The 569,824-nt window shown below is 45.6% G+C and overlaps 10 protein-coding genes, 5 long non-coding RNA genes and 5 other non-coding genes across 50 annotated transcripts; 9 read left to right on the top strand and 11 right to left on the bottom strand.

Moving 5' to 3' along the window:
* Positions 1 to 13,259: 13,259 nt before the first annotated feature.
* LOC111775716 (uncharacterized) lies at positions 13,260 to 55,235 on the bottom strand. The gene is made up of 5 exons (XR_011423416.1): positions 55,100 to 55,235; positions 25,942 to 26,035; positions 23,428 to 23,602; positions 14,274 to 14,399; positions 13,260 to 14,177 (listed from the first exon to the last, which is right to left on the bottom strand). It is a non-coding gene; the product is annotated as an uncharacterized lncRNA (long non-coding RNA).
* Positions 55,236 to 66,355: 11,120 nt separating this feature from the next.
* Positions 66,356 to 148,604, top strand: METTL16 (methyltransferase 16, RNA N6-adenosine). Of its 4 annotated transcripts, XM_014727919.3 has the most exons (11): positions 66,411 to 66,738; positions 71,742 to 71,801; positions 72,739 to 72,867; positions 93,635 to 93,834; positions 97,616 to 97,756; positions 99,929 to 100,044; positions 102,745 to 102,887; positions 127,170 to 127,239; positions 128,267 to 128,356; positions 140,134 to 140,307; positions 140,431 to 148,604. In XM_014727919.3, exons 3-11 carry the CDS (start codon positions 72,740 to 72,742, stop codon positions 141,052 to 141,054), a joined length of 1,686 nt encoding a protein of 561 aa, XP_014583405.1. In that variant the 5' UTR covers positions 66,411 to 66,738; positions 71,742 to 71,801; position 72,739; the 3' UTR covers positions 141,055 to 148,604. The 4 variants fall into 4 exon arrangements, with proteins under 4 accessions (XP_005597714.1, XP_014583405.1, XP_070083978.1 ...); XM_005597657.4 differs by lacking the exon at positions 71,742 to 71,801 and having other exon boundaries at positions 66,356 to 66,738; XM_070227877.1 differs by lacking the exons at positions 66,411 to 66,738; positions 71,742 to 71,801 and adding an exon at positions 66,886 to 67,039.
* Positions 148,605 to 155,448: 6,844 nt separating this feature from the next.
* On the top strand, positions 155,449 to 172,104 carry MNT (MAX network transcriptional repressor). The gene is made up of 6 exons (XM_023653232.2): positions 155,449 to 156,028; positions 161,627 to 162,206; positions 162,806 to 162,847; positions 163,007 to 163,118; positions 168,089 to 168,281; positions 168,467 to 172,104. The coding sequence occupies exons 1-6, from the start codon at positions 155,956 to 155,958 to the stop codon at positions 169,222 to 169,224; spliced, it is 1,758 nt and encodes a 585-aa protein (XP_023509000.1). The 5' UTR covers positions 155,449 to 155,955; the 3' UTR covers positions 169,225 to 172,104.
* Positions 172,105 to 174,592: 2,488 nt separating this feature from the next.
* On the bottom strand, positions 174,593 to 209,260 carry SGSM2 (small G protein signaling modulator 2). 6 transcript variants are annotated; one of them, XM_023653223.2, is made up of 25 exons: positions 209,018 to 209,256; positions 205,491 to 205,566; positions 192,375 to 192,537; positions 191,911 to 192,072; positions 191,576 to 191,643; positions 191,340 to 191,485; positions 190,863 to 190,997; positions 190,222 to 190,346; positions 189,749 to 189,816; positions 189,369 to 189,529; positions 189,080 to 189,206; positions 187,332 to 187,466; positions 183,467 to 183,620; positions 182,596 to 182,660; positions 182,358 to 182,503; positions 181,737 to 181,865; positions 181,465 to 181,570; positions 181,305 to 181,366; positions 178,911 to 179,294; positions 178,533 to 178,657; positions 178,008 to 178,090; positions 177,685 to 177,794; positions 177,155 to 177,251; positions 176,455 to 176,622; positions 174,593 to 176,229 (listed from the first exon to the last, which is right to left on the bottom strand). In XM_023653223.2, the coding sequence occupies exons 1-25, from the start codon at positions 209,072 to 209,074 to the stop codon at positions 176,141 to 176,143; spliced, it is 3,141 nt and encodes a 1,046-aa protein (XP_023508991.1). In that variant the 5' UTR covers positions 209,075 to 209,256; the 3' UTR covers positions 174,593 to 176,140. The 6 variants fall into 6 exon arrangements, 4 of the variants coding, with proteins under 4 accessions (XP_023508991.1, XP_023508990.1, XP_070083969.1 ...); XM_023653222.2 differs by having other exon boundaries at positions 181,305 to 181,487; XM_070227868.1 differs by lacking the exon at positions 187,332 to 187,466.
* A 59-nt stretch (positions 209,261 to 209,319) lies between these two features.
* Positions 209,320 to 220,449, top strand: TSR1 (TSR1 ribosome maturation factor). Of its 7 annotated transcripts, none has more exons than XM_070227871.1 (15): positions 209,320 to 210,026; positions 210,689 to 210,792; positions 211,091 to 211,310; positions 211,424 to 211,558; positions 211,954 to 212,378; positions 213,767 to 213,926; positions 214,358 to 214,515; positions 214,861 to 215,057; positions 215,798 to 215,960; positions 216,308 to 216,418; positions 217,378 to 217,510; positions 219,058 to 219,174; positions 219,594 to 219,734; positions 219,839 to 219,913; positions 220,041 to 220,449. In XM_070227871.1, exons 4-15 carry the CDS (start codon positions 211,447 to 211,449, stop codon positions 220,217 to 220,219), a joined length of 1,971 nt encoding a protein of 656 aa, XP_070083972.1. In that variant the 5' UTR covers positions 209,320 to 210,026; positions 210,689 to 210,792; positions 211,091 to 211,310; positions 211,424 to 211,446; the 3' UTR covers positions 220,220 to 220,449. The 7 variants fall into 7 exon arrangements, with proteins under 7 accessions (XP_070083972.1, XP_070083974.1, XP_070083970.1 ...); XM_070227873.1 differs by having other exon boundaries at positions 209,438 to 210,026; positions 211,091 to 211,141; XM_070227869.1 differs by having other exon boundaries at positions 209,438 to 210,266.
* LOC111775793 (small nucleolar RNA SNORD91 family) lies at positions 216,562 to 216,657 on the top strand. Its single transcript, XR_002811772.1, has one exon. It is a non-coding gene; the product is annotated as a small nucleolar RNA SNORD91 family (small nucleolar RNA).
* Positions 217,645 to 217,738, top strand: LOC111775794 (small nucleolar RNA SNORD91 family). Its single transcript, XR_002811773.1, has one exon. It is a non-coding gene; the product is annotated as a small nucleolar RNA SNORD91 family (small nucleolar RNA).
* A 65-nt stretch (positions 220,450 to 220,514) lies between the features above and the next one.
* SRR (serine racemase) lies at positions 220,515 to 237,869 on the bottom strand. Of its 5 annotated transcripts, none has more exons than XM_023653236.2 (8): positions 237,732 to 237,869; positions 226,186 to 226,357; positions 224,313 to 224,439; positions 224,024 to 224,127; positions 222,002 to 222,121; positions 221,826 to 221,900; positions 221,126 to 221,335; positions 220,515 to 220,779 (listed from the first exon to the last, which is right to left on the bottom strand). In XM_023653236.2, the coding sequence occupies exons 2-8, from the start codon at positions 226,351 to 226,353 to the stop codon at positions 220,564 to 220,566; spliced, it is 1,020 nt and encodes a 339-aa protein (XP_023509004.1). In that variant the 5' UTR covers positions 226,354 to 226,357; positions 237,732 to 237,869; the 3' UTR covers positions 220,515 to 220,563. The 5 variants fall into 5 exon arrangements, with proteins under 5 accessions (XP_023509004.1, XP_023509005.1, XP_023509007.1 ...); XM_023653237.2 differs by lacking the exon at positions 237,732 to 237,869 and adding an exon at positions 236,174 to 236,337; XM_023653239.2 differs by lacking the exon at positions 237,732 to 237,869 and adding an exon at positions 236,174 to 236,289 and having other exon boundaries at positions 226,186 to 226,238.
* On the top strand, positions 236,220 to 449,242 carry SMG6 (SMG6 nonsense mediated mRNA decay factor). 7 transcript variants are annotated; one of them, XM_001504355.6, is made up of 19 exons: positions 236,220 to 236,562; positions 238,656 to 240,387; positions 240,941 to 241,133; positions 241,624 to 241,734; positions 244,731 to 244,837; positions 245,102 to 245,180; positions 252,230 to 252,340; positions 252,718 to 252,930; positions 284,188 to 284,249; positions 291,083 to 291,228; positions 331,121 to 331,237; positions 333,028 to 333,196; positions 345,128 to 345,329; positions 425,898 to 426,074; positions 429,803 to 429,949; positions 440,579 to 440,732; positions 443,647 to 443,858; positions 444,150 to 444,231; positions 447,481 to 449,242. In XM_001504355.6, exons 1-19 carry the CDS (start codon positions 236,475 to 236,477, stop codon positions 447,609 to 447,611), a joined length of 4,233 nt encoding a protein of 1,410 aa, XP_001504405.2. In that variant the 5' UTR covers positions 236,220 to 236,474; the 3' UTR covers positions 447,612 to 449,242. The 7 variants fall into 7 exon arrangements, with proteins under 7 accessions (XP_001504405.2, XP_070083964.1, XP_005597713.2 ...); XM_070227863.1 differs by lacking the exon at positions 236,220 to 236,562 and adding an exon at positions 236,645 to 236,815; XM_005597656.4 differs by lacking the exon at positions 236,220 to 236,562 and adding an exon at positions 237,890 to 238,050.
* LOC111775823 (U6 spliceosomal RNA) lies at positions 393,874 to 393,980 on the bottom strand. The gene has a single exon (XR_002811802.1). It is a non-coding gene; the product is annotated as a U6 spliceosomal RNA (small nuclear RNA).
* LOC111775715 (uncharacterized) lies at positions 418,993 to 422,058 on the bottom strand. The gene is made up of 5 exons (XR_002811653.2): positions 421,982 to 422,058; positions 420,212 to 420,270; positions 419,938 to 420,041; positions 419,311 to 419,636; positions 418,993 to 419,210 (listed from the first exon to the last, which is right to left on the bottom strand). It is a non-coding gene; the product is annotated as an uncharacterized lncRNA (long non-coding RNA).
* LOC138916302 (uncharacterized) lies at positions 427,270 to 440,698 on the bottom strand. The gene is made up of 3 exons (XR_011423413.1): positions 440,562 to 440,698; positions 430,062 to 430,215; positions 427,270 to 427,401 (listed from the first exon to the last, which is right to left on the bottom strand). It is a non-coding gene; the product is annotated as an uncharacterized lncRNA (long non-coding RNA).
* A 153-nt stretch (positions 449,243 to 449,395) lies between the features above and the next one.
* HIC1 (HIC ZBTB transcriptional repressor 1) lies at positions 449,396 to 453,991 on the bottom strand. 2 transcript variants are annotated; one of them, XM_023653227.2, is made up of 2 exons: positions 453,857 to 453,991; positions 449,396 to 452,404 (listed from the first exon to the last, which is right to left on the bottom strand). In XM_023653227.2, exon 2 carries the CDS (start codon positions 452,382 to 452,384, stop codon positions 450,255 to 450,257), a length of 2,130 nt encoding a protein of 709 aa, XP_023508995.1. In that variant the 5' UTR covers positions 452,385 to 452,404; positions 453,857 to 453,991; the 3' UTR covers positions 449,396 to 450,254. The 2 variants fall into 2 exon arrangements, with proteins under 2 accessions (XP_023508995.1, XP_023508993.1); XM_023653225.2 differs by lacking the exon at positions 453,857 to 453,991 and adding an exon at positions 452,737 to 452,997.
* Positions 453,992 to 454,242: 251 nt separating this feature from the next.
* LOC138916303 (uncharacterized) lies at positions 454,243 to 455,326 on the bottom strand. The gene is made up of 3 exons (XR_011423414.1): positions 455,188 to 455,326; positions 454,678 to 454,750; positions 454,243 to 454,375 (listed from the first exon to the last, which is right to left on the bottom strand). It is a non-coding gene; the product is annotated as an uncharacterized lncRNA (long non-coding RNA).
* A 2,915-nt stretch (positions 455,327 to 458,241) lies between these two features.
* MIR212 (microRNA mir-212) lies at positions 458,242 to 458,301 on the top strand. Its single transcript, NR_032905.1, has one exon. It is a non-coding gene; the product is annotated as a microRNA mir-212 (primary transcript).
* A 347-nt stretch (positions 458,302 to 458,648) lies between these two features.
* On the top strand, positions 458,649 to 458,714 carry MIR132 (microRNA mir-132). Its single transcript, NR_032898.1, has one exon. It is a non-coding gene; the product is annotated as a microRNA mir-132 (primary transcript).
* A 2,100-nt stretch (positions 458,715 to 460,814) lies between these two features.
* OVCA2 (OVCA2 serine hydrolase domain containing) lies at positions 460,815 to 464,621 on the bottom strand. Its single transcript, XM_005597655.4, has 2 exons — positions 464,263 to 464,621; positions 460,815 to 463,939 (listed from the first exon to the last, which is right to left on the bottom strand). The coding sequence occupies exons 1-2, from the start codon at positions 464,447 to 464,449 to the stop codon at positions 463,440 to 463,442; spliced, it is 687 nt and encodes a 228-aa protein (XP_005597712.2). The 5' UTR covers positions 464,450 to 464,621; the 3' UTR covers positions 460,815 to 463,439.
* DPH1 (diphthamide biosynthesis 1) lies at positions 463,802 to 473,197 on the bottom strand. 5 transcript variants are annotated; one of them, XM_070227862.1, is made up of 14 exons: positions 473,040 to 473,132; positions 471,076 to 471,228; positions 470,890 to 470,953; positions 469,165 to 469,286; positions 469,016 to 469,089; positions 468,592 to 468,749; positions 468,341 to 468,462; positions 466,724 to 466,792; positions 466,158 to 466,314; positions 465,925 to 466,025; positions 465,328 to 465,406; positions 464,900 to 465,043; positions 464,602 to 464,709; positions 463,802 to 463,939 (listed from the first exon to the last, which is right to left on the bottom strand). In XM_070227862.1, the coding sequence occupies exons 6-13, from the start codon at positions 468,742 to 468,744 to the stop codon at positions 464,620 to 464,622; spliced, it is 915 nt and encodes a 304-aa protein (XP_070083963.1). In that variant the 5' UTR covers positions 468,745 to 468,749; positions 469,016 to 469,089; positions 469,165 to 469,286; positions 470,890 to 470,953; positions 471,076 to 471,228; positions 473,040 to 473,132; the 3' UTR covers positions 463,802 to 463,939; positions 464,602 to 464,619. The 5 variants fall into 5 exon arrangements, with proteins under 5 accessions (XP_070083963.1, XP_070083962.1, XP_070083961.1 ...); XM_070227861.1 differs by having other exon boundaries at positions 472,997 to 473,121; XM_070227860.1 differs by having other exon boundaries at positions 469,016 to 469,067; positions 473,040 to 473,115.
* A 4,169-nt stretch (positions 473,198 to 477,366) lies between these two features.
* Positions 477,367 to 544,755, top strand: RTN4RL1 (reticulon 4 receptor like 1). Of its 2 annotated transcripts, none has more exons than XM_023653220.2 (2): positions 477,367 to 477,847; positions 541,634 to 544,755. In XM_023653220.2, the coding sequence occupies exons 1-2, from the start codon at positions 477,835 to 477,837 to the stop codon at positions 542,956 to 542,958; spliced, it is 1,338 nt and encodes a 445-aa protein (XP_023508988.1). In that variant the 5' UTR covers positions 477,367 to 477,834; the 3' UTR covers positions 542,959 to 544,755. The 2 variants fall into 2 exon arrangements, with proteins under 2 accessions (XP_023508988.1, XP_014592696.1); XM_014737210.3 differs by lacking the exon at positions 477,367 to 477,847 and adding an exon at positions 540,063 to 540,626.
* Positions 528,700 to 529,975, bottom strand: LOC138916301 (uncharacterized). The gene is made up of 2 exons (XR_011423410.1): positions 529,798 to 529,975; positions 528,700 to 528,909 (listed from the first exon to the last, which is right to left on the bottom strand). It is a non-coding gene; the product is annotated as an uncharacterized lncRNA (long non-coding RNA).
* Positions 544,756 to 569,824: the final 25,069 nt, after the last annotated feature.

Below are 569,824 nucleotides of genomic sequence, written 5' to 3'. Positions count from 1 at the left end.
GTGTCTTTGTCTGGCTTTGTTATCAGCGTAATGCTGGCCACATACAATGAGTTTGGAAGTGTTTCTTATGTTTGTTTGTAATGTTCAGGGTTTTTAATTGTACTTAGAAGGAACAATAGGAAAGGTACATCTGCTTCATTTCTTCAGATATGGAAGTTGGGACAGTTCTTTTTTAGGAAGGGTGTGGCACACCCCTGGTCCCTGGGCATTAATGTCAGCAGTACTCCTCAGTTATTGTAGCCAAACTTGCTCTGGGTTGGAATTATAATTATTCTTTTATTGTTCATTAAGGTTATTTCTAATATTTCATTATTATATAGAATGTGATGGAAATTCTTAAACATAAATCTTTGCTGCATTGCACTAGCTATTTCCTTAAGGTAGAAAATATCCTTTTATAATCCAAAAGTTAAGATTACTAGGCCAAAAGGGGTAAGTAAGTTTTGTCAGGCTCTCAACACATATGTAAAGTCCCTTCTTAGAAAGGTAATGTCAGTGGCTTCACTCACCCTTACAACACTGAGCATTATCACTCTTTTCTAAATAAAAGATTTTCTTTTATTCATTGCAGAATAATCAGGAAACAAACAAATAAACAAAAAAAGACAATCAACATGAAAATAAATCTTCCCACATAAGGATAACTACTTTTTCCATCTTAGTATCTATTTTCCCATAAACATTTTATTGTAGTTATAGTTACATTTGCATATATATTTTACTTTTACAAAAATTCTATTATATCACATATACTGTTTTGTAACCTGCTCTTTCAATTCAAGGATATATCATAACTATTTGTCTGTGGCAATAGACAAATTTCTACATCATTTTTTAAAACAATAGGGACCGGCCCAGTGGCGCAGCAGTTAAGTTCGCACGTTCTGCTTCTCAGCGGCCCAGGGTTCACTGGTTCGGATCCCGAGTGCGCACATGGCACCACCTGGCAAAAGCTACGCTGTGGTAGGCGTCCCATGTATAAAGTAGAGGAAGATGGGCATGGATGTTAGCTCAGGGCCAGTCTTCCTCATTAAAAAGAGGAGGATTGGCAGTTGTTCGCTCAGGGCTAGTCTTCCTCAAAAGAAAATAAGTAAATAAACACATATTATCTTATAGTTTCTGTGAATCAGGAATTTGAAAGCAGGTTGGCTGGGCAGTTTTGCCTTGGAGTCTCTCAGAAGGCTGCAGTCAAGATGTCAGCTGGGCTGTACAGCATCATTTTTAATAACTGTTGTACTGGTACTCTTCTGATTACAAGGGAAAAATACCAATTGAAATAGTAGAGGCAAAAGGAGAAGTTTATTGACTCACATAACCAACCACAGAAAGGGCAAGGGTGAAGGACTGCAACCAGAGACACGAAATTTTCCAGGATTCACTCCTTTAGCCTCTTGTCAGTGCTTCTTTCTGTGTGTCCAATCCATTCTCTCAGATTGGTGTCTTCCAAACATTTGGAGAAATGGTAACACGTAGTGCTTAAGCTCACACCCATTGCAGTCGAAAAACATTCTACTACATAGTTGTAGCTGAATATGTGGATATCCAAATCTGAAGAACTTCTACAAATCAATAATAAAGAGACAAGGGGATCATACATTTTTATACTTAAGAATTTTTAAATATAGCACAGGAACGATCAATTCCTTGATGGTTAGAAAGAATTTTTTCATGAAGCCGTCTGTACCTAAAACTTTTTAAAATAGTTCTTTGAAATGTTTTTAATTTCTGCTGTGATCATAGGTGCTTCAGGTTTTCATCTTTTCCTTGAGTCTTTTTTCTTTTTATAAATAATACTTTTCTTGCTTCATAAACATTTTCAAACTTTTTGGCTTAGAATTATATAGAATTGACTTATATTTAAGATAAATCTGGGGCCAGCCTAGTGGCTCAGTGGTTAAGTTCGCACGTTCTGCTTCAGCAGCCCGGGGTTCGCCGGTTTGGATCCCGGGTGCAGACATGGCACTGCTTGGTAAGCCATGCTGTGGTAGGCGTCCCACATATAAAGTAGAGGAAGATGGGCACGTTTGCTAGCTCAGGGCCAGTCTTCCTCAGCAAAAAGAGGAGGATTAGCAGCAGATATTAGCTTAGGGCTAATCTTCCAAAAAAAAAAAAAACCCACCATGAGATATCATCTGACACCTATTAGGATGGCTGCTATCAAAAAACTAGGAAATAATAAGTGGTAGCAAGGATGTAGAGAAATTGGAAGCTTTGTGCACTGTTGGTGGGATTGTAAAATGATGCAACCACTATGGAAAACAGTACGGTAGTGCTTCAGAAATGTAAAACATAGTACTTCCATATGATCCAGCAATCCCACTTCTGGGCATCCAAAAGAATTGAAAGCAGGGTCTTGAACAGATATTTGCACACCCATGTTCATAGCAGCACTAGTCAAAACAGCCAAGAAGTGGAAGCAACCCAGATGTCCACGGATGGATGAATGAATAAAGAAAATGTGATATATACATACAGTGGCATATTAGTCAGGCTTAGAAAAGAAGGAAATCCTGTCACATGCCACAACATGGATGAACCTTGAGGACATTGTGCTAAGTGAAATAAGCCAATCACAAGAATACAAATACTGTACAATTCCACCTATATGAGCTATCTAAGTATAGTCATGACCCACATAACGATGTTTCAGTCAATGATGGGCCTCATATACAGTGGTGGTCCCATTAGATTATAATGGAGCTGAAAAATTCCTATCACCTAGTGATGTCATAGCCATCCTAACATCATAATGCAACACATTACTCATGTGTTTGTGGTGATGCTGGTGTAAACAAACCTATGGCACTGCTAGTCGTATAAAAGTATGGTACATAGAATTATGTACAGTACATAATATTTGATAATGATAATAAATGACTATTTTACTGGTTTATGTATTTACTAATATTTTTTATCATTATGTTAGGGTATACTCTTTCTACTTATCAAAAAAAGTTTACAGTAAAACGGTATGCCATGTTACACAGCACAGCCTCCTCATACATCTCATGTTTACTGCCTCTCTTGATTGCATCACTTTCTCCTGTGCTTGATTTAATCTCATGTTGTTTTGTTCATCATGGCCCCTCAGCATGCAAATCCACTGCTAATGTTGCTAGTAAGAGGCTACATCAAGTGATTGATCTAGAAATGAAATTCAAAGTGATTAAGGACTATGAAGGTGGAAAACCAGTGATGATTATTGCTCGCCAGTTAGGCATGTCTCATTCCACCATAGCTACAATCTTTTTTTTTTTTTTTTTTTTGAGGAAGATTAGCCCTGACTAACAACTGCCAATCCTCCTCTTTTTGCTGAGGAAGACTGGCCCTGAGCTAACATCCATGCCCATCTTCCTCTACTTTATACGTGGGACGCCTACCACATGGCTTTTTGCTTTTTGCCAAGCGGTGCCACGTCCGCACCCGGGATCCGAACCAGAGAACCCCAGGCTGCTGAAGCGGATCATGCGAACTTAACCGCTGTACCACCAGGCCAGCCCCCATAGCTACAATCTTGAAGAACAAGAAGAAAATGATGGAAGCTGTTGAAGGATCTGCTTCTTTGAAGGCAATAAGACTTAAAAAAATTGAAAAGGGCCTTTATCAGACGTGGAGAAACTTCTAATGACCTGGATTGAAGACCAGACACAGAATCATATCCCTCTCAGCATCAGGATGATCATGGCCAAAGCAAAAAATTTATTTGTGATGTCAAAAGAAAAGACTGGACCTGACTATGATGTTGAATTTTCTAGCTTTGGGTGGGGTAAATGATTCAAGAATTGCTATTCATTACATAACATGAAAGTGAGTGGTGAGTCTGCAAGTGCTGATGTGAAGGCAGTAGAAGAATTTCTGGAAATTCTAGATATGCTGATTGTGGAGGAAAATTACTTGCTAGAGCAAATGTTCAATATGGATGAAACCTCCCTATTTTGTTAATGGATGCCTGAAAGTTCTTTCATCCATAAGGAGACCAAGTCAATGCCAGGTTTTAAGGGTTTTTAGGACAGGATAACAGTCTTGCTTGGGGGCAATGTTTCAGGCTACGAATTGAAACCTTTTGTGATCTGGCACAGTGAGAATTCCAAGGCCTTTAAGCATATCAATCAGAACACACTGCCGGGGTACTACAGGAGCAATAAGAAGTAATGGATGACCCAGCTCCTCTTCCAAGATGCTCTCCTGAATTGCTATGCCAGTGAAATGGAGATGTACTGTTTGGAGAATAATGTACCTTTCAAGATTTTGCTTATTGTTGATAATGCTCCTGGATGTCCTCCTTTTATTGGTGATCTTCATCCCAACATCAAAGCAGTGTTTCTTCCTCCAAGCACCACCTCTTTAATCCAACCAATGAATCAAGGAGTTATAGTACCTTTTAAGGCCCTACTACCTGAGGAGAACCTTTGCCCAGGTTATTGCTACAACTGAGGAAGACACTGATGCAATTCTGGAAGGATTAAATCATCTATGACTGCATCAAGAACCTTGCATGGGCGTGGGCTGATGTCACCAAGGAGTATATGAATGGCATCTGGAAGAAGACACTCAAGAGGTTCGTTTATGACTTCAAAAGATTTGCCAAGGATGAGAAGGTTGCAAAAATCAACAAGGCGGTGGTTGAGATGGTAAACATCTTTACTGGGTGTGGATGAGGATGACATTGAGGAGCTCTAGGTGGTTCCCGAGGAACTGACTAATGAGGAATTATTGGAACTGGAACAGAAATGCATAGCTGAAGAAGAGGCCAGAGAAAAGGAAACTGCGGGAGAAGAAAAAGAAGAACCTCTAAGAAAATTCACAGTGAAGAGTTTAGCAGAAGCTTTTGCAGACCTCGACAAGCTCCTTAAAAAGTCTGAAAACATGGGGGCCGGCCCTGTGGCCTAGTGGTTAAGTTTGGTGCGCTCTGCTTCAGCGGCCGGTTTGGTTCCCTGGCCTGGACCTACACCACTCATCAGTGGCCATGCTGAGGTGGCAACCCACATACAAAATAGAGGAAGATTGGCACAGATCTTAGCTCAGGGTGAATTTTCCTCAAACAAAAAGGGGAAGATTGGCAAAGTTTTGAAAATGCGGATGCCCCAAACCAAAAGGTTTCCATTAATAGAGAGGAATGTTACCTGCTTACAAGCAAATCCATGATGAAAAAAAGACAAACCCACCATGGACGTATTTCTGAAAAGAGTGACACTTCCTCAAGAAGAGCCTCAGGCAGGTCCCTCATGAGGTATTCCAAAAGAAGACACTGTAATCATAGGAGATGACAGCTCCACGTGTGTTATTGCCCCAAAGACCTTCCAGTGGGACAAGATGTGGAGGTGGAAACAGTGATATTGATGATCCTGACCCTGTGTAGGCCTGGGCTAATGTGTGATCGCATCTTAGGTTTCAACAAAAAATTTAAAAAAGTAAAAAATAGATAAATAAATTTTAAAAATAGAAAAAAGCTAACAAAATAGAAAAGCACTTACAGAATATGGATGTAAAGAAAAAATATTTTTGTACAGCTATATAGTGTTTGTGATTAAGCTAAGTGTTATCACAAGAGCCAAAAGGTAAAAAAAAATTAAAAAGTTTATTAAGTAAAAAATTTACAGTAAGCTAAGGTTAATTTATTATTGAAGAAAGAAAAAAACATTTTGAATAAATTTAGTGTAACCTAAGTGAACGGTGTTTATAAAGCCTGGAGTAGCGTACAGTGTGCTGGGCCTTCACGTTCACTCACCACTCACGGACCGACTCACCCAGAGCAACTTCCAGTCCTGCAAGCTCCATTCACGGTAAGTGCCCTGCACAAGTGTACCATTTTTTATCTTTGATTCTGTATTTTTACTGTACATTTTCTATGTTCAGGTACACAAATACTTAACTACTGTGTTACAATTGCCTACGGTATTCAGTACAGTAACCTGCTGTGCAGGTTTGTAGCCCAGGAGCAATAGGCTACACCACATAGCTTAGACGTGTAGTAGGCTATACTATGCAGGTTTGTGTAAGTACACTCTATGATGTTCACACAATGACAAAATTGCCTAATGATGCGTTTCTTAGAATATGTCCCTGTCATCTAGTGATGCATGACTGTACTTAAAAATGGTTAAGATTGGGGCTGGCCCGGTGGCACAGTGGTTAAGTGCGCATGTTCTGCTTCAGCAGCCCCGGGTTCACCGGTTCAGATCCCAGGTGAAGACATGGCACCACTTGGCAAGCCATGCTGTGGTAGGTGTCCCACATATAAAGTGGAGGAAGATGGGCACAAAAAGAGGAGGATTGGCAGCAGGTAGCTCAGGGCTAATCTTCCTCAAAAAAAAAAAAAAAAGGTTAAGATGTAAATTTTGTTATTTTTTACCACAATAAAAAAGGTCAAATAAAATATTAGCATATCAAATCTAGCAAGTACATTAAAATAACACTATCACCAAGAATGATTTCTTGGACTTTGGGATTGTTTGACGTTTGAAAATGTATTAACATAATTCATCACACTAATTGAACTAAGGAGAAAAACTGTATGATCATTCTGATGGATGACAAAAAAAGCCTTTAATAAAATTCAACAAACTTACCTGATAAAAATCTCCTAACTGAATAAGAACAGCATGTTACTTCCTTACCATCATAAAGGATGTCAGAAACCAACAGCCAATATTAATTGCAAAATATTAAAGACATTACTATTAGAGTCAGGAACAAGACAAGGATATCATCTATTACTTCTCAGTTACAATTGTTCTTAAAATTCTAAGCTAATGCAATAAGATAAGAAAAATACATAAAAGATATAAAAATTGGGCAATAGGAGACTAATTAATTTTCCCTTTTTTAGAAGAATAAATACTCATTGAAATAGTAAAACAATGAAACAATACATCAAGTACAAAGCAAACATTTTCCATATTCTATCAATTCCTTTGCTCGGGGTAATCACCTTCAACAGATACTTTTCTATGTATATTCAGTCAAATATATTTCTGAGTGTATATACTTGGATTTTGAAAAATAAAATTGGGATCATAATATATTATTATGCTGCAATATATTTTCTAAACTTAACAAAATAGCATCGACTGATTTCCAGGTTGGTACTGGAGATCTATCTTATTCTCTTTAATGGCTGCACACTATTTCATAGCATAAATGTACCATAATTTATTTAACTATACCCTACTGGTGAATTTTAAGTTGTTTTAAGGTTTTTTGCTATTAAAAAAATGTGCTTTGGGGCCAGCTCAGTGGCACAGCGGTTAAGTGCAAGAGTTCCGCTTTGGTGGCCCGGGGTTCACCGGTTCGGATCCCGGGTGCGGACATGGCACCGCTTGGCACGCCATGCTGTGGCAGGCGTCCTACACATAAAGTAGAGGAATATGGGCACGGATGTCAGATCAGGGCCAGTCTTCCTCAGCAAAAAGAGGAGGATTGGCAGCAGATGTTAGCTCAGGGCCGACCTTCCTCAAAAAAAAAAGAAAGAAAGATAGAAAGAAATGTGCTTCAATGAATACCTTTATACATTTATATTTGTTCACTTGTGAAGGACAGTCTTTTAGAATTGAAATTGCTAGGTCAAAGGATATGCAATTTAATTTTTTTCACAAATTTATTCAAATTAATCAATTTATTATTTATTAAATTTACTCTCAAATTATTCTTCAAAAATACTTACTATCTTACACTCATAGGGTTTGAGAACATCTATTTATCAACATTCTCACCAACGATAAAATAGTATTAATTCTACAACTTTTGCACATCTGTAAGTTAAACAAAAAACAAAAGTCATTATTTGCAGGTTATATGATCACTTACCTGAAAGAAACCAAGAAAACTAACTAAATAAAGTTTAGACTGGAGCACTGAGTGTGTGTGAAAGAAAGCACTTTCATGCCTGGAGGAAGTATAAATTGTAGTCTGGAGGGCAATTGCTCAATATGAGTAAAAAACATTAAAAATATGCATCCCTTCTGACCCAGCAATCAAAATCCAAGATTTTTTTCCTAAGGAAATAAGGAAATGTGCAAAGATTTAGCTACAATAATTTTTACTGAAGGATGATTCAAAGCTATGAAAAATTGAAACAACCTAAATGTCCAACGACAAGGGACTAGTTAAATAAACAATGTTTCATTTATACAGTCACACAAACACGTTCATTAACAGTGATATTGTAGATTAAAATTTGACAAATTAATATCTTCATATTACAGTGCTCAGTGAAAAAGATCACAAAACAGTATGTACAATATGATACCAATAAAAATATATAAAAATAGTTCTAAATACTCATCAAATTTATTTTTGGTCAAATTTAGTCTGCCTAAAGGTAAATTCTTTCTGAAGCCCAGCAAAAACACCAATCCAAATGTAAGCTTAGCGCTTGACATCCCAGCTAAGCTACCAGGAGTGGATGCAAATATAAAACTCAGAGATAATCCTGCCATAAAAAGAAATGCCTGTCCTGGGACCTTAAAATGAGGCTTCTTAATGAAATTAACAGCTGCTTGAATAACCTCTCTCTGTTTGTTTACAAAGAGCACAGCTCTGCCAGCAGTATCTCAGTATTGTCTTAAGCGCCCCTAGGGACCCTAGGAACCCCATATTGTGCCTGTCATTTAGAAGCTTATCCACTGGTTGGAAGAGTCCAAACAAGATGTTTTCAGCTAAACATTGCAGTGTCCCCAGCAAAAAGGAGGGCCAGTGTTTGCTCTATGACAATTCCCTGTTTTCTCAAACCATGAATCAGCCCCATTGTCCTGCCTGCCTCTGGGCATCGTTCATTCTGTTCATCACAGCTAATGACAAAGGCAGGAACATGGCAAAGAAACTGAGACTCTGGACAAGGAGGAGAACAGGAGGCCACAGCGTTTAATTCCTCTTGTAAAGAGCGAGTCAGAGTTTCACAGGGGCTGCTTCAGAAAAATGGCTGGAAATGTGTCAGAAGGCCAATTTCACAGAGAGCATCTAATTTACAAAATAATACCTGGCAGTTGATCAGCATTCTTCCTCCAAAGGTTAGGGAGTTTCTAAATGTAGAGACATAAAAATTTTCCAGGTACCACACCATGTCGGACTTTTCCTTTCTTCCTCCACTGACTTCCCTTCCACTCCAGTTTCCCTTCTCACTTCTCCTCCTTGCTCTGTCCCAGTGGGAAACAAATGATACTGTAACCTAAATAGTACTCTCCCTTGTTCTCATTGTACAAGCTGATATTCACTCGGCTGCTCTTAACTTTTCATGCAATTTATTTTATAAAGAATAAAAGGGGGGAAAATTCTGTCTCCTGCTCATAGCACTCATCGTCTAAAAAATTGGCTCTCTTTTTATATCCCCATAAGCCAGTTCAAGGCCATGTCTCTCTACTCCATGGTAACTCAATTTACCTCTATTGTATTAGTTAGGACTCTTTGGTTGTAAGTAACAGAAGCCCATTTGAGTTAGCTTAAGAAATAAGGGGCAATTTGTAAAGGACAGAGAGGTGCTTTCACAGCACCAAAGGACAGACAGGCAGTGAGGCCTCTGAAAAGGTCTGGAACCAGGAGCAGTAAAGCAATCTTGAGTCCCTACTTCTCCCTCTCTGCTTCATCCCTTTTCTCTCTGCATATCTGCTTTTAGTTCCCCTCTGATCTACCTGACAGGCAGAATATGGCTGCTGTTCATATGTCAATATTCCAGCCAACCACAGACTGCTGATCTGTTTCTCAGTCCAATCCTAAATTCCCCAAAGGTACAATCTAATCATTAACCCAGCTGACCTGTCCACCTCTGGTCCAAATAGCCATGGCGAGGGAGGCAGAGCTAGGTGACAGCAAAATGGCTCCCAAGAGCTCCCTCCAATGAAGTGGATCTTAGCTCAAGTCAAATCTTCCTCAGTAGAAAAAAAAAAGATTTTTTTTTTGAGGAAGATTAGCCCTGAGCTAACTGCTGCCAATCCTCCTCTTTTTGCTGAGGAAGACTGACCCTGAGCTAACATCCGTGCCCATCCTCCTCCACTTTATATGTGGGACACCTACCGCAGCATGGCTTTTTGCCAAGCGGTGCCATGTCCACACCTGGGATCCAAACCGGTGAACCCCGGGCTGCCAAAGCGAAACATGCGCACTTAACCTCTGTGCCACTGGTCCGCCCCCCGCCAAAAAAGATTTTTGATTATGTTTTATACAATGAAGATTGCGTGACTTTGGCCAGTTCACATAGCTGGGTTGAGACATGTGCCCTTCTCATGGGTAGTCCAAATGACCCTTTTCTCAGATCTCAGTTGCACCAAATCTCTTAGCCTTTCCAGTTTTCAAGGACTGGTAAGCTCAAAATTAAGTAGTGAGTATTGACTTTTGCTTCCAGTGCTCCTGAGTACTGGGCAGATTGATGGGAATAACCTGGATCTTGGAAAAGGCAGCTCTGTGTTTACTGAAGGTCACTAATGTATTGAAAACAGCACCGACTGGGAGAAGACCTGGTTGGAATCCAGAGGCTCTCACCAAACGCTTTGTTATCTTACCAAGCACTTAGCTTCTCTGGGTCTCTCCATCTGTAAAACAAGAGTAATAATATTTTTCTTCCTACCTCACAGGGTTGATTGTGGGTCGAGTGAGATTATATAATCAAAAGTACTTTGTAAACTATAAAGAATAGTACAAGGGTGTCACCTGTATATCCCCAAGCCTCACTAGACTTTGGAACAAATGAGGGAAAGAGCTATTATTTACAATACAATGTAGCAGTTAAGTTAAAAACAGATTGGTTCCAACAAATGGTGCTGGGCCAATTGGACATCAATATGAAAAAAAAAAAAGAACCTTGAGCCATACCTTGTACCATATACAAAAATGAGGTAAAGGGGCCAGCCCGGCACATAGTGGTTAAGTTCACTTGCTCGCTTTGCTTTGCAGCCCAGGGTTCTCAGGTTCAGATCCCAGGCATGGACCCACATACTGCTCATCAAACTATGCTGTGGTGGCATCCCACATGCAAAATAGAGGAAGATGGGCATGGATGTTAGCTCAGGGCTAATCTTCCTCACTGAAAAAGAGAAAAGTAAAGCAAAGAAATGAATTGTAGGACACGCATTTCTTTTTATGTCAGGATTATCTCTGAGTTTTATATCTCTGAGTTTATATTTATATATCCACTCCTGGTAGCTTAGCTGGGATGTCAGGTGCTAAATTTAAACCTAAAACTATAAACCTTCTAGAATAAAGTATGGGAGAAAATATTTGTGACTGAAGGTTAGGCAAAATTTTCATAGATAAGACCCAAAAAAACATGAACTATAAAATAAAAAATTGATAAATTAGACTCATTAAAATGAAAACCTCTGCTCTTCAAGAGACATTGTTAAGAAAATGAAGAGGCAAGACACAGATTGGGAGAAAATGTTTGCAAAACACACATCTGATAAAAGATTTGTATCCAGAATATACAAAGAACACTCACGCTCAACAAAATGAAAACAACCCAATTCAAAAATGGGTATAATATTTGAACAGACACTTCATCGGGTAAGAGAAAAAGATGGCAAGTAAGCACGTGAAAAAAGTTCAATATCATTAGCCATTAGAGATATAAAAATTTAAAACCATATTAAGATACCACACCACACACCTATTAGAATGGCTAAAATAAAAATAAACAAATTGGCAAACCAAGTGTTATAGAGGATACAGAACTAGAACTCTCATGCATGCTGGTGGAAAAACAAACATGGTATAGCTTCAGGACTTGTCTGGTGGGTAGTGGTTAAGTTTGTGCAGTCCACTTCAGTGGCCCAGGGTCCGCAGGTTCGGATCCTGGGTGCAGACGTACACACCACTCATCAAGCCATGCTGTGGCGGCATCCTACATACAAAATAGAGGAGTACTGGCACAGATGTTAGCTCAGGGGCAATCTTCCTCACCAAAACAACAACAACAACAAAAGTTACAGCTTCTTTGGAAAACAGGTAGGCAGTTTAAAGTAGTTGAACATGCATTTACCATATCACTCAGAAATCCCACTCCTAGGTATTGACTCAGAGAAATAAAAACATGTCTGCAAAAGGACCTGTACGCAAATGCCTGTGGCAGCATTATTCACAATTGCCAAAAACTGAAAACAAACCAAATGTCCCTCAACTGGGGAAGTGATAAATACATGTGGCACAGCCATACAATGAAATACTATTCAGCAATAAAAAGGAACAAGTTATTGATACACTGACATGGGTGAATCTCGAATAGATAGTGCTGAGTAAAAGAAGCCAGGCTCCAATGATTCCATTTGTATGACATTCTGGAAAAAACTGTAGGGACAAATCAGATCAATGGCTGCCAGGGGCTGGGGTAATGGTTTGGGAGGGACCACAAAGGAGCACAAGGGGACTTTTTGGGGTGATGGAACTGTTGTATATCTTGATTGTGGTGGTAGTTATGTGACCACATGTGTTGGACAAAACTCACAGAACTGTACACTGAAAAGTGAATTTTACTGTGTGTAAATTATTCCTTAATAAACTTGACTTTATTAGAAAAGGAAAGGAGAAAAAAAAGCAGAGGTTGGCAGTTCCCTAGAAAATTAATCATAGAATTAGTATATGATCCAGAAATTCCACCCCTAGGTGTATACCCCAAAGAAGTGAACTCAGGGACCCAAACAGACATAGCAGCATTATTCACAATAGCCAAAAGGTGGAAACAACCCAAATATCCATCAAAAGATGAATGGATAAACAAAATGTGGTGTGTATATATATATATACAATGCAAGATCATTCAACCATAAAATGGAATGAAATTCTGACACATGCTACAAAATATCTGAGTCTTGAAAATATTATGCTAAGTGAAATAAGCCACACACAAAAGGACAAATATTGTATGATTTCAGTTATATGAGGTACCTAGATTAGGCAAATTTACAGAGACAGAAAGTAGAATGGTGATCACCAGGGGTCGAAGGAGAGAGGAATGGGGAGTTATTGTTTAATGGATACAGAGTTTCTGTTCGGAATAATGAAAAAGTTTTGGAAATAGAAAGTGGGGATGGTTACACAACACTGTGGAGGTTCTTAACGCCACTAAATTATACACTTATAAATGGTAAATTTTATGTTAAGTATATTTTACCACAATTTTTTAAAAAGAACACAGGTGGACCTGGGTTCGAATCCTGGCTCTGCCATGTACTAGCTGTGTCCCCTTGGGTAAGTTACCCAGACCCTCTTGGATATGTTAGAGTAGCCAGGTTGTGCTACAGTTAAAACAAAACAACAAAACAAACACTGAAATCTTGGTAGCACAACAAACAAAGATTTATTTCTTATTTACAGTGCATATCCAATATGCAAAGTGGGCTGGTGGAGGAAGCGGAGGCTCTGCTCTGGGAGACACTCGAGGTACCAGGTTGATAGAGGCTGTGCTACCCTGTCCACCGCCCTGTGTGGGCACTGCCTTTCTGGGCACCATGCAGGGGAAGAGAAGAGCTGGAGAATCACACACAGGCTTTACTCTGCCAGCGCCTCTGGCCTTGCCCAAGGGTAAGGGGCTGGGAAGTGTGGGGGAGCAGGTAGAATGTTGGATGAGCAACCCTGTCTCTGCCATGCTTCTTGGTGCGTCAATTTCTTCATCTATAGAACAAGCATAGGAATTTTCTAATCTCCGTTTGTTGTGAGGATAAAATGATTTGATGTGTAAAGCATCAGTACACGTGGTGAACACTCAATGAAGTGATATGTCCCATCCAGTTCTGCGATTTTATCCTGAGCATCAAGAACAAGATGTAGAATTGCTGAATCTGCTTTTTTAAGGTGTCTGACACTGGCCTCCACACGTATGAAAGCAACCATTTTGCCTCTGTGTCACCAACGCTGTGTTCTAGTCAGAGTTCTTTTGATTGCAGGAAAAAGAAACATGCTGGAAATAGCACAAGTAAAACGAAGGTTTAACATAAAGATCAAAAAATCTGAGGAAAGCAAAAACGAACCAGGAGCCTCAGAGAGGACAGGAGCCGGTCATCTTGGGACCAGCGACCCTCTCTGTCTCTCTGATGGTTTTTCTGCTGCTGAAGGTGCAACTGCTCAGCTTTCTTCTAGCTCCCTTGCAACTGTCTTCCTCCGGGTCTTATTTCTTCTTGACTCAGTCTTGCACATGCCGGCAAACATCCTGCCCCAGCCGTGATACTTCACAGCGTTTCCATTCAATTGGCTACCTTGGATTGGACAAGGTGTGTTATTTCTTGAGAGGAGAATATGTTAGGTCAAGCTCATCTTTCCCAACTTGGCCACAAAACCCACAAATAGCGGACCTGTTGGTGGATTGACTCCCTTCGAATAAGGCGTCCATCTCTTGACCAATCGGCTTCAGTCCTTCACGTTTTACTGGTTCCACCTGGTGGCTTGCTCATCAAGGGCTGCCAATGGAAGTAGATTATCTGAAAATAGGAGGTAAATGAGACAAGCATTCAAAAATGTGCTTAGTAAAAGTGAATATTATCATAAAAATCTATTGTGCTAATTTGATATGTGAAAAATGGGATTCCATTTTAACTCGCATTCTTTATTAGGGAGGTTGAACATTTTCCTGTTTATGTATTTGTAATCTCTTTTTTGCTTGTTTGTTTATTTGTTAATGTTCTCGGTGCATTTTTTATTGCTGTATCCATCTTTTCCTTGTTGATTAGTAAGAGACTATTAACTGTTTGTCTATTACATATATTGTAAATATTTTCCCCAGTTTGCTATTTGTAGTTTAGCTTTGTATGTGGTGGGATTTGGCATAAGGAAGTTTTTTGTTTTTTCCTTTTTGTAGTCAGAACTTTTATGTTTTCCTTCATGTTTTCTACCCTTAGGATCATATTTAGAAAGTCCTTCTGCTCCCCAAGATTATAATAATATGCATTTATTTTCTTTCTGGAACGTTTATGGTTTCATTTTGTACATTACTTTGCATGTGGTATAGGGTAGAAATAATACCAGCCAACATTTATGAGGCATATTTTGTGTAATAGGCACCATGTTTTTACTTTTTAACACCCATTATCTCTTTTAATCCTCACAATCATATGAAGTAGTCTCTTTTATTACCTTCTTTTTAAATAGGGGAGAAATGAGGCTTAGGGAGGTTAAGTATCTTGCTTGCAATTACACAGCTAATCAGGAGCAAAACTGACATTCGAACTCCGAGTTCGTCTACTTCCAGAGGTCTTAATTATTGCTGTATATATTTTCAAACTTCTCCCAAAACCATTTGTCAATTTTCCCCAATATCATTTGTTGTAAAATCCAGCATTTCCCTCACTGATTGAAATGCCACTCCTACCATCTAATAGCTCTTGCTACGTTCTCGGGTCTATTTCTGCCCTGTCTTTTTTGTTCTATTGATTCCTCTGTCTATTCCTGTGCCAGTAACATACAGTTCCAGTGACTGCGGCCTCACTTATGCATTCTATTATCTGGTAGGCCAAGTCATCCCTAGACGCTCTTCTTTTTTGAAGTTTTCTGATCTTTTCTTCATTTTTTATTCTTCCAGAAAAACTTTAGAATTATGTCACAAAATCCTTAAGAATTCCATTGAGATTTTTGCTGAAAAAAAAATTAGGGGCTGGGAGTGACTTGCATGCTCAGAGTTGAGTCCATCAGATTCCTCAGTTCATAGTGCACGTGGTCTGTGTAAGGCCCTTCACTTATTTTAACCCCTCTCTTATTCTTTTCTTCTTCTTCTTCTCTTCAAAGCCCCCCAGTACATAGTTGTATATTCTAGCTGTGAGTGCCTCTGGTTGTGCTATGTGGGACGCCATCTCAGCATGGCTTGATGAGCGGTACTAAGTCCATGCCCAGGATCCAAACTGGCAAAATCGTGGGCTGCCGAAGCGGAACACACAAACTTAACCACTCAGCCACAGGCCGGCCCCCTGCCTCCCTTGTTCTAGGTCTCCGTTCTCTTTCCTCTCCCACATAAACACACACTGTTATACTTTTGAAATGTACCCTTGGATATGTATGTATTCTTGTAAAATACATACTTCTGTTTTGTGCGTATGTTTTAAATTTACATAAATAGTATTGATCTAAGGATCCTTTTCTGTTTCTTTCATTTCTTTATTCAACCTTCTGTTTTTATAACCTACTCATGCTGCTGCGTATACAGCTGGCTCACAGGTCCTACTGCTGAGAAGAATTACACAGGATGCACCCAAATATTTCACTAGTGATGGACACCTCGGATGCTCCCAACTCCTCATGTCCACAGCAAAGCTGCAGTGTAATCCTTGTACATGACCCCTTATGGATCTGAGAATTCTCTGGAGTACATACTCCAATCTGAGATTGCTGGTTGTTGGGTGTTTACATCCTTGATGTCCTCAGTTCTGCCAGATTTCTTTCCAGAACATCTGTACCAGTTTGCACGACACAAAAGGATTTTTATTTCTCTAATTCTCACCATCAATTGCTATTTTCTAACTCTCTAATTTTTGCCCCTTGTAGGTATAAAATGGCATTTCATTGTTTTAATTTGAATTTCATTGAGTATCAGTGAGTTTGAACATCTCCTCATTCTTAAGAGTCATTTGTGTTTCTCCTTCTGTGAATTACCTATTGATAGCTTTTGCCCATTTTTGTAGTGGGTTTCTGTCTTTTTTGCATTCTCTTAGCTTTCGCATACAGATATTTAATTCCTCTGGAGTGCACATTAGTGTCCAGTAGGTAACAGGAATCATTCTTTATTTTTCTCCAAATAGTGAGACAGTTCTTCTGACGTCATCTACTGAATAATTCATCCTTCCCATATTAACTGTGGTGTCATCATCATCTTTTATCAAATTCCCATAGATGTGTGGGTCTGTTTCTGAGCTCTCTTTTCTGTTCCTGTGGTTTATGTATCTATTCCTATAGCATCATCGTTCTGTTTTTATGACTATGGCTTCATATTATATCATAAAATCTGATTGAGCTAGTCCCCTCTTTCTCCTTGTTTCCAAAATTAATTTAGTTATTCTACTAAGAATAAGTTTGTCCAATTTCTCAAAATATACTGATGGCGTTTTTGTTGGAATTGCCTTTGATTCATAGATAAATTTTGAGAGATCTGATTTTTAAAGTAATATAAGTACATAAATTTTAAAATAAAATAGACCTATAAGGTTTATAATAAAGTTCAATACTCTCTTGTTCTATCCCTCCCCGACCTCAGGCCCTACTCCTCAGAAGCCACCACCTGCCCCCTCTTAGCTCTTTTTTCTGGTATTTGCCTCCATATCTCTAAACAAGACATCACCATTTCTCTTTTTTTTTTTTTTTCCTTTTTCTCCCCTAAGCCCCCTGTACATAGTTGTATATTCTTCGCTGTGGGTCCTTCTAGTTGTGGCATGTGGGATGCCACCTCAGCATGGCTTGATGAGCGGTGCCATGTCCGCGCCCAGGATTCGAACTAATGAAACACTGGGCCGCCTGCAGCGGAGTGCGCAAACTTAACCACTGGGCCACAGGGCTGGCTCCAGACATCCCCATTTTTAAATGTTCCTATTTTAGATATTATCTATTGACTCCTTACTATAGAGATAGGATTTTGCTCCATTTTATAGCAGACACAGACATACAGATTCACACTCACATGCTCTTCCTTCTTCATTCTCCCAGTATAGTTTTACTACAATTTTAAAAAATTGATACTCAGTGCTTAACTTGTTGTAACCATGTGATATTCACAGCTAAGCCATATAGTATGCTATGATGGTATGTCCTTTTTTTCAAGTTTCTGTTTTCCCTGGCATTAAAAATGACCTTGCTTTGTTTGTTTCTTGGTTTTCTATGTACTATCACATGCTCAATGTCTACAGAATAACGCTAAAACTGCTCTCAATATAATAAAAAACAGCTATCTGAAAGCCTCTGAAGCTTTCCTTCCTCCTTTCCAACATAGATCAGGGACTCCAAAGACCTGCTGAAGAACTGTTATTCTGGACTTCCTCGCGTGGTCACCCTTGGTCTCTAATTTCTGTTGGAGCCCCTATTTCATGGACCCATGTTATCCTTATTGTGGTGAAAATAATCTCCTGGAGCTTACTGAGAAATTAACTTGCCCAGGAGATATATTTTTTGAGACCACATATGTTCAAATATGTGTTTATTATCTCTTCACAGTGGAATTATGGTTTGACTAGACTTTTAGGCTGAAAATCAATTTTTCCTCAGAATTTTGAAGGCATTTCCCCATTGTCTTCTAGCTACCAATATTCATGAGAAATCCAGTGTCATTGTGATTCCTGACTTTTTACGTGTGACCTGTCTTATTTCTCTTAAGATTTCTGTCTTCAGTGTTCTGAAATTTCATGAAGATTGGTTTGGTGTGGGTCTTTCCTCAATAATCATGCTGGGCAGTTGGTAGGTCCTTCCCATTTGAAAACTCGTCCTTTAATTCTGGGAAATTATCTTATGCTTTAATACTTTCCTCCTAACTATTTTTCTCTTATTTCCTGAAACTACTATTATTTAGTTGTTGGGTCCTCTAAACAAACAACCCTTTCTCTACTCTCCTCTCTCTTTCTCATTCTACGTCTTAGGAGATTTCCTTAGCTTTATCTTCCAACTTTTTCTGTTTACATATTTTTTATTTCAAAGAGGAACTTCCTGCTGAATGTTCCTTTTGAAAAATATCCTGTTCTTATTTCCTAAGTGTGATGCCTCTCTGAGCAATCTGGGAATATTGATCATAGTTGTTTTGTTTTGTTTTGTTTTGTTTTTAGTTCTCTTCTCTGCATTGTCTCTAGTTCACCTGAGCTCATCAAATGTGTGATCCTTTGCTATCCATTTATTTCTAAGAATGAGGTAGAGAAAAGGCAATTAGAACCTCTGCATGGGTAAGGCTTGTCATCCGGTAGCCTCACGTGGGTGAGGGACCCAGCCATTTGGTTGACTGACCCACACATATCAGTCGAACATCTGCTGACATGACCTGAGTTAACATCTGCTACCAATCCTCCTCTTTTTTCTGAGGAAGACTGGCCCTGAGCTAACATCCGTGCCCATCTTCCTCCACTTTATATGTGGGACGCCTAACACAGCATGGTGTGCCAAGCAGTGCCATGTCCACACCCGGGATCCCAACCGGCAAACCCCGGGCCGCGGAAGCGGAACGTGTCAACTTAACCGCTGCACCACCAGGCCAGCCCGGAGAGCTACTTCTTACACAAACTATCAGCTAATGTTCCTCTATTTAGCACTAACTTCCACTCCCACCTTGAGAGGTATTTAATGTTTCCCACTCCTGAGGCTTTCTACAACTATTCTTCAAAGTGAATATGCTGCTTCTTCCTTCTTATGGCCTTAGTAGGACAGGAGGACTTAGAAGAAAAGAGATAGCTGAAACCTAAATCAGTTCCCACTAATCCATCTTGTTTCCATCTGCCAAAATGGAGTTGACATCATTTATGTTTTCTCTGCTACTGTTCTTGGACCTGTGGGCATACCAGATATTTAGTCCTTTACTGTGATTTTTAATAGAGTAACAGGAGGGACCAAACAAACATTTAGATTCAATTGGCGTGATTAACCAGACATTGATTATTGAAGTTTTTTCCTATTTTTTAAATTGTGGTAAAACATACATAACATAAAATTTACCATTTTAACCATTTTAAGTGTACAGTTCAGTGGCATTAAATACATCCACAGTGCTGTACAATCATCACCACTATCCATTTCTAGAACTTTTTTCATCATCCCAAGCAACTCCCTATTCCTCTTTCTGCCCCCAGCCCCAGCTTCTGGTAGCCACCATTCTACTTTCTGTCTCCATGAATTTGCCTATTCTAGGTACTTTATATAAGTGAAATCATACAAAGTTTGTCTTTTTGTGTGTGGCTTATTTGACTTTGCATAATGTTTTCAAGTTTCATCCATGTTGTAGCATGTGTCAGAATTTTACTCCTTTTTAAGGCTAAATAATATTCCATTGTATGTATATACCACATTTTGCATATCTATTCATCTGTTTATTATTACTGAGTTTCATATGTTGATCTTCTCTCTGGCCTTATTGCTAAAGTCTATTTATCTCTAAGAATTTGTTGATTCTCTTGGGATTTATATAGAGATGACAATACCATCTATAAATAACGATAGTTTTGTTTCTTCTCTTCTGTATTAAATTCCTAGTGCTGCTGTAACAAATTGCCACAAATTTAGTGGCTTAAAGCAACGCAAATTTATTATCTTATTACAATTGGTCAGAAACCCAAAATGAATCTCACCAGGCTAAAATCGAAGTGCTGGCAGGCCTACGTTCTTTTCTGGAGGCCTTAGGGGAGAATCCATTTTCTCGCCTTTTCCCCCTTCTAGAGACTCTTCACGTTCCTTGGCTGGTGGCCCCCTTCCGTCTTCAAAATCAGCAATGGCGAGTCGAATGTTTCTCACATCGCATCTCTGACCCTCCTTTTTCCCTCTTTCACTTATAAGTATCCTTGTAATTACATTGACCCACCCACATAATCCAGGATAATTTCCTATCTTAAAATCCTCAATCACATCTGCAAAATCTCTTTTGCCAGGAGTGGTAATATATTCATAAATGCTGGGGATCAGGACATGGACATCTTTGGGGGCTATTCTGTCTACCACACCTTCTAATACTTATACTCCTTTTTCTTTTCTTTTTTAAGATTGTCCCTGAGATAACATCTCTTGCCAATCTTCTTTTTTTTTTCCTTCTTCCCCTCAAAGCCCCCCAGTACATAGTTGTATATTCTAGTTGTAGGTCCTTCTAGTTCCTCTGTGTGGGATGCCACCTCAGCATGGCTTGATGAGTGGTGCTAGGTCCATGCCCAGAATCTGAGCTGGTGAACCCTGGACCGCCCAAGCAGAGTGTGCAAACTTAACCACTCGTCCGCGGGGCTGGCCTCTTATATCTTACACTTCTAATTTTTAAGTTTGCCCTCTTTTGTTGCCCATGACATAAATGTTGAATGACAATGGCATTAGTAGCTTTCCTTGTCTTATTCCTGATCTTAAAGGGAATGTTATCTAAAGTTTCTCTGTTAAGTATTATGTTTGTACATAATGGATTCTGATGGATTATCAAAGTTATGTCTGTTCTGTTTTCTGAGAATTCTTGTGATAAATGGGTATTGAAGTTTATCAAATTATTTTCCACATTTATTTAGAAAATCCCATGTTTTACCTTCTTTAGTTCATTAATGAATTACCTTGCTAGGTTTTCTGATGTCAGATCATCTTTACATTCCTATTTGATCATGATGTATTATTAGTTTTATTTATACAGTCATCCCTCAGAATCTGAGAGGGATTGGTTCCAGGACCCCCTGCAAATACCAGAGTCTGTGGATGCTCAAATCCCTTAGTCAGCCCTCCATATACATGGGTTTCACATCCACAGATTCAACCAGACTGTGTATTATGCTTAATATTTTGCATGCTCACTACTTTTTAAATAATATAATTCATCAATAAAAATATAAATAATTTAATTGTGTGTATACATTACTTTTTAATGATAACTGCATTTAACAACTGGCTTGCTCAAAATTTAACCACCAGCTCTTGCAAGCTGGACAAACCAGCACACCACTGCCCCAAATTAGTAAAATCCATGCTTATAGTCAGTTTCTGTATCAAATTTTAAACAGTTTTACTGAGGTATAATTGATATATGATAAGATGTACATATTTCTTTTTTCTTTTTCTTTTTGAGGAAGATCAGCCCTGAGCTAACTACTGCCAATCCTCCTCTTTTTGCTGAGGAAGACTGGCCCTGAGCCAACATCTATGCCCATCTTCCTCTACTTTATATGTGGGACCCCTACCACAGCATCGCTTGCCAAGTGGAGCTGTGTCCGCACCTCGGATCCAAACTGGTGAACTCTAGGCTGTCAAGAAGCAAAACGTGCAAATTCAACCACTGTGCCACTGGGCTGGCCCCAGATGTATATATTTAAAGTATAAAATTTTATAAGTTTTGAGATATATATACATCTGTGAAAATATTACCACCAAGAAGACTATCAAAATTTTAGGCTAAAAAGAAAATCATAATGTCTATCACTCTTTGATTCAGAATTTTCATTTCTTTTTTTTTTTTATTTTATTTTTTCCCTTTTTCTCCCCAAAGCCCCCTGGTACATAGTTGTATATTCTTCGTTGTGGGTCCTTCTAGTTGTGGCATGTGGGACGCTGCCTCAGCGTGGTTTGTTGAGCAGTACCATGTCCACGCCCAGGATTCGAACCAACGAAACACTGGGCCGCTTGCAGCGGAGCGGGCAAACGTAACCACTCAGCCACGGGGCCAGCCCCTAGAATTTTCACTTCTAAGAATTTTTCCTATTGAAAATATCTATTTGCTCTACAAGAACATGGTGAATAAAGTCTAGACAGGAAAAAAACAAGAGATGACCACCAAAGGAAAGGAAGGAAGAGAAACTGCATGAAGGAATTGTCACTTATAAAGTAGCATCCGTGTCAGTTATCCATTGCTGCATTATAAACCACTCCTACACTTACTGGCTTGTTCCCTCTTGCCTGGAGTCATTCATCTGTCTGTAGTCATCTGGGGTCTTAATTGGGGCTGGATGGTCTAAGATGGCCTCACTCACATGTCTGGCAATTCCAGTTGGATATAGGCAGGCTGCTGGCTGGGCATCCTTAGTCCTCCTGCATATGGCCTCTTTATTGAGCTAGCTCAGGCTAGTTCTCATCTCAGTCTCAGGGTTACAGCCACAGCCAAAGGGGGGTCAGCTCTTTTGTGAAAGCTCCTTTCAAGCCTCTGCTTGAGTCGCATTTGCTAATGTCCCATTGGCCAAGCCCAGATTCAAGGAGTGAAGGAATAATCCCCACCCTTTGATGGGAGGTTCAAAGTCACATTGCAAAGTTACTTGCATATAGAGATGGGAAAAATTATTATAGCCATCTTTGTACACAAATGACAACTCCTACCATCCATTCAATATATTTTTATTTGGTAAGTGTCATGTGCTGTGTACTAGGTCCTAAGTATAATGAGGGAACCGGCACATTTTTTGTCCTCAAGGAGAGATGATTTAGCGAAGAATACACAGACAGCTACATTAACATCACAATCCAGTGCAATGGGAGCCACAACAAAGTTTAAAGGATACTATGCAAGTAGGTGGAAGGCCACATGATTCACACTGGGTGAGGGACATCGGAAGGCTGCCTGGAGGAAGTGATGCGGAAGAAAATCGTGAGGTCCTCTCCACCTTGCCTTCTCAATGGGTAGAAAGGGAGGGGGAGGAAGAGAGGAACACTGAGAAGTGAAGCTAAAGAACTAGCAATTTCAATCAGCTTTCAACCATCAACCATTCTCCTTTTACACATTAAGCACGGAATCACAAAATCAAGATGGAAGCCTGAAGTCAAGCAGAACAAAAGAAATATGTCAAGGCCATTTTTCCTGAGGCTCCCCAGTCTCTCGAAGTCTCATCAGATTACCTTCTCCATAAAAGATCCTTTGTCTAAGTGATTTTTCCCAGATGGAGGTTGTGGACAGAGTAGCTACTGCTTACAGCTTTGGTCTGGAGCACAGTCTTTTCCATTCATTCTCAGAGATGCCACCTGTCACAAATTTCTGGAAGAAGCCCATGATCAGCACCACAGCCAAAATGCCCTAAAGCACAAGAGAAGAATAGGGTTGAAAATGTAACAGTGGTACAAAGTGTATGGTCAGTGCTCAATAAGTGATTGCTGAATTTTTATAAAATGTCTGGAAGGAAGGATACGTACTTAATAGTTATCTGTGTTTACCTCTGGTCTAATCACCAGCATTTAGGGTGAGAGGGAACTTTCATGATTTCCTATATTTACTTCCATAATGTTTGAATATTTTACAATCAGCAGATAATACTGCTAGTACTACAAGTTTAAAACTTTTGAAAAAAGAGCCAAAGGTCTGAGACATTTCCATCTGATACTACTGCTACTACCAATATCAATAAGTCTTAGCAAATACCTGGTATGTGCTTAGCATTTTATTAGCATTTAACATATAACTGACTGTGAGTTAGGAACAATCATGTTTCTTGTTTTACAGATTAGGAAACTGAGACTCAGCTAGGTGACATGATTTGCCCAAGATGACACGCTAAGAAATGTCAGGGGCCGGCTCAGTGGCGCAGTGGTTAAGTGCGCACGTTCTGCTTTGGTGGCCTGGGGTTCGCGAGTTCAGATCCCGGGTACGGACATGGCACTGCTTGGCAAGCCATGCTGTGGCAGGTGTCCCACATATAAAGTAGAGGAAGATGGGCATGGATGTTAGCTCAGGGCCAGTCTTCCTCAGCAAAAAAAAGGAGGAGGATTGGCAGCAGATGTTACCTCAGGGCTAATCTTTCTCAAAAAAGAAAAGAAAAAGAAATGTCAGAGTAAGAGCCGACTCTGGGCTGTTTGGTTTGAGAGTCATAATTGCTACATTATATCAAAATGCCGCTATCAGCAGGGGAAATCTGAGAGTAAGGCCCAAGCAGCAAGTACAATTTCTTCAAAGCTTCATATTTTACCCTTAAACTTCATTGTAAGTTACTTTCTGTCTCATAATATATGTACATTTGTATAAAAATAAAAGCATGCAAATTGTTTCTCATCAAGTCAAATGAATGCTCCAGGAAGATGCCCTGTCTAGCCTGGGGCTTCATGTGTCCTGGGCACACCACTGTGTATGTCCAGAGGACTGTTTGCCCAGGTTGAGAAACACAGACAAAATCAGTTCTCCAAGTCTCCAGCGTTCTCTGGTAGATCAACTAGGTCAGAATGTTTTCCTAAGATCCTGGAAGAGAGGAAACATCAGTACTTCTGGTCTCTACCCAGGTTCCAGTTCAGGGGATAAATTCTTCCTCTTAAGTAAGACACACCAAATAACCTGTCTGGTGACAGCTGGCAGGTTGCCGGCCTGGGTGTGACATTCCTCAGGCGGGCCCCACCTGTCTCAGACTTGGTCAACTCCTCCTCACAGCCCACAGCCCACTTTCTAGGAATTCACACACAATGAGTGCTGCGATGATGCAGTTCAATCCTACACACAGTTGTTAAATGATTAGTAAGCACAAAAGTTCATCCACGCAAAAAATTGGAAATAGTGGCAACGGTTGCACAACATTGCGGGTGTAATTAAAGCCACTGAATTGCACACCTAGAAATAGTTAAAATGGCAAATTTTGTGCTATATATTTTACCACAACAACAACAACAACAAAAAACAAATTTATCCACAGGTAAACAATATGTGGTCCCAGCCTTAAGGATATTTTGGGGTTGGGGGATGGTAACTGTGTTCCAGGTGGATGAAAATAGCCTCAGGGATAGCAAGTCTAATCCCATAATCCCTCACTGAAACCCCTTCAATGGCTCCCCATTACCCTTGGGATAAAGACCAAAAGCCTTAACAGGCTTGTGATTCCCTATGTGGTCATCTTTCCAACCTCATTTTGTGCTACTTCCCTCCTTGCTTATTCTGTCCCAGCCACCCTGCCCTTCCTTCTTGTCCTTTCAATATGTCAAGCTCCTTTCTACTTCAGGGCCTTTGCATGGGATTTTCCCTTTGTTTGAAAACCTTTTCCATCCTACTCTATTCTTGGTTAACTCAATCCAAGCATCATTCCCTCAGAGAAGCTCTCCAGTATGGGTCAGATTTCATGTTGTATATGCTGATATAACCACATATATTCCTGTTATAGCTGAAAATCACAGAAAAATTCCGAATAACAGTGGCTTAAACAAAACCAAAGTTCATTCCTCTCTCACATTCAGAAGCCCTGGGCTCTGTGGTGTCTAGGACCCAGGCTTCTTCTATCTTGTTGCTCCAGTACACATGGCTTTCATTCCCAAGGTTACCGCCTGGTCCAAGACAACAGCTGGAGCTCCAGTCAACATGTCCACATTCCTACACACAAGAAGAAGAAAGAGGGGAAAAGGGCAAGCCTCCTCCCTTTAAAGATATTTTCTGGAAGTACATACCACTTCTGCTTACATCCCATTGGTCAGAGTTTACCATATGGCATGTCTAGTTGCAGGAAGGCTGGTAAATGTAGTCCTTATTCCAGGTAACCATCTGGAAATGGAAAGTTCTATTACTCATAAGGAAGGGGACAATGGACATTGAGGGACTACTAGAACCCCTGCCACAACAGCACTTATCTTATTTTGTAATCATCCATTCATTTAAGGTGATGATTCAACTCAAGTCTTTCTCCCTCACTGGAGTATAAGCTCCACGAGAGTTGGTCCTTGTCTGTTTTTGTTTATCACTGTATCCCCTGTGCCTAGCTTGGTGCGTGGTGCACAGTAGGCATTCCATAAATATTTGTGGACCAAATATGGAAAGGAGTCTTAGTCAGCTAGGGTTGCTATAACAAAATACCATAGACTGGGTGGCTTAAACAAAAGGAATTGATTTCTCACAGTTTTAGAGGCTGGGAAGTCCAAGATCCAGGCGCCAGCAGATTCGGCGTCTGGTCTCAGTCTGCCTCCTGGTTCATAGACGGCCATCTTCAAAATGTAATCTCACATTGTAGAAAGGGCAAGGATATCTCTGGAATCTCTTTTATAAGGGCGCTAATCTCCTTCATGAGAGCTTCACCCTCATGACCTAATCACCTCCCAAAGGTCTTACTTCCTAATGCCATCACCTTGGGGGTTAGGATTCAACATATGAATTTCAGGGAGACTCAAACATTCAGACCATAGCAGGGGACTTGGTGCCATTTGGGTGGGTCTAAAGCTATAACCTTTCCTGGCAAGAGTTAACAAAAATAGATAACATTTACTGAGTGCCTACTATGTGCTGGACATTGTCACTTAATCCTCAGAACTGCCCTAGAAGGGACATTTCAGTGTTATCCCGTTTGTTTAGAGGAGGAAGCTTCGTTTGAAAAGGTTAATGCCTTTCTCAAGGTCACATTGCTGGGAAGAGGCACAGTGAGGACTTGAACCAGGCTCTGGCTCTGAAGTTGGAGCCATTAACCATTACTCAAGTCTGTTTCAAGACTAGGCTGCAAGGTGATGAAATCCATCTCCCCTAGTCCTGCCTACCCAGTCCCAAGCTGGGTCAGTGTCCCCCAGTGCAGCCTTGACACCTCAAGCCAATCAGCCTAATTCAACCCACAGTCTTCCATTATAACTAAACCACTGCCATACTGGGAAAGACTAGGAGAGGAGAGGGAAAAAACATTGGTGCACACACCCATCAGGATGGTTACTGTTTTAAAAAACCCACAAAAACCAGAAGTAATAAGTATTGGCAAGGATGTGGAAAAATTGGGACCCTTGTGCATTGCTGGTGGGAATATAAAATGATGCACCCACTGTGGAAAACAATATGGCCATTCCTCAGAAAAAGAAACACAGAACTAAACATAAAAAATTAAACCATATGATTCAGCAATTCCACTTCTGGGTAAATACTCAAAAGAAGTGAAAGCAGGACTGGAAAAGATATTTGTATATGTGTTTTTAGCAGCATTATTCACAATAGCCAAAAGGTGGAAGTAACCCAAGTGTCCACCAAAAGATGAATGGGTAAACAAAATATGGTATATGTTTATAATGGGATATTCTTCAGTCTTAAAAAGGAAGGAAATTCTGACACATGCTACAACATGAATGTACCTTGAAAACATTATGCTAAGTGAAATGTGAGACACGAAAGGGCAGATATTGTGTGATTCCACTTACATGAGGTTCCTAGAGTAGTCAAATTCATAGAAACAGAAAGTAGAATGGTGATTTCCAGGAGCTGAGGGGGAGTGGAGAATGAGGAGTTATGTTAAATAGGCACAGAGCTTCCGTTTTGCAAGAGGAAAAAGTTCTGGAGATGGATGGTGGTGACGGTTGCACAAGAATGTGAATGTACTTAATGCCAGTGAACTGTACAATTACAAATGGTGAAAATGGGGCCCAGCCCAGTAGCATGGTGATTAAGTTTGGCACGTTCTGCTCTGGTGGCTCAGGGTTGTGGGTTCGTATCCTGGGTGCAGACCTACACCACTCGTCAGCCACACTGTGGCAGTGACCCACATGTAAAGTAAAGGAAGATTGGCAACAGATGTTAGCTCAGGGCTAAACTCCCTCTGCAAAAAAAACCCCCCAAAAAACCCCCACAACAGTTAAATGGTAAATCTGTTATTTTAATTTTACCACACACACATAGAAAAAAATCATGTTTCCCAGTGGGACTCCTGGGCTGGGCTTCTAGGGGGCAAGAAAGTGGAGAAGCAGGAAGAGGAGATTTGCTCATGCCCTTGTCCCGTCTTCCTTAGACAGTCTGTCTCCAGCGAGGTTGGGTGGGGAGGAGGGCCTGGACCATCTAGGGTGGACGTTGTGAATCTTCCTGGACCCTGAATTCTTTGGCAGGGAGACCAAGTGAACACCAGGTCCTGTGTGTCTCCTGTACCTCTCCCACCTCCAACTGCAGCTGGCACACCGCTGGGCCCCCTTGGCACATGCTGGGCCAAGGTAATTAATTGACAGAACCACACCCTGGGCTCTTTCCCTCTACACTCCTGGCACCATCCTCTGGCCTTAGGGTTCCTCCCAAGAGTGACTGTCCTGCCGCTTCATCAGCCCCACAACTCAATTTTCTTGTTGGAAAAGTTCTCTGCCATGTGGCTGCTCAAGGAAGATGAGACTGTCAGAGCCAAAGGGATGTGTGGGGGAGTCCTTTCCCGCCCTCTTAGTCATTCAGCCTGCATGGGCGAGGCGTCCCATCCTGGTCACCATGCCTGACAAAAATGTGGCCCAACCAGGATGAGACTGGGAAGCAGGGATCCACCTGACATCACCGGGAGAAGAGAAAACCAAAGTAGTGCCACACCTGTTTCCTGGTCATCGAAAGGAATTTTTTAAAAATTCCATTAAAAATTTTGTCTCTAATAAAATAATAGATACAGAGTTTTTTAAAAGCTAAAAAGTTAAACAGAAGAAAAAGGCTTAAAGGAAAAACAGGAACTCTCTGCTCCCCCACTCCCACCCCAAGTCCAGCTCCTCAGCTCCAACCACTTTTAACTCCTTTTTAGCTGTTTCTTCTGGTATTTACACCCATATCTCTAATAACAAGCTTACACTGGTAATTCTTAAAATTTCATTTGCTTGTATTACCCATGAGCTTCCTATTATAGACTTGGAGGATTTGACTCGTACTTTACTTTTTTTTTTTTTTAAAGATTTTATTTTTCCCCGAAAGTTCCCCAGTACATAGTTGTGTATTTTTAGTTGTGGGTCCTTCTAGTTGTGGCATATGGGACGCCACCCCAGCGTGGCTGGATGAGTGGTGCTACGTTCGCACACCCAGGATTGGAACTGGCGAAACCCTGGGCCTCTGAAGCGGAGCGCGCGAACTCAACCACTCGGCCACAGGGCTGGCCCCTCATACTTCACTTTTTACCCTCCCTTCTCAATGTGTTTTCACACAACTTTGGTTAACTAATACTTCGTGCCTTCGTTACTGTGACTATGTAAATATCAATGACGACAGAGTCAAAGACATTGCCCTTTTGTTTTCCCTGGGGTGAATTTCCTCCTTTTTCCAAGTGCTCAGCTTTGTTTGGCTCTCTTGAGGCTTCCTACACCCTCCGAGGACTCTGTAAATGCCTCTCAATCCAATTTCTTGTGCAAACTTGTCAGATAATCCCTCATTCCATTTTTCCCTTGTGCAGCCCCTCCCCCGACCTGGACAGGTTGCTCTCCAGCCTCTGCAAGGCTCCCTTCCCGAGGCTTTCCTTTACCGACCTCCTGGGAATTCTGAAGACAATTGTTTTATAACTATTTGTTTATGACTTTGAAAGGCCAACATGTTCATTGTAGAAAAATTAAAAAGGCACAAGAAAGAAAATAAAGGTGACACATAATTCTTATACCTAAACATAACCATTAACATTTTAGTATATATCTTTCTAATCTTTTTCCACTTATCAACATCCATCAAAGAGGGGGAAATGCTATCTAGGAAACAAAAGCCACAACAGTTATATTTCTGCCCCTGGGAGAATAGCATGATTCCTATCTGAACAGTGATTCTTCTGTGGAGGAAAATAGCTTGTTGGGCCCCATGAGTCCGTGAATATCAAAATATTAAACCCTGCAGAACGTGGTTTAAAAACACAAGGAGAGAAATGTTTTTGAAAAAAATAAAGAGAGCAATAAAATGCTCTGCTGGGAGGAAGTGGTAGGAATTAAGGCATTGAAAAAAAATTAAATTAAAAAACCTAAGAAATTGAAAAAACTGGTAGTTTGAGAGAGAAAAGTCTACAGCCACATTGTCTAATATAGTAGGCACTAGCCACATGACACTATTTAAATTTAATATGATTAAAAATTCAGGGGGCCGGCCTGGTGGTATAGTGGTTAAGTTTGTGCGCTCTGCTTCAGCGGCCCGGGCTTCGCCAGTTCACATCCCACATGTGGACCTAGCACCACTTATCAAGCCATGTTGTGCCAGGCATCTCATGTATAAAGTGGAGGAAGACGGGCACAGATATTAGCTCAGGGCCAATCTTCCTCAGCAAAAAAGAGGAGGATGGCAGCAGATGTTAGCTGACGGCTAATATTCCTCAAAAAAAAAAAAAAAAACCAGTTCCTCAATTGCACTAGCCACATTTCAAGTACTCTATAGACACCTGTGGCTAGCACCTAACATATTGGACAGCACAGAATAGAGCGTTTCTGTCATTGCAGAAAGCTCTATTGGATTGCACTGGTGGCTAACAAAGATCAAAAACTTGTGATGTATGGCCACATTAAGTTCATAGCAGTAAAGCATAATGAGTAAAATGGTAGTCTCTAGAACCAGATGCCTGAGTTCAAACCCTGCTCTGCCACTTGCTATCCATATGACTTTGGACAACTTATTGTTTGGGCCTCACTTTCCTCATCTGTAAAGTGGAGATAATGATAGTAACTACCTTATAGGTCATTATAAAGATCAAATAATTAACACCTATAAAGTGCTTAGGAAAGTACCTGACATATAGGAAGTACTTAATAAATACTACTCTGATTTGCCTGTTAGTTATTAACAAATGAAATTGAGGATTTTGAAATAAAAATCCAGGTTTCTGGCTTTTTTTTTCCTTCTGCAAGGCCTGGCCACCCTGGCTTGCATTCCTGCAACATTACAATTGGCCAGAATGGAGTAGCGTCTGCCCAGTTAAGATGGAACACAGACTCTCCAGTTGCCCACAAGTTCTTTTTGGGGGACTGGTGCATCAGCCCCACTTAAAAGAATCAGGCATCTTTCTCTAATTTGTGCAAAGGCACAGTGTAGACTAGTGGGCAGTCCTGGGGGAGGTGGCAACCACATGGACATCAAGAAAGGCCTTGAGGAGGGAGAGTGGCAGATGATTATCTAGGGCACTGATATCTAACGTTCAATTTTAAGCTGTAACCCATACTGTAGTGTTGTGATTCTGTACGTTAAATTTTCAGTAAAGTTTGCTGCACACAGAGTTTGAGGTTAAAGGTACAGTATTTTTGGTGAAATGAAGGAATGAGGTAGTCCAGCAGGGAACAAAAATGGTGGTGAGGGAGCAGCCCAGTGGCGTAGTGGTTAAGTTCGGCACACTCTGCTTTGGCAGTCTGGAGTTCGCTGGTTCAGGTCCCAGGCACAGACCTACACCACTCTTCAGAAGCCATGCTGTGGTGGCAACCCACATACAAAATAGAGGAAGAATTGGCACAGAGGTTGGCTCAGGGCCAATCTTCCTCACCCCACCCCCAAAAAAATGGTGATGAAAACAGAGTCAAGACTGAGAATTTTGCAGTGTCCAGAAGAACAATGAGCCCTTTGAAAAATCTTAGGAGCTTTTCTGAGGGTGGGCACCAGAGTATGTGGAACAGATGCTGGAGTCATTCTATTTGAATAATCAGGAAAGCATGACTCTCTAAGGCTGGAAATATTGGCAACCTCCCAAGGCAGACATCTGGGTTATAGACTCTTGCACATTGAGGAGGGGGAGCAGAGAATCAGACCATTTGCAACTTTGTAATTTCCTTTACTTCTTAATGTATCCTGAATGTCTTTCCATGTCATTATTCTTTTACATCAGTGATTCTCAAGGAGGGGAGAGGTCATATCAGAATCAAGCCACACGGGTGTATCAGTCAGGGATCAGGTGAGGAAATGAAATCACTTCCGGAGTTTAAAACCAAAATGGATTCAACACAAAGATCAAGCGACGACCGAACTCCTGGAAGGGCAGGAGGAGCAAGGTTTGCTTTCACGAATGACTCCCAGAACCCTCCCAGGTGAGCCATTCCCTCTGTCACCTCCAAGGAGGTTGAGTTTCAGGACATACTCTTCTAGCTCTGATCCAGGTACCAGAAATCTGGGACCAGGAGACTGCTGCCACCACCCCAACCTGGACACTGGAATGTGGAATTCTGCTACTTGATTCCTCCACAATTTCTTCTCAACATCCTTGAACCCGGAGACGGGACATTGGTATCTCGTAGCTTTGCTTGCCAGAAGCAAACAGCCAAAAGCAACAAGAATGGGGCCGGCCCTGTGGCCAAGTGATTAAGTTCTCACGCTCTGCTTTGGGGGCCCAGGGTTTCACCGGTTTGGATCCTGGGCGTAGACATGGCACCACTCATCAAGCCATGCTGAGGCGGCATCCCACATGCCACAACTGGAAGGACCCACAACTAAAAATATACAACTATGTACCAGGGGGCTTTGGGGAGAAAAAGGAAAAATAAAATCTTAAAAACAACAACAACAACAACAACAACAACAAGAATATGGCATGACCTTCGCCTCACTTCCACTTTTCAAATCTCACAGAAATGCATCTAAGTGGCAGGACCTAATTTGCACCTAGAATTCTAGCTGCATGCAGTCTGGAAAGTGTAGCTTTCCACGAGAAGGACCACTGGAGTAAATGCTGAGTGGCCATCAACCATATTCAGCACACAGATTCTAGTATGTCACCACTAGGAAATCATCATTGTCCCTGTTCTGGGCAGAGCTATTTTTGCCCTCCCTGCTAGCCATGTCCCCATCTTCTAATAATAGTCCCCTGGTTTTCCTTTGGAGAACCACCTCTCCCACCTACAATCCATATGGTTGGGTGAAGCTGACCCTAGACCCCAGTCCCAGGGGAGGGCACATGTCCTAGCCTTGGGCAACTAGTGTACTCCATCTCTGCTCTTATTGAGTGTGCAATCCCTCGGAGAATACGTGAAGGGATGTGATATCATATCCCTGGAGACATCAGGAAGAGAAGGGACAGCCATATATCTTGGACTGTTGAGACATTTACCAACCTAGAAGCCAGAGACAGAAGACTGATTTATTGTCACTTTCTGCTCTAAGATTTGACAACTGTCTGGCCTGGGAGATGCAAGTGAGCAACTCATGCACAGATATCTTTCAGAATTTCAAACTATCTACAAAGAAGACAATCCTGATTTCATATATTCCGCCTTTTAATTAAATGAAGCATTAGGCCAAAGGCTCAATATTTTGTTTGGAAAATAGAGTCCCCATAACACCTTTAGGTTCAGCCTAACCTTTCCCCCAACACACACACACACACACATTCTAGCTCTTCTTCTCACTTTCCCTTACTCTCTTCTTCCCAGGTTGGGATCTCTATTCTTCAGCATCAACATCCACAAAAGCTGGTTCACTCATCTTTCCAGGAATTGAAAACAAGAACACTCAGGTAAGAGAAAGAGGGAAGAGAGGCAGAGAATAGTAATCTGCTTAAGAAGTTCTAGGTGACTATGTGTACCTAGAGGCACAAACCTGCCTTCCATGCTGTTCAGCCCTGTTTGGCTGAGGACCTGCGTAGTTTGTAAGGGAAACATCCATAAATGAGACCAGAAGTCTGGCTCCAAACTTAGCTAAGTGACCCTGGGTAATCATTCTGGGCCTGCTTCTCATTTATAAAATAAATGGGTTGCAGTCATTTGTCTTTTAATTTTAATGGGTTATAGTCATATATTAAGTCAGTGTTGATTTGAGGGTAAGATGACGCAAGGCACAAGACACTTTGCTTTAGAAATACTCTGTTTGTGAAGAAGACAAACAGTATTATATTAACGCAAGAGCTCTGAGCTAGGAGTCAGAAAACCTGGGGTCTGGTACTTGCAGCCTAAACTGAGTATCACTGGGCAAGTCTCTTGGCTTCTCTGTGCTATAAAGGGAGAGGCTGGGAGCAGATGATGTCCCATGGCCTTTCCAGCTCTGGGGTCCTATAGCAGCCCATGATCCACAATCACCAAGAAGGTATCAGCCCTAATGTTTTCCTGAGAAAGTAAATAAGAAAGGAAAGTGAATGCCCTCAGTGGGTGTAGGGGCCGCGCCTGAGAGGTTTGATGGCCTCCTGCATTCATGTGAGCCTTCTCTGCCATTTGTCTCCCACCACAGTCCCAATGTCCAGGTTTAAGGGTGGAGCTGGCATGTCCGACGCCTGAAGCTGGCTGAATGAGCAGGACCTTGAGTTCTGCTGAGTCCTCCCATGGCTGGAGTCCAAAGATTGAAGACCAGACTTTCCCAGCAGCTTATCAGGGCCCATTAACAGCCCAGCCCAGGTGACTACTTGGCAGTGGACTTTGGTTGATCTATTAAGTGCCTCAGAAGTGTCACTTTGGCTGGCACCCTCGTCCCTGCCAGACCTGATGCAGCAGGGGACTTGTGACTTCCAACTCTGGCTGCAGTGAAGGTCAGTAAAGGGCAACCGTCCCTGGAAATTTTCCAGGCTGAGCCGCACTTCAGAGAGGTGTCACAAGGGGCAAGGCCCTCTTTTGAAAAGAACATGGACTAAGGAAGCCATTAAGGTAGGAATAGAATAGGGGCTGCAGGAGGAAGCAGAGGCAGTAAGGGGCGTGGGAATGAGAGTGGGGAGTTCTGGAGGTACCCACAAAGGAAGAGGAGGGCTCAAGCTGAGTGAAGTGAAAAGAGGCATGGAATCCAAGAAATCTATTTCAGTGCAGGTCGATTTTTATGTGAATAACAGATTACAACGTATAAAATAACATTCCAGGTAGTCTAATTACATATGCTACCTTTCAGTGTTTCTTTTCCTCTGATTTAAAAAGTAATGTAATATAAGATTTAAAAAGTATGGAAAAGAATAACTAAGAAAAGAGAAATCAGCCATAATCCCACCACCAAGTGATAACCACTATTAACATGTTGGTGTGTCTCCTTCTGGTCTTTTATGCATATGTACACAATATAATTTTTAAAGGGATAAAAACTGTATATGCTTTTTTCTAATCTGCTGTTTTCACTGACCACTATATCATGAATATTTTTTTCTTCTCAGTCAGTATTGATTCTCGTCATCATTTTTATTTTTTTATTTTCATTATTTTTTTTTTTTTTTTGAGGAAGACTAGCCCTGAGCTAACATCTGCCAATCCTCCTCTTTTTTCTAAGGAAGACCGGCCCTGAACTAACATCCGTGCCCATCTTCCTCTACTTTATATGTGGGATGCCTGCCACAGCATGGCTTGACAAGCAATGCCATGTCCCCACCCGGGATTCGAACTGGCGAACCCTGGGCCGCCGAAGCGGAATGTGCACATTTAATCGCTACGTCACTGGGCCGCCCCTTGTCATCATTTTTAATGACTGCATGATATTTGATCGTATGGATGTACTACTTTTTATTGAATAATCCTTTATCATTACATATTTAAATCATGCCTATTTTAACTATTATAAACATGCTTCTTTGAACCTTCTGGTACATACATCCTTGCACATCGTCCCAATTATTTCCTTCAGATAAATTCCAAAAAGTGAAAGTGCTGGGTCAAAGTGTGTTATACAAGTTGACATATTGACAAATATCCCTGCATTAAGATTGTACCAATTTATTTTCTACCACCAGTGTCTGACGCTTGATCACCCATGAGTTAACAGCTTTGGCACTCTTTGTATTAAGACCATGGCTGTCCATCTCTTCTTTAACATCAAAATTATACAAATTTTATCCTTTGACTCAGTAATTGCACTTCTGGGAAAATATTTAAAGAAAATAACTAAATTATACACTCATAAAGGGTTTATGACAATAGATAGGTAGATATATAGTTAGATGATAGATTTTGGGGTGGGGTGGGGGCTGTCTGGGTAAGCCAACTGCTTTGGACAATCATCATTGCTCCTGTGGATTGTCAAGGGCACTCTCTTAATTGTGTCAGGGCCTTCTCTTCATCTTTGCTCTCTGAGAGAGTGGGGGCAGGTGATTATTTCTAGCTCCTTGGATGGTGCCACTGTTGTTTGATGGGTGGACCACTGCTTATACCACTCTCTCCACCCTCAGCCTCCAGAACCTCCCCTTACATTCCTCAATGATGTCAGGCTTTGGCTCATACACAGTTGTCTGCCCCACCCTGTCTGTCAAAAGTCGCTGGTGACAATGTGCTCAAGTATTTTTGCAGCATTATTTATGAGGGAGGACAATAATTTGACATGATAACTGATGTATTCTTTCCCTTTCTCAAAATCCCTTTTAATCCAAGACCACCATCCCTCCTTTTGGGTTGTGAGACCTGAGACCACCTAGAGAAGTTGCTAGCACAGAACCAGAGAAGAAAGTCAACAAAATCTCAGCTTTTAAACTCACAGGATATGTGCTCAAGTGTAAGAATGAACAATGTAGGAAGAGACATGTCAAAAAGATAGTCAGAAACAATTTTCACCACCTCTACTCCAGAGAAGATAAGACTTATTAGAGACAGAAGATAGGTGGGGAGTTGAAGAGAAAGCAAAATGGCAGACCTGTGCACCTGGCCCCATCTGAAGTTCAATAAAACCCCTTTAACTAGGGGTTGAAAAGGCCTTGATTCCTGGGCAAGGCTAGGCAGGCAAAAAGCCTCAAAGGCAAATCTCCCACCACGATGGTGCAGATACTATGGAGTAGAAATGACAGCTTGGCATGTCTAGGCTTGACAGCAGAAACAGATTCTCCCAGCCTCTACACTCTACTCCTGTAGTGGGAGTGGGAAGGAATCTCCTGGCTGAGGTGGGAGGATGCCACACGGACAGACGAGGATGTGGCTACACATCAGAAGATTGTCAGCATAGACGAGGGACCCTTCTCAACTCCCACGTGCACACCACCACCACTGCCACCTTTCTACTCCCTCCTGTCCCAGTCTGAGCCAGACAGGGATGGCTCACTTGCTATAGTTGGAACAGGAGGCCACCAGGGGACAAAGCAGATGGAGATCAAGAAGAGGTTGTCCCCTTCCCATTTACTCCTTGGCGACATTTGCGTAACTCCCTCAGCATCAGAGAGGTGAAATGCTGGGGAGAGCAGAAAGAGTCTGATTATTACTGAGTTTACCTGGAAGTGACTTGGTTATGTTTTCTGCTTCTAGAGACCTGGGGCTTAAGAAATTCACTTCATTTATAGAAAAATAAAGGAAGTTATATTTTTCCACATCTGAATTCATACAACTGTGAAAGTCGAATCTCCTTTTAAAGTAGTGAAAAATTGGAAAAACCAGAGCATCCAACAAGAGGGAAACAGTTGCAGGGTTATGCAATCATTTGATGTTTACAAATACTATTCAATAATATAAAAATGTTTATGAGAGAGAGGGAGGGTGGGGAAAAAAATGTTTATGATATAATGTTAAGTGAAAAAGCAGGATATAAAAATATACAACCTTTTTGGTTACAACAATGTTTAAAAAAAAAAAGCCTAAAGGATATGGTTGAAATAAAATTTGGGAAGGAAATGTACAAAAATATTAAGTGGTTGTCTTTGGGTGGGAACGCCGTGGGTAATTTTGGGGTAATTTTTTTCTTCTTTCTACTTTTCCTTAATTCTCCTCCAGGAGCACATTTTTCTTTATAATGAAATTTATATGTTTAAATATGTATGTGTGTGTATTATTTTAAGCATGGCTTGATCTATGTCTTAGAGCTTTGAAGAGGTTGGAGAAAAGGAAGAAGATAAAAGGGATTTTCCAGGCCCTGTTTAACTCTGTCCTGCTGAGTGACTGAGTTGGTCAGCAGTTGTCTCCTTCTTGCCTGGTAAGTAAATGTTGGGTGATGTCATGGACGGAATGAGCCAAGAAATGATGGCTCAGAATGATGAATAGGAGCCTCTGTTCATGAGAAATACAGGAAAACTCATATAGTTTAAAATGTATGCCAGTGGTTCTCAAAGTAGCCAGTCCTGGCAGTCTAGTGGTTAAGATTCGGGGCTCTGGTGGCTGGCCTCGCAGCCTAGTTGGTTAAGTTCGGCACACTCCACTTCGACAGTCTGGGTTCAGCTCCCTGGCGGGGACCTATGCCACTCATCGGCAACTGTGCTGAGGCAGCAACCCACATACAAAATAGAGGAAGATTGGCACAGATGTTAGCTCAGGGCAAATCTTCCTCAGAAGAAAAAAAAAAAAGAAGAAGATTCAGGGCTCTCACCACTGTGCCCTTGGTTAGTTTCCTGGCCAGGGAGCCACACCACCTGTTGGTTGTCATATTGCTGTGATGCTAAAAGCTATGCCACTGGTGTTTCAAATACCAGTCACCCATGATGGACAGGTTTCAGTGGAGCTTCCAGACTAATACAGACTAGGAAGAAGGACCTAGCCACCCCCTTCCAAAAAATTGGCCATGAAAATCCTATGAATAGCAGGGGAGCATTGTCTGACATAGTGCTGAAAGATGATAGGATGGTGCAAAAAGACCAAGCAGGGTTCTGCTCTGCTGTACACAGGTCACTAGGAGTTGGAATCAACTCGATGGCTCTAACGAAAAAAGGTTCTCGAAGTGTGATCTTCAGATCAGCAGTCACAGGAGTGCTTATTAGAAACGCAACTGCTCTGGCCCCAACCAGACCTACTGAATCACAGCTCTGGGGATGGGGCTCAGGAACGTGTACTCTAACAAGCCCTCCAAGGAATTCTGATGCCTGCTAAAGTTTGAGAATTTTTTTTTTTAGTTTAATTTATTTTTTAAGGTTAAATTTTTAATATGGTACATTTGGAGAACCACTTTTTTAATGAATAATCACCGAAGAGCTCGCTGAGGGTTACTCAGTGCGGTAGATATAAGCCCTGAGGCTGAAAGGAGCTAAGAGAGTGCGTATCATCACCATTACCATCACCGTTACCTCTGTGCACATTGAATACGACTTTAAGATGGGTTATTTAACTTGATCCTCAATAGAAGCCTTTGAAATAGGTCAAGGAAGTTATTCACACTTTACAGATTAAAAAAACCTCAAGATCAGAAAGATCAAATGATTTGCCCAAGATCACACAACTAATAACAACTGATAAATTATATTGAACTTTTCCAATGGGCCACATCTTCTTGATAATAGATCAATAATATATCAACAGCTAATATATATGATCTCACTAAACCTTACACAGATCTTATAAGGTGAGTACTACTATCATATCTTCATTTTATACACAGAGAAACTGAGGCACAGAAAGACTAAGTAACTTACTCTTGGACACACAGCTTGAAAGAAAAGCTGCAGTTCAAAGCTGGGAAGTGTGACTCTGAAGCCTGTGTGCATAACCACTTGGCTATCGAGTGAAGCACGTAACTGCTTCACCTTCCATTGAATCTTCCTTCAGCGTCTCTGACTCCTGGGCCAGGTGTGTGCGTTTGGCTACGTGCAAAGGGCCCTGGCTTCTGCAGGACATCCACATCATCAATATTAGAGGTAACAAGAACTGACACCAGCTTCAGTTGGTCCTCATGGGCTCCAGCTCATGCTGATGAGTTCCTGCTGATTCTTGCTTTCCGTTATTTTATACCCACTTTTCCTTCCCAGCTGGCTACTCTGTGGACTTCAAGCTCTAGCTTCAGATGTGAAAACAACAGTCTTCCAGAAACTGCTTAACCAGCTTCCACAATTACGTAAGATAAAATCCCCGTAATAAATACATACAGCCAGTCTCTACTTTGCATGGTAATGCAAGACTCTACAAATGACTCCGCACGCTGAAACCACACAATGCAGTCTTAATCAACGAGGGAAAAAAATCAACGAGAAAAAGCATGATTGTTCTGTGACCTTTAAATATTTTGGTCAAAATATTAAAAACTCTCTACTGTCAGTTATAAGCATACAGGAAAATGAAAAAAGAAAAGGAAAATTCATATTTATTTAGTACACTGTTATTTAAAACATTAGAACCATTGACAATTAAAATGTTTTATTTCTTTGTAAAGAACTTACCAAAAGAGCTTGCCTTCTTCTCATCATATGACTGGTACAGAACAAGCATCTTTTCTATGGCTTGGTGAACTGTCATACCTCTTTCTAAGTCTGGATCAGCTTCCAACATTTTATCCTTTGAGCTTTCAGTGTCATGAAATATCTTCGAGAGTTCCCGTGCCATGAAGTTTTTTTACCAGCATCATTTCTTCTGGGACATCTTCATCCTCTTTGCCACAACTACCTGTCTTAACTAATTCTTGGAATCTGCATGCAAATTTCACCGCAGTGTCCTTATCTGCAGCAGCAGTCTCACCAGTTTAGCTTAACATTAATCAATTCATGCTAATTTCTCAAATGATGAAACCAGCAATTACTGGCAGTAAAAGGTTCTTCGTAAATGTACTTGTAATTATCATTTTCTTTCAATGTGGCTATCAGCTTCAATGCTTTGACATGAATGGTAGCCAAACTGATTTTTTAAAACAATTATTGAGCTGGCCCCATGGCCTACTGGTTAAATTCGATGTGCTCCACTTTGGCAGCCCAGGTTCAGTTCCTGGGCATGGACCTATGCCACTCATCAGTGGCCATGTTGTGGCAGCGACCCACATAAAAAATAGAGGCACAGATGTTAGCTCAGGGCCAATCTTCCTCAGCAAAATAATAATAATAATAATAAATAAAAAATTCTTCAATCCAAATTACAAGTAAATGCTTCATTTCAACTATAAGTGGCTTTTTGTTTCTAGTGCAATTTAAACTAAAAGATGTTAAAGTAACTTTACCTTGTTTTTTCATATTCATCAAATTTTTCAATATGATTCATACTATAGTTTCATACAGGTCTAAGTCTTTTCATATCTTTGCTTTGTTGTCACCATCTTCAAATCTTCTAATTACTCCAATTCCACTTCTAACATTTTTAGTTTTCATTTCTTTGCTTCAGTTTCATCTTTTTTGGCCAATTCTCTCTTTTGATTTTCTATTTTTGTAAAATATCACATGGGTTTATCACTGGAAGACAAAGAGGAAACACAACTATATACTTTGCTGTCTGTCAGTGAATTGAGTAACAGATACACAATGACCAATCACCAACAGACTTTGTAAGAGGTGACCTGATTAGTCACTTATCATGAATGTGCATCTGTTCTTCACATGGTCATTTGTGGACTAAATTGCTAGTAGTGAAATTTTTACTTTATGCAATTACTCACAGGTAATGTACTGTGGTAACTGAAATTAGAACTGTGTTGTTAGGGGACTGGTATTATTTAATTAAAGCATGGTAACTGAAATTCATGCATATTGGAACTGTGCAGAGTAAGGACTGGCTGTATGTTTGTGTGTGTGTGTGTGTGTTTGTGTGTGTGTGTGTGTGTAACCTTGGCTACAATCTCATAAGTGTATTGTTCCTCCTCAGCAGTCTCAGCAAAATCCCAAGGTAGAGTAGGGATTATCTAGAAGAGATTTGTGAACGTAGTTTTTGTCTAACAGAGTAAAACTCCAATAATAATAAGATTAATAGGAGACTCACAAAATTTTTAAATACTTATATTGACAGAACAGTGCCAGCTTGGATTGAAAGGGACTGAGACTGTACAAAATGAAAACAGGCCTGTGGCCCCCCAAACTTCTACTAGCAGTAAGAAAGCTGAGAAAACTATTCAGCTGAAAATACACTTAACTTTCATGGATGAAAGATTATTTAGTGGGCAGAACAAGAGCTCAGTGGGTGGAGCCAAGAGTCATGAAGAATTATTCCCTGGCCTTAAGTCCTAATGAAGGAACTACCAACATGTGCCCAACTGGACTTCAGAACTTCTATGGACCATTGACTCCAGAGTGCCTCCTATTTTCCCCCTTTTTGAATGGCAGGGTCTACGGCAGTTATCCTATGCCATTGTATGTTAAATGTGTGGAAGACGGATAACTTATCTCTTTACTTAACAGGTTCCCCAACCAAGAGGCACTGTACTTGAGAAACCAGATCCAGGGAGCTTTATCTACACTTGGATCTGATTTAGATGATGGCATTCTGGACTTTGATCTCATGCTGTAACAGGTCAAGACTTTTGGGGATCATGGGAAGGTGGATGTATTTTGCATGTGCAAGAAATGTAAATAATTTGTGACCGGACGGCAGATGGCAGTGGCTTTCTGATATATCCCAAAAATCTTTGATTACTCCTTTCGAAAGGTGGAGACTAATTTCCCTTGCCTTGAGGGAGTTAGTGACTTGCTTCTCATTAATACATATAGTGAAAGTGATGATATGTGACTTCTGAGAATAGATCATAAAAGACATTGAAGTTTCCTCTTTGCCTTCTCTTTTGGATTATTCACTCTGGGGGAAGCCCAGCTGCCATGTTATGCTGAGGACACTCAGCAGCCCTATGGAAAGATCTATATGGCAAGCAACTGAAGGCTTCTGCCAACAGCCATGTGAGTGAGATATCACCGAAGTAGATTCTTCAGACCCTGTCTAGCTTTAGATGACTGTAGCCTCCATTGATGTCTTGACTGCAACCTATGAAAAACCATGAGCCAGACCACCCAACTAAGTTCCTCCCAAATTCCCAACCCACAGAAACTGTGTAAGACAATAAATGTTTATTGTTGTTTAAGCCATTAAGTTTGGGGTAATTTGTTATGCAGCAATAGATAGCAATCAGTAATTACGATCAGACTAAATATTCCAATTAAAAATAAAAGATTCTCACTGGATAAAAAAAGAGAAGCATATGCTTCTTATAACAGGTACACATTAAATATAAGGAAGCAGAAAGGATGGAAGTAAAATAATGCAAAAAGGTACACCATGCACTCAACAACAACAAAAAACCAAACCACCCAATTAAAACATGGGCAAAGGACTTGAATAGACATTTTTTCCGAATAAAAGATACAAATGGCAAACAAGCACATGAAAATATGCTCAACATCATAATCATTATGGAAATGGAAATCAAACCCACAATGAGATTCCACCTTACACCCATCAGAATGACTACTATTAAAAAAACCCCCAGAAAATGACAAGTGCTGGCAAGGATGTGGAGAAATGGAAACTTTTGTGCATTTTTGGTGGGAATGTAAAATGCTAGAAAGCAGTATGGTGGTTCCTCAAAAACTTACATACAGAATTACTATACGAGCCAGCAATTCTATTTCTGGGCATATAACCCAAAGATTTGAAAGCAGGGTCTCAAAGAGATATTTGTACATCCATGTTCATAGCAGTGTTATCCACAGTAGCCAAAAGGTGGGAGCAACTAAAGTGTTTATCAGCAAAATGTGGTATACACATAGAATGGAATATTATTCAGCATTAAAAAGGATTCATCTTATGGATGAATCTGGAAGACATTATGCTAGGTGAGAGAAATCAGTCACAAAAGGACAAATACTGTATGATACCTCTTATATGAGGTACCTACAATAGTCAAGTTCATAGAAACAAAGTAGAATGGTGGTTGTCAGAGGCTGGAAGGAGGAATAATTGGGATTTAATGGGAATAGAGTTTCAGTTTACGAGATGAAAAGATTTCTGGAGATTGGTTGTACAACAATGTGAATGTACTTAATGCCGTCCAATTGTACCCTTAAAAGTGGTTAAGATGGTTAATTTTATGTTATGTGTGTTTTACCACAATAAAAAATAGAAAATTTGTAAAAGGAGAAAAGCAAATGAAAGTCATAAAAAGACCATTAAGGACAAAAAATGGAAAATGCCTTTAATTGTTATCTATTTAATTTGCTAATTTGATCACATACTTAATTTAAATATTTTTTAAAGAAACTGAACTTGTGCACTCATCTTGAAAACAAAAGAGGTGGGGGATACACCATGCAATTGCTAACAATAACAACAAAAAACCTGGAATGGCTATCTTAATATCAGACAAAGTAGACTTTAAGGCCAAAAGCATCACTAGAGGTAAATAAGGATATTTCATAATAATAAAATATTTAACTATCTGGACAATATAATAATTCTAAGTGTTAATGCTTTTAATAATATAGTCTCAAAATAGAGCAAGCAAAAATTAATACAACTAAAAGTGAAAATAGACAAATCTACACTCATAATGGGAGGCCTTAATACACCTCTCTTAGTAACTAAAGACCAAGCAAATGAAAAAATCAGTACGGGGGCCCGCCTGGTGGCGCAGTGGTTAAGTGCACACATTCCACTTAGGAAGCCCGGGGTTCACCGGTTCAGATCCCCGGTATGGACATGGCACCACTTGGCAAGCCATGCTGTGGTAGGCGTCCCACATATAAAGTAGAGGAAGATGGCCATGGATGTTAGCTCAGGGCCAGTCTTCCTCAGCAAAAGGAGGAGGATTGGCAGCAGTTAGCTCAGGGCTAATCTTCCTCAAAAAAAAAAAAAAAGAAAAGAAATCAGTACAGATATAAAAGATTTCAGCAACTAATTAACAAACTTGATTTATTTAACATATATAGAACACTCAACAATTGCAGAATACAAATTAGTATATATTAGGCAGGTTACCAAAACTGAATAAAGTGATGATATTTTAAACAAATTTTACATTAAACTAACTTTAAAGTATTTAAATCATATAGAGTATTTTCACTAACCATGATGGAATTAAACTCAAAATCAGTAACAGAAAAGTTAACTAGAAAATATCTGTATGCTTGGAAAATTTTAAATACACTTTGATATAATCTATAGGTCAAACAAGAACTCCCAATGGAAATGACAAAATATTTTGAATCAAATGATAATATCAATATGACATACCAAAGCTTGTGGGATGTAACTGTGCCAAGGAAAGTTTATAGTCTTAAATGCATGTAGTAGAAAGGAAGGAAGGCTAAGAATCAATGTTCGTAGCTGCCACGTCAAGAAATTTTTTTAAATGACAGATTAAACCAAAGAAAATGGAAGAAAAAACAATTAAGATAAACGCAGATCGTAATGAAGTAGAAAGCAAACATACAATAGAGAATATTAATAAAGATAAATGTTGGTATTTTGAGAGACTAATTGCTAACCCCTTGGCACAACTGATCAAGAAAAAGAACAGAAAAGATTTAAATAATCATAATCAGGAATTTTAAAAGGGATATCACTTTAGAATCTACAAATATTTTTAAATGATATTACAATCAACTTTATTCCAATAATTTCTACATTTTGTTGAAATGGGCAAATTATGAGAAAAATAAAACTTATCAAAATGGACACAAGAAGAAATGGAAAATCCGAATAGTTCTATACTGATGAATGAAATTAAATCAATACTTAAAAACAGTCCTACAAGGAGCTCCAGGCCAAGATGGCTTTATCAATGAATTCTACCAAAACATTTTTTCTTTTTAAGATTTTATTTTTTCTTTTTTCTCCCTAAAGCCCCCTGGTATATAGTTGTGTATTTCTTTTAGTTGTGGGTCCTTCTAGTTGTGGCATGTGGGACGTCACCTCAGCATGGCCAGGATCTGAACGGGTGAAACCCTGGGCCGCGGAAGGGGAGCGTGCGAACTTAACCACTTGGCCATGGGGCCAGCCCCTACCGAAACATTTAAGGAAGAAACAATGCTAATTTTACACTAACTTCATTTCTGGGCCTCAGTTTCCTCATCTGTAGAAGGCAGATGCTGGACTCAGCCAAGCTCAGAAGTCTCTTCCAGTGTCTGCCCTTGATATCTCTCTTGATGCCTCGTCTGGCAGGCGCTGTTCCTAGGGTGAAGGGGAGGACATTTGGCTTGGATGGGAAAAGATTTCAGAATTCTGAGTTTTAGTACGCACTGACCATCATTGGATGAATGGGAGTCACCTGGGCCCTGTTCTCCATCCTCTGTAATTTGCTATGGATGTTGTCATCTGAACTGAGATGGGTTCTCTTCTAGTGGTCCCACTGCCTTTTACTCCCAGGGGAGCACAGGAAGATTAAAAGTGTTCTGTAGGAAGAACTCCAGGATTAAAGGGACATAGGATTGTGGGTGTAACCCAATGAAGGTAAAATGGAAAATTTTTACAAAGATATTAACTTATGCATGCACTCTCTCTCCCTCTTCATTCAAACAGGTAATGGGTCTTGTGCTACTAGTCTCAGAGAAGGTTTGTGGTTCCTATTGAAGAAACACAGGTTGAGGGGCCAGCCTGGTGGTGTAGTGGTTAAGTTCACGTGCTCCTCTTTGGTGGCCCGATGTTCATGAGTTCAGATCCTGGGTGTGGACCTACACACCGCTCATCAAGCCATGCTGTGGCGATGTCCCACATACAAAATAGAAGAGGACTGGCACAGACGTTAGCTCAGCGACAATCTTCCTCAAGCACAGAGAGGAAAATTGGCAATAAATCTTAGTTCAGGGCCAATCTCCCTTACCAAAAAATAATTAATAATAATTTTAAAAAGATAAAAAATAAATAAAAATTTAAAAAAGAAGAAGAAATCCAGATTGAGAACAGAAGGCTTTCCTCTGACAATGGTTTCTTATGATTTGGAGCCCTTGAACTTGAATGGGAAAAAAATTACGTCGTTATTTTCATTAACCTGTATCTGAAATGTAGCATTTCCTTCAATTATGAGTGTAGGCAACAAACCACTGTTATATTAACAGTACCTGTGCCTTTGTCATCAGAAAAAATCAGCTATTTTCATATCCTATTATAGTTGTTGCAATATGTTGAAATATTGTTGACATTTATCACTACTCCAAAAGTATAATGTTATTAGATCTCTCACCAGATCTTGGTATTTAATGTGCTTTAAAAAAAATCCATATGTTACTATATCATAAGTCTGTTTAAAAAATATTTTGATAATCCTAAGTCAATACTTCCCCCCAGGCTGGTGGAAGGAAAGAAGGAAAAAGCAGAGAGGGATCTGTGAGACTGAGAGCGGGAGACTGGGTCCTCAGGGAGAGCGTGGCTGCTCACTGCATCCAGGGACAGAGTCCCACGACACCAAATAAATTGGGAATGGAAACAGTCGACATAGCCACTGTGACCTGCAGGGACCAATGCCTGAGCGCCTGATGGGCCCCCAACAAAAGCCTCCCCAAACTGTACATAACTCATGGGAATGTGGAAACCCCAAAAAACCAACCTCTGTTTCTTATACAACTGAGTTTGGGGGCTGAAGTTTGTGGCAGCTACAAAGGCTTCTCTAGCGACCGAAAGGCATGGCTTCAATTACCGGACTTGGTGCGCTATAAATATAAACAGGATAGAAAAGGCTAAATCCCTGTGTTCCAGTGTAAGATCTAGCCCGGACTTGCTGTGTGTATTGTAATGTTAAACGAAAAAAGAACTCCCCCTGGTATGATACTCATGCAGTTTCATATGACAGTTGAATAATTTTAAAAAACCAACAACCTTGGGGGCTGGCCCCGTGGCCGAGTGGTTAAGTTCGCGCGCTCCGCTGCAGGCGGCCCAGTGTTTCGTTAGTTCGAATCCTGGGCGCGGACATGGCACTGCTCATCAGACCACGCTGAGGCAGCGTCCCACATGCCACAACTAGAAGAACCCACAACGAAGAATACACAACTATGTACCGGGGGGCTTGGGGGAAAAAATAAAATCTTAAAAAAAAAAAACAAAAAACCAACAACCTCTAATTGGATGGCTCAGGGGCCTTTGACGGAATCCTCGATGAGTGGCTATGTTTCAGATGGGGGCTGAAATATGGCAGTCTGCACGCACGCCAGAGCCGGGAAAGGCCCTGTGTAGTCCTGCCTTCTCCATTTTCTGCCTCACAGCTCAGAGGACCAAACTGAGACCCCAGACATCTTTGCCCTGAGTCCAGTCTCTGCTACCTCCATTAGAGTCTACACTGGCAGTCTCACACACCAACTCAGCTCCCTGTTTTACCTTCTCCCATTTCTCCATTTCATAGGTAAACTCAACTCATGGGCTGAAAGAAAGACCAAGCCGAAAGCTTCTTTCTCCTCCTTTCTACCTTGTCCAAAAATCCCCTCCCCAAAATAGAAGACCACTTTGGGGATGAGGAGGAAGACTAGCCCTGCCCCACTTCAACTCTTGTGGAGAGCTTACTTTCCCACTCCTGCTACACTTCCTCGGGCCTCTCACCCTCAACTCATTGCAATCCCTGCAGGGAGAGGGGGTAGGGTCAGAGAGAGAGACAGTGGTAGTTTCTAACTTTTTTGTTGTTGCCTGCTCCCTGACCTTTCCCCTCCATAGCTGGGGCTAGCGTGGGAAGAAGAGTCTCAGGCCTCGGCTTGCCAGATTGTGCAATGGATCACTTGACAGGTGAGGCAGGCTTACCCACCCACAAAGAGTGTCAGCCTCATCAGTAGTTTCAAAAGCAACATCTTCTAAGAGATGTGTGTCTTAGCCTTGGATGGAGCTGGGGCAGGGCTAAGCAAGTGGCTGTAGGTCCTCCTCCCTCACCTCTACCCAACAGGGAGGCAAGGTGATGAAGAGGCAGGAGACCTGGGTTCTAACCCAATACCTACCAGTAAAGTACCCCTGGCCCATCCAGGTCTCCTCCCTACCCTAGTCTTAGTTTTTCCATCTTTAAGACAAGTGGGTGGAACTAGATGAATTTCTAGTTCCTTTCCACCTCTTAAGGGTCCTTGCGCATTATCAACATCCCAAAAGACAATACTTTCTATCTCACAGGCAATCCAATAAGTTTCATGGGGATGAGGGACATATCCAAAGCCATACATTCAGGCAGGAGGAAGACAGGGATTGGAACCCACCTATTTTGAACGTGAATCCATTCAACTGCGTTGGTCAAGGCAAAACCTCACCTCAGGAGCTCTGCGCCTCTTCCAAAGGTCGGGTCATCTTTGAATTAGGAAACATTGGCAGAGGGAGAATGTTCAAGGCCCAGGAGAGCTCTAAGCCTGCTGCTGAGCTCACAGGCAGTGAGGAAGGGAGCTGAAGAAGCTCATCACCAGGGACACAAAAGGAAGCCTGCAAGCCCAGCCAGATGCGTGCCTGGCAGATGGAAAAGAGTGGGTGTTAGGGATGCATTAGGATAAGAAAAAGAAAGGACAAGGATGGCTTGCTTGTTCAGAAAAGTTTTCAAGCATAGTCCCATTGTCATCAGGGAAAAATGCCATATTAGCTAGACGTGCAATCAGCTTGGCTGGGAAAAGAGGCCATTACTTAGTGACAAGGACTGTCTATGAGAAACAAGACTGGGAAGGGACAGAACAAGAGCTTGCCCCAATCTCTGAATTGTGAGAGAGAAGTGGATTTTTACAAGCTTCCACTGGCCTCTTCTGGCCTGACATCTTGCTTTGTGGTCCATCATGCCTGTTTGAGGAGAGATGGTGTATAGAGGATAAATGACCTTGAGAGACCCCAGTAGTGGCTAGAGGATTTCATCTTTCTCTCTCTTTATTTTTTTCCTACCCAAAGCCCCACTGCATAGTTGTATATCCTAGTTGTTAGTTTTCTATGTGAGTTGCTGCCACAGCATGGCAACTGACAGATGGGTGGTGTGGTCCTGCAAGTGGGAAACGAACCTGGGCCACCGAAGCCGTGAGAGCATGGAACTTCAACCACCAGGCTATCAGGGCTAGCTCTCTCTTTATTTTTTAAATTTTGAAACATTTGGTCTAGCCAAAAGGATATATGTTATTTATACATAGTTATATGCATAATAATAATAATAAAACACCTGTGAATGCACCACCCCACTTAAGAACTAGAATACTACCAGCGCTCAAAGCTCTCATTCCCTGCCTTACCCAGAGGTGACCACTATTCTAAATTTGTCCTACAATCTTCTGCTTTTCTTTATATTTTCCCACCTATAAATCCCCAAATAATAAACTGTTTAGTTTTGCTTATTGTCAAATTTAACAAGAATGTCTTTATTCTATGAATTACTTTCTTCACTCACTTTGTTTCTAAGGTTCATCCATGCTGACGTGTACACAGTTCATTCATTTATACTATGTGTGGTATTCCATTGTGTGAACATACCACAATTAATTTATCCATTCTTTTGTCCCAGGGCATTTGGATTCTTATAGTTTTTTGCTGTTTTGAACAATGCTGCTAAGAACATCCTGTTTATGATGTTTATGTTTCCTAGAACCCAAGTGGAAGAGTTTCTCTAGGGTATATACTCTGGAGTGGAATTAGTGGGCCAAACTGTTTTTCTGAGTGGTTGTACCAATTTATGTCCCACTCAGAGCTCATGTTGCACCACATCCTCATCCAGACTTGGTATTGTTCTCCCACTTTCTAGCAGTATCCCTAACCTCGGTTATCTTTGCTGGTGACCTTTCCCAGCCAGGGCCCATGGCCTTTTTAATGTACCAGTGAATATGCTGAGATGTTTCTATGCACCCTTGTATTCCTAACTGAATACTATTGAGACAAGGGAGGGAAGGAAATGCCAGGGTAGGGATAGACTAGGGGATTTGGGGTCTGTCTTTGTGACTATCAGAATCACTGGATCCTCAGAAAATGAAGGCCAGCTGGTAGACTTCTTAGTTCTGCCCTAGTCCAAAGCACTCTGGAGCCTGGTCCCTGGGGTGACTGAAGATACCTAACTAATTTTCTTCCCTATTACCCCCCCACAGCATCTCCTGTTTTTCAGGTGAACACTATTGACCTGTCTCCCCTCTCTCCTCCACTCTCTAAGACAGCATTTCTCCAAGTGTGGTCCACCAGCCACCTACATCAGCATCAGCTGGGGTGCTTGTTAAAAATGCAGATTTTCAGACCCCTCCTCACACTGAATCAGACTCTCTGGGGTGCAGCTCAGGAACCCACTGTTTAACAAGGTCCCCAGGTGATCCATGTGCACAGTGGGGCTTGAGAGCTGCTGCTCTGAGCACTGCCTGATAGGAGGTCAGGCCAAGGTCATCTCCAGGCAGGTTCAGAGACTCTCCCAACAGCTCCTCCATAAGGAACAAGTGGAATCCCATCTTCCCATGACTCTTCCCCTACTTCCACTGTCCCCCCCCCCCCCCGCCCCCAGGGCAGCAGGGATAAGGAGACCACTTAAACTGTAGCATCTGTGTATACGAGATGTGCATCCCAGCATTATTTACAGTCAAGAGAAAGTGAAAACAGCTGGCTGGTGGGAGAGGCCTGGTCAAATTCATGATGGCACACCTTTCCCATGGAATGCTATACAACTATTAAAAGTGACTTTTTGTCTTTATTACTGCATCTCCACTTTCATGGGATCTTTAAAAAACATGTTAGGGGCCGGCCCCGTGGCCAAGTGGTTAAGTTCGCGCACTCTGCTTTGACAGCCCGGGGTTTTGCCAGTTCAGATCCTGGGTGCAGATATGGCACCGCTCATCAGGCCATGCTGAGGTGGCATCCCACCTGCCACAAGTGGAAGGACCCACAACTAAAAATACACAACTATATACCGGGGGGCTTTGGGGAGAAAAAGGAAAAATAAAATCTTTAAAAAAATAAAAAAGTAAATATGTTAAATTTTACAATTTCCAGTATTGTTTGAGTTTTCTATATAAGTGGGCATTATCTTTATAATGAGAAAAACACAATAAAACACAAAACACAGGAGCCAGCCCCGTGGCCGAGTGGTTAAGTTTGCGCACTCCGCTTCAGTGGCCCAGGGTTTCGCCGGTTCGAATCCTGGGCGTGGACATGGCACCGCTCACCAAGCCATGCTGAGGCGGCATGCCACATGGCACAACGAGAAGGACCCACAACTAAAAATACACAACTACGTATCGGGGGGCTTTGGGGAGAAAAAGGAAAAATAAAATCTTAAAAAAAGAAAACCCACAAAACAAAGAAATATCCAGAAGCATTTCCTGGGTATTTATAAAGGGGCTGGTTTAGATTATTCTACAAGCCCTGATAACAAAAATCTCTTTAAATTATCAAAGGAAATACTACAGGAAATTTTCCCAGATCTGAAGGACCCGAGTTTCCAGATTGAAAAAACTCACCAAAAGGCTAGCACAACAAACAGGAAAACAATGCAGATATTGATCATCACACTTCAGAACACTGAGAATAAAGAGACGATCCTTACAGCTTCCCAAGAGAAAAAAAGAAAAACAGGTCAAAGACAAAGCATTAAGAATCAGAGTGGTATTTGGGTTCCTAACAGTAGCATTGGATACTATAAGACCATGAAGCTTTGCTTTCAAAATAATCTGGAGAAATGATTTCCATATCTAATCTAAACAGCCTAGCACATCAGATGGTAGAATAAAGACATCCTGAGGCATACAAGGGCACCAATATTTAATTTTCCAAGCATTCAATCTTAGCATACTCGTGGAGGATGTATTTTAGCAAAATGAGAATGTGCAACATGAAAAAGGAAGTCATGGACCCTACAAACTGGAGATCCAACCCAGGGCACTTGCGAGGCTAGGCCCAGCAGCACCCAGGTATGCACAGGCCCCAGGTGGGCTCAGCTAGTCCAAATTGGGGCAGGAGGAGGGGGCTGAGGGATGGATGCCTCCAGATAGAAAAATGCAAATAGAACCAACAAAGGGTTCAAACTGTGTTTGGGTGTGTGGAAAAACTATTGACTGTTATGAGACAGATCTTTTGGAGCATTTGGGAAAAAGTAGTGAAATAGAGGCACATAGAAAGCTAAGCAAATGAAAATATGACAACTGATCATTTCAGGAAAACCAAAAAGTCGTACAAGAAAGAAAACATAGAGTATTGGAAGTCAGCATAATGCCTAAAATTGATAAACTATGAAACTGTAGCATATGTGTATTATTTTGAAATACGGAGAAAAACAAGGGAAAAGAAACAATTAAAAGAGTCGAAAGTGATTGCCTCTGGGGAATGGGACAGGGGTATGAGTAAAGGACTGTTGTATTTTGCCATAAGCCTTGTAACACTATTTTTTTTTTAACTATGTAGACTCATTTTTTTTTTTTTCAGGAAGATTAGCCCTGAGCTAACTTCTGCTGCCAATCCTCCTCTTTTTGCTGAGGAAGATAGGCCCTGAGCTAACATCAATGCCCATCTTCCTCTATTTTATTTGTGGGACACCTGCCACAGCATGGCTTAATAAGCAGCGCATAGGTCTGCGCCCAGGATTCAAACCAGTGAACCCCAGGCCACTGAAGCAGAACACACGAACTTAACTACTGTGCCACTGGGCTGGCCCCTGTACACTCATTATTTTGATGATAAAAGTTGGAACACTCATACACTGCTCAGCAAAGTAAATGCTCAAACACAAAATGATGTAGCCATTAACTTCAACAAGTTAAACACAGAGTTACTGTATGACCCAGCAATTCCACTCCTGGGTGCATACTACTATAATACACAAGAGAATTGAAGACAAGCATTCAACAAAAACTTGCACAGGAATAGTTCAGCACCATTCACAATAGCCAAAAAATGGAAACAACCCAAACGTCCATCAACTGATGAATGGATAAGTAAAGTGTGGTATATCTATATAGTGGAATATTATTCACCCATAAAAAGGAATGAAGTATTGATACATGCTACAACATGAATGAAACTTGAAAACATTTCACTTAGGTGAAAGAAGCCAGACACAAAAGATCACACATTATATAATTTCGTTTATATGAAATGTCCAGAGTAGGCAAATCCATAGAGACAGAAAGTAGATTAGTGGTTGCCTGGGGCTAGGGGGAGGGGGAGATGAGAAATTATTACTTAATGGGTATGGGGTTTCTTTTTGGGGTGATGAAAAGGTTCTGGTGACTGTTGCACAGCATTGTGAACATATTTAAAAAGACTGAATTGCACACTTTAAAATGGTCAAATGGTGAATTTTATGTTATGTAAATTTTACTCAATAACGATACTTTCAGTTGTAACAGAACACCCAGTTCAAGCTGCCTTAAGCAATAAAAAAGACGTGTTTTGAGTTGAAAGTACTTTTTTTTAAGCCCAAAAAACACACAACCCAATATGCATGTTTTCCTTTGACTCTTCCAGGACGTGGGGCCCACGGCGCCCCAGGACCGGTGCACACAGGACCTGCAAAGGCGCTGGGGAGGACAGTACATTGTAGTGGTAAATAGGCACCTGAGAGCCAGACACTGGGGGTCAGAGTCCTGGTTGCTGCAACACCTTCTGCAGAATTCTTAATCTGATTCTTAGTTTCCTCATGACTAAAATGGGGCAATAATAGTCCCTGTGTTATCCTCAGGCTGTGAAGATTAGAAGAGAGAACGTTTTTAAAGCCCCAGGCACAGCGTCTGGCCCTTCGTAAACACTTCGATCCTAGTAAACACACAGTTTCACTTAGTAAACACTTAGCTATTTAATGTCAGTATTAGACAACCCCCTACACGCGGAAGTTTTGGGAACGTCCCTCATGCTCCCAGAATGAGCAATTTAAGTAAGCACAATGCAGCAGAGCAGGCAGGAGAGGATGTCAGGAAAAAGCAACACTAATACTTATTGAGCGCTTCCTCGGTGCCAGGCCCCGTTCTAAGGCCTTCTCGCGCGGGAGCTCTTCTCCCTCGCCCACCCGGCCCCTCCCAGGACCCGGTGCCTTTGGGGCCAGGGCTGCGGAGGCCGCGCTCCCGCCCCGGCGGGAAGGAGGCCGGCGCCGGGCCAAGAGTTCGGGGCGGTGGTCCGCGGACGGTGCCCGCCCCCGGGCGAGGAAAGGCGCGCCCGGCGTCTCCTGCGGCCTCAGCCCAGGCCCGGGGCTCGGCGGCTCGGGCGGGGAGCGGGGCGGGGGAGCGGGGCGGGGAGCGGGGCGGGGGAGAGGGAGAACGAGCCTCCGGCGCGGAAGGCCTGCGCGGGGACGCGGGCACCGAGGCGATCGGGGGCGGGAATCTGGGGATGCGAGCGCCGTGGGGTGCAGGGACTTGGGCTGCGGGGGCCAGAGGAAGCTGGGACCTTGAGGGGCCGGGTTGGGGGTCGCAGGAACCAAAGGGGCGTCGGCAACCGTGGGCCTCCCCCTGCCCCGCTCTGTTGACCTCGCTCTGCCGCCTTCCCTTAAGCGCACGCTCTGGGCTGCGCAGTCACCCTTCCTGTTCACAGGGCTCAGTTTACTCACTTGTCTCCTCCGCTAGTCTGAGCTTGTTTGCGCAGTTGCTTTTTCTTCGTTTCAAACCGTGGAGACAGGATCCAAAGTGTGTCCTTCTCATGGGCTGCAGTAGACCTCTGGAGTCCTTGCGGGCAGGCTGGTTTTTCATCTCGCTATGCTCAGTGCCCGGCACACAGTAGGCTCTCTGTAGATGGTGGTTGAATACAAAGTGAATGGTTGTGTGATTGACCTGCCTTTCCTGGGACACAGATCTCCCCCTGACACTCTAGAAGTAGAGGTGGAAGGCTGTGGTGGGAGCCCTGGTCAAGAAGTACTACAGTCGACTAGTATAATCCCTTACATGTATCTATTGGTGGACAATGTCAAAGCACACTCATTGCTCTTTTCTCTTCTGAGCCTCAAACTGTCCTTAGGAAATAGACGAGGCTAATGCTGTTATTCTCATTTTACAGATGAGGAAACTGAGGCTCAGAAGAGTAACCCAGCTAAATGTTATGTAGGACCCAGTCTGGCCTGCTTTCTGGGGCCAGGCTTCTTAGAGCTCCTGCACCAGGCTTGTAGCTATGGATATCTGTAGGGCTGGCATTTCTCCTGCTTTTCTCTCTGCCCACTGCAGTATTCAGGGCTTCAGGGTGCAAAGGGAGGGCCCTGGCTGGTGACTATGGCCAATAGCAGGTGGTATGGTGGCCAGGGTATTGAATTAGAGAGAACATTGCCCTTTAATGCCAGTATAGGTTTGATTCAGTGCAGGTGTACTTACCAAAACTTTACTGGGCTATGTACTTGGGGGGAGTGCAACAATGAATGAGACAAAGGCCTTGCACTCAGAGAGCCAAAACTTGGTAGGACATTATATATATAGTCAGGAGTTCATGAGGTTTATCTAAAAACAGTGGTTCCCAACCAGACGTTCACAGGATACCTATGGAGATTTTTAAGAATATACATGCAGAATACTGATGTCAGAGCCCTACCTCAGGCCTACTGAGTCAGTTTCCTGGAATGGGGTCAAAGCATGCGGATTTTTAAAAAAATTTCCCTGGATTCTGATGTACACTCCTAGTTGAGACCTGTTGCTCTAATGCAAAATTGTTGTTGATTGTGGACCAATAAGAGAAGCACACAAATAATAACAGAGCAAATTGAGGTGAACACTTAATAAAGTGACAAACCAAATGCTATTAGTTTCAAAGGAGGGAGAAGTCACATCTAGATGGAAGAATCAGAAAGTATTATGGAGGAAGTGGCAATTTGTGGTGGGACATAAAGTACGTGTAGAATATGGACCAGTAGAAATTGTGGGAATGGGGCCAGCCCTGTGGCACAGCAGTGAAGTGCGCACATTCTGCTTAGGCGGCCCGGAGTTCGCTGGGTTGGATCCCAGGTGCGGACATGGCACTGCTTGGCAAGCCATGCTGTGGCAGGCGTCCCAGACATAAAGTAGAGGAAGATGGGCATGGATGTTTGCTCACGGCCAGTCTCCCTCAGCAAAAAGAGGAGGATTAGCATTGGTTAGCTCAGGGCTAATCTTCCTCCAAAAAAAAAAAAAAAAAATGTGGGAAGGAGAAGAGGAGGACATTTCAGGAAGAGAGACAAGCTTGACCAAAGGGAGAGAGGCAGAAAAGACTGTGAAGTGTGTTCAGGGACCAGATCATAGTGAGTTTGGCTGGGGGTGGCTAAACCTGAGAGGAAAAGGAAGAGTGGGACTCTGTTGTGAATGGTGTTGTATGCTAGGGTGAAGTCTTATATGTAAATAGAAGAGTCAATATTATAGAGATGCTGATCCTTTCAAAATTGATCTGTATATTTAATGTAATAACAATAAAAAATCCAAAAAGGATTTTTGTAGAAAATTTAATAAAATGGTTCTAGAGTTTATTTGGAAGCATAAACATGTGAGAAGAGTTAAACAATAGAAAATTACAATAATTAAAACAAATGTGCACATGTGTAGAAAAGTAGGCAGATCAATGCAACAAGTCTAGAAATAAACCCAAGCATATGTGGGAATTTATAAATTACCAAGAGGACAATGAAAATTGATGGGTTAAAAATGGTATTCAATGGCAAAAATATCCAAAACCAAGAGTGACAAATGTTGGCGAGGCTGTGGAGAAAGAGGAACCCTCATGCACTGTTGGTGGGAATGCAAACTGGTGCTGCTACTATGGAAAACAGTATGGAGATTTCTCAAAAAGTTAAAAATAGAAATACCTTATGACCCAGCCATCCCACTATTGGGTATCTATCCTAATAACCTGAAATCAGCAATTCCAAAAGTCCCATGCACTCCTATGTTCATCGCAGCATTATTTACAATAGCCAAGATGTGGAACCAACCTAAGTGCCCAGCAACTGATGATTGGATAAAGAAGATATGGTATATATACACGATGGAATACTACTCAGCCATAAAAAAGGACAAAATCGTCCCATTCACAACAACATGGATGGACCTTGAGGGTATTATGTTAAGTGAAATAAGCCAGACAGAGAAAGATGAACTCTGTATGACTCCACTCATAGGTAGAAGTTAACATATAGACAAAGAGAACTGATCGGTGTTTACCAGGGGAAAGGGGTGGGGTGGGGGGAGGGCACAAAGGGTGAAGTGGTGTACCCACAACATGACTAACAATAACGTACAACTGAAATTTCACAAGGTTGTAAACTATCATAATCTTAATTAAAAAAAAATTTTAAAAATGGTATTCAAATGAAATAAGCCACTCACAAAAGATAAATACCATATAATTCCACTTATATAAGCTATCTAAAATAGTCAAATTCATAGAAAGAGAAAGTAGAATGGTGGTTGCCAGGGCCTGGGGAAGGGAGGAAAGAGGAGTTGCTTAATGGGTATAGGGTTTTAGTTTTGCAAGTTGAAAAAGTTCCAGAGATCTGTTTCACAACAATGTTCAATTAGCACTACTGAACTGTATACTTAAAAATGGTTAAGATGGTAAATTTTATGTTATGTGCATTTTATCACTGGTGGTCTAATGGTTAAGACTCGGTGCTCTCACCACCACAGCTTGGGTTTGTTTCCTGGTCAGGGAACCAAACCACCTGTCTGTCAGTTGTCATACTGTGGCATCTGCATGTTGCTGTGGTGCTGAAAACTATGCCACCAGTATTTCAAATGCCAGCAGGCTGGTAGGCAAGGTTCAATGGAGCTTCCAGACTACGACAGACTAGGAAGAGGACTGGCTACCCACTTCTGAAAAAATTGGCCATGAAAACCTTATGAATAGCAGCAGAGCATTGTCTGAGACAGCACCAGAAGGTGAGAGGATGGCACAAAGAAAAACACTGTGCAGGGTTCTGCTCTGTTATAGACAGGGTCACTAGGAGTTGGAATTAACTTGATGGCACTAACAAAAACAAAACTTTGCCACAATAATAAAAAAAATTATTTTAATTTTTTTTGAGGAAGATTAGCCCTGAGCTAACATCTGCTGCCAATACTCCTCTTTTTGCTGAGGAAGACTGGTCCTGAGCTAACAAACGTGCCCATCTTCCTCTACTTTATATGTGGGATGCCTACCACAGCATGGCTTGACAAGCGGTGCCATGTCTGTGCCTGGGATCCAAACAGGCAAACCCAGGGCCACCAAAGTGGAACGTGTGAACTTAACTGCTGTGCCACTGGGCTGGCCCCTAAAAAAAAATTTAATGGTATTCAAACATCCAGCTAGCTATTTGGAAAAGATCCGTACCTCACTAAATTCCAGGTAGATTAATAATAACAATGGTGAATATCTAAAGAAGAATTAACACCAATCCTCCTCAAACTCTTCCAAAATATTGAGGAGGAGGGAACACTTCCAAACTCATTCTATACGGCCAGCATTACCCTGAAACCAAAATCAGACAAAGATACTACAGATAAAGAATACTACAGATCAATATCCCTTATGGAAATTAATGCAAAAATCCTCAACAAAATACTAGCAAACCAAATTCAACAGCATGTTAAAAGGACTATACACTGTGACAAAGAGGGTCTATTCTTGGAAGGCAAGGATGGTTTAACATATGAAAATCAATCAATTAATACACCACATTAACAGAATGAAGGGAAAAAAACACATAATCATCTCAACTGATACAGACAAAGTATTTGACAAAGTTTGGCACCCTTTCTTGATAAAAACACTCAATAAATTAGGACTAGAAGGAAACCACCTCAACACAATAAATATTATATATGAAAAGCCTACAGCTAATGTCATACTCAATGGTGAAAGAGCAAAAGCTTTTCTTTTAAGATTAGCAACAAGACAAGGATGCCTACTTTTGCCACTTCTTTTCAACATAATACTGGAAGTCCTAGCCAGAACAATTGGGCAAGAAAAACATAAAAGGCATCCAAATTGGAAAGGAAGAAGTAAAATGATCTCTGTTCACAGGTGACATGATCTTATATGTAGAAAACCCTAAAGATTCTACCAAAAAACTGTTAGAACTAATAAATTTGGTAAAGTTGCAGGATGCAAAATCAACAAGCAAAAATTAGTTGCATTTCTATACACTAACAATGATCAATCTGAAAAGGAAATTAAGAAAACACTTCCATTTACAATAGCATCAAAAAGAATAAAACGTTTTATGAATGAACATAACCAAGGAAGCTGTATTAGTTTGCTAGGGCTGCCATAACAAAATACCACAGACTAGGTGGCTTAAACACAGATTTCTTTTCTCACAATTCTGGAGGCTAGAAGTCCAAGATAAGGGTGTCAGCTGGTTTGGTTCCTCCTGAGGCCTCTCTCCTTGGCTTGAAGGTGTTCCCCTTCTTGCCATGTCCTCTCGTGGTGGTCCCTCTGCATTGCCTGTGATATAATCTCCTCTCCTCACCAGTCATATTGGATTAGAATCCGCTATAACGACTTGACTTGGTGTGGACAAAGGTAAAATTCATTGTTTGGTACACAGTGAACTCTTTCAATCTGAAGACATATGCATTCTCAGCTTTAGGAAATTTTCTTCCACTATTCTTTTAGTCTCTGTGTTCTCACCTTCAGGAACTCCTACTAATTAGAGTTGGAACTTCTGGCTATTTCTTCTAAATCTCTTATCTCATAACATCCAACTTTGCCTCCCCTCCAAACTTTCTTTTCTTACATGAATTTTCAGGCTGTGGTTTTTTGACAAACCTGATTTTTCTCTCCTTTCCTTTTTATTTTTATTATTTTAAACCTACTTTTAGATTATACAGCTGTATATTAATTCATTATCATTATAAAACACTTAAATGATACCGAAAGAGTTTAACACTCTCATGTCCTGCCTCCAACATTCCAACTCTGTTTCCTCAAGGTAACCACTGCTATTGGTTTAGAGTTTTTCCTTTCAGATCTGTTCCTATGGCAAATTTTATATGTTTCTATTTGTATTTTCACGTTGAAATAGGTGTTTCACTTTTGCTTTATATAAATAGTATCAAGCTGAACATACTGTTCCACAATTTCCTTTTACCTTATTCTATATCTTGGAAATTTTCCATGTCAGTAGATATAGATTTATTTATTTATTTATTATTATTTTTTAAAGATTTTATTTTTCCTTTTTCTCTCCAAAGCCCCTCCAGTACATAGTTGTGTATTTCTAGTTATGGGTCCTTCTAGTTGTGGCATGTGGGACGCTGCTTCAGCATGGCTTGATGAGTGGTGTCACGTCTGCACCCAGGATCCGAACCGGCGAAACCCTGGGCCAAAACCCTGAGCCGTCCAAGCAGAGTGTGTGAACTTAACCACTGGGCCATGGGACTGGCCCCATGTTATTTATTTTTAACATTAGCATTCCATAATACAGATATACCATAATTTATTTGCTCATTGACCTATTGAGAGATATTTACATTGTTCCCATTTTTTTCTGTTATAAACAATGTAACAATGAACACTGGGCTAGCCTTGGTGGCCTACTGGTTAAGTTTTGTGCTCTCCCCTTTGGCAGCCTGGGTTTGGTTCCCAGGCACAGACCTACACCACTTGTCTGTCAGCAGCCATGCTGTGGCAGCAGCTCACATACAAAAAAAAAGGAAGATTGGCAGTAGATGTTAGCTCAGGGCAAATCCTCCTCAGCAAAAAACCCCCCAAAAAACAACAGCAACAAAAACAATGAATGCCTTTGTACCTACCTCAACCTCATTGTAAATTGCATTTCTGTGGGACATAATTTAAAAACAGAATTGCTGGTTAGAAGAATATATACATATTTATTTATTTTTCAATATATCCTTAGCACAAAATTCAAAGTACAAAATCAATAATATTGAAAAGCAGGTCTTCTTCCTACTCCTGTCTCCTAATCATCATCAGTTCTTTACTCCAGAGGTGATTACTGTCTTCAGTTTCTTCCTTTCACAAATATTCTAGGATTAGACATTTTGGATTTTGATATATATTGCCAAATGGCCCTTCCAAAAGGCAATTTATACTCATTATGGGAGATTGTAATTGGTGACAGATTCTCTGCTGTTCCTCCCACCCAGAAGTGAAGTCTATTTGTCTGCTCCTTCCATTTGGGTTGGTCTAGGCCTTAAAAGTTGTTGTAGCTTGCTTACTCACTCTCTTAGAATGTTGCTGCCATGTTAATAAACCCAGTCTATCCTACTGGAGGGTGAGAAACAACGTGAAGCAGAGACAAACACTCCCAGATTAGGTTCCCTAGACCAGGATTTGGCAAACTTTTTCTGTAGAGGGCCAGATAGTAAATATTTCCAGCTTTGAAGGCTGTATGATCTCTCTTGCCACTACTCAACTCTGCTGTTGTATTGTGATTTGGCCCACTTGCAGTAGTTTGCTGATCCTTACCTTAGACATCCTTACCAGCATGCCAACTGCCAGGCATGTGAGGAAGGGCATCCTCGACCATCAAGGCCCCAGCATAACCTCCAGCAAACTGCCAACATCAGCTGACCCAACCCAGACCAGAACAACTGCCCAGGGGATGCACAGATTTGTGAGGAATAATTAATGTCTGTTGTTTTAAGCCACTAATTTTTAGGGTGGTTTGTTACACAGCAAAAGCTAACCAACGCACTAACCTCTGCCACTATTGGATATTATCAATATTTTTTATTTTGCTTGATGTGTTAAAAATGGTATATTAGGGGCCAGGCCAGTGGCGTAGCAGCTGAGTTTGCGTGCTCTGCTTCAGTGGCCCCGGGTTTGCTGGTTCAGATCCTGAGTGCAGACCTATGCACCGCTTGGCAAGCCATGCTGTGGCAGGCATCCCACATATAAAGTAGAGGAAGCTGGGCATGGATGTTAGTTCAGGGCCAATCTTCCTCAGCAAAAAGAGGAGACTTGGTGGTGGATGTTAGCTCAGGGCTAATCTTCCTCAAAAAAAAGGTATATTATAGGCATTTTACTGTGCCTTTCTGTGATTACTAATGTGTTAGAGCATTTTTTCATAGATCTTCATTGGTCGACTCTGAATTTCCTGTTCATATCCATTGCTCATTTTAACATTGGATTATTTTCTTATTGATTTGTCATTGTTGGAAAATATATCTTGGATACTAACCCTTTCTCTGTTATATTTATTGCAAATATTTTCTCCCTGTTTGTTGTCTATTATTTGTAGTATCTTTTATTATACTGAAGTTTTAAATTTTTATATAATCAAATTTAGCAATCATTTACTTTATGTTCTTTGATTTTTGCGTCTCTAAAAGGCCCTCCCTATTCTAAACTTATAAAAAATTCTCCTACATTCTTCCAACACTTCTGTAGTTGATTTTACTTGTTTTGTAATTGTTTTGTTTATTATTCATATGGGATTTATTTTATATATGGTGTAATTTAAATTTTTTCCAAGTGGAAAACATTATTATTAGCTATTCTGGCACCTTTTGTTTTCCATATAAATTTCAAAATCATTTGCAGGTCCCTATAAAAACCTTTTTGCATTTTTTTTAAAGGTTTTAGTTTTCCTTTTTCTCCCCAAAGTCCCCTGGGGACTTTGTATATTTTTAGTTGTGGGTCCTTCTAGTTATGGCATGTGGGACACCACCTCAGCATGGCCTGATGAGTGGTGCCAGGTCCGCGTCCAGGATTCTAAGTGGCCAAACCCTGGGCCACTGAAGCGGAGCATGGTGAACTTAACCACTTGGCCACGGGGCCAGCCCCCTTTCGGCATTTTAGTTGTTATTTTTATTTGCTTTCTATTTTCTCAGAGTATCTTCAAATTGTCTGGCTTGTCAATGACACTATTTCTGTGTTTTTAGTCCTATTTGAAATTTATTATTTTATTTTTTAAATTAACATCTTCTGTCTCGTGGGACTTGGAACAGGAGGGAGGGTAGTCAGATATACATTTAGATCCAGTTCTTCCATCAGCTATTACATTTTGAAATTTGCTTTTCAAGATCTTGAAAGAATTCAGCATTATTTATAATAAAGAAAAATATAGTGTCCAACGTGTGAAGCATCACTTGAGTAGCTCTCTCAGTTACGTAAATGTAGGCTGAGAAATAGTCATTACTCTGGGATTAGGGTGTAGCTTTTATGACTTAATTTAGGTGGCAATTGGATCTCTAAAATATTGACTTGTGCCCTAAAAGGGAGCTGGATAAATTTATGTAAAGAGGCCAGAGTCTTCTGCGCTAGAAGGAACTAATATTCAATCATTGCTCCCTGAGACATGAAGTTAGAGAGACCTATGGATGTTGACTGGCTGGCCCTGACCGAAGGACAGTGGCAGGGTAGAGCAACAAGGTCTCTGAAATAATTAACTTCAGTAAAGTGGGAGCCCAGGGCCAACCCTGGTGGCCTAGTGGTTAAGTTTGGCACGCTCCACTTCGGTGGCCCAGGTTTGGTTCTGGGCATGGACCGACACCACTCTTCTGTCAGTGGTCATGCTGTGGCAGCGGCTCACATACAAAAAGAGGAAGATTGGCAGCTGATGTTAGCTCAGGGTGAATCTTCCTCAGAAAAAAAAATTGAGAGTCCAGGTTGATGCCCTCAAGGGTTGATTTCAGCCTAATAGGTGGCTGATGCTGAACGCAGCTCTGGTATTAGCTCCACAATATTTCAAAATGAGCAGCATTGCCTGTTGAATGTGCAGAATCAGTTTCCTATTACAAAGAGGCAGCAAAAAGCAAAGGCTGTAACTGACTAATTGGATACCTATGTTCTTGCTAACATGTGAAAGTTGGACAAACTTCTCCTAGAAGATTAAATCCATGGAGATTTGAGGATAAGTCAGAGAGATAAAGCCCTAAGAGGCAGATGTTGAATATCTTATTAATCTATTTTGTGCAGTCTCTAGACAATTTTCATTTTATGTGGAAAAAAAATTTTTAGGGGATGTATATATCATTGTACTACAATTTTGGGAGCAGGTCAACCTATGTCCACTCAGCGAGAAATTAGTTTTAAAAAATTGTGGCACATCCATACAAGGAATACTATGTACCCATCACAAAGGATGATATAGAACTATATTAATTGAAGTAGGAGAATCTCTAAGACTTATATTTGACATACCAATTATAGATATGTGATACTATTTGTATAAAAGTTATTTAGTTATATGTTCCTATGACTATATAGAGGTCTAGAAGTAAGGTTACCAAAATTTGATGGTGATTGGCTCCAGGTGGTGAGATTTTAGATAATTTTTGCTTTCTTTTTCATACTTTCCTGTATTACTTAAATTTTTTACAAATTCCCTATAATGAACATGTTTTATCTTGATGAAATAATTTTTTTAAAAAATGGAAACTGACCAGAGAAGCTATAAGGAATAAAAATCGTAATAATAATAATATCTTACTATGTGCCAGAAACTATGCTAAGTTTTTTATATACATTATCTGATTTAATTCTCACAATAACCCTACGGCATTACTATCCTGTTTTGCAATATTGAGCAAACTGAGACTTGAATAGTTTAAATAAATTGCCCATAATCATGGGATTAGTAAGCGGTGGGGGCAGGATTAAAGCCCAAATTCCCTGGCTGCAGAGCTAGGGTATCTCTGGTTCGACCCACAGGAGAGTTGGATGTCTGTTTGGAGCTAACAGAGAAATTCACCAGCATCTTAAATACAATCCAGCTTCAACTCTACCATTCATACCTCCAAGGCCATTTTCTCTTTTTCATTTCAAGAAGCAAGCACTAAATACTATAAAAACAACCAGTGCCAAAGTTACTACGAACTAAAGACAGAAAACTCTCAGCGGTATTCTGTTGCATTGGCGGGGCCAGTGAACCAGGCCTTCCGGTATTGAAGGGTACCCTGGAATAGTACCCACTCTTGAATGTGGGCTGGCCCTTTGACTTATGTTAACCAATAGAATATGATGAAAGCACCAGTTCTGGGCCTGAGCCTGATGAAACCCTAGTAGCTTCCACTTTTGCCCTTTGGGGAGCCCTGAGCCAACATATAAGAAGTCTGCCCCAGAGATGGGTGGAAAGGTCACACTGACAGGAAGAGAATTCGAGATACAGGGAGAGAGAGGCCCAGTCACTCCGGCTGAACCAGCCCCCAGCTGATGCTATGACCAACACTAAGGCCAGCAGAAGAATGGCGGGGCTAATCCCAGCCCAGACTGTAGAACAGTGAGCAAACAAAATGGTGGTTGTTTTAAGCTATACATTTTGGGGTGGTTTGTTACACAATAAATAATGAAAACACCTCCTCACCTTTCCTTGCGCAACTAACTACAGGTACACTCAGTTCTTCACAAAGCCGCAGTCTCTGTTCCTTACTCCCTCTCAATTTTGTGGTAATAGTTTGCCAGAAACTTTCGCTTTTATTACTAGAACTGAGGCAAACTTTAACGGAAAGAGGTACTAGGTGGGGGTCCAGAGGCTCACTTTAGCCCTAGTTTTGTTACTAGTTGTGTGCCTTTTGAAAGTCATTTACCTTTTTGTCAATTTTAAAATGGGGAGACTAATGCTCACTCTACTTACCAGAGGGGAAAAATTAGTATAACCGAGTTGAAAAGAAAAATGAAATGCATTTAAAAGAGCTTCAGCTCAAGAGGCAGGTGAAGAAATACAAGCAACGTGGACTAATGTCAACTGGGTTTAAGATCTTGAACATATGACTCAATATTCCTGACCCACAGTTCTTCCCCTGTAAATGAGACTACTCTTTCTCACCTCACAGGTTTATCTGTGATGATTAAATGAGACACCGCATGAGAGAGACTTGTTGCACAAAAAATGCTAATTGCCATCATCAAATCCAAACGTCTCCTCCAGCCCCGCCATCTTCATGTTCCCCAACCAACTCCACAGTGTGATTTAGTAAGTCTGGAGTGACGCCCAGAAAGCTACAGTTCTCTTGGTAATCTACGTTTTTGAAAAACAAGTTCCCCGGCACAGTCTACTGCAGGCGGCCTCACGCACACGCCTCCGCTTGCTCCCTCCGCGCGCCCTCGCTCTGTCACAAGGAGCCCGCAAACTCCAGGTATCGCGACAGTTTTTTCTATCTTCAGAATCTGCTACAGGTCGCGCGAGAGTGGTTTGTCCAATTACGAGGCTGGATGGCCGCCCAAGATGGCGGCGCGCTGGGAGCGTAACATCTGCGTTTCTAGGAGCTTCGCGCTGCGTGTGGCTTAAGATTCTGGGGTTGCAGAGGCCCATTCCAGACTGGTCGTCTGGCAGAAACTTTGACCTCACAGGTGAGTCACTTACTATCTCTCACGCGGGCTGCGAGTTCACTTAACCTATGTATCACCCACGTTCCTCATTCTCGGGTTCTGGGCCCGTGAGGGACTGACTTCGGGGTTTAGGGAAGAGAGACCTTTTGGGTGGGTGGGGGTTTGTGTGTGTGTGTGCGTGCGCGCGCGGGAGTGGTGGTGCAACAGGTGGGAGGAGTTGGCGAATAGAATGGAGAGTAGCCTTGAAGTAGGAAAGACCCTCCTCCCGGGCTGAGGAGGTTTAGAGACTTCCGAAACTCAGGCGGGAAGACAAACTGAGTCGGTAAGATGAGGGTGTGGAAGAAACTGGCAGTGGCGGGACTAGAGGAAAAAGTAGAATTTATGAGGGAAGGCGACGAGAGAAAACGGAGATTGGAGTTGAAGTGGGAGGGATCTATGCAGAAGGAATTCGAAGTTCTGAAAGTGGAATTTAGGCTGTTTTGTCTTAGGCTAAGTGGTAGTTGAAGAGGATTATTAAGGGTCAGGAGAAACCAAGGAAACAGCATGAAGATGGGAAAGATCAAAGAAAGTCGAAGCGTCAGCTTCGGGGGTCTACTACTTTGGTTTGCTGGATTGACTCAGGTAACCCGGAAGAAAAAGCTCCAGCCCTAGGGCTAAGTTTTTTTGAGGGTCAAGATGGGGACTGTTTACCAAGAATGAGGGTGCTGTGTTTCAGTAGCCTGGAGAGTGAAAGAGTTCCATCGTGTTTTCAATCAACAGATACTTATTGAGTGCCCCAGGTCCTGTTTTAGGCACTGGGATATTGCAGTGGACAAGGCAGACAAAATACTTTCCTTCATGAAGCTTTACTGGCAGGGCAGATTAAAAGTAATAAGTAAAACATATGGAATCTCAGATGGATATGCTCATCTTAGTAGTAGAACCTAGGAAAGGGGCAAGGAGTGTGTTCACTCACTGCACTTTTAAGTGGAGGTACTCAGGAAAGGCATCAATGAGAAGGTGATGTTTGATCAAAGACTTAAACAAAGCGAGCGGACTTTGTACGTATTTCTAGGGGAAGAGCAGTCCACGTAGAGCAAACAGCAAGTACAGAAGCCCTGAGACGGGAGTGTGTCCGACTTGATAGAGAAACAAGGTGGCTAATGTGGCTAGAGGAGAATGAACCAGGAAGAGAAAAGTAGATTAAGTTAGAGAGAAGTGGCGAGTAGCAATGCTGATGCCAGGCCAGAGTTGACACTCAGTTATATTTTGTAGAATGGGGTAGATTTAGCTAAAGTCATTGCTTGTATTAAGAGTTTGGTTATCAAAGAAGTGGTTTTATTGACTCATTCTGTGTCTATTTTGACCAGAAAGGGTGAGTAATGTAGGAAATCAATTGAATCTACCATATCTGTAATTTAATTTGTTCTGCATATGTTCAGAGTGTTATGTGTGTACATTGGTGTCAGCTATGTAGTCTTTAGAATCTTAATGTGTTGCAGAGCCCTAACATACCATGTCTTTCCTTTTTTTTTTTAAAGCTTGGCACCTGAGCTAACAACTGTTGCCAATCTTTTTTTCTTTTTCCTGTTTTTTTCTTCACAAATCCCCCCAGTACATAGTTGTATACTTTAATTGTGGGTCCTTCTAGTTGTGGCATCTGGGACACTGCCTCACCGTGGCCTGAGGATCAGTGCCGTGTCCGAGAACCAGCGAAACCCCGGGCCACCGAAGTGGAGCGTGCGAACTTAGCCACTCAGCGGTGGGGTCGGCCCCCTATTGTCTCTTGAAACTACTGATAGAGTAGCTTTCTTTTTTGATTCTTGCCACATCACAGGAAAGAAAAGCATTTTCCTTTTTCACCTTTTTCTTGAGGACTGACACCTATCCTAGTTTTATTCTGCCTTTCCAGATGGTCTATAAAGGGTATGTTAATGTTAGGGAATTAAAACTTGTGTATACTTAGTTTTTGTGATAATGTGAGGGGCAAAAGGTGGTAATTTAGTGTGCTGAAAAACTTCCAAGTGACTGTTAATTCCCCCAAATTCTGAATTCTTTGTTTACTCAACCAATATGTATTTTATGCCAGTTACTAGGGGGTACGATGAAGAATAAGGTGGACGTGGTTGCAGCTTGGTGTGTGTGTGTGACAAATGTAAAGATCTCTGAAGGAAAAGCACAAAGTGCTTGGAAAGCATATAGAGTGGGCGTCTGATTGGATGTGTGGTGTCAGAGAAAGCCTACCTGAGAAAATGATGCTTAAGGTGTGATTTGAAGGACTAGTGGGCCTTCACAAGTTGAAGGGATGGTGGGAGGGTGTAAGAATAGCAGATGGTGGGACAACCATGATGCAGCAGAGAAAATGAAAGAAGACCAGTATATTTGGACCAGTATGGAACATAGTTCAGGAAGGGGAAAAGTGGCAACCAATGAGGTTGGAGGGATAAGCAAGGCCTAGAATTACGTATGCCTTGTTAATGGTTTTGGACTTGATCAGCCTAATAGCTTTAGGAAGCCACTGAAGGGATTTAGCAAGGAATGTTCAGATTTGCATGGCAGAGGGGTAAGGAGACTTGTTTGCTGGTTGGAAGGTGGATTGCAAGGGCAAGAGTGGTTATAGAGAGATCAGTTAGACGCTGTTATAGTAATCCAAGAAAGAGATGGTAATGATCTGGGTTAGAGAGGTGCAGTTGTGAAGGGTGAAAAATGGATAGGTAATTAATAATAGTAATAGTAATAATATAATAATAATTAGGAGATAGAGGCTATTGAGGACATGTATGTTTGGAATGGAGGAGGCGAGGTGGAGCAGGTTTTAAAGCTTTCTGGATTGCGTGCCACAAGAAAGGTAGTGGTATCTTTCAGGGAAATAGGGAAGATTAGAAGAGGACCAGTTTGGGGTGGGTTGAAATGATTTAATTTTGGACATGTGCATAAAGTACTTTTGAACCATTCAGGTGAGAAGTCTGGTGGGCAGTAGCATATTGTGATTTGGAAAGGTCTGGGGTGAAGACAACAATTCTTTTTGAAAATGGTTGTTAAATTTCTCATGTAGAAAGCTGTCAGAACAAACCTTCTGAAATAGAGTGTTGACAAATTTGTTACTATGTAAAGCTACATCTCTAACAAAGCCCGCAAAGGAAAGGTGCTTGTTGCTAAGAGACTTTATAATAGGGGCTATGGCTTCACGGGGGAGATGAGGGAAGGAAAGACCTGCCTGAAGAAGAGATGCTTGAACTGTGATCCTCAGGATGAATAGGAATTCATCAGGTGAAGAGGGGGAGGAAAGAACATTGCAGACAAAAGGAGTAACCGGGGTAAAGAGCCTGTTGCCAGAGTGGAGGGGACAAGAAGAAGAGCAAGGGAGATGCCTTAAGCTGATGGTGAAAAAATAAATAAGGCCACACCATGCTGGGCCTTATATGTATGGTTTTTTAAAAAAATGTGTTTTATTTTATTTTATTTTAATTTTTTTTGCAGGAGAAGATTCTCCCTAAGCTAAGATCTGTTGCCAATCTTCCTTTTGCTCCCCCACCCCAAGCCCCAGTATGTAATTGTGTATAGTTGTAAGCTCTTCTGGTTCTCCTATGTGAGCTGCCACCACAGCATGGCTACTGACAGACGAGTGGTGTGGTTCCATGCCTGGGAACTGAACCTGGGCCACGGAAGCAGAGCATGCTGAACTTTAACCAGTAGGTCATCAGGGCTGGCTCGGATAGTTTTTGTTTTTATCCCAAGAGTAAGGTTTTGATCAAGTGGGCGTAGGAAGAGGACATAATGAGATTTGCGTTTAGAAATGAACACTGCAAGGTGGAACAAGGAATGGAGAGAATAAAAGTGAATTCAGGGAGACCAATTTAGAGGCTGTTGTAGCAGTCTAGGTAACTTGTGCTGGCTGATATTGGCAGAGATAGGGAAAAATAGATGGATTTGAGAAGTAATTATTAAGAAAAATCCACACGACTATTGATTTCTTGGGATATAAGAGGGATAGAGAACTATCAGGTGACTCCTAGGTTTCTGGTTTACATAATCATGTTTAGATGAATGCTCATGAGTAAAAAATAAAGTGGAAAATACAAAATGATACAAAGAAGAAAGTAAAAATCACCTACTACCCAGAGATATACACTAAAATATTTTTAAAATTACCAACAACTCAGAGTTTACTAAACCACTGCAATGGGGTTTCTTTCGCTTTTTATTTCTTGCTATATCTGTGTTAACTTTTTCCCTCTCTGTAATCTGGAAGAAGACAAAATTATGTTTGTTTTCATTTGGTTTTGGTTACCTAGGAATGACAAGACTGAAATTTATGTAAGAATTTGGAATAGAAGATATTTTTTGAAACTTTAATGATTTTATGGTGCACTACTGAATATTTAATCCATGCAAGCCCACTGTAAAAATTTAACCTCTGACTGTTATATTCTTTGCCCCAGATTATACTCCCTTCTGTCATTTTGATATTTTTTAAATTCTTTAGTTTTTTTAAAGATTGGCACCTGAGCTAACATCTGTTGCCAATCTTTTAAAAAAAATTTTTTTTCTTCTTCTCCCCAAAGGCACCCACCCCCCCGCCATGCCATACATAGTTGTATATTCTAGTTGCAGGTCCTTCTAGTTGTGCTTTGTGGGACGTAGCCTGAGCATGGCCTGATAAGCAGTGCCATGTCTGTGCCCAGGATCCGAACCAGTGAAACCCTAAGCTGCCAAAGCAGAGCACACGAACTTAACTACTTGGCCACAGGGCCAGCCCCCAGTTTAATTTTTTAAAGGAATAGTTTCTAATTTTCTTCCCTTGGTTTAAAAAAAAATTCGTCATATGTTGTGTACCTTTTTTTTAAATTGTAGTAAGATAATCCATAACATAAAAGTTACCATTTTAACCATTTTTAAGTTGTTAAATACCATTCAGTGGCATTAAGTATATTCACAATGTTATGCAATCATCACCATTATCCATTTCTGGAAGTTTTTCTTCATTCTAAGCAGAAACCGTGTACCCATTAAATAATAACTCATCATTCCTCCTTTTCCTCAAGCCCTGGCAACTTCTGTTCCACTCTCTGTCTGCATGAATTTGCCTATTTTTGGTACCTCACGTAAGTGAGAGAATACAATATTTGTCCTTTTGCATGTGGCTTATTTTCCTTAGCATAATGCTTTTTTTTTTTTAAAGATTTTATTTTTTTTCCTTTTTCTCCCCAAAGACCCCCGGTACATAGTTGTATATTCTTCGTTGTGGGTCCTTCTAGTTGTGGCATGTGGGACGCTGCCTCAGCGTGGTCTGATGAGCAGTGCCATGTCCGCGCCCAGGATTCGAACCAACGAAACACTGGGCTGCCTGCAGCAGAGCGCGTGAACTTAACCACTCGGCCACGGGGCCAGCCCCAGCATAATGCTTTTAAGGTTCATCCATGTTGTAACATACATCAGAGTTTCATTCTTTTTATGGCTAATATTCCATTGTATGTATATACCGTGTTCTATTTACCTATTCATCTGTTAATGGACCTCAGGTTGCTTCGACCTTTTGGCTCTTGTGAATAATGCTGCTGTGAACATTGGTGTGCAAGTATCTGTTTAAATCCCTGCTTTCACTTCTTTTGGGTATATACCTAGGAGTGGACTTGCTGGATCGTTTGGTAATTCTGTGTTTAACTTTTTAAAGAACTGCCAAACTCTTCTCCACTATAGTTGTACCATTTCACATTCTCACCTGTAGTGCATGAGGACTCCAGTTTCTTCACATCCTCTCCAATGCTTGTTTTCTTTTTTTAATTTTTTAATAGTAGCCATCCTAATGGGTATGAAAGTAATCTTGTGGTTTTGAATTTGCATTTCCGTAATGACTAATAATGTTGAGCATCTTTTCACATGCTTATTTGTTGTGTACATTTTAAAAATATAACTTCTACTTTCTCACTTGATTGGTAATGGTGTGTTCGCTGTAACTGTTGAGTTATCAACCACAGCTTTTCCCCGTTAGTATTTTTTAAACTAAATATGCTGACTTTTCCCTTTTTTTTTCTTTTTAAGGATGGCTCTGAGTAAATCAATGCATGTAAGAAATAGATACAAGGACAAACCTCCTGACTTTGCATATCTGGCATCTAAATATCCAGATTTTAAGCAGCATGTTCAGATAAATCTGAGTGGAAGAGTAAGGTAAGTAACAGATGAAGAATTCTTGATACTGTGTTATTCTGGTGTAATCTGAATGGACACGGTGTAGTGGAAAGTCTGTTGGGCTGATAGTAGACCTGCATACTAATCCTAGACATTTTCTTAAACTTCTCGTCTGACCTTGGACAAGGTCAATCACTTAACTTCTCTGGGTTTTAGCTTTTTAACCTATAAAATGAGAGGATTGGACCAAATGCTTCTGTTTCCTTCTGTCTTAAAAAAAACCCTCTTGATGTCCAAATTATTGCTTACCCAACAGAGATCCCAGAGTATCTGCGGGAACCTTCGGATTGTGCTCTTATTTTAAGTGTGTGTTTATTTTGATGTAAGGTAGCAAAATAATAATCAGGGCATCAAAACTGATTTCACAGATATTGTTACTTAGGATGTCACTAAATTTAAGTTAAAAAGTTAGTCACTAAAAATTAGGGGCCAACCTAGTGGCATAGTGGTTGGGTTTGTGCACTCTGCTCGGTGGCCTGGGGTTTGCAGGTTCCAGTCTTGGGCATAGACCTAGCACTGCTCGTCAAGCCATGCTGTGGTGGCATCCCACATAAAATAGAGGAAGATTGGCATCAGATGGTAGCTCAGGGCCAGTATTCCTCTCATATACATACACACAAAAAAGTTAATTACTAAAAATAAAGAAAATAATAGTATAAGTGCTTCAGGAAATGGCAAATGTTGTGATAATGGTATGGTAATATCTGATGTGTGTGTTGTACCCTTGAGAAGGAAATCTTTGACTGCATTCCTAAACTCTTGGGAGTTACAGAGGAGATTAGAAATTCCAAGCCTTCCTGGGGAAAGGTGTGGTAATTTAACTATGGGAGGAGGAGAAGCAGGATTTGTGGAGAAAAGGGAAGGTAAGGAATAATAAGATCATAGGGTTTGAGGTATTTTGCTGACCTCTTCCTTCCTCCAGCAGTCTCCTTATGGCTTTAGAAATGGAGGCTTTAGGGCAGTGCTTAACCTGGAGGCCAAGATACCCTAGAAATCATATAAATTTTTTTTTTTGAGGAAGATTAGCCCTGAACTAACATCTGCTGCCAATCCTCCTCTTTTTGCTGAGGAAGACTGGCCCTCAGCTAACATCTGTGCCCATCTTCCTCCACTCTATATGTGGAATGCCTACCACAGCATAGCTTGCCAAACAGTGCCATGTCCGTACCTGGGATCCGAACCGGCCGAACTGCTGCACCACTGGGTCGGCCCCAAGGTTTTTAAAAAATACATTTCCGTTCATTTTTCTGGGAGATAATCTTTAGTTTTCATCAGATTCTCAAAGGGATCTGTGACACACATGCACACACACACTGTGCCCCCACTGTACAAAGGTTAAGATCAAATGCCCTAGAACTGTGGTTTCCAAGCTTTTTTGTCTACTCCACTTAGTGAAAAGTTGAGCATGGCCCCAAACACGAATGCGTGTACTACTTACTGTGTTACTATGTTGAGCACATTAGAAAACATACTTCAAAATAGAAATTAAAAATATATTTAAATAAGAGTTCTAATATTTTCTTTGCATACTCTAAAGAATCATCTTTGGCACTTTATTTTAGAGATCACACCAAAGAAATTGAATTGGTATTCCTCTTTGTTTAGATCATCCCTACATTGTTCTTAAATCTTTATTTCATAGTTATGTATGTGGATGTGTTTCTTTATCCTAGTAGCTTTAGAGCAGATACAGCTTTGTTATTCTTTTTTTCCTCTCTATACCTACTATTGTACTTAATTGTTTAACAAATACCTGTTGATTAACTGTTTTGTGCTAAGTTCTAGGAAAGCCATAATAAACAAGAAAGGCATGTCACTCCCATATTTGGAATTTACACTCTAGTGGGGGAAGTGGACAGATAAACAAGCAGTTAACCTTTCAGAGTGGCAGAATCTGTGGGGTGTACAGTGGAATCACATAGAAGGGAGCCTTGAATCCCAACTTTGAGATTTAGGGAATCTTTTGAAACAGAAGTGGTGTCTTGTTTGTGTTCTGAAGAATGAGTAGGAGTTAGCCAGGTAGGAAGAAAAATGTTGTAGGAAGAGGGAGCAGCATGTGCAAAGAGCACTGAGTAGTAGAGGAACTGGAAAAGTTGAGGATGCCTAGGATGTGGTGTGGTGGGCAAAAGACAGGAGATGAGGGTGAGGATGATTATGCTCGAAGTACTCTATACTACCTAGTAAGGAGTTGGGAATTTATCTTAAGGACATTGTGCAGAGAGTTCCTGTATCTTCAAAGTTACCCATCCCCATTCTTATCCACTAAAGTTTTAAAGCAGAGGAATAACATGTTCAGCATTGCATTCAGACTGATGTATTCTAGGAGCATTGTGGAGGATGGATTGCAGGGGGAATTAAGACTAGATATGTAGAGAAGTAAGTGGGAAGTGGTTTCAGTAATCCAAATTAGACAAATTGATGGCCTAACTAGGTGGAGGCAAGAGAGATAGAGATAACTGGATGTATTTGAGAGAAATTCATGAATAGAATTAGCAGGACATGGTAGAAGTTAGGTACGAGCCAAATATGGTACTTGGGATTCCAACTTAGCAGGAGGATAGGTGGTAGTGCCATTTACTACAGTAGGGAACAAGGGAGAATGAGCTGGTTTGGGGGAGATGATAGTTTCAGTTTTGGGCATATTGAATCTGAGAAGTCTGGGGAATATTCAAGTTTGGTATTTTGTAGGTAATTGAAAATGGAAGTCTGAAGAGAGGGACGCAGTGGTGATGTAGGGATGGGGTTAGTGAAGGCCTCGGGTCTTTGAACTGAATACTGAAGCATGTATAGAAGGGGAGAAAGAACTCCAAGTATATAGAAGAGAATTTTGTGAAGGTATGGTAAGTTTGCAGAACAGCATGTAGACAGGACTGAAGTGGGTTCAGGATAACACTTTAGGGGATAACCAAAGATGAGACTGAAAGGAAAACAAAGAACAGGTTAGAAAGAGCCTTTCACAGCATGCAAATTAGAATGGACTTGATTGCTCAGACACTGAGGAACCAGAGGAGGATTTTCAAGATGGTTAGGAATTTTAAGATGGCTTAAGATTTATACTTTTAAAAAAAATCACTCAGCAGACCAGACAGATCTATTATCACAACATATCAGAATGGATTAAAGGTGTCTGGCAATTTAAGAGACATTCAGTAAATATTTGTTGCATGCATGAGAATAATTCCTCTATAAAATCTAACGGTACGCCACTTACAAATGGCATACCTAAAACAAAATTACAGATAAATGAAAAAGGAGGGGGCAAAAATATACTAGGCAAATGAGAGTTCCCTCAAAATAAAAAAATAAAATAAAAGGAAGGCAAAAAAGCATCAGATTGGAAAAAGAGCACTAGTTTATATTGATGAAGGAAGTAATTTTCAATGAATATTAAAAAAGATGACTTTTAGCATCTAATAGTTCTAAAATATAACAGAAATATCTTTTAAAAAGCATTTGACATAATTCGGAGACATTTTCTTTGTATTTCTAATCGAGTAGACAAAAATAAATAGCAGTTGTTACCCAGCCCTGAGGGACTGGTGACTCTCAAGTGGGTCCTTTTGCCTGGAGCCACTGGCGGCAATAGAATTAGACTGGATTAGGACAGCAGAGCAGAAATTTTACTCATTGACCAATGAATGGGGGAGCAGAGTTCGTCTTCTAAAACACCTCCCTGAAGGGAGGGTAAGCAAGGTTCTTATGGATGTGAAGGAGCAAAGGTCTCTGTTATCGCTTGGGGTGGGGGCATTTGGGGCATGCGCAGATCTTCCCTTCTTGCACATGGCACCTTCTGCGCATGGCAGCCCATCACCATCTTAGACTTTTCTGCTTTGGACTCTTCTGCCATTTGGCCATTTGCCATTGTTCTGCCTCGGTTCCTGTAAGCAATCACAACTTAAAGACAAAGCATTAAACGTGGAAAATGTTTTAGGGACTTCCCTGGGTGACACAGTGGCCTTGGGGACTTTCAGAGGATCCATGAATACTTCAAAGACAATTACATAAAAATACCTTTTGCGTGTGTTCTTTTTCTTGAGGAAATAGGGTTCAAAGCTTTAACCTATAATTTAGAACTTCACTTTTAAAAGGGTCATTATCCCAAAAAAAGGTAAGTACTACTGATAGTCTAAATAATCAATGAGTTTGATTTAATGATATATTTTGAACTTTTTAACCTATAAATATGAATGCACATTCTTTTTAAATAACTTGCATAGACTTATAACCCTAAGAAATGACAGCTGGAACTCCCTGGCTCAGGGTCTACTGTTTCTCTTATTTATTAAGAGTTATAAATATTAGAAAGAAAAAGAATGATAATCTTACAAATGGCTTGATTATGGTCTACCTGAAAAAACATTTCAGTCACCTAAAGAATATTCAAATAACAAGATTGCTAAATAAAGTGTACATATAAATATTTTAAGTATGTATAAATACATATAAGAAAATTGATAGGTTTTCAAATACTGATTGGAAAATATAGTTGCAATAAAAGATGCCATCCACAGTAACAAAGGGTAATAGGCAGAAACTTGGCAAAGAAACACGTAAAGATTTATATGGAAAACAACAGAATTACCCTTAGGGACCTAGGGGAAGGCAGTGAATCTAGGATATACTGTGTTTCTGAATGGAGAGACTTGATATGATAATGTCGATTCTTTCCCCAATCAAAATCCCTGTAAGTTTTTTGGAAGAGAAAGTGACATAATATTTCTTTAGTTCAAAGAAAAGATGCTCAAGGCAAATGTTATCACTGGGTGGTGGAAAGGTGTAAGGGTGTAAACTTTCCCAGATAGGCGTCTAAGTGTATTGTGAAGTTAGAGTAGAGTCGTGCACTGCACAGTGACGTTTCAGCCAACAATGGACCGCATACATGAACCGCATATACAGTAGTGCTCCCTATGATTAGTACCAGATAGCCTAGGTGTGTAGTAGGCTCGACTATCTGGGTTTGTGCAAGTACACTCGATGATGTTTGCACAAAGGTGAAATTGCCAGCGATGCATTTCTCAGAACATCTCCCCGTCATTAAGCGTCACATGGCTGTAATTAAAACATTAGTATTACAGTGTTGCGGTACTAGTATTGCCACAAGAAAGGGCCATCATTGTCCCGCACAATTTGAAACACACCTCAGTCTAAACAGCAGAACAAATGCATATACACGTTAAATAGTAGGATGATTCCTGCCTGTCATTCTACTCAGTAATGTACCTCCCAAAGAGAGAGTAAAGTGAGCAGGGTGAATCTTCCTTTCTTACTCAGTCTTGACTTCCGTGTGTTTCTCATAGTGTGAATATCTCACAGTGCTGTGAATGATTAAAGAGATTTTGCAGTGTAATTTTGATCATACTGGATTTTCACTTTACGTGCTTACTTTAGAACCTGATTCCCAAGTAAGATACCACCCCATCATGTAAAGACTATAGTGTAAAATAAGGTTAGCATTTCAGATTTTTAGGGGTGGGGGCAGACAATAAAGGATTTCTTTTTCAACAGTGGATTTTTTTTATTTAAAAAATTTTTTTATTACCTATATAATGTTATAATCCAGTGTTAAATAGTGGGTTTTTAATAGATGCAGTTGGGACAGCCATGGGGAAGGTGCAGTAGATTTCCTTTACTGTATGTTATGCAAAATAAATTCCTGATGGTTTAATGATTTCAATATATATAATTTTTAAGTACTAGAAAAAAATAGGTCAATGTCTGTAACTTTGGGTGTAGAAATGTTCTTTCTGAGCATACTCTAAGGGTAGAATTCATAAAAGATGGGCGGATTCAACTACATAAGAAGTAAAAACTTTCACGTATCAGGAAATGCTAAAAGTAAAAGGTGACAACATGGTATAAATATTCATGGCATATAGCAAAGAATTGCCTTCTTTAATGTAAAGAACTCTTAAAAGACTATAAGAAAAAAGGCAGAAACCTTAACAGATAAGGTTAAGGATTAAAACAGGCAATTCACAAAAGAAGAAAGACAAAAAGGACCAAATTAGCAAAGATAAAATATACAATAATCCATCAATGGCAAAAGTGTAGTCAAGTGCGCACAGTGATTAAATGCGGCCTTGAAACTTCTAAAAAGCGGGGCGGTGGCTGTATGGTTGAGTTCCCGTACTCTGCTTCTGGTGGCCCAGGGTTTCTCGGGTTGGGATCCTGGGTGCAGACATAGCACCCCTCATCAACCCACACTGAGGCAGCGTCCCACATGCCACAACTAGAAGGACCCACAACTAAAATATACAACTATGTACTGGGGGACTTTGGGGAAAAAGAAGGAAAAATAAAATCTTTATTAAAAAATAGAGAAGGTTAGGGGGCTGGCCCGTGGCCAATTGGTTAAGTTCGCGCTCTCTGCTTTGGCCTGCCCAGGGTTTTGCCGTTTCGGATCCTGGGCGTGGACGTGGAACCGTTCATCAAGCCATGCTGAAGCAGCGTCCCACATGCCACAACTGGAAGGACCTACAACTAAAAATACACAACTATGTACCAGGGGGCTTTGGGGAGAAAAAGGAAAAATAAAATCTTTAAAAAAAAAAAAGAAAGAAAGTTCTAAAAAGCATACTTAAGTGAAATAATGTGTGTTTGAGGATGTTTATCCCAAGGCTGTGTATAATGAGGAAAATTGGAAATGATTTAAATATCCAGTATGTAGGTTGTTGGAATGCAGTTCCATACAATGGAATACCATGAAGCCTATGGAATGAGTGTCGCAGATTATAACACACAATTTTGTATCAAACTGAAATCAAGATATCTGTGCTGATATGCTGTGCATGGAATGGGACTAAAAGTCAAGAGCTGTGATGTTCAAAGTGGTTGTTTTTGTAATAGGCAAAAGTAATTTAAAAATTTTCTGCAGGGAAAAACAACTTGTATGAAGAGATGAGAGGAGGGTGAGGCAAGCTTGAGGAGAGCCTCTTATTTCTTTAAAGATGGAAGCAGTGTGAGTCATTTTTAGTTGGCAAGACAGCATATTTAGAAGGGCTCTATGATAGATGTAGGGGAGAGGAGATGTAAATGACCTAGCTGCTGCTAGACATCATCCTCCTTCCTGCTTACTCAGGTAGGACTTGTTGATTGTCTGCATTGATAGAACGTTCTTTATTTTTATAATGGCTTTTTATTTAATTCCATGAGATTTATGAAAAAGAATGGCCAAAATATAAACTTAGCTAATGATGGAAAAGGAATATCAGACAAAACCTTAGACCTGAGATGGATTAAAGTGTTGTTTATTTGCTCAACTCTTAAATGTTCTCTTAAGGGAAGCAGGGTATGGTATGGAAAGAGGAGGGCATTTCTGTGTCAGTCATCCTAAGGACCAGTGTTGAGGGTTCCTCTTACCAGCTGTCAGGTTTTAGATAATTTTCTTAGCTTTACTGAGACTGAATTTCCTCTTCTAAAAAAGAGGGATAAAAGGACATACTTTGGATGGTTGTCATAAAAGTTAGCAATAATGCATGTAAAGTGACTGGTACACTGTAGACACTTTGTAAATGATAGGTAACTTATTGTTATTAAACCTGATATTATTAATAAGGTGGCAAGGATTGCCAGTGTGATCTGTTTTTCTTCCCTGCACCCGTCACTGCTTTGTTATAATCATATCTGACCATTGCAGTTAGCTTTTAGTTTGTGGTTTTTCACAGTAACCAGCCCCATAGCAACATCCCACAATTTACTTGAGCCCTGTCAGTTGAGTTTGAATAGAGTGTGACACTTAACTGATTTGTTTTTTTGAACCAAAAACTCGGCACTGAAGGATTGTGTCTTACTTTGTGACTACCATTTGTAGCACCTCAGTGAAGATTTAACGAATAGAAACCAGTGTTGGAGTATGAGCTTTATCCTTTGTTGTTACATGAGGTTTGGCCTCCACGATGTCAGAATGGTTATTTTAACCGTGGGTTACAGAATGTATCTTTCCAAACTCTGTCAATAATGGTAATACTGTATTCATCAGTAGCAGAGGAGTCATTCTGGGGAAATTGGACATGAGCTTGTTGACAATAGGCTATTTTGTGAAGCTGGATGTGTTAAACAAAAAACAAAGACTGATGGAATAAATTGCTGATTTCCACGTGAGCGCTAATTTTAGTTCCTGTGCCTCTCTGTGATCTCAGAAATGAGAATGAAAAAGATCTTGCCAGTGTTCAGGATTTCTGAATGTCCCAGGGTGCTAAAGTGACCTAGATATTTAACTAGTGAAGTCGGATTACTAGACTTTGCCCTACAAAAGGATTTCCAACCTTCAGATGAGTGTCTGTATTTTCTTAGAAGTAAGAAAACAAACGCTCATTTTGTTAACAAAGTTTAAAAATCAGCTCTTCACTGATTTTTCAGGTTATATCTTCAATTAGACTAGCCTCTGCTTGATGTCTTGTACTTTTTGGTGATTAGGATGTGGTTCCTTATTAATAAATTGTATGTTCTAGTCCATCAAAGTGAATACGTACATATATTTTTTTTGGATAATAAGAATTGTTTATATAAACAACAACTCTGTTTGAAGGCACTAAGAAAACATTAATTATATTGTTGTTTCTCTTGCTCCAAATGTTTCATGAAGCTATGTAATTAGTGCTTAAGCTGCAGTACTATCTTTTGGTGATTGCTGTGACCGTGGGAAATATCCTGGTTTAGTCTTCAGCAGAATTGGCCCCCTTTCATGGGAAACAAGCACTCTGGAAGACCTGTTTTCCTTTTTTGAAAAAGGAATTTTTTTTTTCGAAGATTTTTTTTTTCTTTTTTCTCCACAAAGCCCCCCGGTGCATAGTTGTATATTTTTAGTTGTGGGTCCTTCTAGTTGTGGCATGTGGGACGCCGCCTCAGCATGGCTTGATGAACGGTGCCATGTCCACACCCAGGATCCAAACTGGAGAATCCCTGGGCCACCGAAGCGGAGTGTGTAAACTTAACCACTTGGCCATGGGGCTGGTCCCAGGAATTGTTTTTTATTATTCAATGAGATATTAGTAAAAATTACATAACTTTGTCAAAGTTAAATTATAGGTTAAATTCCTGTAATAGACTAATTAACAACTGTTTAATCTCCCTTCAACGATGACTGATCCAAATCACATCAAAACAAACAATGTTTTATTATTTTAGAGCACATTATGGAGACCTTAATGAGAAAATTACAGAAACATAGCCTTCGTAACTACATTTATAGTAGTGATGTTGCATACATAAAAGAAAAAAAGTCACTGTTCTTCTACCCCAAAGATCAAATTACTTTGTATTCCTTTCTAAGCCCTTGTCCTTATGCTTATATAGCAATTTTTTTTTTACTATATAGGCATACTTTTTTTCTTACCCCCACCTGACATTATATTATAAGCATTTCCATAGAGTTGTAAAACACTTAGTTATGTAGGTGATATTATGTAAAATATATTCAAATAATACAAAAATATGAGAATGGAAGTTCCACCCCTACTCATCTACCCACCATTTCCACATCCAGAGGTGGTTCTTACCCTTCCAGACTGTTTTCTGTGGATATACATATACAGGAGTGTTTTTTGTTTTGTTTTTACAGGAATGTGATTATAATGTATGCATGTACTTTTACTCAAACTTGTTGTTTTTAAAGATTTTATTTTTCCTTCTTTTGCTCAAAGCCCCCCAGTACATAGTTGTATATTTTACTTGTGGGTCCTTCTAGTTGTGGCATGTGGGACGCTGCCTCGGCATGGCTTGATGAGCAGCAGTGCTCTGCCCACTCCCAGGATCTGAACCGGTGAATCCCTGGACTGCTGAAGCAGAGCGCGTGAACTTAGCCAGTCGGCCACGCGGCCAGCCCCAAACTTGTGGTGTTCTTTTTTTTGGTTTAATATGTCAAGGAGCCTCTTTCTACAAGACTGTGTGGATCAGCCCAGTCTTACTCCTTTTAATGACTGCAGAGTATTCTCTTATGTGGATGTATTACAGCTTATTCAGCCAACTTCCTGTTGATTACTTTTAGGTTGTTCCTAAATTTTCTGTAATGCAAAACTTTGACTGTTTCTCTTACTATTGGACTGAATTTAGGGTAAGTCACTCGGCTTTGCTAGAAAATTGCAGTACTCTTAACTGTACTTAGAAAGGGTAGAGAGGTATTTGGATGACTAAGTTTTTCTTTCCTGTCATTTGCTCTTTAGCTAGCATAGGGATCTGCATTTAAGAGATCACCTTGGGGCCAGCCCCATGGCTGAGTGGTTGGGTTTGTGTGCTCCACTTGGTGGCCCAGGGTTTCGCCGGTTCAGATCCTGGGCGCAGACATGGCACCGTTCATCAGGCCATGCTGAGGCAGCATCCCACATGTCACAACTAGAAGGACCCACAACTAAAAATACACAATTATGTACCGGGGGGCTTTGGGGAGAAAAAGGAAAAATAAAATCTTAAAAAAAGAAAAGATCAACTTGATTGATCAAGGTAGTTTCTTACTATGTTGCAAGTAGGATTTTAGGTTCTTTGGTTAATTTAGGGTTATCAATAATGGTCATTTCCACTGTTCCAGGATCTTTGTTTTATATGATATTACTACCTAATTGCTTATTAAAAATTCTTGAACTCTGTCATGGATAGGTATGAGTTAGCGGAAAACACAACAAAAGACCATGGGTTTGGTTTTTGATTCTGTTCAACAACCAATTATTATTATTGCTTTTACTATTATTATATTCTAATTCAATTAAGTATTCCATCTATAGTTTGGATCCCATACCCTCTCTCCATCTCAGGAACTTTACACAGTTCTGGTATTCATTTTCTTAAGTATTTAATCTTTCTCTTTGTCAACTAATTTCTTCTGTTCTTACTTTTTAAAAAATTGAGATATAATTTATATACTATAAAATCACCATTTTAAAGTGTACAATGTTCACAAGGTTGTGCAAGCATCACCACTATTTCCAGAACATTTTCGTTACCCCACAAGAAACCCTGTACCCGTTAGCAACCTCTCCCACTTCTTTGTCTCCTCAACCCCTGGCAACCACTAATCTGCTTTCTGACTCTACAGATTTGCATGTTTGGGACATTTCATATAAGTGGAATCATGATATGTGACCTTTGTGACTTTCCATTGACTTTTAAACATGTTTGTCTTCTATTAAAAAATTATTAAGAAAACCTCTGCATCAACCCTACCGCTTCTACTGCCCCATCTCTCTTCTCCCTTGCACAGCACAACTTCTTGAAGAATTGTCTAATTTTACTGTCTCCATTTTTTCACACCGTACTTAATCTTTAGCTCATTCCAGGTGGTTTCTAATTCTACCACTACCAGAGCAGCTCTTGAAGAGGTCTCCAGTGATCTCATGTCACTACATCCAATCTTGTTTCTCAGTTGACTTCTGAGAAGCAGCTTACTCTGCTGACACTGTTCTCCTTCGTGGACACCCTCTTCTCTTGGCTTCCTTGGCACCGCACCATGCTCTTCTGGTTTTCCTTCTTCCACCCTTCCTGTCTCCTTTGTAGCTTCCTCTGTAATGATTATATATACAACTATTAAAGGATTCTTCAAGGCTCTTTTCTTCTCACTTTGTATTTTTTCCTTAAGCACTCTCATCTATGCCAGGGCCTCATTTGTTTGCAAATCACTTACACATTTATGCATTTTTCTCCAGTTTTCTGCACTATATACCCAGAGATCACTGCTTACTCAGTATCTCCACTTGGATGTCTCAATACAGCTCAAATTTATGATATTTCTCCTCAAAAATGGTTCTCTGCCAGAGTTCCCAATTTCAGTAAATGGCACTGTCTATCCTCTTAAACAGGCCAGAATCTTAGGACACATCTGTGAACCCAGCCTCCCTCAGCTCGCGTCTCAGTCCATCACCAAATCTTGTAAATTCTCCCTCCTAAATATCTCTTAATTCCTTTTGCTTTCCCCTGCCTTTGCCACTGCCGCCTTTATCCAGGCTCTTAACTCAGATACAGCAGCAGCTTTCTGATTGGCATCTCTGCTTCCACTTTGTTCCATACCAGACCTAAATGCTTAACATAGATTATAATTATCCTGGTGTGATTTTTAATACCTTTTACTTTCATGTTCAAAAGAGTTCTGGATTAGATGATAAAATTAGATGGTTACCCTAATTGTAAGTCCCTACCTAATCTGGCCCCTGTCTTCCTCTCCAGCCTCATCTTGAACTATGCATACTTACCTTGCCCTCTGTGTTTTGGACACAGTGGCCATCTCTCAGTGCCTCGAATGCCCCATAAGTTCTATTCTGCCTCAAGGTCTTTGTACCTGGTGTTCTCTTTACCTAGGATCCTAGAATGCCATGTTTTCTTCCCCCAGTTCTTTCCTTGTTAATTTTCATTATACTCTCAGTTCCTAGCTCAGTTACCTCCTCAGGGAAGCCTTCTCTGACCCTCCTAAGGCAGTTCCACTTATTACATAGGTTTCATAGCACCTTGTACCTATCTTTTACAGTATTTATCACAGTGACAATTTTACATGTATTTGAGTGATTCTTGGATTAATACCTACCTTCTATCAGACTGTCAGCTTGATGAAGGGAGAGAATATGTCTGTATTTGCTTACTGCAGTATCTCCAGCTTTTTGCACAATGCCTGGCACATAGTTGATACATAATAAACATCTGTTGAATGAATAGAGAAATGAATGCCAGCTGTCATAACTTCTTAAAAATTCTAACCTATTCTCTATAACTCAGTTGAGCAAAGTAGTGCTCAAAGGCAGTGAAACATGTTTATACTTCTTTAAAAGTGTGGAGTAGCCAAGTACCCCAGCTTTCTCTATACTTCCATTAGTTTACAATAGAGAGTGCAGCCTGTTAGCGTGTGAGTTGTATAAGGCTTGCGGGTGTTTATTGCCAACATAGATTTTAAGAATTGGGGAAGTTTCATATAAAATTATGGGTTGCTGGTTTCATTTGAAAATTTTAGAGATCTGGCAAAACTGGACTGGCAGACCCACTTGACATGAATTACCTAGAACTAAATGGTGGCCATACCCTTTGAAATGGTCATTTATGTCATCTGGCATAGTGTTACTAAAAATGTGGTTATTGAACTGGCTGCTTGGCCACAAACTGTTTGTCACTGTCCACAGACCTTGCACCACACGTTTAGTTCAGCAGACATTTCCTTGGCTGCATGACTTTCTTCAGTGTATTGATTTACATTCTAGCACAAGCTCTATATCTTATTAGGGACTGCCATTTTGAGTAGCACCTTGTAAATATCTGAGTTTGTAATCCCTGATTTTCACAGTTTTCTTTAAAATGCCAGTGCAAAATAACATTCAGAAGTTGTAGGACAGTTTTATGTCAGTATGTACTGTTCTTAGGTAATACTGTTCATTGAGTTTATTTTATAAGGTATCTCGGTTATTAAGTTTCTTTGATAGAAAAATTCTGAAATTTTTCATTTCAGATTTTAAGACTGAGCATAGATATTGTATTGGGATGTTTTCCTTTTGCGTATTTAGCAATGAAGTTTAGAAATAGATTGGGCTACTTTTAGAGAATAAAGCATGTGAATTTATTTGAATGCCTTAGTGTGGTGCTCAGTGAGAGCTTCTTTCCATGTGTAAAATGGTCTCTCATTGCTCTGTCATTGAAGGAAATGGAGTTGGCCCGTCTTTTTCATACACTTGACTGATTTCACAGGAGTAAAATACAGTGTTCTTGTTAGAATTAAAAACAAAGTTTTTGTAGATTTAATACCTTTTTATTGCTACATCATTTAATCTTGTTAAAGCTGAGTTTGTACTGCTTTTAACTGAGGAAGAAATACAAGGGTAGTATGAGTCCTTTTTTTTTTTTAATGTGAAAATTGAGGCAATTGCTGTGCGATTGAGTGAAGCAGAAATGTGTTCATGGTTGCTTGCCCATGGATTAACTCTCTTTTATCATCTCCCACAAATGACAGAATTAATATATATCTACTTCTGATGTCTAGGAATAGACTTAATACCCTTTTAAAAAGGTTTAATATATTTTAATGAGACTTTTTATTGTTAGTGTATATTTATACAATAAACTTCCACTTCCACTGTTTTATAGAAACTGGTTTTAGCTTTAAAAGATCACCAATGTAAAGTCAGTCACTTTTGAAGTTCGTATCTTCTTGACTTCACTCCAGCGTTTTGCTTTTTCATCTTGTTAAATGCTTTTCCCCCTCAAAATTTAGGGTTATCTATTCTAAGATCACGACTGCTGTTTTGTTTTTTACTTGCAGTTGACTGGTATAGTTTTACTTAAGCTTTCATTGTCAATCTTTGGCTCACTTTGTTTTAGGCATAGTTTTTGTTTATAACATAGTTTTTGTAATTGGTTTTGGCTTTATGATGTAATCTGAGTCTTATAACATGAGTTTAGTATTTTTTTATTTTTATTTTTTATTGCAGTAACATTGGATTATAACATTATATAACTTCCAGGTGTACATCGTAATATATTTCAGATTCTGTGTAGATTACATCATGTTCGCCATGCAAAGACTAATTAGATTCCCATCATCACATACACGAGCCTATTCACCCCTTCTGCCCTCTTCCCTTCCCCCGAGTTTACTATTTTATTTTACTCTTTACATTTATTTATTTCACATTTGTTTTATGTTGTACTTTGTTTTGATTGCTTCTTTTTTTCTTCTTTACACTATGATCTGGTTTTCACCTCCCCTTCCTTTCCCAACTGATTTTATTTGATTATGTTATTTCTTTTAATTTTTCCAGTGTTTATATTCTTAAATGTATGCTTATGTCTCTGCTACTTAATTTATCAGCCTTGGATGAAATCTTTTTCTTTCTTTCTTTCTTTCTTGTTTTTTTTTTTTGGTGAGGAAGATTGGCCCTGAGCTAACATCTGTTGCCAATCCTCCTCTTTTTTGCTTTGAGGAAGATTGTCCCTGAGCTAACATCTCTGCCAATCTTACTCTATTTTGTATATGGGAGACCTGCCACAGCACAACTTCCTGAGTGGTGTATAGCTCCATGCCCAGGATCTGAACCTGTGGACCTGAGGCTGTTGAAGTGGGGCACGCAGACTTAACCACTATGCCACTGGGCTGGCCCCCTTAGGTGAAATCTTTTGATGCCATGTATAAAAGATGAGGAAATAATGTACTTACCTACTTCTTCCTTTCCTGTTCCCCCTACTGAATTTTAATTACGTGTAGATAATCATGGTTTACAGATACATTCTGTTATGTAGCCACAATTCACAGGTGTTTTAATCTCAGGTCTCTGGTTAAAATAACCTCAGTGCCCACTGCTAGTCCTTTTGCCATAGTTTCTTCATTTGTCTCTTGATTGGTTGAACTTCATCCATTAGGAATTTTTTCACAAAGAGATCATGGGAACTATGTTCTTTGAGTTCTTGTAAGCTCAGAAATGTTTATCTATTGTCATTATATTTGAAGTACAATTTGGCTGAGTATAAACTTGTTGAGTAGCGTTCTTTTTTCCCCTACGGCTTTGTAGGCCGTGTTTTTGTCTTCTGCTATTATATAGTGCTCTGTGGAAGTCTGAAGCCAGCCTCCTTTACCCTGCTGCCCCTCCGCCCCCAGTGAGTGATTTAACTTTTTTGCCTAGATGTGTAAAGGTTTTTCCTCTTAATTCTTAAAGTTTAGTAACTTTCTAGAATATGTCCTGGTGTTGCTTAGTCTGTATTGGTTTTTCTTTTTTTTTTTTTTTGTGAGGAAGACTCTCACTGAGCTAACATCTGTTGCCAATCTTCCTCATTTTGCTTGAGGAAGATTGTCGCTGAGCTAACATCTGTGCCAGTCCTCCTCCATTTTTTGTATGTGGGACATCGCCACGGCATGGCTTGATGAGCAGTGTGTATGTCCATGCCCAGGATCTGACCCTTCAGCCTGGGCCCCCGAAGTGGATCATGTGAACTTAACCATTATGATACCAGGCCAGCCCCTGTATTGGTTTTCCTAGGGACAAAGTGAATCTTCTGCTTTTGGAAAATGATCTTGAATCATTTCTTTTCTTTTTTCTTCATCTCCCCAAAGCCCCCCAGTACATAGTTGTATATTCTGGTTGTAGGTCCTTCTAGTTCTGCTGGGTGGGACGCCACCTCACCATGGCTTGATGAGCAGTGCTAGGTCCACGCCCAGGACCTGAACTGGCAAAACCCTGGGCCACCAAAGTGGAATGCGTGAACTTAACCACTCGGCTCGGGCCTGGCCCCTTGAATCATTTCTTTGAATATTTCTTTGTTCTACTCCTTTGGTTCTCTTACTCAGTAACACCAATTATGTGTGTGAAGGAGTCTCCATTATCTGCCTCTCTGGTGTTTCTTATTTTTTCTCACGTCTTGTTCATTTCCATTTCACTGGTTTATTTTTTATTTATTTATTTTGTTTGAGGAAGATCAGCCCTGAGCTAACATCTGTGCCCATCTTCCTCTACTTTATATGTGGGACATCTGCCACTGCATGGCTTGATGAGCGGTGCCATGTCCACACCCGGGATCTGAACCCGCGGACCCCAGGCCGCCACAGCGGAACGTGCACACTTAACTGCTGCGCCACCGGGCCAGCCCCTCACTGGTTTATTGAGATATAGTTAACATACTATAAAATTCACCCTTTTAAATTGTATAATTCAGTAGTTTTTAATATATTGACAAGATTATGCACTACCACTATCTCATTTCTGAATTCCTTTTCATTTTGCATGCTTTTTTAAGTCTTATTTTCTTTGCCCTCTTTTGTCCTTCTCAGTGTATCACTGAAGTATATAAAGTTTGTCCCGTGATTAGAGATGTTAACTTTAATCACTTAGTTAAGGTGATATCCATCAGATTTCGTTATTGTAGGGCCTGGCCCCGTGGCTGAGTGGTTAAGGTTGATGCGCTCCGCCTTCAGCGGCCCAGGGTTTCACCGGTTCAGATCCTGGGTGCGGACGTGGCGCTGCTCATCAGGCTACGTTGAGGAGGCGTCCCACATGCCACAGCTAGAAGAACCCACAACTGAAAATATACAACTACGTACTGGGGGTTTGGGGGAGAAAACGCAGGGGAAAAAAAAAAGGAAGAAGATGGCAACAGTTGTTACCTCAGGTGCCAAAAATAAAAAAAGATTTCTTCATTGCAGTGTTATTATTTTCTCCTTGGTAGTTGATAATTTGTGGGGAAATACTTAGAGACTATGAAAATATTGTTTTTCCTCAAACTTTTGCCTACTATTTTTAGCATCCATTAATGATTCTTAATTGAAACAGTGATTAGTATGGTGATTTCCAAGTGTAATTTGCTAACTTCTTTTTTTTTTTTCCTGAGGAAGATTAGCCCTGAGCTGACATCTGCCAATCTTCCTCTTTTTTCTGAGGGAGACTGGCCCTGAGCTGACATCCGTGCCCATCTTCCTCTACTTTATATGAGGGACGCCTACCACAGCATGACTTGCCATGTGGTGCCATGTCCCCACCTGGGATCTGAACCGGCAAACCCTGGGCCGCTGAAGCAGAACGTGCGCACTTAACCACTGTGCCACCAGGCCAGCCCCTGACTTCTTTATTCTACATTTAATTGTCATTCTTCTTTAAGAAAGAGCTGTCCCTTCTCCCTCATTTATTTATTTATATAAGTATGGACTCATGTATTTTTGTCTTGGGCTATAATTCCTTGCTGGCATTCTTCATTCAGGTTTCCCAGATTTGGTGAGTGGGAGCCCCTTCAAGCTGGCCCGTGTCCTTTTGATTTGTCATCATCTTTATTTGAGCATGACTTATTTTCTAAAATGTTCCAGACTCATCTTGTACTTCCCCTACTCCAGACCTGGAACCACCATTTATCCAAGGAACTCTGGTTCCTTTTAGTGGGGAGTGATAATTTGGAAACCAAGATCTGGAACATTAGGTATGCTCATTGCTTTGGGAGTGTCATAGTTTTTAGGCTCTTGTATCTCTTGAGATTACGCTATAGCCATCCTCTTTTTGTTTGCTGTAGATTATATTAAACATTCATTCTTAATCTCTTCCATTTTTTCCCTATAAATTGTACCCTGAAGCATTGTTTTTTTTTTTTTTAAGATTGGCACCTGCGCTAACAACTGTTGCCAATCTTCTTTTTTTCTTCTTCTTTTTTCTCTTCTTCTTCCCAAAGTCCCCCAGTACATAGTTGTAGATTCTAGTTGTGAGTGCCTCTGGTTGTGCTATGTGGGACGCCGCCTCAGCATGGCCTGATCAGTGGTGCCATGTCCGTGCCCAGGATCCAAACCAGCGAAACCCTGGGCCACCGAAGTGGAGTACGTGAACTTAACCACTTGGCCACGGGGCCGGCCCCTGAAGCATTCTTAAAGGTCATCAAAAAAAGGTTATATTCAAGTAGAGAGTGCAATTTCTGTATAGATAACAAACAAGTCTATATTCCTGAAATCTAATCCTGCCCATCATCACTCTTTTCACAAATTCTTTTACTTTGAAAGTTGTGTTTTTCTAAAGAATTTTTTGAAAGAGTAGGTCATGTCATCGAATAACCACTGGTTGTGTATTCCTTAATATGTGTTCAGTACTGTTACTGTATGCTTAATATCATGCAGCAGAAGAATAAAGAGTTTGTTGTGGGGTCAGGCTGGAGGATAATGGAAATGTTTACTGTTGTTTGGTTATTCTGTCTTCAGGAACTCTTTTGATCGTTCCATGTCTCCGTAATTTGCTCTACAAATATTTCAGTTTCTATCATTGTGCTGCTTTGTAGTATTCTTCATAGAGCCATGAAATTTTACTTGGAAGGACCCTTAGATCATTATGTCCAATCTCTTAATTTTACAGATGAAGAAACTGAGACCTAAGAACTGAAGTGACTTTAAGTTCATGGCTAGTTGATTGCAGAACCAAGGTTAGAGTCCAGGTTTCTGAACTCCCATGGTAGAACACTTTTGCTGTGGGTGATGGAGGAGCTTGGGTCCATGGTACCTTCCTAAAGTTTCCATGGTAGCCAGATAGAGCACTCTTCCTTCCATCCTGGCACTCAAGCATCTGGGCCTTGAGGTTTTCAGAATGATTGATCATTTGATTACCAAGAAAGAAACAGAAAAGAAGATGGGACAGATCAGGAGTTGTTTGAGGATGGCCAGCTGTCTGACCATACAGCTTCAGGCCAGAATTCTGAGCAGTTTTTTTGTTATTTGTGTTTTTTTTTTTTTTTTGAGGAAGATTAGCCCTGAGCTAACTACTGCCAGTCTTCCTCTTTTTGCTGAGGAAGCCTGGCCCTGAGCTAACGTCGTGCCCATCTTCCTCTACTTTATACATGGGATGCCTACCACAGCATGGCGTGCCAAGCACTGCCATGTCCACACCCGGGATCCGAACGGGCGAACCCCGGGCCGCCGAGAAGCGGAATGTGCAAACTTAACCGCTGCGCCACTGGGCTGGCCCCAGCAGACAGTTTCAAAGCTCTTCTTACCTTTCATAGTTCAGTCCCATCTACTGGCTTTCTGCTCTGTCTTTTCATTACCCTGTTATAAATAACATCCATTGGTTTTCTTTTTAAGATTTTCAGCTTAGCAGCATTTTAAGATTAGAATAGTTCTACTGGCACAAGTTTCTTAAAAAGTTAAACAGATATATCATAGGATCCATTCCTAAGTATCTACCCAAGAGAAATGAAAACATATCCTTACAAAGACTTGTATGTGGAATATTTATAGTAGCATTGTTTGTGATAGCCAAAAAGTAGAAACAGTTCAACTGTCCATCAAGTGGTGCATAGATAAACCACAGATGTGGTTATCGATATGACAAATAAACTACAATTTGATTATCTACCGAATAGAATATTATTTGGCCATAATAAGGAATGAAGTACTGATATGTGCTACTCAGTGGATGAACCTCACAAACATTGTGCTGAGTGAAAGAATCCAGATACAAAGAACACATATTATATGATTTCATTTATATGAAACATCTGTAAAAGTTAAATCTGTCGAGACAGAAAGTGCATTGGTTGTCTAGAGCTGAGGGTGGACGAGGAATGTCTTGCAAATGGACACGAGGTTTCTTTTTGGGGTGATGGAAGTGTTCTAAAATTGGATTGTCGTGATGATTGCACTGCTGCAAATGTACTAAAAATTATTGAATTGTTTACTTACAGTTGACTTTTATAGTATGTAAATTGTACCTCAGTAAAGCTGCTAAAAATAGTTACGTTTTAAATTTGGTATCTATAGTCTTTGTTATATTTAAGTATCTTATCATATTTTCATTATTAAACATTTTTTACTGCTTTCTTTCCACATTTAAGTATGATTTTCATAGAATGCTAATGTCGAATGATGTTAATGATAATAGAAGAATAGCCAGCATTTATAAAATAGTTACTTTGTACTAGACGTTATGCTAAGTACGCTTCACAGATCATCTCACAGCAGCACTATAACATAGGTACCATTATTCCCATTCTACAGCTGAGGAAACAGTCTTGTAGAGGTTAAATAACTTGTCTAACCTCACATAACGAAGTAAAGAGAGGATCAGGCAGGAATTGGAAGGGAGGCACGCTGCTCTTCTATACTCCATGTGTGAAAAATACAGTGTTCTCGGTGGAATTTATACTGCTTTTCATTTACTGTGACTGTGTTAAACACCCAGGTGTGTATGCCACTGTGCTGAATGCTCTATAGAGCTATTTATTGTGATCTCCTAGGAAATTCAAATGGGAGTTTGGTATTGCCTGGCTGCCATAGAGTTTTTACAGCTTAGTGAATCTTACTAATCAGTTTTACTTCTTTTTCTCCACCCCTCAGTCTTAATTTTAAAGATCCTGAAGCAGTCAGAGCTCTGACCTGTACTCTCCTAAGGGAAGATTTTGGACTGTCTATTGATATTCCATTGGAGCGACTAATTCCCACAGTTCCCTTGAGACTCAACTATATTCATTGGGTGGAAGATCTGATCGGTCATCAGGATTCTGACAAAAGTACTCTCCGAAGAGGAATTGACATAGGTATATGGTTTAAAATTCTTTTTTGGCTAAACATAAGTTTCATAAATTTTGCAAGGTCAAATTCTCTGTGAACTTCTCTTCTGGGTGTTTCTTGGGTGAAAGAAGCTGGCTGTGGATATTACTGTTCTTATTTGCTACACCTGGGCTTGTCTTTTTCTCGATTTCTCTTGTGAAGGGATTGTCAGCACCAAACAGGGTAAGAGAGGTGCAGAAGGGAAGTGAGGCTCTTGTTTTCTTAGCTTTCCAGATTACCACGTTGATGTCTTGTGTCTGTTGGGCATTACATTTACTCTGAATTGTTTGGTGTTAGTACAGTAGTCCCCATATTGGGATTTTGTGGTGATGGCTATTTAATAAAAGATCATGTGGGCCTGAATACTTTTGGGAATCTCTTGAGTGATTATTTGTAGAGGGTAGGGTAAGATTTTAATTGTAGACTTTTACAATGGAGAAAACTGTTCCAGTTTGGTTCCTTTGAAAGAGTAAGTGGAGATACAGAAGGAAATGAAGCCAGGCTATGTTTTGCAATTATAAATTTATGTTTATCATAGCCAGTGTTTTCATTTACTAGGATTAAAAATTTTTTAATCCTTTGGCCTTTACTAGTCCTTTATGGGAAAACTGGAATTCAAAACTCTATGACTTTACTTCTAAATATAGTATAGTTAATAGGAAACACAATTTCTAGGTAGTAGTAAATGTTTAACTTTGATGTTTGTGTGCATTTCAGTTCTGATCATACACTACCTTTTCTGCAGCATTTATTGACCCCTCCTTTATCCTCTATGCACTCTCCTCCATTGACTTGCATGACACCAGACTCCTCTGGTTTTCCTCTTTCATTTCTAATCACCCTTCTCCCCTTTTCGGGCTTACTTTCCTGTATCTGGCCATTAAATGTTGAGCTCAGTCTTTAGCCCTTTTCTTATGCAGCAGCCTACCTCTGGGCAATTTCATCCACATCTGTGACTTTATTTTCCACCTCCATGCAAATAACCTACAAATCTGTATATTCCTCCAACTTAGATTTGTTTTCTTGAACTCTAGTCCCATGTATTTCAGAAACTTAGATGTCTCAAAAACTCCTCAGACTTTCCTACGTCCCGGATCAGACTCATATTCTTTTTTCCTAATCTTGGTCCTCTTCCTTTGTTTCTTACTTCAGCGAATCCACCACAGTCCACCCTGTCATCCTTGATATTTACTTCTCCCCATTCTCATTGAGAATGTCTGTCACCATTTCCTGTTGGTTTTTCTCTCTCAAATATTTCTTAAATCTTCTGCTTCTCTCCACTGCCTCCACCCTGGACCAAGTCTCCATCATCTCTCCTGGTCTACAGAATACCTTCTCAACTGCGCTCTTCTCATCCACTCTGTTGCCTCTCTCTTCCATTCTACAGAAAGTGTGTGTAAATCTATTTCTGATCACATCTTGGCCACTGTAATGGGTTCCTTTTAAAAGCCTCTGTGGTAAACACCCACTAGATTGTAAAGTTCAGAGCCTGTTACTTTTTTGCTTACTATAATATCCCAAGGCCTAGCAAAATTTCTGGTACATAGTAGGTGTCCAATAAATAATTTATTGAATGTTGATGGATAAATACATCATTCTGTCAACATTCAAATTTCTGAACACCCCCTATGAGCTAAGCACTGTGTAAAAATAATGGGATTTAACAAAAGCTTCTGCCGTTTTATGTTCATGGCAGAAGATTGGCTGATTGGTTATAGAAAGCTTAGAAAGCTTGAGAGCTTGTTTGGTGCTAATTTATTTTAATTATGCCCCAAACCTTCTAAAATAACACTTGGGGATATAGGAGGTTAATGGATTTTAGCTCTTCACAAGGGGCACTCTTGCTGAAATCACATTGATTCTAATTAGGGTTCTCCCCCCAGACTCCATCAGTTTGCTCTAATTCTATGATTATACACTTTCCATTTTTGTTTATCATTACAAGATTATTACCCATTTAAAAATGTCATTCAGCTTTTTGAGGGGATTAGGATGTTAGAATACAAGACTTTGGGTTGTAAGAATTGAGAAACTAGATTTTTTTGGCTGAAGGCAGGTCTTTCTTTTTACCTGTTTATTACCCTGGAGGTACCTGATCATTGGGTAACTGAAAGAAAGTGTACTTTTTCTCTTTTTCCTTTTAAATGAAATTGAAGTATGAAGAGAGAGGCAGTTGTGTGAGAACCAAGGTCCTGGAATCTGGTCTGGATTTTTTTCCTACATTGCTGAAAGTGCTACTTAAGTATCCTTATTCTGAGTGACTCTGGCTTACAAGAATGGCTAGCAGGGTCTAAATAATTGTGGCCTCTGGGAGGAGCTTGAGTACCCTTTACCAACCCTTCCCTCACCACCTCACACATCCCCAAGGAGGTATTTGCCCAGTGGCATCAGGGCCAGGATGCTATTAGATAAACATGATAGGAAGTGTAGCAATCATTGTGACCGTCAAAGAGCTTAAATGTTCTGGCCATCAGTTGTTGTCGTGTATTTTACTATCTTGTTCAGAATACTTAATGAAGAAGCAATAAGATAAGCCTGGGTTTCCTCTGGGTTAGGAATATCTCTAGCCTCCACCTCTTCCTGCCAAATCCATAGAAGGCTGGATTGGCACCAAGATGTGGTCAGCAGGAAGCAGGCCTAGAGTGGCTGGTACGGGCTGACTGTACGTTCTCCCAAAGGTAGACCTTTGGGAGAAACATTGGCTTTTCTTCTCTTGAATATCCTCTTTAAAAGCTTATTGGCCAGGATTGGTCAGTAGATGTGAAAGCAATATTTGTGGTTAGTATGTTGTCCAGTCCATGGATCGAGATTATTCAAGGTACATGTTTAGGATCAAACCCTGGTTGTCAGAGTGATTTTTGCCTGAAACGTTTCCTTCTGGATGTCTTCCTTGAAACTATGGTAGGGTAAGCCAATGACTGATGTTTTGTATCTGGATTAAATGTCTTTCCATGTCTCCACGTCTAAGAAATGAATTTTCTCTTTAGTTTTTTTTCTTCTCGTTTCCTTCAAGTAACAGTTTACAGATATAGGAGGAGTTGGGCTGTTTAAGATCATAGAAATTTTATACCCTATGTATTTTTTTCTGCTTTTGGAGACTGGGATGTACGTTGATTTATTTTAAGATATTACTGTAGTGTTTTAACAGAGAGCATGGATTTATTTTAAGAAAATCAGGTTTTGTCTGAGATTTAAAATGAAGACTTTATAAAGTAGATTAAGTTGAGTTTTGATCATTTTCAGTTGATTAGTCATATATTCCTTGATCATCAGCTAATTGTACACACTTAATTTTGCATACAATATACAAAAGAAGAGGACAGCAAGGTTTCTGTCTTCTAGGAAATTTGAATCCCATTGTGAGGTAAGACTAACATACGTGAAATGATTAGAGAACCCAGTAGCCAAAGCGTGTATGTAATCAGGTACCCGCTTGTTGTTAAGGCTATAAGAATTCTAAGAAGAGGGGCTGGCCCTGTGGCTGAGTGGTTAAGTTCCTGCGCTCTGCTTCAGCGGCCCAGGGTTTCTCCAGTTTGGATCCTGGGCGCGGACATGGCGCTGCTCATCCAGCCATGCTGTGGTGGCATTCCACATGCCACAACTAGAAGGACCCACAACTAAAATATACAACTATGTACTGGGGGGATTTGGGGATGGAAAGCAGAAAAAAAAAAAAGAATTCTAAAAAGAGAAGCACGGTGTTTTTGCTTGTTAGTTTCATCTCTCCCTCAGGTGTGCTCAGTGTGTTTTGAATTTTCTTTTTGCTAGGTACCGGGGCATCCTGCATCTATCCTTTACTTGGAACAACCTTAAATGGCTGGTATTTCCTTGCAACAGAAGTAGATGATATGTGTTTCAACTATGCAAAGAAAAATGTGGAACAGAATAACTTATCTGATCTTATAAAAGGTTAGCTCTACAGAATACATATCCCTTTCAAGCTTTATTAACCTGCCTTTCTAATTTAACGTATCTCATTATTTTTTGCTTTAATAAACAAACTTTGGTAATTTTTAAAAATCTGTAATTGAGTTTGCTGTTTTGTTATCCGAATTAAGTCAGGAAGACATATAGTAAATACAGTTGATCCCCATAACTGCATGGCTTTAATATTTGTGAATTTGCCTACTCAGGGTTATTTTTGTTTTGTTTTGTTTTTTTTAAATCCTTTTTTTTATTATTATTTTTTATTGAGTTATTGATAGGTTACAATCTTGTGAAATTTCAATTGTACATTAATGTTTGTCAGTCATGTTATAGGTGCACCACTTCACCCTTTGTGCCCACCCCCCACCCCACCTTTCCCCTGGTATCCACTAAACTGTTCTTGGTCCATAGTTTTAAATTCCTCATATGAGTGGAGTCATACACAGATTATCTCTCTCTTGCTGGCTTATTTCACTTAACATAATTCTCTCAAGGTCCATCCACGTTATTGCAAATGGAATGATTTTGTTCTGTTTTGCAGCTGAGTAGTATTCCATCGTATATATGTACCACATCTTCTTTATCCATTCGTCTGTTGATGGGCACTTAGGTTGCTTCCACGTCTTGGCTATTGTAAACAGTGCTGCAATAAACATTGGGGTGCACAGGACTTTTGGGATTGCTGACTTCAGGCTCTTTGGATAAATACCCAGTAGTGGGATGGCTGGATCGTATGGTAGTTCTATTTTTAGTTTTTTGAGGAATACTCAGGGTTATTTTTAACCTCAAAATCAATACTTGTACCTTTGTGGTCATTCAAAGACATATGCAGAGCAGTAAAAAAAATCGTTACCCAACGTGCATGTTTCAAGCTGAAGTTGAAACAAGCGACACTCTGCTATTGTTTCAGCTCTCATATTGTAAATAAGTGTCTTTTCGTGATCTATTTAGTGCCACATTTTTTTGCAGTTTTGTGTTTTTTCTTGGTGATTTTGCTGTTTAAAATGGTCCCTAAACATAGTGCTTAAATGCTATCCAGTGTTACTGAGTACAAAAAGGTTGTGGTGTGCCTTATAGAGAAAATAGGTGTGTTAGATGAGCTTCGTTCACACATGAGTTAGAGTGCTGTTGGCTGTGAGTTCAATGTTAATGAATCGGCAATATATATTAAATAAGGTGTCTTTAAACAGAAACACACATAAAACAAGGTTATATATTGATTGGCTGATGAAAATGTTGTGACCAGAGGCTCACAGTTAACCTAAGCCTGTATTTCTAGGAGCTAAAGGTTCACTATTCACTAATTCAGTGTTTGTGGTGACTTTATAGAACATCACTACTATGAATAATGAGGATCTATTGTATATGAAGTAACCTAGTCACCAAGATGTTAAAAGGAAGAGAACCCTACTATTGATTAAAATATACCATCTTTTTAATTTCAGTATGTGGAACTGTGCTACAAATAGTCACATCCCCTTAGTAATCAGTTACTTTTTATTTTTGTGCTTATTGTATATATAAAAGGCTGTTCATTTTTTTTGTCATTAGACTATGTCTCTTTATGGAAGAAATAGGCTTTTATTGCTAGTGTTAAACATATCATTGTAAGGGGAAATACTAATATTGTTTATGTGTTTTTTATTTCTCCATTTCTATATTACAGATTACTCCAAAATCTAGCAGTTTTAAACAATAAACATTTATCATCTCCTAGTTTCTATGGGTCAGGCGTTTGGGCATGGCCTATCTGGCTGGTTCTGGTTAGAGTCTTTAATGAGGTTGCAGTCGTCTGAAGGACTGACTGGGGGTAGGCAGGAAGCATTGTTCATTGCCCTGTGGATCTCTCCTGAGGGCTGTTTGAGCATTCTTACAGCATGTCAGCTGGCTTCTCCTAGAGCAGGTAATTCAACAGAGAGAGCAAGGAGGAAGCCATATTGCTCTTTATGACCTAGCCTCAGAAGTGATGCCCTGTGTCACTTCTGTCATTTCTGTTCAGTAAAAGCGAGTCACTGAGCAGCCTACACTCAAGGAGAGGGATATTAAACTTCACCTCTCGAAGGGACTAGAGGTCACTTCTGTCAAAGAATTTGGACATATGTGAAAACTACCACAGCATTAATACTAGTTAACAGTTCCTATTTTTTCTCCTAGTGGTAAAAGTACCACAGAAGACACTCCTGATGGACGCTCTTAAAGAGGAATCTGAGATAATCTATGACTTTTGCATGTGCAACCCTCCCTTTTTTGCCAATCAGTTGGAAGCCAAGGTAAAATATCTTCTGCTTTAAAGCAATTAAATATTTGCCTAAGTTTTCCTTGTTTGTGAAGATAAGAGCAAAGAGCAACTTTTATTTTGGAAGCTGTATCAGAATGTTCTGGTGTCAAGCATCTGAAAACCCAATTCAGATGGCCTTAACAACAAAGAAAGTGTATTGACTTACATATCTAAGAAATCCAGCAGTAATTTGGACTTCAGGAACAACTTGATTAAGGAGTTCATGGTAGTGTCAGGGCTGAGGCTGTGTTTTTCCAGGTTTCTTTTGGCTCTGACCTGGCCTTTTTTTTTTGTTCTTAGGCTGATTTACTTTTGGCAGAGTAATATTTAGGGGGGGGAAAGAGTGAGGAGAAAACTCTTTTCTTCCCCAAACCGTTGAACCTTTGGGTTTCATCTGATTGGATCAACTTAGGTCACAGTCCACTCCTATATTGGGCTTATTGGCATAGGGGGGAGATCACTGTTTTTACTGCCACCTGTCATTTGATAGTAAAATGTCCAGTTTAGTCTTTCAACTTCAGGTGAAAAATGTATTTGTTCAGGAATATGGAAAGAGAAATGTTGGATGAAAACAACTAACCTATTAAGAAACTCAATGCTCTAAAATGTTATTGTCTTTACCTAAGTTTTCCTTCATCTATTTAATTCCCCATTAATAGAAACTGAAAAATATTAATCAGAAGGAAATGAGGAGGTGTGTATAAAACTTTGGGAGAATAAATTGTTTTAGAATCACTCAAATACCCTGAAAGTACAATTTACATACCTGAAAATAAAGTAAATTCCATATGGATTAGTTTTTTTTTGGTGTAGGGGAGGATGTTGGACTGAAATTTATTAGCAATACCAACATTCTAGATTGGAACATAAAGTGAAGCAGGATTTAAGAAATCTAAATTGTAGCTTTTGTTGAAGGTAAGTTATAAGATAGCTAGGTCCTGCAGTACGTTTTTTTTAACAATATTAAGGTATGACGTACATATGTAAAAGTACACATGCTGTAAGTATAATCTGGATTTTTCAAAGTGAACACTCCTGTGAAACCAGCATCCAGATAAGGAAATAGAGTATTACTAGCGCCAGAACTAAATATCTTTTTATAACAGCTTTATGGAGATTTAATTCACATACCAGACAATTCACCCACTTAAAGAGTAGAATTTAATTATTTTTGGTATATTTACAGAGTTGTATAGCCATCACCATGGTCAATTTTAGAACATTTTCATCACCCCCCCCCCCCCAAAAAGTCCTATACCGATTAGTAGTTACTCTCGGTTTCCCTGCAGCCCCCTTAGTCCTAGGCAACCACCCGTCTACTTTCTGTCTCTATGGATTTGCTGTTTTGGACGTTTCATATAAATGGGATCATACAATATATGGTCTTCTGTGACTGACTTTTTCACTAAGTATCCGTCCATATTGCAGCATGGATCAGTACTTCATTTCTTTTTATTGCTGAATAATATTCCACTGTATGAATATATCACATTTTACTTAATCAGTTGATGGACATTTGCGTTGTTTCCACGTCTTGGCTATTATAATGCTGCTGCTGTGAGCATTCTTATAAAAGTGTTTGGGTGGATATATGTTTTTATTTCTCTTGGGTATATACCTAGGAGTGGAATTACTGGATCATATGGTAATTGTATGTTTGTTTGTTTGAGAAACAGCCAGACTAAAGTGGCTGACCATTTTTCATTCCACCAGCAGTAGTGTATGAGGGTTCCAATTTCTCTATATCCTTGTCACTACTTGTTATCTACATCTGTCTTCTTGATTACAGCCATCCTAGTGGGTATGAAGTAGTATCTCACTGTGGCTTTGATGTGCGTTTCCCTGATGGCTAATGGTATTGAACATCTTTTCCTGTGCTTCTTGGCCATTTGTTTATCTTCTTTGGAGAAATACCTATTCAGATCCTTTGCCCATTTAAAAATTGTATTATTTTTCTTTTTTTTATTGTTGAAAGAAAATGTATTCTAGACATAGTCCCTTATTAGGTATGTTATTTGCAAACATTTTCTCCCATTCTGTCTTTTCACTTTCTGGATGGTGTCCTTTGCAACTCAAAAGTTTTAATTGTGAGGAAGTCCAGTTTATCTATTTTTTTCTTTTATTGCTTGTGCTTTTGATGTCATGTCTAAGAAACCATTGCCTAATCCAAGGTCATGAAAATTTACTCATATATCTTCTCCTAAGAGTTTTATGGTTTTAGCTTTTATATTTAGATCTTTGATCCATTTTTGAGTTAATTTTTTTAATATGGTATCAGGTAGGAGTGGATTAAATATTTAAATTTAAAAAGTGAAACCATGAAAGTACTAGAAGAAAACATTTGTAAACATTTATATAGTCTTTGGGTGGAATATTTTCTGTGCATGATGCCAAGACAGAAAGCATAAAGGAAAAGTGACGGATTAGACTACATAAAAAGGTAAAAACATTTTTTTTGTGTGTGCGTGTGTTTAATCACAAAGAGGGAAGATAAAAGACCCTGGAAAGGAATATTTGCATGAATGCAGTTTAAAATGTAAATTGCAATGGCTATATGATTTTTAAATCCTAAATCTAGCGTGATATTTGGAAACTAAAATTACATCTAAGCATCCTTACTTAGAACTGGATTACAGTCAAAGACTTGATCTTAAGGTGTAAAAATTTTTCACCAGAGTTTTTTGTTGTTCAGGGAGTAAACTCTCGAAATCCTCGAAGACCTCCACCTAGTTCTGTAAACACAGGCGGTATCACAGAGATCATGGCAGAAGGAGGTGAATTAGAGTTTGTTAAGAGGATCATCCATGACAGTTTACAACTTAAAAAAAGATTAAGGTAAGTTGGTTATTACAATGTGGAAATATTTCCTCCTGTGTAATTTCCAAAAGAAACCGTATCACTTAGAGGAAACATAATCATAATGGTCTGAAGAATAAACATAAAAATTGAAAAGGTATCAGATCCTACGGTCTGCAAAGACCCTGTTTCTGAGGATGCTCTCATGCTTTAATTGATTTGTGTTTCATGTAATCATCTATATTACGTGGATAGAAAGGAGGAAAATACTGTTTGATTGTATTGCTCCCATTAGTACGATACTGTGATGGAACAAAACTGATTCAAGTATGGCTTTTGATTTGGAAACAGATGGGTTCAGATCTGTCCCATGAACCAGAATAAATTTGTTGCCTAGTCCTTGAAGCAATTTATGTTCTTGGAATCAGTCTCCCAAACAGTGACAGATGTGAGGACATTGAGCTGTCAAGAACTTAATGAAGGGAAACTGAGATCACTAACCAGTTCCAGGGGAGAGTTAAGGCTATTCCTTTTTAACAGCTGATTATTTTGGACAACATACCTGTCATTAAGCAGCATAAGGTACTCAAAAAAAGCTATTTGTCTTGCTTGACTTCTCACCCTACCAAGTGTTGTTGCAATGATGGCTAATGCTGTAGTTTAAAACTAAAAGGGCTTTCAACCCTAGGATTTAGCTTTGGGACATAGAGATTTTTTTAAATTGTCATAAAGTACACATAACATAAAATTTATCATTTTAAACATTTTTAAAGTGTACAGTTCAGTCGTGTTAAGTACATTTACATTGTTGTACAACTAATCTCCAGAACTTTCTTGTAAAACTAAAACTCTATACCCATTAAACAACAACTTCCCGTTCCCCCATTTCCCCCAGTCCCTGACAACAACTACTCCTGCTTTCTGTCTATGAGTTTGACTATTCTAGGTTCCTTAAATAAGTAGAATCAAGCAGTATTTGTCCTTTTGTGACTGGCTTCTTTCACTTAGCATCATGTCCTCAATATTCATTCATGTTATAGCCTGTATCAGAATTTCCCTTTTTTTAAGACTGAATAATACTAATATTCCATTATATGTGTAGATCACATTTTGTTTATTCATTCATCTGTTGGTAGACACTTGGCTTGCTTCCACCTTTTGATGATTGTGAATAATGTTGCTGTGAGCATGGGTGTGCAAATGTCTCTTAAGACCCTGCTTTTGGGGCCAGCCCTGTGGCCAAGTGGTTAAGTTCACGCACTCTGCTTCAGCGGCCCAGGGTTTTGCCGGTTCAGATCCTGGGCGCGGACATGGCACCACTCATCAGGCCATGCTGAGGAGGCATCCCACATGCCACAACTAGCAGGACTCACAACTAAAAATACACAACAATGTACCAGGGGGCTTTGGGAGAAAAAGGAAAAATAAAATCTTTAAATAAAAAGGACCCTGCTTTCAATTCTTTTGGGTATATATCCAGAAGTGGAATTGCTAAATAGGGAAGTTTTTCTTTTTCTTTTTCTTTTTCTTTTGGATTTTTAGGTGTTTAAAGCTGCTTATTTTAATAAAAGGCCAATTCCAAAATCAACAAATATCCTGATTTGTTAAATGTGAGTTTGTTTAAATATTTGTGGAAAGGAACTGGATTATTGGATGGTCTACCTCTCACAAAATTTACACATTATTGCAACCAAAGGTTAGGCAACTTTTGCTTTAAATTGGTTTCTTCGAAGACACATTAGGATATGAAGAAGAAAGAGGCTTAAGTTATACTGAGCATTCAGAAGAGTCTGAGTAAGTAAAATAAACTTAAATAAAGTAACAGAATGTAGAAATTCATGAAAAGTGGTAACCAGGGCCTTGTGGCCATTTTAGTATCTGTTGGCTTTTGAGAGGACTGGAGCCAATCAGGGAAATGGAGAAGGTTGTTTTTAGGAGGCTTTTAATCAGTAAACTTCTATTTCCAAAGTTCCATTTGAACTACAAAAATATGTTTTAAAGGAATACCATTCTAAGGTAGAGAAATTGGTCAGTATTCCAAGTCTGCCTGTACAGACTATGGTAGTCCCAAATTGAATGAAAGGCATACATTTGCTGGGAAGGATAAATTGCTAGGGCCCATCATATATTTGGAGAATTGATCATTTCAAGCTTGGTATCATAGATGGGAGATGTTACCCAGTTATGATTTATTTAAAAACGGGGGACAGCTGTCTTGTCTGCTCTGTTAAGACTCAGGCAGGTTGAGAGGGACGATAAAAGAAAGAAGGGAAGAAATGAAGTGATTTTTATTGAAAAGAGAATAGAGCAATGTTTTTTGAAACAGTATTCAAAAATATTGTTTAGAATTTCACATTGTACCATGATGACTTTCATTTGTACATATTACCAGTTCATGTCCTCCTGCATGTTTTTATAGTTGACATAGTGTTTATACCACTGCGACTCTCAAATTTTAGAGTGCTGTGAAAACTGCATATTTTGAAGCTCAGAAAAATAAGGGATTAAAAACAAGTATTTTAACCCCACCATCTACTTTTTGTCCTTCTAGACTGTTTTTCATCTTGTTCCTGACAAAGTGCAGAAAATATGCAGAATTTTTAAAATTATGGGGCAAAATGAGTTGTTTGTTGGACTCATCTCAGTGATGGCACTCAAGATGCCTCACCTCCCTGTTGTGATTCGTGCCTCACCTAAGTCGCGCTCAGCAGCAACTGCAGTTTTGTTTTCCATCTTAAGGAATTTTGCAGCTGGGAGGTTCTTGGGAGGTAAATTTATCTAAACTCTTAGTTTTACAGATTAGGAACTTGGGACCCAGATCTCTTGATTCTGGTCCAGTAGTCTTTCCACCACCCCATGCAGCCTCTGCAGCCCAGCCTGCCCTGGACTTCTTAGTAGACACGGCCTTTCTACCATTGACAAAGATCTACAGGTGCTTGTTATCCTTACGTTTCACTTTTTGTGCCTGTGACTTGAGCTTACTTAGTAGCATTTTCTTTTTTAGAGATCCACTCACCTAATCTTCTAAATAAATTAGCAGACTTTATCAAACTCCTCATGGCCTGAATTCTACCTGGTTATTAGGTTTGTCATTGCCTGTTAGGTCTATAGCTGATAACCCAGTATGGCAGTAATTTTATGATTTTTCCAGGAACCAAAGATCTATAGCTTACAAAATTCCAACTTAATACTGGTTTCACCCGTTTTACCTCTTTTTGTGTTTTCCTTTCTATTCCCTACCCCCTGGCAGATGGTGGATACTTCTTTGATTTGGGTCCAATCCATGTTTGGTGATAGGTGATACATTTAATAATCTGGGCCTTTTCAATATGATTCTTTGACTTAATCTTTTAAATGTTGTTTTCTCATTGGTAAAATGGGATGATTATAGCTACCTCATACCCCATAGGGTCTAGAATTAAATGAATATATATTTGATAATAATGAATATTAAAAAGAATTATTTTAACTCTTGACTGTTCTAGGAATCCAGTAGATTTAAATTCTGTGGTCACTTTGCTGAAAGGAAGTGTTACAAGCACCTTGTTATTTTATTTTCACGTAGAGCTCCCTCTCCCTTTTGTTTTTTTTGAACTAGGACTACTATAGTTATGTGGTGCTATAAGTAATGGTTGCAGGGAACAATTGTAGATTTTGTAACTGAGCTTTAAGTTAATTCTCCAGCTAAAAGACTGACCAGTTCTATTACGAAGTTTGACTTGCCTTTATAAAAGGGTAAGCCACTTCTTTCTTATTGTCTATAACGTCGGAATAATATCTTTTAAGGTTCTGAGAATGACGTAAAATGACATGTTAATGTGCATGTAGACTGTGAAGTGCTATTTAATGTTAGATATTATTAAAATGTATAATTTTTTTATCTCTTAAGCAACATAACCACACTTACAGAAAATTAGAAAATGGAAAAAACATTGATCCTAGCACTCTGACACAACTATTAGCTTATTTTGGGTGCATTTCCATTCAGCTGCCCCTCTTTTATTCCCATGGTCGTAATTATGAATACAAAGAATTTTGTCTTCTGCTTTTATATTATTTATTTATTTTTTGATGAGGAAGATTGGCCCTGAGCTAACATCTGTTGCCAGTCTTCCTCTTTTTGCTTGAGGAAGATTGTTGCTGAGCTAAAGTCTGTGCCAGTCCTCCTCTAGTGTGTATGTGGGTTGCTGCCACAGCATGGCTTGATGAGCCGTGTCTAGGTCCAAGCCTGGGATCTGAACCTGTGAACCCCAGGCTGCCGAAGCAGAGCACATGAACTTAACCACTATACCACTGGGCTGGCCACTGATTTTATTTATTTATTTATTTTAAATACATTGAGGTTCTCAGCTTTTTATTTATTTATTTATTTTTTTAGTGAGGAAGATTGGCCTTGAGCTAACATCCGTTGTCAGTCTTCCTCTTTTTTTTTCCTCCCCAAAGCCCCAGTCCATAGTTGTTTATCCTATTGTTTATCCTAGTTGTAAGTCATTCTAGTTCTTCCATGTGGGACGCTGCCACAGCAAGGCTTGATGCACAGTGTGTAGGTCCATGCCCAGGATCTAAACTGATGAACCCTGGGCCACTGAAGTGGAGTGCATGAACTTAACTGCTACACCACTGAGCTGACCTTTGCTTTTTTTTTTTTTCTTTCTGCTTTTTCTCCCCAAATCCCCCCAGTGCATAGTTGTATATTTTTAGTTGTGGGTCCTTCTAGTTGTGGCACGTGGGATGCCACTTCAATGTGGCCTGACTAGTGGTACCATGTCTGTACCCAGGATCCAAACCAGCAAAACCCTGGGCCACTGCCACAGAGCACGTGAACTTAACCACGCAGCCACAGGGCCAGCCCCTGGCCCCTGCTCTTATTTTTAACTTTACTTTTTTTTCATTCTTATGTTTCTTTGTGGTTAGTGGTATGCATGACAGTAATTTTAAATAGCTTGACAACAGTCCATAATTAACTAATACCTTATTGATGTTTCTGTTTCTTTTTTTCACTATTAACAAAAAATGTACCATTTCTCTTGTTTGTTACTAAACGGCCATAGTTAGTCTTTGAGTAGACTATTATTATGGATAGCTATCTTTGACCTCTGGTTTCATCTTTGGCTGGGACCCAAAGTAGGGCTGCAAATCAATAAAAGTGTTTTTGGGGTATTGTTAGAAAGAAACGTACTCCTTGCTACAGTGTACCAACTCACCACAGATATAGAAGTTGGAGATTTATTGGGGACAGATAGTATACCAGCTTGTTCTGTAGATAGAATGGCATTTTTTCAATTAAAACCTGAAGGAGCATTTCTCAGTTGTGAGCTCCACTGGAGGCCAGTACTGGTATTTTGATTTTTCTTCCTGCTAAGGTAGGTAGACGGATAAGCAGCCTGAAAGGTAATGGGCTACTTTATTTATTTATTTAAATTATTTTATTGAGGTCATACTGGTTTATAACATTGTGTAATTTCAGGTGTACATTATTATGTATCAGTTTCTGCATAGACTGCATTGTGCTCACCATCAATAGTCTAGTTTTTATCCATAACCCTACATATCTGCCCTTTTACCCCTTTCACCCACCTCCTCAGCCCCTTCCCCTCTGGTACCGACTAATCTGTTCTCTTTATCCGTGTGTTTATCTTCCGCATATGAGTGAAATCATGTGGTGTTTGTCTTTGCCTGGCTTATTTTGCTTAACATAATACCCTCAAGGTCCATCCATATTATTGCAAATGGGATGATTTAGTCTTTTTTTATGGCTGAGTAGTATTCTGTGTATGTATGTATATATACCATATCTTCTTTATCCATTCATCTGTTGATGGGCACTTGGGTTGCTTCTACGTCTTGGCTGTTGTGACTAATGCTGTAGTGAACACAGGGGTGCGTATGTCACTTTGTATTGTTGATTTCAAGTTCTTTGGATAAATACCCAGTAGTGGAATAGCTGGGTCATATAGTATTTCTACTTTTAATTTTTTGAGAAATCTCCATATTGTTTTCCATAGTGGCTGCACCAGTTTGCATTTCTACCAGCAGTGTATGACTGTTCCATTTTCTCCACATCCTCTCCAATATTTATTCTTTTTTGTCTTGGGAATTGTAGCCACTCTACCAGGTGTAAGGTGATATCTCATAGTTTTGATTTGCATTTCCCTGATGATTAGTGATGTTGAGCATCTTTTCATGTGCCTGTTGTCCATTTATATATGTTCTTTGGAAAAATGTCTGTTCATATTCTCTGCCCTTTTTTTTTTTTTAGGAGGATTAGCTGAGCTAACATCTGCTGCCAATCCTCTTTTTGCTGAGGAAGACTAACCCTGAGCTAACATCTGTGCCCATCTTCCTCTACTTTATATGTGGGACGCCTGCCACAGCATGGCTTGCCAAGTCCGCACCCAGGATCTGAACTGGCAAACCCTGGGCCGCCAAAGCGGCACGTGCAAACTTAACCACTGTGCCACCAGGCCCGCCCTCTCTGCCCATTTTTTGATCGGGTTGTTTGTTTTTTGTTGTTGTTGAGTTGTATGAGTTCTTTATATATTTTGGAGATTAACCCGTTGTTGGATATATGATTCGCAAATATTTTCTCCCAGTTGGTTGGTCGTCTTTTTGTTTTGTTCCTGGTTTCCTTTGCCTTGCAGAAGCTCTTTAGTCTGATTAGTCCCATCTGTTTGTTTTTTCTTTTGTTTCCCTTGCACGAGTAGGCAAGGTATTCAAAAAGATCCTTCTAAGACCAATGTCAAAGTGTACTGCTTATATTTTCCTCTAGGAGTTTTATGGTTTCAGGTCTTACCTTCAAGTGTTTAATCCATTTTGAGTTGATTTGGGGGTATGGCAAAAGATAATGGTCTACTTTCATTCCTTTGCATGTGGCTGTCCAGTTTTCCCAGCGTCATTTATTGAAGAGACTTTCCTTTCTCCATTATATATTCTTAGCTCCTTTGTTGAAGATTAGCTGTCCATAGATGTGTGGTTTTATTTTTGGGCTTTCAGTTCTGTTCCATGGATCTGTGTGTCTGTTTTTGTACCAGTACCATGCTGTTTTGGTTACTGAAGCTTTGTAGTATATTTTGAAGTCAGGAATTGTGATACCTCCAGCTTCGTTCTTTTTCCTCAGGATTGCTTTGGCTATTTGGGGTCTTTTGTTGCCCCATATGAATTTTCAGATTCTTTGTTCTATTTCCATGAAGAATCTCATTGGCATTCTGATTGGAATTGCATTGAATCTGTAGATTGCTTTAGGTAGTATGGATGTTTTATCTATGTTTATTCTTCCAATCCACAAGCATGGAATATCTTAATGTATTTCTGTATTTGGTTTACTAATATTTTGAGAATTTTTGCATCTGTGTTCATAAGTGATATTAGTCTATAATTTTCCTTCTTTTTGTTGTCCTTGTCTGATTTTGGTGTCAGAGTAATGTTGGCCTTATAGAATGAGTTAGGAAGCATTCCATCGCCTTCAATTTTTTAGAATAGTTTGAGAAGGATAGGTATTAACTCTTCTTTGAATGTTTGGTAGAATTGTCCAGAAAAGCCATCTGGTCCTGGACTTTTGTTTTTTAGGAGGTTTTTGATTCCTGTTTCTATCTCTTTACTTCTGATTGGTCTATTCAGAGTCTCTGTTTCTTCTTGATACAGTTTTGGGAGGTTGTATGAGTCTAAGAACTTATTCATTTCTTCTAGGTTATCCAATTTGTTGGCATATAGTATACTTTTATATTCCTTTCTATTTCTGTGGTATCTGTTGTAATTTTTTTCTCTTTTGTGTTCAGTTTTATTTATTTGACCCTTCTCTCTTTTTTTCTTAGTGAGTCTGGCTAAGGGTTTGTCAGTTTTATTTATCTTCTCAAAGAACCAGCTCTTAGTTTCAATGATCCTTTCCATTGTTTTTTTAGTCTCTATTTTGTAATTTTTATTATTTTCCTCCTGCTGATTTTGGGCTTTGTTCTTTTTTTTTTTTTTCCTATTTCTGTTAGTTGTGGCTTGTTTATTTGAGGTTTTTCTTGTTTGTTGAGATAGGGCTGTATCGCTATAAGTTTCCCTCTTAGTACCACATAAGAGTTGGTATGTTGTGTTTTCATTTTCATTTGTCTCCAGGTATTTTTTGATTTCTCCTTTGATTTCCTCATTGATCCAAATGGTTGTTCAGTAGCATTTTGTTAAGTCTTCACATATTTTTGCCTTTCCCAGCCTTTTTCTTGTAGTTGATTCCTAGTTTCATAGCATTGTGGTCATAAAAGATGCTTGATGTGATTTCAGTCTTGAATTTATTGAGGCTTGCCTTGTTTCCCTGCATATGGTCTGTTTTTGAGAATGTTCCATGTGCACTTCAGAAGAATGTGTATTCTCCTGTTTTTGGATTGAATGTTCTATATCTATCTATTAAGTCCATCTAGTCTAGTATTTAATTTAAGGCTACTCTTGTTGACTTTGGCTTGTTGACTAGTATTTCATTTAAAGGCTACTCTTGTGACAGTGGACACATTGATGTAAGTGGAGTGCTGAGGTCCCCTACTATTATTGTGTTCCTGTGAATTTCTCCATTTGGGTCTGGTAATAGTTGCTTTATGTGCTTTGGTGCTTCTGTGTTAGGTGCCTAAATATTCATAAGTGTTATGTCCTCTTGGTGGACTGTCCCTTTTATCATTATATACTGCCCCTCTTTGTCTCTCATTGTCTTTTTTATCTCGAAGTCTACTTTGTCTTATTTAAGTATGACAACACCTGCTTTCTCTTGTTTGCCATTTGCATGGAGTATCGTCTTCCATCCCGTCACTCTGAGCCTATGTTTGTCTTTAGAGTTGAGATGTGTTTCCTGGAGGCAGTGTATTGTTGGGTCTTGTTTTTTTGATCCATCTAGCTACTCTATGTCTTTTGATTGGAGAATTCAATCCATTTACATTTAGAGTGATTATTGCTATGTGAGGGTTTAATACTGCCATTTTATCTCTTGTTTTCTAGTTCTATATTTCCATTGTTTCGTTTCCCTTGTATTGCTGACTGCCAGTTCAGTTTAGTGGTTTTCTTTGATGTTGTTCTCTTTATTAATGATTTGTGCCTCTGCTCTGATTTTTTAATTTAGTGGTTACCATGAGGTTTGTATAAAAGATCTCATAGATGAGATAGTCCATTTTCTGATAGCTTCTTATCTCCATTAGCCTAAGCAGGTTCTATGTCTTTCCTCTTCCCTTTCTGAGTTATTGTTGTCACAAATTATTCTGTTTTATGTTGTGAATTTGTGACTAAATTAAAGTGTTTATAGTTATTTTTGATGCTTTCTTTCCCTTTAGCTTTTATGGTACAATTGTTTACTAACCTATTCTGATATAGAGCTGCAATTTTCTGGTTCTATCTGTTTATTTATCTCCTTTCTCAAGGTTTTGTAAACCTTTGCTTTTAGTTTCAAATGGGTGGGCTCCTTTCACTGTTTTTTGTAAGGCAGGTCCAGTGGTGATGAACTCCCTCAGCTTTTATCTGGGGAAGCTTTTATTTCTCCGTCGTATCTGAAGGATAGTTTTGCTGGATAGAGTATTCTTTTTTTTTTCCCCTAAGATTGTCACCTGAGCTAACAGCTGTTGCCAATCTTCTTTTTTTTTTTCCCCTGCTTTTTCTCCCCAACTCCCCCCAGTACATAGTTGTCTATCTTAGTTGTGGGTCCTTCTAGTTGTGGCATGTGGGATGCGGCCTCAGCATGACGTGATGAGCAGTGCCATGTCTGCTCCCAGGATCCGAACCAGTGAAATCCTGGGCTACCACAGCGGAGTGCATGAACTTAACCACTGGGTCACAGGGCTGGCCCTTGGATAGAGTATTCTTGACTGAAAGTTTTGTCTTTCAATGTTTCAACTGTATCATTCCATTTTCTCCTAGCCTTTAAGGTTTCTGCTGAGAAATCCACTGAAAGCCTGATAGGGCTTCCTTTGTAGCTTATGTTTTTCTGCCTTGCTGCCCTTAATATTTTTTCTTTGTCATTAACTTTGACAGTTTTAGTATTATATGCCTTAGAGAAGGTCTTTTTGCATTAATGTAATTAGGAGTTCTATCAGCTTCTTGGACTTGTAAGTCTATTTTCTTCCTCATGTTTTGGAAGTTCTCAGCTATTATTTCTTTCAACAAACTCGTGTCTCCTTTCTCCCTCACTTCTCCCACTGTAATACCTATAATCTTTATGTTGCTTTTCCTAATTGAGTCAGATATTTCTTAAAGAATTTCTTCATTTTTAAAAAATCTTAGTTTTCGTCCACCACCTGAAGCATTTCTATCTTTCTATCCTCTAAATCATTAATTCTGTCCTCTATTAGAACAACTCTATTTTTGTGGTTTGTAGATTATTTTTTATCTCATTATTTGTGTTTTTCATATCCAGAATTTGTTCAGGTATTTTTTTTACAGCTTCAGTCTCTTTGGTGAAGTAGTGCTTCTGTTCATTAATTTTATTTGTGAGCTCATTGAACTGTCTTTCTGAATTTTCTTGTAACTTGTTAAGTTTCTTTATGATGACTATTTTGAATTCTCTGTCATTTAGATTGTAAATTTCTGTGACTTCAGAATTGGTTTCTGGAGACTTGTCATTTTCCTTCTGCTCTGAAGTGTTACTCTTGTTCTTCATGGTATTTGATGAATTGATCTTTTGCCAGTGCACTTGTGGTAGTGTCAGGTTTCAGATGCTGTCTGCCACTGCTTGAGTGGGGGACAGAAGCTGTGTTTTCTGATCCTGCCCCATCTGCTGGAAGTTGTGCTGGTAGGGGTGCTCTGCATTTGCACAGGCTGGCTGCAAGCCTCCTGGCAGGTCTCGCACACATGTGCAGGTGGGGCCTTTGTGCTGTGCTGGTGGGTTGCTGTCATGTAGGCAGGCGACCAGCTGTGCTGCTACACTTGGCAGGAGAGGGGAAAGCCCAGGCTGGCTCTGTGCTCATGGGCTGTTTGGCTGAGCTGCTGCACTTGGTGTGTGGGGCTTCTTCGAGGGGGCCAAGCCACCACCCCTCACTGGGGAGTTTTCCCACCGGAGGGGCTACTGTGGCATGGTGGGCACTCCCATGGGCTGGGCTACAGCTCTGAAAGCATTGGTATGGGGGCTGTGCTGCCCCTGCTGCCTCTTACAGTCTCGTGGGCCACCATGTGAGGACCCATGACCTGGATAGCTTCTGCCAAGGAGGGGGAGGGGGAAGCATCTGCTCACCTAGTTCCACTGCTTCCCATGGATCCAGTCCACCCACCTCAGATGTATGGCTGCGTGGATCTCTCAGGTGTCCTGTTGTGCTGTGTTGGGAATCCTCTGTTGGTTGACAAATGTCCATTTAGCTGTAATTAGAGGGGAGAGACAGAGAACAACTCACTCTGCCATGATGCTGAGATCACAGTCTTTCTTTTTTTTGTTTAAAGAATTAGGTTATGTGCTTTTCATCACCTTAACTTACATATCATGTGTAGTTTAATTCCCTTCAAGATTTGATATGGCAGAGCCTCTTTGATCAGTGACTGCTTTAAAGTCTTAGGGAGAAAAAGTTGAATCCATTGGCTCGTGCCTTGACTGGCTAGCTGCATCAACTTTTATGTCATTTCTATCTATAGTAAGTAGTCACCGATTGGTTCTGCTTTAGGTGGTCAAAGAGGAAAGTTGTTAAAATGAACAAGATGTGTATTTTTAGTACATCAGGCAGTATACAAAGGAATACCAAAGAATGAAAACCATTGGTTCTACTGCCTTGGAGAAACTTGTTACAGTGTTTCTTACACATGTAGAAGTGTGTGTGGATAATTAATATCACTTATTAATAAGAACACAGGATAGAAGTTCATTTTTAACCACATAGGTTTGGAATTTGTGATGGTTTAAATGGCACATTTTGAGATCAGGTGGACATTAGGGCTGCTTTGGTGCATATCTAGGAACATTTATTATGGTAATTTATTACAGGCAGCGAAGTGTTAGGTTTTACTACTTAGAGAAGTTTTTAGACTATGCTCATAGCTTACACCCCAAACCTGTGCTTTTATGTGTTTTTCCATATTACATTTCAGTTTAAGGTTTGAGATTTTTTTAATTTTCTTCTTTTTGAGGAAGATTAGCCCTGAGCTAACATCTGTGCCCTTCTTCATCTACTTTATATGTGGGATGCCTGCTGCTGTGTGGCTTGATAAGGAATGCGTAGGTCCGTGCCCAAGATCCAAACTGGCGAACACTGGGCCGCCGAAGTGGAGTGCACAAACTTAACCACTACGCCACCTGGCTAGCCCCGAGGTTTGGTTTTTTTAATAGTTTCTCACTAACCAGTCCCCACCAAAAAGAATCAGACCGCTTAGAGGAATGGGTCATTCCAGTGATGGGTAAGGATAAGTAAAAGATGAGCCTGGAATACCTTATAATACCAAAAAGTAAGGAAGTACTCAAAAAAATGATATGTCAAAAGGACATAGAACCCAGCTCAAGCGACATCTGGGACAATATGAATTTCAGAATGAGTGATGACAATAATGGAGTATAACCCATTGAATAAAAATAAGCAAATGAAATACATAAGGGTAGTAGAGGAAAAGTTCTTTCTTACAATAGAATCCAACTAATAAATTTAGAAGGAATAATAAAGTTAGAAAAGTTACCGTTTTGCAGTCATTATAGTAATAATTGATTCCTGGAAGAAGCAACAATGGAAAATTTGAAGAGTAACAGAATATTTACATAGTTTCAAAGTGTCTTCCCCACAGATTACCTTTAATTACAAAGAGAAACATGGTAACTTTATAGTAGAGAAACCTAGGGGATACCACCTTGACCACCTGACATGAGGAACCTAGAAGGACACAGTAGCACCTCTGTGCTCTTCATGCCCAAAAATACATAACCTGAATCTATGAGGAAGCTTCCAGACAAACCAACCGGAGGGATTTTGTAAAACAATTCTTCAAAAATATTAAGGTCAAGAAAGTAAAAAAAGAGTGAAGAACTGTTCGAGATTAAAAGAGACTAAAGAGACTTGACACGTAAATGAAATGCATGATCCTAGATTGGATCTTGCATCAGGGGAGAAAATTGCCGTGAAGGACGTTATTGGGATAATTGGTAAAATCTGAATATGGACTGTGTTCTAGAAAATAGTGTTGTATGAGTGTTAAATTTTCTGTTTGATAATTGTTGTGTGGTTAAGAAAGAAAATGTTCTTGTTTTTAAAATGTATGTGCCAAAATATTTAGAGTTAAATGGGCATGATAATGTTTGTAGCTAACTCTCAGATGGTTTAGGGCAAAAACCCGTCCAGAGCAAGCAAGCAAATGGGGGAAAATGTTAATTGGTGAATCTGGGTGAAGAGTAGACTGGAATCATTTGTATCATCTTGCAACTCTTCTGTACATTTGAAAGTATTTCAAAATAAATTTTGTTGAAATCTCCTGTCTCAGAGGAATTACTAAAATGCTGTAATGAGTAGAGTGCTACTTTCATCATTAAAATAGTGTAATAGGTTCAGAGTCTCTTGGGTAACTAGGTCTTCCTTTTGTTCATTTTTTTCTACTTGCATTTTGATTAGTTGTCACGAGATGACTGTTGAGAGTAGCTAGGATCTAATGGGTTGGCATTTTTTTTAAGTGCAGCTAAAATAGAATTTTGAATACACCCAGTTATTTTTGCTTTTTCTATAAGAAATATAACTGTGGGAAAAGACAGTAAGTATATTGATGAGATTAAATTTTAAAAGATTCACAGTATGGTATTCAGTTTATAGCAAGGATTAAAAGAAATATGAACTGTCCTCAGCCTATATTAAGTACTAATGACATATTTAACTCTTATAAGCCTTATTTATCTAAATATTTGCTTTCCTTTATCTTCTGAAGAAATTTGTAGTATCTTTCTTTTGTCTGTGTTCTGGGCCATTTCTTGGCTTCTGGTGACATCTAATCTGTTGAGGAATGCTAATTTTAAAGGAAAGGTGTTAATTAACCTATTTTATACTGTTACTATGTGAGCACTAATTGGTCTTAGTTTCTTTTCCAACGTGTGGTTCCTAAAATACCGAAGGCTTTTATTCTTGGTTAATGATTCATACTCTGTCTTCTTAAAGGGAGCGTATTGAGCATATTATTTTTCTTCCAAATATTTTGTAACCACCAAATGAAATTGGTTATGATTATGCTCTAAGTAAATTTACTGAGGTTTGTTAAAGTGGTTTAGGCAGGACAATTATTTCTTGGTATTTTCAAAGGGAAAAAGGATTGACTAAACAAAAATTGGAGCAGTTACCTGTTACTGAACTCACAGACAAGGAAAACAAATAAAATATTGGTTAATACACACTATTTCTAAAGCAATGTAATAGTATTTATTATACTTTTAACAATAAAGTTTTCATTTATATTATTTTATTAGGTTGAACCATATGAAATTGCTAGTCTTTAACAGTTTTCAGCCTATAAAAATGGCAATTTCATAAAGTTTGAATCTAATGTTTGATTTTAGAGGCTCTTAAATTCACTTAGAATTTTAGTCACTCTAAAATTCACCTTCATAGTAGCTATTTTGTATATAAATAAGTAAATATGGAATGCATATCCCCTTAATCTGAAATTTGTTTGAACATAATGTGCAATTAGGTGAATTTCAAGTGAAATAGGAGTAGTTATGATGCTTGGTGAAAAAAGCAAGATACAGACTATGTATTGCTAGTGTAACTAAGCTATTATAAAACACCAAGAAATATGTAAAAAAATTACTATATTGTTAACTATTCTTTACGTATATTTGAAGGTATAAGAAATCATATTTAGAAATTTATATTTAAATCAGGTTTTGTTTTTTTTTTTAAAGAGGAGACAATTTAGATTTTTATTTTTTTTCCTTTTTCTCCCCAAAGCACCCCAGTACATAGTTGTATATTCTTTGTTGTGGGTCCTTCTAGTTGTGGCATGTGGGACGCTGCCTCAGCATGGTTTGATGAGCAGTGCCATGTCCGTGCCCAGGACTCGAACCAACGAAACACTGGGCCGCCTGCAGCGGAGCGCGCGAACTTAACCACTCGGCCACAGGGCCAGCCCCTAAATCAGTTTTATTGAGGTGTAACTTACAGCAAAATTCTCCAATTTGTACTGTACAATTTGATGAGTTTTGACAAGTGTGTGCATTACTACCACCACAATCAAGGTATAGAACATTTCCATCACCCTAAAAAGTTCTGTAGTACCCCTTTGTGCTCTGTTCGCACCGTGTCCCAGCTGCTAGTGACCACTGATCATTCTGTCACAATAGTTTTGCCTATTCTGACTTTCATATAAATAGAATCATACAGAATGTTGTTGTGTTTGGCTTAGCATTGGAGATATTTTTACTTTCTGTATATTATGATGTTTTGACACCTTAAAAAACCTTTTTAGGTGGAGAGACTGTGCCTCCCTGGGCTAACCCAGCCTGAGCCTGCCTTTGATATGCAGACTAACGAGTCCAGAACCGGACCTGCTCTGTCTGGCCCTTACACCCCAGGGGGTGACATTCTTCCGCCTCCGTCATCTCAGGGCCAGGTGCCCGGCAACTAGGGACCGCTCTATAGCCCAAAGCCCACTGAAATGCTTCAGACTAGCAGGTCTTAAACTGTTCCCCCTGCCCTGCCTTGCCTGTCCTGAGGAAACCCCAGGAAAAGCCGTGGCCCAATCCTTCCCCTCACTCCTGTTATCCGCCTCCTGACCACCTTAGTGTCTTTCCCATGTGGCCCTGCACAGTGAGCCTTGCTTCCTGTCCTAGGATCTGTGAGTGTAAGAAACTTTGTTCTCTCCTGAGCCTCCTCTCTGTCTCCTCCTACAGCTGCACCTGACTATCTCATAGAATACAAAACAGGGGCCGGCCTGGTGGCGCAGCGGTTAAGTTCGCACGTTGCGCCTCTCGGCGGCCTGGGGTTCACTGGTTCAGATCCTGGGTGTGGACATGGCACTGCTTGGCAAAAAGCCATGCTGTGGTTGGCATCCCATATAAAGTAGAGGAAGATGGGCATGGATGTTAGCTCAAGGCCAGTCCTCCTCAGCAAAAAAAAAGAAAAAAAAAAAAGAGGCTTGGCAGCAGATGTTAGCTCAGGGCTGATCTTCCTCAAAAAAAAAATTACACAATAAATAAAATAATCCGTTATCTTTAAAAAATAAATAAATAAAATGGATTTATTGTAGATAACATGTAATTGGGTTTTGATTTTTGATCTACTCTGACAATCTCTGTCTTTTAATTTGTGTACTTAGACCACTGATATCAAAGTGATTATTGATATAGTTGGATGACTATCTACTGTAGTTATTGTTTTCTATTTGTTGCCCTGTTTTTTGTCTTCCACTCTTTTCTGCCTTATGTGTGTTTTTTTTTTAAGTTAATTTTTTTGGTGAGGAAGATTGGCCGTGAGCTAACATCTGTTGCCAGTCTTCCTCTTTTTTTTTCCCTGCCCAAAGCCCCAGTACATAGTTGTATATGCTAGTTGTAAGTCCTTCTAGTTCTTCTGTGTGGGATGCTGCCATAGCCTGACTCAGTGAGAGGTGTGTAGGCCTGCACCAGGATCTGAACTGGTGAACCCTGGGCTGCCGAAGTGGAGTATGTGAACTCAACCACTACACCACTGGGCCAGCACTGCCTTATATGGTGTTAATTGAGCATTTTATGTATTCCATTTTCTCTCCTGTATTAGCATATCTGTTATACTTTTTAAAACTTTTTCTAGTAGTTGCCCTAGAGTTTGCAACATACATTTACAACTAATCCAAATCCACTTTTATTTATTTATTTATTTATTTTTTAAAGATTTTATTTTTTACTTTTTTTCCCAAAGCCCACTGTACATAGTTGTGTATTTTTAGTTGGGGCCCCTTCTAGTTGTGGCATGTGGGATGCCGCCTCAGCATGGTGTGATGAGCAGTGCCATGTCCGCGCCCAGGATCCAAACTGGTGAAACCCTGGGCTGCCGAAGCAGAGAACGCGAACTTAACCACTTGGCCATGGGGCTGGCCCCCAAGTCCACTTTTAAATAACACTATACCACTTCAGCTAGCTAGTTTGACTACCTTAATAATAACAAAATAATCTATTTCCTCCCTGTGTCTTTTGTATCTTTGCTGTCATTCAGTGCACATATACATGTATCCGTAGGCATACGTAATTGAATACATTCTTGGTATTATTATTTTGAACAAACTGTTATCTGTTAGATCAATTAAGAATAAAATACAACAGCTTTTTTTTTTTACCTTCACTTATCTCTTTTTCTGTTTTTCCTTTTTTTCATATAGATTTGAGTTTCTGACCTGTATAATTTTCCTTCTCCCTGTAGAACGTCTCTTAGCATTCCTTGCAGGGCAGGTCTACTGGCAGTTTTTGTTAGTTTGAGGAAGTCTATTTCTCCTTCACTTTTGAAGGATAATTTTGCAGGGTACAGAATTCTAGGTTGGTGATCTTTTTCTCCTAATGCTTTAAATATTTTACTCTACTTTCTTCTTGCTTGAATGGTTTCTTAAGACAAGTTGGATATAATTCTTACCTCTGTTCCTCTATAGATAAGGTGTTTTTTGCTCTAGCTCCTTTCAGGACTTTTTCTTTATTTTGATTTTCTGTGTTTTGAAAATCATATGCTTGTGTATAGCTTTTTGGGCGTTTTTCCTGCTGTTGTTTTCTTAGCTTCCAGGATCTGTAATTTGGTGTCTGACATTAATTTGGGTTCCCCAAATAATTCTCAGTTGTTATTATTTCTTCTGTTCCTTTCTTTTTGCTGTTCTTTTCTTTCTTTTCCTTTTGGGATTCCCATTACACAATGTCCCGCAATTCCTGGACACTGTATTCTGGGGTTTTTTCCCCCAGTGTTTTTTCTCTTTGCTTTTCAGTTTTGGCAGTTTCTCTTGTGATGTCCTCAAGCTGAGAGAGTCTTTCCTCAGCTCTGTCCAGTCTACTAATGAGCACATCAGAGACATTCTTTCCCTTACAGTGTTTTTGATCTCCAGCATTTCTTTTTCGTTCTTAGAATTTCCATCTCTCTGCTTACATTACCCATCTGTTCTTCCATACTGTCTACTTTATCCGTTAGAGCCCTTAGCCTCTTAATCATAGTTGTTTTAAATTCCTGGTCTGATAACTCTAGTATCTTTGTCTGGTACTGATGCATGCTCTGTCTCTTCAAGCTGTTTTTTGCCTTTTAGTATGTCTTGTAATTTTTTTCTTGCTACAAAGACATTATGTACTGGGTAAAAGGAACTTGTGTAAATAAGCCTTTGGTAATGTGGTGTGGGGGAGGGGAAGCGTTCTGTAGTCCTATGAGTGGGGTCAGTCTTCTGGTGAGCCTGTACCTCTTGACTGTGAACTTCGCACATGCTTCTCAGTTTTTCTCCCCCTTTGGGGGGACAGGACGGCTAGGTGTAGGCTGGAGTTGGATGATGCCCTTCCTGTAGGTCAACTAGGTGCTGATAAAACCCCAGCAGGTTAGGCTCTGGTTAACTAGTTTCTCCTGAGGGCAGATCTTGTTAAGAAGAACAGGATGCTCTGGCATATTTCAAATGATTCCTTTTCCTTTTCCTTTCCGCTTGTTGAAAGCACAAGGGAGTTTTTCTCCCGTGTTCACTGTGGGAACCTGGTCAAGCTCCTGCAAGTGAGATTCACAAAAGTGTGGGGGGCCCAGATAACTGGGTCCCCTGGAGTTTTTATCTCTCGGGCTTGTCAACTCTGAGTCTCCAGCAATTTGCCAGTTATACTTCCAGTTTCCCTACCTCAGCACCGGTTCCCGTGAGGTTTTTGCTTGTGGGTTTCTGCTCTGGTAAGTTGTGATTCTTTGTATTCCCCTGTCGGTTTCTCCAATTTTAGAGGCACTGGTTTGCCCTGTGAGTTGCTTTGGTGATGGATCTAAGAAGAGCTGTTGATTTTTCAGTTTGTGCAGCTTTTTGCTTTTTGTTAAGACAGAGTGGTGACTTTCAGCTTCTTACATGTTGGACTAAAAACCTGAAGTCTTTCTGTGTCTCTTTTTATCTGTTTATTAATCTTATTCAGTTGTAGGACTTTCTTAGATATGCTGAATATAAATCTTTTTTGGCGTATTTAAATAAATAAAATTTATTTAATATAAATAAATAATATTTATATTAAATAAAAGGTGTATTTTGCAAATATTTTTTCCCAGTCTATGGTTTACCTTTTCATTTTTATGACCCTTTTTTTTTTTACTTTTTATTGAGATTTTGATAGTTTACAACCTTGTGAAATTTCAGTTGTACATTATTGTTTGTCAGTTGTGTTGTAGGTGCACCACTTCACCCTTTGTGCCCATCCCCCACTCCCCCTTTCCCCTAGTAACCACTAATCGGTTCTCTTTGTCCACGTGTTTAACTTCCACATATGAGTGGAGTCGTACAGAGATTGTCTTCCTCTATCTGGCTTATTTCACTTAACATAATTCCCTCAAGGTCCATCCATGTTGTTGTGAATGGGACGATTTTATCATTTTTTATGGCTGAGTAGTATTCCATTGTATGTATATACCATATCTTATTTATCCAGTCATCAGTCGATGGGCACTTAGGTTTCTTCCACGTCTTGGCTATTGTGAATAATGCTGCAATGAACATAGGGGTGCATGGGTCTTTTTGAATTGCTGATTTCAAGTTCTTTTCTTTTTAAGATTTTATTATTCCTTTTTCTCCCCAAAGCCTCCTGGTACATAGTTGTATATTTTAGTTGTGGGTCTTTCTACTTGTGGCATGTGGGATGCCGCCTCAGCATGGCGTGATGAGCAGTGCCGTGTCTGTGCCCAGGATCCAAACTGGCGAAAGCCTGGGCTGCTGAAGCAGAGCACGAGAACTTAACCACTCGGCCACGGGGCTGGCCCCTCAGGTTCTTTGGACAGATACCCAGTAGTGGGATGGCTGGGACATATGGTTATTTCTATTTTTAATTTTTTGAGAAATCTCCATACTGTTTTCCATAGTGACTGTACCAGTTTGCATTCCCACCAGCAGTGTATGAGGGTTCCTTTTTCTCCACAACTTCTCCAACATTTGTTATTTTTAGTTTTGGTTATTTTAGCCATTCTAAACAGGTGTAAGGTGGTATCTTAGTGTAGTTTTGATATGCATTTCTCTATGACAGTGTCTTTTGAAGAGCAAACTTTTGATGCCTTTATTTAAAATCAACAGTCTATTTATGGACTGTATTCCATTCTCTTGATCTGAATGTCTGTATTTGTGCCATTACCATACTGTTTTGGTTTTTTTGCGGGGGGGTGGGGGTTGGTGCTAGCATCTGTTGCCAGTCTTCCTCTTTTTGCTTGAGGAAGATTGTCCCTGAACTAACATCTGTGCCAGTCTTCCCCAATTTTGTATGTCAGACGCAACCACAGCATGGCTTGATGAGCAGTGTGTAGGTCTGTGTCCAGATCCAAACTTACAAACCCCAGGCTGATGAAGCGGAGCGTGTGAACATAACCACTATGCCACTGGGCCGGTCCTACCATACTGTTTTGATTATAGTAACTATATAATAAGTCTTGAATTCAGTTAATGTAAGTCCAATTTTGTTGTCCTTTTTCAATATTGTTTTGGCTGTTTGCGGTCTTCTGCATTTCCATATAAATTTTAGAATCATTTTATCAATTTCTATGAAAAAGTTTACTAGAGTTTTTGCTGCAATTGTGTTGAATTTATAGATCAATTTGCTAAGAATTGATACCTTAACAACGTTGAATCTTCCATTCCAACATGGTATATCTCTTCATTTATTTAGATTTAAAAGTTCTTTAGCAGTGTTTCATTGTTTTCTTACACACGTTAACTGTATTCCTAAGTATTTTGTGTATTTTGATGCTATTGTAGTATTTTTAAATTTTAATTTCTAATTGTGTATTGCTACTATAAGGAAATAGTTGATTTTATATTGAGCTTTTATCCTGTGAACTTGCTGAATTCATTTATTCCAATAGCTGTTTCCTAGATTTTTCCAGTGTTTTCTACATAGCTGATCATATCGTCTATGAATAAAGACAGTTTTCTTTCTTTCTTTCCAGTTTGTATGCTTTATTTTGTTTTTTTCTCATCTTTTTGTGCTGACTGGAATGTCCAGCAGTGCACTTTTGAACAGAGGTGGAGAGTGGACTTCCTTGCTTCATCCCCAATGTCAGGGGAATCTCATCATACTTTAAACATTTTAAATAAAATTTAAATGTTTATGAGAACTATGATTTTCTTACTGTTTTCTAGTCCAAATAATTATACTCTGAGAATATATTTGTATGATTTTAATCCTTTGAAATTTTTCAAGGCTTGTTTTATGGGCCCACAAGGAATATGATGTGTTTTGGTGAATGTGCCATTTGCACTTGAAAAGAAACGTGTCTTCTGCTTAGAGTTCAGCCTGAAGAACTTCCTTTAGCATTCCTTGTAATGCAGGTTGGCTGGTGATAAAATGTTTTAGTTTTTATTTTTTTGGAAATGTCTTTATTTTGCCTTCAGTTTTGGAAGAATTTCAGGGTGAGGGTTTTTTCTGTCTGTACTTTAAAGATGTTCTGCTGTCTTCTGGCTTGCATTCTTTCTGATAAGAAGTCTGATGTTATTTCTCTCTCCTCTTTTGAAGAAAAAGCGTCTCGACCCCCTCCCTGCTTTAAAGATTTTCTCTTTATCTCTGATTTTCAGTAATTTGATTGTGAAGTGTCTCCATATGGTTTTTCTTTATGTTTCTTCTGTGTGGGATTCACTGAACTTCCTGTGTATGTGTTTATAGTTTTCATCAATTTTGGAAAAATTTTGGCCTCTTTTCAAATGTTTTTTGTCTCCCCTTCTTCTTCTTTTTTTTTTTTTTAAGATTGGCACCTGAGCTAACAACTGTTGCCAATCTTTTTTTTTTTTTGCTTTTTCTCCCCAAATCCCCCCAGTACGCAGTTGTATATATTAAGTTGTATATTATCAGTTGTGGGTCCTTCTAGTTGTGGCATGTGTGATGCTGCCTCAGCATGGCCTGATGAATGGTGCCATGTCCACACCCAGGATCCGAACCGGTGAAACTCTGGGCCGCTGAAGTGGAGCACACGAACTTAACCACTCGGCCATGGGGCCGGCCCCTCTCCTCCTTTCTGAAACCCCAGTGGTATGTACTGTTTGGTAGTGTCCCACAGGTCGCTAGTGCTGTGTGTATTTTTCTCAGTCTTTTTTTCCTTCTCCCCTGTGTCTTTATTTTGGATGGTTTCTATTGCTGTGTCTTCAAGTTCACAGATCCATTTTTTTGCAGAGTCTAATGTGCTGTTAATACCATCTAGTGAATCTTTCATTGTAGATACTGTAATTTTCATGTCTAGAAGTTCCATTTGAGTAGTTTTTATATCTTCTCTCTTGTTCCTCCTCATCGTGTCCATCTTTTGTTAGGGAGCATGTTTCTAATAGCTGTTTGCATGTCTTCATCTGCTAATTACATCATCTCTCTTATTTCTTGTTCTGTTTCTAATGACTCTTTTTATCCTGGATGTGAGTCATTTTCTTACGTCTTTTAATGTCTGATAATTTTTTATTGGATGCCAGACATTGCAAATCTTATACTTTGGGGTGCTGTTTCATTGTATTCCTTTAAAGAGTGTTGGGCTTTGTTCTGATGCTTGCTTAAGTTACTTGTGATTAGTTTGGTCCTTTTGAGTCTTGCTTTTTAAGCTTTATTAGGGTAGAAATCAAACAGTCTCTAGCCCCATTACAAAGCAGTATCTTTTTCCAGGTCTCTACCAGATGCCCCTATTAACAATGGCTTTCTGCTTTGGCTAGTAGAACTGCAAACTAGTCCCAGCTCTGTCTGGACTTGAGGAATTGTTTAGCTTACTGCTTTCTCGGAGTTCCTTCCCTAGCCTCATAGAGTTCCACCCCCACACATGCAGATCATTATTCTGCAAAATATTCCAAGGAACTTCTCTGCAGATGCCCAGAATTCTCTCTCTACGCAGCTCCTTTCTCTTGTGTATTTTGCTCTTCAAATCCTTACTGCCTCGGCCTCTCTGAACTCCAGCCTCTAGCCCATCAGTTCAGCAAGGTTGTCAGGCTCTGTTTGAGTTTCTTTTCTCTGCATTGCAGCTTGGAAATTTCCTTCAGGCAGTAAGCTCTGGCAGTTGTAGGGTTCACCTTATTTGTTTCTCTCTCTGAGATCATAGGTCTTCACTGCAGTTATCCAATGTCTGAAAAACAATTGTTTCACATATTTTGTTCAGTTTCCTAGTTGTTTATGGTGGAAGGGCAATTCTCATAGTAGTTAATTCTTCATAGGCTGAAGCAGAAGTCCTATATAAATTTTATACTTTGCAAAACTTTTTGGAGTAATTGGAAGAAATAAATTCTGTCCTTTTATCTTTTAACCAGTTCACTTCTTCTTCTCCACACTTCTTCTGGATTTCTATTTACCATATAAGAAATTGATTTCATGTTCTGTTGAAACTCTAATGTAATATATATCATTAAATTATTTGAGGTGAGAGTATCTCAAAATACAGATTTGTGCTAGATTTAAAAATTTCTCTTAATATGGCATGGGGGGTGTTTATGAATTTTTTTAATTGAGGTATAATTGACATACATCATCCTATTAGTTTCAGGTATGCGTGTTTTTATTGTTATTTATTAACTAACTTCTGTCCTAGAGCTAAATGGCCTTCATTCTGAGCATCACAGGTGAGATTGCTCTTTCTTTCACTTTCTTTCCAAATATATAGTAGAGCCCTGAATCACTGGAGAGGGTAAGTGGATTTTTGTTTTAAGTTGCTCTGTGCTTGTTTTTCTTTGCTAGATTTGTTCTTTGTCTAAATACATTATATACAATTCTTGTTATCATTTGTAACTTGATTCGGTATTTGTTTTTGAGTAATGCTTATTTTAAAAATGTAATCACATGCGGCTGGCCCCATGGCATGGAGGCTAAGTCCAGGGCGCTGCACTTCAGTGGCCTTGGTTCACAGGTTCGGATCCTTGGTATGGACCTACACTACTCATCAAGCCATGCTGTGGCAGCGACCCATATACAAAATAGAGGAAGACTGGCACAGATGTTAGCTGAGGGCTAATCTTCCACAAGCAAAACAAGAGGAAGATTGGGAACAGATATTAGCTCAGGGTGAATCTTTCTCACACACACACACACACACACAGAAAGTGACCACATAAAGTTCAGTGTGCTCTGCTTTGGTGGCCTGGGTTCAGTACCCAGGTGTGGACCTATGCTGCTCGTCAGTGGCCGTGCTGTGGCAGTGACACATGTACACAACGGGAAGATTTGCAGCACATGTTAGCTCAGGGCTTCCTCAGCCAAAAAAAAAAGAGTAACCACACAAACAGTGTTTTACTTGTCTGAATTTTTTTTCCTAGGTGGTATAGCTGTATGCTGGGAAAGAAATGCAGCCTGGCTCCTCTGAAGGAAGAACTTCGCATCCAAGGAGTAAGGCTTTGTCATTTCTGTTTCTATCTACTTTTGATGGCAATTGGAGTAAAGAATTTTCCTTTATACCTTAAAACTCTAAGTGTGGTTGTTTTGTTCTATTTTTGCTTGTTTTTTTTTTTAATTTTGTAATTTTGGGGCTAAAAGGTACTTCTTATAAATTATTAAAATAAGGACTTCTTTGACATTTATAACAGAGAAAAGGTAGGGAAAAGAGAATGAGTAGAATATGAGAGAGAAACCAGAAATCAAAAAATCTGGTGTCTACACTGTTGCTGATGTCTCATCTGACTCCTTTATAGTTGGAGAAACTGAAGGCTACATGATAAGTTACTAGACCCAGAAAGATTCTTGGTCCAGTGTGCTTCCCACTAGAGTGCAGTCCATATGAGTTCAGCTCCTTCTGTTTGGAAAAGCAGGTGGCAAATAAATATTCCCAGTTTCTGGTATTTCAGCATGAGTAAGCATGAGCAAGATGACTTTTCAGAGAAAGGGGTTAGATGTGGGATCAGTGGTAGCAACCAAGTTTCTGATTTCTGGTTTCTCTCTGACGTTCCTCTTATCCTGTTTTCCCTACCACACCTCTTCTTTGTTAAAATTGTAACAGCTACAAAGTAGTTCCATTTTCTTTCCTAAAAGCCAATAGACAATAGGGAGACTACATAGCTGTGTCTTGCCAGGCCTTGGCAGTTCTCTTTCTTAAGAAAGAAAGCAGAAAACCCTTTGAATCATTTTACCAGTGATTCTCTGAAATCATGGTATTTCACATGTTTTGGGTGTTTCATATATTTGGACTTTCCAGCTGGAACTATAAATTCTAATGTTTTATAGGAGGAAAAGAAACACAACTTTGTTGAGAGATCATTTATTCATTGATTATTAGGCAGCTGTGCATAACTGTTTTTGGATAGTAATGTTTGTTAACTGATAAAAAGAAAAACTAACATATAATTTCACATGAGGCAGTAGCCAGAAACATATTGGTAGAATGACTTCAATTTGATGAGATGCTGTTTGTTGGTTTCAGGTTCCTAAAGTCACCTATACTGAATTCTGTCAAGGTCGAACAATGAGATGGGCTTTAGCTTGGAGTTTTTATGATGATGTAACAGTACCAGTAAGTAGAGACTTTGCTTCAGCTTCTCCTAATACAAGCACATGGTGGGTTTTAGTAGGTCCTAAATGAACTAAATCTTTACTGTCCTGTTTCCATGAAGTTTGCCTCAAATGTTTATGTCATAAGGGAGAGAGGGTTTTAAATAAGACACGGTCCTGAAAGGCTGACTGTGGTGACGGTGGGGCCATTCTCTCTGGGTTTGTGCAACACACTGATTCTTGTTCAGCAAACATAAATGAATTGGAAATATATCTTTTAGGAATTAAAAATTCAGGTAATGTAATCTGTTAGAAACACCTTGTGGGTGTAATTACTCCTTTGGACATTCCTCAAGAATTTAAATTGAAGTCTTTTAATTTTACTTTATCACTGCTGCTTTCCTAGCTGTCTCCTGGGTTTCCTGGGTGAATACAGAAATTGTGATTTTGGGTTGCGGGCTTTTGATGTGTAACACTTAGAACCTTTCACTAGAATGATCCCCATTTTGGCTTTAAGATGAGCACTAGAATATTGATCAGTTTTGAAGCTGGGTGATCCGTCATTATCCTATTCTCTCTGCTTTGTGTATACTTGACCTTGAACATTTTCTGTAGTAGAACGTTTAAAAAAATGATTTGTTCCACAAACTTCTCTTTGTCTTCTGTACTGCTGTATGTAGAGGAAAAATGCTTATGAACTGGCTGGACTGAATAATGTTTCTGGGCTGTACTGAGAGGTGGTAATAGAATAGCACCTGTTTGTTCTCACATTTCCCTCACAAGAGTGATTGACTTACTGTTCCCTGGAGCCTCCTGCCTTAAGTTTATGCACACGTTGCTCGGCACATGCTCCTTCTTCCCATAGTACTTATGAAAGCCTGGTACCCGGTCCTTGAGGTCTCTAAACCCCTGTCCATACAATAGGCTTGTTCTGGGTACTCCTCTCCCAACGTCTTGGCCGCTCTTGGTCTCTAAAGTCATCTTAAATGTTGTTGTGTCTGTGAGCCTCTTTCCTTTCTCTCATAGGGCAGAGGAGTTAGAGACATGTGCAGAAGTACAAGGGGACAATTTACAGATGCTCCTGAATACATGAGCTCAAAATTCAAAACTGAGCCCATCCTTCCTGTACTCTGCAACTAGATGTGCTGCTGGGTTGAAATAAGTTTCAAGTGCAGTCCTAGTGAAGTTTCCTAGTGAAGTTTGAATGGCCTGTTGCTTAGAAGCCTAGACTCGCTTCTGTACAATGCAGTAGGGTATCTAGAGGTTACTGTTTGAAATATTCACTAGTTAAAAAGATGTTTCTACTTTTTTTGACCTCCCTGACAGGTTCTCCTTTCTGTCATCTTTTAGAATACCAGGGCTTTCACACCAAATGGTTGAAATCATTAGTAATACCCTAGGCTATCCCTGTGCAGATGCTAACAGCTGCAGGAAAGTGGAACTGCGCCTGTTTGCAAATGCTTTCTGTTTAACCTGCTTCCCACATTTGTCGGCACTGCAGTTGGAAGAGCTGATAATGAGCTCTGGCGTTCTCCACGCCATCTCAGAGACCAGAGTCGACCTTGCCCTCTCAGATTAGTAGGTATTTCAGATCAAAGTATCAAAGGCCACTATGTTTCTGTGTTAGGAAAATCAGCTTATTTTGAAAAGGAATCTTCTAAGCCTTCCTCCCTCCCTCCCTGTCATTTAGGCTATCCTTGAGCCCTGTTCAGAGTTTCAACCATCAAAGAATGCCTCTTGCTAAGGGCCTCAGGTTTCTCCCATGCCAGAGTGCTTATCCCTCCCCACTGCTACCCCAGCCCAAAGCTGCTAATAATGCATTCCCAGATGTTCCATTAGGTGCACTTAAACTGCTACAGGGAAATGGCAATTTCTGATTTGTGGTAACCCAGCAACAGTTTCTTAGCACTGGTTCCCTTGATCAGCAACTGCTTTCCCAGGGGTAACACCAGTGCCTTGTGAGGTGTTCAGTGGACTATTGTCTTGGTTCTCCTTCCCTCTACCTGGATCTCTCCTTACCCCTCGCTTTTGAAATGTTCATCTGGCTTTCCCCCACCTTGTTCCTGTTGGAGGTGGAGAGGGAGGAGGATTCTTCCTTAGATAAGGAGAGGAAGCCAAGGACTAGAGCTAGTTAAGCAGAAGTATTGACCTACTTCCCCACCCCACCCCCATTCCCGCCTTTTTAGGGTAAATGTGCAAGTTACTATGGCAACTTCTGTTTTCACTTATCTCAGGCCTACTGACTCCTTTCTGTTGGTGCTGAATGCTGAAAAATTCCAATTTATTGCTGATTCAAGTGCCTATACTAAGCCCATTGCTCTTGTCTGGGAGGACAAGAGCATCATCTTGCTCTTGTCTAAGGACCCTCTTCTTAGTTACAGTCGTGTGCCAAATAACTTTATTTATCAACTTTAGACATTTTTTTTTTTCCTTTTTCTCCCCAAAGCCCCCTGGTACATAGTTGTATATTCTTCGTTGTGGGTCCTTCTAGTTGCGGCATGAGGGACGCTGCCTCAGCGTGGTTTGATGAGCAGTGCCATGTCTGCGCCCAGGATTTGAACCAACGAAACACTGGACCACCTGCAGTGGAGCGTGCAAACTTTATTTTAGCAACAAAAAGACAAGTTTTAGTGTTGATAGAATTTTTGTACTATCCTTTCTGACTTCTGATGAATATAAGGAAGCATCTTGTAAGGACTATTCTTGACAGAATTTTAACAAGCCACTTAGAATGCCTCTTTGTCCCAGCTTCTCCTCTAATTGTTCAAGGTGTCGTTTTAGCTTTGCTCTCGGAAGTTTGACACTTGTTAAAAGAAAAGGAAAAATAATGTGGCTCTAGTAAGTTGTGCACTGTTCGTATGAGCCTTGCCCAGGAACTCTGGTTTTAAAAAATTATTCCCCTGCATTTAAGACATTTCCTGAGACTTTCCTGTCTAGGGAGTAGTAACTAGAGGGCTTTTTGGAGAGCAGATGGGGTAAGGGGTCAAATTAGTTAGGTAGCCTTGTTAGTGTCAGAGCTGGAGTCTCCCAACAGTGCTCTACTTACTACTCCATAGGTTTTCAAACTAGTTCTTTTTTTTTTTTCTCTCCTGGGGAAGGTTAACCCTGCAGTGACATCTCTTGCCAGTCTTCCTCTTGTTTTGCTTGAGGAAGATTTGCCCTGAGCTAACATCTGTACCAGTCTTCCTCAACTTTTTATATATGTGTCGCTGCCTCAGTATGGCTAAGGAGTGGTATAGGTTTACACCCAGGATCTGAACCCATGAACCCTGGGCTGCCAAAGCGGAGTGTGCCGAACTTAGCCACCATGCTTTGGGGCTAGCCCCTCAGACTAGTTGTAGATAGATTCCGTGTAGGTGCCCCAGGGTATGATACCCCCAGTGGAGTTGCTGGGTTATGGGGTATGAGTAAGTTTAACACTAGTAAATCTTCCTAAAGGGGTTGTTTATACCCCAGGGTTCGATAGTATTAGTTGGGGGCAGGCATCAGGTTGGTACTTCAGGCCTCACTCTCATTTTCATCAGAGCTGATCTGTTTTTGTCAATATCTTGTGTTGATTTTACTTGTTGCATGGATTCTGTTGTTAAGAAGTTTGGAAACCAGTACTATACCAGGCTATACATTATGCTATAAAACAGATGTGACGATTAGGGAGCTGAACTCTTGAGCCAAACCAAAGCTAAGGACCCTCTTCTTAGTTACAGTCGTGTGCCAAATAACTTTATTTATCAACTTTAGACATTTTTTTTTTTTCCTTTTTCTCCCCAAAGCCCCCCTGGTACATAGTTGTATATTCTTCGTTGTGGGTCCTTCTAGTTGTGGCATGAGGGACGCTGCCTCAGCGTGGTTTGATGAGCATTGCCATGTCCACGCCCAGGATTCGAACCAAGGAAACACTGGGCCGCCTGCAGCGGAGCGTGCAAACTTAACCACTCGGCCACGGGGCCAGCCCCAACTTTAGACAGTTTTAATTGCCTTGATTCTGTTTCTATTCAGAATTTCTATTCATAATTTTGTAGTATGTATAGTATAGTAAAATATATTCTATTCATAATTCTGTAAACTTTTGAAAAATATTGAAAAATACATGCTTTTATAAAAGCATATCTGTTATAAATTTATGCGTTAATGACTTATTTACCAGTAACCCAAATTCCCTCTTGTGCTCACTCCCAATTACTAACCCTCCCTCTCTCAATATTCTGCTGTCACCATGGTTGGTTTTGCCTGTTTGCCATCCTTTGTATCTGGCTTCTTTTGTGCAAGTTGTGTATGTGGGATTCATCCGTATTGTTATGGGAAGGAGAGTTCATCCTTTGGAATAGTATTAGTCTATCGTATGAATATACTACAATTTATTTATCCATTCTACTATTTAGAGACGTTTGAATTGTTTCCAGTGTGCAGGTGTTATGAATAATGTTTCTGTGAACATTCTTGCACAGTGATTTTACGTTTCAGTTGAGCATAAACCTAGGAGTGGAGCTGCTGGGTCGTGGGGATGAGTGAGTGTAACCATAGTAGATCTTCCTTAAAGGGGCTGTTCAGACCCAGCGGTGTTCGATAGTATTAGGAGTTGCTCCACATCCTCACCAACACTTGATATTCTAACACTTGTATCATTGTGTTTTTAACGTGCATTTCCCTGATAATTAATGAAGTTTAACATCTGTTTAGGTAATTATTGACTATTTGGCTATTCTCTTTATGTCAAGAGTTCTTGACATATTTTCCTACTGAAGTTCTTGCCTATTTTCCTACTAGATTTTCTGTCTTTTTAAAAAATTGATTTGTAAGCATTTTCTAAATTTTCTGGACATAGGCCCATTTTAGTTGTGTGTATTACTCATATAGTCTCCTAGACTGTAGCCTGCGAACACCTGTTTTTTGGCCGGGTTTGGGGAGGAAGATTAGCCCTGACCTAACATCCGCCACCAATCCTCCTCTTTTTGCTGAGGAAGATTGGCCCTGAGCTAACATCTGCGCCCATTTTCCCCTATTTTGTGTGGGTCGCCTGCCACAGTCCCCGCCTAGGATCCAAACCGGCGAACCCAGGCTGCTGAAGCAGAGTGCCTGAACTTAACTGCCACACCACTGGCCCAGCCCCTGCGAAACCCTTTTGATGAACAAAATATTTGTGATTTTAATGCAGCCCAATGTACCAGTCTTTTCCTTTGTCGTTAGTGCTTTTTGTGTCTTATTTAAGAAATCTTTACATCAAGGTCATGAATATATTCTTCTATATTATTTTCAAGAAGCTTTATCATTTCATTTTTCACATTTAAAGAACTTTTTAAGAAAACTTTTATTATGGAAAATTTCAAATTTATAAAAAAAAGAACAGTTTAATAAACTCCCATTTACCTGTCACTCACTTCAACTATTGACAGTTTGTGGCCATTCTTGTTCCATCTGTACTCCCACGTACTCCTTTCCCCCTGCCCTGATTATTCTGAAGCACATCTCAGACAATGTTATTATTTCATCCATAGCTATTTTCATATTTATCTCTGAAAAGTAAAAGTTCTTGTTAAAAAACAGAATGACCATAATGTCATAGTCACACCTAAAAAATTTAACAGTAATTCCTTCATGTCAACTATATAGTTGATCAAATTTTTCTCATTGTCTCAAATGTTTTAAAGTTTGTCAAACTAGAATCTTAATGTTTTATACATTGCACTTGGGTGATATGTTCTTTAAATTGATTTTTCTCTGCAGTGTCCTCTTCCTTCTCTCTGTCTGTCTCTCACTCCTTCTCTCCTTCCCCTCTTCTTTCATTCCCTCCCTTTCAGTTTGTTGAAGAAACGGGCATATTTGTTCTGTTGAGTTTTTTACATCTGGATTTTTCTGAGTGAATCTGCATGATGTCAGCATGGCCCTCAGATCCTGTGTTTCCTGTAAATTGGTAGTTAGAGCTAGAGGCTTGTTCAGATACAGGCTTGATTTTGGGGAGCGGAGGGACAAGACTGCTTCCTAGGAGCTGTTTGGTGTACGTCCATGGGGAGGTACATAATGTCTGCTTGTGTCTTTGTGAAATGTGAGCAGTCGTGGATGATCATTGCCTAGATCCATTAGTTCATTTAGAGTTGCAAAATGTTGACAATTCTGTCGTACCTTGTTTATTAGCTAAGTACTTTTATAAAGAGAAACTTCCCCTTATCAATTATTTGGTTACCTTGAGGTACAGTTCCTCTGGTAAAGGTAGGATAAATAGTTGATTATTTTACTTTAGTTTTCGGTTTTAAAAATAGTGAGTTAGTGGTTCCTTAGCATCTCCCACAAGTGGCCAGAGAGGGTGCTTTGGTTTTTGTTTTTGGAGTGTTATGAACTCATGGATTTGCATTTTCAATATTTTTCAATCCATTACACTTGCCTTCTTTATTGATGCACAAGTTGTGTCCCTGCTTTGGCTGTGAGGAGTTTATTCAAAGTTGATTCCCGAGTGCTCTGATCATGACCATCATAGTCTTTGGTAGCTTCCTTGCTTTCTAGGGTGGTAAGTTGTTCATGGCTCATATTTTTTTCTGTCCCAGACCTGGCGTCAACCATTTCTCCAGGGACATCTGGTTAATTTCAGTGGGAAATGGTATTTAAAGGTATCTATGGGCACTAAGTTGCTCATTGTTTCTAGGATTTTTCAGTGGGTAGAGTTAGGAATTATTATTTTCTTTTTAAAGGTAAAATACATCCTAAGTTCACCCTGATACTTTCTTTTTCTTTTCTTTTTTTTTTTTTGAGGAAGATTAGCCCTGAGCTAACATCTACCACCAATCCTCTTCTTTTTGCTGAGGAAGACTGGCCCTGAGCTAACATCCATGCCCATCTTCCTCTACTTTGTATGTGGGACGCTTGCCACAGCATGGCTTGACAAGCAGTGCCGTGTCCACATCCAGGATCCAAACCAGTAAACCCTGGGCTGCCAAAGTGGAATGTGCAAATTTAACCTCTGCGCCACTGAGCCGGCCCCCACCGTGATACTTTCTATTCAGTTTCTACTTACCTTCGTCAATTGTCCATCAATATCTCCCGTTCAAAAATTGCATACCAAAAATCTTAGTCCTCAACCATACTTACGTAATTACTCCTTTGTTTTGGTCCACAGTATCCCACAACTATGTCAGAATTAACATTACCATCAAGAAAATGATTTGTGAAAATAGCTATTTTTTCCTTTTTCATTTCTTTTGTCCTTGGGGACTATCTCATGATGGATTTTAAAGTTATTTGGAATGTTTCCTCTTTGTGGGTCTATGCCACCTAGTCTATACACAGGTTCATTTGTTTCATTTTACATTATATTCTTAGGAATTGTCTTTTTTTGTGTTAAATTTTGTTTTATAATTGTAAAGGATATTTACATGGTTTCGAAAATCGAATCTGAAAAAAAAGATATAGTCAGAAAATCTAGCTTCTTTCTCTTGTCTTTTTCACCCTAATCCCTCACTTCTCCATGGGTTACTAATTAAATGATTTTATAATTTATCCTTCCGTTATTTTCTTAATATAAGGAAATACACATAAAGAGTTATAACCAACACCTTCTTAGATAGGTAGCATTCTACATAAACTTTTCTTCCCCTTGCTTTCTTACTTGTACAGTTTTTACATATATCCTGGGATTGATTTCAGTTTTAAGTAGTAACCTGTCAGATTAAGATAATAGGAACGCCCACTGCACTGTTAATAAGGAAGCTGCACCCTTCCTAAACAATAAAGTATTCAGTCTACTTCATGGCAGTGTTTGAATAAGACACAGTTGGTGAGATAATCTGGCTGTCCTTCCCAGCACACCTCCTGTAAGTATTCCAGCCAGGTGTCAGTGTTGGCTCCTTGGCTTTATTTCTGCAAATAATGACGGCCTGTGCCAAATAACAGCTCACAGGCATTCTGCTTGTTCCTGAAGGGCCTGGAGCAGTAGCCGTTCAGAGTGTGGCAGAGCAACGAAGACTCCAGTGCAGTGGCTGAGAGCACTCCTTTCCCCGAATCAGGACCATTCTAGAAGCTGCTTTGTCACAACAAGGAGGCCGTGGCTTCATGCTCAGCAGATCTCTAGTGAATGACTGTCTTCTTTTCCTGCAGATACCAGGGAGAACTTAATGATTTCATGCAGCTTGTGGCTTCATTGGAAGTTTTTGTCTTAGCTATAGTTAACAGCAGAACTTTGGCAGCATAGCAGATGCTACACGGATTTGTGTCAAGTTACACCTGATTTGAAGGTCTCTTGACTGCACCACTGAGATCTAGAAATTAAAGTAAGAGTGAGGATGTAGGGAAGTTATAGACAGCCCTGCTAGGTAAAGCATATTTCAAAATTTAAGAACTGCTTTTGTCCAATTTGTGGTTTCAGTCTAATGTGTTTTTAATGATGCAACAAAATAACACTTGAAGCTCCTCCTCCTATTGATTATTCTTCATTGAATCCTTGCAATACCAAAGATATAAGACCTGTATCCCCTATGAGATTTACAACTCCCCACCAAACTTCTTTCACATTATAATTTCATCTGGGTGATATACTAGTGCATTTTCTAATCTGAAATCAGTTGTAAATTCACCTTCTGGTTCTTCGCATTAAACTGAATTAGCCATTGTAAATGATTTATTTTTTTATTACACTTTAAAATGTTGAATTATTTATGTTATCTTGCCTGCTAAACTAGATTACGACAGTTTGAGTGAGTGTACCACTCTTTATTTAAAATATTTGTGGTTTGAGATTACAAGCATATTAGCAAAATAAGATCATTTCAATTGGGGAAAAACAGATAGCTTCCGTTTACTAGCATTGTAGCAGGGTATAAAATTACCAATACCAAGGACCTGTGGGGTTGAATTTAACTATTAATTTCTAAGACCTGCTCTTGTATTTTACTCTGGCCCTTGCCTATTAGGAATTTCCCATTAAAAAAAAAAATCTTTAAAAAAGAAAGAAAGGGGGCCGGCCCCGTGGCCAAGTGGTGAAGTTTGTGCGCTCTGCTTCAGCAGCCCAGTGTTTCGCTGGTTCAGATCCTGGGTGCGGGACGTGGCACCACTCATTAAGCCACACTGAGGCGGCATCCCACATGCCGCAACTAGAAGTACCCACAACTAAAAATACACAACTATGTACTGGGGGGCTTTGGGAGAAAAAGGAAAAATTTTTTAAAGTTCTTTAAAAAAAGAAAGAATTTCCCATACAAACAAGAGGAGAAAAGGAATGATTGCTATAAACCAGGCTTAAGTTAATCTTCAATCATTTAAAAACTTTGAGAATTTCTAGAGTGTAAATTATCTGTTTGTTGAATGCCTAGTTTCTGTAATAGAGTCAAACTAAAACAATCCTGAGCATATGTATGTGGATGTGTGTATTAAAACAATTCACTAAAAATCTTCAGAAATACCAGATTTGTTGATTGACCATTGTATATAGATAACTGGGGCCAGGATGCAAGGTAAAGGAGCCATATATGAGGTGGAGAAGCTTTCATTTTAGTCCTGGGATAAAGGGCAATAAATTGTCTATTTTGTTGTTTCTGACTCCCTCAGAACTTGGAAAGTGGATCCTTGGTAGAGCTCTTGTTAGGTTTGGTGAGGACGCATTTCTCTCCTTTAAAGTGACGATGAGTCCATTTTGGAGAAGGAGTATTGCAGGCCAGCTCTAGCATGGCGAATGAGAAACACAGCAATATCTTCACTTTGCTGGTTGGAATTTGTGAGCACAAATAATTACTGCCTCTGTCGGAAGAGATATGAGGTGCTATTCTTTTAGGCCTGTTCGTGGATGACCTTTGGTGTGCTGGGTGGGCTGTCATAGGTGGCCCTGTTACAGTGACTTCGCTGTAGTATCAGCCTTGGGTGTTGGGAAGTAGAAGCGGGAGTCTGATTCTTGTCTGCCTTCCTCCTCCTACACACTACCATCTCTATTCCTCCCCAGCCTAATAGTTGTATCTTAAGCTCTTGAGTGCAAAGTGTTAGGCTCTCAGGAGACTGTAGAAATTGTTGCTTATGCTGCATGATTGAGTAATAACAATGCTACTGTCTTACAGTCCCTGTTAATTCTTTTCATCTTGTCTGAAACATTAATTAAACAAGTTCAGACTCAGACAGGGCTAGGAGTCCACTAGCTATTTCTCAAGAGCAGGTTCTTACTTATACACACACCCTTTGGTTTTGGTCCTTTTCTTCTAAACTTGTCTTCCAGTGTTCTTTAATTTCCATTTTTTGTTAATTTATATTTGATATAAAGAGAAAATGTGGATTGTTTCTTAGAAATACCTTCTAAAAGTTTTCTAGCATAGAATAAACTAGCTGTTTTGTTGCATGGGGTATGGGGTTGCTGGTTAGTTCTTATAAGACCTCGCTCAGCCATTGGACCTTACTGTGTGTGTCTGTGTGTGCTCTGTCACTGTTTCCAGGCAGAATTGAAGTTAACAGGAGCACAATTATCAGGAACTCCTTTTTGTAGGCAAAGATTTTCAAAGCTGACTAGGGAGAAAGGCCTGGTGGTGTAGTGGTTTAGTTCACACACTCCACTTCGGGGGCCTGGGGTTCACTGGTTTGCATCCTGGGCACAGACCTACACACCGCTTATCGAGCCATGCTATGGCAGGCATCCCACACATAAAGTAGAGGAAGATGGGCACAGATGTTAGTTCAGGGCCACTCTTCCTCAGCAAAAAAGAGGAGGATTGGCAGTGGATGTTAGCTCAGGGCTAGTCTTCCTCAAAAAAAAAAAAAAAAAGAGCTGACTAGGTGTTTTCTCTTTTTCAGCCTTTCTCTATATAATCCTCACCTGTTTGTTTTGACCCTGATCTTAGAATTATTTTTCAAAGTTTTGATAAATTTAGTCAACAAGTACAAGTCTGTCACTTAAAATGAAGCATCCATAATATATCTGGTCTTAGCTAAGAGTCATTTAAAAGAAACAATTAGTAAGTTTTTACTTAAAAAAATAAATTTATTTTTTATTCAGTATAGATGACATATTAAAGAAATAAATTTTAAATACAGACGTGTCATTTGGTTTTTAAAATGGAACTTGAGTCCCTCTAGTGGGTAGAGTGTGATTCACTTTCCAAGCTTGAATAGAAAGATGACAGTCTTGAATTATGTGGAACCAGCTTTTCACATGTTCTTGTCAGTGCTGGTGTCCCCTCTCCCCAGCTGAGGGGCAGTGCTTAGCTAGCCACTGGCTTGGCCCTGACATTAGCCAAGCTTCAGCAGCCCTTCTCTTCTGCCCATGTGATTCTGCTGGCCCTGGTCATTCCTAGCATGTGATCTTACAAGCTGTGGTTCACCGGCTCCTTGCCTTCAAGCCTCAGCAAGTATAAACTCAGAATACAGACGAGTAGAAAGTGTAGAAAGAGTATAAAAAGAACACAGTATCTCCAGGGTCCTTGAGATGCCGTGAAAGAAATAATTGCATAGGCCTGTTTTGGGCACAACAGATAGATTAAGGACATTCAGTAATTAAGGTTACATACTGATAGCCAGAACACAGGCAGCACGGTATGGCAGAAGGAACCTGGGTTTCTGGTTCAGATCCTAACTTTGCAGTTACTAGCTGTGTGACCTTGAGCTGGTTACACAGCCTCTCTCTATCTCAGTTTTCCTTTCTGCAAAATGGGGAGTGATAAACCTATTTTATAAGGTTTTTTTAAGTAAGAAAAGTAAACATGAAAGGCCTTTGTGGTTTCAGTGCCCTGTGTTTGATAGCAGAAGTTATGGAAATTCGCGTAGCTGAGTTCATTGTAATACATGGGATTTAATTATTTGGATGACTTTCCCCTCTTCTCTCATGCCTTCTTTTCCTTTCAGTCACCACCAAGTAAGCGAAGAAAATTAGAGAAGCCGAGAAAACCCATTACATTTGTAGTGTTGGAGTCTGTGATGAAAGAATTATCCCTCAAAGCATCATCTTTGGGCTCTGAGACGGTGGAAGGCATAGTAGTTGTGACGACATGGATTGAAAAAATTCTCACTGATTTGAAGGTACCTGGTTAAGCACATTGAAGAAGTACTTAGAATAATCTCTCTCTCTTTTTTCTTTTTTAAAAAGGACTTTTGAGAAGAAAAAAGTGATTTCCTATAAAATTCTGTTTTTCCTCCAAATAGGTCCAGCATAAACGAGTTCCCTGTGGAAAGGAAGAAGTTAGCCTTTTCCTAACAGCCGTAGAAAACTCCTGGATTCATTTAAGGAGAAAGAAAAGAGAACGAGTGAGACAATTGAGAGAGGTTCCCCGAGCTCCTGAGGACGTCATCCAAGCCTTGGAAGAGAAAAAGTCCACCCCCAGAGAGTCTGGCAGCAGCCAAGATTTGGCTCAGGGCCCCTTGGAGAGCACCCTGTGTGGGTCCGCTCTGCAGGAAGGCGAGACTGTCAGTGCTGAGGGCCATGGCCCAAAGCAAGATTCACCTTCCCAGGAAGAAAACCCAGAACCCATGGAGGATGAAAGGAATGAGGAAAAGGGAGAGAGAGAGGTTTTGGAAAGTTGTAAAAGCTCTAGCAATGGAGCCCAAGACGAAGAGGCTTCTGAGCAGTCCAGCAACCCAGTGTCTGACAGAGGGAATCATCTCCAGGAAGTGGCTGGACATTACCTGTTCAAGTGTTTGATAAACGTGAAGAAGGAGGTAGACGATGCCCTGGTCGAAATGCATTGGGTTGAGGGCCAGAACAGGGATTTGATGAACCAGCTTTGTACCTATATACGTAACCAGATCTTCAGGCTTGTTGCTAGTTAACTCCAAACTTTTTGCATAGTTGGGAAAGTTGTGTAAAGCAGCTTGCTTTGGAGTGGCCTGTGGGATGGCAAGAGGAATTCCACCATTGGCCCATTATGTGGAGTTGTCCTAAAAAACAGAAATAAATTAATCCATTTTTAAACACACACACACACACTCCCCCCACCCCCCAATTCCCTGTTTTTTTTTTTTAAACAGGGCATTGTAGTATGGTAGTTCAGGAGGAAGAATTGTGGTTATCAGCATCAACAAAAAGCCATCAGTAAACTCATAAGGGATTTAAACCTGACTTGAGCTGATCACCTTACCTTTAGACTGGTTCCTGAGGCCAAAAGGATTATTTTTGAAGTCTGAGTCAGAACTGAACAGAGTGTCATGCTCTCTCTCACCCATAGTTGCTTCTTGAGCAGGGGTGACTTTCTCCTCTCCCATGTTGAGGCAGTACACCAGGGCAGATACACCCTCTGCTTTCTTCTAGAGTCAACTTCAAGACTGAAGACTTTGTCTGGGTACATATGACTGATTACCCTGTGTCAATCCTGAGAAAAGAACTGGCCTGATGCTAGGTGGTGGGGGAGTCAGGGAAGGAAAGCTTAGTAATGCTAGGAAGAAGGGCCAATCTGAGGACACCTGGGAACGTCACATTCCTAACTCATGCCTGTTTTGATGTTGCTCATTTCAGAAACAGAATTAGGTAAGCACAACTCCCAGATGAGGCACAGCAGAATGAAGCCATACCCCTACCTCTAACCTGTTAAAAGTACTGTTTTGTAACGGCTTCACCATTGTATCATTTTTGTTTGTTTTGACATTTAAAGTGGAGCTTTGTTTTGTGTTTAATATAAGAGTATTCAGAATTGAAAACTGTCAATCCTGTTTGAATCCTAGGGTTGTGGAAAGTATTTTCTTGGCTTCGAATGGGTAAATGATTGATGATAGAAATAAGAAATGGAGCAAGATAGTTAGGTGCAGTAGGTTGCTTAAGAAAGTCTGATCTATTGGTATACAAATTATAGCTGATCAAATACTGCTTTTTGTGGATTTTCTTCTCTTCCCCTCTGTGCTTACCTGATAGCATTGGAGAATTCTGAGGCCTTAAAACATGTTTCTAATTGGAATATCAGGGCTCAGCAGGAATGCCTCTGGAAAAGGAGTCCCTTTTTTTGTTCTCTTGGTGTCTCAGTTACCCTCTGCTGTGCTTGACTGTCACAGCTTGATTTTATACCAGTAGCCTAGGGTTCTATTTAGACTGAAAGTTTTGAATGTGATGCCAGAGCTCCCTACCCTCTGCAAGGAAGACTGGGGATGAGTGGTTAAGCCATGCTTTTGAAAGGTGGCTGTTGGTTAGGGCAGAAAACTGATGACCTTGGCATATTTTGGCAGCAGCTAGACCAGTCCCTCAGCGGAAAAACAGGAAATGAAAAAAGGACCATATTATACCTCCCTGTAGCATTGGAGACAGAGCTGCAGAAGAGAACCTGTTAACCAATCAGTGTTCTTAACCTGGTCCATGCATCTCTGGAGAATCCATAAACTTCCTGGATTATTTCCAAAAGCTCTGTGAACATGTGTGGGTTTTTTCCCTGGAGAGAAGGGTCCCTGACTTAGATGGATCAGTAACCCACTGAGGATTGGGAACCACGATTCTAGTCCAACCTCTCATTTGATAAGATGAGGAAACCAGTGCCCAGGGCCTCATAGAGCCAAGATTCAGTCCAGGGCCTTGGATTCTTCCCATCCAATAATCTGTGCCCCCCACACCACCCCCTGTGCTTAGTTCTGATGACACATTGGAATCATGTGCTGGACCCAAACCTAGTTTCCATCTTGATAGAATTTTAAGATAATTGAGTTAGGTGGCAACTATTTATTGGAAAAGTGATCAATAAGTATTTATTGTTTGCTTGTTTGTTTCATTATAAAAGAGTAGCACATGCTCATTATAGATTTGGGGAAATGAAAGTAGAAAACAGCAACAGAATCACTCCTAAGTCTCAGCCGTCTTAAACACAACCACTATTGGTATCTTAGTGTTTCCTTCTAGTCTCTTTCTGTAGATGGGGTATGTGAGTGTGTGGGTTTAACTTTGGTTGTACTCATGGTGTGTATTCAATTTTATATTATGCTTTTTTTCAGTTAACATCTTGTATTTTTCTATATTATTAACAGTAATGTATTTATTTATACTCCTTGTCTGTTCAAAATGTATTTCAGGCACAGTGTTAGCCTTTATTTAAGTCTAGTACTTAGAGATTCCCAGAGAATACTCTGTGTAACTGGAGACACAAAAGATGTATTTTGTGTCTGTATTGTTCCAGTGGCCCAGGTTTAAGGCTTGGTGTCATGGAGGAGGTTTTATAGGTGTTAACGCTCTTAGAATTTAAAAAGTATGTGATGAAGGAGCTTCCACTACTAGAGCTGTTGAGTGCCTTCTTTGCATTTGCATATCTTCATTTTCTTCTCTGATAAGAATAGTTTATTTCTATCTAATGAGAGAACATTGGAGACATTTTTAAAAGACATCTAAAAGTTCTTTTAGTTATGCATATACTTTATAATTGTGTGATGTGTGATAGCATAGACCTCTGATACAGGGGGGAAAAGGAATTTTTTTCTTTAAAGAAATAGGTTATTCACCCATGTATCATAATATTGAGTGATACTTGCCTTAAGTATGGGGAGGTCAAATTCATGTTGATAGACTGGTATGGAATTAAATCTTTGTGGTATTATCTTAAATTCTGTTTTGGTCCCTGGCATTGGCTTCTGACCTCTTGATAACTAGAGTGAGAACAGAGGCTGAACTTGTTTTCCAAGGGGACTAAGGCTGCTTTTGTTCTTTGGGATCTGCTTGGCTTCCACCAGTGTGGTTCCTTCACCCCACATCCTTGCCCAACTCGTCACGCACCGGAGCACTCCTGCGTGTCCTAGCAGGGTCAGTGTTTCCATGGTGGAGGTTCAGCTAATCTTAAGGGTTCATGTTGATTTCTTACAACTTTAGTATATGTCTTTTAAAACATGAAACCTCTCTTCTCTTGATGGGAGTCAAAGCTTACCATATGATCACACCAACTTCTAAGCTCTGACAAGTAATAAAACTACAAGGTGTGGAAAAGATGCCAAAGCCTGTGGAAAATCCACGTCCTCTTAAGAGACGGGAGTAGCCCCTCCATCTTACTTAAACCACAGCATTTTCCTCTTTAGCCACACGGGGGCATCTTTGGCCCTTTTATGAAGCGCCTTAACTTCACTGTGGAAACGGATAAAATTGTGTTCTTGGTATTTTCTTGGAATATCCAGTTGCTAACCAGTTAAATATTTTTATGTAAACAAGTACATTTTCACATAAATAAAATTTGAAAAATAACAGAAAGAAGAAAAAACCCACCACCCTGTGGTCTTTTTATCTGGGCATAATCTTTTAACCTTTTTATTTTTCTTGATGGTCCCAATTGACTATTTTTTCTTTTCTTTCCATCTATCCTGCTACTCTAGAATATATCCAGGTTGGGGTAGTCCTTTGGATCAACTTTTTATTGGTATCTAGTTAATGAGGGTACTGAAGGTGAATTTTTAGTGATCTTAAATAGTAACTTTTCAAAAGCTTTATGTTCCAGGAAGATTAATAGAGCTCTAAGAAAGAAACTGTTTCCGATGTTCTTTTGTCTTTTAATTCTTGTTTTGGTTTATCTGGCAGGGTGACTAGCATGCATATAATGTGTTGTTTACATCAAAAGTGGGCACAGTTGGTGTTGTGTGTATTACATAGGTTAGTGGGCCTTCTTTCCACAAGGGGTGTTTGTGTGTAGAACATGTAAATTACTCACCCTGGGGTCTGTGTGGCTTCAAGGAGAAGTTCCATCTACCCTTATGTTTATGGCACAGGATCAGATGTTATGAGCGGCCACTCAACAGATCTCCACGTTAGGAGGAAGAAGATCCAATTTGGAAAACTAAGGAGCCCTCTGGGAGCAGAAAAAGTCTCAGCGGTGCAGCACTTTTACAGCCATCCAGGAGGTTCCCCTAGGAAAGGGGGGCGTGACCACATCTTTTTTAGAGAAGTCAGTGCTCGTGAGATTTGGTTTGCCAAACGGCACTAACCCTGGTGAAACTGAGAAGAGGCTTACCTGTGAGAATGGACTGGCTTTTGCCTCCTGGAGCAGGGCATTGATCTTGAACCTTTCTAATGCTCCTAAGTACAAACCTCTTGGTGCTGGTGCCAGCATAGTATTAGAAAACCCTGCATGGGGCTCACCCCACTAGCACCAGGGCCTCACACACGTACCAGAGAGTTCCCGCTCTGCTCTGTAAAGACATTCAGATCCTCTGCTGTGACTCATCCAAATGACTAAAACAGCGGTTTATTTTTTTAATTGCTGGTTGGAACAGCTCATGCGCCCTTTTGGAGGCTGTGCTTTTACTCTGGGGAGCTGTGTTGTGACTGAGTGAAGGCTTTGCACCTCTGAATGCCTTTTGAGGTGTAGCCTATCTGCCTGTCTCAGTCCAAGCAGAAACGTCAGGGACACTAGGCTCTCTGTGGGGAAGTGGAGGATCATGGGTACTTATTATGAGCCAGGGAACTGAGACGAGGAGTGGACCAGAAAGTGCAGGTGTACTTGGCAGAATTGGCTTGTATATGATGGTTCTCAAGAGGGCAAAGGATGTGTAAATCCCAGATGCTTTTCAGGAGAAGGAAAAACAGAAGAGAGCCCAGACTTCATAGTTCATCAGGCCTGGGTTTTCGTTCCAGGGTCAGTCAGTTTCACTAGGCCTTGGCTTCCTCATACAAAAGATGAGGAATTCTTGCTTCACACAGTTATAGATAAGTAAGAGAAGGACTAAAACACCTAGAAGGGTGCATAAACAAAGAGGAGGCTTCTCAACTTGCTCATCTATTCTTATTTCAGTTTTCAATTTTTGGTCAGAAAATCTTCTACCAGTAGACTTGAGTGAAAAGGCCGAGACCTCTGTCACTTTTTTTGACCAAGAGCAAAACCCAGGCTTCCCTTTACTGGAGGGGGACAAACAGGGAGCCAATATTGATTGGCCATCTTCTACGTAAATTGTCTCATTTAGTAACCCTGCCAAGTAGTGTGGTGTCCCTGTGTGATAGCTTAAAGAAGTGGAAGCTCAGAGAGCTTAAGTGACTCTCCCTAAGGTTGTTCACAGAGCTAAGTCACAGAAGGGGCTTTGAAGTCAGGTCCAAGACTGGGATCTTGCGCCACATCTCAACATCTGAGCCGAGCGCTGCACTTAGGATGGCAGTGGACTTCCAGGATCATTCGACCTGCCTCTAGGGGAGGAGACTGCAATTACGGAACACAGGGAAGAGAGAACAAGCATCTGTCTCTTACCCAACTTCACGATTTAGTACGTTAAGGTAATATTATTTTCCAGCCTATGATCAATGAGCCTTAATAAGTGAAATTGCTTATGATTAGTTTTTAATTTATGCTACCAAATCTTCATAGAGTTTTGTATTTGGCAGTAGTGCAGATATTTTAGTCAGTGAAACCACAAAATAAAATGTCTAGCGCAAGCACATGTTGGATCAGAATCAATGTAAAATAACTGATAATTAGGTAATGACTCTTTGACAATGTGTAATTGTATAATAATAGAAGAAGGGTTTTATTTTTTAATATTTTAATAGGCAGCTCCAAATATTTCACTTACAGAACACAAAGCTGATGTGCTTTTTGATCCTGCTGGAGAAGGTAGCAATTGTCAGAAAAACAGCAAGTCGTCTTCCCTAGGTAGGGTGAATAAACTTGTGTCATTCCGGAGAAAAGAAAAGGCTGTGTGCCATCTGGTGGACCCATTCAGGAAGTGTGGCCTGAGAGTCTAGAAACTAGAGCCAGGAAATTCCCAGCTGGGGTACTTGGCCGGCTTCAGCAGCCAGTTAGCCCCCAGAGAAATGGCAGCTTGTGCTACTGTCCAAAAAGGGCTATCCAGGGAGCAGTGCTGAGCCGGACCTCCTCCTGGGGCAGTGGCTGAGGCAGGGCCTGCTCCCATAGATTTACGTTCCAGAGACTTGATGTCTCTTGCTGGGAAGGGGAGATTCCCAGTCTGGTCTGACATAGGGTATGTTTCAGATATCTTTTTCTCAGGATTCCTGCCTTCAAGGCCAAGCGTGGGGCTTTATGGATCCAGCTCTGGCCTGTATTTCAGTGAACTCTAGATGAGCACTAATAAGGACTTTTTCATTCACAAAGGAAAGTATTTCTTCATCTTCTACACCAGGGGCCAGGCAAAAAGGGCCAGAGCTCATGCTCTGACTAAAAGGAAGTAGCTTTTATTTAATTCCAGCTGGTTACTGCCATACAAACATAGGTGCCCAGTGTTGTTGGATCTTCTGATATTTTGAGGGAAGCCAGAACGCCACATTTATGAGAAACTGACAACTAATTCAGTATTTTATAAACCCTAATAGACCATCAGTTTGTGACCTCTTCTACCATTGGGCAGTAGAACTGTCTAAATATGTGCTGCCTCTACTTTCCTAACTCTCATTTACTTCAGCTACTTCAGTCTGGTTACTGCCCACCCTCCTTTTTTAGAGCTCTCTCCTCTTAAAGGGAGAATCCTAAAGATTCTGTCCATGGGCCTTGTTTGCTCTTTGCTCCCACTTCTAGCTGGCCTCATTCTCTCCCATGACTTTACTTACTGTTCACCCATACGTTCATCATGCCAAAATCTAGGCCTTTCCTCAACTTCCAACATCCACATACCTAGCCACCTATTGGACACCTCCCCCAGGACCGTGGCTGTGTCAAACTCAACTTATTGTCTCTGCCTGCTTCTCTCCTATATTCTTGATCACCATCCCTTCAGCTGTCCAGATGAGACGTCTCTTCTCTCCACTTCCCTTCACCACCAGGGACTAAAATCTTTCACCTTAGAAATCTCTCCTAAATGCAGCCCAGCCTCTCCATCCATGATACCCCTGCTTAGTGCTGTTCCTCGCCTCTCACCTGGGCTGTAAGGGTAGCCTGAACCATTTCTGAGGAACTTCAGAGCTAAGCCGCAGAAAGAGCAGTTTTAGATAGGGGGAAAGATGAAGGATGAAGAAAACCGCTTATGGGGGTGAAACGAGAGAGGTTTGAGAGGCAGACTAGGATGGAAAGGAGACCCATAGCCACAGGTCAAGTTAGTGGAGATCAAGAGATAGGAGGCTCTTCCTGATAAAGCACAGGAGGACTTGTTTCCCCTTTAATTATTTCATTTTACAAAAGTAATGCATTTTCATTATAAGAAATTTAGAAAATAATAAGAATTTATAATTCCACTAAAATGGAGTTATTTTACAATTTGTTATCTTAGTATTTTTATATGCATATATATTTTTAAACAGCAAATGTGGGGTCATACTGTGTATTACTGTTTTATAATCTTTTTCACTTAACAGTATGTTGTGATAACCTTTTTCTGATTATAAAAGTAGTCTCTGTGTCAGAAAACTTGTGAAAATAAAAATTACCAATAACCACACTGCCCATAGACAACCGCTGTTAATATTTTGGTTTATTAACAACCCTGCTTGCTTCACATGCCATATTGTACGTGTTACTTCACTAAACCAGTTAGTCTTTGTTGGAAATGTAGATTTTCTGGTTTTCACTATTGTAAATAATGCTTTAGTGAATATCTTTGTATAAAAATCTTTGTGTTATTGTTTTAGGTTAAATTTATATAAGAATTACTGAAGCAGGGGCCGGCCTGGTGGTGCAGCGGTTAAGTGCACACGTTCCGGTTTGGCGGCCCGGGGTTCACCAATTCGGATCCTGGGTGCAGACATGGTACCGCTTGGCACGCCATGCTGTGGGAGGCATCCCACATATAAAGCGGAGGAAGATGGGCACGGATGTTAGCTCAGGGCCAGTCTTCCTCAGCAAAAAGAGGAGGATTGGCAGCAGTTAGCTCAGGGCTAATCTTCCTCAAAAAAAAAAAATCGCTGAAGCAGAGGATCTGACTCTTTTAAAGGCTCTTCGTATATATTGCCAATTTGCTCACTAAACAGGTTGTGCCAGTTTACGTTTCCACAAGTGCCTGTTTTTACCGTACCTTCATTTGAAAGCACTAGAAGGCGAATTTTAAAAAATCCTTTATCAGTTGATAGGCAAGAATATTTTCATTTTTCTAATTTTATTATGGTATTGGCAAGGTCAAGGGTTTTCATATATTTATACATAATTGTGTTAAATATATTATTCATATGTTTATTGTTTTGTAAAATTTAAATTATGTTCTATGTTCATTTTTCTATCCAAGTATTCTTTTTGTTATTGAATTGCAAGGGCACATCTTGCCACTATTTCCCTCCATTTTGTCATTTACCTTTTTCTTTTATTTATGGGTGATTTTTTGTTTTTACAGTTAGGAGCTTTTAGAGGGTTTATGCAATCAAATGTGTCACACTCTTCTGTTATGTTTTCTTTCTTTGCCTTTATGGGTAGAAACCTCCTTCACCACCCTTGCAGCAGAAAAATGTTTGGCTCTTTTATTATGGTTCTTTTAGGGCATTATTGTTTACATTTAACACTTGAATTTATGTTGGTGTGTGGTGTGAGGTTTTAGGGACCTAACTGTGTGTAACCAATGGTTCAGAGTTGTCCCAGAGACACACTCTCTGAGAGATGACCAGTAAGCTTGAGCACCGCCCTCTGAGGTGCTGGTGATGGGCCGGGGGCTCAAGCAGGCTGGGGCAGGGGCACATACTGCTCCAGCCCCCAGTCTGGAAGTGGGAGGCAAGGCACAGGGTGGACCCACCTCTTGGAGTGTCCTAGAGTGTCCCTAGCACTGCCCAGTATAGACTCTCCCCATGGGCCCTGGGGCCTTGGTAAGAAATGTTTGTGGGCGTGGAGCTGAGCCCTGGATCTAGGTAGTCCAGCTAGTGACAAGCCACCGTTCTGGGCCTTACATACTCCCCTGAGGGCGTCAGTCACTAGCACAGGTAGCCGATCTCTTGCGTTTTAAAGACCTGACCCTGCAGCCTTCCTTAGGTGTAAGCTTGAATTGCTGTGACAGTAGACCTTAGTCCTTTCCCTGGGACACTGATTGTATTCCCCTCTGTCCTGGGAGGAGCCTTCTCTATTGTCAGCATACCCCCACCCCCATTTCATCCATCTGGTTCTTAACTCACATTCCAAGACTCTGCCTCTCCTCATAATTTTGCCCAGTCTCCCTCCCTTGACCTGAATTCATTTACTCTCATAAAGCCACCTCTTTTTTTTTTTTTTTAAGTAATCTTGCAGCATTGTTCTGCTCTGCAGAGAGGCACAAATAAATACAGATCCATTTTATGTCTTGTATTTATTTTGGCCTGGTTTTCATAGTATCATATCTTTGTTAACATTGATGCATTTAGTTGAGTTGCTTTCCTGACTTTTTCCAGTTTTCATTTAAGCATATGTAGTGAATACTTTTTTTTTAAAGATTTTTTTTCCCCTTTTTCTCTCCAAAGCCCCCCCGGTACATAGTTGTATATTTTAGTTGTGGGTCCTTCTAGTTGTGGCATGTGGGATGCCGCCTCAGCATCGCCTGATGAGCAGTGCCATGTCCGCGCCCAGGATCCAAACTGGCGAAACCCTGGGCCGCCGCAGCGGTGCACGCGAACTTAACCACTCAGCCATGGGGCCTGCCCCAAGCCACCTCTTTTTCTCTCCAAAGGGCTAACTGAAATCCTCATCCTTATCCCTTGTGCCTTTCCACTTGGATCAGCTTCCTCCTTCTGAAGTCATCCACAGCCCCCATCTCTAGCTGCATAGCTTGGCTAGCCTCTTTGGTTTCTGAGGAAAGCTCAGAGTGTGTAGCTCCTCCCTTTTTGCTTCTGAACTGCATTTCTTTCCTTATTACTCAGTGTCCACACCCAGGCCAGTTGCCCCTTCCCCCAGTTACCTTTTCAAGTTGGACATAAGCACCGTGAGAAATGGCTGTCTACCCAGGCCCAGTTAGAAGCATTTAATTCCTCAGAGTGACCTGAGGCAGTACAGTGTCCTCTGAGGTCATCTTGCCCCTGGATCCTAAGTCTGTTGCGCTCCTTGCCATCTCACTCATCTGCTAAGCTTGTTTATTGGGCACCACCAAGCAAAGTTAATGATTATTCCTGTCTTTAGCCAGGAGGGAAGAAGTTATCTCCCCATCATCAGCCATTTCAGTGAGTTTTTCAAGGACTCTGGACCCACTTCCTCAGGCCAGGCCATGCCACACAGTTGGGGGAGAACCAGGCTGCTTCTCATCCCAGCTGACACTAAGCAGCTCTGTGACCTTGGATAAGACATCTTCTCTTGGGCAGTTGAACTAAGTGATCTCAACTGTTCCACCTGTGACATTGCTTGATGCAGTGAAGAGAGAAAGTACATATTTGGGAAGGTGGAACTTGATTGTACCTGTTTTGTAGGCTCAGGAGAGGCCCTTTGACAGCTCACTGCGAGTGGAGGAAGGTGGGTGAAGACTGGGGTGGAAACGTCGGCTCTGGGGAGCCCACTTGCTAATGATCGAATGAGTATCCTGTAGGGTACACCTCTGTCGAAGCAATTCAGACTCCTGCTCATCATTCAGACTGGGCTTGTCAGGAATCTGGTTCAGCTGGCCAATCCAAGCTTAAATTCACTTAATTTCTTCTTATCCCTTCTTAGAAAAATGTGGTTATCTAGGAACCTAAGCTTCTAAAATGAGTATATCACTACCTTAATGGGTCTTTGTGTAGACATGTGATCTGTGCTACATGGTGGTAGAGAACAAAGCTACCCTTTTCTAGGTATTACTGTGGAACTGAGTTCTGCTCTGTGACCTTTCACCCCAGTCTGGTTTACCAAAGGTCACCTGATCTTGGCTACAAGGACACCTAGCCTAGTTCCTGGCACATGTTAGGCACACAATAAATATTTGTTAAATGAATGTCATCTAGTGTGTCCCTGAGTCTACTAGTTTTCTGTCCCTTCCTCTGCATCTCATAGCTGACTTTCTCCATTTGCTCTTGTTTTAACTATGATAGGTGAAAAACTGCAAACCACTTGCCAAACTTGAGAAGTCAGGCCTGAAGAGTTAGGACCTCTTGTGGGATCTAGTGTGAATACCTCCACTTCTGGCTTCATGCCCTTGTCCCATTCATTACTTATACTTCAAGGGGTCAGGGAACTGACTTGCATAGCTCTTGGAGTGGTGTGTATACGTAAAGCTTTGTGGAGAAGACAGTCTCGTTAGGGAGTCTCTGGTGCAGCATATTTAACAATTGAGGGGTTGGAACTGGGCGCTGAGGTGCACAAGACTTGAGAAGGACTGAAAATAGAAATTCTCTCATGAGAAAAACGCAGTGATGGATGGCCCAGGGTTTCTCTGCCCCAAAGGTCCTAAGTACATAGAAGCCGTAAAGAAACCTGAGGAACAAATTTTTAGAGATGGCTTGGGTTTGGATCTTTCGCCAAACATGCTAACTTTTCTGCTGAAACATCAAAGACTTCTTTTCCCTTTCTCTTGAATGAATACAACAATTGCCAGCTTCTACCCCAGTTCCACCCCCTTGGAAAAGGAAGCTGGGGCTAAAATGTTGAACAGCCCTCATATTCATTCTCCTCTTTCCTTTTATTCTCCCCACCCCGCCCCCCATCGGTGTCTCCCACCTGCACTGTCCATTCCCCACTCGGGGACACCTTGGTTGATGAGAAATTCTGTTTGGCCATTTTTAGGTTCCCGTAGGCAACAACAGGCCCAGAAAAAGCCTCTTTTCTAAACCCTTGCTTTTGCCTAACATCCCCTGGCTGCTGTCCCCACATGACCCAAATAAACAGATGATCATGTGAAGCCAGTAAGACTGTTTGTTTTAAATAGCAAGCGTCTCTGCTAATCTCTGGAGCAGATGGGGTATTGGGGGCAAGGGAGAGGCTGGCACTTGAATCTGTGTCCACTGCACTTTTATCTCCTGCTTCCCAACCCCTGAAGGAAAAAGTGTCTTCAGAATACTACTTTTTAGATGGTTGCCTTCTTAATGTGATAGAGCTGGCCTCCGACAAGAAGAGTCAGAAAAATTGGACTTCAGCCTCTAGAAGAGACCAGGGATGTACGAGTGCCATGACCACTTGAGGATAGCAGAAGGATATGGCTAGATGTAGCTTTCTGGGCATCCTGGGCCACTGGGCAGAATGGTACAGTACTGACCTCAAACAAAATGACAACTTGGTCAACAACATTATTTCAGGTCACTACTATATATATTATACATATTGTTTAACACTCCCTCCCCCCCACCTATATATTGCCTTTAAACTCCCCATTTTCAGGTGACAAACACCTTAAAGGAAGCAATGTCAGGAGCAGCACAGGAAAAGGGAGTTCATCCCGTGGAGAAGAACTGGGCTGTTGTGCTCTAATTCTCCATTGCTTTCCAGCTCCATCATAAGCAAAGCCAGTGGCACCCCTGCATTTGTGTGTGTAATGGCCTTTCCATGCTCAGCTACACCTGCTGGGGCATTAAATGTGCAAAGATCAGAGCCCCCTGTAGACTGATGCTGGCAAACAACCTTCTTCTTCACTGGGTTCTTGATTTCCAGGGTCTGTGCAGATTTTCTTTCCCTAGGATGCATTATGCCCTCAAAGGAAAAGAGCAAAGCCAGAAAGTATGCATTTGTACCAGCTTTCTATGCGTCTAGCTCTCCTGTACCTAGTCCCCAAAATAGGAACACACCCCCTCTGAGGCCGCAGTGGAGATGGGAAGGCATGGAATAGCGGGGTGGTCGGCCACTCAGCTGTTCTCATAAAGGTTTGCTTTCTGGCTTTTTATGATGGTGAAGCCCAGGCCGCAGGATCCTCAACCAAACTGGCATTGTCCCACTGTTTGAACTGGTTAGCAAAGAAAGGAAGGTGGGGCCAGGACCGAGGGGCCGTAGGCCTGCCGTCATTGGGACAGCAGAGCTGGACATGCTCCAAGGTGCCCCAAATATGTCTTCAACTGGTCTGTGCCTGTCACTACCAAGGGCACCACCAGGATTTATGCGGCCTCCACTAAAGCAGCAGAACAGCAGGGTTTCAGGTGAGAATTTTGTTGGCCCCCCAGTCATAATATGTTAAGTTGTCAGACTCCTTCCCGTTTGGGCAGTGTGATATTCCTCCATGCCTTTTTTCTAATTGTGGGCCCTGCCCCAGAGCTGCTTCAAAAGACTCGTCCGTGGGGTCAGGGGTAAATGTTCCTCCCTACCGGGCGAGGAGAAACTGGAACACGGAGTGACCTTAGATAAGTCCTTTCTCGTCTCTGGGCCTCTGTTTCCTTACGGGCAAAATGAGAGGATTTCGGCAAGCTGATCTCAAAGGTCTAACTTTCTGATTGTACTCCCTAGGCACGCCCAAAAATACCAGCACAAGAAGCGGCGGTAGGAAGCTCCAGCCGAGGGTCCCCGCCCTCCCAGCGAGCAAGGCGGAGGCCCGGCGGAGCGGCCCCGCCCGCGCGCCCGGCGCCCCGCGCCCCGCGCCCGCGCCCCGCCCGCGGCCTCAGTCGCTGAGCCGCAGGGAGGGCGGGGCTTCCGCTCTCCACGTTGTTGTTCCCGATTTGGGCCACGCCCCCTTGATCTGATCTGTGGGGGCCTCGCCTTAACCACCCCCGCCCCGGCACCAGAGCAAAGGGTGGCCTCTAAGGTGGCACAGTTGGCGCCTCCACCCACGTCAGACACGCGTGGACAAAGACAAGAGTTTAGGGGAAGGAAAGAGACAGACTTGGTTTTAAAGGGAGGGTGGTGAAAAGTAAAGGATAGGCCAGGGCACAGCTGCGGAATTTCCCTCTCTGCGTCGCACCCTCCGTTCACTCGGGCCCCATCCGCACCCGCGAATGTGACCCTGCTAGACACTGGCCCTTTAAACCGAAGGCTGGCGGCGCGGGGTGTCCATGTGGAGCTGCTCCATGCCGTGTTGTCCTGCCCGCCCATTGGCCCGCGGCCCGGTGACGTCGCCTAATAGGATGCGAACGCACTGCGGGGGGAGGAACGGAGACAAGATACGGAACCGGATTGACACTCCGGTCCTCCCGCCTGTTCTCTGGCAGCCTCCTGCCGACAGCTCCGCCCAGGGGCGGATCCCGGGGGAATTGCGACAGGCGGGTGGTTGCAGGAATTAGGTCACGTGTGGGTAGGGAGTGGAGACCCAGGGGTCAGGCCAGTCTCTACCTAAGGTTTCCCGGACCTGGAGTATTCTTATTTGAGCTAACTTAAGTCTTGAATTTTCCACCCTTCCTTCCCTCCTGTAGGACAAATTTCGTTGTGAATGTCCCAAACACGCAGCCCTTGCACAACTTGTGGCTTGCAACCGGGGCGGGGCGAGGCGGGAAAGCGGAAATGCAGGGCGCGAACCGGGCTCGAGCTTCTCCCACCCCCACCCAGGCCACGTGTGCGCGCGCGCTCTGTAGTGGGCGGGCCAGCCCGCTCCGGACCCCGCCCCTCCCTTCGTGAGACGCCGCGGCCCTGCGGGCGGGGGCTCCGGTCCGGGCTTTGGCTGCGGCCCCGGTGTAGTAGCGGGGGCGGCGGCCGGGGGCAGCGCGGCTCCTTCCCTTGTTGTGTGTGTCGGTGCCTCCTCGCCATCTTGTTGCAAAGCCTTTTCTTGTCGGCGGGACTCCCGGGGGCCGCGGGGCGGGAGGCATCAGACGGGAGGAAGGGGGGGGGAGGAGAGGGGCAGTGCCGCCTTTTTTTTTTTTTGCATCAAATTTTTTTACATTTGCAAATTCTATCTTGCAAATATTTTGGGAAACATTGATTTTTCTCCCCGTGCTCCCCCGTTCTTCCCTGCGGAGTGCGCTGCGCCGCCCAGCCCTGTCGCCCCCCGGAGGTGATCCCTCCCTCCTGCCTGCCCGCCAGCCTGACCTGTGCCCGGCTCGCGGGCCGCAGTCTCGGCTCCGGCGCGCCCCCGGCAGCTCTCGGCGCGATGAGCATAGAGACGCTACTGGAGGCGGCCCGCTTCCTGGAATGGCAAGCGCAGCAACAACAGAGAGCACGTGGTGAGCGGCCGGGCTGGGCCCCAGGGGCACCGGGGAAGGGGAGGCGAGCGACCCCGGTCCCCGAACAAACGTGGAACCACGGGCAGGACCCGCTCCTTAGCAGCCCGCGAAGCCGGGGAGCGCAAGGCTCCGCGCAAGAGCCTCTGCTCGGGGAGGAGTGTTGTGGGCAGTGAAATTAATTAATGAATTCATTAACATGCAGCGAGGAACCTGTCTCCTGTGGGCGCCACCCCAGCCGCCTGCCACCCCCTGTGCACCTTTCGCAGGGGGCTTCTTTCGCTTGGGCCAGCGGTGCCCTCGGTAGCGCTAAGGATGTGTGAGCCGGGGGGGTGGGGTGAGGAATGGTGTTGCGTGGAGGTGGCAGACCCGCGTGTGTGTGCGTGTGTGCACGGGGGATGTGTGATGCGAGCCTCGAGGAAAGCGGATGAACGGACGTGTACACGGGGCGAGTGTATAGTGCACACGAGTGGGCGTGTGTGTAACGGAGTTGGGGGTGGGAATTACTCTACGCCGAGCAGCTCCCCGGCTTCCCTGGCCTTGTGGGGAGGGTGCGGGGGGCGCTCCCGGCAGATCTACGCGCCGCTTGGGGCGGAGGCGGCCTTTGCAGAATGAAATGACATCGCGTGTCTTATGATCCTGGCCAGCCCCGCCTGACCCCGCCTCCCAGAGCTGGGCTGGGTCGCGCGTCAGGGGTTTGGGCGAGAGCCGGGCTGATTGGGTGTATGTGAAACGGTTCGCGGGTCGCTGGGGGCAGCCCCAGGGCCCCCCTTGCTGCGCCCCACTTTAGCCGGTGTGGAATGTGGCGTGTCTGCGCGTTCCAAACCCGCTCTCGGCTGGAATGTTGCGCGTGCCTGCGTTCCAAGCCCGTTGGTTACACCGGGTGGTGACGTGGATGGGCCCCGCCCCCGACCACGTGCACGGGGGACACTCCCGCTGGGGACGGCGCGGCTCGGCCCCTCCCCGCAGCCTCGCGTTTAGCCGGGGGCGGGGCCTGGGTGGGGCCGGCGAGGGGCCTTGCGCAGGGTTGGGCCCTAGCTTTGGCCTCTGGGCATCTCCCAGGGAGGGCCTGGGCCCTGCGAAGGTGGAGCCGAGCTCACCTGTCGGTTCTCACCCTAACCTTCTGTTTTTTATCGTGGGGCGAGGGAAACGCTCAGAATCGCAGAGCGACAAGACTTAGAGGTCGCATATTCCCGCTGACGCCCAAAACGTTCTCACCAGGACCTCCTGGCAACACCCCTGGCCACACTGTGGAATGAGCCAGGCTGAGAATGGGCAAATTTGGGGGCTTCCTGAACAGTGGGAGAGACGAAGATTTTAGATGCCCCCCCTACCCCCACGCGCCCCTCCGGGTGATGCAGAAATAGGGACTGGGGGGAAGACCTCCGTTTGCTGGACTGCGACGAGGGCCTCAGCCCTGGATCGTTTTGTGTCCACTATCCGGAGAGTCCTGTCCCCTCCAACCCAATCCCCCAACCCTGCGGCCGGGTTGGTTGTGGTGAAGAGAGTGCTTCGCCCTCCTTTCCTTTCTTTCTGCCTATTGTTGCTTCAATGATGAGTCATGCAGGAGGTAGTAGTGTGTTGTGTGTGTGTGTGTGTGTGTGCGCGCGCCTGTAGCGTGTGCCGCCGCCGCCGCGCTGGCTGAGCAGGCAGGGGGGGGAGCGGCAGCCGGCCAGGGGCGGGGAAGCTGCGGGTCCGTCGGCCTAGTCGGGTAGACCGGCCTCTCAAGGTCAAGAGTCACTCGAGCTATGTGAGACTGAGATGCTTGAGTTTTGCAGAACTGATGGGCTGGCACATCAGCCCACGCGCCCCTCCCCCTTGCCTTCGGGATCCAGAGCAGGGTCAGGAGGTGGACAGTGCTGTTGGTGACCGTGAATGTCCTGCGTGCGGGCCCAGCGACGGGCGGGGGAGGGGGAGAGCGTGCACAAGATTTGGAGAGACTGAGTCACCTGCTGCCACCATCAACACAATGCAGTTCAAGAATACCTATTGTGTCCCCACTGTGTAACAGGCACTGTGCTAGAGGTGAACAGGATTGACCCTGATGTTGCCCCAAGGGAACACTCACTTCACCCTCACTTTACCCCTAGGCTGGTTGGCTATATGGGGAATGGGACAAGACTCACACTGTCATCTCTCTCATCCTTTGCAAAATAAGTAAATCCGGAGCTGACCAGTAAGAATGTGTGTATGTGACACTGTGAAGGAACCGGGGAACATTCCCTCTTAAGTTGGAGAGCCCAGCCCCCTCCCTCAGGTGGTGAGAACCAGGGGCAAGGAGCTGAGCTGAGGTCTAGGTTAGCTGCCCAGTCACAGCTTCTTGTTGGGGGGGGTGGGTTTAGGGGATAGGTGGATGCTGGAAAACCACATCTACTCCAAAAACTGTTGTACAGATGGCTGCACCTGGCCACAGCAGTTTAATCTCCAGAATTCATTTTATCTCCTTCTTGAGGTTCTGTCCTTTGACTTGGGGTGGGAAGGATGGGAGAGAAAGAGGTGGTGTGTGACCCTGCTGACCAGAAGTGCTTTCCCGGGGTACATACCTGATGAGCAGCTCTGAACAGGGATCCTCTTATCTGTGCCCTCGTTCAACCTCAAGCGTCGGTTTCCCGACCTAGACCAGCTAGCTTATTTACATGATGAGCCTAGGGCATGTGTGCACTTGTGTGTGTGAGAGGAAGAGAGGAAAGGGCAAGGCATCGTGGTGGTCAGCAGGGGGGCCTGGTCATTTTCTAGCATTCATGGAGGTGGCTCGAATGGCACCCTCTTCTGCCGTGATTGGAGGGAGCTGGTGGGAGTGTCCACAGGCGCCTGACCCAGTCGTACCCTGGGCCTGCCTTATGTGCCAAGCTCCCTGTCAGCATGAAGGGGGAATCCCCCTGAACATTCGGGGGCACCAGGTGTGGGCTTCTCAGGCCCCAGCCCTGTGCCTGCTGAGCCCCTTTGGCCACAGTGACTTGGGATGGCTGAAGGGAGCACAATGCCCATACTCTCCACTGTGGCCCCTGGATCACCCCAGAGGAGTCGTGCTAAATTCTCTGAGTGTAGAGCCCAAGGAAAGTGCCTGAGTGTGTGTGCATGTATGGGAGTGAGGGAGGGTGTGCACCCATGGGGGCAGCAGAGCATTATTTTAAAGAGCCTAAACTCATCTTACTGCTGAGGGAGGCCCCTGAGTGACTGCCAGCTTGCTTCCCCCACTTTGTGCCCCCCACTCCAGGGCACAGGGAGAGGGTCATCACTGAGTAAGGAATGAGTCCAAGTGGCAGGGAGGAGGCAGGAAGCTTTGGTGGGCTGAATCTGGCCTGGGGCACGCGCTCTTCCTCCCCGCCAGTCAAGCTTTTTCATGCTGATCCAGGTGTGATAGAACTTGGCCATTCACCTGGGTCCCTCCTGGCACCTGTGAGGCGCACCTGCCTCGCTCTGGAAGAGAGTAGGTGAGGAGGAGGTTACCGTCTCCTGGGTGAGCTTTGGAGTTGCTTTAAAACATGGGGAATATGAGGTTTGCCATCAGTCTGGGTTCCCAGAGCACCTGTCCTTGGGGCTTGGGGCCTTGTCTGTCCCACTGCTTATGGGAGAGTGGAACACTTGTCCCAAGGCCAATGAAAGTTAGGGGCCTGGCTCAGTCAAAGGAATGGAGGTGGGGCTGTGTTGGGCCCTGAGCTACAGGGCCTTGTCTTGGGGATGAGATGGGGGCAGGTGGGGTTAGAGGGTGGCAAGTGGGGAGAGGACTGGGGATGTCCCAGGCGGGGCTCCGGAGCTGGAACTCAGCAGGCTTCTTTCCCAGTGTAATCTGGGAAGCTGGGGCAGAGAGAGCTGGTTTTCTCTGCGCCTGTAACATAAGCTAGTGCTGGCTGGAAAGGCTTAGGAGAGCAAGACCTCCCCTCATTGGAGCAGGCCTGCACCGGACTGGCAGCTCCCCTTCCTGAAGGGCAGGGGAGATAGGAAGAAGCCTGTGCTGCCCGGTCCAGCCCCTGAACTCTGGCTGCTGGGAAACCACTGAGTGCTTCCCCTCTCGGAACACTTCCCCCTCTACTTCCTCCTTGCTCTCCTCTGCAGGAGGGAGGGCTCGGCTCAGAGTAGGCCTGGCTCACACTCATTGTTGATTGGCCAAAGGGCCCTGAGGCCTCAGGTTTGCTGGGGGCCGCCCCCACCCCAGCCTGAAAAACATGTTGGAGGGTTGATGCCTTCCTCCCTAGGGGGCACTTAGCCAACCTCATACCCCAGCCCCACCCCTTGTGGGGTGGCATGTTTGGGGCGTGGCTACCTGCCAGTGCTGTCAGCTCTGTTAGTCAGCAGTGTGGCGAATCCGGGGCAGTGGGGAGGGCTGGGTGACCAGCCTGTTCCCTGGCCTGGGGGGCTGCAGCTGCTCCCCAGGGCCCTGGCCCAGCCCTGTAGCCCAGGGACTGGAATGATGGGCCTGGGAGAGGACGGGGCAGGGTGGAGATGGAGAGGGGCCCTCTCCCCTCCCCCTGTTCTCAGCCAGCTGCTAAGCAGGCCTCCCCTTCCTGCGGGGCTTTCAGCAGAGATGCTGAACTGATGGGTGCGTGCTTGCCTGAGCTCATGGCCCTGCTCACCCCTATTACAAAGCCCAGCTTTCCTTTCTGGCTGCCTTGTATCTTTCTAGTTTGTGCTGCTGGTGGTGGAGGGGATGGGAGGGAGGGAGGGGGATTTGGGGAAAATTAGTTCTAGCATAACAAAGGGCAGAGAAGGACCAAGTGTGTTTTGTGTGGTCCCCCTGAGGACAAACCAGAGGCATTGGGACCTAGCCTGGGAGTCCAGAGTCCTGGGCCTGGTTTCCTCATGTGGGAACTGAAGGTGGTGTCCCTACCCTGCCTGTGGTGTGGGGCTCTTGTGAGGATCCAGAGGGGTGTGTGTGTGTGTAGACACCTAGTGAGCATATGTTGGCACAGCAAGTACCAGGAATCTGCCAGGTGTCAGGAGACCTGGCTGGGTCTGGCCCCAGTTTTACTTGTGTCTTGCTGTGTGACCCTCAACAGATCACTTTGCCTCTCTGAGCTGATTTATCCCATCTGTGAAATGAAGGTACTGCCTGTCCTCTACAAGGTACTTGCTAAACACTGTTGAAGGTCTTTCCCAGAAACTATGATCTGTCTGCCCCGCTCCGTTCTCCTGTGGTGGCCTGTGAGGTCTTCTATGGACTGGCCTCTGCCCACCTTATCAGCCCGCTCCCCTCCACCTTGTTGCTCCTGACCATCCCTGCTCACCATCTGCCTAACCCCTCAACCTCCAGGTTGCCAGGCCTCCAGCATTCTCTGGGACGCTCCTGCTCTGCCTTTACACAGCCTCTTTCCCCCCAGCCTGGACTGTTATCCTGTCTCTTGTCCCTCCCTGCACCCCCCCGCCCTGAGCTCCCCAAAGACACGGACCAGGTCTGTGTGATTTGTTCACTGCTGTGTCTCAATGCTTAGCCAGCGCCTGGCTGGGTGTGAATGGGTATTTGTGGTGTCTCAGGCAGAGCAGGGGTGTCACTGAGCACTGACTGGGACACGGTCAGAGGATGGGTTATGGCTGGAGGACAGGTGAAGCTGGGGCCCAGGGCTGTTGGCCCACTCAGACACCCCTTGTGTTCTCTCTGTGTAGATGAGCAGGAGCGGCTTCGCTTGGAGCGGGAGCGGGAACAGGAGCAGAAGAAGGCCAGCAGCCTGGCCAGGCTGGCCCATGCCCTGCCAGTGGAAGAACCCCGCAACGAGGCACCACCCCTGCCTTTGTCCCCCCCAGCACCTCCGCCGGCACCTCCACCCCCACTTGCCACCCCCACCCCACTGACTGTCATTCCTATTCCAGTAGTGACCAACTCCCCTCAGCCTCTGCCCCCACCCCCACCACTGCCCCCTGCAGCCCAGCCTCTGCCCCTGGCACCTCGCCAGCCCACCCTGGTGAGCACCCCTGGACTGAGCATTAAGGAGTCTGCTGCCCTGCCCACCAGGCCACAGGTGCCCACCCCTGCTCCCCTACTGCCGGACTCCAAGACCACCATTCCGCCCACTGGCAGCCCCAAGCCTTTGCAGCCCCTCCCCACACCCATCCTGACCATCGCACCACACCCTGGAGTCCAGCCCCAGCTGGCCCCCCAGCAGCCACCCCCACCCACTCTTGGGACACTGAAGTTGGCACCAGCTGAAGAAGTCAAATCCAGTGAACAGAAGAAGAGGCCTGGGGGGTGAGTGAGGTGTGGCAGAGTCAGAGCTGTTGGGGTGGAGAGGAGGACTGCCCACCCGCTGGGCTGTGTGTGCAAGAGAAAGTTCCCTCCCCAGCCAGGCCTTCAGGGCCGTACCCTACCTCCCCAGCCTAGAAGTGCCCTCCTATATTTGGACACATTTTCACTGTGCTCTTGCCCATCCCGGCCCCGGGAGTGGGGAATGGCCATTGCTCTCTGTTCTCTGACTTCTGTTTTCTCTGACCTCCTCCAAAGTTGGGGCTGATGGCATTTCCCAGCCTTTGAACAGAGTATTGGGTTATGGGCCTCTTCTGAGGGATGGGGTCAACTGGCTATTTCTCTGAGTCCCAGGAGTACTTCCATCTCCTCACAGATGGACAGGTGGCATTGGGGGTTAAAGGGGTCATGAATTATGAGCATACATGTGTCCTCCATGGGGTGTACGTGCCATGGCACAGAAGGAGCATCTCCCATTGCTGCTTTTATAGAGAGAAAATGTCAGGGACAAAAAGCCTGTGGCATTTGGAGGACGGGGACAGGGGGCAGGAAGGCCACCTAATCTGGGCCCTCCTCTCTGAGCCTCCTGTCTGTCTGGGTTTCAGGATCGGAACCAGAGAAGTCCACAACAAACTGGAGAAGAACAGGTGTGTGTGCGAGCGTGTGTGACTCTGGGCCCGCCCCGCCTGCCGTGGGGACTGGTCCCACCCTTGGTTCCCCAAGCTGTCCTTGGGCCTTCCCTCCCCGCCTCCAGGCCGTGCCTCTGCCCCCGGCAGTGGCTGACCCGCGCTGCTACCTCTCCCCAGGAGGGCCCATCTGAAGGAATGCTTTGAGACCCTGAAGCGAAACATCCCCAACGTGGACGACAAGAAGACTTCGAATCTGAGCGTGCTGCGGACGGCGCTGCGGTACATCCAGGTATGGGGGAGGGAAGCGCGGCCCAGAGGAGGCGGGCGGTGGCGGTGGCGGCGACGGCCGCAGAGCCAGCTTCCTCCCCGCGCCCCACCGCCCTCGCCCGGTCGTCGCGGCCCCGCCCCCTCCCGGCTCCCCCGCCCTCCTCCACGCGGGCGCTGAGCACATGGCCCGGTGACGTCACGGGGCTCCCCGCCCGTCAGGGGGCGGGCAGACGGGCGCGCGTGCGCGGGCAGGGCGGGGGCGGTGCTGCCCTCGGCCTCCCTCCCCTCCCCCGTCGGGCCGCCCTGCGGAACCCGTGTCACCCCGGTGTTCGGTCCCGCTTAGCTGCCTGCCGCTGTTAGAGCACCCGCGGGTGAGGAGGGCGTGGAGCAGCCTGGCGCCTCCACCCCGCCCGCAGCGCCTGGGCGGAACCCGGATTCGGCCCAAGAGTCTGTCGCTGGGCCGGGGGAGGGGTGTCCCCGGGCGTGGCTCCCTCCAGTCGGCTGCGCGCCAGTGAAGCCCCCGACTTTTACCCGAGAAGGATTCAGATCCTTGCAGTGAGCGCACTGAGGTGCCACGACCCGAGTTCGGGGGTTAAACCTCGGGGTTGGAGGAATGCGGCAGCTTGAGTGGGAGACAAGCAGCCCCGGGGTCACCGAACCTCTAAAAATTACTCTCTCCTTCCGTCAGGGTTTTAAAAAAGCCCTTTCCAGGGCGCCCTCCTGGCCGTGTCCCCTCGCCGTGAGCCCTGGCTCCCCTCTGCGGCACCGGGCCGGCGCCCGCCAGATAAGCTAGTTGCCATGGCGGCCCGAGTTTCGGTTTCCCTGGAAACCGGCGGGCTGCGCGCGCGGGGAGGGCGGCGGTGGGGGTGGGGCGGCGGCCACGCTCGGCTGCCGCTGAGACGGAGTCCGAACGGAGCCGTTGGGGAGTGGGAGGGGCTTGGGGGCTCCCTGCCAGCTGGGGGGAGGAGCCTCAGGGTCCCCTGGTCGTCGCTCTTGGGAAGCCTGGGGGCTGGGCGGCGTCACGGCCCTGGCGGGAGGGGATGGCAGAGGGTCGGGCCGGGCGAGGAGCCAGCAGCGGGTCGCCACCCCTCCCCCGGCCTCGACTGCGGGGTCACAGCCCCGAGGTAACCGGAGCCTGACTCGCGACGGCTCCCAGTCGGCGGCTCCCTCCCCGCCTCCCGTGAACGCGCGCCCTTCCGCGCGCCCTCTGGCGCGGGGAGGTGCTGGCGCGTCTCCAGGCCGCTTCCCGGCACCGGGAGGGGCGGGGCCGGGCCCGCGGATTGGCGAGGCCGGGCGGGGGGCGGGGCTCCTGCGCGCGCCGAGGGAGGGTGCGGCCGGCGGGGAGTGACGCAGCATGGCCCGGGCCGCGTGGGTGCGCGCGTGCTCTGGGAGGGGCGGGTCCTCGCTTGCTGCCCGGACGGCACGGCGTCGGGGGCTTGCCTTGAGTTTCCGAGGGTACCCAGGAGGCTTATTTTTTGATGTATTTGCCGAACGTGGGCTTGAGTATGTTATTGATTGGTCCCTCAGTCATACGCAGTTATATGGCCTGGGAGAAAATCTCAGTCCAAATGCGGTGACATTTTCTGCGAATATCAGCTTTCTGTACTGCGATGAGGCTAAGTGGGAAAAAAATTAATAGTATCTTCGTCGTAAGGATGTTAGAAGGATTGGACCTCTGTAAATATTAACTTAATTGCGATTATTAAGAAGTGGGGAGGATAGAATGGCACGTTCCTCTTTATAGATACATATTTAGGGAGGGGAGAGCAGAAACAGTCGAAAACTTAGAAGACTGCATGAATCCTGAACTTCACTCATTTATTTGTTCATTCAGGTACTTTTGGAAAGCTCTGTGTCTGATTCTGAGGATATAGTGGGGGAGCAAAGAGGAAAATGTAGGTCTGCATCCTCATGGGTTTTGTCTTGCAGCAGATTATAAACAAGATGGAAGACTGTGCCATGCAGGTGTCACAGGGACAGATCACAGGATCTGTTCTGGGGAGGTGGGGAAGTTGTTGCTAAGGAAGGGGCATTCAAGCTGAGACCTGAAGGTCTCCGGATGACCAAGGCAAAGTGGAGGGCAGAGAGCCCAGCACAGTCCAAAGTTTCTCCAGCAGGAGGGAGCAGGATGCGTTTTTGGAAGTTAAAGATGGTCAGGAGGGTTGCCAGGTAGAGATGGGGGGCAGCAGGGCACTCGATGAGAGCCAGAAGGGAGTACTGGAGAGATCACACAGAGCATGTAGACTGAGGGCTTGGGATGTGTGTCCAGGCGGGAAGCTGTGGGAAGGCTGAAGAACCCAGCCAGACCTATAGTGGCTTAGAGGTGGTAAAGGAGTTGAAGAAAGCCATGGTGAAGTGGACAGAAACAGGAAGAGGAGTGGGCATTTACCAAACCAGGTATCTAGGTAGTCTTAGAAAGGAAATGGGTCTAAGATGAAGCAATGTGGTCTAAAGTTAGACCCTGGGGAAACTTTCTGGGGGCCTCTAGGCCTGTGGAGAACTGGGCTAAGTGAGGAGAGGAGGTTTTGGCCTCTGATGTTCTCTCTCCCTGAGCCAGAAGCCTACCCTCCCTGCTAGTGAGTAGAGTTCAGGATGGCCACTTCTAGCCCCCAGCAGCCAGATTCAAGTGAGGGCTGACTCACCATAGGCCGCATCATTGATGTGGCCTCATCTGATGTCGTGTCCAGCATTGGCCTTTTGGGGTAGAGCCAGGTGAGAAACCAAACAGGTGAGTGTGTAAGGGGAGGGATCTTTCTGGCAGAAATATGGGGAGAAGGTTAATCTCAAAGCCAGGATGGTAGAAGGGACTGTGTGTAGCCTGGGACTGGTGACAAAAGTGTGGAGCTACCAGGTTTCCGGCCAGTACAGAGCATGGCTGTATCTGGGTTATGTGTCGCAGGCACTAATGGTTTGAGGCATCTCTTACTGGTGAGGTCAGAAATGCAAGGAGTTTGGGGCTGTAGGAGGGAGCGTGGGGAAGTTAGTCCTAGTTGGTGTGTTGAGTTGAAGACGTTGCCATGCTCAGGAGGGGCAGATGAACAGTCAGGAAAGACTACTGCAAAACTGCCCATAGGAAATGGAGTCAAGGCTACCGGGTGACTGTGATTCTCCTGTGATGAAGGGGAGAGACAGGATAGAGGTTGGAGCTAACATGGTGAAGTCCCCTCAGATCCTTCCCCTGGGGCTAGGCAAAACATTGTGCCTAGCTCTGTCCTGGCCTGGTAGGCTCAGGGGATATAAGCTAATTATAGAACAGCGCTTGCCTTCACTTACAGGGTTGGACAGGAACAGTGTGTGTTGAGGTGGAAAGACAAAACAGGAAATATTTAGGGGGTCATAGGAGCCAGTGTCTGATTAAGTACTACTTGACAGTCAATGTCACTGAACGCTCAGGTGTGCGTGCTGGTGCTGAGAAGGGCATGGGTTGGGGAAGGGCAGTGGAGAATGTAGGGGCTCAGGTGTGGTCTCAGAAGAGGAGCAGAGAAGATCTAGATTGGTGAGAACGGGGCGTTCCGTGTGTAAGCATCTGGGCAGACAGAGTTTGGAGAGGAAAACTAAGATGAGCTGGGGAGTTTGGTGTGGAGAGCCAGTGGGCTCTGCACCTGGCCATGACCAGTGAGCCTTGGAAGCTACAAGTTGAGGAGCAGGTCAGGTAAGAAACTCAGGAGGCAGCAAGGCAGCACTGTCCATGTTGTCTGGTTGACCCAGCGGTCAGGACATGCCTAGGCCGAGGAGAAGCTGGCAACAGGGAAGCCATTGAGACTTAGATGAGTTGGTTTAATGAAGTGTCAGAGTTGGGAGGTCATGGAGGATGGGAGAGGCTTTTGGTCTGGAAGGGAGCTGAGAAATAGGATAGGAGCTGGCCTTTGGAACTGCTAATAATAAGCCTCCGGCAGAGAGAAACTGGAGACCCTTCTAATAAGGGAGCACTGCCACAGTCTAGGAGGCAGGGCGTCCAGCACCTCTGTGAGGGGGCAACCTAAGTGGCACAAGGTCACCTGTGGCCCTGAAGGAGTTGAGAAGGAGATGGCACCGTGGATAAGGGAACTCCCTCCTGGTGTTCTTAGGGAAGGGGGTGGCATCAGCGTTGTGGGAGTGGGAGCAACCTGGAACCTGTGGTGAGGGACAGAAACCTCTCCAGGGGTGCTCAGTCCGAGTCAGCTGTGCTGTCCATCACCCCAAGAGCCATTTCTCATTGAAGAGTGCAGCTCAGGTACTGTGTGAAAGGAGGGGCACATTCCAGGGCGTGGGGATTGTTTAGCAGCCTGGGGAGTCTGGAGGCCTGCAGGCAGTGTGAAAATAGAGCATTGTAGAGTGGCGACACAGGTGGGCACCATAGGGGCCCAGGAAGTTGGAGAAGGAGGTACAGAGCCAGCAGCTATTGGAGACGAGATGGAGGCAGGTCAAGATGAAAAGGCCACAAAGTCTGGTGGGTCATCCTCCAAGGATATTGAAGTTAAGGAGACTAGTGAATGATGAAGTGGAGAGAAGGGCAGGATCATTGGGGGTTCTTTGGGGAATGCGTTCCAAGGAGAGTAGCTTGTGGTATCCGTGAGTGACAGAATGGTATGAACAGCGGTGGAGGCCTTGGACATGACCCCAGAAGTCTGTGTTACCCTTCCTGTCCTTCTCTGCAGAATGGAGAGAGATGCTGCCAGGAGGGTGGATGGGGCATGAGGTGGGGAAGCCCCTCAGGACAGAGTTGATGTGGGGATGGGAGAGGGGCTGACCTGGATCTGTGCTTTCTTTCAATGGCGCCTGCCTGAGAGCCTGCAGTCCCCGGGACGCTGGGCCTCACTAGGCAGAGCCAGGACCAGGAGGCAGGTGTTGTCTCCAACAGCCCCTGTCAGCCTGGGGCCCGGTCAGTGCAGACCTGCCCTGTGGGCTGAGTGATCTGGAGGCAGGGGTGGCTGTGGGGATATGTTTATGGTAATCTGTGGGCCCCATGGCTGCTGCTCAGGGTATCCTGCTGTCCCTTGCCCTGTTCTCCAGTCCCTAAAGAGGAAGGAGAAGGAATATGAGCATGAGATGGAGCGGCTGGCGCGAGAGAAGATTGCCACGCAGCAGCGGCTGGCGGAGCTCAAGCACGAGCTGAGCCAGTGGATGGATGTGCTGGAGATCGACCGTGTGCTCCGGCAGACGGGCCAGCCGGAGGACGACCAGGCCTCCACTTCTACAGCCTCTGGTGAGCCCTGCCTGCCCCCCGTTCCATGTTGCTCCCGCCCTTCACAAATGACAGCTGCTCTGGCCAGGCCTTTGCCTGCTGGAAAAGATGCCCCTCACCCCAGCCCCATCGTATCCCCAGGGACATCTATATTTCTAACTTCTTGTTTCCCAAGCCCTCTCACCTCTCCCTGTGTCCCCCCACAGAGGGTGAGGACAACATAGACGAGGATATGGAGGAGGACCAGGCCGGCCTGGGCCCACCTAAGCTGAGCCATCACCCCCACCCGGAGCTGCCGAAGCCACCGCCCAGCACTGCCCCCACGCCTCTGCCTCCCCACCCACACCCCCACTCCCAGCCTGTGGCCCTGTCTCCTGCCCATCTGCCCGGGCAGCAGCCACCGCCACAGCAGAAGACACCTCTGCCGGCCCCTCCTCCCCCACCAGCTGCCCCTGCCCAGGCTCTGGTGTCCGCTCCAGCCCATCTGGTGGCCGCGGCTGGGGGAGGCTCTACAGTCATCGCCCACACGGCCACCACCCACGCCTCAGTCATCCAGACTGTGAACCATGTTCTACAGGGGCCGGGCGGCAAGCACATCGCCCACATCGCCCCCTCGGCCCCCAGCCCTGCTGTGCAGCTGGCACCTGCCACACCCCCCATTGGCCACATCACAGTACACCCTGCCACCCTCAACCACGTGGCCCACCTTGGCTCCCAGCTGCCCCTGTACCCGCAGCCTGTGGCAGTGAGCCAGCCTGTGGCAGTGAGCCACATCGCCCACACCCTCTCGCACCAGCAAGTAAATGGCACAGCTGGGTTGGGGCCCCCAGCCACCGTCATGGCAAAGCCAGCTGTGGGGGCTCAGGTGGTGCACCACCCCCAGCTGGTGGGCCAGACGGTGCTCAACCCTGTGACCATGGTCACCATGCCCTCCTTCCCGGTCAGCACACTCAAGCTGGCTTGAGGATGAGGCCACTCAGAGGCCCTCAGTGGGGGCAGGGAGGGGGACCTGTCCCCCACTCTCCTACCCACCAGCTCCACACATTCCAGCCAGGCCAGGCCCACCCCGCCCACACCCACCCCCAGGCCTCCTAGGGGAAGGGGGTGCAGAGACTCTGAGCCAGGGGAGGGAGGGGCCACCCCAGGTAGCTGGGCACAGGGCAGGGGCTTACCCCACTGCACTAGGACTTGATGAAGTGATGAGAGACGCTCTGGTGACCATGCCACCTGTTGGGCCTGGTGCCAGCTCCAGTGCCGTCCCTGCCTCCCAACCCTGTCCCCTGAAATCAGTGCGATGTGGACGTGGTATTCTCCGACTTTCCCCTACCCTGCCCGCCTTCCTGTGCTGCTGCTGCTATTGCTCTGTCTGGTGAGGTGGCTGAGTGCCCGGGCCCTCCCCTCCCGAGCCTCAGCCTTCTCTTCCCAGGCCTTTGGAGGGGAAACGGGGAAGCAGAACTGAAGCAATTTGGCCCAGAAAGCTGAAGACTGTGGGGACCCTGCTGAGTACAGGTGACAAATCCTAGGAAGTGGCTGGTCTGGCGTCCCATCCAGACAGGTGGGTGCCCCAGCATGGGGTTCTCCAACCCAGTTGCAGTCACTATGACTCATTACAGCAGAAACTAGTTAACGATTGTCTGCCAATAGTAAACCAAACCCAAGTTGTTGCCAAGCTCCCTGAGCCCGCCAATCTTTGCCACTGAGCTCCTGACCTCAGGAGGGCAGGCTGAGGGTGGGGGCAGGAAAGAAGGGTTTGGCTGTGCCCATCACCTTCGCCCCCAGCCTGCGTCTGGACTGAGGAGAGCTGCTCTGGACCCCTGCCCCCATCCCTGGATATGGCTCTCAGCTTCCAGAAGGCAGAGAGGAGGTGTGCTGTCTGGCCTCCACTCCCCTCTGCTCAGTGCTGTGTACTCCCTCAAGGGATAGGTGCCCCTGGGTGCCTCATGCTGCCTGGGAGACATTGGCCAGCATCTGGTCTGGGTTCCAGGATCCTGAAGCCACACTGTTGAGGCAATCAGGAAGTTAAAATCTGGCCCCTGATCCTTTCCCACACAGGCCCCTGGGGACCTGTAGAGAGGGAGCAGGGCCAGACTAGGGAGGAGGGCTGCTGCTTTTGCTCCAACTTCTGTCTCTAGTGTCATCTCTTTCTCCTGAACATCCCCCTTCTTCCATGGGCCTTTCTGAGTGTCCCCTCCCTGGTGGGGGCTGCTGTGTGCCACTGCCTTCCTTTGAGGAAAAGTCCTTAGTTGGGCTGAGAGCAGGGCACAGCTTGGGGTGGGGAGGAGTGAGTGGGGGGCCCTGTGTAGGGGATGCTGCTTTCCCTGCCTCTGCCTTGGCCAACGGCTTTGGCTTCTCTTTATGTGGGTATTTATTACAAGTGGCCTTGTGTTGGACACACTCAGTTACACACATGTGCACACTCTGCTCCCCACTTGGACACACTCACCAATGGCCTTTCAGTGTGGGAGGAGGATGTGAGTATTTCTAAGTGTGAAGTTTGACAGGCTGGGGGTGGGAGAGTGTCAGGGCCCAGGATCCTCTGGAGTGTCCTCAGGACACTGGGGAGCCTGGCAACGGTCTTGAATAGATTTAGACACTTAAGAATTCCCTTTCAGTTCCCGGTGCTGGAGACCTCCCAGGGGACTGTCGTCTTGTTTTTCTCTCCTGTGGGTGGGGAAGGGGAAGGCCTATGGACGCCTTAGAGGCCTCTAGGAGAGGGCCCCGTACCCACCCTATGCAGAGCTCCCACCTCACAAGCTTGCTGCCTCCCTGCGCCTGCAGCCACTGCCACCCGCCACCCGCCACCCGCCACCCTTGTTCTTGGGGGAGCCAGTTTCATTCTTCCCAGTGTGATTACAATGGAAAAAGCAGAGGGAGATGGGTAGGCCTGGCGCCCAGGGAACAGTCAGAGAAGTATTGGTGAACCCGCCCCTCCTCTCAGCTCTGTTCACCACCTGCATCCTGAGGCCATTCCAGAGATGAAACGGTTGTGTTAACCAGTTGCCCCTTGGGCCTGCACAGATACCTCATCTGCCCTCCGCCCCTGCCCCTCCCAGCCCCCCATCAGTGGGGGCCTCTGAATCTAGTGCCGAATGACTATGTCCAGATTGGTGACAATGGGTCTTGTTGCTGTTTTGTTGTTGTTTGTGAACGCTGTGACGCTGTGTGCCCAAGAGGGCAGCCACCGCCAGCCCTTCCTTGGGCATCTCCCCTGAGAGCTGTCAGGACCACATCTGTCCTCGCCTGTGGGACCTCCTGCCCCTCCCCTCCCTAGCCCTTCCAGCCTGGGGGACGCGTGTGCCCGTGCATGCGCGTGCACGCACACATACACACATCTTACCTCTCATGCGTGTTTTACTTTTTGATGTTCAGAGTGACTCACTGGCTGGGAGTCTTTACCTCGAGGAGAGGGGGAGGTTAGTTCCTTGGGGGGGCCAAAGAAGGGCAGGGAATGCCTGGAGGGGAATTGCGGGGTCACCATAACCCCTGCTCTCTCCAGGAACAGTTTCTTCCCCCATCCCAGGGTCCCACCCCCATCCCCCAAAGAGGTGGCCCTTGTTTACAGTGAGGACTTGGTCACTGTGTCTCCGTTTCCTGAAATATAAACCGTAGCGACCCCAGACTGTAGAGATTTTTATGTGTTTGGATACATCTGCTGTGTGGGAAAAAAAAAAAAAAAACTACAAAAACCCTAATTTTGTACATATTGTATTTTTACTATTGAACTGTATTCTAGTGGCTGTTCATGCTCCAAGACTTTAGGTATTGAGACATGAATACTATCCATGTAATAAGCACTTGCCTGGAATAAAATATAAAATTGAAATAAACCTGCACTGAAACCTAAGATGGAGCTGCCAGCCTGCAGCGTCTGGGTCATTTTGTTGCAAAAGGAGGCAGCCACCTTTAGGGAAAGACCTCCAGCAAGAAGCAGCAGTGTCTTCCCTGTTGACATTTGTGGGGAACTGTCCTCCAGTAGCTTCCGTGCTGGTCAATTTTAGAAAACAATTAGGGACCTTCCAGTTCTGATCCCAATGTTCAATCCTCAACAAGCTCTGAGAACTGCAGTTATGGGCTTCCTTGTACTTTTGTACTACTTGATACTTCCTCAAACCATTTTTACAAACGCTATCTTGTTTCATCTCTTAACAGCACAATGAAGTAAATAAGAACTAGCCCCATTCTGGCAGATAAGGAAACAGGTTTGAGGTAGCTGTGACTTGTGGTCACACAGCTAGCCTGGAACCTTGTGGAGCTGCAGTCAGATCTCAACTCTGCAGAGTTCTCCCCTGAGTGTGTGCCACCCTGCCCTGGGGCCTGCTGCAGAGTCAGGAACCTGAACTCAGGAAAGCTCCAATGGGAAAAAGGTGGAGGATCTGTACACAGAAGGGTGAGAGGCTTCCTGAGAGGGATGTGCTTCTGGGGTTGTGGTTAGGGCAGGTCATCTGAGGAGTCCATGGGCTGTCCTCTCAGGGAAAGGAACAAGAAGAGGAAGAAGTTGGAGGTCAGAGGTCAAAGAGCCATGTTCTAAGCTGGGTCTGCAAACCTGGGCCTGGAAGACCTTTGTCCCTATAACTACATCTTCTCTCCCCAGTTTAGGGGAAACCAGCCCTTTGGCAGGCTGTCTTGGGAGTAAGTGGGGAGGTGAGGGAGAATGAATTAGCTGGGCCTAGCTATAGACTAGGCTGGCTGCCTCATCTAACACCCTGACACCTGTCACACTCCCAGCCCCAGTCAGGGGAACTGACTCAGCTTCTCTTCCTGGGGTGGGTCTGGGGATGCGAGGGGTTATCCTTAGGAAAGGGATTGGTGGCTGAATGTCTTGGAGTCCCCTTCTTTGAAGAGCCAGCCTCAAGAAAGGCCAGACCCAGCGCCCCTCCCCACTGCCCCACAATCCCTCCAGGCCCTTTCACTTGTGGGATGCTAGCTCCCTCTGCTGGTAGCTCCAGGAAGACCGGTCCCTTCCACTTTAGGGAAGGCCTAGGGTTAGGGTTAATATTTCATGAGTGCCCACTCAGTGTCAGACACTGTGCCCAGCACTGGGGATGAAAACACTGCCCCTGACAGTGAAGTAGGTATTATATCATCTAAGGGCTATCACTATATCTTAAGAGTAGGCAGAAACTCCCCTCTCTCTGCTCAGCTAGAGCTTGCAAGAAAGGGGCCTGTGGTTAAGGTAACAGAAAACAAAAATCCCAAGTAGGAATCCAGGAGCTTCCATTTACCAGCTCCTGCTCTGTAAGAGAGGGAGACTCATTTCCAGGGTAGGAGGGCTCCCTGAGATGGCATTATAGCGCCCTGCTCAACTTCCAGCTCCACCTCTCCACACACACATTGTCCTCAGCAGATCCATCATTTTGGCTATGGGATTCCCTCTGGTCTTAGAAGCCCAGCCAGGGACCTGGGGAGTGCCAGTACTTGTGGGTGGAGCAGGGAAGGGAGGGGTGGGTATTTGAAGGAACCAGGCCATTTCCAGGCTAGTTTATCAGGGGCCTTTAGTAAACTTCTTTCAGGAGGAGAAACAGCAGAGGGAATTCTGATTGTTCCAGGCAACAGGATCAGCCAGGGGGTGGGGAGGTGTTCCCTTGAGGGGCTTATAAGCTTCCCTGGTCCCAGAGCTCCCTGTGTCAACTGATTTCCTTGTCTGTCTGAATGGGTCTGAGGGAGTTGACAACAACAGGTCCTAATGCCCGGAAAGCTACACCAGACCACATGCTGGTGACTGGAGCCTCTACCTGGAGCCATAGATGATGGGGCAGTGGCCTTCTGGGGTCGGGGAAAGCAGGTGGGAAGCTATTATAGTTGGGCCCTTTCCATACATCAACAGGTCTGATCCCTCCCAATACTCCCCCAACACCCTAGCCTGAAGCAGGCATCTTAAAGACAGTGCTCAGTGGGCAGAAGCCAAGGCCAGAGAGACAGGATCCTTCTCCACTGGCTGGAGAGGTCAGGAGATCCTGCAGATTCCCCGTCAAACTCCAACTCATCACTGTAGCCAGCCAGAAGGGCAGGCAGGCTGGGGAAGGGATGGGACAGGGACCTACACTCATCCAGAGGCTGGAGAGGTCAATGGTCAGTCTGAGATAGGACCGCTGGCTCTAGGGTGAAGTCCCCCCGAGGGCTCCCTCTGAGTACTTGGGGTTTGGCTATCACCCCTACCCCAGCCCACAGCCAAAGGCCCTCTCCCCTGGAAACTTTGGTTCTCTCTCTTCACCATCCTTGCCTTGCGGGGCTGGCCCTCTTTACCGTTTGATTGTGGAGTTTACAGAATTCCCTAACACACATAGTCACTCGCTGTCCAGTGCCAGCCCAAAAGCAGCCCCCAGAGCCTAAAGCATTGCCAAATGCTGTGTTTATTGGTCTGTTACATTGAAGAGTATAGTTTCTGAGCCAAAAAACATACATACACACTCTGCTCCTCACAAAACCACTGAGTCACTAAGGCAGGGACACAATGGCCACCGTGCTTTGGTGGAGGCCAAGGACTCACAGACGACGACGGGAGGGCAATAGGGCAGGTGGGTTGGCCCACAAACAGGCGTGCAGTGCCTGGGACAGAGGTGGGCTGGGAGCTGTGCTGGATGCAGAAGGGCTGCTGGGCCATTTTTCATGTTTCTTAAATGCAAGAAGTCTCCAGACCTTAGTGACTGCTAGGCAGGCCCCAGCCCCAGTGGCAGAGTGGCCTCCTGGCCCCAAAGCAAGGCCTACCCTGAATGTGTTGAGGGGAAGGGAGGTAGGAATGACAGCAAGCAGTGTTCCTGGGCCTAGGGTCCGGGGCTGGGCCCTTCCTAGCATCCCCATGAGTGAGGCTCCTCCAGGGGAGTTCCCAGCTCCCAAGGCCTCTCGACATCCTGAGAAATGTGTGGAAGGCAGAGCTAGCCTTGCTTCTCACCAGGGACAAACGGGAGACACAGGTAACCACCCCCAAAGCCTCAGGGACTCAGCAGATGCCTGGGATAGGCAATGGGCTGCCCCTAAACTCTGGGGCCTGTTCCTGAGAGGAGGCTGTGACAGGACTGCCTCCCTAAAGAATCACCCTGGGATTCCTTGAGAGCAAATGCTCCTACCACATTCCAGATCATCCATCTGGCAAAAGCGTCATTTACACACAGTTTGTAGGGATGCATCTAATGCATAAAGCAAGAGCGAGGTGGCAGGAGTGAGACTGTGCAGACACACGCGGGTGCACTGTATGGGCTGGGCGTGCATGGGGTCACCCCAGGTGGCCAAAGGCAGTGGCAGTGCTGCTGAGGTGGCCTGTTCCCACCCAGGGTCCCATCTTCTGAATGCCCCCCGGTCTTAGGGGAGGACCTGTAAGGTGGCCCAGGTCTCCTACACCTAGGGCGCAAGCCTGAACTGGCAGCAGTTCTGACTGCCCCAACTGGGGCTGGTGCACAGACATGCACTGGGCCTGCAAAGGGACTCTCAGGAGAGATACAGCACAGAGTCCCCTGACCCAACACAACTCTCGCCAGGTGGGGTCTAGGCAACTACAGCCCTGCTAACGCTGCAGGGCCCCGGGCTGACCTGGAAGAGGCCATGGGGAACAGTCTAGGTTGAGGCTGCAGGGGGCAGTGGGGCTATTCCCGGGCATTTGAGTGGAGAGCACAGTAGGTATCCCCCAAAGCAGTCGCTCCCTGAAGCCGATCCCTCCTATCCCAACCTTGACCTGAGGGCATCCTGGCCCCAACTCGCCCTGCAGGGCCAGCACTGCCCAGAGTCGGATCCCAGGCTCACAAGCACTTTGTTAGGAACACAGTCAGGTGAGGATCAGCTGGGAGTTGGGGCAGACTCAGCTGCACTGCCCCTGTGCACGCTCCCTGCAGGGACCCAGGGGCCCGGAGCCCTGGCTCTGGCCGGCTGCTGCCTCCTGGCCACAGCCCTCACTTGTTCTCTATGAGCATCTGCACCTTGTGGACGAGGTCCCGGGCAATCCGCAGGATCTCCTGGGCATCGTGATGCTCAGCCCGTTCTGGGGAAACATGGATAACAGTGGGGATGCCGGAGCAGAGGCAGTAGTCTGGGAGGAGCCCTGTGGCTACCCACCCTGCTCCATTTCCACTTGCTGGACTCCTGACATCTGCTTACGGGGAAGGGACCTGGTATTTCTGACAGCCCCTGCAACTCTGCTCAGGCCAGGAGAGGAGGCCCTCATACCCCTGATGGGGGCAGCCAGGATGGCTGGACCAGTTCCTACCATTGAAGAACTTGATGATGTCAGTGAAGTCCATGTTGTTGTCACGGATAATCTCACGATAGGCCTCCACCAGGGCCAGAGCGATGAACAGGACAAAGTGTTCCGATGAGATGTGCCGGGCTGCCCAGATCACCTCCCACACAGCAAACACATCCTCATACAGCAGCTCTGGGGACAGCAAGGGACTAAGACTGCGACTGGCTGCCCACAGGCCTCTGGATGGAGCCACATGTGGAGACAGAGCTCCAGGGGCCAAAGTCCTGGGAGTCTCCCCATTACACACAACCAAGCCCAAGGTGGCGGGTTCTATGCCCCAGGCCAAGCCCCTGCCCTTCTCCCTGGTGAGTCCTGCATGCTGGGCAGCTGCACACCCCACACCTGTACTCTTGTCAGCTAGACTAGATCTGCTTTTAGAGGCCTTGGTGCTTGGGAAGATTTGGTTTGAAAACAGTTCTGAAAACCATCATCTCAGGGTGATTTTCAACCCTGGTGGCAGTTTGGATTCACCTAAGGAGCTCTGAACTCACGGCTGCCCAGGCAGCCACACTTAGCAAGTCTGGGGCTGGATGGGGCCCACGGCACTGGTGTGTCTAAAAAGCTTGCCAGGTGGTTCCAGTTAGGGCTGAGAACCACTGACTGTGGGGAAGGGAGATCTCCTGCTGGCCCTGACCCCAGCCCCACCATCCAACCTGCCTCTTACCTCTCTTAAAATCCAGCAGGAACCAGCGGTAACAGAAGTAGAAGTGGGTGTAGTCTCCGTTCTGATGCATCAGTTCAAACAGTTCTGAGTCCAGGATCTTGTGCAAGTGGAGAAAGGGAGACACACTGAAGTGACGCTGCCTCTCCCGGCCACCCCCATCCTCTACCAGGCCCATCTGCTGTGCTGCCGGCTGCTGGGCAGCTGTACTTGAGTCCCCTCCTGTCCCCTTAGGTGGAGGCTGCACTCTGCTGCACCACCTGTCTCTCTGGGATGTGCTTTTTGGAGTGATACCATTTTCTCAGTGTTTGATTGCATCATCAACCACACTACTCACCAGAACTTTCATGAGCACAAGCATTCACATAGGGATATTGCTCCTTGACTTGTAACACTGAAAACTGTTTTTTTAAATGAAAGAAACTAAACTTATACGTAAAGGTCATTTTTGGAATGCTCCCTGGCTTCTCTGTGGATGATGGACAAGCCTGGCGGTGCCTGGTCAGATGCCCACGGGCAGATGCAGACCTCACCTGGATGAGGGAGCGCATGTTGGCAAAGTGGGTGTCCATGGCGCCCCCATTGGGGAAGTTCTGGCTCATCCTCTTCATGAGGTGGCTGAAACAGCTGTAGGCCAGCTGATCTGAGGGGAGATGGGAATGTGGCTTCAGGGCAGGAGACCCCAATGCCTCACTTCACAGGGGGTGTCCTGTGGCCCAGAGGACAGGGCTGGTTTACATGCCCACCCTTCCAGACCTAGTGGTCTGCTTTTCCTTTCTCCAGCTTATGTCAGCTCAATCCAAACACCATTTTGGGAACACTCCCCACTACCCCTGCCCCCAGCCCTGTCCCTCACCATTGTCAAGGATGACCAGGAGAGGTGCCAGCAGGTCGCACATGCCCTGCACATAGCCCACATCCAGGTGTTCCCACACGTAGCTGAAATGCCAGGGACAGAGTCACTGTGGGTATGCACCATCCTCACCTCCCCCTGGGGAGATGGCCCCTAGAGCAACCTGCTACCCAGAAGCCAGCCTTTTTGCCATCCTAAAGCCTTAAGAGTATGATGGTGAACCCCATAGCCCGTGTTCCAGGCCCTCAGGGGCTCAGGGAAAGAGCCAATGAACAGGCTGTCACTGCTTGGTATGCTGGGGTGAGGGAATTCAGCTAACGCTTTCTGAAGAAGTATGGCCAAAGCTGAGGACTGAAAGACCTTTAAGAATGAAGAGGGGTGGGGTGGGGGACACTGCAGGGAAAGTGTTCTAGACAGAGGTAGCCAAGTGTGAGGAAGTGCAGGGGAGAAGAGCAGGGTGCCTGAGGGGCTTAACCTTTCAGAGCAGGGTCCTTGCCTCCCACCCCGAGCCCTGCCCTACAATGGCACCTGCACATGATGTCTCTGAGCCTCTCGAGGTTGGGGGGCGTGAAGTACCAGTAGTTGCGGTCACATCGCTGCACATCCTTGTCTATGCGGTGCAGATTTAAGGCCACAGTGTCCAGTATTTCTATCTGAAAGAGTGGAGGGCCCTCAGGGGTGAGCTGGGGGCCGACGTGATGCCCACATAAAGGAATGCAGCAAAGGCAGGGAACCAAAGGACTCAGAACAGAGTCCTCTGGGGATGCTGAGAGATAGGCTCAGTGGCCCCCTCCAGGACAGTCAGGGCACCCCCACCTCCCACCCACCGGTGTCTACCCAAGCCTTGGAATGTCAGAAGGGCCTCTGGGGCCAGCTGAGAACAGTGCCTCAGGATCGTCCACATACAGTGTAGGCAGCAGCACAAACAGCCGCAAGCTCCTCCCCTGCCTCCAGCTCGCTGGGCCGCGAGGTCTTCTCCTGGTTGGGATCTTGGGGCTCGGAGAAAGCGTGGGCTGCAGGAACTGACCCATCAGAGCCTTCTTCCCCACCGCCATCCTCCTCAAAGCCCACACTCTGCCCCTCATCTATGCTCGACTGGATGCCTGAGGTCACAGAGTAATTGCGAGAGGAAGGCAGTCCTGAGTCGGGAGAGTCAAACTCCACTGACTGCTGCTGTTCCACCACCGCGGTGCCCGGGGACCCTGCTCCTGGTTCTTGCTCGGGCTCTGGTCTGGAATCTTCAGTGCCTGGGGGCCTTGGGGGTTCCAGGTCATCCACAGAGATAAACACCTGGTGAGGGTGAACAGAGAGTGGGGCTCACAGCTGCACTCCAGCACCTTCCCTCTGCTTGCCATTTCCTTCCTGGGGTCAGAACAAGAGGGATGGAGAATTCTCTTCACATCCCCTACTCCCACCTCATGGCCTCTAACACTGTCTCCCCTGGGCACCAAGCCTCCCCTTCTGACGCAGCTGACCAAGTGGGGAGAAATCATGCTCTGGGCAAACATGAAGACACCATCTTCAGCCCTATCCAGTCCTCCACCTCAGGCCTCGTCCTGGGGTATGAGAAAAAGTGTGAAGCACTCCAGACCTTCCTGGGGCTGCTCTGGGAAGAAGGGGAACCAGAGGCCTGGACACTTGACGGCCAGTGTGAGCTAAGTGTAGTTTTAACAACACCTGAAGTCCCAGGGCTGCCTCAGTTCAGGAGAGCTTCGTTAAAGTCTTGGTGTGGCCACTGGGCAGCCTGGGGGGATGGCAGGCTGGAGGTGTCAGGAAAATAAGTTCTCCCTTATTTTCAGTACTCTGAATGTTCAGCAGAACAAGGCAGGAGACTTCTCTAGCAAGCACTTAACCAGTTATACTAGTTTCAGACAAGCTGAGGAGAGGCAAGAAGTGAAAGGAAACATATTCTACTGATTGGAAACAGTCCACCACCCTAGACAAGTCACAGGGAAAATGAGACAGACATATACAGATTGTTTTCTTTTTCCTTTTCTATTTAGACTATGGAGGGAAAGGGATACTAAAAGGAGTTTCCACTTTGGGCAAGAAGCATGAAGTTTTGGGTTAGCGGCAGGTAAGGCCACGATTGTACAGCAATCTAGAGCCTCAGAACAGTGCCAGCGAGGAGGGCCCCTGCTGTCCGTGAGCTAAGCAGTGGTGCACTGGTACACACTCAGGATTTTATGAAACCTAAAGCCAGAGAGAAAGAGACTATGTTCCAGAAAAGAGGATTAAGGACAAAGCACATGAAGAGGAGAGTGTGCCTTAGTAGTTATATTTCTTTAAGTCTTGCTCTAGCTTGAGTTTTCCATTAATATTAGCAAAGATTTATTAAAGTAACAAGAATATATGTGATCTAAAGAGGCTATTTTAAAGACTTTATTTTTCCTTTTTCACGCCAAAGCCACCCGGTACATAGTTGTGTACTTTTAGTTGTGAGTGCTTCTAGTTGTGGCATGTGGGACGCCACCTCAGCATGGCTTGATGAGTGGTACCATGTCTGCACCCAGGATCCGAACCAGCGAAACCCTGGGCCACCAAAGTGGAGCACGCAAACCTAACCACTCAGCCACGGGGCCAGCCCCCTAAAGAGGCTATTTTAAAGAAAAAAACCTAAGTTAATAAAAGAATGTCCTTAAAACTGAAACTTTTCAGCTCTGGTTGGGCCTAGCAGCCACGGTTTGGGACTTGCTGTTCAGCTAAACACAGAGTCGATGCCAGGAGAACTACTCAGGCTCTCAACTGGTTTTGCATAGTCAATTCTATAAGGTGATGGAAAACATCATGTGGGAGGGGAGATCTTGCCAGTAAACACAATGGGACCACTCTAAAGCTCTCCTGGTCGCTGGCCAACAGCTCTCAGTGAAGCCTCTACAATCAGAGGATAGCAGAGCCGAAAGGAGACACTGAGACCCAGAGATGGGAAGAGAAGTTATTCATCTTGTCAGTAGTGGGTGTGGGACTAGAACCCAGGGCTGCCTGTGCCTAGCCTTGAGGTCTCTCTACAAGGAGGGAGGGCTTCCCTAAATCACAATAAATCCATCTTTCCTTGTTAGTATATTAAAATAGAACACAATGTACTATCTCATTTTATTCCTGCAATACCCAGAGAAGTGGGCAGCAGGGAGACAGTCATCCCATTTTTCCCTGGAAGAAAATGAGACACAGATACATTAAGCTATTCTCCTAGGGCTCCACTGCTAGTGAGGACTAGAGGTCAGGCTGGTGCTCAGGACTCTTGCGTATAAAATACTGGTGGTCCCTGCCCCAGCACCCCCCAGGTCCCGTCTGGCTCACGTCATTACTGATGGTGGAATCTCGGTGGATGAGGCGCTGCACGTGGCTGTCGATGCTGCTGCCTGAGGAGAACTTGGTGAGTGTGGCTGGGTGAGCCTCCCGCTCCCGCTGCCTCACCACCACCTCGCAGGCCTTCCACTCTGCCAACACGCGCTGGTACCTCGCTGCCACCGCTGAGTCCACCTGTACTCAGACCACACCATGACCATGGAGGGAGAGGTGCACCAGGCTCTCCTCTGTAGCTGTCCTCCTGGGACACCTGGAGACTAGGGTCGGGCCTAGGGGTGAGGACGGTGGGGCTGCTCTCCTAACACCTTCCTCTGCCATGTTTCTTTCTGGCTGGGAAGAGGCTGAAGCTTCTGAGACCCCACCTGGGGGTCCCTTGGCCTGGCTGCCCATCTCCCTATCTTCATGGGATCAGGCTCCCCTTACCTCTTCCATCTCCTTCTTGCTCATGCCAAACTTGTAGTGGCCAAGCAGAAAGGGCCAGACGTCCTTGCGGATCTCATGCTGCACGCCTCCGTAGTAAACTTGCCGTAGCAGCTCCAGCTCTTTGTAGTTCTGAGGGACCCAAAGAGGAAAGACTGTGCCTGCCATCACTGCGGCCAAGCTAGGTGACCCCATCCCAAAGAGAGCTAGGGCTGGAGACAGTGATTCAGTCATTCCGTTGAAGCCCAGCAAACCCTTCTTCAGGGTAGTCATGTCCTCTCCACTCCAGATTAGACCTGGATGAGATCTATTTCAACCCCATCCCTTCTAGGGCAGGCAGTGGAGTCCAGAGAGACACAGATTTGCCCAAGGTTGTGGAGTAATGTGGAAGCAGAACGGAACCAGTCCAGCCCTGTCCCATGGAAACCCACAGTCCCAGCTGTCTAAGATCCTATGGTGACCTGGGCCACTCCAAGACCATCAGTCAACCATGACCCTACTACATTTTATCTGAATGCCCATTTGGTCTGTGGAAGCTGCTCCCAGAGCAGGTTGCTCTGCACTCACTGCTGCACCTCCAGCCCCTTGACCTGGCCTCTGGCACCAGCCCCCCAGAGTGTGCACCTTTTCATCCTTCTGATACTTGCTCCACACATCCTTGGTGAGGCCCCCAGAGGCCCCTGGGGGCCAGGTGGGCGGGATGATGTTGTGATGCACCAGTGCTGACAGGTGGGTCCGCACCGTGGATAGGTGGCGGCAGTAGGCCAGCCCTGTGGAGTCGGGGGAGCCAGGAGGCTGTGACCACGTGGTTCCCCCAGCTCCCACCCCAGCCCCTCGCAGCCCCACCTCACCCCACACTTACAGCCATAGAAGGCTCGGGACACAATCTGCCTCTTCATGCTCTCACACAGTAGCCTGAGTGGCAACCTGTGGAAACAACTGGGCTCAGAAGAGAGGGGCCTATGGCCCCTCTGGTGGGAGGAGGTTGAAAATGAAGGACATTCTGGCTTGGGAGCAGGTAAGGCACTTGGAGTGGTACAGGGAGCAGGATCCACATCCCTGTCCCTGCCAGCCACTCTGGGTAGAGCTCCCAGGGCCCCAGCCTGGTCCCCAACCACCCAGGGGAACTTGGGCAACTAACTTCACTTCACATTAGTGAATTTTGGTTTCCTCATGTGAAAATGGAGAGAACCATCTCAGGGTCATCAGGAATAAGAGGTAAAAAATGAAGTAACAGGTAAAAGAAAGCAGCCAGCAAAAGCATCAAGTGCTGGCACATGACCCTCATACAAACGCCATTCACATACTGTTCCTGGCACATGGCAGATGCTCAGATCTGTTGCGTGTCCTTAGACGTACAGCCTAATGGAGGATCTACATCCATGTTGGGAAGAGGAGCTCACAAGTCCTGAGCACCTACCATGTGCCAGGCCCAGCTCTGGGTGCTCACATGGGTTACAGACCTCATTTAGTCCTCACAGGTACCTTAAGAAGCAGGTGGCATTATCCCCATTTTACAGATGAGTAAACTGAGGCTCAGAAACGTAGAACCTCATAGAAACTCAGTAATTTGCCAAAGTCACATGGGTAGCAGGAGTGAAATTCAAACCCATGTCTGTCCAACATGAGGCCACCCTGTCAGGCAAGTGACACAGCCCCTAAGGACAGACTGATACACGCACAAGAACAGACACACCCCCAGGAAGCTGGTGTTCCAGGCCCTGCCCACTCACCGGTCGGGGACACAGCTGCAGTGACTGGGGGTTGCATATGGGGAGCTGCTGGTGGAGCAGGAGGGGCAGGAGGAGCCCTGGCTGCACAGGGGCTCCAGGTGCCAGGCTGGCAGGCTGGGCCCAAAGCCCTGCATCTCGATCATGTCGACAGCATCTGGGGGCAGGAAGGGGGCCATGGTGAGGGCTTGGCAGGCCTCCTCCCCTAAGCACCCTGCAGCATGTCCACCTCTGTGCCCAGGTGTGAGCTCTGGGCTGTAGCATGAAGCCACCCATTAGTGGAGAACCACAGGAATGCTGCCTGCTTGGTTCAGAGCACAGAGATGTAAACGGTGGAGAGGGAGGGTGCCTGACACTTCCCAGCCTCCACCGAGTCTTTCTGTACATGATGAAATACTTTGACCGACTCGTGGGTGACTGTGTCTGTTCTCTCCATCTTGTTAACAGCAATGGAATAAACACTAGAGGGAGAAGAAAAAAAGAGAAGGAACAACAAAAGCCTGAGCTCTCTAAATGCCACCAGCTAGCTTGGCCTTTGAGGATTCAGCCTGGTCCTCTTGGGCAAATTCAGATTTGCAGGAAGATGCCCAAAACACTACAAACTTTGAATCTTCTCAAGCCAGGGTTCTCTATCGATCAAAGCCCCCGAGGGACCCCAGGCACCTGTCCTCCTGTCCTGGCCCACAGTGGCTAGTGGCTAATGAGGAGCAGTGCTCCCTGTCCAGGCCAAGCGCCCCTGCTGCCAGCTCGCATGGGTTCCTCTTGAGTTCTCCATCCTTGCCAAGCCTGACTGCACTCAGCACGGTGGCCTCCTACAAACACACAGGGGACCTGGCAGGAAGGGCAAAATTCCCAGGGGTGTCAGGCCATGGTGGGGATGGAGGCGGTGGCTGGGCACACAGCTCCACCATCCACAAGAATGCGTCCAAGTGGAGCCTCAGAAAACAGCTCCTTGGACACATCTACACCACCCGCAGACGGAGCCTTCTCAGCCAGCCCAGCTAGTCTGAATCAGACCTCGAGACCCTTGAGAACCCAAGCGGGGCAGGGCATTGCTCATGGGGGACCCTGGCAGGTCCAGTGAGCCACGAAGATGAAGCAAAGTGAGGGCAGGCTGTGAAAGGACTAGGAGATGACGTCAGGAGGGAGAGAGAGCAGAGAAGAGCGAAGAAGAACAAGGAAAGAAAGCTCTGTGTGTGTGAAGAGACTTCTTTCAAGCAGTACTTTCTTCTGCAAACCATGGCCTGGGCTCTGGCCTGCTATGAGTCTGGAGCAGACCTTGGCCTGGTTTTTGTGGGAGCTAGACTCCAGCTCTGGGTGTGTCTCAGTGGGCAGGGCTGAGCTGAGCCCCCTCCAGGCCCTTTAGGGGCTGCTCTGTCTTGGCCCCAGGGCTCTCTTCCCAGACCCATGGCTAGGATTATTGTAGATATCTGGCCCTTCAGCTCCACCAGGAGGCAAATTAAGGGAACATACTTGGTGCAGCTCTGGGAGTGAGGGGTTGCAAGCCATGCCCGAGACTCTGGGAAGAGGGAGGGGACAAATGCAGGTGGGGTAGGGCAGGAGCCCAGCTCATGCCCCTGCAGCAGGCAGGAGAGGCCAGTTGTGGGAGGCACCAGGTGGGGAGCAGGCCCAGGCAGGCAGCAGGCAGCAGGTGGGCACGCAGGGAGGGGTGACAGGTGCAGAGGGTGGAAGGTGGGCACACAGGGAAATGAGCTCAAGCCCAGAAAGCAGGGCCCAACCAAGGCAAGTCTCCCGGGTCAATGCTCTTCACCTTAATTCTCCAGGAAGGAGCTGAACCAGCCAGGCTTGAACACTGCATCTCTGAACTAACCCAGTGCAGACAGCTGGAGCTCTGGAGTGACTGGGTAAGGGGCAGGAGGCTGGACAAGGGGTCTGCTGGGCCAGCTTTGACTCTGACTCTCTCCTCTGAGCATGAGGAAAGTTTGAAACAAAACAATCAGGGTGGTTGAACCCCACAGTCCCTAAGACTCCGAGTGAAAGGTGCCTGGCCTGGAGCAGAATTAGAGTGAACAGCATCTCTGCTCTGTGGGGAGGCAGCAGGAAAAGGAGGGGACAAGGGGAAGGAGAGGAGAGTCTGGACACCCGCCACTTGGTTCACATGCGCAAGTCAAGCATGTTGCAGGCCTGAAAAGCAACAGCTAGCAGAATGGACTCCACAGTGTTGTCATTATGGACTGGAGTGGAGGTGGGGGCTCCCACACCATCTTCCCAACCACCTGCTGTTCTGCTCATACTTCTTCCCCTTTCCCAAGTATTGGGGGCCCAAGGGCTGTCTACTGGATTGGTCTGGCCCCCAAGTTACCCAAGAGGATGCTCAGGCAAGCCCTGAGGCCTCTGGATCCTCTGGGCCTAGAGGTTTCTCTGACCCAGGAGGCTTCAGCCCTAAGATTAGTCAGGGATGGAATTCCTATCGCCAAGTCTGCCAAGACAGGGGCTCTGCTGGAACACGTCCCACCCCCGGCCCTAGTCTCCAGCCTGACTGCCAATTTGTGGGGTAGGAAGGGGCTTCCTGGCCTTGCTTGGACTCAGGCTTCCCACATATCAACCCCAAGCCCAGGTTTTCAAGGAACCAGACAGCAGGCCGTGTGCAGGCAATAAACATCAGAAGTGAGGCTCCCCTGAGTTCCCTGCCCCCGGCTGGCCTGCAGGTCCTCCTGGAGGGGCTGGGAGGGAGGGGAGGCACAAGGGCAGGCAGCTGGTGGGTAAGGGAGCGACTGGCAGGGTTGTGCTAGGTGTGTTCTAGACCAGGGACTTGGTTGCCAGGGACAAGGAGACTACTACTGGCTTGGTGGCTAGGCTAAGGTACTGGGCTCTGTGGCAGAACTTTGTGGAAGCAAAAAGGAGGGTCGCATATTCTTAGACACCCTCTGCAAGGGCAGAGAAAGGGGAGAAGAAATTAATTCTGTGGCAAGGGAATGGGTGGGGATGGGGAAGTTCCCCTAAAGTCTAAGAGAGCTGGCCTCAGCCCTTCCTGACCCATCTTCCTGTGAGCACCCCAGCCCAGCCCTCAGGGTCCCCTGGCTAATCACTTTCCAGAACACAGAGGGGTTCCCTCTCCACTAGCCTCGCTCTGTGATGAGAAAGATGGGAGGTGAGCAGAGGAACAAACGCTGAGGGGTGACGGGCACTGTGCTGTGCTGTTTATGATGAAGGGACTGCTGCAACCATGGACTCAGGTCCGTGAGGGTGGGAACACACCTGTCTTATATCTTAGGCACAGATATTTCTAGATCTCATGTTCAAGCACCAGGTGGTGCCTTCTGGAGCCCTCAGGCCTGCTAGGTAAACTGAGTCCTGGGTCTCTTTCCATGGTGGCCCCAAACTGTCACCTGACCCACAGGACTCATCTGCACGAGCTGTCCAGCCCCTATCCCTGGCCAGGTGGGGCCTGGTACCTCTGTCCTATTTCCATTAAGTCAGGAGTCAGAAGCCCAGGACCCAGAGGCCGGTCTTCCCACCAACAGGAGACAAAGAAAAAGACAGTCTTGGGTTTGCCAGCATGACTCCCAGGAGTGGGAACAAGGCTCAGAGAGCCAATCAGGATTCCTAAGAGGCAACCTGATAATCAGACCTTCCCACCAGCAGATCTCTTCCCTCTCAGGCTTGAAGGCTTCTCCTTACAAACTCCATGGGGAGCCCAGAGCCCCCTGTTCTTTGTACTGTCCCCTCTTCTTACCAGCGCCTCCTTCTGCCCTCCCTGATCTGCCTCCTGATGAAAGGGAACCACTCTAGCTGCAAGTCCCATAATGCCAACACTGCCGTTTGAGCCCCTGCAGTGGGTGGCAGGTGGGCCAGGGGGGTGAGGCAGGGGATGGGGTGGGTCAGAGAGAGGGTGAGGGATAAAAACCTTTCATCGGATTGGGAGCTGTGAGGTTCCGCGAGCAGATCATTGAGAGCATCGCGTGTAGTTTATCCTCCTCTTCCTCATCATCGTCCACCGAGGCCGCGCGGCTGGCCGCTAGGTGGTGGTAGTTAATAGTGACTGCTCAAAGAGAATAGCGAGAGAGGCAGAGGCATGAGGACCCTGCTCCCAGGCAGGAGGGACCGGACTCCCTCCTTATGGGGAGCGGACTGGAGTCTGGGTCACCTTGAGCCTGCAGGGCATGGAAAAGGGGAACAGAGGACCTGAGTGTCTTTTGATGATTTACCGGGGAGAGTGTGGAAGAAAGTGAGGGGACGGCGGCAGCTACAGGGCTCCACTCTTTGGAGGAGGCCCTCTCTGGAAGAACGGAAGAGAGAGAACTGATGCGGGTAGTGAAAGATGGGACCGGTTGGGACAGGCCAGCAGCTCAGATGCTCCCCAGCCCTGGGCAAGGCTGGGCAAGACTGTTGGCAGACGGATCCTGATCGTTCTTCAGCTTGTGTCATGATCAGGCTGGACCACACCTGAAGATTACCCTAAATCCCTCCTTTCAGACTGTAAATCCAAATTTCTCCTCCAAGGGTTTCCAAGAGCTGCTCTCAAGAAGCCTGAATCACCTGCTGGGTTTCAGCTCCTTAGTGCCCTGGCTCGCCCTCCCAGGGTAGTGTGGTCCTTAAAGTAAAGTAACCAAAATTGGGAAATGCCAAGGCTTGAAGAGGGGAGTGGAGACCAAATAATCTAAGCAAAGCAGCAGCCAGCAATTAAATGCCAGGTTTCCAAACACGTTCTGGCAAAAGATATGTCTCCTAGTCAGGCAATCTGGGAGGGGAGGGAGATCCCCATGTCTTGTGCCCTCCAAGCCTGTTAGCGCCACTGTGCTGTGGCTGTGTGTTTGCAGTCTGAGTAATGTGTCTGCTAATATGGAGACGACTTGTTGACAACCTATTGGCACAAGTTAGGAAATTTAGGGAGCAGGTGGTCTGGTTGGCAATAAATGCTCTGGACTGGCAAATTCCCTGACCTCATCCTGAAGATCAGTGAGTCTGGCCCAGAGAAACCCATGGAGAGCAGCAGCATTCTGACCAGAAAGGGAAGTCTAGAGTTGGTAGATACCTACAGACAGGCCCCCTCGGGCCCAGGAGTGTACATCCAGGCAGGACAGGACCCATAAGAGCCAAACCACCTTTCAGCCCCCTGGGCAGCTCCAAGTCTCACCCTCTTCAGATGCACCCCCTACTCCAGCCAAAGCTCCTCTCATCACTAGCCGGTTTGACAAGGGTCTGGCTCTAGTGCAGTCAGTGAACAGTTTGCACCATCCGAAAAGAAGCATTGATCCCACACACAGGCCGCCCTGTGGAAGTCAGGCGGCAGGCTGAGGAGAAATGGAGAGTTCTCCACCTTCTATTTCTAGTCTTGTCACTTTTTTTTTTTTTTCCTGGGGCAGTGCATGAAAGGATGCCTAAGAGAATATTATACAGTGATGCCTGGATCTGCCGAGCCAAGATTCTTGGGTGACGAGGTAGGGGGAAGACTGCTAGGTAGAAGAAAGGCAACTTTTCAGAGGGATGACTTGTGGGTAAAAGGTCCAGCTGAGGGGCTAAGTAAGGACCCTCTTGTCTTGACCTGGCCTGGTCAGTGGACTCTGCCTGCTGCCCCTCCTGGGTGACGCTGCACTCCCCCACCTCCCTGAGCGTCTTTCTCTCCTCCTCCATGATGAAGTTTGAGATACTCACTGTGCTCGTGCCTGTGGCCAGGGTAAATGATCCGGAACACGTAGTCTGCGGCCCGCCCCACGCCCATCTCCTCCATGTCCACGGACCGCATGCTGCTGCGCTTCCGCAGCTTGGGGAACACCTTACCCTGTGGAGGGAGGGTGGGTGGGCAGCCTGTCCAGAGCAGAGTTTGACCCAGGGTCCCACCCAAGGCTGTTCCTAAGAACTCCATGCGGGGAAAGGAAGAGAGGTGGGCAGAGAACCCACCTCACACATCTCCTCATCCAGAGCCTCCCAAGCCCTGAGGTACCTTCCCCTGCTGGGTCCAGAGCGGGGGCTCTAGCTGTCCTCGAGGCAGAAGCCCATTCTCCAGGCAAGACAGAAAGGACAGCAGGTGTCCTCCCTGTGGGAAGTGCAGCGGTGGCCTCTGGATGCCATCCTGGCTCACCAGCACAAGCGTGCCGCCGCTCTCTGTAGGGTGAACATGGGCGAGTGAGGCCAGGGCCTCCCGGAGACCTCTTGGCCATCACCAGAGGCCAGTTGGCCAGGCCCCCAGGCTGGGTAGGACAACAGTGGGGCTGAAGAAGCATGGGGACAATGTGAAGAGGACGAGATGTCCATGTACAATGTGCAGCCGGGAGAAGACAGTCTCTTTCCCCTCATCCCTGTGCCCAAGAAAGGGAGGCTCACTTTGCTGGTGGCAGTGGATGCAGACAATCTGACTGAAGGGCACAACGAGGGCATAGTCCCAGTAAACACTAGAAAGAAACCAGATCAGTGTCACTGTATTCCAAGACCTGCCATCCCGCCTTCCTCATCTCCTGGCCCCAAGACCCATGAAACTACCCTGAAATAGGATGATTATAGCTGAGAAGTGACCTCAGCCAGCCATGTCCCTCTGGGCCCCATGCTGTCTTCATGGCACGGAGCCTGGCAGTCTCAGCTGCCTAGAGCTTGGCTCAGGTAAACCCTTCATGACCAGGCCTGGCTTGATTTTAGAGAGCTTGGGAATCTCTCCAGGCAGCCTCTCCCTGTAATTCTTGGCATCCAGATAAAGAGTGAAGCCTGCCTCCTGGAGCAGCCTGGGTCTCTACATCCCCCTGCTTGGGGGCAAGTCCCCACTCCCTTCCCTGGCTCCTGGGAGCAAGTCCTAAAGCCCCCACCTCTTTTCCAGCTCGGAGTCCCCCAGAGTCCCGTTCATGAGCTGGTTGGGGGTCCACTTCAGAGTTAGGCTCTCTGCAGACTGGTGAAGGGAGAGGTAGCCAGGGACAGCCTCCATGTCCTCCTTCTACAGGGAGGAGACACGCCAGAAGACAAGAGATGATGAGGAGCTGAGAGGCTCCCAGGGATGGCCGATGGAAAAAGAGCTCCAGGTGGGAGCAGAGGAGGCCAAGCTAGGGCAGTCACAGGGTCCTGGACTGGGAGTCAGGCAGAAGCAGGGGAGAACCTGAGCCACACACAGATCTGGGCATCTCTCCCTGGCTGGCCTGGTGCCACTGGCTGTGTCCTGTTGGCCTCCTGGATGCCAGGTGCTCCAGCTTACCCAAGCTGGGCATTCACCCTGCCTGCTGGCTGCCCTTTCTGCCCCTGGACGCCTGGTTCTCAGCCAGAGCACATGCCAGTCCTGGCTCCCGCCAGCTCAAGACTAGGCATGAGGCGTATGAAACAGTGAAGTGGGGGGCAGGGCCCTTCTCCCCCTTCTGTCTGGTCAAGCCCCTGAGGAAAGAGACAGATGCGGCCAGAAGGATCCAGTCCTGGGGCCTTCAGAGGAGGGAGATAAGGGGTGGGCATTAAGCTTTCCTACCGGCTGCACCAGCACGTTGTTCTTGCCATAGAGCAGCCGCGTCCTCGAGTTCTGGTGTAGGGACTCCACATACTCGCGGGCACAGGCAGCCAATCTGTCTTCTGCAGAGCTGCCACTTGAGTGACGCTTCCGGATCTGTGCAGCAAGTCACAGCTCAGCCCCTAGCCCTGGGAAATCAGCCTTGGGGGTTAAGAACCCTAGGATTCCAGGCAGACCCTCTCTAGCTGACCCTGGGGGTCCATCCTGCCCCTCGTTTGTTCTCAGCCACCCTGTGCTCTCCAGACATGGACCAGCTGTGTGCTCCTGGCATTGATGTAAGTGCTAGTGTGGGGAAATGGCTCTCCTAGGGTGGCCACTACCATGGGGCATCTCTAAAGAACAGCCTATGTCTGCAATGAGCACAGAGGCCAGCTGCCCCTTCCTACAGGCCCATGGGCATCCTGGATGAGCACAAGGGTTGGGGAGATGGACACCCACTCCTAGGGCAGGGCGCTTTGCAGGGAAGTCCTGGCGATTAGGGGGACCCCGGATACGGTGCCTCTGGACCAGCTCGTCAGCAGAGGGATCCGTCCAGTAGTGATCGGCTGTCTTGAGCTTGGTGTACTCCAAGGCACAGGGTCCCACTGTGGAGACAGGGACAGCGAGCTTGTATGGTGCCCCCTCAGCACCTGCCCCTCCGCTCCCATTGGCCCAGCACAGGCTCTCAGGCTCACCTAGAAGAGAGGCCAAGATGGGGCCAAACACAGGGTCTGCCAGTAACGCCTCCTTCTCATAGTACTTGCTGCAGGGGGAGAGAGACAGGGGACTCATTCCAGGGCGGTCAAGCTCACCATATGAGAACATCCCCACAAAGACCAAATCCATGTCAGTCACCAAGAAGAAATGAATCTATAAGGACTGAGCTTTGTGGGGTGCCTGGTGTGGTCCATGCTTTCAGAGGGCTACAGAAGGAGATGGGACACACCTATAGACTGCCGTGGACAGCCCAGCATGCTGAGGGGTGGGCTGAAGGACTGTTCAGGAGGTGGGCCCCAGGGAGGGCACTCACCTGCAGTTCTCCACCAGGTACTGCACAACCCTGTCCAGCACTTTCTCAATGAGCGCTGTGCGTACCCACACGTGTTTCAAGGCCTGTGGGCTGAGGGCCGGGGCCTTCCCGCTGGCAGAGGCTTGTCTTCGCAGGGCCTCTTGGCTGACCCCTGAGGCCTTCCTACAAAGAGGGGGTGGGCTTCAGGAATGCAAGGGCGTGAGGGTGTAAGCACCAGACTGGTGGCACTGGGAGTGGGGTTTGGTGCCACAAGGTGAGAACCCAGAGGACTGACTGGGATAGGGGTTTAAGGTGGGGGATAGGGCCTTGTGCCTGAAAGAGACCAACTCCCACTCTTAGGCTGGTTCCTCACCCAAGAGGCCCTGCAAGAAACGGGCCCAGGAAGCCAGCCTGGGATGTAGCAAATGCTAAGTGAAAAGAACAGGGGGAAAGCGGGGGGCAGGGAGAGCCAGCCCAGGGCTCACCTGCCCTCTACTTGTTGCTGCAGCTCCTGTACCTTGTGGCAAATCTCCCCAGCCACTGGGCACGTCTTCCCCACCTTGGTGAACAGGGCCGCCATCTTGTCACTGCGCAGGAAGCCAGCGGCACGGCGTCTCAGCTGATGCAGAAGGCAAACCTCCACAGCACCTAGGCCACAAAGGGAACCAGCACCTGAGCCTGGGCAAGAGGGGGAAAGGGAGAGCACCCCTCTTCCTCATCCCTATGGACAGCAGAGGGGCAAGGGCAAGCCCTGACCCATGCTAGGCTACGGGGTGCGGGGTCATCTTAGGCAGGCCCATGAGATACCCTGACCTCCTTCCAAAATTCTCCTGTGGGGGCTTTGACATGCCACGCCGTCCCTCTTCCTCGCCTGTGTGTACATGCCTCCCGTATGTGACATCACCCCTGGGGTTGTGAGGACCAAAGCTGCCAGTTCCAGTTGGCATGGGTGGCTCCACCCCTGCCCACGAGGACAAACATGGACAGCACCTACAGGACAGGGGGCCAGGGAGCACACAGCCCAGTAGCCCTCCTGGAGAGCATGGATGATGTGGTTGCTAAGGAACAGGGCTCTGGAGAAGGAGCTGAAATATTGATGAAGCCACGGCAGAGATCAGGCCCAACAGCGGCCCCTGAACTAGTGATGAGCCCAACAGCCGACAATGAGAGATCTCTATTTCCCATGCCGGGAGGGCTTCCCTCCATTCATTTATGGTTGTAGGGGCTAGGCTTACTCTATCTGGATCATGCTTACCGCAGACAGATGCCACAGGAAGGAAAGAAGGGCTTATTTGGCGAGGGGAGGGAGTGGCCCTGGGCTTATATAGACTCTAAAATTATTAGCGTGTATATGTGCGGGAAGGAGGGGCTTCACCATTATTGAGGCCAAGGTGGTTGTTTTTTGTTGTTGTTGTTTTTTTTTTTGCTGAGGAGGATTCACCCTGAGCTAACATACATGCCAATCTTCCTCTATTTTTTAGTATGCAGGCTGCCAGCACAGCATGGCTGCTAACAGAGTGGTGTAGGTCTGCATCCGGGAACCAAACTCAGGCCTCTGAAGTGGAGCATGCCGAGCCCAGGAACCGAACCTGGGCCGCCGAAGCAGAATGTGCCAAACTTCACTAGGCCACTGGGGCTGGCCCCAAGCTGACTATTTTACAAGTGAGGAGGGAAAGGCTCAGAAAGGGGAAGGGATTTGATCACAGAAACATAGAGGCAGAGCCAGAACTAGGATCCACGGCCCTAAACCCTGGTAGAGCCCCTTTCACCTCCCCCAGGTATGTTGGGGGGGTACAGGTGGGAGGAGGTGTTTCCCTCACTTCACAAGCGCTCTTTTCACACAGAAGAAAACAGTACTGTGCTAGAGACCAGGATCTGAAAACCTGGGTGACATTACAAGAGGTGAAAGATGGAAACCCCTGGCCCCAGGGTCTGGCATGTAGGGCACTTGATCCATGTCGGTTCCTGGCTCCTTACTCCTTTTTGTTGAGATCCTGTTCTACAGCTAACCTGTAAGGGCTGGGTTTTTGCAAGACCTCTCCCTGGCAGGGAGAAGAGAGGACACATTGGAGACAGGATCACAGGCTGCCCCAGAGGTAGATGGAAATGCTGTTCTCTTAGAAACATGGGAATCAAGGCCCCGTCAAGTTTATTGTGACTAATGTAGTTAAAATATGAAACCTGGACTTAGGAAATAATCACTGGAAACAGTTTCTCACCTGTTTTTTGCCTTCATTTTTAGTAACTGACAGCCAGTCACTGCTGTCCCATAAGTTTTGTTTGGCTCTCTTGTACTGAAGTCAGGAAGCTGGAGAGTCCCTGAGGCCAACCTGGAAGCCAGCCAGCTCAGTGGGAGCTCGCAGGGGAGGGGAAACAACGCAGGACCCCTCCCTCTCCCGGGAACTTCCTGCTGGAGCTCTTCCCTGCTCAAGCCTCAGAGGACTTTATTTTACCAGATGCAGCCTTTCTTTCACAGCGTGTTCACACGTCTGTGTCCACATGTGTACTCAAAGAGACCTACCTATATGGACCATGTGTGTATGGGGCATATGGGGGCATTGTACGACCCTGGGGTGTACAGGCAAGAGACCCTTTTGTCCCAGTCTCTTGGTCCCAGGGGTGCTGCAGCTACAAGTCCACATGTGTAGGAAGGGGGTCCTCATTTCTTGGGGTTGCATTCTCCAAGCAGAGCAGGAGAGAGGCAGCACTGAACACGGCTAGAATGGCAGCAGGTGGTGCCAGTCCTGCAGGGAATCATGTGCCTCCGTGATGTGACTAATTGCTGGGATAATGAGTCATTAGCCTTCCCACCTTCCCCAGGCGACTGCAAACGCAGCCAGGCTGGGGAGTCTGGGAATGGAAGGCAGTGGCATTCCCATCCCACTTGGCCTCACTCACCCTCCCAGGCAGGCCCTGAGCATAGGCCTCGGGGTTCTCTAGGGTGAGAGGAGGCATTCCTCAGCAATTACCGCAAGTAGGGAATATTGAGAGCAGCGCAAACAGCACACCCAGTCCCCCCTGCTCCGCTCATGGCCCCTAAGTTCCTTCTGTGAAACCCAGGCAAGGTGTCAGGTAATGCCTGGGGAAGGAGAGATCCCTCTCATCCCTCTACTTTCCAAGCAAAGTAAATGATCTTCTAGGCCAGATATTCTTAACCCAGTTCCCTGGGCTCCCTGGCTAGTGATTGTTCAAACTACACTTGTCCTTCCCCATTCCTACAGGGCTGTCCCCCACAAAGAATCAGCAAATGCAATGAAAAATGTTATTGTGTGCAGTGTGTAGGCAAAATAAGAATATAAGAATAATAACAACACTAATAATAATTGAGAACTACTATACTAAGAGGATTTGTTGATGGGATTCTGGGGCACCAAGGACCCCCAAAACTGCATACAAAATTGTTGGTGTGCTCCAGCATGCTTAGGTGAGTGCTTTTTTCTGGATAGAGGATCTATGGCTCTTAGCTTCTAAAAGAGACACCTGACCCCAAAATGTTTAAGAACCCCTGCTCTAAGACTTTCGGGTTGAACAGAAACAGACATTCCCACTGATCAAAACTCTGAGATGCAAACATAAAGGCTCTCCCCTCTGCCCTCCAATATACAGTGACCACAACACTTGGAACCGCAGTTGCAGAGCCACCGGCAACAACGTCCAGCTCTCCTGCTGTCCTTGCTCCCCAAGAAGGGCCCCTCACAGACTGTCAAGCACCCTTCCCCAGGGAGAAGTCCAGACAGAGGCCTTGTCTCCTGACTGAAGGCCGAGGGGACTAGGCAGGAGACTCTAGGACTTTACTCCCCTTCCTGCCCCAGATGGCCACCCTGACCCCATCCCCAAGAGGAAGGGCTGTGGCAGCTGATGCCTATCACAGCTAAAGCACCAAGTTAGCTGAACCCAGCCTCCTAACTGAGGTGTATGGGCCTTGGTCCCCCAGCCATGAAGGACTTAGGACCCCTGTCCCAGTGGGTGCCAGCACCACCTGCTGCCACTATGAATGTACCAGAAGAGGGATGAGAAAGCCCTGACATCCTTCAGCTCATTTCACATGGGAATGATGCATACTAAGTAATAGAAATCAATGTTTTTGGTCATTTGAGTGAATGAATTGAAACAGAGAAACAGAGACATGACTCCACAAACATGAGCCCCTCACTCCCTATCCTGTTCTTCTGGTGGCCTTCAGAGTTATGGTGCCAGATGAACGCAGGGTACTCTGTCATCCCATCCCACTGACAGTAAGGCTCAGGAAACTGCAACTCTGAGCCGACAGGAGTAGTACCAATTTAACTCTAGCACCGTACTGTGGACATCCCCCCTCCCCTAAAAGGCCTGGCACCATCTTTCCTGGGAAAAGCTGGGAAGTACAGGCCCAGACCAGCCCTGGGATTCTCCCTCACCAGCCTCTGACACGCCCCTAAAGTCTATTAAGTTATCGGACTTAACAAACGCTAAATGGGCTGGAAACCACAAATGGTAATGGAATGTGAAAGGACCTCCTCCCACAAACCCCTTCCATACTGATTTAACCATTCCAAGGAGTCCAATTTAGAATGGAGAAGACATCAGCAAGTTAGCGATGGAAGGGACTTGGGAAGTTACTGAATCTTCTCAGACCTTGCTGGAGGGAGAGCTGACTGGTATAGTCTCATGGAGGCAATGTGGCACTATCTATCAACATTGCAAATAACCTCTGAACCAGGAACCCCTCTTCTGAGAATCTAGCCTACAGATATAACTGCAGGGTTACATCATTATAACAGCAAAAGACTGGAAACTATCCACCTGTCCATCAATAGCGGACAGGTTAAGTAGAAAAGGTACATTCATACAGTAGAATATTAGGCAACTCTGAACAAGTATGAGGATGCTCTAGGAACTCACAGTGGAAAGGTCTCCAAAAGCAAGATGCAGAATGGTATGACTGCATAATACCTTTTGATTACAAAAAGGGTGGGATAAACAAATACAATGTTTTTTATTAGTATAAAAAGACTCTGGAAGGATATACAAGAAACAAAAGTGTTAGTGGTTACCTGTGTGGGAATTATTAAGTGGAGGGGGGGGTGGGTGAGTGGGGGCAGGGAAAGGAGTGAGACTTCTCACTGTATATCTTTTGTATAGTTTTGATTTTTGAACTAGGCAAATATATTACCAATTCAAAATAATACTTGTATTACTTAAGTAGGTGACCCTGGGGCTGGCTGGTGGTGTAGTGGTTAAGTTTGCATGTTCTGCTTCAGTAGCCCAGGCTTTGCCGGATCAGATCCCAGGCATGGACTTACGCACCACTTATCAAGCCATGCTGTGGCGGTGTCCCACATATAAAGTAGAGGAAGATGAGAAAGGATGTTAGCTCAGGGCCAGTCTTCCTCAGCAAAAAGAGGAGGATTGGCAGTGGATGTTACCTCAGGGCTAATCTTACTCCAAAGGAAAAAAAGTAGGTGACCACGTAACCCAGAAACCACTATTCCATCATGAGACGATGCCAGAGACTCTCTCCAACCTGGACGTGAATCAAAACTCACAAAACTCAGAAAAACTGAGTCTGTCCATGGGCACCCACTCCTTCACCAGCTCCCTCAGCAAATAGGGTCTCTCAATCGGCTTGCTTCCCCGCCTCCATAGGAGCACCTGGGCTCTGCCTAGGGCAGCCACAGGTGACTGAGCTGGGCAGGGACCAGAAAAACAATTCAGTGGACTGGGACAGGCTTAGGTACCTCAGGAGCCCACAAGAATGGACTAAAGCCATGGCTGCCCAGGACATGCAGCAGTGGTTGAGAAGGGTCCTCAATCAGCCCAGAGGGCCTCAGAAACAACCCTGGCTCTCAGGTGCATATCTACGTTTAAAGCTATGCTCAGCAGCCAAGGGGCCTGGACAAGACCAGCCTCCGGTCAGCCTGGTAATAGGTGGATGCACTGAATGGCTTTCAGAGAACTAGGCCAGTTTGGTTCATATAAGGACACAGCATCCAGAGTAAGCCCAGCCTGACGTGAAGGCTAGGCCCACGGCTCTGAGCCAGGAGGGGTTGGGAATGGGAGGAGCAGGTGTGGCAAGCGTCCCCTGCTCCCCCACCTCGGCCAGCTGCCATCTGTGCAATGGGGGAGTTGAATTGTAGTTGTCAAACAGAACCCAAGTGAGGAAAGCGCTGGGTGGAGCAGCCAGTCACATATGGAGCCCCTTTTTGCTCCTGGAATTTTAGGGACACTACTCAGAGCAGAATTTTTACAGGCCAAATGCCTTGGATGGTAGAACCAAGACTGCCAGGAGAGGAACGGCCACCCTGGAGATAAATGGATAGGATGGGCAGGATGGGCAGCCTCTTTTTTTTTAAAGGAAGATTAGCCCTGAGCTAACATCTGCCACCAATCCTCCTCTTTTTTGCTGAGGAAGACTGGCCCTGAGCTAACATCCATGCCCATCTTCCTCTACTTTATATGTGGGACGCCTACCACAGCATGACTTGACAAGCGGTGCGTAGGTCTGTGCACAGGATCCAAACCAGCAAACCCCGGGCCACCGACGTGGAAGGTGAGAACTTAACCACTGGGCCACTGGGCTGGCCCCAAGCCTCTTTTTAAGCAGGAACTCCCTCCAACTGCTAATGGAGGAAGTCAATGTTTCATCTGTAGCGGAAGAAGTGGGATGAGCAAAGAGGCAAGGCCAGGCATCATCCGCCTCTCTCCTCCCCACTTCCCTCCGGCTATTTCCAACCGGGGATTTGTACCGGCTGCCTCCACTTGGAACAAGCATTTCTATGGTAACTAGGGTACATTTTCTCTTAGCCGGCACTGGTTATGCTGGCTGTTTGCTTCAGTTTTGGGAGGGCACGAAGCCTTGTTCAATATCCTAAAACAAGAAAGTACTGCCCTGATATTCCAGAACCAAGGAGGTGAGGGAAATGAAATTCATACCATACATACCCACCTTCCTTGCCCGCTGGGAGTGCAGGGCAGGGTCTATATGCACAGCACTCAGTGGCATCCCAGGGAACCAGGCCAGTGCCAGCCTCACCCAGCTTGGCAAGGGACCTACTCTCCCCCAGAGTATCTCTGGACACCATGAGTCTACTGTTCGGTGACCTGAGCTGTCTCCATGAAGGCCAACTCCTTCTCGATGCCTCACACCTCCAGGCTCCACTCCTAGGTAGTCCTCATGGGTAGACTCATCCCTGGGCAGTGCAAGCTTTGGAGCAAGACAGATGTGGGTTCAAACCCCGGCTCCTTTCTTTACTAGCTATTTGGTTTTGTGCAAACCACTAAATCTCTCTGAGCTTCAGCTGCAATTAGGCAAGAGAACAGGTCCCACTTGAATGAGTGCTGACTGACTAAAACAGCGTATGCAGAGGTGCAAAAGGCTCCTTGGATACTGCCTAGCACACTGAAGTGATTGTGAATGTTGGTGCCCTTCCTCCCTGCACCTGATGCCCATGCCCTGCCTTCCCTCCTGCACCCACAGATGATCTGGCTGTGCTCTTGTCTAAGGCCACCCCTTCTACCTGCACACTGGATTTCAGCCCCTTTCACCTCCCCAGGACATCGCTCTAGCAAACATCCCTTCTCTTTCCTATATCTTTAATTTTTCCATATTAGATACTTTCCATTTGTACGTAAACATTCTGTAATTTCTCTAGCTTAAAAAAACACCACCACCACCTCCTCCCTTGGCCCTACATTCTCATTTAGGTATTGAACCACTGAGCTGCTCCCCTTTATGAAAAATTTTTCAAGAAAGTTGCGTGTACTCACTGTCTCTATCTCCTCCTCCTCCCACCCTCTCCTCCCCCTCTTCCTTCTTTTTGTTTTAAACACCATTTCATTATGGAAAATTCCAAATATATACAAAAGTAAAGAAGATCATATAATGAACCCCCATGAACCCATCACCCAACTTAAGCAGTGATCGAGTCATGACCAATCTTGTTTCAGTTATACCACCTCCAACTACTTTTTCCCTTATGCCTAGATTATTCTGAAGCAAATTTTAGACATTATATGCTTTTATCTATGAATATTCCAATACGTATCTCTAAAAGATGACTCTTTTAAAAACACATACATAATGCCTTTATTGCACCTAAAAAGTTAATAATAATTTCTTAATATTAACAAATTCCCTGAGTTCCTGGAGTACAAATTTCTCTGATAGTCCAGATACCCTAAATTCCCAGAAACAAGGATTCCCGGATGGAATCCTGGAGGAGGTTCTAGGAGGCTTTATGGGGAAGATTGTAAGATCACTTTCAAGAACAAAGTAGAATATCACTGGTGGTGAGGATGGTAGTAACATTTATTGAGTACCTACTGCATACCTGGCTCCATGCTTTGTGCTTTACTTGCATCACCCTTTTAATCCTTACATCCACCTGGGGTAGGATCAGATCAGAGTTGCTGAATAACTGGCCATGGTCACAGGTATGTGAACCCAGGTTTGTCAAACCCCAAAGTCACAGCTATAGACCACTACCACATGGCCTCAGCCATGCCCCAAGACAGGCCGAGGGGAGCCAGTTCCCCAGAGGGCCTTCCTTTCTACTCAGTCATTTCCGGATGGAAGGGAGAAGCCAGATGTCCTGGGAATGAGCTGTTCATTCAGTGCGGGTGGGAAGAAGAGAGAGGGAATCTCTTTCACTGAAAAGAGATAGGCTAAAAACTGCCTGGAGTCTGAATCTCAAAATGTGCTGAAATATCTCTGGCTGCAATATCCCAGGTGGGATGCAATCCTTCCGTAGCACCTGCTTCTCTCCCAGCTCATTAGCATCTCCTTGCCATTCCCCAGAGGAGCTTACTGCAGCGACCTTCCTGGCTAATGAAAGCTGCTTAGCAACAGACAGCGGGTTAATAAAGCCCTGATGTTGTTCCCAGATCCACAGACTCCACCCCCATCTCCCATTACAGCTCATCCTCAGCCTGAAGCAACCCTCAAGTTGACCATCTGGACAGGAGGGCAGGGAACCTGGTGACTGAGGGGCAGGGCTGGCCCAGTCTGTCCTGGGCCCTGCCCCCAATGCCTCTAGTGGGAGAGGAGACATTTATGAGTCTGACAACCTGCTCTGCCAGGCCAGGAACCTCTCTGTGGACCAGGAACCTTGTAAACCCACTCTGTCTACCAAAGGTTAAAATCCAACCTCAGCACCCAATCAGAATACAGCAAACAGAAATACTGTGGAGGCAGAGAAACAGCGGCTTCTCCAGCTCTCATGGATTGATGCCTAAATTACTTCAGACTCCTTGACGGGAAGAGAGCACTGTGCCCTCTAAAGCACATACATTACTATCACAAATGCAGAGTTCAAAGGCAAAACTTGGGACAGTTTGCTGCTTAACCCTGACCTTGAGGTGCCCACAAGCAAAAGTTAAAGCGCCTTGCTCTCTAGGGAAAAGGATGGCAGGAGATATCAGCCTACCCCTGGGGGTTCAAGAACCACAGGGAAAACAGGAAACATTAATTTCATTCAGCAGTAAGTCTTCATATTAAAATAAAAGTTTCAAACACCATATTATAGAGCAAAATGCAAACTTGACCCAACTTTTTTTTTTTTTAAAAATTTTTATTTTTTTCCTTTTTCTCCCCAAAGCCCCCCAGTACATAGTTGTATATTCTTCACTGTGGGTCCTTCTAGCTATGGCATGTGGGATGCCGCCTCAGTGTGGCTTGATGAGCAGTGCCATGTCTGCGCCCAGGATTCGAACCAACGAAACACTGGGCCACCTGCAGCGGAGTGCACGAACTTAACCACTCGGCCATGGGGCCAGCCCCTTGACCCAACTTTTTAAGGTAATGAGGAGATATCAAAGAACCGTCTCCCACAGTGGTAGGTTTGGGCCTATTCTCCAAGCCCCACCTTCTGCCAGCGGGAGGGGCAGTCACACTGGTCCTGGCCTGAGGGTTCAGAGGCGGCTGCCTCAGAGTAGCACCTCAGCCAGGCTCTGTGGTAAGAGAACAGCACAGAGACCCCTCCCAGCCAGCCGGGGTTGCCAACAAAGCTTCCTCACAAGGTTTCCACCTGTAGGGCCCTGACTGGCTTCTGGATAGACAGGTTTAGGAACAACCACAGCAAACACACAAGAAATGCACATTTCTCCCCAGGCCTGGGAGTTTCACTGCTCCCTGTGGGTAACGGGAACCTGGGTCTCGAGCAACTTTCTTGGGTTTGCCCAGCGCCAGGTCTTGATCCAGGGATTCTCCAGCTCTATTTCTAAGGCTTTCCAGGAAGGTGCTGTTTCCAGTCCAAATGTCTGTACTCTAAGGAAGCTCAGAGAAGCACATCTTGCCCAGGCCCTGCCCTCTTCAGTCACCCCTAAGCCCTCCTCGGCCAAGAACAGAGGGGCCAGGGCAGAGCGGAGGAGCCCAGGGCGCCCGCACTCCCCAAAGCTCTAGGGAATGTGGTCACTCCATGGTGAATCCAGTCTCCACAGCCTTCACTAGGCTCCGGATCTCTCAGCACCTTCTCTGCACTCCCATTTCTCCCAGAACAAAGCTGAAATCTGGACATGGCTGGGACAACAGCAAGACCCAGCATAAGGCTGGATTTACTTTGGACTAAAAATGCGTTTTTCCAGGGGGTGCAGGAGACTGGCATATCAAAATCTCCAAAAAGTCAGAGGGGTGTAGCTTTCCAGCAATACATATCTATTTTTCCCTCTGCCTCCCCCCAGGAATCCCTAATTATGATTCCACTTTGTGATGCAGGGAAATGGCTGGCAGGCAGGAAAAAAGCTTGATAATCACTGCTTTAAACCAATCTTATTTTGAGCCCAAAGTGGGATCTATTTCACCACTGAACACCAATTTTGACAAAGTGTAAGGATTCCTTTTCCATGGGTCTCAGATGCCCCGGCTTGACTTAGCTTTATACTGTTGGCAGCCCCTCCTGCTGATGATCCCCTCAGTGACTGCATCGAGCCCATGGCAGAGACAGCAAACTGGCAGAGGCTTGCAGACGCCTTTTGATTGGCCCACACATTTTTTTGTAATAAGAATTAGTTATCAGCATTTAAAAACTGGGAAATTTCATATAAAAATCCAGACTGCTGGCTTCTCTTAAAATAAAACAAGGGCCATGGCAAGCCTGGGCCAGCATTCCTGCAGGAGCTGAGTGGTGGGCTGCCTCCCTCAAACAGGGCAAGTGCCAGCCAGTTCACCCCGGTCCCCACCACCGCCTGCTGTCTCACACTCTGCAAGCTTCCTATGTGGATGTTTCTCTTCTGACCCTGTGGGCATTGAAGTTTGCCCTTGTGGACCTAAGGCACGTCCAGAGATCCAGCAGAACAGAGCTCCTCTTGCTCCTGGGCTGACTTTAGAACCCTGGAGACTTGGGTCTATTTTACAGACCCTTGTTCTATTTCTGCAACCGAAACTGGCTAAAAGTAGAAGATTCACTCCTTTTGAGGGTGATATCCCTGCCCGCTGGAAAGGGCCCTGGGCTTCCAGGCAGGAGACAAAAGCGAAAGCCCCACTGGTTCCCGGGGGCCCCTGGGCTGATCAGAGGAGAGCTGATAGTTCCTTCTCACCCTAATTGGCCTGAATGTGCAACGCCCACAGCTTTTCTTTCTGCCTCTCTTCCCCCATTCCCCCATGGCCACCCACGTGTGGTGCCCATGCACAAGCTGTTTGCACAATTTTATTCTGTTTTCTGTGCTTGCTGTGTGTGCTCTGGACAAAGCCTAGCACTAAGTCCTGCATAAGCGGGCCACCAGCAGAGCCCTCCTGGTGACAGGGCCAGACAGTGGCTGACGTCAGGGGAACACAGCACAGGTGGAAAGGAGTAGAGTTCTAATATTCTTCAAAGCCATTTATTGCAAGACTAGCAGCCTTTTTACCCTAGCATAGGTTCTACCCAAGAAAAGGTGAGATCTGATTGCTCTTTGTAAACCTGGGAATCATTACATCATCTCAAAGAACCGGGGAAACTAACTCAAAAGGGACATGGTGGGAACTCAAATCCTGCAAATCTAGCTTCAGCCTCAACATCCAAAAGAGACAGAAAGACAGACATTTTCCGAACTCTTACAATGCTATGCTTGCAATGTTCACATGCATCATCTCAATCCACACAAAAATTCCCTGATGTGGGAATCACTGGCCTGTTTTTAGAGGAGCAAACTGAGGGTGACAGAAGTTAAGAAATTTGTCCAACCCAACTTAAGAAGCAAGCAGAGCACTAGGAGTCACTTGAAAATCACTCAGGCTTTGCCCACAGGCCTTTCCCCGATCGCCCTCCCTCACCTCTCTGCTTTATTTTCCTTCATAACTATTATCAAACCTGTTATTAGAGGACACATTTATGTGTGTATTTGTTTTCTCTCTGTCTCCCCACAGAACGTAAGCCCCTGGGGCAGAGAATGTCCATTTTATCACTGCCATTTCCCCACCTGGAGAACAGTGTCTGGCACCTAGTGGGCCCTCAGTATTTGTTGCTGGACTGACAGGAAGGGCAGCTCCTTCTGCTTCATCACACTACTGTCAAAAAGTGTCCCTTCCCTAATCTGCTCCTTTCATTCCTTCCTCTCGGAAATACACAACCTCTAAATTCATGTGCTGTGCTTCGGCGGCCCGGGGTTTCACCGGTTCAGATCCTGGGCACAGACCTAGCACCACTCATCAGGCCATGCCGAGGCAGCAGCTCATACAGCAGAACTAGAAGGACCTACAACTAGAATATACAACTGTGTACTGGGGGGCTTTGGGGAGAGGAAGAAGAAGAAGAAAAAGCTATAAACACTGTTGAGAGAAATTAAAGAAGACTTAAAAAAAAAAAAGAAATACACAACCTCTCTTCCATGAACCCCAAACACAATCTCAAAGGCCAAGGAAAACAACATGGAGATGGCAAATGGCTCCTTGTCCCTTCAGAAAGGGAGTTGAAAGGAAGGTCAAATTTTGGAAATCCAAGAAAACTCCATTGTGTGGAGAGAGAGGCTGGTTCCTACAAAAGCAAAAGTCTTCTCGTTGAAGAGGAACCTATGCTTTATTATGGACTTTCTCCTTCTAAGGTGAGAAGGCTTTGGCTATCCTGCTATCCTACACTCATGCTATTTTGCATCCAATCAAGTGCTTGCAGAGTTGGGATGTTGGAGCAACACAGGTGGGATTAATTAGAAAGTAGCTGTGGCACAGAAAGCACCCAAAAAGCACAAACTCTTCCCTAAAGTTAAAGCAAGGATAAACCAGAGCAGTGGTACCCAAATCCAAATTACCTAGGGCAGTTGTTCTCAAAGTGTGGTCCCTGGACCAGCAGCATCAGCACCATCTGTGAACTTGTCAGAAATGCAAATTCTCAGGCCCGCCTCAGACCTACTAGAATCAGAAATTCCAGGGCTGGGACCCAGGAATCAGTGTTCTAACAAGCCCTTCCGATGACTCTGATGCATGGTAAAATTTGACAACTACTGACTGAGGGAAATAAACATAGATAGATTCTTGGGCCCTAGAGATCCTGATTCAGTAGGTGGGATGCGGCCCAAGGAGATTTTGAAAGCTTCTGAGTTGATCCTGACTTGATTTGAGAACTACTAAACCTGAGGACTCATCTTTCTCTGGCCCCAGCACAGTATTCTCAATTCTAAACCCACCTCCCACTATCGCCCAGTCACTCACTCACCACACAGAGCAATGATGTGGCTGCTATCTTCATGCACAAACTTCCTGGTGACAGCCTCCTCCATGATTTGCTTCACCTGCAGACAAACAGGCATCATTGTTACTTATTTTTCTGATCAAAGGCCTGTAGGCAAGTAAATAGCTCGGCTCTGCCCTCCTCATCTGGGTTCAGACACTTGCAGAGTAGATGACAGGGATGGGGTCAGGGGAGCAAGGTTTCTTCAGCACGGCCAGCTCCAAAGCATCTTGGAAAGGCAACCAGGGAAAAAATGATGCCATAAACCACCAGACAATCAATGCAGATGTTCCAGCCCAGGAGGAAGTGCCCTGCCGTAGAGAACAGGGATGGGGTACTGTTTGCTCCTCTGCACTTAACTGAAGAAAGGCTTCTGGGCAGACACATTATTCTTTAAGGACAAATTGTCTCCATACATGCTGTAGATAAACAACCTGCCCCTTCTTTTCTCCCTCTTCTCCAGGGTTGGGGGTAGGTCCATCCAGGCCTCAGGGACACTCTCCACATGCTTGCAAGCCCAGCCGTCTTTCCGTCTAGGTAGAACACTGATATTTTGGGTTCCTAGCTGGACATAAAAGCTTCCAAATAACCTTGTAAGGTGAGGAGTCACATCTTTCTTTAAGAAAGCACTTTGTAAAAACAAAACTTTCTATTGACAGAGTAAACATATAGAAAGGGTGTATATCATAATTATACAGCTTGATGAATTTTCACAAACTGAACATGACTGTGAAACCAGCATCCAGTTGAAGAAACATGAGGTGTGACCAGCACCCGAAAGCACCCCCCACCATGTCCTGTTTCCTTCCAGTCACTACTCCCCTCCAGGGTACTCATTATCCTGACTGCTAACATCATAGAGTAGTTTTGCCAGGTTTTTGTACTTTTTATAGATGGAATCAGTTAGTGTGTAGTGTTTTGTGACTGGGTTTCTCTTGCTCCCTGGTGTGATTGTGTGACTTATTCACGTTGTCTGTAGTTGTGGATTGTTCATTCTCCAACATGTGAACACACCACAACTGACTACCATTTGGTAGTTTCCAATTTGAGGCTGTTATGAATAGTGCTGCTATGAACATTCTGGATATGTCTTTTGGTGAACACAGGTGCTCATTTCTTTGGATTTTTATTTCTAGACAAGGAATTTCTGATGCATATATTCCACTTTACTAGGTTTTGCCAAATTGCTCTCCAAAGTGGTTGTACCAATTTACACTCCCATCAGCAGTGTGTGAGGTTCTAGTTGCTCCCAACACTTAAGACAAGCACTTTTGATGTCCTGGGGGAACCTGCCAAGAGACAGATACTAATACTGGAGATTAGAGGGATGGATTACCTCAATCCCAGTGTAAAATCTTACAGATAAAGTAAGCTCTGGGCAGAGCTCGTCTTTGCCATTCTTTGGACAAGGCACGCAGTGTCCTGATGCTGCCCTTGCTCCCAAGGCCCTCACCTAGGACTGTAGTTTGGAGGAGGGAAAAGTTTCTAAAGTCTGTGGAGGAGGAAGGAAGGACCAGGAGGCTCCTGCCTGCCGGAAAGTGCTCACGGTTAGTGGTTAGGTAAAAGGGGATCAGATTAATCCTGCACTCTAAACTGTTAAAAGCTTCCTAGATTACTTCCCAAGCGGTGTTTGCATTAAACAGAGCATAGTCACAGCTCAAAGACCTGCAGGCATCTGAAGCAGGCTAGGGGGGTAGATTTGGGCGTTAGAACCTACCGAGGCCTCTAGACTCATACAAGAGGTCCTTCATAAAAGGCCAGCCTTACCTACAATTATCCCCACTGTTACTACGTGTAGGAGAGGAAAGGATGTTTCTCTCTAAATCAAGTGCTGAAGGGGGAAGGGAAGAAAGAATTCAGAGCAGGTCAACCTTTGTTAGGTAGCATACACAGCTGGGGCATATTCTGGACGCTTCTCATATTTGTTTAGGAATCATCCTTAGCATAGTACAGACAGCCTTCTAAGTAGTGAAAAAAGAATCACTGTCTTCTCAAAAATCTTTCCTATTATCCTTGACCAACCCCAAATCTGGATCACACCAAGAAGCCTAGCACATCTGTCCACTGTTTGGGTATGGCTACTTTTTTGTTCTTATTTATACTGTTCATATACGTCTCTGTCACTGAACTGCTTGTTTCCTGCGGATAATCATTGAGATGTGAGATTTCTCTTTTCCTTGGGGAGACCAGGGTTGGAGTTTATATGCTGATTTAACATAATCCTGGCCTAAAAAACTTTTTTGGCTGCTTCACGGCAAAGGCACAAGGAAGCTTCTCACACAGCAGGAAAGGTGACGGCTTCAGCCAGTTCTTTGCCAACAAGAGGGAAGGGAACAAACGTTAGGGCACAGCAGCCAGGTCACAGTTAATGCAGGAGAACCATCTAGAGCCTTCTAGGATTTTATGAGAACCTGGCGTCTTCTCCAATCCTGAAGCTCTAGGAAGGGGTAAAGGAATCCACACGGTAAACTTTTATATATTAGGTAGATATCGTTATTCCCATTTTAGAGATGAAGAAATCAAGACTCAGAGAGGTTAAGTAACTTATTCAAGGTCACACAGAGCAAGGTCCAGACTATTCCAAAGTTTATGCATTCCCACAAGACTTTCAGTCTCCAAGATCAGCGGATTTATTTACCAGTCATTGAGTGCCTACTGTGTGCCAGGCACTGGACAAAACAGATGTGTTTCCTGCCCTCAAGGAGTTTACACATCTGGCAGATGACAGCCACAAAGGTAGGCGGGAGCAGTTCGTGGCTCCACAGGCCTAATCTATTCTAATTCACTCTTCCGGTTTGAGCTCTCCAGCTCTCATATGGGGGTGAGTCATTCATATGGGCACCCCCTCCAATGAAATAGAAATGGGCTTTAGGGCAGGGTCAAGGTAAAGGACATAAGTAGAGAGAAGGACTCTTCTTTTTCTTACATAGGGGGCCTCCCTCAAAAGGGGGAAAAAATCTGAGTCTTAAAAGCCGTTCTCAAGTAAACCCCTGGTCTCTGGGTAGGGAAGTGGGCGTGGAGGGAGAAGCAGCGAGGTGTGCAGCGAAGCCTCCTGCAGCCGGGACTCAGTTCCCAGAGGGATACCGGAGACGGGGTGTAGGGTAATTGAGAGCCAAGCCCCCAAAACACCCGTTTAGCACCGCAGGGGGCTAGCGAGGGCTCCGCCCCCTCCCCAGGCGGCGCCGACAATGTACCGGCAGCCCCGGTTCTCTAGAAATCGCCGCCACCCCTCCCCCGACCTCGGTCTCCCAGCGCTGCTGCCGTCGCAGGGCGGGGAGCTGCGGGATCGCGGAGCACACAATCCCTGGAGCGCGGGCCGAGCCCCCCGGACCGAGGGGAGCTGGCTGCCCCTAGATCCGAGGGAGGGCGGGGGCCGCAGCCAGTTCAGGACCCCGCCCGGGGCCCACGAGAGCCCCCGCCCGCGCCCCGGGGTGGACGCGGAGCTTTCTGCCCACCCCCGGGGCCGCGCAGGCCAGGACCCGAGCCCCTAGGGGTCCTTGCCCTGACTTTACCTCCTTTTTCACGTTCCAGAGCAGTTTCTCTTTGACTGCGTCCTCTGCGCTGCCCATGGTGCGGCGGGTGGCGGGGAGGCGGCGCCGAGCGGCCCCAAGCCCCCAGCGCGCCCTCGCCTCCTCCGCGCCTCTCGGCTCAGCGCCCCACGCGCAAGGCGGAGCCCCCGCCCGCGGCGCTCCCCGCCCGCCGCCGCCGCCGCCACTGCCCGGTGCTCGGCTCCGCAGCCATTTTCCGAGCCCAGCACAGACGTCAGGCAGCTGGCCCGGCCCCTTCCCACTGCCGGGGGCGGGGGGGTGCGCTCAGTCACGGGGAGGGGGGGTCGGGGTGAGGGGGAGGCAGCGCGCTCCCGGGGGGTCGTCGGGACCCCGGGGCGCGCGCCACGCGGGCTGCTGTCATGGCAACGCGCCTGCTCCCGCCCCGAGGGCGCGAACTCGCATTGTGAGCGCCAGCAGTAGCACCGCTGGGCGCCGGGCGGGGCGGCCGGGAGCGCCCCGCACCCCACGGCTGAGGAGAAAGTCGCTGGCGCCGGACCTGGCCTCAATCCAGCTAGGCGCCCCCTGATTTCCACCCGCTCGCTTTCCCGACGGGAAGGGCCGGGGCCCCCTGCACCTCGAGTCTGGCCACGGGGAAGCCAGCGTTAGTCCCCGGGCTGAGAAAGGCCCCAACTCCATCGTCCCTCTAAGTCCCCTGCCAGCCGGCCGTCCTCAGTTGCAAAGCTTGTGGGAAGAGGTTCTGCTGCCCTGAGGGCACGAGTGTCGCGGCCAGCCTCCCTGCCCCTCTAGGGGTCGCCTCGTCCCGTCTGGCCCCTATTGCTCTGTGGGACGTTGGGGCGCGCACGGGACCAGCGGGAACTCGTACGGAGCCCGGGAAGGGGAGAGGAGAGCTCTCCACACGATTCGCCTTGTAGACTTCGGCAGCCACACGGGGGCATTGACGGACAGAAAAGGGTGCTCAAACTGATAGAGAACACCTGCTGCTGCAAACGGAGGCCTGCGTGCACAAATCTAGGTGAGAGGAGGGGCTTAGCCCTCTTCCACACGAATGGAGAATCTTCCATTCTACATCTTCCTAAGTGATGCAACTTGATAGGGCAGAAAGTGAAAATGCAGGGGAGCAAAATAGCCCTCTGCGAGCGAGAACCTGAACCTCGAGTCTACACCGGGCTTTTTGAAGCCCCCCACCACGCACTGCCGCGTGGGAAAAGTTTACACCCCAGTTTTACGGTGTCGCGGCGACGAGCCCTCAGAGGTAGATTTTAAAGACACTCGCGAGAGGACGCGGGAGCCCCGCCCCTCCCCAGGGTGGGCCCGCCCCCATGGGGGGACCGGAAGCGCTCGATCTGGCCCGGAAGTAGTGCTGTCTCGCTACACGCGAACGGCGGCATGGCGGCCCACCGCTCCGGCCCGCTGAAGCAGCAGAATAAACCTCATAAAGGCGGGCGGCATCGGGGTCGGGGATCCGCGCAGCGGGATGGCAAGGGTGAGAAGAGAGGGTTGAAGGAAGGAGGGGTGTTGAGTCGATATTAACTGCTTTTCCTCATGCCCAGACTGAGCTCCTACCTCCGGCCTGCACCCCGCGCTAAAGCTCTCTGTAAGGTGGGCGGACTGGGGTCCTCTTTCTTGACCTTCCTCTGATGCCCAGCACAAGAGCCCTCTCTGATCTGCCCTCAGGCCGTCTAGCGCTGAAAACCCTAAGCAAGAAAGTGAAAAAAGAGCTCAGCAGAGTAGACCAGAGGCATCGCGCCAGCCAGCTCCGAAAGCAGAAGAAGGAGGCGGTGAGTGAAGCGGGGATTGGGGGATGGTGTGGCTTCACAACCGTTCTAGGAACTAGGAAATGTGGGCCAGGGAAGGGGCCGGGAATGGAGACTAATCCTAGAGCGCACGTCAGGCGTGCAGGTCTAGACTCAGACTAGGGCATTCAGTGCTTTGGTCCGAGCGCCTGCCACCCCCGTGACATGAACGTCACCTTTTACAAGAGAGTTGCTGGCTGCGAGGGGCAACCGCACCGTTGGAAGTGCAGTACTGAGGACGAAGTACTGAAACATTGAGATGTTCTCTAATCCGTACCCCCAGGTTCTGGCAGAGAAGAGACAGCTGGGCAGCAAGGATGGCTCTCCTCATCAGGTACTGGTGGTGCCCCTGCACAACAGGATTTCCCTGACAGAGGCCTTTCGGCTGCTTCAGGATAGGGACACTGGAACAGTACACCTGAATGAATGGGGAAGCAGCCATGGCTTTGTGCTGTTATGCCCCCGCTTGAAACATCGGTGGTTTTTCACATCTGCAAGGCCAGGTTGGAGTATACCACAATATTTTCTATCATTACATTTTGAGTAGTAATATTTTTTGAGAATAATGTGCTGGTGTCAACCATCTCTTCCTACTGACTTTGTCTTCTCTCTCCAGGGGATCTGCATACTGTCTTAGACATGGCTAAAGTAGCCGATACCATCCTCTTCCTCCTTGATCCACTAGAAGGCTGGGACAGCACCGGGGATTACTGCCTTTCCTGCCTTTTTGCTCAGGGCCTTCCCACCTATAGTAAGTGAGTTGGGAGTATTGGAGGCCAGGGAAGGAAGTGAATTAGCATTTATTGTGCACCTATAGTTTGTGGGGCACTGTTTGACACTTGATGCAGGAATACAACTGGTGGGTTGTATTCAGCTGGTAGTGGATTGTACATGTAGGCCTCAACTTGGTCTGTTATTTACAAATTAGATATTGAGGTGCTTTTTTATTTCTGGGCTGACCTTTGCCCACAGGAAAAAGAATATGAAGTTTGGTTTTACTGTGAAATTTCTTGAGGGTAGCTGAGTTTTGTTTTTTCCAGTGATCTCTGGGCTCACAACTGAACTGCTAGCTTGGTTGTGAACTGCAGGGGGCATTTCCATATAATGAAGCAACAATTCAAGAAGTCCTTTCTCTTTTACTTACAGCACTAGCTGTCCAGGGGGTTTCTGGCCTCCCACCGAAGAAACAAATAGATGCCAGAAAGAAGTTAAGTAAAGTAGTGGAGAAGCGCTTTCCTGATGACAAATTCCTCTTGTTAGACACTCACCAGGAGGCAGGGATGCTGCTCAGGCAGTTGGCTAACCAAAAGCAACGGCATCTTGCCTTTCGAGATCGGCGGGCCTACCTGCTTGCTCATGCTGCAGACTTTGTGCCTGGCGAAGAGAATAACTTGGTGGGCACCTTGAAAATCTCAGGCTATGTTCGTGGGCAGACTCTGAATGTAAATAGCTTGCTGCATATCATTGGACATGGTGATTTCCAGATGAAACAGATAGATGCCCCTATGGACCCTTTCCCTTTACATCCCAGAGTGATCAAATCCCGGAAGGACCCAGGCATGGCGATGGAGGTGAGATTGATGTTCTTGAAGACTGAACTGTAGATAAGTGTGTAAGCTGGCACAGGATGGGAACTAACTTCGGGAGAAGGTAGTCTGCACACTAGACTACTAGTAGTCCCTGGAGGTGACTGCTAATTTGAAATAAGGCAGTAGTCTACAAATATGTTGACCTGTCATATATTTATCCAGCACTTTGTAGGTCCCTTGCACAGCAATTGGCTCTGAGTTTATAGAAGATACACAAGATGCAGTCTCTTTCCTCAGACAACTTAATTAGATCTGAAAAAAACGGCAAACACCCTTGGAATAAAGAATAAGAAAATGTGTTGGAGCTGGCCCAGTGGTGTAGTGGTCAAGTTCACATGCTCCGCTTTGGCAGCCTGGGGTTTGCGGGTTCAGATCCCAAGCGCAGATTTACACACTGCTCATTGGGCCATGCTTTGGTGGCGTCCCACATACAAAATAGAGGAAGACTGGCACAGATGTTAGCTGAGGGACAATCTTCCTCACAAAAAGAAAGAAAGAAAGAAAGAAAGAGTGTAGTTGAGGTACAGACCTGCTGTGGAAATTGAGAAAGTAGACTAGCAAGCTTCACAGAAGAGATCAAACTTGAGCCAGGTATTGGGAAGGATGAATGTGACGTGTGAGTTGGTGATGACAGAATATCATAGAAGATAGAGACAGTGTGAACTTAGAGACAGTGATGCATCAAAGGGTTTCTTTGAGCTCTGAAGAAATCAGCTTGATAGGAGTGAGATACGTAATAAACTGGTAGGAGTGGGACCAGATTATGAAAGGCCTCAAGAACCAAGCAGAGATATAGACTTCAAATGCTAGGAAATAGAACTATTTGGAAAATTTTGGCAAGTTCAGCTTTCTGTTTCATTCTGTTTCATTTATCGTTTTTTTTCTTTTTGCTGATGAAGATTCACCTTGACCTAACATCTGCCAATCCTCTTTTTGCTAAGGAATACTGGCCCTGAGCTAACATCTGTGCCCATCTTCCTCTACTTTATATGTAGAATGCCTGCCACAGCATGGCTTGACAAGTGGTGCGTAGGTCCGCATCCGGGATCCAGTCTGGCAAACCCTGGGCTGCCAAAGCGGGACATGCGAACTTAACTGCTATGCCACTAGGCCAGCCCTTTTTTTACCCCGCCATGTGCGCTGCCTCTATAGCATGGCCACTGACAGATGAGTGGTGTACGTCCATGCCTGGGAACTGAACCCGGGCTGCCAAAGTGGAGCTCGCCGAACTTAACCATGGCTGGCCGGCCCTATTTCATTCGTCTTCTACTTGAGGGCTATGTTATTTCTGGGTCTTTCTGGTTACTGTGTTAGATTTGGTAGGTTTTTGGTTAATGTTTGACTGCCCATCACTTGCTTTTGGTTTTCAGATTTGTGCTATGGATGCTGTAGCTGATATGGAGGAAGACGTTAAGGTACTAATGAAGGCAGACCCTGATAAACAAGAATCTTTGCAAACAGAGGTTATCCCAGATCCAATGGAGGGGGAGCAAACCTGGCCCACTGAGGAGGAGCTGAGTGAGGCAAATGGTTGGTATTAGCAACTTGTTTGTAATTCATCTGGCTTGGAATTGTAGATTTTGTCTAGCTGCTCATAGTCAGGACCCTATAAGGAAGACTAGGATGAAGATATATTTGGAGATCTCTTACCCCTAAATGGTGTATGTTTGCACTAAGCAAACATTGGACACAGCTTCACTCTGTTTCTCAAATTGCTTGTGTTCTTGTTTTCTGATTAACAATTAAACATCTTCAGGTTCATTGCAAGGTTTATTTAGCTGTTTAAATCGTGCTAGTTTTGAGACAGCTGAATTAAATTTGAAAGTGGTCTGTTCTAGTCATAGTGTATACCAGAGTTTCTGGTGTTGGCAGCAATTTCTAGTGTCTTGCCTAGGTGAGAACACATAGAGTAATTGGGGAATGGAGGTATATAATTTACTTAAATCATTTGGGTTTTATAGACTTCTTGAAGGAACGTTCCAAGGTGGTAAAGAAGGTTCCCAAAGGAACATCCAGTTACCAAGCTGAGTGGATTTTGGATGAAGATGGAGCAAGTGGTGGGGAAGGAGATGAATATGATGATATAGAACAAGAGGATTTTATGGAAGAGGAATCTCAGGTAAGGAGATGGGCCCTTAGGCCACTTTTGTGTACAGCCCTAAATGCAAGGCAAAATGAAATTCTGACTTTGAGGGGGATGTGTGGTCAGTTTCTTAGGGGTGACTTTGTAGTTGCTGGCAATGAGACTTATTTTATAACTGAGTCTCTTAGAATTGATATTGGGCACTCTTCAATAGCTTATAGGTAGAGCGGAGGACTATAGACTGGACTGGTGTGGACATCCTTAGAATTGATAATAGTTTGGACTAGGTGTCTGGTAAAGTTATTTTATTCTTAGCTTAATGGCCTTTAGGGTAGACACAAGTGTGCGTTTCTTCTAAAACTGCAATCCTTTATTCTATAGGATGAGAGTAGTGAAAAGGAAGAAGAGGAGGAATATGAAACTATGACTATAGGAGAGTCTGTGCGTGATGATCTGTATGATGAGAAGGTGGATGAAGAGGCTGAGGAAAAAATGTTGGAGAAATATAAACAAGAAAGAATGGAAGAGATGTTTCCAGATGAAGTAGATACCCCCCGTGACGTGGCTGCTAGAATTCGGTTAGTCAACAAGTCTAAAATCAATCAATACATTTTTATTTAAAACTTACGTGGCTCAGAACTATGTCAGTGTGACGCAAAAGAAGAAAAACACATTGTCCCTGCTCCTGAAAGGCTAACATTCTGTATGGAAAGGTAAGATGTACATACAGGAAACAGTAATACATAATCAAGTTTTAGACTGTGTGATACAGACTAATACAGTACTTTAATGAATACAGTACTTTTTAATTAATACAGTACAGTATTTTATTGAAGGAGAAATAGTAAGGTTAAATTAGCAAATGCTTTCTATGTGAACTTATACTCAATTGAAATATATAATGTTTGGAGATTTTGCGGAGTTTGGATAGAACAGCAAGAATAAAAGCATGAAGATGTAGGTAATCATGTCTGCGCTGGAGGTGAGTGACTAAAGCCAGAGTTTATTGTTGGGTATCAGAGAGGTAAGGCTTTTATCAAGGACCTTGTTTGTCAAGAGCCACTCTCTGATCAGCACCAGGGAGCCACTGTAAATACTTTGTCCTTTGTCAGTGAGAAGCTTAGGTTTGGTTCTGAAATATTTGTTAGAAGCTGTTTTGGAGTATGGTCTTGACTTAGGCTATTAGGTCATTTTGAGAGAGAGTATTAAGAGTTCTTTCAACTAGAGTCTTAGCCATATTAGAAGTGACTTGAAAGAAAGAGTAAATAGCACCATATAAATTTGACTATTATTTTCTTTAAAATCTCCTATATTCTAGATTTCAGAAATACAGAGGCCTCAAGAGCTTCCGGACATCTCCATGGGATCCTAAGGAAAACCTTCCTCAAGATTATGCTCGAATCTTTCAGTTTCAGAACTTTACTAGCACTAGGAGACGAATCTTTAAAGAGATTGAGGAAAAAGAGCTTGAAGGAGCTGAGGTATCTGCCTTCCGTTGTCTATCCCTATAATTTGCTTTTGTTTGCCAAGGTGCCCCCTCCTTACTCCTTCTCTCAGGTGAATACCTTATTTAGTTTTGTGCTGCCCATAGCTGAATTAAAGGAGCTACTGAGTCATTGACAAGAGTGATAGTGGGAACAAAGAGGTATCAGAGATGTTAACTGAAAAAGTCTAATCTAGGTAGTTGAGGCATCTGTGAAAGGCAATTTTGAAGGGTGAGGGTTGACTTTGGGGTAGTGTAAGACTTTTAACATATTTAGAGAAATGTGTCATCATTGTTGAGACCTTAAGGGTACCTGTGTGATTGTTTTCTGCCTTCTTCTCGCAGGTTGGCTGGTATGTCACACTTCATGTCTCTGAAGTACCTGTCTCAGTGGTTGAATACTTCAAACGAGGAGCACCCTTGATTGCATTTTCTTTACTACCTCATGAACAGAAGGTCAGTTAGTGTCTTGTGGGAAATAGGGAGTTATGAAATTTTCGAAACAGTTTTGTCTGACAGTCTAAAAGTTTATTTTTGACTGATATTTTGCTCATTGGTATATGAAAAATCTGCCTTTCGAATTAGGAATCAGAGGATGACAGAGAAGTCAATGATGGTTTTACCCAAAAATGTCTGAACCTGTCTGAAGCATCTCAGTGATGCAATCTCTGTGTGGTTCTGAGACTTCTCTGAGATAAGTATGTTTGTCAGATCAGATTTTAACCAAGCGGGGGCCAGCCCTGTGGCCAAGTGGTTAAGGTTCTGCACGCTCTGCTTTGGTGGCCCGGGTTCGCGGGTTCGGATCCTGGGCACAGACCTACTCCACTCATCAGCCATGCTGTGGAGGCATCCAACATACAAAAAATGAGGAAGATTGGCATGGATGTTAGCTCAGGGCTAATCTTGCTTACCAAGAAAAACGCAAAAAGAAAAATATTTTAATGAAGCATTGGCAGCCCTAAAAATAGAGTGTTTATGCCAAGGTGTAGATAGGTCTCTTTTCTCTTGGTGGCCAGCAGTCATGTAGATTGAGGTGTATGTGAGAGCTCTGGCATTTAATCAGTGTAAGGATTGAGGAAGAAAGGGTTTGCATGAGTGTAGTTTTGAAGTGTGGTGAGTGAGTGATTTGACGGCACTAACTTTGTGGCAGATGTTGAGCTCTTGCATGTAGACACGAGGAGGTCAGCTAGTATAGAAGGTATAAGAAAGCTCTGAAAACCAGCCTGTGTTCAGCTTGAATGCCAGTTGTTGGTGGAGGTAAAAAGAAGACTGTGTCTCATCATCTGCACTCCACCGTAAATTGGCATTGTCAGTTCTTGGAGTGAATCTGAATCTGTTAGTTTTGTTGGCCTTCTTTCAGGTCTAGCTGTTCTACTTTTAGATAGGAAGTTCTGTGTTTCTTACTTCATCTCCAGATGTCAGTACTGAACATGGTGGTGAGCCGGCACCCTGGCAACACTGAACCTGTGAAAGCCAAAGAGGAGCTAATCTTCCACTGTGGGTTCAGGCGCTTCCGAGCCTCACCTTTATTCTCTCAGCACACTGCAGGTAAGCAGTGGGGAAGCTTCTGGGTTCTTGTCTATCTTATTGTCTTTTGTGGGGCTGTGACTTTTGGTGGGGGGTGCACAATACTCAATTTCAAACGTCAGGTCTCTGGGTTAGAGGTATTTTCAGTACTCTGGCTTAGGAACCGATGATGTTTTTATTCAAAATGTCTGAACCTGTCTGAAGCATCCCAATGATGCAACTCTGTGTGGTGCTGAGGCTTCTTTGCCATGAGTATTTGTTCCAGAGTAGGTTTTGAATAGGAGGAGTTGGTGGCTTTAAAAAAATGATGTGTCAAAGTGTGTAACCCTTGGCATCTGATATGCATGTGGCAAAGGCTAGGGGTGGCCCACAGTGGGGTAAAGCAGAGGCGTGTGGCTTTTTTCTTTGCTGAGGAAGATTCGCCCAGAGCTAACATCTGATGCCAATCTTCCTCTTTTTTTTTTTTTGCTTGAGGAAAATTAGCTCTGAGCTAACATTTGTGCCAATCTTTCCTCTGCTTTGTGGGTCACCAGCACAACATGGCTGATGAGTGGTGTAGGTCCACACCCAGGATCTGAACCCGTGAACCCTGGCTGCTGAAGCGGAGCATGCCAAACTTAACCACTAGATCATGGGGCTGACCCAAGGGTGTGGCTTCTGAGATGTTGAGACTGGATAAGAGTTTGGAGGGTGGAGACCAGGGACACTTTTGTGTCAAAAATAATTGTACTCCTACACATTAGGGGTGGGAAGATGTTTTGTACTAACTTGGGGGCTTCTGAATGTCACCTACACACTTTCAGCAATGGCCAGAGGAAGATGATGAAGGCGGTATTAATGGGTGCTCTGGATAATTTCTATTCTCACCAGCCATGCTAAGTGAGGGATTAACTTATCTTTTCCTTAAAATATTTTATTTCCCTGTAACTTCAGTATTAAAGAGCAGTGGGGCAGGGTTTCATTGAAGGTAAAAACAGGAGCTCCACATAGCTCTCAATATTAGAGGTCAGCAAAGTATGGCCCTTGGGCCAACTCTGTCCCACTGCTTATTTTTGTTAAATAAAGTTTTGTTGGAACACAGTCATGCCTTTTTTTTTTTAATGTCTGTGGCTGTTTTGTGCTACAGTGAGAGAGTTGAGTAGTTGAAACAGAGACTGTATGGCCACAAAGCCTACAATATCTATTTTCTGGCCTTTTATAGAAAATGTTAGCCAATCCTTGCTTAAGACTAAGAGCTACCGATTTAGTGGAGATATTCTCCGTAAAGCATTGATTCTCAAATGAGGTCGGGGTGCTGGGCATCAGAATCACCTGGAGAACTTTTTCATTCAAACTCCATATATAGTCTAATTGCTAAGATTCTGCCTCCAGGTGAAAAATCACTGACAGGATTGGGTTGTATCTTTAAGTTGGATTGAGGCAGGAAAATATTTTGAGAACTAGTAGGGAGAAGAAACACAAGTGTCTTGGTTTTAGTAGTTGGAGTGATACAGCTTTCACAGGCCTCTGGATTACCTATGGTTTCTCAAAATATATTGGTTTTTGTTTTTTACTTCTTATTTTGTCAGCGGATAAACATAAATTTCAGAGATTCCTGACTGCTGATGTGGCCCTGGTGGTGACAGTCTATGCCCCAATCACTTTTCCTCCTGCATCTGTGCTGCTTTTCAAACAGAATAGCAATGGTAAGTTGAGTTCACAGATGTGAGTAGGCCTGCAGGTCCTAATGGGTTTAACACTGTTTTCTGTATTTAGGTTTGGGAGGCAAATGGTATGAAGAAGGTAATGATGGTTTTCAAAATAGCCCAATATCAGCCTCACAGTAGATCTAAGGCAGGAATGACAAATGGGGTTTTATCTTGCTTGCAAACCTTAGCTAATAGATAGAGGCTGCTAAGAGTGCTATATTTAGGACAGATTCTGGGGACAGGTTCAGCAGGAATATCACTTAATGATTTTTGCCATGGACCCAGGAGGGCACCATAGTACATCCCTATTTTAAAGTTTCTATAAGATCTTGCATATGTCTTTAAATGGACTGGAGTGGTAAATGAAGGCTTTGGCCTGTAGACTCCTGAATAGCTGCTCTGCTTTTGCCCCTTAGGAATGCACAGTCTTATTGCCACAGGCTATCTCTTGTCAGTGGATCCAGACAGAATGGTCATCAAAAGAGTTGTTCTGAGTGGTCATCCTTTCAAAATTTTTACTAAGATGGCAGTAGTACGTTACATGTTCTTCAGTAGAGGTAGGTGTGAAGGATGGGATCTGATTGCCTTTGTGGGGTGAAGGTTGGGTTTACATTTTGTGGGTAAGTGTTTCATCTTGGTCTTCCATGTGTTTCATTCTAAGAGGATGTGCTGTGGTTTAAACCAGTGGAACTGAGAACAAAGTGGGGACGCAGGGGACACATCAAGGAGCCTTTAGGTAAGAGAATGTGGGATTTTGGACCTTGTCTAGATTTTTCCAGTGCTACTAAATGACTATTGGGTTAGAAGACCACTGCTTTAATGTTTTCTACCTTAATTTGACCAACCTGCTGTTTTCTTTCTAGGTACCCATGGCCACATGAAGTGCAGTTTTGATGGGAAGCTAAAATCTCAGGACACAGTACTCATGAATCTCTATAAACGAGTTTTCCCAAAATGGACTTATGATCCATATGTACCAGAACCAGTACCTTGGGTGAAAAGTGGGATTTCTTCAGCACTGCCTGAAGTGGACATGGAGTAACGGATTCAGTGGGATTCTGTCTCATTATTGCTAATTAGCATTCTAGGGATGGGAGCCTACACATTGTGATTGGGCAAAGTTTGTATTTTCTACTTTAGCCTAGAGGTCTCTTGCCCCTTTTTGAAAAAGTCTTTTCTTGCCCTTGACAAGGTGTCTCAGTTAAGTATGAATGTTTTTCTATTGCTGCTTTGTCCAAAAAACTATTAAATCTTACTGAAATATGTACTCTCTATTAGGATTTTGAAAGCTGTTTAAGAGGGGAAGATAGGAAGTTGACAGTGACCAGGAAACAAAATTTCCAGTTGTCTAGAGACACTAAATCCCATCTCTTCATTTTGCATAAATTAAACTGAAAGAGATTGATAAGGAGCTGGCCTTTCAGCCTGCTTGACCCAGGTTAGGGAGGTTATGTCTACATTTCCACCACTGAGCACAATACAAATGTTTTTTACTTCTGAGGAAACTGTTTGAAAATGCTGAGACAGCACAGCAGCCACTCCAACACCAGCTGTAGGTTCAATAAGCAGTTTCATCCTCTCCCACACCAGCTGGGTTGCATACTGTTGGTACAGAAGGAAGTAAGAATTAGTGAAATGGGAGAAGGGGAAAGAGCCCAGTTGGTTGGCCTTTACAATTAAAGGCCAGATGAGGATATATACCCAGTCTGAATTTTCTTAATTCCTATATGTATGTGCTTGCCAATGAAGGGCAGGGCTTTTTTTTCATCCTAACTCTGCTTCTGTCAAGAGGGTTGTCTTAATACATCCAGGGCACCCTCCCACATGTCATTAAGTCACCTAGTCAAGTCCCCAGTGGGTGAGTTGCTACTTAGAACAGGAGAGAAGTTTCTTTTGTCTGAGAAATTGCTCTGTTCTTTTGTTATTTCTTTTCCTCTTGGGGCCTCACCTTAATTTCATTTTCTGTGACAGTGAAGACATCATCCACGAGGTCCCTTATAATAGGCCAGGTGTTTAAGCCAATGCTGGATTTGACACCATCTGCTATGGTTTCTGGAGGATAGGGATTGGGGGTCAGTTCCCCTTTCAGTTTGGACTGGTAGCAGTCATCTGCATTCAAGGGTTCAGCAGCATATACCTTTACACTAGGTCTCAGAGCCTGGGAAGAGAAATATTAGACATCTTACAACTACCCACAGCATTTTGCCTGCATGCCTGCAGTAAAATAGGCAGTACAGGTAACACATTGCCCAAGTAAAAGCTTTCTCTTAGATAGATACAATGAAAATAGGACCTTCAGGCACTTTAAATTGTATGCCTATCATTGGCTTTCAGTTGCCTAGATCACATCTGGTTGTGCTGGTAACTTGGGAAAAGAATACCTCCGTACTTGGATAGAAGGTTGGTGAGATGGAATTAAGGTGAGGACTGTGAGGGTGGCACTCATTGTAACTGCTTTTATGCTGTAAAGTTGTCATGGATTAAGAAAAGGGTAGTGAGGCAGAGAAGGGCCATCCATCTGAAGTGTGAAGGAATGATGGGAAGGAATGGCATTTTGGGGGGAATGGTGAGCAAGTATCCACAGTGTACTGTGAGGTAAAATAAAATACTCTGTGCCTGAAGTGCAGAGTCCTCCAGAAGCTCCTCACCTTGACTGTAATTGCTATTCCAGCAACCATTCCTCCTCCTCCTACAGGTACCACCAGTGCATCTACTAAGGGAACCTTGAGTAAAAGTATAATTACATCTATTAATAACCAATTTTATGTACATACAAAATAATTGATTTTACAGACAAACATCACCTTTACCACTAGGCTTGTACCTGGTCCAGCACTTCCATGGCAACTGTCCCTTGCCCAGCTATCACTGCAGGCTCCTGGCTGGCATGAACCATGATGCCTTCTGTTTCTTCCATAATTCTTTTTGTAACATTTTCTCTGGACTGAAAGAGTGCATTGATTTAGCTTACTTGATTTGTATTTAATAGAATTCCCAACAAGTTAGATTCAGTCATTTAACGCTTTATTGACCATCTACTTTTTTTCAGACTTTGTTCAGGCACTGGGGATATAACTGAACTTAACAGTCCTTGTGCTCAAGGGAGTTATGTTCTAATATGATGGGGAGGAGTGGGATATAAGGAAATATATGGTATGTCTAAGTGCTATGGAGAAAAATGAATTTATTTTATATAGGGTGCTTAAGAAAGGCCTCTGGTAAAGTGACATTTAATAGATTTGAACAAGTCCTGTGGATCTCCAGAATATTCCAAGGAGAGAATAATAGCAAGTGCAAAGACTAGGAAGTAGGAGTGGTTGGACTTTCTCAGAAACTGCTAAGTTAGTGTGAGTTGGCTTGGAGTGTTTGGGGCAGAGTCATGATGGGAGATGAGGTCAGAAAGATAGGAACGAGCCAGTTCATCTAGGCCTTAGATGATTTCAAGAACTTTGGTTTCCACTGTGTATGAGATGGAAACTGTTGGAGGATTTCGAGCTGATGAGAGACAAGTTCTAACTTAATGGATGGCTCTGGTTGCTGTTTTGAAAACATACTAGTGGGGCAAGAGTGGAAGCAGAGAGACCAGTTAGCAGTCTGCTCGATCTAGGTGAGAACCGATGTTGGTTTGAATCAGGGTGCTAGTGGTAGAGACTGTTAGCAGTAGTTAGATGATGGAGATATTTTGAAAGTAGGACTAAGATTTGGATGTAGGGTGTGAGAGAGTTACCAAAGATGACTCCAACTTTTTTTTTGAGTAACTAGGAGAATAAAAGTTGCCATTTACTGAGATGGGGAAGACTGGAAAAGAAGCAATATTGAGGGAGTAAGATCAGGAGTTTGGTTATAGACGTAGTGAATTTGAGATGCCTATTAAGACATCCAAGTTGGGGGACTAGCCCCATGACCTAGTGGTTAAGATCATTGTGCTCCACTTTGGCAGCCTGGGTTCGTGGGTTCAGATCCCAGGCACAGACCTACACCACTTGTCAGCCATGCTGTGGCGGTGACCCACATATAAAGTAGAGGCAGATTGGCACAGAGCTAATCTACTTCAGCAAAAAAAAAAAAAAGACATCCAAGTGAGAATACCAGGTAGCCTAGGATATACAATCTGGGTTAAGGGCAAAGGTCAGGGCTGGAGTTAGAGTATAGGTGATATTTTATTTCATTTATTTATTTTGAGGAAGATTAGCCCTGAGCTAATATCTGCTGCCAATCCTCCTCTTTTTGCTGAGGAAGACTGGCCCTGAGCTAACATCCGTGCCCATCTTCTTGTACTTTATATGTGGGACGCCTGCCACAGCATGACTTGCCAAGTGCTGTCATGTGCACACCTGGGATCCGAACCGGCGAACCCCAGGCCACCAAAGCAGAATGTGCAAACTTAACTGCTGTGCCACTGGGCTGCCCCTATAGGTGATATTTTAAAGTATGAGACTACTGAGATCATCTGAGTGAGCGTAGAGAGAGAAAAGTTTGGGCCTGCTAGCATTTAGAGATGAAGAGAAAACAAAATGAGACTGAGAAGCAGCAGCCAGTAAAGCAGAAAGAGAAATTTAATTTGACAGTGAAAGCTGTTAAAGTGGTACTGAGGGGCTGGCTCCGTGGCCGAGTGGTTAAGATCGTGTGCTCTGCTGCAGGCGGCCCAGTGTTTCGTCAGTTCGAATCCTGGGCACGGACATGGCACCGCTCATCGAGCCACACTGAGGTGGCGTCCCACATGCCGCAACTAGAAGGACCCTCAACTAAAAATATACAGCTATGTACCGGGGGGCCTTGGGGAGATAAAGGAAAAAAATAAAATCTTAAAAAAAAATGTGGTACTGAACATCGCTCTCTTCCTTACCTCATCACTCTGTTCACTGTATACTATAGAGGCTCCGTAGGCTTGTATTGCCAATTTTTTACAGTTGGGAGCTGTTTGGGGCACCACGATATAGGCAGGAATCCCTGGGAAGGAGAAACATGGTTAGTACAAATCAGAATTTAGGATAGAAACTTGTTCAGTTCGCTTGTAATCAGATAGAGACTTGAGAAATTACTTCCCACAGCTATCACCAGTCTCACTGTAAGTAGGGATACTTTTCCATGCTTCTGATGATCCTACCCAGGACCCTGACAAATTAATCAAGTACCTTCCAATTTGGCAGCATAGGCGAGAGCCTGGCCGTGGTTTCCACTGCTGTGAGTAACAACAGCTTTGGGCTTCTCTTCTGAAGTGGCAGGAATCAAGTTTCTGATTGCATTAAGGGCACCACGAATCTGGGAAAGAGGTATAATGAATTCATGTATTTGATTAAAGAGTTTCTTTTCAAAAAACCAAAGGACTTTTCTAGATTTTTCTCTTCCTAACACTGCACATCCAGTCCATCACTAATGGACTTATTGATTCTAACTCCTAAAATACCTCATGTGTGTCTTTGCCACTACCTTGATGAGGCCTCATTTCTCAAGTTGTGTATTATCAAACTTTAACTGATCTGCTTCAAGGATCATTCTCATCTAACATTTCCACTAGATTATGAAAGTGATCTCTTAAAAACAAATGCTGTCTTTTTCATTGCCTATTTTTGTAAGAAAAGTACAAATTCTTTACAAGTTGCAGTGTTTCTAAAACATTTATTTCCTCTATGACTTGTAGCCATCCTAAGTGGCTTTTCGTTTCCCTCTCACCAGGTTAGCACACACTGCTGTACCGCTGAGCCTGCTGGTACCTCTACCTGTAGCTCTTTTCCCCCACTCCCTGATCTGGCTAAGAGTACTCACCCTGTAAAACTTGGGTCGAACATCACCTAGTTCAACTACCTTAATCTCCCAGACAAAATTAGGCACTTTGTCCTCTGTTCTTCCATGGTGCTTTGTATCTCTTAAGATACTTCTCATCAACCCATTTGTTGACCTGCCTGTTTTTCCCTGCAAGTATGGATAATAGGGCAAAGGCCTACCGTATATATGCCTAATATAGTTAGTGAAAATAAGTGCTTGATGTGTGATGAATGAAGAATCAACCATGGGAGAAGCAAAGGGCAAAAGAGAATGGAGAGTTTTTTGTTTTGTTTTTTAAATATAAAAGCTCTCAGTTAATAGGTTGGGAAAAAGGTAGATTTCTTGAAGTCATAAAGCTATCACTTAGGTACTAATGCCTGTCAGGCATAGTGCAAAATGCAGCTTTCAGATTTTTACCTGAAAGGATCTTAAAGCTCAACTAATGGTCAGAAAATGCTGGTAATGAATCAACACACAGAAGCCTATCTTTATGCATAGGAAAGGCACTGACATAATTTCGTATAAAAAGATCTTATTATATGAGGGTTTAGCTAGGTTTAGATCTTTTATATTCATAATAAGGTATCTTTTATATTCATAATAGCAAGTTGACACAAAGTGAATGCTTAAACTGGGTTATATACAGGATGATCACACTTGCTCATTTTGCCTTGCAACAGTCTAGGTTGATGTCTAATATCTCAGTTTCATCATTAAAAGTTCCCCCTTTTGTTCTCAAACGTCCTAGTTTGGACAGTAAATTATATGATAACTCTAATTATAAGGAATTTTGATATTGTGTAAAAGTGGCTCATCAACACCATAATGCTATGTAACCAGGATTGATCAAAGGAAAATTTCTACAACTCTTTTTTTTTTGGAGGAAGATTAGCCCTGAGCTAACTGCTGCCAATCCTCCTCTTTTCGCTGAGGAAGACTGGCCCTGAGCTAACATCCATGCCCATCTTCCTGTACTTTATATGTGGGATGCCCACCACAGCATGGCGTGCCAAGGGGTGCCATGTCCACACCTGGGATCGGAACCGGCAAACCCCAGGCCAGCGAAGCAGAATGTGGGAACTTTCCTGCTGCGCCACCAGGCCAGCCCCTCTACTACTCTTTCTTCAGCTATAAAAAGATATTAATCTACCTACCTCACTGGGTGGTCAGGAGGATCAAATAAATTTATATGTGAAAGGGGTTTGAAAAGATACATGATACAGTATCAAAAGAGATTGTTACCTTAAAAGATCCGGTCTTCTGGAATTGTTCACATTTGAAGAAAAGATTGCGCCCTGTTAGTTGATTCAAAATGGAGCTTGTTAGCATTGGTGTGAGGTGGATAAAATCTCGAATGTTGATATGAGCTTTTTCAACATCAGCAAAGGAGATGCAGTATTGAGCACACATGGTTCTGAAACCCAGGAATAAGAAGGGGGTCAAGGCAAAGCCTGAGACAATGTGTTTAACGAAAAAGACTGAAAATGCATGACACAAACCCATAGAATGTATAACACCAAGAGTGAACCATAATGTAAACTATGGACTTTGGGTGGTAATGATGTGTCAATGTAGGTTCAGTTGTAACAAATGTACCACTCTGGTCGGGGATAATGATAATTCGGGAGGCTATGCATGTGTTGGGGCAGGGGGCATATGGGGAATCTCTATACCTTCCCGTCAGTTTTGCTGTGAAACTTAAACTGCTCTAAGAAAAATAAAATATTTTAAAGAAGAAAAATACATAACAGGAAAATAGACCTGAGGCTTCCGATGTTAATGTGGAACTGTTGCCATCACTGGGGCTCCAGAATCTGTGCACGGACGGGAACTTGTCCTGAAGGTGAGTTTCTTGGTAAATACAAGTGTTTTCTGGTGAAGCTTTACAGGAAGTAGCTGGTGGTGATTATGGAAGGTTTAAAGCTCGCCCTTCTCCCATACCATCTATCTCTTGGCAGCACTACCACTGGTCTCTACCTTTTCATCATTGTTGTGAAAAGCCTGAATTAACTGGATTCAAAATTTGCTAGAAATTTTTATTTTAAAAATTATTTAACAAGGAGAAAAAATTGCCATCAATCCTACCATTTTAATAAATTATGTTCATTTTCTATGTTTCTTTCTGTTTTTTAAATATACATACATTAAATGACAGTTAAAATCAAAGATAACACTTTGTTTACTCCGTTTAGCTCAGTTTCTTCACAATTTTCATAATTATAATTTTCAATAACTGCTTTATGCTTCCATTTTTCACTATTTTTATTATGGCATTTAAACATGAAGTTTCTCTTAATTTTTCCTTATTAACAAAAGTGATGCATGTTCGATAGAAAAGCAGAATTTAATGTTTCCTCCCCAAAGACAATTGCTATCTAAGCATATCTTTCCAAGCCCACATATATATATGCAGACAAAACTTTATTGACAGGTTTCATAACTTGCTTTTTAAAGATAATATTATGAATATCTATAAATCTTTGCTTATCAATAGGTATTATGCAACTTTTAAAATGGCTTAATAGTACTTCTTTTTACAAAAATACCATAGTTTTATATAACTCTATTGTTAAACATTTAGATTTTCTTTTGGGGGGGGCTGTAATAAATAATGATGTAATGAACAGCATTGTTCTAAGATCTTTGTGTATCTCCATACATACTTTGAGTAGATTCCTCCAAATGGCACTTTGCATCAAAAGGCATGTACGATTCTAAGACATTTGATACCTATTGCCAAACTGATCTCCAGAAGAGTTGTAGATTATATCAATATACACTCCCAAAAGCAGTTTCTAAGGAATGCCCATTTTCCTTTACCCTTGCTGCATCATTTTTATCTGCCAATTTAATGAAATATGTCTAGTAGTGGGAATTTGTCTAATTACTAGTGACTGAACACGTTTTCTATATACTTACTGGACACATTCTTTTGTGAATTTTTAACAAACCGTTTACTGGCTGAATCATCTTTTTCCTCTGAAATGCCACATTTATTAAAAACTAAATTTCTATTAATGCTTGGGGCTTTTCTGGACTTCATATTTTGTCCCATTGATCAAACCGCTAATTCCTTTTCCAGTTGTTGATTGTATTAATACATTCTTCCTTGATTACCCTTTCTAAAATTTATTGGCTTTTCTTATACATCAATTCTTCCAAATTAACTTCAAGAAATCCTTTATCAAGGTTGGGGGAAATTCCACTGTAAAATGTACAAATGAATTTGGGGCATAATTGATATTTATTTATTTTTATTTATTTATTTATTTTAATTTTATTTTTTCCTTTTTCTCCCTAAAGCCCCCTGGTACACAGTTGTGTATTTTCAGCTGTGAGTCCCTCCAGGTGTGGCATGTGGGATGCCGCCTCAGCATGGTTTGATGAGCAGTGCCATGTCCGTGCCCAGGATCTGAACTGGCAAAACCCTGGGCCACCAAAGTGGAGCAGGCCAACTTAACCACTCAGCCACCGGGCCGGCCCCAATATTTTAAAATATTGAGTCTTCCCATCCATGAACATGGGTGTCTTTCAATTTAGTAAAGTCTTGTTTTAGGTTTTCAGTAAAGTTTTCATAGTTTGTGTCCTGCATGGATCTGATTAAATGTATGCCTAAGTAAATATATTTTTGTGGCTTTTGAGATAACGTATTTTTTATTAGATTTTTAAATTGCTTACTGATGATATATATGAAAGCTAGTAATTTTTGTATATTTGTCATGTAATAGGATACTTTACTGGATTATCTTGTTAGATCTAATAGTTTCATAGTTCATTCTCCAAACAATTGTGCTATCTGCAAATAAAGATAATTTGTCTTTACCTTATAAATATACCTCTGTTAACTTTCAGTGATTTCAGTTATTGGTTTATGTGGACTTGCCACATAAACTTGAATTAATTTCAATAATTAAAGTTTTTACAAAATTATCTAGTTTAAAATTTCAAATTTATTAGCATAAAGTTGTACATATTAATATTCCTAAGTGTTCTTCCTATCTATGGTATTCATTCATCATTTATTCATTCAATCAACAAATATTGAGCACCTTCTGTGTGTCACATACTGTTTGGCCTGGGGATATAGTGTTAGAAAAATGGACTTGTCTCTGCTCTCATAAAGTTTACAATCAAGTAGAGAGATGTGTAATAAATAATCCAAAAATAGATATGTATTTACAAATGTTGATAGGTGAAATTAAGGAAGTGTGTTAGGATACTATAATGGGAGGCCTCACTTAGATCAGGGAATGAGGTTAAGGAAGGCCTTCTATGGAAAAGTGAAATTTAAGTTATGACCTATAAGATGAATGGGCAAAGTAGGGAGGAAAGTGTTTCAGGTAGAGGGGACAATATGTGTGAAGGTTTAAGGAGGAAAAGAGGTTGGCATATTCCAGGAACTAAAAGAAGGCTAATGTATCTGAAAATAGTAATCAAAGGAGAGTAGGATAAGAAGTAAGGAAAGTGAAGTTGGCAGAGTCTAGATCAGAAAGGACCATGACTCTTGGGTTTTTTTATTAAGAGCAATGGAGTACCACTGGAGAATTCTGAGCAGGTAAGTGACATACTAGAATTAATATTTTCAGAAGATCACTCTGGTTACTTTGTGGTGAATGAAAAGGAAAGAGATGAGTGGAATTAGGGAGTCTATTTAAGAAGTATTACAATTGTCCACATGGAAGACAACAGGGGCTTGGATGGTGAAAGTAGAGGTAGAAAAAAAATAATCATTCAATATACAATTTGGAAAAACAGATCCGATTAAAAAATAGGCAAAGGACTTTAATAGATATTTCTCCAAAGAAGACATACAAATGGCCAATAAGCACATGAAAAAATGCTCAACATCACTAATTAGGGAAATGCAAGCCAAAACCATTTTACACCTATTAGGATGGCTACTATTTTAAAAAACCAAAAAACTAGGGACCAGCCCGGTGGTATAGTGGTTAAGTCCCCAGGTTCTGCTTCGGCAGCCCAGGGATTCGGATCCGTGGGTTTGGATCCAGGGTGCAGATCTACACACTGCTCATCAAGCCAGGCTGTGGCAGCGTCCCACATACAATATGGAGGAAGATTGGCACAGATGTCAGCTCAGAGCTAATCTTCCTCACCAAACAAACAAACAAATAAACTGAAAATAACAAGTGTTGGCAAGGAATGGAGAAACTGGAGCCATTGTACACTGTTGGTGGAAAAGTAAAATGGTGCAACTGCTGTGGAAAATAATATGGTGGTCCCTAAAAAAATTAAACACAGAATTACCACATGATCCAGCAATTAGACTCTGGGTATACACCCAAAAGAATTCAAAGAGGGTCTCAAAGACATCTTTGTACATCCATGTTCATAGCAGCATTATTCACAATAGCCAAAAGGTGGAAGCAACCCATGTATCTATTGACAAATGAAGAGATAAACAAAATGTGGTATATACATACAATGGAATATTATTCAGTCTTAAAAAGGAAGAAAATTCTCACACATGCTACAACATGGATGAATCTTGGGGCTATTATACTAAGCGAAGTAAGCCAGTCACACAAAGACAAATACTGTATGACTACACTTATATGAGGTATCTATAGTAGTCAAATTCAGACAGAAAATAAACGGTGGTTGCTAGAGACTGAGGGGAGGGTGGAATAGGAAGGTGTTGTTAATGGGTATAGTTTCAATTTTGCAAGATGAGCTTGGTTGTATAACAATGTGACTATTTAACACTACTGAACTGTAGACTTAAAAATGGTTACAATGGTATATTTCATGTCATGTGTATTTCACCACAATTAAAACACACACACACTAAGAGATACATTTTAGAGATTATAATTAGTTATGCCTCTTGGTTGCCAGTCATAGAACCCCTATTTGAACTGGCTCAGGCACAAGATGGAGGTGATGAGATTTACTGGCTCGTAGAATCCAAGGAAGAGTGGAACCATGGGAAGGGCAGGAATATGGAGCTTCAGGAATAACTGGAATCAGAGACTTGAGATTTTCCAGGACTCTCTCATTGTTTCTCACCTCTGCTGCTTTCTGCATGTCGGCTTCCTTCTTTTTCATTGCAGACCAGCTGGTTCCACATAGCAGGACATGTGGCTGCTGACAGCTCCTGTGTTTTACATTTTATGGCTACCACACTGGAGAGGAATTTTCTTTCTTTCTTAGTTTCACTTCAAAGATTCTGGGTAAGGACCGATTGGTCCAACTTAGCCCAGGACCAGTGGCCAAGAGTGTGTGGTCATTTAAAACAATATGATGCAATAGTCAGAAATATTTACAGATATATGAAAAACAAACAGAATGACTTCTATAACACAATATAACATAATATCAGTTATGTACATACATGCATAAAACAATACTACACATTAGAGCGGCTACCTAAGTGGAGAGGGAATGAACATGAGTGGGAATTGCAACGAAGGGAAAAAAATATAAAATGAGAAAGGCCTTGTTGATGATAGTGTGAACCAAATAGCATGATTGCCTTAAATCTCTGCACATGAGGGCTAAATAGGAGCAAACAGAGGGAGTGAGGGAGGAGAGAAGAAAAAAGGGAAAGAGAAAGAATAAGAAAAAGAGACAGGACTTCTGAATGAGAGTGAAGGGGTTTTCAACAGAAAAGGAAGGGGAGAACGCTGAGGTGATGAAATCCATAGATGCCCACTACTGAGATAGAAGAGATATATCCTGATATTGGATTGAATGTGGGGAGTGAGGGATATGGAGGTGTCAAGGATAACTTTTAGCTTTTGACTTAGATGGTGGTATATTTATTGAGATATAAGATTGGCAAATAAACAAATACTTCAGCGGAAAATCAGAGATTTGCTGAGTTCAGTTTGAATTACTTATAAGACATCCAAGAGTATGTCCTTTGGGTTTTTTTTCTTATTTTTGCCAGAAACATGTCTATTTTATTTCTGAAGAATGACCTCTTCAATTTATTTATCAAGGACTGTTTATTTTCCCTTATTAATTTCTGATTTTATCTTTATTTCTTCTTTCCATTTTCCTTTTTATTTTTTCTACCCTGTTGAATGCTTAGCTTATTAATTTTCTTTTTTTAAAAAAATATTTTATTTTTCCTTTTACTCCCCAAAGCCCCTTGGTACATAGTTGTGTATTTTTTAGTTGTGGGTCCTTCTAGTTGTGGCATGTGGGATGTGGGACACCACCTCAGCATGGCCTGACGAGTGGTGCCATGTCCGCACCCAGGATCCAAACCAGCAAAACACCCGGGCCGCCGAAGTGGAGCACGCGAACTTAACCACTCGACCACAGGGTCGGCCCCATCTTTTTGTTTTGATTCTAGTTTCTTTTGCCTTGCAGAAGCTCTTTAGTCTGATGAAGTCCCACTTGTTTATTTTTTCTTTTGTCTCCCTTGTCTGAGAAGACATGGTGTTCAAAAAGATCCTTTTAAGTTCGATATCAAAGGGTGTACTACCTATTATTATCTTCCAGGAGTTTTATGGTTTCAGGACTTATCCTCAAGTCTTTGATCCATTTTGAGTTTATTTTTGTGTATAGCGTGAGATAATGGTCTACCTTCATTCTTTTGCATGTGGCTGTCCAGTTTTCCCAACACCATTTATTGAAGAGACCATCTTTCCTCCATTGTATGTTCTTGGCACCTTTGTCGAAGATTAGCTGTCTGAAGATGTGCGGTTTTATTTCTGGGCTTTCAGTTCTGTTCCATTGATCTGTGTGTCTGTTTTTGTACCACTACTATGCTATTTTGATCACTATGGCTTTGTAGTACATTTTGAAGTCAGGGTTTGTGATGCCTCCAGCTTTGTTCTTTTTTCTCAGTATTGCTTTAGCAACTCAGGGTCTTTGGTTACCTCATATGAATTTTAGGATTCTTTGTTCTATTTCCATGATGAATGTCATTGGAATTCTGATTGGGATTGCACTGAATGTGTAGATTGCTTTGGGTAGTATGGACATTTTAACTATGTTTATTCTTCCAATCCATGTCCATGGAGTCTCTTTCCATCTCTTTATGTCATTATCTATTTCTTTCAGTGATGTCTTATAGTTTTCATTGTATAAGTCCTTCACCTCCTTGGTTAAATTTATTCCTAGGTACTTTATTCTTTTTGTTGTGATTGTAAATAGAATTGTATTCTTGAGTTCTCTTTCCATAAGTTTGTTATTATAGAAATGCAACTGATTTTTGTAGGTTGATTTTGCACCCTGCAAATTTACTGTAGTTGTTATTTCTAACAGTCTTCCGATGGATTCTTTAGGGTTTTCTATATATAAGATATCTGCAAACAGCAAGAGTTTCACTTCTTCACTCCCTATTTGAATTCCTTTTATTTCTTTCTTGTCTAATCGCTCTGGCCAAAACCTCCAGTACTCTGTTGAATAAGAATGGTGAGGCCTGCCTGGTGGTGCAGCAGTTAAGTTCACACTTTCCCCTTCTCTGTGGCCTGGGGTTTGCTGGCCTGGATCCCGGGTGCGGACATGGCACCGCTCGGCAAGCCATGCTGTGGTAGGCATCCCACATATGAGGTGGAGGAAGATGGGCATGGATGTTGGCTCAGGGCCGGGCTTCCTCAGCAAAAAAGAGGAGGACTGGCAGTAGTTAGCTCAGGGCTAATCTTCCTCAAAAAAAAAAAAAAAAAGAATGATGATGGTGGGCACCCTTGTCTTGTTCCTATTCTCAGAGGGATGGTGTTCAGTTTTTCCCCATTGAGTATGATGTTGGCTGTAGCAGTTTGTCATATATGGCCTTTATTATGTTGAGGTAATTTCCTTCTATCCCCATTTTGTCAAGCGTTTTTTTAATTATAAATGGCTGTTGGATCCACGATCTTAGTTTTGTTTACTTTTTTGGCCCATGAATTACTTAAAATTGGCGTTAAAAAAATTTCCAAGTAGTTAGAATTTTTTGTTTAATTTGTGGTTATTCATTTCTAGTTTTACTGCTTTGTGTTCAGCAACCATGACCTGTACAAATTTTGTTTTTAGAAACTGAATTCCTCCCTCCCTCATTATCCAACTTTGCTTGTTTTTTGGATTACCCACATAACATGTGACCAAATACCTACTGTAAGAATTTAAAATAGTATAGAAGTATACACACCTTTCATTCTCTACCATTCAATCTACTCTATTTCACAAAGATAATCACTTTAAAAAGTTTGCTATGTATTCTTCCATACCTTTTTTGATGTATTTATATAGAAATTTACATATGCAATGGTTTTGCTGCACTTAGAACCATAATCTATATATTGTTATGCAACTGGTTTTTAAAAAAATTAACAATTAACAATCCATCTTAAAGACTGTACCATGTCAACATTTTTTTTTTCCTGCTTTATTTCCCAACCCCCCCGCCCCGATACATAGTTGTATATCTTAGTTGCAAGTCCTTCTAGTTGTGGTATGTCAACATATTTTAATTCTTTTTAAACTCGAAAGCTTTCATTGTGGTACAAAGTCTAAATATGATTGTTTTTCATTTATTTTTACCTGGTACTTCATGAATCCTTTAAATCTGAGGGTTGAATTTATGCCTTAAGTTCAAATTTTTGGGGGCTGGCCCAGTGACGTAGTAGTAGAGTTTGTGCACTCTGCTTCAGTGGCCCAGGGGTGACAGGTTTGGATCCTGGGTGCAGACTAGCACTGCTTGTAAAACCACACGGTGGCAGAATCCCACATTAAAAAGAGGAAGACATGCACAGATGTTAGCTCAGCGGCAATCTTCCTCAAGCAAAAAGAGGAAGATTGGCAACAGATATTGGCTCAGGGCCAATCTTCCTCACACACACAGATGCAAAATTTTCCACTAACTTAGTAAATCTTCTTCTTCTTTTTTTTGCTGAGGAAGAGTTGCCCTAAGCTAACATCAGCTGCCAGTCTTCCTCTTTTTGTATGTGAGCTGCTGCCATAGCATGGCTACTGACAGACCAATGGTGTAGGTCCGAGCCTGGGAACTGAACCTGGGCCACTGAAGTGGAGCACACTGAACTTATCCACTAGACCAGCGGGGCTGGCCCATCTTCTATTATTTTTTTGATTATGGCTTCTCCTCAGTCAGTTCTGTTGTCACGCTCTGGAACTCATATTCAATTATTAGTTTTCTAGATCCATCCTCCATGTCTTCTATCCTTACCTCTCACAGTTTTTATCTAGTATATTTTCCTTCAGTTCTGGTAAATTTTTTTGAGCTGGGTTAACTTTCAGCATGTCTCATCTGCAGTTCACTGCCACTGCTGCAATAATTTGGCAATTATGTTTTTCCTCTACAACAAAGTTTTCTTCAGATTATTTTTCCATCTCTAAAAAAAAAATCGATGCAATGTCCTCTCCAATTTCAATGTGAAAACAAACCAGTTTTTTACATTTCTTCCTATTTCTTTCACATCTGTTTGAAAGATCATCATTTGCTCTGACCACTCTAATTGCTCCCCTTCTTTTGAACCATTGAATCTTTTCACCCATCCATTGACTTTCTCCATCTGCTTAACCTCCTGGTGGCCCAGTGTCAGTTACATAATAGAAACGGAATGAGTTCTGTCAGAGATTGTTCAAACCTTTTAGGCCCAGTCTGACGAATAATTCTTCTGTTCTTTGGTGGTGTAGAGGTCCAGTGGACTGTGTGGGATTGGGAAGGAAGCAGCCTTGGGAGAGGGAGTTTCACACAGTTCTGACAGGGGCTCATGAACAAGAAGTTAAAGTACCAGTCTTCTGATCCAGTTACATTGTATAGATGACAAAAAAAATCAACCTAAGATCCAGGGAAGTCAAGTAATTTTTCCAAGACTCTACAGTGATGCAGAAATTCCCAAATCGATTTATAATACCTACTGATTTACTTCCACACAACCCCCTCCCTCAGCAAGAGCCAACTGTACTGTATTTTTTTTTGTCAGGAGGCGTGGATACTCTGGTGCTTAAAAACCGTTTCGCCCTGGGCAATTTACTATGGTTCTCTGGGATTCGGTTTCCTTATTTAGAAAAAAACCCGGGAATAATACTAACTACTCTGACAAGATCTTCAAGGTCCTAAAGTAAAAGCCTGGGGAGCTAGTCCGGGCCTGTGGGGAGACCCGGGCCTAAGATGATTGGAGGAGGCCGGCTGCGGGGAGTCTCCGTCGACCGAGCCCCAGACCAGCGCCAATATCCTCGATGGCCACCACGGTAGCAACAGCAGCACCGCCGCAAACGCCCGCCTCGCCTGGCCCGGCTTGGCCCGGCCCCACCTCACCTCACAGGCGCCGCACCTCCAACTCCAGCCTCAGCGCACCTTCCCCGACCACACCTCTGCGCACGCGCGGCGCCCTCCTCCCCCGCCCAGGCTCGCACTCCGGCCCTTCCCTTCTCAAGAGGCCGAACGTGCGTTCGGCGCTTTTCCTCCCAGTGCGGCCACCGTCGTTTGGGGAGGAGGACGGGAGGGGGCGGGGAAAAGGGTGGGAGGTGGGTGAGCGCGCGCGCCGCCCGTCCGTCGTGGTTTCCTGGCTGCGCGCGGCGGTGGCGGAGGAGCTGCAGCTGTAGCAGCAGCCGCGAAGATGGCGGAGGGGTTGGAGCGCGTCCGGATCTCCGCGTCGGAGCTGCGAGGGATCCTGGCCACTCTGGCTCCGCAGGCCGGGAGCAGAGGTGAGTCGCGCCGCCCAGCTCCTGGGCCGGGCCTGCCCGCCCCGCCTCCCTCTCCTCCTCTGCCTCCTCCCCGCTCGGTCCGCGGCGCTCCGGAGCCCCCGCCCCTTCCCCCAACAGTGGGGGCGGGGGCCGAGGGCGGTCCCCTCGCCAGTCTCCCAGCCGGAGGGCGGGTGTGGGGTCGGGCTCATTCAGCCTTGGGGCCCGGGAGAGCTCAGCCCGAGTTCCTGCCTCCGCCCCCTTTCTCCCCGCGAAGGTGACTGTTTCCCTATCGCCCCAGCCCTCTCGAAGCAGCCCGCGGATTCCCAGCCGTCGGGCGGCGCGGAAAGGAGTGGGGCGCTGGGATCTGGTGGAGGCCCCCGGGGTGTATCGTTCCCAGAGGGATCGATCGCAGGCCTGCCCCTTCATCTCCTTAGCGTTGGAGAGAAGGAACTGGGGAAATTGAGGAGAAAGGTTTAACAGCTTGGGATTTCCTTGCTGAACTTTTTTCCCCCAGGCAGGCTTTTGAAGGCTGCGCCACTGGACCTTAGAGGGCTGACTCTACTCTGGTTTGGCCTTGGCATGTTGTGGGAGCAGTTTTTATCAGAGAGAATTCTCAACTTGCAAGTTGAAGTCTCCGGCCACACCAGGAGGGAGGGCTTCGAGGAAGATTCTAGCGTCTCACCTCTCCTTTGTTAGGCTGGGGGCTTGTGTAGAATGGTGGCTATGCTTCTGCAGGCTTGTGGCCAAAGTCTGTGAAAGTGGTTTTCGTTGGTCAACTGAACTGGAATTTTCAGGTTGTTTTCTCCCTCTGCTCTGGAGAGTAGTAGGAGCTCTTCTCCCTCCACTCCCTTCACCTAAGTTCTAAAGGCTGCTAAGGGTTAGCTGGTCATATTTGATGAAGCAGTTGTTTAAACTTGTGAAAATACTGAAGCAGGATCTTAAACTTCAGGGGTTTGTTTTGGTTTCTGTTTGTTACACTCAGGGGTGTAAATGTTGGAGCACCCCTGTTATGGGCTTGTTTGCTTTGGTGTTTACAGAACAATACTAGGGTTTTCTGTTTCATTCCACTTTGAGTACTCTATAATCTCACAAATTCCTGTTACTTTCCCACTGAAATGTTTACTGGCTATTTGTAGTAGTTTCTCCCCTTATTAAATAAAGGTAACAGATAGAAAAAAATAGATACTTGCCTGTCTGTTATTCAGTAAGTTCATGGAGCCTGGAGAGTGGTTTTCAAAGTCCTGTACTTTTATTCTTGAGTGCCCCAGTCCTTGGTATTTTGAGAGCATGTCACAATACTTCCATCATCTTCCAGGGAAAGCTCCCTTATGGAACTTTTTCCTTCTCATATTCCGTCATCATAATAGCAGTTAGTCTCAGTATTCTAATGATGATAGTTGGAGCAATTTTTCCTTGGAATGACTCTGCTGGCTGCTGTTAGAGAGTTGGTGAGCATGAGTGGAGATGAAGAATGTGGAAGGAACTGCTTCCTGTTTGCTTCAACAGGAGGTATGTGACTGGGTAATTGGTGTCCTAAAGAAAATTGTCCTGGCAAAGTTCAGAGACGAGTTGCAAAGTTTTTCTCCAGAGATGTCCAGAACTGTGGATTGTTATGCATATCCCTCATTTTCTCCTTTATTTTCCTTCGCTACTAGTGTGTTAAAAGGGCTTAGCCACCCTGGAAAAATGTTAGAGGCAGAACAGGAAAAGACTAAGATGGATCCAAGAGCTCTCTAGCACAGAACAGTCTGATGCTGGAATGATTGAAGATTTTTTACTCTGAAAATGATGAGGTAGTTTGGGGTCTTGGGTATCCGAATATGACTTGGGTAACACAAAAGAGTATGATTTTTTTTTCCTGTTTCTCTAACCCAAGTGTAGATAGCTCCAACACAGTTCAGTTCTTAGTCTTCCCAGTTACTGAATGAATCCTGTAACCCTAGTAGAATTTCTGCTTCTGCAAAATTTTTCTTCCTTGTCCACCAATGTTAGCATTTTGATGTGTAATTCTTGGTTGACATTTGTAACTTTACTAGAGTGACAGTTTTTTTTCTTCCCTCCTCCTTTATTCTTTTCTTCTACCCTTTCCTCCCCAACACTTTCCAACATCACAGAAAATGTGAAGGAGCCCAGGCAGCGGAAAGATAACAGGCGCCCAGATCTGGAAATCTATAAACCTGGTCTTTCTCGACTAAGGAACAAACCTAAAATCAAGGAAATCTCTGGGAGTGATGAATTTAAGGACGAAATTGTTAATGACAGAGATTCTTCTACTGTTGGAAATGGTACACAGCTCACTAAAGACGTCTGTAAAGAACTGGACAACCAACAGCAAAATGGTCCTTTAGACCCAGAAAATATCCGGGCACAGGAATCCTTCCCAAGGACTGCTGGACAAGAGGATCGAAGTCTAAGAATTATCAAGAGAACAAAGAAACCTGATATGCAGATCTATCAGCCTGGAAGGCGTTTGCAGACTGTTACCAAAGAATCATCTAGCCGGGTAGATGAGGAAGAAATCCTCAACCAGGTGGAACAGCTGAGAATAGAGGAAGATGATTGTAGGGGAAATGTGAAAGAGGAGGTTGTGAATAAAGAGGAGACAGAGAAGAGCCTAAATGGTGACAGAGTAAGGGCTACAAAGGGAGAGAAAGGAAGGAGGGTTGAAAAAGGGGAGGGGATAAAGAAAGTCAATGATGACCTGGCACAGGGAAAGCCAGGTTCTGTGAAGCGCTACTCTCGCTCAGACAAACGAAGGAACCGCTACCGCACTTGCAGTACCAGCTCCGCTGGTAGCAACAACAGTGCTGAGGGGGCTGGCCTGACTGATAATGGATGTCGCCGCCGCCGCCAGGATCGAACCAAGGAGAGGCCACGACTGAAGAAGCAAGTGTCTATGTCCTCAACTGACTCCTTAGATGAGGACAGAATTGATGAGCCTGATGGGCCCAGGAGGAGCTCAGAAAGGAGGAAACATTTAGATAGAAGCTGGTCTGGCCGTGGAGAGGGAGAGCAGAAAAGCAATGGTAAAGAAAATCGAGGCGCTCTTCGTGTTACTTTTGATGCAGAAACCATGAACAAAGATTCCCCACTGCTGAGGTCAGCCAGGGAGGATGTGGATAGGATAAAGCCTGACAAGGGCTTGAGCAGTGGAGGCAAAGGCTGTGAGAAGCAGGAGTCTAAAAGCCTGAAACAAGAACTTTGGGGTCGTGGCCGTGGCATTCTGATTCTGCCTGCCCATACCACCCTATCTGTCAATTCAGCTGGTTCTCCAGAGTCTACACCCTTGGGACCTCGGCTATTATTTGGATCTGGTAGTAAGGGATCTCGGAGTTGGGGCCGAGGAGGCACCACTCGACGATTGTGGGACCCAAACAATCCTGATCAGAAACCTGCTCTAAAGAGCCAGACACCCCAGCTACATTTCTTGGACACTGATGATGAAGTCAGTCCCACATCTTGGGGTGACTCACGCCAGGCCCAAGCATCTTACTATAAGTTTCAAAACTCTGACAACCCCTATTACTACCCCCGGACACCAGGCCCAGCCTCCCAGTATCCTTTTACAGGCTATAGCCCTCTGCAGTACCCTGTGGGCCCTACGAATGGTGTGTACCCAGGGCCTTACTACCCAGGCTATCCAACTCCATCAGGACAGTATGTTTGTGGCCCTCTCCCTGCCAGCACCATGAGTCCTGAGGATATGGAGCAGCACATGAGGAACATGCAGCAACAGGAGCTACATAGGCTTCTCCGGGTGGCCGACAACCAGGAACTGCAGCTCAGCAACCTGCTTTCCAGGGACCGCATCAGTCCTGAGGGCCTGGACAAGATGGCTCAGCTCAGGTATGGTGTGTTCCATCCTGGCTAGAGGGAAATGGAGCTAAACTGGAGGTGTATAGGCTCCTGCAGCTGAGGAAGGTAGAAGCCTTTTAGGCAAGCCCCTGAGTGTTATCTCCCTTTCACCTTGATTTTTATAAGGGAGGGGCAGTTGGGGAAAAAAACGCAACAGAAAATTTTGTTTCTAGTCTTAGAAATGATTATGCTTCCCACTTTTTCTTTAAGAAAAAAAATTTGTCTTGAAGACAGCATGGAATCTGGAAATGGAAAAGGAAAGACTTTCCAGAATGCCAAGAAATGAACAACATATAACTTGTGGTGAAGATCTTATTTCAGCTGTTAAATTTAGGTGGAGGCATATGGGGAAAAACTACTTTCCTAGACATAACTTTAGAGTGACATTCTGCTGTGCAGAATGGAAACTAGAGTGAGTACTATACCTGGTGGCATTTTAAATTTCCTGCCAAGGAAGGTGTTTAATTTTCAGGAAGCTTAAATCTTGGGTCTAGCCTTTCTCATGGTGTATTTGGAGCTAGAAGTTGCATGTATTTTATTCCAGAGCTGAACTGCTGCAGCTATATGAGCGCTGTATTCTATTAGATATTGAGTTCTCTGATAATCAGAATGTGGATCAGATCCTGTGGAAGAATGCTTTCTATCAGGTGATTGAGAAGTTCAGGCAGCTTCTCAAGGATCCAAATGTTGAGAACCCAGAACAGATTCGGAACAGACTTTTGGAGCTGTTGGATGAGGTAAACCATCATCTTTTTGTCTTTAGGATAAAGGCTTCAGCATCCTGTAGTTGTGCTGGGTTTTTACCACCTGAAATACTGTTTTAAAATAGAACATTGACCAAAAACTGTATATTCTTTACTTAGATTTAGGCCTACCCTACCCCTATTGCTTCCTTGGGACCATAACTTATTGGCAGTTGGAGTTAGTCTCCAGCTTGTTAGCTTTCTGAATGTCTTGGCCTGTGGGGGCGGGGAAGGGAAGAAGAGAAAGAGAGAGGAAGGAGAGAGAGTGTGTATTTGTGTTCGTATCTTTAAAACCATAGAGAGGCTTATGCTGTGTATTTGTCTTGTGCTTAGTTGATGGTCACTAAATACAGTATATGCCTCCCTTTACGTTGGATGCCTGGGCATTAGCAGAACTGTGAAAGAGTCGCTTGCCCCCATTTCTGGTGAGTAGATTGGATCAGAACAGGCTGATTCAGCTGTTTCTTATTTTTTCTTTTTATAGGGTAGTGACTTCTTTGATAGTTTGCTTCAGAAGCTGCAAGTTACTTACAAGTTCAAACTGGAGGACTACATGGACGGTCTTGCCATTCGCAGCAAGCCATTACGCAAGACAGTAAGCCAGCTTCTTTATCTTAAATTTATTCATCCATTTAGTAAGCATTTATCTAGTTTATCTAGTGTTAGTTATGTGTTAGGCTCTGTGCTGGTTGTTGAGGATGCAAGAATGAAAGATATCAGTCCAGTAGGGGAACAGACTGATTAAACCAACGATTATAATGTAATGTCATAAGTACCATGGTAATGGTATATATAGAGTGTTAAAGGGGCATAGAGGGAAGTAGATCTGATTTAGACTTATGGGGTCAAGGAAGGCTTCTCAGAGAGAGTCGAGTTGAGTCTTGAAACATGACTAGGAGTGGAAGGGGCACCTTTGATACAGGGCACAGTGAGAGAGATAACCAGGCCTTGTTGGAAAAGTGCAGGAAGTTCAGTGTGCTGGTGTCTATAATGTGGAGTTGGGCTATTGTAGGAGGTAAAGCTGATGAAGTAGGAAGGGATAGATCATAAATGCTTATATGCTCTCTGAAGAGTTTGGGCTTTACTCTGAAAGCAGAGAGGAGCCATGGATTGATTTTCAGCAAATGGATAGCACATTTGTTTTTAGAACGAGTCACTCTGGCAAGTGGATGAGTTTGGGCAAGAGTGGAGGTAGGAGAGTCGGATTGTGGGCCTGAATTAAGGTAGAGGTAGTGGAAGTGGAAAAGAGGAGACAGATTAAAAAGATATAATGGAAGTAGAATTGAATTGCTGGCTGATTTGGTGTGAATGATGAGATTGGAGGAGTCTAGATATCTTCTAGTTTGTGGCCTAGGAGAGTGACTGGGAAAGAAGAGGTTAGTTCAGTTTAGGATATGCTTAGGTGGAGGAACTTGAAAATGAATAAATGAATATTCTGATCTGTCTGGAGCTCAGGGGAAAGAGCTGGGCTAGTGATATAGATTCAAGAGTCATCAGTGTATAGGTGATGGTTGAAGCAGAAGTTGGGATGCTTAGAAGGCTGGCCAGAGAGCAGGGGATCACATTTCAAGGTGGTGGTGAGTAAAATTGTCAAATGCTATAGAAGCATCAAATGTTAAGATTACTAAAGAGTGTCTGTTGGATTGGATGACCTTATTGTAAGTTATTTTATTTGGAAAGGATGCAAGCCAGATGGTAGTGAATGAGAAGTAGGGTAGTAGATATAATGAGAGAGTAATATGAACCAGTCTTTTAAGAATCTTGGCCATGAAGGCAAGGAGGGACGATAATAGTTAAAAGAGAACAGAGTATTGGGAGAAGTTTGTTTTAAAGCAGGGAGAAACTTGAGCAAATTTTTATGTTGAGAGGAAAGGGCCAGGGGAAAGGAAGAAATTAAAGATTTGTTAGAGAAAGGAGTGTAATTTATGGAGCAGAGAGTTCCTTTTGCCTTTTTCCTCCTTGTGATAAATTGCTCTGCACAAGCTCTGTTACTAATCAGTAAGCATTTATTGAGTCCCTCCTACATGCCAGGTGCCATTGTAAGCACACGCAATTCAGTATGGAACAAGAAGCTATCCTCCCAGCTCTCGGAGTTTAGAGTTTGATTAGGGGTGAGTGCACATGTTGGATTAGTAATTGTAGATGCACTGACTGCAAAGGATGTGTGGGGGTATACTGTGAAGGGGCTTGGAAGATCATGGGAGACTGAGGAAGTCACAATTAAGCAGAGGCTGAAGACCTGAGACATTAGTCAGGTGAAGGTGTAGATGAGGATTCAAGAACTACAGCTTTGTAGAGAGGGAACAGTATATGTAAAGGTCCTGAAGTGGGAAAGAGTGTGGTGTGTTGGGGGAACAGAGGAAAGTCTAGTCTTGCTGAGGCACGGAGAGTGAGGGGGAAGTGGTGCTGAAGAGGTAAGCAGAGGCTAGACCGTCTAGGACTTCATTCTGAGGACAGTAGAGAGGCTTTGACAGAATTTGCTTTTTTTTTTTTTTTTGCTCTCATCAAGATGGCAAAATGGCTGTGAAACATAACCAGTTTTCTTGGTGCTTTATCAGTTAAATACTGACCGAATACTTGCTGTTCATAGAGAGAATGTGTGGAATAGTCAGGACTCTGAAGGTATATGACATGTAGTAATAGATAACTTGGCTGAGGCACACGTTTGAATTATGTGTTAGGAAGCTGATGTGCAGTAGCTAGTTATTTAGCTAGTGCGTGAGCCTTCCTGAGGGGTTGGTATCTGCATTTCCTTGAAGCTGTGTTCTTTATTCAGTGACCTGGTAATTTCTTATGGGGGGATGGAGCAGAGTTATGTGTTATGAGATGGTATTCATTGGGGAGGTTTTTTTGGTTGAGCACATGTCTTAGGATTAAGGGTCTGCTCTGTTGTTTTCTCACAGAGTGACAGATGCCAGGCCCATCAGTGAGGAAACATATATATGGTAGTACTACACAGTCTAGCACATGGTGGGTGTTTGGTAAAGGGTAACTTACTGATTTAGGAAATTATTGTTTGCAAAGGGAATGTAATGCAGTATTGCAGTGCAGTAATAGTAACAATTTGAGGAGAGAAAGACTATAATGATGGCAGAAAAAAGAACAGAGTAAACAGTTGTCTCAATATTTGTATATCACTTTGTAATTTGTAAAGTATTTTTACAATTTATGATTTGTAAAGTATTTTTACACTTATTCCCTGCAGTTACCCTATAGAATAGGTATTTTTACTTTCAGGTGAAGAAACTGAGTCCCAAATAGTCCTAAACACCTGTTTGAGATCACACAACTGTTGCAGAGAGAGGCAGGTCTCCTGACTCCTAGTTTCAGAATATTTTCTTCCATTTGCCTGAGACTTGAGATAAGAATGACCCCTTCTCCCTTCTCCCACTTTTTTTCAGTAAATTTTGCATCACAGTGTTGGGTTTTTTTTTGCTTCTCATGGTTAGACTGACAACTTTTTACTTTGTTAAGTGTTGAGGACAATTAGTGCCTTATTAATGCTGCCCTGTCATTATGACCCATCCCTGTCGTTTGGGGTTGAAGTTAGAGTTTCTTGGGTACACTACTAACTGATTGTTTTTCCTGAAGGTAAAATATGCCTTGATCAGTGCCCAACGATGTATGATTTGCCAAGGAGATATTGCTAGGTATCGGGAGCAAGCGAATGATACAGCAAACTATGGGAAAGCTCGCAGGTACTTTTGCCTATTGTTATTGCTTCTCCTCACTGTGTGGATTTAAGTTAAGCCCTATTAAGAGCAATGGGCTACCTGACCTGCCGCCTCTACAGAATGTCCTACAGGTGTCGCTGTTGGTCTCTGTAGTCGTGCTTTACTGTTCCAGGGTTACATTTAACACTCCTTTTTATGTCTTAAGTAGAAGGGCTATCAGATGATGAATTTGGAAAGCGTTGATACGGACGGAGCTAACGTTTTTTTTTTCACTGTTTTCTATTCTAGTTGGTACCTGAAGGCCCAGCACATTGCTCCCAAGAATGGACGTCCCTATAACCAGTTGGCTCTCCTAGCAGTGTATACGGTAAGAAATCCTGTGGACAGGGAAAGTGTTTTGCATGTGGTATCTTAGAAATATGGATTTTGATAGCATCAGCTCCTAGAGCTAAATTTCCTCTGAACACTGTAACCCAAAGAATATCTCCTTTTGCCTCCCATCCTCACACTCCTTTTGTTACTGTTACTTTCAGAGGTAAGTTGTCAGGGATCCCTCACTTCAGTTGAATCTGTACTCCATCCACTTGCCACTGTACTGAAGCTCCTGGGGGAGTGCTCAGGCTCCAGCCAAACACTGCTGTTTGGTTTTGACCAAGGCTTCTGCTCTGAATCTTGTCTTGCTTCCCTTCCCTATTCTGTTGAACTGTTACTCATTTCTAGAAGGAAAATAAGGCTCCCTTTACCTCTCCCCCTTAAAGTCCTCAGCTAACCTTAAGTCCTCAGATGCGTGCTTCCTTTCCCCAGATCACCTCGTTATTCCTCTTAGCTTTTCAGCTAAGGGGCCTCCTTAGCAGATGCACAGTAAGTGCCGAATTGTACCTCTCCAGATCTTACCAAAGTCCTCTAAATGTGGTTCTAACAGAGAGCTCGGGAGCCGACAGAGCCCCTACTGAGGAAGCTGAATTGAAGGGGGAAGGGTGGGGGCCAGTGGTAGGTACTAAAGATTTAAGTATAAGCAGCAGCTGGCATGCTCATTAGCAGTTTTCTTAAGGCTATAAAATTCATTGCCCAAATAAACAGTGTTTGAATTAATATTTTTATTCCCTTATATTCCACAAAAGATTCAAAAAAATTCCTAATACTTAATTATGGGTTGAAATTGCTGATTACATAGTGTGGTTTACTGATACACTTCCTTCAGAATCTGTTGAATCTCTCTTGTTTTTACTTCTGTTCTATTCTCTTTGTGATGTGTGTTGTAGATTTTTTTTCACCCCTCTTTGTGGCTTTATTTTTCTCTCCCCTTTCTTCTTACCCATCTTCTATTTTTCCTTCTTTCTCATTTCTTGTCTCCTTTTCCAGTTTTTCTTGTTTGTAATTATTGAATGAATTGTCATGTTTCTTGTTAATTAGAAAATATAATTTCTTTAATTTTTTTCCCCCTCAATGGCTTTTTAAAAAAATTGTGGTAAAATTCGTATAACTTAAAATTAACCATTAATTATTTGTACAATTAAGTGGCGTTTAGTACATTAACAGTATTGTGTAAGCATCAACTCTGTCTAGTTCCAAGACATTTTCATCACCCTAGAAAGAAAAGAAATCTCGTACCCATTAGTTCCTATTTCTCCCTCCCCATAGTCCCTGGCAATCATTAGTGTACTTTCTTTCTTTCTTTTTCTTTTTGAGGAAGATTAGCCCAGAGCTAACATCTGCTGCCAATCCTCCTCTTTTTGCTGAGGAAGACTGGGGCTGAGCACAACATCCATGAGCCTAACATCCGTGCCCATCTTCCTGTACTTTATAAGTGGGACGCCTGCCATAGCATGGCTTGACAGGCAGTGCCATGCTCATACCTGGGATCCGAACTGGTGAACCCCAGGCCGCTGAAGCAGAAAGTGCAAACTTAACCACTGTGCCACAGGGCTGGCCCCACTAGTATACTTTCTGTCTCTGGATTTACCTATTCTGGATATTTTGTATAAATGGAATCACACAATATGTGACCTTTTATATCTGGCTGCTTTCATTTAACATAAAGTTTTTGAGGTTCACCCATGTTGTAGTATGTATCAGTACTTCATTTTTTTTTTTTTTTTTTGAGGAAGATTAGCTCTAACATCCGCTACCAATCCTCCTCTTTTTGCTGAGGAAGACTGGCCCTGAGCTGACATCCGTGCCGTCTTCCTCTACTTTATATGTGGGACTCCTGCCACAGCATGGCTTGCCAAGGGGTGCCAGGTCCGCACCTGGGATCCAAACCAGCGAACCCTGGGCTGTGGAAGTGGAACATCTGAACTTAACCACTGTGCCACCGGGCCAGCCGCCAGTATTTCATTTTTATGACTGAATACTATTCCATTGTATAGCTATACCACAGTTTATTTATTCATCAATTGATGGATGTTTTGGTTATTTCTACCTTTTGGCTGTTTAATAGTGCTTTTGTGAAGTATGAGTATTTGTTTGAATATCTGTTTTCTTTTGGGTCTATACTTAGGAGTGATATTGCTGGTCATATAGTAATTCTATATTTAACTTTTTGAGGAACCACCAAACTTTTTCATAGCTGTTCCACCATTTTGCATTCCCACCAGCAATGAACAAGGGTTCCAGTTTCTCCATATTCTCACCAACATTTGTTACTTTTTGTTTTTTTAGATTATCACCAGCCTAGTGAGTGTGAAATGATATTGTGGGTATCCCCTCCCTCCCCCGAACTTGGGGACATCTTTTAAAATTATTTTTTTGGTCAATTTTAGGTTTATGGAAAAATTGAGCAGAAAGTACAGAGAGTTCCCATATATTCCCTCAACTCCGCCGTACCCCTCAATTTTCCCTATTAGGTATTAATATCTTGTGTTAGTGTAGTATGTTTGTTACAATTGATGAGCCATTGTTGATACATTATTATTAACTAAAGTCCATAGTTTACGTTAGAGTTCACTTTTACTGTTGTATATTCTATGGGTTTGAATAAATGTATAATGACATGTATCCACCATTATAGTATCACACAGAATAGTTTCACTGCCTTAAAAATACCCTGTGCTCCATCCCCTGATTCATCCCTCCTCCCACCCCCAAACCTCTAGCAATAACTAATGTTTTTACTCTCTATAGTTTGGCCTTTTCCAGAATGTCATATGGTTTGAGCCATATAGCGTGTAGCCTTTTCACATTGGCTTCTTTCACTTAGCAGTATACATTTAGGGTTATTTTTGTGGCTTGATAGCTCTTTTATTGTTGTATAATATTCCATTGTGTGGTTGTGTACCACAGTTTATTTATCCATTGCCCTATTGAAGGACATCTTGGTCGCTTCCAAGTTTTGGCAATTATGAATAAAAATGCTGTAAACATTTCCATCAGGTTTTTGTGTGTACCTAAATTTTCAACTCATTTGGGTAAATAGCAATACAAGGAATGTGATTGCTGGATTGTGTGGTAAGAGTATATCTAGTTTTGGAAGAAACTGTCAGTCTCTTCCAAAATGGCTGTTCGATTTTGCATTCCCACTAGTACTGGATGAGAGTTCCTGTTGTTCTATATCCTTGTCAGCATTTGGTGTTGTCAGTGTTATGGATTGTGGTCATTCTAATAGGTGTATAGTGATATCTCGTTTCAGTTTGCAATTCTTTAATGACATATGTTGTGAAACATCTTTTCATATGCTTATTTGCCATCTTTGTATCTTCCTTGGTGAGTTGTCTGTTTAGATCTTTTGCCCATTTTTAATTTTTTGTGTGTGTGTGTGAGGAAGATTATCCCTGAGCTAACATCTCAGCCAATCTTCCTCTACTTTGTATGTGGGATGCCACCACAGCATGGCTTGGTGAGTGGTATGTAGGTCTGCACATGAGATCCAAACCCGTGGACCCCAAGCCCCTAAAGTGGAGCATACAAACGTAACCATTATGCCACCAGGCTGGCTCCTGCTTCTTTTCTTGTTGTTGAGTTTTAAGAGTTCATTGTATATTTCGGATACCAGTCCTTTAACAGAAATGTGTTTTGCAAATACTTTCTCTCGGTCTGTGGTTTGTCTTTTCATTTTCTTAGCAATGTCTTTTACACAGAAGTTTTTAATTTTAATGAAATCCAACTTGCCAACTTTTTCTTTTATGGATTGTACTTTTGGTATAGTATCTAAGAAATCATCGCCAAACCCAAGGTTACCTAGATTTTCTCCTGTGTTATCTTCTAGGAGTTGTATAGTTTTGCATTTTACATTTAAGTCTGTGATCCATTTTGGGTTAATTTTTGTAAAAGATGCAAGGTTTGTGTCTAGATTCATTGTTTTGAATATGGATGTCCAGTTGTCGCAACACCGTTTGTTGAAAAGGCTATCCTGTCTCCATTGAATTGCCTTTGCTCCATTGTCAAAGATCTTCGGACTATATTTGTGTAGGTCTATGTCTGGGCTTTCTATTCTGTTCCATTGATCTATTTGTCTGTTCTTTGGCCAGTACCACACTGTCTTGGTTACTGTAGCTTAATAGTAAGTCTTGAAGTTGGGTAGTGTCAGTCTTCCAACTTTGTTCTTCTTCCTCAGTATTGCGTAGGCTATTCTGGATCTTTTGCCTTTCCATATAAACTTTAGAATCAGCTTATTGATATCTACAAATCTAGGAGTGTGAAGAGGTATCTCATGGTTTTGATTTGCATTTCCCTAACGACTATTGATGTTGAGGATCTTTTTGTATGCTTATTGGTCATTTGGAGAAGTGTCTGCTCAAGTCCTTTGCCTATTTTTTAAAAAATTAAAAAATATATTTTTAATTGTAAAATACATGCAAAATGAAATTTATCATCTTACCTATTTTTAAGTCTACTTAGCCATTTTAAATGTACCCATTTTAAGTGTTCGGTAGTGTTAAGTACATTCACATTTTTGTGCAACCAATCTCTAGAACTCTCTTCATCTTGCAGAACTGGATCTAGACACATTAAACAATAACTCCTCATTCCCCCCTCCCTCCAGCCACTGGCAACCACCCTTCTACTTTCTGCCTCTATCAATTTGTCTACTCCAGGTACCTAATATAAGTAGAATCATACATTCTTTGTCTTTTTGTGAGTAGCTTATTTCACTTAATATTATATCCTCTAGCTTCATCCACGTAACAGCTTCTGTGAAAATTTCCTCTTTCTTTTTATTTATTTATTTAATTTTATTTTTTTGAGGAAGATTAGCCCTGAGCTCACATCTGTGCCCATCTTCCTCTACTTTATATGTGGGACGCCTCCCACAGCATGGCTTGCCAAACGGTGCCATGTCTATACCCGGGATCCGAACTGGTGAACCCTGAGCTGCCGAAGTAGAATGTGTGCACTTAACTACTGCACCACTGGGCTGGCCCCTTTGTTCTTTTTCAAGATTGTTTTGGCTATTTGGGAGTCCTTGCAATTCCATATGCATTTTAGGATTGACTTTTTTCATTTCTTCAGAAACTGTCATTGGGATTTTGATAAAGATTGCATTGACTCTGTAGATTGCTTTGGAGAATTTTCCATCTTTACAGTATTGTCTTCTACTCTGCAAACACAGGATGTTTTGCATTTGTTTAGGTCTTTAATTGGTTTCAGAAATGTTTTGTAGTTTTTGGTGTTTAAGTTTTGCACTTCCTTGGTTAAATTTATTCCTAAGTATGTCATTTGTTTTGATGCTATTGTAAATGGAGTTGTTGTGATTTCCTTTTCAAATTGTTCAATACTAATGTGCAGAAATAGAACTGATTTTTTAGTATTAATTTTGTCTCTTGCAGCTTTGCTGAATTCCCTCAGTGGCTTTTTTGCCATTCTAATTAAATTGGTATATTTTTCTTTAGTGGACCTCTTACCTAAATTAGTACTGCTTTCAAGTCTTTTTCCTCTGTCCTCTCTTTTTCTGTCTCCTTATCCTAGTTGTCTTTTTTTTTTCTGGGAAAGATTCACTCTGAGTTGACATCTCTTGCCAATCTTCTTCTTCCTTTTTTTCCCCCTCCCCAAAGCCCCAGTACACAGTTGTATATTCTAATTGTAAGTCCTTCTAGTCCTATGTGAGCCACTACCACAGCATGGCTCCTGACAGAGGAATGGTGTGGTTCCACGCTTGGGAATCAAACCCAGGCTGCTGAAGTGAAGCGCACCGAAACTTGACCACTAGGCCATCAGAACTGGCTCTCCTAGTTGTCTTTTAACATCACTTTCTCAACTTTTTTGTCTCCTCTTATCAGTTATCCAGTGAACCTCAAGTATTTACTGAGGACATGCCTCTATGTGCAGTCCTTTGCCAGGTGCTGTGAGTGATAAATATGTAATGTGGTTTCTGCCCTCAAAAAAACTTTATTGAGAAGACAATTGAGGTATATAGACAGTGATACAAATTAGACTTTATGAAATATGATGAGATTGATTGTTAGATGCACCATTATATTCTGTACCACTAAGAAAGAAAAATGTGAATTAAAATAAGACATAATGGTAGATATTGATTGTAAGTTGTATCTCAACTTCAGAGATGTTAAAATAGGAAAAAAAATTCTAGAATTGATAAAATACAGTCTAAAATCAAGTATGTGGCATAGGGGAGAGAGAAGCTAGTATTTTAGATGCATTGTGAGACAGCTGTAGAAGAAGGTAAAGATGTGTATGAATTTGAAGAGATAGGCTTTTGGACGTTCTTTCCCCCTTTGTTTCAGTGTTTTTCTCTTTTCCTTTCTGACCCTCCCTTTCTTTTACTTCTTTTCCCTATTAATTGGTTGTAAAATGGACTTGAAATATTTATTTGCTGAATTCATTGGATGGTGGTTTATTTTTCCTTTTCTCAGCAGAGTCAGTATGGTACAGTGAAAACATGAATTTAGGAGCCAGACAGACCTGGTTTCAGTACTGGCTTATCCAGGAGTTGGCTTTGAGACCTTGTTGGACAAGTTATGTAATAATCTCCCTGAGCTCCCGTTTCCTTATCTTTAAAATGGGAATAATAATACCTATGGGGCAGTGTCCTTCAGTTTAGAGATAATATCTATGAAATGCTGATCACTTGCCTCAATGTTATGCTTAATCAATGATGTTGCCATTGTTTATTTATAATTTAAAAAAATAATAAATAGTTAATAAGTGAGTTTAACATTTTCTCTAAAAACAAAACATAATTGGCTTTTATGTTTTATGAGGCTCTTTATTCTCTTCTCCCTCTTATGAGTACTTGGCTCTTAGAGTACCTCTGCATGTAAGAGAGGTACTGTGCAAGAAGAGATCTCTGATGTAATTACCATGGCTTCCACCATGTATAGCATTATGATTTTCTTATTGGAATTCCTCACAGCTTGGGGCACAGGTTGGGAGGGATAGTAGGGTTTCCTGGGTCAGCTGACTCAGGTTGGAGTCAAGAAGAGAATTGGTTGACTCAGTGTCTCTGGTCTCTTTCCACAGAGGAGGAAGCTTGATGCTGTGTATTACTATATGCGCAGTTTAGCTGCCAGCAATCCTATCCTGACTGCCAAGGAGAGTCTCATGAGTTTGTTTGAAGAGACCAAACGAAAGGTGAGTGGCGATGTAGGCAGAGTTATTCCTTCCTATAAGAATGTGTTTTTCTTAGTGCTTCTGTGTCCTCAAGAGAATGACTAATAAAGTCCTCAAGGGGTCCCATCTGGCTGTGCTGATGGAGAGTCAGTCAGTCCCTATGCAGAGCTAAACTCATCTTTAGCAGAGCTCTCCAGGGCCCTTGGGTATACATGTTCCACAGCATCTAGTTTAGAGAATTAATAACCTTTGTGAAACAAAGCAGATGCTCCTTTGGAATGATGGCATAGTCTTTACTTTTTATAGCCATTGAGCAACAAACTCAGGTGAGGTGAGCGCTTCTCTTTTTTAGCTGAATCTCAGGAGAGTCTGAGCTTTTGTGTTTGTATGTTGTACAGGCCGAACAGATGGAAAAGAAGCAACACGAGGAGTTAGAACTGAGCCCTGACCAATGGCGGAAAGGAAAGAAGTCTACTTTCCGGCATGTTGGAGATGACACGACTCGCCTGGAGATCTGGATTCATCCATCCCATCCTCGGTCCTCCCAGGGCACTGAGTCTGGGAAGGATTCTGAGCAGGAGAATGGGCTGGGCAGCCTGAGCCCCAGTGATGTAAGTTCCTTAGGGTGCTGTAATGAGCAAGACTACCTAAGTAAGCATGAGTGCTCTGGCACATGCAGCTGTAAGGCACTGCCCAGATGTTTTCCACTAATCACAAGGAAGGCAGATCACTTCATGCTCCCTGATGTCCTCATCCATCTCCTCCACCTGCACTTCCTTTATCTTTATGTGCTTCTCCCTTTCACCACCATGTGGCACTGTAGAACTTAATACAGGTAATTTTCTAAGTGAAGGTTTACTTAGTATAGGATAAGAACTTTTTGCTGCTTTGGGTTCAGAGTAACCAATATGATGCTTCAGGATTCCATGTAGGATTTTGTGAAGCTAGGGAGAGAGAACATAATAGTTGGAAAACTGCAAATGGCTGGTTCATTGTGCCTTGAGAGTAAAATTCATAGTAGAATGGGTTGGTGGGATGAGCTAGAACCAGATCTTGGAGGATCATGCAGTAATTTGGCCTTTATTCTGAAGGTAGTAGGGAGCTATTGAATGCTTTAAATAGGGAAATAACATGTCAGATATGTGTTTTAGAAATATAACTGGCTCCTTTGTGAAAAGTCTAGAGAAGAGTAAGACTACATGTAAGAAGAGTAGGAGTGTGCTACAGTAATCCAAGTGAGATGTGGAAAGGACCTGAGCCAGAAATGGCTTTGGAGGTGGGGAGAAGTGAGCAGATATGAGGTATATTAATGAGGTGTAGAATTCAACAGACTTACTTGGACGTGGAGAGCTGAGAGAGAAGAGGGAGTCAAAAGTAAGGCCTACCTACGTGTTTCTGCCTTAGAAACTGGGTGGATGATGGTCCATTCCTTGAGTTAGGGAATAAAAATGGGATTGGTTTTAGGAGAAAGATATGATGAGTTTAGTTTTGGACATGTTAGAATTTCTGTAGGACAGTGAAGTGGAGATATTTAGAGGCTAACATATCTGAAGCTGAGGAGAGTGGTCCAGACCGGAGATGAAGATATTTGAAGGGATCCTCATAGATGATAATGAAGTCATGAGAGCTGATTTAGTCACTTGAGGAAAAAACGTAGAATGATAAATAGGTTGAAAATCTAAAAGAAAGGTGTTAGATGGCAGGGAGAGCTCCTTGCAGAGGATGGGAAGGGAGTAGGTTCTAAATCACAAGTGAAGAGATGAGCCTGAAAGAGGTAGAGGTCTCTCTTCTTATGCTTGAGGGAAAGGAGAAACAGATAATTGGGGATGCAGGTAAGTCTGTGGATTTTCTAGCAAGATGAGGGAGGTCCTTTTTGATGTTTTCTATTTTCTCTTTGAAGTTGAAGGCATGGTTATCTGCTGAGGAGTCAAAAGTGGTGGGATAGGGAGACTTGTCCTTTGAGGTTTAATTTAAAATTTCCATTTATCTTTCTATATTCTTCTTAGTCTTTAGCTGTTTTCTGGATGACTTAGAAAACAGTCATTGCTTATAAATGGAACTACCAACTTCTATGTGCCATGGTTGCATGGGGCCCCAGCATGTCAAGGTGCTTCACAGGAGTTGCTGCTATGGTAGAGTCCCTCACTGCTGCCCTCTTCTAGTTTGGATATTACAGCCTATTGCAGGAAGTAAATTGGAAGCCTATTTGAATAAGAGATAAATTGTTCTATTGGATTAGCTCCACGGTCTAATTACCTTTAAATTGTAGCAACAATGACAGTTTGAGAAAGCGTCTCAGGCTTTCTTGACCTTGGCCTCAAAGTTGAAGAGTATCCCTCATAAAGGTTATAACTAATCTTTTATGGATCTTCCTTTTCTGTTAGGTGTTTTATTTTTTAAGTGTCTTGTCAGGAAGACAGAAATATAAATATATGATTATAATGTAGTGTTCTAAGTGCTCTGATAAAGGCAAGCATGAGAGGCTGTGGGAGCACGCAGTTAGAGCACCTAATCTCCTCATGGTTAGGAAATACTGTGATGAGGAGGCATTTGGCAGCTGACGGATGATATAAGGGCATTCCCACTCTAAGGCATGAAAACCTGAAAGAAGAATGAAGGCTTAGGGAAGTGCAAGTAGTTCACTATGGCTGGAGGCTAGGATGTGAGAAGTGCACTTGATAGAGAGTTGAGTCATCCTTTACCCCTTCCTTTTCTTTTCTTTCTTTTTTTTTGAGGAAGATTAGCCCTGAGCTAACATTCACTGCCAATCTGCCTCCTTTTGCTGAGGAAGACTGGCCCTGAGCTAACATCTGTGCCCGTCTTCCTCTACTTTATATGTGGGACGCCTACTACAGCGTGGCTTGGCAAGCGGTGTGTAGGCCTGCACCCGGGATCTGAACCGATGAACCCTGGGCCACCAAAGTGGAACATGTAAACTTAGCTGTGCAACTGGGCTGGCCCCTACCCCTTCCTTTTCTCTATCCCCCCCGCATGCAGTCAGTAACAAGAGTTGTGAATATACGTCTTAAACATAATTTGAATCCATCCACTTTTTTCTATTTCCACTACCGCTATCCTAGTCCAAGCTCTCATCATTTCAGTAATCCATAGACTATTGAAAGAAGTTCCCAGTGATTTTTCCACATTTATTTTCCTGGTCCTCCTCAGGCTTTTCTTTTCTTTTCTTTTTCCGAGGAAGATTAGCCCTGAGCTAACATCTGCCAATCCTCCTCTTTTTGCTGAGGAAGACTGGCCCTGAGCTAACATCCATGCCCATCTTCCCGTGCTTTATATGTGGGACGCCTATCACAGCATGGCTTTTGCCACACGGTGCTATGTCCGAACCCAGGATCTGAACTGGTGAACCCCGGGCCGCTGAAGTGGAACGTGCGCGCTTAACCGCTGCTGCACCGGGCCAGCCCCAGGCTTTTCTTTTTTGACAGTAACCCAAATGAGCTTCCAGGTGCACATTTCTGATCATGTTGCTTTTCTGCTTGAAAGTCTTCAATTGTTCCTTTTTGCTGTTAGAATCAGGTCCAAAATCCTTTAACATAGTCTACTGGGCCCCACATAATTTGGGCCCTGCTACTTCTAACCTTGTCTCATATCTCCCTTCCCCCTTTTGTTGTTGTTCTTCAGCCCCCCTGGCTTCTTCCTTAAAAGGCCCAAGCTCTTTTCTGGCCCTTTGGCTGTTGCATATTGTCTCTGCCCGCAATGTTCTTCTCTCTTTATCAGCCCCATTCTTACTTTTCCTTAAATTCTCAGCCTAAATATCACTTCCCTTTTCCAGGGAATCTTTGCCCGATCCCCAAACCTGGCTGTTTCCCCTTTGTAATACCACATATCTAATTAAGTAATTTTAGGTGCAGTTTTGTTGGTGGTGGTTAAGGTCTCTCCCTTGCTAGATTCAAGGCTCTCTGAGAGTGGGGTCCGTATCTCATTGTTCACTGCTTTATCTCCAGTACCTTCATGTAGAAGATTCCAAATAAATCTTAGTTGAGTATGTAAATGAGGGGAGGAACAGTGAGGGATGAGGCAGGAGAAGATAGGAGGGGCCAGATACTTCATAAATATCAAGTAGTTTGGATATCAAGTATTGAGGATTTTAAGCAGGGGGCTGACATAATCAGGTTTGATCACTCTTTTCGTACTTCTGGTACTGGAACAAATTTATTTGTTTTTTAAAGAGAATTTTAGGGGCCGGCCCCATGGCCAAGTGGTTAAGTTCGCGCGTTCCGCTACAGTGGCCCAGGGTTTCGCTGGTTCAGATCCTGGGCGCAGACATGGCACCACTCGTCAGGCCACGTTGAGACGGCGTCCCACAGGCCACAACTAGAAGGACCCACAGCTGGAATATACAACTGTGTACTGGGGGAATTTGGGGAGAAAAAGCAGAAAGGAAAAAAAAAAAAGATTGGCAACAGTTCTTAGCTCAGGTGCCAATCTTTAAAAATAAAGAGAATTTTAAAAATTGCAGAAGTAATACCAATTCATTGTTCCTAAATCAAACAAAAATGTATGTAAAGTTTAAAGTGAGAGTCACTTGTATTCTTGCCTTCACTATTAACTATTTGATGGAGATCTTTTCAGACCTTTTCCTAAGCATTTATAAGTGTGTACATATGCACACATACCTGCAGACACATGAAATGTATTTTTTAACAAAAATGGGATTTTTCTGTATGTGCTAATCTGCAGTTTACTTTTTTAAATTACCAATTGGGCATACAGTCAGTTCTGCTGTAATATAACACATTACTAAAAATCACTGTGCTATGCAAAATTGCACAATAAAAACCACAGAGCTTATGGGGAAAATGGGGTTAGGGACATAACACTCAAAAACTTCCTCAGTGACATATTAAAAAAAAAAAGATATGAACTGAATAAAACACTTGTACAATTTTTACGTGTTTGTTGGTTAAGAAATACGTAAGTACTGTCTTAAAAAAGACCTGACGTTTGCTTGTAGAAGTAGGCTTCAGAAGGATCGCAGCTTGTGAGTTATTGTGAACTGGTGGAAGGAGGGTTATTTGAAATTGGATGGGCAGGTGTAACACCAGATGTGGATAGGTGTGGCTCATAACATTTGAGTTCACGTGGTGAACTGCAGTGGCTGGTGGATGTTTGGGGTGTGTGCCTGTGTGTGTTTTGTGTATTCCTGTGCAGCTCGGTTCAGCTGGGTGGAGTTTTATGTGTTTATCTGGTGTTTCTTGTGAACAAAATCTCACGTAAGCAAATACAAAATCTGTGTTATACTCAAACTGTTCCCTAATGTATTGATCACGATGGAACAAACTGACATTTTCAAAACAAGCATTATAGCAGAACTGACTGTGTTTCTATTTGTCTATGAATCTTTCATCAGTATGCATGATACTTCATTATAAAGATGTATGTCATTTATTTAACTTATCTGTGTAATTTAAATATTACTATTCATTTCTTGTTCATTTTAATTGTCTCTTTTGGGTGATTAGCCTTAATAGGAATTGCTGCTTTGACAACTCCTAGAGAGTTTCTAGCACAAACTGCTGAAGTTCAGATCTATGAAGAAGAAACAGAAAATTTGGCTTCAGGTGGTTGTTAGTAATAGTAATGAGAGTAAAGTCCCAGCTAGTTTGTTCTCTCTCTGCCAAGCACAGGCTTTGGATCTCTCTCTGAGTGGCTGTAGGAGGTTAGCTTGTGGGTTGTTGGTTTTCAGTCTTGAGATGTGGTTTGGGTTGAACATGCAACCTGGGGAGGGACTGCCAACCTCAACTGTAAGTGGCATCTTCTTAAACTATTGAGACTCACATTTAAATTCTCCCTGCCAGCTAGGCCACTCAAATTCAATGTCGCCTGGGTTCCAAGCAATCTTTGTTTAGTGGATGTGCCCTCTGGTATGCCTCAGCTCCCTTTGGAAATCAGAAAAGGGTACTGCTAAGCAAATGAGTTGTTGCTGATAGTGAGTTAATTAAGGATGTTATCGCATCAGAAATAATTTTCACACTGAAAGGCAAGGATCTCTGATGGAATTGTTGAGGATTTTCTCAGACCTGATTGCTCTGTTATCAGCATCTTGAATAGAATGTCACATGTGTGTATCTGCTGGGGAAGAATGAGCAAATGAGAATAGGAGCTGTTAATAGATGTTTATATGTCAAATTTTAGTTTTTGTGTTCTGTTATGATTTGGTTTATCATTCCCAGCATTTTCCCCAACTGACTGTGACAGTTGTACCTACAACATGTTTGATGCTGTGTGTAGAAACTGTATCATTAGATAAGTGAAATGTCATTGTATATTTGGTGAAGTTCTTTCCAAACCTTCCTTCTCTCTGGCCCCTCTGAGTGTGTTTTGGAGTTCAGACTGGACTCTACCCCAGCATCTCCGAATACCTATTATTTGGCCTTTCCTTATTTGAATCTCTCATATCTTTTTTTTTTAAATTGTTTTTTAAGATTTTATTTTTTTCCTTTTTCTCCCCAAAGACCCCAGGCACATCGTTGTATATTCTTAGTTGTGGGTCCTTCTAGTTGTGGTATGTGGGATGCCGCCTCAGCATGGCTCAATGAGCAGTACCATGTCCGCACCCAGGATTCGAACCGACGAAACCCTGGGCCGCCTGCAGCGGAGCGCATGAACTTAACCACTCAGCCATGGGGCCAACCCCAAATCTCTCATATCTTATTTCACCCCCAAATGATATTATTTGCTTTGGTCTTTTTCCTTTTATTCCTTTTACTTCTGTCACATTCTGTTATTTATTTTATTTCTTTGCATAGTGTCTTTTTTCAGGACTTGTTCAGGTCTAGTATTCAATGCAGTTACCCCTGAGTTTTTGGAGTAGAAGTCTGTGTTCTGGGTCCAGTGCTTGACTAGACTAAAGTTTAGTTTACCTGTCCTACTGTGCCAGCTTTGTGCTAGGATTGTGAAGATGAATATGACATTATTTCTTCAAAGAGCTTAGAGTCTAGGGCATGGGTCAGCAAGCTTTTTCTGTAAAAGGCCAGATAGTAAGTATTTTAGGTTTGCAGGCCATATGGTCTCTGTTGCAACTACTTAGCTCTGCTGTTGTAGCACTGAAATAGCCATAGGCAGTATGTAAATGAATGAGCATGGCCGTGTTCCAGTAAAACTTTATTTACAAAGAGAGGTGGCAGGCTAGATTTGGCTTGTGGGCCTGGTTTGCCATCCTCTGGTCTAGTGGAAGGAATGGGTACATAAACAGAATGTTTCAGTATGCAGTTGATTATTGCTATTTGTGGTAATGTTCTATGAAGTTGCCATAGACACTGAATTAGTGAATACTGAACCATTGCTCCTAAGGAAAATATAAGGTTAGGTTCCTATGATCTCTGGCTACAGGATTTTCATCACTTAATCAATACGTAACCTTGTTTTATGTATGTTTCTGTTTAAAGACACCTTATTTAATCTATATTGTTGATTCATTAACATTGAATTCATGGCCAACAGCATTATAACTCATGCCCAAACAAAACTTACCTAACACATGTATTTTCTCCTTAAGGCACATCACAGCCTTTTTGTGCTTAGCGACAGCATTTCAACACTACACTTGGGGACCATTTTAATCAGCAAGGTGACCAACAAAAATGTGAAAAACATGGCACTAAATAGACCACAAAAAGGACACTTGTTTAAAGTATGAGAACTCAAACAAGAAGGCAGAGAGTCACCTTGTTCGACCTCAACTGGGAGTGTGCATATTGGGCAACTCAAATTTTTTTTTTTTTTTTTTAAAGATTTTATTTTTTCCTTTTTCTCCCCAAAGCCCCCCGGTACATAGTTGTGTATTCTTCGTTGTGGGTTCTTCTAGTTGTGGCATGTGGGACGCTGCCTCAGCGTGGTCTGATGAGCAGTGCCATGTCCGCGCCCAGGATTCGAACTAACGAAACACTGGGCCACCTGCAGCGGAGCGCGCGAACTTAACCACTCGGCCACGGGGCCAGCCCCTGGGCAACTCAAATTTTTTACCATTCTGTCTGTGTCCACAAATGACTGCAGAAGCACCATGAATATTGATTTGGGTATTACTAATAAGTTTTGGTGAGTGGATGAATTCACAAATATGAAATCCACAATAATGAGGACCAGCTGTATTGTGGTAAGTGTTGTGAGGTAGATATGCGTTTGGTACTGTGGAAGCACAGAGAAGGGCACTAGGTGCAAACCTTGTGGAGACATGGGTTGTGCTGAAGAAAAGGAGAGCAAATTTGGAAGGCTTCCTGGAAAAGTTAACCAGGCAGAATGAGAAGAGAGTATTGCAAGTGGAAGGAACAGCATGAACAAAGACAGGAGGTGCGACACAGCAGAGATTTGCAGGGTGTCTAAATCTGTGGTAATTTGGAGGATAATGTGAGAAAGTTGGAGTGGGAGAGGGACTGAGTAGTCCTCAGGATCTCATTTGGCGCTGTGCTATGCATGGGTGGTGGTTGGTATAGTATACTTCTGGATTCTGGAAATAATTTGTTTCTGGAATTTCTCATTGTTTATTTGTCATGTCTGCATTTTTAATTCAACAAAAGCAGTTGTATTCCATTCATTAAATTTGGTAGGATGCAAGTTGAATTTTTTGCCCCACAGTTTGCTAATTTAAGGGCTACTCTTTTATTTATTTATTTTAATTTTTTGGTGGGGAAGATTTGCTCTAAGCTAACATCTTTTCCCAATCTCTTTCTCTCTCTCTTTTCTTTTTTGCTTGAGGAAGATTAGCCCTGAGCTAACATCTGTGCCAGTCTTGCTCCACTTTGCACATGGGTGGCCGCCACAGCATGGCTTGGCTCTGGGCTTAATCACTATGCCACGGGGCTGGCCCCAGGGCTACTCTTTTAGTCAGTGCTTTAGGCATTCTGAACTCAAACATCCAGAAGATTCTAGTGTCTCTCTGTGTCTTGGTTATTGGAGGAAATTGCCAATGGCTTTGGTTAAGTAGGGCAAAGCTTTTTTCTTTTCATCTTGATATTTTTATTGCTTTAAAAAATTTACAAAGCCAATGCGTGCTTATTGTAAAAATTTGAAAATGCAGATAAACAGTTTGTTTTTACCACCTAGAGATAACCACTATTAATATCTTACTTAGGGTATGCTCTTCCTGCATGTTTATATAGGGCACAGTGTTTAGATTGGAAATGTTTAATGCCCATTATCCTGGGGAATCAGAAGAGAAAAGTCCATACCTGATTATTAACCCATGATCTGATTGGAAAAGTGGTATTCTAATTTCTTAGGTCGACAGAGTTACCTGTATCTTGGTTTTTATCAAAGTAGCACAATTAGAGTGATACTATAATGTTCTCTCTTTCGTGCGTAAAGAGAAACTTCTCAAGCCACATGAATAAGGAAGAGTGAGTTCAAAAAAGGTTGGACATCTCATAGGACTGATTCTTGTGTTGAAGGAGTGAGTCTGAAAGGGTCTGCTTCATGAGGAAGTGTCGTGAGCTAGTGATAAATTGGGGCATGAGGAATTAATTTGATGGCCCCTGGGCATAGAAAGTTTGTGACTTTGTTTGAAAAGCTGAGTTCTTGTTGGAGAATTTTCTAGGCAGTAATGTTGGGGTTGGTTTCTAGGTCAGTGGGAATAGAGATTAAAAGATCTAGTGGAGGAGTGATTGCCTTTTTAAAGATTTTAATTATAGAAATATTTTTTGAATAGGTAATATATTATATGCGTTTATGTAGATTATCTCCATTTTCTTACATTATTAGTGGCATGTCGTATGCTGTTATTCACATTTGCTTTTTTTTCCCTATTACTATTTGACTTGGGAGATCCTTCCATGAGTGATTGCCTGCAAGTCCGTTGTATCTCTCTACAGGCTGGCAGGTTGATAGCTTTCGTTAAGTTTGTCCAGCATCTTAGTGCAGAGGTTAACAGCTTGGGCTTTGGGAAGTCCTAAGTTCAAGTCCTAGTTTTACAGTTGTCAGCTGTGAGACTTGCGGCATGTTCCGTAACCTGGCTGAGCTTCAGTTCCTCATCTGTAAGATGGTGATAATGATAGACTAAATGAGATAATGCATGTAAAGAACAGTGGGTGGCATATTGTGACTTCTCAAATGGTGGTGGTAGTAGTTATTTATGTACTTAGATTTTTGTTATAATGATCTTTTAAGCTATTAGGTTTATTTTTGCATTTTTCACTATCTCTAACCAAAGTGAACAATGAGGCTTGATAATTCACAAACTGACAGTCCACTGTCTAAATGCAGACCTGTTTTGTTTGACCTGAAGAACTTTATTGTTAATAAAAAATTTCAAACACATACAAAAGAAAATAATATAATGAACCCCCATATACCTGTCACCCATATTCAACAGTTGATCAAGATTTTTCCACATTTGTTTCAGCTTTCTCTCCCCTCTGCCCCATTGAAGTATTTTAAAGCAAACCCTAGATATCACATCATTGCGTTCCTACATATTTCGCTTCTGTGTGTACCTTTTAAAACATAATGGACATTTTCTTACCTACCACAATGCTGTTTCCATGCCTGTCCTTGGCATCATTCAGTATCTCATCCATAACTTCATTTTTTGCATTATCTAGAACATGTCTTCTTACAGTTGATTTCTTCAAATCAAGATCTACATGTTATATTTGATTGTTTTAAGTCTCATTTAATCAAAAATAGCCCTGCTTTCCCTTTTAAAAACTTTCTTTGTGTCATTAGCTTGTTAAAGAAGCAGATCAGTTGTCCTATAGAATTCCCACATTCTGTGTTTGTCTGTTTCCTTGTGGTGTCATTTAACCTGTCCCTCTATTCCCCATGTTCCTGTAAAGGAGAGTTACCTCTAGAAATTTGATTAGGTTCAGGTTCAGCCTTTTTGGCAAGAGTACTTCATAGGTGGTGCTGTATACCTCTTTTTATTTTTTTGAAATATAGTTGACATACCATATTATATTAGTTTCAAGTGTACAGCATAGTGATTTGACATCTATATACATTGTGAAATGATCATCACGATAAGTCTGGTAACCATCTCTCACCGTACAGAGTTATTACAGTATTAGTTGTGTGCCTCATTTTGTACTGCATTAGGAGCTGTCTGATTATTTCACTTTTAGCGATGCTAAGACTAATCAGATAGTTCAGGTGGTACAGATAGTGGCTTTTTGTTGGTTTTGTTTTAAAATTTCAGCCAATTGCCAGCTAATTCACAAAAAAATAAAGATCTGGCAACAATTCACCAGAGCCAGGTAACAGCTACCCCCTTTTAATTGACTTGTGTTGTCTAGTTTGCCAGCAGCCCCTGCAACTTTCCTATGCTCACACATTGCTCACTTAGATCACCTACCTCACCTATGTCGGTAATTGATTTTGTGAGTGTGCTTTAAAAGTGCCACCAAAGTGGGTTATTGCAATTCAGGTTTTTAGGAGGTATTCAAGTTGTTTCTCAAAGATTCTGTTTAAGATTGGCAAGTCTTCCAAACAGGGCTGACTCTGAGCATAGGGAAATGTCTTAATCATTGGGCCATAGATTTTTTGCTATGATTCATTTGACATTGTCATTGGTGTTGACCCAGAAACTAGGTAACATTGTGTCCTGCTACCGTAGCTCACTCTTTGCTGTCCAGCAGTGGACGTAAGGAATCTGAAGATATCATCTCTGTTTCCTAATGAAGTGTGTACCTCTGGGAATTGAGGCCTATATACCGAGCTCTGGGACAGCTTTCCATAACATCCTGTTGCAACCAAGTTTGGTGAAAAGTGAGAAGTTAAATTGCCTAAGTATGTGAACTGAAAAGCTTCATGCTGTGTTCTAGTAAAGTCTGCATGCCACCCACCAAACCAGTTGGTTAGAAATAGACTTTTCTTGTCTCATGTAGTTTTTACCTATCCCCAGGCTTTTTTGTAGTTACCTGAAATCTCTGGCAGAGTGAGAACCTTGTTTCTCTGGGTTCTGGAATCATAGTTCCTGTCTGAAATTTTGCATGCTGCCCCTACCTGAATCTCTGTGTCCATGTTTCCATGGTGGTTTTTCCTTCGAGGCTCTGTTATAAGTTGAAAATAGTGATTTTCTTTCTGACTCTGAATGCATGGCTCTATGAGGCTGGGTAGTATATGAGTATATTTTTTTTCTTGGATTTAATTAAGAATCCAGCAAAGTAAACATTGGCCAAGAAAGGAACACAGCTTAACTGTGGGAAACCCAGGTCAGGTGGCCTATAATATACAGAGCTTTCACATGCTCAACTTTTTATATTTGCTTAAAGGCTTTTTTTCTAAGTGTGTTATGCAGGTGGCATTTCCTTCAGACCTGCCATTTGTCTTGCTTTTCAGTGCCCCATGCATAATTTGTGCACCTGAGCTGCTGCTGCTGCTGCTGCTACCACTGTGCTGAAAAGAAAGCTGTGATGTGTGGGTGGCACACATCTAATGCTTCCACCTTTCCCTCACTCCCCCACCCCATGAACACAGCTGTAGGTCAGAGCATGGTTTTAGAAGACCTGCTTCCTTAGGCAAGATGCCTTGTATTGAAGTCAGTTCCAATTCCTAGAGCCGTATTGTGAGCCTTTAGGTTGGCAGTTGCAGAGCTAGTGCCATTATGAAGCTCAAAAAAGCTTTTGGCCTGATTTTCTCTGGATAGCATAAGCATTGATTTAATCTATAATGATAGATCAGAATTGAGTCTCTATTCTAGTAGGTAAATGTTTTATCTGTAGTAACTTGATTATTTCATTACCCTATAATTATATAATCGTAACAGAGAACCTCAGCTTAATTTTTTGGCCTCATGAATATGAAGATTCTGTGTCCGTAATGTGGGTACCATGCAGTTTTTCAGGGTTGCTGTGGGGATTGTATTAACTTCATGTCATTTGTATAGCCCTTTACTTTTGTAAAGTAGTTTGCAGTATGTACCTCATGTCATCCTCTTCCACCCGGGAAGCTATTTGAAAGTATTCTTCTATGAACTGAGATTTGGCAACTGTGGTGAGAGGAGTTCATAAAAGCCTCTTTCTTTAGGAAGAAGCTACAGATTGGCTCTCTTTTTCTTAGGCCGTGAGAAACAGCTTGGTGAGATTAGTTTTAAAGGTAGTCGGAACCAGGACTGGGTAGTTCAGATACTGATAATGTGAAGTGTGCTGTGAGGAGCAGCCCCTAACAGGTAAGGACTGGGGATGCTTGCCTGGATCACTGCTGGACTCTTGGGCCGATATCTTTGTCTCTTTGTGGTTGGCAGTGAGTGGAAGTTTCTCAAAGCACATTGGCCCTACCTACAAACCCTTAACGCCCCATATGACCTCGGTCACCAAACCACTTCAGGGCTTTATTTTTATCCTAGCCGTTTCGTTTCAAGATGTGAGGTTGGTTTCTTTCCTCTAACAGAGCGAAGTTCTCTGGGGGAAGAAACAGAGTGCCAGGGTGCAGTTGAGACTGGTTAAACACCAAAACCACACTCTTCGTCTTTCTGGGCTTGAGACGTGACATAAGCCATGCTGCAAACACCAGCTTCCATGCTGTGAAGAAACCTTGTCAGATCTCACTTCATTTATTTTTTTGTGCTTGTTTTGTTTGTATTTTTAGACAAGTAAAATGTGGGGAAGAAGAGGTGTATCTACCCATTCTGCTTTAGCTAGAAATCTAATTCTAAGAATGGACACTTTTTTAAAATCCATTATTTCCCAGCCTAAGGTTTTTCATCTTCCCCAAGGGTGTTGATGAGAACTCTCACAACTCACCAGGTCTCAGGAAACCGGATTACCAACATATCCTGTTCGCGTGCATGTGTGTATTCTGTGTTACCCACAGGCCACTTTCCACCCCACGTGACCTTTAGTTACCATCCGGAAAGTCAGGACCCAGATACCAGTCAGAATTTCCAGGCTTTGGTTTGGTTTAGACATTTTAGAAAATGTTAACATTAGTAATTTTAAAGAGCCTTTTGAGTGGCACGCACAGTGAATAGGAAGTAATGTATCCTAAAGAGAGGGGAAAGGCAGTGTCTGTGCTCTTTCCAGTAACGTGTTTGAAAATGAATATTCAGAAGAAAACTTGTGACTCAAATGCACAGGGGAGGAGAAGGAGAGATGAAACATCAATTGATTAGAAGTCTAATACTTGCATTTGTAATGTAAAGTAATACATTACTGCATTCTTTAGAATCGTAGTATACATTATTAAAGTTGTTTGTAACACACTCCATCACATTTTATTTTAATCAGCATCTCTCAGTGTAAACAGACTATAATGAGTCAGGTAATGCTCTAGAACATGAGTAGATAAAAGACTGCCAGTGGCCTGTAAGTTAAGAATAGTTTACTGCATTTTTACATAAGGAATTGTTTAAAAAGAACATGTGACGAGACGTATTTGACTGACAAGGACTAAACTGTTTACTCTGTGACTCTTTACAGAAAACATTTGCCCACCACTGCTAGAAGCTGGGAAGGGTTAAGGCAGTTAACGCAGAGGTCCTTCATTTAGGACATTGATTGTTAAGGAGGGTGCTATTGCCTTTTGGAAGGATAGTTCTTCATTTTGCAGGCCTGTCACTGCAGGATGTTTAGCATTCCTGGCCTGCCCACTAGATGCCAACAGTGGCCCACACACATTTCCAAGCACTCCCTGGGAGGGGTGGTACTGTTCTGGTTGAGAACCACCGATTTTGGAGCTTGATGAGATGGAAAACACCTTGTTAAGGTTTCCTTCTTCATTTCCTCTCAGTCGGAGAAACAGACTTGGGATTTGTCTCTTCATGGCATAGGGATCAACCTTAGTGAGAGAGAATTCGAGTAACTAGTGGAAAGGGGGGAGTTTTCAGTAGAGTAGAATACAGAGGTTTTAAGGAGGGCATTTAATGAGTGTGTTTGTTGCTTGTTCACTGTTGAAGAATTGTTGAGATTGATGTATGATTTATGAAAGGTTTGTTTTGATGTTGCCCATTCTTTGAAAAGCATGTTGCTCTCTATGTGAGAGGAAGAGTGGCCATCTTTGGCTTCAATGTCCAGATGATTTTGAGATCTGTGGGAATCTGTGTGGTGTATTTGAGAGACTTGTTCAAAGCCAATGTAAAGATGTAGTTTTGGCATCTCGTGAATAACCTGATATCTAGACTTAAGCCAGAACTCTGGGGTTAGAGAATTTTCCAGCCTGGGAGAGTTGACTGAGAAAAGTCCTCCTTTGGCTCCTTTCCAAGTTAGACAAGGGAGCAATCAGCTGCTGAGTTCCAGCCAACTGGAGTGTATGAGGGTGTACTATAAATTGTCCCTTAGGGTCCAGCTCCTAGTCTGTGAAGAGCCTTCCAAATAAGAATGAGACCCTTACACTGGATCCTTGTCAACCTGCAGCTGCTTGAGGAAGGAGTAGAGTAGTGGGTGATGTTACCGTGGGAGCAGGTCACTTTATATTGTAACGTACTGCCTGTCGTGTGGGGTGAAAGACTGTACCAACCTTTTGTTTTCTCCATTTTGCCTTTCTCACCAATTTCCTATTTTGGTTTTTGTTTCTGACCGTACTCTTAGGGAGATATATCCATAGTTTTGTCATTCTGCAATCCCTGTCTATTCTTAAAGGTTCCAAATTTTCATCTGTCTACTCTGTGTTTAGTGTGTTAGATGTGATGTTTGGGCTAAGACAGAGAATATGAAATAGTTGTTTTCTTGGCTCATGATCTTCCCATAGTCGGCAGACTGTTTGTTTGGCTCCAGGGGGAAACTCCAGGTTTTTCCCCTCTTGGAAGCCTTTCACTTTACTCATAAATATTTAATATTGGAGTTACTGCTCAGTTTTATTTTCTCAAGTATTAGTGTGTAGACTCTCCAGGCCAGAAGGAACTGAATATACTATCGAGACTCTTTCTGATGCTTGAGTCCCTATAAAATGTGTATACCCTACATTTTATTTTTAAGAGCTTCAGTGATTTTTCCAGTTATTTATCTTCCATCTGTCTATTGATCCAAAAATTTGTTGAATATCTACTATGGGAATCACTAGGCATCTCTCCTACTATTGTCTTTTCCATGTCATTCATGCCTAGAACCATCAGAGAGCTGTGTACCTAGGTGACATGTTGGTCCTTAGTAGCCTTGCTTTGATTGAATTGTACTTTGGAGTAAGGTCATCAGCCTATCTTAAGATAAATAGTAATAAAGAGTTTCTTTGTGGAAACCCATGTGAGAAATTTCTGCTTCTAGTATCAGAGATAGTTGTGTGGGCTTTTTTAACCTCATGCACATTTATGAATTTGTTGTTTAGAGTAGTTCTCTATTTTAATTGTTCCAGAGGTTAGAGCTGAACCTGTAACTTCCTTTAATAAATGTGCAGGACTTCCTGGCATGCATTTTGTGTCCTGTCCTGACTACCAGTGACCTCTAATCTTTTTCTCTTTGGCTCTTCTTTCTTGTTTTTAATTTATTTTATCTTGCAGTACAGAATATACCTTTGTATGTTGCCTTAAATAACTGGCTTCACAGTTTTATATGGACATTTTTCTCTTTTCTCTTGCTTATTCACTTGTAAAACCTCTTTCTCAGATCAGCAAGTCATCCCTGAGGGGATCAAGGTTTTCTCTAGCCCCATTCAGGTCATTTCCATAAATATTTAGTAAGTACCTTTATATGTTAATCATGATTTTAGGCATTGCACATAGAAAGGTAAATAATATTCATCCTTCCCTCAAAGATACAGTCTAATAGGAAAAACAGATATGTAAATAAATACTTGCAATAAACTGTTACGAGTGTAATAATAGAACTAGGTATACTGTACAGAGGTAATACAGAGGAGAAAGAGGTTAACTTGTGATGAACAGGGAAAGCTTCATAGAAAGGTGATTTATCCTTAATTTTGAAGGATAAGAGAAGTTTTTTAGGTAGATGTGGGTAGCAAGCTTTTCTGGCAGAAGGAGTAACATGGATAAAAACATGGTGTGGTTAGAAACTGCAAGTGGTTGCTTCTGAGATTCGTAGCCAAGAGTCTATCATTAGAATATCTTAGGCCATGCTGCAGACATCTACACTGATGCTGTCTAATCAGTCACAAAGTAGATAGTTCTGAGCTTTTGATTTGGCCCAAGCTTAGAAGTGGATCCTTCAAATAGTTCTTCTCTGCTTTATTTTATGCATTAGCAAAGGTTGAGTCATCCTAAAATCATGCCTTCCATCATTCTGGGAAGCTTTCTGAGCCAAGCCCAACTTGGCTTAGGAATAAATTATGCTTTGTGTTGTAACCATGGGCAATAAGTCCTATTCTTGCCCTTCACACGCACAGTAGGACTGCAACTACTTAAGCATATGGGAAAGAGGAGTTGGGATAATACCCTCTGTGGGTTTGCATTTTTCTGGAATATTTCTTTCTTGATAAAGATGTTAAAACCTTATTCTGTCTAATGAGATTTTGAACTGACTTGTGCCACAAATCTCCAAGATGCTGGGTCCTAATTTGTAAAGCAAACTATGTGTAAGTCAGTTGACATTCTCTCTGAGGAATTTCTTTGGCAGATTTCCTTCAGACTTCTGGACAGATCTGTAAAACAGTATGGCTTTTAAAATACTTTGAAGTGACATATATCAAAAGGTTGAGTAAGGCACTGATAGATGCCCTTGGTGCCCTGAGAAGCTGTATCTTGTGGCTGATGCAGACTAGGAGCAGATCTTCTGGATTACATTCCTAAATTTCTTTTATTTCTATGAATACATTTCTTAATCTCTTCCTTGTTTCTACATCTGTAAAATAGGCATATAATTTACACCATCACCAGATCTGGTATTTAATACTAGTGTAGCTTTCTGAACCTAGATGGAGCCCCAAACTTTTAGCACAGTTGCCCTCATTTCTACCACCTCAGAGTTAGAATCTCGCTGGACGTTAGCACATATGGAGCAAAGGGTATTGGCCATGAGTAAAGGCTTTTTATGGAGTAGCAGAAAAGATTGTAGTAGTTTAAAAAAACTTTATTACAGTATAATATACTTGCAGAAAAGTGCACCTATCAAAGTCATACAAACTAAGCATACTTGTGTAACCAGCAGAGTAATTGGTTTTTGACTTATGTCACTTTCATTCTTTTCTTCCCTTTTAACTCTAAACTCAGATTTTTCCTATACATTTAATAGTAACGGTGACAGGGATAGAGCACTGTAAATAAGTTAGGAAGAAGTTAATGCTCATGATTTTCCTGCTTTCTGGTATGGCTAAGATTGATTTTCGTTGTTCAGAGAGGATAAAAGAATGAAGAGGAGAGTTGGATCAAAGGTAAGAGCTTTGAAGGTGTTTGCCATGTCTTTTGAACTAGGTATTTTGGGTCTGGGAACCAGTACAGAAAAGATAAGAGTGACAAAAAACTAGATGGAAGCAGGCCTTGCCTCCAGTCACAGTGAAACTGAGTCTCTCACCAAAAATGCTGTGGTTTTTGGTCTTAATTTTGAACTCTCTGGCTGTTGGGGAAAAGTGACATCATGGCCTGCCTGCTCCTGGAGAATTTTGCGTCCAGCTGGGATCTGGAATCCCAGAAGTTCTTCATTGCCGTTTTATAGCCTTGTCTTTGGTATCCAGGTAAATGCCAGGCTGTGTCAGGTCATACTGTTGTCTGTGTGTAACCCATTTTTATTCTAACAGTTTTCTTCTCTTTCTGCTGCTAGCTGCCAGAGAGGTAGAGGTGCCTCTGTTGATAAAGAACAGATACAGAAGTTCACATCCAAACCTGAATAACCATTTTTAACTTGAAACACTTTTCCTTGGAGTTGATGCGCCAGAATCCTTCCCTTATTTGGTGCCTTGCTTAAATCTGAAGCTCGCACAAGGTTGCCAGAACTCCCTGTATGCTGATTATTTGCTTTTTGGTGCCCACAGCAGAGTGGTTTGTGAAACCTTCTTTGTGACCACATCGTTCTTAAACTGAAGCTTCGTTCTTCTTCATGTTCTTAGATTAGTTCTTGCTCCTCCCTTTCCTGAGAGAGTCAGGGGTTTTCCTGTATTGTGGTAGGTGGGTAGGCAGGAGGATATGTTTTTAGATATTTTTTCTAGACTGTGCACAGTCCCTCGATGATAGTGTGTGAATGCACATACATTCTTTGACTCTTGAAGAACTATTTCTTTGTTAATCAGGCAGATTGTGGACTTATCTAGAGAAATGTTAGAGTTTTTATTTTATTTGTTCTATTACTGCTGTTTTACTGTTATGGAAAACACTTTTTATTCACTTTTCTCACTTTTCTCTTTTCTGGCTGGCATTAAAGTAGGCTGCAGTTAAGTGCTTCCACCAGCTTGCATGATATGATCTAGACTGGAAGTATCTACTTCCCTTAATCTGCGAGACTTCTCAGTTGGTTTGGCCTAGTGGTCTCTCAGTGAATGATAGCTGGAACCATTGGTGGGTTTTTGCTTGGGGTTACTTTAGCTTTTGGCCCTTATAAACATCCTCAGTGTCTTTCTTGGTTCTGCCAAAAAGGTTTCCTTTTTTAAAGGTGAAAGATTAAGAGCTCAGACTCTGGAGCTAGACTGCCTTGGGTTGACCTCTGTGCTCAGTTTCCTCATCTGTAGCACAGAAATAATAATAGTACGTACCTCACAGTATTGTTGTAAGGTTAAATGAGTTAATACACACAGGGTGCTTAGAATAGTGCCTTACAGCACTATAGAAGGTGCTGTAGAAGTTTTGACTATTGTTAAGGTGGTTGAGTATTACACATTTGTTTTGTTCACCTGGGAAAACTTGAGCTCTTAATGTCTGAGTTGTGTCTGGGTAGCTTGGGGTACTTTTAACTCACAAAGCACAGAGCTAGCTCTGTAAATTCAAGCTGTCTTTAGTTGGGGGCTGCCCCTAAGCTTCTGAAAGGTACAGTCTAGTAGTTAAAATCAGGTATTAGGCCACACTCCCCACACTGTGGATTATATAGCTGGGCAGAAAAGTAGAATGCTGGATAGATTCTTCCAGTCATTTGCTCCTATTGGCTGAACCTTATTTGTGCTTCAGAGTGTAGCTTTTGCTTCTACCATACGGCAAGCCAGAAATTGTAAAAGTACGGATATTATAATCTTTGGAGCCAACTCTTTCACATTTATCCATCTCTCTACCCACCCATCCGTCACTGTTGATAATTCCTACGTTGCAGGATATATTCACTAAAGGACATTACAGTGTAGAGCTCTGCTCACCAGTATGGTAGCCACTAGCTTTATTTGGCTATTTAAATTAATTAAAATGAAATAAAATTAAAAATTCAGTTCCTCGGTCATACAAGCCACCTTTCAAATACTCATTATCCACATGTGGCTAGTGGCTCCTGTATTGATCACTGAAGATAAGGAACATTTCCATCATCATGGAAAAGTTCTATGGACAGAGCTGGTCTAAAGACAGACATGGGGGCTGGCCCTGTGGCCGAGTGGTTAAGTTTGCGCACTCCACTTCGGTGGTGCCAGCGTTTCACTGGTTTGAATTCTGGGCACGGACATTTCACCGCTCGTCAGGCCATGCTGAGGCGGTGTCCCACATGCCACAAGTAGAAGGACCCACAACTAAAATATACAACTATGTACTCGGGGGATTTGGGGAGTAAAAGCAGAAGAAAAAAAGAAGATTGGCAACAGTTGTTAGCTCAGGTGCCAATCTTTTAAAAAATAAAAAATAAAAGAAAATAAAGACAGACGTGTATATATAATTAAGATGTACTGTGATACCCAATATCACAGAGGTATATGAAATATTTTGAGCCTGAAGGATAAGATATCAGGCTCATCCTGGAGGTAGAGGGTTGGGAAAGGTTTAAGCAAGGAAAAGTAGGACTTTATTAGGTATAGAACGGAGTGCATGAGAAGGCATTAGACGGAGATTGGGAACAGCAGCAGAAAGAACATGGTGAATTTAGGGCACCATGAATAATTCTTTGTTGCTGAAGAGTAGGCTGTATTAGCAAGGGTGGAGGCAGAAGGAACAGCCAAAGATCAGATTAGAAAGGCTGTTTGTTTACCAAATATTTATTGGTTACCTTCTGTGAGTCCACTGTGGACAAAATACACAAAGTCCTTGCTCTCATGGTTTGTGTGTGTATGTGTGAAAAAATTGATAAGTGCTTTTAAAACAGGATAAGCTAGAACAGTGGTTTTCAAACTTTGCTGCACAATACAATCACCTAGGGAGCTTTTAAAAATCCCAATGCCCAGGTCTCACCCCCATGCCAATTAAATCAGAATGTCTGGAGATGGAAGCCAGGCATCCATGTTTTTAAAAGATTCACAGGCAGTTCCAGTGTGTTGTAAAGTATGGGAACCACCGAGCTAGAGAGGAAAGGCACAAGCTCCCCAGTAGGAGCATGCTTGACACATTGAAGGAACAGGAGGCCATAGGAGTGGAGAATAATTGTTCCATAGGCCTTTTGTAGGCCATTGTTAAGGACTTTGACTTTTATTCTGATGTTATTAACTTGTTAACTGTGGTCTGTTCTTGTCCAGTCTCTTGGGTTGAAACGTAGCAGATGGAACTGATATTTCTCAGCATCACAATCCTTAAATCCTGATAGAACTCTGTTTTCCTTTGACCACCTTTGCCTAGGTTTTGCCAAATTACCCTCCAAAAAGAGATTTAAATTCTCATAAATAGTGATAAGTATGTTATTTCCCCACAGCATTAAATTTGTCCTGCACGGTTTTTCTTGTGAGCTTTTTGTGTGTATTACATGGGTGAATACTATCTAGTCTTACACTATCAAATCTATATATTTTAATAAGTTCTTCAGCAGTCTCTTATTGAATATGCACCAAGTATCAAACACTGTGCTAGTCCATTTAAAAATATTATTGAAAGGAAATATAATAAGAATATCCAAGTTACCTCTAAAAATGAAGTCAGTGTTTGATTTTAGTTTGAGTCTTTTTCTGAAGACTCATACTTGGTTCTGGGCCACTGCTAGTGTCTGTAAATTGAGTTACTTAGAACTGAGAACCACTGGGAGTTAGGGACAGGGCTCGTAATTGTCTGAGTGTGGAACGATCCTTTCCTTTGTCTATCTTCCCTCTCTTCTCTGTCTCCATTGCCATTGGATGGTTGCAACAGCTTCTTAACTGGTCTCCTGGCCTCCACACATTTGACCCCGCCCCACTCTCCGCCCGCCCCTCCCCTCAAAAACAACACTAAAATTTCTGAACAGTAGCCAGAATGTCCTTTTTTTCCTTTTCTTTTCTTTTTTGAGGAAGATGAGCCCTGAGCTAACATCTGCTGCCAATCCTCCTCTTTTTGCTGAGGAAGACTGGCCTTGAGCTAACATCCGTGCCCATCTTCCTTTACTTTATACGTGGGATGCCTACCACAGCATGGCTTGCCAAGCGGTGCCATGTCCGCACCCGGGATCCGGAGTGGCGAACCCCGGGCCACCGAGAAATGGAACGTGTGTACTTAATTGCTGCGCCACTGGGCCGGCCCCGAGAATGTCCTTCTAAAAATGAGGTTCGCTCATGTCACTTCCCTGCTCAAAATCCTTCAATGGCTTTGATTAAGATCAAACTCTTTAACAAAGACTTCTGCAACTTGGCCCAGCCTATTTCTCCAGCCAGAGATCTCTCTTGCAGGAGCACTCACCTGGCCATGCCAGTTTACCATGTACCACTTTGGGACCGTCACACACAGGCTTGACTCCCTGCTCCCTCCAAAACCAACTGATTAATTTACTCACCCACAGAGCAGGGATTATCTCTGCCTTGTTCATAGTTCGTGCATAGAAAGTGGCGAGTAAGTTTTTGTTGAATGAATAAGTGAATGGGTGGACAGAGTGTGAGAAGGCCCTCACTATCCTCAGACTCTGTCAACTCATTCATTTATACGATGGGTTTGAGCTTGTTTACTGCCTTTAGAGAACTACTTTCTTGTTGCCCACCTGATTGCTGAGTGGGGCTTCAGCCATTTCCTCTTCTGTCTTACTTTGTGCAGTGCAGACACAGTGTCCCAGCTCCCCTGCTTTTTGGGTGGATGGCATGAGAGTTCCCAGGCACTGAGAGAGATGAGTCAGAAAGAAGAGTCATTCAGAAAGTAACTTAGTCAGAGCAACAGTGTTGCCCTTTGGCTGAACTTTCTCTCTTTCTCTTTATACCTGAAGATGTTAAACTGGTGGCACTTTTGAGCTGGTTGCTATAGATTGTCAGACCATAGCACAGGGATTCATAACCCTCAATCTATCACTTTCCCTTGATTAGGGATGTTTTGGGAAATGTCCAGGATCCCTCTAGCCTAAGTGAAATCTTTATTGGGCTTGGGTGTGTTCTGTTTCCATCCAGTTGCCAAGTCCTGTAGTGTCTTCAAAGGTGGCTACTTGGAGAGTCCCATTTATATTTCTCTGTAGCCTTTAGGGTTTTTGAGTTCCGTAGCTTTGAGAGTCTTTTGGCATTTGGTGTTTTTGTGCTATCATAGACTAGGATGGTGCTTGCTTAGAAGCTGACAAGAAAGGTTAGATTTATTTAGAATCATATGCATGTGGGCTTTCAGAATTGGCAGGAACACTGTAGATTGGTGATTCTCCAGAGGTGGTAGGCGATAGGTAGGTATCAAAATATCTGGGGAGGGGGGGGTTCTTTTGAACCATGCTCCTCTTTACCTCTCAGCCCATGAGAATCATTGCTGTTTCCAGTACATGTGTGTGGTAGCCCTCAAGTGTTATGCTAGTAGAAAATTTTTGAGATACCACTGTTAGAGATGATCTAGCCAGGGATCAGCAAACTTTTTCAATAAAGGGCCAGATAGTAAATATTTTAGGCTTTTGGGCCATACACTCCCTGCTGAAGCTATTCGGCTCTCCCTTTTGAGGGGAAAGCAGCCACAGACTATATGTAAACCAAAGAGTATGGCTCTGTTTCGGTAGAATTTTATTTGTGGACACTGAAATTTAAATTTCATGCAATTTTCATGTGTCGTGAAATATTCTTTTGATTTTTTCAACCATTAAAAATTATAAAAACAATTCTTAGCTCATGGGCCATACAAAAAACAGGTAGGAGGCTAGATTTGACCCGTAGGCCATAGTTTGCTGACCCATGATCTAGCCCAGTGGTTCCCAAATCTGACTGTGTCTCAGAATTACCTGGAGACCTTTTTTTTTTTTTTTACTTTTTCTTCAGATTATGGTAGTTTACAACCTTATGAAATTTCAGTTGTACGTTATTATTTGTCAGTCATATTGAAGGTGTACCCCTTCACCCCCTGTGCCCACCTCCCCCCTTTCCCCTGGTAATGACTAATCTATTCTCTTTGTCCACGTGTTTAACTTCCACATATGCATGGAGTTGTACAGAGATTGTCCAACTCTCTCTGGCTTATTTCACTTAACATAATACCCTCAAGGTGCATCCATGTTGTTGTGAATGGGATGATTTTATCCTTTTTTATGGCTGAGTAGTATTCTATTGTATAAATATACCATATCTTCTTTATCCAATCATCAGTTGATGGACACTTAGGTTACATCCACATCCTGGCTATTGTGAATAATGCTGCAGTAAACATAGGGGTGCATGGGTCTTTTGGAATTGCTGATTTCAGGTTCTTTGGATAGATACCCAGTAGTGAGATGGATGGGTCATATGGTATTTCTATTTTTAATTTTTTGAGAAATCTTACCTGGAGACCTTTTAAAAATGTAGATTTGCGGTCTCGTTCCCCCTCCCTGAGGATTCGGATTCTGTAGGACTGGGGAATCTGTATTTTTTTATTTTATTTTTTTAAATTTTTTTTTATTAAGGTTATAAAAGTTAACATCCTTGTGAAACTACAGTTGTACATTATTATTAGTCATGTTGTAGGTACACCACTTCAACCCTAGTACCCTCCCCCCACCCCCCTTTCCCCTGGCAACCACTGATCAGTTCTCTTTGTCCATATGTTAACTACCACCTATGAGTGGAATCATACAGAGTTCGTCTTTCTCTGTCTGGCTTATTTCACTCAACATAATACTCTCAAGGTCTATCCATGTTGTTGTGAATGGAACGACTTTTTCCTTTTTTATGGCTGAGTAGTATTCCAGTATATATATACCACAACTTCTTTATCCAATCATCAGTTGCTGGGCACTTAGGTTGGTTCCATGACTTAGCTAGTGTGAATACTGCTGCAGTGAAGATAGGGGTGCATGGAACTTTTGGAATTGCTGATTTCAGGTTCTTAGGATATATACCCAGTAGTGGGATGGCTGGGTCATAAGGTATTTCTATTCTTAACTTTTTGAGGAATCTCCATACTGTTTTCCATACTGGCTGCACCAGTTTGCATTCCCACCAACAGTGTATGAAGGTTCCCTTTTCTCCACAGTCTCTCCAACATTTGTCACTCTTGGTTTTGGATATTTTTGCCATTCTAACAGGTGTAAGGTGATATCTTACTGTAGTTTTGATTTGCATTTCCCTGATGATTAGTGATGATGAGCATCTTTTCATGTGACTATTGGCCATCAGTATATCTTCTTTGGAGCAATGTCTGTTCATGTCCCCTGCCCATTTTGTAATTGGGTTATTTGATTTTTTATTGTTGAGTCATGTGAGTTCTTTGTATATTATGGAGATTAACCCTTTGTCGGATAAATAACTTGTGAATATTTTTTCCCAAATAGTGGGCTGTCTTTTTGTTTCAATCCTGTTTTCCCTTGCCTTGAAGAAGCTCTTTAGCCTGATGAAGTCCCATTTGTTTATTCTTTCTATTGTTTCCCTCATGTGAGGGGTTATGGTGTCCGAAAAGATTCTTTTGAAGCTGATGTCAAAGAGTGTGCTGCTGATATTCTCTTCTAGAAGACTTATTGTTTCAGGCCTAATCTTTAGGTCTTTGATCCATTTTGAGTTTATTTTAGTAAATGGTGAAAAAGAATGGTTGATTTTCATTCTTTTACATGTGGCTGTCCAGTTTTCCCAGCACCATTTGTTGAAGAGACTTTCTTTCCTCCATTGTAGGCCCTCAGCTCCTTTGTCAAAGATTAGCTGTCCATAAATGTGTGGTTTTATTTCTGGGCTTTCAATTCTGTTCCCTTGATCTGTGCATCTGTTTTTGTACCAGTACCATGCTGTTTTGATTACTGTGGGTTTGTAGTATGTTTTGAAGTCAGGGATTCTGATGCTTCCAGCTTTGTTCTTTCTCAGGATTGCTTTAGCAATTCGGGGTCTTTTGTTGCCCCATATGAATTTTTGGGGGAATCTGTATTTTTTTGCAAAACCTGTTCTTGTGATGCACACACACTCAGGGTTGTGGAATCACTGATACTGACCTCACTCAACCTTCTCATTTTATAGTTGAAGACACAGTCTTAGAAAGTTGATGTGACTTGCCGATAGTTACATGTCAAATAAATGACATAACCAAAATTTAGACCCAAGTCTTCAACTCTGAGATCAGTGGTCTTTGTTCATACCATTCTGTCCTATTCCTTCCCCCTACTATACAAATGAGCAATAAATACTGAATAGTCACAAATTTTGGGTTCCTTCTTTTCTTTATACCTAGTGCCAGTTTCTCTCCTGGGTTTTCTGGAGCTGACTGCTGATTTGACATTTAGCCCAATTTCCCTCTGGTCTCCTGGCTTTAAGTAGGAGAGATAATGAAGTAATAGCAAGTAAATTGCTTTAGTGTAAGACTTTGTTGAGGCAGCACTAAGCTGCAGTGTGAGAGTAAGAGCTGTTGTTTCAAGGGGTGCATTACTTGGAAGAGGTGGTTTTAAGAGGCATGTTTTACACTTGAATTCATATGGCTCAGATCCAGCCATCTAAGTGGGAAATCTCTACATGGACTTTGTGCTTAATTAGAGCTAATTGAACTGTCATCCTGCCCAGAACAGTTCAGGGGTGGAGAAACTAAAGGAGAGGAGTAATCCCCACCCATGCTCTACCTCAGCCTTGATGTGGCTCTTTGGTCCATGTGTAAGGGATATAAGGATTGATTTTGATTTGCTCCGTCTTTCTACAAGGCATTTGAGTCATGGTACTTTGCTTGCCTGTACTTCTTTCTTTATATCCTGGAAAGAGGAATACTGAAAGTGCTAATGAATAATTTTTATCTCTACTAGGTGATTATTGCATTGCTGACTTACTGATAGGTTTCCACATTTTGTGTGCCAGGTTCCCCCTTCCTTTCTTATTATGTCCTTAGATCCCACCTCCTGCAAGACTTTGCCTGGCTGAGGAATAGTGACAGTATAGGAAACAAAGTGCCTCCCAGCACCCAAAACCTTATGTTTTAGAACATAAATGGGGAGTTGACAAGTTGGCATGCTATTTATCTTTTGTTCTTAGACTACAAGTTCCTTGGTTTGGGGGACCTGTCTTGTTGCTTTGCTCTTGATTTTGCCCGGCATAGAAGCACAGGAATGAAGGTGGACAGTATCACCTCTGTGCTCACATTCTCTTCCAAGTTGTGATCTCAGTGCTTTAGGGAGACTGTAAATGGACTTTGATTGCATGCTCTGGAGGTCCTGGACGTTTACTAACAGGTACCATTGAAATTTGGCCTCCACCTTTGTTGTCTCATATCTAAGAGGATAGAGCCCCTTTTTAAAAACACAACAAAGTTTTTTTTTTAACACTTGATATATAAGAGTAGAGACATTCCAGACAGATAATCTAGAGAATGATAATTTATGCTCCCTAAAACACTTTAAAAATGCACGTTGGAACTCCTTTTAATACTGAGTAGTCTTACTATCCTTAAAATGATTCACTTTTCAGAAATTTGGTTTTCCACACAGCTATTTAGAAGCAGGGGCAACTATTTAGAAATTGAAATTGGGCATATTTCAGAATCTTGTCCTCTTGTGTTGTATTGCTGCATCTGAGCAGCTGCTTTCTCCTTCTTTGCTCCACAGTTCACAAAGCAGTTAGTTGGTTCTGAGTGATAATTACCAGGGCTTCCATAAAACATTTACTCCTCAAAATGCTTCATATTATTTCATTTTATCATTTCTCCTCTGAGTTAAGTAATGTCAGTGGTAGAAATGCCATTTTACAGTTGAGGAACAGCCCAAACCATTTTACTCATTCATCCCGTAGTAAATAGCTGGACAAACCTTATTGTGAGTGTTCAGAGACCTACCAATCCAACTACTGCCGAAGTGTCTCTTTGGGTCCTGGCTTTTAGATGGTGCAGAAAGCTCATGAGTCCATAGTGAATTGGCTTTGGACTTGAACTACTAAAGAGCCAGGAGCCCTTTAGTAATTCTAACACTGTCTCTCCGGGCTACACCCAAGAGCGTTTTTAGTTTCTGGTGAACAGTGTAAATGTGCAAGGAAGATCTGGAGGCAGATAGTCTCACCATTCGAGGAGTAACATTTCTTTCCCTACCTGAGTGAGACTATCGGAGTGTATTGTTAAGAATCAAAAAGTTGTGAAAATGGAAGCCAGTCCATGGTGATGTGTTGCAGAGGGAGGAAGCTCAGACTAAGACTTTTCTTACTGTGGACTTGGTATCAGTTAAGTTTTCGAAAAGTTCTGCTTCAGTACTGCTGACATCATGTTGTTACATGCAATGTTACTTAGGCCTGTTTCGATCAATATGTAACAAATCTTCCTCAGTATAACATGCCACGTTGCTTAGGCCAATATTGACCAATGAGTAACAAATCTACTTCCTCATATAACATCTCCTGCCTCTCTCTAGAATGCATCTACATTTTTAGCTCCTTTCCTACTTGAAGTGTTGGTCACAATGAAGAGAAACTATGTTTAGGGTGACAGATAGTTTCAGACTAAATATAAAGCAATGGTTCTCATTAACGAAGGTCAGTAAGAATGTATGGTTAGTTTGAAAAAGTTCCCTAAGATTCCTTTCTCTCTCACTAGTTGAAAAACAGTGCATTGGGGCCAGCCCCGTGGCCAAGTGGTTAAGTTCGCACACTCCGCTTTGGCGGCCCAGGGTTTTGCTGATTTGAATCCTGGGCACGGACATGGCACTGTGCTTATCAGGCCACGCTGAGGCAGCATCCTGCATGCCACAACTAGAAGGACCCACAACTAAAAATATACAACTATGTACTGGAGGGGCTTTGGGGAGAAAAAGGAAAAATAAAATCTTTAAAAAAAAAAAAAAGAAAAACAAATACACTTTCCAGGGCCAGTCCCATGGCCTAGTGGTTAAGCTCAGCGTGCTCCGCTTTGGCAGCCCGGGTTCGTGGGTTTGGATCCCAGGTGCGACCCTACACTACTCATCAGCCATGCTGTGGCAGTGACCCACATACAAAGTAGAGGAAGATTGGCACAGATGTTAGCTCAGGGTGAATCTTCCTCAAGCAAAAAGAGGAAGATTGGCGACAGATGTTAGCTCAAGGCAAATTTTCCTCAGTAAAAAAAAAAAGAAAAAAAGAAATACACTTTCCGTTAGATACAGTTAAAGTGCAATAATGGCAAATGTGAATTCAGATCATTAAGTGAGCTTCATCTACTACCCTAAGAGGAAAGATCTTTGGGAAGTAAAGATAGAACCACAATATTAAAAAACCTTGGCATGCTCATTTTACTTCAGGAGGTATTGTGGGCCACACAGTATGAGTTTTCTATCTAATCGGTAAGGAAAACTTAAAACTGAACTGCATCTGGTCATTCTTATTCCCTCGTCAGCCCTTCATGAGTAAACTCGCCAGTTCTCTTCCTAAGATAGATGGAGTTATAAGGGAAGGAGAACTGTTTTGGAATCAGAAGACCTGGGTTCAGGTTCTAACTCTGCCATTTATTGGTTTAAATTGCTTAAATTTCTGAGCTGCCTTGGGAATGGTAATTGGCTTGAATGAGATGGGTTAGTATTGTTCTGTTCCTAGCAAAGTATGCTGTATGTATAAATATAACCAACTTTAAAGAATTCCTCCTGGTTATGGATAAGTTAACTAGTTTATGACTAATAGCTGTGGGCAAAGGCATAATTGAGTTAAAATAGGAATAAAGGGAGAATATATATTTTTACCTTTTTATTTTGAAATAATTTCATACCTATAGAAACGTTGTAAGAATAATACATAGAAGTCCCATATGTCCTTCACCTGGATTCTCTGGCTGTTAACATTTTGCCACTTGGTTTATCCTTCATTGGGAGAGAATGTTTGGCTAACAATTGAGTGTTTACAACATGCCAAGCGTGCTTTTACTTGCCTTATCTCATGCACCAACCCATTAACGTATAGGTAATGTTATCTCCATTGTGTAGAAAGAGAAACTTAGGGAGGTTAGATCATTTGCCTGAGATCCCACAGCAGGTAAGTGGCAGAGGTTTCACAGGAAAGCCCATGTTTTTCACCATGTATCTCTAATAGTAGATATACAGACTTGCATTCTGGCCCAGGTTTTGCTGCTAACAGTGGTACAGTCATGTATCACTTAATGACCGAGTGCTTTCTGAGAAATTTGTCCTTAGGTGATTTCATTGTTCTGCAAACATCTTAGAGTGTACTTACACAAACCTAGATGGTACATACAGCCTGCTACATACCTAGGCTATATGCTACTAGTCTCATGAGATCACCATTCGTATATGCTGTCTGTCGTTGACCAAAACGTCGTTGTGCCAAACCATTGGCAGTTTATTTTGCAGCACTTACTCATCTTTCCCTTCTTTTCATGTAACCCAGTGTCCCTGGCCCAGACTCACCTCACTGCAGAGACAGGGTACCTTCAGTGAGGTGTCCTGAGCTTTTTAACTATATGAATCAGTGTTTGATCTGGTATTGCTGATTAAATGTAATTTGTTTAAGCAAAAATAAAGACTGAAGCTTGTATGCAGGGTTTGCTGTTGAAGTCATTGGCAAGGTGAGAATACACTCCTTTTCCCACATCCAGCTTCCATAGGAAGTAGATGGAACTGCCAAAATTTGATTGGTGTTCTGTTTTGCAAGGGAATAAACCAGGAGAGTTTTTCTTCTTAGGCAAAGTCTCTAGGGGTGCTAGACTGTTCTTTGCCCTAACCACCCCTTTGAGATTCTTGACCCCTCTTCCTGTCTGGCTACAAGGGCCTGAACGTATTGCTTCTAGGAGACTGTGGAAGTTGATAGCAAGATTTGGTCTTTAGATTATGTCCACTTTCTTTAGAGTTGAAATTTTTTCCCTGCCCTTGTTTTCCTCAGTTTTGGTAGAAGTAGATTTTCTAGAACTTTGAACTGAGATTGTAAATTTGATGGCTCATAGGCCAGATGTGGCTGGCAAATGTGTGTTTTTGGCTTGCCTAATGTTTAAATTTTTTTTTCATTAGTAGTCAACATTTAGAAAACCAGAGGATTTCACATAAAAACTCAGCTTTTGGCTTCTCTTTAAAAGAAAAAAAAAGGGAAAGAAATAATAATATTGGGCCCACAAAGAGCAGAACTGGAGAGGAACAGCCATAGATTGCTGTGGTCCCCACCAGCCTGTTTCATACCTGGCCGCTGTAGACACTTGACTTTTTGACTCCAGACCTAGAACTTGAACTTTAGTTTTAAAAGCTAGAGAAGTACAATTTGATGATCTAGTTAGTGGTGGGTTACCCTTACCCTTGGTTACCTGCTTTCTTGGGTAGGTAGAAAAATAGCTCATAAATAAGATTAGGGACTTACCCAAAATCACTATTGTTCCTGTCCTTGTCAGGGCTTGATTTCTGTCATTATGGGGCCAGACTGGCTCCTAGATCTGAGGGAGCTGCAGGCATCTTTCTACCCACCTTAGTTCTGATTCAATACTTCATTCCATACACACAGGCACCACTGCCAGCAGAGGGTGCTGTCCGCTCACTGAGCCTGCTGTCATTTTGGCTCAGCTGAGCAGCAACGGTTGGGCATGTGCCCTGGGTCTGTGTGAGAGTTTGGGCATGTCCATTTGGTTCCCATCCCTAGTGCCCACCCCTTAGACCCTGGCCAGGTTGTTGTGTCACTAGGGACTCTGTTCAGTAACAGGAAACTGGGGAAAGTTTAATTGTTTTCTCCTCTCTCTTTTTCCCATGCAGCTGAACAAAAGGTTCATCCTCAGTTTTCTCCATGCCCATGGGAAGCTGTTTACCCGGATTGGGTAAGTGTGCAGGATGTTTATTTTATTTTCCTACATTACAAGTCATTTTGGAATTTAATATTGTTAGCAACTAGACTGTGTTTGTAACTGAGGGCACAGGGTGTGAATTCTTAGAGGCCTCCACCTTCTCTTCTTTTCCTTTCACTCACTCTCCTACTGTGCTCATGAAGTTTGGGAAATATTACTCTCCATCCCTCTGTCTCTTCTTTCTCTACCTTCACTAAAACCCCCTTTACACACAGTCTTTCCCCAACCCCCAAACCTAGTCCCTCTGGGTTTCTCCTTCTCTGCCTTATGGCTCAGCCCCTAGTGAGCTCCTCAAGGAAGTTATGCTCAATCCCTGGGTGCAGCTGCCAGGGGTTATCCTTGGGGGAATGCTGTCCACTAATTTCCCTTAAACAGAAGAGTAACATTTTCTTTCCTCCAACATTTTCTCTTCCTTCTGAACCATACCCCTTCCTTCTTTGCTCAGGTTCCTACACCATATTGCTGATCTCAGTAAATGCTAAGACTTTTCTATGGTTTCACCATCCACCATGGATTTATATATAAGTCTTAGGGAAGGTAGTGTGTGCAAAACTCTTGTTACTTCGTCCTTTAAATCCCTGGAAAGAGATCAAGTTTTGAGTATTCCTTTGGTGGATCAGAGTTTTTCCTCACTGTGTAAAACTAGTGATCCTAAAGCCTGACTGATGCCTGCACACCAGAGCAGATGTGTGCTGAGTGCCTCTTCAGTCTGAGAGAGGAATAGGTGGCACTGCTCTCAGACAGGTCTTCTGCGTTGTAATATTTTCTGAGTTGGAGGTTTTATTATGAGCTACCCTTTGAGGTGATTTGTTTTGAGTTATAGATCTCCTGGTTGTCAATGTTTCCCTTTCACTTTCTGTCATAACCTTGTAAGTTTTTCTGTAATGCTCCAGGAGGTTTCCTTTAGTGGGAGAAGCTGAAAGGCTTTGTCCTGCTTGAAGAAACACTGTTCCAGGAATCGTGAACTAGAAAAGTGTGCCTATTACATATTCACTTGTCATCAGCCTGGGCAAAAGTGACAGTGATGGCCACTGCAAGAGTAGTCTTGATTTTGGAATGACTTGGAGTCGTGCCAATAGATGTATCTCTATTAGTAGAAAGAAGTGTCAAGTGATTCACTTAGGAAAAGTCAACGAAGTGCATCTGTAGCTCCCTCCACCCCACATAAGCTCTCCTCTGGCAGGGGTTTTTGCCCACACTGTTGTATCCCTACTGTCTCACACATCGTGGATGTTTAGTAAATATTTGTTGTATGAATGAGTGAATCATTACAAGAAATGGATAGATTGTGAAAGACTGGAGAGAAGGATCTAGTATTCTAGTAGGTTGTAGTAGACCCAGGGCAATCACTAGTGAGTAAGGTAAAGCTGCAGTTACAAGGTGAGCAGGATGATATCAATACCATTTCATAAAATAACACATCATAGCAGGAAATACTATTATGCTGTACTTAAAATAGGTATTATGGTTCGTATCTCTTTATTATCTTTTTTAGTTCTAATGTTTTAAATCTTTCTCTTCCTTACTACCTTTCCACTTGGTATCTTCTCTCTTTTTTTCCTTTTCTTATGTTTGTTCCTTAAATTTTCATGTACCGTGTTGTTCTAAGTGAGGATTTCTCAACTGTACTATTGATATTTTGATTTATAATTCTTTATTGTAGGGGGCTGTCCTGTGCATTGTAGGATGTTTAACAGCATCCCTGGCTTCTATCCACTACATGTCAATAGTGTCCTTTCCCCTCTCCCCAGGTCGTGACAATTAAAAATGTCTCCAGACATTGCTAAATGTTCCCTGGGGGCAAAGTTGCTCCTGTTTGAGAACTACTACTCTAGGTATTTCTTAGATCTCTTAGAGACCTTTGGGACCAAAGAAGTTATAAAGTCTTCGTCCAGAATGTAGGAATATTTAGGATATATTTTTATCAGGTTAAACATTAGAACCTTATTTTTCCCCCTTTTAAAATTCTCATATTTAGATACACATATCTTGGAGGAAGCTTGGGAAAGAACCACAATAATGATTAAAAAGCTAGAAAATTATTTCTGAGAGGAAAAATTAATCTTAAAAAAATTAAGGTAAAAAAGGTTTATTTAGAGACAGCTGTGGGGTACCCTAACTATGTTTAAATATGAGTCATAACCAGATAATTTTGATTTCTGTGGGACGACAGCAAGAGAAAATAGGCTTATGTTGCAGCTGGAGAGATTTGAGTTAGGTGTAAGAAAATTTCACAGAGGGAAAGTGTTCAGGAATTTTCTTCTCTGGAAGCCTTTAAAAAAGAATAGATTATCTTCATTTGTCAGAGGTGGTTTGCTGTGGTCCAGATTATTTTTCAGGATCTCTTCCATTTCTACATATAACATATTCTGTTGGCAAAAGATAAGGCCAGTCTAGTTTCACCTTCATAAAAAATGAGTTATAGTGGTGTTCACATGAGCAAAATGTATGTAAGTTCTAGGCACTCCAGCCCCTCGATGAGTATTTTCTCTTATGCTTTCCTGGAGGTAAAAGAGAATTGAGCCCCATATTTATTCTGGAAGGCAGAAACAGCAATAACTTTTCTATTGGAAAAAAAAAGTACACAAGTCTGTAAGACTAGAAAAGCAATGAGCCCAAGCCACACACAACAACATGGACTGTTGCCTAATTACCAATAAGATGTGAAATGTGGGAGGCGTTGAAAACATGTTAAGAGTGAGGAGATTGTAATGGGGAGCAGCTGAAGATACATCCACTGTCCCGCCTGCCTTTTGAGAAAAGCCCCGGCGTTGCTCTCTCAGTCTTTGTGTTCTCTGTGCGTGGTGTTCCAGATTGCATCAGTAGAGGTTTTGAATGCCTACTGTGTGCAATGCAAGTCTCCTTACTCTCAGCATCCAGTGAAGAAGAGGTTCGGAGTGTTAGATGGAATCAAGTGCCAAAAAGAGTTTGTTTTCCACTAGTGACTGGTTACAAGACGTCGAGAGTGAACAAGTCAGAGCCTCTGTGGGCTTCGGTCTCCTTATCACTAGTTTAAATAGATGATCTCGAAGGTCTGTTCAGTCCTTGTGTTCTGTGGCACTATGATTTTTTCTCTCATTTCTATCCTGTCACAAGGCTTTGTTTTTTGGGGTTTTTTTTTGCTATTGGGTCACTCCTATCTTGTTCAGTTTTTAAAAATTAAGAAGTTGAGAAAAGTTAAGAAGCCTGATTCTTTTCTGCAGAGAGTGTTGTCTAGCCCAGCTGTGTTCCTCAGCATCTGAGAGGTTGGGTCCTGCCCCGTTAGTCACTGTCTGAGTCACTCCCGGGTTTAGGTCCCAGTGTTGTCTGAAAGATTGGTTTCTTGAAACTGCCATTCAAATGAGACAAGATGTCTCAAGAGATCATGTCAGAAAGCAGTTACTTAAGTTAGTGAAACACATATCCTGAAAATGATTGTATCTTTTGCAGTGTTAAAGGATAGGGACAGGATCTTCTCCGGCTCAGGAAGAGGAATCAGTCACGGGTGCCGTATGGCTCCTAACAGACACTTGCTTTCCTGGTGAGAGGCTGATCAGTCTTGTGCTTGGACTCCGCTGTGAGAAGTTGGGAAGCCGGCAGCCTGTAGATTTCTGATTTGTGACAAATAGAATAATTTTGTTCCCATTATTGCCTTGGTTAAAGTTACTACTTTAGTTTTTACTTGCCTGCCTGGTCATGCTATTTGCACAGCTTTAAGTTCTCTTGGAATTCAAAGACCGATATATTTATTTTGGATTTTGAATTGTTAAAAATATAATGTTTGTGTCTTGATTTATTTTTAAAATTATAACTTTTATATACAAAAGCCAGAAGTATTCATTATAGGGGAAATCTTTTTACTATATACAGTGTTCATTGTAAAATATTTAGAAAACCCAGAAAAAAGAAGAAATAAAAAATTACCTATATTCTCACTATCCAGAGATAACTATCCACCGTTAACACTTGGTATATATTTTTATTTTTTTCCTATACATCACACACACACACACACACACATTTTTTACATGTATGTATAAGTAGGGATCACAATAAACTACTTTAAAATTGTTTTCATTTAATATATGTTGAACTTTCCCCCACATGATTAAAAAAATCTAATATAACTTTTAAAAAATAGAATTTAATTATATGGATGTGCCATCTGAATCATCTTCTTTTATTGGGCGTGTTAGGCTGCTTCCAATTCTTTGCTCTTATAAATTGCCATCTTTTTATGCTTTCTCTCCTCCTCTTCCTCTGCTGCTACGGCTGCTGCTGCTTCTTGGCTAAAGCTTTTACAATTATTACATAAGTAGTATATAGAATCTCGTTAGAAAAATATAACATTACAGCTAAGGCTAAAATTTCTTTCAACTCTCCCCCAACCCCTGTGTCCTCCAAAGAGATAACATTAGACATCAGGTTATGTATTCTTCCAGACCTTTTTACTGCATTTACATACTTACCTATGTATCCATAAAAACCATGGTTTTATTTTGTGGTTTTTTCCTGAACATAATTGTATATTGTCATTATCTCAGTTTTAGTATAATTTTCATTCTTGTAATATGGGATGGAGCAAAGAGAGAGACATAAAACTACTTGCAGGTAATTTGAGGCCAAAATCAGACAGCATTTTAGTTATAAAATTGGGAATCAGAAACCCCATTATTGAGCTCTGAGGAAGAATCTTTTATCTGTGCGTCCCTCTGTTATTGCCTAACAAAGCTGATTTTGTCTGAGTAGATCCGTCTTCCCTCATATCTCAGGATTGAAGTTACTCTAATATATCCTTATGCATTTGATTTTTTTTCTTTTGTTTTAATCATATTGAACTAGTTAAAAAGCAAAGGGAGGATTTTTTTTTTTTAACTTTTTAAAAAAAAGATGTGGACATTTGGCCTTGTGCTCATTTGAGACTTCTTTCTGACCTAGGGAGTGTTAATGGGTCTGTTTCAATTCCCCTCCCAGGGAAGAGGCTTCCTCAGACACAGCTTCGAAGTAAGACTGTCCCACGTGACACTTCTGTCATGTCGTTCTGTGCTGGCTCTCTACCGCCTTTCAACACGGAGACACATGGCTCTGAAACTTGCCCAGTGTGGCTGCTTTTCAAGCAGAGTGAACTCTGCTATTCTCGTAATGAGAAGTGCTAGCCCCCCTCCTCACGTCCGACCAGAGAGAGTGCTGCACAGTGTCAGGATTTAAAATGAAACCTTTGTTATAGCCCATGGGGAGAAGTGGATCCAATCTAGCCCCAAACATATCACTCTCTGCCATTCCAAACCTATCAAGAGTTTTAATGGTTCTGAAACTTTGGGGGGGGGGGGGGGGAGAAGGTTTTTTTGTTGTTTTTTGTATTTTTTTGGTTTTTTTAGAGGAGGCGCTTGAAATGGCATGTAGGGGGAAAAAGCAAATTCATGGCATGTTTTGTGCCAATGAAAATGAGGAGAGCTCAGCACAGAAAGGAGTATAAACTGTAATTGACCCATAGCTGTGGCATGACTTCTGGGTACCAGAAGGTCAATAATAGGAGTTGCCATCCAAGGGCAAAGAATGAAGATTGCTGAGAGCAGAAAGCTCTAGAGTTTTCTAACGTGGGAAGGGAACTATTCAGGGGGAAAATCGCCAAGGTTCAGGTGAAACTAGAAGCACCGTTTTCTAGGACTTGAAACTGTTTTGTATCTTTTGAGAAGGATACCCTTCCCTGTGGCTTTCCAGAAGCTATTTATTAATCCAGCCTGGAGCTGTTCCTCACCCCACCCCCCGTGTACCACAAGCAGTTTGTTTGTTGGGGGCGGGGGGTTTGAGAATGGATAAAAGATATTTTGCTGACCACGAATTGTTCAGTGTGGCCTTAAGGCTCATGTGCCTGGTTTCTCTCTCTAGCACCAAGTTTGAATTTGCTTTTTATTTCTGAGGACTTCAGCTGTGGTTAGTTCCTGTTGCCAAAGGAGCTCCAGGCATGCACCACTGTTTAGGATCTAGTGGCCACATTTGGCAAGCAGTGGTTTGAATGACCTCTCTTTAGGAGCCCTAGGTCACTGGCTGGATTTCTACCTCCCTACATTACAGGCTCTTCCTGTATTGGGAGTGGCAGTTGACCAGGGTATTATATTTCCACTGGCCTGAAAACATACAGACACTGATGTGCAGAGGCTTGTGAGAGGGAGAAGGACAGCAACCCAGGAAAGACGGAAACAGATCATTGGGGCCCTAGGTCTAGGCATTCTTCAAGGGGAAATTTGGGATTTTTAGGTGGAGCAATTAGTGTGATAGTACCTAAGAAGACAGCAGCAGAATTATGTCTGGTTTCCTGAAGTAAAGCCTTGAGTAAAGAATATTTAGATTCATGAACCTCTTTTTATAGAATATGGTTTTCATACCAGAGAGTTTGGGGAATATGTAGGTCTTAGAGCTTAAAGGAAATTTGTTCGCTGTTTAGAAAAACCGACTGTTCCAGAGAGAAATTTTGATTTCAGCTCGAATCCAGTTATTGCCAGGGGTTAGGAAATAGCATACCAAAGCATAATAACTCATAGCGATTTATCCAAAACTTGAATTGTTTTCATCTCCAAACTCTGAACACTTCTTTCTCTTAAATTTGTTCACAACCTTAGGAGATCGGGAAGGTTTGTGAAAGTAGCAAAGAAACGTCCTAGGTATTAGTTGTCAGCTTTTCGAGAGAGTAAGAGACATAGAGAAAGAGCAAGAGCAAGAGGGAAAGAGAGAGAGAGAGAATATGTGTGTGTGTATGTGTATGTGTATGAATGTGTACCAAGTGCTCTTGGGGATGTGCCTCACTGATTGGCTGGCTGTATTTGTAGGATGGAGACATTCCCTGCAGTGGCTGAGAAGGTCCTCAAGGAGTTCCAGGTGTTACTGCAGCATAGTCCCTCTCCTATTGGCAGTACCCGTATGCTGCAGCTTATGACCATCAACATGTTTGCTGTACACAACTCCCAGTTGAAAGGTAAGGAACGTCTAGTTTCTTTATTTATGAGATAAAGATTAATCTAGCTTCTTTCCTATGTTACCATACCACTACGTCCCCCACAATACATATGTGCGTGTACGCATGCACACACACACAACCTTCCCCATCATTGCCTCTCAGATCTTTAATTTACTCTTTGAAATCTGTGTGACTCTCTAGTGCTTGGGTGGGATGGAACGAGGGAATCATGGGTATAGAGCTTAATTTGCAAACCCAGAGATGCTGTTGCACATCTGGCCATGCTAAAGGCAGCAGCAAGGCCTCTTGGAGGCTGTAGACCCAGAGCCTCTCCCAGGGGAGAGGCATTGCTGAAATGTTTCATTGCAGAGACCATACGCTTGGCAGGGATTGGAAATAGCTGTTTCTGGACTCGTGTACCCTGTTTGTTCAATATGGAAAAGTCTAGTTCCCTATGGGATATCCCTTGTGGGAGCCTGCCAGGGAGTAAGAACAGAGAATTGATGAGCTATGGTGACTCAAATCTGGAAGCACAAAAATCACCAGGCCCAGAATTTGGCTAATATACTGGTGTGCATTCTGAAATGCTTTTCTGAACACTGGGGTTTTTTGGTGCAGGGGTGGTGGAGGGGCTGATTGGCAGGATTTCTAAGTGTTCTCATGACCAGGTCACAATTGAAGATCCCTTCCCTTCCCTCCACCCCACTTAGGTAAGGATAATGTGATTTGACTTGATGGAAGTATGTAGCATGGAGGTGACATTATTTTGTGTGTGTGCAAGGGCAATTTGGTCCTTGGCCCAGAATTGTTACAGAGCATTGACAGTGTTTGGTCTCAGGGCTGGAAGGTTATTATCTGAAATGCCAAGGCCTGGGAATTGCCCCATGGAGACACTCTTGTAAAACAGACCTGGCGTTTCTTTTTTTTTTTTTTTTTTTTTTTTAAAGATTTTATTTTTTCCTTTTTCTCCCCAAAGCCCCCCGGTACATAGTTGTGTATTCTTCGTTGTGGGTTCTTCTAGTTGTGGTATGTGGGATGCTGCCTCAGCGTGGCTTGATGAGCAGTGCCATGTCCGCGCCCAGGATTTGAACTAATGAAACACTGGGCCGCCTGCAGTGGAGCGCGCGAACTTAACCACTCAGCCACGGGGCCAGCCCCCCAGACCTGGCGTTTCTGGACAGAGTGTCGCTAGTTCTCTTGGTGCACCTTTTCTTAGTGTTTTCTCTCACTCTGAAGTTGATTTATTTTCCTTCCCATTTGTGTTTGGGGGTTATGCTTCAGCTTGCTGGTGGATGGGTGGGATTTCTTCCCTGATGAATGAGTGTGCCACACTTTCCCTTGAACTTGGCTCCTCCTGCGACTCTGCAAGGTCTTCTAGTCTGCCTGCCTGGGTTTTCAGTCACATTTGAATCCTAGAGGATTTTCTCCTCTCATGTTGCCTACTGCAGCATTTAGAATTCCCAGCAGAAGGTGAGATGCAGAGGTTTAGGTGCCATTTTGAACTTGGCTAATTATTCCTGAGAACAGCCCTGAGGAAGCATGGAGTCCTGAGGAGCAGTGATGGTTTCCAGGAAGGAGGAAGTAAAGTTTGTAAAGTGCTGTAGTGTTGAGGCTGTGAAGTCCAAAGGGGAGGGAGACTGATTCCTTCATCGTTACTCTGTTGGTTTTGCTACCAAGGGGCAAGCTCACCGGACTCAGGAAATGGGGCCTCCTGAGGTACCCTTCTATTCATTTTCCTGCCTCCCTCTAACAGCAATGCACACAGTTCAGTGAGCTTTCTGTCACAGAGCTGCAGCCTCTGCCAAGGTATTGTTCCAACATCAAGTGACCTATGGTCTCGGGAGGTATGAATGTAAAGGACCTGCAGCTCTTGCCTGTGAAGCACCTGTTGTCAGCAGCTTCTGCTCCATGAAAAGGAATACCTTGGCCTTTTCACAGGCCACCAGTGAGCCCTTTTCTTGTAGCTGTTGTTAAGTAAAGGTTAAGAAAATATGGGTAAAAGCAAGGTGAGATGGTGAGAACAGAGAAAGAAGGAAATAGATGGTTCCCCCATTGGAGCTAAGATACTTTTTCTGGGACTTTTTTCCATGGTTGGTCATAATGAGGACCTGCTCACCAAGAAGGACATGTCAAAGCCTGTGCTTGAGACTCTACTGATCATTTCTGTCCCTGTCGTGATGCTCACCTTCATGAGGCAGCTGGGGCCAAGAGGAGTATGAGCTGAGATGGTCAGAAGCTCCAAGGGTGTTTCAGGGGAAAACAGCCTGGGCCACAGGATGTAACACTCAACTAGGACAGAGAACTCTCTGGACATGCTGCCAAGTACCCGGTGTGCAGCTGAGGCGGCCGTCCAGACCCCACTGTGTGGGCTGCCATTGGGAGAGGGGTGAGCAGAGCACTCAGCAGGGCTGGTTGGTGGGAAGATGCACTTTTCCATTTCCCAGCACATGAGTCATCTTCTCTGGGCCCCTGTGCTGTGCTTGCACGGACAGTGGCAAGAAGGGGGTGTTGTGGCTGAGTAGCAGCATCTGTGCCGGGGGTGGAGAAGGAAGGGGGTTGGGGAGAGGGTAAAGATTTAAATCCTTCACTAATCAGCAGCAGTTTGAATCACATTTTTATGAGTAAGGAAGTGATAAATCAGCCCTGAGTGTTCAGCCCCCAAGTCCCATCAGCCGATGCCCTTCTAAAGGCTTCTCTCCAGGCCAGTCTGGTTGCTGTCAGAGTCGCCACCCAGCCACGGGACCCTGGGTGTCTGAAACCAGGAAGCAAGGGCCTGATGCTGCCTGGCCCTCCCAGGTGCTTGGGGTCTGTGGTGATTTGGCAGTCACTGCAAGTTACAGAACATCTGGGCCATCATTTTTCTTTCCATTCCTTCTTGGACGTGTCCTTTTGGGTGGGTGTTTGCATATGTCAGTTCCTGGACTCTATGGAGAAGGAACGTTCCAGCCTGAAGGAGAGGTGATCTGTGGCCCCCAAGGCAGTTGGGATCCTCTCTGTCTGTGCCTGGGCCTTCCCTGTAGATGTGGTACCTATGGAGTATGATTTGGAGAGCAACAGGGACATCCTTACTAAAAAGTATGTCCTTTGCTGATGCCTCTAATTCATTTGTTTGTGTTCAGTGCTACCCTTGTATAAAACTGTCCTCTTTTCAAAACACTAATAGTCCATGGATGGAAATGATACTAACACTTTAATGTGATTACTTTTCATACGTGCTTTCCTTGTGGTCAAGAGAGACATAGTACTGTTTAAAAGCTTTGGAGACCTCACAAGGCAAAATGGAGGGAAAAAACTTAGATGGTGGTGAGGGAAAGGCATCTTCTCCCTTTTCCTAGGTTATAGTTTTCCCTGGAGCTCAGGGAGCAGAGGTTGTGAGGTCAGATTTGCCCCCCTTCCCATAGGGGAAAATAAGATGAGTTATACTGTATCATTTAACCAACCAAAACTTTCATGTCTCACAGTGATCTTAAAACTCCTGGGTTCAGGGCTATTAGTAGAGAAACCTTTATCTCCTCCTCTCATATAGGCCCTATGTAAAAATCCTGCTTCAGTGGGACTACAGAGAGTCTAGAATCCTAATACTCTACGCTGAAGTGGCTGAGGACAGATAAATTTAAGGGATGTTTGGGGGCCCTTAGCCTGGCAGTTGTTAGGCACTCAGTATTTATTGACTGCATGGATGAAGAAGGCCACAGTTCTGGGCAAGTCAGCTCCCCTTGAACAGTGTGTTCCTTACCTGGCCTGTGTCCAGAATTGTCCTTTGGCGAGTGATGGGTGGTGGTGGGATAGGTGGTTCCCAGAGTGATGTCACAGTTGGTAATCTCTCTACGGCATTCCTGAGCCTGAAGGGAGAAATGGGGCTTCTCTGCGTGCTTCAGAATTTAACACTTCAGTAGCCATCTGATTGGCTGACGTGATGCTGGAGGGTGAACCGTTGATCTAAACCACAAACACTCCAAGAATTTTAATTTTTTGAAAATTCTGTAATTTAAGGAAATAAAACTCTGGTTTCTTGAAGAGGAGTAATTGAAGCAACATTTGTGGTAGGGCATCACTGAAACCCCTTTGCATCCCCCATCTGTGCCCAATTTGCTCCAATCTGGCCTTTTTTTTTTTTTTTTTCTTTTTCTCTCCCTGTCTCTCTCTCTTTTAAAAAAAAGTTTTATAATTCCTGGAATCAAAACCATCTCAGGCACACACTGTTTTATTTTACTGTATTATTGGATTATACTTCCTATAAATCATTGGATGTTATTCATTGGCCACCACTGGAATAACTTCCCTTTTCTGTGCCCTGGCCCCCTTTTCCTCCTCTTTTTCCTCCTTTACCAGTTCACAGTCAGAGTCGGTCTCCATTTCAGCCTTGCAGAAGAGCCCTGGTGGCAGCAAGAGGGCACCCAAGAGACACTTCTTGTGTGTGCTGGTGGTGCTCCCTGCTCTTAGGGAACGTTTAGGGGCTGGGATGGAGGGAGGGCCAGACTGGCATTCCTTTCATTTTCATTTATGCTTGCTTTTATGGTTTGTTAGTAATCCTGAATTGCAGAGGGTAGAAGGAGTGCCACATGCGCACCTCCAGAGGGATAGAGAATCACAGCTGTCTATATGGGACAAATAGCGCTCAACCTTCATATGTGGGATGCTTGAGGTGGGGATCTTACTCCTTCATGCCATCGTGTGTGCAGGTTGACACTAGTTGAGAATTTCGATTCACAACCAAAATTTCTTTGTCTTCCAGCATACAGTCACCTTAGAGGCCTTCAGTAAAGCAGTTTGCTCCTCTGTGGCAGTTCACTTCTGTCTGAGTTTCTTACCCAAGCAAAATGTATGAAGTGCCTAATCCTCTGCTTGTCAGAACAGTTGTACAGGAAATCCACCTTTCATAAGGGGTTAGGCTTGAGTTTAGCTGTATAAACTGTCCCTCTCGTTCCTCCTTCCTATGTCTCTGGTGGTAGAAGCCCTTGGGCTTTTCCTCCTTAAGGATCCCTGGGTAGATTTCTACAAGTAGTCAGCGCTGCCTCACCTTCATTTTCAGGACTGCTCAGTTTAGAGTAAATTAACAAAGAAAGAGCCAGCATGGCCAACAAATTTTGTGAGAAATAGATTCAAAAGTCAGAAGAGGCTAGGCTTTAGAAGGCAGGCCGGAGGAGGTTGCATCCTTCAGCTATGCCCTCTATCCCTCTGGGGGAGATATAACTATCAGCAGGCTGCTTAGCATAGACTTCTTCCCTCAGAGTTCCCTGGAAAAGAAGAAAAAGTTAAAGAACTGAGTGTGTCAAGGGACATTCCTATCTTCCTGACTCTGAATTCCAGGGTCCTTGTTGTTTTCAGAATGAATCTGTAACTTAATGCTGGGGGAGGAGAAGCAGTTATGAAAAGCTAAAGAAATGAGAAAATTCCGTTATATCAATAAAATTAAGCCTCTTAGCACATTGGTTGAATAAATGATTGCTGTTTTTGCCCACGGTGACCATGTGGTTGGTGTCCATGGCTGCTTTGGCATGGAGTGCAGAGTGCTGTAGCCCATCACTGCCCAGTAGTTAATGTGGGCTCAATACCTCGTCTCTGTTGCCATTTTGTTAGCTTCTCATTTGATTTTTTTGTTCAGGATGGACTTACACTGAAAGGGAGACATTACTGGGGGGGAATGTTGGCAGCAGCACTCTCAGCTGTCTTTTCCAAGCTCTCTTTAAGCTTTTCCTGAGCAGTAAAATTCTAAATGCGTGTAGCCTACCAGGGGGCTCAGGCCAGATATGTACTGTTCATTGAAATATACAGGGGAAGTGGGTGTGTTCTGGGGAATGGAGGTTAGGGGAGTAAGTTGCACTTTCGACCCTAACCAACTAAATGTTTGGGGAAGAATTGTAGGTTTCAGAGGCAGTGGCCAGTAATGACAACAACAGAACAACACTGTGCTAGTACCTGATGATCTTTTATAGTTGCTACACGTGTGTTCTCATTTGATTTCTCTTATCAGCCCTCTGAGACAGGTGGGACAGATATTTTGTGCCCTGTTTTATAGATGATGAGAAAGGTTAAGGAACTTAAGCAAGGTTGCACAGCTAGTCAGTTACACCCAGGTCTTAAGTGTCTATCCTTCTATATCAGAAGACACAAAAATTTCTCTGGACTTAATTGAGACAGCTAAATAATGCAAGCAATCCTCCTGTCCTATCCCTCTGCCCCCCACCAAATCTGAGGAGCTGCTGTTGTTTGATGAAGAAAGTGATCCTTGAATCTGATCTGAGACTAGAAGAGGAACAAATAGAAATGAAGGAGTTGGGGGACTCAGAATTCTCCCAAGTTTCTTGAGGCTCAAGTAGGGCCAGAGGTAGTAAGCTGGCAGAAGGATATGGTTTGGGCAAATCAGGGTTGTCTGGGGTCCCTGTTTGCTCTTGTCGTCAGTGAGGGGGACTCTCCCTCTCACAATGGAAAGCGTTGTTCATGACCAGTTGGTAAAAGTGTTCAGTCTTTCTCTTGCTGTAGGATGTGTAGTGTCTCTTCAAAAAAAAAAAAGGATTTTTTTTTTAAGGAATATTATTTCTTATTTCCACCATCATTTCTAGTATCCCTCTTGCTTTTTTAAAAAAAAAGGCTTTTCACATGCCATTCCTACCACAGACAAGCCTGTGATTCTTTTTTTTTTTTTTGGCCTGGGGGGAAGGTGGATGTTATGATTCACACAGAAAAGAGTATGAGACTATAAAACACTTGAAAGACCGATAAAGTGAATACACATGTAACCACCACCTAGGTTAAGAAATAGAATATTGTCAGTACCTCCGAAGCTCCCTGTGTGTTTCATCGCCATTGTCGCTCTCCTTCGCCCTTAGAGGTAATTCTCATCCTGACCTGTGGGCTGCATTCCTTTGCTTTTCTTTATAGTGGTATCATCTAAGTATATATCCCTAAACAAAACGTCGTTTGGTTTTGCTCGTGTATAAATGGAACCATGCTAATGTATTATTTATGTTCTTTTCTCTCTGGCTTGTTTTGTTCCGTGTAATGTTTGTGAGTTCTGTCCGTGTTGATGTGTGCAGTTGTAGTTCATTCATTTTCATTGCTACAATGCTACGTTTTATTCATTTATTACAGTTTATTCATTCTTCTGTTTATGGACATTTGAGTTATTTTCTCTTTGGGATTATTATGAGCATCGAGTCTATTGACAGTTATTGTAATTATTGGTATATTTGGACTTATATATTCCATCCTGTTTTTAAAAAATCAATTTTATTGAGGTAAAGTTTACATACAATAAAATTACCCATTTTAAGTGTGCATTTCAATGAGTTTGACCAATTTATATACCCAAGTAACTAATTAGCATCACAATCAAGATACAGAACATTTCCATCATCTCAAAAGTTCTGTTTGTACTCATCCCAGTTGATATTCATCCCCGCCCCTGGCCCCAGGAAACCGCTGATCTACCTTCTGTCACCATACATTGGATGTCTCTTTTCTAGAGTTTCACATAAATGGAATCATAGTGTATACTCTTTTGTATCTGGCTTCTTTTGCTTAGTGGTAATGTTCTGAGATTTATTCATATTGTTACATGTATCAATATTTCATTCCTTTGTATATTCTATTGTGTGGATATACTACAGTTTAGTTATATGTTGATGAACATTTGGGTTATTTCTAGTTTTGGGCTATTATGATTAAAACTGTCATGCTCATTTGTACTTAAGTCTTTTCATATATAAACATGTTTTCATCTCTCTTGGGTGAATACCTAGGAGTGGATTTCCTGGGTCATATGGTATAAATGTATATTTAACCTTATAAGAAACTGCTAAACTGTTTTCCAAAGTGGTTGAACCATTTTACATTCCCTCCACCAGTTATGAGAGTTCCAGTTTCTTTGCATCCTTGCTAACGTTTGCTATCGTCAGTCTTTTTATTTTAGCTATTCTAGTGGATGTGCAGTGCTATTTCATTTTGGTTTTGATTCTTATTTCCCTAATGACTGAGGATGATGAGTGACTTTTCATGTGCTTATTTGCCATTTGTATATCTTCCTAGGTAAGTGTCTATTTAAATGTTTTGCCCATTTTCATTTATTTGTTTATTTATTATTATCATTATTTTTTCTTTTTTGAGGAATATTAGCCCTGAGCTAACTGCTGCAAGTCCCCCTCTTTTTGCTGAGGAAGACTGGCTCTGAGCTAACATCCATGCCCATCTTCCTCTACTTTATATGTGGGACACCTACCACAGCATGGCTTGTCGTGCGGTGCCCTGTCCGCACCCAGGATCCAAACCGGCGAACCCCGGGCCGCCGAAGTGGAACGTGCAAACTTAACCACTGCGCCACCGGGCCGGCCCCTTTTGCCCATTTTTAAAATCAAGTTGTTTTTTTTATTATTAAGAGTTCTTTATATAGTCTGTATATAAACCCCTTATCAGATATATGTTTTGCAAATATTTTCTCCCAGTGCTTTTCCATTCTCCTACCTGTTCTTTTTTTCTGCTTTCTTTCTTTTGGAATTTTTTTTCTATTCTTTCTCTCCCTCCCTCCACTAGTTTCTTTTTTGTGGTTACCCTAGAAGTTAAAGCGTGCATACTTACCTTGCCAAAAGTCATTCAGCATTTTCACTCCCCTCCTAAATAATACAGAGACCATGGAACACTTAAATTTTGTTCATTCTCTTCCCAGTTTATCTTCCCAATTTATATGCTACTGTTGTCGTGTATTTTAGTCTTTATTTCCTTTTAAACGCTGTAAGACAAATTATTGTTGTTTTTATTTGTTTTCATTATTATTTTGATAGTAAATGTTTGTTTAGACTCATCCATATATTTACTATTTTCTTTTTATTCCTTTTTGCATTTCAGACCTTCTACCTGGGATCATTTTCTTTCTGCTCGAAGTATATTCTTTAGAATTTATTTAGTGAAGTTCTTCTGATGATAACTTTTCCAGTTTTTATTTGTCTGAAAAAGGCTTTATTTTCCCTATTCCTAAAAGATCTGTATTTCCTGATAATAGAACTTTAGGTTAACAGTTATTTTCCTTCCCATTTAAGATATTTTACTGTCTCTGGGCTGTCTCTCTTGCTAATTACAAGTTAGCTATTAGTCTAATTGTTTCTCTTTTTTTTTTTTTTTAAAGATTTTATTTTTTCCTTTTTCTCCCCAAAGCCCCCCGGTACGTAGTTGTGTATTCTTCGTTGTGGGTTCTTCTAGTTGTGGCATGTGGGACGCTGCCTCAGCGTGGTCTGATGAGCAGTGCCATGTCCACGCCCAGGATTCGAACCAACGAAACACTGGGCTGCCTGCAGCGGAGCGCGCGAACTTAACCACTCGGCCACGGGGCCAGCCCCTAATTGTTTCTCTTTTAAAAATAATCTATCTTTTCTCTCTGGGTGCTTTTTAGGCCTTTTTTCCAACTCTTTGATGTTCTGCAGTTTTAATCATTTGTCTAGGTTTAGATTTATTTTTTATTTTTCCTGATAGGGATTTGTTGGTTTACACGTATCTGTGAATTGATTTCAGCAGTTTTGGAAAATTCTTAGCCGCCTTCTTTTCTTCTCTTTTTTTTATTTTTTAAAGATTTTATTTTTCCTTTTTCTCTCCAAAGCCTTCTGGTACATAGTTGTGTTGTATATATATATATATTTTTAGTTGTGGGTCCTTCTAGTTGTGACATGTGGGACACTGCCTCAGCATGGCCTGAGAGCGGTGCTATGTCTGCACCCAGGATTCGAACTGGCGAAACCCTGGGCCGCCGAAGCAGAATGCACGAACTTAACCACTTGGCCACGGGCCTGGCCCCTTAGCATTCCTTTTTTGAAGACTACATCTGCCTATGCTTTCTCTTCTCCTTCTGTGACTCTGATTAAACATACATTAGTCCTTACTCTGTCTTTAATGTCTTTTAAACATCTCTTTCATTTTTCTGACTCTCTTTTTTTATGCTACATTCCAGATAATTTCCTTAACTCTGTCTTTCAGTTCACTGAATCTTTCCTTAGCCTTATCTAATTTGTTAAATATGCCCCACTGAGTTTTTTTATTTCAATTAAATATTTTTATTTCCAGATTTTTTTTTTTTCAAATCTGCTTGTTCTTTGTAGTTTCTTATTCTCTGAACATATTTGTGAGCTTGGCCTTTATATCTTTAAAATATATTAAACATGGTTATTTTAGAGACTATATGATGAAGAGGTTCTTTTAGGTGAGTTTCTGCTGTCATTGCTCATGTGCCTGAACTGTGTAATTTAAATTTTTTTCTGTAATCTGCTTATTTTCTGTGGGATTTCAGTAGTGGGAATTCTTGGAGACCTGGGATGAAAATGGGGAAAGTTATTTGAGTTTGCTTTTGTCCACAGCCAGGTGTGGGCAGTCTAAAATAATCACTCAGAATTAAAATATCTGTTTGAGGGTTTGCACATCACCCAGGTGATGTGAATTCAGGCTGTACACCTCTGTGAGGGCTAGTGTATAGTTTGTATTTTCAGTGCAATATTTTTTCTTTTCTAGTCAGCCTCAAGGGGTTTGACATAGTCAGTTTTCCAGCTGTCTTCTCAAGGGGCTGAGGGTTATTTCTGATTCACCCCTATACTTTGGTTGTAGCTCTGTGGGATCCCAGCTTTATGGCAGAGATCTTGGGCATTCTCTTATGTTGGCTGTACCAGTGAAGCCTTGGAACCAAAGCTCAAGTTCCTCAGGTAGCAAATGTTCTTTGGGTAAAGGCTGGCTATATTCCACATTTAGATCTCTAGTTTCCCATCTTTACTTAATCCCTGGCCAGAGGATTCCTTTTCAATTTACTAACTCATCAGTGCTTTCTAAAAAGATTTTTAAAATACTTTTTCCAGGATAATTAGTTGTTTCATTGGGAGGGTAGAACTAGGTACCTAGTCTGCCTGTCATGTTACTAGAGGAAATGCTGTGATTCCTTTGTTTCTTTATACTGTCAGACTGGAGTATTCTTTTAGCTCTGGGAGCAGTGTGACTGGGGCACCCATATCTAAGGTGAGCAATGTGACTGGGGCACCCGTATCTAGGGTGGCAAGGGCATGTAGGCTGCTCTTTCAAAGAGTAGCTCCTTTTCCATCCTACAGCCTAGTTTTATGGCATATGGTGTTATTGTGCTCACATTTTTAAATTTTTCCAAGAGGTGTTCAAGGTATAGACTACTTAGAAGTAGGTCTAATTGGGTGGGGAAGAAAGGTAAAGGGAGTGGGGAGGGAGGCCTGCAGCTGAAGTGATAGACGTCATTTCTTACTAAAAGGATATGAGCTAGAGATCTGGAAAAGAGTGCTCTTTAGTTTCAGCCACATTACATGACATATCTGGTGAACTCTGTGGGCCCATGGAATCCTTTCCATTAGTCAGGGTGCTCTGTGCTTTTGTTCTTGACTACTGCTGTTCTTAGAGCTGCTTAGTTTGCTTGTATGTCTCAGTTTCCTTTTTAGAAGGCAGATTGTCATATATTTAGGAATTTATTTACTGTAATTGGAGTTTTCTGGCTTCTTTAGTTCCCTCTTCAGATATAAGACTCCCATCTTGAAGCTTATTTCAGAAAATGCCCGTGTGATCCCTTGCCCCAAGTGCCAACAGCAGATGCAGCAATTGACACGCTGCAGGGAATTTCCAACTGCTGGGCAGGTTTCTGAAATCCAGACACGTGCTGTTCACACTTTGGCTTCTGAAGCAAGGATCAGCAGTTGAAAGAGGGGAGGGGCTGGCAGGAGGCTGGAGAGAGAAAGATCTTGTAATGCCTGCCCAGGGCTTAAGGCTGTGTCAGCTTTCTTCATCCCTTCTCCAGCTGGCGTTGGCAGGGTAGACTAAATCACTGTAGAGCGGTTATGAGCCAAACTCACTGGGGGCTTCTTTGAGGCACACCTGTGATGTCATCCTGTTATCACTGCGTGTTCCGCATAACCTCTTTTCACCTCTCCCATGAGAGAGGGTGATGCCCAGAACTCATGACAGGGCAATGAGCAGAGAGAAATGTTTGGTAATCATTGTTTCGAGATGCCTGCTAAGGACACAGTTACAGGCCATTGACAACATTCTTCAAGATTCCACATTGGAAGACAAAAATCTCTTTGCAAACATGACCTGAATACCCCTTGTGAATAAAACTTCTTTTTAAACATTAAGAGAAAGACAATCTAGAAAGACTTGAACCTCCTACTCTTATTCCCCTGTCTCCCTCCCTCCAAATGCAGACGCGCGCACACACACACACACACACACTCCTCTCTGTACGGCAGGGATTCTTTTAAAAACATCGGATCATGACACTCCATTCAGAATCTTCCACTGGCTTTCCATTTCACTGAGTAAAAGCCATAGTCTTTACAAGGCCTTCCTGTGTAGAACTCCTCCTCCTCCTCCCTACCTCCTACATTGGCTTTCTGACTTCATTCACGACTGTTCTTCCCCCGGCATACTTACTCTGCTTCAGCCACACTAGCTTTCTTGCTCCCACCTTTGGGCCTTTGCATTAGCAGTCTTCTCTACTTGGAATTCTGTACCTCCAGCTATCTGCATGGCAAATACCTCACCTCCTATAAGTCTGCTTAAATGTTACCTCCCTGAGGCCCACCCTGACCATTCTATCAACACTGCTACACTCCCACCCTGTACTCCTCAACTCCCCTCTCCTGCTCTGCTTGCTTTTTCATAACACTTTCTAAATACTAGATAACTTTCTTATTTTTTGTGCTGTTTTTTTAAATTATTATTTAATTTTCCCCTACTGCTCCTCTGAAAGAATGTAAGCTCCCTGCAGATAGGGATTCTTGACTTGTTTTACTCACTCATGTATTGTGAGCATCTACAACAGTGCCTAGTGTGCTGTAAGTTTTCAGCTGAGTTCAAGTCAAGAATAAAGTTTGTCAGCAAGTCAGTCTGGGCAATGAAGATTGAATGGTAAAGCCAGGAGCATCTGTTATCTTGGTCGTTGCTCATAATCTTACTGTCTTTACTTGGTTTTTGTTCAGGTGACATTTCTGAAAATATAATTTCCAAATGTGTGTTTTGTATCCTGACATTAAATTAAAATACATTAAATGTGCCTTGGTATTTACTGTTAATCCTAGAGTCAGTGTCTTTGGGATCTGGAAAGCAAAATTTCTTTGAGAATAGCAGAAGTCCTGTCCTTTCTGGTCTCTTAAATCTTTCGTTTATTCTCTGTCTTTTGTTCCTGACCATGACTATTCTTTTATTTCTCCTTTTCTATTCATTACTCTATTTTTACTCTCACCTTACTGGAGCAACTCTGTCCTGTTTACGTAAACTAAATAATTTTTTTTTAAAGATTTAACATTTTGGATTTTTTTGAAAGTATTAAAAAAATAAGAAAAAAGGTGGAAACCATGTATAAACCAACTTCCCAGCAATGACATTCCTTCCTATCTATATGTATGAATATTCAAGGTTTTTTTATACAGTTAAAAGGATACTGAATATAAAATGTTTGATTCTGCTGTTCGTTTATTATAAGTATTCAATTATAAAATTCTTTGTTAACATGTTTAATGGCTGAATAATGTTCTCATATAAATATGTTAACATTCATTTAATCATTGCCCTGTTTTCAGACACTTTTTTGCACTTTTCCAGTATTATAAATAATGCTGTAATTAACATTTTTGTACATAAAACCTTTGCATTTCATATAGTTTTATTAGAATGTATTTTTAGAAGCTCAGTTTTTGGATTAAAGGGTTTGAAGTGTTTTAGTGCTTCTGATGCATAATACTGGATTACTTTCTTAAGAAGTTGTGCCAGCTTACACTCTCAGCAGTGTTTGAGAATGCCCAGCTACCACTTCTTGCTAGCACTGAGTATTTTTAATGTTTTATAGTCCTTGGCACAATGTAGGTGTCATATATTTGTTCAATAAATGGTAGAAGAAAATCTTTTTTTAAAATAGATTTTATTTTTTAGGCAGGTTTTAGGTTCACAGCAAAATTGAGTGGACAATACAGAGAGTTCCTGTGTATCTCCTGCCCCCAAACATGTACAGCCTCGCTCACTATCAACATCTGGAACCAGATTGGTACATTTGTTACAAGTGATGAACTTATATTGACACATCATCACCTAGAGTCCCTAGTTTACATTAAGGTTCACTTTTGGTGTTGCACATTCTATGGGTTTCGACAAAAGTATAATGACATGTATCCAACATTATAGTATCACACAGAATAGTTTTGTGTCCCTCCAAAAGCCTCTGTGCTCTGCCTATTCATTCCTCCCTCCCCCTAACCCCTGGTAACCCCTGATCTTTTTACTGTCTTTGTAATTTTACCTTTTCCAGAAGGTCATATAGTTGAAATCATACAGTATGTAGCCTGTTCAGATTGGCTTCTTTTACTTAGTAATATACACTTAAGGTTTTTCTATGCCTTTTCATGGCATGATAGCTCGTTTCTTTTTAGCACTGAATAATATTCCATTGTCTGAATATACTACAGCTTATTTACCATTACCTATTGAAAGACATCTTGGTTGCTTCTGAGTTTTGGCAATTATGAATAAAGCTGCTATAAACATCTGTGTGCAGGTTTTTGTGTGGACATAAGTTTTCAACTCATTTCAGTAAATACCGAGGAGTGTGATTGCTAGATCATATGGTGAGAGTATGTTTAGTTTTGTAAGAAACTGTCTTCCAACCTATTTTGATTTAAATTGCATTTCTTTGATTATTAGTGAGAATGGACATTTTTTCCTAAGTTTTAACTACTTTTAGTTCTATGTAGTCTTGTTCTCTGCTCATTTTTCTATTCCAGCCTAGTATCTTTTGTATCAATTTATTTGAGCGTTATAGATAGTAAATATAGTTAGTTGTTTCTATATTCCTTGGTAATTTTCTTATTTGTATTTGATTTTAATTATGGGTTTTTTATTTGTTTTTTGTGAGGAAGATTTGCCCTGAGCTAACATCCACTGCCAATCCTCCTTTTTTTTTTTTTTTTTTTTTTGCTTGAGGAAGATCGGCTCTGAGCTAACATCTGTGCCGGTCTTCCTCTATTTTGTGTGTGGGATGCCTCCACAGCATGGCTGATGAGTGGAATAGGTCCATGCTCAGGATCCAAACCTGCGAACCCTGGGCTGCCAAAGAGGAGCACATGGGACTTTAACCACTCAGCCACGGGGCCAGCCCCTGTTTATGGTTTTTTAATGTACAAAAATTTAAAAATTTTATATAGTTAAAAATGTACTTTTTTGTTTGTAATTTATTCCATTGCTCTTAATCTTAAAAAGGTCTTTCCACTAAAGAAGGTTAACTCTGCAAATATTTTTTTCATTTCCATCAGCTGGAGGGAATTCTAATAACCATTTGTTAGGTAGTTTCATTCAGTTGCTAAGAGATGTGAGGAATCCTACGCTCTTAGTTTAATAATACAACAACATGTTGTGAGAGTAGATCTTTTGTTTCAGATATAAACATTCCCAACCAGCAAATCAGCCCATTTTTATACATTACTTTGAGTGAGGTAAGGGAGTCATCATGGACTGCACTGTCAGGGTCAGACCTTTCACTTCACCTCACCTCACTGCAGGTGAAAACTTGTCAGCTCTGCATAGCTCAAGCTTGGTGAGTAGTCATGTTGTCTTGTCATTTCAGGGAGGAAAGAATATGGTTGCCCTTTGTGACTTCCCTGCTTTTCACTAATGAATGAATCTTCGGTGCATAACAGAATGTTACTGAGGAAGTACATATTTATTTTGGAGTAAAAGCTCTTGGAGTAAACCATCTATTGATGATTTACTGAACAGCAAGAGAGTATGGCTGTGCTAGCCATCAGTACACGGGACCGTACTCAGCCAGTGACGTTGGGGTACAGATGTTTCCCATATCTCTGATGGCCCTTTTCATTGGTTAGTCTTGGCTTTGGAAGCACTGCGGAAGGTATACTGAGGGCAGCATTTCTACTGAGTGAGTCATTGCACCTGACTGTCTTGGGCTTGGGGATGTGCAGGAGGAGGGTAGAGGATAATGAGATCTTTTTGAAATTTCCTTGCTTTAGGGAACTCAGAGAGAGAGGTATAGGGATGGAACGGACGTATTTTACCCAGTATGGTGAGTCAGGTCGTGGCATTTCTGTTTTCTGGTGATTGACTGTTGGGGGTGTCAGCTGCCAAAAATGTGATTTCTCCTTCCTCTTATGGCCATGTGGTCTCATGGTTATGAACGTTGCAATTGATCACATTTCTGTAAAATAATGCATATTATACATACATTCATAAAAAAGACTGATGGATATACGTCAAAACTTAAGCATGATTCTCTAGGATGATGGAATTATGGGTGTTCTTAATTTTCTTCTTTTGTTGTCTCTGCATTTTTGTAGTTTTCTGTAATGAACACGATATCTTTGTAATGAGAAACGTATTTTTAGAAATTGTAATGACAAAAAATATGAAGTTAGATAAAACTAGATTCTAATTCTGATTGCTATTTGCTGTATCATGCAAATTACTTAACCACTTCTAAATTTGTTTCTACATCTGTATTAGATGCATCTTGTGCATAGAAGACTATGCTGGGTCCACGCCCAGGATCTGAACCTGCGAAACCCCGGGCTGCCAAAGTGGAGCTCATGAGCTTAACCACTTGGCCTTGGGGCCAGCCCTCCTCTCTTGAATTTCAAACAAAGCAACTTTGGTTTTGAGGGTTTACCAACTGTTTTGTTTTCTTTTGGCATTGCTGATTCTTCTAACTCTCGTCTTTCGTTCAAGAAGAACCAACAACCTGATAGACCAACTAGAGAATATTCAGCTATTCTAGTAAATGCAGTTGTTTTAGCTTCATAAAATGGTTAGATCCTTCAACTAGAGTTTGTACTCCATGAGGACAAGAGATGTGATATTTTATCAAATCCCTAACACTGTTCAAGGCTGACTTCAAAATTAGGTACTTAATGATTGATTGATTGACTTATCAGGGTCTAGGCTTGTATTAAAATGAGTTTAGGCATATAAGAAATTAACAAACTGTTAATTTAAAAAAATTATTGTCTGTCTTTTGGCTAAGTAACTATGCCTGCTAAAATCTTAGTGTTTAAAAACTTTTAAGACTGCCTTATGCAAGCTCCATGATGATAAAGCCATCAGAACCCCTTTGAGATGGTAGTGCTACAGTAGACTGCTTTGAGAAACCAGGATTGAAATCTTAGACACTCTTTTCCCCCTTTTTTCTTAGCCTTTAACTGTGGGGACCTTGCTTTCCCTCTGAAGATAATAGGAAGCCAAATTTATAAAGAAAGTCCTATTAATTAACTAATGCTCTCTAGCCCATGGATGCTCCTTTCCAAGGGAAACTGAAGCAGCTCATTCAGCCATTGTGGTCCCTGCTGTCAGGGTTTATTCTTGCTTTGAGGCCCTTAAAGGCAACAAGAGTCCTGTTGGGAAGTGGTGGAAAGGCCTCCACATATGTGTGCTATTTCTTTAAAAGAAAGTCTAGCGGAAGTGATGCTGTAGGGAACATCTGCACTTGGGGCTGAGTGGAGAGAGTGAGATGCGCTGCAGCTGGTGTAAGGCCCTGGCAGGCTGAGGCGCTGCTGTCTATTGGGGTTTACTTCTGTCTACATTGAAACATGGCTTAGGAGGGGGTTGGTGGCCTGCTGCCAGCCTCAGTTAGCTTGCCCTTCTCTTTCCTCTTTCCTCCTCACCGCCCCCCCCCCCACCCCCCCCCCCCCCCCCCCCCCCCCCGAGCTCCCCTCCCTCATGCTTTAAAGTCACATTTCCAGGCCAGACGTAGAATTAATCTCTGGGCACTTCACATTGCTGGCAGCTGAAAGCAGGATGTGGGATCTTTTTTTTTTTCTCTTTCTCTCTCTCTGCGTCTTGGCTGACTTTTTTACCTCTCGAAGAATTTGGAAGGCCGTGAGATCCCCCCCTCCCCAGTACTGTGGAGTTTTTCAGCACGCTGATCACCCTGCTGCGGCTTCACCCTAATAGACTTCATATGTTGATGCAGTTGACATCAGTATCAAACTATTTTACATGTGATCTGGTGTATTTCCTGAGGAAATCTGCAAGATATTTATTAAGAACTAATAAAATAAACCTCTCCATGAGTTTTTAGGTAGTTTTCAATTTTTCATGTCTCTCTCGTTTCCTCTTATCAATGAGTTGCTATTTTCTCTCTCTACTCTGACCATCGCAAAAGGAAACAAAAATAAATGTTTTAAACTGTTCCTGAAGGGACAGAGAGAATAGTTCTGCCATGATGTATCAGCCGGGGCTGTATTTTTAGTGCAGCATTGTAGAAACTAAAAATATCCTGTTATAGTGGATCCTTTTTATAGGTCTGTGTGTGTATGTGTGTGTTTATAATGTTGTACGCGCAAGTGCCTTTGTGCATCGGCAGCCGCTCTTCCCATTACAGCTGGACTCCATTAGTCCTTGAAAATTAATGTAATCCCAGTTAAGAAAAAAATTAATTACTCTACCAGAGCTGCATTTTATCCAAAGCTAGTGTTAGCTCCCTAGCTGGCAGCTTAGTTTGAGAGGCTCCAGGGGCCCGTGGAGTTGTGGCTTTGGTATCACAGCATTTGCTGCTGTGCTTTTCCTGTTGAGAGCATTCTTGAGTTCTTTAGGGTTAGACATGTGGCATGCAGAGAGGAACTGCAGACCCCTCTGCCTCAGCGAAATGCCATGTTCTGATCTGGTCATCCCCAAAAGGAGTGTCTGCCACAGGTTTAACTCACCTGTCATAGCAGGTTTTCTTATCAGGATTCTTTAAAAAAGAGATTCTTTGGCAATGGTTGATTTTTAGTATTCTCTGGAGGAGAAATACTGTTTATCAAAGTCCAAGAGATGCATGGGATTTGCCCAGGAGGGTTCTTCGTGGACAATTAAGAATGACAGTCACGTTTTGTCCTTACTTTTTGTCTAAAGTTGGACTAGTTTGTTTAATACACTAGTATATTAACTTTTATTATAAATGAGTGTGTCAGAGTTGACTGCTGGTTTCTAGTCAGGCTTCTCAGCACCAGCCCTGGATTAGGGGCTGACTGGCTCAGCATGTGAGTAACGTTTCCAGCTTTGTAATCAGTGTTCTGGGATGAGGTGCAGGGCACAGCCCAGAAGTTATTGCAGTCTGCCTCGCCTTCATGATACAGCTCTTGTGCAATTGCCTGCATTTGTTGTTGTTTTGTTTGTTTTTCCTCTTTGGGGGCCTGGATTGGGGTGGAAGGACAGAGTGGGATAGGTGGGAAGGATGGTTGTTTGTTTCCTTACTGGTCAGACTCTCCAGGCGCTCTGCTGAGAGTCCGGCCAGGATCCATCTGTCTTGGACTGCAGTTCTCTTTTTCTGCTGAGCTGGGGCGTGGGCAGCATAGGCCTGTGTAACTCGTGACAGGCCTCCCAAAATGCCATGATGGCATGGATCCTCATGGTGTAATCAGAACAAAAACAAAGTTAGTGCCCTTTGGTTTCTTTTTGGCATGGGCTCTGAGGCTCGTGTGTGGACTTCATCTTCTTTTTTCCTGCTGGTGACTCTAAGTCCTCCCCCAGTCCTCTCTCTGTCATCCCTTAGCTGACAACTGGTCGAGCCCTCGGCTTCTTGTACTTGATCCCCAGGCAGTGTAGTTCAGTAAAAGTAGTAATTAGGTTTTTTACAAATTTATTTTATTGGTGAAGAGAGTTGGTAGGTAATGGGCTGTAATTCTAACACAGCCAGTTTAGAGATTAATAAAAAATTTAAAAAGAGCAGTTTTTAACAGAGGCAGTGGGCCTGTTATTTCGACTTTTCAGCTGAGCCGAAATCAGAGCAGCGTGGGACCGAAGGCGGACTGTGCTGCTGGGAGGATGCAGAGCCACGTTCCTTGTTGTTACAGTCTGTGCAGTGCCCGTCCTTGAGGGTGTTTTACGCTGGCATTGGAAAAAAGGAAACCTTGTTTTCCAAGAACTCTGCTCTCTCTCAGCTTGATAAGCATTTAAAAATAAAAGCTGCACAATTGAAATTGGCAGTGCATCCTCATTCTTTTGTCTCTCTGTTTATTTTTTTCCCTCATCCCTCAACATGTGTGCTACAGCCCATGGTTATTACACCCTCAAAAATGATGGCCTGGAACTCAGCAAACTTGCACCAAGGTCTGCCCGCCCTCCACTCGGCTGTTTGAAGCTGGCTGAGGCATCAGGGCCTAGCACTGAGAGGCCTGGTGGATCAGCCTCAACAACGCCATCTGTGGCACATTTCCCTTTTCCCCTGAAGCCGCTGCCTGGAATTTTTAGCTCCTCCAGAATCCTGATTGTCAGCTCAATCTTTCTTGTTAGTTTTTGCAGTTAACTTAATTGATTTGTTTACCTCTCCACTGGAGGAGCTCAAAAAGAAAGTGCTTTGACACTAATCAGGTGCAGTCTTGCCTTTTTAAAATGATTCTTCTGAGCTAAAGTTTTATAATACTGACCCAGGAAGAAGAAAATCTGCTATGGCTTTGGCTAGGGTGACAGTAAGTCCTGGTTTGCCCAGGGATAGACCCTGTTTTTAAATTATTAATAGCATACCCTTCCCAAGTATCCCAGTTTAGGAGGTAAGTTTTAGCATCACCCTAGCTCAGATGACTTTAGTAAAAAAAAAAAAAAAAAAATGAAAGAAAGAAAGAAACCCACTCACTACAAACTGTTAATTCTTTGTCTAGAAATGTAATGGCTTTCTAAGTCAGCGCCAAACCCTTCCCTAAGCATTGCATGCAGATTCCACTGGAGTCATGCACATGTGACCTCAGAAAGAATTGCTATATCTCTGGCTCTGTGAGTGAGGACTGGCCTTCCTGCTTGAGTAGGTCCTGGTAAAGCCAACTTTGAAACACCATGTCACTTGTTTTAGCATTTCTGGTTATCATTGCCTAGTTGGTTGAGTCAGAACCTGGAGTCAGTTTTCGGTGGGGTGTGGTTTCAGGTTTGTAGACTTCCCTTCCCGGTTGATGCCTTTGAAGGGTTGGTGCCTGATGTAACTGAATAGGGTGTTACTTCAGGTTAGTAGTCCTTGTTTTTGCTTGGCTGGTTGGGCTGAACCTGGTATTACTGTTTCCCAAAGAATATTTTTGGTTTGAAAACTGAAGGTCAGCAGTTCGCAAGTGCTGAACTTAAAGCCAACTCTGTGGTTTGTCTTGTGCCACTGGGCCAGCAGCACTGCAGCCTGATCGATTGATCTACACCAATATGAGACCACGAACAGCAACTGCCAGACAAAACTCCATCTCACCCCATTTCCCTGTCCAACCTGTCTCTCTGCCCAGATCCCCTTTCTTTTTCCTTGTATGTCTGTCTCACTCTTGGTTATTTCAGTTTTTTGGGTCTATCTTTTTCCATCTCCCTGTCTCTTTCCATAACAGTTTTTAATAATGTTTTAGTTAGTTCCAGCCTTTTCCCTGAATGGATCCCATTGGAAAATGCATTTGAAAGGAAACAGTTATACACTTCCCTTCCTTTGAAACTCTGTTGGCACCTTTTCCACTGCAGTAAACCATACAACATGTATTTTCAAAGTTTCCAAACACAGACGTGCTGGCGTTAAATTTATGAAAAAATATTTTATTCAGCTGTATAGTAACTGTGACTTTCGGAGATGCTGATCAGATTTGAAATTAGTGCTGACTTTTGGAACTCCAACAGGTTTTCAGATCTCTGCAGGAAATACAGCCACACTGGCTCTTGGGGAGTCTGCAGTGCTTTGTGCTTTGGCTTTTGATTGCAGGTTGGGCAGGAGGAGTTGGGGCAAGAGATGTAGATGTGGGGATCCCCCAGCCACACCCACAGGAAAACAGAGGAAGTCAGTGAGTCATTGAAGAATATCACATAGCTGCATTGGGCATAGGAGCAGAAGGTAAATTCCTTCTATTCACAGAAGGTAAATTCTTTCTGTTTACTCCAGCAAGGATTGGAAGTCAAATAACACCTGTTTGTGTGGTGTGTTATTTACTTCAGGGTGCCATGGCTAAGAAGAGTGTGTTTGTATTCAAAACAATGACGATGTTGCTAAAGTATATAAGTTATTATCTCACTTCTCCCTTTTTCTTCCTACAGTCTGACACACACACACACAAAAATACTTATGTTAGAATCATTTCTGTCCGTTTGAGTGTCTGTGGGTTTGACTGAGGTTTAATTTAGTCCATAAGAACAGTAATCCTTCTCAAGGATCCCAGCTGTTTATTCAGAAGATCCCTGGGAATGCTTTTGAAAGAAGCCTTTTAGAAGGGGGTTCCTTCCAAATTGCTCAAGCAGCTGAACTCTGTCTTGGCTTCCTTAGGTTTATGTCCTTCACCATTTCAGCTTTTCTCTGCTTACCAGCCTAGCATTGGGTCTGCTTCAGGTGTTCTGATAGATTCTGTATCTGCCATCATAGAACAGAAGCTGCTGAAGACAACCCAACAAAAGCTGAGCATCCTGCAGGCCATATGTCCTACTCATTCAGTTAACAGGGGTTTATTAAGTATTCATTGTGTGTCTCATTCTTCTTAGCTTTTTTGGTAGCGTTTACCTTTGTTGACTGCAGACTTTTCAGAAATGCTTCCAGTGATCATAACTCTGTATTCTCACTGCTCCCCTCTTCTTCTCCTGTTTCTTGGGTCTTCCCTTTCTCATCCAGTGTCCTAAATATCACCTCTTACTAAAGATATCACCTTGGCCTTCCTCTCTTCAGTCTTTCGCCATTGGTGTATTGTAAAATCTCATGGTTTTAACTGTCACCTCTCTGTGGATCACTCTCAAATCTCTTTCGTGCCCAGATCTTTTTCCTGAGCTTTAGTTCACGCTTCTAACTTGTTGTTGGATATTTTCACCTGGAATCTCAAGCTTGTTAAAGATTGACTCCTCCTGTTTCTCGTCAGCTTCCCCAGGAAGCAAACTCTTTTTTTTGTTTGTTTTTTTGCTGAGGAAGATCTAGCCCTGAGCTAACATCTGTTCCAGTCTCCCTCTACTTTTTTACATGTGGGTTGCCACCACAGCATGGCTGATGAGTGGTGTAGGTCCCTGCACAGGAATCCAGGCCGCTGAAGCAGAGGCCACTGACCTTAACCACTACGCCATGGGGCAGCCCCAGCAAACTCTTAAGATGGAGATTCAAACCCCCACTAAGGAAGTTGGTTGGGGAATGCTGTCAGGGTCGGCACCTGAGAGGATGGGAAGCAAGCAGGATGGGGCAGAGGGAGACGTTATCTACACTGCAGCTGTAACAGAGGCCTTAGCCAGTCCTACAAGCTGGGCTAAACCTTCAGAGTAGCCCCAAATTGGGCCAAAGGGGCTGTATCTTTATACTCTTTCCTGCCCTCCATCAACCAGTGAATGGATGTGTTACCCCCAGTAGGCGAGAGTGACACTGGGGAGATGCTTTTCTTCACCTGAGAGCGAGTCTAGGAGAGGGATAAGCCGAGATCTGCGGCTGTCAACATTCTCAGCAGTTGGGAGATCGAGCGCTTTAGTCCCAGAGGGGATCTGGGCAGTGCACCAAATGATCTACTGCCCCACCAGAACTGTTCCTCCTGTGTACACTGTTTCTGTTATTGGTACCAGTGTCTTCAGTATCCTTAGGCTGTCTCAGCCTCACTGTTTCTATTTTTAAATTGAGGTATAATTTACATCAAACAATAATGCACAGATTTTAAATGTTCAGTTTGATGAGTTTTGACAGATGCCAACCTCACTTTTTATTCTTTTTTTTTTCTTTACCCTGTGTGTTAGGAGTGTTTGAAAATATCAAGAGCCATCTTGAAATAGCTTAAACAAGAAAGGAAATGTGTTGCAAGGAACTTGAAGACGAGGATATAGCGAGGCTTGTAGAAGGGATTGGAACCAGGAAAGCCTTTTTTTGCTCCTCTGCTTTTTCTGCATATTATTTGCGTGTCTGCCCCATCCCCTTCCTGGCACATAGTAAAGGTTCAGTATCTTTAATTATTATATCACTTCTGTATACATATATTTTTACAACTAGAATTATCTCACCCTTTTTAATGGCTGGCTGTTCCATTGTCTGTCTTGTAATTTATTTAAGTAGTTCTTTATTCATGGACGTTTAGGTTGTTTGCAGGCTTTTCCTGTCCAAACTATGTAGCAGTGAATTTCCTCATTGTTATATTTCACACATTATTTTTACCTCTGAAGTTATTTTTCATTTTTTTCTTTGACTTATAGTTACCTGCATGCAGAAATCCTATTAGACTTCAGCTCCTTGAGGGTCCAAATCTTTGAAAGCTAAATGCCTAGCACAGGGCCTTGCATGTAGTAGCTGCTTAGTAGATGCTGACTGTGCGAATAAGGAAATGAATTGATCCGGCACTAAGTGAAGTACTACCCAGAACAGATCAACTCTGATTACCAGGCACCATGGTAAGTGCTTGGGATTTACTGGAGTTTGCAGTATAGACCCTGCCCTAGTGTAATTTCCAGCCTAGTGGGGGAAGCTTGATGGATTGTAAGTCTTATACTAGGGCAGCTTTGAGCCACATGCCTGGTGTGTGTCATGGATAGAAATGCTTCCAGTCTAGAGGAAGGAGGCCCATCGGGCACACAGTACAGGTGTGATATGTGTTGGGTGTTAGAGGAGGGCTTAGACAGTGGAGAGGAAAGAAGTGGCTTTGGAAAGTGGGGGTGGAGAATGTCCATTCGGGCACAGAGGCAAGTTTGCTATTTCTTCTTGGCTGTTGTCATTCACTGTCTTTTGGTGTGAGCCCTTTTTAAGAAGTAAGGCAGTGCTTTATAAATAAATCTGTTAGGTCTTTTGAACCAGGCAGAAGCAGGTCAGTTCTGTCCTCCAAATGGAGGAAATCTCACCAAGAAAATGAAGTTGAACTGGTGCTTAAAAACTGTCTATTTGGCAGGGGGTGGTAATCCTAGAATTATAGAGCTTTGTTCTCTGTACCACGTTCAAATATAAATTTAGCTTTTTAATCTCTTTGCTGTACAGCATCCTGTTGTACTTTTTGTTTTAGAAATATCCCCAAAATATATGTAAATTGAATTTTACAGTTTAGACCATTTCTCTTTCGTAGCCATACGTGTATGTTTATATATGTATATATTTAATAGCATATATCTTTTAATATATCATTTGGTCTTTTTAAGACAAGAATCTTTTATAGTGTATATCACTTTCTCATTTATCTGGGTCTTTTTCTTTAAGGTTTTAGGATATTTTAGTCTTTGCTCATCACCTGTGCATAGCACTTGCACTTGGATTTCTCTGACCCTTAGTCTCTTTCTGTCCCATACTGAGTTTTGGGTAAACAAATGCATCAGACATCAGGGATCTCTCTGCTTAAAGAAACCCTTTATGGATCCTTTTAAATAAGAATTATGATTTCCTAATTTAGTATTATTTTAACTTAGTTTTAAAGATTTTCTTAAAGCAAATTGATATACCTATCAATGCTATATAAAATATTCCTGTATCTATGTTTTTGGAAAAACATTCTTAGATTACAATACATATGTATTTTGTCTTACCATACAGATTACTTTAGGATAATATTTCTTAGGTATCTCTTAGCAGTATGTTGTGTAAGACCATGTGTTATAACGACCTTCTCAAGATTATTGTTCATTTTTTTCACACAGTATCCCTTGCATAGCGTCCGTATTAAAAAAAATTATTTTAGAGCTCAGTGCTGAGAGAAGATTTGTTTTTCCTGAGAAACTGATATACTTATTCCTTTCCAATAATGACAACGATACAGTTGTTGATGTTTCCTTTTTTGCTTTGACTGCCAGGAAAATCAGAGGCAAATTTTAAGTTTATTCATGGCAGACCGTTAACCCACATAATTGACACATTTGTATTTTCCTTTTTCGTGGTCCTGATTTTCTACATCTACTTTAATGTTATTTCATTAGGTGATTTTGCCTTAAGTTGTCACAAATCTTTTGTGGAATAGATGATAAAGAATAAATATAAACAAAAAAATTTAAATCTGGTTTAAAACAATGCATATAAGTTTCAGTAAGTAGGGTCCGGCCCCGTGGCCGAGTGGTTAAGTTCGTGCGCTCCACTTGGGCAGCCCAGGGTTTCACCGGTTCGAATCCTGGGCACGGATATGGTGCTGCTCATCAGGCCATGCTGAGACGGTGTCCCACCTGCCACAACTAGAAGGACCGACAACTAAAAATACACAACTATGTACCGGGGGGCTTTGGGAGAAAAAGGAAAAATAAAATCTTAAAAAAAAAAAGTTTCAGTAAGTATTGTTGACAAATTGACCAATCAGCCAACTAACTATAAATTTGGAAGGGCTGTTATTAAAGGGGCTCCCCTTTCCAGAGCTGCTCAGTCAGGGATCTAGGTGATGCTCAGTGGGTTTCTAGTTATCTTCTTTGAGTGCTCCCTTTCTCACTTTCAGCTTTGGCATAATTGCTTTATTTAGCTATTGTTCAGCTGACCTCTTTTCTACTTTAAGACTGTATGTTCCGGGGCCAGCCTGGTGGCATAGCAGTTTGCACGCTTCGCTTCGGCGGCCTGGGGCTCACTGGTTCGGACCCTGGGTGCAGACATATGTACTGCTTATCGAGCCATGCTGTGGCAGGCACCCCACATATAAAGTAGAGGAAGATGGGCACAGATGTTAGTTCAGAGCCAGTCTTCCTCAGCAAAGAGGAGGATTGGTGGTGGATGTTAGCTCAGGACTAATCTGACCCCCCCCCCCCCCAAAAAAAACTACCTGTTCCACGGTGGGTGAGGTTAGATAAAGTTACTTACTGGATCTAGTTTGGGCATTGATCCTGAACTGTAAAGCTTGGAGAACTTTTTAGGGTGAGTTGCTGGAGCAGAGCCAGATGAACCTGCAGATCTGGATATTTCCGAGGAATCCACCCAAGAGTTATGTCTTATCTTTGGCCTCATTTTTGACTCCTCAAGATTTGTTTGATGGCTCTGATCTTTGCATTCTAGAAGCATCTCAAGAGTCCAAGAGATCCTTCCTATCCTGGGTACCTCTCTGCCCTATCTATCTCAGAACTGTTTTATTTTTGGCATTGTTTGCAAACTCTGTCAAAATCTTTTAAAAATTCTTCAGGAAGCTATAAAATGAAAAGAAATTGAGTTAATCTGTTAAAATGGAAGCTGAGCACTTCTCTGCCCCTCTGCCAGCCATGTCAAAGGGGTTTTCTTTGAATCAGGATGTCCGCAGGCATTATCTCTCGTTAACTTTTACTTTGGGACCAAAGTGCTCCTGAAGCTTCATACCAGCAAAGGCGGGTTTCAAGCTGTTTGTCTGAATCAGCTGCCGGATCTCTGCCCGCTCTATCGGAAGGGATGTAGCTCTATTAATTCCTTCTCACTATTACAGCAAAAGCTTCCTTCTAGATTTACTAATGGGCATGCATCTTAGGAAGCCTCCTTCAGTTCTCTTCTCCACAACCTTAAATAACTTTTGACACTAGACACCCCAGATCTGCTGATGGAATTCTATAGGGACTTACCTGCCTGATGTAATTAAGAAGCAGCCACTCTTTTTAACTCCTCCTTTACTTCCCCTAAATATTGGAAGAGAGGCAAGCTTTCCAAAACTTCTGGCAAGCAACGTAGAAAGCAGAAACTGTCCTGCAAGATCTATTTGTAACTCTTCCAAATGAGATGCTAGAATGGCAGGCCCTCTTCTGCTGGGCCCCATTTCTAAGGGGCTTGGCTAGTGTCAGCATGCCATTCTGCTGGCGGTGGCTCTGCTTGCCCAAGAGGGAATATGTTTTTGAATAACGCTGGAATCAGGCAGGAGATTCTGAGTGGCAAAAATATCAATCCTGAAACACAACTAAGGTGGAAATGGCCAGAGTATATCTTGACTGGTGATTCCTTCCTTCCTTCCTTCCTCCCGCCCGCCCTTCCTCCATCCTACCCTCCCGCCTTCCCTCCCAGGAAATCTATAGGAGCACTCTTTGTAAAATTGCATAGGTATTTCCTGGAAAAAGCTAAGCATTCATTTAGAAGTGTTTTCATTTCTCCTTTTAGAGAATAGAAATGGTTTGCTATCTGTCTTGCCAAGATGTATTGATAGAGCCCCCGGGACATTTCTTGGCCCTAGAGCTCCATATAAAGGAGGAGAGAAAGCCAAGCTGTCTTTTGGAGAGGGCCTAGCACTTCTGGAGATCATTTTCTCACCTTCCAAAGGTAGCAATTGTGTTGTAGTGCTGTAAAGAGCTTTGGAATCAACCAGATCAAGGATTTGAATTCTCCACTCAGCCATTTATCAGCTGTGTGACCTTGATGAAGAATGTTAACTTATCCTCTCTGAGGCTTAGTTTCCTTGTCTGTGAAGTGAGAGTGTCACTGCCAGTTCGAAGTTTTTCTGAGTATCAAATTAGATGTGATATGTATTAGGCACCCAGTAGGTGTCCAGTTTTCTTTATCAAATCAGCCTCTAAGTTAGGAACTCTTAAAACCTGAAATGATGAGTCAGACTAATAGCCTTTCAAATGTCATTCCTTTACTTTTTAAAGTCCTCCATTTTAAAATCCCTTTAACAGTTTTTTGAGATATAATTGATGTTTTTTAGTCTACACATATTTAAAGTGTACAATTTGATGAATTTTGACGTATGCATACATTTATGAACCCATCACCACAATCAAGATAGTGAACATATCCTTCACTCCTAAAAGTTTCCCTTTCCCCCTTTGTAATCCATTCTTCCCTCATTCTCCCTCACAATTCCCAGGTTAATAGACTGATCTGCTTTCTGGCTCTGTGCATTAGTTTGCATTTTCTAGAGTTCGACAGTATGTCTTCTCTCTCTCTCTTTCTTCCCTGTTTTGGCCTGTCTTCTTTACTCTACGTAACAGTTTTGGCATTCGTCCGTGTTCTTGAGTGGTTCAGTGGTTCCTTTCCGCTGCTGGACAGTCTTCTGTTGTATGGACATACCACAATTTGTTTATCCATTCCCTTGTTGATGGACATTGGTTTTCTTCCAATTTTGGGTTGTTGTGAATAAAACTGCTACGAACATTCAAGTGTAAGTCTTTTTGTGGACATATGCTTTCATTTCTCTTAGGTAAATACCTAGGAGAGGTATAGCTGGGTCGTTTGGTAGATGTGTTTTTCAACGTTTTAAGAAACTTACCAACTGTTTTCCAGAGTGGTGGTATCATTTTGTATTCCCAAAGCAGTGTATGAGAAGAGTTCCAGTTACTCCATATCCTCACTAGCACTTGTTCTCTGTCTTACTGATTATAGCCATCCTAGTGGGTGTGGAGTTGTATTTGTGGTTTTGATTTCCTTAATGATTAATAATGTTGAGAATCTTATCATAAGTACATGTTGAATGTGTACTTATTTGCCACCCATATATCACCTTTACTCATTTTTTTGTTTGTCTTATTAATTTGAAAGACTTCTTTATGTATTCTAGATATGAGTCCTTTGTCATAAATGTTTTACAAATATTTTCTCCCAGTAAGAACATTTTCTCTGTGGCTTCTCTTTTCTTCTTCTTCTTTTTTTAAAGTTAACATTTTACTTGGAACTATTTTTTTTTAAGATTTTTAAAAAAATTTTTCCTTTTTCTCCCAAAGCCCCCTGGTACGTAGATGTGTATTTTTAGTTGTGGGTCCTTCTGGTTGTGGCATGTGGGACGCCGCCTCAGCATGGCTTGATGAGCAGTGCCATGTCCGCGCCCAGGATTCGAACTGGTGAAACCCTGGGCCGCTGAAGCAGAGCACGGGAACTTAACCACTCAGCCATGGGGCTGGCCCCTTCTTTTCATTTTTGTCTTTTGAAGAGCAAGTGTTTATTTTAATGAAGCCTATTTTTTTTTTTAGTTTGATCTTTACAGATGTATTGGCAGGGGCAGTTTAACATAGTATTGCAGCTAATGCTGCCAATTAAAAAAACAACTTGTTAATATGCATCTGATTAATGGTTCAAAGCAATGCAGCAGTGAAAATGCTTAAGCAGTTTCATTTATGAAGAAAACAGTGCTAAGCCTCATGTTTCAAGCAACTTTTTTTCCCTGGCTGTCCTTGTTTAAAGAATGCACATACCATTGGTTTGAGATTTATACCTTTACTTATTTTTTGCGCAGCAAGAACATGTTTAAACAGCTCACTTAGCTTCTGCAATTCGTTCTTCTTGTCATCTTTCTTCACTTTCTCATCACCTTCACTTTATGCTGCTTGACATGGATTTTCCTGATCCTATGAGTCATAGCCTTGATGATGAAGTTCTCTTGCTTTACTCCATATTCTTTAGACAGAAGTTCTGTCTTCAGTGAACTTTTCCCTTCCTTTTTCTTATTTTTCTTTTGGTTGCCCCTGGCAATTTCTTGCTCAGTCCAGATAAGGAGCCACACAGCTGGGCATCTCCAGTAGCTCAGGCCAGCCAGCACAAGATGGGAACAAGGGGCTGGAGCATGTGTGCAGAGTAATCAACTAATTGAGAAAATGTCCCCATAATGTCTAAGTAGCCCTTTTCTATGTAGAGGAGAAAAGTTTCTGGAATCCTATGTCAGATCTTTTTTGTTTTTGTTTGCTTGCTTTTATTTGTTTACTTACTTTAAACCTATTTTGAAATAATTATAGATTCACAAGAAGTTGTAAAAAAATGTACAGAGAGGTCCTCTGCACCCTTCATCCCTGCTTCCCTAATGTTAGCATTGTACATAACTTTAGTGCAATAACACCACCATGAAACTGATATCATACAACCACAGACCTTATTCAGATTTTTTCACCAGTTGTACGTGCACTTGTTTGTGTTTGTGTATAGTTTTGTGCAGTTTTATGACACAGCTTCGTGTAACTACTACCACAATCAAGATTCAGAACTCTTCTGTCACTACAAAGCTCTCTTATGCCACCCCTTTAGAATCATCCCTGTCACCTTCCATCCCCATATCCTAAGCCCTGTTTTCCATCTCTATAGTTACATTGTTTCAAGACTATTATATAATTGGGATAGTATAGTATGTAACCTTTTGAAATTGGCTTTTTTCACTCAGCATGATTCCCTGATCATCTATCCAAATTGTTGCGTGTATCAGTAGTTCTTTTTTTTTTTTTTTTTTTTGCTGAGGAGATTTGCCCTGAGCTAACACCTGTTACCAATCTTCCTCTATTTTCTATGTGAGCTGCTGTCACAGGACAGCTCCTGATAGACAAGTGGTGTAGGTCCATGCCCGGGAACCTAACCTGGGTCGCTGAAATGGAACATGCTGAATTTAACCACTAGGCCACCGGTCCTGGCCTAGTAGTTCTTTTCTTTTTATAGCTGAATAGTATTCCATGGTATGGATGTTTCACAGTTTGTTTAACCGTTGATGCCTTAAAGGGCTTTTGGGTTGTTTTCAGTTTTAGGCTGTTATGAATAAAGCTGCTATGAACATCTGTGTACAGGTTTTTGTGCAAATAAAAATTTTCATTTCTCTGAGATAAATGCCCAACAATATAATTGCTGGGTCATATCGTAAGTGCATTTTTAGCCTTAGAAGAAACTGCCAAACTATTTTCCAGAATGGCTGTGCCATTTTACATTCCCATCAGCACTATATGTGTGATCCAACTTCTCTGCATCCTCACCAGCTTTTTGGTGTTAGTATTTTTTATTTTAGCCATTCTGATGGATGTTTAGTGATATCTTATTGTAGTTTTAACTTTAATTTCCCTAATGGCTAATGATAGTGAATGTCTTTTCATTGCTAATAGTTGATCTATATATCTTTTTGATGAAATGTCAATTCATATCTTTTGCCCATTTTCCAATTGGATTGTTTCTTGCTTTTGAGTTTTGAGAGTTCTTTATGTAGTCTAATACTAGTCCTTTGTATGATGTGTAGTTTGCAAATATATTTTCCCAGTCTATAATTTGCCTTTTCATCCTCTTAGAAGAGTCTTGCAGAGCAAAAGTTTTCAGTTTTTATGGAGTCTAGTATATCAGTTTTCCTTTTATAGATGGTGCTTTTGTTATCAAATTTAAGAACTCTTTTCTATGTCTTAGATCCTAAAGATTTTCTTTTATTCCTAAAAGTTTTATAGTCTTACATTTTACATCTAAATCTTTGATCCATTTTCAGTTAATTTTTTTCTTCTTCTTCTTCTTCTTCCCAAAGCCCCTCAGTACGTAGTTGTATATTCTCGTTGTAGGTCCTTCTGGTTGTGCTATGTGGGATGCCACCTCAGCATGGCTTGATGAGCATGCCATGTCTGCACCCAGGATCCAAACTGGTGAAACCCTGGGCCACCAAAGCAGTGTGCGCAGACTTAACCACTCGGCCACGGGGCCAGCCCCCTTTTTTCCAGTTAATTTTTATATGAGGTGTGAGACTTAGGTCAAGGTTCATTTTTTTTTGCCTTTGGATGTCTAATTGCTCCAGCACCATTTGTTGAAAGGCTGTCCTTTCTCTTTTCGTTTTTTTGGTGAGGATGTTTGGCCCTGAGCTAACATCCATTGTCAACCTTCCTCCTTTTGCTTGAGGGAGATTGTCCCTGAGCTAACATCTGTGCCAGTCTTCCTCTGTTTTCTTTATGAGATGCCACCACAGCGTGGCTTGATGAGCAGTGTATAGGTCCGTGCCCAGGATCCAAACCTGTGAACCTCAGTCCATGGAAGCAGAGCATGCAAGCTTAACCACTACACCACTGTGCTGCCCCCCCCCCCCCTTCTTTCTTTGACTTAACATTGGGAAAAATGATTCCTCCCACTTTGTTCTTCTTTTTCAAAATTGTTTTAGCTAATCTAAGTCCTTTGCCTTTCCATAGAAACTTTAGAGTAAGCTTATCTTTGTCTATGAAAAACTTGGCTGAGGTTTTGGTAGTAATTGCGGTAAACCTATAGGTCTATGTGGGGAGAACTGACATCTCTACAATGTTGTCATCCAATCCATGAACATGGTCAGTCTCTCCAGTTATTTAGGTCTTCTTTGAATTCTTTCATCAGCATTTTGTAATTTTCAGTGTAGATATCCTATGCATATTTTGTTAGATTTTATACTTCAGTATTTCATTTTCTTTGGCATTGTTGTAAATGGTATTGTGTTTTTAATTTTGGTTTCCACAAAGCTGATATCTCAGAGCTTTTTGTGCTGAACTGTGGTTGGAGTACTCAGAGGTTTTCATCTCCATAGCAAAGGAGAGAGGAACAGTTGGAGTTTGAAGCTTGAATCGCAGGCATTTGAAAACCAAGTGTGGAAACTGTGTGGGTACAAGAGCAGACAGACTTGAATTCCAGTCCCAGCTTTGACACTTACTGGCTTGGCAACCCTGGGCAAGTCATTTAACTTTTCTGAGCCTGTTTCCTCAACTCTCAGAAAGGGAGAATAATACCTCCTGTACAAATCTTTTGTAAAGCTTTGCCTTAATGTATATAAATGCTCTATGCCTAACATAGGTCTCGTATATCACAGTGGAATCATGTCGTTTATGGTTAGCATCCACAAATGACAGAGGCAAGTGTGCCTGCTGTTATGAGCAGCACATGTTTCTTGAACTCCTTCATGGTGCTAATTTTCAAGGATGTGAAGTCTTGACATAGCTCTTGTCCTCAAGGGGCTTAAATTTTGTTGGGGAAACCTGTTAAATGTATAAAAATTCTGGGACAAGGTATCACTTGTTAAGTTCCAAATGTGTGGGGCAGACGGTGGGTGCATCGAAGAATTTTCTCTTCCTGGGTTTTGTTTGCCCTTTGTACCCTCTTTGGTGAGGTGGCTTCTGGATGTTGCTGATGAGAGAATGTGTGGGAGTGGGGAGGGGGTGTGTACAGATTTAGGGGAAGGGAGTCATGTGGGAATATGTAATTAATTTTTATACTTTCCCCAGTAAACCATCGACCCTTTTTATGATGTCATGAGGGATTCCTTAATTTTGCAGCTGCTTCCTGATTACGTCAGAGAGGAGCCTCTCACCCCACAGCCTGGAGCTGCACTCATACAAGAATTGGAAACAAATGAAGTGCTGAATATCTAATGGCTTCCACAGGGAGAGCCAGTTCAGACTTCCCAGGCCTCCTTATGCAAGGTCTTCCTCAAGTATTTCTGACCCCCTGAAGTGTCTTTGTTCTGGAAAGACTGGACTGGCCTAGAGCCAGGTGGGCGGGAGTCTGGGGACTCCTTGATGCATACCTTCCTCTCTCCAGGTGTTCTGCAATCCCAAATTTCTGCCCCTTTCCTGAATCTCGTTTGGTGGGTGTTATCCTTCTTGAGGTCTCAGGGTCCTCTCAAGCCTGCCGAGATTATCAGTGCAGTTGCCTGACCGTTCCAGTTCATCCCTTCTCTCCCCTACATCATCTCCACTTTCTCTTGATTTTCTTTCTGTAGCATTTCTCACTTCTGTGCACTTCTTTCCAATCCCTCTTCCACTTCTCTTGCAAGAAAAATATTACTTTTATTTGGCATTATAAAGTTTATGAAGTGTTCTGCATATACTTTCCCTTAATTCAAACAAGTTCATGCCCTCTTAGCTTCCCAACTGGTCTACCTTCCTGTTATCTTTTTCCAGCTACCTTAGTGTGTCTTAAATGCTTTAACTAGATTGTTTTTTTTTTTTTTTTTAAGATTTTATTTTTTCCTTTTTCTCCCCAAAGCCCCCCTGGTACATAGTTGTACATTCTTCGTCGTGGGTCCTTCCAGTTGTGGCATATGGCACGCTGCCTCAGTGTGGTTTGATGAGCAGTGCCATGTCCGCGCCCAGGATTCGAACCAATGAAACACTGGGCCGCCTGCAGTGGAGCGCGCGAACTTAACCACTCGGCCACGGGGCCAGCCCCTTAACTAGATTGTTCTTTATAAAATAGTCCCCTCTGCTTCATTCAGAAACCTTTAGCAAGTACCTTCCTCTCTGCCTATCAAGTCAAGTCTGTGTTCCTCCTGTGGCATCACGGGTCCTGTGCTTTGTGGTCCCTGTTACACAGCAGGCCAAGTACAGTGCTTGGCATCTGGGAACATGCCTGATGTGTCTCTACCTGCATGCCTCCTTAATACGCACAGTCCCTCCTTCATCCTGCTGGTTCCATCTTTGTTTATCTTTTGTGGCCCTGCTCAGAAGTGCTCTCTTCCATGAAACCTCCTCTGGTATACACTAGCTGGAAATGATTTCCTTACCCTCTGGTGACAGAAAGCATCTTATTTCCATCTTCTTTATGGCACGAATTACATTGTCTTAAACAGTAGTTATTTGGGTATCTATATATTCTTCTTGTCTTCGTCATTAGATTATCACCTTCTCATGGACAGGATCCTATTTTCTTTTATATCCTCCACAATTGGGCACCCAAATAAATATTTTTGGAATTAATGACAGAATTCGCTTTGTTAAAAGGTTGAGATTTCCTTTGCCCCCACATCTACCCACTGAAAGAAGTCAGAGTTTTACAATCCTATAAAATCTAAAGGGAGCAGCAGGCATAACAGTAAGGGCCCTTAGCGTTACCTTCCACATTCCTCTGTCTTGTCTCGCCGTACCCTGTCCAGGTTTGCCTTCCACCCCGTCAGCCTGTGTTCTGCCATTGTGCACTAGTAATTTGCTTGGGTGTTTTGGTGCCTGATTCTTCTGACTCATTCATTCTACTCTTCAGGGAATAAAATGATGCCCTGATGGCATGAACATCTCTGCTTTTGCTCTGAGATTTTGTCTGGTTCCTGTATATGACTGCCTCCTCCACCTCCTCTTCAGCCAACGACTGCCATAGGGAACTCTGTGGCTCAAACGGCAGCAGTTGAAAGATGTGCTCACTGCCCACTTCCTGTAGACAAAGGAGGTTTTGGTGGGCTGCTCAGGAACTGTGCCAGCCCTGCGTCTGACTGGTGACTGACTCATGAGAAAAGCAGTCTTATGTCTGAAAGATAAGAGCCAACAAATCGCCTCCAGGTGGTGTTAGTTTGGAGGTGACTGACCATTCATTTCCTCTCTATGGGAAGGGTGGGGGGAGGAGGGGGTGGCAGCGCGGAGGGGAGGATCAGTGAATAAGTGGTCTTGCCTGCATTTTTCTCCAGCTATTATTGAAGCAGCCAAGCAAATATTTGATTCTCTCTGCTGGAGTGGCTAGTGCATCCCAAGGCCCTCTGAATCCCTTCTGCTGCTGTCAGGGTATCAGACTTATGTGTCATCCATCCTCTGTCTTCCCTTCATTACTCTTCTCATCCTCTTGCCAGAAAGCTGGCTGTGTGCACCAGGGGAACTCTGCTTGTTCCATTACTGCCAGACTTTTCTGTGACTAGCCAAACCTCATCCCTACTGATAACTGGTTTCCTCCAAATCTCTCCTGACCCAGGAGTTATCAGAAGTGATGGTTCTGAACCACTGTGCCTTGGCTAGTCCTAGAGGGTCCAGGCAGGTGGGCCTGTCTTTCCTCCCCTCCTCTTCCCTCTCTACCCCTCCTGCCTCCATCCCATTTCCTGCAGGAGGATGCTTTGCCATCCTGGAGCCGTCAAGCACAGCTTTGCTTTGGCAGCACCGTCGCACACACACTGGTGGGAGAGGGGACGTGTTTATCACTTTTCCTGGAGATTATCTGTTTAAGCACTTCTCTGACAGTTACAATAACAAGGGCAGTGTGTTGTGTTTCCCAGCAGAAGGACACTTGCTGTTGAAAGATGTATAGCACTAATTAGAAATACATAACATCCGGCCACATGGCAGCCTTCTCCCGGCCGCTCCATTTCCTGATTTCATACAACTTTGACGACAGTTGGTTTATGTTTTCCATGAATATGTTCTCAGAAAAATGAGAAAGTCTCCCTGTTACATAGGAGGGAGAAGAGTATTTCTGCCTGAGCAGGTATTTGGCAAGAGGAATAGTGGGAGCTGTGGTCACCTGTCCATTTGAAAGCATGTGGGAAAGGGCAGAACCAAGTTCAAACCTTAGGTGACTTTCTTGGTAAGAAGTATTTCCGTCTGACTTTCTTAGCCAAAACCATCCCCCTAAACCCTTGAGCAAAGCCTGCTTTTGGAAAGAAGGGGAAAGGCTGTTTCACACTGTTAATGAGTTCCTCAGCTCATGTCAGGCTCCTGCTACCTGACACAAAGCCAGAGGAACCCAGACAAACACCAAGGCAAACAATGCTTTTCCTTCCCCACCCCACATCACTTGTTGGCCTGGCCCAGCCCAACTCTAGGGATATATATGGCCTTTCATCAGACTAGGGCTGGCTTCCTAGGTCTAGTCCTTAAGTGGGTGGACTCTGGGAATCTGGATGCTGTTTTCCTACTTGTATAAGAGCGAATATTTCTCAAGGAGTAGCATCTTAAGGCTTGTAGCCCACAGAAGCCTAAGTGAGGCAAAGAGCATCTCCTGAAGATACCATATAACTTAACATATTTCTCACTGAAGGCCCTGGGTCCAAGTTGCCGTGATTATTTGGGTAAATAACTATTTATTTTTTTTCACCTGACTGAAGTGTCCTAAGGTTGCAGAGCCCCTGTTTTATTTGTAGCTGTGTTTTCCACAATAACCCAGCACAGGGTTGAGCACACTGTAGATGCTCAGTTTGTGCTTGTGGTACCATTGAGCCTTGGAGAAGGGCAGGCCTTCCAGAAAGTACTCCATATGAAGTGGTCAGTCACAGGGCTGACTGAAACCCAGGCATTCTGACCCACAGAGAGCTGTGATATCACTACCTGCTTGATCAGAGCAGAAAAGCCTACTGGTTTGTACCTCCCCATCAGTTGGACCAGGTGCCCAGCAGGGAGTGCTGTATCAGACCCTTCTTAAGGTGGGGTGGGGTAGGGGAGGTATAAAGGATTGAGATGACAAAACCACGGCCAAGAACAGAGCACTCATGAAGCTTCCTTTCAGCTGCTGCTCTGAGAAGTAGTTGAGCCCTTCCAGACCTACAGGAAAGAGGCTCCTATTATTGCTACCCTACGTGGTCCCTAGATCTTATTGTAGGACACTTAAAAAGGAACCCACCTGGACTGCCCAGAGACTATAGGTGACATTGTTCTTAAGCAGTTCATTCTTCCCCTTGAGCCCTAGTCCCCACTTTAAACTCTGAGAGATAGTCTAGCCTGAGATTGCCGTTTGTATGAAATTAGAAATGGGCTTGGTGAAAGTAATCTCCATTTGTCCCATCATACCATTATTCAGGCTAATGAGAGTGTCTTATTATAGTCTTGGGCTTCTTGAAATACCTGTCTCTTGAAGCTAAATCACCCCCCTTCATCCCTTTTAAGGGCCTTCTGTGTTCAGGTAACTTCTGCCTAAGATCCCCGGTTGATGAGGGGGACACTAAATGTGTACTCAGTGTGTCAGTTACCAGGATGTGGCCTCCACTTGTCCTCTCCAGCTTCATCTGTTCTGGACTTACTCCTCCATTCCAGAGTTGCTAATTAGAGGCAGGCTGCTGGCGGTGCTTGGCAGGGCCTGGGGCTGAGCTGGGGTGGTACAGACAGTGCTACTGCCGATACTAAGGGGTGGAGGGGAGAAGTTGGCAACTTTTCTTAGGATGGCTTATGTATATCCCCCTTCCCTACTTTCCATCCTCCCTGCTCTTCGTTCCTGGATGCCTATTTTCTGTCTCTCTAACAGAGATTTAGGGCCTTACCAGAAGAAGAATGAGAGTGGTGATCTATTCTAATCCCATGGATTGTTACCACTTCCTTACTGCCTGCCACAGTTGACTTAGGAAGTTAGAGGGTGACATTTGGGACCAGTAGGCATCTGGAAGGATGGTGGGAAAGCCACAATAGAAGAATTGCTGCATTGATGCTATTCCAATGTTGGGACCCTTCTGAGCAGCAGCCTGCTGCTTCTCACTCCCATGGCTTTCTAAAGTGCTTTAGGGCTGGCTTTGTAGACTCCAGTCATGTTTGCTCTGGTGGCAAAGACGGTTAGGAATAACTGTGGTTGTGTAGCATCTCCTGGAATAAAGACTTCAATTAGGCCTCATTGACAAGACTACTGTTAATGAGGAGAGAGGGCTCCCCCTTGGCTATTGAGGTTAAAATGCAGGCAGGGACAGAGATCAAACAAGTGGCTAATTATCCTTTTAACACTTGGAGATTCTGAGAATTCTCCTGTATTATACAGGGAATTAACAGATTCGCTGCTGCCAGAGCTAGTGAGCCTGGCCCCTGATTCCATCTCCTGTGTGTATTGGGTGTCTCTTTTTCTGAGGCTGCAGGTTGGACTGCTGCCTTTTGTTTGTCACCAATTCCTCTCAAGTCTGGATGAAGTGGCTGTCAGGGAGGGCCACTTACAGGGAGTAGTACAGGCAGCAGTTTGGAAATGTGTATGTAGCTCCCACAAAATAACAGCTCTGGCTACCACTGAGGTGGCTCCTTTCACTGACTTGCAGCCAGAAGGAAGTTAGCTAGGCTGAAAAAGTGAGGGGTAAAGGGTGCTAGTATTGGGAGCCAGATTTATTTGTTAGCCTTAGGGGAAAGAATTTGTGAAAATAAACACTAACACTGATTAAGTGCTTATTATGTGCCATGCACTCTCTTATATAAAGTAAGTCATTCAGTGAAGATAGGTTAATTTTAAGTGTTGTGTGTATTCTTTTAGGAGGAGGAACATAGAGGAAGGAGGTAATGATGGAACCAAAAGTTGGTGATTCAAGAGGATAACTTTTGCATTTGTATTTTTCTGATCTTAATTGGTAATTGTACTCCTGCTCTCTATACATTAGAGAGACTGAGTTAATTGAATATGAGTTTCTGTAACTATAATCTGACATTATCAGTAGCCAACTAAAGGTAGAGAGCCTGCAGCTCTGGCTGAAACTGCCCACCTTGGGATAACTGGTGCTGGGCAAGTGATGTGATGCAGAATTTACACAATTGATCCTTACATAATGTTATTAAGTACTTATCCATATGCCAGGCATTGTGGTAAATACTCCATGTGCATTGTTTTATTTGGCCTCACAACTACTCTTTGAGAGAGGGAATATTACTACCCTCAGTCTTAGATGAGGAAGAGGAGCTCAGTGACATGACCAAGGATGTGCACCTGGTAAGGGAGGGAGGTGTGGCCCTTGGCCCCCAGGTTACTAATGGAGTTTCATTTGCCTCTTCTTAGACTGCTTCTCAGAGGAGTGTCGCTCGGTGATCCAGGAGCAAGCCGCATCCCTGGGTTTGGCCATGTTTGCTCTCCTGGTGCGGCGCTGCACCTGCTTACTTAAGGAGTCTGCCAAAGGTAAGCAGATGAGGGGCCCTAGGCTGGTGGGCTTTCCAGCTGCCTGAGCCCTGTACAGACAAGCTCAGAATGCCACACTGCTTTCCCAGTGTCTTCTCCTTCTATTCTCCATTCTTCCTCTTCCCAACATCCCCTCTTCCTTTTGCCCACTAACTAGTCCTACCTCCTTTTGCAGTCTGATTACTTCTGTGCCCCTGCTTTCTCCTTTAGTAGTTAGGATTTTCACTGTACCTATGAGCTGCTGTGTGTTCCTGCAACTTTAAAAAACCAGAAAAGTGAGTTTTCCCTTTTGTTCATAATTGATGTTTGGGTTTTCCCCCTCTTTGTGTCCCTCTTTGTCTGGTACCTGGTGAGTACTGTGAGCACTGTGGACCAGCCATCTTGGGAGACTCCCTGGACCAGAGCAGGGGCTATCTTTTAGCCCTTGGGTTGAACAGTGTCCTGTATCCTTTAAGGTTGTCCCTGGAATTCCTAGCCTAATTGCTGAGCCATGTAAGGCAGGGCTGAAGGTTGTACCTTTCTTTCAGCTCCTGGATCAGTACTGGTGAATAGTGAGGCCTTTCTGTTGTTCCCCCGCCACATCAGCTTTGTGAATGCCTCCAGCCGCTGGGTCTACCTTTTGTTTGAGGGAGGGAGGAGGTAACTTTTTGTTTTGAAACAATTTCAAGTTTATAGAGAAGTTGCAAGAATAATACAAAGAACTCTTACATACGCTTCACCCGGATTCCCCTGTTGTTAACATTTGACCATATTTGCTTTGAGTTCTCTCTCTTTCCATACACACACATATACTTAACGCTTATTAGTATTTTCTTCTGAACCACTTGATTGTAAGTTGTGGATGTGGTAGCCCTTTACCCCCAAATACTTGACTGTGTATTTCCTAATAACAAGGACATTCTCTTACATGACAGTACAGTTGTCAAAATCAGGAAACCAACATTGATAGAGTACTGGTAGTGAATCTATAGACTTTATTCAGTTTCTACCAATTGTCCTAAAAAAATTTTTTTCTGGTCTAAATCCACCCCAGGATCACATGTTGCATTTAGATGTCATGTCTCTTTAGTCTCCTTCAGTCTGAAATGGTTTCTCAATCTTTTTTTGTCCTTCATGACCTTGACTTTTTTTTGTTTTTTTGAGGAAGATTAGCCCTGAGCTAACTGCTGCCAATCCTCCTCTTTTTGCTGAGGAAGACTGGCCCTGAGCTAACATCCGTGCCCATCTTCCTCTACTTTATATGTGGGACGCCTACCACAGCGTGGCTTGCCAAGCGATCATGTCTGCACCCGGGATTCAAACCGGGGAACCCTGGGCCACCTAAGCAGAACGTGTGCACTTAACCACTGCGCCACCAGGCCGGCCCCTGACCTTGACATTTTTGAAGTATACAGGCCATTTACTTTGTAGAATGTCACACAATTTGGGTTTCTCTGACATTTCCTCATGATCAAATTCAGGTTATGCAGTTTGGCAGGAACTCTGGTGCCATTCAGTACTATGCTGAAGGAAAGCTAGAAGTGAGGGGCTAAAGGCCAGATTAGCGACTTCAGCCAGGCCACAGGTAGAGCATAAATAGCTGTCTGCAGGGGCAGACCCAGTGCACTTGTTCTCTCTTTGTCCTGCTTTTCAGAATCCTCTTAGGTGCTGGCACTTGTCCTTCACTTCTGGGCCCAGCTTTCCTGTGGACTTGGTCTCCCTTCCCTAAGAGCTTGCTGCCGTCCCAGCGCCCCAGGCCTCACTCGGAGGCCACAGCAGACATAGGCAGTTCTCACCCTTTGCCTCTGCAGCTCAGCTGTCCTCTCCTGAGGATGAGGATGACCAAGATGACATCAAGGTCTCTTCCTTCGTCCCGGACCTGAAGGAACTGCTTCCCAGTGTGAAAGTCTGGTCAGACTGGATGCTCGGCTACCCAGACACCTGGAATCCTCCACCCACATCCCTGGATCTGCCCTCACGGTGAGCCAGTCTACTCATTCCTTCAGTACTGCTGGCCTTGGCCCACCCATGTTCCCACAGCTCCCCTCCCAGTCTTCTTCTTCATTTCTGCCACCCACAGCCCACTTGTTTCTCTCTTTCCTCCTCATTTTAACTTTGGTTTTTTCCCTTCCTTGAACACTTTCGTTGTTCCCTGATGTTTTAGGCTATTTTTACCTATTCTCTGATCTATATTCCTCCTCTCTCAGTCCCTCTTTTTGTCTCACTTCTTTGCTCTGTTTTGTTTGTCCTTGCTCTTGCTGTCTCATTCTCACTTCATATTGTTCATACTCACTGTCTCTGCAGCTGCATCTTGAGTCTGAGTGTGTGTTGATGTGTGTGAGACTTTGTCTCTCTCTCCCTTTTAGTTTATCTCCATGCATCTTTCAGGCTATCTCTTGCTGCTGCTTGTGCTGTTTTATGCACTCTGTCTCCTTGCCTTCCTCTCACGACATTATAGTATGTAGGAGGGGTGAGTGCATGCACCTCTGTGTTCCATTCACCGCGTTCCCTGTCTCCTCATCGCACCCTGCCCCCATCTCCTGGTCTTTGTTTGTCAGTGTGATATCTGTCAGAGCATGTGTCAGATGTATGGGGTGTGTTGGTTTGGGGAGTATGTGTGTCTGCCTGAGTGTGTTTATGTAGATCTGTTTGTGTGTTCGTATGACTTTTTTCTTTCTTTTTGTAAATTATGGTAAAATTTGCCATCTTAACCATTTTTAAGTATACAGTTCAGTGGCATGTTACATTCACATTGTTGTGCAACCATGTATGGCCGTTTCTTATATCCATGTCTGTGTGTGGGTTGTATCTCTGTATGTGCCTCTTTGGGTCTGGTTGTCTATGTATGTCTGAGTGTCTGTGTCTGAGTGTAAGGGTCTGTGTGTGCTCTCTCTGGGGGTTTGTCTGTCCAAGGGTCTTTTGGTGTACCTGTCCATGTCTGTGCCTGTATGTGTCCATGTTGTGTCCATATCTGTGTCTGTGTCTCTATTTTTGGGTGTGTGGGTCTCTTTGCAGAGTTCATGTGCCCCATGACAGGTCTGTTTCATTGTGTGTCTGTGTCTCTATGTCTTCGTGTCCATATCCATGTCTTTCTGTGTCTGATTTTGGGTCCGTGTCAGTCCATGTCTGCTTTGGTCCTGTCCGTGTCTCTCTGTGTGCAACTGTGTCCTATGGGAATGTGTGTTTTTATATGTTCCTGAAAGTCTGTGTCCAAGATTGCCTGTGTCCATATTTGTCCATGACTGTGTCTCTCTGTGTCAGTCTGGGTCTCTCTGTTGGAGGGGGAGGGTTTCTGTGTAGTAGGTCTGCCTGTATCTGTCTGCCTCTGCCTGTCTCACTTCTGTCTGCCTGCCTGCCTGCCTGCCTCTTCCTGTCCCTCCTGCCTGTCTCTGCCTGTTTTGGCTTGTCTCTGCCTGCCTGCCTCTGTCTATCTCTGCCTCCCTCTGTTTGTCTGCCTGTGCTGTTTGTGTTTGTGTGTGTCTGTATCAAGGGTCAACAAACTGTGGCCCATGAGCTAAGAATGGTTTACATTTTTAAATGCTTGAAAAAAAAAATCAAACGAGTAGTATTTCATGACTCGTGAAAATTATATGAAAGTCAAATTTCGGTGTCTGTAAAGTTGTATTGGAACACAGCCATGCTTATTTGTTTACACTTTGTCTATGGCTGCTTTCACACTGCAACAGCAGAGTTGAGTAGTTGCGACAGAGACCGTATGGTCTGCAAAGCTTGAGATAATTATTGTCTAGTCCATTACAGAAAAAGTTTGCTGACTTCTGATCTCTATCCATATTCCCATGTTTCTCATTCTTCTCTGTGTTAGTGTCACTGTGTGTGTTCATGTTTGTACAATAGTGTCTTAATGTATGTGCATATAGGCACCTATCCTTGGTCATCTCTATTGACTGTCCATCTCTCTCTCCCCACCTCTCCCTTTCTGTCTCTCTTCCTATCTCTACCTCTCTCGGTTTCTCTGTCACTCTCTTTTTCTGCCTCTCTCTCTATTTCTCCTTTCCCTCCCCCTTTCTCCCCCCCCCCCCCCCCCGCCCCCACACTGTTTCTCTCCTCCATTTTCTATATTGTCATCTCTGGCAGGTGTAGTACACTCAGAACTCCTTCAGGCTCTGTAGTGGGTGTATATATGTGTATTTGAGAACAGGCATCCATGCCCAGCATCTCATCTTTCTTCTCCAGTGCTCTTCTCTGGGAGGGGGAAGATACTGGATGATAGAATATGGAGACATAGGCTCCTGCCAACAGCACTTCTAGGGAGTGGGTAGGGGTGCTTTTCTGGGCTGGGGGCCAGCCATATCAGTCTCCTGGACTCATGGATGACCCACAGAGGCAAGGCTGCAGCAGAGATTTCTGACCACCAGTTATTGATCTTTCGTTGTGGACTGCGTAGTCTCACTCCTTCCTCAAATTTCTTTCTTGTTCCTCACCCCAAGAAGCACCCCTGGACTGTTCAACCCTCTCTCCTCACACCCTCCTAGCTCTAGCTCTCTAACCATGTGGGTGATGCTCCCAGCATCAAACAGTTCTCTGCATCCTTCCTGTGACCCCTCCTAGGTTTCCAGAGTGCACTCTAGGCTGAGGTCTTGTGAGCCAGGGTTGAGCCCTGAACTGGGCAGCTGGGGCCACACAAAGGAACGGACAGATCTGCTGGCGAGGGAACAGCTATTTCCCAGCAGTGTTCCCCAAAGAGTTAATGTGTACAGCTTCAAACTTTTCAGGCTGTTAATCTATACTGCCGACTAGGCAATTTCCAGTCTTGGAAAGAAACTGACAAGGAAGGACTCAGCTCTGCAAGTATCTGAAGCCACTGCTTCTGAGCATGCACAGGGGTCACTGAGTGTTTCTCCCTTCCTCGTGGGGGGTGAGGAGGCAGACCATCTGTCCCTGGAGCTTGGGCCTTCCCTGGGTCACCTCACTACCACAGGTCCCTGAGATATGGTCCACCCAGCCCCTGTTCACTGGTATCCTGGGCTGTCAGGCCTGTTAACTCTCTTCTGTGGCCTGTCTCCCTTCATCCCTCCTCCCTCGTTTGCTCCCTTTGGCTTTTGTTTGGCTGAGGAAATGGAACACTCACACAGGAAGTGCTGGGCCTCATTTGCTTGAGGTGCTGAGTCTGTTTTCTCTTTGGATGCTGCAGCAAATGGCCCGTTGCCGGCTTATGCGAGCTGCTGCCCATCTTTGGGCAAGGGCTCAATCTGCAGCTGGGCACGTGGTCCAAACTACAGCCATCCCCAGCTGAACTTCACCTCCAAGGCTACAGAGAGGGAGAGGGGGTTGGGATGCTTGAATCAAATTTGCTTAGTCCTTTCAGACTTTTCTTCACAGGGAGAACAAATCTGGCCAAATAATATATTGAATCTGATTGCCCTATAAACAAGTTTCTGTAGCTGCAGGCACCACTTACTCTCTGTTGAACCTAGTCTAGGCTAGAGAAGTTGGTGAAATAGAGAATAGAGTCCCCTTTTGCACTCTCTCTCTCTCTCTCTGCAGTCAGATCAACAGCTGGTTGTCTTTGGAATGCAAGTTTAAGCATAAAGGAGGGGATTTGCAGTCCTAGGGCCTGGCCATAAGGCATGGTAATTTGAGGTCTAGTGCCACTGTTGGACAGAGCAAACCTAACCTGACCACCACTGAGGGTAGTCCCGCCTCATAGCCTTGAGATCCAAGCACTGGAAAAGTGGAATAAGAATTTACCTTCCTGCTGTCTAGTTTCTCATATAGCTGCCTAACACTCACTGAGTGAATACTATGGTTGAGAGATTGGCAAGATATGGTGGTTCTGTAGGTTTCAAAGTTGCATCTTATGCCCACTGATCTTCCATACTGTGGGGCCTTTTCTTTTAAGGCCACAGGGAATAACATACTCCAGATAGTTCTGTAGATGTCAGAACAGTAATCTCTCTGACAGTCTTAAGGTCCTTGTGCTGATCTTCCTTTTGGAGGATTTAGGAAAGCTCTTAAGAGAGTAGGAAGGAAATGGCTTCCACTTAACACCTCTCCTTTTGCATGCTTTCATTGGTCTTGGCCTGCATTTGTTGTCTACGAAGACAAATTCTTCATTGATGCTAAGATAAGGGGACCAGATAGCCTACATTTCAATTTCCTTCTCCTCCAGAAACCCCCACTCCCAAATTGTCTCCCTGACACTTTTAGACCCTTATTTAATCTTGCTCCCTCTTTCCCTCCTGGTGTTTGATTTTGTTACTGTCTTTCCTTGTACAGTTAGAGAATCATTTTGAAGCATCCTCCACTTACCCAGGGAAATTCCAAAGCTCATTATTAGTCTCCTTGGTTCTCTCCTCTTTGCCCATGTTCCTCTTCTTTCTGGTCATATCTACTTTTCCTAGGCAATAGACACTTAGGTACATATGGAACACTTAGGATGATGATGACAGAACATTATTGACACTGCCAAGTGATAAGGGCAGGATTTCAGAGCCATTTGTGCCTTCCCACACAGTGGCACTTAGTGGGTATGTGTGCTGCAGTCAGCATGTAAGTAGGTTGACTTCCCATTTGTACCTGTTAGGAGTTGTAATAGGATGGCTGTATATCCCAGGAAATTTCAGTACAGAGGATTGTAGCAGGGTGTGGAAAGTTGTCTTGGGCCACTATAAAAGACAGTGTAGAGTGCTTTAGTCTATTTAGAACAGACCACAGTGTTTGGAGGGGCCGTCTACTTGTAGGGGGTGGAGGGAAGAATGGGAGCACAGTTTCTGCGCCAGGCTCCTTGTTAGAATGGAGAGGCAGCTACTCCCCACTTTACCACATGAGCATGAGGAAAGTTGTAACTGTTAGGTGATGGAGAGGAGCAGAGCAACAGGCGTCCATGAGCCTAAGCATGATGACCCCTTGCATCTCAGGACCTTTGGCAAGGCCAGGGCAGTGGGACAACCTACCTCATTTCATAGTCTCTGCTGAAGCCAAATCTTCCCTCATCTTGATCTCTAGTTCTCAGTAAGTGAAAGAGTCAGGGGACTTTGAGAACATCCAAACCTAGCCCAGCTGTGGCAGTTGGTTTATTGCTTTCAGCTGGTACTTGAACCCAGGTCCTGGTCTTGGAGGCTTTCCCAGGTTTAATCCCCAGAGCTTTCTCTGCAGCTGTATGACACTGCGCTGACCCCGAATGAGGATAGGAAAATAGAACCAGTGCCAAGCCAGAGTCTCTTTTTCATTTGGAGTCTGGCTGTCTGCCCATGACCAGGGTTACATAATGGGAAACATAGCTGGGGCTCTAGAGAGCCCGCGTTTCACCAGGCTGCCCAGACCTTCGCATTCTGATGCTATATATCTTCCTAATTGTAGCTCGGATGCATTTATCACACTGTTGGATTGGAGTACTGTTAAAAAAAAATCAAAAAACTCCAGAAATTCCTGGACTTGCTGCTTTTCCATGGCTTGTCTTGTACAGTCTACAGAGCATGCTGGAAAATGCTTGTAGGGAGCCCTCTGAGGTATTGTCACATAGGGAAACATAGGGGTATGTAGGGAGCATGCAGTAAGCTAATTTCCTCAGGGAACCTACATGTGCTGACCCTGTAGACGAGATAGAAATTCTTGAGTTAAAAAACAGCTTGTTCACTTACCCTCATAGGGCAGCTCTGAAATAAGAACTAATCCCAAGTCTAATCAGCACCCCTTCAAGGACGCTTAATACGTCTTCCCAAAAGGGCATTTTAGGAGGTCACTAAGTAATAGTCCATCAGCACTTCCCTGAAGGAAGTGGTGGTGACTGTGGGAAGCCCCTTTGCTACCCTGGCTCCCCACCCAGTCTCCCTGGCTCCGGGTTGGGGCGTCAGCACTACAGCCTGGCACCAGGGGGTTCCTCTTCCTCCAAGTGCTGAGTGTGGAGCACACGTGATCTCTCCCACGGCAGGAGCCTCTGTCCTCTCGCCACTCCTCCCACAGGACTCCTTGTGAGAGGAAGGGGTGTTGGCCTAAGGCTCCAGTCTGACCCCAGCAGGGTACAGCAGCTGACCCCAGGGAGAGTACTTTCCAGCTCTGGGCTGAGGTTATTTGGGTCCAATGTGTGCTAAACTAAGAAGACGTGTTGGAGTGGTTACAGCTAAAAATTTAGAGAGGCAGGAACCGTGAGAATCCGCACCAGGGAGGCCGCTGAGGGCTCCACTCATGCAGTGGAGATGTCAAGGTCCCTGGGGGCTGCTCTTTCCCAAACACACAATGCTGATGGGTTTAACACACCACGGTGATGCAGCAGAGGCTATACTTGTGAATATAGCTTGGGAGAACTGAAATCAAATAAGACACTGACCTAGATAGAGGTTGAGGGAGGCAACAGTAGAGGTGTGCCAGTACTTGAGAAGTCCTGGAATGAGGTTACCGTGACCTGTGGTTGGCCATAGGGCTCCAGCTGCACTGCTTAGAACATAGAGAAGTTTATGTTGTTGGAGTAGTGCAGCGTGATTGAGCTTCAGAATTTCATTTGCCCTATTGAGCAGAAGGGCCCAAGTTGACTTGTTTATATAAACTAGAAAGGCAGAAGGGATCATCTTTAACTGAGTGTTGTATTCTTTCATGGTCATCTAATAAACAGCTGTTATTCTTGGAGGATGGTATCTTGCTGCCCATGCCTTAACTCCTAGAACAGTGGTCTCTGACACCTTTGTCTCCTCTTTGTATCATGGTGGCATCTGGAAGATACACTTTAGTTCCTAAATCTCAGAGAGAAAGCTGCATAGATTTTCCCCATCTCCACCCCATCCCAGGGCCTGTCTAGCTACCTAGTACTGATAACCAGAACCAGGTCTTCAGCTCACTGAAAAGACAGTTGGCGTGACATCTTGACTTTCCAAGAGGCTTATTACTAAGCAGTTTTAAGCCCAGGTACTGTTCTTTTAGCTACCAGACTTGTTGGATTCGGGTCCATTTCTGCTATTAGATGCTTACCACCTGTAGTTTTCTCCAGTGGATGGAAAGTTCTCCAGGGCTGCAATGGTCTTATGTTGGCCATTAAACCCTATGTGGAGAGGTACGGGCTAGAGTATAATGGTCCATAGGCAAACAAGTTTTTAAAAGAGGATATTTGCATATCTTAGAAGCATTTCTCTTGTTCTGGCCTTTTGTCTTTCTCCTTTGTATTTGTAGTCCATGGGCTTTCTCTTTTTCAGCTTCCTTGTGCCTAGTTTCTGTGCCATCTTGGCTCTATTTCCAGAGTTCCTCACACCAGGAACCAAAAGACCCAGCTCGTTTCCCATCTGTACTACTTCTCTGATCTTCCATAACTCCGAAACACAATGCAGGGCTTCTTCTCACTCAACTCTTTCCGGGTTTGTTCTGCAGCTGTGGAGTTTGAATGTTAGTGTTTAAACAAGCTGGTATTACACAGGAAATGGCCACCTCCACAGGCCCCTGCAGGCTTGTAACATGGGGTCATTGTACTTGATATTAATCACCAGTCAGTCTGTTCCCCCAGTAAAAATATGAAGGGGTGTGTGAGGGCTCAGTCCTCCTTAGACTTGCCAGAAGGATGGCCTGAGCCCTGGTCTGGCCTTAGCACTCCACTCTCCGTACTATCTCCCTCCCTCCGTCCCGCCCCGGATAGAGCTTGCAGAAAGGTTCCTACCTCTTCCCCATAAAACTGGCAGATCTGTCTTTCTGAGTTCTAAGAAGGACATAGATTGTTGTGTTATAACTTACCTCACATATCTCACACCTTAATCTTTCAGGGCATGTTATAGTTGAATAACATCTTGTGTGAGAAAACTTCAAAGTTGTAGAAACACAGAAACCCCACTGGTCCACGTGAGACCAGGGCTTCTCAGTTCCCTGGACCAAAGCTGCTTTTCTAATGCTGTTTGCAGAGCTAACCCCAGCCTGAAGGGTTAATCCGATTCCCCAAGTCAATATCCCCCCAACAACCAGCCAAGAGTGTGTATTGGTTCATTTCTGTGAAATGTGTTTCCCCAGTCACCTGGGCTGGCCTGGGCTGCATTGTATCGGCCAGCAGCTGCACTGCACTCAAATTGACAGCTACATTAAACCTTGGAATTCTGAGGCAATAAAAAGTAAATTAACTCTTATTTTTTTCCTTTCCTGGTGGAGTAAGTGAATGCATGTCTGTGGGGAAGTGAGTGAGCCTTGGTCCTGAGTGCATACCTCTAACTAGCCACTGCTGATCTGTCCCAAGCTAGGATCTGGCGTTCAGACTCTAGCAAGGGGTCTGCTTTCCTGGTGTGTGGTGTGTTCTGTGGGGTTGGGCCACTGGGTCACCCTGCAACTGCTGATCCCTGCTCACTAATCACATTGCAGCTGTTGAGAGGCTCCCTTGCCACCATTCTGAGAGCCAGTAACAGACTCAGTGGATGCACTTTCATATTCTCTGGCTGCTTTGTGTCTGCTTGGTGAAGAATGCGCCCTAACTTTAGTAGGATTTTGTGGGCTCTGGGAACTTCTCCAAATATGAGTTGGGACCAAAGCAAGCCAAAGGGACTTGCCCGAACTTCATAGCACTCTAGAGGGTCCGTTTAGAACCAAAGGTGGTTTGAGATTGTCTGAAAAACCTCATGGGAAGTAATTTCCCAAGCATTTCCAGAAGATTGGGAGCTGGTTAAAGCTCCTCATAGCTACCAGAATTTGACTTTGGGCTCCTTGGCCCAGGCCAGCCTTGAATCCTTAGAATCCAAGGGCTGCTGTGGGACAGAGGTTGGAAGGCACTCCTAGCTGGGATAAGGAACTAGAGGAGGAAGAAGCTAAGCTTTTCCCTTTCTGCTCAGACAAGAAACCGTTTGTTCAACCATGGAACTGACCTCTCAGCCCAAAAGCCTGATTGGGGAAGCTGGGGTAATGTTGAGGTGAGGGATTACCTGATCCTTTTGCATATCTCTTAACTTGAATTCAGGCATCTCGCCTAGTTTTTTGAAGTGCCTCTTCATTTTACTATTAGTTTCCTGGCATTCCGCTCTTCCCTGCCCTCTGTGGAGAGTTGCCCTGTGGCCCATGGATGCCTGGTTAGTTGTGTTCATTCCGCGGTGCTCAGCGAGAGAGGAGATAACTGATGATAAAATGTGAAGTGATCTTGGGCAGTCCCACTGAGACACAAGAAGAAAGCAGCTACTCAGAATCAGAGTTCAAACACAAGACCAGTCTGAATGGATCAGGGCAGAAATGCTCTTTCATTGAAGCGTTTTGTGTATTCCCTTGGTTCTGCTCAGTCTAGATTGGCCCTTGGGCCACTTTATATTTCTGAGTTGAGAACTCAGGACACTTCTGTGTCTTTTGGCACCAGCTGCTGTCTTAGAAATCACCACTGGGGTTGGAACTCACTTCATTTCTGCAGTAAGTCTTAAGGTTTTGGCACAAGGTGGGTGGTAATGGGCAAAAGGCAGATGTGGGCAGGGGTCCCTAGTGGTGGCCAGCAGTCTCTGGGAGGAGTCAGTTTTGGTTTATCTGAGCCTTAGGGGACAGGGGAGCATGGTAATGAGAACCACATGGTACCACATATTTGTTCGTCTTGGATCCAAGATGGTAGGGGTGGGAGGATGAGAGAGGGATGTGGGGCCTCCCACTGTGGCAGCCGTGGGTAATTTTCTGCTGCCTCTCCCTGGCTGGGGATGCTGCTGCCCACCCCCCAACCCCCAACTATGTTCTGAAGCACCCTTGACCTGCACAGCACCAACCAAGGCCCCCAAGCCAAGAATTCAGCTGGGAGACTTTTCACCTTCTTCCTTCTCACTGTCGTCTTTCCTGTTTATTTTCCAAATTGCTGCTCTGCAGCCGAGCAATGCCTGTTGGCCAGAACTCACCAGTGCTGTGGGATCAGACTCAGGCAGTGGGCTCAAGTGGCCAGCAGGGCACTGGGGGAGGAAGCGGGGAACTGGAAGAGCCTCCCTGTGCGTCTCCCATGGGCAGCGCTAACCTCGGAGGCGGCCCTGAGCAGCCCTATCACATCCGGTGCTTGTCTCTGCAGCCGGGACCGGAGGATAAACTATCAGAGCTGTGGGGCAGTGCATCATTCCTCTTATTATTTTCTTCTCTGCAGATGGGGTCGTGGAAAGTTCAGTTCCTTTTAACCCTCGAAGTTCTGTTTATTCTACAGCTGGTAGCCTGAATGCCGTGTTTCCCATTACATCACAAAGGGGCTCAGGCAAATCTCTGCACAGAAACGTGTTGCAACTGTTTATTTTTTTCCATATTTAAACATTTCTGACAGCCAAACCGGCTGAGCCAAAAGATGGAGCTTTGTGAATGAGTCTCGTTGTCAGTGTCTGTGCAGAGAGAGGCTTTAGAAAACTCTCATCCCTCCAGTGATTCTTCCCAAACATGTTCTTTTTCCTCGTCAAAGCCTGTGAAGCGAGTTACTTCTGCAGTAAACGTGTGTTGATTATGTGCTGTTGTGTGATTAATGGGGCTGTGTTCCACCGGGTTCCCAGGACACTCTTGAAAACAAGATGTTTCATTTCATTACCTTTTCCTAGTGCAGTGATTACAGTAAATAAACCAGTACAGGCTTCTTCCACCTGGAGCCAGTCAGGGAGTCCCCACACCTCTACTCCACTTTCTCCCCCAGCATCTTCAGTAACATGTCCCTTAAATGCCCTCCATTCTGCCGTCTCCCAAAGGTTTTTTGGTCTGAGGCCCCTCCCTAGCAGATTTGACTCATGCGCAGTAACTCTTCTGGGAAGATTCTGGAATGTAGCTCATTCGTATAGCTCTCTGCTTCTTTCCTCTTACCACTCCATCTCTTGAACCTCATTGTAAAGCTTTTCTTTGCATTTCTTCTATGCGTCTCATTCCTTTTGGACTACAACTTACCATCCATAGGTTACTGCCTATTCCAGACTCCTTGGTTAGGTGGTCCTCTGGAGAAGAGAACCTTATCTGTAGACGTGGCAGGCCCAGGATCTGACCACAGTTTGGCTATTTGAGCTATGTCCTTGGCAAGCCTAAAGAAAGCTGTATGGATCCTTAGCACCCATCAAAGCGGGAATCTGAACCTCAGTGGATTTTTGACCAATGGTGATGACAAGAGAAACGAACCCTCTTTTTATAATTCTGTCCTGGAGTTTGAACTGGGGAGAGCCAGACTTTGCATTTTCAAGGTTTTTTTCTCAAGTTCAGCCAGGCCCTGGTGATATGCAATTAGGACGACCAGCCATCTCTGTTTGCCCAGGACTGAGGGGTTTCTGGGGCACATGGGCTTTCAGTGCTAAAACTGGGACAGTCCCAGGCAAAGCAGAACAGTTGGTCATGCTATATCTAACCTTCCACAAGTAACGGAAAGGAGAGGGGGTGGGAAGGCCAAGACAGCACTGATACTGGTTCATCTGCTGAAATGTGCAGGAAGCTTTACCTTCCTGGGAAGACCTTGATAGGCCAGGGATGATATTTTTATTGGGTGTGTATTTGTTTGTTTGTTTTCTTATATATAGGAAGAGATTTCTAAAGCATTGTAGGAGGGAAAAAAACCACCTGACTCTTTCTGTGGTGTGACTGGCCCCTCTGGCTGTGCAAGAGGAGTGGAGATTGGCACTCTGTTGCTGTCTGTGTGGCATATACTTGGCTGGATAGGAGTGAGGGAATTCTGGGAGCTGCCTCAGGCATTGGGTGTCTAGAGTGTTTGAGTAAGTGTCTCAGGCACACTGTCTGGAAAGGTGACAGGACCTGCATTAGGCAACTGATTTTCTAAATTCTTTTTCCTCTCTGGTTAGGATTAAAAACTCCCCCTAATCATTTTCAAATTTGCATATATGGACACACACCCACCAGATTGCTGCCATGGGTGCCCTTTTGTATCCAGCTTTTTGGGTAAGATTTCCTGGCAGATGGCCAGCAGTAGACAACATTTGCCACAAGTATCTCCCTGCTCACAAGTGCTTAGAATACTTTAACTGGTCCTTCTTTAGAGCTGCTCTTCTTTTCTTACCTTATTTCTCACAGGGTTGCTGTGGATGTGTGGTCGATGCTGGCTGATTTCTGTAACATATTGACTGCGGTGAATCAGTCTGAGGTGCCACTATACAAGGACCCGGACGATGACCTCACTCTTCTTATCCTGGAAGAGGATCGACTTCTCTCGGGCTTTGTCCCCTTGCTGGCTGCCCCTCAGGACCCCTGCTACGTGGAGAAAACCTCGGATAAGGTCAGCCCCAGGCCAAACATCCCTCCCCATTCACCCCTCCTCTTAATTCTCCAGACTTTTTTATTCTTGGGAAGTTTTCTGTGCAAACGGAACATGATTAAGTCATTGAAGGGTGTTAAGGGAAAATATCGACCTTTTAGCCGCTGACATCCAGCTCTGTGTCCTGAAAAAAAGCCCTCTCGACTTCCTTTGGTGTGTGTGTGTGCTCGCTGGCATGTTGTATATACGATCATTTCCTCACTTGTTTAAATAGTGCAGCTTGTGTTGGCAGTGCTCTCACTCAGCTCCAAATGGTTTGCATCATGCTTAAAGCACCCTCCTTCCTCCCCCCTTCCTTCTTCCCCCCCAGCCACAAAACTCTGCAGTAGGAAAACAGCCAGGGCTTTTTCCCTTCTCTGAGGAGGAGAGTGATAAATAGGTGACTAGAGAGAAGCAGACACCATGTGTTAACTTAGAAAAAAAGCTTTTAGGAATATGAAGCATTCCCCGCTGCCTGGTTTCTATTTTTCTTCCTCTCAGGACTGTGTTTTAACCTGAACTCTTTTCTTGTCTGTCTGTTTATAGAAAACAAAGTTCGTTGCCTGTTGCCCTGATGGGGACTGTGGCACTCCTAATCTCTGCTTAATGGTCGGATCTTCAGCCAGGTGTGGAGAATAGGGCAGTCTGTTCTGATTCACATTCCCATGTAGTGGTTGCTAGGCTGGGGAAGTAGCACCCACAGATCCTGGGAGCAGAGTATCCTGTGCTGAGCAGGATTGTGGCTGACCTCTCTACAGAGTTGTTAGCATCACATCCCCTGGGAGAAAGGCATTTGAGGAAGAATCCACAAATGACTTCATGGGAGGAAGTCTTTTGACCTAAATGAAGTATATATAGAGATGCAGGTAGATGCTTTTTCTAAAAAAGTCAGATAATAAAAACTAAATTCCAAACATAAACTGCAAATATGAGAGATTTTATATTGAATATAAAGTTTTCTTTACTTAGTAGAGAAGAGTATAAGTTCATCGTAGACAAGTGAAAAAGAATAATAATTTATCCACAATCCCTCTATCCAGAGGTAACATCACTGTTATTTTTGCTAATTGTATTTAATCATGTTCAACTTCTAGTATACACATATACACACACTTTTTTTTTAACAAAACTCTGGGGTCCTATTATACATACTATTTGTAATCTGCTTTTTTCACTTAATATTTTTAATGTATTCTTATATGGAACCATTTTTGATGATCACTTAGTGTTCTTTCATATGCCAAGATTTCTTTAACCAGTCTTTGCTTTATTGAACCAAGGGATTGTTCCCAATTTTTGCACTACTATAAACACTGAAGTGGTTCCTTAAGCAAAATTTTTGTGTATATTCCCTTTGTAACTTCTGTATGGAAGTTCTGTATGGAAACTTCTGTAAGTAGATAAAGGTTCTAGACATTGACATATCACAAAACCCATACTCTTTGGATGTATCTACTGGCTAATGGATCTTGGGAATGTGAGAACCTCTCTCTCCCAAGAGGAATACTCATTTTATGTTTTTCTGATGAAAAGTTGGAGTGAAATCCTGCTCTTCTAGTCTCAGAAGGGGATAATAATGAGGAATGATAGTACGTGAGACGGAAGACAGCTAATACAAAGTTTATACATTGTGGAAGATGTTCAGTGTAGAAGAGTTGGAAGAGAAACTGGATAATGGTGGCTTGGGCCAGGGAATCCTAGTACTGTTCCTCTGTGACCACAAGGTGGTTTTGACTCTGGAGGGTGCTTCTGGGGATTGGCTATTGGGTTGTCTGTCTTTTAGTGCAGAACAAGGAAGGAGTCCTAACCAGCTTCAGACTTGCTAAGCCCTATCTTCTCATCAGCTCTCCCAGCTTTAGTGTCATATATGAATACATGTATACGATAAAATACAGTATATGATAAATATATGATCTGGCCAGAGAAGAACACAGAGCCAGCAGTCTATGCCCTCAGCCTCTGGTAGTGATTCATAGGGTACCCGAGCAGTTGCAGCTCATTGAGACTAAGGTAGATCTCCACTTCAAGGACTTGAAATAGGTATGGCAAGCATAACATCTCCAAATCCAAATTCCTGAATTTCTCTCCCCCAAACCTGTCTTTTTTCAGTCTTCCCATCTTGGTAAATGGCAACTTTGACTTTTGGGTTGCTCTTGTCAAAATTCTTGGGCTTATTCTTGGTTCCTCTCTTTTCCTCATACCTCCATATCTAATCCAGCAATAATTCATGTCTTCTCTTTATCTTCAAAATAAATGCAGATACAACTCTTTCTTACCACTACACCCTAGTTCAATTCATCAAAATGCCTTCTAACTGGTTTCTCTAGTTCCTCCCTCCTCCTGCTCCGCAGTCTGTTTTCAGCACAGCAACTGAATTGATCTTTTTAAAACATCAATAAAATCATCTTGCTTCTCTGTTCAAAACGTTCTGATGGCTACTCGTCCCACACAGAGTAAAAACCAAAGTTTTAATAACGGCCTACAATGATCTCAGTGATCTGATGCCGCCTTCAGCCTTTAACTCTCTTGCCTCAGCTCCTCCTGCTGTCCTCGTACCCAGTATGCTGTAGTCACGTTGACATCCTTGCTGTTCCTCAGACAAGCCAAACACTCCTGCCTAAGTGTCTTTGCACTTGCTTTCCTCTTAACCTGGAACAAACACTCTGTCCCCAGATAGTGTGTGTCTCTCTCACTCCCCTTGTAAATGTCACCTTGTTAGAGAGGTCTTCCCTAGCTACAGTACATGATGTTACCTGCCTTTCTTTTCCTTTTTCTCTACGTTATTCTCCATGGCAGGGAAAATAACATCTCTTGAATATCTAGCATGTGTCAGTCCCTGGACTAGGTACTTCCATACAGTATTTCATTAAGTTATCACAATAAGCCTGCCAAGTAGGTATTATTAGTACCTTCATTTTTTAAAAGAGGAACTGAGGCTTAAGAGAAGGGTGAAGAATGATGATAAACTCATATGGATCATCTCCATGGCTGACCTAGAAGATTAGTATGGATATGTCAGAGGGCATCTTTAGAAATCTGAAAAAGATAGACATTTTCTCCAGCTTCTAGTGTTAAGTACTGAGAAATGTAAAATAGCTCAAGAACTCATCAGTAGCAGCAACATGAGCAGTGTCATTGCTGGTCAAGATTAGTCGTGGGGCCAGCCCGGTGGCGCAGCGGTTAAGTTCACATGTTCCGCTTCTTGGCGGCCCGGGGTTCACTGGTTCAGATCCCGGGTGCAGATGTGGCACCACTTGGCACACCATGCTGTGGTAGGCGTCCCACATATAAAGTAGAGGAAGATGGGCATGGATGTTAGCTCAGGGCCAGTCTTCCTCAGCAAAAAGAGGAGGATTGGCAGCAGTTAGCTCAGGGCTACTCTTCCTCAAAAAAAAAAAATTAAAAAAGATTAATCACATGTTTGGTCCAGCCTTGATGCTCATTCAATAGATATTTACTGAGCATGTCTACATTACACTGTCTTGCACACACGACATGAGAGATCTAGAGATATAAGGCAAATGTCCTCCTAGTTTGGGAGGCAGTTTGTGGCATATACAAAGATGTGAGAAGCAACATAAGTTCATTTGAACCTATAATTAAGGAGGAACTCTTGACATTTTGTTGAGCTGATAGTATCCCAGTGAAGGCATTGCTTAAGGAGCACTGATCTGACATTAACATATCATTGTATTTCCCAAGCATGTTCTGTGGGACTCTAGGTTTATAGGTTCTTAATTGTTGGGTGAAAAAAAAGAGTTTCATGATCATATAAGTTAGGATAAAGCAGTGTTAAACAGGACCCATTACTGCAAAACTTCTTTGAACTTTTAATATAGTACATATTGCAAGAAACAGCATTTTCAGTCTTTCCCAAACTTGCTTCACCTTTGATCTTTTTTATTTACTGAACATTTTTCAGACTTACTATTCTGCCTACAATAAACCACAGTAGGAAACCCAGGTATGGGATGAACAAGAGGTGAGAAAACAAGTTGCTGTTGGGGTTATCCAGAAGTAAGATAGAGTACCGATTAGGGAAAAAGCAATAGAGTAGAGCTGATTTCATTTTGAGAGAAATGTCACAGATGTTGAAACCAATTATAACAAACCAGGGAAAAGAAAGTGCTCTTAGATTGACTGAGTGGCTGCTGGGCACCTAAACTCAGAGGTTAAGTAGCTTAACCGAGGTCTTGTAGCTAGTAAGGAAGTGTAAAATTAGAACTCTTGTCTGTATGACTTCAAAACCTCATGTTCTGATGAATGATTTGATGTCTAGGGTTTGCTTCAAAATAATCTGGGGAGGGAGGTGGATAGGAGTATAAATGAAAAAATTAAAGGTCAAATATTGATCATTATTAAATTTGAATAATGGGTACATTGACTTCATTATGGTATTCTACTTCTGTGTATGTATGAATTTTCTACAATAACAAGTTTTAAAAGGAGTAGTAAATAGCGATCCTGAAAGCAAAACAAATAAAACTGTGTCCTTTCTGCTGCATTATAGTGCATACGCAATTTAAAAGTAATCGAACCATAATAATAATAAACTACTGGTTTGTCTGCCTATTTGTTAAATGACATTTTTGGCATGTTGTTCTTTGTACGTATGCCAAAAAAAGTTTTAAATAGAAAATATAGAAAAGCACAAGAAAATAAAAATCACCTACAAACTACCACCTAAAATTAACCCATATTAATAGTTTAATATATTTCCTTCTAGGCTTTTTCCGTCCATGCTTCTATGTGTGTGCTTATTCTTTTCCTTTCATAAAATGGGACTGTAGAGTATATGCTTTGTTCTTGTTTTATGTTTTTAAATACCCTTGTTGTTTATATATATAATTTGGGGAGAAATGTTGTCTTCGTTGTTTGGTGGTCTAGAAAACACTTATTTTAAGTGCTGTTGGTGACTAATTTTTTGAAAAACATACTTGATCCTCCATTCTCAAAGTATCAACGTCAAGAATGAAAAAAAGACTATTGACTATCCCATATTTAAGATGTGTAAATTAGGACTGCTTAAAATATGTATTTTCTTGGGGCCAGCCCCGTGGCATACTGGTTAAATTCGGCAGCCCAGGTTCACGTGTTCGGATCCCAGGTGGAGACCTACCCGACTCATCAGCCATGCTGTGGTGGTGACCCACATGCAAAAAGAGGAAGATTGGCTCAGTGCAAATCTTCCTCAGGGGGAAAAAAGTGTATTTTCTTTGTCATGCAATTGCATTTTGTTCTTTCTAAATTTACAATCATTATTTAGAATTGATTTTATGTTAAGTCTTTTCCGTGCTCACCATCAGTCTTTTTGTTCTGTGGCTTTCTCATTCTTATGTTTTTTACTTTGATTCATCTGTTATTCAAATACAACATGAGGAATTTTTTTCAGCAAAGATGACATGGATGCTTTTTAGAAATTAAGATGACTGTTGTAAAATACCATAGTAACACACATACTCATGCAAAAGAATCAATTCACAAAAATATATAAAGTCAAAAACCACCCTCCAGTGATAGCTGTTAAAAATTTGATATTTATCTTTTTAGACCACTTATGTGCCCATTAAAACATATTTATACACATTTATACATATGTGATCAAAATGATAGTGTAGTATACATTTTCTTCCTTAGTTTGCTCTTCTCGTTAAATAATATATCAAGGACATTCTTCATGACTACTTTTTGAACAGTTCAGTTTGAAATTGTTCTTATTTTGCCATTGCACATGAATGGCAACTTAGCTCAGGCCAGCTTTTTTTGCCCCTTAAAACTATGGATATTATTCTGTTGCATTAATGGTTAGGAAAAATTTGAGAGAAGTCTGATAATTTGTAAGTAAACTTTTTTTTTCATCCAGCACGGGCAACTTACAGCTTTCTTTAATCTTGAATTTCAAATTGTTTGAGGATTTGTTTAGATGTTGGGTTCTGTACTTTAATTTTTTATTGTACCTAATTAGTATTTTGTTTTGTTTTGTTTTTTAGATTTTACTTTTCCTTCTTCTCCCCAAAGCCCTCCAGTACATAGTTGTATATTTTAGTTGTGGGTCCTTCTAGTTGTGGCATGTGGGACACCCCCTCAGCGTGGCTTGATGAGTGGTGCTAGCTCCGTGCCCAGGATCTGAGCTGGTGCATCCCTGGGCCACCAAAGCACAGTGTGTGAACTTAACCGCTGGGCCATGGGGCCTGCCCCCCAATGAGCTTTTTAATATGCAGATCCAGTTCTATCTTTGGATCCGAAAAATTTTCATCTCTTATGTCCTTCATTGCCGGTGTTCTGTTTGTTTTGTTCTCTTCTTTAGTAATTTCTGTTCTCCTAATATATTGTATCTCCATTCTTTGTCCTGTAGATCTCTTTTTCTGTCATCATTTTAAGCCCTTTTGGCTTTGCCTCTGCGTTCTCAGAGAGCTTCTCAAATTTATCCTTTGTGTAATTGATTCAGGTTTTTCTAGTGTTGGTTCTGCTCTTTACTGCTTCTGATTTGGTTTTTAAGTCTGCTATTGTATTATTTGTTCCCTTACATTATTTCCCTGGTTTATCCTGTAACCTGTATATTTTTGCCTGCCTTTTATCGAGGTCCCTTTAATCTGTCTCTGTTTTATCATTCCTCTTTTAGCATGCTTCACAGAATCTGTGATTTTAAAAATTCAGTTGTAAGAATAAAGCAGATACTGTCTCCTTCATCTTTTTTCCCCAAATATGCTTTGTTTCTCTGGCCCTGTATGTGCTGATGTTCTCCCTTTTTTATGTTGCAGACTCTTTTCATAGGCCCCAACTTGGATTTCTACAGTCTGATTCAGGCCTTTTATATTTCTTTGAACAGGTATGGTACTTGCTCCAAAACAGGTTAGGTAAATTCTAACTGGGTGCCTTCTTTGTCTACAAATATTATTTAGAATGCTCTTCTCAAATCTAAAGCTGGTTGATATAAGTTTGTATTACCAAGTCACCACCCTGAAGGGAGTGGGGAGGAGGAGGCCAGGTGGTGTGCAATCTCAATACATGGATTTATTTTCTATATTTTCTGTACTGTATGTAGTGGAGTTACTATACCAGAGCTAGTTTCTTGTGCCCAGTCTCTGTTTCACCTAAATGATATGGCGATTTCTGACCTCATTCTTGGAGCTGTGGCCTACCGTGTCAAGAAGAAATTCCACCCTCTGGCCACTTCTCATTTAGTATGGTGGTTTACCTTGGGCCTCCCTGAACCTGCTGATTGTGAGGGGTGCTGATTTGTAGCAATGAAAAAGCGTCCCAGTGGTGCTTTGCATCTGTCCCAAGGCCTCACATGTTGTGGTAGACAGAATAATGCACCCCCAAAGATGATCCATATCTTAATCCCTAAAACCTGTTAAATGTTATCTTACAAGGCAAAGGGGTCTCTGTGATTAAGTTAAGGATCTTGAGGTGGGAAGATAATCCTGGATTATCCTAGTGGCCTTAATATAATCACAAAGGTTCTTATAAGGAGGCAGGAGTGTCAGAGTCTGAAAAAGGAGAAGTGATAATGGAATTAGAGGTCACGAGAGAGAGAGAGACATTTGGAGATAACGTGCTGCTGGCCTTGAAGATGGAGGAAGGGACCATGAGCCAAGCAATGCAGGTGGCCTCTAAATGCCTGCATAGAGCCTCAAAAAGAACACAACCTTGTCAACATCTCTTTTTTTTTTTGGAGGAAGATTAGCCCTGAGCTAACATCTGCTGCCAATCCTCCTCTTTTTTTTTCGCTGAGGAAGACTAGCCCTGAGCTAACATCCATGCCCATCTTCCTCTACTTTTTTTTATATGTGGGATGCCTACCACAGCATGGTGTGCCAAGTGGTGCCGTGTCCGCACCCGGGATCCGAACCGGTGAACCCCGGGCCGCCAAAGCGGAACTTGTGAACTTAACCACTGTGCCACCCGGCTGGCCCCTCCCTGTCGACATCTTAGTTTTAGGACTTCTGGCCTCCAGAACTATAAGATAATCAATTCTATTGTTTTAAGCCATTAAATCTGTGGTAATTTGTTGCAGCAGCAACAGGAAACTAATACATCCTTCCACACTGGAGAATTTTGCCAGGCTCTTCATTGTTTACTTCTCCTACTCCTTTCTTTTTCTTTTTTACTCTTTTTAATTATGAAATATACATATGGAAATGCATAAAACAAAAAGGCTCAACTGTGTAACCACCAAGCTGGTCAAGAAATAGAATGAGACCAGAGTGATTAATTACCAGTTCCATTCAGCTTATCTTGGAGGTCCTAGCCAGTAGAATAGAAAAGGAAAGGAAATAAAGTATTAAAAAGATGATTAGAAAGGAAGAAAATAGTAAAGCTATCTTTATTTGCAAATAATGTGATGCATACTTGGAACATAAGAATAATTATTAAAATTAATAAGTGAATTTAGCAAGGTTCCTGGATATAAGGTGAGTATACAAAAATCAATTCCATAGCTACGCACTACCATCAAACAAAATGAAATTTTTTAGTTGCTTTCTTAGGAGGAGAAGCTGTGAATTGGTTCTTAATGACCTGCTTCCAGCTACCCTTCATCCATATCTAGCAGTAATTCTTTATGGTTTATGGCAGATGGATGGCATTTTCCCATTTAATAGCTATTAACTGTCTGCTATGCATCAGGCACCACTATTCTAGGTACTGCAGCCATAGCAGGGAACACAATAGACAAAGGAGGCATCATGGAACATGGAGGATGTACTCTGTATGTTCAGTTTGGTCACTTCAGTTGTGATATTGGAAGTAGGGTTATTTAACTCAAAAGTCTATGCATTTTAAGTTTTTTTATTATAAAAGTAGTCTTTCTTTGTTCATGTTAGAAATACTAGAGGGGCCACTCCTGTGGCCAAGTGGTCAAGTACGTGCGCTCCACATCAGCGGCCCAGGGTTTCGCCGGTTCAGATCCTGGGCACGGACATGGCACCACTCATTAGGCCATGTTGGGGCGGTGTCCCACATAGCACAAGCAGAGGGACTCACAGCTAAGGTATGCAGCTATGTGCTGGGGAGATTTGGGGAGAAAAAGGAAAAAGCAGAAAAAAAGAAGATTGGCAACAGTTATTAGGTCAGGTGCCAGACTTTAAAAAAAAAAAGAAAAAGAAAGGAATACTAGAAAAATAAAGATTTGCAATAAGGAACGAAAGATTTCTTGATCCTTCTATCCTGGTTGGATAGATGAACAGACAGACGTGAAGTTTTTTGCTTTTTAACAGAAATAGAATCAACCTTTATATACTGTTTTGTAATCTATTTTGTTGCCTTCACAAAAAATACATCTTGAATATATTTCCATGTTCCCCTATAACATGAATTTTAATGGCTGCATTATATTAACTTGTATGGACATACCCTAATACTTGTTTAGTCCTCAATCAATAGACATTTTAGGAAGTTACTGACTTTCAGTTTTATAAATGATACCATCTCGGGCAAGCTTATACAGAAATCTTCAGATATATCTTTCATTGTGCACAAGGTAAATTTTCAAAGTGGAATTACTAGGTCAAAAAGGGCATGCAGATTTTTAAGACTTTTGATAGATAATGCCATATTGCCCTCCAAAAAAGGTTATAGCTGTTTAAAATGCAGAATATGAAAGTATCTGTTTTCTAGCATCCTCACCAATCCTGGATGGTTTTTTTCTAACTTTGCTAGAGATGGGCAAAAAACGGCATCTCACTGTTTCGATTTTCATTCTTTGATTACTAACAGGGTTGATTTTTTTTTTTAAGTATCATACTTATTGGTTATATATAGTGATATTATATTTATTATAAATTGCCTTAGGTTCTTTGCACATTTTAGAATGCTCATCCATTTTTTTCTTAATGATTTGAAAAACTGTTTATGAATAATTTTTGAACTTTCTTTGGTTACCCTTGTACAAGAGGTGTTTTATTTTTATATTGAATGAGATGAGAGCTTTTGGAAACTTGGAAGGGAGAGGTATAGTACTCTGTTTTTCAGGCAATAAGAACATGTCTTTTCCTTCATCACACCATGTTAGGTAAGATCCTTAGTTTGTTTTCATCCTGTGAGGTAGTTTCTTGCTCTTATACCTCGCTCTCTATCAGTCCATAGATAATCTAAGGAAAAATCATTTCCAGCCAGATATGTAGTTCATTTCTAAATGAACTAAACTCTATCTATTTCCTTCTCTATTTTGCCTGTTAAATTGAAGGAGCCCTTGATATGGGTATAGTTAAACTTAGTAAAAGTTATACAGTGTTTTGAAAAATCCTCTGGTTTATCTCTAGAAAACATTATAAATTCAGAGGGTTTTTGTGGGTTTTTTTGCTTATTCTCGCTTTAGGTGCGGTAAATACCTTGATGCACCAGTTTGTTTGATGATTCATTTCACCATTGGTCCTTTGGCATTGACTGTTTCTCTCTGCCTTCCTCATTATTGCCCTCCCTCACCTTTTTTGTGCATTCTCTCACCTCTTTACTAATTGTTTATAAATTTATAGAATTACTAATTACGCCTTCCATTTACTCCAGTCCTTTCAGATTATATCAGTTACTGCCTAATTTATAAATCTGATTTCCCAAATGGGTCCTGTTGAGCTCAGTTATCTTTATGCTCATGCTATAGATAGGTCAATGACTAGGTGTTCTTTTTGTTCTAGGATAGTAATTCTCACACTTTAGCACTCATCACAATTAGCTGAAAGGCTTCTTAAAACACCAATCACTAGACCCCACCCCAACAGTTTCTGATTAGTCAGGAGGAGGAGAGACTAAAAAATTGTATTTCCAGGAAGTTCCCAGGTGATACCGATTGTCTGGATTTCGCTCTTTGAGAACCACTGTTTTTAGGAATGTGGTGGCTGCCAGCATTGCAGCCATCAGGCAGAGATTTGGGCCCAGGTAAAAGTAAGATTTCTGGTATAAGTCGTCTTCCTAATTCTATCTTTAACTTTGGAATGCAGAGCCTATTATCTGAGGGTTCATATACTTTGCCTCCATGTTTCCAGAGAGCTTTCTGAGCTCTTCAGAAAGAAGTTAAATTCAGAATGCTATAAATATATTTTTCCTGAAATAAATGAAGAGTCTTATGTCTTATTCTCCTTTTCCAGGAGGACCCTGAGTAAAACACCTGACTTCACTGAGTGTTTAGCATGTGCCAGGCACTGTTTTAATGCTTTACATGAACTCATTTGCATTTTACAAAAAGCTCTGTGGGAATTTGAACTACAGGGAAGAACTTGCCCAGGATGACACAGCTAAGAATGAAGGAATCAGATCCAAGCAATCCACGTCTAGAGCGCACTCTGAATTGAATATAAATATAATAGTAGAATGGTTGAACAAACATCGCTTAGTACTTCAGTTCTCTCCTCAACTTTGACAGTTCTTTTATTTTCGCTGGGAGCTTGATTTCTCACCAGGTGCTTGGGAACTATTGACCTGGTTTAGGGAGATCGTCTGATCTCGCACAATAGTTTCTGAGGATGAACAGAGTAAAAGTTCACATGACGGGAATGGATGCTCAGATTGAATTTGCCTACTTCTTTCTCTCTGGGTTGGATGTTCTTCAAATCTTGAAATGTCCTGGATCCAAAGATACCTGAGTGGCTAGAATATGAGTCTTTGGAGAAAGAACTTGATTTATTTCTCACAAACCCTTGAGAGTGTTCTCGGAGGGACTGAATATATGCACAGGATGATCTCCATTATTTTGGAAGTGTGTCTAAGGGCAAAAAAATCTAAGAGTGGGGGCCGGCCCCATGGCCGAGTAGTTAAAGTTCCCCACACTCCACTTCAGTGGCCGGGGTTCGCAGGTTTGGATCCCAGGTGTGGACCTACTCCACTCATCAGCCATGCTGTGGAGGCATCCCACATACAAAGTGGAGGAAGATTGGGAGAGATGTTAGCTCAGGGCTAATCTTCCTTACAGGAAAAACAGAAAAAAACTAAGAGTAGTGGTAGTGCAACTTCTAAGGATCACAGGATCAGCACAATGCACTGGACTCCCAACTTTGCAGGCAGGACTGTTGATAGATGAATGTGGCTCTTGGAGTTGGCTAATGGGGATAACTGATGCGTAAAAACCTAAAGATCAGAGATGTAATCATGCCTACCTATCTACATTCATACATACATACAAACAATCTTCTGCTCAAGATTTAGTAAATATGGGCCATAATGAAAAATAAGATTGAAATTGGTACGGGGAAGACATACAGTACTTAGAGCAAAGATTTAACTGTTGACGTAAACTTCTCCCTCAGTCCTTCCTATTCCACTCTTTTTTATTTTCTTTGCTAATATAATCTGTCATACATATAAAAGAATATGTATTATATTTTTACTTCATAACTATAGATATCTGAAAAAATTAATCTTTATTTACAATTGATACCTTTACTTTTATTAATCAACTTATTGGTATATAATTTACATACAGTAAAATCATACTTTTGAATATATTGATATGTGTATATTCTGTGTAAGGATCTCCCCAATTCCACTCCCCACCCCAGGCAACCACTGATCTAATTATTCTTATTATAGATTTGTCTTGCCTGTTCCAGAATTTCATGTAAATGGGATCATACAGTATGTACTTTTATGTGTTTGTTCTTTCAGCATAATATCTATGAGATTCATCCATGTGGTGTGTTTTTCCAGTAGATTTTTCCTTTTTATTGATGAGTAATATTCCATTGTATGGATATATTACAGGCTGTTTATTCATTCACTTGATGATGGACATTTGGGTTTTTATTTATTTTTGAGGAAGATTGGCCCTGAGCTAACATCTGTGCCCATCTTCCTCTAGTTTATATGTGGGGTGACTGCCACAGCATGGCTTGATAAGCGGTGCTAGGTCTGAGCCCGGGATCCAAACCTGAGAACCCCCAGCCACCAAAGTGGAGCGTGAACTTAACCACTGCACCACTGGTCAGCCCCTGGGTTTTTATTTTTTGGCTGTTATGAATAATGACGCTGTGAACATTAATGTACAAGTCTTTTTGTGGACATAAGTTTTCATTTTTCTGGGGTAAATAGCTAGAAGTAGAATTGCTTAGTCATATGATAAGTATATATCTAACTTTAGAGAAACTACCAAACTATTTTCCAAAGTAATTGCACCATGTTATACTCCCATTAGTAATGTGTGAGAGTTTCAGTTGCTTCACATCCTTGCCAGCACTTGGTGTTCCTGGTCTTTATAATTTTAGCCCTTCTAGTAAATGTGAAGTGGTGTCATTTTAGTTTTAATTGTCATTTCCCTAATTAATGATGAGCATCATTTCATGTGTTTATTAGCAATTCATATATCCTCATTTGGGAAGTGTCCAAATCTATTGCCCCTTTTTAAAAATTGAGATACTAATGTTTTCTTATTGAGTTGTGGAAGTTCTCTATATATTCTGGACACAAATCTTTGTTAGATATATGTCCTGTGAATATATTCTTGCAGTATGTGGCTGGCTTTTTTTTTTTTTTTTTTGGACAGAATCTTGAAGAGCGAAAGTTTTTAATTTTGATGAAGTTCAGTTTTTTCAAAATTTCACTTTATGATTAATGCCTTTTCTGTTTTAAGAAATCTTTGCTTTTGTCTTCTTCACTATATCCTTTAAAATTTTTTTTTCCAAGTGGTTGTTCTAGGGCTAACAATTTGTATCCTTAAATTTTCAGAATATATTTAGGGTCAGTATTGTACCTCTTTACACTTCACACCTTATGCTTCCTGTTTCCTGCTTCACACTTCACAAATGTAATAACCTTAAAACACTAAAATTCCATTTACCTATTCCCTCTTGTTTTGTGTAGTCATCTTCTGTTATGCTTTTTTGTATGTTATAAACCCTACCATACATGTTATTTCTATTTATACAATTGGTTGAGTTTTAAGTAAATTACAAACAAAAAGAAAACATAGACTTTTATATTTATCCACTTATTTACTGGTGCTCTTCATTCTTTCCAGTATATCCAAGTTTCCATTTGGTATCATTTCTCTTGAGCCTACAGGACATAAGCAGGTTGGCTGGTGACAAATTCCCATAGCCTTTGTTTATATAAAAATGTTTCTGTGGGCTGGCCCCGTGGCCGAGTGGTTAAGTTCGCGCGCTCCGCTGCAGGCGGCCCAGTGTTTCGTTGGTTCGAATCCTGGGCGCAGACATGGCACTGCTCATCAAACCACGCTGAGGCAGCGTCCCACATGCCACAACTAGGAGGACCCACAACGAAGAATATACAACTATGTACCGGGGGGCTTTGGGGATAAAAAGGAAAAAATAAAATCTTAAAAAAAAAAAAAAAAAAAGTTTCTGGGTTTTTGAGGGTTTTTTGCTTGAGGAAGATTTGCCCTGAGCTAACATCTGTGCCAGTCTTTCTCTATTTTGTATGTGGGCCACCGCTGCAGCATGGCTGCCAAAGAGTGGTATAGGTCTGTGCCCAGGAACCAAACCCTGGCCGCCAAGGCAGAGCATACTGATCCTAACCGCTAGGCCACAGGGCCGCCTCCTTTTTTTTTTCCTTTTTGTCTGTGGTTTTAAGGAGGTGTGCTGTTTTTTTTTTTCTGGGTATAGAATTCTGGATTGAAGTTTTTTGCTTTCAGTGCCTCCAAGATGTGGTTCTATTAGTACCTGGCACCCATTGTTTTCTTGTGAGAAATAAGCATTCTTATGCCTCTGTATGTAATGTATCTTTTTGGGGGACTGCTTTGAATATTTTCTTTTTATCTTTGGTTTTTAGTAGTTTGATTGGGATATGAATAGGTGTAGTTCTTTTTACATTTATCCTGCTTGATGTTCACTGATCCTCTTGGATTTGTAAGTTGGTGTTTTCCACCAAATTTGGAGTATCTTTCAGACATTATTCTTTTTTCTGCCTCAATTACCCTCTCTTCTCTTTCTGAAATTCCAATTGTGTGCATGTTAGACGTTTGATATAATCTCATACATTAGTGAGGCTCCATTTGTGTTTAGTGTTTTTCTCTCTAGTCTTAAGAGTACTTAGTTTCTGTTGATCTGTCTTCAAGCTCTCTGGCTGTTTTTTCTCCCATTTCCAGCATCCCATTAAACTTATCTGGTGAACTTTTTCATTATTTTGCTTTTCAGTTGAAGAATTTCTACTTGGTTCTTTTTTGTAATTTCCTTTTCTGTACTGACATTTCCTGTTTGTTTACTCATTAAGACTATATTTTCTTTTAGTTCTTTGAACATCCTTCCCGTTAATATTTTGGACATATTTATAATAGGTGCTTTAAAGTCTTTGCCTGCCAATTCCAACATCTGGGCCATCTCACATTTGATTTCTGTTGAATATGGATTGCATTTTCCTGTTTCTTTGTGTCTAGTGATTTTTGTTTAAAATCACTGGACATTGTGGATAATTTGTTAGAGAGATTCTGGATCTTGTTACCTTCCTCTGGAGAGTATTGTTTTTATATTTTAACAGGCAGTTAAATTATGCTTGATCATCTTGAACTGGCGTAGGCTTGATTTTTACACATTATTAGTGCAGCTATGTAGAAACATAGGCTGTTTCCCGAGCCCCAGTAACTTGGCAATAGTCAACCTGCAAGCTCTGTCTGCCCTGCAGATTTTGTTTTACGCTGGGTTTTAGGATTTATTAATGCAGATTTATATTAGGTCTAACTCTAGGGTGTGTTTTCTCTGGAGTATCAGATGGTTGCCAAGGGGTGTTAACAAGGTGTTAAGATCTCTTCACTCTGTCAGTGTTGGAACTCCAACTCCCCCATCCCTAGGCAGTGCTCTTTCCCCAGCACTGCTGGACCTCTAGTACCTCTCTGTTCCACTCTCAGCCCTGTAGCAGCTGCCATCTGGTAAGCCTCTGATGTTCTTGGCCTGCGTGTGTATAGTCCAGCCTTCACCCCCTTATTCACTAAGGATTCTCACATATACTTCATGCCCTTTCTTTGCACAACTTCTTCCTGTCCATTTCCTTACTCACAGATTCCAGCTACTTCACCTGCCTCAATTTCTGCTCTCTGCCTCTTCATCTCAACAGGACCACCGTAATTTCCTTGAGATTCAGCTTTTTGTGTTATGATTGGAAAATTATCCCCAAGCAGAGGAATGAGTGATCACAGACTCATTTCATGAGTTTCTCTTCTCTCAGGGATCACAGTCTTACAAATGCCTGTTGTCCACTGCCTAAAAACAGTTGTCTCATATATTTTATAGCTGTTTATGGTGGGAGGACTAGTCCAGTACCAGTTACTCCGTCATGGTCAGAAACAGAAGGTAGACTGTCTTTACTTTTTAATTACAAAAGTAATCTATGCTCTCTCCATCTACTTAAAATAATATAGAACTACAGAAAATAAGAGCACCACTCCCTCCCTTCCAAAGATGATTGCTATTAACAGTTTGGTAACCATCTTTCCAGACGTACATATACAGAGTATTAGTTTTTCTAATAAAAATGCATGCTATTATATACATTACTTTTTTTTTTGCCTAATATGCCTTGGAACTGTTTCTAAATCAATACATATAAATCTACACCATTCTTTGTCAGGTTGCATCATATTCCATTGCATAGATACAATTTATCCATCTTTTAGGTGATATTTAGTTATGTCAAATTTTTGTTATTACAAACAATAGTCAAGTGAACTTCCTTCTACTTAAATATTTTTATACTTATATATTTCTGTAGAATAGATTCCTACAAGTGAATTTGCTTTGTCAAAAGATATGTTTACTCTTTTGACAAATACTGTTAAATTGCCCTCCAAAATGATCATACCAATTTACACTCCCATTAACAGTAAATGAGTGTCTTGTTCTTTATACTGTCACCAACACTGTGTATTATTACCAATATTTTCATTTCTGCTAATCTTCTGGGTTAAAAAAATGTATTTCACTTTAACTTACCTGTATTTACTAGTGTAACAAAGAATCTTTCTGTTAATTTGTCTGTTTATATTTCGTCCTCTCTGACTTGCATATTTATGGCCTTACCTTTTTTTTCTTGCTGAAGAAGATTCACCCTGAGCTAACATCCACTACCAATCTTCCTCTTTTTGTATCTGAGCAGCCACCACAGCACAGCCTCTGACTGACGAATGGTGTAGGTCTGCACCTGGGAACCAAACCCGGGCTGCCAAAGTGGAGTGCACTGAACTTAACCACTAGGCCACTGGGGCTGGCCTGCTTTGCCCATTTTTAACTGTTATTTATTATTTTTGTTGATATGTAGGTGTTCTTTATACACTGTAGATAGTTTTATTTTCTGTTACAAATAGTTTCTCCTGGTTTGCAACTTGTTTTATAATCTTATTCATATTTTTTACAGTGTGCAACTTAAAATTTTTATAGTCAGATTTGCCTTTTCCTATATGACCTCTGCATTTTTTTGTCATGCTTGCCTCATCTGTCTACACACCTATTATTGTTCCTTCTGATTGTTTAACTTGATTTCTCTAAAAAGAAAGATTTGTGATTAGCAAGATACACTGTGATTTACCCAGGCTTCTATTGGACTTTTGGCTGTAAAGTGGAGACTGTGACTTTTTTTTTTTTTTTTTTTGAGGAAGATTAGCCCTGAGCTAACTACTGCCAATCCTCCTCTTTTTGCTGAGGAAGACTGGCCCTGAGCTAACATCCATGCCCATCTTCCTCTATTTTATATGTGGGACGCCTACCACAGCATGGTTTTTGCAAAGCGGTGCCATGTCCTCACCTGGGATCTGGACCAGTGAACCCCAGGCCGCCGAGAAGTGGAACGTGTAAACTTAACCGCTGTGCCACCAAGCCGGCCCCAAGACTGCCACTTTTACATAGTCCAAATATTCCAGAATTGCACTCATTTGGGACAGAGGCTTTTGAAGGTTTTATATTTTTGTGGAGAGTTTTTTGTGATATTATTATTGTCAGTGACAGAAAAAAATGAATCTTTAGCTGCCTAAGAGTAAATCCAAATGTTTTCTTAACTACAAGTAAACTCAGAAATAACCAGATGAAATAGTGTAAAACCTCATTTGTAGTGAATGCTTATCTAGCAGTAGATTTTTTCTTGCTCATGCACACAGCCCCCTCTAAAGTGAAGAAGAGAAAAATGAGAAACTGTTCTTAATTCTAGAGTGCAGTGGAAAACATGGTTTGCATATGTACAGCAAAAAACTTTGGAAGGTTAGAATTGCACAATGAATGTAAGTTGAGCAATTGCTTAACAGGGCATACACATTGGGGGGGTGTCCTTTGCTCTTGTGCAATTAGGGAACTCCAGAGCTGCCTGAATAGGGGATTTCCTTTTATTTCTTACATGCCATTTTAAAAATTCACTTTTTATCTTCTTTTCAGTGTTCATTTTTGGTTTTCATTCCCTTCAATTCTTACTTGTGGTTTTCTTTTCTTTTTTCTTTTTTTTAAGGAAAGAGATAAATTAGCCAGACATCCACATGTCCCCACCTCTGTGACTATGACTGGAAATGAACCTGGGCCAGGTTCTACAGATGGTGGGAGGATGGTTGCTGATGGTTTAAGGATGTCTAGTTCAGCTTCTTCTCATAATTGCAATACTCAGCTGGTTCTCAGTGTTTGAAATATGGGTTAGTGATCAGCCAGCATTCCATGGTTTCTTAGTACTAAGATTTTGCAGACTTTGTATTGAGTTTTCTGAGGTTTTTGCCTGTTTTGCTTTTAATGGTGACCGATACCTAATGAAGATCAACTGCAGACTTTACTAGAAAGGTAAAGCCAAACTTTAAGCTGAAAGCGTAGGAGCCAATCAGTGAGAGCCAGAGCTGTACAGTGCTTTTTTCTCTTTTGGCAAAAGAAAAGTCCTTGTTTTCTCCCTTCCCTTTTGCCTGCTCAGTTACACTCAGGGTAAATGGTACTTAGTAATCGTGATTCTGTTCCGTTTACCTTTGTGCTGGGGGTACTGGAATCTCTTTGCTCTCAACTTTGCTCTGTTCCAGAGGAACAGGAGAGGTAGTTGGGTCAGAGTGCCAGAAAAGCTGAAGTTAAGTATGTGGATTTCATAGCCGCATGTATGAGTGTTTGTGGGGCAGGGAACTTCTAATGGAAAACATTTGTGTTGCATCGAAAACAGAGCGAGGCCTGGTTAGAGTCTGTCTGGTCTGTCTGTCAGTCTGTTCCCTACCAGCACTAGTCATTGTTCTCCTGGGAGTCTCAGGCATATTGTGGTTTCTTCTGCTCTTGCTATCCCCTGATCTTGCCAGAGTTTTTGTGTCATGGGTGGCCCCATTCTCAGTTTGGAGTGAGACTGCAAGGGTGGTGACTAATGGCTTTGAAGGCACTCAAGCCCACATATTGGCTTGGCGACCCTTTTTAGGGTGAACCTGAGGAGAGGGAAGGGTCCCCAATACAGACAGTGGGAGAAGCATGCTTAGACACATACAGACGCTTTTTTAGCCCCTGCTTTTACTGCTAGCAAAGCATAAACCAGAAGAATGGAGACTAGAGGCAAAGGCTTGCTGTTTGGACTTGCCATTTCATTTGTAAATGCTCCTAAGGGATGCACCTGGGTGCCCAAGCTTGTCTCTGACAGGCTGATGTCAATCAGGTTGTGTGGATGGATCCCCTTTAGGAAATACAGAAGAGAAAATGCTAATTTCCCTGAGGGTAGTGTCACTCTGAGATATGAGGGACCTGTAACTTGAGCTGTTTCTTTTTTCCCCTTCAGAACCTCTGAAATTCACATTTGTTCATCATTTTAAAAAAAGAAAGAAAGAAAACAATAAAAAACAGCAGCTCAGAGTTTTTTGGGTCCCTAAGAAGGTACTTCACCAATGTGGTTTTCACATTTTCAGGTTTTTGGCTGGTGAATAAGATTGAGCAGAAATGCTCCTTCCCCTGATAACAATACATTCAGATGCAGGATCAGGAGTGTGTGGATTAAAACCAGACGGTGGATGATTAATATTGTTACTTATAGAGGTAGACATGGCAGCTTCCTCTATTTAAATGAAAAAGCCCTTTCTCTGCATTTGTATGTGTGCATATGCTTACATACTTGTGCTCTTCGAAGGTGGAGCTAAGAGTTACTAGCTTAGTTACAGTTTCCAAGTACCATTTCCTTCCTCTTGCTTGAAGCACCCAAGAAGTACTAGAAGGATTAAGCTATGAAGCAGAGGTGTGAAGATAAGCCACTCAAATGAGAGTGGGAATGTTTTCTTTTTCAAGCTGTTTTCACGGCTTTCCACGTACTGCTGTAACACACATCTTTATCCACCAGACTATTCTCACTCCCTATGGTCCTGTGACCTCATTATAAGAGGCATAATTTTTTTTTCAAAATGTTGCACCTTTGGAGGTACCCATTCCCATCATTTCATTATTAGATAATAATGATATTAAAAGGAACTTTGTTATTACAGATATACTTGTTTTTTTGATCTCACTGACAACATGACATGAGATTTCTTAGAGAATACTTTTAATGAGAGCTTGATAGGTGTTTGTTATTTTTCAAACTGTGTTTCAGGATTTATTTTTATTAGGTTCTGTGCACATTAACCTGGTTAGCCTAGGCCTCTGATTCCCCCCATGATTTTTAAAATTGTATACACTTTGCCCTTTGTAGAAACAGAGACCTCTGCCCAAATGAAACAGGAAATGAAAGGGGGAGGCGGAAAACCAGACTGGGACTTGGTATCTTTTTATCTGCGTAAAGAAGATTGCATTGTCTCTGAAACAGTGAAAAGTTTTGGGGACAAAGAGTATACTATAAAGTTCCTTCTATTCCAACAGCAATATGGGTCTTTTTTTTTTTTTTTAAAGATTCTATTTTTCCTTTTTCTCCCAATGCCCACCAATACATAGTTGTGTATTTTTAGTTGTGGGTCCTTCTAGTTGTGGAATGTGGGATGCCACCTCAGCATGGCTTGATGAGCGGTTCTGTGTCCATACCGAGGATTCGAATTGGTGGAACCCTGGGACCCCGAAGTGGAGCACGTGAACTTAACCACTTGGCCACGGCCGGCCCCCTGGGTCTATTTTAATTTTGCCTCCAATATCAAGGTGAAAGTGGATTTTGTCAGCCTTGTCACACTCTAGCTGTATGCATTCCCAGGTATCCCCAATCATAGAATGAATTGATGTTCCTCCTGTTCATCCCCTTCCCCAGAGACCAAGATTTGTTTGTTTGTTTACATAGATTAAAATCCACTTTTGTTCTACAGTTTTGACAAACATTCAGTCATGTAGCCATGACCACAATTAAGATATGGAGCATTTTCATCACTCCAAAAAACTTCCTCAGGCACCCAACCCTCCCCCACCCCTAATCCTTGACATCCTCATGTGTTTTCTGCCCCTATGACTTTACCTTTTCCAGAATGTTATGTAAGTAAAACCATATTGTAATTAGTTTTTTGAGTCTAGCCTCATTAACAAAGCATAAACCATTTGAGGTTCATCCATGTTGTTGCACGTATCAGTAACTCTTTTTTTGTTACTGCAGAGTAGTGTTCCATTGTTTGTGTATACTACAATTTGTTTATCCATTCACCACTTGATGAACATTTGTATTGTTTGCAGTTTTTGGTAATTATGGATAGAACTACTACAAACATTCATATATAGCTTTTAATGTGAACTTAAGTTTTCATTTCTCCTGGTAAATACCTAGGAATGAACGAATGGGTCGTTTGGTAAGTATATGTTTAAATTTGTTGGAAACTGCCCAGTTGTTTTCCATAGTAGCTGTACCACTTTGCATTCCCACCAGTAGTGTATGAGAATTGCCGTTCCTGCACGTCCTTGCCGGCACTTGGTTCTGCAGTTTGTTTCAGTCATTCTTAAAGGTACCTCACTGCAGTTTAATTTGCGTTTCTCTGGTGGCTAATGATGTTGCACATCTTTTCATGTGTTTATTTGCCATTTGCGTAACTTTCGTGAAGTGTCTTCAAATCTTTGGCTTATTTTTAAATTGGATTGTTTGTTTTCTTACTGCGTTTTGAGATGTCTTTATATGCTCTGGATGCAAGTCCTTTGTCAGATATATATGTGTTGCAAATATTTTCTCTCAGTCTGTGCCTTGTCTTTTCACTTCAGAGACTAAGTTTTGACTGATTAAATGCTGAGAGCTGGAGGTTTCAGGCTCTCTTGGTAGAGGAAAGTAAGGAAATTGAGACCTTAGTCAGCAGAAAGATGTGAGGACCACCCCTTTTGAAGTTGTTTATTTAAAATAAAAGAGGGGGAAGAGGAGTGGGCCAAGACTGAGTTGTGCAGACAGATGCCTGAAGCTTTTTTAATTCTTCTCTCTCTCCTGTCCCCACCTATGATGTGGATTCTGAGCTCTTACCTTCAACCAGGTTCTTCAGTTTCTGCCTTCACTTCATACCCATTGAGGCCTCTCCAGCTCTGCAAACTCCAGTGGAATACCCGAGAGGGTCGGTCAGCTTCTTGCCCAGAGTATATTTCAGACTGAAGTCATTTTTGATAAGTAATCATTCCCAAGCCCTAAAGTGATAGCCTCCAAGGAGTCACCCACTTTGAAGAGCTGCTTTCATCTCCAGCTGGACTCTTTTCCAAATAAGCGTTGGCAGAGCCTAGTCAGGGCTCTGCCACACAGGGTTCTGCCATGAGAAGCAAATTGGCAGCAACAGGCAGCCCCCTGAGGCCGTGGAATTCAGTTCTCAGAACATGCATTAAATGTGGATGAGATAGTTATTTAACATGGGACTCTTTCATGTTGCATGGAATTCTTTCCACAGGGCAGCCCACTTAGGACCTGCCCCATTGGACAAAAGTCAAGAAAAGGTAGTATGTGGAATCTTGTCACTTTTTAATTGCTGAGACCATTAAGGTGTTGTTTTTTTTTAAAAAAAAGCATTTGCCACTGACTAGACACTAGCAGAATTTCTTTCCTTTCTGCACGTGACATGGATCACTAACACTGTCTGTGATGGTTGGAGAAGGCCTGCTTTAGTCCTAGAGATTTGTCCATTGCTCCAGGATAATGCATTCTGGTCGAGGCTCTCTGGCTTCTGACCCCAGTAGGAGTGATGTGTACAGAGAAGAATTTCTGACCATTCGCTAAAATCTCAGTTATTTGAATGTCTTTTTGTAAACAAAACATCTTTTAGGCAGGCTTAAAGCTTTTTCTGCTCACGTAGGTACAAATTTCTCACTTTACTAAAGACAAGTAAATTCAATTAAAGATAAACTATAATGTGGAATAATAGTTCAGGCTTTAAAAACAAAGGGAGGGGTTAAAAACAAGTTCTGCAATAAATCACCAATTGCGGAATCTAAGGGAAATGATCCCATCTGGAAAACTCTACCAGTGGTGCCGCGGCTGGTTTGTGGAGCGATGAGAATCGTGGAGTGAAAAAAGACTCTGCAGTCTTGAGAGATGACAGGCTCCTTAATTGATGTCCATTTCAGCTGGTGCTGTGCCAGCTTATGTTGGCCCCAGTCCAGCGTTCCTGTAATTTGGGAGCCAGGTGTGAAGCATTTTTGTTCCATCTTGTTCCCTAGCATCTACAGAAGCCTCACGCATCTCACTTGAGGCAGCAGAACTCTGTAGGAAACAGATGTACAGGTAGAGGTGGAAGGAAGTGTCACAGCTGGGTTATGGATATTAAAAAAAAAAAAATCCTCCCCCACACTCAAGTGAGATCTGGGCTTGAGAGATGGGAGAAAGAGTATTTCACAGCCTCAGTATGGGTGTGACTACCAAGTACCTTAATTACTCTGATACTCATTTGTGATTTCTTAAAACATGTCTTATTACTTTAGAGTTACACTTCATATAGGCAGAGATCCCTAGTGATTTGCCTTCTCTCTGACTCTGGGAACAGCAAGTGCAATAAAAAGAACTTCTCAAGATGCCCATCAGAGTTGGGTCTGATTACTTCCATAGCATCTAAGACAACCTTCTGAGAGATTAGCTACCCCTGACTAGGAGGGGACATAACTGTATTTTGGGGGGGATCTTGATGGACCCAGTGAAAGACACTAACATCTGTCCAAAGCATTGATATTAGGCCCTTGATGCTCAAGAGTATGGATGCAGTTGGCCCAAGAAGACATTCTTCCCAGAATCCAACCTGTATTCTTTCTAGCCCTCAGGCTAAACTGAACATTAAAGAACAGGCAGTTCTGCCTTTCAGGATGACAAAACATAAGCAGGATCCTCCCTGTGGGAGTATTAAGGTCCTGTGGACATAGAACTTAAATGTTGGAATTGGTGTTTTGCCACTGGCTTACATTTTTATATAAGGCAAGTTTTAGCCTTCTAGAACTGAGAGTCAATTCTGTTTCCTGGAGGGCCCAACCCTTTAGCAGACAACTGAAGGAATGCTTCTTTATTCCTTCCTTTAACTCAGAATCTCACGCAGACAGAGCTGAGGGTAGTTTTTGGCCTTGAGAATCAGGCCATAAAGTCATGGAGTAACTACAAGCCTGGGTTGCTTTTTGCTCTAAATGTGCCAGGGTGACTGGGCAGCCCTTGGTTCACTGATAGTGTTAGTCTGTTCTTCCTTATGTTATCAATACCAGAAGCTGGAAAATGCCTATACCAGATGTTTCAAGAGGTTGAGGAGCTAGGAAGGGTGGTTTTCCATTAATTCAAGTCTTATTCTTTAGAACAGGCTCATTCCATTTCTTAAGATTGTAATTGTTAAAATATACATAATATAAAATTTACAATTTTTAAGTGTACACTTTTGTGGCGTTAAATATATACACATTGTTTTGCAACCATCATCGCCACTTGTCTCCAGGCCTTTGTCATCTTCCCCAGCTGAAACTCTGCACCCATTAACCACTATCTCCCCATTTCTTCCCTCCCCGAAGTCTCTGCCAAGCACTATTTTACTTTCTGTCTCTGAATTTGACCACTCTGCAAACCTCATATAAGTGGAGTCATACAATATTTGTCTTTTTGTGACTGGCTTATTTTATCTAGCATAACGTCTTCAAGGTTTATCCTGTTGTAGCAGTGTCAAAATTTCCTTCCTTTTTAAGGCTGAATAATATTCCATTGTATATATACACCACATTTTGTTTATCCATTCATCCATGGATGGACACTTGAGTCACTTCCACCTTTTGGCTCTTGTAAATAATGCTGCTATGAACATGTGTGTATAAATCTGTTCAAGTCCGTGCTTTCACTTCTTTTGGTATGTACCCAGCAGTGGAATTGCTTTATCATATGGTAATTCTGTGTTTAATTTTTTTGAGAAATTGCCATACCGCTTTCCACAATGGCTGTACCATTTTACATTTCCACTAACAATGCACAAGGGTTCCCATTTCTCCACATCTTCACCAACAGTTGTTATTTTCTTTTTTTTTTAAATAGCCATTTTAATGGGTGTGAAGTGATACCTCATTGAGGTTTTGATTTGGATTTCCCTAATGACTAATGATGTTAAACATCTTTGCATGTGCTTATTTATTGTGTACATTAAAAATATAGAATTTCTGCTTTCTCACTTGATTGTCTTTGGGATGTCTGAGCATTAACTTTTTCCCTTTGAGGCAAAGGAAGGCAGGGTGGAATAAAAGAAAGTGTCAGATGTAGGCTCTGATCCCGATTCTGCTAAAGACTAGTTGTGTTGCCTTGGACAATTTATATAGCCTCTCTGAGCCTCTGTCTCTTTTTCAATAAAACTAGGAAAATTATAAGTGCCCTGTCCAACTCAAACAGCTGTTGTGAGTATAAAAGGAGATCAGGTCTGGGAAAGTATTTTGTGAAGATTTTATAAAAGTGGAGAAATGTGTATTCAAACAGTTTGCCTGTTTTAAAAGTTGGATTATTTGTCATTTATTGTTGAGTTGTAGGAGTTCTTTATATATTCTGGATAAAAGTCCATTATCAGATAGATGATTTGCAAATATTTTCCCCCATTCTATAGATTGTCTTTTCACTTTCTTGAAATTTTTTAATTTTGATGAAATCCAATTTATCTGTTTTTTCTTTTGTTATTTGTACTTTGGTGTTGCGAAGACATTTTTAAACAGTAAAAACTGGGAAAGTTTATCACCAAAACACTTATAAAGGAAGTTCCTTCTACCTGAAGTACATACTTTAGAAAAGTATTCCAGCTGCAAAAAGGGATGGTTTGCCATAATGATAATTATAAAATTGGATTGGATTGATTACAAAAGAATCATGAAGTTAGGAGGCCCCTTCAAAGACATCGCAGGCAGTCTTCTACCTAATTAAAAAATAGTCTCAGGGGCCAGCCCAATGGCACAGCAGTTAAGTTCATGTGTTCCACTTCAGCAGCCTGGGGTTCACCAGTTTGGATCCTGGGTGCGGACCTACACACCGCTTATCAAGACATGCTATGGTAGGCATCCCATGTATGAAATAGAGGAAGGTGGGCACAGATGTGAACTCAGGGCCAGTCTTCCTCAGCAAAAAGAGGAGGATTGGCTGTGGATGTTAGCTCAGGGCTAATCTTCCTCAAAAAATAAAATGAAATAAAAAATAAAAATAAAAATGAGCTGTATGCTCATTAAAAAAAAAAAAAAGTCTCCTAGTGTCCTCATAGCCTCTGCTTCAGATACTTCCCAGAGTTTGCTATATACAACAGTCACTATTAAAAAGTTCTTTCTCAGGGCCGACCCCGTGGCCAAATGGTTAAGTTTCAGCGACCCAGGGTTTCGCCAATTTGGATCCTGGGCGCAGACATGGCGCCACTCGTCAGGCCATGCTGAGGTAGCATCCCACATAGCACAACCAGAAGGACCCACAACTAGAATGTGCAACCATGTACTGGGGGGATTTGAGGAGGAGAGGAAGAGGGGAAAAAAACAAGATTGGCAACAGATGTTAGCTCAGGTCTCAGTTTTTTTTAAAAAAAGTTCTTTCTCAAACTGAGCACAATCTGCCTTTCTGAAATTCTCACTCAATGGTTTTAGAGAGATTCTCTTAGAGTGACAAAGTCTTTTTTTCCATACCTGACACATCTTAGTATGCTTGAAATTCTCCGCAAGTTTCTTTTCTCTAGAGTAAACTTTCACCAGTGCAATCAAATAGATTCTTGACCAGCGCTATCAAATAGAACTTTCTGTGATGATGTAATGTTCTGTTTCTGCACCATTCTATATGGTAGCCACTGGTCACATGTGGACTACTGAGTACTTGAAATGTGGCGAGTACACCAGAGAAACAGAAATTTTAATTTAATTTTAATTAAATTGAAATATCCACATGTGGCTAATGGCTACTATAGTAGACCCTTCAATTCTAGATCATTCTCCTGGCCAGATTTTTCTATACCACTGGTTCTCAAATTGTGGTACTGGGACCAACAGCATGAGATTCACCTGGGAACGTATTAAGTATGTAATGTTTTAGGCCCTAGTCCAGACCTATGAATCAGAAACTCTGAGGGTAGAGCCCAGCAATCTCTTTTAACAAGCTCTCCTAGTGATTCCAGTGGACTAACACTTGGAAGCCAATTCTAGTTCTTCAAGGTTCTTGTTAAAAGTACTGCTCAGACATGGTCTGACATGCATGGATTTCACCTGAAGAAAGTTTCAATGGCTTAAAAAAAGTTTGACTACTATTACCTAGATAGCACATTGACTGTATATTATAAAATAAGTAAAATGTGGTTATGAAGTTTGTTTTTTTTTTAAATAAAGTGCCAGCTGCAGTTCAGAAGAAAGAGAGTTAATGAGAACTTTCCCCTCGATCTCACACACAGTCTTATAGTGCTGGAATTAGAACTCTGGGCTTTTGATTCTCAGCATGTTATGCTTTCCGTCTGTCAGGCCGTTTCATGAACTAGGCCCCATTGTTTGTTTGGTTTGGTGTCTCCCAGAAGAGAAAAATCTGGTTCCTTGGCATGTATTTCACCCTACCCCCTTTGGGGGGCATTCCTGCCAGCTCTTGTACCACTTCTCCATTGTTAGGGTACCTCTGTGGTCACACCCAGTGCCCTGGGAACATCTCTCGTTTTCAAAATTTAACAGACTTCACCTATATAGTTATCTTCTTTTAATATGATTTTTGTCGTCTTATGCTTGAAACCTAGAAGAGGAGCTGGCTTGTTCTGTTGCTGGCCTTGAGCCAGATGTCATAACTTCAGGCAGTGCCACGCTGCATATCTCCAGCAGTTTGAAATGGAGAGCAGAGTTAGAGATAAGATCAGCAGCTTTAGGTGATGGCATTGTTTCAAATAAACCATGCATGACCCAAAGCTTCCACTTCAAATGGGGAATGAAATTGCTTCATCCTTTGACAGCTTGCTCCATGAAAGAAATTTATCTTCACTTAATTGCTTTAGATCCCAAGAGGCTACATTCAGTAATTTCTAGGAGATAATTATATCAAATTTTTAAAATATGTGACTGTGAACGTGAATATGCAACTGCAGTAGACAGGAAGGGAGAGCGGTGGGGACCAAAGGTCCTGCTGAACTTGCTGGTAGGTTTCTGTTCTCATTCTTGGGGTCCCTTTGGGTCCTAGACCACTTACTCTGAATCTGCTGATTGAGATGCACATGGGTCCTTACTATAACCCTGCGTTGCTAGGGTTAAACTATCTTGTCTACTACTCGTGTAGCTGGGTAGCATTTTGTTCAGTCTCCTCGAGAAGCTGGGAGGGGTCAGGCTGGCTGGCTGACTTCCGGCTGCATGTCTTCATGTAGTCCGGCTGGGCACAGTCTGTCTACACTGTGGGCCAAAGCCACTGGGGGTTCCGGTCAGTGGCAGCTGAAAACCAGCAAACTTGTTGATTTTAAAACATGACTATTTAGATGTTAGGGATAAACTTCCTGTAGATGGGGACAGGCTCCTTAATCTAGGCATGTTTTAATTTCCAGGCCTCCTTTCCCTGGCCTTTATATTTGAAAGAGTCTAAAGTTTCCAGTCTGTTGATTTCAGTAGCCTCAACTACTACCTGCTTTTACCTGCCTGTTTTCTCTCATTTCTGAAATTCCAGGTGTTTTTTTCCCCCATCCCCTACTAAATAACTATATTTCCACGTTGTGATATAACAACCTCTAGAACAGACCAGAGTTACTTTCTGAGCGTGCACACAGTTCTCCTGGGTCATCTCTCACCCCTTTCTGCTGCGTTTGCCTTTAAGACTACACCCTGAATATTAGCGTGAGAGCTGTTGAAACTACTCTCTTATAGACAACCCCAGGTATCTGGTGTGGGGCTGCAGATCTCATGAGAGCTTGATAAGTACTTCCTGTGTGAGTACAAGCCAGTGGGGCCTAGTTGGATGACATAGTTTATGGGCACTCCTGCCCTAAAGACAAGGGAGATCTGACTTGGGGGTCTGGGGACTTTTAGAGTCTGTTCTAAGATCAGTGAATACCTGAGCCAACATAGGAGGGGGGGACTGCCAGAATCAAGGTGGTCCAACCCAAGAAAGAATCTTCAGAGTAGAGCTTTCCATTCCCATCAAGTTCTGTCCAGGCCAGTCCCATAGAGCCTTCTGTTCACAGGGGTCATTCTCCAGGTATCCTTTGTCCCTCCTTCTCACTTAATCAAGGTTTGCCATACTCCTCAGATCTGTCAGAGGGGAGCGTTGCCTTCTCTTTTCAACTCCTCCTGAAGAAATCTGACAGCTATAGTGAGTAAGCCAATTTGCATTTGAAAAAGGTCATACTGGTTTGCCTCTAAGGGAAATCTGCCGCAAGTACCGTCAGATCATTTCTTGGATTCACATCAAGGAGTTTTTGAATTACACTTTTGCTCACATCTAAAACACAAGCACCTGAGTAGCAGCCTGATGGGGTCATCAGGGTCAAGATTTTTTTTTAGAGTGTGTTTTTGGTGCTATTATTACCACCTCTAGCACCCTTTTCTCCTGGAGCTTTTTCTCTGTCCTGCCTATCAGCTTGCTAGTAGACACCTAAGAGAAGTTGCCCAGTACTGAGCTGAAATACATAGATCTTAGTTAGAAATGTCTAAGGTTGTCTAGACAGATGGGGCAAGCCAGTAAATTGTTGATCACTTGTCCTTCATGGGATTTGGTTAGCATTGTTGAGAGTTATTAGTCCTTCATTAGGAGTTAAATCACCTGCAGTATTACTTTAACCAACCTCCCATCCCCCATCACGAAGATAATTCCTCAAGTTGACAGATTGCTTATTTTGACAGCTTTATTTACTATACCAAGCTTTCCATGGTCAGTAACCTTGCTTCAGGCCATTTCTTTTAGTTTGATCTCTCAGAAGCAGAACTGGCGTGTTTCTCCTCCTGTTTTGTTTAATTAAAAGAACATACTAGACTTGTATTGGATACGTAAGGACTTACCAAGAAGGATAATTGAACTTCTGATGTCTTTAGACCAAAAAGTCAGAAGGATCTGGCCTTTTCGGGGAACTAATCATCTTTGGTGCATTTTTTGGTTGATTCCATGAATCCAGTTATTCTGGTGTGTTCAATAAAGCTTTGCCCTAAGGATGTCTGTCTCACTCAGGAAAGTGTGTGTGTGTGCGTGTGTGTTGAAAAAATCTGTCTATTCCTCTGGAAATAAGATAACCCAAATCTCAAATAGAGAAATAGGGACTCCCCAAGGATTTAGGGCCTTATCAGGAGTAAACTAAGAGAAAGCATTTTACCACAGATATTATGAAGAAGTGGAATAGATTAAACAGGATGAGGAAATAATGCACCATTTACTTCTCTTCCCTAGAGCTCACTCTGTAGGCTGCAGTGTCCAGTGGTAGTAGCCACTAGCCATGTGTGTCTATTTAAATTAAGTAAAATTAAAGTTTAAAATTCAGTTCGTTAGTCACACTAGCCATCTTTCAAATGGTTAATAGCCACATGTGACTAATGGCTACCATATTGTCAAGAGTAGATATAGAAAAACTTCTATCATTGCTACAAGTTCTATTAGACAGTTCTGCTTTATGGTAAAGTCAAGAAGTGTGACGTTATTTAGGTTGGAGGTAATGGCAAGACAAATGTAGACATGCAAGGCATTGGGATTTGAAGGGAAAAGTCTCTGAGAATGAATCAGGATCAGAGATAGTGGACTCCAAAAAGTGGAAAATTATGAGATTCCTACCAAGATAATTTAATAGTGTATTTAGCAGGATTCCGGATATAGGGTATTATCTCACCAAAGGTGTTAATTTTCATGATCTCTAAGAAATTTTTCTACTCTTAAAAGCACAATATCTTTTCCTAGACTCTTTTTCTAACACTTTTCTTAGTCTTTATCTTTGTGCCCTCTGTCGTTATCACCTGCTTTTCCTTTCTAAGTGTCTCTCTTATTTTCATTGATAAAAATTACATCAGCATTCTACATAGTGTTGTTACGATATGTTACTTCACTTAATTCCCACAACCCTGTGAGGTATTATCCACATTTTACAGATAAGAAAACTAAGATTTAGAAAGACTAAGTTATCTAAGATCATATAATAATAATAGGCCAGAACCCAGATACATTATTAAGTATTAAGTTTGAGTGAATATGAACCACAACTACAGAGGCCTAAACACATCACTTTTTATTCTCTGACATCAGAGTCCAGAAATAGGCAATCCAAGACCAGTGTGAGGGCTACACAAGTTAGCAGACACCGAGGACTCTTCCAGCTCACTACCACAACATCCCTAGGATGTGGCTGCTGGAGCATAAGTAGGCAGCATAATGGAGGAAGATAGATAGAAAGGATCCCCCTCACACCTTTGAAAAGATTTCTTTGAGGTTTTACTTAAAACTTCTACATACGTCTTAGTCACATGTCTACCCTAGCTGCAGAGAAGGATGAAAATATAGTCATCTAGTCAGACAGAAATATACCCAGCTAAAAATCAAAATTCTTTTACTAAAGAGGAGAAGATTGGGTATTGGGAGGTAACTGGCAATCTCTGCTCCTCCAGGCACTTTGATTTTTGGTCTAGTGCTTTCCCACTGTTACATGTTGTCGTCCCTGTTTCATTAGCTAATGATTTAGTCATCCAAGCCTCCAGGGCCAGCGGTTTTTCCAAAGAATTAACCATAAGTTCTCTCTCCGAGATGAATAATTACAGTAAAAGCTACCATTTGTTGAGGACTTGCTATGTCTTAGGTATTATTCTAAGAGCTTTACATGTGTTAAAACATTTAATCCTCATAACAACCCCATGTGGTAGGTATCATTATTAGCATCCATTTTCTTCTTAAGGAAATGAGATACAGAAGTGTTAAGTGACTTGCCCGGAGTTACATAGGTAGTATACTGCCAAGTCAGAATTCACACCCAAGAAGTCTAACCCCGGAGCCCATCCTCTAAACCACTGCTGCTCTACAGGGCATCATGGTGAAGTGCTGTAATTGCCTAAAGGTCGATGGTGGCCTTCACCACAGCCCAGGAGAAGAACCTTTCCAGACACCTCCTTATAGGCATGCCATTCTTCTCTTCGGTATTTTTCAGAAGCTATTTTAAAAGCAATATATTTGATGTGTCTTCTTGTTTTTCCACTCCTTGTTCCCTTTCTTTTTCTGTCCTTCTCCCAAACTTGAGGCTGGGGAAAGAAGTTAAATGACACGCTTTAGGTTTTTAAAAAGTTCATATCCCTGAACTCATGTTGGAACTTGCCTGAGAAGATTGTGCTAGGTAATTAATTAGGTATCTGTAAAGAGTCCAGAAGTTCAAAGTTTCTATATCTTGTTCGTAGAAATTTTGTTTCCAAATATAATTTTTGTTTTTCTCTTCACTCCCACACCCCTGCTCCAGGTTTCTAGTTCTAGCTGTGGCTGGAAAGAGCACCATCCATTTGTCATTCATGTCTCTTTCCCATGGACACTTCACAGAGATAGGTGCTTGAACTTACAGTCGATATGTAGCCTGGGCTTCTCTGCAAGGCTTAGATGTTTCCCTGTAACTTATTCTGGTAGGCTTGTCTTCTAGCATTCACTTAACATTAGATATTTATTGAGCACTTATTATTTGCCAGTCGCTATTCACAATGCTAGGAATTCTGTGGTGAGTGAGACAGACACAATCTCTTAACTCATAGATTTTATGTTCTAGTTAAAGGGAGACAGGCAGTAAACACGTAAGTATGCAAAATAAATTCAGCTCGTGTTAAATATTGTGAAGGAAATAAAATGGGACAATTTGATAAGAGACTTAACTGTGGGAGTTGATTCACTCAGTCACATAACCTTGTTTCAAGTTTCTTTTGAAAAAACAGTATACTGTTATTTAGTCTGTTTGGACGTGATACACATGGCATACTGTGATTATCATCTGCCTTGCTTTTCTTACTTAACAATACAGTTTTTAAATTTATTGATGTTTATGCATGTAGTTCTGTTTCTTTCATTTTAATTGATGTATAACAGTTCATTATATGAATATACCGCGTTAGTTATCTCGTCTCTTATAGATGCACAATTTTTTACCACTACCAACAATACTTTGTACCAATGTGTGAGTTTCTCTAAGGAAATGTATCTAGAAGCAGAAATGCTACATTGTAAGCTATGCTCACCAGCTTTGCTGGCTCTTGCCAAATTGCTTTCCAAGATGATCATACCAGTTTGTAATACATGTAAAAGTATATGAGTTCCAACTTTTCCACATTCTCGCCAATACTGGCCATTTCCAGACTTTTAATTTTTGCCAATTTGATGATTTAAATCGTATCTTGGTTTGTTTTTTTTTTTAAAGATTTTATTTTTTTCCTTTTTCTTCCCAAAGACCCCCGGTACATAGTTGTATATTCTTCGTTGTGGGTCCTTCTGGTTGTGGCATGTGGGACGCTGCCTCAGCGTGGTTTGATGAGCAGTGCCATGTCCACGCCCAGGATTTGAATCAACGAAACACTGGGCCACCTGCAGCTGAGTGTGCAAACTTAACCACTCAGCCACGGGGCTAGCCCCTAAATCGTATCTTGTTTTATTTTTTGTTTTCCTTGTTACTAAAGGGGTTGAGCATTTCTTTCTTTATTACTAGAGGGCTTTATTAGCCATTTGAGTTTCTTCTTCTTTGAATTCCATGTTTATATTCTCTGCTCATATTCTCTTCCTGCTTCTTCTCATTGGTCCTTATTGATTTGTAGGTCTGGATGTGAATGCGTTGTCAGCTATGTGCATTGCAAATCTCCCAATCTATAGTTTATCTTTTAAATTTATTTGTATGGAAATTCTTTTTCTGACAAATTTATCAACTCTTTCCTTCATGTTTTATATCTTATTTGAGAAATTCTTCTTAGATGTGCATACAGTAATGGCCATGTATTGCTAATTGTTGAAGCTAGGTCATGGTAGACAGGTTTGTTTATTATACTAGTCTCTACTTTTGTGTATGTTTGAAATTTTCCATAATAAAAAATTTTTAATTAAAACAAGTCCACTGGAATGCATTTAAGTAACAAATGTATTTGAAATAATGCATTTGAATAATAATACATTGAATAATAGAAAAATCAATTCCCTAATAATAAGCCAAAGCTTATAATTTGGTGGGATGAAAGGGTTACTTTTATGTCTGTATAAGATTTTGTCATTTGATCTTTTCTTTTTTTAACCACTTGTTGTCACATTAAAGTATTACAAGAAGAATTTCCATTCAACCTGGGGGAAAAAAAAGAAGACCTTATCTAATCTGAGGTCACAAGGAATATATACCTACATTTTTTTTCTTCTAAAAGTTTTATTTTACTTTATACATTTACATCTTTGATCCATCTGGAATTTATTTTTGTAAATCAGGTTTCCCTGTATATGAGTCAGTTTCTTAGTTCTCTATTCTGTTCTATTGATCCAGTGAGCCAATCTGTACCACCATTCTGGTTTATAAGTCTTTAAAACTAGTAGGGCAAATTTCCCAACCTTGTTATTGTTTTACAGAAATGGCTTCACTCTTCCTAAGTCTTTCTTTCAGATGAGATCAACTTTTCTAATTCTACCAAAAACTCTGTAGGGATTTTGTAGGTAATTGTACTGAATTCAAAGATTAATTTGGGGAAAATTTCCATATTTACACTATTGGCTCTTCCCATCCATGAACATGATATACTGTTAATTTATTCAGGTCTTCTTTTATGCCCTTTGAGGATGTTTTGTAATCTTTTCTAAAACTCTTTTTCTAAAGAGGTTTGTAATCTTCTCTAAAACTCTTGCACAGCTTTTATTGCTAATTTGAATATTGTATTTTCTAGTTGACTATTAATGGTATAAATATGAGTATTATCTTTTCTTTTGACCTTCTGTCTGCCAGCCCTACTGTTAGTTCTGGTAAGAGTGGCCATAAGAACAGAAATCCTTACTTTGTTTCTGACTGTAAAGGCAGTGCTTCTAAAGTTATATCATTGGATCTGCTATTTTCTCTAGATTTCTGGTAAATGTCTTTTATCAGGTTAAGGATGTTCCTTTCTATTCCTGGTTTGCAGAGATTATTTTTAATCATAAATAAGCAAGGGTTAAATTTTATTATATTTTTTTTCTTCGTCTGTTGATGATCATGTGGCCTTTCTTATTTGACCTCTTAATATGGAGATATACATTAATGAATTTCTAATGTAGAACTATCATTTCCTTTCTAAAATAGCTCAATGTGTTCTTATCTTTACCGTGCCACCCCCAAAATGAACGTATTCTTAACCATACTTGTTTCATGGGAGATAGATCTTATTTTTCATTTATTTTTTAAATGTTTTTATTCTGCTGCCTACATGCAATTTATTCTTTCTGCATATGTTATTTGAGCACCAGCTATGTGTTTTATACCATTCATTGTGCTAGGGGAATACAGAAGAAGTAACTTGGAATCAAATCTGAGTATGCTACACTAATTACCTTAGTGTAGGGTTGTGGGAAATAAATTTTAAAAGTGTAAAAAAATACTTGGTATTTTTTTAAACTATTTTTTATATAAAAAATAAAATGTTCGGGAATAACCTGACAGAATTGGAGATACAGAGGACTGGTCTGGTGGTAACGTTTAGGAGAGGAGAACAGTAAAAGCAAGAGACCAGTTAGAGAGCAAGGTGGTATCTAAGACTGTGGTGATGAGAATCCAGCTCAGACCAGCAGCAGCAGTACTGAAAAGGAAAGGACAGGTATGAGAGTAGTGTTACAATATGACTTGATATTTGTTTAAATATAAATAAGATAAAAGAGGGAAGAATATAATATCTTTGCTAAATTTTGAAGCTAAATAACTAGAAAATTTGAGCCACTGTTGATTAAAATGGGAAAGTTGGAAAAGGAAGCCTTTGGGGATATGACATGTTTGAGATTGGAAACTCCTGAGGAGATGATTACCACCTCTGTGCAGCCTCCAGGATGCCACCGTATGCAGCTCAGTGACTGCTTTTTGGAGATGTCAGTGTTGGTGGGAATGACAAAACCCTCTGAGAAGCAGTGTGATGTAGAGGTGGAAAGAACACAAAATGCAAAAGCGACAGTTTGAATCCCAGTCCCAATTATAAAATTTAGGGCCTTAGTTTTTATACCTAAGAGAAAGGAAGGCCATCGCCATTCAGTTTTTTTTTTTAATATTAAATGAAATAGCACTTGTGAAATAATATAAGCTTTAAAATTTACAATAGTAAGGGGGTTTACAATGCTTAGAGAGGCTATTAGAATAACAAATAGGCAGGATGGTGGTGCACTGAAATAAGGGATAAAGGAGCTGGAGACAGCATATAGGATAGCTCTGCTGAAAACAGGGTCACGTGGTCCTTAATAGAGCTCTAGAGCAGTGCTGTCCAATAGGAGTTTCTGCAATGATGAAAATGTTCTATTCTGCACTGTCTAATCTGGTAGCCGCTAGCGACATGTAGCTATCGAGCTCTTGAAATGTGGCTAGCACACCGGAGGAAATCATTATTAAAATTTTTTTAAATTGTGGTAAAATATACATAATATAGAATTTACCATTATAGCCATTTTTTTTTCTGCTTTATTTCCCCAACCCCCCCCCCCCCACCCCGTACACAGTTGTATATCTTAGTTGCAGGTCCTTCTAGTTGTGGGATATGGGATGCCACCTCAGCGTGGCCCGATGAGCAGTGCCATGTCTGTGCCCAGGATCCAAACGTTGGGCCGCCGCAGCAGAGCTTGCAAACTCAACCACTCAGCCACGGAGCCGGCCCCTATAACCATTTTTTAAGTGTGCAATTCAGTAGCATTAAGTACATTCACAGTGTCATATAGTCATCACCATTATCCATTTCCAGAACTTTTTCATCATTCCAAACAGAAACTCTATTAAGCAAAAACTCCCCATTCTCCCCTCCCCAGCCTCTGGCAACCTCTACCTACCTTCTGTCTCTATGAATTTACCTATTGGAGGTACCTCATGTAAGTGGAATCATACAACACTTGTCCTTTTGTGTCTGGCTTATTTCACTTAGCATAATGTTTTCAGAGTTCATCCATATTGTAACCTGTATCAGAATTTAGTTCCTTTTTATGGCTGAATAATATTCCAGTGTATGTCCAGTCAGGCACTGCATAACGACATTTCGGTCAGTGACAGACCGCATATACGACAGTGGTCCCACAAGATTAGGACCATATAGCCTAGGTGTGTAGTAGGCTAGACCATCTAGGTTACTGTAAGTACACTCTACAGTGTTCAAACAGTGACGAAATCACCTGACAGCACATTCCTCAGAACGTATCTCTGTCGTTAAGCAAAGCGTGACTGTATATACTACATTTTGTTTCTTCATTCGTCTGTTGATGGACACTTGGGTTGCTTCCACCTTTTGGCTATTGTGAATAATGGTGCTATGAGCATTGTGGTGTGCAGTTGGTGTATATAGTGGTGTACAAGTACATATTTGAGTCCCTGCTTTCAGTTCTTTTGGGTATATACCTAAGAGTGGAATTGCTGAATTATCTGGTAATTCCATGTTTAACTTTTTGAGGAACCATGAAACTATTTTCCACAGAAGCTACACAATTTTACATTCCCACTAGCAGTGTACAAGGGTTCCATTTTCTCTGCATCCTCACCAAAACTCATTGTTTTCTTGTTTTGTTGATAATAGCCATCCTAATGGGTGTGAAGTGGTATCTTGTAGTTTGGGTTTGCATGCCTCTAATGACTAATGATTTGCCTCTTTTCGTTGGAGAAGGAGGATTTTTTAATCAGGTTTTTTTTGTTGTTGTTGAGTTGTAAGAGTTCTTTATATATTGTGGATATCAATCCCTTAGCAGATATGTGATCTGCAAATATTTTCTCCCATCCAGTGAGTTGTCTTTTCACTCTCTTAATAGTGTCCTTTGATATATGAGTAAGTTTAGTTTTAATAAGTCCATTTTATTTTTTATTTTGTTGCCTATGCTGTTGGTGTCAGATGCAGGAAATCATTCCAAATCCAATGCCATGAAGATTGTCCCCTGTGTTTTCTTCTGAGAGTTTTCTAGTTTTAGCTCGTAAATTTAGGTCTTTGATCCATTTTGAGTTAATTTTTGTATATGTTATATGGTAAAGGTCCAACTTCATTCTTTTGCATGGGGATATCCAGCTTTACCAATACCATTTGTTGAAGACTGTCCTTTCCCCATTAAATGATCTTGGCACCCTTGTCAAAAATCGATTGACCATATGTGTGAAGGTTTATTTCTGGGCTTCTGTTCATTCTGTTAGTCTATATGTCCTTATACCAGTACCACACTACTTTGGGTTTTGGTTTTGGGGGTTTTTTCACTTATTTTATTGATGTCATAATGGTTTATAACATTATGTAATTTCCGGTATACATTATTGTTTATCAGTTTCTGTATAGACTATGTCGTGCTTACCATGAATAGTCTTAGTTTTTATCTGACATCATACATATGTGCCCCTTTACCACTTTTGCCTTTCCTGCAATTCCTTTTCCCTCTGGTGACCACTAATCTGTTTTCCTTATCTGTGTGTTTATCTTTCGCATATGAGTGAAATCATGTGGTGTTTGTTTTTCTCTATCTGGCTTATTTTGCTTAATGTCATACCCTCAAAGTCCATCCATGTTGTTGCAAATGGGACAGTTTTGTCTTTTTTATGGCTGTGAAGTATTCCATTATATATATACCACATCTTCTTTTTTTTTTTTTTTACAGATTTTATTTTTCCTTTTTTCCCCCAAAGTCCCCCAGTACATAGTTGTAAATTTTTAGTTGTGGGTCCTTCCACTTGTGGCATGTGGGACGCTGCCTCAGCTCGGCTTCATGAGTGGTGCCATGTCCGCGCCCAAGATCCGAACCTGCAAAACCCTGGGCCACTGAAGCAGAGCGCACGAACCCAACCACTCGGCCATGGGGCCGGCCCCCATACCACATCTTCTTTATCCGTTCATCAGTTGACAGGCACTTGGGTTGCTTCTATGTCTTGGCTGTTGTGAATAATGCTGCAGTGAACATAGGGGTGTGTAAATCTCTTTGAATTGTTGATTTCAAGTTCTTTGAATACATACCCAATAGTGGGCTAGCTGGATAATATGGTATTTCCCTCTTTAATTTTTTGAGAATTTTCCTTACTGTTTTCCATAGTGGCTGCACCAGTTTGCATTCCCACCAGTAGTGTTCCCTTTTTTCCACATCCTATCCAACATTCATTTTTTGTCTTTTTAATTATAGCCATTCTGACAGGTGTAAGGTGATCTCATTGTAGTTTTGATTTGCATTTCCCTAATAATTAGTGATGTTGAATATCTTTTCATGTGCCTGTTGGCCATCTGTGTATCTTCTTTGGAAAAATATCTGTTTATATCCTCTGCACATTTTTTGATCTGGTGGTTTGTTTTTTTGTTGTTGAGTTGTATGAGTTCTTTATATATTTTGGAAAATAACCCCTGCTCGAAAATATGATTTGCAAATATTTTCTCCCAGTTGGTGGGTTGTCTTTTTGTTTTGTTCCTGTTTTCTTTGCCTTGCAGAAGCTTTTTAGTCTAATGTAGTCCCATTTGTTTATTTTTTCCTTTGTTTCCCTTCCCTGAGTAGACATGGTATCCGAAAAGATGCTGCTAAGACTGATGCCAAAGAGTATACTGCCTGTATTTTCTCCCAGGAGTTTTATGGTTTCAGGTCTTAGATTCAAGTCTTTAATCCATTTTGAGTTAATTTTTGTGTATGGTATAAGATAATGGACTACTTTCATTCTTTTGCATGTGGCTGTCCCATTTTCCCAACACTATTTATTGAAAAGAGTTTCTTTTCTCAATTCTATGTTTTTGGCTCCTTTGTTGAAGATTAGCTGTCCATAGATGTTTTTATTTTCTGGACTTGCAATTCTGTTCCATTGCTCTGTGTCTATTTTTGTGCTAGTACCACAATGTTTTGATTACTGTAGCTTTGTAGTAAGTTTTGAAATTGGGAAATGTGAGTTCTCCAACATTTCTTCTTTTTCAAGATTGTTTTGTCTATTTGGGGTCCCTTAAGATTCCATATGAATTTTAGGGTCTATTTTTCTGTTTCTGAAAAAAATGCCATTGAAATTTTGATAGCGATTGCATTGATTCTGTAGGTAACTTTGGGTGGTATTGTCATCTTAACAATATTAAGTCTTTCAATCCATGAAGATGGGATGTCTTTCTATTTATTGGAACTGAATTTTTAATTATATTTAATTTTATATAACTTAAGTTTAAATAGCCACATGTGGCTAATGGCTACTGTATTGGACAGCATAGCCCTAGAGTATCATCCTCAGATTTGCTTTCCTTTATAAAACATTGGACTGTGGTGACATCTGCAGAGACCTTGTAGTACCTGAATCACCACTGGTCTCAGGATGACCGCACCGCATGGAAGGCGTGGTTAGAGGCCTGCATCCGGGAGGGTTTAGGTCCCTCCAGGTGATCTCTTCTCTTGGAGATATGAGATAGCCACAAGTCATGCAGCACCAGGCCCTGTCTCCTTCTCTCTTCCTCTTTTGGAAATGTCTGGCTTCCTCTAGAACCAAAGAGAACCTATTGCTTCCAGAAAATTAGCAAAAGACAGACTCTGCTTCTGGCAAAAATGGAACTCCTTCTGCCTCCTCCTGTTTCCATATAAGCAGAGACCATGCTGCCCAAAATGGGGCAAGTGTTTTAAAAGAAATTCCCTCTCTAAATGAAGATAATGATTAGTTTAAAGCACTTATACCTTGTTCGTCACTCTGATGCTATTCTCATGGGAATAACAACAAAAAGCACCTTTAGATGCCAGTAATTATTGTACTCTCAATTCCATGTTCCTTGAGCATCAAGAGTCCAAGAGATCCCTGCACATCCAAAACAAAAAATAAAGGATGAACATTGTAATTAATTAAACTAGGAAACGTCCTTTCCATATTCGTTCTCTCCTTCCTGCCAGATAAGAAGTAATGTAGGATGCAAAAGAGCTGTGTCCTTAGGACTGTTCACAAGTCTCCCTGCTGCCCCCTCCCTAGCATCTCTCTAAAGACTCCCTCGGGAGATCTGCATAGCTTCTCAGAATAAACAGGAAAACTTAATAAATAAAATTGGGAGTCCTAGAACATAGAGGCTGTCAGACACAGCTCTCCAGGAAGAAGATGCCTTTGGCATTGGATAACCAGGAGCTTTGTGGTGTTTTCTATAAACATCTGTTATGACTCCCCTGCAGAGGAGCCCTCCAATCAACTTCCAAAGCAGAAATGGAACTTGTATGTCTTGCCCTGCCCATAACCACTCTCCATCAGTCTCTCCTAAAAAGAGGCTAGAACATCCCTTGTGTGTTCAGAATTGGACCAGCTCAGCAGCTACCCAGTTCTCTAAAAATGATTTCTCTACCTTACTGCCCTATAGCCTACACCCCTCCCTCATTCTCACCTCTCTTCTTGTATAGAGGTAACTTCTTTGTAATAGCATTTGAGTTTTCCCACACTAGAGCTGATCTGTCACCAGTCTACCAAAGTGCCTGTGCTAATCATTTGGGTCTTCTGGTGTCAGAACTTAAAAGTGTCCCGACTGTCCCACCCAGCCCACTCAGCTCTCCTCTTTCTCTCCTGGGTTATTGTGCTGGAATGATAGTCCTCTTGAATTTCAGTGTGTGCATTATTATTTGGGTGGAACCTTGAGCTGTTCACAGGAATACTGGTAATGTCTGGCCTTCAGTGCTGCCAAAGGCAAAAAGCTGGCCTCTTCTCAGTTTAAAGCACATAGTTGGATTGCTGGAGCAGTGTTAGATGGAGGGTGGGGTCAGCAAATACCACTCTCTTCCTACTGTGTTTTCAGGAAATGATTATAAAGTAGCTGTAAGTGCAAATGAAGTTAAAAAAATGAATTGGCATCCCCCCCCACAAAAACAACAGATGAACACACAACTCCTACACTCCTCCTTTAGGCTCCATCCCAGATCCACACCCTTATTGTTCTGCTGGGCTTAACTTTGGTACTATTTCAGAGCAAAGAACCATTGTTAAACTATCTCTGTTCTCTTCCCTAGAAGAGAATTCAGCCATAGTCTGCTGAACGAGAGCTGAACTTTCCCTTTAGGCAAATTGTGGGTTCCACGTCCTTGTCCTCTCCCCTCCCAAGAGGAGTGTGGGCAGAGGCATATAGACAGGGGGAATAACCAGTGCCAAGATTTAATCCCTCAATTAGGGAATGGGGTTTTCAGAACTAGTAGTAAAATTGTTTACAAAGACAGTTGTCAATGAAAGGAGTCTCTGTGCCATCAACACACCTCCATTCCTTTCTTCCAGCTGCCTCTTTCTCTCATACAGCCCTTTCATCTGGTACCTCCATGGAGTTTAAGCCATATGGCTCTTGTGAATCTTGTCTGGAGTCTCCTAAAGTGGCAGATTTTGCTTTGCAGAACACAGCACTGCTGGGTCTGCCCCTCCCCTCTCAGCAGCTGTTTGCCACTGACTGAGGTGGCGACTGAGCCTGTGTGTGGCCAGAGTCAATGATGAGCCTCCCACCCAGGCCTGGGGAAGCCCTCAGCCAGTGTGGTTCCTGTGGCAGCAGCCAAACACGCCAGAGCTCCTCATACCTTCAGGGCTGTGGTGTAACAGCCAGCTTTATGCGGTGGCATTGTTTAGTGTTGGTTGATTTGACTTCTCTGTCCCCACCCTCTCTGTTTAAGGGAATCTGGCCATCGCCCAATAGAGAAGAAGCTGGCATTTGCAGAGTGGTTTCCTGCCACCTCTCTTGTAGTAAGAGCCAGGACCACCTTCCATCTCTGCCTTCCTACCCGTGTGGCAAAGGCAAAGGGCTCCTCTGTACTCAGCCTCCCGTTGTGGGGTTTCAAATTGCCTAAGATCAGGACGCGGCTATCTGCCAGGTTATCTGCCCAAATAAACATTTATTGTTTACAAGGACGTGTTTCAGCTGCTCTGGCTGATCCCACTGGTGAGATCTTCTAGTTTTTTGAGGTTTTAAGCCAGTATGTGGGGCTGATGTCGAGACACAGAACTGCTGGAGCTTGAGACGCTCTAAGTGACTAGCCACTTCTAACTTAGCTTAGCCATTGCCCCCTCCCTACCAAGTGCCAGAGCCAAATTTTTATCTCACTTCCCAGTCCTGCCTCCTGGGTATTGAAACTGCCTCTACATTTTCAATATTTAGCCTTTAGAATTTAGGGATTTATATAAGAGCCAATGTTATGACACAAGCAGCTGAAGACTTCTTTTAGGTGGCAAAACCAGCTTTCTAACACTTACCATCTTTTCCTTCACAGCTGGTGAGACAGCCATTTAGTGAAGGCAACAGGGATAAAGACAGATTTTCTTCTTTTAATCCAAATGACCATGTCCACTGCATCCAAATGTATATTGTCCTTTTTAGTGATATAATTGATTTCTAATGTTTTATTATACTGCAGTGTTGAAAGAATTTTACAGTGAGCTCACTTATCCTCTGCATGTAGATTCTCTTTTTCATTTTACTATACTTGTTTTATCGTATATCTATCCATCTCTGTCTCTGTCCGTCATCAATTTCTTTTTGATCTCTGTCACTAATACGTTTTGTCTAAATATTTCAGTATGCATAACTAGAGTTCAGTATTTGTTTATGGCTTTTTCTTTTGACGTAAAACGTACATAGAATGAAATGGACAAATATTAACTGTACCTTTGAGATTCCTCTGTGTTGTTACGTTTATCAGCAGTTTATTCTTTTATATTGCTGAGTAGTGTTCCATTTTATGAATATGTCACAGGTTAGTCATCTTCCACTTGATGGGTTGATGGACATCTAGACTATTTCTAGTTTGGGGCTATTATGAATAAAATTGCTATGAATACTTGTACACAATTCTTTTTGTGGACATGTGTTTTCTCTTGGGTCAGTGCTGGGATTGGAACTGCTGAGTCATAGGGTAGATACATGTTTTTTATCAGAGACTGCTGACCTTCTTCCAAAGGTGATTGCACCATATGACACTCTAACAGTGTAGGAGAGTTCCAGTTGCTTCACATCCTCATTGGTTGGGGGTTGAGGGGTGATTTATCATTTTGGTTTTAATTTGCATTTGTCTGATGATTAATATGGAAGTTGCATACTTTTTCATGTTCTTACCAGCCATTTGTATATCTTCTTTGTGAAGGGTCTGTTCAGAGCTTTTGCCCATTTTCTTTAATTGTTATTTTCTTGAGTTATAAGATTTCTCTATGTGTTCTGGATACAACTACTTTGTCAGATATATGTTTTGTGACTATTTTCACTCAATCCATGGCTTGCCCGTTTATATTCTTAACAATGTCTTGGTGAGCAGTTTTTAATTTTGATGAAATCTAATTTATCATGCTTTTCTTTTATGACTGTCACTTTATGAGAGCTAAAACCCCCAAGTCATACTCTCTCCCTCCATGATTTTCTCTGTTATTAACTTCTTGCCTTAGTGTGGTAGATTTGTTACAACTGATGAGTGAATATTCATACATTATTATTAACAAGTCCATAGTTTACATTAGGATTCACTCTTTGTGTTGTACAGTTCTGTTGGTTTTGGTAAATATATAATGACATATATTGACTATTATAGTATCATACAGAATTGTTTCACTGCCCTAAAAATACTCTATGCTCCACCTATGCATCCATCCCTCCGTCTTCTTTAGCCCCTTGCAACCCCTGATCTTATCACTGTCTCATTAGTTTTGCCTTTTCCAGAATATCATATAGTTGGAATCATATGGTAGGTAACCTTTCAGATTGGCTTCTTTCACTTAGAAATATGCATTTAAGGTTAGTTTTGTGGCTTGGTAGCTCATTTCTTTTTATTCCTGAATAATATTACATTGTATCGATGTACCTTACGTTTGTTCATCCATTCACCTATTGAAGGACATCTTGGTTGCTTCCAGGTTTTAGCAATTGTGAATAAAGCTGCTGTAAACATTTGTGTGCAGATTTTTGTGTGGATATAAGTTTTCGATTCATTTGGGTAAATATCAATAACTGCAATTGCTAGATCATATGGTAAGATTATGTTTAGCTTTGTAAGAAACTGCCAAGCTGCCTTCAAAGTGGCTGTACCATTTTGCATCCTCCTAGCAGTGAATGAAAGTTCCTGTTGCTTTACATCCTCAGTAGCATTTGGTGTTGTCTGTGTTTTGGATTTTCGCCATTCTAACAGGTATATAGTGATATCTCATTGTTGTTTTAATTTGCAATTCCTTAATAACTTACGATATTGAGCATCTTTTCATGTGCTTATTTGCCATCTGTATGTCTAGTTCAGTGAGGTATCTGTTCAGATCTTTTGCCCATTTTTTAAGTGGGTTGTTTGTTTTCTCATTGTTAAGTTTTGAGTCACTGATTGATTTTTAAATGTTAAAAACAGTCTTGCATTTCTTGAATAAACCCTGTTTGCTGCATTGCATTTGCCAGTATTTTGGTAAGGATCTTTGTATCTGTGTTCACGAGAGACGTTTATAATTTTGTTGTTGCTGGTTATATCTTGTCAGGTTTTGGCATTAGAATTATGCTGACCTGGTTAAATGACTTGGAAAGTGTAACCTCCTCCTCCATTTTCTGAAAGAGTTTATGTAATATTGGTATTACTTCTTCCTTATATGTTTGATAGAATTTACTGGTAAAACCCTCTTGGCCTGGAGTTTCTGTGGGGAACTTTTTGATAATGAATTCAATTTATTTAATGTATGTAGTTATTTATATTTTCTCTTTTGTCTTATATCTATTTGGATAAGCTGTAGCTTTCAAGGAACTTGTCCACTTCATCTAAGTGGTCAAACTTGTTGACACAAAGTGCTTCATAATAATTCCTTACTATCATTTGGAGATCTATAGGATTTATAGTGGCACATGGATTGTTTAGAAGTGTGTTTAATTTCCACGTATTTGGGATATTTGGATATCTTATTGTTATTGATTCCTGGTTTAATTCCTTTGTGATCAGAGAGCATCCTCTGCATTATTTCAGTGCTTTTAAATTTATTGAGACTTGTTTTATGGCTTAGCACATGTCTGTCTTGAAGAACATACTGTGTGTACTGGAAAAGAACATAGTGGTTGGGTGTAACATTTTATAAATATCAATTAGGTTAAAGTGATTGATAGTGTTGTTCAGATCCTCTATGTCTTTACTAATATTTCGGCTAGGAACTTACTTGGTCATATTGCATCCTATTGGAAGTAGAAGTCCTGCATTGGCTAACTTAGGAATTTGTACACATTTATATTAGTGCTATTTCTATCACTTAGAGTTTTGGGACCTCTGCTTTCTGGACCCATGACACATTCTTTTGAATATCCTTAAGGATGGCAAATCTTTAGACTTTAAGTCTAGCTTTGATTTTTTTTTTTTTTTTTTTGAAGCCAGAACAACACTTGGGGTCAAGAACAGTAAATATATTTTCCAGTGAACAATAATCACAGTGAGCAAGTTGAGTTATTCCTTTTTAAGGTCAAAAATAAAATTGTTTCTGAAATAATGAGAATTACCACTATAACTAATAAACTGATTTTGAAAATGTTTAAAAGAGGAATTCTCAGGCACTTTTGAGCATTGACGTTTGTATATCTTAGTGAATTACCGTCCCTGTTCTTTGCCCATTTTTTATTGAAATATTTTTCACGAGTTATTCTTTTAAAAGGCCTTTCTAGGGGCCAGCCCTGTGGCTGAGTGGTTAAGTTCACACGCTCTGCTTCAGCAGCCCAGGGTTTTGCTAGTTCAAGTCCTGAGCGCAGACATGGCACCATTCATCAAGCCATGCTAGAAGGACCTACAACTAAAATATACAACTATGTACCGGGGAGGGGGGCTTTGGGGAGAAAAAGGAAAAATAAAATCTTAAAAAACAAATAAATAAAAGGCCTTTCTAGCAAGAGTTGTAGCCCTTTTTCAATAATTTATATTGAAAATATTTTGTATAAGTGTCACTTACCTTCCGTTATCTATGGAATTTTCTCAAATGCAAATGATTTAAAATTTTGTGTGGTCAAATCTTTCCATTGTCCCTTTGTGAAATTTTGTTTTTATGCTTAGAAAAGTCTTCCTAATATCAAATCAGATGAATAATCATTTTCTCATTATTTTACTTTTTGAAAAATTATTATTAAAATTTTATCTGGAATTTATTTTGCTGAATGATTGAGGTAGAGATCTAAGTTAATTTTTTCAAAATAGTTTACAAATGGTCTTAGCATTATTTATTGAATAATTTATTCTGCCCCTGTTTAACTAAAAGCTAACTTCATCGTATACTAGATAATATATATGCTATACTAGAATCTATGTATAGATAGATACAAGTGCATACTAGCATCTGTTTCTGGGCTTTTTATTTTTATTTTTTTTATGTTTGTCTCTTCTTGGAATGTAATTTTACTGTTTTAGTTACTGTAGCTTTGTAATATGTTTTAGTACCAGAGATGTGAGGTTACACACAATATTTTATTTTATTTTATTTTATTACAATATATCTTTGGCTTTTCTCACCTACTTATGCTCTATACAAACTTCAGAATAATTTTTTTTTTTTTTTTTGTAGATTTTATTTTTTCCTTTTTCTCCCCAAATCCCCCCGGTACATAGTTGTGTATTCTTCGTTGTGGGTTCTTCTAGTTGTGGCATGTGGGACGCTGCCTCAGCGTGGTCTGATGAGCAGTGCCATGTCCGCGCCCAGGATTCGAACCAACGAAACACTGGGCCGCCTGCAGCGGAGGGCGCGAACTTAACCACTCGGCCACGGGGCCAGCCCCAAACTTCAGAATAATTTTAAACCCCTTTAACTCGCTCTCAACCCCCCAAAAAATTTTATGGTATTTTTTAAATTGAGATATAGGGGCCAGCCCGGTGGCGCAGCAGCTAAGTGCGCACATTCCGCGCCGGTTTGGATCCCAGGTATGGACATGGCACTGCTCAGCAAGCCATGCTGTGGTAGGTGTGCAACACATAAAGTAGAGGAAGATGGGCACGGATGTTAGCTCAGGGCCAATCTTCCTCAGCAAAAAGAGGAGGATTGGCAGATGTTAGCTCAGGGCTAATCTTCCTCGGAAAAAAAATAATAAATTAAAAAAATAATAAAATAAATTGAGATATAATTGACATATAACATTATATTAGTTTCAGGTGTTATATAACATAATGATTCAATATATGTATATATTGCAAAATTATTACCACAGTAGGTCTACTTACCATTCGTCACCACACCTAGTTAGAAACTTTTTTCTTGTGATGAGAACTTTTGAGATCTATTCTCTTAGCAATTTTCAAATATACAATAAAAAATATGGGACGCTTCATGAATTTGCCTGTCCTCCTTGTTCAAGGGCCTTGCTAATCTTCTCTCTGTCATTCCAATTTTAGTGTATGTGCTGCTGAAGCAAGCACTCCTCATGGTGGTGGTGGTTTTTTTTTTTTTGAGAAAGATTAGCCCTGAGCTAACATCTGCTGCCAATCCTCTTTTTGCTGAGGAAGACTGGCCCTGAGCTAACATCCATGCCCATCTTCCTCTACTTTATATGTGGGACGCCTAGCACAGCATGGCTTGCCAAGCGGTGCCCTGTCCACACCCGGGATCCGAACCGTCGAACCCCAGGCCGCCCAAGCGGAACGTTCACACTTAACCACTGCGCCACCAGGCCAGCCCCCCCATTTTTTTTTTAAGATTGGCACCTGAGCTAACGTCTGTTGCCAATCTTCTTTTTTTTTTTCTTTTCCTCCTCCTTCTCCCCAAAGCCCCCCAGTACATACTTGTATATCCTAGCTGTGAGAACCTCTGGTTTTGCTGTGTGGGATGTGGCCTCAGCTTGGCCGATAAGCAGTGCCATGACGGTGTCCAGGATCCGAAGTGACAAAACCCTGGGCCACTGAAGCGTAGCACGAGAACCTAACCACTTGGCCACGGGGCCAGCCTCTCCTCATGGTATTTTGATTGGAATTGCATTCACTTAAATTTCTTTGGAAGAAAATTGACATTGTTATGAGATTTTCCTATTAGAACAAAGAATTCTCTGCATATCAGTTCTTTTTTTAATCTCTCATTTTTTCGTTAAAATTTTTGCTATAATGAATGGGGTTTTTTTTTTCCCATTACCGCTTCTAAATAATACTTGGGAAAAGCTAATTTAGTTATATCCAACCATCACTTCAAACTCTCTTATTTTTAGCTGATCACTTTGGATTTTCTAAGTATATTCATTTCAGATAATGACAATATTATTTCCTTTTCAGTAGTTATATATTTTATTTTCTGATTTTTACCTCATTGCCTTGACTGAAACTTTTAGAAGTGTTAAATAATAATGCTGGTAGTAAGAATTCTTTTGTTTTTAATTTTAATAGGTATACTTTAGTATTTTAAACATTTGTATAATGTTTCTTTTGTTTTAAAAAACATACTACTTAGCATATTAAGGAAGTGTCTATTTTTAATTTACTGAATGTCTACTTAGAAAAAAAGTTTGCTGAAGTTTTAACAGATGCCTTTTTAGCAACTATTAAAATACCACATTTCCTTTTTTAATTTATGTGATGTGTTAAATTAATATATTTTCTAAACTTGACTTGTCCTTTTCTTACTGGGATAAACCCTCTTTAGACTCAATATAGTTGTATCTGTATCTGCTAAATTTGATTTGCTGTTTTTTTACTTAGGATGTTTACATCCATTTTCGTCCTTGCCTGGCTGCTTTTTTCTGTCTTTGCTGTTTTTTCTTTGGATATATGAGTATTAGAGAGTGCTGACTTTATAAAAAGAAATGGGAAGCAGCTTTTCATTTTCTTTGACCTGGAAAGTGTGTATTACTTGAGGAGTCATTCTTGACTCTTTCTCTGCCTTCAGTCTCTCAGCAATCCTGTCGCTCTACCTTTGAAATATAAACAGAATCCAGCCATTTACCCATTTCGGCTAGCACTACCCTAGTCAAGCATGTTAACTTTCTCTTGCTTTGACTGTTGTAGTAGGCTTGTGCTGATCTTTGCCCCTTTTCAATCTAGTCTTAACACAGCAGCCAGAGTCATCTAAGATGTAAACTGGATTACTTAACACCGCTGCTCCAAGCCCCTCCAGAGGATTCCTATCTCACTCAGAAAAAAAATATCAAGCCCTGACCAAGGCTTACTTCCTTTCTTACCTCATCTCCCGTCACTCTCCCTCTTCACTTACTCTTCACTGGCCAAACTGGCCTACTCATTCTTTAGTCATGCCAAACAGCTCCTGCCTCTGGGCCTTTGCACTTCTGTTCTGCCACATTCACTATTACCCCATTGCACAGTTTACTTTCTGATGTCCTTAAGATGCCTCTTCAGAGTCAACCTTATCAGAAAGTTCCTTACCCCTGAGCTATAGAAATGAACACCCTGTCCCAGGCACTCTCTCTCCCCTTTCTGGACTTTATTTTTCTTTTTAACACTCACCGTCACCTGACAGTTGGTTTTTGTTTTTGTCTTGCTTATTTACTGTCCCCTACTAGAATGTGAAAACTTTGTTTTTATTTACTGTGTTAATCCCCAGTGCTTAGAACAGTTCCTGGAGAGCAGACCCCCTCCTCGTACCACTAATAGATATTTATTGACTGAATACGTGAATGAACTGAGGGAACTTACCTATAAAGGCATCTCAGCCAATAGTAGTTTTTGAAAGAAATCTTTGACACTTCCTTTTTCTATTTCTTCCCCTAATATTGGTCTTTTCAGGCTTTTTAGTTCTTGTGTCAAATTTTTAGGCAGGATTATTGAGATACAACAAATACATATAATAAATAATTCAACAATTTTAAATGTTCAATTGGATGAGTTTTGACAAAAATATACAGTAGTGTAAACACCACCACAATCATGATACGGAACATCTCCATCACTTCTTATGTTAATTTTGTTATATTATCGAAAAAATAATTTATTTCCCTAAAACCTTCACAATTTTTAAGCTCTTAAATAATTAAAAATTAAGGATATATTATTATGCCCACTTTCCATTCCTAATTTTATTTGTATGCTATTTCTTTCTTAAATTAGTTAGCAATATGCATTTTTTAGTTTTTAAAAACCAGCTCTTATATTTGCTTTATATTTTATTAATTTTTATTTTTAATCTTTATTTTCTTACTTTTATTTTTCTTAGATTTGTTTTGTTCTTCTTGTGTTGAATCTTCTATGTTCATTTGTTTTTGATTAGTTTGCTTAAAAGCTTTATGGCTTTCAATATGCCATTACTAATACTTTGGCCACGTTCTGATCCATTTAGATGTGTACTGTTCTAATGATCATTTTCTAAATAGTCTTTGATTATCATTTTGATTTTTTCTCTTTGATTCTAAAGTTACTTGGGAGGGTTTTGTTTTTTTAAAGTTGGATTTCTTAAACTTTTGTTATTAATTTCTACTTTGGGATATTTAAAAAAGATTTCTGTGACCTAATACTTAACCCTTTCTTTAAAAAGTTTCATGGATTTTGAGAAGAATGTATTTTTGTAGCATACAAAATTCAGCCATATAGCTATTGAATCGTCATTATTAATTACACTATTCTAATTGTATTATTATTTTTACCTGCTTGGTATGTTAAAAAGTGAAACTGGGGGCCGGCCCCTGGCCGAGTGGTTAAGTTCACGCACTCTGCTTTGGCAGCCTGGGGTTTCACAGGTTGGGATCCTGGGTGCAGACATGGCACCACTCATCAAGCCACACTGAGGCGGCGTCCCATGTAGCACAACCAGAAGGACCTACAGCTGGAATACACCACTATGTACTGAGGGGATTTGGGGAGAAGACGGGGGAAAAAAAAAAGATTGGCAACAGATGTTAGCTCAGGGCCAATCTTTAATAATTTTGTTTTAAAAAAGCAAAAGTGATATTAGTCTTCCACTACAATTGTGTTTTTGCCATTTACTCCTTGTATTTCAAAGGTTTTTGCTTTCTGTATTTTCATTTCAATTCATTCTTGCCTTGAATGCACCTTTGTTTTTTTTGTTTTGTTTTGATGTTTCTCTGCCTTAATATATTTTTGCCTGTTCTCCCACACCTTTTTCTTAAATCTCATTGTTTTAGTTGTATCTCTTCTAAACTGTATTTACACAGTGCATTTTTTAAAAAAAAAATTTTATTGATGTGAAATTCATATAACATATAAAATTAACCATTTAAAGTGAACAATTCATGGGCCAGCCCAGTGGCGCAGCTGTTAAGTTCACACATTCCACTTTGGCTGCCCAGGGTTCGCCGGTTCAGATCCCGGGTGCGGACATGGCACCGCTTGATAAAGCCATGCTGTAGTAGGCGCCCCACATAGAAAGTACAGGAAGATGGGCACGGATGTTAGCTCAGGGCCAGTCTTCCTCAGCAAAAAGAGGATTGGCAGCAGTTAGCTGAGGGCTAATCTTCCTAAAAAAAATAATAATAATAAAGTGAACAATTCAGTGGCGTTTAGAACTCTCACAGTGTTGTGCAACTACCACCTCTATACTCTTTGCATTTTAATTCTACTTGTTTGTCTTTAATTTTTAAAATAAAATACTTTCAGTTATTTTTCTCTGCTTATCAAATAGAAGAATTAAACAGGATATAACAGTCTCTCATTTTAGTTAGGATTATGTTGAGCTGCAAGAAACAGACAATCCCAAAATAACAATAACTTAAATAAGTTAGAAATAGATTTTCCTCCCAAATCGAAGAAGCCTAGAGGTTTTCTAGTTTGGCACTCCATGGTGTCATGAACTGATGTTCTTCCTATTTTGTTGCTCTGATTCCCATGTCTTTCATTTCCAAGGACCCCTCAAAGTCTAAGATGGCTATTGGAAGGCCAGCCTTTTCATCTGCATACAAGCCTGTGGGGAGCAGAAACACTTAAAGAAGGAATGCAATTTGTAAAAAATTTTTAAGACACCTCTGCCTTTAAGGACCTGTCCTGGGAGTTCATACACACTTCTGTATACATTCTGTTGGCCAGAACTGAATCATGTGGCCAAAGCTAGCTGCAGTGTAGACTGGGAAATATTTTTATTCTAGGCAGCCATATGCACAGCTAAAAATTATTCTATTACAGGAGAAGAGAGAGAGAACAAATAATGGTGGGGCTAGCCCCATGGCCGAGTGGTTAAGTTCACGCACTGCGCTTTGTTGGCCCAGGGTTTGCAGGTTCAGATCCTGGGCACGGACAATGGCACCACTCATCAAGCCATATTGAGGCAGCATCCCCCATAGCACAACCAGAAGCACTCACAACTAGAATATGCAACTGTGTACTAGGGGGCTTTGGGGAGAAGAAGAAGAAGAAAGAAAGAAAAAAAGATTGGCAACAGTTGTTAGCTTAGGTGCCAATCTTAAAAAAAAGAGAGAGAGAACAGATGATGGGAATCAGCTAGCAGTTTCTGCCATACCTCCCCGTGCATAAGTGTAGGATTTCCTACTTCCTCCTTCTCTCACCACTCCTCCAATTTCTTTGTTTTTGTAGATAACAAAATCTACAAAATCAGTGAGATTTTAGATAATAGTAGCTGTTTATTAAAGGCTTATATGTGCTATTTAATCTTCACAGCAACCCTACCTGGGGTAAGTACTGTTATTATCCCCATTTTACAGGTAAAGAAAGATTACACACTTGACCTAAGGTCACACATCCAGTGATTCAAACCCCTGCTGTAGTGTCCAGATTAACCGCTATACACTGTCAACCCTAGTAAAATTAAATGTTTTTATGCGGTCTGTACATTGTGCATCTTTTCTTTGAAGAATAATTTTTGACTGTTGCAAAATGCTGTCAACATCACTTATATAGGATTAAATACTTTTTGCTTTTTGCCATTTGTTTTTTAGTACAAGTTATCTATTTTTATTCTTGGGGTTTTTTTGTTGGTTTTTGTTTTTTTGTTTGTTTTTTACTTTTTACTGTTGAAATTTTTAAACACATACAAGAAAAAGTAAAGAGAATAACATAATGAATCGTTTGTAGCTTGAGCAGTTATCAACATTTTGTCAATATTTTTTTTTCAATCATTCTCCTTATCTTCCTGCCAAATTTTTGTTCTTGAAGGTTTTAAATCCCATTCATCATAGTGAAAATACTACAGTTGATATCTCTAACTTGTAAGGCTTCTTTTCCTACCATAATCTTCATAACGTTGTTATACAATCAAAATTAATAATTTCTAATACCATATAGTTCATTTTCAAATTCTCCAGATTATCTCAAAAATGCCATTTCTCAATGGGCTCGTCAGAATTAAGATCTAAGCACACTTCATACTTTGTATTTGGTTGATATGTTTCTTAAGGCTCTTTGAATGTATAATAGTTTCCCCACATCCCTTTTTTTATGCCATTTATTTGTTGAAGGTATTCTTGATTTTTTTTTAAACAATGTTCTTTTTTTTTTTTTTGAAAGATTTTATTTTTCCTTTTTCTCCCCAAAGCCTCCCAGTACATAGTTGTGTATTTTTAGTTGTGGCTCCTTCCACTTGTCGCATGTGGAACGCCGCCTCAGCATGGCTTGATGAGTGGTGCCATGTCTGCGCCCAGGATCCGAACCAGCAAAACCCTGGGCCTCCAAAGCAGAGCGCACGAACTTAACCACTCAGCCACAGGGCTGGCCCCTAAACAATGTTCTTGATTTTTTTCACTAACACCTTCTTCAGTTGGGATACATACTTAAGTATATATTTGTCTGAAAGAAAATGTTTATCATCCTTCTATGTCTTAGTTTATCTGAGAATATCTTTCTTTTGCCCTTCTACATGAATGACTTCTACCTAGTTTTGGAGCAGAAAAGTCTGATGTCAGTCACATTTGGGGGGGGGATGTTAATGCCTATAGAATTATTTTTTCTCGTTATCCTTGGAGATTAAAGACTGAACCAAGATACATCTCAGTAATGGACGCCAAATGTTCTGTACCAGAGATAGGCATTGCTAATTGATCATGGCATTCCTTCCCACTGAACACAAATGAAGCCTCATATTCCTTTAAAAAAATAAAATTTTTAAAAACCCTTTTTTTACCATCCCTAATAAAGTTGTTGGTCTCTTGTTATTAAGTTTTTTAGCATGCCTTTTGAATGTTCAGGCTTTAAGTCTCTCCTTCAGAAAAGTTTCCTTTTCCTTTTTTTTCCTTCCTTTCTCATTTTTTAAAATTATTGCTCTCCTCCTATCAGTCTTGATCTTTCTGGAATAGGTTTGAAAGATTAGGGTTCTGTCTCCACATTTCATTACTTTTTTTTTCCCTCCATTATTTTCATCTCTGTTTTTTCCTCTGTTGTACAAGAGATTCAAGCAAGTCATGCATTTCACTAATTCATATTTCTCTTGTATTTAACTGCTGCTTACTGCCTTACCTGCAGTTTTTCCTGATTATTTTGTCGTGACTTCCTAATCTAGATTGAAATAGAATTTACTATGGTTTTTTGTTTTTTACTTTTTTTTTTTTTTGCTGAGGGAGATTCACCCTGAGCTAACATCTGTTGCCAGTCTTCCTCTTTTTTCTTTCTCATGTGGGCCACAGCCATAGCATGGCTACTAACAGATGAGTGGTATAGGTCTGGGCCCTGGATCTGACCCCAACCCCCAAAGCAGAGCACACTGAACTTAACCACTAGGTCACCAAGGCTGGCCCTATTTTTTGACTTTTTCATTGAGGTTTAACCTTCATAAAGTAATGTGTACTACTCTTAAGTTTAAGCTTAGTATGGATTTATATATGGTTATATTTCTGCTAATCACCACCCAGATCAAGATACAGAATATTTCTGGCATCCCAGCAAGCTCCGTTATGCCCCTTCTTGTTAATACTCTCCCTGACAAGGGTAACCATTGTTCTGACCTCATTCGATATCAGTTAGTTCTGCCTGTTTTTGAATTGTATATAAATGACATCATATAGTACATACCCTTTGTATCTGGCTGCTTTTGTTCAACACAATCTATGAGAGATTTATCCATGTTTTTGCATGTAAGAGTAATTCATTCTTCCTTATTGCTGTGTGGTATTTTGTTGCATGAATATACTACAATTTATTTATTCTACTATTGATGAAAGTCTTTTACCAGTCTTGACTATTATGAATAAAGCTGACAAACATTTTTTATGTCTTTTAGTAGATATATGCTCCTATTTCTCTTTAATATAATATCGAGGAATGGGATTGTTAGGTCGTAAGGTAGACGTATGTTTAACTCCAGTAGATACTGCCAAACAGATTTCCAAGGTAGTTGTACCAGTACACATGTCCATCTGCAGTATATTGGAGTTTCAGTTGTTCCCATGTCTTTGCCAATGCTTGGTTTTGATTTTGGTTTTGGTTTTCATTTTAGCCATTCTGTTGGTGTGTCAGAGTATCTCATTGTGATTTTAATTTGCATTTCCCTGGGGAATAATGATGTTGAGTACCTTTTCTTCTGCTATTGGCCGTTTGGATAGCCTCTTCTGTAGAGAGCCTGTCCCTGACTTTTGCCCATTTTTTCCTTGGGTCATTTGTCTTTTGCTTATTGATGCTTAGGTGTATTTTATTTTATTTTATTGTGGTTTTTTTGGTGAGGAAGATCGGCCCTGAGCTAACATCTATTGCCAATCTTCCTCTTTTTGCTTGAGGAAGATTGTCACTCAACTAACATCGGTACTAGTGCCAGTCTTCTTCCTCTATTTTTTTGTATGTGGGATGCTGCCACAGCATGGCTTGATGAGCAGTGTGTAGGTCTGTGCCCGGGATCTGAACCTGTGAACCCTGGGCTGCTAAAGCAGATCGCACGAACTTAACCACTACACCACTGGGCCGGCACTTAGAATTATTTTTTTAATATTCTGAATATAAGTTTTGTGTTGGATATGTATACTGAAAATATCTTCTCTCAGTCTGTGGCTTGTGTTTCCATTCTTAATAGTGTCTTATAATGCACACAAGTTCTTAATTTTAATGAAGTCAAATATATCAGTTTTTTCTTTGATGGTTAGTGCTTTTTGTGCCCTATTTAAGAAATACTTGCCTACTCCAAGATCCTGAAGATACTCTTCTATTTTTTTCTTCTAGAAATTAATTATTTTAACTTTCACGTTTAGGTCTGTAATTCGTCTCGAATTAATTTTTGTTTACGGCATGAGGTAGAGGCAAAGTTAATTTTTTTCCATACAGATATACAGTTGATCAAGCACCATTTATTGAAAGATCGGTTTTCCCCACTGAACTGCAGTGGTGCCTTGTCATAAGTCAGGTGACTATATATGTTTGGGTCTATTTCTGGATTTTCTGTTCTGCTCAAATGGACTATTTATCTGTCCATGTGCTATTACTGTTGGGTATTAATTTAAAAGTTTCCAGAGTTTTTACAATGACTCTCCTAGAAAGATATTTACTTATTCATTAGATTGGTATCCTTCTGTTCAATCATAGTACCTTTTCATATGTTAGGTGTTTTTTGTTTTCATCCTTATCGGGGTAGTCTATACGTGTTTACATTGAGAGCTTATATGGGTCTCTGTTAAGATTTTCAGGTGCAGGTAAAGGGAAAAGAGGAACATGATTTACACTGCTGGTGTTAAACTTCCTAGAGGAGTGTAGAAAGGAAACTGTAGCTAGAGATAGTCATGGCAGGGAGCTAAACCCTCTGTTTACCCTTGGTCTACAGTAGTAGACCGAGTTTCTCATCTTAGTGTTCTTATTCTAGGGTTTTGGAAGCCAGCCTCAGGTTAGTCTTTCTTCTGCCTCATGTGGCCACCTGCACCAATTATGAGCCAGCAACTGCTAAGTTTCTTATGATACCCAGTGGGATCCAGTGTTGTCCTTCCAATGTGCCACAGCCTACCTTGGTACTTGTCCTAGTTACTCCAAGATAAAGGCATTGGTGGAGTACTACTGCTAAGGTCTCATCTCCGTGCTTCAAGCAGGCAAAGGTTGAACATCAGTTGTGCTTTTCCTCATTCCAGTCCCATCTGTAGTTTGTCTTGCAGAAAATCCCTCATAGTTTCTGGTATGTAGTTGCCTGGTACTGAGATGTGCTTTCTTGATTACTTTTTTCCCCAGTCATTTCAGTGGAAAACTGGAAGGGTGGACAAAATCGCTAGAAGTGGCGCCAGCCTGGTGGCACAGCATTTAAGTTCGCACGTTCCGCTTCTCGGCAGCCCAGGGTTCGCCAGTTTGGATCCTGGGTGCGGACATGGCACCACTTGGCAAAAGCCATGCTGTGGTAGGCGTCCCATGTATAAAGTAGAGGAAGATGGGCACGGATGTTAGCTCAGGACCAGCCTTCCTCAGCAAAAAGAGGAGGATTGGCAGTAGTTAGCTCAGGGCTCATCTTCCTCAAAAAAAGAAAGGCTAGAAGCATGTACTTAAAGCCATTCTAATTACAAGTCAATGCTAATTTTTTTTTTTTTTTTAAAGAATTTATTTTTTTCCTTTTTCTCCCCAAAGCCCCTGGGTACACAGTTGTATATTCTTCGTTGTGGGTCCTTCTAGTTGTGGCATGTGGGACGCTGCCTCAGCGTGGTTTGATGAGCAGTGCCATGTCCGCGCCCAGGATTTGAACCAACGAAACACTGGGCCGCCTGCAGCGGAGCGCGAGAACTTAACCACTCGGCCACGGGGCCAGCCCCCAATGCTAATTTTTTAAAAATTAGTTTCTAGGGCTGGCTCCGTGGCCGAGTGGTTAAGTTCACGCGCTCCGCTGAGGCAGCCCAGGGTTCGGATCCTGGGCGCGGACATGGCACTGCTCGTAGGCCACGTTGAGGCGGTGTCCCACATCCCACAACTAGAAGGACCTGTAACTAAGACATACAACTATGTACCGGGGGAGGGGGGTTGGGAAATAAAGCAGGAAAAAAAAAAAAAAAGATTGGCAACAGTTGTTAGCTCAGGTGCCAATCTTTAAAAAAAAAAAGGAAGATTGGCAACAGTTGTTAGCCTAGGTGCCAGTCTTTAAAAAAAAATATTTAGTTTCTAGGGGCCTGCCCGGTGGTGCAGCAGTTAAGTACGCAGGTTCCACTTCGGCGGCCTGGAATTCACCAGTTTGGATCCCGGGTGTGGACATGGCACTGCTTAGCATGCCATGCTGTGGTAGGCGTCCCACATATAAAGTAGAGGAAGATGGGCATGGTGTTAGCTCAGGGCTAGTTTTCCTCAAAAAAAAAAAAAAAAAAATAGGTTCTAGCCTTTCAAATTGAATACTTTGAAAGTCATTGTTCATTTTATTAAGGTGAGCGTTGTTATTAAAATGTGCTTATTGGGCAATCTACAGATTCACTGCCATCCCAGTCAGAATCCCAATGACATTCTTTACAGAAATAGAACAAAGAATCCTAAAATTCATATGGGGCAACAAAAGACCCCGAATTGCTAAAGCAATCCTGAGAAAAAAGAACAAAGCTGGAGTCATCACAATCCCTGACTTCAAAACATACTGTACTACAAAGCTACAGTAATCAAAACAGCATGGTACTGGTACAAAAACAGGCGCACAGATCAATGGAACATAATTGAAAGCCCAGAAATAAAACCACACATCTATGGACAGCTAATCTTCGACAAAGGAGCTGAGGGCCTACAATGGAGAAAAGAAAGTCTTTTCAACAAACAGTGCTGGGAAAACTGGAAAGCCACATGTAAAAGAATGAAAATTGACCATTCTTTATCACCATTCATCAAAATAAACTCAAAATGGATCAAAGACCTAAAGGTAAGACCTGAAACCATAAGGCTTCTAGAAGAATATGTAGGCAGTACACTCTTTGACATCAGTATTAAAAGGATCTTTTCAGACACCATGTCTTCTCAGACAAGGGAAACAATAGAAAGAATAAACAAATGGGACTTCATCAGACTAAAGAGCTTCTTCAAGGCAAAGGAAAACAGGATTGAAATAAAAAAAAACAACCCACTAACTGGGAAAAAATATTTGCAAGTCATACATCGACAAAGGCTTAATATCCATAATATATAAAGAACTCACACAACAACAAAAAATCAAACCACTGGATCAAAAAATGGGCAGGAGACATGAACAGACATTTCTCCAAAGAAGATATACGGATGGCCAATAGGCACATGAAAAGATGTTCATCATTGCTGTGCATCAGGGAAATGCAAATCAAAACTACATTAAGATATCACCTTACACCCATTAGAATGACAAAAATAACTAAAACAAATAGTAACAAATGTTGGAGAGGTTGTGGAGAAAAAGGAACCCTCATACACTGCTGGTGGGAATGCAAACTGGTGCAGCCAGTATGGAAAACAGTATGGAGATTCCTCAAAAAGTTAAAAATAGAACTACCATACGATCCAGCTATCCCACTACTGGGAATCTATCCAAAGAGCTTGAAGTCAGCAATTCCAAAAGTCCCATGCATCCCAGTGTTCATTGCAGCATTATTTACAATAGCCAAGACGTGGAAGCAACCTAAGTGCCCATCAACAGATGATTGGATAAAGAAGATGTGGTATATATATACATTGGAATACTACTCAGCCATAAAAAAGAACAAAATCATCCCAGTTACAACAACATGGATGGACCTTGAGGGAATTATGTTAAGTCAACTAAGCCAGATAGAGAAGGACAATCTCTGTATGACTCCACTCATATGAGGGATTTAAAAATGTAGACAAAGAGAACAGATTAGTGGCTACCAGGGGAAAGGTGGGGTGTGAGGGGTGAGCACAAAGGGTGAAGGGGTGCACCTACAACACGACTGACAAAGAATAATGTACAACTGAAATTTCACAAGATTGTAACCTATCATTAACTCAGTAAAAATTTAAAAAATAAAAATGTGCTTGTTGGGTCCGGCCCAGTGGCACAGAGGTTAAGTGTGCATGTTCTGCTTTGGCAGCCTGGGGTTCGCTGATTCAGATCCTGGGTGTGGACATGGCACCACTTGGCTAAGCCATGCTGTGGTAGGCATCCCACATATAAAGTAGAGGAAGATGGGCATGAATGTTAGTTCAGGGCCACTCTTCCTCAGCAAAAAGAGGAGGATTGGCAGCAGTTAGCTCAGGGCTAATCTTCCTTAAAAAAATAATAATAAAATGTACTGCATGGATTTATATGTATGTGACTTGTTACTTCATAACAAGTAACTCTGCTACTCTCCTGTAAAACTCAGGAGGGAACAGTCCAGTGATTCGTGAAGCTGCCCCTTAAGTCTTTCTGTGTTGGGGTCTCAACACTGCAGCTTAGTATCTCCTCCACCTAAATATGAGTAGAACCATAGCACAAAGACTCAGTAACCTGCACTGAGAAAGATGAAGACAATGACAGATATCCAGAATCGGGTAGGAGTGGTTGTTTTGAAACTCCTGAGTTTCAGATGATCTGCCTGTATGCCTTTATTTGATAAAAATGCCACATGGCTCTCTTGGCAGCTGGGTAAGAGAAGCAGACCCTTGCGGGGATGACCCAGAATTTTGTGCCTTGTGGAGCCAGAACCCTTTCTCAAGCTAGCTTACTGAAGACCCAGCTGCAGAGCAGGGACTGCTTCCTATATTCTTTGTAAATTCTAGTGTTGGTTATAATTCTTAGGAATTGATAAGTAAATAAGAGTACACATTTAGAAGTTTGGGGCTAATTATACCTGGCTTTTTTTTTATTTGTTTTGCTTTTTAATATGGCTAAAGTATGTAGATTTAGTAAGTTTTATTCTTTATTCTCTAGTGGGAAAAACAGAGAAATTTTTAATTTTTACATTGTAATTCAAATACAAGAACTTGGAACAGACCCTCTAGTGATATTTTTTGAAGAGGAAAGCAGTAATAGGAAATTTACCTAGGAAGACCCTAAGCTTCAGTTGTAAAGATATCTCCTTTCTCCAAGAATTAGGCCTGATCAGGGTTCAGACCCACTAATATGGAGTGGAAGGGGATAAATCACAACTAACGACCTTGGCACTTCTATAAGAAATTTAAATAACAAGCAGACATATAGAGATTCGTAAATATGTACTTGGTGCCAGCTAAACCACAAAGAAGATACTGCATTTGTGGTCCAGGGAAGTTAAATATTTGTGGTCAACTTAAAATTCAACATAAAACTCTCATCTGTGATGGAAACTATCCAGAAACTGCATAGAGGGTGTGCAAGCTGAATAAGCTCGAAGGCCTCTCCTCTCACCCGGCTGGAGAAGAGCGTGTTCTCCTTCCCTCGTACCGCATAGCTGGCAAGCCCTTCTAGGAGAGGAGGGCCTCCCTGGCTCCAGTTACCTACCCAAGAAGCCCCTTCTAAAGCCCTCTCTGCTTTGCAGCTCACCCCTTCAGTCTGATCGAATGGCACTTTATCCAGGAGCCTTTCCCTGTCCTTCTTACATAAAATAGCAATACACTCCCCAACCTGTTGCTCTCTGTCCCTCTTTCCCTACCTTATTTTTTTCATAGTACCTCCTACTACTTGCCCTCTATTTATTTGCTTATTTGTTTCTCAGTCTCACAAGAAATGTTAAGCTCCATGACAGCAGGAACATTGTTTTATTGACTGCTGTGTTCCTAGTACCTTGAATAAATCCTGCCACACCTAGCAGGTGCTTAATAAATATTTATTGAATAAATTCAATGAAATACCTTAAAATGTTTCAGGAAGTACAGTCTAGGGAGGGAAGAATTACACCCTGCCCCTTGGAATTAGGGTACTGTTACCTGGTAGGACCTCAGACTGAGAGCAGCCTGAAACACCTCAGATATCCTGCTTTCTGTTCTCTGGTAGCATATGGTCTCTGACAGGGAGACTGGCACTTACAGACGGTGCCTAAGCCTTCGCATGTACAAGGCGACTCTTGCCATAACACCTGGGTTACACATAGAGATGGAATTAACACAGCTTAATTTTCACAGTAAAAAAATGTTGCAGTGTTTGTTTCTGGCCTTCAAATTTGTTGAAGACCCTCTTGATGTCAGTTGCTCTGGTGTGGGAGTTCTTTCTGGCCAGCCAACAGACCCAGACCGGGAGCATGTACAGATACTTTTCACATTCTTTTTTGATATGTAAGTGCAGTCCCTCTTGCCCAGCCTTTTGTCATTTGAGACCCTGCCGGGTTGAGGGGGTCTTTTGTTGCTGACCACTCCCAGTCTTGTTGGACTTGATGATGAACAGAGTTTTTCTCTTACTGCTTTTCTTTGCTGCCTTGGCTAGGTCTTTCAGTCCTCCCAACACAGAGAAATTCTGTTTCAATAAACACATTAGGTTTTCTGGATCTGTTCCAGAACCTTATCGTTGATGATCTTTAACATTTGGTGTGAAATGTGCTTCATAAATGATGTTGACGATCTCTAAGATACACTGTTAAGTTAAAAAAAAAAAGCAGGCAAAGTGTATCACCATTTATATAAATATATTTATAAAAGGTATATGGAGAGGGGCCGGCCCGGTGGTGCAGCATGTTCTGTTTGCAGCCCGCGGGGTTCGCCGGTTCGGATCCCGGGTGCAGACCTACACACCACTTGTCAAGCCATGCTGTGACAGGTGTCCCACATATAAAGTAGAGGAAGATGGGCACGGATGTTAGCCCAGGGCCAGTTTTCCTCAAAAAAAATAAAGTATAGGGAGAGCCCATTGTTAATCATATGTAGTGGCATATGCATAAATATCTCTGAAGAACACACCAGAAACTGGCAATAGGGCTGAGGAACACAGAGGGTCTAGAAACCAGAGTTGGGAAGATTTTTGTTTTTAAAATCCAGCATTTTGTAGTGTCTGTTTTTTGTACCATGTGCCATGTGTTTAAATGACACATTACTAAGTAACTTCAGTTTGACCTGATACTTAAAGCCAAGGTGCCACCATATCTTCACTGCCTCCTGGAAGGGATGCTCTCATTGAACTTCTTTTTCACTTTGTCAGCAGCAGGAGTGGCTTTAGCCTAAATAACAGAATTCAGTGACAGCTTTTACTCTGTGTTGTCAATTAAAGAAAGTTTAGGCCGTACATAGGCTTCCCTACTACAGGCTGGTACAGAAATTTTGTCTCTTCCTGTCTTATCAGTGTGAAGCACTGAAACTATACTTCAAAGTAATTTATAATTGTTTGCATGTCTTTCTATGTGTGTGCTTCAGAAGTGGAGTAAGCAGCATTCATAGTTACTGCCTTGCTGTCTCTAAGCCTCTTCTTGGTCTAATGACTTGGAAGGATTAAGTGAAGAATCAGAAATATATTCCAACAGCAGCTTTTGATCTCTTTTTCAAATCCTGTGAGCATACACTACATAGGCTTGGTGATCAGGAATGGATCAGATGAGATACCATCAACTCTGATGCCATTTTTCCAGAATGACCTGCAGAAAAAATATATCTCTCTGATCTAAATACAAGTTATAGTCTTGATTATATTCTGTGCTGGTCATAAAAAAACTCCATATAAGTTATTTATTCTGTCTGGGCTTGAGTTTACGCTCTGTAAAATGGGGATGACAATAGTCCCTTCATAAGATTTCAATAAGGATCAGATGAGATAAGTGAAGATGCCTAGATTTTAAAAATAGAAGTCTTCCTCGATATATATGTTCTTCACAGTGAGTGGAGGGGACAGTTAAGAAGACTCCAAAGAAATGACCCGTGACAATCCAGTCCTACTCTAGATTCCCATATATCTTCCCAAATCACCCTGCAGTTTCTGTTGCTGTTTTCCGTAGTTTATAAGGATTCCCTCAGATCCTCCACCATCTCCATTTTCTGCCCTTTCAGCTGTTGTTATTATCTTGTGGCTTTGAATGTAAAAAACTTGTTAGATGTATTTTTTAGGCTTAAATTCAGGCCCAGGAGGAAATTAGGCAGGATTCAGGTAGTTTTTCAGAAGGCAAGGCAGGTGTGCTTAAAGTTATATTATTCCAGGATTCTCCTAAAATGGAAGCTCTCAAGTGAGGGTTTGTGGGCCCTTGAAGGATAATAGCAAAACACCACTTCGGAAATAAAATCATGCTGTCCTGGGCGTTCCAGCACTTCCAATGCTGGCATCCTTTCAACACCATTCCTTTCCGCAGTCCCACCCCACACTCGGCCCTGGCATATAGTCCCATGAACATGCCACCTGCCTTCTCTCTCTCTCTCTCTGGCCCCATCCTTTGGCTGCTCAGTTTATTTTTTCCACATCCTCACTCTCTTCCAGTTCCAAGCTAAATAACCCTCACAGATGGCTTGTTCCATCAGAGCTGTTTAAGAACACAGGACAGTGAACTGGGGTCCAGAAGGAGCTGCCAAAGCCCATGGCTGCCCTTCTTACAGAGGCCCAAGACAACTTTGTCATCAGCTCCCTAGAAGTCCACGGACAGTGAGCAGAAAGGCTGGCAGGTTGGGTGGTGGAATGTCTCTTTAACACTATAATCCTCTCGCAGCTAGCAACTAGTTCTCACTTAGATTTACAAGTCAGAACCTGGAGCCGGATACATTGCATACTCCATTTTCCACAGAAGACAGAGCACTTTGTAGTTGGCATTTCTCCCCTACTTTTTTTACAGCATGGAAACCCAACAGGAAATGGCAGTCCCATTTGTGTTTTGGATCGTGGTTTGAGTCCTTACTGAACCTCTTTGTGAACTCCTGGAGAGGTCTAGATCCCTGCCCTGCCTGACCTGAAGGGCAGTATTCCCAGCTGTCAGCACATCCCTGGGAAGAGGGTGAACTTCAGATGCCTGTTAGAAATCCTGCAGATGAGAGAAGACCAGAATTTCACTCTTTCTTTCCTGTCAGCAAGGACATGTAAGTTTCCTGTCTGCCTTGTCATCAACTTTGGAACACTTTTCTGCTGCATCCCCCCCATGTATGCAGTGGTCTGTAAGCTTCTGTCCCCCCATTCATTATTCCAGCACCCTCCTTCCCTCTGTTATAATCAGACGTGTCTGGTTAATTTTGCCCTCGTGACAAGACGGCCTTTTCCTTGTCCTCACAGTTATTCCTATGGGACTTAAGACCTCTCTGGTCACGGTCTCCCTCTCTTTCCCTTCTTTCTCTCTCTTTCCTCTCTACCTGTACCCTTTGTAAATAGATTCCTTCTAGGTCACTGATGAAGGGCAGTATATGCCATTTGCCACTATAGAAGTCTCTTTTCCCTCAGTAACCAGAGTTCCCTTGAGAGACCCCCCCCCCCCCCATTAAAAAAGCTATGTTGGCAGCTTAGCTACTTGAACTCAGGCATAACAGGACAGGGAACAATGGCATGTGTGAAGTGGTCTGGTCAGACAAAGGGAAGTTAGCTCTCAGCCAGAGAGAGCATACAGTTGAAGAAGCTTCCCCTGGAAAGAACAAAGAAAAGAAGGAAAGAAAATTCTGTGTCAGGAAAGTGGTCTCTGAGAACTCAGTCAGAAATCAGCATCTCCTCCCTAAGCTCAGCCTTTCTACTGAGGAGTAAACTGTTCTTTTTCTTCTCCTCCTTCATATCTTGCTCCAAGATGAAGAGTTGCCAGATGAACAATACACCCTGTGCTTGCACAGTAAAAGTTTCTTGAATTGATGGATTTGTGGAGCCTTGGGCACCAGGTGGAAAGAGGGAGCTTTGATTTCCTTTGTCTGGTCCCCATGCTCTGTGATGGACTTTCCTCTTTACAGTACATCCAGAGTTCAAGGCTGCACAATGTGGAGAACTTTCTGGGGACACTTATATATATATATATATATATATATATATATATAGGTCTTAATTTGGCATCCAGCAGTGACTAGTTTCCATAGTCATTCAGCTCTTCAACCCATCAGCTGAGGTCTTGCCCATACTGTGTCCAGGGAAATGAAATGAATTAGATTGATAGAACTCCTCTTAGGGCAGGTACTCTGAGAAATTTTTAATTTCAGTATCTCTGTTCTTGCCTGTAGCTTAGCCAAGCACCCATTTGGTTTGTGTTCATCTAAATGCAAATTCATCAGAACTGTATATTTTGCCCTCGGGGCAGGCTTTTGGGCTGCTGCTGGGGGAGGAGGGTGACCTTTAGCGAACTTGAAGTAGATCCCTTTCTCCAAAAGTACCATCACCTTCCTAAGAGGCTACCAAAGTCTAAGGGACTGAGCACAGACTTTGGAGTGAGACAAATCTGGGTTCAAATCCCTGCTTCACCACTTACTAGAAGTTTGTTTCCTCTGAGCTTGAATTTCCTCTTCCTCTTTCTATCTCACAGGATTACTGTGATAATCAAATGAAATAACATAATGCCTAGCAACCATCAGTCACCCCTTCATCTCCACCAGAGCTTTCCCAGTAAAATGGGATATTTCAGCCACTGAGAAGCTGTGACCAGTGAAAACTGCAGAGGAAGTACAACGCTGACTTGTTCTACTTGCCCCTACTCTGAATCTCCTTAATGGGCTTCTTGCATGCTCATGAGTTTTTGTTTCTGGAATATGCCCTGCCTTGAGTTTGTTGAGTATTCTTTTTCACTTGTGAGGACATTTTTTGTGATCACTACCCAAGGGCTTTAGAATGTCTAGATGGTGGTTCTCCTAGAAGGCAAGCCTGTTTCCTCTGTGCCACCACAGAGGTGTTTTCGGCAGACTGATCTCCAGAGACCATTCCTTACCTCTTTACACCTTGGCTTTTCTTAAAGGGCCCTTCCTGGCTTTGGATCTGCTAAGAAGTTAGCCAGAAAGCTTGTCCTCAGTCTCCTATGGGATTCACAGGTTTGGCTTGTACCCTCCAAGTGGCCTGGAGGGAGCTACAGGGTATCAGCGGTGGCCATGGGAAAGAAACTGCTCACAAAAAAAGCACGGTCCATGAGCCAGCTGCTCCCCACTGCCTGCTGGAGCAAGCTCACTGAGGCCGCTGACAAGAGTCTTCAGAACACTAAACAGGTGATTAAAACATCAGTATAAGTCTTTCCAAACTTCACAGAAAGCCAAAACTTAGTTTGGACACCAACAGAAATTTTCCGCTCTGGAGCTTTATAAACTGGCCTGCTGTTTCTTCCTCTGCTCTGTGGCCAGAGGGGAGCTCTGTGCTAATGATTCCATAAAACCCTCCAAGTCTTCCTGAGTGGCTTATCACATGAGAAGAACCTATACCACCTTTTTCCATCAAGAATTATCTCCAGCCCCTCGCTGTCAGTTCAGATTCTGAATGGTCAACCCTTCCCAGAAGGCCAAGTACAGCTCTTGGCACTGTCCCCTGTGACAGAGCTGAGCTCCAGCATCAAGGTCAGTGGCAAAACTGTCTTTCCTCTCCTCCTTTCCAAGATGACTGCCCAGAATCATAGAAACCTTTAAGAATGGAAAGAGACCTTCAGAATCATCTGCATTTTGCAAACAAGGTTTAGTAACTTGCCCAAATTAGGAGAACGTGAAGTGAACTTTCCTCTAGACCCTGCTTTCCCCAGACCTGTGGCATATCAGCTGCCCAGGAGAAGTCCACCCCGCCAAGAGGGAGTTCATTCTTCATGAAATCAGCAACAAGAGACTGCCCACCTTTGAATTTCTGTACTAGATGAGCTCTTACCCCTTCTGGGGATTGTGAAAGTTTCTTCCCAAAGCACAGGTAGATGGTCTGGGTCCACTGAGAGCTGTGGGCAGTTGAAACACAGATAAGGAGCAGAGACACACTCCAGCTCCTCAACTTATTGGCCGCATAATCTTGAGCAAGTTACTTAACTCCACTGTGCCTTAATTTCCTCATCTGTAAAATTGAGATAAGGACAATCCCCACTCCATGGGTTTGTTATGGGGATTAGATGAGTTGGTGCATGTAGAACATTTGGCACGGTACCTGGCATGTAGCCGCCATTCACTAAATGTTATTCATAGCTGTCAAGGGTGAGTGAAGCACACAGCAGGGTTTCTTATGCTTTAGAAGGCCCAGTGGTGCTCTCCCAGGCTGCAGCTCTGGTGAGGTGGCAAGAACGTTAGACTCAGAAGTCATTGCATCTGGCGTCAGATCTTGTTTAACTTACTTGAGTTTCAGTTTCCTCATCTCTGTTATCATTATCTGAATGTAATAGTAGCTGCTTCATAAGGTACTGAGGATTTTCTAGATCCTAAAAGTGCCATGAAAAGTGTAAGGTAGTATTTTTGTACCTTAGCTAAAGTAGAGTTGCATTTTGAAGAATGGACTAAAATTGTGATCACCTTCACCTAGCCTTCCAGCCTTTAAGCAGTGATTCTCAAATTTCAGCATTCGTAAGTACCTGGAACACTTATTTAAAGTGCACGTTTTGGGGGCCAGCCCAAAGTGGCCAAGTGGTTAAGTTCTCACACTCTGCTTCGGTGGCCCAGGGTTTCACTGGTTCGGATCCTGGGCATGGACCTAGCACCGCTCATCAAGCCATGCTGAGATGGCATCCCACATAGCTCAACTAAAAGAACCTGCAACTAGAATATACAACTATGTGCTGGGGGACTTTAGGGAGAAGAAGAAAAAAAAAGTGCACATTCCAAGGCCCTATCCCCAGAAATACTAATTCATTTAGTCCAAAGTGGAGTCCAGGAATCTACATTTTTAACAAGCTCACTGTGTGATTCTGATGTAGGTAGTTTTAAAAAATGCTTTTTAGTGTTGAGAGGTGAAGAAAAGAGAACTAATACTTACTGAGTTTCTTCTATGTTGGGCATTTACTTTATTTATGCCTTGTCTCAAACTATGGACAGACTTTAGTTAGCTTTAATTAACAAAGTTTGTGTTGTTTCCACCTGTGAGGCGTTGCTACCTTTGAGATTCAGCACTCTAGGTGTAGGACCTGAAAATGCAACTTAAAGTGGCACCCTATCTCAGCCTTAATCTCCGAGAATTTCTGTATACCATATATTTTTTTTAAAGATGGGCATCTAAGCTAACATCTGTTGCCAATTGTCTGTCTTCTTCTTCCTCCTCTTCCTCTTCTTCTTCCTCTTCTTCCTCCTCCCCCTCCTTTTCCCCCTCCCCCCCGCATAGTCGTATATTCTAGTTATAGGTCCTTCTGGTTGTGCCATCTGGGACGCCGCCTCAGCATGGCTTGATGAGCAGTGCTAGGTCCATGCCCAGGATCCGAACCGGGAAAACCCTGGGCCTGCTGAAGCAGAGTGTGCGAACTTAACCACTCGGCCACAGGGCCAGCCCCTGTATACCCTATTTTTAATTTGCTGTTTTGGATTCTCAAGATATAGTTGTAATTTTTTCTCAGAGCATGGCATTAGTGATTTGAAGAGTAAGTCTCACCTGTTACTGAGGTGTTTTGTACCTTGCCCTAGGGTAACAACCTCCAGTTAAGGCAAAGGTGAGACGTGCCCAGAACTTGTGATATCTTATTTCAAACTAGAAACTCTTTTGGAGGCCTGTCAAAAGAGGGCACCTACCTATCCCTTCTTGAGCCCAAACCTCCATGGGAAACACCACCCGAAGCAGAAAGTAGCATCTCTGAGTCTGTCCAGGGTGTCTGTGTTGCTTAACACCAGGAGCATGATTCACATAGTATACAGTGTAGCTAGCCCCCTCTCCATGATCATGATGTCCTCTGGAATTGTCCTAAGGTCCTGAGGCTGCCGTCTCCTCCTATATTCAGTCATCCATGTTGTCCCAGTACCCATAGTGTATATTAGATGCTGCAGATAGATTTTTCTTTAAATACACACACACACACACACACACACACACACACGCCTACCCTCAAGAATCTTACTTGGAGAAAACAGGACAGAATAATGGGAGAAAGATACTGAGAAGCGTAAACAAATCAACAGATCAGATTTACAGATGTCTTGAACTTGAGAGGGAATACATTCTCAGATGACAAATTTAGGATCCAAAGAGAACTTTATGAGAGGCTACAATGAAAGAAGTAAATAACAAGATGAAATCAAATAATAAATATAAAATCTTACCTTGTCCATTAAGTCAGCTGCATGTAGCAAGCAGCATGAAGCACAGTACTAAATAATATGGTTTCTTACAGAGCAGAGAGACCTCAGTGAAGGAATGTTATAAAAGGCTATAATGAGTAGAGGGCTTACTCTCAGGGGGCAAGATATTATTTAGCCACATACGTGAAAAAAGTTTGGGGATTTATTGATTAAAAGCTCACAGTGTGTCATTAGTGCAAGGTGGTAAACAAGAAAAGTAATGCTATTTTGGCCTCTTCATAGAATTGAGGTATCCAGAACGGAACAAGGAAGAGATGTTCTGCCCTGTTCTCTGCTGCCAGGTCACGTGTGGGCACTCACTCTAGGAGACACATTAGTCTTAGTGAAAGTCTTAGAATAAGCAGGATGTTGAGGAGACGTTGAAGTGAGGGACAGTTGAAGGAAGTGGGACTGTTTAACCCAGAGAAGGTATAACGCAGCAGACCTCAAATAATTTGAGGCCAGTCAGGTAGAAGCAGAATTAGAGTTTTTTATGTGAACAGAGAACAGAATTAGAAGCACTGGGAGGCAGATTTGGCCTTAAAAGCGTTAGCATTTATTTCTACCAATTAGAAGTCCAAACATGGAATGGCTTTACTAGTAGGAAATGAACTCCCTTGTAGATTCAAAACAGTAAGAGACCTCTCATAGAGCATGGGCAGGACTGAAAGTTAACAGGAAAAAAAAATCTGTTAAGTAGGTAATAATGAAAATTACTTATATGTTTCTTAAACATTAGGTAATGATGCTTTCAAAAGCTTCCCCATGATCTTAAATCCTCTCCAACTGAAATATTCAAGAAAGAGTTGGATCACTGGGAGATGATCTAGAGGGTGTTCTAGTGTGGCTCTAAATGATCAGTAACCCACTTTGTGTCATGTAAGTTACACAGATGTTGAGGGCTGCTAAGGAGGTCAGAGATGAAGGATGGATAGGCCTAACCCATAGGTGATAAAGGGCAACTGTGGACGTAGAAAAGGTTAGTGTCAGGTTACTAGGGAATCCCTCCCTGGACTGAAAGTTCTGTGAAGTCAAGGACTGCATCTGTCTTGTTCTCTCTTTTGTGTCCAGGATGTCTAACATAGTCCCTGTCACATAGTAGGGCCTTAGGAAGAATTTATGGACAGTAGGCTAGCAGGCTGGTCAAAGTCTTCTTGAAAAGAAAGACTTTATTAAACTTAAAGGAAGTTGAGGGAATGAGTTGATTGCATAAAGGTAAAGTCACTGTAGGTTGGGGGAATAATCTGTAAAGTTTCAGAGATGTGAGAGGGAGCAAATGGCATGCAGGGGAGTATGGAACAGGGTTGCCTGGGGCCTGGAGTTGAGGATTAGGGAATAATAGCAAGAAGTGAGAGTGGAGATAATACAGTGGGGAGGGGTGAGTGGGAGAGGATTTACACAGATAATGGAAAACATTGAGAGAGATTGGGGTTTCATCTCATAGCAAGGCTGAGCCCAAGGGAATTCTCTGCCCTGACTTCCTCAGGACCCTCAGTCTAAAAGGGATAAAGGAGCAGCGTGACGGGTCTCTACAAGGAGCTTTTCTTCTCCTTGGGCTGCCTCTTCCTCCTCCCTTGAGGGAAAAGGAATGAGAATTCTGCCCTCCTGAGTGCTGTAGGTAATGTGGGAGGAGGGGGGAGAATTTATTTCTCTCTTGATACAGGGAGTCTTTGGTGTACCTGATCTGAATGTGACCTACCCCAACCCCACCCCCGGAGCAGGGACTTTGCTTTGTTCTCTATGGAATCCCCAGGGTCTAGAATAGTACCTAGTGCACACAGTAGGCACTTAGTAAATATTTGTTGAATTGAATGTTGACTAAATATGTTGAATGTTGCAGATGTCTCAGAAAGGGCACTCCCCCCACACACACAAAATAAATAAAACTGGAAACAAATTTGGTGAAGGAGACTGAACACAAACCTAAGGGGTGGCCTCCTGACTCTAGCTGTCTAGAAAGCAAGTAATAATGTGGCTCAGAGTGACTAGAGCCCGAGATACAGTGCTCCTGACCCAGAACTAACTGGCAGTGTAGAAGCAGACTGCGTGTGGATATTTGCAGACTGAGACAGACTCGAGGACTTTCATCCCCAGGGGCTGAGCTTGTAGCCTCCCCTGCTGGTTCAGTAAGTGAGGGCCCCAGCGCCTGTGTTCCAGGTTTCAGACCAGCTGAAGCCAGCTAGACCTGAAAGGCTTGTGTTGGCAGTGCCAGTATCCGCCCCTAACTCCTGCCAATGTGGGTGGCTGCTTTCAGAGCACTCTGCAGGGGAAGCAGATTGGACTGCAGCCCGAGCTACTGCTGCCTATAGTTTGCTCTTTGCGACACACTCACTGTTGAGAATGCACCTTGCTCGTGCAGCTGGAGCTCAGAGCTCTAGAAGAGAATTCTTTCCATAAGGGAACAGTTCAAGAAGAGCAAGCTGTGCTCTGCCCAGGAAAGCCCAGACTCCTATCTGGCTTTGTTCAGAATTCCAAGCTCAAGAAATTCAGGTAGGTAGAAAATGCCACATTGGGGATTTTTTCATCATTTCTCTTGTATTGAGAGACCTGGAGCAAGGATCCAGCTGGGTCTTGTTTAAGGAGGATACCATTAACAAAGGCAAACCCACTACCCACACCCTAATATGAAAAGACCAGACGGGCAAGGCAATTATGATGTTTACTACAAGATTTTATTTCTGATATGTGCATTAGTGGCATGCCTGTCCTAAAGCCCAGGCCCTTGGGGCCTCTCTAAAATCCTGTAGAATGCATGCCTATGGTTAAGTCCAGGAATCTTTTTGGAGAATAGAAAGGGGAACAGCTGGAGAGAGGCTGGGCCTTCCTTCCACCAAGTGGTCTGCCCAGCAGCCTGGATCCAGCACCTTAGCTCTGAACAAAATATTTCAGCAGTTTCAACAGCCAGGTGAGCATTCCAGGGCCTCTCCCCTCAGCCCTAGGCTGTGTGCCAGCCCCATGCTTCCTTCCTTACCTCTGAGTCTGGCTTCCACACATCTCAGTGATGTTGGGCAGAGTACCCCTCCCACCTCTGAGCAGAGTGAGGCAGCAAGGAAGAAAAAAAAATAACAGGGGCCAGTCCAGTGGCGCAGCAGTTAAGTTCGCACGTTCCACTTCGGTGGCCCAGGGTTCGCCGGTTCGGATCCCGGATGCAGACGTGGCACCTCTTGGTAAGCCATGCTGTGGTAAGTGTCCCACGTCTTAAGTAGAAGAAGATGGGTACGGATGTTAGCTCAGGACCAGTCTTCCTCAGCAAAAAGAGGAGGATTGGCGGCAGATGTTAGCTCAGGGCTAATCTTCCTTAAAAAAAAAGAAAAAATAACAGCACCTCATTTATTGAGCGGTCTCTGGGCCCAGGCACCTTGCTAAATATTTGCATTGCATTGCATTGATATGCATTATCTCTTTTAAACCCCACAAACAACTTGAGCAGAGTCTCAGAGATGTTAAGTAATTTGTCTAAGGACACACAGCTAGGAAGTGACAGTTAAGACTTGAATTCAGATTTCTCTGACTATAAAGCCCAAGCTCTTGACCAACCCCCTATGTTGCTTCAACTTGCCTCTTCCCAGAATGGACCTGTTTTTCCTACCGTACTTACCTTCTCACTGCCAGTGTATGCGCCTCAACTCCTCTGTTCTCCCGACTCTCCCTCCAGTGTGAAGTGTGAACATAATCTCCCTCTCAGTAGCCAAGTACATGTACCTTTTGGAATCTTCAATGAAACTATTGGAATAGCCTCTCCACTCCCACCCCCACCCAAGTCTTCCCACTGAACCCTTTGCCAGTTCCCACCTACCCCTCTAGAAGATTTAAGGCCACCGCCCACACATGCACACACAGTGGATGTGGGTGGGGGGAACAGGCTACCATACCACTCTGAACAGGCGTCTGTGCTTTGCCAGCTGATTGGTGACGGCCCACGTTGCCTCCGCTAAGAAGAAAACACAGCTGTTTGGACCGGACACCTGGAATGGTGTGGCTGCTGTGGGTTGGCCAGTGATGTTAGCATTTCATCTTGTGACCCACTGACCCCTCAGCTAGCACAGACCAACCATAGGACTAGGGAAGGCTGCGTCTGGACACTGGGATCAAAAGTGACCGAGGGAAAAGCCTATGCTTAGCTGCCTTGTGTAGAAATGAGGCCCTGCTGCAGCAGGGCTAGGGAGAGAGTGAAACGCTGACTGAGGTGATCCCCTTGGACCATATGCCCAGGGGTTGTCAGGATATGTATCTGGCACAAGGACCCATGCTTTTTCTCCCTCTGTCCCCTCTGTCGTTCAGTGCCTGCACAGGTTCTTCCTTTCTCTCCCCTCTGGCCCATCACCCTCTCTCTCAATCCAATACCAATTTGTTCTTATTCAGATAGGCTGCAAATGTCTGTCTCTCCATCGTAAGCTACTGCCTCTGTCTTCAGAGTGATTGTGCATCCTTGTGGCCAGCTTCCCTCCTGCCTCTGGAGTCTGCTCCCTGCCTGGAAGCCGCTCCCCCTAGGAATGTGAATGAACCATTTCCTCTGTCTTCCCAGCTCCCAAGGATTCCCTGTGTCTGAACTTTCATTGGCAGACCTCTTCTCAGGTTGACCCACCCTTGGCCGCTACAGAATTGTCCTACCCATCCTCCAGTCTCCTGTGAGAGTGAGTCGTGCATTACTGGAGGCTTCCAGTTTGTAAAAACACTTTAGTCTGAGTTCAGTTTCTTGTAGCCAATCCTGTAGGCTTGGCTCATTAAAGATGATAATTAACCCATTGCTAATTGACCTCAGAAGCCAGCCAAGCAGCCTGTATTTTACCAGCCTTGGTGGTAGATTTGTAGGCTATTTTAAGATTTCTTTATAATCTCAGCAAGACTTCACTTTCCTGTCTGCATCTTATTTGCTCTAAGGACATTCTGTAAAATTAACAAGCTATAAAGTTTGATTGAAGGTTTCAACAAATGTGAGAATAATTGGCTCCATTTAGCGAAACAAGAAAAACAACCTGTAAACTTGAGTTTGTAGGGGAAAACCCGTGTGATTTTTCTCTCTAACCAGAGGAACAGTAGCAAGCAGGACTTTTTAAGACCAGAAAAAATAGAACTGGCTGATAATGCAAGTTTGAATTCTGATTCCCCTAAACCAAAAGTTCAGAAAAAGAAATTTTGCAAAATCTAACCAGCCGCTATAGTGCCTGTGCCTTCCAGTAGGCCTATTTGGAGAAAAAATAAAAATGGAGTGAGCCCCTCATTTCCTAGAGCTTGCATCCAGAGGCCTGATTCAGCTCTCTGACCCCTCCTCCTGTTCCCTGGCTAGATTGGGGGTTTTCTCCCTTCCCCATGGCTGCTCTGAGGTGTTAAGTCTTGCAACTCAGAGTACATCAGTCTGTGGTGCCTGGTGCTCAGTTCCTTTTCTCTCTCTCACCCTCCCCTATCTTCCATAAGACAGCTTAGATCTCTTTTTTCTGTTCCTTCCTGGGCATCTCTGCCCAGGCTAGGCTTGTCCCCTGCTGAATGGCTGTGGAGTTTTCAGAGAACTCCATTCTTTGCTCACCCACCGCCCCAGCTCAGATACCCCAGACCAGTAACCCAATCTGCCTTCCCTCTTCTCTCAACCTTCTTTCTGCTTTCCTCAAGACCTAACCTTCCGCTTAGCTCCAGCCTTTACTTACCCCGTGCATGCTTACATTATCTCTGTCGAAGGAACTGAGCCTGGGACAGGACAGGCTCCTGTATCGCCTTGCCACATCTCACTTTCAGTTTTCCTTTCTGCTTGGTTCTTTGCGTGTGGACCTGATCCGGGTGATAAGTGGAGCCCTGAAGCTAGAGGTTTCAGTTCCCACTGGCGGGCACGCTGCCTGAAATGGTCTTCAGGGGAAAGGAAAGGGGCTTTCTCTGAGTGCCTTTCTTTCACCCCTTCCCAGACCTACAGCCTCAGTTTTCTTTTCAAAGCTGACTGGAATGATTTGTGTGAGACATTTTGTCCATTCACTTTGGAGTTCCTGATAATCTCCTACGCAGTGAGCCTCCCTCCAGAAGGGCCATGACTGCCACTGAGAAGATGTGGGGTCTCAGGTTCCCCTGGGTATTTCCTGGCCAGAGGCCTTTTTACCCATGTCTAGCCCCAGTCCAGCCCAGCCTGTTAACAGCCATTAGAATGGGGACCTCTCCTGCCCAGCTCTTTCTCCTCTAGAGAATCTAGAGTTTGCCCAGAGCTACAATGTACATACCGCTTACATTCTCTGTTTTTCATTGATATAGAATGGAAAAATGTACTCATGAACAGAGCTGTTGTGGGGATTATGTCATAGACTTCATCTGGACTCCTTCCTCTCCAAGCGGGGAGCCTAGCTTTAACCCCTCTCCTACCAGGAAGTCCTCGTTGGCCAAAGATCATCTCGGAGTTGGCTCTTTGTGAGTGGTTTGAAGGGCTTCTTTCATTATGATGTCCCTTATTAACCATATTTAAATGTTCTTTTTCCCTCAACCCAAGTGCTGGAGGCTTTGTTTATAGAAGAATATTCCTAAAAGCCTCCTGTAGAACTCCAGGGTCAAGAGAAGTGTGGTCCTCACCCTGCTGGGCTCATTTCTCCTACCATAAAGCAGAATGCTGTAGCAGACAGGCCAGCAGGCTGGAGACAGGAGGTTTCCCTGTGCCCCTGAGCAAGCCCTAGACTTTTTCCCTCTCAGTTCCCCCATCTACTAAGTAGCTAGAACCCGTTTCTCACTCCCACAGTGCACTTTGGAAACCTAAGGAGACTACAACCTTGGCTGTTCTCCCTGCTAGTTGGATTACAAAGGAGAGAGGACACTCTTCCAAACAACTGGGTGACTTTTCTCTCTGCAAGCTGGTAGAATTCTTTTCAGGCCTCTTAGCACCTGCTCAGAGATCCCACTGGATCAAAGCCCTTTTGAGAATCAGCCAGGAGTGCTCTTTCCCTAGGGGAGGGACTAATGACCAAAGCAAACAAAATCCCCAAGGAAACCAGGTGCCTTCTAAACAGGTGAAAATGAAAGTGGGGGCTGGGGCACTCCTTTTTGCTTTTGTGTCCATGTGAATGACAATTCCCACTGATCCTCTAAGGATGTGCCGTAGGCAGGCTCAGGATGTCTGCATCCCTGGGTCCCGCTGTGCCCTGGAAATCCCCATCTGCAGGAGTCCCACGTCCACACATGTGGCCTTTCTCCCTCTTGGCCAGGAATCACACTTTCTTCCTGAACCATTCAGCATGCCACCCAGCCCATGCTCTTATCAGGAATTCTCCTGCCTGCCTGTCCACACATAGCCATGGGCACACTCTCTTGTTCCGGGCAGATTTCTGCTGCATGCTGGGCAGGAGTGCCAGCATACGTCTCACCACCCAGGTGATGCCAAGGACCGTGGCAAGCATTTTCTCTGTCCTCGTCTCATTCCTTAACCCCCCACCTCCTCTCCATTCAGTGGTAGCAGTCTCACACCAAAAAGGAAAGTCCTGGACCCATTACATAATTCTCCATAGTGCAAGCAGTAGCTGGGGCATAAGGTCAGAGGTCATAGGGGGGTCAGGTGGCTGACACACACTGTAACGACAAGGTGGTTAAAATTAGACCACAGAGAGGAAACTGGCAGTCTTGTGGAAATGCAGAAGTTTCCTCTGCAAGTGAGAGGCTGGGGATGCAGGGAGGCCACTGTGCGTGCTGCCTGCCAGGCTATTACTCATTTCAGCTCTGTTCTTTAATGCCTTTTAGCCCCTGCTTCTGTATTTCTAGCCTTCCTCATCACATGTTTGAATACACGCGATGGAACCCATGGTTACCTGCCCTGGCCCAAAGAGAGCTTCCTTCCTCCTTCAAGGAGGTAAGCCCAGGACCAGGCACCCCAAGCTCAAGATGTCTATCCTTTCCTAAGCTTTTCCTGGGTAGTTGAGCACATTTTAGGTCATCCTCTTAGGTGGAGGTCGTTGAAGTACTTAGCCTGAGATTCAGGCCTAGAATGCTGCTAGGGCCAGTGGTGAGGGCGAGCAGGGGCCACTCCTAGGCAGGGAGAGTAGCAGGTTTGGCTGGGAGAGTGGCAGAGGATGGAGTCACAGAGCACACAGTTGACTGGTGTATGCTGCACTTACCCTGCCAGCCTGCTGGTAGAATGGTGCTCATTTCCACAGTGTCCTAGAGGACATGAATCATGCCTGCCTCATCTGCTTCCTATGGTACCCAGCCAAGCTGCTCTGTGCCTGTCAGTCCTTACTATGAGCCTCCTGTGTGCCCTGCTTGTCCTTAGCACCCCTTGCAAGGGAAGTATGAAAAGTATGAGATGTAGTCTTTGCTACCATGGGATTATTGTCCAGGTGGGGGAGATAACAAATGCACCTACAAAACAGTGAGCAAATAATCAAAGACGGTCTTCGAATTAGTACTTTACTGTGTGAATCAAACATAGAAGTCCATTTCACGTTGTGGAATGGGAGGCATTAAGGTGGGAGGGGCACTCAATATGGACTAGAGTCAATGATGATGAAGGGGCTGCCACCCTGTGGCTTATCTGGCTTCTGAAGTGTATTTCCCTATGTGGAGTGGCCTTCACCAGCTTCCGACCTCCAGATCAAGCAGGGCCCCACCCCTCCCTTGGTGAGTGCCCTGCCAGCAGGGAGGAGAGAACCCCAGAGGTCAGAGATGAAGAGAAGGGTGTGAGAGGGTGCAAGTGAGCAAAGCAGATGCGTTTCTAGGTGACGGCATGCCTGTGTGGCCTTCTCCCAAGAGAAGGACCCTAGACAGGGTGACTATAGAAATTTCATCTGAGACATTTACAAATTTGATGATTGCTCAAGATATTGAATTTCATTTCAGCTAAATCAGCCCAAGCTTCTCTGACAGCACTGGCTTATGTGTTGATATAGCCACATGGGAGCAGGATGGCGTGAACCCCTAGGGGAGCAAAACTTTGGTGAAACACCCCCCACCTGCTTTGCCTGTCTCCCTTCTCCTGACAACAATCTCCTGCCTGACCCCAGTCTCTTGAGCATGAGAAGCTCTTAGGTGGGGCAGGAACCTGTCAGGGGAAGCCCAAAATGATCTGGCTGAAATGAAACAGCCAAGAAAGCCCTCATCATTCATTTTGCACTCAGGCTGAAAGTTCTCCTTTTGGGAGTCTGGAGAGAGAGGAGCTGGGAGAAGAATGGAGAGTGGCAGTGAGGGGTACCAGAAAGCTATATTCTCTGAAAGCCAATGTTTTGCACTCCACCCTTCGTTCTCTCAATTAGATACCAAACTTAGAAGAACTTAATTTATTCCTTTTTTATATCAGGACTTCAGTAAAAGAAAGCCAAAATCCCAGAGGGCACATGTCATTGGTCCCGGGGTTGTCTGCTACCCCAGAGAGGCCCTAAGGAGAGATGGTAGTAACTTTCGTTCTTCAGAAGATCTTGGTCTTCAACCCACCCTGGCTCTCACTCCGCATCTCGTGCATGCACACACTCCGGCTCACTCACTCCACCTCCCTTGCCCAGCAGCTTCAACACATTTCTCATGTGCCCCTCAGCCAATAAGCAGTGTCTCATCTTCATCTTCCCTTTCAGAAAATGCTGTTTTTCTTCTCTCTCTCTCACCCTCTAGGTTATTGCAGCCGACTGCAAAAGGGTCACAGTGCTGAAGTATTTTCTGGAAGCCCTTTGTGGACAAGAAGAGCCTCTGCTGGCATTCAAGGGTGGAAAATATGTGTCAGTGGCACCCGTCCCAGACACCATGGGAAAGGAAATGGGAAGCCAAGAGGGAAAACAACTGGAAGATGAGGTACTATGCGGGAAGAGCCCGCTGTGGCAGAGGGAAGGCTCCCCTCCCCCTCCAGCCCTACTCTGCCCGTGGCTTCAGCTTGTATCCCTAGTTATTTATAACCACTCAGAGCAATGTCGATGTTAACGTGACCAGCCAACTTCTCAAGACTGCACTCTGCTGGTGCCCCTTCCTGCCAGTCCCACCCCATTGCCTCCATCTCACTCTGCTACGAGTTCCAGATGCTTCTTTTTAATGTTGCATTAGAGGAGAAGGGAGGGAAAGAAAGAGTTTAATAATGTGCAGCTCTGGAGGCTTAGGAAAGGGAGTTGGGGGGGGTTAGGGTTCAGGCTGAGGATCAAGTTTATAGATGTGTGTAGCTCAGTGCAGCACAAGCCTGAACTCCAGCCTCCAGCACACGTACAGGAAGAGCTGACATTGCTGGCCCCGTGTGGAAAATCACCCCCTCCCCCCGGCCTACCCTCCCTCCCTCACTCCCTCCCTCCCTCCCTCCCTCCTGCACATCCTGATGTGATTAAGGAATTCTCCTCTTGTTTGTTTGCCCTTGGTTGTTCCTGTAGCCCTTGCTTCACTCCAGACTGTGTGTATGTATGTGTGCATGCACAAAAGTCCATGTGCCCACCCCTGCTAAACCCCACTGGCAGTTGCCCTGCCATGTGTGTGTGTATCTTTCTGGGGCTGATTGCTGTCATGGGTCTGTATGTTCTGGGTTTGTGTGTCAGTTTAAGTTGAACACTGCTGCCAGCTTTCCTGCTGTCTAGGTTCTGAGTAAATGTGAATGTGTGATGGTGTCAGCGCATATATGCGTTTAATATCACTGCCAGCTGCCCTGCTGTGTATCTGGGTGTGGGTAACTCTGTCTGGGTGTGTGTGCACACACAGCTCACTTTTGTCTAATGGTTGACTCTTTCCTTCTTTTTACCCCACAGTGTTAAAGACAGAGGAGACTTAGGTGGGAAGGAACGTGGGACTTAAGGAAGGGACGGAAGCGATTCTAGCCAGAGGCCAGGTCACTGGTAGGCCAACACAGTCATTTGGCCCGCAGCAGTCTCAAGCGCCTGGTGGAGCAGGGTGGGGTGCAGGGATGAAATCAGCAACAGGCCAGCGAAGCCAGATGTCAGCTGGAAGCTGTCGTTTGTGATCTGAAGCAGTGATAGAGTGGCCACCTTTGATTCAGAGTCTTCAGAGCAACAAATTCTTGGACTAGCTTTATTAGAATAGCTGGAGAACCCCACCCCACTCCTGATGACACAGGGCTCAGCTTCCAGGACAGAGGTGGTTCCAGGGGTAAAGCTGAGCCCATGATTCCAGACTCTCCAGATGAAACCTGGGCAGGAATAACGGGAAAAATGAGCTGTCAGTATGGGAGGAGACAGTGAGTTGCTAAAGCCATCGGGGTGTCCAGGCTTCAGGCAGGATAGAGCAGTGCCACCCAAGCTCTGGGCACCATGTCTTTAAGGCTGAGGCAGACAGTGGAAGATAAGCAAGGATAGTTCTCCAGGATTTCTCTAAGAAATGTCCTCTGTCCAGTGGAGCCTGCAATACCAAATCCAGTTAGACGAGTGAGGCCCAGAGAGAGGGGCACAGTGTAAAATCTAAGGAGGGGCTCCTCCACTCTTACAAGCAACAGACCAGCTCTCCAGTCCCAGGTCTTGGCTGTGCCACACTCTTTCCCTCCCCTCCTTCTAAGGCTTATTGACCAGACAAAGGTGGTGACCCACGCCATGCTGCCCACTTCTTCCTTTTCCCACGAGCCTCCTGGGTTCCTTTATGTTAGTGGCCCCTGGGAAACCCTACTTACCCTGGTCTGTGTAATTTCATAACCCTGCACTTCCTCGTTTGCTGTGAGAGCTGAGCGAACCTCAGACAAGCCTCACTGACCCTCTTTTGACCTCAGTCAAGCTCGGTCCAAGTCCCATGATAACCCTGTGTATCCCTAATCAGAGCAGGCAGAGGCAGTGTTCCCCCACAGGCCATTCAGGCATCCTATTCCACTTACTCTGGTCCAGGTTAACCCCAGGAATAAGGAAGTAAATATGTAGAGTTGTCCTCCTTCACATGGCCTGGGCCTCTCTGAAATTGGGCCCTGCGACACTGTAGCCTGCGGGTTGTCAGATGAATGGTGACTGTGGACAGCACCCCAGACCCCTGAGACTTCTGAAGATAGTGACAGGTCTGGCCCCATCTTGAGATCTCATCTCTCCCCAGACTTAAGTCTTAAGTGACTTAAGACTGAGTCACTTAAGCTGATTGGGAGAGGAAGGAGGAGATGTTTCTTCAGGCATCATTTTGCACGAACAGAACAGAGTCCACTTCCTTAGGGATGCTACCACTTGTCTTCCCTAGATTCTGGTTCCAAGACAAGGCATCGCCTACCCATCCACACATTTTACCAACCACTTTCAGCCAAGAGAATCCATCAAATGTTGTCTTGAGATGGACAGTTAGAGGAGAGAGCAGTCTCTACTGAACAGGTCCAAGTGGGCCTATGAGAGCCCTGGCACGTGAGCCACTGAGGGCTGGGTCTGAGATTACCATTTAGGTTCAGGACCTAACCCTGTGCTGCTTGGTACTAGTAATGGTAAGAGCACAGCCTTTGGAGTCAGACTCACAAGAGTTTGAATCTCTGTTCTGCCACTTTACTAGCTTTGTGACCTTGAGCAAATTGTTTAACTCCTCTCTAAACCTAAGTTTGTTCATTTATGAAATAGGGATGATAGCATCTGTTTCATAGATTGTGAGTATTAAATGAGTTAATACATGAGAAACACTTAGCCCAGGACCTGGCCAATAGTGAGCACTCAGTAAATGGTAGCTGGTATTGTCATATCGTTGTCATTATTATAATCTAGTTAGAAACACAGGAATCTTCTCTTACTAAATCACTCCCAATTAACCATGCTAATCCTGTCCCTCAAAGGAACCTCTCTTGGGCAGCTGCATGTTCTCTACTGACCAAGGCCAAAAGTGAGAGAGTGAGGAATGGAGCCTTGGGACCACCCGGGGAGTGGTGGCTTCTGAGAGCTGAGGCTGCAAGCAGGGAGGTGCCATCCCTGGGGAAGGCTCCACCAGCCTGGCAGGAGACTCCTTAAGCTAGCCAGCCATCTTCCAGCCTGCTCAGGCCCTGGGAGGGCAGCTGAGCAAGGTCATGTCATGTGAATTCCTATAATGAGGCCCAGCAGCCCCCACACCACCAGGCTGTGGTCTTAAAAAGAAACCAGGGCAAAGTCTGCTGAGCTACAGCATCTGCTTCCTGACGCCGTCTGGGGCAAGGGAGCTTCCACGCCTAACTCCCAGCTGTTGGCCAGAATTGATTCCTATCAGATCGTTAACATGAATTAGATTTAAATTGAGTGATTTAACTTTCTCTGTTGTTCTCCCCTTTAGTGATTTCAAAATGAAAATAGGGCCAAAGTTTGATTTTGTGAGTGTATACAAAGAAGAATGAAGAGCTATAAGCATAAGCATGGAAGTATAATATGTGTGTGTGAGTGACTTACAGTGCGAATCTATGACTCTATAAGAGGAAAGAGCCCCAGAGTACAAAAGGGAGCTTCTCTCTCTCCCCTCTCTGCCTGAGTCGAGGGAAGCACACACCTTGGAGCCCTTTGCAAGGAATGGTCTGAATAAGGTGAAGCGCGGGTTGCTAGAAAGACAGAACAGTGGGTCTGGTAAGTGCCATGGGCTCACAGTCTCCTCTCTCCCCTGGCCTGCTCCACCACCCAAAGGAGGAGGACGTGGTGATTGAAGACTTTGAGGAAGATTCAGAGGCTGAAGGCAGCGGGGGCGAGGATGACATCAGGGAGCTTCGGGCCAAGAAGCTGGCTCTGGCCAGGAAGATAGCTGAGCAGCAGCGTCGCCAAGAAAAGATCCAGGTGGGGCCTGCCTGGGGAGGGTGGTTCCCATGAGGGTGGTAGCTATATAGGGCATGAGGGGGAGGTGAGCAGGGAGTAGGGATGAGTAGGACCCTCTTAGGAAGATTCTTACAGCGTCCTCTCTGGTTCCACCCGCCTGTTTTCTTTCTCCGTCACGAAATTCCGGTAGCACATTTGGTGCCCTGAAGTCTCCCTCGTCTTGGGCTGCAAGGCAGGGGCAGGTTCTTCTCAGAGAATCTGATGAAAGCTTCTCCCCCAGTGATGATCTGTGAATACACACCACACGTACACGATCTTTCACACAATTTCAGGGGTTTCAAAGTTCCCCTGAATCTTATCCAGACACTCCCGGAGAGGCCATGGATTCTCTGTTGAGAATACCTATTCTCAGGGGGTGAGGTTGTCATGGCCACAGTCTGCTTATCTGGATTCCCATATAATGACCAAGCCCATCTGGACAGAACACTCTAAACCCTCCCAGAGAGAAACTACTCGATCTCCACACAAGGATTCCTCCACCATCAGCCCTCTCATGGACCTGTACCTTCACTTGCAGCAAGTTTTTCTTTACGGCTGTCCCACGTGTGTCCTCTTGCCTTATAAGCTTACTTCCTCTTATCTAGGGCTCATGGCGGACAGGGAAGAGCCAGTCATGCTCCCCCCTTTAAGATTAACTGTATGCATGGGGGAGCATCAGGCCTCTTTAGGAATGTCTGTTTCAACCCTCTATATATTTATTTTTTTTTAAAGATTGGTGCCTGAGCTAACAACTGTTGCCAATCGTCTTTTTTTTTTTTTTTTCGCTTTTTCTCCCCAAATCCCCCCAGTACATAGTTGCGTATTTTAGTTGTGGGTCCTTCTAGTTGTGGCATGTGGGACACCGCCTCAACATGGCCTGATGAGCGGTGCCATGTCCACACCCAGGATCCAAACCGGCGACACCCTGGGCTCCCGAAGCAGAGCGCGCGAACTTAACCCCTCAGCCACGCGGCCGGCCCCTCAACTCTCTCTTTAGCCGCCCCTCACCTTTGGCGTAGGGCTTAGTGCGTGTGATCAGGCAGACTGATCACAGTCTAGACTCCACCACTTACTAGCTTTGTGACTTAGGGCAAATTGTGTAACTTCTCAGAGTCTATTTCCTCATCTATAAAATGAAAATGGTAACAGCATCTACCTCGTAGAACTGCTGTGAGGCCTACAGTAGCCAGTGCATGTAAAGCGCTTAGCACAATGTATGGCACACAGTATGTACTCCATAAATGATCACTGTAGTCTAATATTAGTCTAATCACCCATCAAACAGAGCCCTGCTCTGGGAAGGGGAATGAATACCAGTTGGGATCCATCATTCTTTAGACATATTCATGTTCCCCTGCCAGTTGGAATCAAGTGTGTGATACTTCTACCAGCATCCTCCATCGTGGTGTGGCTACCTCCTCAGCCCTTCTGTGGTCTATGTGTAAACCTGTTGTGGCCCTCAAAGGAGCTTCATCTTCAAACTGTCTTTCTTCCTATGCTGTGGCTCTTTTCTTCCTCACCATCAGTCTTCCTGAAAGTTCTGTCTCTACTCACCACCTCCATTTCTTGACTCTCAACCCAGCAGGTATAGAAACTTGTGTCAGAAGTCACCAAGTACTTGTCTTTATCGAGTCATGGTCCCCATCACAGGTGACTTCTCTGCAGCTTTGGACCCTGAGGCCGCTGACCTCCAGCCTTGCTTTAGCACAGCTAGACCCTTGTCTTCTCTCTCTTTCTTGGCCACGCTAGCCTCCTAAGCTTTCTCACGACCATTCTATTCTTAATCTCCTCCTTTCTTTTTGTTACTTCTTAGTCTCAGCATGCGGAGTTGGCACTCAGCAAACATTTGTTCATTAACTTAATAAACAGTAGCAACTAGAGCATCATCTTAAATTCCTCGGTGGCTTTTAATCCCTCATGTCTGATTTCTTATCACATCCTATCTGTTGACTCATTTATTCCCTTCTCTCCTCTCTATTGTCACTACTGCTATTCCAGTCGAGGTACTGACTTGGATTGCAGCAGTCAAGGCTCCTGCCCTGCACAGATCCAGGGGATGCCATTTACCTTGTAGTGAATGTGAATGGCACCTCCTAGAGTTCCGTGGTACACACTCTGCATGCCCGGCTCACTGCCTCTAATGCGTCTTACGTGTTTTCATCATTCTCTTCCCAAAAGAGCCACTTCCTTGCTCAGAAATCATGAGTGCCTTTGGTTGGCTAATAAAATAAAGTCTAATTCCTTATTATGGCATGTGAGGCTTTCTTGTCTGTTTCCAGTCGTTTTTCTAACCTCTTCTCCCATCCTCCATGAGCCCTTACTAGCTATATGGCATTGGGAAAATTATTTAACTTCTTTGAGCCTGTTTTTTCATCTATAAAACCAAAGTGGTAATAGCACCTCCCTCAGAAAGACAGTGCATGTAAAGTGCCTGTCCAGACACTAAGGCCCTCCTTCTTGGACAGCAGTAACCTTCCTCCCTGCTCACTGTCCCCAGACATGCTCCGCCTTTTCTCACTCTGAGTCTGTTCATGCTGTTCGCTCAAACCAGAGTACCCTTTTTCTGCTCCACATTTCCTGTTGAAATTGTATTCCTCCGTCAATCCCCAGATGAAACTCCATCTCCCCAGTGGAGCCTTCTCTGATTCCCCCCAGGAGGAATTCATCTCTCTCTGCTCAGTGTTCCTGAGGCACTAATTTATGCTTCATTCGTGAGGCTTATATCATGTCTCATGTTATGCTTATTTCTAGCCTTGTTCCCCCCGCTGTACTGTGAACTCCTTGGAATCAGGTGCCTTGTCTTCAGCTCAGTTTAGTAAGTGGTGGTGAGCATCTACTGTGCTAGTGGTAAGGGGACACAGGAGTGAATGAAAAAAGTCCCATCCCAGAGCGTACAGTGGAGTAGAGAAGCCAGTGATTTGAAGTGTGAGCGTTGTTAACAAAAAGGAAGTACAGGATGCTGTGGGAGCACATGCCGCCGGGACATGGCCTTGTCTAGAGTGCTGTGTTCAACTTGGCGCCTCTAGCAACAAGCAGTACCTTACAAATAGGAGATCTTGTATGAGACTTGGCTTTTAGTACCCATGGCTGCCCCTGTTCAGGAAGCCCATTCTCCCTGTCAGCTTCTTCAGAGCAGGCTGGTCAGGCTCAGGCACAGAGGGCCTGCTCTGGGCCAGCTGGGGCTCCCAGGTTGCTGTGGCCCCTTTAAGAACAGGCCCCACATGCACTGCTGCTGGCGGCCCTGCCTCCTGTCAGCCTTCTTCCTCCAGCCTCACAGCCACAGGAGGATTTCTCAGTAGAGGAAAAATTCCCCCCTTCCCTTCTCCCCCGCCCCTTTTAATGCCCGGGGCCCTTCACTTCCATAATTCTTCATTTTCCAGCCTTGAACGTAAGCCAGACACATCTGTCTGGCCATATGCGTGAACCCTGGAGTCTGTGCCGAGGTGGCTGTAAAACAGGGCCGGTGAAGGCCCTTCTGGGAGAGCACACACATGTGTGTGCCCTCGGGCCATTGGCTCCCTGCCCAGAACCACGGGGCTGCAGCACTCCAAACCCATGTTAACCTTTTCTTATTTTTCCTCTTTTTGTTTAATTTAAGGGGGGAAAATCCCAAGGAAAAGGTATAAATTGTCCTGGGAGTGGGGGAGAGGCTCCTAGCTGGAGAGGCCATTATTGTTGGCAGGTACGTGGGTCACACTAATACAATAAGGAAGAGAGGAGCATCGAGTGAATTAAGATCGGAGAGATGGGCTGTAAATTACACTGCTCTGAACTCCATCAGTCTCCAGGGGTGTTAACCGAGAGGTGTAAGGCAAGTCCCCAGCTCCCAGCGCCTTTTACAGATGCAGCAAAACAGGAACCACACATGTTTGGGGAAGGGGATATGAAGATGGGGTTGAAAAAAATCCTCCTGGCCCTCCTGATGGCTATAAAGTCCAACTGAGATCTGGGGCTGTAGCCACACCCCCACTTCCCTGCTCCCACCTAGACCCCTGGGCCCAAGCTCATCTGTGGGGATGGGGGAGGTGAGGCCTGGCCTCCCTCCGCAGCCTGTCCCTCCCTGCTTCCGGCGTTGCACAGAGGCTGGTGAGTGGGGCCGACTAGAGGTCATAAAAGGGGTGTGAGCAGCTCTCAGGCCTGTGCAGCTGGAGCCATAGCGCCCAGGCAGGCCCCTGGATGCTGGGGGGCCAAGTCCGCCCACCCGGGTCTTTGAGGCCACGCTCTCTGGCTCAGCCCAGGCTTTGCCTGTTGCCTGAGATAGCTTTTCATATTGAGCTGGTTCTGCCCACCTTGCTGTTTGTTGCCAAGTTCTTTTCCTTCCCATTGCCATTCTTGGGAGGTGTCCAGAGACCAGAGCAGGGTACATGGGTTTGTCTGGGAAATTGGTCAGAAGTGTTTCGTTCCTAACCAGGCCCTCAGGGCAAAGCAGTCACTGAAAATCCTCCTCCAGGCATGAGGCGTGGCCTCTTGGCACCTCACACTGGCCCTGGCCCTGTGAATCCCCCGCCTCCTCTCTGCCTCCACGAGGCTTTGCTGTGATTTGTGCTGCTGTCGGGTGGGGTCAGGTTTCCTGAGCAGTTGCAAACATCCCACCTGAAACATAACAGGCTCTTCCTCTGGCCACAGCTATTGTTTCCCTCGGCATTATGGCCATAGTCTTGCTCTGTAGCCAGCAATGACATGTGTTCTGAAAATAACTTTGCTCCCCTGTCCCCTTCCCGCCCACCCACCCTCCTGAAGATGCAGTCACTCCTTTGTGGCGGCCCCGGGAGTCTCACTCTAAATATAGCTGCAGCCCATTCACACTGCCACCCAGCTGGGGGGGCCGCTGTGGAACAATGGGGCATGCACAGAGCCCCCCACACCTGTATGGAAGCTAGCGGAAGGCAGACACTCAGCCCTGGCTCCTAGCTGTCGGAGGCAGGGTGGGAGCCAGCGTACTACCAGGCCAGGGGCACGTTCACGCCAGGGCAGGAAAGCACATCAGCCTGCAGAGCCGGGCAGCCACCCTCCCCACTCAAGCCCGTTCCAGAGCCTCTTCCAGCTTCTCCGCAAACCATGGTAGGCCTCTGCTCGGCTCCAGCCACTGTCGCCTTCCTTGGCTCCAGCAGCATCCACAGGGTCCTGTCCTGCTACAGAATGGTCTGGTTGTTGGCTGGAACATCCTTAGGCTGCTGCTTGGAGCAAACTCAGAGGTGTCATGCTTAGTCCTGCCCTTCCTTCTCTATCAGGAAAAGGCACATTTCTTGGGCATTCTCAGAACAAAAAGTTATCGGATAAAATTCAGTCATATTGACTTTAAAGTGCCCTTTAGCTCTGAGATTCTGTGAGCTAGCTCATTGAGCTCCTATGATATATCAAACTCTCTGCTAGGTATTATAAAAGAAACTACAAGAAAAGAAGACAGTTCTCCTTGAGCTCCTTACAGTCTAGTTTGAAAATAAGATCAGTCTTCATAAAACAAGAAGTAGCAGCAAGTCATCATAATTATAACTTTAAAAAGAAAGCATGGGGCTGGCCCCGTGGCCGAGTGGTTAAGTTCGCGCGCTCCACTGCAGGCAGCCCAGTGTTTCGTTGGTTCGAATCCTGGGCACGGACATGGCACTGCTCATCAAACCACGCTGAGGCAGCGTCCACATGCCACAACTAGAAGGACCCACAACGAAGAATATACAACTATGTACTGGGGGGCTTTGGGGAGAAAAAGAAAAAAAAATAAAATCTTTAAAAAAAAAAAGAACTGTTTGCCTAGCCCTAGATCCCAAAGATTTTAAAAAAAAAAAAAGAAAGAAAGAAAGCAGTGGGCTGGGCCCATAGTGTAGTGGTTAAGTTCGGCACATTCCACTTTGGCAGCCCAGATTCGTGGGTTTGGATCCCAAGTGCAGACCTACACCATTTGCCAGCCATGCTGTGGCAGCGACCACATATAAAGTGGAGGAAGATTGGCACAGTTGTTAGCTCAGGGCTAACCTTCCTCACCAAAAAACAAAAAGAAAGTCTGTATTAAACTCTGTGGTACTGACTGCACATCCAGAGAAGTGATCCTAAGCAGTAACTCTCCCATGAGCAACCCACCCCAAATGAAGATGCCAACTGTACTGCTCCCAGGGGAAGCTGGTGGCTTGCCTGCTCTCCATAGCAAATGCAGTATCTGCTCCCTTTGGTTTCTGCCACTCAAGAAAGAACTACCTGCCTGCACTGTTAGTGGTTATTTCACCAACCGTTCCTATTTTTTATTTCATTTCCATTTATCCATTTTTAAAAAATACCTCCACATAGTTAAAGGAAAAAAATAACAAGAGTACCATGTGTCTTATGATAGAAATCAACAGTCCTCTGCCTCACCACTCCCCATCTCCTGCTCTGCTCTCTAGTGGTTTCCCCAGATATTTACCCTCCTGGATATATAGAAGATGGAGTTGGGCAGGAAGAAAGGAAACTGACATTTGTTGTTACTACTATGTGTATCAGGCACTTTGCTAGATGCTTTCACATAGGTACAAGGTGAGCATAGCAATTTGCTGTGTTAGAAATCTTCTCATTTCTGGTGAAGACATTGCTCTGGTCAGAGGGGCCCGGGGATAAATGATTCCATCACCCTGTAGAGGGAAGGAAGCAGCCACACTCCCAGTGGAGCCCTAAGCAGAAGGAAGACCTAAGAAGGCCTTCTCTTGATCTGGCTTTCCTGCATTGTCTGGGTTTTTCAAGTTCCACAACTCCTGTGTGAACTAATTGCATTACCTTTATTTGTAATTCTCATTGTCTCAATGTTCAGTGTGTCAGCATCTCCAAATCATCCCCACTGTCTAAAAGAAGGAACTTAACCTATAAAAGAGCCTTGCCTAGGGACCCAAGCCTGTTAGCTTCCTCGTCAGATGTTATTATAGTAGATTCTCTTTCCCAGCTCCCCGCCAGCTTGCTCAAGGATGCTCACATACTTAAGAGAAAGTTGGTTACTTAGCACCTTCCAGAAACAGAATTAAGTTCTTTTTCTCTCCCATACTTTATGACAACTTGGTCCTTATTGCCTCTGGTCTGATTCAAAGTGTCCATGCTTTCCTTGGGTTGCCAGTTCACTGTCCAAAGACACTTGTGGCCCAAGATTAGCTGCAGTAAGAAGAGTTCCTATAGAACTCTCCTTCCGGGTCAGCACACTTGACTCCAGGCCAGGGCCAGTCTGTCTGAATCACAGCATTCCAATTGCACCCCCCTCACCCCCACCAGAGGCTTCTGCAGCTTTTTACTCATACAAACAAAAATAAATCTCACTACCGGCCTCTGAACTCCACAGCAGCATGCTTCCCCCTTCTCCCCAAGCGTCCCATGGCTGTGAGTGGGGACTTGGCACTCTCCCCACCGACATCACTTTTTCACTCCCTGCGCATCCTGTGTCCTTCTCTCACCGTGCGACCCAGAGATCGGAATGGGACGTGACGGCCGGCACAGGCGCCGTGCACAGCTGCCAGGAATCTGACGGGTAAAATCTGGAAAAGTTGGGAGGGCAAATGCTGAACACACACACACACACACACACACACAGCGCCACTCAGAGAGGGCCGGAAACACAGACACCCACAGAAGAGTGCTGGCGGACTCCCAAGCCTTCCCCGGTCTACCATTCTTTTGAAGGGAACCAGACTAGTCTAGTGACTTAAGTATGGCACCCCCCCCCGCCCCCCAGAAGCCCACTGGTACCCCAGGAGAAGAGGGAGCAGCTTCATTTAATCTCCTGAGACTCCATGAGGGCATGTGGGGAACAGGAAGCAGTTGTGTGGTGACTCACTGGGCAGAGCCAGGTTAAGGGAAGTTGTCTGCGGGCGTCCCTGGGACCGGATGGTGGCAGCACAACTCCAGCCACCCTCATACAGCTTGACCCCACCACACCCCTGGGGAACCAACAAGGTTGCCACCTCCCCAAGACTCTGGCCTCTGTTCGCCTTTCTGGCCCTGAGCCAGAGCTCAAAGAATTCAGACAGTTAGAGCTTCCCTAGACCCTACCCCTACATTTTTCTTCCATCCTGTCATCATAACACACAAGTAGGCTCAGTTAGCCCCCAGCCTCCCTTGGCCACCTGGCCTAAAAGCCCTCCTGCCTACTACCAGCTCTAAAGGTAGGATAGTACAAGGTGTTAGGAGCTCATTGTTCATGCAGGGTAAAAAATTACAACCAGTTCCACTTCCTTAGAGTCAGACCAGGGCTAGAGTGTCATTTTTGGACACAGGAAAACTAAGATGTGAAAGGAGTCTCGGTGGGGCGGTGGCAGAGATACAGTGCTCAGTTCAGACCCTGAGCCCCTGTCCTCCCCCAACCAGTGGCATTGCCTGTCCTATTCCTTCTCTCCCAGAGAGAGAGATTTGGGGGCCTGTGATACAAGAAAAATATTCCTGGCAGTGGAAAAGCTGGATAGAGAACACCAAGACCTGGGAAAATGAGGGACAGGAATGCTGATGCTCCTTCTGTGTGAGCAGAAAGAGTAGAGAGTTGTTAACTGAACCTGAGTGGGTACCGTTCCCTGTTCTTACAAAATGCCCAAGCCATTACACAATGTTCTATGCCCATTATATCTCAATAAAAAATAAATTTTTTAAAACGCCCAAGCCAAGTTTGGCTGAATGTGTGTCACCCTCTAGTTGGCAGCCCCATGGGGAGGGACAGTGACCCAAGTCCCCGGGGAAGGTGGTCAGCAGCCATGGTACTTCCCCCAAATGAGGTGAGAGCAGTAGGAGGACTTCAGACTGGGCCTCTCAGCCACATTTCTCATGCCTGCCAGCGTCCTGTGGCCTGTGCCTTCCACCAGCTGTGGTGGCAGTGGCAGCAACAACTTACTCATAGGGAGAGGTCCTCGGCAGGTCACAGAGAAGCCACCCCCAGCATTCAGAGGCATGCCCTTTCAGTTTTACTGTCATTGCCAGTGAAACCTGAGCACCTTCCTCCCTGACTGTTAGTGGCCAGGGCCCAGCACTGTGGGCCCCATCTCAGTTGGCACGCACATCTACTCCCCCTGCCCCGTGCCTGTGCCTGTGTCCCTGCAAGTTGCTGTGTGGCAGAAGGCCATGAGAGGGCGTGACAGGGCTGGGACCTGCTTGCTTGGCCCCTGCCAGGTTTGTGTTGGTGCCTTCAGCTCTGTACACAGAGAACACACTGTCTGGGCAGATGCCAGCAAATCAGTTTGCTTCTTGGCCGTGGTCCCCTGAAGAGGAAGCAGCACAATAGTGACCATGTTCTGGAGTGACAGACATGCCCAGAGCCTATCTATCTCAAAGGGCCACTGCCACAGAAGGCTCTGTCAGACTTGAGAAAATTGGGCTTTCACAGATGTGCGTGGAGCTTCCCTGAAAGAAGTGAACATCTGTAAGACGAACAAGCACTAGGTCATATGCTTGCCGAGGTGTGGTGCACAGACCACTGGTGCTATAGGAGGTAGTTTTTTTGTTTGTTTGTTTTGAGGAAGATTAGTCCTGAGCTAACATCTGCTGCCAATCCTCCTCTTTTTGCTGAGGAAGACTGGCCCTGAGCTAACATCCATGCCCATCTTCCTCTACTTTATACATGGGACGCCTGGCACAACATGGCTTGCCAAGCGATGCCATGTCTGCACCTGGGATCCTAACCGGCGAACCCCGGGCCGCCAAAATGGAACGTGCGCACTTAACCACTGCGCCACCGGACCGGACCCTAGGAGGTAGTTTTTTAGTGATGCGCAGGAGACACTTTGATTTTTTATTATGGCAATTTAGCTTGGACTGGTAAACGTAGGACTAGGCTGTCAAACCCTTGATACCATGGATATCATTGCTCAAGAAGAGGCTAAGCAAAAAAGAATGTGTGTCAATTTAAGTCAATTTAAAGAAAAACATCAAGTAAATAATAGTATAGCTTGTACAGAGTTGTGGCAAAGGAACACAATTAGAACACAAAAGACTAATGTGTAGGAAACACTGTGCTGGTCCACGAGGGGAAGATGGTGGCAGTCTCATCAGTCTCGATGTTGCTCTTTGCAGACATATGAGTTGGATCCTAATCCATCACACTGTCTGGATTAGTGGAGGACCACTGTATGGACTCTTGCTGCCGTGGGAGACTTTGGTACTAATTATTAGTTGTCAGCATCACTTTTTCTGTATAGCCTTTGAGTTTAACTTTTTTTTTTAACTACACTGTGAAGTAAGTTGAAATAACAAATTCTGTTTGGGATACACATATACATCTAGAAGTTTGTGGTGGAGAAGTACCCCTCTCTATGCTGTCTAGATAATGTACATGAAACCACTTTCATATCCAAGTAACTTAACTCTCCCTTGTTGATTTTTAGCCCAAGGTCTTATTTTCAGAGACCTGTTATTTTTAATATCATCAGGGCCCTTCCTCAGTGCTAGGCGGGGTTTTAGTCATGCCCTGTTCGCTGGGCCATTTGGTCTGTGTTGATTTTCATTGCAGTGCTTTGACCAGCCTTTGGGCCTGTCCCTCAGGCCTACAGGGGTTGGCTGTTCCTCTGTAGGGGGAAGAGGTTCAGGAGGCAGGATGATGACACACTGTGGAGTCAGGCGCCTGGCTCACCCACCCGCTTGCCTGCTCACTCCCTGGCTCACTCACCGTCTGTGTCCCTGTAGGCTGTCCTGGAGGACCACAGTCAGATGAGGCAGATGGAGCTCGAGATCAGACCCTTGTTCCTCGTACCAGACACCAACGGCTTCATTGACCACCTGGCCAGTCTGGCACGGCTGCTGGAGAGCAGGAAGTACATCCTGGTGGTGCCCCTCATCGGTGAGTCAGGCCAGAGCAGCCCTGCACGTGTGTAGCAGCCCCCTCTACACACATGCCCCACAACCCCGGGGGCCAAACAGGCAGAGCCCTGCTGTGTGTGTAAGACAGGATTTGCAGGGAAGTAGGGAATGCGTGGGGCAAGGAAAATTGTTTAATAATCAAAGCAGTTCAAATTATTATGGCTGATCCATGGCTTAAACTGCTGAGCAAATGGACTCCTGTGTCCCAGCAACCAGAGGCTGCATGAGCCCAGCCCTTGTTTTTATCCTTATAAAGCTTGCAGTAAAACAGCAAAGCTGGTTCCCGTTATTGGTAAACACTCAGCCCTGGCAGATAACGGCAGTGCTGCTGGGTGGTCTGGCAGGGAGGCTGGGAGGATTTTGAAGTGGTTAGATGCCTTTGGTCTGATTGTCTTGTAGCTTTTCATGATCATTCTGTTGGTTCGAGGTAGCATTCTTCTGGCCAATGTCACCCTAAGGCCAGGCTGACAGAAACCCTCCAGAGCGAGCTCTTGGCTCATGCCTGTGAGTTGTGGGTACTTGGGCCCTTACCACTGTCTGGTCATTGGTGCTGGTGCAGGGTTAGCATCCCAGGATGCAGCTAGCTTGCTTCCACCCTCAGGCCAGATGAGCCCAGCTGGGCTGTCTCCAGGGAACTGTCTAGGTATCCTTAGTTCTTGGAGCTCTGTGGTGGGTCAGCCTCAGGATGGGCTTTGGGCTCTGGGCTCTTACCTTACATTGCTGATACAGCTAATATAGCTGATGGCTATCCTGTGGAGGGAGAGGGTCTGAGAGATGATTGGGAAGCCCAGGCTTTTTAACATCTCCTCAGCAGCCACTTGGAGCAAGTTTGGGAGCCGTGTCCTCTGGAAAAGCTGCCAGACTGGCAGTCTGCCTGCCAAGCCACCTCTGACATCCATGCCAAGATGTTCCATTGGGCCTTCCCTCCCAGTCCCAAGTGTCTTAGTGCCAGATGAGGGTGGAAACAAAGGGCAGGAAACATCCGCCCCTGCAGAGGCTATAGAACCCTGGGGGGTTGTGGGAAACACGTTAGCACCACCTGAGAATGTTGGCACTGAAGCAGCCCTCGTCCCGCCTCCACCCTCCCTGTCTTCCTTCCCCCTCCCCATGTGGCCTGGCCAGAACCTCTTAAACCCAGGCCCTTAGACCTAAGGGAAGGTTTTCTGTTCTTCAAAAGTAGAGCAGCTTCTCTCCTCAAGGCAGAGCAGCAAGACCATCAAGTTGTTCCAGCTTCCCCTCTCCCCTCACTGGGCCCTGGGGTGGGGCAGCTTACAGGATGTCTCTGTGCTCTCTTAACCAGGAGATTTTCAAGGGGAAGAAAGTGATTGGTCACTTTTTTACTAGATGGTAAGGAAATAGTATAACTGAAAGAGGTTGCTGACATCTCAGGAGCCTCCTAGGACTTGGCAGGAGCCTCAGACACCATCCCAGACAAGCAGAGTTCTTGGTCTCCAGCACTGATTGTGCCCCTACTGTGTGTTCAGTCTCCATGTTCCTAGGGGATCCAGTGAAAGGCAGAGCTGCAGCCCTTGGCCTTGAGGAGCTCTTGGGGCAGTGGGGAAAACCAGATTTGGTGGGGAGGGAGCAAGTAGATGAGAAAACCTGGAGGAGAGGATATATTCAGAATAAATAAACCCCAGGGGCCCTGGACTCTCAGGGGCTGTTGAGAGGACTCCTGTTAGTGAAGCTTCCTCAGTGGACTTCTGCCCTATGCCCAGTACACAAAGGGTTAAGCTGACAGCTTTTCCTGCTTGTTTCTTGTGCTCTTTAACCTGCTTGTGCTCCTTCGGCCTGACCCCAACGTCGAAAAGCCCCGCCTGGTGCAGAAGCACAAACAAGCTTCCCCTTTGAAGCCTGTTTAGTTTGGAAGCAGGAAAGCAGATTTTGGGATGGAATACCAGTTTTTCGTGTTTGATGTTCTGTTTGCTGTACCATAAACTCATCCTCCACTACTCCCCAACCTCAGCCATACGTTGTGTGGACACTGCAGCCTCAGGTTGCTGGAAGCATGGGCATCGTGTCTGGATGTGTGTGTGTGTATTCCCACACGGGCCCTTTTCAGAAAGTGTCTCTGAATACCCAGACAGTGAGTGCCAGGCTTACCATGGAACAGCATGCTCATGCCGACTCCCCAAGCCATGAATCATTGTACTGAGGAGAGGCCTCAGACCCCAAACTCTCCCAGAGCCCCCAAGGAGTGCATATTTCCCACTTGACCTCAGGCTTTTGGCTGGAATTTTGGAAAGAATCTTCACCAGAAAATGAAGCCGTGTCCCAGACACAGAGGCAGGCAGACAGGCGCACGCGCACGTGCGCGCGCACACACACACACACATGCAGTATCAAAGGAGGTAGATGTGCCAAGGGCATGGTTTTGGGGAATACCAAGGCCCTTGCAAGTGAGGCTGTGACTGCTGTTTCTCACTTGGTGACCTCCCTGCACTCTGCTGGGAGGTGGGGTATAGAACTCTGCCCCTCTTGGACTGCTTCAGTTGGGGGCCCAAGAGGATGAGGAAGAGTGCCTCTTTCCCTTTAGCTGCTATGTACCCTTGCCTCTCCTGAGGGACCCTTTCAATTTGATCCTATAACTAAGGAATGCAACAGAGGGGCCAGGTTTCTTCCTCTGAATATGGCAGCTCCAGAAAATCCCTGTCAGTTCCTCCCAGGAGGAGGGCGGGGCTCGAGGGGAGAGTCAGAAAGGGGCTAGAGCACTGTGGAGAGTCTGGGACAGTTCTTGCCCTCCAAGGTCCCCTAGTTTCACTGGAAGACTTCTCTGGGGTAGGATGGCTTCTGTGGTCTGGGAAGGGACTGGCTGGGAAAGCGAGGCCTAGAGTGAAGGCAGACATAATTGCTGATTGCTGAAACTGATACATTGTGGGACTGTGTCTCATCAGTGATCAATGAGCTGGACGGCCTGGCCAAGGGACAGGAAACAGACCACCGGGCTGGGGGCTATGCCCGGGTGGTGCAGGAAAAGGCCCGGAAGTCCATCGAGTTCCTCGAGCGGCGATTCGAGAGTCGGGACTCTTGCCTACGGGCTCTGACTAGCCGTGGCAATGAACTGGAATCCATCGCCTTCCGCAGTGAGGACATCACTGGCCAGCTGGTGAGACCCCTGGCAGGAAGGGAGAACCCACAGCCAGCCTTCAGAACAGGGTCTTCGGGAGGGAGGGCCTAAAAGAAGGTCAGTCAACTTGGGCAGCTGAGGGGGCAGCCACCATCGAGGCCCAGAGGGAGAGTTCCTTGTCCTCTAGATCACTCTTGACCCAGCCAGGGAGGGTCAGGGCCTGTATGGAAGGGACTCTGAGATGTTACCCCAGAGGCAGAGGCTACCTGTGCCTCTTCTGCATGGCGCCCCCTCCTGTTCACTGGCACTTCTCACACTGTCTTCCTCCAGGGTAACAATGATGACCTGATCCTCTCCTGCTGCCTCCACTACTGCAAAGACAAGGCTAAGGACTTCATGCCCACCAACAAAGGTACAGCTTTGCCTCTGCTTTGGGAACATCCATCCCCCGACCCTACGTTGTCCTACCATCCTCAGCCTTAGGGAAGAGTTTCTTCACTGACTCCAGCCTGGGAAGTGTGAAGACTCAGGCCTGCTATAAGCCTGAAGCCAGCCCAGTTTCCTACCCTCCTGGAAGTCAGACCTCCCTGTCACAGCTCCCCCACCCCCAGGTGGACCCTGGGCCAACTAGAGATAGGCCTAGCCCAGGAAGCCAGGCTCTAGGCAGTGAGCTCTCCCACTCGGGGTGCATCCATTTCCTTTCTTGGGTCCTCGGTGAGTTATCTGGCAGCAGGAATGTCTTTGTGATTCAGTGTAGCTTGTTCTGGCTGTGGTCTCCTGAGCCCAGCCCTCTACAGCACTGAGAGAGCAATCCCCAGTGGTCCCTGGGGCCCACCTCCCTTTTCCTGGCCCTGCTCACCCACTCAGTTCATCCCTAAATGTTTACCCCTATCAGGCCGAGGGTGGAGGTACTTCCCCAGCAAGCAGTGGTCCTTTTCTTCCTATCTCTATGGTTGTGCCCTTATAGCACTTTGGAAGCAGGTGAGAGCTTGGACCAAGCCCCCAGCCCAGTTTTCAAGACCTTTTTGGTGAGCAGAATCCCTCCTTTGGACCAAAGGCCTGCCCTGGGGCTCTCTTCCAGGTTCTTAAGCACCTCACCCTCAACCTAGAACTGTCTTTCCTGCACAGCCCCTCAGAGTCAGCAAGACTCAGGGGTTTTCTGCTCCTGACTCCCAGGAGTCTGACATTTCTTCTTTTGGAAGGAATTCCTAGGAGTTTCTAGCTCAATGTCATCTGCGGAGCTTGTAATTCTCACCATTTGGTTTCTGTCCACGTATATGTGGTCTCTTGTCGTTTACTTTTTGTCGTTGTTGTCCCTCTTTCGCCTTTCCTCGTTTTCCGAGCCCTGGCTTCCAGGCTGGTCTGGGCATTGTCTTCTGTCCTGCTGCTCCTCCCATGCATGGTACACTGCAGCCCCTCATTCCTCCCTAAGTCTCTGTATCAGGGACTAGTAACAAGCCCACAACTGCTCTTCTTCAGAGGAGTCCTGCCACATGGCTTATACGTCCTGTCCCTTAGAGTCGGATCTGGAGCATTCAGGTGGTAAAAAGGAGGCCTGGCTGAGCCAATCAGAGGAGCTTGGGCTCTGCTCCCAGCAGCTTCCTAGAGGGGCACCTTCTGAGGGAGAGGTAGGCAGGACTGTAGAAGGCCTTGTTGGGAAGTATGGTTCAGATACTGCCGTGGCCCCACCCAGCTTCAGAGCTGTTTCTTTCTTAGCAGAGACACATTTTGGCTTTGGCTCTACTAGTCTCCCCACCCCCATTTCACCCCAAACAGCCTACAGGAACCCATTGCCATCCTGGGGACCGCCCCTATCAGAATTACATCAGCAACGGCTGGTGTAATCAAACCCCATTTGTCAGTGTGAATTCTTAGCAGATTAACTTGTCAGATTCACAGAGAAACCGTCACCAAATGTTTATGTGTAAACGATGTTGAATTTTAAAATCATGTGGATTATGGCGGATGGGGCCTGACAAGATGACAGTCTCTGGTTTCTAACAAAGTGAAGTTACCAGTGTCAAAACAGAGGATGTTTATTGTTAAAAATGTCTCAAAGTATCCACAGAAACCCCTGCAGACCCCTGCCAGCAAAGCTGGGCCTTGGTTGGCTGACCTAAGGCCTGGGACTCTCCTGGTGTGAGTCCCAGGGCAGGAATGGTGGGGCTGCAGACAGACTCGGCAGCCAGCTTGGAGCCCCACACAGCACCACACGACACCACTCAACCCCACCACACACCCCAGAGGGGCCAGGCCCAGGCAGTTGAGCAATCTCAGAGCATCCCCTCTACCCAGGGCTGCCTTCCTCTCCTTTTCTGCCTACCACAGCCTCTCACCTTTCATCACACCCTTCTTCCACCTCTCCCCCTCTCTCACCACCATCGGACCCCATGAGCCTCTCCCTCCCTCGTCCTCAGTACTCCTCTCAAGGCTGACAGCCAGTTCTCAGCCTCCCTGCCTGGAGCTGGCAATCCTGAGACTGCTCAGATCTGACATGGACATTTGCAGTCCCCCGGCCCCGCCAGCCCCCGCAGTCAGTAAAGCCCCACAGGAGGTTTCCTCTGCCTCACTGTCTGCTGGGCCTCCGTCAGGAAACACCCAGCTTGGGGTTGAGAAGTGGACCTGCCACTGGAGGGGCCTTACCAGGGGTGGGGATGTCACTTGTGTGAGTACTTGGCCCTGGTTTAAATTCTCCCCAATACGCTAAAAGGTTAGGGAATTAGGGGAAAAGAGGGGGTGGAAGACATCCTGCTAAAAAAGTCATCTGAAAAGAATGAGGCTCTCTGTGCTGATAGAGAAAGATCTTTAAAATACATAAAATTTGAATAAAATAAGTATGGCTAGTATGATTGTAATATTATAGGAGGAAAAAGCTTATATAACAAGTATATATACTAGTAAATGTGCATAAAGAAATCTGGAAGCATACACAGATCTACCCCTGGGGAACAAGACAGACACACATGGAGGGAGACAACTGGGAGGACCATCCTGACTTTACCTTTTCCTTTTTCTTCCTCTGTACTGTTAGGAGTTTTCACCACATGCGTGGATTACTTTTACTTAACAGAGGAAATCATTTGGCTGTACTCAGGGCTACGTTGGCACGGCTCTGCCAGGGATTCTTGCTCTCCTCTGCTTAGAGCTCCCGTGAGCTGACTGCTCTCCTCACACCCAGGAGCCCTGGATACACTTTATATTCCACCTTGAGTTTCTACCTCTTAATACCCAAAGCATCAACTGCTGGTCTTGGAGGTAGAGAATATGCAAAAAGAGAGGGATCTTGTGAGTCCAGGACCAGCCATGCAGTCAGAAAGAGTAGAAAGAAAAGGGTCTTCTACTCCCTCAGTTCAGAGTCCTGGGAGAGGGGTCTGTGGAGGCTGGTGGCTTGGGCAGCTTGCAGGGCACGAGGCAGCACAGTCCTATGCTGGAGGCAGGGCTCCAAAGCAGAAGGCCAGCCACAGCCCAGCCTGGCCCTCTGTAAGTCAGTAGGGGAGGGGCACCCCCCGCTGATTGTCTTCATCAGGTAAAGGACTTGGGGGAAGGCTGAGAGATGGCTGGCCTTGACCCCCCAGGACCAAATTTCCCTCTAGAGAGAGGAGAGGCAGCCAGCGCCTCTGCCAACTGCCCTCGGTGAAGTCCTTCTCTCTTGTGCCAACAGAGGAGCCAATCCGGCTACTGCGGGAGGTGGTGCTGTTGACGGATGACCGGAACCTGCGTGTGAAGGCACTGACGAGGAATGTGCCTGTGCGGGACATCCCAGCCTTCCTCACGTGGGCCCAGGTGGGCTGAGGGGGCCTCACCGGGGCCCACCCCCATGGAACCGTTCCTGAGAGGCCACCAGGCGCACAGTGTAGCATAGAAGATGCCCACGTGCCTGAGCCACCAATCCACCCAGACAATAAACCATCCTCTTCCAACCCACGCCGTGGCCATGCTGTGGGGGAGCTGCTCCTCACAGAGCCCCTCCCAAGGGTCGGGCGGAAACTGCTGGGACCCTCCTCGGCTGCCAAGATTTAGCAGGGAGGTGGCTGGCTGCAGTGACAGCAGGTGGGCCAGCCAGGTAGGCTGCCCACACTCTGAGCCTTTCTCCCTCCCCATGTCTAGTTCAAGGGCTGGGAGAAGGCCTTCTCGGCCCCAGGACTCAGCCACTTTCTCACCTGGAGATGGGGCAGGGGGTTAAGAGTTTCCATCAGATGCAGGTGGAATGACGGGTCCCTTTGATTTTCTTCAGAATCCCTGTCCTGAATGTGTCCAAGAGGCTTTGGTCATGCCATGAAGAGAGTGCCCAGGGTTGGTCTCTCTCCCTGAGGCCTGGATTCCCCACGGACCTAAGTTGGGTTCTGGACCCCACATCCTGAACAGCAGCCCTAGGCCCACGCCTCTTCTACCCCACCCCCAACACAAACACACACCCTGCTGCTCTTCTTCCTGCCCTTATCAATCTGGGTCCATTGCACTTTGCCACTTATTTTCCCCTCGGATGGTCATGGGTCTGGAGGGAAGGGACATCCAGTCTCAGGCCCATGCTCCCTGGGTGGCCTTTGCCTTCTCCCTCCCCCCTCATCAGCCTTCCTTTTACTCTAGTTCCCCACTTCACGAAATGTCCTCAGGTTCTTCTTAGTTCTCCCCTCCCTGTCCTCCCTCTCTCCCTCCTGAGTCATCCCCTTCACCCTCCTTCCCTTTCTAGTTGACCCCTCTCACCTCCCTGGTCCCCTCCATTTCCTCACCTCAGTTCCCCCATGGAGGTTCTCACTCTGAATCTTCCTCCTCCGGTACCTGGGACAGGAACCTAATAAAGTTTTTCCACCCCTAACCTCCTTTGCCTGGCTCCTGTGCTCCGAGAAACTTCCAGGCTTGTACAGCCCAGCCTGAGGGTAGCCTGAAGTTTCACCCTGTTTCTAGCTTTGCCCTGGAAGAACTTGACACAGGGGCCCTTTGGCCTTGGAGTTTCTTGTTGCCGCTGGCACCTGTGTTCAAAATCTCACTCTGGAGGCTGCCTTCTGGGAATGGGTTCTCCCAATCCAGGGACGGGGATGAGGGGGACTTAGAGGGAAGGCAGTTCTGAGGAGGAGCCAGGAGTAAATTTTGATGGGACCAGTGAGGGAATCTGCCAGAGCACCGTCTGACTTCACAGGTTGCCCTGAAGATGAGAGCAAGGCTGTGCCTTCCCTGAGGCCCAAGACTATGCCAGAAGGAAGGGGGACTGTGCAGGAGAGCCAGGGCCAATAGTTTGGGGGTATGAGCCCCCCAGGGCCTCAGAAGACTGGGCTGTTTAGGGTACAGGGTCCCCGGCCTCTCTTTTGAGAACTTCTCCCTGGATGAAGGCCACTGACTGGGTGGGTGGGAGACCTGTCTCTCCTTTCTGTCCCATTTGCAGCACTGGTTTTGTTTCCTTAATAAATTTTTAGTTATGAAACATACCTGACCTCTTGCTGATCTGTCTCTGGGACTGGGGAGGGAGAAGGTCCAAGTCTCTGCACTTGTATGGGGGTGCGGGTCTGCCCCCTCCACCCACCCTGGTGCAGCCCACCCAGGTCCTTGTGCAGGGTGGAAGAGAGCAGCAGGGTCCAGGGTCCTTGGTTACTGCTTTATTGCTGTTTGGTTCGAGTATAGAAAATGGAAGCGGCTCTGGAAGAGCCTGTGTACAAGGTAGGAAATATACAAACGAGGAGGAGGGAGCTAAAGAGACCACGTTCCAGCCCAGCCCAGCCTGGGCTCGGGATGGGGGGCTGCCCAGGGCGCATGCAATAAATATGGTCCGGGGCCCCAGGGAAGGAGAGGGACACCACACCGCGGGAGTGGGAGACCGGGTAGGCCAGGGCTGTCTCAGCCCTCTGACTCCAGAGGGAGGGAAGGGTTGGCCCTGGGGCTAGTGCCACTTGTGCAAAATGAGGAACTTCACATTATCAGTCCCGGGGCGGGCGGGAGCGGGGGGCAGGGGGCCCTCCGGCCGGCTCAATCCCCTCCCCGCTCCCCAACTCTGCCCAACGCTCCGACCCCAGCGGGGAGATTCACAGTGAGAATGGGTGTGGTCGCAAGGGCCGGAGGTAGGGCTGGGAGCGCCCCAACAGTGACACCCCTCCCCCCAAGAGCAGCACGGAGCCGGGGAGGGGGCCAACAAACCACAGGAAGAGGCGGAGAGGGGCCGGGGGTCTCCTTTGGTCAAAGCTGATATCAAAAATATAGATCTCCCTTCCCCCATCCCACCCCTGTCCCGGGGTTTTCCCCCCACCCCCACCCCCAGGCTAAGGCACAAAGCAGTGAGGCCAGGTGAGGCCGCAGAGAGGTGGGGCCGCCGCCACCGCGGCGACGCTGCCGCTGCTACTACAGCTGTCCGGGCGCGGTGTGCCTGCTCGCTGCTGCCGCCGCCGCTCCCTGGGGGCGCGGGTCGAGACCACGCGGCAGCGACGACGCGGGCCGGCCAGAGGCGCCCTAGGTGGGGGAGAAACGGTCGATGGTCCGGCCGTCGGGTCCAGCGGCCAGGTGCGCTCCCTGGCTCAGCACCTCGGCCGCCTTGTCCGGGCTCAGGCCCAGCTCCGCCGTGAACTTAGCCAGCGGGTAGAGGCTCTCGAGCGCCACCTTGGGGTCGTGCAGGAAGTGCGTGGTCTGCGCCAACAGCTCGGCCGCGGCTGCCTTGTCCTGCTGCTTCAGGCTCAGCTGTTCAGCCGTGAGGCGGGCCACAGCAAAGACGCCCTCGGGGAAGTCGAGCTTGCCCTTGCCATCCGGGCCGGGGACGCCAGGTAGCCCCCCCAGACCCGCCAGCGCACTGGCTGCGCCGGCCGCCCCACCCACGGCGTGCATCTTCATGTGGCTGATGAGGTTGCGTTGCTGTGCGAACTTGCCGCCGCACACCTGGCACTCGTAGGGCTTCTCGCCCGAGTGGATGCGCATGTGCTCCGTGAGGCGGTACTGGCGCGTGAAGCGCATGCCGCACGCGTCGCACGCGAAGGGCTTGAGGCCCAAGTGGCTGCGCATGTGGCGCGTCATGGTCCCGCGCTGCGTGAACTTCTTCCCGCAGATGGTGCATGGATAGGGCCGGGTCAGCCAGTGCGTCTTCTCGTGCTGCCGCAGCGTGGCCGGGTCCTTGTAGCTCTTGTCGCACGACGCGCAGCGGTACGGCCGCAGCAGCTCACCCAGGCTGCCCGGGGCCCCAGCGACCTTGTCCCCACCGCCTCCAAAAGGGGGCCCTAGGCCTGCGGCCCCGGCAGCTACCTCAGCCGCCTCGGCCCTGCCATACAGCGCCTCCTCCTCCTCCACGTGAGCCTCTACGTGCGCATTCAGCTGCTCCGAGCTGGGAAAGCCCTTGCCGCACGGGATGCACACGTACAGGTTGTCACCGAAGCTCTCAGGCTCGCCGTAAGCCAAGTGCGGGCATGGGTAGCCCTCGAGGTGGCCGCCGGGCGGGCTGGGGTCTTCGCTGCTGCCCGTCTCCTCGCTGCTGCTCTTGTAGTCGTCGCCGTCACCGCCTGCGCCAGGCCCGTCCAGGCTGCCCGGGTAGCGCGGCGGCGGCCCCAGGCCGAGCGGGGGGCCCCCGGGCGAGGCGGCGGGGTCCCCGCCACGCTCCTCGCAGCGCTCGCCCGGGGAGCCGCGCTCCCGGCCCAGCTCGTCGCCGTAGCTCCCCAGGCCTGGCTCATGCTTCATCCAGCGGTAGAGGAGACTGGGCCCGTCGGGGCGGCCGGGGGGCTCGGGTCCCGGGCTGCCGCCGCCGCCACGGAACGGGTCCGGAGGCGGGACGGCCTCCTCCAGCTTCTGGAAGAGCGGCGGCAGGGCCAGCGGCGGCTCCTTGTAGGCTGCGGGGCCGGCGCTGGGAGGGCTGTCTGGGCGCGGGGGCAGCTCGCGTTCGCCCGGCGGCCGCTCAGGAGGCGCGGAGCCCGGCGGGCTTTTCTTGGACAGGTCCAGGCCGCAGAGCGGGGAGCAGCGGCGCTCCGGGGCGCAGAGGGCGGCAGCCGGGCCGGGGCCCGAGGCGTACAGCTCCGCGCAGTGCGTGTTCACGGCGGCCTCGGGGCCCGACGGCGGCTCGGCGGCGGGCGGCGGCGGAGGCCCGGCCGGGGACGAGTAGCAGGCCTGGATGACGGGTGTGGCGGCCCGCAGGCCCCGGCCCGGCCGCCCATAGGGTGCGTAGCCGCCGCCGCCGCCGCCGCCGCCCCGCAGGTGGCAGTACTTGCCGTGGCGCTTGAGGCGCTTCTTACACAGCGCCACGAGGTCGGGGATCTGCAGGTAGCTGGCAGCGGCCAGCACGGCGCCCAGGCTCGGCTCGGCCCCCGGGGCCACGGACGCCGCCGCCGCCTCTGCGCCATCAGCCAGGCGTCCGGTGTAGATGAAGTCCAGGACCAGGCGGAACACGGCCGGGCTCACCATGTCATGGTCCAGGTTGAGCAGGTTGTCATGCACCACCAGGGACTTGAGGTAGGCGCTGCTGGCCGCCAGCACGTTCTTGTGTGCGCGAAAGAGGGCGTTCTGCACCACGATGATCACGTCGCACAAGAAGCCCTTGGTGCGCTGGTTGTTGAGCTGCAGCAGCAGCTGCCTCGAGTGGCCGGGCGCCTCCATCGTGTCCAGCATCGTCTGCCCAGCACAATCTCCTGCGGGGACACACACCAGCCGGGTCAGAGCCGCACCGAGCCCTGGCTGCCTGGACCCAGCCCGGTGCTTCTCCCCTCCACTTCCCCTTCCCCTCGGCTAGGCCGGGGCATCAGCACCGCGGCCTGGGCATTGGCGGGGGATCGGCTGCCTCCGAGTGTGGGAGCCTGGGCCGGCAGGCCCGGCCAGAGGAAGGAGCAGGAGAGTGGCTGGTGGAGAGGAGGCCGGGCGGCCTGCACCTCAGGCCCGGATGCCGCCGGCCACACAGGCTGGGTTGTGGGGACTTCCGAGGAGAAAACTGTTCGGGCGAAGTGACCCTTTCGGAGACAGTTACCCGACTTGAGGAAAATGTCCGCTTCAGGAAAAGTCATTCAGGGCCGAGAAGTTTGCCCAAGTGGGATATAAGGGAGCCGAGTAAAAAGCACCTCCCGCCTCGGGAGAAGTTGCCCCAGCTGGGGGAAGTGATCCGGAGCAGGGGAGCGCGGTGCCCGCCGTGGCGCCGCCCTGGCCGGGGCTGTCAGGCCCTCATTTGGGGCCCGGGCGGCAGCCGCGGCGCGGGGAGCGGAGGCAGCGGCTGCCTTGGCGGGCAGAGCTCGAAGGCCGGGCCCCGGCACGGGGAGGGCGTTATATCGGGGCAGGAGGCTGAGGCAGGAAGCAGGTGGGGGGGGAGGGGGGAGCCACGCAGTTCCCAGGGGAGGGAGGGGGCAGCGCCCCGGGCGGGCACGGCGCGCAGCCGGCTGCGGCCCTGACCCGGCCTGCGCCCCACCCGCGTCCCGGCCCCGGGCCTCGGCCTCTGCTCTGCATTCGCGGGCCGGGAGCCTCCCTCCCCAGCTCCCCTCGGCCCCTTCTCCACACGAACTCCGCCGTCCCAAACTTGGGGAAAAGTTTCCCAACTTCAGACAGGCCAGGAGGAGCGCGCCAGCCCCAGTCCCTCGGCTCCCAGCTTTTCCTCTCGGCCCCCAATTTCGGCAGCCAGGCGTTTGCGGGGCCTGAGCCGATCCCTGAGCTCCCCTGCCCGCCCGCTCGCCCGCCCGACCCTGTTCCCCTCCTGGCCCGCAGGGCCTCGCAGCCCGTTACCTGTGGCCGCAGCCCGACCGGGCTTCCCTCCCCGAGGCGGTGGCAGCTCTTAGCCAGGGCCCCACCCGCCCCGCTGCCAGGCGCCGAGCTGTGCCAGGGCAGCGCCCCTGCCAGCCCCGCCCGCCAGCTCCCCTTCCCTTCCTCTAGCCTCTTCAGCCCATGTGCGGGCAGAACCGGCCCCGGGCCGCTGACCCCGCCGTGAACCCAGCGCAGAGCAGCGGCCCGGAGGTCCTGAGTCCTCTAGGGGCGACACCCCGAGACCTGAACCCCAGCCGCGCTGGGGTGCCCGCGCCAGAGGATGCGCCCGAGGCGGTAGCGCGCGAGGACCGGGCTGTCCGGGTCCCCTGTCCCTCCCGGTCCCCAGCCCCAGGACCCACCTGGGGGGCATGTCGGAAGCCCCGGGCCCGGCTGCCGGCGGATCCAGGGGGGACGTGGCTGCGCTGCGCTGCCCTCCGCCCGCCGGGCCCCCGGTCGGTCTGTCTTGCTGGTCCGTCCTCCCCGCGTCCTGGTCGCGTCTCAGCCCCGCCGCGCTTTCCGCACACTCTTATCTGGAGCGGCCCGGCCCGGCAGGCGCTGCTGCAGCTATGGCGCCACCTCGCGGCCGCGTGGGGCTTTGCGCAGCACAGCCGCGACCTCCCTCCCGCGCACCTGGGTTGGAGGTTCGCAGATACTGCGCTGGACCGGGAGGGGGGCCTATTCGCAGGTTCACCCTCCCAGATGTGCCCACTTGGGGACCCAGGCCCCGGACCTGAGAGCCCCACAAACCTCGGGGTTTTGAGCTGAACGCTCCCGTGTACGTATTTCTAGATTCTCACATTGCCCCAATTCAGAGAAGTCTTGCCCCCAAGGAGGGGACTCTGGTGACAGTGGCTGGTGGGAAGGAGGTTACGGAAACCCTAACGGAGAAGAAGGTAGACAAGATCTTAGGGGACTCTCCTTAGGCATTCCTAGATGGAACTGTCCATTTATACCCACCACCCCCAACACATCCACCCTCACTCAGCCACATGGGTTAGGTACGCACAGAATAAACCTGTTTGCACCCAGACGGTCTCCGGGCATTGACACCTGCGGGCACGCCTGTTTGCACAGAACACACCTGCCCCCTTCCGGAGTCCAAGCCCTGAGGACTGGACTCCAGGGGCTGCTACGTAGGGCCCTTCGTGGACCTGAGTAGAGGTGTTACAAACAAACAGACCTGAACTTTCAGGTCTCTGGAAGGATCCCAGGACATTCGAACGGGAATGGCTGGACAGCGCCTCTTGGAGGTCCTGCAAGAGAGACCCAGCCCCCAGATTCCCTATGTGAGCCGTTTTGAGGGACCTGCCTGGACCACCTCCTCTCCAACCCAAGGACCCGAGAGAAACGTGACAGGAAGGCCTGCAGGCCGGGATCCCCCGCAAGGTCCTGCATCCCCAGGTGAAGGCCGGGTTCTTGCAGGTGACGCCCCTTCTGGGAGGGAGGGGACCCTGCACTGGCGCGCGGGCACTCGCACGGCTACTCCGGAAGTGTCCCCGCGCAGCCCAGCCGCCGCAACGGCCGGTAGCCAGCGCCGGGTCACCGCGGCCCACGCTCCGCCTCCTCCCCGCGCCTCCTGACCCCCGCCTACACGTGGGGGGTGGGAGTGCGTCCCCGAGAACGCCTGCAGCTTCTGATTGGCTGCTCTTCCCTCAGCCGCCGCGCGCGAGAGGCTGGGGCTCAGAGTTACCATAGTAACCGATGAGGTTCGCCCAGATCGCGTCTCTCCAAGGCCTTGGAGAGCTTAGCAACTCGCAGGGCCGCTGGGCAGGTGGGGGCCGCGTTCGCCACCCCCCGCGCGGTCCTCCGCCCCCACGCCCCTGCTAGAGGTAGTGGCTGAGTCATTCATTGAGGGGCCGCCGGCGCAGCCGCTCGTGGTCCGTGACAGACACCAAGGTCTCAGGCGCCCCCCAGAGGCTCTCTTTCCTCCACAGGCGACTTCATGGCCTTGGGGCCAGGCGGCAGCTCCTGGTCCCCGCAGGTCCCTCCGACTCCCACCGAGTCTTGAGTCCGTGTTCTGGATCTATCTTATCCAAGTCCTCTCCTCCGTCTCCCCACGGTGTCCTCACTAGAGAAGTAGTGAGGTTCCAAGAATGAAAATTGTGGGCTCCCAAGCTTCCAGCCTCTAGGGGAGACGGACCCCCACATCTTGGCCAAGGGACGTGCGGCTGCGTCGAGGTGGAAAAATGTATGGAGTGCTGGAGGGAGACTAGAAGGCTCCTCAGAAGAAGTGCTCTTAGAGGTGGGCTTTGATGGACGAATAGGTGTTCTCACCCTAGACAGGAAGGCATTCCTTGGAGCAGAGAACCACTGGGGCAAAGACTGGAGACAAAAAACCTAAAGAAAAAGAAAAGGGAGGGGGAACTCTAGGAGACCAGATCCCAAAGTGTGCGTGATCTCTCTGACCCCGTTTCAGCTGTTATCTTTTATCCTTGTGATGGGGCCAGATCCTAGCCCCACAAGGAGCCCCTCAGCCCCGTGTCTCTTTTGTGCGGTGCAGTCTGTGGTCCACCGTGCCCACTGTCTTTTTCTTCAACACTCTCCCCAAGTTGACTCACTGCCCCAGCCCCTACCCTCAAGCTGTCCTTACATTTGTACGGGAGGGTCTTACACACCTTCCCCCAGCCCAGCTGCCCTCCTATGAACTTCCCCCTTCTTCAACCTTTGACCTTTCCCTCCCTCCCTAGTTTCACCTACCCTGGCTGTTGCTGCCCCCTCCCCACCCCAATCTGGCTCCTCCTCCCTCTGAACACACTCCCCCTTCCCTATTTCGAGGCTTCCTCAATTGATGGAGCTAGGCTGAGCCAGGATCCTTCATTTCCCTGCTGCTGTCGAGGGGAACTCTCCCCGGCATGGTGTGGGCCCTTCCTGCCAATTCTGATCTCCAGGAACTCTAGCTCCTCCTCTTGGAAGTGGTCTCTGCCCCGCAAACCCCTGGAGACCCCTCCCTGCCAAGCTGCTGAGCCCTTGGTCTCCTTCACTCCTTATCACCCTTGTGTGAGCTCTGCCAATGCCCATCATTCCACAAATGGGCCCTAAACGCAGTCCACTGTGTGCCAGGCTCTGAAAATGGCACTGCCAACCTGTCCTCCTGCACTCCACTGGCTGAGGCTCTTCCTCTTGCCTCTTCTCCTGCCACCTTTTCCCCAACTGCCCCATAGAGGACCCCCTTGTTCATTTCCGGGGAGTGCAAGCCACCTCCTCAACTCTTCTGCCTTCCTTTGGGTCTCCAACTCCCGATTGGTACCTGGACCCCCACTGGACCTTCCCTTCCAGGCCCAGCCTCCTCCTACAAAGCCTTCCAGGACCCCTGAGCTCCCGCATTCTTTTTCTTCATTTTCCGGACACCACAGCTCTAGAAGCAGCCCTAGACCCCTCCTAGGGTCCAGCTTCCTCTCCTGAGCCCACTCCCACCCCCCCCCCCCCCAGTGGCCCTGCGGTATAGCCCTTGAGAGGTATCTTGTGGCTTCACAGAGCCGTCGGGTTCAGCAGGTGAGGAATGGGAATGGGGGCTACCGGGTGAGGCCCTCTGGAAGGCGAGCAGGGTGGGGTTGCGCCCCCAGGTGTTTCAGAGTGAATAAACATGTAACGGACTCCTTCACTCTCCCGGCACTATCCTCCCGCCGGCCCCCAGCCCGCAGTTCCGGAAAGTTAACCCCTGATAGACCGGCACAGGGGGCTCGGGCTCCCCCTCCCGTTCCTGCTTCCGTGAGCCCTCTTCCCCCTCCCAGCTCCCTGTCGCCTCGGTACCCCCCCCCCCTCGCCTCGCCACTATAAATAGCCCCTCTTCCCGTTTCCTAAATTCCCTGCTGACGTCGGCAGCGCGTCAGTGTGTAGGAGCCGCGGCCGCATGAATGAGCCGCCGCACGAGTACTACGCGCTCCTATAAAAGCCGCCGCGCCAGCCGGGCTGCGGGAGGCGAACGGGCGCGGGCGCGACGCGGCTCGACAGGTAAGCGGGACTGACCGACCGACGGGAGACAGATGGACCCACGCACGGACACGGACAGGAGGGCAAGGAGGAGACCGGCAGGCAGCAGGTTGGAGGGCCCCTACAGGGGTGGGGTTGGGGACAGGGTGGGGTACCAGGGTCCCCTCGCAGCTGGTGGAGCCGGGCCGGAGGCGTACACAGAATCCCGTGCAGCACCTGCCCGCTCCTGGATGGAGACGCAGCCACTTCGGAGGAGCATCTAACAGAGGATGGACCCCAGAGTCCCCGCAGCTTTTCCTGGGGCTCCTGCGCCATTCTCCCAAGAAAGTGGGGCGAAGGTGCTCGCGCCCCCTCCTCCCCCTCCCCGCAGCACGGTGACTCAGCCTCGCTGCCCCCGGCCAGCTGAGCGGGGGAGCGGGCAAGGGACAGACGCCCACCTGCCCGCCGCCCGGGCCGCAGCTCTCTCGGGACCCCAGCCCCGCATTCAGCCGGGGCGCCCCCTCCCCGTCCTGTCCCGTCGGGCTGGTCCCTCTGCGCCCCCGACTTCCCGCCTCTGCGCGAGGAGCTGTCCTCTCAGGACCAGGAGGGGGCGGGGCCTCAGCCGGAGTGCCCCGCCCCACCCCCACCGACCCCCCTCCACCGGAAGTGCCTCTCCGCAGGGACATCTTTGACGTCACAGGGCTTTGACGTCAAGGGCCGCGTGCCTGTCCGCGAGCGATGGGGCCGAGAAGGGCGGGAGACGCGGGGGAGGAAGAGCAGCAGCGCCCCCAGCTGCGGGCGACAGTGGCACTCCCGCCCGGGCAGCGCGCCGGCACCTTGGCTCTAGACTGCTTACTGCCCGGGCCGCCCTCAGTAACAGTCTCCAGTCACGGCCACCGACGCCTGGCCCCGCCCCAGGACCGCAGACCCGGCCACCTGCCGCACCCCTGGCCCCTCTGTCCCCGGGGTCTTCCAGCCCCATGCTCGCTGCCCGCGGCGCCGCTGTCCGCGGTGCTGATCCAGCGCAGGCGCCGCCATCGGGCCGTCCCGTCCCTGGTCCCCAGGGACTGCGGGGGGCGGCAGGCCCACAGGTACATCGCACAGGCCCGGAGCAGTCCCGCGCCCCGTTCCCTCCGCGCGCGCGCCGCCCCCTCACCCCCCCGCACCCCGCGGTCCTGACGTCAGCCTGACTGGAGCTGCCGCGACGCCGTCAGCAGCGCACGCCCCGCCCCCGCGTCTCCAGGACAACCGTGGCTTTCGATTGTTACTGTGGGAACCGGAGGTAACAGTCTACAGCCATGGTCGCCCCGCAGCACGCCCACGCGCCGCGCCACGCCGCGCACTGCCAGCCCGAGAAGAGGGAGACCTGGAGCAGGAGGAAGCGGGGGCGGCGAGTCCAGATCCGATGCGTCTGTGGGGATGGCGGGAGGGGCGGCGCAGGGAGGCGGGCTACTCCCTGGTTTGACTGCCGCGCGTTCACCCAGGCAAAGAAGAAAACACGGTCTGCGGAGTATGTCTGACCCTCCGCCTCAGTGACCGTCCTGTCCTCCTAGCTAAGGTATTGCAGCCAGGGGATGGTGAGAGAAGGGGCAGTTCTGGGTTTTGGGTTCTTTTTGTCTCCTTGGTGGGAGGGAGGCTGCTGGGACCTGGAGACAAGAAAAAATGTTGCCTCCTGGGGATTGAAGGGGATAGATGGAGGAAAGTTTTCCTATATACGCCACAACCTCATTCTACCAGGAACCCCTGAGTAGGCAGAGGGCGAAGAGTAACCCTTGAACCCATTTCCTGATGGAGTCACAGCCTCCCTGTATTCTGCTCCCCCCTCTTTCTACCTCTGAACCATGTAGGATGATAAGAAGGGTCCCAAACCCTCAGGAAGCCGATGGGCTAGTAAAGTTAACCTAAAGTGTTGTCTGAACACATTAGCATCCTTCCCTGGGTGTATCTCTGGGTGCTGGATTCCAATTTGAGACAGTGTCTCAAATTAGCCCTAAAGAGGGGTAGTGAATATCAGAGGGGCTGAAGTCTTGTTGCGCCAGTGAAGTGTGAGCAATGACCTCTTCAAAAACATTGTGTATGTCACCTGCCACCACCACCAACACCTGTTGCAGGGGCTGACTCTTGGATATTCAGTGCAGGATTTCCTTAGTGACAGTAGTGAGAATGGTTAATGTAACCGAGCCCTGCCGCCCATTAATCCAATTTTTCTTTACAGCTCTATAGCCCCTCCTTTCCTAAATTACTTCTAAGACAATTGGTGCTGGTTTCACAACTAATTAACGCCCACATGCTGCCTTCCTCCCACCCAAGGACCCTGAGATCTTAGATAAAAATGCACTTGATTCTGGAATCCAGTGGACATCTGTGGGCAGATCATAGTGTGTGCAGGTGGGAGTAGTGCACTGGAAAGCAGGAGGTCCAACCTGGCTTCATCATCAACTGCTTGTTATTTAAGGAGCCATGTTGTTTCTGAGCCTTTTGTAAAATGAGATAATAATCCCTCCTTTTTGCAGGCCTGTTGTGAGGATCAAATAGGATCATCTAAGTAAAAACCTTTGAAAACTGCAGAATGCTATTTCCATCTCAAGTATTCTATTAGGCTACTATGACTTTGTGAGAGGGCGGTGGTGTTGGGGAGACCCTAGATGTGGACACTTAGGCAGAGTGAAGAGAGGAGGGGGGCACATCTGACCAGAAGCTCTAGGCCAGGGGCTTTTGAGGGTTTCTTTGCCAAGGGACTCCCTCTCTCAAGAGCTTTAGGAATCTAATGTGGATTGAGAGGTAGAAAACAGAAATGGTAGGGTTATTCTGAAAAGAAGAGACCAACTCTTTTGCAATTTGAACCCATCTGGAAAAGGTGGTCAGAGGGGAAAAAACCAGAGGACCGACTGTACAATGGTAAGGTTTTTTAGTATCTTGGAAATCATTTAGTGCACCCCATCCTCAACCTATTTTATGGCTTAGGAAGGTGATGTCCAGGCAAGATATATAGCCCAATAGTAGTGAGTGGGGCCTCTCTGCTCATCTTCCATGGTGCAGCAGAGAAAACAATGCTTAGTGAAGATCAAGAATATGAGTTCTTGGATCTGAATCCAGCTTTGGGTAAGTTACCTAGCCTCCTGGTGCCTGTTTCCTCAGTTGTAAAATTAGGTTAATAATAGTATCTACCTCATGAAGTTGTGAGATGAAATTAGGCAACTCTAAAACTTCTGCTTATCACGTTATCTGCCGTAGCTATCACTCAGAAAATGATATTCCTCTTTCTATCCTCTAGACCTCATTTTCCTTAGTTATAAATTGAAAATGTTACATCAATGATTCTTAAACTGGAGAGCTCACTTCCCCTCCCTAGTGGAGTGCCTGAGAATCTCATGGGGGCTTTTTTCAAATAACACAGTTACCAGAGACTTACATTCTACTCTCTAAGTCAATGGTTTTCAAATCTTACATTGCATGGGAACGACAAGGGACAGTTTGTCAAAATGCACATTCCTGGGTCCCAGTGATTGACTCAGTAGGTCTGGAGTTGATGCCAGGAATCCAAGTTTTAACACAATCCTGATGCAAGTGGCCAGTAGAATCTGTGTGCATGACAGTTTGTCAAAATGTACATTCCTGGGTCCCAGTGATTGACTCAGTAGGTCTGGAGTTGGTGCCAGGAATCCAAGTTTTAACACAATCCTGATGCAAGTGGCCAGTAGAATCTGTATGCGTGACAGTTTGTCAAAATGCACATTCCTGGGTCCCAGTGATTGACTCAGTAGGTCTGGAGTTGGCGCCAGGAATCCAAGTTTTAACACAGTCCTGATGCAAGTGGCCAGTAGAATCTGTGTGCGTGCTTGGGGGTGGGGGGCGTAGCCTCGATCCTCCAGTGTTCCTAGAGGGCATAATGGGAGGTGATATATCTCTCGCTGGGAACCAGTGGACCACATGATGTTTCCTTCTAGCCTGGACGTTTTGTGATTCTCAGGGGGAATTCTCCTCACCCCAAGCATGAGTTCTTCTGTTCCACCTAATAATGCTCTGCTCTACGCTCACTCTTCTAATTTTAAGCCCTGGCCTAAAATGCATCCCCCAATATATCTTCCCCTCTCTCCTTTAATCTTCACAATGATCTCAAGTGGCAGCAGCTGTGTATGTAACTCGTCATCATTTTCACCTCTTGGGACCTTGCTAAAGGGGGGCAGCCTGTGATTGCCGTAAGGGCAGGTGAGCCCTGAACTGCAGATCCTCTGCATTGTTATGAACTGCTTATTTCTAGAGAAGCCAGGAATCTGAATTTTTGTGTAAAGTTCCTAGAATCCTAAATACCATAAACCCAGTTTTTTCTAAAATTCTATGGGCCAAATCCAACAGATCTGTAGGAGTAATCCAGTCCATTTCAGAGTCTCCTCCTTTTGCCAAGGAAGGAATCCCTTTACAACACCAAGAGCAAGGCAGAGGGGCCAGCCCGGTGGCGCGGCAGTTAAGTACGCACATTCCACTTCGGCGGCCCAGGGTTCGCCGGTTCGGATCCCAGGTGCAGACATGGCACTGTTTGGCAAAAGCCATGCTGTGGTAGGCGTCCCATGTATAAAGTAGAGGAAGATGGGCATGGATGTTAGCTCAGGGCCAGTCTTCCTCAGCAAAAAGAGGAGGATTGGCAGCAGTTAGCTTAGGGCTAATCTTCCTCAAAAAAAAAAAAAAGCAAGGCAGAGGCTGACTGCAGCGAGGGAGAGCTTTCCCCCACCTTCACTTTCTGCTGTAAAGGTCCTAAACCCAGTAAACTGGCTCTGTCTGGGCAGGTAACTCCAGCTTTTCCACCTTGGACAGCTGCTATCTGTAGTGAAGAACTCAGAATTTTGTGTAATTTAAGGGCTATTAGTCTGGTTGTCTCAGAATGAGCTTGACTATTTGCGCTGCAGCCCTTAATTCTAATTCCTGCTCAATTACTAAACTCCCTGGGGGCAACCATGCTTGCTGGCCTGTTCTGATCTTCCGGAAAAGGAACAAGCTGGTGAGCCTGCAGAGGCAGGGCTGAAATGAGAGAGCAGGGCCAGCAGTGGGTGGGAGTAACTGAAGTTGGGGAAATGGCTAAAGTAGGCAGTCTCTAGAGTGCCTAGAACAACTCGCTGCACTCTCAAACCAGACTGCTTAGGCCTTGGCTGTGATCACTACTCAGTAGCATCAATCTAAGAAACTCTGTAAATGGGGTCAAGTTTGGGAAAAGGTTTCTTCTGTACTGTCTTTGGCCTTCATCCAAGGTCTAGCACCATCCTACCCTTCCAGCTCAGTTCAGAGGGGCTAAGGCAGTTAGAGAGAAAGCAGAGAAAACAAGAAGCCAGGGTTTGACAGAAGGCCAGCACACAACTCTCAGGGATCAAGACAAAGGAAGCTTAAACTCAGTGAGGCCTAGGCAGAGCCTTGCCAGGTAGTATCTTCCTAAAACTTCTCAGATGTAAATTCTTCCCTGATTCAGCCACCGTGGCCTCCTTTCCTTCAGCTCGGGACTTAAGACTTCACCAAAAATGTGCAAGTGTGTATGTGCACACATGGATGAGCTTGTCCTGGGAGCTCATAACTGGAAACACCTGCCTGCTTGGTGCTGTCCTGGAGGCTATGTGCACAGCCAGGAATCCAGACTTCTGTTATAAAATGGTTTTGCTGTGTGTAGCAGGAAAAAGATGCTCAAAATCCAAATCACCACTTTATTGTGTGGCAATCACAGTGGTGCCAGTCCCTGCTTTTCCCATGCCACTCTCCACTCATCCAGGGCTCCAATGGCCTTTTTCATGTCTGAGTATCAGATGCCAAGGTCAAAGCCCATTAAGGCCTCCTGCTCCCTTTTCTTGATTGCAGATCTGGGTTTATAAAATTTGGGTCTTTAAGAATTGTATTTGTCTCTTAATTGGTGATGGTAAGGAGCACTAACAGCCGTGGAGGTCTCGAGGCAGGGAAAGGGGAGGTCAGGGATTAGAGAGCTGCCCCAAGGTCACGTGTCCCTACTGAGGGGGGAGGGGGAGGGGATGTAGGGGCAGAGCATTTGTTGATCTTTCACTCTGCAAACTGGTCCAAGAACTTGAGGTAGGCCTGGCGCTGAGGCACAGCTGCTGGAATGAAGTGGCCACCAGAGTGGGTGACAGTGATGGCTCCAGTGAATCGGCTAGCCAGTTGCACACTTTCTTCAGAAGGGATGACACGGTCGGTGTCCCCGAAAACATGAAGTGAAGGTAATGACAAGGGGCCCAACAGGATGGATTCCTTGAGGCCAAGGCCCCGGGGACAGAAACCAGATACCAGGATGATAAACCGTGGCAAGGGGAAGCGGGGATCGCCGGCTTGGCCAAGGGCGCACACAACAGCCGCTAGCGCGGCCCCCTGGCTGAAACCAAGGAGCCCATCAAAAGGTCCCAGCTGGCTGAGTGCCTGTGCCACCGTTCCCAGGGCTTCCTCCAGACCTCTGCACACTGTAGGCTCCTTCAGTGCGGAGAACACGTCTGCCTCCTGTTCTGAAAACCACCAGCCTCGAGTCTGCTCCTCCGGAGGGCAGGGCTCTACAGCGATATGGGAAGAGGAGGGGGAAAGAAATGAGAAAAGGAGGGAGAATTTGGGAATGACAGGGAAAGAGAGGCGCTGAGGGGAGAAGAAAGACTGGGGGAAATGAGCTGGGGAAGAGACTGGCATGGAGGGAGGCGGAGGACAGACCACGGCGGAAGCCTGGAGGCTGGGATGGAAGCGACGAAGGGTATGGCCAGAGAGAAGCGAGGGTGGGAAGGATGAGGCGAGGGTACCGGGTGGGGTATGCTGAAGGGTGTCATGGGGACCGGGCAAGACAGAGAAGACTCGGGGCGCATTTCCGGGGCAGGGCTCGTCTCACCCGAGTCGGGCCCGGCGCCCTCGGGGCCCGCTGCGTCCGAGACCGGGTGCGGGCCGCTGAGGCACACGAGCTCGGCGCGGCCCCGCAGCGCCTTCCGCAGCGCTCCCGTCTTCTCGCGGAATCCCCGCTCGCTCTGCCGGAAGCCCGCCAGGCCCAGCACCCGCAGAGGTCGCGGCGCCGCCATCATGAGCGGCAGCGCGCCCCAGGGGCCGGAAGCGGCCCTTCCCCGAGCGGAAGTTGACTACCACGAGGGGTGGGACCACAGGCCACACCAGCCTGAAGGCGGGCCGCGGAGCGAGCGGGCGTTCCCATGACAACGGGGAGGGGTCGGGCGGCTACCTGAGACCCAGGAGCGTCTCAAGGGGCGGGCGGCGCCTCCTGCTCGTCTCGGCAGCTGCAACCCTCGCAGGCCGCGGCGGAAGAGGGGCCCGTGGGCCCCTTCTGCACCTGAGGTCGCAGACTTTGGTCAGGGTCCCTCTGCTGCGACGTCCTCCACCCCGCTCCAGTGCATCACCCCGCTCCAGTGCATTTCCCGTAGCGACCGCAGGGCGGCGGCCTCGGCTCGCGTCGCCAGGAAGGCGGCCAGTGCCGCGGCCGCGCCCAGCTGCGGCTTCCCTGCCTTCCTTGGAGTCCCCACCTCCTTCCCCACCGTCGGCCGGCCCTGGGCTTGGGGAGCCCGGTCTCGTCCGTGGTTCACCGTCCACGGTCCCAAGGAGCTGCCGGCGTAGAAGTCCATGGGGTAGGGCTGCTGCCAGGAAATGTCCCTCAGGGCCACCGCCGCCTAGGGGAGGAAAACCGGACAGTAACATTTGCCAACATTTTTCTGCATACAATTATTTAATTCAATCCTCAGAAGGGCCTACGAAGGTCTTATTATCCCCATATCACAGAAGGAAATATGAGGCTCAGAGAGGTTAAGGAACTTTCCTAAAGCCACATAGCTGGTAAGTGGCTCAGCTGTAACTAAGTGCTGCCCACCCACCTGGCTCCACTTCAGATCCCTCCCTTGAGAGAACCAGGTGCCAAGCCCACTCTCTCCCAGGAATTTTCAAAACTTGGTGTTACCTCATAGGGTGTCAGCAGCGGCTTGGGGAAGGCTGTGCCCCAGTCAATCGAGAGGCGTGGACATGCCACCTGCACCCACCTGGGAAGGGAAGTCAGGTCATACCCAAAGGGGCTTCTCCGCTCTCTTGGGCAGCATGCTGAAGAACATGACTGTGCTCCCAACACACCCAATGAATGCTCACTATTAATTCTAAAGTAAAGACTGTCACCTACTGCTGTTTAGAATAACACTACAGTGTTGCCTCTTTTCTCCTGTGTCCTCCACTGACTATGAGCTTTCTGAGGGTAGGGCCTAGGCAGCTCATTTGTGATAGTATCCCCAAAACAAATTTGGTGCCTGGGACCGTGCAGGTGCCAACCACCCCTCAAACTCATCTCACACAGAACGACTATGACGTTGCGGTTGCCTGTGAGCCCCGAAGCCAGACAAAGTAGGTAGGACCCACAGCCAAGGGGAGCCCCTACTGGATGAGTGCTCTGTAAACATGAAAATTTCATGACCATAGAAGCAATTGCTACCGACTCCAGCCTTCAATATGCAGGACCCAGATTCCAAGCTACTTTAGCCAGAGTCACAGGTAAAGTTGGGAAACTTACACATCCACCTCAGGAAGTAGGCTGAGCTTGCTGGGGAAGATCTCAGAGAGCAGCAGCCTCACGAAGGGAAGTCCCAAGGCTCGGAGCCGAGATTCCAGGTGCTGGTGGGAAAGGGAGGCTGAGCTGGGGTCACTATGATCAAGCAGCCAAGACTAAATCCCTTAGCCTACTGACTTTCCCAGCTGCGGTTCCAGTCAGGCCCCTCCTCCAGAGGCCATCCCGAGCCCTCTGACCTCCAGAATCTTGGGGCTGCCTTGGCGGCCCAAAGTACCCAGGATGAGGCCCCAAGATTTAGCTGAGCGGGCAGTGGCTATGGCTTCTTGGCGGTTGACCTGCATGCGCTGGTGGTCATAGTGCTCTCTGGACAGGACTTTGCTATATGGGTCATATCTGGAAAAGAAGAAACTGTCAGGGTCCGGTAACGGCCACTCACAGGACATGTGCTGTACACACGGCTCTCTGACTCAGCCCCTTCGTCTCTTGAACCTTCAGGCTCCATGCGGGTAATGAGGACCACAGGCAAGAACAGAGATTGTCGTGGGGAAGATCAGTCCCACCGCTGGAGCAGGCAAGAGTGGGAGACAGTTTTAGGATCTTGATGGGAGTCCCAGGGGATGGGTGGGTACTGGGCAGCAGCAGCCCCAGGTCTGACCCCCAGATTTAGGACCTAAGTGCTTCCGAACCTGAGGGCTGGGGGCCATTAAGTGGCCAGGGAATGAGGAAGTTTCAGCTGACTGAGGGCCTCCGTGGCAGGGAGTCCCACCCCCTCCCCAGCTGGTCAGCCGGTCTCAGCACACACCGGTAAGCGGGGACACTGGGGTTGGCAATCATGACAGACTCCAGATGGAAGCGGCCATCTCCGAGGTATCTGCAGTGGGTAGAAAGGCGGCGATCAGTGGGGGATGGGGCAGCAGAAGCAGGGGCTGGCTTGGAGGTCCAGAAGACTGAGTTCTCGGCTGCCTGTGCTGCTGACGTGGTGCATGAACTGGGACAAGTCATCATTTCACCTCCTGAGGCCTTGGGTTGTTTACATGTCACATAAGGAGTTTGAATTAGATGACCATAGGGCTCCTCTAGTTAGCTAACAGAGAATTTAAGCACTGCCCCATCCCAACCTTCCTGGAGGAAGAGTAAAGGGGCAGCCAAGGCCATGGTCAGGCCACTCGGGGCCCTAGAGACCCTAACTTGGAGGTGAGGCGACAGATTCTCCCTCACCTGGCTCAATATAGAGGTGGGAAGTCGTGTTCAGGGTGTCATTTATGCTGTACACGATGTTTCAGGGTATACACTGGCTACTGTCTGCCCAAACTAGCTCTTGGGTCGTTTCGGAACTGTAACAACAGCCACTGTTTATGGGACTTGTGCCTTCTGTGCACCAGGCCTGGGTTAAGCACCTGACGTATGACTTCACTCAATCCTATCAAATAATCTTCAAGCTACTATAGTATCCCCGTTTTACAAAAGACACAAAAGAGGTTCAGAGATGTTACGAAACTTGCCCAAATTCACACAGCTATTAAGCAGTATATGTGGGAATTAACTCCAGGCTGAACCACCAGGCTGTACCAAGCACGCCCTAGGAGATGCTGCCCCTAACAGTACCTGCCCAGGCCACGGAGAGGCCGGAACATGGAAGCCAATATGCCATGGCAGCTCCTTCTCTCTTGGAGATCACACTGAATTTTGTTGAATGGTCAGCACTCAGAGTGTCCCTCCCGCCAACACACACCTTGAAGCCCCCAAGGGTGGGCATCTATGAGCTCAGAGTTATGCAGGTACAGACACAGGGGCAATGCCCCTTGGGAGCAGGGCTGCCAGGTGTGGGCTGCGGAAGGCCCTGTCTAGGGCCAGGGGTGTCCTGTGTGAGTGCAGCAAGGCCTGTGGGAGGAGCATCTGCAGCCTCAGAGGTGGGGCTGAGTCAGGGGAGTCCCCCTCCCTCCTTCCCTGCCTTAGCAGGGCTCCCCTCCCCAGTCCCAGCTGGGGGAGCTGTGGGCTCTGAGGCTGGCTGCATTCACACAACATTAAGCATTTCCATTACCTAAAATAATTAGGCGGCAGGAGACACGCTGCTCCTGCTTGTTAGCTGTCCGGATGCTAAATTAATGGGGCTGCAGCCTGGGCGTGCCCATCCATCTTCTCCAATTATATTTCCACCATTTCTAGCCCACCCTCATCCCCCCATCACGGCCTCTGATTCCTGCCCCTCCTGGGCGTAGCCTTCTGCATGGTGGACAGAGCACTGGAGAGGGAGACAAGAAACCTGAAACCCTATTTGGTCCCCACCTTGCAGAGTGACCTTGAGCAAATGGTTAAGGAGCTTTAGACTCAGTTTCCTTCACTGTACAAGGAACCTCATGCTCCGTCCTAGGGTACATTTCCTGTGTCTCTCCGACTGTGCCCCCCATTTTTCACTTACACAACAGCCTCCACTTCTTTGGGCAGGTTGGGGGATGTGCAGCCCAGAATCTCCCCAGGGGACAGGGGTTTGCACTGTGGGACACTCACACGATACTCAGCTTTCAGCTCGTGGGCAGCTGCCTGTTAGGATAATGAGGAAAGGGAAGCAAGTGGATGGGGAGGGAGAGCCAGTGCCAAAGGACCAGCCTGGAGCATCCGACATGGGGATCCAGGAACAGCCTGGAGACTGACTGCTGTCTGTCCACTTACCTGCAAGGTTGACACAAACTGAATGGTGCTGACCAAGGCAAGGGCGCTGGCTGGGGGAAAGGTGAGGCGGATAGAGTCCAGGAGGTGGGTGGTGTCTATCCGGATGTCCACAAAGACATACAGCACCCGGAAGTCTTGGGCCGAGGTGTCCATGGGAACTGGGAGAAGGAAAGAGTTCAGGAGACTTTGTTTTGGAAGGCAGGAGGGGCAGACAGCCTGGCCCAGGGCCTGTCTCTGAGCAGCCAGGACCAGTGGTTTCAGCCTGGGAATAGAAGGAGGGGTAGGGGAAGAGGAGGGGTCATAGGTGCCTTCTCTGTCACTCTGCTGGGGGCCCAGCTGCTCTACCACCAACAGCCTTTCAAACCCCCGCATCTGGGACAGCAGCACAGTTTCCAAGGCAACCAAATCCAAAGGAAAGATTCACCTTCAGAGCAGGAAGGCCGAAGCCATCCCAGAAACCAGGAGGTACCTGGTGCCTGCAAGCAGGACAAGAAGGCACTGTGATGGAGATTAGCATGCTGTCCCGCAGCTCTGCCAGCCCTACCAGGGTCCAGATGTCCTGGCCCACCATACCCAGACAGCTGTGGCCATAGTGCACCAGGAAGTCAGCTCCCAGGGCCCTTGCAGTAAAGTCATCCACACAGCAAGCCCCGTAGGTCACATCACCCATCACCATCACTTCGGCCTCTGTGAACCTGTGGGAGTGGAAAAGGGTGGAGGAACAGTGGGACAATGACATGAGAAGTGAGTTGAGAGAGATGCCTAATCCTGTGGAGGTATCTTGGGGCCCAGCTCCTCTCCCAGTCCTTGGGTTGGCAGCTGCCACTTCTGCCAACAAAGAGTAGGAAGGGCCCAGCTGCCACCTCCCCCAGCCCTGGCAGCAGCTCCTGGAACTGTAGCTGTATGAGGATGGTGTCTGTGGTACCCTGATTCCTCTGTCCAGGCTCAGACTGCAAGAGGGACCCCCAGCCTGGCATACACAGGGTCAAACACAGACCTCCAACGCCCTGCCTCATCCCACCCAGAGCAGTGAGCATGTACATACATGCAAAGGTGCCCACTCCCACGCGCTGGCACTGTGGTGTGCGTGGGCATGCATGTGTGGATACAGGCAGCCTCCCTGTCGCCCAGACCCCCTGCTACCTCCCCACCCTTAGTCAGGGCCCTCTGTGCCCAGGATGGGGGGACCCGTGCACAGCTCCCCCACAGCACATGGCACTGCCCACACACCTCATGCGTCAGGAAGAGTAGGCTCTGGCCAGCACATTGCCATGGGATCTGCTGCCAGGCCTGAATCATGGGGGACGGGGTGGGTGGGGGAAGACCCCGCACCCCCTGAACTCACCACAGGAATGGAGCCAGAGAACCAGCTCTTCCCTGAGAGACCCACCCCTGGGGCCTGGAGCCTGGCTCAGTGGCTGAGTTCTCCCCATTCCTCTCCTGGGGGTGTGGCGGGGAAGGCCGAGCTACTGCCAGTCAGGAGGGGGCCCTCCTCCTCCCCCTTCCCCAAAGCAGGCTATGCACAGAAGCAGATTATTCAGCTCCTTTGAATGCAGCCCAGGCGTCTGAGTCAGAGCACTTAATTTTTTATAGATTAAAATGTATGCAAATTGGCCTGCGCCCCAGAGAGCATCCCCAAGGGGCAAGAGGGTGGGAGCTGGAAAGTGAGTCTGTGCCAGCCGCGGGATGAGGAGCAGAGTGGGGGGAGGGCAGCAGCAGGGAAGTGGGCGGTTCCCATCACGAGATGACCTCCCCTTTCTTCATTCGCCCTCCCCGTTCCCATGCTGCTTCCAGATGGCTGAGAGCTCACCCCTCTCCCAAGGATGGCTCATTGTATTGAAGAAACTTAGAGGAGGGAGGTAGAGGAAGGAATACCATCTCCTAGGCACTTCTCCCTCTGCCAAGCCCCTCCTTGCCCTACTCCTCCAAATGTGCCAGAAAAGTTTCCCCTTAGCCAGACACTGCGCTAATGGCTCAGCCCTTTCCAGGGTCTGGTCTGAGGATTCTTAGGTTTGTCCTCAGCCCCACCACCTGCTCTGGACCCAACTTTGAAGATACTAGAATTGACTCATTCCTCTCTCCCAAATATTTTAAGGGAGGGGAGATTTATACAGACAAGCAAGGAACTCAGCAGGCTGGGAGTTTAGTTTTGGGTTTTTCCCTTTGTGTGTATATAGTTGTGGGAAGGGATAGGCCAAGGTAGAGGTCCAGAAGGCAAAAATGATGCCACCAGGCAGAGCTGTAATGGGCATAGGGAAGGTCTTGGCTCAGCTCCCTCTCCAGTGCCCCAAGCCTCACCTCTCCAAGATATCCACAATGGTGCAGGCGAAGAGGAGGAGGCCTTCAGGCATTTGCAAGGCCACTGCAAGACAAGAGCAGAGACATGAGAGCAGAGGGCTGGGAAGAGGCTGGGATGGGGGCACTGCCCCTGGCTGGCCCAGTCAACCTCTCCACCCCAACCCCAGCTCAAAGTTTGGGGCTCACCCTTCTTGGCCTGGGCCTGTTGGATCCTCCAGATGGTCTTGGGGATCTCAAAGTTATAGTTGGAAGGCAGGACTCGGATGGCTGCCTGCAGCTGGGGGTTGTTCAGGATCTCAGGGGGGATCTGATTGGCCAAGCGGCCCCGAGGGACTCGACCTAGGACAAATGCAAGGCCAGAGTCAGTGCCTGGCCTAAACCACAACCAGATCCGGTTGCGCTGTTAACTCCATCCAAGTTTAAGGCCCAGATCCCACATGTGAAGGGGGTTGGCCCAGACCTCTTCCCCACTGAGTTCATCCTGAAGCTGGAAAGACAACCAATTAAGCCAAGAGGAAATCTGCATAATTAATTTCTATGTTGTGAGATTATTGGGAATCAAAGACTTCGAGCCCATGAATGGGTATGGCTCACCCCTTACTTCAGGAGAGTAGAGGTGACACCAGGGGACTGAACTGAGAGGCAAATGGAAAAAATGTCCACACAACTGCTCCTTGATAGTGAACAACCCGAGTAAAACCAAGAGCCTAGCCAGCCCAACCAGCCTGGGAAAGTGTCCTTCTCCCCCAGTCCCTGAGAATACCCTGAAGTTCTGAGATCCTAGATATGAGATCTATAAGCAAACTGTTATAAGTACTAACTTAAAAGACTGCCTTCCTTACTCGAGTCCCACTGACTTTGTCTACACTGGTTAATTTCTGCCCTCTTCCCTCTCATTTAAAAAGGAAATAAACACCATACATTTAACTGACTTAACAAATTCCCTAGTCCCATTGTTGGACCCTGCTTCCCACCCCAGGAAGGACAGAAGGAACACACTCTAGTTAGGATGGGGGGCAAACAGGTAAGGACAGAAGAGTGTCCTCGGCCGTTAAGAGGCTAGCAGTCTAGTGGGGGCAAATGCAGGTATACAAGTAATTACAACCTCCTGATTAAAGGAGAAAACACTAGCGCTTTAGGAAAGCTGCAGCCCTTAGTCTGCATCCTACTCCCCACAATTCAGCTTCCCTCAACCTCCAGTTATCTCTTTAGGAGCCAGACAGTTCGGGAATGTGAGAAGGCAAGAAATCAATTTATTCAACGAATATTTATTGAGCTTGCACTATGTGCCAGAACTTCTGCTAGGGCCTCTCCCTACACAAGAGGGATCCTCCCAGACCTGACCTTTCACCCTCTATGTGTGGGGGTAGGTGGGCAGGTGGTGGTCGTGACAGTGCAGGGGAGAACAAGCATGACAGACTGGGACCCTGAGGTCAGATTTTAATGTTACCACTGCTATGGTTTTTGTTCAGTTGTTTCAAAGGCCTTGGAACAACCAGCCCAGTGTCCCTGGGCCCCTCACAGAAGCTCTGACAGCCCCACGTCCCTTGTGGTCCTTGAGGTGTGGGAGCTGCTAGTCTTAGCAGCTCAATTTGTCCCAAGGGTCAGTAGGCGCCTCCTCCTTTATGACGTGACTGTGATCTTCTGTTTACGTCAGTATCCCCCGGAAGACTGTGAGATTCCCGAAGGCAGGACTGTAGTCTAGTCCCTGCACCTAGCACAGGCCTGGCATTCAGTGGGTGCTCTATAAGTGCCTGGTGAAACCATGTGCCTCTTTCCTGAAAGCATTCGCTGAGGGCCCATTTGTGGAATGCTCGCTGCAACGCGCCTGGCTCCTTCCCTCCCCGCCGCGTCCGTCTTATCTGTGAGTCCTCATGTGTCTGGCTACCGGCTAGGGCCGGGGGGCAGCGTTTCCGGCTTGAGGACTACAAGCTCCTAGGAGGAGCTGCTCCCGATCGCGCTCTAAGGCTGCAAGAGAAAGACCGGTCCCCCTGGGCTCAAGTGACAGCCGCCCGGAGCGAGTGACGGCGAGGCCTCCGGGTCTGGCGGAGAAAGGCGCCGCCGCCGTTAAAGGGGGCTGGACCTGTCCCTGATATGGGGGCCATACCCCAAGATGCGACGTCCGGAGGCCGCAGCGCTGTAGCACCCACCTCTGCCAGGGCCTTTTTGGCCGCCGGGCTCCGCCACCTCGGAGACAACCAGCGCCGCCATCACCGGCCTGCCCACGTGGGGACCAAAAAGACAGCGCTAGAAGAACGCGGAGAGCCCAGACGTGGCGATCGAGCGCCGATTGGCCAGCGAGGGGCGGAGATTTGCTGGGCGGAGCAGCGAAGAAGAAGATAGGGGCGGGGCCATAACGGGCCGGATCTCAGACCCAAAGGTCGCGACTCTCGGGAGCCGCTGGTAGTCCCCAACCACCGCGGTTGCCATCTCTCGGCGACCCTTTCCTCTCCTCCTCTCCTAGCCGGTCCGAACCTGGAACTCCCGGACCGATGTCCCCTATTTGCCCGAGTTCTGAGGGCGGAGTCTTGTGAATGGGGATGCCACTAGGTCTTCTGTCAGCTCCCCTCTCCCCCCGACCCCGCTCCTGGTAAGCAGTGGACGCCGTATGGGTGGAGCCACATTCCCCAGCTCGGAGCACCCCGCTACCCGGACAGAAGAGAACTCAGTGCCCACCAGCCCAGCTCCAAGTTGAGTCTTGGTGGCAATTTCCGGAGTGCCAGGTGCCCTTATCACCTTTGGAACCCACAGTGTGGAGGGTTCTCATGTGAGAAACTGCTACCAGGGGAAGGTAGCCCTGAGTCTGAGGGTGCTTTCCTGGGAGAGCGTGGCAGTCAAGGACTCCAGTTGCCCAGATCTTCTGGATTCTGGCCATTTGCCCTGTCTAGGCTGCCCCTCACACCTAGATAGCCTCTCTCCCAATCAGTGGCCTGAGCTCCTGGGATCCCAGAGAAGGCAGAGCAGCCAGTGAGACAGCCTTGACCTTAGGAAGAGCAGAGTCCCTGCAGGACTGGCCTTCAGTAAGGTTGGCCCTTACAGCAATGGTCCTCCAGGGCCGTTTGCCCACCCACCCCTCTGACACCATCTTTCTCTCTCTGTGGTGGCTATGTGAGCACAACTGGCCCTTTAAGGCAGCTCTGTGGCCTTGGGCTCCCCTGGAGGCCCTCCCTGCTTGGAAACTCCTAATTAAGGTGCTGGGAGAAGTGAAAAACAAGCAGCCAGGGATAGACCCTGCCTGGGAGGCTGCCCGGAGAGGAGGGATGGCAGGGCAGGCTGGGAGTGAGCAGCCAAGGGTAGGACCAGAAGGGGTCAGTGCTCTGCCCCTCAGGCCACTGAATGATACTGAGGACAATCACAGCTTTGGACAGGAATGTGGCCAATATGGGTCCCAGGAACATCCCACTCACCTTGATAAGAGTCCAGCATGGCTTTCCCATCTTTCCCAGGTTCTCTGGACCCCAGGCTGCAGGATCTCAATTCCAGGGATCCCCTGAGCCCAGCCCCTCCGCCTTCAGGACAGTAAGGCTCAGCCTGTGTGTGGGCAGCTTTAGCTCCTGGTGGAGCTGTAAGTCTCAAGGGGAAAGATTGGCTCCAGCAGAGCAGTGGCTGCTCCCTAGCAGGCACCCCACCCCTTAGGGCCTTTCTCTAGGCAAAGGTGAGACTTATTGATGATGGAAGGCCCCCATCCTCTTATAACATTGCCCTGCAGCCTCTGTGCTGAATGAGCTGTCTTGGTCCCCATTAGGAAAACAGGTGAGGTCCAAGAGAACTAGACATCAAGGACAGATGTGAGCATGTTCCCCAAGACCCTGCAGTGCAGGACATTGGGGGCTGCCACTCACCGTGGGCGGAGAACACCTCCATCTGTCCCAGGGGGTCTCCCTGCTTGAGTTACTCAGCAGTCTGAGTAATGACTGCCTGACAAGAAGGCGGGCACAGTGCACCCCCACATTACACCACGACACCCTCCTACAGTCACCCCCACCCCCTGGCTGGACTCCAAAGCAGCACCCAGCCCTCCTGAGGCCTGAAATAACTCTGCTTCTCACACTCACGCCCAGCCCCAGCCAACTTTGCCTGAGATGCTGAAGTTTGTGGGGCAGGGGGTCATGGGGAGGCGGCTTAGGGAGGTGGAAGGAGGATTAACATACCCTGATTCAGGCCCACACTTTGGCACTGATCGTTGCGTGACATCGACAACCTCCCTGGGCCTTAGTTTACTTATGGAGGGCCTCTGCAGCTCTCAGTGTCATCAGATTCAGCTTTAGTGTCTGCCTGGCAGGGTTCAGGCAGGGTGTGGGGTCAGCCCAGCCCTGAAGCTGGTTGAGACTAAGAGAAAAAAAATCCCTCACCTTTTGTTGCCACCCCAAGAAGGATCAATCGTCTTAATCTTCAGAACAGGGATACCTTCTCACTTCCAAGCATTTACACATTCTATCCTGCCTGGAATGGCCTTTCCCCTTCTCAGCCTGATGAACTCAGTCTTCAAGACCCATCCCAAATGGCACCTCTTCTGTGGAATCTTCCCTGATGGCCCTTCACCCCTTACAGAGCCCCCTCTTACACTTTGTATCTCCTCCTGTTACTTTTCTTTCCTTTTTTTTGGTGAGGAAGATTGGCCCTGAGCTAACGTCTGTTGCCAATCTTCCTCTTTTTTTAAAAAAAAAGATTTTATTTTCCCTTTTTCTCCCCAAAGCCCCTTGGTACAAAGTTGTATATATTTTTAGTTGTGGGTCCTTCTAGTTGTGGCATGTGGGATGCTGCCTCAGCATGGCTTGATGAGCGGTGCCATATCCACGCCCAGGATCCGAACCATCAAAACCCTGGGCCACCGAAGCAGAGGGCGTGCACTTAACCATTCAGCCACAGGGCCAGCCCCATTCAATCTTCCTCTTTTTTCTCTCCAAAGCCCCAGAACATAATTGCATATCCTAGTTGTAAGTCATTCTAGTTCTGTGTGGTACACCACCACAGCATGGCTTGATGAGTGATGCATAGGTCCATGTCCAGGACCCGAACCGAGGAACCTGGAGCCACCAAAGTGGAGCCCACAAACCTAACCATTCAGCCACGGGGTCACCCCTCATCCTGTTACATTCTAAGGTGGCTTTCTTTCCTGATTATGCCATAAGCTTCTGGAAGTCCAAGCCTATGTCGTTAGCTCAAACCTGGAGCCTCGGTGTCATTGGATGCATGTATGAGTGAATGCGTGATACTGGCCTTCTTTTTGACCTTCCTATCATGCCAAGTTTTTCTCCAAAGAATCACACGATTCATTCTCTCACTTCAATTAGATCTCTGCTTAGATGCCACCTGCTCAGAGCAGCTTTCCCTGGCCCTCTCAAATCAGCTCCAGAACAAAACCCTGCTTGCTTTTCTTCCAAGTACTGTCTGACTTGGACTTTCCCCATTTGGTTGTTATTAGACTGTAAACTCCACAAAAGCAGGGACCTTGTCTTTTTCTTTGGCTGAATCCCCAGGAATAGTGGTGCCCCACACGTGGTAGACTGTTAATAAATGTGTGTTGAATAAGTGACTTAGCCCACTCTTTTTTCTTTCCCAGGACCCCTCTTATCCCAGGCCAGTAGGGGGTGCCGGCCTCCACCCAGGATCTCCTGGCCTGAACCTTCTCAGGGCTCAACCCAACTGGCTCCCTGTGGGACCTGCTTTCTAGGCGGTGCCTGCTCCATTTTCCACGAAGCCCCGGGTGGGGTCTGTGCAGACCGCGGGCGATCAGAGGCCCTTCTTGGCGGAGATAGCCCACCTGAGCCCCACATTGGTCCTTCCCTCTCTCTAGGGTTTGCAATTGGGCCTCCTCGAATACTTGCTGCAAGGTCTAGACCAGCTTGGGGGCAAGTCACACCTCCACCCAAAAGAATAGTGTTCTGGGACGCGGGATGGGAGGCGGCTGGGTCCGCTGGAGCTGCCCTGGGCAGGGAGGAGCCGTCGAGCCTCCGAGGAGGAAGCGGAGCCGGCAAGACAGGAGATGGGCAGGGGTGCGGACTTGTGACCGAGGGCGCTGGGCGGCGATCCTCCCTTCCCAGCCGGTCGGTAGAGCGCACGCTTCCAGCCGCCTCTCACGGTGACCTCCAGCCGCGAAGGGCGAGCGGGCGGGGGTTGGGCTGCGGGTTCGAGCTCTGGGAAGCCCATGGGGCCCGGGAGGGGCTTTCGAGTGGCCCGACCACCCGCCCGGGGACTGGGGCAGGTACTTGGACGGACGCGGGCCGAGGATTGTCCCCGGGGGCGGGCGCAGCTAAAACACCTTGGGAGGCGGCGCCGCGCTGCTGAGCGCCGCTGCCCTGGGAATAGGACTGCGCTCGGCAAGGCGAGCTGAGAGCACTTTCATAAATTTTGTATGGGAGGCGCTCCGTGAGCGGGGGCGGGGAGCGGAGCGAGAAGGAGGGAGCTAGAGAGCGAGGGAGGGAGGGAGGAGGAGAGGTGGGGGAAGCCGGGGGGGAGGAGGAAGGGAGGCGCCCCGCTCCGCCGATCGCTCGGTCCTGCAAACGCGCGCCGGGCGCTTTCCCCGGAGCTCGGCGGTGCGTGCGAGCGCCCTTTTGCAGCAGCCGCGGCGGCGGCGGCCCGAGGGGGCGAGGGGGAGGGGGCCTCGGCCGGGGGGCGGCTTTCCCCCTCAAAATCGCCTGCAAAGTGCTCGGGGCTGCAGAACCAGGCCGCCGGCTCCGCGGAGCAAACCGCTCGCCCCAGGGCTTGAGAGCGCACGGGGCTGCCGGGCAGCGCCGCGGTTGCTGGTGGGCGCCGGTGCCCTCGGCGCGGGGCTCGGGCTCACCATGCCCCTGCGGGGCCGGGCCGCCGGGCACAAGCGGATCCCGGGCTTGCCCCCGCCTCGACGCGCTCGGATTAGCTGCAGCCGGCGCCCAAGAATTTGAATCTGAAGCCCGGAAGGGAGTGCGCCTAGGCCGACCTCGGAGTGGCGGCCCCGCGGCCAACATGCTTCGCAAAGGTGAGTTGGAGCCGCAGGGGCGAGTTGGAGTTGGATGCACACCGGGCACAGCCGCGAGCCCGGGAGCCGCCCGAGAGTTGCCCGGCGCCGGGGCTCCGGCCCGGGAAGCAGCTCCTGGCGGGCTGGCAGGCTTTGCGGGGACGCACCTGCCAAGGGGTTGCTGCTGGAGCTTAACCCCCTTCGGGGGCCGGTTGCGAGACGGGATTTGCTCCATGGATCAAGTGCCTAGGCCTAGGGTTCTGGCTCGGCGAGGTCATTTCGGGACCACAGTGAGCTGCCGGTGATGGAAGGGGAGGCGGCCTCCTGGGACCTTTGCTTTGCCACTATAAAGTTTTGCACTTGCAGGCTCTATCCCCTGCGCCGGCACACGCCGCCAGCTTCTGCCGCCTTGGCGGGGCCGGGTCCAACCCGCGCTCCAGTGCAGCCAGCGGTCAATCACCGCGCCACCCGGGCGCTCACTGCGCGCCCTAGCTTCTCAGGCGGGGCCCGGACGCAGGCACCTCCCCTGCTTTGGTCCACAGGGACGGGTTCTCGGCACCCAGCTGCCGAGGAGGGGTGACTAGCGCCTGATGTCCGGTTCCTCAAACTTTCCTTATGCCTGCAGCGGAGGGATGAGAAGGCGCAGGCCGTGCCGGCAGCGTGCGCGGCCGGTGCCAGGCTCAACTTGAGGAGAGCTGGCTCCGCGACCACCTCACCACGACCCCCCGGGCAGCCCGGCCCATTGCCGAAAGCTGCAAAGTTGGTGCGGGCGCTGGGGAAGTCCCGCCGCGCCCCCACGTGGCTGCCGCGCGGGGAACCGTCCCCAGGGCCCAGAGAGGGCAGGTGACCACGCCGTGAGCCCGGCGGCCGGGTCACCGCTGCCCCGGCCTCGGCTGCGTCTACATCTCCCCTCCCGGGTCCGGGTGGGCCGCGGCGCCCCGCCGGGACCCCCACCTCACTGGCTCGGGCCGGGCGGCCGGCGATCGGCGCCTGCGGCTGGCTGCTCGGCCCTGCGGGAGCCGGCTGAGGCGGGAGCTCAGGTAGCGGAGGGGCCTGATCCCCGCGCTCGGCGCTCCAGCCTTAATCCGCCCCTGTTTCCATGGCAACAGACCGAGGTGTCGTAAGCACAGGATTCTGACCTCACAGTAGGATGGGGAAGGAGAAAACCGGCAGGGGGAGGTGGCGGAGGAGGGGAAAGCGAAGCCCCGAGATGGGCGGAGAGGAGCAGATGTGGAGGTGATGGAAGAGACCCCAGAAGCAGGTTGGACGGGTGGGTGAAGAAACCACGCCTTTACTGGGAGCCCTAGAGGCTGTGTGGTGGTCCCGGCTCGCTCAGGCCCACCGAGGGTCCTCTATTGCCCCATTGTGTCAATAGTCACAAACTTATGTGTGACTTGTGGCTCCACGTGGGTCAGTGCAGGGCGGGGGAAACACTGACTGGCTTTCACTGTGGTGTGGGAAAAGTCTCAGTGGCTGGCTGGAGAACCCGCTGCACTGATACACCCCAGTTCCTTTTCCCTGCAGAAAGGGACTAAAAGTCCTCTCAGCAACCAGCAGTGCTGGCCAGAGTGTCTCTGCCCAGAGAGGGTGCTTTTTGCAGAGCTGAGTACAGGCCCAGGTCTGAGAAGCTTCGGCGAGGAGCATGCAAACTTGGCCCGGTGGGGAAGGCTTCCCAGGCAGTTTTAAAAGGCTGCCATATCTGGGCTGCCCGTCTGTGATGGAGATAATAGAGAGAAACTGACATCTCGTTTCCCTTTTGGTCTTTTGTCTTTTGGCAGTTTACAGTTAAAAATGAGCCACGAAGCAACCCACACATTTTATTTATATGGTTTAGGTGCCCAGGGAGGCTTGAGCAGCCTCCAGGAGCCTTTCTCCCCCATCCTTGCTAGCCAGAGGCCCAGCTCCAAATGAGCCCAGTGCATTCTGGGGGCGGCTCCCTGGAGGAGGCTCTCTTACCTCTCTCAAGAGGTGGCCACTGGAGGCTTGGCGGTCACGTGTGTTTGCCACTTGGGCTATTTTTCCCTTCCTGCACGGTTTGGTTGGTGGGAGAGGTACTAAAAGAGGTTTCCACCTGGATTGGGCTGAGGGAAACAGAGCAGAGAAGCCCTTTGCTGGACTGGGCTCTGCGTGGGTGGCCTGGAGCCTACTGCTGGGACATTGTGTGGGCAAAGGACTTTTATTTTGGTCCTTTCCTGGGCAGTTTTCTCCCTCTGTCTCTGATCTTGATCTCTAGGACTTTCTTTTGCACACACATACAGGACACTCAGATTCTCTACATGGATTCTAGGTGTGTGCCCAGAGCCAAAGGAATGCCTGAGGCTAATGCCAAGGGAGGTGGCTATTGAAGTGTCTGCTTCTTGAATTGTTCCCAAGGGCTCTAAGCAAAAGCGTTATAGGATGGGTTCAGATAGTAGTTGCGGTTTCCCTGTTTGTCGGATGCAGAGCCCTGCGTGGCATCCTGGCCCGGAGGGAGTTTCACAGTTTATGATTTGGAAAAGGGTTTGAAAGATGAAGAAAGGATAGCCCTCCTAGATCCTGGGAGGAGGAGGAATGAGGAAAAAAACCCTTCCTTTCCTGCAAAGGACAGGGCTTGTGCTCTTGACAATGGAGTACTTTGTGGAGTTAGGGGGCTCAGGGGTCTGAAGCCCGAGAGAAGGAAGAAGGCAAGGGCAGGCAGTGGACCATGAGGGTCATCTTTCTGATTTCTAGTTATCCTATTACAGCGAGCGGGGTGCTGTCCCCTGGCAGGACATTTTAAGAATTGCGATGCTGCCTTGCATCTCTTAATGAACGGACTCTACTGGCCACAGCCCTACCTCTGAATCAGACCAGCCCCAAGTCCTCAGTAGATTTTGCTACTGACAGTGCTGGTAGCTGAAGGCCTCTGCAGCTGCCCTGCCTGCTTGTCTATCTCCTAGCCTGCTCTGGCAGAACCAGGGATATAAAAAGCAAGCCTCTGGTCAGAGATGAGAGGCAGGCAGGACAAGTGAGGCCCTGAGCCACCCAGCATCATCCAGGAAGGAATGGCAGCCTCCTGGGGGGTTTGCTTTGCTAAAAGTGGCCTGCTTAAGGTCAGGATCTATGGTTTTCATTTTTAGAGCTATAAAAGCAGAATGCAAATCAACAGCCTCTGGGCTAATACAGAACCTTTCCTTAAAGTTTTTGTCTTGTTAAGCAAGGAAATAGAGTGCCAAATAGGCTTTGTTAAGTGGCAGTCTAATTAATAATTTAAAATCGTGTAGCTGTCTTTCATTAGAATTTATCTGTACATCAACCACAAAATCAGTCAAACACACTCATTTATAAGTTAATGCCATCCCTGAATAATTCAGCAAGAGCTAGATTAAGGCCTGCAACCCAGTAAGATGCATTTTGTTCTTTTGGTTTCCATAGCCAGATGGCCTGGTGGCTGGATTGGGTCTCCTATGTGAGACCCTATGTGAGAAGAAGAGAAGGCAGAGGGAGGAAGGGACCATGGGGTTGTCAAGTGCCTGGCTGATTTGGATTCAAAGGTTCCCCAGGTGATCTGAGAATCTCCATGTGGCCAGGTATGAGCAGCCTCCACTTCTCAGAGCTATTGGTAACATGTCCTCTTTAGCCCCAAGGGAGAGGGGAGGAGAGGAGAGTTCCATGGACAACCAAGATGCTCTTCTTTCTGCTGCAGAGGGAGTGTAGAGGGGAAATACAAGCGCCCTGCTCCAGAGAGAGTTGAGATATGAGGCTTTTAGCCCAAATCCAGGGGCAGAAGTGGAATTTCAGTCTTCTCAGCCCAATTCTATCCCACTCAAGAATGCAGCCTGGTGGAACCAATGTCACCAAACCAGTTTCTTTCATTGGGAGCTTATGCGCTGCTTCTCACCTCAGTGCTTCTGGTCCTTATGCCAAAAAAGAGAAGCCAAGAGAAGGAATTTTAGGGGAGCACCACACACCCCAACAGATAGGAGAGGCAGAGCGAGTTTCTAAATAAAGCCCATGAAGGCATTTGCTCACCAGTAGGCAGAATAAAAGCAAGGAGAGCAGTGTACTGTTCCCCTTGTGAGCTCAGACAACATAGAAAATGTGTTTTGGTTTGGTTGCTGTCAGCCCAACACGGGTCTGATTCCTTACTGCGGTTTTGGGTCCACTTTCTGCAGAGAAAGTGTTCAGGATCCAAATTCCCAGCTTGGGCACACTGGCTCCTCCACTGCAGGAACACTGCCCAGAGTTCCTGGTCTGTCTCAGGCCGCCAGTCCTGATCCTTCGGGAGGGTTAAACGGCTCCATTTATGGAGACCAGGTAGATAACTGGAGCAGACAGTAGACTTGATGCCAGGAGAGGTTTTTGACCACATTTGAAAAGAGGAAGTCTCATTAGGAAAAGGAAAAGGCAGGGGAAAGGGTAGGTGTTTGCCCCCTGAACATGGCAGAGTTGACAGCAGATGGGACCAGGGAGGGAAGCTTGTGGGGTGAATCCAGTTCTAACCTCTGGCCACGTCTTTGGAGTCAGGACCTGAAAAAGGACAGAGCAGAAGTTCACTTGCTGGAGATGAGAAGGAGGGGGCAGGCGTCTTGAAGGATGTCAAGAACGGATCTGTTTGGTACCATCTGCAGTGAAGTAGTGGTTAAGGTTAAAGCAGAGAGGAGATGACAGGGAGGGAACAGATGGCCAAGGAAGCAAAATAGCTGGCGAAACGGGAACAGAGCCTCCAGGGACGGCAGAAGGCAGGACCTCCGCGCACAGTGCCGGAAGTAGCCCTTTCCTCGGGGTGCACTGGCCAGGCCACCCTGAGAAGAAGTGAGCCAGAGAGAGGAGTGGGCCAGGACCCCAGGGTGAGGGCTTCCTCAAGGCCTGGGAGAAGACCGAGGGAGACATCAGCTCCAAAGCTAGGGGACCCAGGAGCAGGGACCTCCCTAGATGTCATTGAATTGGGGAGAGGAGGCACGGCTGACTTCGTGTCCATCACTAGAACAAGGTGAAGCCACCTCAGGTCTCAGAGCATGCCTGGCCGAGCCTGCTGGGAGGAGGTATGGATGCTAGCTGGAGACAGGGGCAGCAGGGAGTGGACCATTCTTCCCAACCTGCCATGGATCCACTTATGCCAATCTCTTCCACGTGCTACAATAGCTGCTTATAATTACTGATGGGCCAGGCTAAGTGTACTCCATGCCTTCTCTCATGTAATCTCCGCCACCACCCTGCGGGATCAGCCTGTGCTTGTCCCTCCTGTATAGGTAAGGAAACTGAGGCACAGACAAATGAAGTCCCTTGCCCAGTGTCATCCAGTGGCACATCGTTGAGTCAGGATGCAATCCCACCGTGCTCTTTCCTTTGCTCTCTTCGCCTCTAAGCTCTGCTGTCTCTCTGCCCATCTGCCTTGATTTATATGACAGTTCTTTTGCGGGGTGCCAGGCACTGCTGAATCATTTGTATCTGGCTACAGAGTTCCCTGGTAGTTCCCATGCACTCCCTTTTTGGTGTTCCTCCAGGAGCATCTCTGCCTGGGACCTGGGACTTCTGGGACTCTGAGATGCTGTCTCACATGTCATCTTCTACCCTGCCCCTCTTTGTGTCTGGGCAGACACACCCCTCACCTACCGTCTCCTGCTCTGGTTTCTTCACTGCAGACATAGATGGGACAGTGGGCCAGTACTATCCTGCCTGCTTTCATGCCCTTGAGAGAGGCCGGGTCATGGTTTATTTGGGGGCTGGGCCCTCCGCGTAGGTTTCTCTCCCTGGCTCCTCTTCCAGGCTGACTTGCTGGGCTTGCAGACATAGCCACACCCCAGACTGGTCCAGAACACCCTGGCCCAGGTGGATGGCATTTGGCAGCTTGGATGCGACAGGCCCCTCCACTTGTACCTGTACTCCCTCCCCCGGAGTGCTCCCTCACTGCTAGGGGGCATCCCGTGGCCGAGCCCCAACCTGTTAGCTGGATGGTAACTGCAGAACACAGAGCTGTCCTCCAGAGGGGACATCTGCCCCCTTCCGGCTGTGGTCGAGTTCCAGAGGGGCCAGTTCTTCCTGCAGTTTGGAAGAGAACAATGAAGTCAGGCAGACCATCTAGCTGATCTCGGGGTGTAGAAGAGCAGACTCCCACCTCTGAGTGAGGTGCTCCCTTCCCCCGCGCTGAGGCGGGGTGTCTGTCTAACAGATGCAGTGGGCGGTGCCTCCGAGCCTATGATTACTGTCTAATCAGTCAGTGAAGCTGGGATCTGAAACTACAAACAGCCCCTGGTATCTGATTCAGAAGAGTCACTCTGGAGGCCTCCGTGCTGGCACAGCAAGAGGATTGACACAATACAGTGTGTGTATGTGTGTGGGTGTGGGCAGAAACACACCTGGTGAGCATGCAACAGGCTCCAGGAGGGTGCACGCCAGAGGTCCGCTGTTGCAGAGTGGAGCCCCCCGCGTGCATGAGCCTACACTGGCACCCGCACTCTGGTCCACGAACACGGCAATGGCGCCATGGGCGGGCTGGTGAGCCACTCAGTGGGGGACCCATAGGAGTGGGCGGGTCAGCACTATGTGCACCACACGTTGGGAACAAAACTTGGTGAGCAGGTGTGTGGCTCACTCACGCAGGGATGGGTGGGCACGACTCATCATGTCTAACAGGGGACAGACCACTGCAGCCCCTGGAGGTGGGGCCGCTTGCCAGCTTCCTGGGCTGATTCCAGAGGGCAGTGGCACCATGGTCAGAGTGGGTCTGCCAGAAATTGAGCAAAAGTCTTCCCCAAATCAGGAGAAAAGCTGGGCTCCCAACTCTCAGACCACTGAGGTGGCATGGAAGTTTGCTTCAGCCTCTGAAATTGTCCCGGCAGAGTTGACCATCTCTCTCTGGGCACCTGAGCCAACACATAGTGAAGGGGCCCTTTACAGACGCTTCTAGAGAGATTCATGAGGCTTGGGGAGGGGGGGAATTGGCATTCTTCTTACGATGATTTATTTATAGGGCGATTAGATGATGGGGATGTGGAGGCTAAGGTGCCTCCATTAGTGAGAAGCACACAAGGCAGGAAGCCTTGCTCTGCGTTTGACATTTTGTGGGGCGACTCCTACCAGAGAGCTGCTTCTTCTTTTAGAAGGTTTTGCCTTTAATGTTCTATTCATGGGCTTGTCTGAGCAGGCTGGGAGAAGGAGGGAGCATGCGGTATGGTGGGCTTCAGGCCCGAGGCTGGCCAGCTTCAGGGGAGGCAGGGTCCAGGGAGGTCACTCGGTGGCCAGTGTGGGGCAGCCCAGGCAGGCCGGACGCCGGGGGAGAGTGGCTCTGCTCCTGCCGCCTCATTGACATGGGCTGCATGCTGCCCGCTACGTGATGTTTACTGTCCTGTCTGTCTCTGTCTTCACTGGCCACCAGGCTCTGCCTCTGATGGCGGCCCTATGCAACCCTGGCTTTGGCCTGGCCATGGCCCTTTTCTTCCTGGGGACTGTGGGGCTGTGGAAAGAAAACCAAAGTTGGCGTCCCGGGGCTGCATTTGGTTCATCTCTGTGGCTGACTCACTAGGAACCTGGGCACGTGTCCTCCTCTCTAGGTCTCGGTTTCCCCACCTGTGATATGACTAGATTGATGGTTTTTCAAATGTCTTTCTGTACCAGAACAGTTTCTTCAAATGATATCCTATGTCAGAGCCCAGAATATAAAACACATAAGCACAGGTGGCCCTGGCCAGAGCTGGGGCGAGGGGCCTCCTCCTCTGGCCTTGCTGCCACGATGGCAGTTTGGAGACTGGGGAGTCCCCTGTGGTCCCTCTTAGCAGGACAGTGCACGCAGGAAGGCCCCTGGGTGTGCTGTATGTTGTGAGCGCACAAAGGACGCCGCGCTGTCCACAGGGCCTGCGGTTGGAGCTCTCTCTTCTGTGGGGATGGGTTTTTTCTCCTCTCGTTTTGGATCCCTTATGACCACTTAGCTCTCTGGGAGGAATTGTCTACCCTTGGAGTCTCCTTGCCCTCACCTCCCTCTCACTCCTCAACCTGGACTTCCTGCTGTCTCCTCCGTCACTCCATTGTCACTGCTCTGGCTTGATGTTGACCTTACCAGACATTTTCCTTGTCTCACCTGACCTTCTCGTGGCATTTGACTCTGTCGCCATCGTTTCCCCTTGACTTCCCTGATGGCAGCTCCCCTGGTCTTTCTCCTACTTCTGTGGCTGCTCCTTCTCAGCCTTCTTGGCCAACTTCACCACCTCTTGCCATCCCTGGAATGAGGCGCCTCTCTGGGCACTGCCCTGGGCTCTCTCACTCCACGCACGGCTCTGGCGGGTCTCAGCACGCCCACAGCTGCCTCGCCCGTTTGCTGACTCCCCCCACATCCCATCTCCAGCCAAGATGTTGCTTCTCATGCCCAGAGCCATCCATCCAGCTAAGCCCCTGGATGCCTCCTCCACTGGCAGCCACACAGGCCTCTCAAACCCAGTGTGTGTGAAACTGTGTTCCTGCTTCAATCTTGAGCTCATGGCAAACTCGCTCCTTCCCCATTTCCCCCATCTCGGCATCTGGTACCACCGTCCTCCCAGGGGCCCTCAGCCCAAGAACTGGATCCATGGATGACCCTCCTCACCCCACCCCTCTCCATTAGTCCATCGTGAAGTGCTGTCTGTTCTCCCTGGAAGTCCTTCACACCTCCTCCTCTCCCCGCCTCCACCCTAGCCAGGCCTCCATCTTCTCCCTGGCCGTATCCACAGCCTCCCTGCCTCTACACTTGCCTTTGCCAGTCCAAGCTTTACTTCATGGCCAGATTCTCAATGCCACATGATCTCGTCCCTCCTTTGCTGCAAAACCTTCAGCGATTCCTTTTTCTTCAGGGAATAGTCCAGACTTCCCAGCTTGGCTGTCAAGTCCTTCCTCCCTGCCCCACCTGCAGTTCCACCCTCTCCTTCCCCACTTTGAACTCTTGAGGTCTAAGTCTAACAAATTTCTTTGAATTCCTTCATTGAATCATGTCCTGTCTCATTTCTAAGGATTTGCATAAGCGGCTCAAGCTGCCTAGAACACTCTTTGCTGCCTCTTCCTCTTCACTCCTATCCTCCAGGACTCAGCTTACACATCACTTCCTCTGGGAAACCTTCTTATACCTCCCTAGACTAGGGGAGGGGTCCTGGATGTCCCATAATACCCTGCACTTCCCGGTCATTGTACTCAACCTATTTAATTGCAATTACTTTTGTGCTATCTGCCTTCCCCACCAATTCTTCCCATGTGGAGACTGGTTACTCTTTAAAGCCTGCCCCTCTGGATCTGCTCTCTGCCCTTCTCCTTCCAGCGCTCTGTCCTGGGAGGTTGGCCTGTCCAACTTCAACACTGGGCTCCCACACCCTCTCGCTTCCAGATGGGTTCAACCAATGGTGAGTCGCCATGGGCTCTCCATGTCCCTCCACCATCACCCAAAGTTTCTCCCAGAAGTACAGCCTGAGACAGGATTCAAGTACAAGTCATTTATTTGGGAGGCATCCTAAGAAATGCCAACAGGCAAGTGGGGAAGTGAGACAGCTAAGGGAAGAAGCCAATGACGGATGCGTGGAGCAAGTTACCACTGTGGGTAACCAGAACTCAGTCCCACTGGGGAACTTGGGGACACAGCCTGGAACTCGCACTTCAAAGCTGTCTCACCCAAAGAGGAGGGAGCTGGGGCGTTTATACGCAACTCCATCCCTCATTGGCTGAGAGTTTTCCTGAGGAGGAATTAATTCCCTGGCACTTTTGGCCTGCTCTGAGGGTGAGCAAAGCCAGTTCCACTGCTAGAGAAAAGAAATGCAGATTCTGGCAGTTGGAAGTCAGGCTGCTATGTGCTGGAATGGTAAAAACAGTAGATATGGGCAGGCCCTCACAGCATCTGCTACACATCTCCTGCCAGCGGGTCTCCTCGACTCTTTTCTCCAGGTTCAGTAAGAGCCTCCCTCCCTTCACTTAGCCTGGGGCGGGGGGTGGGGGGGGATGCGGGGGCGGGGGGAGGTAAATGATATTATCTCTTGGGGTTTCCCAGCCCCTGTTCTCACTTCTGTTATATACTCCTCAAATTATTCAACCTGAGAGTGCCCTCTCTTTCCTACCAGAACCAGACTAAAACAGCATCCTGCACAGAATAAAATGTAGCACATAGTGACATTGGGTAAATAGTGTTGAATCAATAACTAATGTCATGTCTTTATGAGTTGATTGGATGATTGTACAAATAAGTTGGAACCCAAGAAACTTAGTACCAAAACCTAATTTTTATTTTTTTAATTTTTTTTTAAGATTGGCACCTGAGCTAACATCTATTTCCAATCTTTTTCTCCTTCTCCCCCTCCTCCCCCTCCTCTCCCTCCTCCTCCTCGCGCTCCTCCTCCTCTCCACCCTGCCCCCACCCCCCCAAGCCCCAGTACATAGTTGTATATTCTAGTTGCAGGTCCTTCTGGTTGTGCTGTATGGGACACCACCTCAGCATGGCTTGATGAGTGGTGCTAGGTCCACGCCCAGGATTGAACTGGTGAAACCTCAGTTCGCTGAAGTGGAGCACAGGAACTTCACCACATGGCCACAAACCGGCCCCCAAAACTTAATATTTAAATTGTTCTGTAACTGTAAGAAAAATTAAATCATGATAACCTAGGGCTTAAAAATAAAAAGAAACTTAGTACCAGGAACCAGGAGGAAACATATATATATATATATTTTTTTTAGTGAGGAGGATGTAGAAAGGAGTCTCACAGTTTTTCCTGTACAATGCCTCATTAACAGCAAAAAAGGCAGGGGCTGGCCCTGTGGTGTAGTGGTTGAGTTTGGTGCACTCTGCTTCAGCGGCCCAGGTTTGCGAGTTCAGATCCTAGGCGCAGACCTACGCCACTCATCAGCCGTGCTGTGGCAGTGACCCACATACAGAACAGAGGAAGATTGGTACAGATGTTAGCTCAGAACTAATCTTCCTCAAGCAAAAATATAGGAAAATTGACAACAGATGTTAGCTCAGGGTGACTCTTCCTCAGCAAAAATAAAAGCAGAAAATGTAGGTTATATTAGCTCCAAGTTACAGATGAGGATACTGAGGCTCAGAGAGGCTACATAGCTCGTCTAGGGCCCAGGGTGCTGCCCTCTCACCCCAGCCCAGCTCTGTCCCTCCATGGCCCCAGGAAGCTAACAAGCACAGAAGAACTGGCCAACAGGACCACAGAGGACGTCCAGCAGGGCAGGAGCTGCATTGGGAAAAGAAACAGCACTCTTGCTCAGAAAAGTTTAGGGTTGTACTTGGCAGATTTTTATGGAACAAAATTTGCGCTATTGATTCCATGGGAAATGAAAACCTCTCGTGGACACTCTGGGCTTCTGAGATCTGCACTGTTTAAATGAGGCTGGACCGAACATGAGGAGATGAAATTGCCAGGCGAAGCTGAGCTCAGGTGGTACCTGGGGTGAGAAGACTTCCTCTTTTGTCTTCTCTCCCATCTGTGAAAATGACTTGTTACTTTGAACTGCTTCCTCTCCTCGCAGGGAGGCTCCTGGGTCGTCGCCCAGGCCTGTGGTGGAAATAAAGCTCTGCTAGCAGAGGGAGAGAGGCCGGGCGGTTCATAGGAGAGTCCCAAAGGGCACATTTGACCACCAAATCGTGGGGCGGCCGTTGGCCCTGGGGCTACCTCCAGGGAACAATGGTTGCCCCAGTGGACAGGTATTTCTGCCTTCAATGGACAAATTCGGTCTCAAGGGTTCGAGGTAGCTTGTTGGAAATGGGAGATTATTGCAAGGAGATGCGAGACCCGAGCTCCAGAAGCCTCCAGCAAGGGGAGGGGGTGACTCTAGGAAATGACAGCCTTTCTGTGGTCCCTCTCACAGGCCCTCTCCTTCCACCCAACCCGGATGCTCCTGCTTCTGCCCTGCTGTCTGCACCCATGACCTTTCACCTTGCACAAGGCCCGGTGTGGCCACCCAGGCCTGCTTGCTCTTCAAGATGGCCTTTCACCTCCTCCTCGCCCCGCTAATTGCCCCACTTTGTTGGTATTCCCAGCTTTATTTCCCAGAAGGAAGACCCGGTTAAGCCAGCCACGTTTTTCTGTGTCAGACCATGTTATAGATTACAGTCACCTATGGATTGTCTACCCATGGATGAGCTGGCCGCCTGTTATCCTGTCGGCCAAGAGGGCTCTGGGAAGGCTCTCTCCATCTGACAAACGTTGGACAACTATTGAGTGCCTGCCTTCTGCTGACTTAGCCCTGAGGATGAAGCGATGAATAAAAACCAAGTCCCCTGTTCTTGTGGAGCTTACATTCTGGTGGGGAGAATAGATAATAAATGACTAACTATATTCTATCAGGTGGGGTAGGTGCTTAGAAGAAAATTAACAGAGGGTTAATTAAAGAACAGAGGGTGACTAGAGAGCTGTTATTTTATTTTGTTTTATTTGATTTATTTATTTTTTGCTGAGGAAGATTAGCCCTGAGCTAACATCTGTTGCCAGTCTTCTTTTTTTTGCTTGAGGAAGATTAGCTCTTAGCTCACATCTGTGCCAATCTTCCTCTATTTTTTTTTTTTTTTATATGTGAGTCACTGCCATAGCATGGCTGATGAATGGTGTAGGTCTGTGCCCAGGATCTGAACCCATGAACCTGGGCCTGCCCAAGCAAAGCGCACTAAACTTAACCATTAGGCCACAGGGCCCTCCCCAGAGAGCTGTTATTTTAGAGAGATTGGCTGGGAAGTCTTTCTGATAAGGTGACATTTGCATAGAGGCCTAGGTGAAATGAAGGAAGGCTCTCTGCATCTGTTAGAGCTGCTTCTGCTTGGGAAGAGGTCTCCAGACAGAACAGCAAGTGCAAAGGCCCTGAGGCAGAGTTGTACTTGATACAGTAGCTGGTGGCCTTTGGGGCTGGGGCTGTGGGCAGGGCAGGCATTCTGAGGTACAGCCCGTGGAGTAGTTTCAAGTTTTTTTGGAGAGGACCAGAGCTTGGGGTCAGCCCCAAGTCCATCAGCCACTTGGCCAAGGGGAGGAATCTTCAAAGCACAGAGCCAAGCAACACTATGGCAGGGGAGGGGAGGGAGAAAGGAGTAGTGGCCTGAGCCCCACCCCTTCCCCTTGGGGTCAGACACCTCTCCTCCTGGGCTGTTAATATGGCCCAGGCTGCAGCCTGAGTACAAGGTCAGAGGTGAGTTCCCACAAGCCATTCCTCTTTACTCTAAAGCATGAAACAGAACTAGTTCTGTGTACGGTCTCATCTTTTTCACCTGCTGCCTCATTTATACATCAGCCTTTTCTCCCCAGAATAAATGTTTTGAACTTCTCAAATAATGCATACACATGGCAGAAACATTGGAAAACCACAGATTGGCAAAAAAGAAGAAAATCACTATAATCCCACAACCCAAAGAGTGGGACAGCTCCTCCCTCCGAGGGCATCTGGTGCATCTTTCTACGCTTCTTTCCCACATTCCTGCACATGTGCCCCGTCTTGTTGAATTAACGGTACATCTCAAACACCTTTCTAGGTTGGTAATTCTAAACCTGTTTGAATGGCTGCAAATATCCATCATATGACTGCCAGTCCCCTCGGGTGTGCACCGAGGCCGTTGCCAGCTTTTTGCTGTTGGAGACCATGCTTTAGCCAATACCTGTGGACACGCCTTGGCCCATGTGGTATGCGGGCCTCTGGGCAGGGGCAGGAGAGAAGGGTAAGAGGTCAAGGCCTTCACTGGGAGCCGGGGAGTGGAAGCCATCGTGGGACTCAGTGGGCTTGAGCCTACCCCCAGCAGCAGCCAGACAGACCGGAAGCCTTCTGGTTATTTGGAGAGGAGGAGGGTGTGTTTGTGTGTGTGTGTGTGTGTGTGTGTTGGGGCTGTGAACATGGCCTAGGTCTCCAGTGAAGCAGACTGCGGGTGCGCAGAGGGGGAAGATGTACAGAGGCATTTGTTTTCATTGGGCTTGGGGTGGCTTGTGGCATCAAAAACTCCTGAGGATGGGAGTGTGCGGAAGAGCATGCCTCTGATTTGGACCAGGGCATTTGTGTGATTTTGACAGATGTGTAGGCTCTTGGGTGCTAGAAGGAACTTTATAGCTCAGCTGAGAAAAGTGAAGCCCAGAATGCTGCAGTATCTCATCCAACATCACACAGCACTGGTCGGCTGATGTGTTCCATAGGATGGCCAAGGCCTGCTGGCTGGTAACATTGGTAACAGGCACCTTATCTGTCCAGGACCCCATGCGCGGCCTCTCCCTGTATCTCTCTGCCAGCAGAGCCCCCATTGGTGGCCTCTCCAGCTGTGGTAGTGGCTGTCCTTACTCGGTGGAAGCTTTTGCCCACAAGAGGAGAGGGTCTGGTGGGGAGGGCTCATTCCAGGGGTCAGCGGCCAAGCCCTTCACCTCCAAGTGGGTTGGTTTTGCGAACAGGATCTGACCAGACCCAGGTTCAGGTCCTGGGAATGACCTTATTTCTCTGAACTTGAGTTTCTCCATCTATAAAGTGGGGCTAATCACAGTACCTCTGTTGTAGGGTTGTGAAGATTAAATGAGATGATGGTGATTAAGTTCTCGGCACTTTACTGTGACCGAGAACAGGGGCTCAACAAATGCCACCCTCAGTATTAGCGGTAATGGTGGTAACTTCCTGTGCCATCCTTCCTGCAGGCCAGACCTGACTGTCCTTTGTAGTGTCACCTCTATGTGTCCAGGGCTGAGTCTGGGTGAGTGGTCAGACTGAGTCAGGCCAGCCCTGGCCAGGGACAGGCATCTCAGGACCAGCTGGCATGGGTCACCTTGGGCAGAGGGCCACCCTGTTTGGGGAGGACTGGCTCTGTCCTGACACTCTGCCCTTTCCACTCAGGGCCAGGGAGGATCCCATAAGGCAGTGCCGGGGGAGCAGTGGAAAGCATTCCCAAGTGGTTTCCATCAGCTTAGAAAAGTGCGACGAGGTTGAAGGCCTCCCCAGAAGAGTGGTGCATCATCCACCAACCGCTGGCCCACAGCTCTGGCCTCCGTTCAGCTGCCTCAGCCTTCTCTCCAGAACAGTCTCTCCCTGATCAGAAAGGAAAACCCAGTGCCTCTGTCTCTTGGCCTCTGAAACAGACACTGCTTCTTGCCTGGTCCCTCTCAAACTTATTTCTGGTCTGCTTAGGTTTTCCTGCTGCCTCCAGATATCGAGCCAAGCAGACAAGAGTGGGGCCGTGGAGCTGACAGGCGGGACTCAGGGCCCTGCCCTGCCACTCACCAGCTGCCTGACCTTGGGCAGGTGCTTTCGTTCTTGAGGCCTCAGCTTCGTCATCTGAAAAGTGGGGCTAATGCCACCTTCCTCTTGGGGTTCTGAGAATTTGTGACAAAATGGATGTAGAGTGCCTTCCTGGCATGGACAAGGCCTCAGGGAGACGTGGCTTCTGTACTGTCTTCGTCATCCTTATCTATTATTCAACAGCCATGTACCGACCGAGGCCTACTGTGTGCCAAGCTCTGTGGGGACTCCAAGTACCAAAATGAATGCCACAGCCCTCTTCTCAGTGGCGCTGCCTCCCGGGCCTTTTTCCTCGTTGTAGATCCCTCCCTTCTTTGTTGGAGGCTCCACTGTGCCCTGTTATAGGATTCACTACAAAGGAGGCTGGAGTGTTAGCTGCCTGCCCCATCAGGCTTCAGCGGGCCTCAGGACCCTTACAGGAGGCCTCTGTATCTTGGCACCAGGCGGACCACCTTGCCCCCTTTTTAAGAGGCTGATACAATCCTGGGAGGAGAAGGGTGTGTCCAGGGAGCTGGCAGTGGCCCTGGGAGAAGCCCTGGGAAGCCTGGAGCGAGAGCTGTCACCTCCCCCAAGAAGGAAGGTGGAATCGATCACCACTCCCTTGAAAAGAGCAGCCGCCCGGGGGTGGCCTTGCTGGTGGAGGGTTTGTCCAGAGAGAGCAGCAGGGAGACAGAGAAACAGCTGGGGATGCATGCCTGCCCGGTGCTCAGCGTGTGCAGCCCAAAAGGGGGACACAGACCCTTTCCACCCCACCCCCGTCCTCCACTGAGATGCAGCCCGGCCCCTCCCTGTACCTGGGGCAGAGGCTCCCTGGCCGAAGGCTCTGCTCACCTCTCTATTGCCCAACTTTCCATCCCGCTGGGAACTGGCCAGAGCGTTTGTACTAACAAGCTGGCCACGTTACAATCTCAACAGAATTAACCAAAAAAAAGAGAGAAAGAGAAAAGGGAAAGAAAAGAAATAGTCCTTGCACAAATGCCGCTGCAGAGTCTGCCAGGACCTAAGATCTGGTACTATCTATTTTTTAATAATTGAGGGTAATAAATATGTATTTCTTTCTCCTCACCCCCCCCATCCTCCACAGCTTGTCAGCTCCCTGCGTCTCTCCTCTGATCAGACCAAGTCTTCCCCAAGCAAAAAAAAAAATCCTTTAAGCAAAAAGGATTAAAGCCTTGAAAGTAGGTCTGCCTGAGCTCTCCCCCACCCCCTCCCTTCCCCTTCCCCAGGGTTAGTAGAGAGCGGCCCCTCAGGGGAGCTAGGGACAGGGGTAGGGGGTGGGGGGTGGGCTGATGGATGGAGTTCCGAGGTGGGGGCTGTAGGAGAGGAGGACCATGCTGTCCTCTGTCTCTGCAGCCCATCCAGTTCCAGTCCCTGGCTAGCCTTGGGGCGGCAGCCCAGCCCTTGGCTGTCCCCTGAGGAGAGGCTAACCTGAGAACCAGGGTCCCCTGGTCCCCCACAGTACAGGACGTAGGAATGCAGGCTTTGATCTCAGACAGTCCTGGTTTGGCTTTGCAACCTGGCTTTGTGCTTTAGGGGCCTGTGTGACTGACCTTGGAGTAAGCACCTGAACCTCAGTTTCTCCGTCTGTAAATTGGGAATATAAACTACCTACCTCACAAAGGATCAGATAAGCTAAAGATTGCCCAGTGCCAGGCACATGGTAAATACAAAATAAATGAAATAAATTGTTATTGTTATTTTAATCCAATTCTTCTCAGACGCAGAGGGCAGTCTGTAACCTCCCCCAATCCCATGGTCCTCCACAGTTCCCAAGGGCCTGTCAGGCACATCATGCCGCATTTCCACACCCTGTGAAGAGGAGGTTGAACCTGGGGCTGGGGAGTGGGGTTAGGAGCCTGGCCCAAGGCTGGTGGACCAGTAAATGATAGAACTGGAACTCAACGTAGGACTGGTATCCCTCCCCTACTTCCTGTCCTGACACCCTTTCCTCCACCCTATGAGGCTTCCTAACACGGCGCCCCACCTCCCTGACTCTGGGCATGGGAACCAACGTGGCCGGGAAGCAGGTGCCTGGCCCTTCATGGCTACCGCTTGGTACACCCACCCCCCGCCCCCTGCAGCTGCCAGCCTCTGCAGTTCTGCTGAGGCAAGCAGCCCTGACCCAAATGGGCATCCCTCTCTCTGAGCTGGGCACAGGCATGCAGGGCTGGCTGCAGGTGGCCGGCCCTGTTCCCCTGCAGCCACCCAGGCCCAGAGCCCCTGGCCTGGCCCAGTGGTCAGTTCTCTGCCACCCCTGAGGACAGGCCTGCCCTGGCTGCTCTGGGCCCGAGGCAGGAGAGGAGAGGCAAGGCCGTGAGGCCGGAGGGCAGGAAAAGCAGGGAGGGAGGTGGCTATTTATAGCCGGCTTTGCTTTTGTTCCTTTTCCAGCAATGCTTTTCTTTAAATAGGAGCAGGGCTGGAGGCTGCAGCTCTTCCCTAGCCGCCTGTAGTCAGTGCGCACGCTTGTGTGTGTGTGTGTGTCTGTGTGTGTCTGTGTGTGTATAAGGGGACACACGTATAGGGATGGGGCCAGGGTGGACACTTCGGTGCACATGTGCAGGGGCGGGATGAGGGGATGGTCAGCTCTGTGGGTGTGTGTACACCAACATGTACAGGGGTGGACACGGGTGTTCTTTGTGTGCCAATGTATGTGTGCCAGCATACACACATGCATGCATAGGGATGGTGCAGTTCTTAGTATGTGTGTGTTTATATTGGTGGACACACACGTGACAGTGGGTGGGGCAGCCACTCCTTGGTTGATGTGTGCATGTATGTGGACATATGTGCACAGAAATATTTCTGGGTGGGCAAGTGTGTGTGTGTGTACCTCCATGTGTAGTGTGATGTGAGCAGCTCTTTAGGCTGAGTGCACGTCCATGTAATGGGATTGTTGGAGAGTGGTCACTGCCGTGTGTGTGAGCATGTACACGTGAGCAGAGGGCCTGGAAGGGGATGGCAGCTTTTATTGTGTGGATACCAGACTCTACACCCGCTGAGGGCAGGGGCCCTGTCTATCCTGTACTCTGCCCCCCACCACCTGTGCTGTGGATGGATGGATGGATGGATGGATGACAAGGGGTTGTGTGTGTGCCCGTGTAGAAGGATTCCAGGGTCCTCTCTGGCTGCCCGAGGAGCGTCAAACCCGCCGGTGCAGCAGGCCTGTTTGGAGCACTCCCAGAGCGTCCGCTCGGGTCCCTGCGAGGCGGAGACCACCGGCGTTTCTTGCCCCGCCCGCCCGAGGCAGCCAGGCGGCCGGGCCGAGCACGCCAGGGCGTTGGCGTCGCGCTGTCCTGGGTGGAAAAGCGCGACCAGACGCGGGGTGGGTCTGGTGAGGAAGCGCCCAGGCTTTGGGGGCTGCCCCGGGTGCCCGATCTGGCCCCGCATCTGCTTTTCTCTGCCTCGATGTCCCGTCTGTAGAGTGGGAGAGTGGATCCCCCTTAGGGCTGCTGTCGGGATCAGATGAGGTCGCACTAGTGAGGCGGCTTGGCACAGCCAGGGCGCTCGGACCGGCGGCCGGCCTGGGTGGGCGCCGCGTGGGGCCGGGATCGGCCGGGGGCGCGGGCGGGAGGGAGCGGGCTGAGCGGAGAGCGCGGGCCCCCGGCCGGGGCGCGCGGGTAGGAGTGTTTCCAGGGCGGGCGGCGGCAGCGCGCGAGCCCAGATCTGTCCGCGCGCCCGGCGCGGCTGAGGAGGTCCCCGCCCCGGGAGGGCTCGGCCGGGGCGCCCTCAGGCCTGCCCCCAGGGGAGCGGCTCAAGGGGGCCGCGCCCAGGCCCTGGGCCGGCCGGCCGTGCCCGCGGCTCCGGATCGATGCGACCGCCCTCCCCGCCCCTCCCCCAAAGGCCAAACAAAACACAGTAAATATTTAATCCAGGCCAGGGAGCCAAGGAGGCCTCCCCGCCCCCTCCGCAGCCGTCTGGCTCCTCTGCCAGCCCCAGCAGCTCTTCTCTAATGAGGCAGGAGCGGCAGGGATCGATCGCGGCCCGGGCGGGGTTGGGGTGCGGGTGGGGGGCCTGCGCCCTCGGGTGGCATCGCTGTCTGCCCCCAGGCTCCAGACCCCGTAGGCCGACCTGCGCCCTCGCTTTTCCAAGAAGGCCTGCGAGGTGCACACTGCCCAGGCTCCCCCACCTCTCCACCCCTGCCCACTCCCATCTTAGAGGCAGTGTGTGAGCTTGAGTGGGACAGGAGGGGACGGTAGAGGAGGAGGCACCCCGCGGAGGCTAGACAGTGAAAGTAGGGGGACATCCGAGTCCCTGCTGATGACTGACTTCCAAGGCCTGGAGGCCCAAAGCCCACAGGAGCGAGGCCTGGGTGGAGCAGGGGCAGCCAGGGAGTCTGGCAGAGAGAGGCTGGCAAGATACTTCTATGGTGCCCTACTCTAGGCCTCCGGGGCATCGCCCTGGAGCATATCTAGAGGGGGTGATGACACCCTGCTGCTCATTCATTCTTACGGCAGATAATTATTGTGCACCTACTAGTTGCCTGTCATAGGCTTCCAACAAGGAGACACACAAGTCTGCAGCCTGCAGAGGGATTACATTCCAAAGGAGGAAACAGTTAGTAAGTAAACACGGAGGGTGATTTCAGACAGTGGTTGAGTTTAGTGTGGAGGGTAAACTGTAACGTCATATTGTGCTTGGCAGGGGAGAGGAGCCACGGTAGCTTGGGTGGTCAGGGAGCAGAACCACAAGATGGGCTAGGGCAAAAAAGCATCCCAGGCAGTTTAGGGCAAGTGCAAAGGCCCAGAGACAGGAAGGAGATCGGCATTCTAGGACTGGGAAGGAAGGCCTGGAAGGCTGGAGTGTAGTGAGCGGGGGAGAAGCAGGCAGTGGCAGATCCCGGAGGGTTTTGTAGGCCGCGGGAGGAGTTTGGATTTTGTTCTAAGTGCAGTGTGAAGGCATTAGAGGTTTTAAGCAAAGGAATGGCATGATCTGATTTACATTTTTAAAAGCTTCCGCTGGCTGCAGTTTGGATAATAGAAAGTAGGGAGTTAAGGGTGGAGGAAGGGAGGCCGGGTTGAGTGCGGGGAGCAGTGGTGTACGGGAGGGAGGCTGGTGCCTTGCCTGGCTTGAGCAGTGGCCGTGAAGTGGCCATTTAGGCTTCTACAGCTGGTAGGGCCCCCCAGCAGCCGGAACAGCCTGCTCCTGGACTCCTGGTTCGCGAAGTCCCACGGGGCCTGAGCAGAGGCCGAGACTCAGGGTTGCCCATCCTCTCTCTCTCGGACCCGGACTCCACAGTGGGCAGCCCGGAAAGTGTTTTTTAGGAGCATTAGAAAATGTTGACATGTTTTTTGAAACAATTTCAGATCTGATATCTCCACCAGATTGAGTTTGTAACCAGCTTTATTGTTTAAGCCTGCTGGGATTTCATCAAAGGCGTCTGCTGTTTACCCAGAACCATTTCATTGGAGAAAACAGCAAACAGACCTGAATTTCTATCTGATTTCACTCTTTCCCTTTTCTCGTGAATTTAAGTGCTCGTGGAAGGCAAGGCTGATAAGGCAAAGCAGCGAGGCTCAAACCCCGAGGAGAGGGGCTCAGAAGGGTCTCAGCTGAAGTTTGTTAATAGAGCAAAGTTAGGGGTGGCTGGTCATGGCTGCTCTGGGGGACTGAGGGGCTCTCCTGGCCAGCAGCTAGCCCTCCAAAGGGGGATTTGTTGGGGGGGATGAGGGGAGGTGGGAGGGCTGCTGTCCACCCCCACCCTGGCCAAGATTTCTAGGCCATCTTGTGGCGTCTGTTGTCTTTACCAGTTTCCCGACCATTTCAGACACTGGCGACAATAAAAGACTGCACATGAGCTCCCACTTGGAAAGCGGTGGTGACCCAACCTCAGGTTCAGGGAGATAGACCTACGCTTTCCTGGGAAGAGGCCGAGTGAGGAAACAGATCATGGAAGTGCCAGGAAATCACCTTCCGGCCCCTCCTCTGCCAGCACGTGGGATGCAGCCCCTTCTCCTGCCAGCAGCCCGAGCCAGGGCAGCGCAGGGACTCTTGTCACAGGCTCGGGTCTCCTTCTGCCTCCCTAGGGAAGACTAGCGTAGACTAGTGTTATCACCACCCACCTAATAGGATCGGGTGCCTTTAAGCAGGGCTGTTGACCCAGCAAATGTTTTAGCTCAATAGAGGAAACGCTGGCTCTGCAGCCTATCAGGAGAAGGTGTTCTGAGAAATTTGGGTTAACGTGCCTTGTACAGTTGCTCGAGCAACAGCTAGTTACGTGCACAGGTTGCTTGGCATAGAGGCCATCCTTTACCAGTTGTACATTAGACCCACTTATAAGGTCAATCGATTTGAACCAATTAGCAAGAGGATAAGGACTTGTTTATCTTAACTGACTGTCGCTCTCGCAGCAAGCCATCTAAGAGGGATGATACAGACACAGAGGGAAGTCTTTCAGCGCTGAATGCCAGGCATAACCATTGTGCTCTGCTGCCTTCTGGCAGACGGTGCTTCCGTCCTCTCTAAGAGTCAGCCCCCTCATCTCTGGGATGAGCCTACAAAGAGGAGAGCAGCGGAAGACCAAAGGTCATGTCCTCACACCTCACAGAGCCAATTCCAGGCCCTCCTGCTTGTGGAGGCTCCCCGCCCCCGCCTTCCTTTCACAGACACACAGTGAGAGTTCAGTGGGCTGCTGGGGCCTCAGTGACTCGCTGGGTCCCTGTGGGTTCAGGGCATGGTCCCAGGCTTCCTGTGAGCGCAGAGGAGCCATTCTCTCCTGATACAGGGCCTGCACCCAAGGGCCTTGGGAATATTTGCTGCCATCTGTGGAGGGCCTATGTCACCTCATCCAGTCTTATAAGCCCCCTTCCTGGCCGCCCCTCCCCACCCAAATGGGTGTTATTCCCTTTCTAGATGAGGAAACCGAGGCTTGGAGGCAGCCAAGCCCGCCTGTGCTGTCCGATTTGAACACAGCCCCAGCTGCCCCGGAGTCTGGGGTCTTTTCACTTGGCTGCACCGCCCACAGCCTTCTTGTAGGTTAGGTAGGGCCAGGGGCTCTTTCATATTGCGGGTTTGGGAGGAACAAGCTCAGAGAGAGGATGGAGTGGGCCCTTGGGCATTTTTCTGACCTGAGAACATCTGAGGATGGAGGCTGAGGAAATTCAGACTGTGGGCAGTGTTTGTCCCGCTTTCAGCCTCGGAGGGGCCAAGTTGGTCTCCATCTGGGAAAGTTGGTGGGTCCTTTGTAACAAGGTGGGCATGGGTACAGGGGAGACAGTGCTCTCTGCTCCCTGAGGCGTCCCGTCTTCCTCCCAGAATCCGTGGGCCCCTTTCTCAGTATCGCCATAGAAGATGGAAAGAAGACCATCTTCTCAAGTTCTTGCTCATCACTCTCCTCTCAATACTTTATCCTCACACCCAGTGTCTCTGAATTCCTCTTGGCACACACTTCTCAGAGGCAGCAAAATCTGCTCTTACTCCAGAGACTCGGAAATGCGATCCCTGGAGTGGGACCAGGGAGCAGCAAGGCAAATTTTCCGGCAAAGAAGTTTTGAAAATGACTGTCCCAAGGAATGGGCCAGTTCAAAGTAGTGATGGTGGGTGGGGGCGAAGGGGATCTGCTCCTACTCCAGTTCTGCTGTGCTAGCTCCAAACGCTTGACGACTTCTTGGGAAATTGCTTCAGATCTCACAGCATTTTCTTCTTAATAGCCTCGGCGATGGCAAATCCTTGACCTTTGAGGGTGGGTTTGATTTTTTGGAAAAGGCCAAAAGTAATTTGAAGCTGTGTGTTGTGAATAAAGGGGATGAGCAATTTGTAGAATGTGGTTTGTTTTGTTGTTGGGAGTTTTCTTTTAGGTTAAAAAAAGATGAGACTCGAGAATTGAGCCAATTTTCTCATAAGGAAGTTTCAGAAGTGTTTCAAGTGATGACGGCACCTTGAAATGGGGAGCTTGGGTCTAGTGGTGACCACTTTGACAGAAGGGCAGAGGACAGGAATGGACACTTTATTGAGCCACTACTGTGTGCCAGGCACTTTACATACATAATCTCAACTGCCTGAAATCATTTTTGGAATGAAGCCTGTCTATTAAAAAATTCATAAATAATCAATTATCTTGCTTACTCCTCAAGTAATTCTATTAGAACAAGATCTTAGCCCATTTCACAGGTGACTCAAGGAAGTTAAATGACTTCCCAAGGCCACAGAACTTGTAAGTGTTAGGGCCAGGATTTGAACTCAGGATTGGCCCCCAAACTCAAGGCTAATTCTTTCTTGGGTGGTAAATTCTGATGTACCTACCCCGCTCCTCCTTGCTCCCAACAACATGCACAATTTCATTATGTTACAGTGACATCATTTGGGCTGCATTCACCACTTAAAAAAGAAAGCAGGTCGTAAAGGAGTCACGTGCCAGGGCGAAATGCCGACTGTGTGCGGTGGCAGACGTCGTCAGCAGGCATCAGGGGACGCATGGGTGACAATGGGAAGGCATGAAGTATGATGTTTATTAGGTGTTGGCAAAGGCCCTGAAGTTCCAGATGCCAAGAGGCGATAAGTGGGAACTGCCTGTCTCAGCTCTCGCCTGGCACCAAATGCTGAGCAGGCTTCCGGTTTGCTGCCTTTGAATCAACTGGATTCTTGGACAGACCAACCCTAGGAGCTTTCCTGGCCACTGTCAAGACAGAGCTCCCTCTGAATAATAATAATACCAATGATATCATATGCTGATGGAGCGCTCGTCATGTGCCCAGCAATGTGCTAAATGCCTTACCATTAAGCTTTGATCCCTTTAAATACTCTTAGCCCCTGACTGGAGGGGTCTACATAGTCTTAGCTCCCAGCTGGGTCCCCGATCACACAGATTGGCTCTCTCTGAATCCAGAGAGGGCCTCTTTCCCTGCACGCAGTCCATCCCTTGCTGTGATGATGTGGCCACATGTCGGTGAGGGAACTGGGGGCCTGTGTGTGCCAGGAAGGACGGCAGTTTGAGGCTCAGTGCACACCATCTCCTCCCCTGGAGATGCCACTCCAACTGGACTCCTCAGCCACAATCCTGGCCACAGCTATCTAAGTATAGCAATTCCACTTTGAGGAATTTATCTTACTGATACCCTTGCACCTGTGGACAGAAACGCACATACAGGAGCATGCATGTTATCATCGCTTGTAAGAGCGGAAACTGGAAACAACCTAAATGTCCAGCAGTAGGGGAGCGATTGGGTAGATTACGCCACCCTCATATAATGGGATTCTGCGATCTAAGGAATGGGTGACTCTGTATGTGCTGATATGGGATGGATGCCAAGATGTATTGCTAAGTGAAAAAGCAATGGTAATATACTGCACAACCATTTGTGTTTTAAAAAGAAAGATATACTCGTACGTGATAGAAATTTTCTGGAAAGACACAAAAGAAACTGTTAACAGTGGGACTCCTCTGAAGAAAGATACTGGGGACTGGAGGTCCCAGGGAGGAGAGGAGACATATTTTTCATTGTAGACCCTTTTGTGTTCTTTGAAAAAATTTTTTTTTACTATGTGCATGCATTATCTTTTCGATTAAAAAGAAAGTAGGGGGAGGTTTAAAAAAAATTCCCCAGCCTTTATCTGGCTTCTCAGTCTACTTTTTCTTCCCTGCGTGCAGCCAGGTCCTGCCATCCTGACTCACAGGCCGTTTCTCAGCTCCTTTCCCTCAGCCCCAGCCTGTGCTCACTCCTCCCCAAGGCATCCATTACTGCCTCTTACAGGTACTTAAAACCCACCTTTTTGCCTTGAAATACAAATAACTCTAATCTGGAGAGAAGGCTGAGCTTCATTGCACTTACAGAACAGACAGAAATCAGCTGGCGCTGAGATGCTCGATAAATGTTTGCTGAATCGAATTGAATCTGTGACTCGGTTGGTTACACCAAGCAAGGTACTAATTGGCCAAGGTCAGACCTGCAAATCCCACACAGTCCGGCTCTCTCTGAATCCAGCAAGGGGCTCTGTGCCTGCATGCAGAACAGACCCCTGCTGCAATGTGGCCACAAGTCATGAGGGGTGGGGTGGGGGGGCTGCATGTGCAAGGAAGGAGGGTGAGTGCGGGGCTTGGTGCCCACCGTCTCATCCCCTGGAGACACAACCCAGAGCCACTTTAGGAACAATGAGCCACAGAAGAGAACAATGGTGTGATAGACAGGAAGGCCCAGCTCTAGAAAGATTCTGACTCAGAAGAGCATCTGTAGTGGGTTCCAAAAGCTCCATGATGACTTTTTTTTTTTTTTTTAATATTAGCTGGTTTGATTTTATTCCAAGAAGAGATGGAATTCTCCACTAAGCCTGAGAGTGAATTGCCTGCTGTTGTATGTGTTCCGCCATAGGCTAGAAGACAACTATTTAGCAGGTCTTTTGTAGGAGAAATTAAAGCATGAGGTAGTTGGTTATTTCAATAAGGCATATTTTTTATTATTTCTTTTACATTATACATAACATAAAATTTACCATTTTGACCATTTTTTAAGTGTACATTTCTGTGGGATTAAGTACAGTCACATTAGTATGCAAACCACGGTGACCATTTTTTTTTTTTTGAGGAAGATTAGCCCTGAGCTAACATCTGCTGCCAATCCTCCTCTTTTTGCTGAGGAAGACTGGCCCTCAGCTAACATCCGTGCCCATCTTCCTCTACTTTATATGTGGGATGCCTGCCACAGCATGGCTTGCCAAGCGGTGCTGTGTCTGCACCCGGGATCCGAACCGGCGAATGCCAGGCCACCAAAGCAGAACACACGATCTTAACTGCTGTGCCACCAGGCTGGCCCCATGGTGACCATTTTTAATGGTACCACTAGCACACTGTTAAAAGGTAGATGGGGCTTGGCTGGTGGTGTAGTGGTTAAGTTTGCATGCTCCGCTTCAGCGGGCGGGAGTTTGCCGGTTCAGATCCCAGGTGCAGAACTACGCATCACTTATCAAGCCATGCTATGGCAGGTGTCCTACATATAAAATAGAGGAAGATGGGCATGGGTGTTAGCTCAGGGCCAGTCTCACTCAGCAAAAAGAGAAGGATTGGCAGCAGATGTTAGCTCAGAGCTAGTATTCCTCAAAAAAAAAAAAAAAAAAGGTAGAGAAAGCCTGAGGAATGCCTCTCCATGACCACTGATTCCTGCCTAAGGAGGGCATCCTTGCTCAGACTCGGGCTGTGTTCCATTTATGTCTTCCAGACCCTAGCTTCCAGAACCTCCACCTAGGTAGATTCCTCCTCTGGTCTCTGAAATCATGCACAAGCATTGGCAGTCCAGTAGAACATGGGTAGTGGTCACAGAAGCCTCTAGAAACAAATGCAGGTAGTATAGTGTCGTGTCATTTCTCCTACTACAGTCATGCGTCACTTAATGATGGGGATACGTTATAAGAAATGTGTCATTAGGTGATTTCATCGTGGTTCAAATATCATAGAGCGCACTTACACAAACCTAGATGGTATAGCCTACCACAGCCCTGGCTACATGGTACTCATCTTATGGGACCACCCATACGCAGTCTGCCATTGACTGAAATGTTGTTATGGGGCGCTTGACTATATTTCTTTTTTCTTGTCTCAAAAATTCACTAGCCTGGAGGAAGGAGAGAGTGTGTATCCCTCACCCATGACCACTTTCTCATTCTCAAAATGAAATCCCTTCAGTGGTTCTCTGGCCTCAGCCAGGGTGTGATGCCCTGGCTCCTTTCTCGAGGCTGTGATCCAGCAGCTGGCCACTGGCTCCAGGACTCCTCCAGCTCACTCACAGTAAGACTTCTTGTCCCCACAAGGGTTATTATGATGAGGGAGCATTTGCCCGCAAGCACAGTGAGTCAGAAAGTTTGATGTGCCTTCCCAAAAAAAAGCATCTGTAATCTTTGGCCACATTAATAGAAGTGTCCAAATCTAGGACAGTGAGGGACCTGCTTTGCTCTCTGCTGAGCACCCACTGAGTCATCCTCTGCCTCGTCGTCTTCCACCAATCCAGTCTATCATCTGCACATTGCTTAAATTCATTCTCTTTTCTCCATTTCCCCTGCCTCTACCATCTTAAACCAGGGTCCTGCATCTCTTGGACCATTGCGGTAGCCACCCCATTGGTGCTCTAGCTTCTTGTCTCCAGGCTCCACATTGCAGGCAGGTGATGTTAGGGAACATGATCTGATCATATCACTTTGATTGCTTAAAGTCCTTCCGTGGCGTCCCACAGCTCTGGGAATAGAGGCCCTGGTTTTTAACAGGGCTTTCAAGGTCTGGTGTGAGCTGGCCCCTGCCTCCCCTCTGACCTCACCTCACCCCACTTGCCCTTCATGCTGACTGATTTTCTGTTTCTCACACGTGCCAGTCTCCCTCCACATCAGGGTCCTCACACCAGCAGGCTGTGCTGCCTGCAGTGTTGCTCCCACCACACCCCCTTCACTTGGGTGATTCCTTCTCCTCTTTTAGAGTTCAGCTCAAATGACACCTCCTCAGGGAGTGGTTCTGAGACCCTCAGACTGCGTCAAGTCCCCCACTTGTAGGTGTTTACAGCATTCAACACTCATTCATTTGTTCATCCAGCAAACATTTAATGGCACCTGCTGAGTGCCAGGCGCCTGGGTGCCAAGGACGCAGTGGTGAGCAAGACAGGTGTAGCCCGTTTTCGTGGAGCTCACACTCCAGGGGGGGTCATGGGCAAGAAAGCACTAGCAGGGCCGATGAGGACTATGGAGGCGAGGGCACAAAAAGTGAGAGGCGGCTTTTGGGATAAAGGGCTCAAGGAAGCCTTGAGAGGAGGTGACGTTGATCAGAGACCTGGATGAGATGAGGCAGTAAGCATATGATGCTGGGCCAAGAGAGGAGCTGGGCGGAGGGAAGAACCACTGAAAAGTCCCTGAGAGGGAGTGTGCTGGCTGCATTGCCGGAACAGCAAGTCGGGGGTCGGGGAGGGGGGCGACGGGGTAGGGAATGGGGGGGGTGGGCAAGGGAGGAAGCCCCATGTGGTCACATCACCCAGGGCTTTGTAGACCACAGTGAGGTCACTGAATTTTATTCTCAATGTGATGGGGAGCCATAGGAGGGAATGCTTTACATTTGTAAAGGATTCCCATTTATGGAAGATCGTCCTGGCTGCCATGTGGGGAAGGCACTCTAGGGAAGGGACCAGACAAGGTAGGAGACACTGCAGAGCCCCAGAGGGGAGTGGCCACTTGGACTAGCGTGGAGTCTAGAAGTCGAATGGCTGCGTCTAGTGCTGTCATTAGTCATGCACGTCTCTGGACTGTTTGCTGCATGGGGATAGGATTATGTCTGCTCATCTCCTTTGTATCCCCAGCTCTCACCCTGTGCCTGGCACATAGTAAGGCCTCAGTAAACACCTGTTGAATGACTGTGGGCTATGAACAAAGTTGCTGTAAACCCGGGTCATGTTAGCACCTCCTGAAGGAACCATGTGATTGCTTGCCCTGAAGAAGAGATCTGGGGAACCGTCTTCTGATGCATAAAGGAGTTAGACTCAGAGGCTCCAGGGTGTTAACTGCAAGTCACCTGTAAGACGCCATGAAGAGTTTGGTGAGGCTCGACCTTGACCCCCAGTGCCTCCTAAGGGGGGCATCAAGCAGTGGAGACATGATGATCTCTTGTCAGACGTGGGGGGATCCTGCGAAGAAACTACATATGCAGGCATGTCTGTGAACTCTCATACGTATGCATTGTAGGCAGACGCGTGCACCGTGGATCTTCTGGCCCTGAAATCACACTGCTTTGGAATTAGAAGGACCCTTAGAAATGGTCATGCCTGGTGTCCTGAGGTTTGGGAGTCTGGTTACAAATGTTAGAAACCCAGACATTGGAACAAAAGAGGAATCTCACAGGCTCATGAGACTAAAAGATTCATCGTCGGGGGCAGCTTGATCACAGTGTCAGCAGGACTTGGCTTCTTCTTGGCTTCTTGGCGTGGCTTCCCTTGAGTTGGAATCATGCTCAGAAGGTCACCCCCTACTCCCCCTAGAAAGAGAGAGCTTCTCTGCCCCCAACACTTTGAACAAAAGTTGTGGGCTTGATGTCATCAGCCCAAATTCAGCCCTGAACCAGTTGCTGAGGCCTGGGAGTATGTGCTGATTGGGGACAAGCCCACCCTGAAGGTGGGGACTAGGGTCAGCTCATCAAAGCACATGGGTCGAGAGTTGGGGAGGACTGGTTCTCCCAAAGGAAAATCAGGGAACTGTGTCTGGAAGGAGGGGAACATACCGTGAGTGGCCAGAAACCCACATGAGTTATATCTACAGTGGTTTGCTAAGGGTTCTCTCTCTCTCAAACCCAACTGTGTACTCAGAACCCCATTTGTCCTTGTTGCCATGGCAGCCCCTGAGGCGCCCCACTTATCTTATCCAACCCCTTTATTTTGCAGACAAGTCAGCTGGGCCTTAGCAACCTTCTCAAGGTCACACAGCTCAATTGCAGTAGAGTCAAGACTGGCACCCAGGCCTTGGGACCTGGCAGCAATACCTGGGGGGCAGACCCTGAGTCTGGGGTCAGCCTGCTGGATTTGAATCCTGGCTGCGCCATTTGTTAGCTGTGGCACTGTGTTCATTTCCTAGGGCTGTCGTAACAAATTGCCACAAATTCAGTGGCTTAAAACTGCAGAGATCTATCTTCATGGCTCTGGAGGCCAGAAATCTGAAGTCAAGGTGTTGGCAAGGCCGTGCTCCCTCCGCAGGCTCTGGGGGACAATCCGCCCCTTGCCACTCCCACCTTCTGGTGGTGGTTGGCATTCCTTGTGGCTGCTCCAATCTCGGCCTCTATTTTCACGAGGCTTCTCTCCTCTCTGTCTTCTCCTCTTCTGTTTCTTATAAGGACATTTGTCATTAAATTTAGGGCCCATCTGGGTAATCCAGGATGATCTCATCTCAAGATCCTTGACATAATTACATCTGCAAAGACCCTTTTTCCAAATAAGGTGACATTCACATGGGCTACCAAGCTACCTTGGGCAAGTCACTTAACCTCTTTGAACTTTAATTTGTCATCTGTAAAGTGGGGATAATAATAATACCCACTTTATAGGGTCATCATGAGGATTAATATGAGATCATCCTCATTTGAGTCCTTCGCAGCGTGCTGGGCACTTGGTAAGTGCTCAGTAAGTGCTAGTTATTATCGCTATTATTATTATTCTGACTCCAGATTCAGCCTAGTCTCCCTGTGGCCTTCTCCAAAGTGGCTTTCTTCACAGGTGGGCTTAGCCCCCCTCAGCTAGTCGTAGTTGGTGTCTTGATGGAGACACACCTGCCAAGGTTAAGCCGAGTGTCTTCCTGCTTGCTCCGCAGCTGGGGCCTGTCCTGTTGCCAGGCAGGCCCAGTGCCGAGGCCTACAGCTGAGAGGTGGGGCAGCCTGAGGAGGTCTCCTGCCAATCAACCTCTCACCCTGGCTCCGGGAGGCCGGCCTCGGAACCCTATGATTTAGAGTGATGAAATGTAAATTGTAGAGATTCCACGCTTCCCGGATGGCTGAGATTCCATCAGCATCTCATTCCCCTTTCCTGGGGCTCCTCCAGTTCTCATTTGGTGGATTCTGTCGGCAGAGCACCTCCTCGGCGACCACGATGGCCTGCCTCCTACATCTATCACACCTGCACTGTGACAATGTAATTTTGATCTCTGGTTGTTTATTTCTCAGATGGAACTACTTGTAAATTCCGAGAAGAAAATACATCCCTGTGTGTGACAGAACCAGCCCAGGGCAATTAATCTGGGCTTTTAAGCTGGGAATGCAAACCTGGTTGATGCTCTTCTGTGCCTAAGTGTCCAGTAATCAACTACTGCCATTAATTGCCCCTCAATGAAGCAGTGGCCCTAGGAGCGGTGGGCTCAGTAGGGTTTGATCCAGCTGGATGGGAATGGGGTCCTCACTTCCCATCTGCCAGGCGGCTAGCAGGCTCTGGGGACAGAGAGTGGGAGGCAGGTGGCTTGAGGCCAAGAAGTGAAAGAGGTAAAGGAAAAGACCCGTATTTCAGGGCCGAGTTGACAGTGGGTGTGAGAAGAAGGAGGGGACCAAGGGCGTTGGTGCTGGCCCTGGTAAAGGCACAGGCTTGTGCAGTCTGACAGACCCAGGTTCAAATCTTAGCCTGACAACTTACCATGTACCTTTGGGGCATTCCTTTACCCCTCATCCTGACAGAGCCATTTCTTGATCTGTAAAATGGAGCAAAGAATATTTGCTCCATAGGGTAACTGAGAGAATTAAATGAGCAATGTATGAAAAATGCTTGTTGCATGGAATGAGTGTTTCTTTTTTTTTTCCCTGAGGGCCTGGGGGCAGTAGTCAGGCCTGCAGAAGATGAAAGCGGCAGAAATAATCAGAATTCTAGAGTTGGAAGGAATTTAGAGAAGACCTAATGCAAAGCCCAGTGGAGGTTTGGGGAATGGAGAGACTTAGAAGCTGGGATGGAACCCAGTCTCCCGACTGACTGTCACCCGTTGTACGTCGTCCCGTCATGCTGCTTCCCTAGCAGGGGCCTCAACCTGGACTTCTTCGACTCCTACAGGGCCAACCAATGGACCTCAAGTATCAATAACCCCCTAAGACGATGCATTTTAGTGCACTCAGGGCTTTCATCGGATTCTCAAAAGGGGTCCCCATTCAAAAAGAATAAAAACTTTTTTCGACTATGTGATATTGTGACTAAGTGGGGGGTGAAGGGACAGTACTGCCCACCCCTCCCGCCTGCATTTGGTGCATACACGGCCTCGATCGTGCTCAAGATCTGATTGGGATCCTTAGCTCAGTGCCCCCACCAACCCTTCTCATTCTAACCTGGTTCTTGTTCTTCCCCAGGAAAGCCACTTGACATGCGCCAGCTACGAGCAGGGTATGGACGGAGGGAGTTTGCAGGTTTTGGCATTCTTGGCCTGATCCAGATTTTATGGATCCTAAAGCTTGTACAATTTGTAGGCCCCTTTTATGAAAAAGCTTAAGAAGTCGTGAATACAGAATTAGGTACAAGGCCTTGGGAGGGGCCATGGATGATTAGTTAGCATCCTTGTAAATGGGCCTTCACTGGTGTCGTTGCTGGACAAGTGTCCTGGGGAGAATGTGGGGTTTCAGCATAGCTCACCCACCTGCCAGGGCCTGTTGCTCCCCTAGAGGTGTTTGTCCAGTTTTCTGGTTGCTGCCCTGCTGGGTGCTTGAGATAGAACTGTGGAAAGACCAGCCCTGCCCTCAGGGAGCTTGCAGCAAAGGGAGAGCCATTTACAGGTGAACAATGACCTGTCTGCCATTGCCCCTCCCCTGCTTTCACTTTGCTGCCTGCTGAGCCGCTCCCTTCCACAGTCCCCCAGCTCAGCAAGTTGCTAGGCCTCCCCTACTCCACTTTCAGGGTTACTCAGCAGGCTGGAGATATGGGGGAGCCCAGCTCTGTGCAGGGAGAGGAGGGCTAGCTGCAGGGCATCCAAGGAAGGGTCCCCGTGTTTGTGGCGCTGCCCTTTCTCATAGTTTCTGTGGAGACGAGCAGAGCATGGCACTTTGTCCAGGCCCAGGTCTTGGGCGGGTCCATTGGAAGATGGAGGGTTGAGGGCATAGAAGTCATGGGCTCCCTCCTTTCCTGCCTTATTCATTCCACGAGTCTTTGTTGGGTACCCGCCATGTGCCATGCACTGCACTGGAGATATGATGGCAAGAAAGATGCTGCTCTGAGCAAGAGGCTGACCACAGAGGACCTGGATTTGGCTGTTTCTCTGCCACTTTCTACTTGTGGGTGTTGTGGCAACCTCTGAACCTCTTTGAGCTTCAAGTTTGTCGTCTAGAAAATGAATAATAACACCTACCTTGCTGGGGTGTGGAGAAGGTTGCAAATTTCACACATGTGGGGCTGAGCACAGTGCTGGCCCTGTGGTCAGTGCCTGTAAGTTCTCACTCTTATTATTTTGGAAGAGCCCTTGGAATTTACACCCTTTCCTCTCTAGCATCTTGGTGAGTCACCTTTTCTGCTGGGTCCTAGAGCTTCCTGGGAGAAGAGTGGTCAAGGCTAAGACATGGACAGAGCTCCTGGGGCAATGCCTTGGGCAGCATCAGTGGGTCATATCAGGCTGGAGGCAGGCGGAATTGGAAGGGGGTGGTGACTTGGGCGGGGCTGGGTCATGGGCTGCAGGGATGAGGGAGGGGCAGCCCTCCCCCAACCCCATTTCCCTAAAGTCTCTGGAGAGACAGCTGAGCCAAGGAAAGTACCAGGATGGAATCAGCTTCGTTTCTAGGCCTCATAAGAGGGAAGTTTCTGGCTGGGGTCCTGGGCAGATGACTCCCAGAAAGCTGCTGGCCTCTTGCCACCTACTATGACCAGAGCCATTCCTGGGAGGGGTCACAAGGGGCTCATCTGGAGCATTTTGTCCCATCAGTGTCTCCTTGCCCTTCCTGCCCAGTGTGTCTCCAGGAAGCAGCCTGGAGCCAGAGACAGGGGCCACTTCTGGCCCCCTGGGAAACCCAGCTACACTTCCATTAAGGATTTAAACAGGTTGCTGAGCAGGCTCGCTAATTAAGCTTTTGTTTTTGTTTATTTTTATTTTTTTTACTATAAAAGTAATACATGCCATCTGTGGAAAATTTGGAAAGTAGAAAAAACTATAAAGAAGGAGGGGGAAAAGCCCAAACACCAAAGCAGAGTCAAGCACAGCTGTTGACATGTTAATATATTGGCTTTCCACCGAAAAGCAGAAGCTTTAAAAAACCCCATGTAAACATCAGTGTCAAAGGCTGCCTGGGATTCCGTGGAAATAATCTTTTTAAGAAAACACATGCGAGCCAAGTGGATTTGGAGTGCCGGGCTTGGCGGCACCCCCAGGCCGGGCAGTGCGGGGCAAAGTCTGGGTCTTCAGCCCTTGGGGTTCTGCGAGGCTTCCCAGGAGCCTGCCAGAGACTGCATGGGGTTTGCCTCAGTCACAGATATTTCCTTCTCCACAGACTTCCTGGCAAGCGTGCTTTCATGCTAGGCCGGCCTGCTGGGCAGTGACGGTAGAGGATGGAGGGAAGGGCTGAGGGAGGCGCTCTCCAGAGAGAAGGGCTGACCCACCCTGCAGGGGCTGGGGTTGGCTGACTGCTTCCCCCTTTTCTTTCCTGGAGAGTGGTGTGTGTGTGTGTATGGCTGCCCTGGGGAGGGAAGTCCTTAGTGCAGGCTGATGAGGACCCCATGGAGAATTCTACCGTAGAGGGAGAGAGACAAGGCAGGGGCAGGAGAGGGTGGAGTGAGTCAGGCAGAAACCTCAAGGGCCCCCACCATTTCCCCCTCCCTCAATGCCTCTTGAGGATGGTTGTAAGTGGTGCCAGGAGGCAGCCAATGCAGGGGCCTCACCTTCTGCTGGCCGGGTGTGGTCACCACATGGGGAGAAGGGGAGCGTACCATCCTTCACTGGGCCCCCACTCTGAGAGGCTACCTGCACAGCTTACTGGAAGCGGGAGTTGGAACCTCCATGTGCTCTGGGTCGGAATCTCCCCAGCAACTCTGTGACTTGTGCCCGGTAGCAACAGCTTCCATGCCTTAATGGAGCTGTTTCTTTTTCTGAGATTAATTGAAGACTGAAAACCTGCAAGACCCCATGCTAAATGTTCTGTGGGTATTATCTCACTTAATCCACACAACAGCCTTAAAAGTGGGTCCTATTTTTCCCCATTTTACAGATGAACAAACTGAGAGGTTACATGACTTGCTCAAGGTTACGCAGCCAGTCAGTCACTGGCTGGAATCCAAATGCAGACCTAATTCCAGCCAGCCCTCTAAGCCTCTATTCCTGGCTGCAGAAGCAACCTGGATACTTCCTCCTGGATGGCTCTTGTGGGTGTCCAAATTCCTCCTCTGAAGGCTTCTGCTCCATTAGCACCTTCTCTGGGGACAGAAGGAAGTGTATTTATGTGCCGAAGGGGAGCCCAGATCCCAAAGAGGGAAATGCCACCAGTCTCCATTCTTGTACTTCTCTGAAATGCCGGGTTTGGGCTACAGTGGGATAGAAGGCCCCGGGCCGCCTTGCACCAGGTCAGGGCTCTTGGCCACTTATTCCGAAGCCGGTGACCTAAGACAGGCCAGAGACAGCAGTGGAGGCAGGAGCAGGGGTGCCAGAGCCTGGCAGCCGCCCAAACCTCGACCCCCAGAGGCAATGGCGGTTCTTCCCTGTTGGAGGGGGCCAGAGGAGGGGCGGCGGTTGGGTGGCGGGACGCGAGCGGATGCGGGATGCGGCTGCGGCTGCTGCTGCCGGCCCGCGCCCCACGCCGTCTCCCACCTGGGCCGGCCCGGCGGGCGCTGGTTGGCTCCCTGGGAGCGCCGCTCGCCCTATCACACACCTGCACGGTTGCCAGGCAACTGGGACTGAGTTGTAACACCTCGGCCTCGAGAGTCAGGACGGTGTTTTTATTTCCTGGCTGCTCCAAGTCTCTCGTTAGAAGTTGTAGAAGGATGACATTTGATTTTCCTCTTCAAAGGAACCACACCCCGCACCTCCCCGCGTCCTTAACCCTCAGCCCAGAGGCCTCCGGCCAGACCCGCCCCAAGATTCCCGACGCTGTGGTTCACTCCAGAGGCTCAGCCCCACCTCCTCCCTCCCAAGGGAGGCAAGCAGGCAAGGGGCCTCAGGCGGCTCTTCACTGCGCCCTCATTTGGGGAAAGTCATCCTTAGGGGAGCTGGGGACTTCCGCCTAAGATGAGATGGTGGATTCAGGGAGGATCCTGAAGGTAGGGAAGGGCAGACTCCAAGGTCACTGGCCTCTGAACAACCTTGGGATGGCCGTGGAGTGGGTGTGGGACACGGCTTGGGCCTGGCTTCCGGCTTTACACACCGGTTATTATCTGGTGTTCCCCCAAACTTCAGTCTCTGCCCCACACCTTTCCAGTGTCTCTCCCATCTGTGAGCCACAAGCACTATCTTTTCACTTCTTTTTTCTTCTGTATATTGACCCACTTTAGCTTAAATAAATACATTTAAAAAGGAAACTTGATAATACTTCTGTAAATGGAGACAGTATCATTTGCCATAAATAGAAAGTAACTGCAGAAATAAATACAAAGAAAAAAATGTTATTAAATTTTAGCACTTGGAGTCTGATCTGGGAGGGCCATAATGACAACAAAGCAGCTGCTTATTAAGCATATCTCTGTGCCAGGCACTAGCTAAGCATTTTACATAGGTTAGTTCATTTGATCTAGTATTGTTAACGTTCCATTTCACGGATGGTTCAGACAAGCTAAGGGCTTTGGCCAAGAGGCACGCAGACACTAAATAATGAGTTAAGATTCAAAGCTGAATCCCATCAAAAGACTGGGCTTTCAGCCATGGCCTGTGCTGTCTCTCTGTGTGGTGACACCTCTGGCTCTTCATCCTGGTGGCTGGGGGGGTAGCCCTTTCAGGAGTGGGGCAATGATTTGAGCCCCAGCTGCAGTGGTTTTTGCCTGGCCTCAGGGAATATGCCAGGTGGTCTTACAGATACATCCCATATTTTCCCAACAGCCCTGTGAAATGTCTCATTTTACAGCTCAGGGGACTGAGGCTCAGGGGGGCCAAGCCGCCTGCCCAAAGTCACACTGTTGCTGTGTGGCAGGGCAGGGCTGTGAGTCCTGTCTCCCTCTGCAGCCCTGGCTCTGTCTTGTCCCTCTTTGTCACTCACTCAACCTCATGCCAAAAGAGGAGCCTATAATTCTCAGCAAAGCTTACAGCAGAACTGAGGCTTCTACCTCTCACAGGGACTCCAGTCTCCCCCTGGGGAAAGTGGGCATTTGTCGAACCCCACCTACATGCCTCCTCAGAGCTGAGTCGGGTCTCTGGGACCGTGGCCTTCTACGGGTGGCTGTAGACCCCCGGGCCTCCCCACACCTCAGCAGGACTCCTGCACCAGCGGACGTGGAAGCTTATTTGCCTTTCTTATCTGCCTTCCTGGAAACATAGTCCATCATCCCCCATCAAGTGAGCGACTGCATTTCTCACTCGAGAGCTGGCTGGTTCTTACCTGGAAGAGAAAGAACAAGAGAACCTTTGGAGAGGGAGGAAAATCATACGTTATTTTTAAAAGGCATTTTGAGTGAGTGCTGAATAGAGTTAAGGAAAATTGCCTTAAAGACCTGCTCTCCTCGGGGATGGTGTTTCTCGTGGCTCCCAAGTATTTGGAAACTTAATTGCACATTTGTACGGGCTACTGTTTTTATTTCTTTCTGGTCTCAGAGGTGGGCTTTAACACTGTGCTCTCTCTGCAATGGTTTTCTTTATCTCAAATAAATTTCACACACCTGCAAGGGAGAACTGCTTGAAAGAAACTGTGTCAGAATTGGCTCTCGATTTAATAAATCTGCAAATGGAGCGGGGTTCGGTGAGATGATGTGAGATGATGTGGCGTTGGCTCGCCAAGCCTCCTGTCCCAGGGCGCAGCCTAATCCTGCCCTTTGGAGGGGCCGGGCGCTCTGCTGCTGAGGCACAGAGCCTCAGCCCACACCTCTGCTGAAACCCTTTCTCTACCCTAAGCTGGAAGCCAGTCAGCATTGGGGAGACCCATTTCTGTGTGGGCGTTTGGGGCCTTTTAGGCCAAGATGTAAGAAGAGGCTTTTAGGTTGACCGTAGAAACACAGCTCCCCTCTGCTGGGGACTTCCTCAAACCTCTCGGTGCCATATCTTCCCGAAGAACTAGAAAGTCCATTTTGGAGTCAGAACTGTGTAGTGAGCAAGGCAGGAGTTAGACCGCTATGCTTGTGGTTGATGGCGGTGCCGACACTCAGGGCAGTGGGGGACCCCAGGCTTCTGCACAGCCCCCTCGGAGTTCCTTTGGCTTCCACTCCATGGAAATGTATTGGAAGGGCAGAATGCTTGGTTGTTGGAGGCAGGCAAGTCTGAGTTTGAATGCAGGCTGTGCCACTTTCCAGCTGGTAAAGGTGCTAGGAAACTCCACATGCCGTCCACCCCCACCCCCCATGCCTGGAGGCTGGCCTTTATGTCACCTGTGGGCTCCTGCCCTCTGGCTTCAGGTGCAGCCAATGGGAGGCACTGGCAGGCCAGCAGAGGAGGGGAGGAGAGTGATTACTGGGCCTTTATTTCCCCTCCCTACAAGCTGGCTTCATCTCTGACCAAAGGCCTCAGTTCTTGTCAAGGGGCCGGCTCCACACAGCTTCTCTGTTCTGGGTTCTGCTTTCCCTTCCCTCCCCTCTTCAGGCCCAGGGGTGGTGACACTCGTGGTTTCTTGCCTGTTATTTGCTATCCCTGTGGATTTTCTAGGCCCTGCCCATGCCTTTGTCAATTGTCCCTTTATTAAACTGTTCTCAGAAGACCTAATGACACCTGATTGACACAGCCATCCTGAGCTAGTCCTTTACCTCTCGCTTTGGTTCCCTCACCTGTGAAACCAATTCTGTTATTAAACAGTTTGCTCATGTGGCTGTAGTGAATGCAGGGTGCTTGACCCACCCAGGCCTGGAGGACAGTGACCTTAACCCTCAGGCTGCTCGTGAGGGGCTGGGGCCAGCCCGTAGGGACAGAAGTGGTGGGGGGACTGGTCAGTCACCTCTGTCCTTGGGCTGATGGCAGTCTTACACCCTCCTCTCTGCTTTCCATCTGCGAGTCGGGCACTGTTGACCGGTGGCACCAGGAGAGCAGAATTGCCCGAGACTCCAGAAGTTGCTATTTCTTTTATCCTGTGATCTCCCATAGAAGCTGTTCATCCGACCGATGTGTGCACATTCTTTTTAGTCTTTATTTATTGTTATCGGGAAACAAAGCAGCCACAAATTAATGCAACATCGTGTCCCCTGAGGATGCAAAAGAAAGAAACGTGATACCAGATCCTCCTGCTGGAGTGGCCAGGTCGGGGTGGGACTCTGGCCTTGGTTCTGAAACTGCATTTCAGCAGCTGCTTCTCTGCATCAAGGAGACGTGTCCAGTTCCAGACAGCCCCTCTGGCCTGGTCCACTCTGGAGTCTCATTCTGTCTTTGGGTTTGAGAATCCAGGAGCCAAATGATAGCAGAGAAAATGGGCCTGGAGAGGAGTGAGTGTTTATGCAAGTGCCTGTCTAGGAAGGTGAGGAAGACAGAAGATGGGTCTCTGCTCCCAAGGGGATCGCAGCTAAGTTGGGAAGCCAGCATTTGCTCAGGAAATGAGAGCCTCAAGCAGGCACTAGTCTGGAGCAGACTGTCAGGGAAAGCTCCGGGGAGAAGGAGCCTTGACCTTTGGGTGAAGACAGAGGGTAGAGAGGGCATTTCAGGGGAGGGACCACGATATGAAGGGTCAGGGGTAGCCAGGCTGGAGGGAGCAATGGGTGTGGTCTGAGAGCAGCCAAAAATCCTTGGGGGAGCATAGGGTGGGTCCGGCTTATTCAGGATCTTGAAGCCAGATAGGGTACTTAGACCAGGATGTAGGACTTTGGGGGCCCCTAAGGAAGGAATTCTTAAGCTGGGGTTCACAGATGGACGTCAGAGCACCCCCAAGCCTCCTGAGACAGTATGGTGCAGTGGTTGGGAGTGTATGGGCTTTGCGGTTACACCTGCCTGCCCTGAGTCCCACTGCCACTTTCTAGTTATTCCTTAACCTTTCTGAGCCTCAGTTTCTCACCTATGAAGTGGAACTAAATGGTAGTATCTACCTCACAGCATGTTTAGGGTAATAAGTCAGGCAATGGACGTGCGGCATACGCACCATCACTGGCACATGGTAAAGATCTCGGTAAAGGGCAGCTGTCATTAATATGCTGCAGAATTGTGAGTGACTATACAGAGGCACACTTCTCTAGGGAGAGGGTCTCCTACAGCTTTCATGAGATTCCCTAAGGGGTCCCTGATTCAAAAAAATGTTAAGTATCACTTACTGCTTGAGAGGTTTAAAAATAGAGGAGTGTTAAGTGGCAGAGAGCAGTGTTTATGTGAACGAAACATGGTGGGTGGGCCTGGGGGCAGGGAAGCCGGTGTGGAGCCTTTCTGTCCATCTCTTGGGCTCACCATGCTTCCATCCATTCATTCGGTCATCAAGTGTTGCTGAGTGCTGACCCAGTCAGGCACCCTGCTAGATGCCAAGGGCCCAGAGACCAGGAACAGTGTCAGTGGGAGGGAAGATGTGTGGTAGGCAGTCTCCAAGATGGCGTCTGAGGCTCCTGCTCTTCAGGTCCTTGTGAGTTTCCCCTTCCTACGTGGGATCTGGGCTGGACCTGTGACTTGATTCAACCAGTGTATGCAGTGGAAGTGAGGCTGTGCTGGTTCCAGGCCTAGGCCTGAAGAAGGCGGGGAGCCTCGTTTTTGTGGTTTGGGGAGATCTGAGCCACTATGTAAGAAGTTCTGCTACCCTGCTTGAGAGATCACATGCAGAGTCCACACTGAGAGGAGGAGCCATGAGACCAATGGAGACAGAAAGAGGCTCAGGTCTCTTGGCATCTTAGTTCTGCCCAGATGACCCCAGCGTCTGCCACCATCTGACTGCCACCACATGAGAAACCGCAAGTGAGAACGACAGAAGAACCATCCCCCAGAGCCCATTCATGGCTCACAGAGCCATGAGGTCATGAAATAAACAGTTTTGTGTTAAGCCCCCATGTTTGAAATGGTTTGTGACATGTGGAACTAAATGGAGACCAATCAGATGAGAGCAGGTAAAGGCTATTTACTCAGCTTGCTTTGCCAAGGGAGTCAGCCACCATCTCACTGTGTCTGGCAGAGTCAAAGGCAGGCTGAGGAGTGGGAAGGCTTTAGAGTGGCGAAAGGGGAGGCTCAGGTGAGCCCTGACCGGAGGCTGTAGGCAGGGGGAGCTGGAGGCAGGCTAACTAGAAGCGGGCATCCTATGTGTTTGGTTAGGGAAACATATTTTGTTTTCTCTGGTTGGCCCTAAGTCAGAAGTGGGGACAAAAATTAGGGAAGCTAATCAAGCCCTGGCTGTTTGGGGCTGATTGTTACAGGGGTTACTCTTTGGATTTCTGGACTGCTTGCTGGAGATGTGTCTGATTTTCTCCCAGTCTGACTTGTAGATAGCAGGCTGGGCACTTGGGCTGGTTCCTGTAGATAATGGGGTGGTTTCTGGACTGGTTACTGAGATTGGGGGTCAGAGTTCTATTTTTATATGTGGTCTGGCATTGCCTGTTTATATATTCAGTCTCCCACCTAACAATAGGTACCTACATGCAAACTGACAATTATGAATCCCTGTTGAAGGAGCAGAGGGTTCTAGGTAAGCCCAAAGCCAGGAGAATCCCCTTAGCCTGTGCCACGTTGGAAAAACAGGTGAGAATTAGCAGGCAGATGAGGGAAGGAGGGCATCTCAGGTAGAGGGGGCAGCAAGACGCAAGGCTTGGAGGTGGGAGAGAACATGCATGTGCAGGAAACCACGACAGGCTGACATGGCTAGGCTCGTGAGATGGGAGGTGATGTTGGCTTAGGACCCAGAGCACTAGACCCAGGAAGAGGGGAGAAGTTTTGGAGGGCGTGATGTTTGTTTGGGGCACGCTGAGTAGGAAGAGTCTGGGCGATCCCAAGGGCCGTGTGCGGGGGCTCATTGGAGATTCGGACTTGGAGCTAGGAGAGAGCTAAGAGGAAGATGGATTTGCTTGGGTTATGGTGGCCCCCCAGGGACTGTCTGTAAAATGAGAAGAGGTGCCCATGATGGGCTGAGAAGGACTGTCCAGAGTAGACCCAAGTTGGAGTTGAGCCAGGAGATAGTTGTGTCAAGGAAATAGGGGTCAGGGGGAGATTTCGAGGGATGCTTTGCCCGCCGGGGGCAGTTGAGGCACGATAGAGACTGGAAACTGCTGGATTTGGGCACAGCAGGGAGTTTGCGTGTGAGAAGGCGGTGGAATCCCAGGTGCAGGGGCTTGAAGAGAGTGAGCCAGGAGAGGAAGTGGGCCTACCTCGGGTGCACGCGGGGATAGCAGGAGAGAGGCGGTGTCTGCAGGGAGATTTTGGTTAGGTGGGGTTTGCTGTTCAATGGGAGAGACTTGAGTGAGGCTCTGGGCCAAGAGGGAGCAGTCCATAGTGGAGGCGTGGAGAGAGAGGGCACACTGGTACAGAACGAGAGGCAGCCGTGAGAAAACACGGTCCTGGGCCGAATCAGGCTGCAGGTGCAGTTGGGTTGGCTCACACAGTGTTTTGTATTCATTTTTGGTTTTTGTTGAATTTGCAGTCAACCAATTGCATGTAAAAATCCTGGTTCCCAGCCTCTGGCAAAATCGAAAGACATGATAAACCAGGACCTCCCTCCCGTAAGGCAGCAGTGGCTGGAATCCGGGGCCCTCCGATGGGCCTGGCTTCCGAGTTGCAGCCTGCCCCATTCTGCCTGCCCAACTCACCCTTTCTGTTTCCTGCTTGGCTCCTGTAGGCACATCTGAATTAAAACCTTGGAGTGAGGAGAAGTGAGAGAGCCAGACTAAAGCTAGCTTAGGCAGAAGGCCTGATGTGTGAGGATGCTGAGAAGTTGAGGGGTCAGGCCGGGAGGCCAAGGGTAGGGATTTAAGAAAAGAGGGGAAGGTTTGGAATGGCCTCTGAGGGGACTGGGAAAGGAAGCTTGAAGGCCACATAGAATAATGCTGGGGCAGCCACAGTGCTGGGACCAGCTAAGATTGCGGGCCAGGGACCTGCAGTGGCTCTAGTTCACATCACTGGGGGACAGACCAGGGGCTGGAGGGAGGGGAGGGGCAAAGGAGCCTACTCTGTCCTCCAGGAACTTCCACACCCATCGGTGTCCCTTGGCTCTGTTAGTGGGTGGGGGCTGTCTCTGAGACTCGGGGCCGCACAGAGAGGGCCCCAGAAGAGAGAGCCTGTGCTCCCCCATGTCAGGGACTCTCCCAGGCTGGGAACACGCCGAGAAGCTCCACTCGGCACAGGGAAGGAATCAGTCCAGGGGAGCCCTGTGTTGAGGAGTTGGAATGCTCCTGAGATTCCCGATCAGAACCCTCTCCCATCCCCTGTGGCAGGTGCCCAGGAAACACATTCCTACACACACACCTCTCCCCAGCGTCCTCCCTTTGAAGTCTCTTCTGTCTGTCCCTCTGTGCCTCAGGGCTAGTTCTGTCAGTCACCCAGGGGGGGCTTGCTCTTGACTGGAGAGGGGGTGGCATCCCGGAGCCTCCCCAGGTGGCAGCTCTCCATGCACACCTCAAGATGAAAACAGCCCCCCGCACCCTCTGCGGGAACACTCTCCTCTCGGTTTTACTGGGAATCGTGTGCGGCTTGGACACATGTCACCGTATCATGTAGAGCTGGAATGTAATTAGGCGATGTTGGGGAAAATTCCGTCTGTCTCCTGGGAATACTGGAATAATGAGCCATCACAGAGGACCACGGAGGCTGGTGGGGGGCTGCTGACCTGAGCCGAAGGCTCGGATCGTTCATTAGCTCCAAGGTGCTGCTGATTTGTTCCCCATCCTGGCTTCCTAAACGAGCTGGCCCGATCTTGAGCGGGAAGCGGAGCTTTAGGGAGAGCCTAGAAGGTGGTCTGGACTTTGAAGCAGGGAAAGCCAGCATGTTTTCCCTTTCTGGGGTGGGGGAAGACAGAAGCCGCAGTCCTCCACGGTGGCCATGTGGCCATTTGATAAACCGAGCCCAGGTGAAGGGGAAAATCCCAGGACAAAGGAGCCAGACTTTGTGAAGAATGGGCTGGATGTGTGGCTGGCAGGGCTGAGGGCAGGAGGGCCCTCCCAGGAGGCTGGGAAGTGGTGGGGCGGGGGAGTGGGAGGGGCTGGGCAGAGAGTGGCCAGTGGATTTCACCAGGAGAGCAAACTGGGAGAGGCCCCAGGCCAACTCGGCCCGAGCTAACTCCCCTCTGCACCCTTGAGGGTCAGCCAGACCCACTCAGGAGAGCTCCCAACCTGTGCTCCTCCTCCACAGTAAATGTGCTGGATGTCCCTTCAGAGGGCTCCTCGGGGGTATGGGAGAAGAGACAACAGTGAGACTAGTCGTGGCCCTAGCCTGGCCTGCCCAGCAGACCTGCAACAGCCCTTCTTTCTCCATCAGGCCCCTGGCTTGTCCCGACGTGGTACCACCCACAGCTCCCTGTTGCAGCGAGGACATGTGACCCTCGCAGCCTCCTACCACCCCGTCCCCGTTCCCAGGCGGGAACTTCCATTGGGTTTCCTCAGCACCATTCTGGATATTCTTTCCCTAACCCCTCAGACCCTCTCCTGGTGGGGCCTCGTCAGTTCTTGGCGTCAGAGCCCACACCCCGAGAGCCACCTTGCTTTCTTTGCTCCCTCTCTTGACTTTCTCCTTTCTTTTATCTCCCTTTATTTCTTCTTCCTCCTCTCTCTTTCTCCCTCTCCTCTTTCCCTTCGCACATCTGTGGTATTCCAGGTCGGGGATCTGCTAAGCCAACTTTCCCAGAGAGTTCTGTTGGCTCTCTACTCAGAGCTGCCTCCTGGGGCTCTCGAATTCTTGGGCACCCTCCTGTCACTGCCCCTCCTCCCCAGGGGCCACAGGGAGCTGTCTGTGGGCCTGCTGCCCCTATGAGAGCATGAACCACTCCAAGGCAGCCACTGGGTCTGTGCTGCCCATAGCTGCATCCGCAGTGCCTGTGAAGCACCTGGCACCACGTAAGTGCTCAACCTGCGACAGTAAAGCTCTTCCTTGCTTTCCACTCCAAGCCACGCCCCTTCCTTGGAGACTTTCTCCAGGCCACGCCCCTCCCGGGGGGAGCTTCCCCAGGCCACGCCCCTCCCGGGGGTGCTTCTCCAGGCCACGCCCCTCCTGGGAGCTGTCTCCAGTACCTTTCTGGGCACATCCCTCCACGGAGAAGTCACTGGTCTTTCAGCTGCACTCGTCTAGGACAGCCTTTTGAGTGTCTGATTCCTTCAAGCAGTACCACACTTCAGAGGGCACTGCTCTGGCTCTCTTCCTGTTGGTCCCCTCCCCAAAGGACAAGGAGTCCATGGGGCCAAGGAGACATGCCCACCCGGGACCTGTGTCCATCACTCAAGACCAGTTCTGTCCAATAGAAATGTGGGCCATATGTACTTTGAATTTTGAATTTTCTTTTTTTGTTTTTTAAAGATTTTATTTTTCCTTTTTCTCCCAAAGCCCCCCGGTACATAGTTGTGTATTTTTAGTTGTGGGTCCCTCTAGTTGTGGCATGTGGGATGCTGCCTCAGCATGGCTTGATGCGTGATGCCATGTCCGCACCCAGGATTCGAACTGGCTAAACCCTGGGCCGCCGAAGCAGAGCGTGCGAACTTAACCACTCGGCCACGGGGCCGGCCTCTACTTTGAAATTTCTGTTAGCCACATTCAAAAAGTAAAAAGCAACAGGAGAAATTAATTTGTGAATATTTTTATTTAACCCAATGTATTCAAAATATTGCCATTTCAACATGTCATCGGTATAGCAAGTATTCTTTTTTGTACTAAATCTCTGAAATTGCCACATTTCAAGTGTTCAGGGGCCACATGTGGTGGTGGCTACTGTCCGGACAGCACAGCTCTCGACCACACTCTAGCTATTTGAGACCTCAGACTTCTCTGCTCAAATGGCCCCAGCCTGCTTCCAGGGCCTCTTCCCCATTATGATTCCTAAGGGTGGATTTCCCCCAGCAGTTTGAGGAGGAAGGCCTAAGAGCCAGGCCTAAGGAGGGGGTAAATTCCTCATGGATTTGTTTTCCTGAGCTCAAAATCCTCCCTGATCCTAGAGGCAGGGGTGATGGAAGCTACGGGGTACTGAGGGAGAGAGGAGGCTGGGCACAGCCCAGGAGCAGCACGAGGCCCTTGAGGTAGTAGGAGGCTGGGATCCAGCAGAGGCAGCCTGGACAGGCCCTGCTGGCAGAGGGGAGAGAGGGTGGGGGCACCACAGTCCACAGACAGGTTAATGGCTCCTGCCTTGTGCACAATTGAATTTGCCCTCCTGAGCCCCTCAGCAATGGGGAAGGGCCTCTCCTCTTGGGAGCTCTGCTGGACTCCCAGAGCTACAGGGCCTGGGTCAGCCGGGCCTGATTCGATCAGGAGAAATGAAGGACGCAGTGCTCACAGACAGCCCAGTACCCAGAGGGGCTGGCAGCTCAGCTCAGAACAATAAGGCCGGGGAGGGCCTGTGTGGGGGCCCCAGGTCCATCCTAGCTCTGCCTCCCTCCTAGGAGCCCCATCCTCAAAACACAGTTGACGATTGTCTATAATATACCTCATCATCCCCTTCCACCTTTCCGTCTCTCTTAAAGGTGGTGGAGGATGACTCAAAATCAGGAAACTTGGAACCAGTCTGTTTCCCTTTGTGTCTGTGGGAGTGTCCAGCACATGCTAGGACCATGGTGAGGGGAGAAGGAACAACCGAAAAAAACCCTTTCCTTTCTTTCCTCTCAGTACTTTACATCTTGTATCAAACCCAGCTCCTGGACGTCTATCGTGTCTCCGCTCCATGGAGGTTGGAGAAACATTTAGAGGACAAATGGCAAACTAGAGGAGAAGACATCACAGGACTCCGAACTAGACATGCTGTCTCGTGCCTCCAGGCCTTTGACCCTGCAGTTCCTTCCACCCGGCTGCCCTCCCTCTTGCCCCTTGGATCCCAGCTGAGCCTCTACTCCCCCTTAGAGGCTGCCTTCCCTCTGTGACCCCTCCACTCCCTGGCAGCGCTGCTTGCTTCCTCCCTCCTGCATGTTTCTGCAGCACTGTAGACGGCTCCATCACGGAGCAGGCTAATAGCACACTTGTTCCCTCCATCCACAAATAATTGTTGAACGCCTCCTAGGTGTCTGGCACTGTCCTGGGGGCTGGGGACATCACGGGGAACAAGCAGAGAGGGGGAAAGACAATAACCATGTAAACAAACAATTAAGATACTATCAGAGAGTGTTAAGTTTTAAGAGAGAAATAGAGCAGGGTACTTATGTAATCAAGAGTGACTGGGTTGGGGGGGTGGGGCATCTGCTTTAGACGGGAGGCATGCTTGAGCTGAGGCCTGAATACTAAGAAGGAGGTGGTCCTGCAAGGGCCTGGGGCACAATGCTTCCTGCAGAAAGAGTCAGTGATAAAACTCCAAGGCAAATGTGTATTGTATCATTTCATTTGTACAAAATGTCCAGAATAGGCAAATCCTCTGAGACAGAAAGCAGATTAATGGTTGCCAGGGGCCGGGGGGGTGGGGGGTGGAGGGGGGAAGAATAAGGAGTGACTGCTAATGGGTGTGGGGTTTCCCTTTGGGACGATGTAAATGTTCTGGAACTAGATAGTGGTGATGGTTGTAGAACATCATGAATATACTAAATGCCACTGAATTGTGTGCTTTAAAATGGTTTAAATGGGACATTTTATGTTATGTGTATCTTACCATAAAACAAAACAAAACTGCCAAGGCAAGAATGAGCTTGCTGTGGTGTAGGAACAGGGAGGCCAATCTGGCCAGCGACTCGGAGAATGGTAGAAGACGGGGGTGGTGAGGTGGCGGGGGCCGGTCATGAGGACGCTGTGGGTAGCTGAGGAGTTTGCATTTTATTCTTGTGCAATGGGAAGCCACTGGAAGGTTTCAAGCAAGAGAGTAACATGATAGCGCTTACTGTTTTTGAAGATGGTTGTGGCCGTGGTGTGGGCCGCGGGTGGTGATGGGCTGAGGTAAAAGCAGGAGAACAGGGAGGGAGGCCGTTGCAGTGGTCCAGGGGAGAGAAGATGGCAACCTAGAAGAGGATGTGGGCAGCGCGGATGGAGTGATGTGAACAGATTTGGGATATGTTTTGAAGGTAGAACCCATGGGACTTGATGGATTAAAGGCAAAGAGACTGAAGGAAAGGGGGGAATATAGAATGATGTCTATATTTTCAGCTTGAGCAACCAAAAGGATGGAGTTTTCATTTTCTGAGATAGGGACGCCTATGTGGGAAACACCTGTAGGGCACATTAAGTTTGAGCTGCTTGTTAGATATCCCCATAGCAACGTCAGGTAAGCAGTTGGGTGGGCTGGTCGAGAGTTCGGGACCGAGACACATGTCTGATCTTCATCCTCGTGGAGAGCTATTTAAAACCGGGGCCTGGGTGAGCTCCCCTGGGGATGGGTGTGGCTAAGGGAGAGAGCAGGTCCAAGGGCTGAGCCCTCAGGAATCAGGACAGGTAGAGATCAGGCAGAGGAGGAGCCACCAGCAGAACAGACCAAGAAGAGCAGCCAGCAAGGCAGGGGAATAAACAGCAGGGCCTTATCTCTGAAGAGAAGAAAGTGTTTCCAGAAAGGAGAGACAACTGTGTCCAGTGCTGCTAACTCAGTGAGCGACAAGGAAGTCAGTGTCAGATTTAGCAGTATGATTAGAGTCTGCCTCTCTGAAAGAATGAGCTCCCGGCACATAGTAGCTGCTTATTAAAAGGCTGGAGGACTTGCACTGATCATGGTCTGCACTGTGTGGCATGGACTGCCCAGAGTGTAGGGGTTCGGGCTCGAGACTGGATATCAAGGGGAAGTGGCTGAGGGGCTTGGGCCACCCAGGAGCCTTTGTTGGAGGGGCGGGGCGGCTGGGGGAGCCCAAAGGAGCACAGGACTCCTGTTCGCCCACTGGCACATTTTGATAGGGTCTTCCCTCTGCTTTTTCCCCCACTTTTTCCTCTCAGGAGGTGATTCATATTTCAATATATTCCAGCTGAAAAACGATCAGATCTTGAGCAGGTGGTAAGTCAGTACACGGAAATTTGATATATTTTGACTAATGCAGTTTGAAATTTGAAAACTGCAGACAATTTTATTCAAGATCCATTTTTATACCAACTCATTATTGGGGGGAAAAGGCAAGATTTCAGGTTTCCAGAGGAGGACGTGTGAACCCAGGCCTGTCACCACCAGCCCGGCTAAGCTGGCTTGACCTGGCCATCAGGCCTGCATGCTGCCTGCTGCCCACTGCCACCTCGCGTTCCTGCCGGAAATGCTGTCTTTAGCAACCTCTTTCAAGTATCCCCCTGGGGTTACTAGTCCAATTTAGTCTGACCTTCAGCCCCACCTCCGTCGCACCAACTCCAGCAAATCCCTGGGGCTGGCACTTAAGACAAGTTTTGTGATACAGACGAAGGTATTACACAGAATTTCCACTTCTTCCCCCATCTGCCTTGTCCACTCCCCAGCCTCATGGGTGTGAAGCACAAGGAGAGGAAATAAATAGTGAAGACGGGGAGGACTGGACTTATTGGCAAGGGAGCAAGGACACAGTTCATGGGAGGTGCGGGAGCTGCCTGTTGGGGTGCTGGAGGGGGAGAGGCTGGGAGAGGGTCAATGAGGGGGCAGTGGCCTCAGAGGAGAGAGAGCTCTCTTCCCGTGGTTGGATGCCAGATCAATCTTGGTTGGACTTCCGGCTCCACCATCTTGGGTGAATCATCACACTTCATTGAGCCTTATTTTTCTGAGCTGTAAACTAGGGATATGAATACCTTCCTAATAATGTTTTGGGGAACATCCAGTGAATGTCTGTGGATGCCCACAGTATGGGTAGGTCTGACTTCCTCACGAGAGTCCTCCTGTCCACGTGAGGCACACGGCTCTTGTCTCCTTTGAGTAGCTCAGTCCCGCTGGGAAGGCAGAGGAAAGGGACGAGTCTCTGAAAGCCCCCATAGTGGGTGATTTTCTGGATGTAGAACTTAAGGCATTATGGGCTAAACTTTCTGGAAGGTGACTTGTCACCCTGTGTCAAGAGGACTTGGACTCAATGAATCTCTGATTTAGGGAGAGATTGAGAAATTTGAACAAAGCTTTATGCATAGAGACGTTCATTCCAACATTATTTAGTTTTAATTTAAATGACTCTTAAAAGACTCAATAGGTACATTCCCATGGTAATAAATCAAAACTTCCTGGCAGGTGTACAGTGAAGTTCCCTCACCCCAGCCCCCAAGCTCCCAGTAGCCCTCCCAGGAGGCAACTAACGTAACCAATTTTGCCCTGATAATTTATGAGTGAAAAATGAGAGACAATCTAAATGCTCCACAGATAAATTACGGTCTGTCCGTACAGTAAGATATTCTGTAGTCTCTAAAAATTGTGCCTGTTACCACACTTCTCTTCTCTTACTTAACTGTGTGTTTTCTCTGGCCTCAGGCCCTCAGCATATGCTGTTCCCTCCGCCTGGAACCACCCACCCCCACAGTGGAGTCCTTCTAATCTTCAAACGCTCCCAGCCTTCCCACCCCCACCGGCTAGGGGAGCCCCCACAGTTCTCCCAACTATCTGGATCTCTCTCTCCGTACTCTTCCCTCCAGGGTGCGATTAAATATGGACGTGGCCATGTGATGCGTGTCTGTTTCCCCATCAGACTGTGCTCTCCTGGCGGGTAGAGGGTGGGGTTGCTCTGCCTGCTGGGCTCCCCGTGGCTGCCTTAGTGCCGAGCCTCGCAGATGGAGGCACTTGGAGAGCTGCTGAAGGAATGAACGGTCTACGTTAAGCAGAAAAGGCAGGATGCAGAGCTGCATATATAGCATGATACCAATTTTATTGCTTTACATAAAATTTTTATTTAAATTTTATATATCCCTATATAAATGAAGGAAGTATTGAAAGAACGTACAGCAAGGCACTGTCGATGGTTGTCAAGGGTAATGGGTCTGTGGTGATTTTTCTTCCTTTTTACTTCTCTACTTTTCACATTTTCCACAATTGAGAGGTATTATTTTAAAATTAAAATAAATGATGAAGAGTGACTTTAAAAATAAACCTTGTGGGGGAAATAGTGTTTGGGGACACTGGGAACCCTGTCCTGAGTGCTCCCTAGCTGAAGCTCCCAACTTGGGGTCAGAGGCTGGCATGTGCTGTTGGCTGGACACATGTGGGTCCCTGGAGAAAGTGCTGGGCTCAGGCCAGCAGGGAAGCAGAAGCAAGTCAAGGCCTGGGACCTGAGATTCTCAACGAGGCTCTGCAGGCTGTGTTTTTTTTTTTTTTTTTTTGGATGATTTATTTCTTTTATTAAATAGGAAGTGTGTGCATCAAAATGTAGTATGTATAAGGTATAGAGAATAAGAAAATTAACAAATTAACATCCATCCCCAAGCCCACGGCTCAGTTGAAGACACAGAACACCACAGACATATCTGAAGCGTTCCCTGCAGGCTGTCTTAAGCGGTCTGTCAGCGAGATTCTGCAGAGGAGTCAAAAGAGAAAGGTCTGTGAGGTGAGGCCTGACATGCCTGGTGCACTCATTGCTCTCTTAGGAATGAGGTACCTACCCTGGGTTCCTCTGGCTGCTAAAACTACATTTACCCACAGTAAGGTCACCTTGGCTAACTAAAGCACCTGGTTTCTTTGCTTTTGTCTAGAATTACATCGGCTAAATCATTCGTTCGCTTCCCAGGCATGCATGGATGAGCTCTGTGTACCAGGCACCACCGGACACCCCAGCAGTTCTGCACCTCTGGCGGTGGAGGCAGGTGACTTTAAGAGAGTGGTGGGGGCCGGCCCCGTGGCCAAGTGGTTAAGTTTGCGCGCTCTGCTTTGGCAGCCCAGGGTTTTGCCGGTTCGAGTCCTGGGCATGGACATGGCACCATTCATCAAGCCATGCTGAGGCGGCATCCTGCATGCCGTGACTGGAGGGACCCACAACTAAGGATACACAACTATGTCCCAGGGGGCTTTGGGAGAAAAAGGAAAAATTTTTTTAAATAAAATAAAAAAGAGAGTGGTGGGTGCCGTCAGAGAAGGCAGCGCTGAGGAGGTGCAGGGTCTAACCCAGAAGGAAGGTCTGGGGAGGCTTCCTGGAGCAAGTCCTTCTGAGCTGAGTTGTGCAGTTATCCGGTACATAAGTTAGACTTGGGTTGAAGCAAGAGAATCTGGTCTGGCTGACTAAGCAAAAGAGGAACTCATTGGAAGGCGTTAGTTAGGACACCTTGGGCTGTAAGTAATTAAAAACCCAACTCAAAATGGCTAAAACAAGAAGAGGACTTATTATGTCATAGAACAAGCAGTTTGCAGATCCCAGGAGTGGTTGACTCATTGGCTCAATAAGGTCATTATGGATCCAGGTTCTCACCATCTTTTTTGCTCTGTAGTCCTCGCCAAGCTGGCTTTGGCCTTTAGGCTGGTCCCCTCATGGTGGAAAGATGGTGCCTCAGCACCATGCTTTTCATCCTCACCCAACCACACTCAGAGGCAGCGAAAGAGAACATCCCTTCCTTGTGTCCCTTTTCAAGAGGAAGACAGATTTTCCCAGAAGTCCTGCAGCGGACTCTCTTTGTGTCTCATTGGTCAGAATGGAGTCACATGCTCCTGTCTAAACCAATCACTGACAATGGAGTAGACTAATAAAGACCCACTCCCTGGGCTGGGCAGGAGCCAAGCTCTTCTAGAGCATATGGCTACCTGAGAACTAAAGGACATTTGGATCCTGATAGCCATGGAGAGGGGTGTTGGGTGGACCTCTGCAGAAAGAAAATGGGACCCCAAAGGAGAAGCTGAACAGCCCAGCTCTGGGGAGGGCAGGAACCAGGGTGGGTCTGGGGGTCTTGTTCAAAAGAACTTCTGGGGCAGTGTCTTCAGGATGGCCCACCGGGTGAAACAACTCCAGCCAAGTCACTCTGCTTCAGGTTCAGGTTCAAATTCCTGGGGGAGAGGCTGAAGGCTGAGCCTGGCCACTGATTGATAGCCCTGCCTCCTGAATCACCTGCAGTGGGTGAGGGATGGTCCCCCCAAGGGAACTTGTGGAGCTGCTCCCATAAGAAGGCAGGGAGGGGGAGTGAGAAGCCCCTGAGCTGAGACGAGTGGCAGAGAGTAGGAATGGGGGAAGCGGGGCCAGACCGTGGATGGGCTTATATGCCATGCTCAGCTCAAGGGACCTCACATCAGTGAGCATTCTTATTTGCAAGCAACAGACACCAGCCTTGACTAATTGAAATAAAAAGCAGGTTTATTTAAAGGGTGTTGGGTAGTTCACAGAATCTCCCAGAGGGTTGGTGGCTCCAAAGGCAGGAGCAACACCCCAAATGAAGGCCAAGTCACCTCTAGCTTACACCTCCAATGTTCCCACCATAGTCACTGCCCCCACCCACCCTAGGCTCTGTCGCTGCTGTCATTCTTGCAAGCATGGATCCTGCTTGGGCCCCTGCTTATTTGCGTCACTAAGTCCTAGTTCAGAGTCTGGGGTAGGTGTGTTGAGTGGCAGAGCCCAAGCTGCGAGGGAGGCTGGGAAAGGGCTTTTGAGCTTCTACTGGGAAGGAAGGACTCATTTACATAGATTGGGAGATCTTCCCAATACAGGAAGAGGGTTTAGCAGCTGGGTGGCCAAAAAGAGTGACACATGTCCACAACTTAAAATCCTGAGGCTGTTGAGGAAGACAGCTTGTGGAAGCCAGGAACTGGGTCTTTTGTCCCCAGAGTGCTGCTGGCACAGTGCCTGGCCCAGAGGAAGAGGTGAAGTCAATATTTGCTGAGCGAATGCACTGTCATTAGGGCAGTGACTTGATCACACTTAATTGGAGGAGGCCCAGCAAGAGATAGGAGCACTTGGCCAGAGGCCGGGGCGTGGGCACTGGAAACCTGTGTTTGCAAACACCCTCTACTTCCTTGTCCCCCACGAACCTCTCATGTGATGAGGGTAGCTTGATTTCCCACCACACAGAATGCCTGTTTCTTTCTGTTTTCTTTCTCCTCAAACTCCCACCCCCTTCCCTACCTTCCCTCTCCGCTGATGACCCCCTCTGACTTCATGGAGGAAATAGAAGCCCTCGGAGGCTAACTCCACCATCTTCTCATCTGTGTATACTGTAGTCCCTCCTGTTACAGCGCAGAAGCTGTTCCTTTGGAGCCCTGGATCTCGCTGTCTTTGGCCCTCTCACTCTGACTGCATCAGTTTTTCTCTTTCCCCCTGAATCGTGCTCATGAGCATGCAAACAGGCTCTAGTGAAGAACATCTTAAAAAACAAACAGGGGGCCGGCTCCGTGGCCGAGTGGTTAAGTTCGCACGCTCCGCTGCGGCGGCCCAGGGTTTGGATCCTGGGCGCGGACATGGCACTGCTCATTAGGCCATGTTGAGGCGGCGTCCCACATCCCACAACTAGAAGGACCTGCAACTAAGATACACAACTGTGTACAGGGTGGGTTTTGGGAGATAAAGCAGAGAAAAAAAAAAAAACAAGCTCCCTGGACCCCACGCCCCTGTAGGTCCTGGCCCGTTTCTCTGCCCCCTTCACAGCAAAACTTCCTGTCCAAATGGCCTCACAAATACTGCTCGCTGACTCCCCACCCCCCAACCCCGGGAGCATTATTCCCTACCCTGTTGACAACAGGCTGGGCCATGTGACTGACTCTGACCATGAAATGTGAGCAGGAGGGAAGTTAGTCGCTTAAAAGGAAAGCTGTAAGAGCTAGTAGTGGCCATGTCCTCTTCTCCCTCTGGGATGGAGGGTGCTCTCTTGACCGGCTCCCTGAGCAAAGCCTCAGCTGTCCTATGTGAGAGAGAAACCAGCCTTTGTTGTTGGAAGCCACTGAGATTCTGGGGTCCCTTGTGATGTCAGCATGCCCTAGCCTGTCCTGATACAGTGCTCACGCCCCTTCCTCACCTCCCATTCATTCGTCATCCCACTCCTGTATGCCTCCTCTCCCTACCTTTCTACCGGAAACGAACTTTCCAGCATCACCAGTTACCTCTAGGTTGCCAAATCAACTGGACACTTCTCCGTCCTCACGTCAGCTTCTCAGAAGCCCTCATCACGGCTGATTCCTCCTTCCTTCTTGAAACACTCTTGGCTTCAGTCACACCACACTTCCTGGCTCTCCTCTGACCTCGTTGACCATTCCTTCTCCTTTATACTCCTTCAGAATTGTTGTGTTGCCAGAGGCATCAGTCCTGTGTCTTCTCTCTTGACTCTCATGGTGACCTCATCCACCCCACGGACTTAAGTACCATCTCTCTGCGGATGACTCCCCAGTGTGCTTCTCACCTCTGGGCTCCAGTTTTGTACATCCGGCTGCCACCAACTAAACATCTCTATAAGGCTTCCCAGACTTTGTGTGTCCTAAACTGAGCTCTTGTTGGCCCCTACCCACTTTCCTTGGCTCCCCCAGTCTCACTGTACCCTCATCCTCTCAGAGCCACCCTGTGGACCTCCCACCCCATCTCCCTCCCATTGCTCCACCTGTGTGTCCTGTCAATTCTACATCCCAAACGTTTCTCCATCTGTCCACTGCTCTCTGTCTCCATGGTCCCTCCTCCTCTGGACCCCCACATCTCTCACCCACAATAGCCACAGGCCTCCCCTCCTTCCGTGTTGCTCTCCCTCAATCCGTGCTCCACTAGCAGCCCCCCACATCCTATCATGCTGCTCCTAGTGCAGGCTCTTTAGTGGCTTCTTGCCACAGCCAGAATTAGATCCAAACTCTTTGCTGAGGCTTTTAAGGCCCTGCAAGCCCTGCCTCCTGCCTTTCTGATCACATTTCTGCCCTTCTCCCCTCGTCCACACCAAGTTCAGTCCTGTCCCAGGGCCTTTGCACCTGCTATTCTGTCTGCCTGCAAGACTGTTCCTCGGCTCCCTCTTATCCTTTAGATTTTAACTCAGGTTTTGCTGCTCAGGGAGGCCCTCCATGAGCACACGAGCTAAGGTCAGTCCCTCCATTCGTGTCAATCTTAACCCTCTCGTTGTGTCCCCAGTTCCTACCACCCTTGGTGATTTGGGCTTGTCTGTCTCGTTCCTTTGTTTAGTCATCTTCTCCCTGGAATGTAGGCTCTCAGGAAAGAAGCTGCGTGTTCCTGTTGCAGCCCCGAGCATGGAGCTGTTTCTCACATAGACAAAGGAGTTGTGGGACAGATTCAGAACGGGAGGACCAATACCCTGGATGTGGGTTCTGAATGCCTGTCACTGACAGCAAGGAAGCAGTGGCTGTTCCGGGGACTAGGAACAAGGGCTCCTGGCAGAGAGTTCTGTGCCTGCTTCTCAAAGGCTGGGTCCCATCTTCTGTTTTGTGTCACCCAATGCCGGGACTTTCAGAATTTGGTAGATTCCCACCCCATTCCCTTTCCCTCACACCCCCTCAAAGACCCCCCGGCAGGCATCTCAACAGACACTTGCCCTGAGGACTCTCCCACCCCCGCAGAGGTTCCCCTGCCCCACTAAACACGCCTAAGACACCACTCTGGTTTCAGTGGGCCTGTCTGCTTGCGGGGGTGTCCACAGTTTGCCATGATTTGGGGAGGGGGACAGTTGGTTCCACAGGGTTCGGAGAGGGGAGGCAGGGCCCAGAGCCATCTCGAAACGTCCTGTGAAGGCTGGCTCTCAGGAGCCCTCGGTCCTCAGCCTTGCAGTCTGCACTGCCACAGCCCAGGTTCTGGGGCCCCCGAACTGGGGAGCAAATTTGAGTAACATGGGACACATCTTATGAGCCCTAAGAGGGCTTCACGAGGTAAAGGTAGAGCTCATGTGCCTGGGGCTTCCTGCAGAGATCTGGTGACTCCAGATGGAGACAGACGGACTGGGAGAGAGGGCAAAATAGAGAGGTCAAGACCCCATCCCCACCTGCTGTGCCCTGGGGGCAGCCAAAGCCTGGCAGCAAACTTGAACCTGGGGTTGAGCCCTGACTCAGTGTTCCATCTATCAGGTCCCCGTACCAGGTTCTGGGGTCTGCAAACACTAGGGTGGCTGGGGTAAAGGCCACGGTCCACTGGGGGTTGGGGAGAGAGCCCTAAGGGGGTGGCAGCTGCTCCCGTTAACAGTAGCAGCAACGCAAACACCACGCTTGGCCGCGCCTCCCCTGCAGCCCACCCTGAGCTAGCAGTTCAGGGGCACAGCCTCACTGAGCACTGCCCATGCCCAATAAGGCAGGTGCTCTGACTCCCAGTTCCTGGCCTAAGAAACTGAGGCCTCAGAGGTTGAGGGACCTGCCTGAGGTTGCCCAGACGAAATGTGCTCCCACTGGGGCTGATCCCAAGCCCAGGCAGTGCCTGGATACAGAGCCGCCCGTGCCAGCCTTTAGCACCCTCTCCCAGACACACACACACACACACAGGGACCCCTGCAGTGAGGAGGGGTAGATGAGGAAAGACAGAGGATAGGGGAGCCCGAGGTTGCTCCAACAAGGCCCCCTGAGAGCTCAGCAGCCCAATTAGCACGGCGTTCCCAGCCAGGCCTGCTCGGGGGACTAGCCATGGCAGATGAAAGCTGAAAGGTTATTTCAATACGGGGCCGCCCACTTCCCAGCCAGGGTGAGCCTGGTGTGCTGGAGGGACCTGGAGTGGGTACATAATTCAGCGTGTCAGGAGGAGAGCGGGAGCTAAAGGCAAAGCCAGGGTGAGCAGGGAGATAAGACGGGGCTATCACAGGCCGGGTGCGTGGCTGGAAGGAGGGCCCTGCCCCTGCTCGGGAAGGAGTTCAGGGATGCACGGCATGAAAGGGTCCCGCTGCCAGCCCGCTCCAGGGTCTCCAGAGACAAACGTGTGCTTATGTATACACACGTGTACTCAGATATGTGCATGCACGTGTGCACATGGCCATGTTCACACACATAGATAAACACATACAGGTGTGCACAGATGCACGAACGCATGCACACACACATACACATGCACACACAAGCTCCGTCTAAGCCCAGGCCTGCCTCCCGGGCTGCAGGCACAGGGCCTGAGAGGTGGGCGTCCGGAGAACACTCGTGCTTCCTGCCTGCCTGTTTGTCCCCTCCCCATTCTGTGCCCCTGAGAGTTCTTTTGGCTGGGTGGTGGGGGGCACAGTCCTGTCTCTCAGGGGGTTGACTAACATGTCCTGGTTTGTTTGGGACTTTCCAGTTTTAGCACTACAAGTCCTGCATCCTGGGAAACCCCTGAGTCCCAGGCAGACCTGCGTGGTCAACCTTCCCCCGGCCTCCCAGAACACCCCTCGCTGCCGTCACCCCTGCGAAGGACAAGGAGCTCTGGGGAGAAAGCCAAGGCCAAGTCTCTGCTCTCACCCTGGAGGCCTCAGTGCTAATAAGAGCCACTGTGTTTATTGAGCACCTACTGTGTGCCAGGCACCGTTCTAGACCCTGGGTGTACAGTGGGGAACACACCAGACAAAATCACTGTCCTTGTGGAGTTGATGCTCAGTGGGGCAGGGGAGGGCAGAAAATCAACAAGATAAATAAAGACATGCTATAATTTATTAGAAGAGGCCGGATGTTCTGGGGGAAAGCAGAACAGGGAAGGGGCTCATTTAAAATAGGCCGCTGGGGAAGGCTCACTGAGAAGGTGACGGGGAGAGACCAGAAAATGAGGTGAGGGCAGGAGCCCTGGGATATCCTGGGAAGTGCACCAGGCTGGAGGCAGGCCCTGCCCAGCGTGTGAGAGAGCTGCAAGAATGAGGCTGGGGGATAGGGAGCGGGAGAAGGGGGAGAGGAAGCGCCCGGGCAGACCTCTGGACGTGCTGAAGGCCTGGAGGGTTCTTATCAGTGTGATGGGAGCCCCGAGGGTGCGAGCACAGGAGCCACATGCTCTGACTCTCTTTCGCTGCTGTGTTAGCAGAGATGTAGGGGTCAGGGTGGGAGCACAGGGACCACTCAGGAAGCTGTTGCAACAGTCCAGTCTGGGCTAGAGATGATGGCGGCCCAGACTGGGGTGGTGGCCGTGAGAAGTGGGTGGATTCTGGATAAGTTCTGAAGTTGAGCCAGCAGGATTTCTGACAGATTGGGTGTGAGGTGAGAGAGAGAGGAGTCGATAGGACTCTGAGGTTCTTGGCCTGAGTAGTCGGAATGAAGGAGCCATCGTCACCTGAGATGGCGAAGATGCACCTGCAGGGGAGCGGCAGTTCAGCTTCAGATGGATTGCATTTGACAGATGGAGGGATGGAGGAGGCAGGTGCATACAGGCACCTGCAGACATAGAGGGCCAGGGGGAGCTTTAAATGATCTTACCCATTTCACAGGTGAGGAAAATGAGGCTCACACAAGCAAGGGGACACACTTGTTAAGTCGGGGAGCTGGGACCCAGGTCTCCCAAACCTGTGCTCATCCTACCGCCCTGTGCTGTAGGACAGGGAGCAACTGGCCGTCCTAGCGAACGTCCCATGTCCAGCAGTGGGGGCCGAGGAGGGAAGCCCAGCTCTGCCCTGGCTGGCTTCCTTGTCTCCAGGGCTGGGCTAGGCTGGAGTGGGGAGAGGAGGCCCACCGGGAAGTGGCCTGTGCTTGGTTGCAGCTCAGAGGGACTGTGCCAAGTGTCCTGAGGCGCCAGTAGCTCTGTGAGCACAGCCAGCCTGGCCTGAGGCTGTTATCCGACCAGCAGAGCCATTCGGTTAGCATTGATTGGCTTAGAGAGGAGCATCTGGCAAGGCTGGGGCAGGGGGCGGGGGAGAGCTCAGCCCTGTGCCGGGGGAGGGCAGCTGCAGAGCCAGAAGTATTGACCACAGGGCTGACCAATCTCTGAGCCTCAGAGAGCCCCATGGACCTGCCCGGAGACCCGTGGGGATGCCATTGCTGTCCCTGCACAGGTGTAGGGGGAGGCAGCCCCTTCAGTACGGACAGGTGCCAGACTCAGGTCAGGGGGAGGCCGGAGACCTTGGGGCCAGGGAGGCCTGACCAGCCTCAGATGAGGTTGCCCTGCCCATGCAGTGTGGAGCTCCTCCTAGAAGTCAGTTGGGCGAAGCCTGCCCCATTGCCCTGCTCACCAACTGTGTGGCCTTGGCCAGCTGCTTCCCTCTGCGTGCCTCATTTCCTCCTCTGTGAAATGGTGCAGCACCCACGGGGGCCTTGTGAGGATTGCGTGTAAAGAACCTGGTATATGCCTAGGGCTGGGTCCTCCTTCATTAGCTCTCTTCCTGCTGCCAGGGGCAAGGAAGCTGCAGGGCTCCTGTCACACTGACCATCTGGCCTGGGACTGGAGCAGGGGCCCTGTCAGTGCTGGTCCCAGTGGGGAGCTCTCTGGCCTCCCCCTGCCAAGCTGAGCTGGTGTTACTGCCTCTTTGGGAGCTCTGGTTACTTAGAGGCTGAGAGAGGGGCTGGGGTAAGATGGGGGCCTACCACCTGCTTCCCTGCCTCAGTGCCTTTACACATGCTGTGCCCTCTGCCTGGAATGCCCTTCTACCCATCCCACCAGGTCCAGCCCCCATGGGACTATCATAAGCACATCTTATGAGTGGGCTGCTGATTGGACTGAGAGAGGTGCCTGCCCATGCTCAGGCCACTCACCTCTGCTCCCACAGGTTCCTGCCCAGAAGGTGAGTGGTTTGGGGTTTGCAGGAAGGAGGACATGAAAAAATATGAGCTCTCCTTTCCTGCACATCCTCTCTGCTGACAGGGGAGCAGAGGGGTTTGTGGAGAAGGTGGCACAGGGGCAGCAGGGGCCTTCCCTGAGCTTCCCACACACACATACCCCTCGGTGCCTACTCTGGGCCCTGGCACATGGACGGCCTGGTCTTGTGAGACCCCCTATCTGCTAGTGAACCCATGAGGACCTGCCCACTTCCTCCCTGGGTCCCTCCCTGCCCTGGCACCTTGGACACACCAGGACCCTAGTGACAAGTGTTGAATGGAGGAAGGAGCAAATGAGGCTACGGAGGTGCCAGTGATGTGAGGGAGGCCGGGCGGTTTGGGAGTAACTGAGCAGTCAGTCAGGTGGATGACCCTGGAGGGAGAGGAGGAGATCCTGTGGAAGAGGGCGAGAGCCCCCTCAGGCAGAGCAGTCCCTGCCCCACCCAGGACGGGGCTGAAGAGGCTGACAGGAAGGAGTGCAAGGCTCCTCTGAGGAGACTTGGATCCCTGCTAATTTGCAGTTTTAAAATGCACGGCGAAGGCCGTGCATTGTTAGTACCAGCCTCATTGTTAGTACATTAATCAGCAGTCAGCGGGTCGGGGATCCCATGGGCCACACGGAGGGGGCACAGGAGGAGCCTCAGCAACGCAGTGCCAGCCTCCGTGGGAAGAAACCCAGCAGGGTGATGATCCAGGGCCAGGGGGTGCCAGGGACGGGTGGGGTTGGTTGAGACAGCTGGTCCAAGACCTTAGAGGTGGGACCAGTTTCCAGGGTGGAGAAGCAGACTGAGCGGAGACCCACTGCAGTGCCAATGGGAGGGGCAGGGCTAGCTGCAAGGGCAGCTTCCCGGGCCTGGGTCCCCTGCCTCCAGGCAGTGCTGAAGCTCCAAGCGCTGGCTGGGGTCCCAGCATCCTTTGTGCTCCTCTCAGAGGAAGGATGCTGTGGCTCCTGCCCTCTGTCAGACCTGTTATCTGACTCCTCCCACCTGCCACAGTGTGTTCACTTGCCGGCTGCTAAGCCCATGCCTAGATTTTTGGGCAGTTGACTTTTTCACACAAACCGGGGTCTTTGCCCATTTTCCCCTGTGGCCCAGCGTTCCCTGGGGGCCCCATCTGAGGGAGGGGTGCGGCTCTCCATAGGGCCCCCTGCTTCTCTGGGGACCATTTCAGAGAACCCCACCTCCAGGCCTCGTAGAGACAGAGCCACATAACCGGCAGAAGGGCTGTCTGCCCCCAACCTGGGTCAGGGCGCAGGAGAAACCACCCCCCTACCACCATACAGGGTAGTTCCGAGGGTCAGGGGGGGCGCGAGCGGAGCTCTTTGTAAACTCCATAAGCCGCACAAATGTCAAGCGGTATCAGTGCTGCGCCTACCACGCTCCCCGCCGCCCCCACACTGAGCGTCTCTCCGCTGGGACTTAAGGGAAGGAATGCCTTTGTCTCTGCTGGCCCCCCGGGGGTCTGGTGTGGCATGTGTCCCACAAGCACAGGGTCACGGCTGTGGCTCTGTTCCCTTCAGCGCAGTGAGCACCGTGATGCCCTTGAGCTAAGAGGGGAGCCCTGGGCTCCCTCAGAGCGGCAGGGGGCTGCCCCCCGAGGCAGGGTTCCTAGAAGACAGCAGCCCCGGCAGGGGTGAGGAGCCCTGGCTGAGAGTGAAAAGGGATGGCGGGCTCTGTGGAAGGCGCGGCCAGTGTGGGTTAGGCCCCCTCCCAGCCCTGGGTGTTGGGGGCTCAAGGCAGCAGGAATGCTTCCTGAGAGTCAGGCTCCCATCCCCTCACACTCCTGCCTCCCCCTGCGGGGCTGGGGCCCTGGCCAGACTGAGGTGAGCAGTAGGGGGCTGGAGGTTAGAGCCAAGCCTCCACGTAGGGGCGCTGGCATAACTCCCTGGCTATGTGCGGAGTGCAGGCTTAGCGGTCATCCCCTACAGAAGGGAAACTGAGGCTGGAGAGGCACCAGCCTCTGGCCTGCAGGCTGTCCAGCCGTCACGATGGCTGAAGGCACTGCAGGGGCTGCGTAGAGTGTGGCCTGGCCCAGAAAGGGTCCTCACAGCTGCACTGCCACCACCGCCACCGAGGTCATAATTGCTCTGAAATCACAACCGAACCCAATTATGCAAAAACCAAATTATGCATGATGATTTTTATGTGTTGGAAACGTTTGGCCAAAGCTATGTGATTACAGGGGAACAGGAAGCAGCTGCCACTCTCTGGGAGCCCATAACTCCCAACAGCTGGGAGCTGTCACTTATTTACAACACCATTTCTGCCAGGAACGAGAGGGTGGCAGTGGTGGCGAGGCCCACCCACGCCTGGGCTGGGCAGGCGGCTGAGACGGTGACAGGCCCGGGAGCCCGCCTGGGTGGCCAGCGTGAGGTTGGGAGCCGGGTGGCTGGGAGTGGCCAGGAGGGCTGGCCGTCTCGCTCTCCGTGCTCTGGGCATAGCTGGCAGCGGGAAGAGTCAGCTGAGCTGCCCCAGGCGCCCGGCACTCCCGAGAGGCCCGTCTGGCCAGGCTGGAAGGGAAGGAACAGGAGGCCAACCCAGGCAGGGACGAGATGGCTGCCTGGCCCTGCAGGGCGGAGGTCTGCAGGCCCGGAGCCTGTCTCCCTGACGCCAGCGCGCCTGCCAGGCCGCCCGGGGCAGCTGCGACCCTGGAAAAAGGCAGGTAATGACTATCGTCCATAATGAGGCTGCTCCGATAATGAGCACGGGGCTATTATCTGACCACAGGCTGGACGCATCCGAAAATAAATTATTTTAAGGATCCATTAACGAATGCCTAATTAATGCCCAATTAGAGGGAAGCTACAGAGGAAATGCTCCGGACAGTCGTGAGGCAAGGCCTGGTTTGCAGCCACAGCCTGGGAGCTCCAGCGAGGCGGGGACAGGGGAGGGGCGGCCTCACTCTGGCAGCTTCATGGGTCCCAGAGCCCGTCAGCCCCGGTGCCTTCCTCAGTCCTTCGCACACGTGTGTCCTCTCAGTACATCCTCACAGCTCTGTAAGGGACAACTATTACTCTTTAAAAATGAGGAAATTGAGGCACAGAGGGGTGTTGCATGTTGCATAGAGGAGAACGCAGAAGGCACTGTAAATGAGACATCTTTCAAGATGAACTTTGGTGTCATGCATGTGTACTTTGCTTGTTATTGGGACAATTTTAAATAAAAAGGCTCCTCAGGACTCCACATGAGATATTTACTTTGTTAGAACAGGAGTCTGCACCACTGTCCTCGCAGATAATGGCAACTAAGTGGCAGAGCTGAGACAGGAACAGGAGGCTGGCTGCTGTGTCCATAGGTTGTGACCCCTATCCTGGTGGGGCTGACAGAGCCTGAGGGGGCAGGGTCCAGCCGCTGCAGGGTGCAGCTAGGGAAGTATGAGGGTTCAGAGCCTTCAGCCCAAACTTACCTCACAGTGCAGGCCGGGGCTAGAATTCCCAGTAGAGGTGGGCCCCAGGGTATCTAGCCCCAGATGGGGGCCTGACCCCTGCCTTCCTCCCATCAGGAGACAGGCCTTTGGGGGTCTACCATCCCAGACTGCTGAGCACAGCAAAGACAAGGACAGAGCCCCAGCTGGCCAAGGAGGGTCAGATGCCTGCCCCTGCCCTACACCCATCTGGCTCCTGCCTCCCCAGGCAGCCCCTGAACTGGCTGTGCTCTCTCTCCCACCAGGGTGCTGTGTGGAACTGCTGCTGCTGCTGCTGGCCGGGGAGCTGCCCCTGGGTGGCAGCTGCCCGCGGGACTGCGTGTGCTACCCAGCACCCATGACAGTCAGCTGCCAGGCTCACAACTTCGATGCCATCCCTGAGGGCATCCCAGAGGACAGCGAGCGCATCTTCCTGCAGAACAACCGCATCACCCTCCTCCAGAGGGGCCACTTCAGCCCCGCTATGGTCACCCTGTGGATCTACTCCAACAACATCACCTTCATTGACCCCAGAACCTTCGAGGGCTTCGTGCACCTGGAGGAGCTGGACCTCGGCGACAACCGGCAGCTGCGGACGCTGGCACCCGAGACCTTCCAGGGCCTGGTGAAGCTCCATGCCCTCTACCTCTATAAGTGTGGGCTCAGTGCCCTGCCAGCGGGCATCTTTGGTGGCCTGCACAGCCTGCAGTACCTCTACCTGCAGGACAACCACATTGAGTACCTCCAGGATGACATCTTTGTGGACCTGGTCAACCTCAGCCACCTGTTCCTCCATGGCAACAAGCTGTGGAGCCTGGGCCAGGACACCTTCCGGGGACTGGTGAACCTGGACCGGCTGCTGCTGCATGAGAACCAGCTGCAGTGGGTCCACCACAGGGCTTTCCATGACCTCCGCAGGCTGACCACCCTCTTCCTCTTCAACAACAGTCTCACTGAGCTGCAGGGTGACTGCCTGGCACCCCTGGGGGCCCTGGAGTTCCTCCGGCTCAACGGGAATGCCTGGGACTGTGGCTGCCGGGCACGCTCCCTGTGGGAATGGCTGCGGAGGTTCCGAGGCTCGAGCTCTGCCGTCCCCTGTGCATCCCCCGAGCTGCGGCATGGCCAGGACCTGAAGCTGCTGCGGGCCGAGGACTTCCGGAACTGCACGGGGCCAGCGTCCCCTCACCAGATCAAGTCGCACACGCTCACCACCACCGACAGGGCCGCCCGCAAGGAACACCACCCACCCCACGGCCCCGCCAGGGACAAGGGCCACCCACGTGGCCATCTGCCTGGCTCCCGGCAGGGCTACAAGAAGCCAGGCAAGAACTGCACCAGCCACAGGAATCGCAACCAGGTCTCGAAGGTGGGCGCCGGCAAGCAGGCCCACGAGCTGCAGGACTACGCCCCCGACTACCAGCACAAGTTCGGCTTTGACATCATGCCCACGGCACGGCCCAAGAGGAAGGGCAAGTGTGCCCGCAGGACCCCCATCCGTGCCCCCAGCGGGGTGCAGCAGGCCTCCTCGGGCAGTTCCCTGGGGGCCTCATTCCTGGCCTGGATACTGGGGCTGGCAATCACTCTCCGCTGAGGACCTGAAACGCCAGCACCCAGCACTGCCACACGTCCACCAAGGAACAGAATTTCTTTTCTTTTTTTTACAAGTGGAGGATCAGCTGGGTTTCAGGCAAAGGCTGGTAGAGGCTTTGGCTGCTGTCTGGGCCCCGCCTGGTGGATTATAAACCCAAAGTGTACAGCCCCAAGCTGGAGGGAATCAGTACATCTCACCCAGCATCCCAGCCAGCCCCTGCCAAGCACCCACGGACAGCATCCATCCAGCAAGGCAGTTAAAGTGCGCGAAGCGAATCCTTCCTTAGCAACCATGGGACAGTGCCCCACGCACAGAAGCCGGGCTCTGTGGAATCCTGGTCATCTGGAGAGGTCTGAGGGCCCCCACCACTCCCGGAGGAAGCAGGACCCAGAGGAGAACAGACGAGGCTCACTCATGAGGCTGGGTCAACCAGCCGTCTGGGAGCATATGAGCAGCTGGCATTTTGGCTCTTACTTGAGGCCACTTAGTCAACCCGCCCTGAATCTAACCATGTGCCACCTTCATTCAGCCCCTCCCTGGCGGGTACCGCCTCTCATTCCTGATGTCTCAGGCAACCCTGGCAGACCCAGGCCCAACTGCTGGGCTCCAAGAACCAACTACCAAAGGAAAGATCATCAGAGGCTGAAATTTAGAACTCCATCGTGTTCCACGAGGTTCTCAGAGGAGGTGCAATTTTATAACTACGTCCACTTATATATATACACACTCTCTACATATATATATACACACAAATGCACAGGTCCCCGCCCCACTCCCTTACCAAACTGTATGTCTTCTCATGTTTATAAACTATACGGAAAACTATATCTGATGAACTAAGGATTGTATTGGTGATTTTTAGCAAGAAAAGAGTTATAGGATTTTTGTCTAGAATCCCAACCTGGCAACAATCGTCCCCATGTAACCTGGGCTTGCCAGGGCTCAGTGCAAAGGGTCAGTGGGGAGAGTCAGGGAGAAGGGGAGGCAGCAAGAATCACTTCAGAGGACCAATATTCTTAGCTATTTAGAGCATCACCATGTTTTTATATGCAACACAAGCCCGTCTGCCGCCCCAGAGCGCCCCATCTCCCCCACTATGGTAGCTGTTGGCGTCGGAGTGAGAAGTGAGAAGCGGCTTGTTGGACTTCAGGGAGCCAGGCCCTGGAGACAGGCTGGATGGAGAAGGGGAAGGAAGGGGCTTTGGGTCTTTTAAGCTGATGGGCAAGGCAGCATCCACAGTGTTAGTCCAATGGGCTGGGCAGTGTCGTCAGCCTAGGGTTTGCCAGCAACGGTCTGGACAGGCCAGCGAGACTCTGGGCATGAGCCCAGGCCTCCAGCATGGCTCAGCTGCTGAATTTTTCCTTGAGGCTCTTTGATGGGCATCCCAGTGAGGGCCTTCTGTAGGGTGACAGGAGAGAAAGCATCAGGTAGCCTTAGCAGAAGGCGAACAAAGAGAGAATTTCAAGAACCATCTCAGGCACTTTTGCATTACGGAGGCCCGGTCTCTCCTGGCCCTTGTGAAGATGCCCAGGGACAGGCAGAGGTCAGAGGGTCAGACTCAGGGGCAGGAGCAGGGGTGTGCAGGGAACGGAGCAGGCAAGCCCAGACAGGAGACAGGGGCTCCAACTGATCAAGGTTGGCCATGCTGCTGGCTGGGGCCCCGGGCGAGCACAATATCCCTTGCGCTTTGCACAAACCTGAATTCCCCACCAGAGAGGATGTGTGTGAGGAGCAAGAAACACTGAATCCAATTAAGAAAGAAAAATAATAATTAAAAAAATTTCTCTTGGACAAGAACCCTGTTTCTCATTTCCTAACCCCGCATTCCTAAAGGGGTGGCAGATCCCGGGCTTTCGTGGGGTGGGCGAGCCTGGCCGGGCACAGCTCTGGGAACACAGCACATTTGTTGGCAGGAGGAGCCGTATGGGGCAGGGGCATGCTGACTCACAGGGACGCTCGTGCACACACACGCAGACACACACACACACACACACACACACACTCTTGTTCTCTGTTCGCTGGTTCTTCCCTCACCCGCACAGAATATGACTCACTTCCTACACTCTGGCCGCGCTGGGCCGGCACCCTCTCTGTGTCTTTCCCCAGAGCAGGCTGGTCCTGGATGCTTCTCAGCCTGTTCCTAAGAGCCTTCTGAGCTGTTGAATTTTGGGGGCCTCAGGGATGGCTGGAAAGGAACTGCTAGTTCCTGGGACCCCGAAGGGTTTCCAGGAGGCCAGGGACCGACCCAGACAGCGGTAGATGGCGTCTGGAGGCTGCACCTGCCTCTTTGTTCTCGGAGAAAGGAGAGAGTTCCCCAGATAGAGGGAGAAGGGCTGTGTTTTCAGGCCTGGACAGATCCTCCCCTGTATAAGGCTGGAAACACGCACTAAAGGGAGCCCGATGATGGCAGAACAAATTGTCTTTGTACTTCGGTTGCTCCCCAATTGTCCACCTATTCTTCCGCAGGCCAGTGCCAGGTCCTGGCTGTCCCTTAGAACCTGAGGATGTTGTTATGTTGTTGATTTCATTTCCAACTTTAGACAGCAAAGCCCTCGGTGGGAAAATCAAGAGTCCAAAGACTTTATTAATTTTTTTTTTAAATGACTTAGTAAGTCCTGTAATATGGAAGTGGAATGTCAGTACAAGAAATGCTAATGTTTTATAAATGATCCACTTCTGTCAAGTGCAGCACAGTCTCTAGTTGCCGACAGTTATTAGAGGCAAGACAGAGGGGCCCAGGACACCAAGTGTATTTTTAGCAGATTTCTCCTCTAAGAGGAGACGGAATAAAAGCAGCTCTACTGTGGATGACATCACTTGTCACTCAGAAGCTCGCATGCTACTCAGTTACAATGACACCATTGCCCAATACATCAGAGCAAGTTGACAAGTCGGGGGCTAAACAAAGGCCCCCTCTATTCACCAGACCCACCACCCTCCTGGGTGGTGCAGGGCAGGAAGCTGTGGGTTCCTGGCCCTGGGAATCCTGTCCTCCTCCAAGGGCCTGAGGCCACCCATCCTTTGTTCCTGATGGTGCCAGCTCCTCTGCCATTTTTGCTCAGCACTTTCCAGAGGCCCCAGGAGGGAGCCATCTCCTCTTCTCCTTCTCTCCCCTCTGGCCATACAGCCCTCTACTCTGGGGGCATGGCCTTCAGGAGGGGTTGGGTGGCCACTGGTGGTCTCAGAGTCTCTCCACACAAGCTTCTCCCAGGACCCTAGAGCATGGCTGGCTCCCTACCTTTCCTTCAACAAATGCTGACCAAGGGCCTACAGTGCCAGCCATTGGCCAGACTCTAGGGACATAAAGTGGGAAGATGTGGCTGTCCTATAATGAGCTCAGAGCCTAGATGTGGAAACAAGTATGGGATTGGTGAAACCAGTGTAAGATTGGTGCCTGGTAAGCACCATCCCCTACCCCCACACTGCAGTGAGAAACTCAGCTGGGGTGGGGGCAGTCAGGGAGGGCTTCCAGGAGGAGGTGACACTCCACTGGCTCTCAGAGGATGAGGAGGTAGCCAGAGAAAGAGTGTGGGGAGTATTGCAGGCAGAGGGCTGGAGGCATGCAATAGCACTGCGTTTGGGGTATCAGCAAAGAACTGTGAGTTGAAGACTGGGAATGCTTTTGGGGGAGGCGTGGGAGGTGAGCCTGGCAAGGGGAAGACCCCGAGGGGATCCTACTCAGGGACTTGGACTCAACTCTGGAAGTGGAGATGTGGTCCCCCGACTTGGGGTCCTCTTCCCTACCCCACTCCTCCAGCCTCTCTCTAAGCACGTGGTCCCCACCCGTGGCACGCTTGCCAATGTTCCTCAACAGTGGGTTTCATCATTGCAACTTGCCTCCTCTGCTCAGCCGGATCGTTTCCTCATGCCAGCAAGCTGGAGCGCTCTCTGGAAATCTGCCTGGGCCAGAGGCCCATTCCCAGACACCTGCTGCTTCCAAGCTCGGAAAGTATCCCATAACCATTTTGTCTCCCGCGCTCTCTCCTTTCCCATCCACGCAGCGCTCAGCCCTCAGCCCCTCTCCTTGCTTCCAAGCACAGGAGCACAGACCCCCCACATCCCCCTGCACATGTACCGCTCGGGCTGACCATCAGCAACCCCCAGAGCCCCCAGACTGTCCCCTGCTTCTCTCTCATGCTAGGGACTGTTTACTACCAGGGAGCCAAAAATCCCGTTTAGCAAATGTTTACTTCTCACCTAACTAATCACCCAGCACTCTGCCACCATACAAATGGGGCTCCAGAAGGCCTGTTGGCAGGTTTGAGGGGGCAGGGGTCCAGGAAGTCTTCTTGGAGGATGAGCTTCAGGGCTTAGGGTCAGAGAACAAGTTTCCTGGGAGGGCCCCTGGAGCTGGCTGCGAGCCTCAGGGCCTCAGGAGCTCCCAGAAAATCCTGCCTTGTATTCTCACCAACCCCCCCCAAGCTGTCCCCACCAGTCTCTGGCTGGACCCCATCTCTGGGACCCAGCTTCTCAGGGCCCTACTCATCATTGACCCAGAGGATGCCCACCTTTTCTCTGGGCACATTCTGTGACTGACTAGGGGCGAGGGCACATTTTGATGGGGTCCCGGCCAACATCTCCTGTTAAGCCTCCTGAGCCGGCTGTGGTCACACTCTGGCTCATTTCCTCCCAGTCGGGCTCTCTGGCCTCACGTTCCTCTAAGTAGGAGTGCAGCCCATCAGCCATTACTCCATCCCATGTCACCAATCCCCCACTATCAGCTCGTAATGGGCCAATTTTCTTTTACCTTCTGTCTACTTGGAAAATATCTCAAGAACCTTTGATTGTGCATTAAAATATCCTTTACAATTCTATGCTCGATATCTCTTTCTGCTCCTCTAATTGTCCCTTTTAACTCAATGCGCTCTCAGTATAAATCTCCCGGTCTCCCCCTTTGCAGGCTGTTAATAAATACAAGCTCTAAAAAAATATACATAAACATCTACTGTTGGCTAAATAACTCACCACACAATCAAAAAAACAGGAAAAAAGAGAGGCTTGGCACGATCATGCCCACCTGTGCTCTCTCACGCTGCCTCTTTTAAGAGGGCTGCTGGAATCAGGGTAGTTTATGGCCCTAGAAAGTCCACTGGGTGAAGGGACCCAGGATACCCCAGGGGAAAAAGAGAAGAGAAGAAAGTAGCTATGGGGCCGTGTTGACAGGGCTCCCTCCAGGAGCCACGAGGGAGGAGTGAGGATAAAGGAGACCCCTGTGCAGGAAGCAGTGGGTAATTCAAGTGGCATTTCAGCGGGCTGGTCCACATGGCTCCTTACCTCCAAAAGAAGTGGGTCAGCCTCCTCCGAGATGCGGCACCAGCCTGCACGGATGTGGCCTGCCCCCCATCTCTCTCCTTTCAGCTCTCATTTCTCATTAGAGCCGTTAGTTTCCAAGCACTGGGAGGGTAGAGAAGGCTGTGCCTTTTTGTCACCGATTTCTGTGTGGCAGCATGCACACTAATGGCATGTCGCCTGAATGGCAGGATTTGACATTGCTGCTGCAAAATGTTCTTGGGTCACAGTGCTTTCCAAATTGGCTGAGGCTCCACACCCCCCCCCGCTCCTCCTTCACCCAGGCATCTCGGGGGGCCCCTGCCAGCCACAGCTTCTGCTGCTCCCTCTCAGGGCCTCAGAAAAGAGAGAGGAAGCGAGAAATGTATTAAACTCTTCAATCTCTGTAAGTACCATTTCCCAGGAGACAGACTGGAAGGAAGAAGGAAGCGCAAGTGCTGAGGATCTAAACAGGTGGGAGCCCTCGGAGGCAACCAGCTCCACATCACCCGCACCACCAGCTTCAGGGGCAATCACAGGCAGGACAGTGATGCCCTCTGAATGGCAGTTGACTGGACATTGAGATGTGGCAGTGTCCAGGGGGCCACTCACCACTCCAGCCAGAGGATAAAAATAAAATTTTCTGGGGCTAGTCCCATGGCCGAGTGGTTAAGTTCGCATGCTCCACTTCGGCAGCCCAGGGTTTCTCTGGTTCAGCTTCTGGGCGTGGACATGGCACCGCTCATCAGGCCATGCTGAGGCGGCGTCCCACATGCCACAACTAGAAGGACCTACAACCAGAGACTACAACTATGTACTGGGGGGTTGTTTGGGGAGGAGAAGAAGAAGAAAAAGATTGGCAACAGGTGTTAGCTCAGGTGCCAGTCTTTAAAAAAAAAAAAAGAAAGAAAGAAAATTTTCTCAGTGATGAGGAGTGAGCAGAACAAACCCACAGAGGGAACCTCAGCGGGGGATGAGGTCGGGTGTGGACTGGATGGGTAAGTGCAGGTGGAGTCTATGCGAGACCCCACAGGGCATACATATACAGCGTCACTCAGAGAGAGAAAGCACAACCCTACGGGGCAGTCATGTAGCCAAACAGTCAGAGCCAGGGAAAGACGCAGATAGACAGACAGACAGGAGAGCACAACAGGGAGAGAACCATTTTACACACATGTGCACACACACATCACTCAGGCACCACGTCCTGGCACTGTCCCTCATGCAACCAAGTGTGGGACATTCACACAGTCCACAGATTTGACGGCCCAATGTGTATGTGGCCCTGGCCAGGCCCTGGGTCCCTGGTGAATGAGGGATCATCCGTGTGGAGCCTCCTTCGGCCAAGAGCAGCCCCCTTATTTGATTACAAGGGGGGTGTCAGGAGAGGGGCAGAGGCCTCTGTGAAGGGTGGGACGAGGCCTGCCCTTCCCACACGCTGGTGACCTCCGTCAGGGACACTGGCAGATGTGTAATGAGAGGCAGATTCTGGTCCCAATCTTGGGCCGAGGCATTGCCCACCGAGCCTGGAGCCTGCAGGGGTTTGTGTGGCTCCCAGCGCCAGGCGGCTCTGAAGAGCCCTCGAGCCGTCCCTCAGGCCTGAGCCTCTCAGCTCCGAGCTCCCGCCAGTTGGCCAGTTAGGCCGCATTGACATTCTCCCCCCATCACAGGGGTCACAGGGGTCTCCAAGGTGTTTTTATTCTTTCTTCCAGCATCTGAGCCTCAGAGGCTCCAAGGTCCCTGACCCCTCGTCTCGCCTGCCACCTGGAGAGTCTTTCACTGTTTTATCTGTGGCATTTAAAGTGCCACCAAGCGTCTGGCACTTTGCAAGTCTAAGGTACAGGTTCTTCTGAATTTCCACACCAGTTTCCTTTCCAGGAGACACCCCCAGAGTCTCCTCTTTGCCCATGCCTCTGCCTGCCCTCACCAGCACTCATCAGGAAAGACTCTCAGACCCACCCTGAGTGGGTCTCCTTTTGCTCTCAGCCCGATGCCCACAGAGGGGAGACCGGGAGGACATGGGGTGTTCGGGCTGGACATTGCTGTTGGCACAGCCTCTGTGAACTGTCTGCCTCCAGCTGCCCCCAACCCCAGACCTGTCCTGCTGCCATCCTTCCCCATCTCCTCCCACCACCCCACAGAGGAATGTCCCTCCCTGCCTCACAGGCCATGCATGCAGGGGAAGCTCTCTCTGCAGCCACTCCTGCTGCCTTCCCAGCTCCTCTCTCCTCCCCACCAGCCTCACACTGGGCCCAGTGCTGGCCTCGGCCTCCCGGGCGGCCACAGTCAGAAGCGGCCTCCTCCGGCCCACTCCCCGTTGGCCTTCTCGCTCAGAAACGGCTTCATTTCTCAGAGCCGCTGACCCACATCAGCCCCTGAGACAGGCTCCAGCCGGGCGGCGGCCCTGTCTCCTCGCAGATTTTTCTTCCTCATCCGTTTGTTCTCCTAAGGCCAGTGACAAGTGAAAAATGAAAAAGCAACTTAGAATCAGATAGTTTTGCAGGTTTTTAAGGCCCCCTCGTAGACACAACCTCCTAACTAACTGGGGAGATTTGATAATAATCCCCATTCTCTAGATGAAGAGATGGGCCTCTTACGCACTCAAACCCGCGCTTCCGAGTCAAGACCTGGCTCTTCCCCACACAGCCCTGCGCTTCCTCCCCTGAGCGGAGGGGATCCCAGCACTGTGCGCAGGCTCGGGGGGTCACAAGCGGAGACTCCCATCCCACATGACCCTTGGCTAAGAGTGGGACCACCCTGGGGGACCCAACCCTTCCTTCCCACCCCTAGGAAATTCAACCTCAGAAGAACTGATTCGCAAAAGCCCTGGAGAGGAAGTCAGATCTGTCTTCCTGCTCTTCCTGGAGCTTTTCTCCCCTCTCCTGACCCCTTAAACTTTCCCAAACTAGGTCACTGAGGTCGCCAACCTGGTGACTGAAGGAGCTGGCAGAGCCCCTGCTCTCTGTCTTCCTTCCTACGAAGAACAGAGGTGCAATAGCAGAAAACGCCCACGCTGGCCAGGACTGCTTCTCCAGTTTCTTGGCAGCTGTAGCTGGGTCCTCGTTTCTGAAAGGACCCCACGCAAATTGCAACAGATGCCAATTGTGCGGGCGAAGAAGGAAGACTCAGCCCCATGGTCCTTCCTCCTGCAGGGCACCATGAGGGGAATTGCTCCCACCATGTGAAAGGGAGACAGTGGGCAAAGGATGCCTTGAAGCTGACAGTCAGGCCTGCAAGAACTATGTGGGGGGTTCCTGTGCACAAACATAAAATGGGTTCCTTCCTAGCCGCCCCCTTCAAGTGACTGCATTTTTTATAACTCTTTGTGCTTCGAGCATTTCTTTTTTTCCTTCTTTGAGGAAGATTAGCCCTGAGCTAACACCTGCTGCCAATCCTCCTCTTTTTGCTGAGAAAGACTGGCCCTGAGCTAACATCCGTGTCCATCTTCCTCTACTTTATATGTGGGATGCCTACCACAGCATGGCTTTTTGCCAAGCAGTGCCATGTCCAAACCCAGGATCCGAACCGGGGAACCCCGGGCTGCCGAAGCAGAACGTGCACACTTAACCACTGCGCCACCCAGCCGGCCCCTGAGCATTTCTGATGGTTGATTTTTGGCCTCACCTCAGAGCTTTTTGTGAACCTTGGGACTGTTCAGGGAATTTATATTTATAATTTGTTTTTATTTAGAAATAATTATAGGTTCACAGGAATCTCCCCCCAAAAAAGGTACAGGGAGGTCCTGTATACCCTCCACCCAGTTTTCCCCAATGGTAACATCTTCATAATTTCACGTTATTTTTTCAACTCTAAATTTATTGTTAGTTAATGATATTTACCTATTTAGGTAGAGTTTTCTTACATTTAAACAATTTTGATAAGGAAAAAATAAATCTTCCGACAGGGACAAAGATATAAATGGTCACATTTTTGCTTGGCTATTTCTGAATGAAACATTAGGATTTAGAGAGAAAATTTATCATTGGACTGAGAAATGAAAGATGAGATATATTTGCCCAGATTCAAGGTTCTCAACCAGGGTCCATGCCAGGGTTGGGGGGATGAGGGAGGAGTATGTCCATAAACCCCCCGGAATTTGATGCAAGTCCTTCTTGGAATTTGCAGGTTTCTAGATAGAGCTTTTCATCAGATCCTGGACAAGGCTAAGTACTACAGGTCTCACGCTAACCAAACCAACCTCCAGGTAATCCTAGGCATTTCTGCAACTCCCCACCCTGACCCACAGGTGGCGCTCTGCCTCTGGGGTGACATCATTGGCTGTAAGGGCAGCGTGGGCGGGAAACCCTGAGGAGGCGGTGGAGGAAATTGTTATTCTTCACCAATTTGTTCTTTCGTCCCACGTGGCTCTGACCAAATTGTGCACTTCCCCACTCTCTCACATGAGGGAAATGGGGACGAAAAAAGGAGGAGAGGCTACCAGAAGAAGAGATGGCGACCCCCTGTTGGACCCAGGCTCTCTGCTTCCTCTTCATTCCCAAAGCTGTGGCCGCTGGCAGAGCAAAGCTCCCCGGGAACAGCAGTGTCCAAACACCAGTTTGAAGCCCTGGGGAGTCTGCAATTGCGATTTTACCAATTTGCAATGAAACATTGACATAGCGAGCTTTTCATTAAGCCAAATTTATTCAATCTAAAGATAATCCTTTACTCTGAAATCGTGACCTTATTTGGGGTTGGGAGAGGAGTGTCCTGAAAAGATCTTTGTTTGATGAATAAATGGTATTGGTGCAGAGCAGCTGGTTGTTTCTCAGTGTCTCTAGTTGGTCAAATAAAATGTTCACCACCCCAGGCAGGCCCAAAGTCTTTCTGGAATTTGAGTGCTCTAGAGAATCCTAAAACTCTGAGAATGGTGCTTTTGGGGGAGTTGGGCAGTGTTGTCCCTGCCTTATACCCTCCTGGCCCCAACCCCACCCCACCCATGCCGAGGGGCCTGTGTACCTGTGCCAACCCCTTTGTGCAGCCTGCTTTCTCTTTATTACCTGCTTCTCCGTTATTTGCAGACAATTATCTGCAATAATTAGCCAATTACCCTTAAAGACAATTACACTCTTCCATCAGCAAACATTGATGTTCTTTTCTTGAGTCTTTTAATGAAGCCGATATTAAGGAGACACTTTACTTACATAAAGCCAAATGGTTCCTTCTGAGGAGGGTTTGGATTCACTGTTAAAGTTTTAAAATCTCAAGTAGGGGCTGGGGGCTTGGGGCTGACGGTTGGAGTAGAAGAGGAGTTGGAAGGACCTTTTCCCCTCTTGAAACAAGAGGGGCAGCTCTAGAAGGTAAGATGCTCAGGGGACCTGGGACAGTGTGCGCCCGCCCTCCCCCAGCTGCTGAGAGCTACAAGTCTCACTGCGATGAGCTCAGCCCTGCAAGTGAAATTGTTCAGAAGTGCTGCCCTCGGCTCTGTGCTGGCCTCTTACTGACCGCAGCTTCTCTCTCCCCCCGGCTGCCTCTGGGGACCCCCAGAGCTAATCGCTTCAGGGAGCTTGATTGAAATGGGCTCCTCACCCTCAGCTGCTCATAAAAGCTTTATCCTGGGCAAAGGCTGACCCGGAATGGATGGAAGCATCTCCCAAGTCAGGAGGCCAGAGGGGCCGGCCGAGGCAGGATCCGGGCTCACAGAGATAACTGCATTACAGTCGTTGAATTAAAAAAAGCGGGGGAAGCTGCAATTCTATCTCCTCGAAAGTGCCCCTTTCTTTATGGTTTGGGCCCTACCTGGTGGCTATTTGTACTTGACTCATGGTGGGCAGAAAAACAGCAAGATGCATTTTTTCCAAGTTAAAAAAAAAAAAAATACAACCCTAAAATCTGCTCCTGCTGGGTTTATAAAGAGCTGTTTTCTTTCTGAGCTCTATGGCATGGTGGCTTTAATCTGAAATTTCTTTTTAATCATAGCAGGAGTTCCAATTAGTGTGTTGGGTAATCTTTCAAGTAGAACTGGGAGTTCTCTGACCATAGAGAGCAGAGAAAACATGACGTGTGGAGCCCCCGAGGAAGAGGGCAGAGAAGGCAGAGCCGTTGGCCCTGTGCACACATGCGTCTGAACAAACATGTGTATTTGCAGGCTGGCTTCCCCCTCACAGAGTGCTGCCCTCCGTGCAGGAGCCCCAACCTTGCCCGTCCATGAGCTGGCATGCAAACACACAGTACGCATGTGCATTCCTCTTCTTCCCCCTAAGAATATGGGGGGGGGGGGACTAAGCTCCATTTGCAAGGCAGCAGGCACAGAGTTTGGGGCGACCCTCTTCTCTCCATGAGATGGGCTGCACCCCCTGGCTCAGCTGGCACCAGGGCCCAGCTCCGACCTGGAACTGCCAGTGACCTACTTTCCTTTGTTGTTGTTTTTGGAAGTGCTGATGTCAATGCAGAATTCAGCAGAGAGGCTGAGTGAGAAAAAAAAGAAGGGGGGGTGGAGGAGAAGAGAGAGAATGAAGGGGAGGGATGCAAAGCAGGGGGCGGGGGGAGCAGGAGCCCGTCAGATCGCTATCATGGTAGCAGGTACCTGCAACAGTGCTAAACGTACTAATATGTCCCCACAGGCCTACCCAGTGTAGCTGGGATCAGTCTGGGCCCTGCGGCTTCGGGCTAAGTAAACAAGGACGAGGCTTCCTACAGCTTCCGCTCCCTATTGGGGGACACTCTAGGGGAGGAGGTGATGCCCAGGCAGGCATGCCCAGATGTGCCTTCCCTGGGAGAAGGAGCCACACACTCTCCCGGGTGGCTGGAGGTGCGGGCTTTGCATCCGTCTGCCGTGCCGTCAGTGAGACACCGAGCCGCAGCCTCCCTGACGTGTGGGACTTGGTGGAGGCTCTGCACACTTGCTGGGGCTGGAGGAAATTGGTCTTTGGGGACTCGGAAGGCAGTTTCCTCTGTTCACCTGCTCCTTGGTAACGCGCATGACACAGCTCTGCTGGCAACTCACCTGCTCTCCCCTCCCATTCTCGGGCGCCTGGGGAGAGCTGCAGGGTTTGGGGTGAAGAAACCCCGGGTGGTCCAACAGGTGGCAGCAGAACTGCAGAGAATCATTCCAATGCGCTGTCCCTCTGGTGTCTGACTCTCTTCCCTTCTTCACTGCCTGACTTTCCCATCCTACAGTCAGGATGGAACTCCAAACCTGGGAGGACAAAGACCCATGCACTTTTCACCCACCTGCAAACCCCAGCTGCTGCTCCACTGTCTCAGCATGGGCTGCTGAGCAGAACCCACGGCTGAAGCATCTGGCGACTTCTCCCGGCCTGAGTCCTTCCTCATGACACTTGGTCAACAGATTCTTAATGAGAAAACAATTTCAGAGCCACATTTTCATGAAACCCTAGCCATAAGCCTCATGACTCCACATATACACAGCATTTGCCCTTCCAAAATTTTTATCCGTGTGCCGAAAAGATTCCATTTAGGTGGGGCTGGGGTGGGTCAGATCCTCCTGCTCTCTCTCTCGCTTGGACCCTTGGCCCCCAGACAAGCGTGGCACGTGATTAAAGTCGTGCTTTCCTGTTCTGTAAGCTCATACATTTCTCAGGTAAAGAAACATACGGAGGAGACAAAGCCCTCATATGCTGAAATTAGCCCCCGAAAAATAGGTTACCTGACAATTACTTGCTTCTAAGTGGAGCATGATCTAGTGGCGGAAGCACTGGGACCGCCGCCTTCTACTCCCAACATACTGCCACTTAACCTCTCTCAGTCCCTTGGTTTAGAGAAGAGATAATAATTTTCTCCACCTCCCGCCCTCTGTGGGCTGGTGGAAGGCGCAATGAATCAACGTCTGAAGCACTCTGAAGAGGCCAGGTTCAGGACGCCTTGTAAGTACACAGCATCACCAGCCACCTCTCGAATCTACATTGAGCTGATTTATTTACTTCCCGAGAAAGAGACAACAATCATCATATTTACACTTGATGCGGCAGCTTCCTGCATCTCCCTCCAGTGCCCCTCCCTCTGCTACCGCTAAGGACTCCATTAAAAGATGCTGCCTTTCTGCGAGAGACCTCCTCTCTCCGAGCAGCAATCTTGCCTTACAGATCCCAACCTTCTCCCCCAGATCACAATCTGGTGCCACAGAATGCGCCGCCCCACTGTACACGTGAGGCCACAGCATGTCCTGGGGAGGAGGAGGAAATAGATTCCACGGGCAAAAGAGGCTTCCCTGGAAGTCAAATGCTGCTGATAATTAAGACATGAAGCAGAGGTGCGTGAAAGGTAAATGGACGTTGTTTAAATGTTGCATCATTGAAAGGGTACCCTGGTGCTTGAGTTCCTTGTGACCACACAGGGCGGCAGACTGGTGGCAATCAGGCTGGCACAGGTACTCCACCCTGCTGAGGAGTGAGGACCCGTCATGAAGCACCTTTCAGCTGTTGCTGTTGGGGGTAACATTAGATTTTTCCCTTCCTTTCTGACTTTTGACAGTTCCCTTCATTTTCAGCAGCATTCAGTGCTCGGTGCTTTCACACAGAGAGAAAAGACTATTAAAAAGAAAAAAAGAAGAAGGAAAGAAAGAAAATGGTTTGAAAGGTTCTTCTCAGTCCTGAGATTTAGAAAGGCCCCTGCTCCTCAAACATCTGAGCCTGGCTGGGAGAATCCGAGACAGCCAGAGCGTTTGACATTCTGTAGTGACAGGGTCCGATGCAAGAGCTCCTTGGGTACCACCTGCCAGGAGACAGGATAAATGTATCCTCTCTTCTCAGAGCACAGCCCAGGGACTGATTCCCCAATACTGATGTGTGAGGGAGATGTCAACAGAGGTCCCCTAAAGAATGATGTCTCTATTTCCATGCTAATCCTGGGCTGCACAGAGAACAAACACGTCTTCCTGAAAAGCAGGACGGGCCATCATAGCTCAAAGAAGCACATCCAGTGCTTCTGGTGTTCCCCCAGGAGAAAGCAGGGGGCTTGGGTCGGGGCTGCGGTGGGCGGGATGGGATAACCCAGCCTTCCCACCCCTGCTGCTTGGTCTGCCTCCAGACCGCTTGCAGGCTGATCTGCAGCTGCTGGAAAACAGCATTGGCTCGTGCTTGTCTCCAAAGGAATGTCACCACACAGCCTTCCAGCTTATCTCTCTAGTGCTTTCGAGATCAAAACCCCCAAACTCCTTAACTAAAAACTTTGCTGAGGGAACAACAACCGCTGAGGTGCAGAGCGTGGTGCCAACTCTCTCATTAAAGCATCTTTCAACATGAAAACTCACTGCCGATGACAATGGGCACTTGGCTGCTGCCAGTTCAGAATAAGATGCTGAAGAAAGGAGAGGGAAACAGCTGTGTCCAGGTCAAAACAGATTAAATTTATGGCTGGCGGACTGTGGCTGAAAGCTGTTTATGGCATGCTTGGTGCTCCTTTACTTTTTTTTTATTTTTAGGTGACTTTTGAAAATGTTCTTCCTGTTGCTGGTGTGCCTTTTTGCATGGGGCCTGGGCCTGCTGCCGATGGCCCTGTGTTCTTTCATGCTGTGGCTCGGACGTCATTAAGCAATGAAATGCCAGCCCACTGAGAACACGACACAATTGGAGCTGATGTGGGAGAAAGCAGACACCAGGAAGCATTTGGGGGTAGGGAAGAGAGAGTCCTGAGCTGAGGAGCCTAACGGGACAACCCCAGGAGTGAGGGCTCCCAGAGGTTCATGGAATACGAGGGAAACTTGAGTGAACCCGTGGTTTCCCTCACTGACCCAGCTGAAAGAGCACGAGAGAATTCAAGATGGCAGAACAACAGCTGCGTCCGTTTCCTCAGGCTGCCGAAACAAATGACCACAAACCAGGTGGCCAAGACAACAGAAATTCTCTCTGGTTCTGGAGGCCAGAAGTCTGAAATCAAGGGGTCAATAGGGTGGTTTCCTCCTGGAGGCTCTGAGGGAAAACCTGTTCCGTGCCTCCCTCAGCTTCTGGTAGCTGCCAGCAATCCTTGGTGTTCCTTGACATGCAGAAGCATCACTCCAGTCTCTGCTTCTGTTTTCACATCACCTTCTCCTCTGTGTCTCCTCTCTCCTTCTCTTCTCTTCTGAAACTCTTGTCATTGGAGTTAGGGTCCGTCTTAATTCAGGATGATCTCCTCTCAAGATCTTTCACATTACATCTGCAAAGACCTTCTTTCCAAATAAAGTAACATTCACAGGTTCTGTTAGACATTTCTTTTGGAGAGCCACCATTCAGCCTACTATGAGAGCCAAAGCCATCTGGAGAACTGCTCCCAGGGAAAAGCCTTCTCTCTAGGACTAGTCCACCTCCCACTGGACCTTCTGCTTGCCAGCGGGAGTTTCCCAGCAGTCCATGGTGCACCTGTGGTTTTGGCTCTGTAACATCTAGCCTTTCCTCAAAGCCAGGCAACACCTTTTTTCACTTTTCTTTCTTTCTTTTTTTGGTGAGGAAGATTGGCCCTGAGCTAACATCTGTACCAATCTTTCTCTATTTCGTATGTGGGACCCCACCACAGCATGGCTTGATGAGCAGTGTGTAGGTCTACACCCAGGCTCTGAACCCGCAAACCCTGGGCAGTGGAAGTGGAGCAAATGAGCTTAACCACTACACCACAGGACTGGCCCCAGGCAACACCTTTTAAAACCATTTCCCCTCCTCAGCATGTCACTCAGCCTAAGAACCTTCTCTCTGAGGGTGTTTCTAAGATGGCAGGCCATAGCCAAGCATCTTGCCCACAAGGAATCCTAGGGAACAAAAAGGCAGATGTGAAGCCAAACACTGAAGCTAGGATATTCCTCCTCATGTCTGTCCTCACCAGAAGTTCTGAGATGCAAGGGCCAAGCACAGGATTCCTCTCCTTCAGGGGCTTTGCAAATGTTTAGCAGCCTTTTCCGATGGAAAAGAGATGGAAGCTCGTTACATTCTAAAGTGACCTATTATGTCATCAGTCAGTTCTGATAACTAGAAAACACTTTCTTCAACTGAGTGAAAACCAACCTATCTCTAATGCCCTCCACACACTGTCCTGGATTTGCCTTCCGGAGCTCTAGAAATGGAGGTCAACACTGGGCTCCCAGAAGCTGCCTCATTCCAATCAGTTGAGGGGATGAAAATATCCCCCCAGAGGTCACTGGGCCCTGGCAGCTGGGCCAGACTGGCCAAAGGAATTTCCATCCTTCCGCAAGCATGGAGAGCATCCATCACTGCAGTCTTCAAATCTAGCCCACGATACGCTGCGTGCTCTATGTGTGTTATTGCTAATCCTCGCAACAGGCCTGAAATCATGCCTTACTACCATCCATGTTTTATACATGAGGGAATGGATTCTGAAGTCAGGCAAGAGGAAGATATGGGATTCGAACCCAGATCCATCTGACCACAGAGTCCTCTTATTGTCTCCCCCCAACGCCGCCTCCCTCATGTGTGAAGGCACACTCCATCTCCCATGCCTGGGGGCCAGAAAGTAGGGAAAGGATGAACATCCTCAAAAGAGGGTGAGGATGAAGCAGAAACTCCAATGTCACATCTAAACCAAGCAATAACATTTTATATCAATTTCCCTGAGCATATAGTTCAGTCATACTAGGTTAAAAAAAAAACCCACAACTGGTGCTTGAGAAATGTCAAGTATTACATTTCAGCGGACGTGTACAGAACAATCAAAATGTTGAACATCCCCAAACAGATGCAAACCTTCACCAATCTCTTCCAGAGGCACGTCACTGAGGTTTGAAAAGAGCAGCTTGTGTTTCCAGCCAAGCTGATTTTTCTAGAGTATTAGCTCCATACTTCCAAAGTCGGGTTCACTCAGAAGACAAAATAGAATAATTGTTCTCTCTTGCACATTGATGGAATGCTTTCTCTTTCCCTCAAATCACTGCACTTGATCCTCACTTCCACCCAATGGCAGAGGTGGGGGACGCAGATGTTACCCTCATGCAAAGGTAAGAACTTTGGGAGGTGAAGGGGCCCAGGTCCCCTCTTTCTCTACTATCCTCCTTGCAGATGGCCCACTGTTCCTTTGCAAGCTTCAGAGTCCCAGAAAAGATGTGACAATTTGAGACCCCACCAAAGGGTTGGTTTGGGAGGAGGAAAGATGAGAGCGGGAGAGGGAAAACCATGACAAGACCCAGGAAGAGGAGCTGTGGTCACGAAAGCCGTGGCAGGGTCAAGTCAGAGACTTGACTGCAGCTTCTGCTAGCGACACAGAAGGTGAGCAAGAAAAGCCAGGCTCCTTCAAGGAGATGGGACCAGAAGTCTTCTGAAATTAAATGTTCTTCCTGCTTGCAAGACCTTTTCCTCGGGACCACGATCTTGCCCTCAGCTGTGACAGTGTTGGCCCCAGAGAGATCTGGAAGGCTGGCAGCAACTAGTCCCCTCTGGTGTGCCCGTGGGCCAGAAGAGGGCTTAGATGCAGGTGCTTCTCTGAGGTCATATTGTCTAATGAATTAAGGTTACCCGCTAAACAGCGAGAGAAAGGGCACTGAACTTTACTCTGCTACCACTTTGCTTCTAAGTAAATAGGTTGGGGATTGCCTCACTCAGGCGTCAAATGCCAATAGTTCCACTGAACAAGTTGACGGCAGCCGATAGGGCTTCAGAATACACGAGCGGACCCATCTTTCCTTCAGAGGGTCAGACTGGCCTTTGCCTTATGCAAAAGCCCCAGGACAGAGAAAAGCTGAAGAGTCACACTTCAAAAAACTCTGTTCGCTTAATAATTCCCACCTAGAAGGGCACTGACTCCTGCAGCAACGGACCCCTAGCACTTGGCCCTTCCCCCGAGGGCCTGGGAGAGCCCTCCCTGAAGAAGAAGTCCCTGGAGGCCACACTTCTGTTCTGGGGGGGCCTCTCTGCCCTTGTACCTGGAAAAAGGAAGAGTTGAGCTGTACATGGTCATTTTTTGTTACAGTAATGAAAGCCTTGAAACGATCACAAAAGAAAAATAGGAAAATATGCCTCCTAAAAAGAGCTGAGGCAAATTATTATAGCAACCGAATCCTAAAAGGAATTTTCAAGTAAAAATATGGCTCATGTGAAGTTGTTATGGCAACTGACATTTAAAAGTAACTGGATTTGGGCAAGTTTCTTCCTCCACCCTCTCTGCAAAGTCTTGCAGAAACTTCATGCTAAAATTATGCTTTAATTTTAATTAGCCAAATAGGTCATAAATATAGCTTATTCCCAAATCCTTACAATTTCTACCCTGCAAGCCGCTGATCTGCTAATGAGAAAATATTTCTACAAAAACCCACTTACCATTAAAAAACCCTATTCAATATTTTTCTAATATAATTTATCAATTTAAACACATTGCATAATGTGATATTCTGTAGCATTCCATTAAAATGATAAATAGCAGTGTGGGGTGGGGGGAAACAAGAGATTAAAAATATTGCAAGCAGTGTAACTGTATTTAAATAACCCAGGCCACTATGGAGGAAAACACAGTTCCCTTCCTCAAAAACTCAGCCTCGCATCCCTGACTGTAAGGGTATAAATAGACAGAAGAAGGGGGGCAATAAGAAATGACAGGCAACTTCAGAAGAAATAAAATTTCTATTAGGCTTTGTTATAAGATTACATCAAAGCAATTCATATGTTTTAATCTGGGGAGAGAAAAAGCAACTACTTGGGGTTTGTGCCTGGGGGCTGCCTCTGTGTATTGAACCAGACAGTTTGCATAATGAACAATTTTCATTCAATCAGGATCTCAGCATAGATAGCTCCCACTCAAAGGTCCCAGGCACTGGCTCATAGTTTTTATTCTCCCAGCTCCCCCTGCTGGAGAAATGGCATTTAACAGGGAGAAAAGGATGCCGAGCCCCCTTTCCAAGCCATTATGTGCTCTAAATTCAGGTCTATAAAGTTAGAGACCTGGCGGTAACAGCGCCCCGCTCCCCGCCCCCCCCGCCCCCGCCGCGCCCCCCAGGCCAACAGGTCCTCTGTAAGATCAGAGAGGGCACCTCCTTTAACAACTCCTGTAGGAGGCGGGGAAGCTCGAGGGGTTGTGGCATGAAAACCTTCGCCCTTTCCACTCTTTACTGAATTAGGGATGTTAGAAATTTCTGTTTGCATTCTGGGCCAAACATCGGGGAGACAGAAGCTGCTGGAAGTTGCTGGAATTGTCCTGAATAAACTAGTAGACACTGTCACCGGTTTGAAACACCCCATGTCGTTCCTCCCTGGCTAATCCTCTTTCAAGTTTCCCAGCTGTCCAGGTCGTCATAAAATAAAATTTTTAAAAAAGAAAGAAAGAAAGAAAAAGCTACCCAAATGGAATTGCATTTTCATGCACAACGGAAAACTTAAAAGCTGAACAAATCGGTTTGAAAAAGCTGGCACAGACGACACTGGCTTGGAGGGAGGAAAGTTCCGGGCGAGCCGGCTGCGCCAGGACCCGGGGCCGCGGCCTAATCCCCGTTTATCCGAGGGTTTAGCGCGGCTCCCGCCGCCGCCCTCGCCGCCGAAGCCGCAGAGCGTCTCTGCTCCACCTGCTCCGGCGGGAGCGCGGCCGCGCCGCCGCTGTCCCGAGGGGAGGCCGCGCCGGGCGGGGGAGCGACGTGAAGCCGTGTGAAACTGTTTTCGAAAACCTGGGATGATCATTTAAATGTTTAAAATATGCACATGGTAATTCAAAACTAATTACCCTGAGCACATTTGAAACATTTATGCCACCGTCTCTGGATCCTGCCTCCTGATCGTGCGCCACAGCTCACTGCTGTTTCTATAAACTGCTCCAGCAATTTTAACTTCCAGGCTAAATTAGGCAGCCGCAGGCCCTGCCTCCTCCCGCCCCTGGCTGGCAAGAGAGACCCCTGCCCCGACTTCCAGGAGAGGAGGCTGCGCCCCGTTTCCCAGGAGAGGCATTTGTCATGCTCGTGTAGTTCTGGCTGCCGAAATCTTGCTCTCATTGCTGTTCCTAATTGTCATTTCTGTTTCATGTTTAATTTAGGTCAAAACGACCTCTCTCCCCACCTATGCCCTTTCTCCTGGTCCCTCCTCATTTCCCCTTCTTCTGCCTCAGCACGTGGCCTCCATTTTTTAATTCACTGAGGCCCATCAAAAAGTTGTGCTGACATTCATATCCCACCTGGTTACTTCTCCATTCGGGGGGCAATATGGGACATTATCAGAAAGGCAAAGGAGCTGTAAGGTAGCCACATCCACCAGATCTCTTGAGAACAGGACTGAAGTGGGCCAACCTGAATGAAGACCAGGCACCACCAAGCACACACATGCACATGGCACACGCACATGCCATGCACATGCACGCGGGCCTCATGCACAGGGCAAACCTTGCCTCCAGATTGGACTAATTAGACCTAGAGAGGCCCTGAAGTAAATTCATTTCCCCATTTTCCAGAATAAAATGAGTTCTCTTCCTTTGGGGGCACTAAACCAGCATGCCAGTAGCTGAGGGTGATGCTGTGGCCAAAATAACTCCGACTTCCTGAGTTTATCTAAGGAGACTGACCTTGGGCTGGGGAGCTGCAATTGGAAGAGGCACAATTCTAGAGTCAAGAAATTAGCACTGGCTTATAAATATGCTGCAGGAAACAGACGAGTGACGGCCGGCTCCTTATTAGCGCTTTGAAGATGCCAGGGGCGGATTTTAGAGGTTCAGGAACATGAAACTGGGTTAGAGTCCCACAGCCGGCTGAAGGTTGATAGACTGATATTACCGGGTTTCACTAGAGCCATTAAGAGACTCTTCATTATCCCCACACCACCGCCACTAAAGTTATCACATGAGCCATAATGCAAGGGAGAATTTTCATTCCATCAAGAGAGGGAGCCAGTCTATCTTTGTCCAAAGAAAATGAGCAGCCCAGCATGAAGCTTGTGAGGAATTGAGTGTACAACACTCCAATAACATCCCCTGCAGGATTTCCTCAGCTATTTAGTTGGTGAAGCAGAGCAGGCTGCACTGGAGCAATCTTCCTGTGTACCTGGCTTGCCAGAACACCAGCTCTAGGAGCGACGGAAAGGTCAATTAAAGACAAAGGACACTTGCTGAGACCTGCGTTCTAAAGGGCTTAAGCATTAAGCTCTAAGAAAATCAAGGTCCAGGCCGTGCTACTGATTCCCAGCAATCTCATTTATTTTTCTGCAAATACTACCACTTGGACCAAGCTAATTTCCTTGGCATCACCTGCACCCGGTTTACTTTCTCCTACTCCCGTGCCTACGCAGCATGCCGTTCCCTCAGCTGGAGAGGGACTTCTCTTTTCTCCCTGCCAATCCATTTTTCTCACCTTTACCATTTCAACTCACAAGTTTTGAGGCCGCCTCTGCCAGATTCTGTTCCCTCCTCACCGCCGACTCCTTTCCCACACCACACGCTCAATCTGCTGTATATTACTTCACTTGTTTATAAAAAGTGTTCTTGGGTCCAGCCTGGTGGCGCAGTGGTTAAGTGCACACGTTCCACTTTGGCAGCCCGGGGTTCACTGGTTTGGATCCCAGGTGAGCACATGGCACCACTTGGCAAAAGCCATGCTGTGGTAGGCGTCCCACATATAAAGTAGAGGAAGATGGGCACGGACGTTAGCTCAGGGCCACTCTTCCTCAGCAAAAATAGGAGGATTGGCAGCAGTTAGCTCAGGGCTAAACTTCCTCAAAAAAAAAAGTGTTCTTCCATTTTGTGGGCCTTCCCTTCACAGATTAAAATTTAGAGAGAAGGGACCAAGTCTTACATTTCCTTTGCATTTCTTGTGGCATCTAAAATAGGGTTTTCACGTTGGAGACACCCACGTTGCATAGACGGACTGACCTACTAGTTTTACAGCTGGAATTAGAAGACCCATAAGTTGACCCAGCATATCCCCCACACACTGAGCAAAAATTGCACCCCCCCATTCAGATGTTCCTGGCATCCTATAACTTACACAAAGCCAGATTTATTGCTCTCGCTGTAAAGTGTATCTTCTCTAAGCCTCCCTTAAAAGCTACCACTTGGCAGAAGATCAAGTTAGAAGTGCAGGATAGCAGGTGATGGCGAGGGTAGGAAGGGGTGGGGAGAGCTGGGTGGAGCAAATAATTGAAGCTCCGAGAACAACCAGCTCAATATTTAACCTAACTGGTAATTTGCTGTGACAATTATGCCACGAATGGAACACTACTACTATGCAAGAATGTTGCTCTCTAATTAAGAGGGCTCTGCTTTTCCTAGCCACCCGCACTTTAATAACACACACAAAATGAGACTTGGCTCCTGAGCTAAGGGTTCTATTAGGAGGCCTGTGTGGCACGCGGCAATGGCATGCACAGCTGCCCGTGAGTGATGCTGCCCAGCAAACCCGCTAACACTTTCAATTCTCCCTCAGATGGAGAAGGGAAGAGAGCCGTTCAGGCCTCTCATAACACAAGACCCTTGTGACTGACAGGCATCTTCTCTGAAAGGCCGTGCGTGCCTCTGCTGCAAATCACTTTCCTGCAGCAGTGCTCTCCAACCAGGAAGGCTCGGTGTGGGTTTGATCCTTAAAGAGTAACTTTAATAAGGATTTTCCTAAGAACAAAAATCCGTGGAAATGAATCTTCCTCTTAAAGGTGGAGAGCAAGACAGGAACGGGGACATACACACAAACACTCTAACGGCTGGCACAAAGACAAAAGAATATTAAAATCACAGCTATAAAGAAGGATGTTGCCATCTTCTAAATTGACTGCTAGATTCATGGAACGTGGTTAAGCAAGACGAACTGTTTTCTGCTTAATTAGTGGCTCCTTTATGGAAGGTTTGCTGCCTGGAGAGAACCCATTAGAGGAGGAGAGCTCATTTACAGGGATGTACCTTCTAAAGCTATTCACATTTTAAATAAATAGCGGAGAAGGAAATTGGTAGTGGTGGTGGGAGTAGGGGTGCTATGGAGGAAGGAAAGCTTCTACAAAAGACAAGCTTTGCATTCCAAGCCTGAGTGCTGGGGAGATCGGCTTTCCTAGGCAAACCTATAAGCTTCTAAAATTTTAGGCCAATGGAAATGACCTCTGTACCACGGCTGACTGAAGATATAAATAAACCTCAACATGAACAGCAGCGTCAACTGTGAGAGGAGAGATGAGAGTCCAATTGGGGCTTATTTTTAAAAGGTCCCGGTTGTTCTGACTCTGTTTCAGGGTAGGGCATTCATGAGCACAAAGCTGCTGCTCCCTGCAGCGAGCTCGCCTGCGTTACAGGCACAGCCCCTGGGTTACCTAACCAGCGAAAGGAAGCTGCACCACACACAAGTTAAATATAGGCTGAGTTATCTGCATTTTACAAGCACCAAGAATGTTATCTGAGGAAGCTGTCATTTTTAATGACAGCACAAACTTCCAATTACCAACTGGGTAATACACTAGGGAGCAGGTACAATTTTATAAGAATGGCTCACAATTATTAAAAGTTTAGATGATTACTTTTGAATTAGATACAAATATTTCTCACAAGGCAGGTGGGATTAAGTTTTTCATATAGGCTATACTCAAGGGTGAAAAAAATATTTTCTTGAAAATTATACATTCTGAGATTTATCAATAGCTAAGAAGTAGGGGTGCAAGGTGACAGCCATTAAGAGCCTGGCAAAGCTGAAAGGCTGTAAAAATGGCCAGGTGGGTGGTTGGCTCAAAGTCCCATGTACACTCACAAGTTCACTGGCAAGTCACAAACTTATGACAAGCCCAATGCCAAGAGTGACGAACCTGGCAATAGATAATACTGGTAAGTCCTCTTAGACGACCCATGTGCAAACATTATTCACACCAGGAACCCAGTTTCTTTTGGTGCCATCTGCCTAACTTCCATGGCATCTACATAGCTTCATCCATCAGCGGTAAATATAGAAGGAATGTCTATTCGCGCATGTTGCTGCATTCTTCCGTATAGATCAGACAGCCCCTGACCTATAGGAAGGCTACAATTTGCGTCTCAAATCACTCAATTCTTTGTGAACTCTTCTCTGATGACTCCAGTCTCCAGTGATCTCTCCATTTACTGAATTTTAATTTGACTCCTGATATTACTCCTTAGCCCCAAGCCTTCCTCCAAATAGACCACACTTGGGGACAAAGTATCTTGATTTAAAATCGCCTGGCAGAAGACAAACAGGCGGTCAATGAAGACAAAGGCTACACACCTTCCCCAATGACTTAACAAAACCACCGTCACCAATGTGATGAAAAGATTTAATAATCATTAACTAATAACTTTAGATAAAGAATCAGGTTGATTTATAAAGCAAGTCAAACGTGTTCTCAAGAGGGCATTTCTGCCACACTAGCAGAAAACAAGAGGGCTTAGGCCTCTTTCTTTATAGCCGCAACCCTGTCCTGAGGGAGGTAGGACGAATCCACCCATGGCTCTGAAGCCTGCCTCTCCCCTCTCTTCCCTACATTAATCTACCTGCTTTCGCTCCAGAGGATTCTAGGGCCTGCTCAAATTACCTGCCAGCCCTCGATGGTGGACAGGGTAGGAGGAGTTATCACCAGGACTAAGGGGAAGGAAAAACAAAGAACCTAAGAGAACAAGAAAAGGCGGCATAAGGCGGCATACATTGCCACAGTCACAAAGGATAAGTGTTCCTGCCCATGGAAAGCTGAGTTTAGGGTAACAATTAGAGGGTATAAGCATCCAGCAAAACTGAATTGGCTCAATAAATTTACACACCCATATGGCCAAATACCAACTAAAATTAGGCAGGTCTACTTTTATTGAAAAAGAAGAGATATCCATCCTATAGGGCTAGAAGAAGTGTTACAGAATGGTATGATAGTACAGTCCTATTTTTAATTAAAACTATACATGCACAGAAAATAGTCAGCCATACAAGTGGTTATTGCTGACTGGTGGGATTATGGGTAATTTTGTTTTTTCTTATCTGCAGGTTATTTTTCTACAATGAACATGGATTACTTGTGTAAGAAATAATCAACGGTCCAAGCAGTCCCCATTCCTTTCCTTTTTTCCTGAACAGACACGAACTATACTTAACATCAGCTTAATAATAAAATATACTCACTTAGTAAAAGTGTTTATAAAAGCCAGAACCCTACCAAGAGTGGATTATAAAACTACGAGCTAACAAACCACATAAAATGGTGGGGGTGGTGAGGGAGAAATCTTCTCTGAGATAAGGAAACAATCAATTTACTAGGGGAGTAGCAGCCTTCTAACAAGTGAAAAGAAGGAAAGGAGACTGGACAACGTTTCATTTTCTATACAGGAAACCTTGGAAAGCATATTGCCAAACAAACAGGCAACATAAACCTTTATATACTGGGCTGCCAAACTTTACTTTTAGACAGTATATTAATTATGTAGTCAATAACCATGGCTTTCATTAGTGTATTAAATACCACGATCAATATTATTTGTACTTTTCGAAGACAGGCCACTCAGGAAGAACAGTGGAGGAGGGGAAATTTGGGGCCCTGCAGTTCCAAACAGTCAGAACAGCACACTGGAGATTAGCAGAGCGTTAATGGAAAGCATAAAACACTGAAAATATAGACAGAAATCAGATTATTACCCTTTTATTTATTTTTTTCCTGCCTCCTTCACAATGAGACTGGAGGGAATCCAAGAACCATTTAAAATAAAGGCGAAAAGATTAGATTTTTTCCTAATTGCTTAACGCTGATGTCATGTGTACGCAAAATAAACATTGATCTCAAAGTGAAAGATGAGAAATAGAACATGAACAGCCTTTCGAGGTAAACTTTATCCAAGACAATTCTAAGAACTGTGGGCCAGAATCTATTTAGGCACTCCTCAGGGACCTAAATCTCTTAAAAGCCTAACAGTGGAGCCAATTTCTGATACTCCTCTACCGGTGATGTGATTTTCAGTAGGGAAATCTGCTAAACATCCTCCCTTGAGAGAGGGAACCGCCCTCCCCCAGAGCACCCTGCACAGGTTTCTAATCACATCCATGTAGACGTGCTGGTGACATCACGTGGTTACTGAAAACGTGTGGTGACTCATACAATGTTCCCGACAGGCATGACGGCAACGTGGCTAGTCAGTCTTCGAGGGGCAGAGAGACATGTTGGGGAGAGAAGGGAATGCTGGGAGTAGTGGATATAAAAGACTGGCTACTGGATGGAAAGCTAGATTATCACTTCCAACCCACAATTTGTCAATCCAGCATAGTGGTGAAGACTATAATTTTCTAGTCAGTGCTTTATAAGCAAGGTCAGACAGAAAAGAGCTTCCCTAACAATCGTTGAGGCCTCAGTCAGAGAATCAAGTGCAGCCCAACGACCATCTTCTGAGACTAGAATGTGACCCAAACAATCAGTGGGCCTGGGAAAAGGCCCTCTCTGTCTACTGTGAGGAATGGGAGCCATCCTGTGTCCAGTCGGCTGGCTCCTCCTGAACGAGGACAGCTAAGGACGAAACGGACAGGACATCATCACTCGACAGCTCCACAGAGGGCCTCTGTACTGCACTGGCACACATTAAAGACCAGGTGCTCCTGCTGCAGGCTGACTGCAACACTGCCCGGATACTCGTAGAGATGTGCAGCACATGCCAAGCGGTGGGTGCAGCAACCGGGTAGATAATTAACATGAGTAGGAACACTCAGAGCAAGCGCGCTCTGGCTGACAGAAAAGCCCAGTGGCGTAATTACTGTTTTCTTATCAGCTCACTGTCTGTACACATTTCAAAGCCTGGTTGGTGT

Source organism: Equus caballus, chromosome 11, assembly GCF_041296265.1.
Source record: "Equus caballus isolate H_3958 breed thoroughbred chromosome 11, TB-T2T, whole genome shotgun sequence".
Lineage (NCBI taxonomy): Eukaryota > Metazoa > Chordata > Mammalia > Perissodactyla > Equidae > Equus > Equus caballus.
The sequence above is the reverse complement of the archived record's forward strand: the minus strand, read 5'-3'. Positions and strand labels throughout refer to the sequence as shown.

Bases quoted from the DNA above. Each gene is read 5' to 3' on its own strand.
- SRR (XM_070227875.1), bottom strand. From the start codon at position 235,152: ATGCTGAAAGTTAACCCAGCTCAAAAAAATTTACCAGAACTGAAGGAA. The intron at 224,128-224,312 runs GTACTTGATTAA...TCTCCTTCCCAG, and splicing joins CTATGCTGCCAAATTGGAAG to GGATTCCTGCCTATATCGTG. The intron at 220,780-221,125 runs GTGAGGCCCCAA...CTGTACCAACAG, and splicing joins TCACAGAAAATGAAATTAAG to TATGCAACCCAGCTGGTGTG.
- HIC1 (XM_023653225.2), bottom strand. From the start codon at position 452,773: ATGACTTTTCCTGAAGCGGACATTTTCCTCAAGTCGG. The intron at 452,405-452,736 runs GTAACTGTCTCC...GTGTCCCCGCAG, and splicing joins GGACATTTTCCTCAAGTCGG to GAGATTGTGCTGGGCAGACG.
- DPH1 (XM_001504345.7), bottom strand. From the start codon at position 473,100: ATGGCGGCGCTGGTTGTCTCCGAGGTGGCGGAGCCCGGCGGCCAAAAA. The intron at 469,287-470,889 runs GTGAGGCTTGGG...CCACTCCCACAG, and splicing joins ATTGTGGATATCTTGGAGAG to GTTCACAGAGGCCGAAGTGA. The intron at 468,750-469,164 runs GTATGGTGGGCC...TCCTTCTCCCAG, and splicing joins CTATGGCCACAGCTGTCTGG to TTCCCATGGACACCTCGGCC.
- TSR1 (XM_070227869.1), top strand. From the start codon at position 210,122: ATGCAGGGGAGCAAAATAGCCCTCTGCGAGCGAGAACCTGAACCTCGA. The intron at 211,559-211,953 runs GTAAGTGAGTTG...TTTTACTTACAG, and splicing joins TCAGGGCCTTCCCACCTATA to CACTAGCTGTCCAGGGGGTT. The intron at 217,511-219,057 runs GTAAGCAGTGGG...TTATTTTGTCAG, and splicing joins ATTCTCTCAGCACACTGCAG to CGGATAAACATAAATTTCAG.
- SGSM2 (XM_023653222.2), bottom strand. From the start codon at position 209,074: ATGGGCAGCGCAGAGGACGCAGTCAAAGAGAAACTGCTCTGGAACGTG. The intron at 191,486-191,575 runs GTGAGCCTGAGA...CTGTCTCCACAG, and splicing joins CATCTTGGCCTCTCTTCTAG to TGGGACCCTGTGCCTTGGAG. The intron at 176,230-176,454 runs GTAGGAACTGGT...ATGTTTCCCCAG, and splicing joins CATCATCAAGTTCTTCAATG to AACGGGCTGAGCATCACGAT.
- SMG6 (XM_005597656.4), top strand. From the start codon at position 237,960: ATGACTCTGCTGGCTGCTGTTAGAGAGTTGGTGAGCATGAGTGGAGAT. The intron at 252,341-252,717 runs GTGAGTGGCGAT...TATGTTGTACAG, and splicing joins TTGAAGAGACCAAACGAAAG to GCCGAACAGATGGAAAAGAA. The intron at 331,238-333,027 runs GTAAGCAGATGA...TTGCCTCTGCAG, and splicing joins ACTTAAGGAGTCTGCCAAAG to CTCAGCTGTCCTCTCCTGAG.
- MNT (XM_023653232.2), top strand. From the start codon at position 155,956: ATGAGCATAGAGACGCTACTGGAGGCGGCCCGCTTCCTGGAATGGCAA. The intron at 156,029-161,626 runs GTGAGCGGCCGG...CTCTCTGTGTAG, and splicing joins GCAACAACAGAGAGCACGTG to ATGAGCAGGAGCGGCTTCGC. The intron at 168,282-168,466 runs GTGAGCCCTGCC...GTCCCCCCACAG, and splicing joins CTCCACTTCTACAGCCTCTG to AGGGTGAGGACAACATAGAC.
- OVCA2 (XM_005597655.4), bottom strand. From the start codon at position 464,449: ATGATGGCGGCGCCGCGACCTCTGCGGGTGCTGGGCCTGGCGGGCTTC. The intron at 463,940-464,262 runs GTGAGACGAGCC...ATATCGCTGTAG, and splicing joins GGGCGCCGGGCCCGACTCGG to AGCCCTGCCCTCCGGAGGAG.
- METTL16 (XM_005597657.4), top strand. From the start codon at position 72,740: ATGGCTCTGAGTAAATCAATGCATGTAAGAAATAGATACAAGGACAAA. The intron at 97,757-99,928 runs GTTAGCTCTACA...TTTTTCTCCTAG, and splicing joins CTTATCTGATCTTATAAAAG to TGGTAAAAGTACCACAGAAG. The intron at 140,308-140,430 runs GTACCTGGTTAA...TCCTCCAAATAG, and splicing joins AAATTCTCACTGATTTGAAG to GTCCAGCATAAACGAGTTCC.
- RTN4RL1 (XM_014737210.3), top strand. From the start codon at position 540,092: ATGCATGATGATTTTTATGTGTTGGAAACGTTTGGCCAAAGCTATGTG. The intron at 540,627-541,633 runs GTAATGACTATC...CTCTCCCACCAG, and splicing joins GCGACCCTGGAAAAAGGCAG to GGTGCTGTGTGGAACTGCTG.